Genomic DNA, 576,716 nt, shown 5'->3' on the forward strand with positions numbered 1-576,716 from the left:
AATTAAAATGTAGCCCTTTTATCATAGGGTGACTACACATAAGAAGTCTTTAACCGTTAAAAAGCCTTTTCATACTCAGCAAATGTTATTAGCTTATTTTATTAGTTATGTCTGGGAGGATTTTTGTTTTGTTGGAAAAATGACATATAAACCATCCATAGGAACCCACAGTTCCTAGTGTAGGAAGTTATTTCACTTCCTTCTTGGTGGTTGGTGACTGCATATGTTTGTCCTTCTTTTCTTATGGGTTAACATCTTGCTGACCAACTGAGTATCTCACATAACGCAGTTCAGAAAATTCCAAATGGTATGCATTTGGGTTGATGGTTAAGCCTGCAGCTTTAACAGTGGAAACAACATCCTTTAAATGTTACACATGTTCTTCCTACATGGTACTATAAATAACATTGCATACTTTACATTACATTACATACTTAAAAATAACACTAAATACTTCACAGTATTTCCTTTTATTTGGAAGGATTTTGTCCATAAGTCTCTGGCAGCTTGCTGGTGTCCTTTTATAAGCAAAAGGCTTTTTGTTAACCAGAACACGCCATGAGGTATAAAATGCTGTTTTCTCTTTGGAGGTATCCTAAAGAGGTATTTGGCAGTAGCCCAATTTAAATCTAAATAAGTATTTTGGGCCACTTAATTGCAATAGCAAGTCATCATTTTGGGCACAGGGTAACCTTTTAATCTTTCTTGTTTATCAGAGTTGCAGCTCCCTCCTTCCACTAGTGGCACCACAAAAACCAACTCGGATGTTGTTTTCCTTCTGATTATATTCTGCCTTCTCACCATCGTCCATCACCAATTCATCTTGCTCCTTGCAGCAGATCTACAGCCTTTTTGCCTTCCTCCTCTTTGTGATGCACCACATACTTTGGATATTTCTCATTCTGAGCTTTAGCCTTTCTGACACAATACCAACATTTTCTGGTGACTTCCCTGCATCAGTGAATTTACAGTTATCATAACACTTAAAATTCATTATTCAATTATTAAATATATAATTAAATATATTAATTAATTAATTAATTAAATATATAAAACTAGACTCAGTATATTGTGTTAAGAAATTGAAAATTGCTAGAAGTCTATAACACTGATAATTGTATCAGTGCTATTTGTCATTATCCCTAAAATAATTGCACATGATCTTGTAGGGGAAAAAAGTGAAAAAATGAATAATAAAAAAATTGGTAAAAATTCTAAATTCCTTCCCTAAATTACCTGACTGATTATTAAATCAAAGTATTTATAAACAATAGAATTGCTTCTGGTAACTATCTTTATATCAAATATTTTTAAAAATGTACTTAAAAACCATACTCTAAGTAAATAAGTGTTCCTTGTTGTGTGACATATAATAGTCATTCTTGCTTAAATTTAGTCAAACTTCTGTTCTGGGTGTATACTATTAGTTTTGCCATTGCTGCATATTCTCCCAAGTTTGGTTTCCCAGTTTGGTATTGTCAGCAAAGTATCTCTTTTCCAATGTTGAGCCAAACCTGAACTCATGGCCATCAGGATATTCTTTTCAGTATTTTAGAAAGCTCTCTGTATGTCCACACTAGCCTCTTTAGAGGACCCTCATTCTTCCTTCTGTTGAGAATTGTTTGTGATTGTGCAATTCATCAGATTGCATCATTGAGCCAGTTCCCTGAAGGAGAATCATTGATGATCAAATGAATATTCCTACACTCCCTAAAATACACATACAATAACACCGTGTGCCCCCATATCTCCCTCTCACCCCCAAGAGGCAGAACGTTCTCCTCCCAACCTAATAAGGAAGACACCCTCCAACGAATTTGCCCCACCAAAACCCAGTGGCAAAATATGGCTTGCTCCTTGGTGCTCTCCAAGCACACTCTGTTTCTGCCTGCCACCCCCTAGGCTAAGTCTAAGATGGCTAAACAGTGCTTCTTTGGGAACCATTTTAGCACTAGAAAACCTGGCGCCAGCCTCCAATCCCCCTACCATGTTTGTTCTTCTTCCGAATAGGGTCTTTGGGGCCATAACTCCTTTTACAGAAAGGAGAGAAAGACTGTTGAAAGTGAAGAAGACCAGCATTCTATTTCTAGCGCATATAAAGCCTGTCCCCAAAGCTGATTGTCTTAATTTTTTTTTTTTAATGGGAAATACAGGGATTCTTAGTGGGACCCTAGTTTTAAGATACAACATTTATTGTTACACAGAGGAATTTGGTCCATTAAAGTTCATAATATAGTATATATTTAAGCCACTACAAGACCATTTTTTTTTGCTGCAATGAAGCACTATAGCTATTTTATGTATTATTTTCTGTATATAAAATGTTCCTTTCAAAAATTGTTGAGGCAATTTCATTCTCCACAGTATCAACTGGACTATGTAAAATTTATCTATATTCCCTGCAATTATTTATATAAAATCTAATTAGGTCGAACACTTATATTACTTTACAATCATACAGATTGATATTTTATGTCTCTTTCAATTAATCTGGATGTGTACAATTTCCCATTTTTATGATTTACATACACACTGATTAAGCTAGCTTTCTAAAAAAGCATTCAAAGTTATTGTACATGAAGAAAAGAGACAGAATGTGCTGTTATAAGTCATTGCATCTGTAATAGAAAGAGATTTATTGCTCCAATCTCATATTGCTCTCAATTATTCAATCATTAATGATCCCTTAAATCCACTTCACACTTGGAAAAACATAACACGCATTATAAAACATTTCAAGCTGAAAAAGTATTTTAAACTAAATTCTAAAATGTATACTTATTAAAATATGAAATATAATGAAAGATATGGTGACATACAGGGAACATGTAAAATCATGGTATAGACACATAAGAAAATCATTACACTGTCCCACTATTGATCTACAGAGTATTGATTTCATCTGTTAGTTTGGAACCTATTATTAGGTTGCAGCTTGAGATAAGGTGGGTTGCAAGAGCAGCACTGGAAAGAGGATCTTCATTGTATACCCCCAAAGATTCAGTTAGTCTAAAGATGATGCGAAATCTAAAAAGATTAAAAGCTGGTGTTGTAGAGGTTGGTTTAAACTACTAAGGACTAGTGCATAATAACTCAGGTAAAACCAGTGTGGAACATCCTCTGTTATTCAATGGAACCTATAAAGTTGTATGGTTTTGTCATTTAACGCAGTGAAATAGGCAGTAAATGGTTAAAGTTATCTAATTTAAGCTAGTGGATATGTCTTTGCAGTGATGGATAAAACCGAATCAAGTTCTACTTTAATCTCACTGGGATCCATCAAGGAGGGGTCATAAAGCCCCACCCTTTTTATATGTGCATTGACATCACATACAAGTACAAAGCAGCATGCCTTCAATCAAACTGCTGCAACCACCATATTACCTTTTCTGATCTTCTGCCATGGATGCTGGTGCCCAAAACGATCCCTTCTAAGTGTTTTGGACCACAATTCCCACATTGTACAGCCAGCGTGACCAACAATGAAGATGGCTGGTGGTTATGAGAATTGTAATTTGAGGCATACTAAAATTGAGGAAGCTTGCTCTGGGTCAAGAGTTTAGAGAGTGCATGTATAAATCCCTCTTGCTAGGTTTCCATATATATATATGTATGTATGTATGTATGTATGTATGTATGTTTTAGTTTGCTCAACCAAGATGACTGAAGACAATATTTCTTTGTGAAATGGTCTCTTCATTCTATAAGAAAGCATGGCTGTACACAGCACCAAATTACCATGTTTTTAATGCACCATATAGATCTATTATCTACTTACCACTAATAAGCTTCCTAATATGCAAGGATGGTGGAATCAAGTAATAATAAAGAGAAAAAAAATGTTTAGAAAGCAATTAAATACTCAATCAGAATGGGACTTCTACAAGATAAGCTTTTCTACCCAACTCTGTCTTCAAAAGGATAATGTAGAAAAGCAAAGGAATTTCTCAGTATCTTTGTACTTTTCTTAGTAACCCAAATGTGGATTACCCTTCCTGTTCTGAAATCTTTCTTAGTGACAGACTTAAACATTTTATTCAAATATTCTTAAAATCTAAATTTTTTTTTAAAAAACAATTATAGCAGATTCAACTCTAATGCACTTTTTGCATTTTAATTAAAGAGGCACCAACAGCATGCTCGCATGAAGCAATTTTTTTGCACTCTGTACTGGGTGAGATGAGCTTTTTATCCTAACCTGACCATTGTGGCCAGATCACAGACAAAGCACCTTTTCTGCTTTGGTACTGAACTGCTGCACATCCCCAAGGACTATCATAGCTGGGCTGCAAAAGTCCAGGTGACTCCTGGATACCAGGAAGAGTGGAAGTTTTCTGTGCCTCTTTGAGGTCCCCTCATGGTCATCTGGATTTTTGCAGATACTATATCTGGTAGTCGTATCTTTGGGTTTGAATTATTTTCCATCCTTTAAAGGTAATAAACATTTTGTGATTGAGGCAGAGTACAAGTAGATGAATAAATAAATAACTAATTGGCAATTCCTACAATATACATTTTAAAATTGTTTTGCTTTATTTAATATAACAGAGAAAAAGAAAAGAAAAATATATAAATATGACAAAAAAGAATAAGAGAGAAAAAAAACAATGCAATAACAAAATGAATCACATGTAACGCTCAGGTTAAGAATGCCCGGTTTACAGACGACCCATAGTTAAAAACAGAGCCTATTGTAGCAAAATTTGAGTTAAATACACAATGATTGAGTTAAATACACAATGATTTGAGTTAAATACATAATGGTTTGATTAAATTACACAATACTACTTATACAGTATTATACAATAATACTGTTCCAGTTTACATACAAATTCGATTTAAGGACAGACCTTGGGAATGGAACTCGTTCTTTAACAGGGACTACCTGTATATTGATACAGGCTTCTCATACATATCCAGATTAAATATATGGATTTTTTTTTACAATAACAGTTTCAATATATGTAACCATATTTCATTATAATTATCCATGCATTATCTACATTTATGGGCAACTCGTTCATAAAATGTAAATAAGATCAAGTCCACTGGGTAATTGGGGCCATACATTTATTTTTCCAATGTTGAAAAACTAATCTTTTGGCAATAATCAGGGCACAGAAAATTCATTTCAATTGTCCAGCTGTCAATTTCCATGTACTATAGTGGGTATTCAATTCAAAAGAATGTGTGCATCTAAAATATTAAACGTTGTCTCAAAGTCACATAATATATGTAATTATTTCTTTCCAGAACATAGTAACTTCAGGACATTGCAAAAATACGTGTTGTAATAAAGCATTATTCTGGTTGCATCTCCACCAACATGATGATTAATTCTATTTCTGTACACACACTATGAGGTCCATTAAGTTTAAAATATCATTTTTTGTTGTAGAAGATATAATCTAAGATCTACTGAGATTTTCGGTATTAAGGTTAAAATGTTTTCCCAGTGTTTAAGCAAAATAGGGGCGTTAGGCTTCTTATTCTATTCAGTCTTTAACATTTGCATATCAAAACAATTTCTTGAAAACAGTATATAAAAAAACTGATCGTGGGCTTTCTTGTCTCACAGGATTTAATGATCCCATCTAATAAGTTAGATACCTCTGAGTCTGAAAATGCCACTGGTTCAAACTGAGATGTCAGTAAATGTAATTATTGCCAGTGTATGGCAACTGACAAAATATTTATCTTTTAATGTAGAAAATTAACATAAAATAATGTTATCATCCACTGGTTGATCTAATATCCCAGCACTCATCCAGAAATTCCACAAACCATTTTTTTCAAGTTGATAAAAGATCTGGATTATGTCTTAGCATCAATTTAGCATGAGAAAAAGGATCAAAACTCATTTTTCCAGAAATTATATGTTTTCAAATCAATATAATGGTAACAAGAGACACAGCAATTCTATAATATTTAGAATCCAAAAAAGTCCAATTAAGTAAACATGTTATATACAAATATTCCAAAAGAGTCCAGGAAGGAGAATTTGTACTAAGTGAGGACATCCAGAATTTTGTACTGGTCAAAAGGTAAGCATAATGGTATAACTCAAGATTCAGAAAACCAAAACCATCATCTTTAACTGACAATTGCATGTTCCTGAAATACAGTATTGTGCAAATGTTTTAGGTAGGTATGAAAAAATGCTGTAAAGTAAGAATCCTTTCAAAAATATATATTATAATTGTTTATGTTTATCAATTTACAAAATGCAAAGTGAGCAAACAGAAGAGAAATCTAAAATCAATATTTGGTGTGACTACCCTTTGGCTTCAAACCAGCATCAATTCTTACACTTGCACACTTTGTACATTTGCACAAAGTCAGGGATCTTGTAGGATTAGAGTCAGGTGTATGAGTAACCAATTATACCAAGCAGGTGCTAATGATCATCAATTTCATATGTAGGTTGAAACACAGTCTTTCACTGAAACAGAAACAGCTGTATAGGAGGCTTAAAACTGGGTGAGGAACAGCCAAACTCTGCTACTAAGGTGAGGTTGTGGAAGAGTTTCATGTCACAGATCATATACCATGGCAAGACTGAGCACAGCAACAAGACACAAGGTAGTTAGACTGCATCAGCAAGGTCTCTCCCAGGCAAAAATGTCAAAGCAGACTGGGTTTTCAAGATGTGCTGTTCAAGCTCTTTTGAAGACACACAAAGAAATGGGCAATGTTGAGGACCGTAGATGCAGTGGTCAGCCAAGGAAACTTAATGCAGCAGATGAAAGACACATCATGCTTACTTCCCTCTGACATCGGAAGGTGTCCATCAGTGCAGAACTGGCAGAAACCTGTGGGACCCAGGTACACTCATTTACTGTCTGGAAAAGTCTGGCCAGAAGTGGTCTTCATGGAAGAATTGCGGCCAAAAAGCCATACCTTCGACGTGGAAACAAGGCTAAGCGACTCAACTATGCATGAAAACATAGGAACTGGGGTGCAGAAAAATGGCAGCAGGTGCTCTGGGCTGATGAGTCAAACTTGGAAACATTTGGCTGTGGCAGGAGGCAGTTTGTTCGCTGAAGGGCGGTACAATAATAAGTGTCTGCAGGCAACAGTGAAGCATGGTGAAGGTTCCTTGCAAGTTTGGGGCTGCATTTCTGCAAATGGAGTTGGAGATTTGGTCAGGATCAATGGTATCCTCAATGCTGAGAAATACAGGCAGATACTTATCCATCATGCCATACCATCAGGGAGGCGTGTGATTGGCCCCAAATTTATTCTGCAGCAGGAAACGACCCCAAACATACAGCCAATGTCATTAAGAACTATCTTCAGGGTCAAGAAGAACAAGGAGTCCTGGAAGTGATGGTTTGGCTCCCACAGAGCCCTGATCTCAACATCATTGAGTCTGTCTGGGATTACATGAAGAGACAGAAGGATCTGAGGCAGCCTACATCCACAGGAGATCTGTGGTAAGTTCTCCAAGATGTTTGGAACAACCTACCTGCTGAGTTCCTTCAAAAACTGTGTGCAAGTGTACCTAGAAGAATTGATGCTGTTTTGAGGGCAAAGGATGGTCACACCAAATATTGATTTGATTTAGATTTCTCTTTTGTTTGTTCACTTTGCATTTTGTAAATTGATAAACATAAACAATTACAATATATATATTTTTGAAAGCATTCTTACTTTACAGCATTTTTTCACACCTGCCTAAAACCTTTGCACAGTACTGTATATCTTTGGGATTAAAGAACTCCATAGAAATTTATGAAACAGTGTATTGAGTTTTTGAAAATATTTTCTACACATACAGTGGTACCTCGGGATACAAACGCCTCTACTAATGAACTTTTCGGGTTACGACCAGCTCCGGCCGCAAAAATTTACCTCGATGTGTGAACTCCGCCTCGGGGTACGGCTATTTTTCCGCCCTGACACGTGGTCCGCGGCCATTTTCCCGCCGTGCGGCACGGCGCCCGGCCATTCTCCCGCCCCGACGCGTGGTCGGCGGACGCCAGAACGGATTAATGGTAATTACATTGAACCTTATGGGAAAATTTGCTTCGGGGTGCGACCAAATTTGGAGGGCGGAACGGATTAACCGGATTTACATTGAACTCTATGGGGAAATTTGCGTCGGGTTACGACCAACTCGGGATATGCCCAGAGTCACGGAACGGATTAAGTTCATATCCCGAGGTACCACTGTATTGTACACAGTATCCTGGGAATTACATTCATTTGAAGAGTGTTTATCCTTAGGGTAAGGTTTAATGGTCCCCATCTATCAGTATCCAGAAAAACCTTTTTATGTATATTATTTATGTTCGGTGTAATTATTTGAGAAGCATTGCTTGGAAAAAAAATACTTAAACAATGGATAGCTCCCAAAATATACCGGTTAACAGGGTGGGGCCATCCTGACCTTGGGGGTATACAGTTCCAAACTGATATATAACTGTTTGGCTGAGGCTAGGCATTTAGGACCTTGGGCTGAGGCTGGGGGACCAGGAAAGGATTGGCATCAAATACCCAATCCCATTTCTCCTATAATAACCTGCCCCCCTGCTTCCCACCATTCCTTCCTCTGCCCATCACTATTTCTCCCTCCAGGACCCCTCCAGGGCCTTCCCAGCCTTCCAGCACTGACACCTTTCTGGTGTTGCTTCAAAGTTCTGCTGAAGATGATCTGCCTTTAGCATATTGCTACCCCATGAGAATGGGCCATGAGTACCCTCTGGCCTTTCCCCACCCAGGGACTCCTTTCAGTGAATCCCACTCCTACCCACCTCCTTTCCTAGACCTCTCCTGGGAACTGGAGCCATCCCCCATACCTCAGTCCTTGGGACCCCCACTCCCTCCCCCTTACTTTTTCCCCCCAGGTAGGCGAATGCTCACTCATTCTGGAAGCCACCTTCCTTTCCTCCTCCCAGCATTGGCTCTGACCTGCTTCTGCTGTCTCCCACCAAACAGCCCTAGGGGTGACTACTCCTTTCCTTGTTTTCCCCTAAATATGGCAGCAATTGCCATAATGTTGAAAAAAACTATATAATTAATGGCAAAAATCCAGATGACCACTAGGCAGGGTCTGCTACCAGATATAAAGATATTTACAATCTGAGTAGCAACTCCATCTTGATAGAACCTTAATTAAAAATAAAATATTGAAATTTAATTAATGTTATTTAAAAGCAGCCAAAGGCCTAATATGATGTATGAACCAGATCTTTGTGTAATTGTAATTTGGCCCTATATGTAAAGCTGTAGATGTGGTGACATTTGAGGGACAGATGGGCTGTGTCTCCATGACACACTGGTCCATGGTTATCTTAACCATGGTTTACTCAGTTAATCAAGTTGCCTGGATTCAAGCAACATACAAGCAAATAGAGTGGGTTTTTTGAAAAAGAAAAAAAACCCCTTATATTTACCCCGTTTCATCAACAGCGTTCCTTACTTCGCGAGGGGCCGTGACGTACGGATGACTTCCCCTGGCGGTTTCATACAGCTGTTAAACGGAGCGGAAAAACCCTGTGGCTTAAGTGGCTCTCGAAGTTATTTGAGTTGTGCAGTATCCTCGCCCGATGACTCCTTGGGGCTCGCTCAGGCCGAGGTGTAGTGAAAGGGCGGATTAGCAATTTATTTAGATTAATTTAAAAATGACGATTACAAAGGAGGAAGGAGAAAAGAAGGTATAACAAAACAGGCCCATCTCTGCAAACACTCCGCGAGTCACTGGCCGCAAGCGCACGAGCCTGCTCAGCCATAAGTCCCGGGGCGGTGTCAGCGCTCTCCCAGCTCCCCCCACTGCACTTCAGGCCCCTCCCCTCCGCGCGCGCCGGCTTTCCCGGGCCGCCGCTGTTGCGTTCGTCGCCGATTGGTCCAAGGAAAGTTCCAATGGGAACCGCGAGGCTCGAAGGCCGGGCTGAGGGAGGCGGGAGCGCGCCGGGAAGAAGCAAAGGGATTGGCTCGCGGGAAAGAGAGGGACGGGGTCCTGGACTGGGCTGAAGCCTTGCGTGGCAGCCGATCCGGGCGACTCTTCTTTTGAGAGGCAAAACTCGGGAGGATCATGGTCGGGCTGGTGCCGGTTTTTGTGGCCGGGATGCTCTTTCTTAGCATAGATCCGCGAGGCGCCGAAAGCGTCCCGCGCAAGGCGGTGACTGCCCGGCTGGCGGCCAAGTGGCCGGCGACCCCGCTGCTTCTGGAGGCCAGGTGCGTGCCTGGGTGGGTGCGCGCGCGCGGAGGGGCGAGCGCCAGAAGCGCTGAGAATCAGTCCGGGAAAGCAGAGGCGGCACACCCGTGCCCTCTTCCCGAGGAAAGCTTCCTCCGCAGTGGGCATCGGGCGGGGTGGCCCCTGGGCTCGTAAACGCAGCCTTCCCTCTTCCCCAAATTGCTAGGAAAACGAGGAGACGAGGAAAGTTAGTCCAGCGGAGCAAGTTGCAAGAGGTGGGAAAGGCTAGTGTCTTCCACATGCGTTGATATTACAGTCCTAATCGTCCAGCGGTTCCAGGTTGGAAAGGCTGCTTTACAAAAGCTGAGAAGCAGGGTACTTATTTACTGTTGCATTATTATCCCACTTTTTGCCTGGAGAGCTCAAGAAGGCTTACGTAGGGATCTTCCCATTGGTAACCCACACACAAGCCACAGTGACATCATGCAAACTGGGTAATTTTCATCAGTTGCATCATGACACAAGGGACATGCCATACGTTATTCTTATAATTTAGACAATGACATCACAACACATGTAATGACCACCCCTGCTGTAGTCTCCTGTGGGTCTCCTCTCAGCCTCTCCCTGCAATGACCCCATAGGTCAGGCTGAGGGAGAGTTATAGACAAAAACATACAATGACTCCATAATTATGGTACAGTGGAAAGTCGAATGTGGGTCTCCCTGGCTCAAATCCAGTACTAATCATTACACAACTTGGATGGAATACCTTTTCCGACTGTCCTAATGAAACACCAGATTGAGGAATCAAGGACAGAGTTGCATTAAAGATCTGGATTTGGAGTACATTGGTGATGGAAGTTCAATGAAGGCTTGGAGCTAATCTCTTTCATTCCAACCCACTTCACCAGGCTTCTTGTAAAAACATTCTTGAGCTACTTGGAGGAAAAGGTGAAATAAGTGCATTAAATTATTTGTCGACAAATATCCTGTAGTATATGCTTGTTTCTGGGACCTATTCCAGGATATTTCCCAAAGACTGAAATTTTAGGAAGATTACTTCAAAATAAGAGGCTTGAAGTTGCAAACCACTAATTAAATAGTATAGATTATTAATTTCCAGGTTTTGTTATTTTCAGCCTTTCTTCAATATGTTTATAACATTTTAATCTCCATGTTGCTATTTCCAAAAAGAAGAGACAGTCAAACAGTGAATCAGTGTTTTTTTAACAAGTCCTGTAATGGGAAAAAAATCCATAACAATATTTATGGAATTCAAGTGATTCTGTGACATGGGTATCTGTGGGGGTGGGAAAAAGCGGGCAAGTGATGAAACATGTATCACAACATTGTGACACAAATGTGCCTATTTTGTACTTGTGTTGTGACATGCAAGTACATAAGGCACAGAGCTTGTGTCATGACATCTCAATGCATGTTTCATCTTTTTGATGAAACCCCCTGCTGCTGTGGATGTCTTGTCCTGTGAACCTGATTCCAATATCAGGACTTATTTTCCAGAAACTGATGTTCTCTGGATATGTTGAACTCCCAGAATTCTTAGCCAGTATAGTCAACGGATATGCTGACTGAAGTTATAGTGTAACACACACACGGAAGGCATTATGTTGGATGAAGTAACAGAACGTTAGAAAAAACACTTCATTTTTCAAAAGATATATGTCAAAAATTGCTGCTTTGATGTTGGTTCTTTACATCATGTTTTAATCTTTCCCTGTTGCTGCTTTACATATACATGGCTAGGTATACCCACACATATGCATTCAACTATGTTTAAAGTAATCCTACTCCTGCCATCAAGAATGAAAAAATACTTGATACTGTATAGGTAAGAAATATTCTCTGGTGCTCAGATATGATGTATTGCCTAGCAGTCAGTGGTGTTCTGTTTGGCAGCTTGTTCCTTCCATTGCCCTCAAAATAGATGCAAGCTATGTCTTAGCAATAAACAAGTCAGTAAGCTGTCCTCTGAGATTCTTTTTAAAAGTTTGATGTTGATTGAAGAGTTTGCTTCAGTTGACAATGCATAGGCTGTTGAATTTTCAATAAAATTAAAAAGAAAAATCCAGTTGATCACTTAACTTTTGATTTTGTACTATTAATGTAGGGTAGACAGGAGAAATGACAGAATCTCTTTATCAGCTCAGCTAATATAGACAGCTGTGACTGATGCTGTGAACTGTAATTCAGCCACATTTGAAGGACTACAGGTCCCCACTCACTTCTGCGTTAGATCCAGAATAAGGTAATCACTGAAATCAATAGTGCAAGATTGAATTATATTGAGTTAGCATGACCAATGGTTGGCTAGATATACAAATTACATTCAGCAATGATTTATTATTCAAGGTATAGTGAATAAATTACAATTAGCTGAGTTTATACAACATGCTGAGTCAAAGTCAAACTAATCACATTAAGGCTATGTGTGAGTCAGCTAATTGTGTGCAAAGATATTTATACTCTAATTCATTTTGAACAGTGAGGGGTAGAAATTGGATGTAGAACAAAACTATTATTCAGTGAATTAAAATGTTACCTCATGGATTCTATCTCATTAACATCCAATGAAATCTCTGTATATGCAAAATGTACAGACTTTGATTCCAAGCCTCTGTTAGCAGTCTATATTCAGTAGACTCAAATGTTATGAATGCTGTATATGTGGAAGAATGCAGAACTTGCATACTTCTCATACTGCAGTATTCATCAACTCAGTTTATAGTGCTTGCTTGCCTAGTGAGTTCTTGGCCAGCTGAATGCTATAATTCTCAATTATTTTTGTGAAGGTGAATATTATTAGACTCAGTAATTGCACCTCTATAAAGAGCCTGTTAAAGGTCTTTGCAGAGCAATCTTAAGCATGTTTTCTCATATAGCCATTAATTTCAGAAAGAATTGAAATTACTGAAAACTATCAAAATGCATTTAATAGGATCACAATCCTATTGACTGTCTAAATTCTTTTGACTTCAGTACAATACAGACTTTTTTTAGCGTGTCTCACTCTTTGACTTGGATTACTAGCTTGTAGTCTAGAAACCATTCTATACAAAACTATATAGTTGACTTTTCCTTATAAAGTTTTCATTGCTCTTTCAAGGTGAATTGTAGATTACAACCTTATAAATATTTAGATTTTTTAAAAAGTATCTGTTATGAGCTTTATTAATTTTTTAAATATACATTTAACAGTGAATTCATTGCAGAAGAAAGCAGTGAGAAATTCTGGCAGTTTTTGGAAACAGTGAAAGAACTAACAATATATAAAAAAGGAGGTAAGCAACTATATATTGTCAAATCTTTTTGTGAATAGCTATATAATCTAAAGCTCTATTTCAGTATAGAGTTTGTTACCAATGAATCAAGTTTCCTGAGATAGTTAAAAACATTTTTGACAGAAAACCAAAAAGAAGATCTCTCTCCTAACATCTGTTGTATGAGATGAGGTGCCTTGCCCTGGACACAGAGAAAGCTAGCCCTATTTTCAGATCTTTATTGAATATCTGGCAATATGTACAAATATTTCTTATGTTCTCACTGCCATTGTTTTATCCTGCATCATATGTTTAATTTTCAAAAATTTTCTTTTACAAAATTTTATTTCAACATATGTTAGAAATAGATGTTCTAACTTGAGGAGGGGAGAGAAAATATTATAGAAAGAGATAAATATATATTTAATTAATTAAATTAAAAATCTTTACAATATAAAGATTTTAATTAAAGTAATAAAAACTAATACAAACTAAACTCAGAGAATGGAAAGTAAAAAGAGAGTAAAAAGTGCAAAGAAAGTAAAAGTAAAAAAAGAAATAAAAATATATAAAGAAGTAACTTCCAGTCTTCATCACAAGTATAAACAAGTTTGGTAGCTCTTCACCCCCAATAAGGTTACAAACAGATATTTCTTCTTCCCATAAGCCATCCCTTATCTATAAGAAAATCCATAAGACATCAACTTTCAATCCTGAGATCAGCAAAAAGTCCATTAAGGGTTGCCAGAATTTCATAAAAACGTCTTATTTTAACCATGATCAAATAAACCAGCATTATATTCTTTCCTTTTACCTCTGAAAATCTTAATCTTTAGTTCTTTCAGATATTGTCATAGGATTTGAACTCTCTTCAATTCTTCTTTGTCTCATCACATAGGCTTCTTCGAGGCTTTAACAAGCCTCTTTGTAAATCCAATAAAAAGACATCCAGGTCATTCTCTTGGTTTATCATTTGCATTTCCCCTTTAATTTTTAAAACTTCAACCAGCTTCTTTTGTATATCCAGTAAGGAGCCCTTATTCAGTCATTGGCCTTCCACTTGTATTTCCACTTTAAATACTTTGTCTATCTTGTAATCCACACTTTTTTTTAATCCAACATTTCTGATTCCACTGTTTCTTCATCAAGCAAGATTTGTTTCACATTAGTCATTCCTTCCTTAACATCCTTTAAACATAGTCTATCTGTAAAAGTAGACATATTACTGATATTGTTGATATTATGGCTACTAATTTCTGGCCCCATTCTTCGAAGAACTCCTTTAATATTTCAAATGTTACAGTGTTTTGTGTCATTTTGTAAATTTCAATCCAAATCAAAACCAAAGGCAGGTTTCCCCCCCCCCCCCGAAATCTCTAGTGTCTAGTTTAAATCATAGGGTCTCTAATCTCTTTCATGACTTACAGTAGACAAAATAATTCTGGTTCCCATGAAAAGTTGTTTATTTTATATAGTTAGTTCCAAAATCTTATAATAGAAGTTTTGATATTCCAAATTTGTCTGGACCCTTAATTAGTTTATAACTTTCTTGGTTCAAAATCTTATTTAGCTTTTTGCCATTTATTTCAAATTCTTTAAGTTCTTAAACTTATAGTTAATTTTTCTTTTGTTCAGAAATAAACATAGACTCACCAGGTGGCTTTTCAAACTTGATTTCTAGTAGCCGTAAGATAGTTAAAATAGGCAATTTCCGAAAGTGATTAGAAGTGAGGTTAGTGAACTTAAGTGTTCTTTAAAAGGCTCTACTATGGTTGTGAACTTGATGATTGATCCCTTTGTTTCCTGGCACTCAAACCCATGGGGGACTGCTGTCCTGCTATTTCCTTGTGAGGAGCATACTTGTAGGCAATTTCCCGTCCTCTCCTTGTCTGGTGAGGTTCCAAAGAACTGGTCTACTCACTGGTTCTTTGGTCTTTGCCACGGTTTTCGTCTCCACTCTCCATGGAGATGTGTTTAACTTGCCATGCCTCCAATAGAAGTCCAGAAAGAATATTCTTTTTAATCTGATATTAATCCCTAGCTCAGACTTTCCAGTTGTTTGGAGTACAGGCTTCATCTGACAGGAATGAAGGATGATGTAGTTCCAATGTACCTCAAGGATACAACATTGGTAAAAGCTGCCCCAGTCATTCTACAACACCTGGCATCATCTCACTATTACTCTGCTGACTATGAGATATATGGTTAGATACATGTATAGCAACCTAAAGTAGAAATGTGTATTGGAACAGATCCATGGGGCACAGAGTCATTAAAGGACAAAGTTGAAGTGAGTTGCCCTAGATTGAACAATAATTTAAGTGGCTTATTCTATGTTAACATGGTATAATACTAGAATTTGTGAAATTATGCCCTTTATGATCTAACTCAAACCTTTTGAGTAAAATGGAGATTTTTGCAAAAAAACAAAACTAAACTAAGGATGACTAAAAATAAATGTTCCTGAGTTTCCTATAGAAAACCTCTATAGGACAGAAATAATTCAGATGCAACAGGAGAACACTGCTTCTTCTTTTTGCTAGTCTCATTTTAATTTCTGCAAATCTAAAGACTGTATCAAAAGAAAACATTTCAAATCATTGGTTGAAGATGAATTTCACATCTGTACTGATGCCTACGTTTGAAAATTTGAGGAGGGACTAGCCCAAAGTTACCCACTGGGCTTCTGCAGCTGAGAGGGGACATGAGCTTGACTCTCATCAGTGCCCGTCTAAGGCGTTAACCAGTATGCCAAACGTAGGCACGCTTGTAGTACAGATCTGCTAAATGAATGCATCCAGTCTCTTTGGCAGATCTAACGGTGGCAAATAACAGTGCTTATTTTTTCTTTGCAATTGATGAACCTCAGTGTGAATTGGGCCGTATGTGCCTGTATATTCATTTCCATGAGTAGCAACAATTGCTGTGTCTACCATTAGAGAATGGTTGCACACCATCCTGTATAAGGAAGCTACCTTGGGAAAAAATAAGTTGTGAATTGCCCTCAGCTTAGTATACAAACATTACACAAGCACAATATATACAACACTGTGCCAGACCATGCCTCTGGAGGCCTCCCTAGGTAAATCATTATACAGGTAAAACTTGAAAAATTAGAATATTGTGCAAATGTTCATTTATGTCAGTAAGGCAACTCAAAAGGTGAAACCAAGATATGAGATAGACGCATGACATGCAAAGCGAGATATGTCAAGCCTTACTTTGGCATAATTGTGATGATTATGGTGTACAGCTTATGAAAACCCCAAATTCACAATCTCAGAAAATTAGAATATTACATGACATCAATAACACAAGGATTGGAAATAGAACAATATCGGACCTCTGCAAAGTATAAGCACGCATATGTACTCAGTACTTGGTTTGGGCCCCTTTTGCAGCAATGACTGCCGCAATGCGGCGTGGCATGGATGCTATCAGCCTGTGGTACTGGTGAGGTGTTATGGAAGACCAGGATGCTTCAATAGCGGCCTTCAGCTCCTCTGCATTGTTCGGTCTCATGTCCCTCATCTTTCTCTTGGCGATGCCCCATAGATTCTCTATGGGGTTCAGGTCAGGCGAGTTTGCTGGCCAATCAAGCACAGTAATCCCATGGTCATTGAACCAGGTTTTGGTACTTTTGGCAGTGTGGGCAGGTGCCAGGTCCTGCTGGAAAATGAAGTCAGCATCCCCATAAAGCTCGTCTGCGGAAGGAAGCATGAAGTGCTCCAAAATCTCCTGGTAGACGGCTGCGTTGACCCTGGACTTAATGAAGCACAGTGGACCAACACCAGCAGATGATATGGCTCCCCAAATCAACACAGACTGTGGAAACTTCACACTGGACTTCAAGCATCATGCATTGTGTGCCTCTCCATTCTTCCTCCACACTCTGGGTCCTTGGTTCCCAAATGAGATGCAAAAGTTGCTCTCACCAGAAAAGAGGACTTTGGACCACTGGGCAACAGACCAGTTCTTTTTTCTGTAGCCCAGGTAAGACGCTTCTGATGTTGTTTGTTGTTCAGGAGCGGCTTGATGAGAGGAATACGACATTTGAAGCCCATGTCCAGGATCCGTCTGTGTGTGGTGGCTCTTGATGCACTAACTTCAGCCTCAGTCCACTCCTTGTGAAAGTCCCCAACACTTCTGAATGGCCTTTTCCTGACAATCCTCTCCAGGCTGCGGTCATCCCTGCTGCTTGTGCACCTTTTTCTACCACATTTTTCCCTTCCACATAACATTCTATTGATGTGCTTTGATACAGCACTTTGGGAACATCCAACTTCTTTTGCAATTACCTTTTGGGGCTTTCCCTCCTTATGGAGGGTGTCAATGATGGTTTTCTGCACAACTGTCAGGTCAGCAGTCTTTCCCATGCTTGTGATTCCTACTGAACCAGCCTGAGAGACCATTTAAAGGCTCAGGAACCCTTTGCAGGTGTTATAGATTCATTAGCTGATTAGAGTGGGACACTTTGAGCCTAGAATATTGAACCTTTTCACACTATTCTAATTTTCTGAGATTGTGAATGTGGGGTTTTCATAAGCTGTACGCCATAATCATCACAATTATACCAAAGTAAGGCTTGACATATCTCGCTTTGCATGTAATGCGTTTATCTCATATCTTGGTTTCACCTTTTGAGTTGCCTTACTGACATAAATGAATATTTGCACAATATTCTAATTTTTCGAGTTTCACCTGTATGCTTTCCACAAAACCGTTAAGATTATTTTGTTCAGGCAGGCTTTTGATTTATGTTTTATGTGTGTGTGTTGATTTTTACTGGTGAGGCTAAACTTCTGGTTTTACTGATTTTTACTGATCTTAATTTTATGGTGTCTGTCTTGGTTAAACTTTCACAATCTTGGAATGGAGAGTATATGAATGAATGAATGAATGAATGAATGAGTGAAAACATATTTTTTTTCTAAATCACTCATGCCAAGTTTTTATATTTATTTTAGGGGTTTTCATGCTTCTTTCCTAAATTCCAAGGGGTTGTTTCCACCCTCTCTGTGTAGCATTCAGAAGGCCTTTTATCCCTTGTAATTTTTTTTTTTTTTTAATCTGCGCTCAGCGGTTACTAACTCTGCAGTGACTGCTTGGACGAGTCCTTGCAGTTTTCAAGGCAAGGTGTTTTGGAAGTGGTTTGCCAGTGCCTTCTTCCTAGAGCAGAGCCCAGCTGGTGAGCGCAGGAGGCGGGGTTTCCGTTGCTTCGCGCCCTTTTTTGGGCGCGCACGGTTTTTTGCGCTTACCGGCAACTGCTCCCAACTCCTTTTGCAAGGCGCCGCCAGCATTTTTCCTCCCACCGGAGTGAGAGTACCCATTTATCTACTCACATGAGTTTTCGACCTGTTGGGTTGACAGGAACTGGGGAGGAAACAGGAGCTCACCCTGTTAACGCGAAGGCTGGACTCGAACCGCTGAAGCGTCGACCATTTCTGGCTGGCAACTTTCAGCATCATTAAGCCACTGCACCACCGCGTCCCCAGTAATTTTTAATTAGTTAACTGCTATTTCCTTCACCTCTCATCTCTGACTGCTGGCACTTGGCTGGCCAATTGTTTGTCTTTTGAATCCTTGCTCTCTTGAGTTATATGCTTGAACATCTTTAACCAAATCATTTTGCTGTGCCTCGAATGCCAGAACTGACTGGATTTTGTTTAATATACTTTATTATGCAAGGTTTAAGAACAAGTTGTGATTGTATTTGTGACAGATTTGCCTTGCTGTGTTTTTCATTTAGTCAGGCCCAGATAGTGGGTTGAACTGAGAGCACTGGTCAGACTCCTTGATGGCTGAAGGTTATCAATGTAAAATGATTTTTTAAAAATTAGCTGTGTCTTTAGAAGCAAAAAGTTTAATTTTGCTATGGGAATCAAAAGCGTGAAAGTGAGAATTATGGTCAAATGCTCAAAATGTTGCAGACTCTTTTAATCATGCTGATTAGAAGATTGTGCTTCTAATTATCTAATTCATGTAAATCTGGATTTGCTTGAATGTTAGGGAAAATTTATTTTTTTTAATAAAACTGTAAAGTTGTTTTTGTAAATCTCAGTTGTTATCAGATTCAAGATCATATTCAATCATGCTGACAACAAATTGTCAGCTCTCAGAGACCATATAAAGAAAATGCTCAGTACATGTTCTAGGGTTCTGTATTGCATCTATTTCTAGATCCAATGGAATCTTTCTAGTATTAATTGGATTGGAATGATACACATACCAGGTATGTATGCCATTGTCACAGCAGGTAGCAAAACCTAGCTGATCTTGACTGATACCGAAAAAGTTAAGCAAAGTCAAACACAGTTAATACTGGTATGGGAGAATATCAGGAAACACTGTAGGCTAGATTGGATAGTCAAAAAAGGAATCCTGGAAGAAAGTAATACATTCACTTCTGTATTGCCAATAAACTACATGAGCATGTCCAGGAGTCTATTGACTCAAGGGAGGTTTATGTCTTCTTCTTATCTAGAGCTAGTAGGTAAGAAACTAAATTTCTTCACAACTCCTTCCATTTCCCAGGTCTACATCTTTTCAGTACCTAAAGGCAAAAAAGGTGTAGTAAATGGACTTCAGACATAAAGTGTGTCCTGGGCTAGATATTCTCCCATCCTCATATCAAATTGTTACATGTTCAAAATGGTTTATTCAGTAAAGCAATAGTCATTAAATGTTTCAGTTGTTATGAGGGTGGTGCTTTCAGGTTAATTGTTAGTCCTTCAGGACCTGCCCAGGTGTTCAGTCAGGTTTGGAACTGTAATTGCTGTTTGTCAAAAGACAGTCGCATCCATAATCACTTTGTGGAAAAAAGAATCCTGTTTTTGTTTTTTCTGTTTATCCTGCCACCAGTTCTACCTTGTGTTTTTCACTTTTACATGTGTGCCTTCATGTTGTCATTTCATCCATGTTACAGGTCTTTTCATTTGGCAAAGTGATTATTTATTTTTCCTATTTTTAAACTGCCCAATAACCCAGGTTTTGTGGGATGATTACAGAGTTACCTGAAATGTGAACAATTTGTAGAAATAATTTAAAACAAAACAGGCAAACAGTGACATAATGAAAACAGTAAAGGCAATTGGTAGAGGTTATATAAAGGGATTTCACATCTGTCTTAGGCTCAACCACATAGAAACATAGAGTTGGAAGAGACCAATTCCCTGTTCACTGCAGATCCACTAGAACATCTCTGACCGATGACCATCCAAGCCTCACCAATTCATGTGGCAGTCTGCTACACTGAGCTGACAACCTGTACACTCAGGAAGTTCCTCCAAATAACTAACCCGAACCTAAGTTTTAACCATTGCTTCAAGTCATGCTGTCTGGAGCAACACTTGCAGGTTTATAGCATCACTTTAAGGCAGCTTTTCACGCTTTCCTGAAAGGCTTTACCAGGTAGTTATACCCATGTCTATTCTTCAGGCTTTCTTACTTGGCTACTTCCATTCTTCTTCCGAACCCACAATAAAGTTGAACACTGTGCTATCAAGCTGCTGATGTTTGAAAGTTTAGCTCCATAAATATTTTGTTTTGCCCAGGTATTTATATTTCACTTATATTTCTTTTCTTTTTTAATACAGTCTCGGAACACTCTTATTACAACTTACTCCTGAAGAAAGCTGGGCAGTTCCTGTCAAATTTGCAGATTAACCTTCTGAAATTTTCTCTCTCCTTACGAGCATTTTCCCCAACTATTCAGATGTTTCAGCAGGTGTGTAAAATTGGCTGTGTGTGCTAGGAATCTGAGTATGATTACAGTTCTCAGGTTATTTCATTTGAACCATCCCAAATAGAAACTTTAAAATAATAGCTCCTTTTAGTGGCTGTCCTCACTCAGCAAGCAATTCTCCTTGCAAATGCTTGCCATTTGGTTTAGATTACTTTGATGGCTCCCTTAGTCTCCTTTTGACGGCTACCATGTAAGCGCCAGTCCTTAGCCAAGAGGCGTCCCTAAATGGGTTTAGGCCAGGAAAGAGGCATCTGAATGACCTCTTCCTCCAGGAGTTTGCTCAGAAGTGAATTTCCAGTTGGCCTCTATAATTAGTGAGAGATCCAGGAGAACCTATGGTACTTTGGATACAAGTTCTGTTCATTTTATATATTGTGGAAGAGTAAGGGAAGTTGCAGTTTGGTGTCTTTTAGCTGAATCCTGTGGGTGTCTTAAAAAGCTAAGAACAGAGATCAGAGACTGGTATCACTCCAGAAACTGCTGATTACAACTTCTAGTATCCCTGGCCATTTTGGCTGGGACATCTTTGCTTCAAGTCTTGAGTAACTTTGATTTCAACACTTTGGCCTGATTCCATGATAGGAAACCATATCTCTTCAGGAAAAAAAAAAGCCTATTTGAGCCTCTATGTAGAAGAAAATTCCTTTAATCAATTTGCTTTTGAAGATGTGAATTTCTCGTTTGTTCTTACTCTGTGCTGCAAACTTTCAGGAAACCAATAATTGGTAGATGCTGGCATACAAGAAAGTCATATTTGTAATTAGCTGGATAGAAATATGACAACCTTAAGTATGTTTCAGCAATTCATAAGATCAGCTTTTGAAAGCTGTACTTTATAAAGTGCGCTGCTATTATGGAAGTATGTTGAACATTTGTTTAAAAGTTTGTATACAAACTTCTCTAATGTTCTTTTGCTAAGCTGGTGATATTGATGATAGTTGGAGTCTGGAGAAATTGATACACTGTTCTTTCCTGGGTTTTGAATTTTTCATTATTTTCTCCTCACATACTTGGTACTTAAACACAATGAGATAGCAGTTGATGAATTGTTTTAATCAGAGTAGGCTACATTATTTGTAATATGAAATGAGAATGTATTGGCTGGCTTAAATGTAATTGTTGAAATATTAGATTGCAGCTGATGAGCCTCCCCCAAGAGGTTGCAATGCATTTGTGGTTATCCATGGGAAGAGCACCTGCAAGATTAATGAAATTAAGAAGCTTCTGAAGACAGCTGCATCAAGGTAAATATAATGAGCTATACTGAATGATTAAAAAAAAAATTTTTTTTAAAGCTCCTTACCCCATGCAAAATGAACATTAAATGCAATGATATGTGTTAGTCATGGTACCACACTGAGATTTAACCAAAATCCTGTCATTTCTTGACTTCCCAAGAGTAGCCTGCTGCCTTTCCAGAAGTCGGTAGGAAGACTCTTCTTGACTCTGGCTGGCTCCTCACCAGTAAGCTTACAAATACTAACCCCTTGCTGCACATGCTTTTTTTCAGTCACTGATAGCTTAAACCAGATAGAAAAGGGAAAGGACAAGTAAGATCCAGGGCTTTAAAACAATATGGCTTGTATGCAAAATAATATCAAGCAAGATGAGCAATGTGGATGGGGAGCACATTTTGTTTAAGAGAAAAGGTGTCCTTCCTCTAGCATTGGACTCTCAACCAAGCATGAATCCAGCTGCAGTTGGAGCTATTCAGTAATCTATAATGACTATTTATTTGGTCCATGAATAGTTCCAAAAAAAATTCTTCATGTTGTAGGATAAATAAAGTAGCTTCATTGCTTTGTTGATGCTATTCTACAATTAGTTATAGTCCAATATCTAAGTACCATATGGTAGTCCCCGTCAACACAATACAGGTAGTCCTTGCTTAACAACCACAATTGGGCCCAGAATTTAGGTAGCTAAGCGATGCGGTCATTAAGTAAATTATCACGTGACTGCTTTGCTTAGCAACTACAATCCTGGCATTCCCAGCTGCCATTGTTAAGTGAGAATTGCAGGTTGTTAACAGATGGAGTCCCAGGTAAGGAGTGCAGAGGTGACTTAGGGCATGGGGGAGGCCCTGGGAAGCCCGGCACAGGCCACGCGTGAGTTGGGGGGGGGTGCTGCAGTGTGGTGCAAAGCTGCAGCTAACCCTGGAAGCCTCAGCCAGCCCAGCAGCACTTACAACTGCAGGGGTGTTGCAACTCCCCCCACCCGCCTATCTCCCCATTTCCATCTATGCCGTTTTGGCCGCCCTGCACAGTGGCATTTGTGGCAATGCTGGGGCTGGGGCTGAATTAGAGGCCTGAAGCCTTCAACAATCTCAGCCAGCTGCCACCACCTCCAGGCCTCAACTTCAGCCCCAGTGCCACCACTGCCACTGAGAAATGCCACCTCAAGCCCCACACTGCTGGCCTTTGCCTCCTTGCACTGTTCCCCAGACTGCACCTCTCGTTCCTTCCCTAAAGCTGTCATCCCATTGTCCCATTCCTTCCCCAAGCCACACATCCCATACCTTCTGCAAGCTGGCATCCCATTCCTTCTCCAAGCCGTGCCTCTTGTTCCTTCCCCAAGCTGCGTGTCCCATGCCTTCTGCAAGCCGTTGTCCCATTCTTGTGATCCTTTGGAAACCTTGTGGTCTTCCCTAGGTCTCGCAAAAATGGGATACTGGCTTCAGAGAAGAAACGAGAGGTGCTGCTTGGGGAACAGTACAAGGTGGTGAAGGCAGCGGTGTGAGGGTTGAGGCGATATTTCTCAGTGGCAGCAGCAGCGCTGGGCTGAAGTTGAGGCCTGGGGGTTGTGGCAGCTGACTGATTGCTGAAGGCCTCGGGCCTCTACTTCAGCCCCAGCCCCAGCCCCAGCGCTGCTACCAGTGAGTGAAGGTCAGTCAAAAGGGCGTAGATGGGGGGGAGATACGCAGGTGGGGGGAGTGCAGCACCCCTGCGGTCATAACTGTGGGTGGGCTGCCAAGTGCCCAAATTTTGATCACGTGACCGCAGGAGCTCTGCAACAGCTGTATCTTTGGGCATGGTCATAAGTCCATTTTTTCAGCACCATCATAATTTCGAATGGTCGCTTAATGAATGGTTGTTAAGCGAGGAGTACCTGTAGGACTAACTTTGATGAAGGTAAGTTTTAGATTTGCATTATCACATACTTTGCCAGTTGTCCCTTTTTGGCACACTCACTGAAGTATCATTCATGCTGAGCTGAACAGTTATTTTTTTCTTAATCCAAGGCCCAAGCCATATTTGTTCAAAGGAGATCATAAATTCCCTACACTCAAGGAACCTGCCCTAGTAGTGATCCTTTATGCTGAAGTGGGTACAAAAGATTTTGCCACATTTCACAAAGTCTTATCTGAAAAAGCACAAAAGGAAGAAATTGTTTACATTCTCCGACATTTTGTCCAGGTAGGTATTTGTGGAAATGTTATTGTTAACTAAAATTAAAATAAAGTGATTTTCTTTCAAGTTTCCAATGCGCTGCAGTGTTTAATACTTAATTCTTTCCTTAGATTTCCAAGTTGTGTTGTGCAGAGCGTATTGCAGGTTGACCATGATGCAGGTGCCAAAATAAAAATATTTTTTTGAAATGGACAGAACCTCACAAGATGGGCCAGAATCTTACAAAATCTTGTGATATTTGATGATATTGTCAGGTTTTACAGTATCACCAAATAATAATAATAAATGGATGCTGTATGTGGATGTTGCATTGTTGACCCCTGGTCCAGAGATGTTTCCTGTGACCTTTTTGTCTATATAAATGAAAGGGTTTTGTACCATTGTTTTACACAAAAGTGGGATATGGTACCTTTCTCAAGAAGCATTAACTGTACATGGGAAGGGAATGTTGGGTTGAATAATGATTCAATTTGTGCACAGAGACTACTGTAGGCATGTTCTTTTTATAAGGCCTAGTTAAGAATGAGCAATACTCATCAAGATTGTCTTCAGACACTGATTTCAAGAGCAGTGTTAGAAATGCCCAACTTTAAAAGAAACTTACTTCATGTTAGCTATGGTTATAACCTCTGTGTATGTGTGTGTGTGTGTGTGTGTGTATGTGTGTGTGTGTATGCACTGTATGTATGTATATGCATATGCATATGTATATGTATATGTATCTGTACATATAAAATGCTACACGAGGATTAGAACAAACCATAAAAAGAATGGATCATTTGTGAGGCAGAGAAAGTGTGTTAAGCCTCAATATGCTTCATGTCTCCCAACTGTGGCTAGAAATTTCTACATACTAATAGGCTGGATCATGCATCGTATTAAGCTGTGGTTTGGTTTCATGATTTTTTTGAGTAAGGCACTGCCCAGTTAATATATTTCTTGTGTATTCTCCTGTCTTTCTTCCATCAGTAGAGGGGTACAAGTATGTTTTATAAGTAATAGTAATACTTCCCAGGTTCTCCTGTTCTCTACTACTGGTGCTTTGGCGAACTCTATACTTCCTTCTTCCAGATGATGTCTCTTGAAGAAGGCCAGGGAGAATTAGTGCTGCCTTTAGAACACTCTTGATTGAAATGTAGTAATCAATGCATCCAGTCTGCTGGATTCAGTTTTATAAGTCATCCTTTATCTGTTTTGGCATGCTGATGCCTATGATACACAGTTTGGGGGATGGAATTAAAGCAGTTCTTCATCCTGTGTGCATGTACTTAATCAGAAGAAAATTCTATGTGCCCACTGGTCTTTAGTCTTTTTGGGAATAACATGGATAACAAAGTCAGTTACAGGGAATACTTTACTTCATATGATCTAAGTGAATAAACAATATTATTCATTTGAATTTATTAGCCGCCCACCTCCAATAACTCATAGGAGAACTGAATATCCTGCAGAATTATATAATTGGCTTCTCCCTTGCTTTGTTAGAATCTTTATTTTCCATTATTTCTTGAATTCACCTCTTTTCCTCTCTCTGCCTCTGAGTAGGCATTTGTGAAGTTCCTATTTTATTAACTGGCCCCTGGTATTCATTCACAAAAACAAGAAGTCCACTGTGGTACAAGATTCCTTTTTTTTTTTTGGGAAAATAAGTCTCTAAAGCTGGGTGTAAGTGTTCATAGTTACGTGATCAGATGATTATAATTTTGGCCCAGATTTCCCAACATAGTAGGACATAAGTAGAGTTTGGTTTTAGAAAGTTATCAGAGTTCATATTTATCATTAAATCAAATGCCAGCTGTGACTTCATTATCAGTTGCTTAATTAAATTAAACTAAATTAAACTCCAATCTAATGCATATTAACTCAAGATTTCTGTAGTTTCAGTAGACCTTGATGTTTAGCAATGATTTCTTTTTTATAGTAATTTTATTAAAGACTACAATTTACAGCAATAAAAACTAATACCAACTAAAAAAAGAAAAGAATAAAATGAAAAAAATGAAGGTGCAGAAAAGAAAAAAGAGAAAAAAATAGAGAAGAAAGAAAAATAAGAATATAGTCATGAAAAAGAAAAGAAATATATAAAGAAGTGACTTCTCCCTTCATCACAACAAATATAAGCAATTTTAGTAACTTATCTTCTCTTAAAATACAACAAATAATCTCTTCTTCCCATAGCCCATCTCTTATCTATAAACAAGTCCATAAAATCTTGTCATTTCAGTGGCATTTGCTGAGGTCAGCAAAAGTCCATTAAGGGTTACCAGAAATAACAACATACCTATTTTAACCTTGATAAATAAACCAACTTTATACTCCTTCCTTTTACTTCTAACAATCTTGATCTTTAGTCCCTTCAAATAATGTCCCAGAACTTGATTTCTTTTCATTTTTTCTTTATCCCCTTTTCACAAAATTCTTCAAAGCTTAGCAAGCCTCTTTTGTAAATTCAATATAGGAAAATTATCCAGGTCATTCTCTTGGTTTGTTATTTGTATATTCCTTTTAATTATTAAGACACCAGCCAGTTTCTTTTGAATGTTCAATGTAACATCTTTTTCCATGTCATTCTTGTAGCCTGTCATTTTTAAATGCACTTTCAAATCAGTCTCAGTAATGCCAGATAATACTTGTTTCTCTTCCATAGCATCTTTTAAACACAGCCTACAGGTGAAACTCGAAAAATTAGAATATTGTGCAAATATTCATTTATGTCAGTAAGGCAACTCAAAAGGTGAAACCAAGATATGAGATAGACGCATTACATGCAAAGCGAGATATGTCAAGCCTTACTTTGGTATAATTGTGATGATTATGGCGTACAGCTTATGAAAACCCCACATTCACAATCTCAGAAAATTAGAATAGTGTGAAAAGGTTCAATATTCTAGGCTCAAAGTGTCCCACTCTAATCAGCTAATGAATCTATAACACCTGCAAAGGGTTCCTGAGCCTTTAAATGGTCTCTCAGGCTGGTTCAGTAGGAATCACAAGCATGGGAAAGACTGCTGACCTGACAGTTGTGCAGAAAACCATCATTGACACCCTCCATAAGGAGGGAAAGCCCCAAAAGGTAATTGCAAAAGAAGTTGGATGTTCCCAAAGTGCTGTATCAAAGCACATCAATAGAATGTTATGTGGAAGGGAAAAGTGTGGTAGAAAAAGGTGCACAAGCAGCAGGGATGACCGCAGCCTGGAGAGGATTGTCAGGAAAAGGCCATTCAGAAGTGTTGGGGACTTTCACAAGGAGTGGACTGAGGCTGAAGTTAGTGCATCAAGAGCCACCACACACAGACGGATCCTGGACATGGGCTTCAAATGTCGTATTCCTCTCATCAAGCCGCTCCTGAACAACAAACAACATCAGAAGCGTCTTACCTGGGCTACAGAAAAAAGAACTGGTCTGTTGCCCAGTGGTCCAAAGTCCTCTTTTCTGGTGAGAGCAACTTTTGCATCTCATTTGGGAACCAAGGACCCAGAGTGTGGAGGAAGAATGGAGAGGCACACAATGCATGATGCTTGAAGTCCAGTGTGAAGTTTCCACAGTCTGTGTTGATTTGGGGAGCCATATCATCTGCTGGTGTTGGTCCACTGTGCTTCATTAAGTCCAGGGTCAACGCAGCCGTCTACCAGGAGATTTTGGAGCACTTCATGCTTCCTTCCGCAGACGAGCTTTATGGGGATGCTGACTTCATTTTCCAGCAGGACCTGGCACCTGCCCACACTGCCAAAAGTACCAAAACCTGGTTCAATGACCATGGGATTACTGTGCTTGATTGGCCAGCAAACTCGCCTGACCTGAACCCCATAGAGAATCTATGGGGCATCGCCAAGAGAAAGATGAGGGACATGAGACCGAACAATGCAGAGGAGCTGAAGGCCGCTATTGAAGCATCCTGGTCTTCCATAACACCTCACCAGTACCACAGGCTGATAGCATCCATGCCACGCCGCATTGCGGCAGTCATTGCTGCAAAAGGGGCCCAAACCAAGTACTGAGTACATATGCGTGCTTATACTTTGCAGAGGTCCGATATTGTTCTATTTCCAATCCTTGTGTTATTGATGTCATGTAATATTCTAATTTTCTGAGATTGTGAATTTGGGGTTTTCATAAGCTGTACACCATAATCATCACAATTATGCCAAAGTAAGGCTTGACATATCTCGCTTTGCATGTCATGCGTCTATCTCATATCTTGGTTTCACCTTTTGAGTTGCCTTACTGACATAAATGAACATTTGCACAATATTCTAATTTTTCGAGTTTTACCTGTATATAGAGGCAGACACTTTTAAAATTCACTTCTGAGTTCATTGTTCGAAAATATCCTTCAATATGTCCAATATTAAAATATTTTGCTTCATAAGTCAAGTCTGAATGTTCTTCTCCTTTACTTGTAATCTTTAGTTCCTTCTAGTTCCCTCTAGTATCCAATTATTAAAGTCTTACCTTGTTTTTTAAAGATCTCAAAACAAAAACATTTTCCCATGAGAAGGATTTTTTATAATTAATTCCAAAATCTTATTTCAAATTTATCTGGACCCTTAGTCCATTTGTAACTTTCTAAAATCAAAGTTTTAATCACCCTTTTGGTGTTTATCCCAGAAAAAAAAAATTAAGTCCTTAAACTTGTATTTAGAACACATGTCACTAAGGATTGAAGATAACTCACCTGGTGCTCTAAAACTTGTCAATCCAAAGGTTCCTAATACAGGCAGTCCCCAGGTTAAGAATGAGATCTGTTCCTAAGTCTATCTTTAACTCGAACTTGTATGTAAGTTGGAATTCGTACTTACAAATGGGCTGCCTATTACTAAAAATGGTGGATGGCGTTCTGTTTCCTCAAACCAATGAACTGCTGAAGCCATGCAATGTATTCATGAATTGCTGAAAACTGCTGAAAACAGGCTGTATATTAAAAATGCACAGCTTCAGGGTTTCATGAAAACATTGTGCGGCTTCAACAGTTCATTGGCTCGAGGAAGGAGAACGCCGTCTACCATTTTTAGTAATAGGCAGCGTGTTTGTAAGTACAAGTCCATAAGTCAGACGTTCTTAACCTGGGACTGCCTGTAGCTGAAAAGCAGTTAACAAGCAGTTTCTGAAAGTGATTAGAAAAGGAAGTATGCAAACCCAGTGTCAACCTCGATTTTAGCAAGATGGCTATTCCCTTGACTCCCAGAGCTCTAAACCTGCCGGAGACCACTGTCCTGTGGTCTCCTCACAAGGAACAACTGTCTGGAGCACTTGTGGGCAATCTTAAGTCCTCTCCTTGTCCAGAAAGGAATTAAGAAGAGCCAGTCTACTCACTGGCTCTTCATTCTGGCATGGTTGTTGGCTCTATAGTCTTCAGTTCGCCATTTCTTCCCTGGAAGTCTGATGTTTAGCAATGATTTCATAACATTTTTTATTTTTTAAAACATGCATGGTTAATCCAGAAACCAAGCTCTGAGAAGATGTATTTGTCTGGATATGGTGTGGAGCTTGCAATAAAGAGTACAGAATATAAAGCAGTGGATGAATCTCAGGCTGAAGGTACATTTTTCTTCTTTGTGTGGTATAACTGGAGACAATATTAGGACAAAATATGTCTCTGATTTTGGAGGCAGTAAACTTTTGCATAGCCCCATTGAAGATAATGGAAAATACATATTGGGTCAGTAATTCATCTAGTATTTGTTTTCCTGACACACACTGTTGGTTGTTATTACATTTTGGGGGAGATGGCAAAAGTAGCCACGGGCACTGAGAATCAATATAATAATGTACATCTGTAATTTTTTGTAGATGGAAGCCTGTGTGAACTGGAATATACATCAATCACAGTCTTCTGTTTCTGTTTTCTGTATGGGGTCTTGTCTATAATTTCTTTTTTCTCATTTTAGGTAGGGAAAAAATCATTTGTAACAATGTCTGCAAAGTGAATGTGTTGTCATATTTTCTTCTGATGTATATTTAGCTACAAGAAATGGAACAGAGGAAGAAGATAATAAGGAAAGTGAAGTCCAAGGATTTCTCTTTGATTCATTAATGTGAGTTGATTTCAATCATAATCCTATATTTCACATTTGAATGAATGATTTTATTATATTGCAAAGGTTAAAAGAATTGTACTGAGAAATCAATTTATGAAATTATAAATCTGTTATAAAATTTGAATTAATAATTACAAATGTTTTGAGATATATAATTAAAGGATATAACATGCAGTTGCATACGTGTTATGATCAATATATATATAATAATTGTATTGCTTTGCTTTCTTTTTTCCTTTTTTAAATTCTTTTTCCTTTTCTGTTTAATAAAGGCATTTTTAAAAAAGATCAGAGAGCCAGTTTGATGTTGTGGTTAAGACATCAGGCTACAAACTGGGAGGCCATGAGTTCTAGTCCCACTTTAAGCACAAAGCCAGTTGGGTGACCTTGGGCCAGTCACTCTCTCTTAGCCCTAGAAAGGTGGCAAGGGCAAATCACTTCTGAAATCTTGCCAAGAAAACTGCAAGGAGTTGTCCAGGCAGTTGTCAGGAGTCAAGACTTACTTGAAGACACTAAAAAGAGAAAAAGAAAAGATTAAGATTCACATAATAGTAACATAAACATTGCAGTGTTTATTTTTTTTACTAAATTTGGACATCAGCTCCCATCAGTCTTAGTCAATCTGGAACAAATTGTGAGAATTGGCCAAAACATTTGGAAGATCTAAGGTACTCATTTCTAAAGGAATGCTGCAGTCTTTATGGAAAAGTATTTCCAACAGTAATATTGCAAGGAAACTAAAACTTATTTAAAAGAGAAAGAAACTGAATGAGTAAACAAGAATTTAAACAGCACCCAAATATATTTCTAAAACCTACATTACTGACTGCTGAGGTCTTTCCATGGTGTAAAATAAAAAATTAAAATTAAGACCTTAGATACCAGAAACAATCACAGAATTATAGCGTTGAAAGATCAGCTAGTCCAACATCCTGCTCAGTGCAGGATCTTCTAGAGCGCCCTTGACAGATAAACATCCAGCCCTATTCAGAGATATCCAATAAAGGGAAACATAAAACTCAATGTGGCAAACAATTCCATTGGATGATGACAGCTCTTACCATCAGAAAATTCATCCTAATATCTAACCTGAATCTACTTCCCATTAGTTTCAGTGCATTGGTTCTAGTCCTGCCCTCCAGGGTGGCAGAGAATAAGTCCCTTATCTGTGTGATGATCCTTCAGGTACTTGAAGATTACTATCATATTTCCTCTCAGTTGTCTTTTCTGTAAGTTAAACACACTCAGATCATTTAATCACTTTTCACACACTTTGTTTCCAGGCCCTCCATCCTCTTGGTAGATCTCGGGGGAACTTGCCATAATTTGTCAAATGTCATTTTTGAACTTGAATTGAAGTAGAGCCACTGAAGAACACTCTTTGGTTGTGATCATTCAGGCAGTTGTGATTCCATATAACAATAGTATTATCTAGCCCACATTTTTCCATTTTATTAAGGATATATCATGAGAAATTTTGTTGAAATCTTTCCTAAGGTCCATGTCCACTGTACATCATTCTCCTGATTGGCTAAGCTATAACTCTACAAAGAAGGAAATAAAGCTATGGCACAATTTGTTGTGACAAAGCCATCCTGGCTTCTCTTAATTGTAGCATGACAACCCAAGTGCTCACAGACATGCCATTTAATATGTTTAAGGATCTTTCCTAGTATTGACATCTTGTTGACAGGTCTGTAATTCCCCAAGTCCTCCTCCTTCCCCTTTTTGAAGATGGGAATGACGTTTACTTTTCTCCACTCTTCTGGGACCTTGTCAGTCTTCTATAGGGAAAGCTCAATCCAGAGTTGCTGCAAGATGAATCTGATCTTGAAGAACAGGATTTTATAGGAAGAGGCATTTTGTCAAGCTTGTTTAAGACTGTAAAGCACTTTATATTTCATCCAGAACAAATTGGCTCCCAGTGCAATGCTTTCAGAGCAGGTATAATGGGTCTCTTCAAATTTTTCTAGACACCAATCTAATGGATATAAGTTACAGCTACCTAAATTTTGTCACCCATCAGAACCATCTTGATTTCTTTTCAACAAAGCTAATTCATAGGCATATCCCAATGCTCTTGTATGCTGGTAATGCAGTTTTCCTATCCAGGTTCCAATTGGCTTAAAACACACTTTAAGATCTCTTGCTATCTCCTGTAAGGGCAAAGAACTAGTATAAACAAACAACTGGTATAGGCAAAAATAATGGTCTTTGCTAAGCACTCTAAACCTGTATATGGCAATTAAATGGCTACAAAATCAAAAAGGTAAGATACTTAAATACTTCAGAATTATTTTTCAGGCCTTAGGTGGGAGAACTGTTCATTCAAATTCTATAGCTCAGGATGCCCAGAAATCAGCTTCAGCGATTGGAATCCTTTATTGATTGAAACGCACTCTATTTATTCCTGCAGCTTTAAAGCTATTTGCTGCTAAAGCATGTTCTCAACTTCAGTACAGTGCCTGGTGCCCAGCTTGGCCCCTACAACAACTATTCCAAGTAAAAACTATGCATTCTCAATTTTTGAGAAGTATACCACAGAGTATCCCCAACGTTGTTCTCTGCTGTGAGGCGGGAGCAATTAAAATTGAGACTAAAATCTGGCTACTTTTCTTTGCATTTTGAATAAAGTTAAATTTTCTACCCATAGCATTCACCCTCTGACACTAACAGATGATTATAATACTAGGTGGAAGAGACACCTGACAGAAAAATTGCATTTCTTACACTGTTTCTCAGGAAGCCCTTCTGCCTTGAGAGTATGAACAAGTCAAGAGAGTATTGACACAGCATGTTCTGGACCTGGAAAGACAACAAGATCAGAAACATTTTGTTGATCTCCTCCAGTTGGACCTGAAAGATACTTAAGTTCCATCCCAGTTTCCAAACTGAGGAGAGCCTTTACACTGTTGCAGTTTAATACTTCACCCTCAGTTGTCCTGGAAAGTGCTATACGCCCAGTAATGTGCTGGTAAATGTTTAACAACCAGCTCTCCAGAAAAAAAAAAGAAAAGAAATCCAATGCCCCCAAGCCTCACTGACACTGTTAGCCTCATTGCCGCTGCAGTGCTGTACAACATGTCGCTGAACAGCTGATCGCTGCGTCAGTCTTTGTGGCTCTGCTCTGCTCTACTCTGCTCAGAACCGGCTTGCAAAATTCCAGATTTTACAATCAGTTCTCGCTACTCAGTGTAAGCTGGCTCCAGCACATCACTGCATACCCTCTTCAGTAATGTCCATGTGATATAAAATCTACTGACCACGTGTAATTGTATTGCTGGTTTTAGAGGGTTTTTATTAGAGTCCATTTTATTTCCCCTGATTTGGTAAAAATGTCCAAACGGTACTGATTTATTTTACACCCACCTTCTCTTACCTGATCAGACAGTATCTATCTCTATGAATGTAAATTTATTTATGCCATTAGTAAAATCATATGAGAGGTGATTGTTCCTCTAGGTTCATATATGTGGAAATTTTAGATTTAAGTTTTTCTTCTCAGCTTATGTATCTGAGGTCTAACCACCAGTTTATTACCAGAAATATAGATTTAATAGGAATTAGAGAGTTACAGTATTAATACTAACAATAATAGTTATTTTAGTCTTAGAAGTTATAGTATTAATGGAAATAATTTTTTGTTTTATTCTGTTATCTTACCAAACTCATATTCAAGCTCTATGTTTTTGGGTTTGATTACTTTATTCTAATCAAAGTGTTGGGTTGATTATGCAATGCTATGCTGGTCAATGAAGAGATAAAAATTTTGATTTGATTTAATTACCTACATTTTGTATAAATATAAGGAAAAACTTCTTGACAGTAAGATCTGTTTAACAGTGGACTAGTCTCCCTATGGAGGTTGTGGGTTCTCTGCTTCTGGAGGTTTTTGAAAAGAGGCTGGACGGCCACCTCTGATGGATGATCTACTTGGTTTTCTTGCACGATGCAGTTAGATTATGGTTATTGTATGGTTATAGCCCATAACTATACCAAGACTTTTATACCAAGTTTCTGAACTAGATACTAGATAGAGCACACTGTACTGTATGGCCAAGCCTTGAGATTACTAGTGTGCACTACAAATAAACCATCCAAAGTGCTTCATGTTTGACTTATACTAAGGAAAACAATAGCAGAATAGCTTCATAGGGCATCGCTTCTATTTCTAATTGTATAAATTTAAGCTCAAAGAATTGTAAGTTGCAACTAAAACTTTGTAGCAATATTAAATAACAGTGCTTATTCTAGCTAAAGGCAAAGTTATATTGGCATCCTTCTTGGGGAGAGTTTATTTATTATTACTGTTGGTTTTTTGTAACTTTGATTGTTGCATTTTATTGATGTGACCTGTCCAGAGTCTTTTGAGTTGGGTGGGCTATAAAAACTGTAAAATGAATACATATTTAAAGAACTGTCATATAGAAGAAGGAGTAGACTTGTTCTCTCTTGACCCAGAGGGCAGGACCAGAACCAGTAAGCTTACTGGTTTAAGTGGCATGGAAATAGATTCAGGTTAGATCCAGGAGGAATTTCCCGATGGTAAGAACTGTCAACCAGTGGTATGGGCTGCCTTGTAAAATGATATATTCCCCTTAGCTGGAGCTCTTCAATCAGTCAATAGCCATCTGTCCAAAATGCTGTAGCAGATCCTACACCAAGCAGGAGAATTGGACTTGATGATTTTTGAAATCCCCTTCAGCTCTATAATTCTTTATCTGTAACCTCCTGTACATAAATGGTCTTTAATGTTAACTCTCTTTATTTTTTATAATCCAGGCAGAACTATCCTGATCTCAAAGACAATCTGAAAGAGTTGAGAAAATACCTGATTGAAAGCACTGATGATACAGAGCCTTTGAAATTGTGGGAACTACAAGGTATTACTCATTATACTGGGTGTTCACCTTTGTGAAATACAATATGTCAGTAATAATATCCATGTTACAGCTGCAACCTTGTCTATATCCTGCTTTTTATATCTCTTTCTTGGAGAGGAAATTGCAGGAGGTACAAACTAAAATATTATTATAAAGAATATAAATATTATCAATTTCTCAGAAGTAAAGAAGGAATGTCCTTTCTGTTTAGCTGGACCTTTTCTTGTTGTCAAGAGGAGGAAAGAAGAAAAGGTTTAAATCTTCTGTGCCTGAAATCTCTAGAGCAAAATTTATCTTTATTGATGCTGTTAACAGGGCATGGGAGTAGACCATGCAGTGCTATCTTTGTAAAATAAGAACTATAATACTACTTTAAAAGCTGTTTTGTCATATTCACAAAATGTTGAAAATGAAGGAAGCTTGCAGAAGATTACGCTTTTTTCATAATAACATGATAGTTACATGATATGTTGTCTTCCTCCTTTTCAACATTATTAGTCATTGTTTCTTGTAACTTTTATATTACACATGGATTGGTTAGCAAAATGGAAATATGGAAGCAGTCTTTAATGAAGAAGCTAAGATTTATTGATCTTAGTCCACTTAATCTAGTTAGGTAACTAAATTTCATATAACATAGAACAGAAAACCAACCAGTGTTTCTGATTTGTGCTTTTACTTTCTTCCTGGGTTCCAGTTCAGACTGTAGCAAAGTATGATCTGAGTGTCTTTGTGTGATACACTGCATTAAGTCATTTTTTCCTTTGGTTTAGTGCAAACCCAGAACATGACTTGAGATTGTATTTGAGACAAAGAACCTTAACCATATTCAGAAATCATAGTCTGTCTGTTCACTTTGCCTCTGGATTAGGGTGCACAAAATATGCTAAGTCTTAATATGCTTTCTTTGGGGTTGGTTTACTTTATAATCATGGTTTAAGGCTTAGTACATTTTATAAAGCTAGCCAACTATGGATTATTGAGTACTGCATGACTAGCTGCAATGTGTAAAAACACCAACACTGCGCCCGAGGTCATCCAAAACAAGATGTTATTGTTTACAAAGTTTTTGAATCTAGTATTGAGGTTCTTTGGTGATGCTTTATTCTCTTGCAGATATTAGTTTGCAAGCAGCCTCTCAAATTCTGTCTACCCCTGTTTACAGTGCATTAAAAGTAATGAAAGACATTGCACAGAACTTCCCAGTGAAGGCCAGGTACAAATTATTTATCTTATAATCTTACAGATGTTTGGATTTTGTGCTTGTTTATCATTATAATTTATTTTAATTTGCATAGAGATGATGTCTTTTGTTATCTCTTTTTTTAAAAGCCTGAATGAAAATTGATAAAATTAAACTGCTGAGAAAGTCCAGCATGTAACTCTGAACATTCATTTTTAAATGGTCTATTCATTGCAAATTGCCAGATTTAGGGAATATGACCTCGTGTTGCAATGATAGATTTTTGCAGCTTTCTGTTCCAAGAGATCCTACTCCATACATTCTCAGGCATCTGGTATCATGTTGTGATATTTCCTCTGTTATCAGGTTTTGACATTATTATACTGAACTTTTTATTGTATTTTATATGTTAAATGTGTTTTTCAGATCTTATTCCATTTACCCTCACAGTGATCACTACAGATGAACTAAAAGAATCAAATGGTTTTTTCTACTGTTCCAAAAAAAAAAAAATAGGCTATTGCTACTGCCTGCCATGCCTTGAATCCCAAATACCATTTTGTGCTTACTTGATTTTACAAGACCCAGCTGGCAATAGTTTCTGAACTATTGTGGCAACTTTATATAGGAACAAGGCAGCAGTGAGAATGTGCTGTATGTCAGGTTCGGTCAGCACGGGGCTTCGGGGAAGCTCGTAGCCAGCGAACTCCACCGGCGGTAGCTAGCGAGGAAAAGAGGAACTGAAAGCGCCGCTAATTAACGGGCCACCTGCGCCCAGCCAAACAGGAAAACCGCAGCGGAAGCTTTTAACTATAAACTGATAACGGCGCGAGCCAACAATGAACGGGGCCGCAGGCAGCGAAACAAGATCGCGCGCAGCACAGAACCCTCGGGCTTGCACGTAACGGGGAGGGACCAACCCAAGCCGGGGGGGACTGCCCATCAAGGACAATGGACCCTGACCGAACCTGCCATCATGGACAATCAAGGGGGATTATTGGGGGGGCCAATAATCCGCAGCAGCAACGTGATCGCGGGGTGGGAAAAAAGCGCGGGAAGGGGGGAATATAACAAGTGATGCAATTGTACCAAGCCAGTCCTGGCTTTGCTTGTGACTACTACGTTACGCATGAGTAAACCTTCTTTGTGAACCACACGTGTCACGAGAGTTTCTCTGTCGAACGGGGCAAATGGGGAAACCACGTGCCAGCTGGGCTACCAGGAGCCCAGATCCGAAGGCGTGATGGCGGGACCAGTCCGGGGCGAATGGCGCACGGACACAGCCAAGAGGGCGCCAGAGGATGGGTGGTCGTTCGGCGGGGGCAGGAGCCCCAACGGGTCGCCAGCATGGGGGGTCGCGACGAGTAGTGACTCGGAACCCGAGGCCCGAGAGCGTGAGGAACGATTCACCCGACTGGAGGCCAAGATCGAGCAGCGGATGGATGCTGTCCAAGTGATGTTGCAGGCCATCTTCCGGCGGGGCAAGGCCCCAGGGGCAGAGTCGCAGGCGAAGAAGGAATCGGGCGATACCGGCAGCAGTGAGGATACGACCTCAAGAAACTGCACGGAGCCTAGACCAGAGGTTGCGCAGATGACTCCAGTCCCTAGCGTGAGGAAGAGAGGACCCACAACCACGGCCAGTTCGCGGGGCGCCAAGCGGGCGCTCAGCAGCGGGACGGAGCCAGAGGGCTTGACGGGACGTGCGGTTCCCGGGAGCAGCGGCGCAGGGTCCAGGAGCCAGGAGCCGGAGGAGAGGCTGGACGGGCTGGAGGGCGACCTCCAGCAGCAGACGACAGCTGTACCGGGCATGCGGGAGGCATGGAGTGGCGGACCCAGGGCCCCGGCTGGAGCAGCCGCAGAGGGCGGCGTGGAGACCAGGCTAGCAGAAGTGGTCAGCCTGACGGGGAGCGCGAAGGGGGGTCGGCGGCCAGCAGAAGCGCCCCGATTCAGGAGCTCAAGGAGCGAGCTCTCGGGGCGCCCCAAGCCACTAACCTATCTCCCTGTGCAGGACAGGCTCCACTCAGAGATCCAGGGGGGAGCACCCAGTAGGGACGACCTGGAGGCTCTAGTGAAGTGGAGCTGGCTGGTGGAGACGGCGGGGGATGCCGGAGACCCGGGGAAGCGAGAGGCGCGAGCCCCGATACCAGCCACAGCGGACCAAAGTGAGGCGGCACCGGAGGCGAGGCGCAGGAGCCGATGGCAGAGGATCGAGGTTGGAAACGCCCGGCAGACTGCAGGGACCTGCTACCGGTGTGGAGGCAAGGGGCATCGGATGGTGCAGTGTCCCTCGAGGCAGGGGGTCTTGGCGAGCTGCACAAAGGACGGGGGCCGGCGATTCCCGGCTATAAGGGACCCCGACCGATCCTGGGAGGAGACAGCAGCTAGTGGAACGGTGTGCAGCGGAGCCGGCTGGCTCACGAGGAAGCCCGGCTCTGCGAGGAGGGGAGAGCGAGCCAGCGGGAGGCGATGGCCGGCGACGCTGAGGCGCACCCCAGAGCAGCCAACGGAGTGGCAGCGTGAGGAAGGGCGGGACAGAAGAAGCTACTCGCCCATGAGGATCAGGGTCCACCTCAAGGGGGTGAGATCAGAAGCAGAGGCGAAAGTCGATGCCTTGCTGGATTCGGGATGCACCCACTGCCTGATCCACCCGGTACTGGCATCCACGCTGGGGCTCAGCGTGAGGAGACTCAGGAAGCCCCTCGCACTCAGCCAGTTGGATGGATCGACGGCAGGGGGGGAACCGGCGCAGTATCGCACTGAGCCGGTCGGTTTGACAGTGGGGACAAGCCGGGAGGAGCTAGGCTTAGTAGTTGCCCCGGGGGCCGGCCATGCACTAGTGCTGGGGCTGGCATGGCTTACGCGCCAGAACCCGCACATCGATTGGGTGGCCAAGACGGTGCGGTTCGGCGGCACCACCGAGCAGACGGGGTCGAGCTGCGGAGGTGGCACGAGAACAGGGGGCCCCACAGAACCCGGCGAGGTGGCGGCTGGGCGACGGCGAGCCGAGGGCCAGCGAGCTGCGGCAGCGGCGGCAATAGAGCCCGGGAAACCAACTGCACACGCGGCGAGGGCGGCGCCGAGGGAGACCGGCAGAGGAGCCGAGGCGGCAAGCGCACGAGAGAGCGTGGCAGCAGAGACGGTGCGATTCGACGGCACCACCGGGGAAGCCAGGTCGAGCCGCGGAGGCGGCGCGGGAGCTGAGGACCCCACGGAGCTAGGCGAGGTGGCGACTGCGCGACGGAGAGCCGAGGGCCGGCAAGCCGCAGCAGCGACAGCAGCGGGGCCCGGGCGACCAACCGCCCGTCAGGCGAATACGAGGACGGCGCCGAGGGCGACCAACAAACGAGAGGGGTCAGAGACCGCCGAGGTGGCGGTGGCATCGACGACGAAGGGCCCCGCAGCAACGCAGGGGTCGGCTACAGCAGAGACGGTGGCAGCGGGACCCGAGGGCCCCGTGGCAAAGCAGGCGGCGATCACACTGGCATCAAGAGCGGGGGCAGGAGCGGCGCCGGGAGCCGACTGGTCCGCGCCAAGCGTGAGTGAAGCAACCGGCGATAGACCGGGACCTGGCCGCGGCCAGGGGAACCTGGAAGGTTGTAGGACACTGAGGGAGCCGCCGCTCGAATCCAGGGACCCAACAAGGACGACCCAGCTGGAGGCGAAAGGCGGAGCCCAACCCCCAAGGGAGAAGCAGGGGAAGGGAGCCGAGCCGGAGCTGAGGCGGCGCTGTGCAGAGGCGAGCGAGGGAGACCCCTGGTTAGTAAACAACAAGGACTCCCTGACGAAACAAGGGACCTGCTGGGAGCACAAGGGGAGGCTCTACGTTCCAGAAGCTTGCCGGGTGGATGTGCTCCGGAGAGGGCACACCGAGGACACTACGGGACACTGTGGGTTTGTTAGGACTTTCCACCTCCTGCGTGAACAGTTCTGGTGGCTGTCTCTCCGGAGGGATACGAGGGAGTATGTGGCCAGCTGCTCGACGTGCGCAGCGGCGAAGGAAGGGAAGGAGGGGAAGGAGAACCTTCGGGGACCCATCCTATAAGTGACTTAGCCAAGGAAAGGCACACCGTTATGGCAGATGGGTTGGCAACACCCTAGTAGCCCAATTAAGAGGGGGACTTGTCTTCAGGGGGGCGGTATGTCAGGTTCGGTCAGCACGGGGCTTCGGGGAAGCTCGTAGCCAGCGAACTCCACCGGCGGTAGCTAGCGAGGAAAAGAGGAACTGAAAGCGCCGCTAATTAACGGGCCACCTGCGCCCAGCCAAACAGGAAAACCGCAGCGGAAGCTTTTAACTATAAACTGATAACGGCGCGAGCCAACAATGAACGGGGCCGCAGGCAGCGAAACAAGATCGCGCGCAGCACAGAACCCTCGGGCTTGCACGTAACGGGGAGGGACCAACCCAAGCCGGGGGGGACTGCCCATCAAGGACAATGGACCCTGACCGAACCTGCCATCATGGACAATCAAGGGGGATTATTGGGGGGGCCAATAATCCGCAGCAGCAACGTGATCGCGGGGTGGGAAAAAAGCGCGGGAAGGGGGGAATATAACAAGTGATGCAATTGTACCAAGCCAGTCCTGGCTTTGCTTGTGACTACTACGTTACGCATGAGTAAACCTTCTTTGTGAACCACACGTGTCATGAGAGTTTCTCTGTCGAACGGGGCAAATCTCACACTGTTGATGTTAGACATGACCAGTAGTATGTGTCATAGAGAAACTTGAATTTGACATTTAGAAAAATTTAATATAAATTGAGTAAAACACCACTTTTCATCAAAAGGCTTTTTTTCCCTAAAAGTTTTTGAGGTACAGTATCATGAAAGTTTACTTGGAAGTCAGATTCACTGAGTTCAGTTTAAGAATGTTGGATTGTAGCATAAGAATAATGTTTAGAAATCCTGTGTAAAAGAGAAAAACTTATACATGCCCATCAATTAGCAATTGTAATTGTGTTTGTTAAGACCTTCTGAGGTACCCCGAAACCTTTTGATGTATGTGAGTACAGTAGTCTCTTGCTCAATTGTGCTGATAAATTTATTTGTTCCAAAACAGCTACTTTGATATCTGCAGTGTTATACCTAGTATTTTTGACAGCTGGAGCAGATAATTTTTTAATACTCCCATCCTTCATTGCTGATGGTGCAGTGGGTTAAGGTATCAGACTAGAAGCCAGGAGGCTGTGACTTCTGGTCTTGTCGTAGCCACAAATCTGGCTGGGTGACTCTCTCAGCCCTAGAAAGAAGAAACTGGCAAGCCACTTCCAAAAAAGGCAGGGAGTGGTCACCAGGAGTCAAAACTGACTTGAAGGCACAATTTTTTTCCTCCATTGCTGCTACACTGCCACTGTCTGCCAAACAGCTGTTCAGCATGCAGGTAGCAGTGACCCAATTTCACACCAGCTGCTAGCCTCCTTCCTTTGGCAGGACCCCTCCCACCTTATTGCCTGCACATGGGGCAGACTGCTCACCACTCCCACTCCCACCCCCACCTTGATAGGCCACTGGATATCTAATGGAATATCCTGGGTGGTATATTGCTCTGATATTGTGCCATCAGAAGTTTGGGAAAAAGAAATGGAACAAGATGTGCAATGCTGTGAGTTTTCATTCCAGTCCCTGATTGGGTATAGAGAGCAGATGTTAAAATCAGAGTTCAGGTATTAGATATCAGGTATCATTAATAGTCATAATGATCTGTCCCTCCCCATTAATAAGAAACACTTTATCCCCACAAGCTACCTGACAGTACCACCATTTATGAGGGGTATTTGATTGCCTTTTCTTTAGCCAAAATAAATGCATTTCCCTCTAGGTGATCGGAGAGGGAAAAAAATGCCCCAGTACCTCCATGGTGTGTCCATGGAGATAAATATATTTTAATACTTATTCTATGCATTTTGAAATTATTTAATACAATTGCTCATTGTTGCATATTCAGGTACACCAGGAACTAAATTTATAAATTACTGAAGGGTAAGTTTCCATCTATATCAAAGGAAGTTGCAAAATTTTGCTCAACTGCCATTTCTGCACAAGAATATCTGTGGGAATATTCTGGATAATCTAATATGGTATGGCCCTGACTCCAAATCTAATCTTGTATCATCCTGCAGCAATTTTATTTTCCATGCACCTATAACTGTTTTTTAAAATCATTACTTTTCTTTTCCTCTGTATAACTGTGGTTTTTGTTTAAAGTTGATCTTTGATCATAAATAAAGTTGATAATATTTAATGTTAATATTATATTGCTAATTTTCTTTCTTCTGATAATTAACATAATAAAATTTAAAAAATAAATATTCCATTTGGATGTAATAGCAAATCGCCATTAAATTCAACTAGGAAATTGATATTTCTACACATTCTACTTGGAGCATGTGAGTCCAAGGCTGATCAAAATCCATCCACTCTATAATTATAATTTAGTGTTGTGTCCACACTGGGCCATGAAGTATTTTATTGATGAGTAAATATTTAAACACAGAACAGTAACTGAACTTAGTAATTTATGCACATTTTTTTTCTCCAGATCCTTAACTAGAGTGCTAGTAAACGAGCAAATGAGAAAAGAAATAGAGGAAAATCAAAAGGTTTGTTCTTACTCTTTTTAAAATATGAAATGAAGCAATTTACTGTTTACTGCTAGGAGGTATTTGCCATCATGCATGTTAAAAGAATTTCAACATGTTCATTTTTTAAGAAAAAAATTAAGCTTGGTATTCAATTACTGCTCATTTTATCTCATCTCATCCTTCTCCCCAGACACTGTATATCTTTCGCTGGTGTGGGTCTTCCGGGCTGTGTGGCCGTGTTCTTGAAGTTTTGTTTCCTAACGTTTCGCCAGCACCTGTGACCGGCATCTTCAGAGTGCAGGAGCACAGACAGGAGCAGTTCTCTCTGTGCCCAGGGTGATGTGACCCTTCTGTGGATATTTATAGAGATCTGAGGGGGGGGAAGGGGGATTGGGGGTGTGTGGGGGGGTTGAGTTACTGAGTGGCTGCTTGTTTTGGTGTCAGCATCTGTGTGTATCTTCCTGGGGATTAGGCAGGGTTTTTTTTTTTTTCCTTCTATTGAAATGTTAACGAGGGGCTGCTGGGGGTGATTAGCAAGTTCATTGTGTGAATTGTTCACATGTCCTGGTGGTTGAGCTGAGTTCCTTGACCTTTTGCAGGCTGTATTTTTCTTCAGGATTGGTAGCCAGGTTTTGTTGATTTTTAGACTCTCCTCTTTTTTATTGAAACTGTGCTGGTGTTTGTGAATCTCAATGGCTTCCCGGTATAGCCTGGTATAGTGGCTGTTGGTGTTGTCCAGTATCTCTGTGTTTTCAAATAGGATTTTGTGTCCAGTGTGCTTGAGAGCATGTTCAGCTACTGCAGATTTTTCTGGTTGCTGTAGTCTGCAGTGCCTTTCGTGTTCTTTTAACCTGGTATGGATGCTGCGTTTTGTGGTCCCGATGTATACTTGCCCGCAACTGCATGGTATGCGGTATACTCCCGCGGCGGTGAGGGGATCCCTTTTGTCTTTTGCTGATTTTAGCACTTCTTGTACTTTTCTGGTGGGTCTGAAGATTGTTTGGAAATTGTGTTTTTCCATCAGTTTTCCCATGCGGTCTGTGACCCCTTTGATATAGGGCAGAAATACTTTGTTGGTGGGTGGCTGTTTTTCTTCTTCAGTCTTATGTTGCTTTCTTGGTTTGATGGCTCTTTTTATTTCATTTTTGGAGTAGCCATTCGCTTGTAGGACCCAATTAAGGTGGTTAAGTTCAGAGTTTAGGAATTGGGTTTCGCAGATCCGATTGGCACGATCCATGAGGGTTTTGATAATGCCTCTTTTCTGACGTGGGTGGTGGTTGGAGTTTTTGTGTAGGTACCGGTCTGTGTGGGTGGGTTTTCTATAGACTTTGTGTCCTAATTTGAGGTCTGGTTTGCGTATGACCAACGTGTCTAGGAATGGAAGTTGGCCGTCCACTTCTTTTTCCATGGTGAATTGTATATTGGGGTGGACGCTGTTTAGGTGGTTCAGGAACTTCTCTAGGTCTTCTTCATCCTGACTCCAAATTGCAAAGGTGTCATCCACAAATCGGAACCAGACTGTTGGGGTAACGGGTGCGGTGTCGCCATGGGAAGCCCCCTGAGCCCAGTCGTAGCAAATTTCTACATGGAACATTTTGAAAAACGGGCTTTAGAAACCGCACCCGTTACCCCAACAGTGTGGTTCCGATTTGTGGATGACACCTTTGCAATTTGGAGTCAGGATGAAGAAGACCTAGAGAAGTTCCTGAACCACCTAAACAGCGTCCACCCCAATATACAATTCACCATGGAAAAAGAAGTGGACGGCCAACTTCCATTCCTAGACACGTTGGTCATACGCAAACCAGACCTCAAATTAGGACACAAAGTCTATAGAAAACCCACCCACACAGACCGGTACCTACACAAAAACTCCAACCACCACCCACGTCAGAAAAGAGGCATTATCAAAACCCTCATGGATCGTGCCAATCGGATCTGCGAAACCCAATTCCTAAACTCTGAACTTAACCACCTTAATTGGGTCCTACAAGCGAATGGCTACTCCAAAAATGAAATAAAAAGAGCCATCAAACCAAGAAAGCAACATACGACTGAAGAAGAAAAACAGCCACCCACCAACAAAGTATTTCTGCCCTATATCAAAGGGGTCACAGACCGCATGGGAAAACTGATGGAAAAACACAATTTCCAAACAATCTTCAGACCCACCAGAAAAGTACAAGAAGTGCTAAAATCAGCAAAAGACAAAAGGGATCCCCTCACCGCCGCGGGAGTATACCGCATACCATGCAGTTGCGGGCAAGTATACATCGGGACCACAAAACGCAGCATCCATACCAGGTTAAAAGAACACGAAAGGCACTGCAGACTACAGCAACCAGAAAAATCTGCAGTAGCTGAACATGCTCTCAAGCACACTGGACACAAAATCCTATTTGAAAACACAGAGATACTGGACAACACCAACAGCCACTATACCAGGCTATACCGGGAAGCCATTGAGATTCACAAACACCAGCACAGTTTCAATAAAAAAGAGGAGAGTCTAATAATCAACAAAACCTGACTACCAATCCTGAAGAAAAATACAGCCTGCAAAAGGTCAAGGAACTCAGCTCAACCACCAGGACATGTGAACAATTCACACAATGAACTTGCTAATCACCCCCAGCAGCCCCTCATTAACAATTCAATAGAAGTAAAAAAAAAAAACCCTGCCTAATCCCCAGGAAGATACACACAGATGCTGACACCAAAACAAGCAGCCACTCAGTAACTCAACCCCCCACACACCCCCAATCCCCCTTCCCCCCTCAGATCTCTATAAATACCCACAAAAGGGTCACATCACCCTGGGCACAGAGAGAACTGCTCCTGTCTGTGCTCCTGCACTCTGAAGATGCCGGTCACAGGTGCTGGCGAAACGTTAGGAAACAAAACTTCAAGAACACGGCCACACAGCCCGGAAGACCCACACCAGCCATCGTATGCCGGCCGTGAAAGCCTTCGACAATACACTGTATATCTTTATTTGCCAAGCTGCTGGACAACTACAGTTCCCCCTAAAGAGAGTGTGAAAGATCAGGCCGTTAATGTTCCAGTGATGCCTTCAGGGGTTGAGCTTTGGTTCTGAACTGAGCAGCTTTAATTGACCTCTGAAGCTGAACATAAATCAGTTCAACACATACCATTTTGTTCCTACTGGGGAATTTATGCACTGGTCTTTTTTGAAGATGTAAGAAGCTTTGGCTCTAATGAATAGTTCTTCTGAGTTTTCTGTTTTTTTAATACTGTACGTTTCAGTGGTATTGGCCACTACCTCTCATCAGTGTATCTTTATGAATACATTTAAAGAATATTCTGATATTTGTGGTAGCTGTTTCCTTTTCTTATATGATCTCAATATTTTGGGTAGCCTTCTTCAACATAGCATTCTCCAAATCTCCTGCAATACTATTATTGGAAGCCAGAACATGCATTGTTTGGAGATGATGAGATTTATAATTCAATATATTTGAAGGGCACTAGGTTTAGAAAAGCTAACCTAGGAGATAAAATATTTGGTCTCCATTTTGGTTTTTCCCTGTCAATCATGTTTGTTTATTTAAATCTTTGGTACCTGTGGGTCCAGGCATATAATGTTGGTATTCAGCCATAGCTCCTTATCCATATATCTGTTCTAGAAATTCCTTACCTGTTTTGATACAGCTGTCTCCAGCCTGGAGATATTGTAGCTCACTGCTTTCTGTCCTTTGTGATGCTCAAAATCAGCTGGTTGAAGCAGCTGCTTTTTGCCTCCTGTCAAATCCAGCTAGATGATCATGTTTCTTTGACCCTTTCCCTTGAATCTCATCTATTATTGTAAAATAAGCAGGCACAAATCTCAAGCTGCACATGCCACAATCTTCTACACATGCCTTTTCACTTCCTGATACTTAGGTGGTTGATCTAAATTAAATACATGATTGATTGATTGATTGATTATGCACCATCAAGTCTTTTTCAACTCCTAGTGACCACATTTTCCAGAGAGCTGGGTCTTCACACAATGTGTTCAGAGTAGGATAAATTTCAGCCTGGTCATTTGTGCCTTGAGTAAGAACTCTGGGTTGATTTGTTCAATTATCCATCAGTTTGTTTTCTTGGATGTCCACAATATTCTCAGGAGTTTTCTCCAACACCAAAGTTCAAAAGCATCAATATTCTTCCTATCCTGCTTCTTTAAAGTCCAACTTTTGCTTCCACAGAGTGTCACAGAGAATGCCATGGCTTGCATGATTCTGATGCTTGTAGGTATAGACACATAATGGCATTCGAATATCTTTTCCAAGGCCTTCATAGCTGTTATACTGAATGCTAGTCTGTGACATATTTCTTGACTGCTTGTTCCTTTACTGTTGATTGAATCATAATAGGGTTCTTTAAAGCAAATTCATACTTTAAGGTTTGAAGTATTTTTGTAAAACTTGCTACAACTCACTCATTTTTATTAGACTATAGCAGTTGTATAAATGTATTGAAAATCTTCCAGTAACAGTAGTTAAATAGTTCCTAAAATAATTGTGAATGCATTTTGATGTGAGGCCTTTCTTGAAAAGCTGTTTTACCTAGTCTTCTCTCAACTATTAACATCTACATTGTTTCACACATTTCATCAAAACAACAAATGGATATGTAAAAATAAGTATTTTTTACATTTGAATTCCCTCTTTTGAACCTGCCACCTGATGGGATTAAAAACTTTATGTAGTTTGAACAGAAGTACTAAAATGAAATGTAAATACTGTCAATATAGATAATGACCTTTAGGATAAATCTAAGTGTAAATTTAAACCTGTGGAAAGCCAGTTTGTTGTAGTGGTTAAGGCAGTGGGCTAGAAACTGGGAGTCCATGAGTTCTAGTCCTGCCTTAGGCAAAAAGCCAGCTGGGCGACCTTGGGCCAGTCCCTCTCTCTCAGCCCTAGGAAGCAGGCAGTGGCAAACCACTTCTGAAAAATCTTGTCAAGAAAACTGCAGGGACTTGTCCAGGCAGTGGCCAGGAGTCAAAAACTGACTTGAAGGCACAATTAAATAAATAAATAAAACCTAGTTACATTCAGCAACATTGTTAGATGTGAACATAGTGGTAAAAAAGTAATTTCCTTTCCTTTTCTCTCTCTCTCTCTCTTGTCTGAATGTAAAGTAAACAGCTATTCAGATATCAGTGGTTCCTCAGAATAAATTGTCACACACATTTTTGAGCCACGCAGCAGGAGAGGCCTGATTCCAACTGTGCAGAGCTGTGCAAAAAGATTTTCCTCTAAGTTAATGAAAGTAGAATAGAAAATGCAGAATGGGAAAGAGCTTAAAAGCTATTAAGGATTTAAAGTATATAGTGATTAGATGCTGTCAGAATAAAATTCAAGAGTAAATAGCTGTGATATGAACGATTGTAAATGTTCAGACTAAAATAATATTTCAGATTATAGCCTAGCTAAAGAAGGCTTTCTTTTATTTTTATGCTGGGCTTGTTGGATAGCCTGATTTAAACAAATTACTGTGTAGCTGCAGTATTGTTTAGCTTTTACACTTGATGATATGAAGGGGTAGCCTCATTAGATTATTTCTCCAATATTTTACCATAGCTATACTTGGTGGAGTAGAGTGTACTCTAGTTTTAGCGATGGAGAATAGATGGTGGAAAAAAAGGATGTACTCTGGGCAGTCACTATATATAAATCTGAACAGGGATCTAAAACCAAAATCGCATGATCAGATTCAATACATTAGTACTATAATATAGAACATTTCAAATTTATACCCCAGCTTTCTGCACAGCATGCCGAGAATCTAACAGTTATAAAGCCAGCATCCGTTAGAACAAAATATACCATTGCTAAGGACCTAAAGTAATTTCCTCTAGTTTAGTTCTGATCTCCAACCAGCATAACTATTAGCAGAGGGTCATGAGCTTAGGGGAGGCTTGGGTGGAGAGCACTATAGCTTGATAATGGAAAAAAGCTGATAGTTGGATAATGTGGAAGGAAATATAATGTGAAAGCCCAGCTATCTTTTTCTGCCCATGTATTATAATTACTTATATCCTATCTTTCACAATACAGATCATTCGCATACAGCTTTATACAGAATTGACACTGTCATAATTACTTGTTACTGTAACAAATACATTTCTTCTGACTAAAGCATTTTTTAAGAAAAATTCAAAACTGAGAATATTTCATAATATGCCATGTAACAAATTTTATTTAATATGAGAAAGTAGAACAATATCATGGTTGTCCAGGGCTGATCTTGCCATACAGTAAGATGGAGTGACCTACAGACTGAATCCGGGTGGGATAGAATAGGGGCACAGTCAACCTTTCTTACCTGCTGCCCCCGAGTACTGTATGTGCTGGCTGCAAATGCTTGGAGTTGTAACCAAATACATCTAGAAGACTTTGGGTTGGAGAAGGTTGGGATAGATGAAATCAGGAATTGCAGCAAGACTTTTAAAAGTTTTGGATTTAAGAAAGAGGTAGGAGCTGCCCTACTTTGCTCAGATAATTAGGATGCATTTCACAACAAATACCAAACATGGATTTGTGGGCTATAATTTGTCAAACCAGTTTAAAGCCTGTCTGGTGGGAACTATGAATCTGTAAATATCATTCAACCTTTTAAAAATATTTTTAAGGAATAGTTAGCATCAGATTTATTTTCCAGAAATTAGGAGAAACTCCTTATCTTGAAAAATAAGTAGGGTGTTAAAATTTATTCAACTCAAATTAATACAGACTTGCTCTCATTTGAAATATGTTGACACGCCAAAGGTTTGCTTGTTTGTTTGTTTTTAAAAAATGGTTAGCTAAGTTATGATAAACCTTTCCTTTCCTTTCCAGCATCTGCGTGAATCTCTTGAACTTCAGCCTGGTGAAGCACGTTTATTTTTAAATGGCCTTCCAATAGACTTGGATCTTCGTGATCCATTTAGGTAAAGTATTCTGCAGCTTGCTTACCATCCCAAACACCCAGACATCTGTACTTAACTCCTTAATATTCCAAGAGGGTTAGGTTTAGGGTTAAGAGGAATGTTAATGTCTCATTCTGGGATAAGTATTCAGAAAGGGAACCAACAAATTATTGGTGAATGCTCTTAACTAATTTATTACATCACCCCCTTTAGTCTCTAAAACAGTAATTGTTCAAATCAGTAAGTGTAAGATGAGACAGTCCTGCAACCAAAGAAATGGCATCCAGTACATGAAACTCCTGACCATCTCCAATAGATCTGTACATTAGTAAATCCCACTTCCTTCTGGTGACCTCTAGATATGCTTAGGATGTCCAACTCCCCAAATTTGGTCTTGCTGAATCGGAATTATAGTCCCAACAAACTTGGAAGATACAATATTGGGAAAGCTGTACTAGTTAGAGGTCCTTTTTGTCTCTTTAAAGTTGCTATACAGGTAGTCCTTGGTTAACGACCACTCATTCAGTGACCATTCAAAGTTGCAATGACACTGAAGAGTGGTAGTTACAACTAGTCCTCAAAGTACCAGCCATCGTAGCATCCCTGCAGTCACATGGTCACCCTTTGCAACCTTCCCCCGCCCAACCATGCTTTTGTAGCGCTGCAGCACCAAACCTAAGTGAAGGAATACTTCTTCCCATATATACCTGTACCCTAAGATTTTCTGTGGAGGCTCTCCCATTCTGAATTATGGTGGATTGCTACCCAGGAGCGGCCTTTCCAGTCGTGATCTTCCTTACTTTGGAATCCCTTCCCAGGGAGGTGCACCTAGCATAGTCTTTTCAGCATCAAGCAAAAACATTTTATTCTCCCAGGCCTACTTCTATCATTACTTTTTCCTCTGTGATTGTTATTTTATTCTTTACAGTGCCTTGTTAAGATCCCACCTGGCTAGTAATCAGGCACCAGCAGATGGGGAGGGATACAGCTGAAGCAGGGCAGCAGCCAGCAGATGGAAGAGACAGAGGCAGAAGGGTTGGCGCCCAGAGAGAATCTCCTGGAGGGTCTCCAAAAAAAGTGTGGAAGCCAGAGGGAGGATGGTATCCCAGCAGTGGCCCCTTCCTAAAGAAGATGACAAGGACCATGTTTTTGGGGCAAGGAAAAAAAAAAGTTGGGAGACTGAATATCACTGACACCACCCCCCTTCCATTTGTAGTTCTGGACCAGGCTCTAGCAAGTGGGATCAGCAGCAGATCGTCAATGCTTGCCAGAAATTGATGCACAAGTGATTTTGTGGGGAAAGGAGAGTAAAAGCATTATGGATGCCATAGAAATCTAAGGAATTATAAGAATAATATATCTAGTAGATACAGGGAGAAAGTATTAGAAAAGCATAACTACAGGTAGTCCTTGAGTTATGACTGGTCATTTAACGACTGTTCAAAGTTACAATGACCTCAGAAAGGGTGCTTTATGGTCCGTAAAGCACTTCTGGCCATCGTAAAACGTCGCACCCCCCTGGTCACATGACTGCATTTCAGGCGATCGGGAACTGCCTTGCATTTACAACCAGTTGCCAAGCACCTTGCAATCATGTGAATGCCATTTGCAACCTTCTCTGCTGGCTTCCCCAGAAAGTCAACAGGGAAGCCAGCAGGGAAGGTTGCAAGTGGAGAGGACGGAGAGGAGCTGAAATCCTTCTGTGGGCTGCAGGAACAGAGCTCAAATCCTGAAGATTTCAGCTCTGTTCCTGGAGCCCCACAAAGGATTTCCCTTCCATGCATGGAGGGGAGGGGAAACCCTTTTGCAGGCTGCAGGAATGTTTGAGAGCGAAAGGGCTGCCTGCTGTGAGGATTTGAGCTCGGAACTGAAACTGTCTGGCAGGCAGCCCTTTTGTTCTCAAAGAGCTGCCTGCCGGGAGGATTTCAGCTCCATGAAGCTGAAATCCTTCAGCAGGTAGCTCTTTTGCTCTGTCTGCTTAACAACCCAGGAGATCACTTAACGACTACAATGATGGAGTGCAGTTTATAGTGTCAGGATTCAAGAAAGCTAATAGAGGATAGTGCATGAAAATACATGACAAACGTAGAGAAAAGATAAGTCAGGTAAGCTACTATATGTGCAGTCATGTTCCTTTTACATCAGTTTATTACTGTAACAAAATGTTCCCAGTGGGGGTTGGCTGCCACCCTGCCTGGGTCTATACCATCCATGAACCTGTGACAAGAATATATATTTTAAAAAATCCTTTACTGATGTGGGAAAAAGAGAAGGAGAATCCAAACCTCAGGCTTGTTTGTGTTCAATAAACCAAATTTTTCTGACCAATGTCCCTTATAGTGTTCACTGTCCAGCTTTGTTCAGAGTCTTCTGTGTTCTGGCTTGCAAAGTGTATCAGGATCAGATGAACCCAATACCTAGTGATGTCAGAGGGTGTTCAGCATGATTAACCATGATTTATTGAATTGCCTGGGTCCACATAACACTTAAAACTAAATGAACTACCTTATGGCTTAATGCCATGTGTGAACCCATTCAATAACTCATTGAGGAATAAGCAGGGTCAAGGAGAAGAGGTATTGGAAGAGAGAGCTGTTTGCCTGAGAGCTGTTTTCAGACATTATTTCAACTAACAAGCCTGAACAGGAGAGCCTGACTCAGTGTTGCTGGAGAGTCCTTCTGACAACGAGAATTATTATTCTCAAGTTGCTCTTTTCTTTCCAAGGAGACCTTTGCTTTTGACTTGTGGATGTGAACTCATTTCTGTTTGAGTTTATTCTCTAGAAGTGTCACTTAGGATCAAGTGGTGGATCAGATCCTCTCTGCATGAAATATGGGACTCTCACACCTTGAAGGTCCTTCATGTTTCAGGAGATGCAAGGATATGGTAAAACCTTCTTGGAAGGTCTTGGGTCTTCTAGGCTAGCCTCAAAATCTGGCTCAGTGAGTTCTGTTCTTTCTCAGAATAGGAATCCACTATAACACTCTCCCACTACACAAGTTGGTATCTCTTGATCTTCGGTGACGGGACTTTCCTTCTGCTCATGCAAATTTTCTTGTCTCCTTTTATTTTTCCCTCAACCCTCAGTCTGCACTTCTGTATCTTCCCATCTTCAAACAACCCATTTCTGCGTGCTTTGTTCATAGCGTCCTTACCTCTGAACACCCTTTGCCTTGGGTCTCTTTATCCAGAGGTCCTCTTTACCCTCCTGTGTTCAATCATTCTTCACAGTTCCCTGAGCAACCGCCAACATTACCACCATAGTCACAGTTAGAGGCTTCACCAGCAGAAGCACAATTGCACTATAAATACCTTATAAACAAAACGTGATGGGAATACAGTACTATATGTGCCAGGAATGTCTTTCACTGATTTTTCCTTGTTTGGCTTTTATTCTTTGGATTATTCCATACAGTATTCTACATAAAATGTCTTTGTCTAAAGCATTTTAGAAACTCTGAAGACAGAAGGGAAAGTAATGCATATTCTTCACTCCCTTGGAATTAAGGGAGATCTTCCAAGTAAATTCATGAGATTAGCTGCCCAGGCTCAGGATGCATCTTATGCATTAGACATTCGTCACTCCTCAATTGTGGTAAGTAATATTTTTGTGCATATGAATCTTTAGGGTGTCACAAGATTCTTTGGTTCAGTTGCAATGAATAAATGCAACCATCCCTCTCGCAACAGCCTTATTTGATTTTGAAAATTTGGACTTTTTGCAGAGCAATCCTAAGAAGTAAAATGGTCTTCTACCATTTCCATAGCCCTGGAGGCTTGTGCTGCTTGTCAGAAATTGAGGAGAAAGTAGCTTTTTTTTTCTTTATTTAGTTATTTTTAAAAACACTTCTTTTCCTCCCTGTTAGTTTCAGTTGGCAATACCTATACTAGCATGTAGAATATAAATTGGCATAGGGAGGGATTCCTTTCTGGGATCATTCAGGGAAACCAAAATATTTCTGGATGCAAGGCTGACTCCCCACTGTCCTCAGAGTGCCCTGTTTGGGGCTACCCTTCTGGAAGTACCATTAAGGATTGATTTATATCACCCGAGGGACATGTTTTTATTCTTTAACTATTGCCTTCTTGCTGATAGGTGTTAAAGAAACACGTTCTAACTTTAAACATCTTTATTGAATAGATTACAATAATTTTGACTGGAGTTATACAACATGCTAAACTATAAACTATGGTTTATAAACCCCCAGTGTCTAGATACATACAAGACACCAAGCCAAAATAAATAAACTACTTATGAGGCAAGTGTAAAGACAGCCTAAGTAATAGACTCAATAAAAATTACCAGAATCACGTGGAAGCTGAGGTGAACAGCTCTCACATGACAGGAAAAAAGTTAATTATCACACTGCATAGGTACTCAGCACTTAGTAGCAGGGACTCCCCCGTAAATGCTCATGGAATTGCAGCCCAATGATCCAGCTCTTTTTCCATTGTTGTTGGCATCTCTAAAACTGTGGTCAGAAAGATACTTTCAGCTTGTTTTTCCCTACATAATTGTCCCTTAAATATGCTCCCAACTATAGCCATAGAATTAGTTTCTTAAGTGGCTTCCATGTGCCTAGGTCAACAGTAAAGCCCATAATAATTTAAAACTATAACATGTTGAGTATTACTTTATTAAAATGGAACTTCTAAGAACATTGTGTTTGACAAGGTTTAATTCTGATCATAGCTTCACTAAATGTCCCATTACTGTTGTATTTTTCTAGTGGGTCAATAACATAGAAACGGATCCTATGTATAACAAGTGGCCTTCAAGTTTTCAGGAACTTCTCAAGCCAGCCTACGCAGGAATGATGCGACAGATTAGACGGAATTTATATAATATGGTAAGTGTGGAATGTGGGTATCTACGGAGTGAGTTATTGGGAAAATAATTTATGCATTCTTTTAAATACAGTAGAGTCTCGTTTAACTGATCTTCACTTATCCGACATTCTGTCTTATCCGACGCCCCTAAAAAAAACACAACACACACAAATCGGCGATGAGAAAAGTGTGCCACTTGTTTGCGAGCGTGAGTGTACTCTTTCTTGTTGCTCCCGACAGTGCGGCGCCGCAATGCAAAAATCGATTGCAACAGGCGCAGCGGATTGGTTTTTTTTTTTTTTTTATCGCACTCAATCGTTACTGTGTGTTATCCAACATTTTCGCTTATCCAATGTTCTGCTGGCCCGTTTATGTCGGATAAGCGAGACTCTACTGTACTTTAAATAGGGTTATATTAGACATTACACCTTTGTATACAAAAAACACAGAAAGCCCATTCTTAGCACACTTTATACAGCAGTTCACTTATCCATATATTACAGTTATGAGCACATCACTGAATTGATTGAAAAGTATACCCAGCAGTGTACTCATGATATGAACATGAGCACAGGCATACCTTGACATTTTCCTATTGCATTTAGCAATGGTTGTTGCACCATGATTTATGGTATAAATGACAATTTGCGAGATGCACACAGCATGCTAAACTGTTTATAAGTGGCAGTGAACAGTAAACAAACATATTGTGTGAACTTTGCCTTTACATCTGATTGGAATGTGTATTTGACTTTGCATGCCATTGACTACCAAGGTCTCTGAGCAAGCTGCTTTTTTAGAGAGTGGAACACAAGAAGTCCACTTCTGCGATACAAGCAAATCTAATGACTATATTAAAACTAAGGTATCTTAGGTGGCATATCATTTATTTAATTTAGTGTTATAAACTTATATTCAAGTACCATTTTCACTAAAAGTTATTCTACCAGTATTCATTTGAGAGAACCAGCATGTGGTAGCATGCCAAGTGGGGTCCCTGGTTTGATTTTCATGATTAACTGAGCAAATACAACTCTAAAGATTCATCTCAAGCTTTTAAAATTTAAAATTTCAGTTCAAGCCCAGTTTTTTGTATTTGTGTTGCATTGAGGACAAAAGTTGTTGTCTAAAATATTAATAACATTTGAACCAGTTCTTCCTGAAGTGGTAAATTTGTATCTGCACATGACAATACCCATAAAGGGAATTTACTTCTTTTCAAGAAGCTCTTATCTACCTTGAATACAAGTGTGTCAGTGGCCTGGATAGGTGAGGACTTCTCTCTCTGACATCAAGCTTTTCCATGGAGAAAACTCTTGGAAGATTCAATCATGGAGCCTACCATTGTAACTTGATTAGTAATTAGGCATAGGTTTGTCACTTCAGAATCATTTATCTGTTTAATTGATTGTAAGCCACCTCAGGACCAAAGTCCATCTAAGTCATGGGGCAAAGCTCAAACATAAAGAAATAGTATTAGAATAACATACTATAGAAAAGACAATAGATTAAAATGAAGGGAAACAAAATCTATAAATTAAAAACTCTCTGACACAGCGGATTTTCAAAATTTCTGTAAATACCACAGTGGGAGGGCCAATCACATATTCCCTGGAGTTGTAGCTATCATTATTGATAAGCTCCTGTCTTATGTCTAGTAGGGGGATGGATGTTAAAAGTGAGAATGTGAGCAGATTCTTCAATCCAGATCTTAAAGCATAATACGTATTAAGGTTAGGCAGTTTTTCAACTAATCTGTTCCAAACCATTTATGTTTCTAAAGGTCCAAATTGCAATTTGTATTGGCCCCAGAGACACAAGTAAGTAGGGCAGTGGGCAACATAATGGGTTCTAACTATCTGGTCCTAGTGAGCACATGAACCAGGACAGTCTGCACCAGCTGAAGTTCCCAGTTTATCCTTGATTGCTTCCTTGGGGCTTTCAATCTACAGTAGTAGAGGAAATAGAAGCTATAAAGAGAATATAAACCATGGATGTATAAAATTTTCTTCTCTTGTTAGGTCCTCTTTATTGACCCTCTCCAGGAAGAAGCAGCTGGTTTCATGAAACTTATTGAGATAATCTACACTCAGAAAGTACCTCTAAGGTAAATTAATACTGACATTCTATCTGAGATTAAAGTAGTGAAGGAATTTCCCTTCCGCTTCTTCATTTCCAGAGTTATGGCAGAAAAACTATAGAATCGGTACAACGTTATACTGAATAGTTTCCCTGTATAAGTGTTGATTACTATAAAAGGGAAAAAGAGTTTGGGGAACATGTATCTATTGATGTTCAATCCTTCATGATTTATTAATTGCAATTTCTCAACAAGTCTCAGTCTGACAAAATAGATATGAGAGATTTTAATACATTGATTGATGGATATATTGATTGGTATATATTCTGGGTAAATACTTTGTTTCCATACATTTCAGTTAATTCAGTTGAATGGATAGTATCTCTGTCTATCTAGATCTAACTGCATTTAAATGGGAACAAGAAAAACATATTCTTTATGAACTTAGTAGCATACCTTCATTATGATTTATAACACTGCTCCATGATCAGTCTCCATCCATCTTTAGGATGACAGTTATAGATCTAGTTCTACTTGCAAAACAGTTTTGCCCAAGCTTGTATGCTCCCCGGTATGTTGAGAATGTAGTTCTGAAGGATTCCCAGATCATACTGTGCAGGAATTTGGAACTTCAACATATCTATAGAATTAGTTTAAAAAAGACTACTCTAAAAGGATAGGATATTTCTTCCAACATTGGAATATGAATATGAATACAATGTACAGTGATACCTCGGTTCACGAACTTAATGCGTTCTGCGACTCTGGTTGCGACCCAAATTGGTCGCGACCCAAATCAAATTTTCCCATAAGGTTCAATGTAAATACAGTTAATCCGTTCTGACCCCTCCGAATTTGGTCGCAACCCGATTTTGGTCGCGTCCCGAATCAAATTTTCCCATAAGGTTCAATGTAATTACGGTTAATCCGTTCTGAACCATATGTTTTTTTTTTTTAAACCGCAAAAATATGACACAAAATACAGCACGAAGAGAGAGAACGCTAACCTTGCTCGACGCGACTTCTGGCGTGGAGGACAGGAAGGCGGGTGGGGAGGCGGTTATTGCTTGGAGGGAGAGTCCCCCTCCCTACAGGAAGCCACGACCACGTGTCACGGGAGGGAAAATGGCCGCGGATCCTATTCGTCACCCGATCCGGCGTTCGCGAACGGAGGCAAAATTTTGCAAACGGAGCTGTTCGTGATGCGAATTGGTCGTGAACAGAAGTGTTCGTGACCCGAGGTACCACTGTATATGTATGTGTATGTATGTAAATAATTTTTGCATACTTATATTTCCAGTTGTGTACAACCAAATCAAATTAAAACATAGGGAACTGGATAGGAGCAAATCATCCTGGGAACCTGCAACCACTTTCAGCAATATTGGGCACGTTGTTAATCTTACAGCTTAACAAAATGGCTCATCCATTTCAGAGTTACAGCTAGAGAGATAGTGCCTATAGGAATTCATTACAGTAAAACTGAGAAGTGTTGAGGAAGATGAGAGTGAATTTATACATTCATAAAGAACACACAAAAAAACCAGTCCCAAATAGTTTACCTCTTGTAATTTTGAAAATTCAAACCATGGTACGGGTCTAATCGATAATTTGAACAAACTATGGTTTGGTATGATATATATTGTCAAAGGTTAGATTACATTAATTTTTACCTTAATATAATGTAAGGTTAGATTACATTAGATTGGTATAAAATGTTAAGTTTGTGTTCATTTTAATATTTTTGAATCTTGTTGGAATATTACCACATATTTTTCTTGATGAAGGCCTGAGTGACATATTTTAATCTGCTTTCAGTGTAGTTGTATTTGATCTGCTTTCAGTGCAGTTGTATGCACTTTTGCCATTCTTACAATATTTTTCTTTTTCCCAAACAGAATTGGCTTTGTTTTCATCTTAAATACTGATAAAGTGGTTGATGGAAATGAGGATGCAGGAGTTGCCCTATGGAGAGCTTTTAACTATGTTGCAGAGGAAGTGGATATCCCTCAAGCTTTTGTCTCCGTAATTAATGTTAGTGTTTGTAAGGAGATTAAAATATTGCTTTATTTAAGTTAGCTTAAGTTAAGTTACTTTCTTAGAGATGCAAAATAGCCATAATATAGCATTGCCAAAACTTACCCAAGATAAAAATCCCTCATGTAGAATCATGGAGTATGTAAATTGAGATGCACAGGCAGGAAGTGTTACATATTTAAGGTGTGTAGGGAATACATTAAAAGTGAAAGCAAAGGAAACTTAAACTAAGCGGGCCCCAAATGGAGGCATATCTTCTTGAATTCCAAGAATTCAATGGGCAATGGGCAATGTATGAAACTAAATGAAGAGAGAAATTAATCCTGGGCAGAAGGGAATGGGGTATCTGTGCTAGGGTCTGAATTAGATAAGGGTATGAAAAACTGCTAGCATTTAAATGTCTTTTGTATAAACCTGCATAGTAGTTCTTTTTATAAGGTCCAGGCATGTGGCCCACCTAAATATTCAGGGAGGACCAAGTAAGTAAGTAAGTAAGTAGAGTGGGCTGATTTGGTCTTTTTAAGACAATATAAAATTTAAGGAGGGCTGTGGAATTACAGCAAGAAGACACTCCATAGTCCTTCCACTGAGTAAATGCACAGTTCTGATTGAATTTCTAAATGGGTAGAAAAGGTGATTTAAATCAGTAATATGAGAATCTCATGATTGTATAAAGCTTGAGATTGTCCACTGAAATTTGCTTGCAGCAGATTCAGGGCCAACAAAATAAAGTACTTTGTGCAATGTATTTTTGCTACTATATGATGTACTAATATTCACTATTTGAGATGGCTTAAAATGGGCTTTGATGGCTGTTCAGGCTATCAGTTCTTGTAACAGTGAATTCAGGTAGCTGAGCGCTGACAGGATTAGAATCAAAATGAGACCACTGGAAACCAAGTTTCAACATTCACTGGTGCACCTTGAGGGGTACAAGATCAAAAAGAAAGAGATGGCTCCTTCAAAGCAGAGCAGCCTGTTTTCAGGACATATGCAAGGTCATCTCAATGTGGAAAAATAGTAGGGAGGGTAGCCAGTGTGAGCCTTTTTCTCTGGAGGAGAATATGGTTGACTGGGTACCATCTGAATAAGATTCCTTTTCTAAGGAGAATAAAGATATTACAATAATATTTTGTTAAAGATTCCACTGGTAGTAACTGCTAGCTGTGATTGCTGAATATCTGAGTTCAGGAGTCATAGGCTACTGCATTCCCATTCCAGAACACCGATGGGTTGATGGTTTGCCTTGTACTCTGCTCATGAGCTTCCTAGAAGCATCTGGCACATCATCAAGATAAATATTTGGCCTACCTTGGAAGGAATTTTTATCTTCAAGTAATTCATTTAAATCTTTATAAATTGTAAAAGGACTATTTTGGGGCATTTGGAATTCAGAACAAAACAGTAAGCAAATGGATTTTAGAGAAACAAATGTTATCTAATTGAATAACATGGTCCTAGAACAGGATGGGAACTGATGATATTTGAAATTTAAAACAAAATTTCCAGTCTGTTTCAGGCAAAATGGAAGCAATGGAATAAAATATTAAGTATGAGCTCCTTAATTTTAGACATCTTGAAGCCAGCAAGAATCCATTCTTTTCTAAGACTGTTCCAGAATTGTATGCCAATTATAGAAATGTCTCAGTTTCTAATCTAACTTGATTAGTGGTTAATTTAGAACTGTGAGATTGTACACTCCACACTTGTCTTAACTTAAATAGATTTTTCTCACTTAGCTATGAAAGCTTTAATATGGCTACATATTTAGAAATTTACTAATATTTTTGGTCTGGTTGAATGTAAATATTTGTCTTGGTTGCTTGACTCATTTCATGGCTGGTGTGGAAAATAAATACTAGTTTCATCTGTGCATCATTTCTTTCCTTTTCCTTAGAGAATACAGAAATGAATCTGATGGATGAATTTAAGAGTGAGAGTGCACTGAAGTATAGTTGGTTGAAGATAATACTGTTGAAAACTGGCTAATAAAGATGAACCAGTGATTGGATGATAGGAGCCTTTAAAAACTATTTATAGTATGAATTATAAAAACCAAAAATAATTTAAATATTATTTCATATATTCTATTGTATTCTAACAGTAGAATAGATTATATCATTTATCTCCCTCTTGCTCTCTTCAATTAGATGTATCATGAAGTAAAAGATGGAGGTGTGCTTTCAGTGGACCATGTGAAGCGTGTTCTTCGTAGACAGTTTCCTCATGCTGATATGGAGGAAATTCTGGGTGTTGACTCTGATTATGATCATAAGAGAAAGGTAGAAAGAGTTGAAAGCTGCAAAATGAAATACAAAAATGAACTAAAAGATCAATAGCCTGATGTCTTCATAAGTGAAGACCTAAGTCAACTAATTCTGTGTGTCTGGCACTGAAATTGCTGTTTGGGGTGGTAAATGTTTGAGGAAGTTCATTATTTATTTGTCCCCTAATTCATATCCCATAGTATCCATATAGCAAGGGACAGTTTAGCTGGGAATGGCCATGATCAGAAATATCTTCAGAGAATTTTTAATAGCATCTTGATCTCAGAGATCAGAAAATTATATAATTGTAATATTTCTTGGACTAAGCCATGTTGATCTAAACAAAAGCTTGAGTCCTAGTTGATTGTTCTTATTGTCATACATTGTTTTGGGAAACCAGAGCTTTTCCTCCCCACCCCCAAAAATTGCTTTCTGGTAGGTTGTAAGGCAGCCTTCCTTCATCTGGTACCATTCTTAAACTTATCTTAAGCTACACTGGCTGGGAATTCTTGGTTATGTAGTCTAATATATCTGGAGGCATCAGATTGGGGAATATTGTTGAAAGGGAACAATAAACCATTTTGCTCTTCCAATAGGCAGTATATGGACGCTTTGAGTTTATTTTCTCTTCATATTAATCCCTTTTTTCCCACAGTCAGCTACTTTCTGTGTAACTGTGATATCCCTGATTTGTTTAGGCAGGAGCAATGTTTTATAAGAAGACTGGCCTGGGCCCATTGCCTCAAGCTCTTTTTAATGGTGTGCCTTTTAACAGAAAAGAGATGAATATTGCAGAACTAGAGACCTCTCTGCTGAAGATCATGGATGCCACAGAGGCCTTTCAGCGGGCAGTGTTCATGGTATATATTTTTTTTCCTCTAGAAGACTGGAATGTGCAATGAAATATGGGCTAATAGATTGCTTCTGGTTTGTTTATATTATACTTATTTTATAATGAGGTGGTTTGGAATTAATGTTGCAAAAATCTAATTATCTTAATTTGTAGTCGTGATTTTGAAGCTTAATCTATAATGATTACCCGTACCTTAGAATTTAATTATGTACTTGTTATATTTTAAGATGACTGGAGCCATGGTTTGAAGATAGATTTTGGGTAAATAAAGGATTAATAACAGATACCTATTTCTAGGATTTCTGCCCATATATAAGGGTTGCACCCTTTAGAAATGGATATATAAAATGTTCTATTTAAGGTGATGTAAGAGGAGAAAATATTGAATTCTCTCCTTCATATTTAAGTCAGAAATAAAACCCACTTCTCATGATCTGCTAAGCTGTAGCTTGCTCCATCATATTTTGCTGAGTAAGTCACAGCTGACTCACACATTAAACAATAAACCATGCTTTATCATTCACAATAGTTTGTAGGTGCTCGGCTGTATTTGGCATCATCAGTGGGTAAATGACTTACCTGTTGATTCAGTATCAGACAAATCAAGGAATTGCCTCAGTTTACTAGAGAATGGCCAGTTTGGCTGCTAACTAGCTACTCTGCAGTAACTGGGTAGCTGTCATTTTCCTTGCCTCGTTGATTAGAGAGGGGCTGAAGCTACTGCAGGTGGGGTTGGGAAAGACTTGGTTACTCCCTATCTCTTTCTGCTCTTCTGAAGGGAAGGTAAAAAAACAGTGGCTTGAACAACTCCAGTTTTCTGGGGTTTCTCTAACTGTTGGTCTCTGTGCTGCAAGAAAGAAGGTAACTCTCAAGGGACAAGAGGACTTGGCAAAACCAGGCTAAGCTAAGATACCCATTCCATCCAGCAGGGGTTCCATACCCTTATCTCAGGTTAACGGGAAGCTCTATTGTAAAGCTGTTGATGCTGTGGAAATTAAACTGCTGTTGTGGTTACAGGGCTTGCTAAATGATCATAAAGATGCAGTTGATTTCATCATGGAGCAACAGAATATAGTTTCTCATATAAATGACAGAATTCTTGGTGATGAAAAAAGATACTTGAATTTTGAATCCCCATCAGGTAAACTAAATTCTGTTTTTCTTCTCTCTCGTTTATTTGTGGAAAATTCATTTTGGTATCATGCTTGATGTTATGCCACATCTTGAATTTTTGCAGTTCCTGTAGATACAAATGACTATTCAACATTTTCCTTCTTGGATTCTCAAGATAAAACTTTCGTTATTTCTGAAAACATGAACTATGTTACAAGGCAAGGTAAGTTTTGTTACATTTAATCTTATTACAGATTCTGTATTCATACTAATTATAACATAATAAAACCTTATATTTACAGATACAATTATTAACCATAGTTCATGCGACCCCAGGATGGTTGCTTTAACCCAGGATGGTTGATATCTACATGAAACCACTGGGAAAGTTCCTGCATTAGCGGAGGGTTGGGTATCATCAAGATGCTGATGATGTCCAGTTGTACATCTCATCCCCAGGCTGAACAGGGGATGCCATTAAGTGCTGTTGTAGTACTGGAAGGCTACTAGAATCTGGGTGGGGAGGAACACATTTGGGCTTAATCCCAGGGAACCAAAGTGGCCATGGGTTCAGAACCCATCTGATTCCAGGAAGATTGTATTTCTGATTGTAAGTGGGATATTGCTTTCCCATACTGAACTGGTTCATAATTTGAGGCTCCTGCTGGACTCACAGCTCCTGCTTGAAGAGCAGATGGCAGCTACAGCCAGGAGTGCCTATGCACAGATTCATCTAGTGTGCCAGTTATAACCTTTTCTAGGCAAAAGGCACTTCTCACCACTACTGTTTCCTTAATCATCTTCCATTTGGATTATTCTAATGCCCTCTGCATGGGTTTACCCTTGAAGACCACTCAGAAAGTACAGCTGGTCCAGAATGCCGCAGCTTAAACAGTTATAGGCACACCTCAGTTTACCTGTGTAACACCTCTACTTTAAGAGCTTCACTGGTGACTGATTAGCTTCCAGGTACAGGTTATCCTAAAAGCCCTTCAAGGCTCAGAGTCTTGATATCTATAGGATCACCTCCCAGTAGATTCTGCCCACCCAATTTTATTAGGAAAAGTAGGCCCCCTCTACGTTCCATCTTATAAAGAATGTCACCTACAGGGATTTTAAGGGAAGATAAATTTAGACTCTGTGTATGAATATTGATGAGAGGATTAGTTGTTTTGGTTCCTCAGCATAGGAAAAGGTTGCTATCATTTTGTTAGGGTTAATGATTACTATGTATTTGGATTATATTTTTGTTGCATGAATCCTGTTTATGGATGATAGGATTGGTTGGGCTATGATTGGAGCAGCATATAAGCCTAGTAAAATAAATAAGCCAGATCTGCTTTTTTGAAAAAGAATTCCAATATTCAGTGCAGTCATGGTTTTGCTTCTGCTGCAGAGTGGCAGGGATCTATCTTAACTATAGTTACATGATTTTTAATGTGCTTCTATAAATAATGTTAGTTTTTGTAAAAGTCGTTATACTTCACTGCCAGTCAGTGGCTTTGTTTTTTATAAAGATACATGGTTTAATTAAGAGTATGGGAAACAGATTTAAATGTCAATGAATGCATTTGATGAAAAAGCACTGTGTCTATCTATCTGAATGGCATCTCTGTCTTTAAGGAATAATCAGCTTACATAAAAAGTATTTATGTGTTAAAGCTTTTATATATTATGACTATAAAACACAACACTTTATTATTATTAGTTTAGTTGCTAATGGAATACAATAAATATATTTTTCTATTTTGCTTTTGTTTTTAGAGATTGTGTGCTGGTGTGATGGTTGTGTGTACCCATTTTACTTTAAAGCTAAAAAAGGGATGTGGGAGCAAAGCCCTCAGCTACAGATTTTTTTTTTAAAGTTGCCAATCATTGTGATTTAACAAAAATAAGAATTCCATGCTTGGGATCCAGTACCACACAGCTCTAAAGCCACCCATATTAAGATCCATTTTTCAGTATTGTGTGAGTATTGTGGATCACTTGGAAGTCTACCAATAGTTTTTGGTCAACCTTCTGCCTATTCTTACAATAATCTACATTTTTGTTCTGCTGTTACATTTTCCATTTTGATCACCTATATTGAACAGTAAAAATTCTTGCCTTTTTTTTTTTTTTTCAGATGATGCGTTAATCTATCCAGTAACCATATGGATTGTGGCTGATTATGACAAGCCAGATGGAAGGCAGTTGCTTTCTACTGCACTGAAACACCTGGTCAGTTCTTTAAAAGTCCTGTGCCTACATCATATAAATAATTTTCCTCAGCCAATTTTGGAGAAGAATGAGGTTGGAAATATAAATAATGGGAGATATGTGCTACAAAATGATTGCAACTACACCTCTGTCCTTTCCTCAAATAAAAGTTTTACAGCACAAAAAAAACCTTGTGAAAAGTTTAATTACTGGATAAAATAATTTCATATGACAGTGATTACGTATTTGTAATACCCAAAGAAGGAAATTTTGCCAATAGAAGCTTTTGGTTAAGAAACCAAAGAAAATTCTCTGTAATTGAAACAAAGAGGACAGGAGAGTTTTGGTAGTTCTGCATTATCACCACACACATGCGTTTTCTTGTAAAGAAAACATTAGAACAAAAATTCTTCCTTTATGAAAGCGAAAGATATAAATTGTAGGGACAATAAGATTCCTGCCCTGACTGTACACCTTAGTGTTGACATTCAGAGTATGGACTGGAATTTCTGCTGTTTCTGTGTTTTCTGTATTTTTATTCTGCAGGGAGCAATCTTGTGCTTTAAAATAAATATCTACTTACTGTATCTGATACTTGCAAAGTAAACAATTGCTTTTTAAACTTGGATGCCAGACTATTTTCTTTTCTCAGCCTTTCTGAATCTTAAGAAAACAAATACTGCTCCCATGCTCTGGTTCTTTCAAAGGCAAAATGTTAACTACGGCAGGTAGGTATCCCAGGTGAAGTCATACGTTAGTCCCATAAAAAGGGTATCTCTGTTTTAAACTTCCAATGATTTTGGATCCGGTTTTACATCTTTTCGATGGTCAGGTGCAATGTAGGTCTTTTCTGTAGGGCAGCCCAGGCCACAAAGAAGCGCCTGCTTCACAGAGGGATGTTTTGCATCAGCTGCAGGCTGTGCTTGAAGGTGGGCCTCCCTGTGGTTGAAACAGGGCTTGTGTTCAGCTCCTGACAGTTTGAGTAATTCTCAAACAAGATTTTCATAAAGGCTTCTCCAGAAATTTCAACCGCTGAATTTTTAGGACCCAGTTTACCTTTGTTGCAGAGCTTCATTCTTTTAGTAACAAATATTGGATGAATAGGAGAGCTAGCTATCTGTTTTCCAGATATTGGAAAAATGTGTAGATGTTCTGAACTTGCAGTGTTTTCCAAACCACAGTCCTCTTTCCGAGGCACTGTAAAGGCAGTAACAACCTGGTTTAGAATATGCAATTGTGGCTAAAGCTGAACTTCCCCCCACAAAATATTGCCCTGTTGATATTAGTGGAGTCTTTTTATGTTGTATTGGAAATAGGACATGACTGATGAAGAATCATGGTGAAACACAGATTTATAGTCTCTGTAATAAAGTGATTGATCACATTCTAAGTATTTCAGTCTTTTAATATTTTAGCAGCTTATTAAGTCAGCATTTTAGTGTTAAGTAATTAAGTACACAAAGTGCTTTATTCACTTGGTAGTTTAGTATTTTAGTCCCCAAGTATTTTTTTTATAATTTACTGTAGTGATTTAGTTTTAACTTAATTGTTTTATATTGTAGTAGTTGTATTTATAGTATGTTTTAGTTTGCTCTATTTCATTATTTCCAATTTGTTTAGAAAATTTTACTTTTACCTGATCTGTAATTTTGCCACAAAACACTGTGTGTATGTGTGTATTTCACTCACTGTAATAAAGGTGTTTGTTCATCTGTTCAGAAAGAGTGAAAAGAGAAAGAGAAGGATTTAAGTCCAAACATTAGCTATATTAATAAACCACAGTTTATAACCTATATTTGTTTTACAGAAAACCAGCAGTCATATTCAGCTTGGGATTGTGAATAACCCTACTTCAAAAATAACAGAAGACAACACTATTATTGCAAGAGCAATCATGGCAGCATTTTTAACCCAGAAAAACTCTAATTTGAAAAATTTTCTTGGTCGGATTCTTAAGGACGAGACGGCAGGGGCCCTTGCTGCAGGAACCAAAATTAAGAAGTTTTTTTTCCCGGTTAGTAGTTGTCTAATTATGCACTTAGCTGAGTTTTGGCTGAGCATATAAAACAGTTTCTATTAATATCACTGGATGCTGTGCATTTTGAAAGGTATAACAGCCTATTTTTATAATAAGTTTATACTACTGTACTCATGTTGCAACTGTGTTCTTGTACATTCAGATAGGTATCCATCTATGGATGTTTTGGTGGTAATTCATCAATGATTACCCAGTAGAGCTTTATGTATACTGTATCAGCCAGTGGAATGTAATGGTTAAGGTCGGACTAAGTCTGTGGGATATTTAGGTTCAGGTTCATCTTTAGCCATAGAAACTCACATGGTGAATCTGGGCCAGTCACTCTCTCTCAATCCAATCCACCTGAGAGGAAGGGGATGTTCCTGGGAGAAAGGCAGAATATAAATCTGACAAATAAATAAATACAATATAATTTCAAGATATGGGGCTTTCTTCTGCATTGCTCCCAAGCTATACAAATGTACTGTCTTGGGAATTGTGCTTGGCCCTTACCTGGCATTTACAAAAATTGTAACAATGCATCTCTTTTCCAGACCTTTAGTAGTTACAGTGGAACCTCGGGTTACAAACGCTTCTGTTAACGAACTTTTCAGGTTATGACCAGCTCCGGCCGCAAAATTTTGCTTCGGTTTGCGAACTCCGCCTCGGGGTACGAGCAGGATATGCAGCCATTTTCCCTCCCGTGACACGGTCCGTGGCCATTTTTCCACCCCTGACACGTGGTCCGCGGCCATTTTCCACCCCTGACACGTGGTCCGCGGCCATTTTTCCGCCCCTGACATGTGGTCCGCGGCCATTTTTCCGCCCCTGACACGTGGTCCGCGGCCATTTTCTGCCCCTGACACGTGGTCCGCGGCCATTTTTCCACCCCTGACACGTGGTCCGCGGCCATTTTTCCACCCCTGACACGTGGTCCGTGGCCATTTTCCGCCCCTGACACATGGTCGTAGGGAGGGGGACTCTCCCTCCAAGCAATAGCCGCTTCCCTGTCCTCCACGCCGGAACGGATTAACGGGAATTACATTGAGCCTTATGGGGAAATTTGCTTCGGGTTGCAACCAATTCGGGTTGCAGCCAGAGTCACGGAACGAATTAAGTTCATAAACCGAGGTTCCACTGTAATTGGTTCTGGAATGTTTTAAAATTTTCTTAGTTGTGCTGATTACTTGGTGGAGTAGAAACACAAAGAATAAATAAATAGAATAAGACTTGGGAGCAGGTAGTTGCAGTAGAATAGAAACAAAAACCAATACCTTTTCAATTTCTGCTTTCTGAATACCTGAAAAAGGTGCTCTTTAAAACAAATATCTTAAGGTGCTTAGTTCTTGGTTCTTGAAGCTGTGTATGGACCTTTCTTTTAAAGGGTGCTACTGCATAACAGATTCCAGGAGAATCTTATTACTTTGAAGCATAATGTCAGTTGCAAAACTGGATTACGCATCTAAGTTTTAAACACATTCTGTGTAGTTTTTCTAAGGACTGCACTTTTATACTTTATGTTACAGGGCATGGATAATGATGCTCTTGAGAAGAAATATAATACTTTGGGTGTTGATATAATTCAGACTCATCAGGTATTTTGTCATGAAGTTCTCAAATTGCTTCCTGGGGAAATGGCTGTTGTTATCAATGGAAGGGTAAGTAAAGAATGGGTAGATGGCATTTTATTGTTGGGTTGTTTTGTTTTATTTAAATGTATCTGAAAAGAAATGCAAGTGTATTGTCATGCCCTGTTTAGTGAGGAAGAAGCGAGGAAATGCATTTCTAATTCATAGTTCCCTGTGGGCTCCAGGATGATACTTTCAGTCCTTTGGGACAGAGTTTCCTCCTTGGATTAAGAGACATGATCCAGCATTTTTTCTCCTCTAGTCTTTCAGACCAGAAGGCTCACACTTTTTATCCTTCGTACACCCACTCCTCATTTAGCGACCACAGTACATGTTCTGTTCCAGTGACAAGGTTATTAAAACAGTTGCTAAGTGAACAAATGACACTTTAAAACGAGACACTGTGAATATCACTGGTTGCCACCGCCTTGTTCAGATAAAGTTCTCTTCTACAGCTATTCCAGCGTTACTCTCATTCCGGTGTGCGTTGATGTCAGGTGTGTGAAAATTGGTTGTAAATGTGTGCATTGGTTGGAAAATGATTTTTTAATTATCATTTATTACCATCGTATTTGCAGTCATTAAATGAGGAATGGGTGTAATTCCAAACTTCAGTGGATTGCCATCATTGGTTGGAAGGGAAACTCCAGCCCAGCTAAGTCCTTTGTCTCCACTGGAAAGAGGTCTAGTGCAGAAGCAGCCAGCAGGGCAGAGGGGAGGCAGTCGTGGTACAGCTCTGCTTCTGATTACCTCATCACGTCACAGGACAGGACAGAGATGTGGTAATGGCCGCATCGTTTGACATGCAGTGATCATATAGGAGGCAAAACATCTCTCTCGAGCAGCATGGGATCCCATTCGACAGGCAGTTTGCTTGCCCAGCACCACAGTTAGGTAATGGCTGCAGATAAAGGGCCTAATTGGCATGTGCGGGCTCTGCCTTCTTGCTGTTCTTGTTCAGGGTCTTGTGCGAAAAAAGAAGCTCAGATGCCCAAGGAGGAAAGATAGAGTGGAACAAGCCACCTCTTATGGGAGATCCTTTCCATTATCCTTTTCCTCCAAAAATTAAACAGTGCCCCAGTGCAAACTGACAGGGCTAATACCTAAAAAAACCTTGAAGCACATTTGGATCTGGAAGCTATGGAAGAAAAATGAATTGGAACAGGAGGAATTCTTGGAGAAAAATGGATTTTCCTACTCTCTGCCTTGTTGGGCTTTTCTTCTACCTTTCAGTAAGACATAAGCACTTTTGCCCACATCCTGAACTCACCAGGTTCAGAATGGTATTATACATTTTACCCCTGACTACCATTGAAAACTCTTGGGAAATTTCAGTTGTTACAGAACATGTGAAAAACTGCTACCTGATGCTTATAGCAGAGAATGTTTCATGCCAGCCTCACTAGTTCTCAGTCACTTTCTGGGCAAAAGTCAGCATGCTTGTAAAGCAAAGCATGACATTCTGAATTGTGTCAATTTCTGTTGTGCAGATCTTAGGCCCCTTAAAAGAAGATGAATTAAATACCGAAGACTTTGATTTGTTGGAGAAGATAACTCTAAATACAGCAGCTGCAAAGATTAAAACACTTGTCAAGGAAATGGGTGTTGACAATAAACGGTAACATTTATTGTGGAGGGTGGAGGGAATTGTAATGAAGCACATTTTGCAGAAGTTTTGCAGTCTATAAGGGACACCGGATTTTCCTCATCTGACAAGAGCAGTGCAGAACAACTGTGGAATGATTTCCTATCTTTTTTTTAATGCTCCAGTGTCCTTTTTTAAAAATGGCATTCATAGAAAAGCATTATATATTTGTCTATATCAGAATGGTTGACATTAGAAAGGGGTATTCTTGCATGCAGGGCAGTAATTTCTGACAATCCGGAGAAATTACAACAGAGTAGAGGTGTACAGTAAAAGGTAATTTCCCTCAAATCCAGCTCCGCTCCTTTTGACTACACAAATACATCATGTTGGTTTTTTAGCTATAAAATGTAGGGTTTTGCACTCCTGGGATTTCTTGGTGGTCTCCCATCCTCGCACTAGTATTGATCAGTACTGCCCCTCCTTGATTAACTTGTACATATATGTGAACTACTGCAGCATTCCAGATGGGTTTACACATTGTTCTGAAGCATTATTTAGTTAACCATAGTTCGTTGGCTAGGTTTTCACACTGCACTAAGCCAAAATTATGATTTAAGAACTACAGTACCAGAGTTTACACCATATAGTAAAAACGAAATAACTATTTGGTGGCCCTGGACTCTGGCTGCTGCTTCTGAATGCCACGTCAGTATGTAATAAGTACAACTTAATTGTGGATGAGGCAGCCAACCTGGGGTATATAACCAAGACTCAGGTGTGTGGAAAGGGTTGCCCTTCTTGGAGATATTCTCACCTGGGTTTTGAGTCTGGCATCAGTTGTGACTCCAGAGCAGGGGGCTGGAGTGGCAGTTGTCATCTGGGAGACCTTGACAGCCTTCAAAGGCTCTGCTCCAGAAATAGTGTGATATGAGCCTCTCTGGTTGATGTTAGGTTCTAGGGAGCATCTGGGTTTGTTGTTGCTGTACTGGCCTCCCTGCTACACAGTGACTTCCCTGCCTAAGCTGCTAGACTCCATCATAGGGTTGGTGATGGAATCCCTCAAGGCTTGTGGTCTTCGGGGATTTTAATTTCCACCTGGGTGATATAATTTTGAGTCAGGGGCAGCTCATGAATTCATGTCCATCAGGGCGACCATGGACCTGACCCAAATCCAACACATATCAGAGATTGTACACTAGATCTTGTTTTTACCTCAGGGCAATTGGAGTGTGATCTGGGTGTGGAGGACATTACAGTCAGTCCACAGCCATGGTCAGATCACTCTCTGATTGCTTTTGCTTTTATTGTTCTTGTTGTCTTATTTGTATCATTAATTGTATTGTATCATTTAATTGTATCGTACCAACTCTGTAATGACTGTTTGCCACTCAGAGTCATTACTGAGTTGAGCAGCCTATAAATTTGTAAAATAAAAATATCAGCAAAGTGCAAGAGTATAAAATCTGAATGTAGTCTTTGACTGCCTCTGTCATCCAGACTTAATAGCATGAGAGAAAATCACCCTATAATACCAGGCTTTATAATTTCATAAACCTAAATGGTGAAAATTGGTCTTGATAATTTGGTAATTTTTGATGACCTCAGCAATTGAAGTTAGTTTATTGTTGGAGCACAAATGTAAGACTGAGATGGATTTAAAAAGTCCAAGGATAATACACTGTTATGAAAAGCTTTCAAAAACATCTCTTTGTTCTTTAAATTCTCACATCGTAACATGCAAGGAACGCTAACAACATTCGGCATTGCCATTCTTCTTGGGTGCAAAGCTTTGAAAGCCTACAGATTGAGGTGGTGGTGTTTTTTGATATTTTATGGCATAATTTTAGGAGATTCTTCCATTCCTGAAATAAATACAATCCTTTTCTCTTTTCTGTAGTGGCAGTAATTTAGTAATGAAAGTGAACGCCCTTCTTTCTTCTTTGCCAATAACTGATGACCGCCAAGACGTTGAATTTTTCAAAGACCAACACAGGTGAAAAACTTCGAAGTAGCTGTTCCTTATTATTTTCATGACAATTTAGTTGTATGAATAGTGGACAGGTAATTAGCAATCTATTCTGTTTGCAATATTTATTGCTGCCACCATTGGTACTACCACTGAAAAAAACAAGTGATTAACTTTATTTGGGGCATTTATACTCCACTTTTCAAAGAGAGATTCATAGAAAAAGGCTCACAAACAAATGACAAAGACTTTAAATACTAAACATATTTACACATACAAAAATAGTATAATCAAAATGAAGCCAATTAAGCTAAATTTATTTCAGGAAGACTGGAATGTGCATATGTAACTATATAGGAAAAATCAGTCTGCATTCTTAAAGGTCTGTTCCAAAAGTATAAGGCACAAATGGTATTCCATCATTAAGAAACTGTCACCGAGAAAGTTTTCCTTTTATTAGCCATTAGCTGAAAACAATTTGTCTAAGAAGTTAATCAGTGTAATAATTCAGCATTTAAAATAAATATTCTTGAAATCTCCTTGTATCACTATATTTATTTACAAAGTTTATTTGTGAGTGTCAGTTCTTAGATTGTCCAAAAATACAAAAGGGGAAACATCAGCCAGTTTGATCAGTTCTCAAGTTTGCTGAAATACAAGAATGGGTAGGAGGCAGCAGATACTTGAAACAGCTCAGGAGAACTGGGGTGATTTAGTGTCCATCAATAGGAATGAGGAGAGCTTGACTAGAATAGCAACCTTTTTCAAAGATTATCAAACTAAGCTGAAACTCTTACCTTTTAGTCTGTCCCAAACCCCAGCTTGATGCCCACCTGACATGCTAGCATATAGTTCCTATCATTGCCCAGTCATCAAGATTGAAACTGAAGACCATAAAGCAGAGAACCAAATGGTGCTGTTATTGAAGGATTTGGGAACAGGTAGAATTTGTGAGAACAGGTTCTCACAATGGATCTGAAGTACCCTTCCCTGCTTCAGATCTGAATACTTGCCCTCTTTAGGGAAAACTACTTCTAATGCATGTTTTTAATTGTTCATAATAAGTGGGCATAAACTATTACATAGCATATGTCTTTCTAGTGGAGCAGTTCACAACGTTAGTTTGTAGATGCCAGATGAAATGCATCCATTTGTTGAATCACAACATGTTCTATAAAATAGCTTATAATTGCATAAGATAATACAGGTAGTCCTTGCTTAACGACCATTTGTTTAGAGACCATTCAAAGTTATGATGGTGCTAAAGCTACTTACAACTGGTCCTCGCACGTATGACTGTTGCAGTGCCCCTGATGTCACGTGATCGTGATCTGGGTGCTTGGCAACCAGCTCACACTTACAATGGTTGCAGTATCCTGGGGTCACATGATCACCACTTCTGACCTTCTCAGCCAGCTTCTGGCAAGCAATATCAATGGGGAACTGAATGATTTGCTTAATGACCATGATGATTTGCTAAACGACCACCACAAAAATGTCGTAAAATTGGGTACGGTCACATGATATTTTGCTTAACAACTGCCCTGCTTAACAATGAGTTTTCCGATCCCTATTGTGGTCATTAAGTGAGGACTACCTGTACAGTATATTTCCTGTGAACATTACATCTTCAAGTCATACATACGTTTAAGACTTTTTGTTCAATGTTTAATGTGTCTCTCCTTTGCCTTCCCTATGTAGCATACTGAAGATAAATCCAGAGCAAAATGAACCCTACTTTGATTTAATTGGTATTGTTGATCCACTAACAAGAGAAGCCCAGAAGTTATCACATTTATTGATTGTGAGAGCATACTGATATCTTGTGCATTAAGCCAATTTGATAGTGGTTTCTATACAATGTAACTGCTTTATTTAAGATCTTCCTTGAAATGGTAATTATCTACTCTGAATTGTACGCATGATGAGATGAGAGATCCAGGTTGAAATTTATAGGGGGTTACTTTGGTATCCTCAGTAACCAGAGATGAAAAACAGAGTGAAAAAAATATAAATATAAAGAATAAACAAATGGCAACAATCAGCTTTAGCATGAAGAAGCAGGATAGAAAGAGTATTGGCACTTTTGAACTTTGATGTTGAAGAAGACTCCTGAGAATACCATGGATAACCAGGAAAACAAGCGAGTGGATCACCGATCATCAATCCAGAGTTCTCACTTAAGGTAGAAATGATCAGGCTCAAGTCATATTTTGGACACAGCACAAAGATCTAGTTCTCTGGAGAAATTTATAACGTTGGCAAAGGTGGAATAAAAGAAGAAAAGAATTACCAACAGGATAGTTGATGGATTCAGTTGCATGAAGGGCCAAGTTGGGGACATTCCTGGAGAAACTTTGTCTATGACAAAGAGTTTAATGGCACAGAAATAATCAATCTGTTGATAATCTTGGCACCAACGTGATAGCAAATTACAATTCAATGGTCCTCCAGAATAGTTTCACTTTAACTACCTTCTGAAAAGATGCCAGAATCACTTGAGTGGATCTTGATCACAGGGCCTTCAGAGGAAGACTACACGTTTAATGACGTCCAGATCCATATCAGCAGAACATAAAGGGCATAGCTCAATTTCATAGCAGACTGGCTGAGTTGGCAGTGTCTGTCAGTGGAGAATAGGTCCTTCATCCAATACATCTGGAACAGTGAACAATAAACAAGGCACTTCTTTTGATTTTTAAGATAACAGAACACAAAGCAACCAATGCCATGGTGGCACTATGAGCAAAAGACAGCTGTATGCATTTCTGCTCTTTCCAGTGCTCTTCAGGGTGGTGCACAAAGTAGCACCTAAATGCACACTTGACTCTGATTGCCCCATTTTAGCTTCAGGGGGCCATGGTTCTCATCATTAGTGGAGATGAAAAAGGAACACCTGTAGTACTTCTCCAAACTTCTAGGCATTCTGTCCCGAGTTCCAATGATACATCTAGTCCATAGCTGCTATAACGATGTGCCTGAGATTGAACAGAGCAATTTCTGAACATGAATCTTCTAGGTTCAGGTGTAAAACTATCTTGACCAAAGACATCCAACCACCAGCAGTTCTTAGAATTGATTTGATACAACTGTGAATGGTGGTACATATACAAAAACTAGTGTCACAAGCAACAGCTCTGTCTCCAGGGACCAATAATGAAGTTGGACTTACCTTGAAGTACCTTTCACCCAATAGTCTGATCCTAGGATTAAAAATAGAAACTAATTTGCCTAAGAATCAGGATGCTGATTATTTTGCTGCATTGTACTAACTTGCACATTCATTCATTCAGTTTCTAAGGTTGTCCACTTGTTAAGCAACTTTAGGCACCTTGTAAATGTGAGGTTTGCCCCGTTCGACAGAGAAACTCCCGTGACATGTGTGGTTCACAAAAGAGGTTTACTCATGCGTAACGTAGCAGTCACAAGCAAAGCCAGGACTGGCTTGGTACAATTGCATCACTCGTTATATTCCCCCCTTCCCGCGCTTTTTTTCTGCCCCGCGATCGCGTTACCGCTGCGGATTATCGGCCCCCCAATAATCCCTCTTGATTGTCCATGATGGCAGGTTCAGTCAGGGTCCATTGTCCTTGATTGGCAGTCCCCTCCGGCTTGGGTTGGTCCCTCCCCGTTACGTGCAAGCCCGAGGGTTCTGTGCTGCGCGGCGATCTTGTTTCGCTGCCTGTGGCCCCGTTCATTGTTGGCTCGCGCCGTTATCAGTGTATAGTTAAAGCTTCCGCTGCGGTTTTCCTGTTTGGCTGGGCGCAGGTGGCCCGTTAATTAGCGGCGCTTTCAGTTCCTCTTTTCCTCGCTAGCTACCGCCGGTGGAGTTCGCGTGGTCTGGCTGCGAGCTTCCCCGAAGCCCCATGCTGACCGAACCTGACAGTAAAGGGTGAAAATCATCAATAGACAAACATCACAAAATAAGAAACACTATGCTGGGGACTTCAATTACCTACAATTAGGCAGGCTCACACTGGCTCCTACCCTGGTGCCTAAAGAAACATAGTTTTTTCCATTTCCAATGTGACCAGTGCAAGTTTTGTTGTTGTAATGGAATACAGAGTAAAAGTGGTGTTCCAGCACTCTAGGTGAAGTCACTACCTGGAACAGGACAGGACAGGAAGAAGTCTTAATCCCTGCCTTCTAGGTAGAAGAGGTGGTGTTAGCCTTTCCTGTTGGGTTCATCTTCCTGTAATCAAAGTTGCTTCATGGTAAAGCTAACTCATTTCTTACACTAACTTCATTGGGGGGTAGTAAGGATTCCTTCTTTCTACTAAGGCTTAATTCCTAAATAAAGTTGCTTATTATTTAAATTGCAAATATGTATAGGATGGAAGGTGGAGGCATGTAAATTTGCAAATCATGTATTCATTTATAGTTTGGAAAACTGCTTATATAAATATTGGAAGGATAGAACTAGGCAAATGGGAAAAGTTGCAGGCAGAAAACTTTAACATGGGACTTGTTTTCATTAGGTGCTTGGTCAGATTGTCAACATGAAGCTGAGACTGTTCATGAACTGTAGATCGAATCTGTCAGAAGTACCTTTGAAAAGGCAAGTAACTTGAAAAAGTTTATTATTAAAATGGGTGCAAAAATATGACAGTAGATTTTCACAGCTGGGCTTATTGTTGAAGTGGTTTCTGGTTAATGCCCTATGTGACAATAATATGGCTCATGAAACATCAACATGTTTTCATTGACTCCAACAACTTTACCTGGGAGTCATTTAACTAATACCATTTATACTTAGAAGCTGGTGCAGACTCGGGCAGGACAGTGTCAGTTCTTTACCTACTTTCACTGGTCCTCTTCTTTTGAACATTTTACTTGGTCCTGACAGTTGATATGTAGAATTCTGAGTCTTTGTAGTTGGCTCAGCCAAGAGGGGAGATGAAGAGTGCTAGCAAAAAAAGAGACAGAAGGTTTGTCAACAGAAAGATTAAAAAGCAGCTGGTCCAGTCACTGGAGGGGAGTGCACCCACGCTACTAGAACGTATTGGGTGGGCAGAAATGATTGGATATGAGGGGTCTCTTCTCTCATATGCTTCTCTCAAATTCCTTCCCCACAAAAGAGTGGGCCTTTGAAAGAAGAAGGCGTACTCCAAGTGCATACAGGATGGATTTCCTTAGCCTCTTCCCTATTCTCTTTTTGTTGCAGTTCTCTGAAGTATCTTTGCTGCTCCCTGCTGTCTCCCCAGAATCCTTCCCATTTCCTTTTCTTCCCCTTAAATACTTGATCTTCCCATTGTTTTCCAAGACTAAGCCATCAACATCAACTTGCCTTTTACCTTCTAGTGGGGTAGCTGCACTAAACAAGCTTGAAACCAGTGTAGGGCATTGCATTCTGTATAGGAGGATACCTGCATTTTCCTGGCAAATGTTGTATCCTGAACTGGATATATTACTTCCCTGAGAGTTTTATAATGGTTATCATGTTCTTGGCCTGTATTGAAAGGGAGGAGACTGTCTTTGTCAAGGACAGTCATTGGATCCAGGTTAGAACAAAATAGCATTAGAAATTAAAAATAAGAGCACACAAAAAAGCCCATCCAAGTTCCTTGTAACTTACAGATTGAACGTTTCTAATATAACACAGTTACTTGCTCAGCAGTAATAAATGTATAAAATAGAATCAAAACATTCTGAGGCTTTTACGCATTGTTGTGCAACCCTCTACAATGCTCTTTGCCTTGTTTTGCCTTGCCTTCTTAATAATTATATTTTTGCTTTTGCCATAGTTTCTATCGTTTGGTTATGGAGCCAGAACTCTCTGTGGGGTCCAATAATTTCTTTCCTCTTTCACTCGGAGCAAACTTCCTTGAAATGCCAGAGTCTCCTCTTCTGACACTGAACATGATCACTCCAGAAAGTTGGTTGGTTGAAGCCGTGAGCAGTCCTTATGACCTTGACAACATTCATTTAAAAGATGTAAGTACTAGTTCTTAAACATATTGTACAAAGAATTGTAATGAATATGTAGTCCACAAATTTCTATTTTTTTTCACTTTTCAGATGTTTTAGGACTTGTATTTTCTTAAAAACTTTAGCTTTCATTCCAAGCATGGAGAATACATAATGTTTGAAAAGTACTTATCCTATTATTTTAGCTACACTCTTTAAAGTACTGCTCATGGCTTTGATAGCAGCTTTATTGGCAAAATAACCAGAAGATATGCATAGAATCTTAAGTTACTTTGTTATTTATTTATATTTATTGCCTGCCCAATTCCAGTGGACTCTGGGCAGCATACAAAACTAGAAAAAACATAAAATCAGACAGTCCAGACTAAAGTGATCTGATAAACAACAAATCTTCTGGTTATTTTGCCAATAAAGCTGCTATCAAACCATGAGCAGCACTTTAAATAAGTGTAGCTAAAGTAATAGGATAAGTACTTTTCAAACATTATGTATTCTCTATGCCTTAAACAAGTCATAAACATCAACCCCAGGCCTGAGACTAAAGGCAGGTTTTCAAAGCTTTCTGGAACCCCAGGAGAAAGGGCACCCTCCTTATCTCTGGGGAAATGCTGTTCCAGAGGGTGGGGGCCGCAACAGAGAAGACACGCTTCCTAGATCCCATAGGATGGCAGTGTTGAATGGAGGGGAGTGCACCCACGCTACTAGAACGTATTGGGTGGGCAGAAATGATTGGATATGAGGGGTCTCTCAGATATCTGGGTATCAGAAGATATTGCATTGTTGGATTGTTTCACTCAGTTTCAATACTAAAGAAAGCTAATACAGCATGCATTCTTTTAGTCATAATTTGGTGGTAATGAATCCTTGAGGGAAATAGCCTCTAGGACTCTTGTTCAGCAACCTCAAAAAAATTGTAAACTGGTTCATTGCTACCAACATTGGACCTACACTCCCTGATTCTTTGGCTAAGGGCTACAATCACTGCCCACACCAACCCTGGTTCTCTTCAGTAGTTCTGGCTCCCCTTTAAAGACAAAAATTCCTCATTTACTGTGGTAATTGCTACCTTTACTGAGTTTATTGTCTTTGGAACAAACATGGAATTGCAGCTTAAAAAAACATAATTATTGAGGAGGACAGGTTTTCTCCTCTCGAAGAGTCCAAAGTGAGATAAAAGAACTCTAGTTCTTAATTTCAGATAAACCGAAGAAACATCCAGCCATAGGATCCTTCATTAGACAGATTGCATAAGCACTGAGCATAATAATAATACATCTGTGGCTTTAGCAAGAGTAAGCACTCTGTGTATGGCTGTGCCCAATACTTTTGAATGTTCCTATGTGTCTCTTCTAAAGAATATGCATTTTCACAGGTAGATGGGATGGTTTCAGCTGAGTATGAATTGGAATATTTGTTGCTGGAAGGACATTGCTATGATGTGACCACTAGGAAGCCACCTCGTGGATTGCAGTTCACTCTTGGAACAAGGAATAATCCTGTCAAAGTTGATACCATTGTGATGGCCAACCTGGTAGGTCCTGGCTGAGGCAGGAGAGTATGTATGTAATTTAAGCACTTGCTCATTGTTCTTATCTAATATGTCTGCTAATATTATTAATGGTATGGTCTATTATTGTTTGAATCTTGTAGTTTTTCTTGCCAAGAAGGGGTTGTTTATGGAGTAATATCAGAGTCGCTGAAAACTTAAACTGAGGCATTAAATGCTTAAAACTTGTTCTTGTGGATCTCACTTATAAATTAGGAAGCTAGTAATCTGAGTTAATAAGTTACATGACATCAGAATATAGTATCATAATAGAAGTATGATGTCATTTAGCCATGCCACTGAATATCTCCTGAGCAGCATACTCAAGAATGGCGTTACAATATAATCAGATGCAAAACTTTTGTCCCCAGGATCACATGGTGGCCCTGTCCCCAAAGTCTTGAGTAGGGTCTCCAGAGCCTTTTGAAAAGTTGTTGCAAAATGGTGATATTCAGGGCTGTTTAAAGCACCCTGTGCACTTGAATGAATGAAGCATGCATGGCTCACATATTTTGGTCCATGCCCAGAATGATACTGTTGGCCTGTACAGAGACTGAAGTGGGCTAATGTGTAAATGGTTTAAGAAATGGAGATGGAAAGTTCAGGTCTTCTTGTGACTGGAAGAGGTGAACACACAAACCCAAAGTGTATGCAAACTTCTTCAAATTGAGCTGCTCCTGGAAACTTCATAGATGCAGTCATGTTGCTTTCTTGGTAGCAGAATAGAAGTGGTTTGCCATTGTCTTTTTCTGGGATTCTTTTCAGTATCATAGGCTAGATTATTGTTCTGATTACTCTGGAGGTCTCCCTTCCAATTCTAACCAAGCCCAACTTTGCTTAGTTCTAAGCCCAAGTCAGGTTGGCCAGGAGTTGCCATGGCTGAGACAGCTCCCAACAGTCCAGCCTGCAGGGCTGATAGTCAGGAATGCTCCAAGTTGTAGTTCAGCAGCCTCTGGAGTGCCACATGTCCAAGCTTCCTAACAAAGTTGAGAATCAAAATGTAAATATAAATGAATTTTGCAACAGTAGCAGCATTAATTTATTTCTCTTCTAGATCTATAAATCTATAGTAACCTTGGCTTGCAACGGAAAGAAAAGCAGCCTGTTAATTCCAGTATCTGGGAAATCTATTTTCTCATCTGAAGTGAAGGAGATTTGATCCTTTGATTCAAAAGCCAGCATCAGAATCTATTTTAGATTATTTTTACTTAATAATTAGGTGTTGGATTTGGGCCAGGAGACCAGGTTCAAGTTCCCACTCAACCATGGAGCCCACTTGGACCAGTCACTTTTTGTCAGTGAAACCTCCCTCTCAACATCAAACCTTTGTTGTTGCTGAATAAAATGAGGGGTCCTCATATACACCATGTTGAACTCTTAGAGAAAAGACTGTGTATAAATGCAGTAACTAAAATATATATAAAAAAATACATTGCCAGTGTTTGTGCATATATTTCCTTTTATTAAGATGCAAGGTGCAAACAGAAAGGGTAGATTTCACTGATTCTTGATTGATTGGCATCCATGTTTGATGAGACAGTTTCTGGTGCTTAAATCCAGTGGTATTTTTGGTTTGTTTGTTTGCTTGCTTTGCAGGGGTATTTTCAATTAAAAGCCAACCCAGGGGCTTGGATTTTGAGACTACGTGAAGGAAGATCTGAAGAAATTTACCAAGTGTTTAAGTAAGACATAAGTACAGTCTAACAGTTATAAATATAAAACACATTTTATATTGACTTGAACATAAACTAGGGTTGGTGAAGAGAAATAGTTTGAAGACACCAGCAGAGGATGCTGTTCATTTTGCACATTCAGAATTGGCCTTTTGGACTAATTTGATTTGCTCTCTGCATCTTCAGCCTTTGCTGATGTTTGCCAAACATTCTTAACTTAGACATGATCCTTTCACTCCATTCTCCATTTTATCACTTCACTTTGATGAAGGAATTTCATTATTTACCACAGGTGAACTACAGCTGTTAATAACCTTAGCCAACCTGGCCGAGGTGGGGAATGCTGGAAGATAAAGTTAAGCAACATCCTGAGGTCTACAGGTTTCCCACCTAGTTTGAAGACAAGACTAGGAATGCACTGTAAATATACAATGACCCATAAATTACATAAAACCTTTTAGCCTTCTGGAAAGCCATGAAGATCTGGCTCTTTCCCCAAGCATTGGGCTAGGATGGGGCTTGAGTCAACAGTTTGGTTGGTCTGGCACCCGGTGGGAAGGGTTGTTCTATTCTTATTCTTGTTTTTATTGGTTGCTGTGAGTCATCTAGCATCAGTATGGGAGATAGGCAGCCATATAAGTCCAATAAATAAATAATAAATTAAAACCTTTTTTAAAGTAAGGAGGGCGATAAGTTGAAATGGCAGTTGTGCAAATTTGCTTAATTTGTCATGGCTTAGGTTTGTAGAATTTGACTTTTCTTAAGTCAAAATTTAGATTGTTCTCTCTTTAAAATTTGTAAGGTGGGAGTATTATTTGGTTTGTTTTGGGGGTAATTTTATAGTTGTCTGTCTGTAGTACAGTATATATGTGCCTCGGTCTAGGACTGAAATGAAGATGATGATAGACAGAGAGACAGACAGATAGACATAAGCTTTGTGTGTATGCACACCCTCACATTCTCTCTTCCCTTCTTTCTCTCTCCTCACACAAATATACACACTCAGATACATGCATGTAGACTTAAAAAATACAGTTTACAGCCAAGTGCTTCACGAGAATCAAGCATGTAAGCACTGGCTTGTGGCTTACCTGGGTCAGTCTGACTCTTTTTAAAAATTCATTCGCTTTCAGCCTTCTATTTTGAAAGTTTTCTTTTTAAAAAAATCCTGTGCCCTTTAGACATTTATGGTGATGCTATTCATGACAGGATCATAAGTTAGAAGAAGCTGCACCTGTTAACTAGAATCTTTATGCTGTGTTGCTAAGAATGACGGCAGATCTAAATTTGGAATCTCAAGTGACAGGATTTCAGTCTAATCATTGTGATTCACTTGCAGCTAAATCTAGAGCTCATCTATCTATTTATAATTTTATCGGGCACCCTCAGAGCTTGAACTAGGAATTCTGCAGATTGGACATAGTTTACCTCCTCCCTGCACTTTCTTGGGAATCAGTTACTTTCCCCAAATTAACTTCCTTCTGTATTGCTGCATGAGTTCCTGCATTCTCTCAGTTGATGCCATTTCCTTACTAAGGTGTTAGCTATAGACAAACTTCCCAGTGAAGAAATTCCATAACTGAGATGAAATAGTAGGGGAAAAAAGCCCTCCTCATCCTTATTACCATCCATTTAATTTCTCATTTTGGTGGCACTTAATTCCATTGTAAATTGATGTAGGAAGATGCAGCTTTTAACTTATTTGGGTTCTAAAAGGGAAACCAGCAGTTAAAAACAAAGTCAGCAATCGCCATAGAAAGAGAGGTTCACAGCAAGCTATCCCAGTTAAAATCTTCTGTGCTGTATTTTGAATTAATTGCTGCTTTTGAACGGTCTTCATAGCCCTTACAGTAATCTGAAAATTGATTTTTTTTGGTATGAACGAGGAGATAGAGTTCTAGGTCTGTTCATGAAAATCAGTGGTTTAATCAAATTATTATTAAAACTAAAATAACATGATAAAATACTTCGGATCATTTTTTCTCTACGTCTAAAAGTGTAGCAACAATTGCTTGGTGTTTTTGTTTTTTGGTATTATATACTATAATCTTTATGTTTGTGAGGGACTGCTTCAATTAGGGATAATTATGAACTATGTAAACTAAAAAAACCCCTTATTCTTAACATATTTAATGAGTGCAGCAGAAAATTTTAAAAAGATTACAATCACTCTCTTCTGGTTAGATAGGTGGTCATCAAAAATCAAAGTTTTGAGGGGAAGTGATAGAAGTTAAATACTATATTATTTTGATATTAATCTTTTTTGTTAAATGTTGTGTACAGAACCATCCTACTTGTTTGCATATAGATCTTAAAGATTAGGTTATAATTATGTTCTCATACTACAGAGAAGACTGATTCTCTGTGATCCTTTTCATGTCTGCTCAGAAATAAGTCCTATTAAGTTTGAGTGGAGTAGCTTCCAGGTAAGGGTTTCTTAGAATCCTAGAATGTAAAGATTCCAAGAGACTTTGGGGATCCAAGTCCAAGCCCTGGTCAGTGCAGGAACCTTCCCTGACAGCCCTTCAGCCTCTGTTTCAGTCCCTCTGTTGAAGAACAGACCATCACTTCCCAAGGCGGTTTGTTCCACTGTTGGATGGGGTAAGGTTTCAGTCTAAATGAGGTAAAGTGAAGAGCTGGAATTTCTTTGTATTGTTTGACGTGAGATGTGTATCTCTTAGTCCATTAAGAATTAAGACTTTCTGAAATAAACACGAATATTCCACTAATCAGAAGAGGTGGGTAGCAGCCTCTTTCATCTCTCACTTCAGCACCTGCCTTTTTCAATGCTGTTTTAAAAATAAGTGAACCTGAAATAGTTTAAAATGGGTTGAAAACAAGCACACCTTGGGGGGCATAATTTGTGATGTTCTGTAGTGAAGCAACTTTACTTTCCCAAAACCTCAGTTTCTTAAGTACTTTAACGAATAGAATTAATTAATGTACCTTCACTCTATTTGTTGTACAAGAGATTGCACAGAACACTTGCAACGGTTTTGGTCTTCCTGAATTGGAGCTGTGCATCATCATCATCCTTGTCATCATCCAAAGTTCTTGATTTTTTTCATGTACTTCTCTGAGACCTTACTTGCAACATATATACTGATATCTTAGGAGCAAAAACAAAATGGCAGCTAAATCAGAGCCCAAGAGCCTCATTCTCAATTCTTCTTCATGGTCTTTTTAAATCTAGGCCTCTTGATGATTCTTTTCTTCAGTGTGTGCTTTCCTTCCATTTAGGGTTTTTTGTTTTTTGTTTTTTGGCTGTCAGTGTTGTAGCTGCCTGAATGCCCAGAATTTTGGCCATTATATAATAATATACAATGTTGTACCATGAAACTATTTCATTTTTTAATATCTGGGATTCTTTCAGTTATACATATTGACATGTATCACATTGACTTCTGCTTATCTTGATTTTATTATTCTCAGTATTAAGAAGGAAAATTGGTTTTTATTGTTGGAGGGGAAGGAATCTCACAAATCAAGCCTACATACACTATGCTATTTCCTCCTAGTAAGGAAGAATATATGTTTCTTTCCTCTACTGAATTATAAGGCTTGATTGAGCATATGTTATCTGCCCAAAATGGATTACCTACCAGGCAGAAAAATAGCTCAATCTATTTATTAATATTTGTCTGCAGATTACCATTCTGCGTAAAACAGAAAGATCAAATCATTAACAATTACAAGAGAACATGGAATTACTTTTTTTGTAAGAAGTATCTGGCTGGCTTCAACACAATGAATATAATCTTGGATTCTTCCTTTTGAGATGTGTTCAAGAATAATACTCTAGGTCTTAAGAAGAATTGTTCTGAAGGCAAAGACTTACTGAGAAGGCCACAGTTGTAGCTTGTAGATACTGATATCTCAGATTTTGTAGCAAACTGTCTTCAATTGCAAAACGTCATCTTTGAAATGTAGATTTTTGTGAATAACAGTAGTAGGTGGTCTTAGGCTTTGTTTCCTAAATTGATTTGAACTTTTCTTCCTTCCTTCACTGATCCCCAAAATGCAACTTCCTGCTACAACCTCTCTGAAAGGATATAAATGTGGAAAGCTTCCTAAATCAGTATGCTGGAAAGCTGGGATTTTCATTCTTAGCTGAGCAAACTGTTCCATAATTCAAGAAACAGTAATTATTATATTTAATTTTTATTTGCAGATAACTTACTTTTTTTCCTCTCTAGGCATGAAGGGGCCGATTCTTCTGAGGGTCTAGAAGAGGTTATTGTAGTATTAAATAGTTTTAGAAGCAAAATCATCAGAATCCAAGTACGTATACTGACAATTTTAGATTGAAATGCTTAGATGATTGATAGACTGATTTTAAGTTAATGTTTAATGCAATTAATAATGGAATTTGCTGAGCATTTTGTGTATGCTGAAAACATTATTTGTGTGATGTGTAGGTAGAAAAAAAAACTGACAATGATAATGAAGATCTCCTGAACGAAGTAACAACAGAAGAGAAGGAAGTTTCCATGACCAGGTAAACTGGTTGGGCTTTACTTGGGCCTAGCTAAGAAATGTGATGGGTGGGGGGCATTTCTGGTTTATTATCTTTGTAATATTTATTAGTTGAGCTCTCATCCCTCAGGGAGACAATGATCTTGTCCTATGGAAGAAGTTCTTTCAGTTCTTCTCGTTTTGTTTAGCCAAAAAGGAAAACTGAGAAAGCCAAAATGAGCAGGCATCCTGGCTTCTCTAGGGTGTAGTGGAGGCAAGATGGTGGCGGTGGGGAACAGGGAGCCAGTTGACATGCAGCTTCTGTTGGGAAGAATATCCCACCCTTTGGTAAGGGTTGGTTTCAGGTATTGCTTTAAATTACATTTGATTTTGGTATTTATATTGCTTTAATCTTAATTACTGTATGTAAGGATTGTAAGCCATTTAAAGTCTTGCTTGATTGGATCAGCATAGAAGCTTAGATACAGCAAATGCGTACATGCATGGTTTGGAGAAGACTCTGTTTTGGTCCAAAGATCATATAGTTTGTGCACCTTATGGTCTTCGCTCTTTTTTCTTCTGGTATGATCCTTTCCTTCTTTTTCCTCTCTCTTGTTTCAGTAATGCAAGATGAACCCTTTTACAGATCTTAAATACAAACTGAATAAAAATCTTTTTGAAGTTCTACAGGAGGAACTTGGAAAGCAGAAATGGAGAAGAAAACTGATGTATTGAACATATTTTCAGTGGCTTCTGGCCATTTATATGAGCGCTTTTTAAGGTATCTGAAGGATTTGGGTGGCTAAGGTGGTTGAGTGATGCCTGCGTGCCTGGCTGGGTATATTAGGGTAGACTGCATTTTCCTATGTACTTTTATCTTGAAACTGGGGAATAATACCTAATGTGGAAGTTTTGAATATCAGAAACTGAGTTACTTGAGTTTTAAAAGCAAGACTTGGATAGTTAAACAGTCTCATATTGATGTTATTCTTCATTGAAAAGATGTGATTGTAAAGTTACTTTCTGGCATCTCTGTGACATATTGTGCATATGTTACAGTACTCATGATTGGATTATTCTTATTTTCCAGAATAATGATGCTCTCAGTTCTGCGCCACACAAAGACACCAGTGAAATTTTGGTTTCTGAAAAATTACCTTTCACCTACATTTAAAGTAAGCACAGTATTTCACTCTTAAAATCCATTGCAATTTTAATCAAAACAGATCTTGGCTCTTCTAATTGCAAAGCATCAGTGTCAATTTTCAGCTTGTTTAAGCATGTTTTGGGAAACCCAGTTCTGGGTTTTATTTTACAATAGATTGAGTAACTTAACAATTTAGCATTGCAATAATAATCATTCTAGTTTTGAACTTTATGCTGGGAAACATGTGGGGGGAGGGTTGTCTTGTTGTCTTGTTTTGTTTGAAAGAATAAAGATTCCTATTAATTAGAACATCCAGTTAACTTTTACATTTGTGGTGCTAAGTCTATTTTGTCATTATCTGGCTATTCTAAATCTCTTAAACTTGGTTACATCTGAACTAGCCCTGTCTCAACCAGAGGTGTGCAATATTTTGCTGCTTTAGGCAAAGGGTAAACATTTGGCTTTCCCATTTCACGTACAGAGCCTGACTGGAATGATACTGACCCATCATGCCTGCAGACTCTACGTAGCTTTTCAGATTTTGGGCATTGTTCTGTCTTCACTGATGTTCTCCTCCCCAGGATCTGTCATGTCTGACGACTCTCCTGATCCCTCAGGGGAGGGTTGGCCCTGGCTCAGGGCCCCAGGTCACTCTCATGTGCCTTTACTTGTCCCTGTCAAATTTTAATCAAGATTTAGTTTTTTAAAAAAATGTTCGCCATTTAATGTATTACTGAATAGTTGTAAAAGACATGGCGTGTCAGATTCAGCCGGCATGGCATGACACGGCGAAGCGCCGCTCAGCTGCGCCTAGTCAATTTCACCGCCCAGGCGCTAGATGAGAAAAAAGGGGAAGTGAAACTGCGAACTGATTACGGCCAGGTGGCAACGCTCAACTCGAAACTGCAAGCGGATACTTTGTATCAGCGCAGTTTCCCCTCGGGCGCTGCAAACAAAGGAAAGCACAGAGGCTCAGAAGCGAAGCAATCAACGAATGATCGAGAATGATCGAGAACTCCCGGCTTGGACAACAGCACAACCCATAGACGGCAATCAGAAAGACAAAAGCACCAGACTGAATCTGCCATTTGGGTGAGGGGGGATTACTGCGGGTAATCTGTAACTAAGCAACGGGTAAAGTGCGGGAATGGGGAAGCTATAAAATACCATGTAAGCTACGCCAAACCAACCCTGGCTTTGTCTGTACTTACTTACGTTACGCTTGAGTAAATGTCTTTGCTGAACACGTGTCACGAGAGTTTCTCTGAGACGAACGGGGTAAACCTTACATGGCGTACATTTTGTATATATTTAAGTTTATAGTCTTCTTGCCTTATTGTTTATTGTCTTCGCTGGAAGGTGAAATGCAGCTGCCGATCTGCTCCTTGAACACCTGCTGTTGCTCTCGTACACTTGTACGCGGATAACATGAAAGACCACCTGCATCGTATAAAGGAAAGGTTTCTTTCATGATTGCCAATTTTATTATAGATTGTGATCATATGGATGATCTGAGGGACAGAGAAGTTGCAAAAAGTAAAATTAAAACCTGGGAAAACAGGAGCTGTGTTCCAAGAAAAAATAAAACATTTCCAGCAACGCCAGCCTGAGAGGCAAAAAATCTTGATCATGCAGTCCTGTTTTTTTATGCAGAAAGGAGAGTTCACTTATTTCTATATGCCTCTTCAGATTAAACTAATATCTAGGTATGGAAAACAATAAGCAGGAATCTGTATATACTTTTTTCTTGTGACCCTGACCAGTTTGCTTGCTCCAGGAACAATGTGGAAATAAATTGCCTTGTCTTGCTTCTGTTTTGTAGGAGGTTATACCTTATATGGCTGAAGAATATGGCTTTGAGTATGAGCTGGTACAGTACAAATGGCCCCGCTGGCTTCATCAGGAGACAGAAAAACAAAGACTCATCTGGGGTTATAAAATTCTCTTCTTGGATGTTCTCTTTCCACTGGCTGTGGACAAAATAATATTTGTTGATGCTGATCAGGTAAAAAGACTGATTAAAATATACGTGTTTACTGACAGTTTTCATTTGCCTTGGTTTCCTTTGTCCGTGCTTTGTTCTAGATACACTGTGCAATAGAGTCAACTTGTTCCTATCTTGTGCCATTTGATTTCATAACTTGGGCAAGTTTGAATGCTCTCTCTTTCTATGCATTCAAACTTACCTGAAGGGAAGTTCAGCCAATTCTGCTCCCTCTTTTTTTTTTTTTACTTCCCAGTCTAACCTATAGCCTTGGGATTTCCCAGTGATCCCTCATACTAAACAGTTCCAGCCCTGTTTAACTTTTTCAAGGTCAACTAGGAACTTCTACCTGCTGTGCCCTTCTTCAGCACTGAAGTTATAAAGTGCAGGGAAACCTTTCCCATGTAATTTTGCTGGAAGTTTAGGTAGAAATGGAGATGCTGATTTTACATCCCAAAGGGATGAAGTATTCCTGGTGGTACAGTGTGTGTGCTCATTTATGGGAGTAGATCCCTAATCCTACTTCCAAAATAGCCTTTATTCACCATCTCCTATCTAGCTCTGCATGTATGTTAGGTGTGTGGATGATGGTAACTAGATTCTCATGTTCTGGTGAGTATGGGTGAAGATTGCTTTGAAATAAGTTTTGTGTTCCAATTGTTCTCAGAGAACAATGCATTTCCAACCATCTATTAATAATTCAAACTCTACTACATTAAAATTCCATAGTGATTTCAGCTACTTATTCCTAGTCTGCATGCATCTTCTAGTAATATCCTCATCTGTTTGCTTTGAGTTCCTGGTCCCAATTTTTTTGCACAGCAATTTTCAAAACACTTTTCCTGTCTGTTTCAAGGTGGGCTAGGAGCCGAATGTCCCTCTTTTCTGTAACCACGAGCTTTTATGTTGAGTATTGGGCTGGCAGTGAGCTCTGTTATTCTGCTTTAGTTTTATATCGTGTGCTTACTTGGCTGCATGAACACTGTGTGACTAAGCTTTCTGAAGCTGGGGGGAGGCTCATTTCCTGGCCTTGTGCCCCCTTTTAGCTGCGGGGGGAGTTGTCAACCTGAGGTTTTCTTTGCAGCTTTCTGAGTCTCAAGCTTGGGATATGTTTTTGTATGTTGATGAGCACCTGGGGCTCTGCTTAAGTGCTGAACATCAACACAATGCAGTCTAAGAACAAGTGTCCCAAAATATGTGAAGTAGTTGTCTCAGCTTCTGAAGTATATTTGTTTTGAAAGAATGTGCTATTTTTCTTTAGATGGCACCAACAATCCTGAGAGGATTGTGGGGCAATCATTCCCTCACCTTTATGTTTTTCCTGACATATACAATGCTCACTTCCATCTAACAAATTGGGCAGAGCACCCTCTTATAAAACAACCAGTTTTGCTTCTCTTAGCAAGCATTAATTCCTTGCAACAGACCACATGGTGCCCATTATCTTTCTAACAACATTTACACTTCTTAAAATTTCTTGATCCATTTCCCTTATTTAGCAAACATTCTACCAAAGTACAAACTCTAATAGCTCTAGTAGCTTTTTCCCCATCAATGTATAATTGCAGTTTGTACATTGCAGTTGTTCATTCCATTTTCCCCTGGTCTTTGATAGATTCATATTCAGATCCATATAGCTTGTTGCAAAACATTCACTGTAAATTATTCATATTCTTGGCCAAAAACATGGCATCATCTGCATGCAAAAATAAATGTACATTAATGCCCGAGCCAACACACCTCTAGCATTATCCTAAGCTTTCCATGTATGTATGTATGTATGTATGTATAAATATATATTAAATAACCATGGAGACATTATATATCAATGCAATGCATTCACTAAGCATGTAATTAATTCTCATGCATGCTTTACATCTATCATACTGCTCTTATTGCATTTGGGAACCAACTTTCAACTCCATATTTGCAAAAAACATTCCATAATTCAAAAATTCAAATCTATTCACATTATGATATGCATTCTCTAAACAAACTAACGTATGATCAACTTGCTTTCTCACATTCATGCATTTATGAATGACTTTCTGAAGAACAAAATTCTGGTATTCCTGCCTGGTATAAAGCCTCACTGCTCATTGTTGCATCTTGTATACTTTCAGTCAGAATTCTGTCAAACACTTTCTCAGGCACATTTAGCAAACACTAGTTTTTTGCAGTTGGTTATTTCCATCAAAATTGCTCTGCCTTTCCTCTTCCTCTTTTAATCTTAATACTTCCATGTTCCCTTTGCTTTCTTTGGAGCTATTTTCTTCATTTTATATACATTATGCAATATCTTTGTTCTCATCCACAATATTTTTATTTTAACCTTTGCATCAAACATTCTTTTTCATACAGTATTTCCTATGCAGGAAATCATACAGGACTCATCTTTCTTTTACTTCGTTTCTTTCACTTATTTCCTTTTCTCCAATGCTCATTTTTCCTAAGATCCCATCTTGGCACTATAAAAAATTGGTCTGTCCCACATACAAAACCTCTCTTGATCTTGGTATCCTTCACTAATTCTCTTTCATCATTAGCAATCAAATTATTCCTATATTTGTATTCATTCTTTTGCATGAATAGATTAGTAGATATAAACCACATATGCAGAACAGATCTCTTCCTAAGCAGGTGTTCGCCCAACTATCAGCATTCTCATTCATTCATTCATTCATTCATTCATTCATTCATTCATTCATTCATTCATTCCTAATTCTCATTCATTGTTGGGGTTCCAAAAGGCCCAGTCACTTCTTCCGTACTCTCTTCAGTTCCTCTTAACAGATTTTTTTTTCATCCTAAATCACATTGATTCAGAATGTTACACGTTTTTTCTAAAACTTATCTCTGCTTCTTCCATTATCGCCTGGGTGTAATTTGCAACTGTTACTTACTTTCATACACACTAACAGTATCTAGATCACACCAGTTCATACTTTGTGACATATATTTTATTCATCTCATTCATTATTAAACCTACATCTTCACTTTCCTGCATGTATTCATTAACTCCTTTCCACAAAATCAGGCCACCTTCACTCAGGTATTATACGTACCTTTCCCCTTTCTCTTAGTTTCATGGATGCACATCTCCATTTTTCTTCTTTCATTTCAGTAATTAATTCATGCTCTTTACCATGTTTTCTTTTTATCCAAGTTTCAGTTTTTCATACTGGCATGACTGCCCCCAAATGCCCTAGCAGTAGTCTTCCACTATATATCAGGACTTTGGTGGGTCAAAACTTTCTCATACACTTTTTAGTAAGACAGATAATATGAGGACTGCCTTAGTCATACCATTTCCTGCTAATGGTAAGGACATTACCAGTCAGTTTTGGCACATTTTGGCCAGTATACCACAAGCACAACCAACCCTGTTTTACCACAAGCATGCTCACACTATTCTGTGCAAGCTAGGATTCCTAATCTGAAGATCACCCAACATACTGTTGTTCTCCTCCCATTAACTGGGAAGTATATATGCAGCAAACTGACACACACTCAGATGCTAATTGAATATTTCTTTTATTTTAAAATAGCTTATTAGTTAATTCATTAATTAGTAAGTATGTAGGTAAATAACATAACACAATGACCAAGCTCCACCTACTTTCAGTTATTCAGTGCATCATATAACATCTAGCTTAATGAATAACAGTTATAATTCTAATAGCATCAGGAAGTATAGCTCCCTCTTGCTTTCTTCCAATATTTAGATTGTAAGAAGTGATCTGAAAGAACTCCGCGATATAAATTTAAAAGGAGCGCCTTATGGTTATACCCCTTTCTGTGATAGCCGTAGAGAAATGGATGGCTACCGTTTCTGGAAGTCAGGATATTGGGCTTCACACCTTGGGAAAAGGAAGTATCATATCAGGTAGGAAAAGTATGCAAGTCTTCTCCCTCATCTTACAGTGTGTAAAAATTAATAGCTTTTATTTTTGTGCCTAAAGTTCTGCGCTGAAAACCTCCTTGAATGGGATTCACTAAAGGACATGGCAAAACAGAGAAACACTCTGTTCTTTTTATACATTTCAACTAGTGATAATAGCAACATTTTGATTATGCTTACCCATTTTTCAAGGGCATGAAAAAAGCCCTAATGCACTGCCATAATCTTTATTGCTTTTGTAGTGCTTTATACGTTGTGGATCTGAAGATATTCCGGAAGATTGCTGCAGGAGACAGACTTAGAGGTCAATATCAAGCACTTAGTCAGGATCCAAACAGTTTATCCAACCTAGATCAGGTATGCTGTTGTCTGTAATATCTGTTACCAAGAAAAACCTCTGTTATCCAGGATTTAGTCATGGGTGAAAGTGCTGACCTGGCATATTTCTAGAGACCTGCTTGAGAAAGGAGTGATGAGTGGACTCTCACGCTGCTGGGTTTGGGTCACTAGGACAGTGTAGGGATGCTATTAATGTATACTCTGCCCTGCCTGAGCTGAGGTAATCCTTAGCATGCTACTTAACTACTCCAGGCCTCTTGCTGGGGAGATTGCTGTCCATGCTAAGGTTGCCAGTGAAGAGTGGTGCAGGATTCATGTCAACCATGATAACCTTGATCCTGTCCCAATTAACCTTTAGCCCCACATGTGCACCACACTAGATTTGGTTCAGCTGCTGCCAATGAAGGAGCTTTCTGTAACTCAATTGTCATGATTACTCTTTGGTTAATTCTAGACCGGCAGCTGTTATAAGCCTCTGAACAGTGAAGGTCTGATTAAAGAGGTCTGACTCAGACACTTGGTGGATATGGATGATTTTCTAAATACATTTGAGGAATTTCCTCTTTCATTTTTTGGCAATACTGTTGAATCCCTATCTGAGCTGTGAACTATGGAAATGGCTCAGGCAATTGGCAAAATTTGGTTCTAAGAACCATCTTTCCGTTAGAAGAACTCAATTGGCATCTTAGTTTACCAAGATGGTGATAAAGTAGGCAGAAGATTGGAGGAACATTCATGATGGGTCTGACTAAACATTTAATGAGACTCTCCTTCAGACCCATTTGAAATCCTACTCCACAGCAACGGGGTAGCGAAGAGTTCCATTGTTGTTTGCATGGAACAGACAACAATTGAGATAACAATTGAGTTATCAGTGTTTTTCTGTACTAAGGAAAGAGAGACAGAACAGTCAGAAGCTTGGTATGATTATGAGCAGTGTTCATCATTCTTTGCAGACAAGGTTGATCAGATTTCACAGGAAATGACCTTGGGAACTGCTTATCAGGTCATAGGATTCTTTTCATCATGTAGATCTCAAACATATAGACTGAATTAGTGTAAAGATGAGGACCACCCCTTACTTGTTCAACCTTTGCCCTTCCTGGCTAATTAAATTGACAGGTCGGGACTGCCCCCTTGGTTAAGGAGGTAACCAACGTCTCCTTGAATATATGCTCCTTGAGCATATATCTCTGTACGCTTCAAAAAGGCAGTTTGTAATGCAATATTTATTGAAAAAACTCTCCTGGAAGATCTTTCTTATTACAGACCAGTCTCTCATATTTTTCATTCATGGGAAAGTGTTTGAGAAAGTAGTGGTCTCACAGCTACGGATGGATCTGGATAAAACTGATTTTATGAATCCATTTCAATAGGGCTTTGGTATTGAGACCACTTTTGTTGCCTTGTTAGATAACTCTGCTAAAAACTAGATGTGGGGGAGGGCAACCCTGCTAGTTGGACTTCTTGATGGTTTTTGATATCATCAACCATAGTATACTTTTGGGCCTTGGAAACACTATTTTGTCAGGATATGCCCAGAGCTTGGTGCTGTGATATTGCTGTATCCACATATAAGCCACTGACATGTGATGTTCCACAGGGCTGTGTCTTGTCTTGTGTCTTGTTTAACATGTACAGGAAAGCACTGGGGAAGGTTAGTGAGGAGCTTTAGAATATGATACTCTCTCTCTGCTGCTTCCCCCCTTCCAACCCCAAAGAACAATCAGTACCCTTGAAGATTGTCTAAAATTAAATCCAGACAATATGGTGGTACTGCTGATAAGGAAAAATGGATTGAGGTGAAGCTTGTTCTGGATGGGGTTGTACCCCCTCACCCTTCATGAAAGCAGGTTTACCATTTGGAACTTTTTCCTGACCCTCAGATGTCACTGGATTTGCGGGCTGCAGCTGTGGCAAGGAGTGTGCTTGTCACAGTTATAGCTAGTAAATCAACTGCAACCCTTCCTGACAGCGACAGTTACCCACATTTTATATACAACCTGTCTCAGCTACTATAGTGCACTTTATATGGAGCTACCCTTGAAAGTGATCCAGAAATTGAAATTGGTGCAACACATGGTGGTGAAGCACAGGAATCCTATGACAGCTGTACTGAAAGGCTGATGCTGGGCATTTAGAGCCTGATCATCTTCTGGGACTGCCTCGCCCACTGTGATGATTCTGCCTGGTTACTTCAATAAGCAGGAGAAGTCCTGAAGAGGCCACCACTGCCCGACGTTTGACTACATGAGAAAGACCCTTCTCCTCCATGACTCCCAGGCTATGGAGTATGCTCCCTAAGGAGGTGTGCTTGCTCCTGCTCTTCCACTATTTAGGAAGGTGGTAAAAAGACATAGCTTTCACTAAGCTTTTGATTGTTTATTATTTATTAGTTTTTATTTTATTATTGTTGGGCTTTTTTTTCAATGCTCAAAGCTGTCCTGAGTAGGGTATACATTCAAAAGTAGAGTAGAGTAGAGCAGAGTAAAGTAAAAGTGAAGCAGAGTCAAGTCAAGTCATAAAGGTGAGGTAAGGTAAGGTAAGCCAAACCAATCAAGTTGGACCTTTAGTACATAACGTTTTAATGTCTTTTAGCCATATACCAGCATAAGAAAGAGAGAAGTTGGGAATATAGCAGTGGGAAGTCAGAATAATGTAGATTGGACACATGCCAGTTCTCAAAGCTTACCCTTGTCCCTAAATTAACATGGAAGCTCACTTTTTCTTCTCTGTTCTTGTGAAATCAACAGCAGCAAGTCAAGATAAGAAAGAAGTTACTTTCCTAGGAGAGTGCTTGTTTCAATACTATATGTGACATTTACATCACTCTTCCCAAGCAGCAGCAAGGGTCCTCCAGAAGTGTTAGACTACAAGTCTTGTTCTCCAATATACCTGCATTGCCTGAGCTTGATGACAGTTGTAATCCAACCTGCACAGGAAATACAAAATTGGGGAAGACCAATGTACAGTATACTGTTTTCTAAGTAACAATTCTAAATCTTAACTTTTTAGGATCTTCCAAATAACATGATTCATCAGGTGACTATTAAGTCTCTTCCTCAAGAATGGTTGTGGTGTGAAACCTGGTGCAGTGATGAATCCAAAGAAAAGGCTAAAACCATTGATCTGGTAAGTGAGTGTAATAATATTGAGTGAAGTTAAGAAGGAATATCTACTATAAGCAGTTTCATAACAGCGTTTTTCTTCACTGGCTCCTGGAATCTAACCTGTGGTAAGGCTAGATGTTTGTGAGTCAGAGTGCTGTCTCCATTCTTGTTGCATGTAAAAGTTAACAGCTGAACTATGGAAATCATGACATTGTGGTACACTATGAGCTGTGCCTGAATTTGCAGGATTAATAGGATTTATCTCTCCGTGTATTTTGAACTACTTGACATATTTCCGTATTTCAGTTGTACTTTTCTCCTCCGTAGCGTGGGGGGAAGAGAAGGGAAGTCTGATCACACATGGATTAGCTCACAGTGAATGGGTCCCCTTCATGGAGTCTGGCAGCAAAGGCCACAAGCAGACGCTAACTGAGCAGTAGCTTTGTGGATACTTTCTGTATAACCACAAGGTGTTGTTGTAATACCAAGGGACAGAATATATAGTGTGTTGTCTTGGCTCCTCCCCTTTTTCTGCAGGATGATATTGATACATACATGCATTGTTAAAGAATAATGAAATAAAGCAGTCCATAGTGCTCATATCTAGATTTTTATTTTATGAATTTGATTGTCAAAGATTTCTCCCAGATTCATCTCCTTGCCCTCTGTAAATTGTAGTGCTGACAGAAGAGTTACTTGGGAATGAGCCACTCAAAAAGATGAATGGAGGAATTGAGAATTCCTGAGAGCTGGTGACAGATGGTTCTGTTTATAAAAAGAATGCTATCCAGATGTTTCCGCAGCTTAATAGAGTAGCAATTGGAAAGCACGACATGTTGTCCTCTGTAAAATATTAATGTCTGATTTTTCCCCAGAGTCATTTGCATAATGGTTGCTGGTATGTCAGCACAGTTCCATTTTATAAGACTGCTCTGGGCAACAAAAATGGTGCATATTTTAGGAGTTTAGTTTGAGAGGCACAGAAGCCCTTACAGTCTAACTCCTGTATTGGAGAACAGCAGAGCCGTGGAAAACCAGTTTGGTTTGTTTCCCTTTCTCAGCTGTCCTTTGGATTCTCTAGAAGTGGAAACATTATTGACTTACCTCAGGATTTTTCGCATTCTGGACTAATTATCTCACAAGGGCTGTAGCACATGGCATTTCTGACAATGTAGCCCGTTTACAACTCATTCATTTTCATTTTAATACATGTATTTTTTTCTTTCCATGGTGATTTTCCTTTTGTAGTGATAGGGTTTTGTTTGGGACTTTAAATCATGGTAATCCCTTTTCTTAAAAAAAAAATGTATTTCAGTGCAACAATCCAAAAACTAAGGAACCTAAACTAGAAGCAGCTGTCAGAATTGTTCCTGAATGGACAGATTATGACTCTGAAATACAGAAGCTAATAAATCGTATCAGAAAAGAGAAGAGAAGCAGGACCCTGTTCCATCCAAAAGGTGAGGCAAAGGAAAAGCTTCTGTAGCTCATGAAATAGCCCTGGGAGGAGAGAGGACATGGCTGGTTTTATTTATCTGCCTTGAGGATGTAACATTACATGGAGGTCTCCTCTAATGTTGCCTCCATAATCCTATGCAATTGCTTGGACTCAGAGGGTGGGCTACTCCACGAGTACAGTTCAGTGAAGCTAATCTTAATTCTTAAAGTCAGTTTCACATTCCATAAAAATGATTTCAAAATTCTTCCCTGGCTTGGTGAGGTGCCCCAAACATTTGCCTTGGGACTCCCACCTCCTCTTACCCCACTCATAAACATACTTTGAGGCTATACACTGCAGCCTACAGCACTGATTGCAGCTGTTAGGGAGAGCACCCAGCTGCAATCTACTGGGTCATGCACCACCTTTCGTTTGGAATTTTCAGTCAGGAAGAAGTACCTTTTCTTTTGTATCAGCAACTCAGATTTTTTGCAAAGCGGCCACACAAACATGCCCAGCCAGCAGCATATACGTGATGGGTTAAACTCTGCAGATAGTGGACATGACATTGCAGTGCAAGCCCCACCCTGTTGTACAAACAGGGCAGGGTTGCATTGCAATGTCTGTACACCATCCTGCACACTCTACATGATGCTGCACATACCTTATATTGGAAATTAACTAGCAATGTGCTATATTTTTTCTCTTCTGTGATGGGATTGAGGAGCTATTTGTTCACTCAGAAGCTACTGAAGCTCAGAGGATGAGGCACTGATTGACATTTTTTGCATTCAGCAGTTGGTTTAATAAGGGTAACTAAAATGAGGCTTTTAAAAAGTTTGTCAGAAGTCAAGTTTAAGGCATCTTGCCAGCATTTACAATTTGCTGATCTGTGTCAGATATAACCTGAAGATGTCTAAGTTTGTAAGCCATTAAAGTAATGAAATTTTAAGTTAGTAATAGTTAAAATGAATTAGCTTTTTTTTCCTAAAAAAAAAAAACCACTTGGGTCCTTGTATTTCCCAGCATAGGTCTTGAACCTATATAATATAATGTAGGGACATAAACAATTAGAAATAATGTTTTTCGGGTTAGTTATAGTTATAGTTCCCAGATATTAGATTTTAGAATATTTAGAATAAACTTTACCCTGTAATATAGTGCAGAGAATGTTCAGTCTTTGTATAATTGTATCTTTTGTGTACCTATGGATAATAAGCCTAGAATCTGTGAGATTGAATTTATTCTCCTATGGATTGATTCATGCATAAAATATTTGAATTCATCACTTGTTCTATTCAGAAATGTAGATATGTAAGGAAATAATCATAGCTCTTTTTGAACTGCTCTATATCATTACAAGCAAGGAATTTTGTAGTAGTGCACAAAATATTCCAAATTTGAAATGCCCTTTTTTAAGTTCAAAGCAGCTGTTCCAGCCTTACAGAAAAAGTTCCAACCACACTAAAAGCAATCCATGCCTCAAACTACTTCCAAGAGTTTGGGATTCAAGATGTTTTACACACTGCTAGTATGTTGACTCTGTACTTGGCTTGTGACAATGCTGCTGGAAACCAAGTTGGGTAGGAATAATGTAAACTGTGCTGCAGTGCTTCTGGAAGACTTCAGGAAGGCAGGCAGGCTGGGCTGGTTGCCATCCACTCTAGCCAGGTTGTCATAAGCATAGACCAAAAGTTGTGGCTGAATAAAAAAAAGAGGATCGTAAGAGTGCTGAGAGGACGACATCAAGAGAACATTGGTCAGTTTTAACATTGTCCTATTTTGTAATTTTGTGCATTCAGAATTAATAATATTAAATTCTTTTACAGAGTCCAAACATGATGAACTTTAGGAATATTTGACAAAGCTGACCACAGGCAGAAAAGAAAAGCTGGTTTTAATTAATGTAATTAAGATACACTGTCTGTATATTTTAAGAAGACTCTGCAATTTTTTAAAAAACGGCTTTTACACTCATTGCATGTGGCATAGAACGAACAGACTGTAAAAGATGCCCAATAAAGCATATTTGGAAATGACGGTATCTGTGTCTTTCTGCAGAAAATAAATGGAACACTTAATGCCATATTTAAGTTTTAAAATGCTTCATGTAAGAACTTCTATAACAGTATTTAATACTTAAGACAGTATTTGAAATTACTTTTTATTAATCCTTTTATTCAGCATGTTTGCACATCACTTTTAGCAAATTCTATTTCAGTGAACCCCCTCCCTTTCTCCCCAGAGACTTCTGCATCATGTTCCAGTTTTCCCCAAAAACTGCAGTGAAAAATATATTCACACAATATCACTGCAGTCAAAATTTTCCATCTGCAAAATGTGACCAATGGCGGGGGGGGGGGGGCAGCAAACTTAACAAACTCATGCCATAGATCCTATATTACCTCACATTATCTATGGTAGAAACGAAGAGACTGGGACAATTCCTATGGATAATGGTGGTGGCATCAGGAGCAACCCATTAGCTCCACATAGTGGAACATGGCAAACTAGCAATCTCTGTGATTTTTTTTTTAACAACTTGCAAACAGCATTTTTAAAAAATGATCAACTCTTCAGAAGAAATACTGTAAAGATGAGCTTCTTGAGATCAGAAGTACGTAACTTTGTCATAGACTCTTAATTGAGGAGGGCTTGGACCCCAAGATTAGTTCTGAACTCTTTACTTCTGAAATGTTTAGATCATTTGGAAGCTGTTGTTGGTTGTGCAAGGCTTCTGTTAATGCAGGTTACCATGGCTTTACAGCTGGGCTGGAAACATCAAGCAGCCACTTCCTTTACTAGGATAAGGCATTCTACAATCTGCAGGGATTTCACATTGACCATGGCATCACCACATAACTTGTTCTGCCTCAAGCTTATTTATAAGTATGATTAAAAATCACTGATTCTTCTGGGATGCTCATTAATTTGCTCCATTATGAAAAATGTCCATTAATGAGAAAGCCTGTCCTATTGTCTGATGCTTTCAGTGACCTTAATAAAGGATCTTTCCCAGTATGATATATATTCCTCTGTATTTAATTATCTCAGCCTTGTTAGCTCACTGATGATCTCTGGAGTAGAGGCTTGCAACTTTTTCAAATTAGTTAAAAAAAAATCCTGGAACTCCTGATCAAGAGGTTCTGGTGATTGAAAACTGTTTGAATTAACTTTTTTTTTTTTTGGCCTTTAATCTCTCCTTGGGTTTTGTAGGACACCGTTTGAAAAACCCTGATGTTCAGCTTTCAAGTTGCTTGCTGGCCAACTCTTACAATAAAGTAGGACTGCAGAACTTAAGGAACCATTCAGAAAAGCTGCTTTGGTGTGCACACAGCTAAAACGTGTATCTGTCTCTTTTAAAGCAGCCACTTCTTTTTCCAATGTCAGACAGAGCACCCATTTGGAATCAAATATTGCAACCTCCCACTGCAAAATACAGTGAAAGAGACAAAGTAGGTAATGATGGGAAGAAAAAAGTTTATTACTTTAACCACTGTTTATAGCCCATAGCTTCTAGCAGAGGGGGAAGACTCAGCAATGGTTCCCATGTATTGTCACATCATATATTAATGGGTGAAAGCCTCAGAAGTTCTAGTATACCCCCTAGTAAATATTTAGTATTACTCTGGTTTCATTCTGTTTATTTTAAAGAAGAGTACGTTCCAAGCATTTTCCCACTAAGAGAGGCAATAGTTGATAGTTAACTAGAATTTCAAATTTCAGACTCAGCGAGTAGGTGAAATGCACACCAATGTCACCAGTTTAATATCAAAATTCACTGCCACAAAGTACCTTCCAGATTTGAAATTAGGAGAATTTAAAAAGTACATAATGTTAAAATCCATGGGTTGTTTTATAAAACACTTCAATTTGAAAATAATTTACTTAATTTACTGTAATTATGAACAAAACTGGAATTCTACATTTCAGCAACCAAAGCAATTTTTCTCGTTAGTCCTAATTTCACAGAGGAATATATTAATTTTGCAAGTATATGGTTATTCCATTGCTAAAATGTCATTAGTTGCACAATTGTCCCCCCCAAACTGCATGAAAGAACCAACTGATTCTAATTCGTGTCAGTTTGTTAAAGCAGAGAGAACCTGGGTGGCTGGATCAAGTCAGGCCTGGTTTCTAATGCAGCTTTTTTCCTTCATTTGAGAATAATTGGTGGGGGGGGGGGATTTGTTACTTAAAACCCTTGAACTTTCCCTATGACCTTTTTCTCATAAAGTTTCTGCTCCTTCCTTTAATGTGCATGACAAATCAGTCCTAGGTGCAAATTGTCCATTGGGCTATTTCCAGCAGTTTCTCATGTTTTCCTTTATGTAGACCACCACATCTCCTGAAAGTCTTTGTAGACCACTATGCCAGTTAGGGGATGATAATATGGCACCTGAGAGCACTGAACCTTGGTTTTTTTAAAAAAAACATGGCTGTAGTCTTGAGGGATTACCAAATATTTTGAAAGTTTAATAAAGATGACAGAAACTCAAACAGGATAGTGACTACATGAGATTTCAGCCAATTTCTACCTACCTCTAGATTGAGAAATAGATATTTGTCAATAATAGGGAGAAACAGATATTTTCATAATGTGAACTATTTGCAATATCCCCATAGCCCACCAGCTGGAAACTAGTAAGCTATACGACGAGTTTATAAAAGTATAGTCATGACTATAGGCTATTCCAGATTATAGGTGGCCGTTAACTTGGTAGAATGTTCTTCTGGGTATTAACATAAATAAAATCAGCACTTGTAAGATCAGTGCCAAGGAAAAACATTGAGAATGAATCAACTCATTGAATGTAAGGGTTGGAAGGGTCTTTGGAGATCATCTAATCCAACCCCCATCCCCTGCAAGACCTGCCAACATCCACAAATGGATCTCCAGCCTGTTTCAACATCTGCAGAAGAGAGTCCACCACCTTCCAAGGGAGCCTGCTCCACTGTTGAAGAGCTTGCTCTTTTAGGATTTTTTTTTTCCTGATCCCTAACCAAAATCTACTTCCTTGTAATTTAAACCTGTTTTTGTCCTTTTTTTGTTCCTATAGAAGAGAAAAATGAGAATACTTTTTTTTACCCTCAGCTGTTGAAGACCATCATAATCTTTGTGCTCTTGAAATATACCGCTTAAGAGAAGCTATTTTGCAAAGCCAAAGTTCTCATTTTTTCACATTTGAGGCATTTAATATTATGGATACTTTTTGGTAGCAATTGATAACTGAACTGCCTTTTAAATTGCTTCTTTAATTTCCAAAGGAATGAAATAAGTTCCTTTTTTCCAATTTCCCCCCAAATCTACTCAGAATCACATGGGAACAACAGCATAATAAAACAATTTCTATTCATTAATTGGCATAGAAACAATTTAAGGTTTGGCACAATTGTTAATTTCCGAATTCATTTTGCCCCCCCCTAAAAAAACCCTTTCTGATTGAGAGTTTAAAGCAATTAAAACAACTATGTGCTACTGCTGAACACTAAAGTATTTCTTTACCTTCAAAAGATCATAGTTTTCATAGAATCTACCTCCTCCCCGGCCTCCCACCCCCGAGAGCTTTATTCTGGCAACACTTCCAAGGCAGTGTTTTATTTCAGTTGACCCAGAAGCATGGCTGAACCTTTTGATCAATTCATGTGCAGGCCTGATGGGGCCTCTAGGATAAGCAGTTCTGGCAAAACCAATGCAGCGCAAGCCACATCCTATACAAGGACTCGGTGACTGAAACCAAAGGGCTGTCTTTCCCCCAACCCCTCTTTTTATAATGGCACTTTATGCAGTCTTTCAAGATGTCCAAAATACAAGCATGATTGTATGATAGATGTAGGTGACATCTATCTTTCCTGGCATTTATGAAGTCATTCCTAAGGAGAGAAACAAGAAAAGCACTCCGTGGGTCCTCATTCAACAAGGTGAGGTTCAACCACTATTATTTTTAGTTGTTTGAGACTTGCATTTGAAATGGACAGGGCCAGATACCTGTTACTTATGAGAGCAAGAAAGGTGAAAGATGCACGTCATTTTGTTAAGTGTCCAAAACAGCGTTCTTGAAAAGGACTGGATGTGAAAGACAGTGCAAGTCCAAAATTATATCCCACGATGACTCCAGGCTCCATTTTGAACACAGTTCACAATACCAGAATTCAGTTACAGGAAAAAGACTTTAAGTCGTGTCTATGAGTTATTGCTCTATGGAACAATAGAGATGTGTATAACAGTTGTGAAGATGTTCAACATTCTCACCTATCACCCCTCAAAAATAAATCTTCAAGAGCAGAACAAAGTTCTGTTTATTATGAGCAACATCTCAGTCTTGCTCAAATGTCAAGCAAACTTTGAGTCGAAAATGATTCTCTGCCACCTGATAAAAATTTAATTCTATTTAATTTTTAGAAGCAACCAGAAGGAGAGGTTTCAATCAGAGAAAATTGCCCTTGTAACATTATGTTAGAAAACTGTCTACAAACTGCCTGCAGTGGCCAATATTCTATATTATGTAAAGGGTCATACAGATGTGTAATACTTCCAATAGTCAGTTGAGACCTTAGCATTTCCTCTTGTGGAAACTAAAGGTAGAGTAAATTATGTTTTGTTATTTCAAGTGACTAATTCCCACAAAAGGGCACTAATGGTTTAAGTAAACTTTAAAGTGCTTTCTTGAATCAGTTTCTTCTCAAGGATGGGTTTGTCTTGAGCTGGAGCTTTAAACTCATCAGGACTTGATGCCCAGAACTATCAAACAAATCGGTGTTATTAACATTGCTGGGTTTGCTTCCCTTTTGGGCTATCACCAAAAAATTGGTTCTCATTAAAGTTCTTGTTCAAGGACTAAACCATAATTTTAAGTTACCTAGAAAAAAATACAGATTGCCAGATGCAAAAAAAAATAAAAATAAAAATAAAAAAAGACTGTAGCAGTTCTAATTGAAATGGAATTTAAATTTGAAAGGTCCTCCAGAACTGAATGGGTCGAAACCTTGCCAGGAATTCCAGGCTCGGTGAAAAGGGTTTCCTCCACCTTGCTGACTCTCAGCATCTAGTGGGTCTTCTCCTGCATCAAACTTCCTCCGCATTTCTAAAAAGATACAAATATGGTGACAAACTGAATCTGACATAATAGACAAAGAGACTCTAACCATTCATCCAAAGGTTGTAATTCTAAAGTCACTATGGCATCAACAAAAGAAAAAATCAAAAACAATGGTGGAAGTATGGGCACAGCCACACCCCTAAAAAAAATGGTATGCCAGGAGTGTTTTGGAACTTGCTTATTCCTCCCAGACCACAATTTTTTTCCAGAGGCAAAGTGTTATTCAGAACCTGGGGGCAGACTTAGGAGCACTTAAGTGGCTGCTGATGCAAAAAGTGAAGTCCACCAGAGCAAACAAAATTATGACATGACTAGAAAAAACTGAAAAATACTCCTTTTCCAAAAGATTATCAACAATATGATGGAGAAAAAACTACTAGTCCTCTCTGCTTCTTGTGTCTGAAAATGAACAACCTACTTATTTTCACTGAACAGAGAGAGCAGTATTAATATTTTGATTAGCGTTAAACTAATTCTCAGCAACCAAGTTTCAGAACAAGGACCTTCTGTCATAAAGCTTTAGGAGATGATTTTCGACATTTCTCTGCATAAGATCTTTTGCCCAAAATGTGACTCCTTGCTACCTCCAAAAACATGAGAAACTTTGGAGCTTGCTGTATTTAATAGCTTGTGAAGATAAATGTTTCCTGACCAAACTGGCAAAATTATTGTGGTAGACAAATATTATTCTAATATTGCTATATGGATTTTTCACTAAAAAAATCTGTTAGAAATTATTTTTCCAATTTTTTTCCCAACTGGCCTTCAAGATTGCTTAAATTACATGATAATTTCCAATAGATTATTACTAAGTCAAGGGCTTTCTCCCTCAGAAACTGTTCAGAGGATGGACGCCCCAATATTACAAACGCACTTACCATTCATTAGCAGGGTCTAAACACAGCTTAGTTATTAGGACTTATCTGCCATAAATGGTGTCATTTTGTACAAGTATTTGCCTGAATGAGGGCACAATTTCCATCATTCATCATGTCTCTTATGTATTGGGCCCTATGGTGGTATTTTATAAAATGTGAGAAATCAATTATTACCTTGCTTCAGTATGTATCCTCATCTCTTTTTAAGTTTGGGAAATTTATGAAAAGGAGTTATTTTCATAAAAGAAAGGCTAAAGACACCCACGGGTCAAATTAGTGCAGCCATCTGCTGCTGGTTTCTCACATGACATTTTGCAACTTCCCAGTCTAGTCTACAGCCCAGGTGACCATCTCAATGCTAAGTACAGGTAGTCCTCGCTTACCGACTGTCTCGTTTAGCAACTGAAGCTACAATGGTATAAAATCCCCCAGCTTTCTGACCAATCCTCACATTTACGCCATGACAGCGTAAATGGTCCCATGGTCACATATTCACCATTTGTCTGCTTCATAACCAGCTTCTGACAAGCAGAGTTAAAGGAGAACACAGAAATCTCAAGTTGTGGTCACGTGATGTCTCGCTTAACACCCGCAGATGATTCACTTAACGACTGAATGGAAAATGAGGCTGTAAGCCTGTCGTGGTCATGTGATCTTCTACTTAGCAACTGCAACACTAGGCGAAGGAGTTGTCAGTTCCGATTGTGGTTGCTAAGCGAGGACTATCTGTAGGCCTCATCCTGCTTAGTTGCCAAATCTAGATAAGGCCGGCCACTGGCTGAAACCTGGGGCCAAATCTTAGTAAAGGGAAGAGGGGAAAAAAGCAGGAAACCCTGCATGTCCAAGGCTTTGATAGTCTTTAATCAGAGGTGCACACCTGTAATCCTGGCACTATGTAGCCCCCAAATTCCCTCCTCACAAATCATTGTGGCTGATTTTCAATGAGTGCTTATTCTGTTACTGAACTATTGTGGTGGATTTACACAACACATGGAATCATAAACTAACAGAATGGGCTGGTTCACCAAGGTTAAAACACTCACCAAGCTTTAGTCCTTGTGCCAATGCAGCCACTAGGTTAAGTGTATTGTGCGAACATGGCCTAAAACTTAAATTTAATGGTTTTAAACCAAACCACAAGAAATGAGGTAGAATCACTGGGAGTTTTAAGCAAAAACTCTTAGACTTATCTACTGCCTGCTTTGAAAAATCCTAAGGGTGGCTCTAAAGCACAGAAGGTTAGATGTGCATCTAGTAGCAAAAATGCCTCATTTTTTTTACCTCATTATATAAGCCATTTATCAAGTTGTCTGGCCCATACATCAGCTAAACTGAGTCCGTTCAAAAGTGAAATAAGCTTAATAAACACATCACTGTACACCAAAGGAAAATAAATGGTGATTTGTCTGCAGAAGGGTGAAGTGAAAAACAATCCAGCTGGCCCAACTCTTACTCTGAGAGCAAAAACAGCAGACAAGCTACACATCCATCTACCTGGATCCGTGAGGACTTCTTTAGCAGCTGCAATATCAATAAACTTTTTCTCTGCTTTCTTCTTCTCTTCTTCATCCTGAAAATTATCTGGGTGCCACTGCATTGCCAGCTTCCTGTAGGCCTTTATGATTTCTTGTTTTCTGGCATTCCTGTCAGAAGCATACAAAATAACTTGAAATAATCCCTTCATGCCAAGGTAAGATTTTTAAATATGAATGCAGAGACTTGCATAAATCCAGGCAAGATAACATTTCCCAGCTAAATCTTTTTCCGCTTTGCTTTTGCAAGGAAAATGTTCCTCATTAAATAAATGGAACAACAGACGTTTTACACCTCAGAAGGCAGCAAGTGAGGCAGCAAATCCTTCAGATAATTCCAACACGCCACACAGAACAAGTCCATCAGTCAACGGAGGACAGGCAGGCATTAACAAGCAAAGGCAGGCCCACGAATCAGAGCATGGCCTCAGGATATGCCACAATGCAGAGCTGCAAAACTGTCCACAGCATTTTGCTAGCTCAGTCTTGGAATAAATGTTAATGCCCCAACAACTTGCTGGCCCAAGCGACAATATTCTTGCTACTAAAGAATACTGAAAGACATTTCTAGAAAGTAATCCCTGATGCCAAAGGAAAGATGGGAGCAAAGGGGAGGGAGAAAACATCTTCTTCGACAAACCCTGTAATACAGCAGAGCTTTTTCATTTGCATCTTAGGACTCTACATCTATGCTCTCAAGACATTAGGTACTAGATTTCAAGGGGACTCTTCCAAGCAATCATCATCATCGTAACTTTTCAAGTTATTCCAGCTTGAATATGTTTTCCACAGCACTGGCTTCACTTTTAATATTTCACTCAAACTTTGCTTATGCTACTCAATCAAAATGAATTTCCTCCTTAATCAACATTAAGTCTTCCAGATGCAGCATTCAATTTTCGAGGCCAAAGTTGTTAGCCAGCAGCATCTGATAGAAGCTGTCCCCGGTAGATGGGAATTCAGGTATTTCGGCTGTCTCTTTTGCAGATATCATATTCTATTATATATATGGCTCAATTTCTCTTTAACATTGAAATATGCAGAATGTTGACTCTCTGAACCCAGGATGGGTTCCTTCAAGGGACCCAGGATGGTCCCTTCAAGAGCTAAATTTCTTTAAATTTCTCTAAATGCAGCATTATATGTTGCATCTATAAGTTTCCTTCCTTAGTACAGAACTTCTTAAAGATAGTTTTGAGAAACTTCCTCTTACAGGCTTCTTAGGAGGATAATACAGGAAGTCCATGTTTAATGACCACTCATTCAACGACTGTTCAAACTTACGATGATGCTGAATGAGCAGTAGTTACAACCAGTCCTCGGAGTTCCAGCCATTGTCGTGTCCCCATGGTCACGTGATCACGATTTATGACATTCCCTGCTGGCTTCCCACAAGCAAAGTCAGTGGGGAAGCTGGCAGGAAGTTGGAAGTCGCAGTCATGTGAGGTCCTCACTTAACAATCTATGTGATCCTTGCTTAACGACCACAACTGGGACTGCCACAACTGCCTTCGCTAAGTGGCATGGTCACATGATGTTGCACTTTATGAACATGTCGCTTAGCGACAGCAATTCCAGTCCCAATTGCCATCGTAAATCAAGGACTACCTGTATAGCATCTTGAAGAAAAAGCAACATCTAAGCAAATAGGTGCTTGTCAATTGCTAAATGCTTACCTTTTAACTCCTAAAATTTTATAGTAGTCCTTCTTTTGAGATTGCTTGAGCATCCGCTGGGCTTTCTCAAGGCTTTCCAGAATCTGTTGGTCATTATCACTGTATTTTTTAGCAGTTTCATAGTCCTGGATAGCTATCATAAAGACAACACACAGAGTTTATTTGGAGACTTGTAATACAGTAATTCATTTCCAGCATGGTCAGATTTCAAATGGTATTTGATTTGAAATTTGATAAAGGAAAACAAAGAATGTTTCTGTAACTGTATGACTGTCACACACTAGTAAATGAAATATTTCCATTTCCATTTTAGCATCCTTCACTACAGTCTGCTTTGCATTTCCTATGTAATGAGTCTTTTTTTGGGGTTTCAGTTTCTAATTTTGGAACATCTCATTATGGATCTAAAGATATCTAACTTTGCTAAGATAAAGAATCTGCATCAGATCATCTTCTAGCAGCTGTTCTCTCTCAGTAGGCATTACATTTATCTTTTGTTGTTTCTAGGCATGCTGGCAGGAGATAGGGTCCAATTTATACCATTTACTCAGTGGTTGTATCCAATCCCTTTTTACAGAACATTGTGAAAGTATTTCTGATGCCCCAGTGATTTAAAACATCCATCTGCAAACAAAGCAGAAATCTTCCTTCCCTTTCATTTTCACTAGCCAGCCTACTGTGTTGTGCCACTAAAGTATTTTGACTGACAGCAGCCAGAACATTAAAAGTGAATGTCATTCACTTAGAAAGCCAGCAAGAGATGGCTCTTAATGCCCATCTTACAAACTTTATATATGGTTGCTGAAATATTTGCAAAAAGTCTCAATCTAAGATGATTCAACCATCCTTCTCACATTCAAAAACAAAGCCCCAATTCTTTTATAAACTAAAAAAGGGTAACCTTGCCCAAATACAATAAATGAAAATATGAGGGTATCTCAAATCAAGAGCTTTGGAACTAAAGATAATTCCAAAGGTTGGTGATTTGCTTCAAGCATGCCAGCTTCCTTTGTTCAATTTTGTTTAAAATTAACCATCTTTTAAAAACCCTAAAAATAAAGTAAAACAGGGGCCCCAGTAGGCACCAAGGAGCCATGCTGAGCATTCTATATCTAGACTCATTACTCTGTCTTTCCATGATATACAGTATGTATCTTCCACCTGAGAACTTCAAGTCCATATTCACTTTAAGGCAGGATGGAAAACTTTCTTCTCTGACAGAGAGAGAGAGAGACAAATTCCATCCTGGAAAACATTTTTGGCAGTAAGAAGCAAAGCCAATTAAAGCAATTAATTGGACACAAGCTTAAGTTTCATGTAACACACTGCTGAATTTGCTTGCATATAGCTGAAAGTCCCACTGAATTTCATAGGATACTCCCAGATAAGTCCACACAGTTTGCATAAAGATGATTCCCAAATCCAGGGAATCCAGGGAACAGTTGCACTTTCAGATATCATCCCAATATTTCATTCATGCCTACTCATTAATTGGCTCCTTTTGAATCACATCCAGAGTACCCCAAACCACTTCCTGTACCATAAGATTTGCCTCCAGAAAACTATAATGCCATCCCCTGAACAGCTGGAACAACATGATCTTGAAGAAAAATGGGACACTAGAACTTTCCCCAGAATGGAAGATTTTGCACTTCCCTAGTTCCCAGTCTAATTCACTCTGTATAATGTCAACAAATAATGCAGGTTACACCATACTGGTAAGTTCCCAGGAAAGCTGGACACCCCAATGAATGTACTTTTTATCCTTCAAACTGTACCTTCTTCATACATTTCTTCTAGCAAATATACTTCAGCCCGATCTTTGAGGGCATTCACATTTTCTGGCTCTAGCTGCAGAACTTCAGTGCAAAGTTTAATGGCTTCTGTTGACTGTTGATTCTGAGAAAAGTGAGATGGACCAATAAGGTCAGTAAGATGGACCAGCAAGGTCATTATGTTCCCAGTTGTTTTCTGCCAACTGAATTGAAGTGTTTACCTTTGAAAGGCAATGGCAGATTCTCTCTTTGGCTCGTGTGGTGTAAACAGGAACATTTGTCTCCATCTTTATAACCGCCTCATACTTCTCAGTGGCTTCCTGGTACCTATTTACATCAAGAAAGAAAATCAGCCAACAGTAGACTTTTATTTATTAAATTAAGAAAAACAATTTATATTGTTCTGTATTTTAAAGAATGCAAGATAAATACTCCAGTGCTCTATTTTAGACTGAAATAAAGACATGGACCCCACCATGGAAACTGAGTATAGTATATTGGTATATTTTACCAACTCACTGAAAACTCTTGGTGCTGCATCTCCAGTTTTGGAATGCCAGCCAGGGAACTCAAAGAAAAGAAGGGATATAAAAAAAGTTAAGAACAATTGATCTCTGGTATCAATATGAACCACACTATGTTTCCCCCATGTTTGTCTCCTGAGTGTGATAGCAGAGCTGTCCCGAAGGGTAGAATCTTATATTTGGATGGTTCTTGGTCCTTGTTAAGAACTATTTCCTGCAGCATTCTCCTGCTGAAGGTTGCTTTGGCTGAGGCATAAAAGTTTATAGTGTTTAATAATTGAGGACACTGAGAGCCCATTGGCCCTGTCAGAAGCAGCTGAAATGACCACACTTCAGTGGGTCAGGCTTGTACTGGTCTCCCAGGCTAATGCAGGCTTTTAAATACTGAGATACCATGATTGGTGGTGCTCCGTGGTACAGGTGAGGCTACTGAAAAAACTGTTCTCGGTAGATCTTGGTCATCTGAGGTCTTGTTTGTGCAAATCCTCTTCTAACAGGGTCTTGGATTTGGGCAGAAGAAAGGGAGGATTACTTCCCTGATGGAAGACCACATTAACTTAAGGCTTAAAAGTCAGATCTGGGCACAGAGTGATGGCATCTGGCTAGATGTTACAGGACTCCTTCTTGGCAAAACTACATCTATTTCTGACACTTTCCCAGTTATTAGGAATGGCACTTTCCATGTTAAATGTTCTATGACTGAGCTAGGGCTCAGAATACTACTGGAGGTCCCATGATGGATTCCACCAGTGAATCATGGATGGTGTTAACAGGAAGACCTCCTTAAGGAATCCCTTGCCATGAGGATGGACTAACAGTAGCTATTTAGGATTAGGAGTTCTGATATCCGCCTCTCTAGAGCAGTGTTTGTAATGGTATGTGGGAATGACCTTGGGAGACAGGACAAAAACCCTGGCCTAGGCAACTGTCCGATAAGAGGCAGCTCAGTCTGCAGGTGGGGGAAAAGCATGGGAAGCATTTCAGAAGGGATCCACCCTAGATTTCCAGAGACTAAAAGGAGAGGAGGGGAGAAATACTTTCAGTCTTGCAAGATTCTGTTAATGTAACTTTACAATGAAGCAGAATTAGTTCATCTGGGTGTGCTTCTTGTCTGGACTACCTCGCAAGGCTGACAGTATTTCTCAACAAAGGCAGGTTTAGGATATGTGGACTACAACATACTTCATTCAAGTAAGAAAAATCAAAGGCATGAGTTTAGGATGGAGAAGACCATATTGGGTGGCAGCACATGTGAAAAGGTTCTAGGAGGATCATAAGCAGAACAGTGTGATGCAGCTACAGAAAACCTCAATGAAGCCCTAGCCTGCATCAGCAGGAGTATAGTGTTAAGATGAAGATAAATCATCATTCTTTTCTATTCTGCATTGGTCAGATTACACCAGTTCTGGCCATCAGATTTTAGGAAGGGCACTGACAAATATGTCCCAACGAGAGCAAAACAAAGAGACCTAGAAGGAAAAATATGTAGGGAACAGTTGAGACATTGGCTAGGTATAGCCTGGGGAAGAGAAGACTTTGCAGGAACATGAGTGCATTCTTCAAGTATTTGAAGGGCTGTCACATAAAAGTCAGGGCAGAATTGTTCAGTGTTGTTCCAAGACAGGACAAGGACCAAGGGGCTTTAATTATAAGCAAGTAAATTATGGTCGGACATCAGAAAAAAAACATCAGGAACTGTTCAACAGGGGAACCAAGTGCTTTGGCTGGTGATGGACTCTCTTTCATCCTACTCTGTTTAACCAGGGGCTGGATGGCCATCTGTTGGGGATGTGGCAGTAGTAGATTCCCGCACTGGCAAGGTTGGAGTAGATGATCTCCAGGATGCCTTTCCAATCATTACATTTCTTCTATGATAGGCTATGGGTCTGAGTTTTACTCCCCTCACAAAGAGCTATGAGGAGGAAACGTAACCAAGAAAACAAAAGCACACAACGGCCACCTTACCTTCCTTCCTGGATGAGCTCTTCTGCTGAAACAATCTGCTTATTGAGCTTCTTTACCCACTTGTAGTGAGAAAAGCACGCCTTATGGTCTTGGTCCAGTTTCAGACATTCCCGCACTTCACTTTGCACACAGGTAAGAACAAGGAAGAGAAACAGTTTGGTTGTGGGATCAAGATGCTAGTGTTAAAACACTGTGAGCTCAGTTCTTGTTCCTAGTCTGTTTGCAAAAGGCACACTCCTTTAGATTCACTTCCTCTGCTGAGAAATAGGGATACTAATCATCTCTCAAAGGTTGGAAATATGGAGAAACGTAACAGTAACAAAACATAAAGCCCTTCACATGGTATTGCTGCGTACATTTCTTACACTAGATTACTAGTTATCGGGACTGGAATCTGTGTTTTCCTGCTTGAATACGCCTGAGAAAAACTTCACCCACTCAAGAAATATGTCCATCAACACTAGAAGGTTTAGCAAGGGAATCTCAGAATATACAGACTGGAAAAGCTGCAGGGTGAGGCCATTTATGCAGAAGAATCAGTCATTTTTCTGATTCTTTAATATAAATAAGAAAATGCCAATTGTATATACAGTAGATTGCCTGGAATCAATGATAAATCTGAAATTATTGGCCCCTTTCATAGAGATCAGTTATTATTATGTCCAGTTTCCATGGCTGTCACCTCTTGCACCCAGTTTAGTTTTTTACACACACACACACATATACATACATACAACACCCTTCCTCTAGTATAAACAGAAAAGAATCACCAAATCAAGTGATATTGTTAAAAAAAAAAAAGTTGATGCAATAATCTCAAATTATTCAGCTTTTCAGAGCTGAGCATTAATTTTTACTTGCACTAACAAAATCAAAAGAATGTAATTACATTATGTTTCCATATAATTATATTAATTTTATATCTAGGTCTATATGCCTTTATGATTTGTTATGATTTGAAGTATAGCCATTAACTTTTACGGGTGGCTACTGAAAAAAAGAGGACCTATTATTTTGTTTATATCTAGCTTTCCTTGAGGCAAGAATCACACTGTTACCAATTTGGGCAGATTATGTTCATTATATTAATAGCAACAGGTTATTTAATAAATAAATAGGTGCTATTAATATGAATAGGTGCTGTTAACTGTTATGATACATGGAAATTATGAATAACTTTTAGATTGCACTGTTAATGAAGCCTTTTATTATTTATTTATTTATATTATTTTTGTATTACTCCTCACAACATTGTACACCCTTTACTTAGTTCTTTTTCTCTTGTAAGCTACTATTTAATAAAAAGAAAAAAATCTAGCTTTCCTTGAGAAAGGAATACTCTAAAATGCAGAGGAAAGAAAAAAATAAATTCAGATATGATCAGAACATAGCAACTTTGTTTTCTTGCAGTGCCTCTTAGCTCAAGGATTAGCTCATTTGGATTTCTAGTATAGAAATGATACTCTTAAACCAGGCATAAGGCATTGGTACGTACACTGAACATTTCCCCTTCCTCCTCCAGGTCATTCTGGAACTTTTCTCTCCCACGAGGAAAAAGAACTTGCAACAGAGGAAACTGGAGCCTTGGGAGAACTCCATAACCATGTTTCTCCCCCTTCATTTTGGCAAGCCATCTTTCCAGCCAGCACAGATTTTCTAAAATTCTAAACATTTTTTCCCCCTACCCTTACAGATAACACTAGACTTACCTTAGAGACATTTCGTGGTCTCCTAGTTCATAGTATATAGTGCTGATTTTATAGAATGCTTCAGTATTATCACTCTTCAGTTTGGCAGCAGCCTTTAAGTCACTGATAGCCTTCCCAGGCTCCCCTTCCTTGATATAGCTTTCAGCTCTGAGTTCCCGCAGCTCTGCATCCCAAACACAAACCTTGAGAAACCGAAATGAAAGGAGACTTTAGTCCAATACCACTGTTTGTACTTACTCAATGAGATCTTCCCTCCTAGAACAAGGCAATAAGGCACACAATGTCACACACGCTTTAAGAATCTGGTAAATATCTATATACAATGGGAGCAACATGTTCAACACAATTCTTGGAAACTGCTTGATAAGGTAAAGTCTTGGTCAATTGAAACTACCTCCTGAGGATTTCATGAATACGTTTGTATAATACTTGTGGCAATGATAAAGAAATTGCTTGCCATTGTCTTCTTACAATGTGTTTTTTCAACTTCCCAATTCAGCCTACCGCCCCAGGATATCCTAGGAGACTCCCATCTAATCAGGTACGAATCAGGTCCTATCATACTTAGCTTTTAAAATCAGGCAAGGTGAGCTAGGTGCTGCCATTCAGCTGGGTAGTAAAACTGAAACCTTTCCTATTGATGAAAATCTTCTAATTTGCAAGCATCTAGTGAAAGAAATATATCTAACTGGATCTTGTGACTCCAAAGTAGACTGGTCTAGAACTTTTAATTCAAGATTTAAAGTAGAATTCAAGAGTAGTAACCATGTTTACATCTTGGCATCAGTTTCCAAAATTCTAGGACTTACATCTAGAATTTTATCCAAGAGATTGATAGCAGTGTAGTAATCTTTCTTGAGAAAGGCAGATTGTGCTTGGGAACGCAGGCGCCGAGCCTCATTTGACTTCATCAACTGAGAGTGGGCTTCTCCTTCTTCTTTATCATTTGGGTTAGACAGGAGCTGCAAGCAATGAGCCCCCCCCCCATAAAAACACCATTACATGCTGAAATTCAAAGGTTTGACAAACCATCACCCTATCCCTAAACCCAGAACAAAGCAAAACTATGCCTTTCGATTCTTTTGCATGGAAAAAACCTAGCCTAGATAATAATTCTAGATTACTGGCTAGTAATCCAGAACAGGAATATAAGCAATTCCCTAGTCACTTCAAAAGAAAACAGCTGCTTCTGCCCAAACAGAGAAGAGACTGTGACTCTAAACCGAGTTCTCCCTCTGAAAGTGTTGCATCTTGTTACTGCCAGCTTCTCCCCATGCCCTCTTCTATTCCTTCTTCCCCAAACTCCAGACAATTCACAACAAAGGCAGATTTTGACACACATCCCCCATACTAATCCTACACAGAGGTAGATACTGCAAGGGTTGAATACTCATCTCTCCACATACTTATCCTCTCATATATTATTTTGAATCTATATCGTACATTCTCTTCCTAAGACAAATAATGGCGAGTAATTTCAGTCAAACAGGTGCATTCTTCCAAATGTGTGTGTTCAAAACAACAGCCTGGGGGCCTTCCTGAATGCTTTCATTTTCCCCTGGCGTTGTCTGCACAAGTTATATTCCACACTCAACCCATTCTTACCTAAGGCAAGGGAAAGTCTTCAGTGTGAAGCTTCATGCACAGGTTGCACGGTTACATGTACAAAATGCACTGCACTACAAAGGCAGGGCCCTGACCAAGAGCCTCATCAGGTTTTCCAGGCACTGAGGCAGGACATTAGCAACATAGTGCTGTAGAGCTGGAGGCACTGGTAAATTCTATATAGCCTGCATGTGCTTTTATTTGTTGAATTCAAACTGTAATAGCTCCATTTCCATCACTGTAGTTAAAGGATGTATGGGGTAGCAAACAACCTGTTCTGTGCTGCCAGTTACACACACATAGCCAGTTTCTGATAATGAACTCAAAATATTTATTGTTGTAGTAAATCTTTCCTCAAAGTAGTACAAAGCATGCTGCAAACTCAAAGCTTTCTGTGTAGAAAACAGGCACAATAATGTATTTTTGCAGGAGCCTGGAGAGGCAAATCTTGTGTTCACAAAGATCCAAAAACAGTCTGTTTCCAGTTCAAGGTTCCAGGTAATCTAACAATAAGAGTCACAGGTAGGAAACTAGAATGTTGTTTGCCAGGAAGAGTCCATCTCAAAAGCCATCAGCTTGAACAGTTGGTTGAGTCACATTTCTTTCTTTTAGACAGCTTGACTTCCTTTGCTCTTCTCTACTTAATTTGCAATGTGTTGCTGGGCCTGGGACCTTGCCTAGCTCAGGGTCTGGGTCAGCTCACCCACACTGCAGCTGCGTCTCCTCTTTAGCTGATTCCTGTGATGCAGGCTGAGGCTTAGACCGGCCTGAATCTGAAGACTCAGGTTGATCCCTATCACACAGTCAGGAAAAAAATAAACACTCTGTGGGCATCCATGCCAATAAATAAAACTGCAGATCCAGCTGCACTAGCCATCTAAGGAACAACGTGCGCTAGATTACATTATGAACTGTTTTCCATTTAAGCATCACTATGCTCTCACCTAGTCTGCATCATTCTTTTTTTTTACAAGTTCACAGAAGCAGCTGCAAATGAAATCTGGACTGGGCTTTGGATAGAGGTGTAACACAGAGGTGGAAAACTGTCCGGCAGATCAGAGGTGGCCTATGCAGTATCCCCATCTGAGCCTCAGAGGCAGAAGCTCCCAAGCAGAAGCCCCCTTCTCTTTGCTCCAAATGCTCCATGCAGGAGGACCAGGACACTCATTTCTCATCCCAGTGCAGAACAATGGAATTACTCCATTACCATTAGGATAAAGGAAGGGCTTCTGCAAGAGAGTATTGGCCTATAACACCCCCAGACATCATCAGACCTTTTAACCTGATTCATTTCTCCACTCTTGGTATATCCATATGTGGGTTAAAAATAGTAATGTGGACTGTCTCCTCAGGAACCTGGGACAGAATTCAGAATATATATAAATACTAAGCACTTTTATTACTACTTGCAAATGTAAGAATGTCTGTGTGATGTTTAACAACTGTTTTGCAAATAATCATTGCCCAGAAGATAATTATCTCTATCTGTACCATTTCAGTTTAATTCCCATCTGATCTCACTATTCATTCTGTTCCATCTACCCAGCATATACATGTATGTATGTATGTTTTCCGCTGTCATTAGGGGACTCCATTTATCTGATGAAACAGCCTGTAGTTAGTCTGTAATTTAATAGAGGTTTTATTTAGATTTCATAAATACATTTGTTGTTAAAGTTTTGAGAAAATTTTGTATTATTATGAATTAAATGTTCAAATGCCAGAGGCCTTCTGTTATAACAGTATGGGCCATGGTTTGCCCATAGAGATTTGCAATGGAGAACAAGGAGACCATCACACATTCCGTATGCCTGGACCACTCTGGAAATACAGAGCTGAAGTTACTACAGCCTACACTGAAGCACACTTAGCACACAACAAGAAAATGGAGAAGCATCAGATTTCCAGGGAAATCACATTAAAATTCCTGAGGTTTGACTGAACTCAATACTACTTTTGAGCAGATATGCGCACAATGCACCAAGAGAGATTCTAGTTGTCATCCAAACAGATCAGTCATCTAGTGAACACTGTTCACTACTTTTCTGTGCAATTATTATGCAATGTGTATGCTCATTGTGACTGCTTATTCTTCACCATTTAGAGATTTTAGTGGCATCCTTTCTTTCAAGAAATGCATCCTTTCATGAAAAATGCCATACTTAGAAATCACTCCCATGATCATCAATAGTTTGTTCACTTAAGTTTTCTTGCAATAAAAAATGATACCAAGAGATCTTATGCCATAAAAAGGGACCCCCCCCATAACAACATAATTTAGGTAAGGAAAAAATTATTATTACTTAATTAGTAGCTTAATAAAGAATAAAACAAATGAGATGCAAGTAGTCAAACTGCTTTTAAAAATGATTTGTGTGAGCAATTTATTTCTCTTTATAAATTTAGTTTGCTTTAAGTCAAAAACCCAGCCTCATACAGTGGGGCAAAGAAGTATTTAGTCAGCCACCAATTGTGCAAGCTCTCCCACTTAAAAAGATGAAAGAGGCCTGTAATTTTCATCATAGGTATACCTCAACTATGAGAGACAAAATGGGGAAAAAAATCCAGAAAATCACATTGTCTGATTTTTAAAGAATTTATTTGCAAATCATGGTGGAAAATAAGTATTTGGTCAATATCAAAAGTTCATCTCAATACTTTGTTATATATCCTTTGTTGGCAATGACAGAGGTCAAACGTTTTCTGTAAGTCTTCACAAGGTTTTCACACACTGTTGCTGGTATTTTGGCCCATTCCTCCATGCAGATCTCCTCTAGAGCAGTGATGTTTTGGGGCTGTCGCTGGGCAACACGGACTTTCAACTCCCTCCAAAGCTTTTCCATGGGGTTGAGATCTGGAGACTGGCTAGGCCACTCCAGGACCTTGAAATGCTTCTTACAAAGCCACTCCTTCGTTGCCCGGGCGGTGTGTTTGGGATCATTGTCATGCTGAAAGACCCAGCCACGTTTCATCATCAATGCCCTTGCTGATGGAAGGAGGTGTTCACTCAAAATCTCACGATACATGGCCCCATTCATTCTTTCCTTTACACGGATCAGTCGTCCTGGTCCCTTTGCAGAAAAACAGCCCCAAAGCATGATGTTTCCACCCCCATGCTTCACAGTAGGTATGGTGTTCTTTGGATGCAACTCAGCATTCTCTCTCCTCCAAACACGACGAGTTGAGTTTAGACCAAAACGTTCTACTTTGGTTTCATCTGACCATATGACATTCTCCCAATCCTCTTCTGGATCATCCAAATGCTCTCTAGCAAACTTCAGACAGGCCCGGACATGTACTGGCTTAAGCAGGGGGACACGTCTGGCACTGCAGGATTTGAGTCCCTGGTGGCGTAGTGTGTTACTGATGGTAGCCTTTGTTACTTTGGTCCCAGCTCTCTGCAGGTCATTCACTAGGTCCCCCCATGTGGTTCTGGGATTTTTGCTCACCGTTCTTGTGATCATTTTGACCCCACGGGGTGAGATCTTGCGTGGAGCCCCAGATCGAGGGAGATTATCAGTGGTCTTGTATGTCTTCCATTTTCTAATTATTGCTCCCACAGTTGGTTTCTTCACACCAAGCTGCTTGCCTATTGCAGATTCAGTCTTCCCAGCCTGGTGCAGGTCTACAATTTTGTTTCTGGTGTTCTTCGACAGCTCTTTGGTCTTAGCCATAGTGGAGTTTGGAGTGTGACTGTTTGAGGTTGTGGACAGGTGTCTTTTATACTGATAACAAGGTCAAACAGGTGCCATTACTACAGGTAATGGGTGGAGGACAGAGGAGCCTCTTAAAGAAGTAGTTACAGGTCTGTGAGAGCCAGACATCTTGCTTGTTTGTAGGTGACCAAATACTTATTTTCCACCATGATTTGCAAATAAATTCTTTAAAAATCAGACAATGTGATTTTCTGGATTTTTTTTCTCATTTTGTCTCTCATAGTTGAGGTATACCTATGATGAAAATTACAGGCCTCTCTCATCTTTTTAAGTGGGAGAACTTGCACAATTGGTGGCTGACTAAATACTTTTTTGCCCCACTGTATGTTGAGTTTAACCACTTGTCATCCTGAGTTTTACCAGTTTTTGTCACTAGACTGCATATTTGTAAAGAGCCTGCCTGCCTGCCTGCCTTCCCTCAGAGCTGCTGCGACTTTAGCTCTCTCTGCTCTTCCATGCTAGTTCTTACAATGCATTTCTTATTCAACTTCTTTTATCCATCTAGCTATTTGCTATTCTCAGTGAACAGTTTTATTCCATTTTATTTTATTTCATCTCATTTTTTAGAGAAAATCTAATTAAAATGTGTTTTTGTGACTTGAACATCAATCCTCTGCTGTAGCAGAGGTACTCTGCCAAATCAGTTTGTGAAAAAACCAAAGTACCTCCAGACAACATCAACTCAGGAGATAGGCTAATCCTGAGCACAAATAATGATGGCTTGACCAGGGTTCATTTAACTCTCTCAGCTCCAGGTGTCCTCCCTGAAAAAACATTGGTTAAAAAACTGCTTTCATTTCTACCAAAGATGGAAGAAGTAATTATTTTTCATAGACTAGAAGACTTAAAACTATTGCTTAAAATAACTTTATTTGTCAACACCAGCCCTTGTGTCTCTATGAAAGAGTGCTTAGAACCTCACATTATCAGCCATAGAGTTCTTACAGCCCCTTGCCAATTAATGGAATTAACTCTACCTATTTCTTCTCCTAATTTGCCTGATCTTACAGCCTGCTGCTCTCACTATGCTGAACGACAGAAACCACTGTCACACAAATAGCTCCTGCAGAAGCCAAAACATGTCATAAGCTGACCCTGCTCTTACAGCTACTCTGGATCAATGCTCATGGGAAATTCAGCCAAGGCATAATTTCTTTGTAACTCAAGGACCCAGTTACAAGTTTAGAACTCAAGTATATCAGCACCAGAGACCAACTCAAACACAATTTCCTCACGCCTGAATGATCCACCCTTTGACAGATCCAAACTTGCACTTTATCCTGAGCTACTCTAGAAGCCCCTCTCAACCAAATGTTTTAGAGTTTCTGGTCACACTGTACAACTGATCTTCTGGAATGACCCCATTTTCAGTACTTTATTACCACAGCATGATATTGTACTACTTCAGGAAACATGGAAGCAATAGATGATACTTTGGCTGCTTTTACCTCTTCTCAAAACCTACACCACCTAGTTTTTTGCACTAGAGGCAAAACCATTCTGATCTCAATCAAACTTCAATTATATCCCCCATCTGCCCTGCCTGCAATAGATTGGTTTCTCAAACCAATGCTTCCTGGGATTTTTTTGAGGATTTTGCATCAGGTTTGACCTTTCAATTTCCTAATTCAGTTTTGATTTTAGCTAGTGATTTTAATGCCAGATGGGGACCTGATGACAAACTCCTACTCTTACATTTTAATGCACCAAATTTTCTGTCTGCCAAGCTCCTTTCATCTTGGCTCCCACCACTCTAAAGATAAAACCATAACAACAGGAGGTTAGAGACTTACCCTTTTAGCTATCAGCTATGATATAAGGACCTTAAATGGCTCAACTCCTGGTAACCCAGAAAGAGAATCCACTTTCTAGGGCCCAAAAGGATCTGGTACCATCAACATCAATACTGTATTCAATATACTACTCATTGGCAGAACTGACTTTGAAGTAATTTTTCACCCTAGCAGAGATCACTTCCTTTTACTTGAGTTACTTGCTCTTAACACCATGTTAAGTGTTCCAAAGTGAGTGCTGTGGCAATTTCCCAGCTGCTAACTCCTCATATCATCACTTAACCAGTCCATTAAGCCAGCAAAAGATGTCTATGAATTTCCAAATGCTTACTATTACTAAAGCTTTCACAATATCAACATAAAGGCACCTCTCCTCCTGTGCAAAGGAACCTTACAAACAAGCCTCAAGACCCTGGCTTGACAAAGAATATACCCTGCTAAGGCTAATTTAGCGGCTGCCTTTAGAACTACCAAATACAAAAATGAAAACTGCTGTTATGCCACCTCTCATCCCCTAAAAGCAGAACAGAGTCTCTTTTAGTGGTGAAGAAAATGCAGAGGCAAAGAGCTGATTGGGAGATTGGTGCCTGCAGACCAAACAAGCAAACCTTTTGGCGTTTAGTTGCCATTTAAACTGCTGGGGAAGCCTTTGGCCCTGGGAACTCAAACACTTTGGAGACCTGGGTTAGCCACTTTTGTGAGATATTTACCAAACCACCAACAACTCAACCCCTTTTAGGGCCACCTGGCTCCAGAACTACTCTGGGAGGCTTTCAGATTTAAAAAGCTAAGAAACACTGCAATATTAGAAAAGAATGACAGTTGCCCAGAGGGAACAATAAAAACCCTCTTCCCCATACAATGTCCAACCTAAGGAGGCCCAAGGACCACCCTAGCCTAAGTCTTGGGGAAGAGCCAGGTTCTCCAGGCTTCTTTAAAGGAAGGCAGGGCAAGGGCAGTTTAAATTTGTTCCTGGACAGGGAAGGCCCTTCCACAGAACAAGGACAAAAATACATTAAAATCCAGTGGTCTGACAGCCGGGGGAGGCATGGTGAACTGAAGAAGTCTCTGCAAAAGCAGAGCTGATGACTGTGGCAAAGACCAAAGAACCGGTGACTAGACTGCTTCTTCAGAACCTCTCTGGATAAGGAGAGGATGAGAGGCTGCCCACATGCGCTCCAACAGCTGCTCCTCATGAAGAGACCGCAGGACAGTGGTCTTCCATGGGTTTGAGCACCAGGAGACAAAGAGATCAGCCATCTTGCCTGCAACCACAGTGGAGCCTTTTAAAAGACGCTAAGTTCACAAGCCTCACTTTCTAATCACTTTCAGAAATTGCCTATTAACCATCTTAAAGCTATTAGAACAAGTTTGCTTCAGAACAAGTTTGAAAAGTCACTGGATGAGTTTAGCTTCAAATCTGTACAAAAGAAAAATTAATTACAAGCTTAAGAACTTAAAGAATTTGAAATAAACAGCAAAAAGCTAAATAAGATTTTGATCTGTTATAAACGGATTAAGGGTCCAGTTAATTTGGAATACTCACTTTTATCATAAGATTTCGGAATTAACTATAAAAAATAGCTTCTTGTGGGAAACACTTATTTTGGCTATTTTGGTTATAGTAAGTCATAACAAAGATAAGCAACTTTATGATTCTAGAAACTGGACACTAAAGGGGACTAAAGACTCTAAGTAGAAGGGGGAAAAAATACAAGCCTGCTTTTGGTGTCAGTTAGTACTGGGACTTACAAAATGACACAAAATGTCATAACATTGGAAATATTAAGGGAGATCTTTGAAGAATGGGGCCAGAAATTAGTAACTCCAGTATCAACAGGAATGATGTCTGACTCAATGGACAGATTATGTCCAAAAGATGTTAATGAGGGAATGACAGATGTGGGGCAAATTTTGTCTGACAAGACAGAGAAAGTACCAAAAGTGGAACTACAAATGACAGGCCAAGAGAATGATTTGAAAAAGGATTCTTTGTTGGATATACAAAAGAAACTGGCTGAAGTTTTAAAAAGTAAAGTGGAAATACAAATGACAAACCAAGAGAACCTGGGAAATGTTTTCTTATTGGATCTACAAAAGAGGCTTGTTAAACCTTTGAAGAAGTCTGTGCAATGAGATAAAGAAGAATTGAAGAGAAATCAAATCCTACGACAATATTTGAATGAACTAAAGATTAAAGCTGTTAGAAGTAAAAGGAAAGAATACAAAGCTGCCTTATCTGATCAAGGTTAGAATAAAACATTTTCTTGCAAAGTTCTAGCAACCCTTTACAGACTTTTTGCTGACACCAGGATTGAAAAGTTGATGTTTTACGGATTTGCTTATAGATAAGGGATGGGATATGGGATGAAAAGATATCTAATGGGGGTGGGCAGCATGGTTCTGTGCTGGTTCACCTCCTTTCTCCAGGGCCGATCCCAATCGGTGGTCATAGGGGGCAAGAAGTCCGATCCCCAGCCCCTCCTTTATGGGGTGCTGCAGGGTTCGGTTCTCTCTCCGCTCCTTTTCAACATCTACATGAAACCGCTGGGTGAGATCATCCGCCATCATGGGATGAGGTATCATCAATATGCCGATGATCTCCATCCCAGGTGAGGTAAGTGATGCTGTGACTGCCTTTCACGGTGCCTGGAGGCTGTAAGGGTCTGGATGGGGAACAACAGGCTCCAGCTGAACCCTGGTAAGATGGAGTGGCTGTGGGATAATGGCTCCTTTGTATCTGGGACTCTGTCATCTTTGGTGCTGGATGGGGTAGCACTGCCCCAAACAGACCCAGTGCGTAATCTGGGGATCCTCCTGGACTCATGGCTCCTGTTTGAAGAGCAGGTGGCAACAGTGGCCAGGAGGGCCTTTGCACAACTTCGGGTTGTGCATCAGTTACGCCCTTTCCTGGATTGGGATGCCCTTCGGTCACTCATGCCCTTTTATCTCCCACACAGACTACTGCAATGTGCTCTACATGGGGATACCCTTTAAGAGTATCTGGAAGCTACAGCTGGTCCAGAATGCAGCTGCGCGGGCTATTTTTGGAGCCCCAAGAAGGGCCCACGTAACACCATTGCTCCACAAGCTGCATTGGCTACCAGTTTGCTTCCAGGTCCAGTTCAAGGTGTTGGTCATCACCTTTAAAGCCCTACATGGCATGGGACCAGGTTTCCTAAGGGACCGCCTCTTCCCCATGACTTCAACCTGTCCCACCCGATCACACAGAGACGGCATGCTTCAGATCCCCTCAGTAAAAGAGCTCCAATTAGCGGAGTCCAGAAGGCGGGCCTTCTCTGCTGTAGTCCCTGCCCTTTGGAATATCTTGCACCCGGAGATGAGATTGGCCCCCCACTCCTGGCCTTCCAGAGAGATTTGAAGACTTGGCACTGCCGCTTGGCCTGGGATGGGGAGGGAAGACATCAAGCGTGGGGATGGCTAGTCCCTTAGAGGCCTGTCATCTGCAGCTCTGGAAACCATCAGCCTCTTGGATTTTTTCTTTTTCTTTAGTAATATTTTGTACAGTTTTCATGTTTTATGTGATTGTATATATATTTATTGTTTTAATGGGTTATGTGAGCCGCCCAGAGTCCCCCATCAGGGGAGATGGGCAGAGATAAATTAAATAAACAAATAAATAAAATAGAAGAGAGATATGTAGCTCAGGGTTGAACAGCCAAAACAAGCTATGAAAAGGATAACACTGCCATACATCAAAAACATCTCAAAAACAACCAATAGACTATTACAACCACACGGCATCACTATAGCACACAAACCAACTAGAGCCCTCCAAAACATCTTAAGTAAACTGAAAGACCCAGTAGCCCAAGGAGAGAAACAGGAGTCATCTACAACATACAGTGTAAGGGCTGTAACAGCCACTATGTAGGGCAGATAGGCAGAAGTCTAGCAGGGTGCATCCATGAACACCAACTAGCAGTCAGAAGACAGGATGAAAACTCCTTAATCTCATAACAGATGGACAGACTCAACCATAGTTTCAACTGGGAAACTGTGAGCATCCTAGACCAAGCTAAATCCAAAAACACTAGGGAATTCCTGAAAGCTTGGCATTCAGACAAATCAGCCATCAATAAACACATAGAGATAAACCATAGTTACACACCATTCAAAAGAGACAATAAAAGAGCTAGTAAGGAAACAAAAAGACCAGAATACTTCCTCTCCAGCAACCAATACCTAGATAAGCAGAGATTAACACCAGATAAATAATCAAGCAGAAAACAATACCCTAATAAAGGAGCTACCAAGGAGAAAGCCACACCCCCACCAATACCAGCAGGGCAAACTACTGGATATAAACAGGGAGCAAACCCCACACTCACTAGCACTGATGATGTTGCCTAGACGGGTAATGAAATGTCTGCAAGCAAACAACCAAGCTCAAAGAGCACCAAGGACTCCACAGAAGAAATATCTGTTTGAATCCCTATGGGGGTAAAGAGCTACTAAATTTGTCTATACTGCTGTAATGAACATTGAAAGTCACTTCTTTATATCTTTTTTCTTTTTTTCTTGCACTATTCTTTGTTAGTATTCTCTTTTAAGTTTAGTTTGTATTAGTTTTTACTACTGTAATCAAAATCCTTAATAAAAATTATATTCCAAAATAACATTAAGACCCAGTTTCTAAATAAGATTTCACTAACATGTTTGCCTTGTTTTTAAATATTAGAAATTTGAGAGCTCAGGCATAATATCAAAACATGTACCAAAATAAACCCGTAATACCACACCTTTATAAATAGTGCACCACTATATATATTTATTCACCAACTAATCTCACTTTGCTTAACAGAGATTACTCCCAAATAAGTATACACAAATTGAAGCCCAAGCTATAAACTAGGACTACCCAATCAGGGCTGCAAAAATCTAGATGACCACTAGAAGGGAGCAAAAAGAGGCAGAAAACCCTAATTCTCTACAGCTGTCTAGTGCCAGACCAAATAATTGGAGCCATGCAGAATAAATACCTTGCATTCTTCCTATCAGTCTTCATCCAGTTCAGCAGATATTTATTCTGCAGGGCTCCAATTATTTTATACTGTCGGTGGTATCAGACACAGTATGCCTCTCAGTGGGGATCACGCGTGGAAGGCTTATGTCCTATTTGTAGCCTTCTTAGCTGATTATTATGGGAAAAGTATTCCAGACTAGACAGGGTTCTTCTCATCCTCTTAAATTCAGGTTCACGTATGTACATCACTTATTTGGTATACCCTTGGCAAATGGACGCTATTGTGTTAGATTATGTAATGGCCAGTTCAAATGACCACTTGATGTTACGATCATCAAACAATAAGCATGTATTAGTCAATTATCCCTAATACCAATTAAACTGAAGAAAATATTAATTAGTTCACCAGAACCTAAATCAAGACCAGTCCAATATTTGCTATGCTAGCTGTAGATAATATGTAAACTCAAACACTTCCAAAGAGTGTTTATTCACTTCATCTATACAGTTCAGCACAGTTTTGATAAATACATTGAGCTCCTTTTTATTTATTTAAAGGATTTCACATACTATTAGCCAAATTTTGGCTTATGACTGATTTGTTAGGAGAGGAACAAGTCAACGACTACAGCTCATATCTACACTAAGCTATAAACTTGAGCTTCTCCCATTACCAGGGACAGTCAACAGGAGCACCTGAGAAGCAGCATCAATATGAATATGACCTCCGCTCCCCCCCCCCAAATTTTTGGATTATTGCTACAAGCAAATGGAATCATGTTCTAGAACAATGGGAAAAAATGAAAAAGTGCAGATCTATTTCTACTGGAGGAGTAAAAGAGAACATTTTATCAAAACCTTGGATTTTAAAAAATACAAAAGCAGGTAATCACATCAGGTGATCCACAAGCAGAAAGCCCTAAACATTTCTGGATTTAAAACATTTTAACTAGGCTGTTAATGCTAACGCTGGCTACTTGAAATATTTGGGATGGCAAAGAAAGAATAGATCATGTCACCCCACTCAACTAAGCTTACTGCCCTCCTCTCCTGATGGCAGGGGCATCCGTAGGACAAGGGGGCAAGTGGCCAAAAGGGCCATGCAGTGCAAACCCACTGACAAACATGAAAGGGTGAAGGATGCACTTAGCTATTACTGCAAATCATGTGTCCCAAAGTGTCCTTTGGTCATTGTCCCTAACTCTAGATCCTATGCCTGACAGCTGCAGAAGGCATTTGCCCTTCTTTCTCTCCTGAAAGCAAAACGGGTTAGGCTGGTGAAAGATTAATGGGACAATCTCCCATCGCCCCCAGCCTGCTCACTTGGCTTGACAGAATTCCTGATCGTTTCAGAAACAAACAGAATTGTTAAATATGGTACATGCCTGTAAAAGAGATATTACAGAAAAACTCAGTACCGAAAGTGAGGCTGCACTATCATTTTTAAAAATACAACTCAAGGGAAAGTATCACATTGTTTCACAGAACCTATTTCACTTCCTTTAGCTGCAAATTAAAACTTTTAAATTTTTTGATTACAAAATAAAAAAAATATACAACAAAAAAAGTGTTATATCATTATAACAGTAAACAGTTATAATTCTGTATATGCTTATCTAATACAAATATTATTCAAGTACATACATATATATTTCTAATAAAGTTATATGGCCATCATGAGCAAATTGTCTATAGATGTTTGTATGGACAATATATAATATAATAATAAGTATAATAATATACTTTGTATGGACAAGTATAATGAAATATGGGACTCATTTATATAAAATACACTGGGTTAAAAAAAAAAAGCTGCAGATTAAAACTTCACTGCTTATTTTTGTGAATGTCATAAAACAAGAAAAGAAGATCCAAGGTTTAGATGATGATGATGATTTACACTAGGGGAGATGGAGTTTAACAAAAGTAGCCGTCAAGTACAGACTTTGCTGGCCTCTAGTGGAACAGCACAAAATGGATTAAAGTTGTTTTCCCAACTGTAGCTGTATGAATAGTTCTCAAGGGGAACAGTTGTTCTCCAAGTTGTGGGGATTTGAGGGGAAAAAGCAACTAGAAACTCTCCTGCCAGCCAGCTGTTGGCTGGCTGTGAGGCTGAGCCCACTTTTTAAAACTGACCCTGCAAGGGACAGATCAGATGGCAATGCCCACATCCAGCTGAATGATTACTTCGATGGGCCCGACTGCAGGCCCCTATTTTCCTATAAGGAATGGGCTGCTGCAAATAGAAAAATCCCCTCACAAATATATTCAAAAGAACTCTGTCCTAATGATTTATTTTTTAAAATATTGCCCACTGGGAAGCTTAATCAAATGGCTGGCTGCCTGTTTTTAACTCCTATAATTCCTTATTTCTGGAGGGTAATTTTATTTTTCTAAAGAATAGTCTAATTCTATTTGAAATATACTGGGCTGCAATTTAGACAAGGTATTCTAGTTTCCTCAATTAAAGATTTTAAATCTTTTTGTCATATTCTTCCCTCTATACTAAGATACGCTTTGTTAAAAAAGAGACAAAAAGTTGCATAATATTTAACAGATATTAAACAGGCCATCAAAATAATCTGTTCTTTTTATTTCAAGGCAGAATGAGTGGTCTTTAGCTTCCTAATATTTACTTTGAATTCTGAGCTCCAATAAGAGTAGTATCAGGAGAAGAACCATCATCTTGGCTGTTTTACATTTAGGAATTTTGAATATATGTGAAATAATCACATCAAAATTAGGCAAGGAGTGAAAAAACTGGGAGTGCAAAACATGTAAGAGAGACACAAACAAAATTGAAAAAACACATCCTGCTGAAACTGACCAGAAGAAGATTCACAACAAAGCAAAAGTTCTTTTTGCCAAATGTATGGCTAATAAATGCTTCTTTTTAAAATGCAACACTTTAAAGTTATGATGTATAAAAGAAGGCACCCTAAATCTCCTAAATTCAAACATTAAGTACATACTTAATAAAGAGCAAGCCCCCCCCAGGAGACAATCAGATGTACTGATAGTCTTGTGCAGTCTTCTACTTCAACTGAGCAACTTGATCCTTTTTACTGATTTTAACATACAGTGGGGCAAAAAAGTATTTAGTCAGCCACCAATTGTGCAAGTTCTCCCACTTAAAAAGATGAGAGAGGCCTGTAATTTTCATCATAGGTATACCTCAACTATGAGAGACAAAATGAGAAAAAAAAATCCAGAAAATCACATTGCTCCCACAGTTGATTTCTTCACACCAAGCTGCTTGCCTATTGCAGATTCAGTCTTCCCAGCCTGGTGCAGGTCTACAATTTTGTTTCTGGTGTCCTTCAACAGCTCTTTGGTCTTGGCCATAGTGGAGTTTGGAGTGTGACTGTTTGAGGTTGTGGACAGGTGTCTTTTATACTGATAACAAGGTCAAACAGGTGCCATTACTACAGGTAACGGGTGGAGGACAGAGGAGCCTCTTAAAGAAGTAGTTACAGGTCTGTGAGAGCCAGACATCTTGCTTGTTTGTAGGTGACCAAATACTTATTTTCCACCATGATTTGCAAATAAATTCTTTAAAAATCAGACAATGTGAATCAGAAAATGACACAGTTGCAGGTCAGCACCTCATACTGAAGTATTTTATTCTTTCCTCAAGAAAAGAAAGAAAGTGGGCTTCCGGTGGGGGATCAGTGGTGGCTTAGGCATCTTTGAAATAGCAGAGATGGCATCACAGCAGGATTGGCGGCTGGCGGCAAGTGCTGGCCACTCAACTTGCTCCGAATCAAGGAGGAAGCAAGAAATCAACCCATTCAGTCTCCAGACAGCTGTTTCTCAAAAGCTAATCATGGGGACGGAAGCTTCTGCGAATGGCTTTCGAGCTGAGCAGCCAGGAGGTGGGGGATCCATCTTCGTTTGCAGCTATGGTGCTGTCTTTATATGGATACTAGAGCCAATTGAACCTCATTTCTAAAATACTTTGGACTTTAATTATTTTTCAGTTTAAGAGAGACCTTCCTTCACAACAGATAAGTAATTCTCTTGGGCTTATCCTTAATTTTGGGTCTATATTTTTAAAAGAAGAATTAGAGCTTAATTTGAATCTGATTAATTCACCAAAAGCTGTATGAAAATTGGAATTTAAAAGGGAATTATATTAAATATTAAAAGTTATTTATATTAAAAAGGGAAGCTTTCTTGTTAGAATTTTATTTTTCTATGACACTCCATATGCAGTGACGAGGCTTGATTTTTCCATGGGAAAGTGTTTTGTTTTGCTGGACTGTGCTTGTTGATTGGTTCGGTTTCTAAAATAGAAGAAGGCTGTAACTTGATCCCTGTGTACTTCCTTTGACGCGTGCCTGCAATTCCATCTTGAAAGACACCAGAAGGCATGAACTGTCTCTTTACTTTCTCTTGTATTTAATATATTTGGCTATGGGGGGGATAAAAAGAACATGGCTACAAGGAAGGCAGTGAAAGAAATGAGAAGAGGCTCCGTAAAGCAACCGTTGGAGAAGACGGTCACTTTAAGTTTACTTAAACCAATATTTGATGAATTAGGGGCTAAATTTGAGACTTTGGGGGGAAAAAAGAAAGAATAGATAAGCTGGACAGTTATGTGAAACAAATTGCTGGAGAGATGAAACAAATCTCTGAAGAAACGAAGCAGGTTATGTGAGGATGGAAACATTGAAGAATAAAACAGAAACTAGAGATCTTGAGTTGGAGAAAGGATTGGACAATGTGGCTTTGCTGGAGTTGAGGGAGAAGGAATTTTGCCTGAGTTTAGAGCTATTCCAGAAATTCCAGGGGAAGGTATTAGAAGAATGGTGGTTCAAGTATTAGCAGAATGTTTAAATTGGGAGGAGGAAAGAGCTGAAGATGAGAATGATAAGGTGTACTGGGTAAATTCATGCTATGCAGCAATAAGACATGTGCCAAGGGATGAGCTAGTACATTTTGCAAAGAAAAGGACCAGGGATCAAGTTTTGCAATGGCATTTTAAGACCAGACTGAACATTGGCAATGTGGATATAATTATATTAAAAGAATTCCCATCAGAATTTTATGTAAGAGAAAGGATTGCTTTTTTTTGACAGAGATATTGAAACAGAAGATTTTGTTTCATTGGGATAAACTGGAGGGAGTGATTTTTACTTTCCAACAGAAAAGATGTCGACAAAATTCTGTTCATAAAGCTACAGAATTTCTGGAAAAATCAGAAGGGGACCTGGAGGAGGATGAGAAGACAAGCTCAAAAGCCAAACTTGTCCAGGAGGAAGATCAAAAAGAGGACTCTAAGTTGGGTGCCACAGGTATATACTTTTCTAAATTACTGGCTTAATTATAGATTACAAATGGCTAACGTGGAATATTAATGGAGCAAATGTTCCACAAAAGAGAAGAAAAGTGTTTCATAATTTAAAAAAACTTAAACAAGATGTAATTTGTTTACAAGAGACTCATACTAGAAAAAAGGAAATAAAATATTTGATTTGCAAGAATTTGGGACAAAGAATTTATTTTGGCAGGCCCAAAAAAAGTTAATGGAGTTGTGTTATATGTTAACCCACAATTAAAAACAAAATTAGAATATGATGAACGAATATGGTAGATTTGTTGGAATAGAAGTTGAATTACAGATTCAACTTTTTTTTCTTCTTTTCTTTTTTTCTGCACTCTTGATCTTTACTATCCTTTTTTTCTAATTTTTTTTCTTCTTATTCTTTTTCTTAATATTAGCTCTTGCTAGTTTTTACTGTTTTTAATTTTTTTAAAAAAAATTAATTAAAAATTAATTTAAAAAAGTTAAAAAAAGAAAAGAAAGTAAAGCAGAAGTCATGAGCTGAGGGAGCATCTTGCAGGAGTAGAAAAAGGGAATGAGAGCATCCAGTACAGCTTGGGATTTGGTTAAGAGCATCCTGCAAGGCTGAAGAAAGCAGGGAAAAAGTGTGTGTTTTCTCTTCTGTTCCAGGCATAGGTTTCAACTGAAGGTTTGGGGCATGTTTGTCTCCTAGGATGCATATTTTTCTGAGAATCATCAGCTTGCTTTCAGTGAAATGACACGCGATAGTGCATTGTGAAGAAGAACATGCAATCAGGCATTTAGGTCACATTTCTTACCTTTACTTTGTACTCATTTTCTTGTCTCTGACTCATTAGTTTACCTTCTCTGAAAACGAACTGTTGTGTATTTTGGAGTTCAAATGTCACCCCCCTCATTCTTATTTTGCTTTGGGGGGGTAAGGTGTTTTTCTTTTTTTAGCCTTCCCTCCCTCTCAGTTAGATACGAAATGTCCCAATGCACCCACCCATTGGCAACCATTGGGCAATTATATATTTAATGGTCTCTCCTTGGTGCAGAAATGTGCAGGACTCTAGGTTTAGGCCATATCAATGTTAAAAGATAGTTGAAGATGCAGGGCAGCAACACCATTTACATGGTCCTAATTTCTTGCTGACTCTAGCACTACTCAAATTCTAAACTATTCCACCAGTATGTAGTATAGGAATAAGGGGACATACACTGCTTAATACCCTTTCATCATATGCTGCTACTTCAATTATGCCTCGAGGAGGTACTTCACTTACCACGCCATCAAAATCCTCTTCAGCTTCGTCCAACTTTCCCTGTTTAAGCAGTAGATGCCCTCTTTGTAGTCTTGCCTAAAGAAAAATAATTTTGTAATACAAAAACAGCCACTGTGATCAGATTGCCAGATTAAGACTGGGGTATTCCAAGGCATAACTCTAATGAGGCTTTCAGATGGTCCTGGTCTCCCCGCTTCACTACTTCATGGAGGAGGAGGGACAAATAGACAGTCAACTTAGCTCCTTAGAAATTAAATAAATACTGTAAATGGAACTGTTTAATAGAAGCAAAAAAATACATTTCACTTAAATTACTTTAGAAGAACCATGGGGACATTATCTTACCTTGTCTGATTCATAACATGCATGGCTTCTTCATTTTCTAATTACAAGTTTTTAGCAAAGATTTTTTAAAATTATTACATCAGTCAAAAGTGTATCATTGCAAATGATGGCACAATTCAATCATTTTCCTTTAAATTGAAAGGATTTCTAAGTAAATGCTTCATATGACTTTGAATTTCCCCCAAATTATAGTCTTACTGAAACATCAAAACAAATATCAAAATCATTACTGCTGAGAGAAAAAAGTATTTCTGATTAGAGACATGGGGGTCAAAAAAGTCAATATGGCAGCTGCATGATCAAAGACTTACTCCTTTTTTACTTGTATTACAGCCACCATCTTGACTTTTTAAAACCTACACACAGAGAGATGCCTCTGCTTCTGATAACAGCATCTGCTTTTGGTTTCAACACAAGACAAGGTAAAATTACTATACATTACTCCAAAAAAAAAAAAAAAAAATCCAGATCCCAGTTTGAATCTTATAAAGATCTACAAATATAACTCTAATCTATCACCAATAAAATTACTAAGTATTGATATATAGCACAATATTTCCAAAGTTTTCCAATTTTAAAAAGTGTTACTTCGTTATTCAAAGATTTTATAGCATCAGCATTACTTTCTAAAAATATACACCTCCCAAGCAGTAGAAATATTACGATTATCGCTGATATAGTGGCATCAAAATACATAGTGCTATATACCACTGTATTAGCAAGATTATGGATGCTCCAAATAAAACAATCATGATTTTGATAATGAAGAAAGACTACTTAAGAATCTAAAAAGGATTTAAGGATCCATCTGCGTATACTTCAGCAATTTGTAGTTATGCCAAAATCTTCAGCCCCAAATCACAGTAACATATTAATACCTCTTGCAGTAATCAGAGAAAATTCACATGCTGAATTAATACTATGAAAATCCTGTCTTCCCACCTAGAATTGTAGCCTACATTTAATCCCCCCAAGTTGTATGATAATTGAGGTTCCCTGTTAGATTAGACCACTTACTAAAAAAGAAAGGGAGACAGACTCCCATTTAAAAGGCAACAGAAAAATAAAGACCAAAAGCCATTTCCAGCCACCCTGAAGGAATTTTTAGAAAGCATTGCTTACCGATGTGAAATCCTGCTTTAATTCAACTACCCTGCTTAAGTCACGAATGGCAGCTTTTGATTTGCCCATGGCTAGATAGACTGTGGCTCTTCTGTAATAAGCAAGGTAGTTATCAGCGTCTCCTTCTGCAAGAGAAAAAGTAGCAATCAGAACATTGCCTCAAGCCAGCCAAAGCTTTGGATAGAAGGGAGCAAGCAACAAGGAGGAATAATAACACAATTACTGGGGGGGGGGGGAGGAGTGAGGAGGGGGTCTACCAGTGCATATAACTTGATGAAGGAATATTTCCAGCAAAGTAGGCACTCTAATGAAAATTTTAAAAATGGTATGCATAGGACAGGCTTTCCAGAAGTGGGCAATAAAAGAATAAAGCTGAGCGCCAACATGCTACAGCTTCTAATCTCTAACTGCAGACTCACATGTGTGTAATATACAGTGGGGCAAAAAAGTGTTTAGTCAGCCACCAATTGTGCAAGTTCTCCCACTTAAAAAGATGAAAGAGGCCTGTAATTTTCATCATACTGTAGGTATACCTCAACTATGAGAGACAAAATGGGGAAAAAAATCCAGAAAATCACATTGTCTGATTTTTAAAGAATTTATTTGCAAATCATGGTGGAAAATAAGTATTTGGTCAATATCAAAAGTTCATCTCAATACTTTGTTATATATCCTTTGTTGGCAATGACAGAGGTCAAACGTTTTCTGTAAGTCTTCACAAGGTTTTCACACACTGTTGCTGGTATTTTGGCCCATTCCTCCATGCAGATCTCCTCTAGAGCAGTGATGTTTTGGGGCTGTCGCTGGGCAACACGGACTTTCAACTCCCTCCAAAGCTTTTCCATGGGGTTGAGATCTGGAGACTGGCTAGGCCACTCCAGGACCTTGAAATGCTTCTTACAAAGCCACTCCTTCGTTGCCCGGGCGGTGTGTTTGGGATCATTGTCATGCTGAAAGACCCAGCCACGTTTCATCATCAATGCCCTTGCTGATGGAAGGAGGTGTTCACTCAAAATCTCACGATACATGGCCCCATTCATTCTTTCCTTTACACGGATCAGTCGTCCTGGTCCCTTTGCAGAAAAACAGCCCCAAAGCATGATGTTTCCACCCCCATGCTTCACAGTAGGTATGGTGTTCTTTGGATGCAACTCAGCATTCTCTCTCCTCCAAACACGACGAGTTGAGTTTAGACCAAAACGTTCTACTTTGGTTTCATCTGACCATATGACATTCTCCCAATCCTCTTCTGGATCATCCAAATGCTCTCTAGCAAACTTCAGACAGGCCCGGACATGTACTGGCTTAAGCAGGGGGACACGTCTGGCACTGCAGGATTTGAGTCCCTGGTGGCGTAGTGTGTTACTGATGGTAGCCTTTGTTACTTTGGTCCCAGCTCTCTGCAGGTCATTCACTAGGTCCCCCCATGTGGTTCTGGGATTTTTGCTCACCGTTCTTGTGATCATTTTGACCCCACGGGGTGAGATCTTGCGTGGAGCCCCAGATCGAGGGAGATTATCAGTGGTCTTGTATGTCTTCCATTTTCTAATTATTGCTCCCACAGTTGGTTTCTTCACACCAAGCTGCTTGCCTATTGCAGATTCAGTCTTCCCAGCCTGGTGCAGGTCTACAATTTTGTTTCTGGTGTCCTTCAACAGCTCTTTGATCTTGGCCATAGTGGAGTTTGGAGTGTGACTGTTTGAGGTTGTGGACAGGTGTCTTTTATACTGATAACAAGGTCAAACAGGTGCCATTACTACAGGTAACGGGTGGAGGACAGAGGAGCCTCTTAAAGAAGTAGTTACAGGTCTGTGAGAGCCAGACATCTTGCTTGTTTGTAGGTGACCAAATACTTATTTTCCACCATGATTTGCAAATAAATTCTTTAAAAATCAGACAATGTGATTTTCTGGATTTTTTTTCTCATTTTGTCTCTCATAGTTGAGGTATACCTATGATGAAAATTACAGGCCTCTCTCATCTTTTTAAGTGGGAGAACTTGCACAATTGGTGGCTGACTAAATACTTTTTTGCTCCACTGTATTTTGGTCCTGGATTCTACATCCTTCCCTTATGGAAGGCCAAATAATTGACTTGCTGGAGACCAGTGATGGAATGTTCTTCTCACCCTCCCTGTTAATAAGCCTTTAGCATGTACCCAATAGAAACATACCAGCCTTTTTGCTTAATTCCTGCAAATAGCTAGAATATTTTGGAACTGTGAACCAAGTATAAAAACATTCAATCAGCAACCAGAATGCTCACCAAGAATGAGTTTCTCATCACCCCTAATTTTAACCTTATACTTGGGGGGAATGGGTTAATAAAATGCATAAGTCCACCCATGATCCTAGCCCTTCCTTAACCCTAACTCAATCACTATTTTGGAAATGGTTTACAGTTCAGTGTGCTGTGCTAACTCAGCTAATAAACCACTGTTCAAAAAAACCACAATCAATGATGGAAAACATTTATTTTCTTGTGTCTACCTCATCACACATAAATATTTTCAGATATTACAAGAGGCACAGAGAGGCAGAGAGTGAGAACTCTCATTCCCATACCTTACTCCCCTCGCAGTTTCCTGACACAGACCCTTTTTTCCATTTCTCATCTCTGTTCTGCCAAAGACTGGAGTTGCAAACAGAGAAAATAGCTGAAGCCTCCAACTGCAGAGGAGAATGGTAGAATGACAGTGACATCCCTTTCTCATGCAACTTTCCAAATGATGGCCTATTATATCTATCTTCTCCTATAACAGCGTATGAGTGAGGATCTAACATATCACCAAGGCCTGTTCTCTATCTTCTCAAAATCCAAAAAACGGAGTATTGGATTTTAGGCAATTCCAATGAAATGTTAGAAGAAACTTCCTAACAGTAAGGATCGTTTGACAGTGGAGTGTTACTGAACTCCTTCTCTGGAAATCTTCAGCTGGAAGCTAGAAACTAAAGAACAAAGCTTTAACTTGGATTCTTACTCTGAGCAGGGAGTTGGACTCAGTGATCTAAATAGGCTTTAGGACTCTGTGATTCTAGAAATCCCTGCACAAGCCTGACTCACCCACTGAAATGTAAAAACCCATAGCGATCAGGAAAATTTGAACAAGTCCTACACAATTCACAATCCAAATGCAGTATTGATGATCTTATTTGCAATAGCCACACCTGAACCTGAGTCTGCCATTATTTGTTATACTGATAGTTTCCCTTCTCCTCAGCAAGTTCAAAACAGCTTACCTGGGAAGTCTCCCCTTAATTTATCTCCACTAAATGAGTTTCAAATATGACCCAAAGTTACTCAGCAAGTTCCATGGTCAAGCAGGGGACTAGGATCTGTGTCTGTCCAGCTTGGAGTCCCCTGGCGCCAACACTGAAACCACTATACCACAATTGATCTCTGCCATGAAGAACTTATACTAACACCATGACTAACTTAAGTTCCACTGATCTGTGTTCTAATCGTAAATTAAACTGTAATAAATATAAATGAAAGAAACCACAGAATAGCTAGAAGTTATCTGGAAGTGAACACTATAGTTGCTTACTTAGATTTAAGTGACAGGGACAGAATGCAGAAACTAACACCAGAATAATTTATCTTGATGGACTAGAGGTAGCAAAAACCACATATTCAGAAGGAAAACTCAGCAGTCTTCAGGTACGTACCTATGGCGGCATGGAAGTGTGACAAAGCATCTGCCAGCTGCCCAGCTGCCAACAGTTTCTTTCCCAATTCAAGTTGCTTTTCTACTTCTGCATTTATGCCACATTGTACTCCTGAGGGAAGAGGAAAAATTAAGGTGAGTTTTTCTATTACCTGCATTTTTAAAAAAAATGGAAATCACAAAAATAACCAATATCTCTGATACCACTGATAGATGAAATCAGACCTGAATGGCTAAAAAAGTGGCAAGTCCAATGTCCCCATATGCGCCCTGCCCCTGGGTCACCGCCACACCTATCTCTGCCTGTGACTGTCCTGATGTTCCTGCCTGCTCCCTCAGCTCTCTTCACACCTTGGTCCCTCCTCTCAGGCCAAGGCACACAATCACACCCATACAACCAACACAAACCAAGCCACAATAACTCACCCTGTCCCACAAGGGACCCAACCAGGGCCACCTGCCATCCACCATCAGGGTGGAAGATAACAACTCCAAAGGGCCAGAGAGACAGAAAGACACCTCCTTCTTAGGCCCAGGGAAGAACCCTGTTTGGGCAACTCCAGAGCCCACCACTGGCCTCCAAGCTGGCAGCAAAGGCCCCAAAAAGCACAGTATCTGCAAGCCCAGCACAACCTGGTTATGCCCCACAACTTTCATCTTTCCTCCAGAGCAGCCCCAGGACCTTCCACACAGGTCCAGAGATAGACTGAGAGGACCAAACCAGCCCACACCCTAGCAGTCCAATGTCCAAGGGAGGTGCAGATGTTAAAAAGCCACTCATGGTCACTCAGACATCTGACACATCACAACCAGCCCTAAATGCCAAGCAGTCCACTGTGCCATCATCCTACCACTGGCTCCAATGACACTACCAGGTACCTGAATTCTGAGGCCCCTGCTGGCCCCAGCCACTCCACCAGCCCTGCAGGCTCCCATTGCACTGTCAGTACCAGCTCTACCAGGCCCAGCACACTTTGCATCCATGGTGGCTTTGGTCTCTGGAGTCAGGGCTGCCAACCACGAGGCCTCCGAGACCACTGCAGCTTCAGCAGCATCTCCATCTCCCACATAGCCTCCATATCCCCAGCATTCTCAACAGACTTCCTAGCCTCCATGTCCTCCACACGCTCCTGCACAGCCTCCATGTTCCCAGCAGCCTCCTTGTGGCTTCTGTGGCCTTCAGGCTTACATTTGGGCTTCCTGGGCATTCCCAGAGCTTTGTGGCAATCCAGTGGGCCTGTCAGTACTATATCAGCCTCCCAACTTATTCATTCCATCAATGAATGTTTTAATATGCATAGAAATGAACCCAATAAATAAAGGTAATTTTATCAGTTGCACTACTACAATTATTATAACAATAACAATAGGTCATTATCTATTATATTGTTGCTGCTTAAGTGTAATTATAATGTAACCAATCAAATGGAAGGGATGATTTGTATATATCAATAAAGAAGGCTTGTGACCTTACTCCTCTTTAGCACTACCCATTGGGTCTCTAGCATTACCCATTGGATCTACCGTATTGGTCAATAAATCAATTTATGCTTCAACCCATACATGTCCTGGTCTCCGGTATTCAAATACACATACAAACCCCTCTGGATTCCAGATATGGGCATCACATACTTGCTCAACTGATAAATGGCATAAGTGAATTAATCTTCACGAAATTATACCACAATCAACACTTCAACTTCAGTCCCTTCAGAACGCTTAACCATGGAATTTCTTAAATTCAGCCACAAGTTAACTAAAGGGTCCACAAATTTGTCTAAAGGTTTTTTCTCAGCTTCTATTAGCATTTGATGCACACTTGGTGGAACACAATGGATGGCCTTTTCACTGACTGCATTAAATCAAGGCGCTACCCTTCTAAGGAAGATATTTCTAGTCATCTCATGGACTTCTTTCCTTGATCAACAGTAAAAAAATTAATTCTAACAGACCTAATAATTATTTTCTTTTCTGCTGATTTGCATGCAAGTTTTAACTGGGTTGCTGGTGTTTGTTATACTGTTATATTTAAATTCATATATTTTGCTGTTTTTCATTTTTATTCATCTTGGCTGTTATATGTGGAAAAGCAGAAAGCATAAATTTGAAAACTAAATCAATATAAGTAGTATAAATATTCAGCACCAAATATCAAATTAATTATAAGCATACATTAGTACCTAAAAGGAAACACCCCATATCCCTGAACTAAAAAAGGTAGCATGATGTGAAAGCTATATTATTAAGTTATGACTGCAGGATAAAATATATTTTTACAACCAAGTCAAAACATCTGCAACCCATGCAACTCCTACAGCTATGGGGAGCCACTGCATAAAAGGGAGGCAGCAAATCAGAGACCAAACTTTAAAACAATATTTGGAATGTGCAACTGTGCACATGCATTTGCAATTATCCAACTAACAATTTATTTGCAAAATACAGCCAATGAACTCAGGGTTTTTAAAGTTTATTTAAATTTGACATTTTAGAACTGTATAAGGCTGCCCAACTCTATGACAGCTCTGGGTAGTATATAGTAAAAACAACCATACAATACAATTAAAAACAAAAATCACCCAGATGCTAGAGGAAAAGCAACCATTAAAAGGCACTCAAATACGACCTGCCACCCACTCTAACCCAAGCTTGGGAAAAAAGTCACGTCTTTAGAGCCCTTCTGAATATGGTCAGGGTGGGGGCTGGATGCATCTGTGGGAGGGGGAAGGGATGGTGTTCCAGAGGCAGGAGCTGCAATGGAGAAGGCACATTTTCTAGGTCTCAGTAGATGACAGTCCTTAATGGAAGGGGCCTGGAGCATGCCAACTCTATCCAATCATACAGGTTTAGCATGCTGATGTCACTGAGAGGAAATCCTTTGCTAATTTATATTCATCATATGTTCCTTGAGCATACTGCTACATTTATTCATTTTATTTATTTACGCAATTTATCTACTGCCTCAAAAGACTTGTGACAAAGGTCAGTGATATTCTTTCTCTCTGAAAGATGGAAGAGCCAATCCTGAAGGACCTGTAGATTTAATGTTAGGAAACTTGAGCAGATTGGAGCAAAACAAACACTGGGCACTTACCAGTTCATGAGCTGAATACCTAAACACAATTCACATGAAGTAAAACCCATTGAGTAAATTTGTACAGCCTTGCATATAAGCTACAACGTTTTAGAACAAATGTCCCAGGACTATGCCGATTTTCTAAGAACCACCTACCATGAGAACAGTTAGGATATTTTGAGCTTTTCCTGTAGGGGCAGTACCTCACTTAGGGATGGATCATTTCCCCCCTCTTCCTGAGCCTTTTCAGCATCATTAATCTGACACCACCCACAAGCAGAACTTTTGAAGTTTAATTCCATTCCACATAATTAAAACACAATGCAATGGAGACGATTATTCAGCGATAAGACCTGTTTTATCCTCCATGGGGCTTACTTACAAATAAGTTTGTGAAGGGTTGCAGCATTAGTTGTATAATTCAATCTTTTGCAATTAATAAAATAGATAAGATGTGACTGACTTATTTGACCTAATAATAATCCACTTGATTTGAGTAAGCAGAATGATTACATTCTAGCAGTGTTTCTCAACCTTGGCAGCTTGAAGATGTGTGGGCTTCAACTCCCAGAGTTCCCCAGCCAGAAAATACTTAACATTTAGATATTTATCTAATAATATCTGGCTGGGGAATTCTGGAAGTTGAAGTCCATGCATCTTCAAGTTGCCAAGATTGAGAAACACTGCATTATAGACTGGGGACACCTCCGCTTCTTTCCAAGGGGGCTTCATTGCAGCCCCTCTCCACAAGAAAGGCTGTACATTTGCAATTATCCAAAGTCACATTATGTTTTTAGTTCTATAAGAAGAATCATCATTATAAATGCACGCACTTATAGCCCAGTCAGAGGAGAGGCCTTCTATCAACGCCCCCCCCCCCCCGCCACACACACACGCTACTGCCTCCGCCCCGCCGCAAGTCCTTCCTCCCGTCCAAGTAACTAAACTTTCCAGATAACGATTGCTACAAGCAGCAGAGCTTTCTCTCACCCTCATAGTGGAGGTCCCAGAGCACCAACAGCAAAGGAAGCACCGAGCCAAGCTTGTTAATACAAGTCTGAGGAGACAACATGACTTCCCGCCGACTCACGCGCGCGAGCTCCAGACTCACTGGTAAGTTTACCTCGGAACTCTGAAACTTTCAACTTTCTAAACTAGGTTCCCCGGGGTGGGTCGTGGGATCCGCTGATTGGCTGACATCTCCGCCGTCCTGCCTCTTGCTAGGGGAACGTGGAAGGCAGGAGAGACTACTGTCAACAGTCCCCGCCCTCTTTTGCTTCAGAATGCGTATTAAGGGCAAATGAAGCTAAGCTGACGTAACAGCGCCCTCACTTTGTTAGGAGTTTATTCCTGCTCATTTACGACTCTATGAGACGCGATAGATGAACGACATTTCCGACTGGAAAAATCTCCACGGGATTATATTTTAAAAAGTTCCCCAAAACAAGAAACCCTTTGAATTTCACAGGATTCTTCTCGTGACTGTGCGCAAGGAAAACACTGAAAACCATATTGAAGCCCACAGCAGGCTGTTAACCTGGGAAACAACTGTTTGCTTACTCAAATTAGGTGGATTATTATTAGGTCAAATAAGTCAGTCACATCTTATCTATTTTATTAATTGCAAAAGATTGAATTATACAACTAATGCTGCAACCCTTCACAAACTTATTTGTAAGTAAGCCCCATGGAGGATAAAACAGGTCTTATCGCTGAATAATCGTCTCCATTGCATTGTGTTTTAATTATGTGGAATGGAATTAAACTTCAAACAAAAATCAAATGTATGTCATCCTGTTCTTTACTATTTTATTAAAATCTGAAGAGTATCTTTTGATACTTGTCTGTTAGCAAAAGTTACTGAAAGACCGGTTCTGCTAACCTTAAAAGCATAGGCTTAACATTTGTTGGCCAACAAAAATAGCTCTGCAATAGGGCAGGTTTCTATCACAGGGGGAAGGCAAGGGGAAGGTATTGCCTTGAGATTCTTTCTGAAATGAAATGAAATCAAATAATATAGGCTGTATTCTGACTGAATTATAGGTTTGAAAGACAGCAATAATTTTGTCCATGTAATGTCATTTAAGGGAAAAAATCAGTCAAAAGTATGACAACAACTAATGCTGCTTCAATTTTTAAAAAAAGGCAAGATTCCCTCAGGTCATGCTTGACTCCTGGTGACTTCATGGCCATGACCAGGTAGTTTGTTGGCAGAAGGACAGAAACAGCTTGTGATCGCTTCCTTTCCAGACTTTTTTTAAAGCCTCCCAGTCCACAACTTTTTAGAGTTTCAGGTGGGTTTCCATCCAAGGACTAACTGGATCTGTGTAACCCTGCTTAGCTTTTGGAAGATCAGCCAAGGTCAGGTGGCTGTTCTAGGAATAATACTAACAGAAAGATGTCGTGTTTGACATGTGATGGTTTTGTTGGCTTATCTTCATGCATGGATTAATTGAGGCATGTAATTTGACCAGGGGTGCCTGGACCTTTAAATACAATTGTATTTTCTGTGACCACATGCTTAGGATATCATTTTGCACAAAACAGGTAAGTCACTGCATTTAACAACTTGGCTTATGCCAGTCTCAATTGCTGTCATAACCTGAGGACTACCTGTAGTCCTTAATAGTTCAATGTCAACATGTCAACACAAAGGGAAGCATCCAGCGGGATACCTCAGGGTTCTGCCCCAGGCCCAATGCTGCAGCTGCTGCTGCTGCTGCTGCTGCTGCTGCTGCTGCTGCTGATGATTATTATTATTATTATTATTATTATTTTATCCCACAACTAACTCAAGGGAGTGAAGATACCTAATACTCCTGCCTATTTTCCCCACAACCACCACCCTGTCAGATGGGTTGGGCTGAGAGAGAAAGAGAGTGGCTCAAAGTCACCTAGCCAGCTTCTGTGCCTAAGGGAGGCCTAAAACTCAGAGTCTCCTAGTTTCTAGCCCAGCACCTTCAATACTACACCGAACTGGCGCTCTATTTTCATATTTAAGGGCATTATTTTGATACACAATTTTATATTTTATATATACAAAATTTTATATATATATATATATATATATATATATATATATATATATATATATGCTTCACATCATGTATACCTGTAACAGTGCACTCTATTTTATTTCTAAAGGGTTAACTTGCTTTTGTTTTGTAAAGAGCACTGGTTTCTCCCCCCCCCATCTCTTTGCTGAATGCCCGATTGTCTTTGAATAAGCAATTAGCCGAGTACAAGCTCAATGTTGTACCAAGCTTTTTGCAACAGTTGTGAGGCCCTACATTCCAGAAAAAGATAAGAAGAATCTGGTATGCCATTCCCTTGGTAACCAGAAGAAAAAGTTACATTTAAGTTTACCTTCCTAAGAACCACCTTTCACTTGCTCAGACCGTCCCAAAAATCCCTTGTATGGGTATGAGGGGATGTACTATCTGATTACAGATTTAAATGTCTATAAAGCCTCTGATGTTTGTTTTGTGAGGTGTGGTTCCATCAACATCTCTTGTTAATGGGTTGATTGGGGTCACCTAGCTGTGTCTTGATCAAAATACATCTGCTATTCATCAGAAGTCTCATCTCAAGTCTTCTTATTGGCTTTTTATTGAAACTTGGGAAATAAAAGTGCCATACAATATTTTCATGAATACCTTAGGTGAGGGGATATAAGACATTAAGTCTGCAGATAACACAAAGCTGGGAGCATTGCCTACACCACAGAAGACGGCTCAAGGTTCAAAAGGAGCTTGATAGACTTGAACATTGGGCCCTATGCAACAATATGTAGTTCAATGGCAAGAAATGTAAGGTTCTGCACTTAGGTAGGAAAAACCAGATGTCCAGGTACAAGATGTATGGTACCTAGCTTAGCAGAGAGATCTGTGAGAAGGATCTAGGCATCCTGGTGGACCACATGAGCCAGTAATGTACTGCAGCTGCCAAAATATCTAATGCAAACTTGGTTGTATCAATAGAGCCATATGTGTTGTGATACAGGAAATGATAATTCTACTTTACACTGCACTGGTCAGACCAAACTGGAACAGTGTGTCCAGTTCTGGTTGCTGAGGAAATAGAGTGCAAAGAAGAGCATCAAAGATGGTGAGGGGCATGGAGGCTAAATCTTAAAGGAATGGTTAAAGGAATTGGGTCTATTTAGCATAAAGAACAGACGACTAAGACACAATATCAGCCTTGCAATATTTGAAGGGCTATCACAGCGAAGACAATGTAGATTTATTCTCCATCCTGCCCAAGAGTAGGACAAGAACCAATGGGTAGAAGTTTTGCAAAGGGAGACTAAACTCAAAATCAGAGGGATTTCCTGGCTTGAGATCTATTAAACAGTAGAACAACCTGCCTTCTGGAGCTGGGGTGTTCTGTCACTGGAGGTTTTCAAGCAAAGGTTGGATGGCCATTTGTCTGGAATGGGCTGAGGATTCCTGCATTGAGCAGGGGATGGAACCAGAAGACCCAAAGTCCTGGTGCTGTAAACAATTTAAATAAACATGATGCTGTTTGTTTTGATCCTGGCACCTCCCGTAATGTCCTCCTGCGTTGATATCCATCCTGCAAATTCTAAATTAGTCAGCAACAAAAGAATTTCAGAAAACATAGGGTCTCTCAGAATCATATGTAGAGTCCATCTTCCCTTAATCTCTTACAGCAGAGAGACATAGATGTTAGATTATGTCATGTCCCTGTGTATGAGGTTTTATATGACTTCCACCCTGCACCACTTGGAGGGGCAAAATTTTACTATTTTTATACAGTGGTATATGTGGTATTGTTACTTACATTGACCACCAGGAGGCAGTATGTGACCAGTTTTATCCTATATTGGGACTCCTCACTCCTCCAACTGGGGTGTGTGTGTGGAAGTAATGTAAAATTTCATACATAAGGACATAAAATAATGTAACATCTATATCTCTGTGCGCTGAGATGTTAAGGGAAGGTGGATTGTTGTATTCCATTCTGATAGATTCTATACTGGATATCCCTTCCTGCAATGCGACTGAGAACCTGGATAGCTCCTAAAGCAAATGTACTATTTATAGTTGTCTAAAGTACAATGCCCTGTGAGTTCAATTCCTAACAGAAGGTTTGAACTCCTTAGAGAGATCTGGCTACATACATCTGATGAGTCCTAATATATGATGAAATTGTTTCTGCCTCCTGATGCTCAATATAAGCTATGATTAGTGGTACACTTAATTTTCTTGCCAGGTTGACTTTAGGACAGAATGTTTCTACTGGCAGTAGGGGGAAGGTAGGGGTACACTTCCCTGGAGTCTGGAGTCTGTGGTTCAATTTAGAGTGAGAGTTAGTTTTATGATTTGTGGTACTCTTGAGGACATGTCACAGGGGGTATTGTTTCTTGGGATAACATTTAGGGTATGAAGTTTATTTTGCTGTTAGGATAAATTTTATTTATGTGTTTGTTGCTATCCATCCATCCATCCATCCATCCACCCACCCACCCACCCACCCACTCTTCTTAAATATACAGCTCTGGGCACTGAACAGTGGATACAAAAACAAAATTGACTCTTAAGATAGAAAATGTACCAGTAGCTGAGGGAGATAAGGTTAGGGTTAGGCTTCCTTGAGGTCTATGGTTAAATTTAGCAATAGGATTTGTTTGGGGCTAACTGCACACTTACATTCATGTTATGGTAGGGATTTCCAGGCAGGGTGACTGGTAAGGTAGAATATGGTGAAGATCAGCTGAGAGGTGGGTTTCCTTGGCTCTAGGGATGAGAGTTAGCTTTTATTGGTTAGTAGTAGTGCTAATATCATTAATTGTTGTCTGGGATAACATTTCAGGGCAAAATTTATTTTGCCAACATGATAAAGTTAGTGTTAGTGTTAACATAGATCTTCCATAAGATCTATGTTAAAAGTTAATAGTAGTTAGCATGGGGGGAAGGAGTGACATCACTGATAGAAATAATGTCTAAGTCCTACTGTTCTTGCTCTCTTTTGAATTTGAGCTATACAGTGAAAAGAAACACTTACATCTGTCTCCTGATACAATTTATTGTTGTGGTATGTTCCAGAAAACAAAAGCTGATTTTAAAAAAAAGAATTTGCCATCTTACTTTTCTAAGAAGAAAGAGACCTCAGAAGAGGAGGAAGAATGAATCACGGCCCCCAAAATTTTACAACACAAAGAGGGTAATGTCTCTTTCTCACTACCAGAAGTGTCTGCTGAGTTGAAAAAAGGCTTAGCAATTGATCAAAAGTAATTAAACCACTGCAAGAAGAAATCCCCAAGTTGTCCTCCACTGTAGTAAACATTGGTAACACCACAAATAAAACATTAGAAGTCACCAAAAGGAATTCATCCACAATTTAGCTAATGAAAAGAGAGTCTCAAGTTTTATGTGCAATATGATTGTATCTAGAGAATGTCAACTGCTGTTGCAGCATTAGGTTAAAAAGAATTACGTGGACAGGCTATATTTTCTCAACTAAATTGACTAAATGAGTTATTACCAGAGATTAACATTAGTCCTGAAGACATGGAAAGTGTGCACCAAATACGACAGTATAATCTTCTGAGTAATAATAATAAAAAAAAAAACTAGCGACACTATTATTAAGTTTTCACACTACTGTATTGTGTTAAAAATGCTATGCAAAAAGCTAGAACAATGGAAAACATATATTGTGGTGAAGACAGAGCCCAAATATTTCAAGATATATCAACTGAAACTCTTCAGAAAAAGGCATTAATTTAAAAACTAAAAAAAAAATCTTAGAAAGCCTAGGAAAATGTATAGCTGGACATTTCCCTTCGGATTAGTAATAACTCTGTATGGGAAGAAAAAAATCTGTATCCACATAGAAAGAAAAAATATATGTCTATATATCCCACCCAGAGACCTTCAGGAGAGGAGGAGGAGGAGAGTGTGGAGGAAAGGGGATGACCTTGACAGAGAGAGGAGAGATCTGTTAGTAAGGCAATGAGTAGCTAAACATGGCTTGAATCTAAAACAAGAAGAAGGAATGTGTAAACATCTCAGACACCCTCCTAATTCACAGGAGTATAAGAAAGGGAGGAGGCAAAGCATAATCAGATTTGCAAGATTCTGTTACAATAGTCCATCTTAATAAAAGTAGTTTTAGACTTCCCTGGTATCTGTTTCTTAGTCTGTTCTACATCGTAGGGCTGACAGAAAGAAAGAGAATGAAGAAGATCTATTACCAACTCAGGAGCAGCAGAAGAGAAGAAATCCAAATAAGAGGAGTAAGAACTTAGGAGATGATAATGTTGAAGTGGGATATCAATGCTACACTTTATAAAGTAAATCTTTTTGCCCTGATCCTATCAAATTCTCGTGAGTCATTCTCTAGAATTATGAACACTTTTGCAAATGTTGGTAAATTAGCAGAGTTAAGTATTAAATTTGCTAAGCCAGAATTTCTGTGTGTAAATACACCCATGACAGTACAAAGCAGATAATCAGGAATTAAAATACGTAAGCACTTTTTCAAGTATCTAGGGGTTCACATACCTAAAAATTTAGTCAAATTATTTCAACTGAACTTCAAACCATTAATCTATCACTCAGGAAACTGAAGGAAAGATCAAAATTTAAATTATCTGTATCATAATTTCTAAAACAGCACTATAGTAAAAATGTGGGTACTTCTTCACTGCTCACAACTTTTCCAAACATGTATACACCCATATATACAGGGTATACCAAAAGTCAGGCCCCAAAGGCCAATCACAATGTTTTATTAATAGATATCTTTTCAGCGAAAATGTACTGAACTTCGGAATGTTCAAATGTCATGTGTCAAACAAGTAAGGAAGTGCTTAGAAGAAAATGGCAACCAATTCAAACAATGTGTAATTTATACATTTTCTGTAAGGCCTGACTTTTGGTACACCCTGTACATGCACACACACAAACACACACAGGTATATATATACACATATTAAAAAAAAACCCTTTTATTAAATGACAGAAAATGGTTAGAAAATGTATACATACTGGTAAAAAAGCAAGAATAAATTCAAAGGTTCTTCATCAAAATAACAGTGGAGGAGACCTCAGAATTTTAGATATTAACTCCTATTATGATGCTAATTGTATCAATAACATTTTAGCTTGATAAATTCAGAAGAATCAACACCTTGGCTAAAAATGGAGTGTATAAAATTAGTGCACTTCTCTTTGCCAAAGATATTTCCCAAGAACTAGAAAGTTTTCGGAAACCATTTCTTCTGAACATGAACATTTAGAAAAGATAGATTATATGTACAGTATTTTGCTTCTATATATGCTCCACTGTATTGCTGATTGTTAAATAAATTTAAATCTAAAAATCTGGGGAAAAACAGTGTGGTTAGCGTTTGAGTTTTTATTATTAGTGTCATACTTATCTTCATGTTAAAGTAGGGATTTCCTGTCATGGTAGTTTTGAGGACAGAAACTTAGCAGAAGAGGGAAGACAGAGCTAGAGTTATGCTTCCTTGTTGTTGTGGGGACTCCTTCCTGGGATAACATTGCAGGTGTAAAATTTCTTTTGCCGTTGTGGTAAAGTTAGGGCTAGGGTTAGGTTTAGGATTTCTTGATGTCTATACTTAAAAGTAGAATTAGCTTTTGTCTTTTATAATTAATGGTATAATGTTCATTTTAAGGTAGAAATTTCTGCCAGGTTTTTATGGTTGGTAGTAATCTAAACCACATGTTTTATAGTGATGATTGCTCTCTGGGATAACATTTCAGATGTAAAAAATATTTTGCTATAAAGATAGGATTAAGGTGATTCAATCTGGAGTGAAAGTTGACTCTAGGGGAATTTTTATAATTAGCGGTAGTCTTAAATCATGCTATGATAGGAATTGCAGTGCTAGGAAGACTTCAGTGTAAAATCTTTCTGTTGGTGGTATATTGAAGTTAAGGTTAGGATTCCATGAGGTCTATGGTTAGATTTAATGGTTAGTTTTTGCATATGCTTTTACGATTAATGGTAGTCATACAATCATATTACAATAGGAATTGACTGACAGAGTAACTTACAGGATCAAACATTTCTACTGGCAGTATGGTAAAGATAGGGTTAGGGTGAAATTGTCAGCCCTACCAGGTAGACCAGACCAGGAATCAACTCCAAAGGAAGACTAAAGCTACTTTTACTGAGAGTGGCTATAACAGCAGAAGCTTGCAAATCTAAGAGTGCTATACCTCCTCCCCATCTTATACTCAGGTGAATTAGGGAGGTATCTGCCTGAGCCTCTTCTGCATATTTTCTGCTTATTGTGTACTTAAGATATGTTTTTCCTCTCTTGGTTTCTCACTTTGGTAATGGGTCTTATATATCTCCATCAAAATAATCTTCCTTATTGTCTACAGAAGTTGAGGTTGAGGTCTGTCCTTCAATTTGGTGTGAACCTTTAGTTAGTTTCTTTAGTTCTTTAGTTTAGTTTCTTTAGTTACTAAGAAACTCATGAAGGCTTTTTTGTGAATATAACTGCTCCTGCAACTTTCCTTTTTTTCATTGGTCCTTATATTGGTTGGGTTTTGGGGAGTGTTATCAGTTTAAATTTCTGGTGCTGACTTTCTGGGTCATGCATTCGAGATCATCTCATGATTTGAATAGCTTGATTACAAAAGATGCTCCTGTATGTTCAGCTTGATAGCGCAGATGTTAAAATTACCACCTCACATAAGACTTTTTCCCTTTTAGGAAAAAGAGAAACTCCTTCTTTAGAATCAACTCTCTCTGGAGGCACATCTGGAGTTTGACCTCTAGATGTTTAAAAAGGTCTTTAAAATACTTCCTTTTGTGGTACCTTTATGAAGTCAGAAAAATCTTCCCTCTCACTTTTCACTGTAGATTTATATAACAAAGTTGTGCTAGCATTAGGAATTGTTTGTTTTGTTTCTAATTATTATTCTATTGTAATAGAAAATATCTTACCTTGTTTTATTATGATATTGGTTTATATTGTATATAATTTTGGCTTATCTGTAGTACACTTGGTTATAAGGACTCACTAAATAAAACTGCTAGTAGTATTACTATTACTTGAGGCTGCTAAGATGCTAATAAATGAACAGCATATTATACCTATTGGCATTTTAATATATAAATAATTGCTATTGGCTGAACATGGCCACAGTACCTATGAAAGCAGCCTTCCCATGACACACTAGGCTAATATCCAGTTAGATAATTGTGACCTAACGTGATGTAAGGCCAAGCAGTGTAATTTGATAGTTATTTGTTTCTTTCTTCTCCCAATAAGCTTTGAAAATCTTTAGAATTGTCTAACATCAGTTTCATACCTTATGGAAGCCAGGTTGCTTGTGTGCAAACAGTTCCAACATCTTAAGACCGTGGCATCAGTTACATCTCTCCTTTGTATCCTCTTGATGTATGTATCAGCCAAGTCTTGCTTGAAGAAACTCAAATACTAAAGGCATGGTCTTAACATGAGGTTTTGGATTTTTAAAAAGCTGCTCAAACGTCACATTTAGGGATGCTTCCAGATAGAGGACTGCTGTTAGCTATGCTAATTATTAAAAGAAAGTATTCAACTTTTCCTCTTTAGCAGATTTTTCTATGGAATGAAAAAGGAAAAAGAAAAAAAAACCCGTTTTTTCAATGATTCAATGCAAAAACTATTCAGTGTCTGTGAAAAAATCCAGAAAAGAAATAAAGCTCTTTTTATATTATTAAGGTATTATTAAAATAGGATGAGGCCGGCTCTATCCTATCTCATGCTACAGATCTAAGTTTTGAAAAATAATCAAGATAGCAGCTACGCCAATGAACAAAACTGGCTGTCAAAGGCTTGTCTTCTATAGAGTTTTGAAACTGGTAAAAAACTTCACTGCTCACCGAATGCCATTTTACTGCGATGCTACATAAAACTTGTTGCAATGGAGCCAGTTGAAAGACTGAACAGAGATCAACATTTGCTCAGCAGACATTTCAGATCATATTGTTGCCAGAAATAAAGGACATTTCCATCACTGTCTCGGACTGGTAGCTGAGTATTATTTCAATAAAGGCAACGGGTCAGCACTCTCCAAGACAGCACATACAGGCAGCAAGCTTGCAGAGAGGTACAGGCAGAGGGGCCATGGTGATGGGAGGCTCTGGGAAAAGCCATCACTATCCTGCTCCAGCGTCAGAAAATTTGGCATAACCCGAGGCCCTGGGCTACGTGAATTGAGGACTGACTATGTGCTATCAAGTCCAAATGGCATTACTGGGTCACTGACTACGTTGTACACAAGTACTGTTTTTGCAATATACTTTCTGGTTGTGAAGGTAATGCCAGTCCTTTGTGTTCTGGGTCCTGGTGATAAATAGTTTGGTCTTCTTTCTGACAGTATCCAATTCCAGCCCATCTCAATTTGCTGATGCCTAAGAAGTCAAGGTGTGGTCAATTCAACTTTCACTGTGGTGAGTTTTCCCATATTCATGCCTCCTAGGTTCCATGTTCCCACTGTAATTTTATCTTTGCAGCTTCGGATTTTCTTTTCCTGCATGGTAACATCAGCAACTAGATGTGCCAAAAGCTTTAATCTAGCTACATGATACGCATCATTAGTTCTCCAGAAGTTCCTCAGCTCTTCCTCAGTAGCACGTTGAGTGCCATCTGACCTGAGAGGGCCATCATCCGGCACTATATCATCAATCATTTTATATTTTCTGTCCATGTGGTTTCCTTGGTAAAAATACAGGAGTGGTTTACCATTGCCTTCTCCCACACAGTATAAAGTGATGTCTTTGCTGTTGTCACTAAAGTGATCTTCTGCTTCAGCACCTTCCTATATTACCGCTGCCCAACACAGATGCCTGCTGGCTTTAGTTGGGCAGCTGGGATGACCTTCAGGCTTTGGGTGACCCTGGTGGGAATATATACTTGGGGCATACACTCCAGACGTTCTTCACTCATGCCGCCCAGGAACATTCACACACACACACACGTACCCACCAGAAAAAGCGGCTGGCTTAATGTTAGGGAGGTTCCCCCCACACCTGCCTGCTGAGCCCTCCTCTCCAATTTAGCTGCAGTCAGACCAAAGCTGCTGTCAACAGAACTCCCACCATTCCTTACACACAACTGTGTTACAGTGTTTTATAATCCAGGGGTGTGTGTGTGAGGGGTCAACATTGTCAAGATAGTGGCTGCAACCCTGCAATCAGAGCCCTCCCCTGAGCCCAGAAGCTGAGCAGCCTCTGACTTAGGCAATATTTGGCTGAGGCCCCCACAAAACTCCAGCCTGTGGGCCAGACGACGACGTAGAAAAAAGGGAAAGGTAGCTCCCTTCTGCAGGGCTGCCAAGAAGGGCGAGTCCACGGTATCTTCACCAACAGCGGGGTCTTGGCTCTACAATCTAGGCACCGATTCATTTCGGACGTATTTGCACAGGAGTGGCGCCTGCATAAAGCCACTTCTGCAAACCCGTAAGTGTGCATCTAGCCGCCCTCGCTTCCTCCCAACCGGTCCCCTCCTTCTGGAATTTCGCTCCAGGAGGAACCGAAGGGGCCGCCCTGTTCTTCTGCAGACGGGCCTTCCTCCCGGCCCGAGCGCAGCTTCTTCCCCACAAGGCCAAGGCCGCTTCGTGCCTCTGCTTGCTCCTCCCCGCTTGGGGATAATAGGATTGGACGGACGGGAGGAAGGGGGAAGACAGAAAGGAATCGCGAGGCGCCCGCGCATCTCACGGCGGGGGCTACGCGGTCGCCTGCGGGAAGCGCGCGAGGGGAGAGGAGGCGGCGGGGCCGGGTAGTCGAGCCAGCCGCTTCTCTGGAGCGTCGACTGATCCAGGTGAGGTGAGCAAATTCGAGATCCCAGGGAAAGGGGAGCAGCGGCGGGGTGGAAAGGGAGAGACGATTCACCCCGGCCCCTGTCGCCGGGCGACCCTTCTGCAAAGCCCCTCTTTGTGACGGGATCTTGCCGCATCGCATCCGGCAAAGGGAGCTCGTTCCGCTCCTGCAGCTCCCGCCGGGCAAACGCCCCGGGAGAGCGAGCCCAGGGAGGGAGGCGGGGGTAGCGGGAAGTCCGCTTGCCTGTTCTCGCCTCCCTGCGCTGGTCCTTCTTTTGCAGTCGGACTGGGCTGCTGGAATAAGGCTTGAATGCGAACGTGCTTCCTAACTCCGCGGGGAAGGTGCCTTTTTTAATACCGAGGTTAGAGCAACACGCCGTGTAACCGGGCTGCATAATGTGTCAATATTACTATTGGCATTTTTAATGGGAGCTTTTGTTGGCTAAAAAACAGTATTTTGGCCCCCTACAAACCCCCGTCTTTCTCACGGCATACGGTACACTGGTACGGATTGCAACCCACTTTATCTGCTGTCAGAGATAGAAGTGTGTGAATACATTACATACATACATACATACATGTCACCTATATATGTTCATATATATGTGTATGTATATGACTGTTCTGTAACCACAGAGAATACAATATTGAAGTCGGAGGTGCTGATAGATTTAATTTATACTCTATAATAGAGAGCATGAAATCCTCTCACAAAAATCAGTAGATTGTAATCAAAGATAAACAAGATTCCTTTCTGATTAACTTGAAAGGGAAAGAATCATTATAACACAGGCCCATAATGGCTGGATTCAGAAGCCAGAATTTAAAAACTTTAACAAGCCACAATTGGCTGCTATCACTATTATGTTAAGCCATAAATCATGGTTTATGAATAATACTGATGCATGCAACATACCAAGCCAAAATCAAGCCACATAATGGCTTAATGTGAATTCGGGCAACTATGGCTTATCAGCAAACCATGACTAAGCAACTGGATCACTGAGGACAACCCCAAGTAAAATTCAGATTAACCAACAATTTTCCTTGTGTTGATCTGGACAAAAGTGTTGGAAGTACAAAGCAAGGGAGGGAAGCAGGGAATTGTGGAAAGCTTGTTTCTGCACCAATGCAACATTTTTCCAGGTTACAATATATATGACATCTTAAAACATTTTTGATTCATACCACTACACTATTGGATTGAAGGATTATTAGATGCTATATTATTAGATGCTTCAGAAATAAATTAGGAGTGATAACAACAGGATTGTAAATGCAGAATGGGTGCTTACAGTAAAACAGGGATGCTTTTATGTGCTCTAAAGACAGTCAAATCCAGTGCTAATTTCTGGAACCAGGATGAAGAGCTTGTGATGCTTGAATTCAGCTTCTCTGCACCTCCAAAAATGACCTGTTTTTATCTTCTTTTCCCCCCTTACTTTTGGATGTGCCAAAGCTGAAATCAGCCGTTTTTCTTGCAGATGATTAAAAACGTTAAATAAAGACCAGTGCACGCCTAAAACCTATCACTTTTCTAATTCCTCAACTTGTTGGGACACTTTGCTCTTTGGATGGCCAGGGTTCTGATCCGTTTGTGGGAATAAGCTTCACCTTGCTCTAATGCAGCGGAATTTATTTTATGAGAGGGAGTCGGTAAAACTGCTAAATCAGTGCGTGATTTTTTCTCCCAGAGAACAGGCCGACCAAAGCCTATCCGGAGCCCCTCGCAATCAGACTGCCCCAGCCCCGGCTGGCAGTGGGGGGCGAAGGCGGGGCCTGTTCCTCAACTTCAGTCGCTTTAAAGTGGGCGGATTCAACGCTCAGAACCCCCCAGCCAGCTCAGGGCCCTACTTTCCTTACGAAGGGAGGCCGTTGCAGGGAAAATCCGCTGCTGCCGCAGGGTCGCGGAGACGTTCGCGGGCGGGAAGTCGCGTCCCCCCCGCGTGACACTCCAGCAGCGCCGCCTCGGTTGCCGCGGCAACGGGGGGGGACACGCGGCGGCCGGCCGGCCAAGTCACCCCGGCGGACGGCGGCGCGGGACCTCCGTCTCTCTGTCCCCGCAGGCAGCCCCGCTCGCTTGGATGGCGGCAGCGGCCTCTCCGCCGCCGGGGGCGGCCCTGCCCCCTTTCCAGTTTCGCCCGCGGCACGACGGCCCGGACTGGCGTCGGTTGAGCGCCGTGGAGGTGGACCGCGTGGCGGCCGAGGTGGACGTGGCGGCGCTGCAGGAGCACCTGGAGCACGTCACCTTCTGCAACGCCGGCCGCGAGCGATGCCCGCACTGCCAGGGCCCCGCTGACCCGCTGCTGCTCAAGCTCCTGCGCCTGGCGCAGCTCAGCCTCGAGTACCTGCTCCACTCGCAGGACTACCTCAGCGCCCAGCTCCGCGCCGGCCAGGAGCTGCTCCGCGCCGCCGACGCCCACCGCGATCTGCTCGCCAAGGACGTGGCTCGCGGGGCCCAGCAGATCCGGCTGCTCAAGGAGGAGTGCAAGCGCCGCAAGAAGATGATCGGCACCCAGCAGATGATGATCCAGGCCGGGACCACCTACCACCAGGTGGGCGGGCGGGGAGGGCGCAGCTCCCGCGCGCGGGGCCCGGGGCAACGGGGCCCTCGCCACGGGTTTAGCGCAGCGGGGCGGCGGGATGTGGGCGCCTCGGGCGGAGCTCGGAAGCTAAGCAGGATCGGCCTTGGCTACTTCTTGGATGGGGCCGGCTTGGGAGGTCGGAAAAACGCCCCATGGCAGCCAGCTTGCCCAGACAACTGCACGGAGAAGGTGAGCTTGATTCAAGGGTGATTTGACTTTTATGTGTCCATATGAATACAGGATTACAAGCATCTTCTCCCCCCCCCCCTTGTTTGGGTAGGTTTGGTTGTGAGCCTCGTGATTTGAACTCAGTGTCAATGGTATCAGGTAAGATACCATTCTGAATATTGGCGTGTGTGGAAGCCCCCTGCAAGTCAGTCTTTTGCTTCCATTAATACATAGAAATAACAAAAGCTGTAAGTAAAGCAAAACAATAAAATATTGGGCATTTTTTAGAAGATAGGGAAATGTTCAATAATGCGATTCTTCTAAATTTATAAAATTAAGTTGAAGTGAGGTAATCTTTTCTGTCACTTCTTTCTGCTGTAAATGTTAAAGAGTAGCACAGAATTGTTGACTTTTGCTTACCTTTTTATTGGCATAGCTTCAGACATTTCTGAATTGTCCTATGATGCTGCTATACAGGTGAAACTCGAAAAATTAGAATATCGTGCAAATATTCATTTATGTCAGTAAGGCAACTCAAAAGGTGAAACCAAGATATGAGATAGACGCATTACATGCAAAGCGAGATATGTCAAGCCTTACTTCGGTATAATTGTGATGAGTATGTAGCTGTAGCTTATGAAAACCCCAAATTCACAATCTCAGAAAATTAGAATAGTGTGAAAAGGTTCAATATTCTAGGCTCAAAGTGTCCCACTCTAATCAGCTAATGAATCCATAACACCTGCAAAGGGTTCCTGAGCCTTTAAATGGTCTCTCAGGCTGGTTCAGTAGGAATCACAAGCATGGGAAAGACTGCTGACCTGACAGTTGTGCAGAAAACCATCATTGACACCCTCCATAAGGAGGGAAAGCCCCAAAAGGTAATTGCAAAAGAAGTTGGATGTTCCCAAAGTACTGTATCCAAGCACATCAATAGAAGGTTATGTGGAAGGGAAAAGTGTGGTAGAAAAAGGTGCACAAGCAGCAGGGATGACCGCAGCCTGGAGAGGATTGTCAGGAAAAGGCCATTCAAAAGTGTTGGGGACTTTCACAAGGAGTGGACTGAGGCTGGAGTTAGTGCATCAAGAGCCACCACACACAGACGGATCCTGGACATGGGCTTCAAATGTCGTATTCCTCTTGTCAAGCCGCTCCCGAACAACAAACAGCGTCAGAAGCGTCTTACCTGGGCTACAGAAAGAAAGAACTGGTCTGTTGCCCAGTGGTCCAAAGTCCTCTTTTCTGGTGAGAGCAACTTTTGCATCTCATTTGGGAACCAAGGACCCAGAGTCTGGAGGAAGAATGGAGAGGCACACAATGCACGATGCTTGAAGTCCAGTGTGAAGTTTCCACAGTCTGTGTTGATTTGGGGAGCCATGTCATCTGCTGGTGTTGGTCCACTGTGCTTCATTAAGTCCAGAGTCAACGCAGCCGTCTACCAGGAGATTTTGGAGCACTTCATGCTTCCTTCCGCAGACGAGCTTTATGGGGATGCTGACTTCATTTTCCAGCAGGACTTGGCACCTGCCCACACTGCCAAAAGTACCAAAACCTGGTTCAGTGACCATGGGATTACTGTGCTTTATTGGCCAGCAAACTCGCCTGACCTGAACCCCATAGAGAATCTATGGGGCATTGCCAAGAGAAAGATGAGGGACATGAGACCGAACAATGCAGCGGAGCTGAAGGCCGCTATTGAAGCATCCTGATCTTCCATAACACCTCAGCAGTACCACAGGCTGATAGCATCCATGCCACGCCGTATTGCGGCAGTCATTGCTGCAAAAGGGGCCCAAACCAAGTACTGAGTACATATGCATGCTTATACTTTGCAGAGGTCCGATATTGTTCTATTTCCAATCCTTGTGTTATTGATGTCATGTAATATTCTAATTTTCTGAGATTGTGAATTTGGGGTTTTTATATGTTGTACGCCATAATCATCACAATTATACCAAAGTAAGGCTTGACATATCTCGCTTTGCATGTAATGCGTCTATCTCATATATTGGTTTCATCTTTTGAGTTGCCATACTGACATAAATGAACATTTGCACAATATTCTAATTTTTTGAGTTTCACCTGTAGTGTGAGTTATTATGCTAGCATGCATCTAGTTGATAACGATAATATATTAAACTTGTATGCCACCTGACTCCTAGCAACCTGGGTGGATCACAACAATCAAACAAAGAAATTAAGAATGAAATCAATAAAAGATAAAGATAAAAGATGGCAAGCACGATGAAGGGAGGGGTCTCACTCTTCCTCACCAAAGGCCTGGGTGAAGAGCCAGGTCTTCACGTCTAAACAACAGAGTGGGGCCATCTGGATCTCAGGAGGAACCTCATTCCAGCGGGCAGGCACTGCTACAGAAAAGGCGCACTTCTGGGGTCCTGCGTGCACCAACACCAGTCAGAACCCTGAATTGCACATGGGAGTAAACTGGCAACCAGTGCAGCTTGCAAAGCAGAGGCATTACTTGGGTGTACCAAGGCATGCCCATCACTGCTTGTGCCTCTGCATTCTGGACCAGTTGAAGTTTCTGGGTAGCCCCATGTACAGCTTGTTGTGGTAGTCAAGCCGCGAAGCGATGAGGGCACGAGTGACTGTCTGACAGGTCCCCCATGCTCAAATGTTGAGTTTCTATGTTATTTGTAGACGCATCTTCTAGAAAGCACTTGACCACATAATCCTGCTGTCAGTGAATGAATCAAAAAGATACGAGTGCATGCATACAATTTGTTTTTGTATATTCAGATAACTGAGTTAAATGTATTTAAATTTCAAAAATGAAACTCTACAGTGCAGATCATAAATGTACCATTGTACCCATTGAGAATAGGGCAATCAGCAAGTGCTGTTTTTTTATGGATTTTTTTTTATTGGATACAAATAGCATTCCTGCTTCATTTTTAATCAAGTCTTATGTTACATATTTATGGTTTTTATGAATAAAGAAGTTTGTGGCTTGCCCTCACCAAGCATAAAACACTAAATTAATCCCATGAACCATGCAATCACAACCGGCTAGCGAGACAGTTATAACTTGAGTATCTGGTTGGATAATGATATTCTGAGACAAGTTAATGTATTAACTTGTGGTATGTAGAAGATTCTTGTTGCATTTTGGCACCTCCCAGGCATCCATTGCTATCCAGGGATGATGTGAGCTTACATTTCAAAACAAAAATGTTGCTTAATTATTTATTGCCTTAGCAGCTTCAAGTCATTTAAATTTATTCTCATGGTAATTATCAATAATAGGATTTTAAACAGTAGATAAAAGTTGATAATTCAGCAATGGAGTTTGATTCAACTAAGGAAATCCTTCAATTGGCATTTATTGCTATATACCATTGTTTTATATTGTGACAGCTAATATCTTTCAATGTAGAAGATAGCTCTTTCAGGTAGGTGTGGAGTTTGAAGAGTAGGAGGTAGAAGAACAACTTGTTCTGGGAATTATACATCATACGTGTAATTTTGTAAATTATAAAAAGAATATACCTAATAATGCTATTGTAGTTATTAGTGCTGGTAAAAAGGAATCTTTTTGCTTGAATGTTTTTTGCCCCCATCCTTGAATGCAAGAAGTCTGAGCTGATGTTCCAACTTTGGGATAGCAGTAACTATTTTGTGTCACATTGAAATGATACTAGGGGTAATTTCCCTTTCTCATTTACTCTCACCATTTTTGTAGCAGCTTATATTTATAAGTTTCAATGGAACAGAGTTCCTTGGCTCCTTCTTGCTTAGTTCCAGGGGGGGAACACATCCAATCTGCAAGAATGACCCAGAGTAACCAGTTGGTAGTTGATACCCTGACATCCTGATACTATTATTCTTACAGATGCCTTTTTCTGTAACATTAATTTGAAGTAGAAACATGCAGGTAGTAAGCATTTATTTGACTACACTAGTGAATAATTTGAGGACTGATTTGCTCTTTAACTGGGAAGGTGTTGCATTTGTCACCAAGACTGGAGACTTTTTGGCCATATCATTGAAAACTTCATGAAAGTTGATGTGTCATCATCCATAACTGATGGCTAGATCACACCCCCTTGAGCTCAGATCCATTTTAGTTGTGTGTATGATAGTGGGACGCTGAAAGTCAACCTGTGTCTTTTCCCCAGTCATCAGACAGGAGACATGTTCATCCCTCATCAGATTATTCTCAGAAAAATTGATTTTCTTAAGAGGTATGGACTGGTTCCAGCCTTCTTTCTCTTCTAAGACTACCTCAGAAGGAGATTGTAGCTGTAATCTGTCTGGTTTATACATGCCCAGCCCTGACTCTTCAATGAAGCTGTACATGCTCTGGATATGTCGGTGTGGGCAGATCCTCATGCATTTAGGAATAGGGGCATGAAAGTTGTACCCAGGTAGCCTCAGTAGCAAATACAAAATTATGGTCAGGGTAACAAGTTTTTTGAGTAAACTAAAGGCCAAAGTGCAGTAATAGGACTGCAGATCAAATAAGGCCTGTGCTGTCTTATGAACCTGAAGCCATTCAGTACCCCTTAGGTAAAATCTTTGAGTCATGTTTGACCAACGGGGCTTACATGGATATGTGAATGTTATTTTCTTAGCACAAAGAAGTAGTTTACCTCTGCTGCCTTCTGGGACATTTTTTCGATTTCCCAGTCTTGTCTATCATCATACAATTTCTGGGTGGCCTTCCATCCAAGGACTACCTGACTCTGCTTAACTTTTTCAAGATTAGCCAACGTCAGCTGGGTACTGCCACCTCCTGTGACCAGTAGTGATTCAGAAGAATTAAGTTTCTTTATATGTATTGTATCTTTAAAAGTATCTTTATAATTTAATATTTACACATTTTAATCAGTGGTCTTTTCCAGCCCATTTTTGAGGGGATTGATTTGCCTGCATCGATCTGTTACCATTAAATTGTTTAAATGGCAGTTATTTTCATAACAACAAAGCTATGTCATTGAAAATAATGATAAACATTGAATCATACAGAGGTAAAGATAAAGAAACATACAGATATAAATATCTTTAGTTGAACAGATGTAGTTGTTGTTGTTTAACAATACTTTTATTTTACAGTGTCAGTTTTGTGACAAAGCCTTTATGAACTATTCCTTCCTGCACAGTCATTTGCAGCGTCGCCATTCGGAAGAACCGCTCACTGGTGAGTTTTTGATAAATAAATAAATAGGTTTCAGAACTGACATCCAAACCATAATTTTTCTTGTCTGAAAAAGGCAAACAAATGCAGTGGGTGCTACTCAGAGAATGAGGAGGGGGCCTGGTTTAGAGAGCCATTTAATTACTAGGAAGTCTAGCATGCTTATTACTTCTGCCAAAATGCAAGGACTTACTAGTGATTAAATTAAAAAAAATTAAAGTGAATTGTACAAATGCAGTTTGTACAATTTGTGTGTGTGTGTGTGTGTGTGTGCACGCATGTATGGCTTATATCTAGATACAGTATTTTTAAATTTAGGCTTTATTTTTTAATGAATTTTAAATTTTCATTTATGATCAGAGGAAAGGATCTGTTATGAAAAAGATACTTTATAATATATGAGTAAATTGATCTTGGACTGTAAATAAATAAATGATGTGACTATCAATATGAAATCAGTGTCTGTATTTGCTTTAAAAGGTGTATCAAATGTGCTTATCCATCAGTGCATCACAAAACATGCCTTCTTATATGAGTATGACTTTATATCTATGAAATTATAACTTTAAAAAACAGTTCTAGGTTGATTCCATTAATAAAAGGAAATAAAGATAATTTCAACTTATTGTGTGGTTCTACTACCAAAAGCATTTAATGCTTCACCCTAGCATTATGTAGCTATTACTCATTTTCTTTTCTGTGAGATAATTGGACATAATTTTCTTTTCTGCAATGTAACAGGTCACAATTTTCTTTTCTGTGACATAAATGGATGTAATTTTCTGTGACATAATTGGACTCTGTGTTTTAATAGTTTGGAAATATTTGCATAAAGCAGAGGTAAATCAAAGACAGTCTATCTGTATTCTACTTTTTAAACAAATTGTTTACTTCCAATTATTGCAGCTTCTGACTGATTAAATTGTAGCGGATTGGTTTTAAGGTGCTAGCTCAAAAATAGATCATCATATGTAATTTTTAGGAGCTTAATTGTCTTCTCAGATACAGTTGTTTTTCTTTCACATGCAAGGGCTTAAATTTAATGATCACAGACAGTATGGATAAAGAGAAACCTAGGCTATCAGTTCTCAGCTGCAAAACCTCTAGTATGATCTAATGGTCATACGGATTTTTGCAGCTTAGATCTGCAATTTAACATTTCTGGAAGAGTGAAAGTTGATGTGAAGAGCATCTCCTCACAATATTCATTACAAATATTTGTTTTTCTCTATAGGGTTGATCTTTTGACAGGGGTAGGCGGTGTGAATGGTTCAAAATGTTTGAAGGGTTCAAAACTGATTGAGGATAGCACAGATTGTTTACAGCCTATGATGTTATCAGGGCACCCAGAACTTAGCCATCATTCATTTATTTTGTGTATGTATATGTATAAGAAAGAGAAAAAGGCTTAATGAAGCAAAACAGAAAACTGTGTTGGTCTTGGGTTCAGTTTGACAGGATGTCTGTCATACAAATTCTTCAGCATTGTGGCTGAGGAGAAATCAGTCAAAGTGGTTGAAGGGGAATATGCCAAATATAGTTTCTTTGATTTGTTCACTCACTGTGATCATGCTTTAAGATTGGATAATACTTATATTTATTGTTATTTGAGATGGAGTTCAACTATGCTGGGGAAGGAGTTATTCCTGTTCCTTTCCTCCCACTGCTCATTCCAAAAAGAAGAGTGGGAAACCTGTGACCCTCTAGATGTTCTATTGGCAGTCCCAGTGAGTATGTTCAATGTGAAAAAAGCTGTGAGCTGTAATACAGGGACATTTAGAGGGGTGTAAGTTCCCCACTCTGACTTAGGACGTGATTGGGGGATGTTGCATTTGAAGGGAAGAGTGATCTGAACTCTGATAATGGAGAATTTTCTCGTAGGCTAGTATTTGTAAAGTATGTTAAACTAATGATTGCAAAAGTAACTCATGGTTTTTCTAGAGTGTTTATTGTTAAAGCAGCTTGGAGGGGTCCCTGTTGCATCTTTCAGATGACAGTGTACTGAGGAAAGTACCTAGCATTATAATCCACAGGAAGAAATCATACTTCAAATGTCTATGTAGGTAGAACTGCATTTCTCTGAAGTATATTAACAGGCACTATCACCAGTATGCATTCTTTGAAGCAGATCAGAAGAAAAAATCACAGACTGATAAACTGCAGGAGGAGATCAACCAACTGAAGGAACAGTTAGAACTTACCAGGTCTCAGTTAGAAGCTGAGCAGCATGCCCATATAGCCAAACTGTCTAAGGTAGGGCATATTCTGTACCACTCAGTTTTTAGGTATCATTCAGTTATATGTTACTAATTAAGATTATAATTCTAAACCAGTATCAACAATCAAAGAAGAAAGTGGCTAGCCTTGTCTAGTACCTTTACACTTTACAGAATGAAAAAGTGGATGGAAAAAGACCATTGACTTTCATCTTAGATTTGGTGGTCACATACAAAATCTGGACCCCTCTTATACATTCTTTGAGAAATTCCAAAGAATTGTCTATACTACCCATGGATTTTATCAAAAACATTTTTCTCAACAAGCGATAGAATTTCAACTTTGCCTTTTCTGTTTTTATTTAAATCAATCAGTACCACTACAACCTGAATATTATCTGATTCATGTCTGGTTTTGATGAATCCAGCTTTATTATTCTTGACCACTGAAAAAATCACTTGCTGAAATCTGTTGTCCAAAACAGCATTTAAAATTTTAATGTCTGCATTAATCAGTGAATGGATGTTACATAAACGTAGCGTATAATATTTAGCAGATTTGGTATAACTGTGATAGGTGTTTCATTAACTGAAGATGATGATACTCCAGCGTGATGTTGTCCTAGCAACTAGCCAGGTTAAAGGGAGTCAGTATACATTTTCACACAGCACCATTTCCACTACAAATCTTTTTCACTGCTCAGCAGTCCTCTAGTTAGATTGAAATATTTTACAATCCATACATCACACTAAATTATGATAAGGTTTGATTGGTTTGGGATTAGCATCATTATCAGTAGGCAGGAATTGTAGAAAAGGACCTTCTGGGGCAAGATTTCTCAGAATAACTTCATTCAATTTCAGGAATATGAAGAACGCAGGTCCAAAGAGGAGGAGATTCGACAGTTATTTCACAAGTGGAAAGAAGAAGAAAAGGAAAAATTGGCCAGTGAACTTGAGAAGGTGAAAGAGATGTTTATCAAGGAATTTAAAGAATTAACTGCAAAAAATTCAGAATTAGAAAATGTAAGTAACTGAAAAATTGGATGGTGTTCTTTATAACATTGGAGAAGACGTGAGAATTTCTAAGTGTAGAACTTTGTAAAAATCTTAATATACTGATCTATCTTGCCACAACAAATTCCTTCCTTTCCATTCCACTCCCATTCCTGCTGAGGGCTGTTGGAATAATCCTCAAGCTGAGGACTGTTTTCATCAGCAGCAGCTAAGGCTGTGCCTCAGAAGTCCTCCAAACAGAACGAAGGGCCCTGCTCATCAGTTCTGGAGAGCTCTCTCTTCTCTTCCCCCTCACCCTACTTATTGGTTACTTTCCTGGAAAGGATCTGAGGGGTTTAGTTGAGCACACATCCCTCTGAACTTAAAAAGAAATAATTGTACTTTAGTTTATATTTCTGTGGTGGTTTATTATTTAAATAATTAGAATTCAAGAAAATGGCTAGATTTCCAATATAGGGATTGGTGGTAATTGCAAAAAATACTCTGCTGTTTAGAAGTATTTTCTAGCAGAATATACCAGCTTATTCATCTTTCAAAAGAGAACTTTGAATTTATTATTGCTGCTGTTGTGCCCCTCTTAGCATTTGCTAGAAGTACAGAAGTCCAACCAACATCTGAAATCCAATTTAGGCACATTAAAAGATACCTATGAATTAACAGAAGAGAAGCATCAAACTGCTATGGATCATCATAACATAATGCAGCTTCTTGAAAAACAGGTAATTTAACACAAATGTCAGGCATTGTGATTTCAGACTCCAGGTCCCATGTATCTAGTTTAAACAGGGAGACAGAATTAACATGCACGTGGCCTTCCCTCATCTCCTTGTACGTTGCACACTGTTCCCACCAATTCCAAGAATGAACATGCTGGCTGGGGATGATTGAAATTACAGTTCAATTCATCTGGGGACCTGGGCTAGTGAAAGCAGAATTAGATATCTCAGGTATGTTGATCTGCTACTTCTACTTACTTAAGGGAAAGATTAGTTTTCAGTCTCACCAGGTTATATATTTCCTTCCAGAGTCAGGATCAGTTGTGCTTTAAATTGTTAAAAGGTGGTTTCAGTTTTTTGTCTTGTTCTAAAATATGACATAACGTATACCTGGGTTGAGTGGACTATTTGCCTTCTTTCATCTGAATGGCAGATTCCCCGCCCTTAATGCCATAACCTCTGAGATACCCCCATCCCCCCCACCCCAGAGTTTCCCACAAACCCTTGGAATCTGATTTTTGATAAGTAGGTACTCTAGAACTTCCAGAGCACAGCTGCATTATTGGTAAGATCCCAGACATCAAAATTGCAAGCTAAATTAGTTCATAACATCTACTGTGGATTCAAATGAAGCAGTCAGCTGGCTCAGTAGCCCAGACATGAGCATGAAATGATCTAGGCAGCTAACTTGGGCACAGAAAGCAAAAATAAATTAATTTCACAGTGTGGTTCTAGTCTCAGATAACCCATTTGAATTTACTTTCTTAGTATAAGCAATATGGACTTATTTAATAACTGCCACGTGTTCACCCTTTAATGTTAAGGTAGTATAACGAATTGTGATGTTATGCCAGTATCACAGCTTTTACGCTCCATGGCTGCTTTTCTGGTGCGGTAGTTCATACTGGGACTTCATCTGTATTGCGAATTTGAAACAGGTTGATACTTGGATTTCAATAAAACAAAATTAAGAAATATAAAATTAAGACATTGTTCAAATTATTCCACTTGTTTTATGTAGGAAGCTAAGTGGTCTTCTAAGGTACAAGCTCTTCAGGAAGAACATGAAAATGAAAAGCACCAGGTAAAGCTGAATGGAAGCTTCCTACATAGCATTAAATTATGTAAAAATGGATATTTATTACATGAGAACTTGGTAAACCATTCAGAATGGCTGTTTAAAATCCACTTTAGATATGTAAATTTTCATTCACCCATCCTCCTCCCACACTTTCTCAGTGAAGCTGCATGAAGCTATTTCACATTCACTTCTTTTATTGAAAAATAAGCTGCAGAATGCAGGAGTATGTGCCTTTTGATACAACAAGACTTACTTTGAACTTGCTCAGTTAAATTCAGATTTTTCTCTGTGAATGTTTGAGCTGGTAAAGCCAAGAATTCCAATGGGGACACCTCATCTTCCCCCACAGAAGTGTTCTATATATGACAGAGGTTATGCAGGAAGTACAGGCTAAAGGCTATCTTATAAACCATGAACAAGGTAAATATGTGGGGTTTTATCTGTATAAAAGGAAGACTCAGGAAAGGAGTTTCGCAAAATGGAGAAATGTGTAATGATGCAGTTAAAAGTGTCACACAATATCAGGATATCTGCCTTTCATTTTTTTTCAAAGGAAAAAAGCTGCAAACTATACAGTCTGTTATGCCCATAATGCAGTTGTCTGGTTTTGACTGATTGTGATATCTACACAAATCTTTTGTGTGTCATCAGAACCCTGTTGAGTAAGATAGGCACCCTGATGCTCTCTTGTTGTTGTTGAGAGGGCCCCAAATTGCCTAACCATACCAAAGAGGACAAAAGAACAATAAATGGATTATCTAATTCCTTTAGAGAATAAGCCTGTTTTGTAGATCTAAATTATTTCTCATAAAAGGGAAATGTGCCAGTTAACTTCCCATAGCAGATATATTTCCATTTCCTATAACTGAGGGGGAGCAGGGTCCAACCTTTAACCTTTATGAACAAAAAAGGTTAACCTGGAAGGAGGAAAGTTAGACCAGTAATTTTATTTTAGGTAAGACACATTTAGCATAAGATAAACATAAGGTTTCTAGTTACATTTAAACCAATTGACTTTTTCATATTTGACCTATTCAGCTCACATCTCAAATAGAGAAGCTCAAAGCATCAGTGGCTGAGGATCTGAATACGAGCAACATTTTCTATAAGAAGAGGCTAGAAGAATTAGGACAAAAGCTGCAAGAACAGAATGATCTTATTATTACCCAGAAGCACCAGGTCTGTTCCATGTAATGGTGCCCTTTTAAAATACCAGAGCATGGGCAAAAGGCCCATCTTTATAAAAAGTAGAAAAATATGGATGGAATTTTAGTAACTACACAAGTAAATATTTTCTAACCTTATACACTTCTCATTTTGCTTTCTTACAATCAGTGATTCTGGTTCCTTTAGTACTTAGGGTGGTTGCAAGTTAGCAGTACGGCATGGCTGCTAAAAGGTGAATACAAGTTTAGGCTGCATCTGGGCATTGCTTTTTAAAGAATTAGTCAGAAAAATGGGAAAATGTGCAGAATATGAACGATCAGGGGTCTGGAGACTCAGCTTTACAAGAAGAGGCTTAGGGAGCTGGGCTCAACAGCCAGAATTTGGATGGATGACTGTCAGGAAATTCCAGGACCATGAAGTCACTAGAACCAGTTCTTGAAGGTCCTTTTTGTCACTGGGCCAGCCTTGACGGTACTATAATGAGCCAACTAATTATAGCCAGGAATAGTCTCCTCTTTCTCTCCAAGAGAAAGCTACTATACGTGCTTGTCCTTATTACTGGGACCAATTAAGAGCTGTTCATCTGGAGGGGAGACCTTGTGCAGGGAGCAGGTATTGCAACAGCATCATTTGGGTTCCCATCTGATAGGCTGGGGATGAAGTCCTGTAACCTATCTGGAAGCATTTACTTCTCACCTTATTTTGTCCAAATGGGAGATGCTTAGCTAGCACTGTACAAGCAAATTCTCATTTCTGTGTCTGTCTCCACTGTTTTCTATCTCTGTAATTTCAGATAGAGAAACTGGCTTCAAAAAAACCAGTAGAAAATTTAAAGTCATCTGAGGGTAAGTGGGAATTTTAAGGAAGAAAGTTTAAAATGTGCCATAAATATTTTTTTTCTTTATTGTAAAACTGCTTCTGAGAAGAAGAAAAAAAAACCCTTGTTTGGAAATATATGTAGCTTATATCCTTTCACTTTTGTGTCCTAGTGAAAGCTTCAGTGCAAAATGTTCAGCCTAAATCAAGCCCATCATCTGTGCGTGGTAGGTTTCTGTGATGGATATGTAAATCCTTAGGTATTGTCCTCTGGGATAATAATAAGTAAGCTAAATTTAATTAATGGAACAATCTTTTTTTTTTTTATTAAGCTGTTCTGAAATATATTGGAAGGATCAGTCACCGTATTCATTGATGTAAATGTAACTTGCTGGCATTTTCTTTCTGTGTAATAATTACTTCTACTTAAACTCAAAATTGAAGGTTTTTTACTTTAGAGCATAAAACTTCATTGTAATCAAATTAATTTGTGGCTGGCTCAATAGATTTTGGAATTGAAGCAGAAAATCAATCCTTTCTCCCAGCTGTAAGAATATTATATTATCAAAAGAGCATCCAGAATCAGCCGTCTAAGGTTAGTTTAATCTGGAGCAAGCACCTTGAATAAAGTTGCAATAATAGGACATTTTAAAAAAAACTTAATTAAAATGTGTTTTATCTCAAGTGGTTTCTAAATATGCAAAAGATGTGAGAAAATGGATACGCTGGGAGGCTTGTTGAGAGGCAGCGTAGTGCTCACAGGTGCCACTGTGCCTGCAGAACCATCACCCATGCTTTGCAAAAGGCTCTGGTAGATCTTGGGATTTATTTCATTTGTAACATTTAATTGCTTTTCTACTTGGCCAGGAGCACTTCAAGGAGAGGAAAGTATGTTTGGAAAGGGATGGTTCTAAAGGAGAAAGTGGAGAGGGTGGAGAGTGAATGAAATGAGGGTTTAGTGGTAAGAGAGAGAATGAGTTCAGAAGAGAAGACTGAACGAACAGATTTGTATTTTTAAGGCTCGGTCCCACCTCTGAGGCATATTCAGGAACAGAGCAAGTTATATATATTTTTGCCTCATTTATTTGCTTGTTATAAAACGGGGTTATGCTAGAGTAGAAAATGTGTTGGTCCAGTGGACTGGTTTTGTATTCCATGGTGCAAAATGCATTTCTACTTTGTATTTTGTAAGTGAGTTGCTTGTCTTTCAGCCTTGCCAGTTTGCCTTTCTGTGCTAATTGGTCAGAGCCATTTTTATGTGGAACCTGAGGCAATTCCTTAAGATGTCAGATGTGCTCATTGGAAACCACAGCTTTGGAAGACTGAATCTCTCTAGCATTTCACATATAACGTTAATGATTATAGAGGTGCAATCTCCTTCAGTGCCAGGAATTGTATCACATGATAGCTGCCAACTCAAATAATTGGATTGTTTAGATCTGAAAGTTTAAGATGTGGGGAATCTTTATCTGTCATTGCTAATAGCTGCTCAATTTCCTCCACTTTGTACAGGTATCAGTGTTATTCTCTCAAATAAGTATAGATCATTACTTGTAATAGCAGATACCGTTTCTTGAAGCTACCTTTGAGTAGCAATTGAATTTTGAATCTTTGCTATTTCTGAACGTACAAAAAAACAGTCTAACATTTGATCAATATTCAAAGTTCTCAGTATTCAGCATTCCATATTCAATCTGGACATATTTAGGTATTTCATTTGGGTTATTTTATTAGTGATTGCCTGTTTAATTTCCACAGGTTTTTCTATCTCTGTGTGTCTCTCTTCCTCCACCTCCACATTCTTCTTGCCTTTTTATAATTATTGCTTTAAAGTAAAATTTGTAAGAACATAGGTATCCACAACAAACTTAAGTGACAAATGAGGAAACATAATTTGCAAATTTCCTACTTGTGTCTTGATACTAGGTGCAAATAGTAAGCTGCCAGGTTTGCATTGCACCACATGTATTATTACAGCCATATTCTGTGTTGCAATCCTCACAGTGCAGTCCATTGAAGCTTTTCTAAATTGGATGGTTGAACACCTTTTTTCAGCTTGGGCCTTGGGATTTTCTCATTACAAATTTTTGAGGATAAAATTTCTCAGATTTGCTTTGAACTGTTACTAGTAAAATGATACTTCCTTTGATGGATTAATGTTTTGACATGAGCACATGGACAGTGTGTTGGCTAGAAACAGCCAAAACACTTTTTACTCAGCCTTTGCTTTTTATGGCTTAGTATATCTATCAGAAGAGGATCAGCTGTTTAGGAATTGATTAATACAGCCTTAAGGCAAGAGTAGAGATTGAATTGACTGTTTCTGCAACCTGACTCAAATAATCTTTCTCCCCAGTCCCCGCAATATCTGTATATGGCGAGCAAAATGGTGTAAGGAAAAAGATTCTAAACCCAAATCCTAATTTCTGTTGCACTGTATGACGGCAGGAGGAAAAAAAGCAAATCTCCTCATGACCTTATTGGTTTAAACCCCAAAACATACTATCTATCCATTCAACCTGCAGTTGTGATTAGTGGTTGAAAAACAAATTGTGCATGATAATAAATATTTCACATGTGCATATCTCTGTAGCTATAGGCAGGTTACAATTTGTATAAAGTTGATCATGAGTTACTGCATTTGATTGGGCTCTAATCAGAAGATGAATATGCACGTGGTACTATTCCATACATTTTTTAATGGTTTTCATTCTCTGGGCCTTATCTTGACCTCTTTCTATCCTGTCTGTCTCTTTGTTTCTGCCGTTATTGATGTGTTTCCTCATTATTAGAACAAGCCCTCTTGGTACCCATGCTGGAGCCCATAGAGGAGCTTCCAGAGAATGAAAAAGGTAATCAACAGGACCAGTTGAAGCTTTTGTGGCCTAAATTCTTCTTGCATTACGTATGTGTGTGTGTGTGTGTGTGTGTGAGAGAGAGAGAGAGAGAGAGAGAGAGACCGCGCAATGTCATGTTGACAGCAATCTTGTTTTCTAGCAGAAGAAACAAAATTTAAAGTCTTACATCAACACTTTCAGTTGAGCTTCAGTGTTTCTACGATCCCTTTGACAAAAGTAGCTTTTCCTATCGCTTGGCCTTCCTTTTGGCCAATTAGCGCCCACCGTTAGTCTCTCTAGATCTAGTTGTAACCATCCCTTATGTCCAGCCAGAGTGTGTCTCCTCCAAATAAACTTTCTCACACATATGGACAATTGAGTTAGCTGGCATCCTCCTTTTTCTTGGCTTTCTTGGAGAAGAGGGCAAACCAGTTGCCTTGGTTCTGAAATGAAACTCTCTTTATTTTGGGGTGCTGTTGGAATTTCTCACAGTTCATTTGATTACAATTCTTGGCTTGTGTGGCTGTCAGTCCACTGTTTGAATACTCCTCCGTTATTCACACAGACCTAGGATTTACAATTGCCTTCAGGGAGTCAGTGATTGAAGGTATTTATGCATGCAGGCTTCTCTATTACTTGTGATAGCAGTAGTTTTTTAAGTAATTGGATACAGATAAACCCTGCAGAAAAATCATATGTGAAAATGCTAACAATAACAAACATGATAAGTAACAATTTAATGTGGATGATAAATTGTATTCAATGAACTAGTATAGCTTGGATTCTAATATCACATTTCAAGCTTACCTACATTGGTTTGGATTGAAAATCATTCTTAGAGTAGGTGTACTAAAATCAATAATAAACTTAATTTTTTTGGTTTTAATGGATTTACTGTATGTATAATTAAATTGATATCTAATGTATAACATGATTTGTCAGATGCAGCTGTGGCCAAGGAAAGAGTTGGATTTTGATCTTGCACAGCTAGCCCGATTATATTCAGTTATGTTTTTGTTTTGCTTTTTGATGTAGAAATATTAGAATCTGTTCAGACAGAAAATTCAGGTGAGTGCATGATATGTTGCAAATATTTTGATGAAGTGTATATTGATTTTGTGATGTGATTTTAAAGAAAAATACCTGGTTTGTTTCAGAAATAGAAAAGCAAGTGCCCAAAACAGGAAAGAATAAGTCTCATATAATAAATACTTTGAAGAGCGATCCTTCTTTAACGAAAGAGCTGAGAACTGTTTTGGAGCAGACCTTAGCAGAAAAGTTGGAATCCTTGGGAATTAAATCCGTAAGATCACTTTAAATTGTTCAAATGAGTGAAGGAATTTTAACAAAGTCTTTTTCAGTCTAATGCGTTTTGGGTGTGCCTGCCTAGCATTCTGACCCTTATGTCACACAAAAAATAGCCTAATATAACCAACTCTGAACAGGAAAAAGATTAGTGTCTTTGGTGAAAGACCAAATCTTAGCACAGAAGGCAGTGCATCTAAAGTAGTGATGTAACTATTCCATCAGTTCCCTTCCCAAGGCTAATTTATATATCTCCTGAAAAAAGTAAAATTATTTTTAATTTTTTAAAAAACCCTCCCACCCAGGGAGTACATGGCATCCCGAGTGATCATTTGAACAGAGTCTTAATATCTGTTGAGTCTGCTAGAGAAGAGAGAAAGAAACAGTTGCCTGACATTCAACATATTCGAGAGCAACTTGAACGACAAGTCAGCTTTAGAGTTGCAGAAAGATCATCTTGCAGCAGACTTCTTTCCATCCCTCATCTTTCTCCAGAAGGTATGATCCTTTTCTAGGCCATGGGGTCAGATTTTAAAAGTTAAGCTCTGCTATCTGTAAATTTATTGTATTGATCTATTCATCATATTTATATGGCTGCCCATCTCACAAATAAGTGACTGTGGGCAGAGTACAACAAAGCTGATCCCTTAAGATAATAAATGATTCCTTAAGATAAAAGTGTGCCAGTTTGTATGTACAATATGACTGTAATTGCTAGATTTATTGATTACAGGTAGGTCTCAGTTAGTGCTGATAACGAATCCCATGAAATGGTTGCATTATTCATATTTGCACTATTCAAAGTGATATATCTATGGAAAATAAGGTAATTGGTTCCAGCTTGACAGAAATAGGCAATAAAAAATTCTTAACATAAATTTTTATATCTCTATTAATGAAATATAACAGTAAAGGATTAAAAGAATATATTTACAACTTAAATTTATTTTCAAGAAAGTCACAGAGCAGTTATAGAAAGCAAAATAAAAACAAAAACATTCTAAATATCATTCCTATCTATTTTCTAGATAGATAGATAGATCTCATAAATATTTAAAATAAATAAGCCAAGCGGACAAAGGAGGAGGATAAACCCATATCCAGAGTGTATGTGCTGTTGCCTATATTCTGTTGTAGTTCTTCAAAATGAGCCTCTTCTTTTTTTAGCTTTCCTTGAACAGAACCTTCTTTTCCTCCATGATGCACCTGCGATGATTAGCGTATAAAACCCTCAACTGCGCAAGTGCTATCCTCGCACTAACTGAATTTGGGCTCGCATTAAATGTGACCTAGTATGAATTTATAATTCGTGTTGAGTCATATATCGCACTATTTGAACTTTGAATTTTTAAAAGGTGATTAATCAGTTAGCAGTTGAACAGTTAAATTTTAGCAGTAGTGCTTTTCAGCAACAATCAACAAGGACAACAGTGTTTGGTAACAGCATACAGGAAAATGGCATATATGGAACATTGCTTAGCAAGAATTAAACATGAGCTTGCATTTTCTGTAGAATTTGCCCAGAATTTCTCAGGCAGATTTTCATTGCAGTTCTACAGCTTTGAATGTACTGCATATAGTCAAAGATCGAGCTTAATCCTCAACTACTTAAAAGGCACATCTGCCCTCCTCAGGGGTTTGTATCTGATTGCTGATTTCTCTTCTACTGACTGTAGCAGGTCTACTTGCAAATATCTTAGTTTGCAGAGGGGTTGTCCTGCTAGATTAATCCATTAGTAATCTAAACATTTATGCCCTAAAATGCTTTATAAAGTATAATAACTCTTTCTTGTATATACCAAGTGGACTATTGGTGGTTTGTATTAAGAAAGCACCGGACTGGTGATATGCTTGGGAAAACTTCATAGAAATGTTTTTGTTGTCCTCCTGGGCTTTGGGAAGTGGACAGAGTACTTTTCTTACTCAAAGGTGTATAAGAATTACCTATTTATTTATTTATATTTCAAATTTAGACACCACCCATCTCACAAGGAAGTGACTCTGGGCGGTCTCTTCATTTTATTAAACATGCTACTCATGGAAGCAATATTACTGGCTATTATTATGGGTACATCGTTTCTATGCATAGCATTGCATGTTAAAGCATATCTTACCTATCTTCTTTTTAAGTGAGGCAATATAAAAATAGTGATGTTAAAACTAGCCATTTAAAAAGAGATGGTGATAGCAAATGGCCCTACAAAGTTTCAGGGAATGTCGGAGCCTAAAGAGAGCCTGTGATTTGGTGGTCCAGTGACTTGCTAGAATAAGGTAATGAAAGACTATCTAGCTAAGAGTTAGATGAACTAACATGCTAAAATGAAACTGAAGATACTGCTTTTTCTTCTTTTCTCTGACATGATTTCACTGTGCATCCTTTCATAGCTATGGCATTTGGTTTAAATAAGACTGGATTCTCCTTAGTTATAATTTCATTACAGCTAAACAGAGGGCAGCTCACTTAGGAACTTCATTATCCACTGTTTTGTCCAAGCCCGTAAAACGTTCTTCCATTGCCAAACGTTCACCCATGCAAAGAACATTGCCTGCTGAAAACACATCTACCCCAAAGTAAGTTGAAAATTTCAGGTGAGATGTAATTGTTGCATGTTTTTAGGGTAGCTGTTAGTGTTGTCTTCTTGATGATCAGGAAGTAATGGTGGGAATTACTAAATAGTTATATTATTTTCTCTGATCTCATCAAAATGAACATTTAAATTTGTAAGAAGAACAAGGAGAGTAGTCAGTTTAATTTACATATAAACCACATCCATAAGTTTGCTCCAGTGAGGAAATGGAGGAGAAAATTTGCAATATATAAAATAACCATCTTATTAGCCAATAGAAGCTGCAAATATTTGTTTTTCCCTTCTTCCAGAATCAAGAAAAGTATGTTGAAGGATGAAATTTCAAGAAAGCCACCAAGTACTGTGTAAGCTGCCTTCATTTTGGTTTGGATGCTTGGAAATATGAACCCTATTAGAAAACCAAAATTAATTTTGGAGCAAATTGGATATAACACTTGCCTAAAGAAGTACTGTAGGCTGATTGGAAATAAGGACAGAACAAAAGGAGAGAGGGGAGCAGAAGGGTGGGCAGGACATTCTGCCTCTGATTAGAAATCTGCTAACCCTCTTCTGGTTTCTTAGCCTCCTCAAATGCTATTTGTACACTTCTGATACCATTAATTACACTAAATAGTGTACACAACAGGAACCACCAATGGTTATGATTGGACTACTGTATGTCATCCATCTTTTAACTTGGATGAAATCAACTGATTGGCTAAAAATCTATTTAGGTCAGCATTTCGCAACCTTGTGCTTTTGAAAGATGCTGGAATACAGGTTCCTTCACTAAAAGTCATGAAGGGAGTTAGTTCAGCACTTCTTTGGAGAAGGCTGAACAGAATTCTGCCTAAAATATATAAGAATTAATTTATCCAACTTTAGAGCGGTGTTACCCTGGATTAAAAGTCAGTGCTTCATTCTCCTCTGACATAAAAAGCTATATATCTGCCTGTTGATGCCAAAATAATCTCCAGGAATGGGTGACAGCTCCCAATTATCCTTGCTTGCATAAGAGAGTTTCTAAGGAAACTGTCTAAGGTACAATGTTTGACAGGAGTATTACTGATTCTACTTTTATTATAGAAAGTTAGTTCATATTTTTAAAATTACTGTAACTGAAACAGGCTAAATTCATAGATCAGTTTTTGTTTTCCCAGAACTCCTCCATTTAGCTCAGAAGAGGAAGTGGAGGAAGATGATATCATGCAGTCCTACATCTCACCTGAATTATCTCTGCATAAGGCATCAAAGTGCAACAGCAAAGACAACTTGCCAAGATTTGCAAATCAGAGTGATGTAAACTTCCCTGAAGACGAAGTAGAACTTAAGCCATCCAGAAGTACAAAAGTTAATTATGTGGGCAGTCTTTGGGGAAAAGCTAAAAATATGTGGCACTTGTAGGGGAGGAGAAACTGGCAAGCTGAACCAAAGGAACCATGCTAGGAAAACAGTACCTAATCTAAGTGATCTTTGCAAAACCTCCAAATTATTACTTTTAAAAAATGGCTGAAATCTTGTGAGATTGAGTTATTTTAAGATTTCATCATTCTTGCATGTGATCTTGGGTGGGAGATCATCAAAATTTCATATGATTAATCTCAGGATTTGAAGTTACTACTTAATTTTTCAGGTCAGTGTTTGGATGATAATGTCCCTGCAAAAATGGCTCATCTCTGATGAAACTATTCTTTTCCTCTGCTTTGAGTGCTGTAATTTCCTATCCAGTGTCCAGGATTGTGCAGAATTATTGATAATCATACTGTCCTGGTTCCACTGTGTGACTTGTTTCAGTAGCATCTTAGTGTCTAGAATCTACATCCATTCCTGACCAGCTGATAGGCACAGAAATCATACCCACTGAGCCTTCTGCCTTCCATCTAATTGTCAACCAATTAATGCAAGGTTAATTTTGATTGGGCCACATCCTGTACACCAAAAATAAATAAATTTTCATCTGTGTTATGAAATAAAAATATAAAATAAGTGAACAGTATATTCACTTTTGAAAATTTTCTTAATTTAAAATCTGAGGTGGTATAGCAGTGTGACAAGCCTGCTGAGGGATGGCAGAGAGGGGCCCTCTCGTTCTCTCCACCTCTTGCAGCAGCTGGTTGCATTTAAGGTGGGCAGGAATGAAAGGGGCAGAACCTGGGCTGAGTGCAAAAGTAGAAACCCTCCTTGCCACTCGCCTGGCATGCAGTTTCACAACCCAAACTAGGGCGGCCAAAGGCTGCTGTTTGCTGAGACAGAAAAGGGAGGCCCAGCTTCCAATCTGTCTTCAGCCTTGGAAACTTACTGTATGATTTGGGGTCAGTTTTTATTAGACCAATCTAGCTCACAAGGTTATTGTGGTAGGGAAAAATTGAAGGAGAGTATGCTATGTACACCTCCTTGAGATCCTGGAGGAAAGATTGGTGGGGAGGGGGCAGTAACCACTGTACGACGTAGTCTCAGAACTAAGTCTTGTTAAGGAAAAGTAGTGACAGTGCAGCATGGATTGCCACTGTGTCTTCAAAATATTTGGTTTGTAAGCTGTCTCTCTTCTGTCTTGATGGTTTTAGGCTCTTTAATTCAAAATGAAATGGATGAAATGGAAAAGTTTCTTTTGAGCCAACGAAAGGAAAGTAAACAAATTGGAGGAACTAATTGTGTTTCAGCATCTATTCAAATGTGTGTCCAAGGAGTAAAGGTATTTCCTAAATGAGGTTCTAAACAGTCCCATTAAATATTTTCTGATCCTATTCTTGCTCCTGTGCACGCTTTCATTTGACTCTCTGATGTGATCTGGAATAATAATAGAACTGTATGGTTGGAAAGGGCAACTCAAGCCATCAGGTCCAGAATGGTACTCCATGCAGAAATTCCCCAAATTTATGGCCTCTGCTTGTATACATCTAGTGAACAGGAATCCACCACCTCCCACAGTTGTTGGTTCCACTGTCAAACTGTTCTTATTGCTACAAAGCTTTTCCTAACAAACAGCTGCCAGTATTAAGTTCACAGCAGTAGAATTCTGTACAGACTTATGTTCCTTTGTATCCAGTGGAGTGAGTTCTAAATGCAGTTTTAATAAAGCATTAATTTTAATGGAGAATGAAACACATATTTAACTCTTTCCAGTGTAAATGAATGAGATACAAGTAGAAACATTTTAACATGGCTGTATGTTTTTTTTTAAAAAGCATTGTAACTATAAAATCTGATAGACAATACTTTTTGCTTTCACATTGCTCATTCTACATCCTTTCAATAGAGGTCACTGTTTTCTTTTTTAGAATAACATGTTACTTTTTTTTCTACCTACATTGATATATTGTTTAATAATGAATCAGGAAAATACTCTGTGCATTTCTATACTTTCTCTCCAATTTTATTTTTTAAGTAAGAGCAGAAAAATAAAACCATTGTTTTTCTGTATTAGTCCTGTGAATTCCAAAGTTCCTCTAATTGTCTCATGTGTCCCTTTCATCTTAAATATACAGGCATTAGTGCAGTTACTGTGCTCAAAAAGACTGACAACCACTGCTCAATGAACTATTGCTAAATATTTCCAAAGTTAAAGAAATTGCTGTTATTTTTTTTTTCTTTATAGTTTACAGGTGTTGAAGATGAGGATGACTGGGATTTATCATCTCTGGAAGATGAAAAACTTTTGAAAGATGAGAAAAATAAGAATGTACCTGGTGTTGAAAAGAATGATCCATATGCTATATCCATGATCCATGGATGGGAAAATCCTGTGGGAAAGCCAATAAAGGATGAAGGTATTTTCATGCTGGAACTGCTGTGTTATATTTTTCCTGAACAATTTGAAAGGGGAGGTTTAATCCAGAGTTACATCTACTATGACTGTGGATACTGTTTACATAGACCCACCAGTTGTATTATTTATTTACTTATTTATTAATAGATTTATATATGATATAAATTATGGTATCCTAGTAGTGAAGAAGAAAGAGTTCCTGTGGCAACAAGATTGCACTGCAGTCATTTAGGGGCTGGTGAGGGTGGTTACAGTTTTATGCATTTCATAGCTATGCCCAGTGGCACTGATTCCAAAGCTGGATAGTTCCCACATTGGCCAGCTTTGATTATGGGAGACAATATTTTTCTGAAAAGATTTAGACTGGATAATAATGAGAACCTTTCTGAGTGTAAGAATGTGAAACAGTAGGTCCCAGGGAATGGTAGCGTCTTTGTCAATGAACATCTTTCAAAATAATTGTGCAGTTTTCTTTTTAAACAGGACTTCAAGAGGCAGATACTTCAAGCACACAGAAAAGCAGCTTGGTCACTGTTACAGATTGGAGTGACTCTTCAGATATTTGATTGTCCCAGAAGGAGGTTTAATCTGATTTCTGTCCTTTTTTTCTTATTGTGCACTAACAAGGAACTTTTCTTTACAAATCTGTGTCCAGAGTTTTACCTTTTATTAAATTCAGGCTTTTAATTATTTCCAGCTAGTTCTCCTGGGTGGGGGACGCGGTGGCGCAGCGGCTTAATGACGCTGAAAGTTGCCGGCCAGAAATGGTTGACGCTTCAGCGGTTCGAGTCCAGCCTTCGCGTTAACAGGGTGAGCTCCTGTTTCCTCCCCAGTTCCTGTCAACCCAACAGGTCGAAAACTCACGCGAGTAGATAAATGGGTACTCTCACTTCGGTGGGAGGAAAAATGCTGGCGGCGCCTTGCAAAAAGGAGTTGGGAGCAGTTGCCGGTAAGCGCGAAAAACCGTGCGCGCCCAAAAAGGGCGCGAAGCAACAGAAACCCCGCCTCCTGCGCTCGCCAGCTGGGCTCCGCCTCCTGCGCTCGCCAGCTGGGCTCCGCCTCCTGCGCTCGCCAGCTGGGCTCTGCTCTAGGAAGGAGGCTCTGGCAAACCACTTCCGAAAAACAATTGCCTTGAAAACTGCAAGGATTCGTCCAAGCAGTCACTGCAGAGTCAGCAATGATTGAGCGCAGACCAAAAAAAAAAAGGTTCTCCTGGAAGAAGTAGTTAAGTGTTTTATCAATAAATAGTATTAAATACTGCCCTAATAAAGTTTTTAAAACAATTAAAACATATTTAAACTTCATGAAAAACACAAATAACTTATATAAACTTATTTTTACTGTAATGCTACTTTCTTCCTTCTCCAACATCCAAGACAACAAAAAAGTTGGAAGAAAGTATTGTCCTTTTGATTCCCAGCACTTCCATGCAGCCACTGGCATGGACCCTCTTGATCCCTGCAGCACTTTCATGCTGCAACCCAACTTCATCCCTGCTGCTTTCTGAGATGGGAGATGATGAGGAAAAGGAGTAACTCAGGAAGAGAAAATCCCAGGAGGCAGGATAAACCGGGCATTCCACTAGTGAGAAACTATCTGTATCAGAGTGCCAGCGGAAGCACCGCAAAACTATTCAGTGTTTCCTCTGGAGCAACAGCTAAGCTGAAAGTTAACTGCACAGCTGCTGAAGACCCCTACTCAAAGACCAACAACATCTGTTGGTGCAGCCCTTGTGTGTGAAAGGAGCCCCTCAGTGTGTGGAAAGATTAGCAGACTTCCTTAATGGTAAAGATGTTGACTGTGTGAGAATCCTGCTTTCTCACAAGCACTGTATTTTTGTACAAATGGTGAGCACAGGAATATTAGGGATAATATCAAGTCACATGAACACTATTTGGGGATCGGTTGAAGCAACGTAGGACAGATGCATTAAAATGCTTTGCAGCACCTTAAGTTGAACACATTCATTATGGCTTGTTTTGTAGCCTACCAAGCTTGACCTCTTGCCTGGCCTTTGTGCTCATATTGCTCTCAAGCCTGCAAGAGAAGGGGATGTTGTGTCCCTGCTTTTGTCCCCTTCTGCTTCTTATGAAGCGTCTATTGCCTTGAGCATGCAGAAATAACTGCTCAAGGGGACTGGTGGTCCAATGACCACATCAGATGATGTGTTAGTTGCTATCTCACTTAGTGTTTCAGGGTATTTAATAATGTCAGCATACTTCATAGGTGGAACCATAGTAACCCTAAGAGGTGCTACAAATTTCAGCAAGCCAAATTTGAACTGAATTTGGTACAGGATGCATTAAAAAAAATCAGATTTTAAAAAATTAAAATCATTTATTGTAAACCAACTAAATAGTAAGGTTCTTTTTAACATATTTACAGCTAAATCGAATCCAAAATAATTACTAAAGCCACATTTCTGGACTCATCAATGACCAAAAGGCTTTGTTGCGTTCTTATCCTTTTCCAACCATTCTGTATTTTTAGTTCTAGGCACAAGGAAGGGTACATGGGGAGTAGTATGTGTGTGCTCCATTCTTCCATCTTCCCCATACTAGCCTCCAGAAGTACAATGTGGTTGTCTGTGATTAAAAAACAAACAAACACCATCTATCCATGGAGGATCCTAACTTTCAATGGGTTTCATATCTCATAAAAACTCAGGATATGGTTGATCTTTAATTGTATAATATGTATCAAGGCAGTGAAGCTTAGTTAACAGAGAAAAAGAAGGAAGTGGCTTTTCCTACTATGTACTATAACTATACTACTATGACAGCCAGTGTAGTGATTAAGGCACCAGACTAGAAACTGGGAGACCATGAGTTTAAGTCCTGCCTTAGGGACAAAGCCATTTGGGTGACCTCAAACCAGTCATTCTCTCTCAGCCCTGGGAAAGAGGCAATGCCAAACCATTTCTGAAAAACTTGCCAAGAAAACTGCAGGGACTAGTCCAGGCAGTTGTCACTAGAAGTCAGTCCAGGCACTGACTAGAAGACCAAAAAAAAAAAAAAAATACTCCCTAGTTTCTAGATCACATTATCTAAAAAATTACACAGGATAAAGTGATGTAACAAAATCTGTATTACTTTGTACTTAAGTATTGTTTTAGTGGTCTGATTAGACTTTCAATTTTCAGTATGACACCCCTTCAGGGGCAAAGTTGATTGTTTCAAGCAATAATTGAGGCTGCCTTGATTTAAATCAACCTATTTGCAGGCAAGGGATTAAGTTAAGTGAAACAACACAGAAAACTCCTCAGGAACAGAGACATTTTTCTGTTCATGATATTCAGTGGAACACGAGCTGCCTTATACAAACGCAAAATTCTGATTTCAACCTTGTGTAGAGTTGAAGAGGAAAATACTTTGTTTTGTGTCAGATAATTTTTTATGGATTTTAATCCATATAGCTGTGAAACTGGAATTGGAACACAGTGTTGATGTTACATAACTAATTGCTGAGATTTTGCTTAAGCTTATCTCAGTCTATTTTAATATGTTTTTAAAACTACTCCCAACTTCTTAAAGGCACATCTTCAAAACTGGTGGTACCCATTTAAGAGCTGCAACTTTTAAACTCTTATGTTAGATTCTGCAGATCCCTGACAATATTGGCTATAATCAGTATGACTTCGTTCATAATTTTTTTGACAGAAAGCAAAAAATATCAAGTTATTTTTCAGATATAATTTATGTCTAATATAAGTATAAATCTTAAAACAAGGCATGAAGAAAATTTACATCAAGTAGACAAAAGTTCATTTATAAAATAGTCTTAATTGCTGATGCTCAAGACACCAAGCCACTCCTAAGAATCATTTTGTGGGTGGACAGCACATATGTGTGATTTTTTAAAATAAAAAGGTTCCTCCAACCATCCAGCTACACATAGGCATTTTTGTCGAAGTGCTTTGGAGGGGTCTTGGATGTTTTAAAATCTGCTGAATAGGCCTTGGTTCGAGTAGACATCACAGAAGCAGGTCTGTTGTATGTATATACCGTCCTGAAACATGAGAAAATTTAGTGCTCATTCTCTAAATATCAAGAAATATTGAAAGGAAGATGTTATGGAGCTGTGCAGTGCTTCAGGTCTTATAAACAGATGTTTTGGAATACATGGAAGGGTGAGTACAGCCGCTCTTTGCAACTCATTTAAACCAGCTGCATCGATTTCCAGGATCATGTGGAAACCTCCCAGAGCTGCCTTACAATTCTGGAAAAAGACATGGCTATTCTGATAAATTGCAGATGTTGGCATGTACTCACACCTTAATCACAACAAGGATATTGTACCCATCCATTACGTTCAAGGTGGGCAAAAACTTTTCAGACATGAGATTTTAATAGTAATGGCAGGGATAACATCTCCACTGGTGCTGATGTGGACACCACTGCAGTTGAAGAGGCTGCTTATGGTCAACTTTCAGTATTCTTTTAAGTGACAGTTTAACAAGAACAGTGTTAATACTTTGCTAGTCCTTGGGAAAGGCTTTCTGTGGAGTGGAAGTATGGAATGAAAATTTTCAAAACTGCTGAAGGAATATTTACTAGCACGGCAGAAACAATTTTTTCAAACTAAGCTAAAGATTCTTTTCCCAGCAGTCCTGAGCTTATGATCAAATACCTAAAAAAATATAGGCGTGTCCTGAAGTATATTCCCATGCTGAGAATCACTTAGTGGGAAGCTCAAATTGCCTTAATGACCATAACACGGAGGTCAAACAGTCAAAAGCCCTGCAGGTTCAAATGCTAAGAATGTGAGTCAACAGCCAAGCCAGGAAAGGCAGTTGCCACCTTATTATTGATGACACAATGGAGTTTGGTGTGTGAAACACTCCCAAATGTCACATAAGCTTCCCTGGTCAGATACCTCTAATTGCTTCACATTAAAAAACCAAGAAGGGGACCTTGTTACCTGCTCTTCAGAATCTACCCACTTGATTTTCAGAAGGGAATAAAAGGGTTTCTTCAGCAACCATTTATTTATTGCTTTAGTCATGCTATCAGCCTCTGATTTTTTATTTTAAATCATACATATTTGACCAAGCACAGAATCATGAGATCAAAAATCATGGAGACTTTTTCTCCATGCCATATACTGTAGCAAGCTGCTCTTAAAACAGTTTCAGATACAGGCATAAGCATGACATTCAGTTTAAATTTTTGAAATTCTCAACAAAAGAGGTAAAAATCACAGCAAATGCACTATTGCACTGCACCTTCTGTCTTCCTCCCTAGATCCTGATTTTGACCCAATTCCTTCATATGTTGTGTATTGGGGGAAGGGACACAAAATTAATATCCCACTTACTAGATAGATGAAAAGGAAAGAAAGCTTGGAAAGGTAAGTAAGGGCAGTACTAGTGAATACTGCTGTCTCAGTACTATTCAGGATAAAGTACTATTCAGTACTACTATTCAAGATAAATGGAGGTAGTTGGTTTGACAATTATAAATCCATATTTCTGTGCAAACATAAGCCCTGATTCATGAATCATGACATTCATGCTTCTTAAGAGCACTGAAAATACAGCATGCATCCTTTTAAATAGGAAGCACTAAGCATCTCCATGGCATAAATGATCCATCAGCTTCTCTGATATCTAATGCTATGCTTAAATCTTGCAGAGATGAGCAAAGTCTCACAAGCTTTTTCCCTAAAAGCAAAAGGTCTTTAAATCCCCCTTTTTCTTAACCAATCATTCTTGACTACTAACTGTACGGTTATTGCTGAAAGATATGCAGATTGAATTGGTGCTGCTTATCTTCTTACAAGTTTAATTATTAGAAATATGCTAATGCATTAATTTCAGCGTTCTGTACCGTGGAGTTTGTTTGTTTTCAGCAATGGAGAAGCAGAATATGCTGCCACCAATTATGCAAAGCGATGCTCCAGCCCAACCAATGAATAAAGCTGCTCCTAGTTCATACCTGCAGATAAGTGATACGTTCATGTTTAATAAATAGTTCAATCAGCAAATCAGTTTCATTTATTTCATGGGGAGGGTTGACAAGGATACATGAAGACATTCATTGTATTAACAAACATTTAATTAAATAATTTTTACCCATAATATTGCTGTTTCCACTAGAAGCCTCGCCCCCCAAAATCAGCAAGCATGGCAAACATTGCTCATCCCATCTAAAATAAGCCATTTGTATTATGGTTGGTAGTAACGGGATAAACACTGAAGGTTTAATTCCCTTTTCACTTCCCTGATTCTCAGATTTGGAGAAGTTACTAAATGCTGTCTTGCTTTCCAAGGTCTATCATAACAAATGTATTTACAGGTAGTCCTTGACTTACGACCAAAATTGGGACTGGAACTTCCGTAGCTAAGTGATGTAGTTAAATGAGTTGTGCCCAATTTTACAACCTTTTTTGCTGCAGTCGTTAAGTGAATCACCACAGTTAAGTGGATCTGGCTTCCCACATTGATTTTGTTGGAAGCCCCCTGGGAAGGTCGCAAATGGCAGTCACATGACCCTGGGGCACTGCAACTGTCATAAATCTTTTTTTTTTAATCTGCACTCAGTTGTTACTGACTCTGCAGTGACTGCTTTTTGGACAAGTCCTTTGCAGTTTTCAAGGCAAGGTGTTTTGGAAGTGGTTTGCCAGTGCCTCCTTCCTAGAGCAGAGCCCAGCTGGCGAGCGCAGGAGGTGGGGTTTCTGTTGCTTCGCGCCTTTTTCGGGCGAGTGCGGTTTCCGCACTACTGGCAACTGCTCCCGACTCCTTTTTGCAAGGCGCTGCCAGCATTTTTCCTCCCACCGGAGTGTTAGTACCCATTCACCTACTCACGTGAGTTTTCGAACTGTTGGGTTGACAGGAACTGGGGGAGGAAGCAGAAGCTCACTCTGCTACGCAAACGCTGGGCTCGAACCGCTGAAGTGTCAACCATTTCTGGCTGGCAACTTTCAGCGTCATTAAGCCGCTGCGCCACCGCATCCTAAATAAATCTATACCGGTTGCCGAACTCCTAAACTTTGATCGTGTGACTGCAGAGACGCTGTGATGGTTGTGAGTGTGAGGACCAGTCATAAGTCACTTTTTTCAGCACAGTAGTAACTTCAAACGGTCATTAAATAAATGGTTGTAAGTCAAGGACTACCTGTACAGTATAAGGAAGAAGCCCATAAATCCCCAGCAATAGAAAATATTGGTGCTTTGCTGCATATAATTTAGCAATAACAATCACCTATTTGTAATTGTAATGGAACAATCCTTTATCCCTTGCTTGGTCAAAAAGAGAGCAGTTCTAGTAAAGATATTATGCACAACTTGGCTTTGTGCAAAATTAGATTTGTTGTAAATGTTGCAGTGTTGGTTGCAATAACTAGAAAGATGAAAATGGTCCTAGAATATGAGTACTAATCAACTGTTAGTTGGTTTAAATTCAGAAGCAGAACAGAAGTTATTTTAATTTTTGTTATTTTATTTTGCTGAAGATACATTGTACCAAAATATATTTTTCAAGGCTTCTGTCTAACACAGAGTGGAGGACCCACAGATCAAGGCTATGGATCTTGTAATCTACCATCCTAACATCACTGAAATACTAATGGAATTAAAAGGCAGCAGTTATCCTTTTACTTCATACAGACAGATTAAATTGTATTTAGGGCAGGTAAGTTAGCTTTGGTTCCTCTAAACCAGGCAGATAGGAAAAAACAGCAAGCAAAGCATCTCCTACCTCCTATCTCAGTGTTTTTTTCAACTGGACTTACTTTTGTGCAATAAATGTGGGGTCAAAGAACTCAGATGTGATTCGGTGGGCATAGAGGGAGCAACCAGTCAATGCGCTCAGTCCTAAAAAATGCATGGTGTGAAGAACATCAATATCTGGAAATGCTTCAATACACATCAATCAGATTCTAGAAAATAATGAAATCAACAGCAATTTTCCCATTCAATTTGATGTGCCTGGAAAAATCACACTCCATTAGGTTTGATCATTTCATATTTACCTGAAAGAATAAAAATCAGGCCAGCAAAACAAGCAATTTTAGCTTTAGTTTGGTCTGAGCCTCCAACTTTTGTACACTTCATCCCAATCAGTGCAAATACAGAGCCAAAAAACCCAAGGCAGACAGCAGCAATCATGAGTCCTCTGCAAGCTTGAATGTAACCTGAAAATGCAAAAAGAAATTGAGCAATGTTCATGTTCAAAGGGCTTTCAGTATAGGTAACCTGGGGTGCCTAGGAAACATTTCCTATCTCTTCTAATTAGATGAACTCCTCTTATGCAAATCTCTGCCTTCACAGTCTTTGCAATAAGAGGTGGGAGAGGATACAGGGAGTAATATAAATCTGAATACACCCAGGTCATATTAGAAATAAATATGCTCCCAACTTTATTGATAACAGTATATAAAGATATGCTATTGTCTCAGTGTTCTTAGCAACATCCAGAGTATCGGAGCTTAGGATACTGTGACCAATTTGCAAGGCCCTGACCCCTTAATGGGTCCCCAATTTGAGCTTCTAGGGAGTCTCATACTGTCAGCCTTCCAGGTAGACCAGACTGGAAACACGACTAGATGAGCTAATTCTACTTTTACTGTAAGGCTACATTAACAGAATCTTGCAAGTCTGAAAGTATAAATTTCCCCCTGTCTCCTTTACAGCCTGAGAAGTTAGGGAGGGTCCCTTCTGAGCCTCTTTCTACACCCATTATGGAGCTGCAGACTATGCCCGCTCTTATCTGACTGTTCCTAGGCAGCATCTCTTTGGCTCATTTCTCATGGTCTTTCTTACATACCATTACACATACCTACCTACATTACAGATGGAGCCAGAATGCCATATAATCTTGTGAAAAGGAAGCTATATACAATAGCCAGGAATGAAAGCTATGAAACCATCACAAAGCCGAGGTCCATAAGCACTTGAATAAACTTCTTTCTACCCTTATTAATCCAAGATATGTTTTCTGTCACGACAATTCTAAAGAATGAAGGTTGGATCACACTCGGAGCGATCTGGGACCCCTACTTACAATCTACCTGGGAATCCAGAGAGAGACCTTACTTCCTATAATTCACTCAGATAAGACACATGGACTCAATAGCTTCCTCATTAGTTTATTCCTATATCATAGTGTTCATACAAAGCTGAAAAAAATCAGCTGTTTCTTCTCCTTCCTCTTGGTATTGCCATGCTAACGTAAATGCTCCCCCAAACAGTAGGGGATTTGGGATTGAGTCCAATGTGGATGTAAATCTACATCTTTCTTAGAGTGGAGCAGAAAAGAAAACAGAAATTCATTCAGAAAGAAGAGAAAGGACCATCTGAGCCCTTTATCTGCTTTTAATCTCTGAGCATAGTTAGGAAACAGAAGCATTAAGTCAGCACTGAAATAGGCTACCTACTGCTATCAAAACCTGTGTTTGCTTAGTACCTTGCCACATAGACATTTGTGCTGACCATTTTCTCTCCAATGCTATTACCATAAAATTTCAATGAAGCTATAAAATAAACTGATGTAAATATTCTTACACGGCCTTCACTAGTCACCTATTTCCTTGTCTGTCTACTCACCCTGCCTATCATTTACAGATGTCATAAGAGTTGACATCTGCAGAAATGACGCAAAGAAACCCAAAGAGATCACCCACAATTATTGTTCTGATCAGCTGTTTGCACAAAACTTTCCAGCAATAAATTTTATCCCTGCCTGCTTCAAAATTCAACACTCTCAGGGACTAGCTCTATGAACTTAGGGAAACATTTGATTCTCTATTACAAGGTCTGGGAAACATTTTTGCTCAATTGAAAATCAAGTGATTTATTATTTTTATATGAACAGCTTTCAAATAACATCTTGCTGGCACGAATTGGGTAAATGATCTTGAAGCCTGTGGCTGCAAAGTGCCTGTAGCTGCTTATAAAATAGTCTTTATAAAGAAGGGAAAGGGGATTTGGAGTAGATAGGCCATAATATGGGACTGAATTGTGATCACCTTCAAACAGAGGGAAAAAAATAAGGTAGCTCCCACTGTATTATTTCTTTTCTCATGCATTCTGTCTGCTCTATACTCTGCAGGATTGAACGAATACTGATGAGTTGTTTTCAGCTGAAGCGATAAAGACCAGAAATAGATCTACATTATGTTAAGAAGCTGAAATGCCCCAATCCTTTTTTAAAGAAAGGTGTTAATAGTGGATCCAAACATCTAGTGAGCTCAGAAGCTCAAGTTAACTGACTTTAATTTCAGCAGTATAAATATTCAATTGCTAATGGGTCCTTTCCAGTAACACAGGTGAAGTCAGAATAAATCCATGTTCTTCATGTAAGTCAGGCATTTTCTCTGTATTTTGCAAGGGATTCTCAATATAAAAACAATACTGAAAGAAAAGGATATGGATTTTTCCAGCCCTGCCCACATTTGTTTGCTTTCATTTTGCAACTTCTGTGATTTTATGTTGTCAAATCAAAAAGTCACACGTGCTTTGGGCCAGCAGGGAAGCACAGCAGCTAAAGAACCTGGGAAATGGTAGGTGACTTCCACACAGCAGGAAACTAAGCAGATTGTTCCTTCTCCAGCCCTACCTGCATCTGCGTCCCACGCCAGAGTGGTTTTGTTGCACAACGCACTTGCCCACAATTCCTTTAACCCTAGTTTAATGGTTAGGTATATTCTGGGTCTACATGACATTTTGCAATGTATCATAAAGAGCAGCCGCATCAAGAAGTTTAAAGTTTCTTGTCCTGATACTAGCCGTGTTTGCTCATCAGTCTGAATCACAAGCTGGTCACCACATTTTAGTCCAAAATGTTGGGCAAATCCAGCAGGTATGGATAGTTAGTTTATGACTCTATGAGCGGTGCAAATCCAGAAAATGGCTTAGCTGAGTAAACATGGTTAACCATGGCTGAACATGTCATGTGAACTCAGCCACTGCCTTGGATTCACACAAGCGTTAGGTTAAAATATGGTTGGCTGGTTCACAACTTGATGTGATAAGCTCGCTCAGCCAGTATGATTGATTTAATGTTTGGTGTTTTGTATGAATGCAGCCAATATAAATTAATCCGAATACAAATACAAACAATCCTACTCTTCCTCTGTTGTTTCTTCCTCAAAGTTCAATTTATCTTTCTGCATTCTATATATTGCACTGATGACACAGAGCAAACCCAAGAGAAAAAAAAGATATTCTCCCTGTTCCTCATGCAAGAAATGGATCTGCTCAAAGCAGACTTGGCCAAAGAGAACGGTGGCATTTCGTTTAGAGGGTGGGATAACTTTCATGTCCTCTTCCAGCTAACACTCTGTACTAATTCCAGTGCTAATTCGGGAAGTAGGAGAGGGACTTTGTGAATGTTAGCAATGATCAAACTGCCCAATTTTTCCTCATGACTTCATTTTCCTTATAATTTTAAATGAGCTTTCAATAGTTTATTCATTTACTTCACCGTATAGATTATCAATAGGTCAAATAGCACAAGCAGCCCTTGTCAGCAACTGTCGGTAAATATACCTATAATCAGTTTTGGGTGGCATCCATTCCGATGATACATGTGATTAAGATTAAATTTCATTCAGAGTTCAACAGATGCATACAAATGACTGAATTCAAATTTCGGAGGTTCATCTAACTAATAAAGCATAGCACGCACGCACACACATCTATTCTAAAGGACTTTTAATAAAAAGACAATAGCAGTAACATTTTGGAGGCAGGTAAACAGAGCAGGAACAGTTAAGAAGTTAGCAATTGGATAACTGAATGCTGTCAGTAATCATCTGATCATCATTTGCAGCATTCCTGCCCCTGAGGGAGTCTCTGTGAACTCCTCTCCCGATCAGGCATGGAGGGAGTGAATCGGAATCAATGGGACATGTTTTCTGTGTTGTATATGGTATTCCAACATGATATAAAGACCACTACAAATGCTTTTAAAAAGTTACCTGGCTAAACCAAAACATAGGTTATATAGGTTACTTTTATGGTGAACAGAGATCTCAAAATTACCTATCCAGCAGCGCAATTCTGCTATCTAACTGCAAAGTTACACCATCAGATCACCATTATGGGATAGGACAACTAATTTGGATATATTGCTATTTTGGGTATACTGCGTACATCAAGAGGATAAAACATTTCTCTCTGTAATTTTGAGTATTTATTACTGTACTAAAGTTTCGTTGTTGTTATTGTTGTGACATTATCCCTTGTAATGATGGGGAAAGCTTCACTTTATTATTTTGACTTGTGTGCAGCTTTTAAAAACCCGGGGCAGTAGGGTCTCTGATTAAGTTCCCAGTTATTTTCTTCCAAAAAGTCATTAATATAAGAGACATTCAGAAACCCCTCCACAAATTCAAGGAATATGAAAAGGAGGCTACAGGGCCATGTTAACTGTGGGCCTGTGATTGTTGTACTTGATTCACAGGAGAAGTGGCTCATATGCACAAAGAAGGATCCTAAAAAGGAGGGCAGAACCATCCTTCGCAGAAAGATCTCTACGTGTAAATACTGGTATGCAAACAGAACCACTTCATATAACAAGCTTCACTTGAATAAACGTAATATTAGTGGCAGAACTTTCAATGTGGGGGCAGCCTAGATTATAGATGCACAACCTGAGACTCCAACGGTTGCCCCATGGCCTTGAAGATCAAAATATTACAGATATGGAGAATTATTAAACTCATGACTGGAGAGTAATCATTAATTGTATTTAATTTTAATGAAAAATAAATGAAATTAAATCAAGTTTAGTTTTTGTCCAGGTTCACATCATGCAGCTCTGGTGCACCACTTAAAGCAGTGTTGTCCGAACTTGGCCACTTTAAGATGAGTGGACTTCAACTCCCAGAATTCCCCAGCCAGCCATGCTGGCTGGGGAATTCTGGGAGTTGAAGTCCACTCATCTTAAAGTGGCCAAGTTTGGACAACACTGACTTAAAGTCATGCACTGTCTGGCAGAAAAGGTTGCCTAGCCCCATTTCCCCACAATGCATGAGGGCTGTTTATATAAAGATCTGTATTCTGACACCCCCAAAAAAACTAAAACTGTCCAGTTAATGACATGCCAATATTAGAAAATTTGATACCGACACTTTTTCTAGCACCAATCTTCACTCATTTGTCTTATTTATATCAGACTGTTGCAGAAGGAAGAAAAGTAAATTTTAAAAAGTCTGGATTTTTTTTTCCTATGACAGTGCCATCACAGGGGAAAAAAGCATATTTCAGAACAAATTCTCCATTATTTGAATGTGTACAATTTTATATATTTTTAAGGGTTTTAACTGAGTGAGACCTGGTCTTTTAAGCAGACCTTTAGTTAACCATAAACGCACATGCATAATTTGAAGCACAAATGTAGGCCTGGCGCACATTCTCACTTTTTTGTGCATCTCTAGATAAGGAACAATACAGGAAATATTATCACACCTGATGGAGCACCAGACATGGCTATTGAGCTAGACTCTGCATGAAGTGAAAAGTTACTTGCACATAGCTTTTATTACTAAAAAATGGGTATTTGTAAATTTTCTCCTCAGCCCCAGTTTTCTTTAGGGGGTCTTTCTTTTTTTTCTTTTAATGTTACTCATGTAGATCATAATTGGCCACGGAAGTCATTATTTTCTGACACATTCAATTTACTGGCATTGTTAGTAGCTAATTAAGACATTAAATGTGCTGAAGCATGAAGCTATTTACCCAGAGGTCCTTTCAAGGTAATTTATAGCTATATCTCCTAGGCAAAATGGTAAACATTTACCCCAACCACAACAACATGGCTGCCATCCATCATTTACATGCCAGCATGTGATTTTTCACAAAGAAGAAGGAGTAAAGAAGGAAGGACATAATTAGTCGACACAAGCAAAGCATTACCAGATTCACATGGCCAGTGTGACGAGAATGTGCACAATGATCATCTAATCCAACTCACGGGGCACACTGAACCATTAACTAACAATACAGGCTGGATTTGCACAATATTAAACTAAAATGTGACTATTTTGTGGTTCAGTGTATTGTATAAACACACCCCCTATGTCAAGGCAGGACTGATCAAATGTCTAGTACCAACTCTCTTCAAGTGGACCAAAAAGGTATGAAGAAAGGAGGATGCACATATGACCAATATGGCAGAGATGCCCAGCCAAATCAAGAGATTCAAGTCAAGAAGACAATCCTTATAAGCGCAAGTAACTGGATAGAAATCACAGCTTTTTAGCCTGGCTATTTGGTGATCTGTGTTACATACTGGGGATATAACAACCAACCATGGTGTTTCTAATTGCCATCTCACTGCCAAACCAGCGGAAGAACCAAGTATGTACCTAGGTGGAATGGGTTTTGTATTGGGGATTTTTATTCCTGTAAGCTGCCCGGAGTCACCATGAGTGAGTTGGGCGGCCATATAAATTGTTTAAATAAATAAATAAATAAATAAATAAATAAATAAATAGGTACGTTATATGCATTTGTATGTATTATGTATAATTTTAGGGCTATCTTATCTGGGCTGCAAAAATCTGAGCTGCAGAAAACTTCCTTTGCTGCCATCTGGTGGTCATCTGGACTTTTACAGCACAGAGAGCGTAGCCCCTATGTATTATTTACCGTGCTTAGGGAACCTACAGGGTCTCCAAATGTTTCTGAACCCCAGTTCCCAACAACCCCAACCAGCATGGGCAGTGATGAAGGAACTAGGAGCTGTGGTTTAATATTTACCTACTTAAATATTAATTGTTATTTATTAATATTAATTCATATTAATTAAATGAATTTGGCACAGGATTTTACACACATTTTTAAAAACTAGTCTTGTAATGAGGCTAACAGCCAGAATCCATTTTTACTGACAATGAAAAAACAAAAACAAAGGCACAGTAAACACTATTAAAAAGTATCACTCAGACACTTTTCAATTCTACAAAATGATTATCTGAAAAAAGCTATCCAACTAATTTACTCTCTATGGTAGCAGTAGTTTGTCATATGCAGTGCATACTCAAGATTCGCCTCCCACCAGCCAGCAGCACCGTCAACGCCAAGATGATGGGACTAACCGACCCCACTCTTGTTACAGGCAGAAAAGGAGTTATGGCAATGAAAGAAAGTTTTATTCCTCTTTCCTTTAATGAAACGATCACTGACACTGGCTCTCTAAAAGACCCTAAAGCAAAAATGAGGTTAGTTTTGCCAGCCTGGGAGTGGAGGCAATAAGACTTTCTTTAACAATGAGAAGAAAAAAGAGGAAAGGAAGCCTGGGCACCCCGAGGTATGTGTGTGTCAAAACATAGGCACCCAGCCCCCCAACACAAAATATCCTTGCAGTTCAGACAGGCAATCAGATCCAGAAGAGGACTGGGCACCATCTATTATCCCACCATGTATTAGGAAACTCAAGATGAGCTATGTGGTTATTACATGTTATACTTACAACTCTGCCAGTAGCAATTCTTGTATTACTGGTTTTTTTTTAAAACACACTCAGAAAGATGGAGTTGCAGGTGTTTACAAAGAGAACAATCAAAATCATAATAATTTATTTACTACTAATGCTTTAATCATTTTGACACTATTATGAGTAAGCAAAATCTAATTATGATCATTGACAAAGTTCATCAATAGTGAGCACAACAAAACATGAATAAAACTATAATATCAGAATTTAAAATATGTAGCTAATAGTCTTCTAGCATGAAAGTGATCTATCATACCCTATTTTAAGTTAGCTGTCATGACTGAATACATTTTCTCAACTTTTTGAGAGATTTCTGAGGAATTATCTGCTAACAAAGAGAGCTCATTCTCATCTATAGGGCAGCATGACTGATTAATAGGAGTGGAGGATTTCAGTCCAGAATACCATATAATAGACAGCTCAACAAAGCTGCATTCTATTATACCCTCAAAGGGCAGATAGGATCTTGGAAGGAAATGCTGCTATACCTCCTCTCCAGAGCCATTTATTTATTTATCACATTTATATCTCACACAAAGTGACTCTGGGTGGCATACAACAATTGAATTAATGGTAAGACAATAGCTCTAACAGGTGTAAATTGACTTGTAGGACATATTTCTTTATGGATCAATTACTCTAAACTGATCAAAACTATTCAGTTACCCAGGACTCTGATGACGTCTGTTGTTTATTCATTTTATTTATTTTAAGTATTTTCTACTGCCCTTCAGCCAACAGAAAATTGTTTACATGGAAATGTAACAGAATAAAAATATACAAAATGAAAATATAAAAACAGTACTAGATTCATAAAACATCATTTAGAGCAACTGGAAAGTTAAATACCTGAGAGAATTAAAATGTTTACAAATAAATGGGGTGATACGAGTAAGGAGGCCTTCCTTCTAGCCATCACCCATTTTATCTTAGATGTTTGGGATGCCTAGAGGAAATACATCCTCCATCACACATAAATTGTGATTTCATAAAGTTAGAAATGAATTCCATGTGCTGGCTCCTACTCCTACATTCTCACATCACATTTAATCAAACTTAGTTAAGTGGTGAATGAACTGCACTACTGCCTCCCATTCACTCACTGGCTTCCCTCACAACTGGCTGCATTGGTACAACTTCTTAAACACTATAGCTTTGTAAGGGTTAAGCATGTCATCCAAAAGCAGAACTATACTACCTCTGGATACTTTACTAACTTCAAATTAATCCAATATAAAACATGGTTGCACTGTGTAGTTTGGAACTGTCAGAGATAGGATGTACCTAATACAGTATCTTTCAGGTGTGCAGGACTACAACTTCTGTCAACCATTCATAAACATCCTGGTAGGAACCTAATAAGGCTTTGATAATCCACACATCTAGAAAGCACCAGATTATAAATCCTTCTGAGAAGGATAATGTACTGCACCTGCACTTTCACACTTGTATTTATAAAGTCCAAGTTTTCAGGTAGGGGAGAATAAAACTGCACCTGCAGAAATTCTCTGTTTTGTAAAATCCTTAGAAAATTGCAATTGTCTATCCTTCTTTATACCAGATCGTCAGATGAAAGAGATTGAGTTTCTTTCCAGGTGTTCTGTCCTCCCCTCAAGGCTCCAAGTTTTAGGTAAGACTTTGATTCACAAGCATAGCTTCTCTTGGAATTCACAAATTTACCCTAAGGATGAGGTGAAGACCTCTATATTTTACCTCTCAAACAGAGGAAAGAGTTCATAGCATCACAAGATGGCAAGGGACCTCTGGGTCAAGCTGCCTAAAACCAACACAATAGTATGTTCCTTTTGTCTGAAAGCATCTGCAGGCAGTGGCAGAAGCCATAAGTAAACAACAAATAAACATGATTGTATTTGGAGGAAGACAATACAGTACACATCTTATTATTCAGTCAAAGGAATATACAATGATTTCTACCCAATTCCAACATTAGGTTTTGACTCTGACAAGCCCAGTATGTACAATTATTGAAATATACACCCCAGAGTACAATTATTGAAATATACACCCCAGAGTTTGGACTAACATTCAGCAGAAAACAGAACAAAATTCAAAATGGGCTTGCCAGTTTTGAGAAATGGGCTGAGAAAGATTTTTTTTTTTAAAGAAAAGTTATAGGGAAAATGCTTAATAATTCTTTATGTGACAATAGTACACATAAAGACAATCGTGGAATTATAACTATGTCAGCAAGGTGTGTAAAAAAGGCAAAGGTGATTTTAAGTTGTATCAAGAATATATGATTTCCAGATTACAACACATAACAGTTCTATTCTGTCCTATGCTGGTGAGGGAAGTAATATGTATTCTGGGTGCCACATTTTAAGAAATATTTAGGAAAAAGTGAAGAGATGCAAAGGAGGACAGACAAGAACGATCAGGGAACTAAAAACTAAATCTTACAAGGGTAGACTGAGGAAACTTAGTATATTTAGCCTTAAGAAAAGACAACCATGGGAAGTTATAGCATTTTTCAAGGAAATCACATAAAAGAAAGACAAATCTTTCTTTGTTTGCCTGGAGACCAGGACCAGAATTATATTCTTAAATTATGGGAAGTTCTATTCTTTCTGAGAATTATAATTTTTTCTTAAAAATTAGGAAAAAGTCAACAAATCAGTCACCAAGAGCGATAAGCAATTTGCTTAAGGTAGATGGATTCAAGAAGAGATGGACACCTTGTGCGTCAGCTGTGAAGTTAATTCCCTGTTTAAAACATTACTATAAGCAAACATTTTACAAAACAATGTTGGTTAGTGTTTTATAAACTAATTGTAATTTGTCTTAGTCTGCTCCTATGTTTGGTACTACAAATTTGGGACATATTTCAATATGATTTCATAGTGTCATGAGAACATTTGCATGCAAAAGAATGATTCATATATCACCCCAGAGACTCATAGTTTTAATTATTTCAGTTAAATACCTTCCAGGAAAGACCTAAGTTACCTTCCAAGACAAGGAGTACCTGAGCTAAACCCTTATTAGCCGATATAAACCAAAGTAAGCAATGAGTAAAATTATGAGCCTTTGATTTATTTCCTGGTTTTCAATCTACAGTCTAATTGTCATCAAGTTTGACAGGTCTTTCAAGATGTTAACATGTCAATAGTTGCATCAACCCTATAACATGCTTTATTAAGATCTGGTGGTGATTGTGATTAAAGGTGAAACCAGCATTCTTAATATATCAAGAGAAATGTGGCGTCTATCTAAACATGATAACTAGAGACAGAAGCAGCAGCAGCAGAGACTGAAAATCATAATGGAGAATATATTGCTCAGCACATTTTTTGTTATCCATGAGCACATATCATGCTTTAATTTTTAGCCGCAGTAATGACAGCAATCTAAATTCCATATTACCACAAAAAGAAAATTAATAGTAGCTGTTGCTTTATTCAGATGCTTTGTTAAATGGAAACGTTAGAGGTTTCTTGTACTATATTATGTAATCTTATAAATGAGGATGGCAGCTTCAGGAACAGGAAAATCTCAGCCTCCAAATTGTCACGCAGCAGCATAAACAGCTTGTCTTTCTATAGCCTGAAGATATATTTAATAATGGACAGTTAAACTATATAGAAATCTTAAAACAAAAAGCCTCTGCCTTTTATGTATTTATGAATCGAACTTTTACCCTGCTGCAATCAAACAACTCTTGGCAACTTACATAGTGTACATAAAACAAAATTAAAACATGCCTGGTCAGATTAAAAAACAATCACAATAACATGAATGGATAAAACCATAAAAAACAAACTTACTAAAAGATAACAATAAAAATAAGGATAAAAAATACTGTAACAGGTAAGGGAAAAAAGAAAAAAAAATAAGATGGTGTCAAATATAAACTTAAAGAAAAAACCCTCCACAAAAATTCAGTTTTTAACATTTTCCTAAAAGCTAGCAAGGAGGGGGCCAGCCTGATCTCTACCAGGAAGCTGCTCCAAAGCACTGCCACAGAGAAGCAGTGCTTCAAGCTTCAGTCCCCTGAACCTCTCAGAAATGTGGGACTGTAAGTAGTACTTCCCTGGATGCTCTAATATGTTGGGCTGACACTGGTTGCAGTGGGTGGACCTGTAGGTACTCAGATGCCAAGCCATAAAGGGCCTGTAGATTTGGTGTTCTGTGCTCCCAATGAAGAAAACCACCAGGTACGTGCTGCGTTCTGGGCCAGTTGCCATTTCTGAGTTGTCTTTAAAGGCAGTTCCACGAAAAACATACAGTATTGCAGTAGTCCAACCGGGTGGTAATGAGGGCATGTATTACTTAAGCCAGGTCCCTCTGCCCCAGATATAGCTGCAATGGGCACACCAGTGGAAGCTGGGCATAGGCCCCTCTGGTCATGGCTTCTACCTGGTTTCCAGAAGGGCTCCCAAATTGCAGACCTGCCCCTTCATGGGTCGTGTCTGCTTGTCAAGAGACATCACTGGTTGCAACAGGAAATCTTGATGTACAAGCAACGATTTTGAGCTCAGCTTTAGACTGTTCTCTCCCATCCTTACAGCCTCCAGGCACCGGGAAAGGATGTTAACAGCATCCCTCTCACAGCCAGGGTAGTGATGTATAATTGGTATCATTGACATACTGATGAGATTGTACCCCAAACTGTCAGGTGACCCTACCCAGTAGGTTTACATAAATGTTGAAAAACAGGGGACAGAAGGTTAATCCATGCAACACCCCACATATCAGGGGCTGACAGGCTGATCTCTCCTCCCACATTACTGCACACTGAAACCACCCACTGAGGAAGGAATAGAACCTTTGTAAAATAACATTTTCCTTATCCAAGCCCTGCAGGTGGTCCAGCAAGATACCATGGTTGATGGTATCAAAGGTGGCAGAGAGGTCCAAGAGGGGCACATTCTCCAGTCCAGGTCCTGGCAGAGGACACCCAAGAGAGTGACCAATGCTATCACATTCACATATAGAGTCCATATAAGCCTCTTCTTCTAGGGTGCTATGAAGCTAGTCTGCTAGTACCATTTTAATGACCTTACCCCAAAAGGGGAGGTTAGAAACGGGACGATAGTTGTCCAGAACCACTGGATTCAGGGAAGGCCTCTTCTTAAGGAGGCTCAAAACAGCCTCACCCTCCTGTAAAGAGGTGTTGACCATCTCCTGGATCTATTATGTCAAACAAAGCACTAGCTCCTGATTGACTGATTTTATTGTTATTATGCAAAAGCACAAGTATCAACAAAGCATCCATGAATTTGTTATATTTTAACATGGCTCAAAACATGCCTTCTGCTACTATGGTAATGGGAGAAAACAGAAAACACTAGCTCCTTCCATATGCCACAGGACTTTTAGCTGTCCCGGAAAACTGAGCCAATTAACTCACCAAGTTAATGGTTTGCTCCACTGGCAAGAACTCGTGCCTCCACTCTCCCATCTCTGGGATTCTCCCGTCTACCCAAGAAGCCAAGGCTCCTCCTCCTTCTCCTCCTCCTCCTCCTCCTCCTCCTCCCTCTTCTTCCTCTTCTTCTTCTTCTTCCCCTCATGTCCTTTCCCACTGCATAGAGGAGCAACTTTACTCTCCCCCAACAGCAACTGGTGTGGGCTTTCTTTTTCTTCCCTTTCCGGCAGAAGCAAGGAAGAAGGGAAGTGAAGCTGTTTGCCTGTTACGCCACTTCCCATTGGCTGAATGGAGGGAATGTCAGGAGAATGCAGAAAGTAGGGAGAATGGCTGGGGCTACACATTAGCATGGAATTATGGCTATTGTTAGGAGGCAAAGCCAGTAGACATTTGAAAGATCCAATGAAAACTCTTAGCTTTTGGAGGTAGAACGTGGTAAACATGGAGTGAATGATGTAACGGTATATAGCACAGTCCTTTGTGCTGAAAGAAAAAGAAGCAACCCAGAGAACACTAGCGAACAATATTTGGTTGAATCCAAGCCATTCAAAGTAGAATGGAAATGAAAGGAATCAGTGGATTTACTTTAAGTGTAACTAAATCTGGACCTAACCCATTAAAATTAAAAGCTCAGAATTAAGGCTTTCAGTGTGTCTTATGGGCACTTATAAGTGGTCCCTCACAGTCTACAGTCCCCAGCTTATCTCATATTAAAAAGTATGAAGCCTAAAGCTTCAAATGTTACATGATGGCAAATATATGGTTGCCAACCAGTATACTTTAGGCAGCTATGGTCATTCTTCAAGTTATGCATATACCTCGAGTTACGAATTTAATCCGTTCCGTGACTCTGGTTGCAACTCGAATTGGTCGCAACACGAGGCAAATTTTCCCATAAGGTTCAATGTAATTACCGTTAATCCGTTCTGGTGTGGAGGACAGGGAGGCGGCTATTGCTTGGAGGGAGAGTCAGGGGCGGAAAAATGGACGCGGACCACGTGTCAGGGGCGGAAAAATGGCCGCGGACCACGTGTCGGGGGCGGAAAAATGGCCGCGGACCACGTGTCGGGGCGGAAAAATGGCCGCAGACCACGTGTCAGGGGCAGAAAATGGCCACGGACCACGTGTCACAGGAGGGAAAATGGCCGCGGATCCGGTTCGTAACTCAAGGTGGTTCACAACACGAGGTAAATTTTTGGGGCTGGAGCTGGTCGTAACACGAAAAATTCGTAAGCAGAGGCGTTCATAACTCGAGGTACCACTGTACCTGGTGTTATGCAGTGAAGAGAACAGATGACTGATCTTTTTCAACCCACTTGCTGTGTTCCTGTCTATGCCTTTTACAGTACTTAGCCTTTCTAAAAGAGAATTGCAAAGGCTCAACCCACCACAGAAGTAATACATAAATCTGAGAACACTTGTTTTTAAATGTCACACATGTGGTTACATAGGCCCACCTATATCTTCTGAAAGAGCAGTCCTCTTTCAACTATAGTATAATTTTAGATAATGGAATGAGTGATTACCACAGTTAATTTTCCAAGCATCTGCTTTTTTCCATATATGGGGATAGGTACTTAGGGCACATTCACACATATAATACTCCACCCACTAAAGACAAAATCTTCCTGGACCATACCTTCCTGGACCAAGAGGTTGATATACTTCAGTATTCTGTTTCTAGCAATGGACTGACAAACAATCTAGGGAACTCAGTAAGGCAACATTCAGTTCTTCATCCCACCTGTTTAATTATATCGAGCAACAACTTTCTGATGTATGACCTTCATTAATATTTTGAATCCTTTTTGGAAGCCATTTTTAAAATGTTTCATTTACTATAGCCTTGTGACATTGAATCTAAATTCTATTTTTGAAGTGGCATAGTTATGCCCAGAGTTTCACCAGACATTAGAACTAGTTCTCAAATTATGGGTTGTAAAACACATGCTCAGATTTACAACCTTTAAGTTACCCATACTTAAAGACCATTGCCTAGGCAGTAATGGTTCTTGCTTTCCATGCCACAAGGTTTAATCCCTGACATATACAAATTGGTTGCAGGCCTAAGTCAATAAGAATACCATTACTGGGTTAGAGTCACTATGGTCTGACAAATATATGAGGAAGATTGATAAGTATATTCTTCAGATTCAATAATAAAGCCTTTACACTGATAAGCTTTGAAGTTGTAAATGGAGGGATTATATTGAAAAAACATCATTTTCAGGGGCTGTAGGTCAGTCACTTTAATTCCTTTCTTTTTTTACAGATTGGGGCAAAAAAGTGTTTTCACTGCTACAAATGATCAGAGCAGGAATTCAGCTAAACCTGAATAAAAGGGGATGGAATTTTAACTTTAGGATGGATGGATATGGATGGATGGATGGATAGATATAAATATACATATACATGAATGATTATTATAAGCCTTAACTGAAATATATATATATAAATTATATATATATATATAATAAGCCTTAACTGAAAGAATTAACTATTTACTAAAAGTGATATGAAAGAAAAAATCCAAAACTAAAAATTAACCACTGTTATATTCTGTGCTCTTGGTGCAGTTGCCCTTGCTGAAATAAATAAACATGTGGGCTAAATCTAGATGAATTTTTAAAAACATTAGTAGCAGTAGCAATGGTTTCCTGGCAGCATAGTAGTAAATTAACATTTACTTAAATTCAATATTTTCATATTTAGTCCTACTACAAGAGGGGAAAAAGATCATTTGAATTTATGTAACTCTTTTAATATTTCAAAGATTGTCATAAACTTTTGTTTTTACTTCTGGCAGTATAAAAGCTGAGTAACTATCTAACAGCTAACATTTAGATAATCAACATACCAGTCACCTTACCACTCTTAAAGTATATATAACTGAAAGAGGATTGCACTTGTAAAACAAAATTAAAATATTTTGCACCAAGAAGAATAGTAAGATGGGAATTTCCTTTTCATATCACAACTTAAAAGTTAAATCCTCATTTTTCAACCAACCCTAGTTCTTGGCTTTAAGGGGGCTTCAGGCTGCATACTTTCAGTGGACTCTCTTAAATTATGCAGGGAGATGGTGAGATAAGAATTATAATTTTCAGCCTTTTCCATAATTTGGGGGCACATGGCTTAAAATTAAAATATATGTACTAAGCCTTGCCCCCAAGACAGAAAACCACATACAATAATTATTAACCACATTTAGCAATGCAATTGGGGGGGGGGGGGTTATGAGGCAGTAATAATGGGGCCTTGGGGCTAATTTCTCCCAGGAGTTTCAAGTTCCCCATCTCCACACCATGAGTAAGTACTTGGCCACTACCACTCAAAGGGATGCAGTATAGGGGTCTTCCTAAACTGGAGATTGCAGAAGGGATCTAAATGGGAGATTGCAGAAGGGATCTAAATGGGAGATTTCAGACAGTCTCTGGATGAAATGATCAACAAGAAGCTCTTGAGTGACTCCACATGGGTAAGTCGTTCTTGACAAACTGGTCCTTGACAGATTTGTGGGACAGCTCTAGTGGAAAAAGTAACTGATCAGGGCACCCTTGATTTGTCTGTGCTGTTGCTCCACCATCTTCCTGATTCCTCCCAGCCTATCTGCATATACCTAAGAGGAAAAGGGTGATAGAAAGATCCTGGTCAAGGCTGAAACACCAGACACTGTCTTCTAAATACTGGCATGATTTTTTTGAGACGTGGACACCTTGAGGAACTTTTTAAATGAACTGAAAGAGCTGTAATTAAAAGAACTAATTTTCAGATAGGGTGGTTTTCTATTGATTTATCTACAGCACTGAGATAGGAGCTTGTGAGGGGCAAGTTCTGGGGGTGTTCTGGAGCAGGAGTACAGCTTTAGAGCCAAGAATAATGTTCATGAAGCAGCTCAAGTCCAAAACACAGCAAACAAATATTACAGTTCATCTTACGAAAGAAAATGATCAGGAAAGCAGACAATAATTGGAAAGAAACATGCACTTAATTTTCTAAGTTCTCTCCCAAAAGAATCTTAACTAGAATGAGAAAAAAGAAAATTTATCCATTGCAGTTCAGACATTTCTTTCAATGCTTTCACATCTCTAAATATGCCAATGATTTTTGTATGTGGAACTATTCCTCAACCAATTCTTCCACTATCATCTAAAATCTATAAAAAATAAGAAGACAAAGCAATCAAGTAACAGGGGAGCAAATAATCTCAGATCCATCGTTATTCCAGTTACCATCTAAATTAAAGGGGTCCCATTCAGCCCGGTCTGATTTTAGATTTATGGGCTAGAGCCAGTCGCTCAGTGGGTGAAGTGATTTGGATTCCCCCCCCCCCCACAAGAGCTCAGCGCCCACGACTCGGAAGCGAGTCCCTTTGGGCAACCCCGCCGGGCCTCCCTCTCCAGCCCAGGAGCGGGGGACAACCCAGGGCGCTGGGCACGGCGGGCACCGCCAGCTTAAACCGAGGAGAAGGCAAGGAGAGAAGGGGGGACTTGCAGACCGTCAAGCGCCAGCATGGAAGGGAAATCCTTGCAGTTGGACACCCCGGTGGAGTCGGTCACGCAGGTCTTCCAAAGGTTAGCCCAGAACGTAGCCGTGGTGATGACCGTGCCGTCGAGGGAGGACACCTTCCAGTAGTCGGTGGGCAGCGTGGAGGACACCAGCACCCAGCCCGAGATGACCAGCAGGAAGGCGAGGATTTCGACGTGCGCGCTGGCCATGGTCGACGGAGCGGAGAGGGCGCGCGATCCTCCTGCCTCGGCTCCGCTTCCCGGCCGACTCAGCACAGCCGGCTGCCGCGGCCCCGGGAGCTCCCACCCGGGCAGCATCCTCCGGGACGCGGGGGGGAGGAGTCACGCCTCCCGCCCAATCCGGGTCGTGAGGTGGCGCTGCCGGCGGGGCAGGACCGGCTTCGACCGCTGGAGAGGGACCCGGGTCTCTGGATGGGCTGCTAGCCTGGGGGCGCTCGCCCAGGGGTGGCCCTCTGACGCCGTCTGAGCGGAAGGTGGGGCCCTTCTTGCCAGCACAGCGAGGAGCGATCCGGGGGCGGTGGCGGCGCCGCCCTTCTCTTCCTCAGTTGCACCCGCGCAGAAAAAGTACAGGGGTCATTTCTGGTTCATTCCAAATATTGGCAGAATATTGGGGTGAACTTCCTGACATGTGCAAGATCCCATGATGTGTGTATGAGAGAGCCTGTGTAGAAATATGTAAAACGGGTCTGTCCAGGACCTAGGTCGGTGCTGTTCCCCCCACTCCACAATACTCCCTGGGGCAGGGTTGCCATCTGCCCTGGCCTTCGGGGATGCTACCTGAGGCAGGTGGGAGAGGACCAAGGGCATCTTCCCAGGGCCATGACCAGCCAGCTTTCTGCCAGATTCAGACAATGACCATAGCCGGACTGGGCTGAAAACCAGGTCCTCCTCTGTATTGGCCCAAGCCTCTCCTTGGCCACCAAGATCCATGACGAAACTCTGGAGCAAACTGGGCTACCTGGAGCAAGTTGGGTTGAGGAAGGCAAGACCAGGAAAAGTCAGCTTTACTAGCCTTGGTGGCTAAGTAATCAAACTGAGGCAGTTTTCTGCGTTCTTCCCAGTCTTGGTTTATCTTTGGGAGCATCTCAGGTGGGAATCAATCGAGACCTGCAACTCTAAGTCAGATTCACAGCACCAAGCCATCAGAAATGAAGTATAAATCTTGTGAAAACATTCAGCCAGAAAATGTGCTATTATATTCTCACAGAACATGTGACGCTTTATAAACATAGCTGTAAAGACTGTTTTCACCATGACAGATGTTTATGCTACCCAAAATCATGTAAGGTAGCTCTCCAGCATAGATGAACCAAGGGTCTGGCAGAACAACGTGGTTTGCAAAAGATATAGGTCAATCTATCCACCCATCAAAACAGAGGTTTTTTTCAGGAATAAAATCACAAGCAGCCATTTCTAGTTTCATCAATTATATGGAGGTGACAACATTACTTGTTCTTTTGCCAGAGTAAACACATTAGGGTCGTCACGCCTGTTGTCCTCCAGATTGGTTGTTCTTTTTCATTTGCCCTCTTTATGTTGGGCCACTTGAAGTGGCGCTGTTTTAGGGTACGTTTGGTACACTTGGCTAAGAATAGATGGATGATTATTAGTTGGGTTGAAAAGTTAACCCCTATATATTTTATCGGATTTGTTTAATTCTGTAAAGGAGAACTTAACAGAAGAGGATATTAGACAAAGCTCTTTTCTGAATGAAAGAAACAAAACACATAGGTGATTTGGGAGCTAAATATAGCAAACCTGGATTATAGACTAGATTGTCTTCTCATTCACCTAGCCACTCCATTCCACCAACACATACATATACAGTGCTGATAAATATGGGTACAAAACAATGTTTAGTTTCAGATGCAAGTCCTGTGATTGAACTTGCTTAGAAGTTGTATTTCCTAACTTAGTGGCTGTTTACAGTACTTCTCGCTGCAGTTGCGATTAGTCATTAAACAGAAAAGATACTTTGCTTCTGCTTAGTGCCACTCTTTTTATTTATTTAAACTCAAATCCCAAAGTTGTGTGCTAGCATCAAAAATTGGCTTGTTTCTACAAAGCATGGTTAAGATTCAAATCTTCTTGCAGTTACACTAGATAAGAGAGGAAGAAAAGGGAGTGCAGGAAAGTAAGCCTTATTATAACATGTCCTTAAAAAGTAAAGCTGTTTTATGTGACATGCAAGTTCAACCAGGATGATTTTTTGTTTCATTCTTTCTAATTCTGCAAAGCAATATCAGCAAAAAATAAGAGAGACCACAAAATGTTTGATCCAATGTATGAATTCAGATCAGCATATATATTTCCATTCATGAAAAATAATCTTACATAAGTGTCACCTGTATCACTAATTTATTTATTTATGTATATGTGGAAGTGGATAGTATAGTAATAATAATAATACCTAAATCAGAGGCAGGTGAATTTCAGTGGCTGAGAGAAACCACTCTTCTTTAAAGTTGCAATGATGTACTTTTATGACTAGAGCTGAACCAGTTTGGTTTGGATTTTTAGTAGCAGTTGTTGTTGTTAGCTTGGGGTTGGAAGTTTACACATTATTTAGAACAACTTATGTCTCAGTTTTCTGCTGTCATGAATTTGGGAGTTCCATAGGTCCACAGAATGAAATTCAGAGGCCAAAAATAGCCTTCCACTTACCCACCCCGATCTAAGTTGAACTAATGCTTATATCTGTTTAAAATATTTTGAAATATGGTTTGGATGGGAATTAAAAGCCATTTATATCTAGAAGGCCATAATTTCTTCAGCGCATTTATATCTAGAAGGCCATAATTTCTTCAGCCATGCATTGTAAGGACTCTTATCTCTGCCAAAATATCCTGCTAGCCTGGTGGAGAATTTGTTCTTGAAATCTGGGTTCATTATTGCAAATAATCAGGAAAAGATTATTCTCAAGGGAGGAAAAGAGGATGATGTGTATCTAAAAGCCTTGCTGTGTCAGGCCAGTTGTCCCTCTGGACTAATATACTGTGGCCCACAATGGCCAGCTAGATACATTTGGGAATCTTACAAAAATGGGCAGGAAGATTATAGTATTTTACCAATATCACACCCCAAGATTTCATATTCAAGGTAGCAAACTGATGTTGATAGTCTCATCCTCCATGGATTTGTCCAGATCCCTTTTAAAGCTGATGACGACACCACATCTGAGTGCTGAGTAGAATCATGTGTTGGGTAAATATTACTACAAAGATATGAAAACTAACATTCCTAACATTTGAGAAGTAGGAGCAGGAGAGGCTTGGATCCTGAGAATAGTAAGCCCATGAACCCTAGATGTCATGCCTTTGACTGATTCCCCACTACTCCAGGGCAACTCCTGTTCTTCCATGTCCTAATATATCACAGCTAGCAGGCACTGGTTATCTGGAGTAGCTGTTAAAACGACCAGAGACCACAGGGGAAAGGCTAGAGGGCATCACAATGGGTGAATAGTTGCAGGATTTACTGGACGTCCAATGCTAAAAATTACTATATTTTTTCAGATCAGAAACATGTTGCCTAAAAACTAAAGGTTCAGGATTCAGTGGAGTTTACAGATATCTGTGAAGGTAAAATTCCCTAACTCTGGGATTTGGTTAGTTTTCCTGAGCTTTTGACGAGAAAACTATATGTTTAATATATAACTTTTAAAAGGAAGATTGATAAACCTGGAATTCACAGCCCAGTGCAAGGGATTGCACACAGCAATCTCGCAGACAGCATTACAAATAGAGCTCCTCTTTCACAGTCAGCAGATACCTTTATTTTCCTAGTCTGATTTCCATTTGAACTGCTAATGCTTTTTTAATTCCATGATACATAGATACATGCATAGAGACTGTGTAACTGTAAACTGGCAATGTCTGTAAACAAACCAACATGTCAAATACTGATAAGTTAGCTTGCTACAGTCTTTCTTGGTTGCTATTGTTTTGACAATGGAGAATGAAATTTTACAAACTTGGTGAGGCCAGATTTTTCCTATAGTAATCATATTTTTCTCCATCATAAATGTTATTCATTGAAGGATAGTACAGATAGTTTCACAGTAAACAAATTAATTAGCTTTCACCAATGAAATGTCTTTCAAATGTGACAATTCAGTCACTCAGTCACTGTAGATGTGACTATAGATACAATCACTATGGCGACCAACAATCCAATTGCAGATAGTCTATTAAAATAAGTTTTTATACTGTTTTGTGTATATTTAAAAATGTGACGTACCATTTCAATAGATACCAGACATTGTCAGAACAGCTATTTTACTTTTAGATACCCTTGGACTTATGGCAACCAATTAATTATGTTTCCATGAAACTGCTGAAGCAAGAGAGAACATCAGTCTTTTGTCCTGCTGGTTATAGCAGCAAATGAAGTGCAGAGGCACTCTAGAACATTTGAAGTAGTAGCCAGATTAAACATAATTTTACTTTCTGTCAAAGAGGAAATTAGTTAAGTTTCACCTGTTGGGCAACTGTTGAACTCATCTTTCCCACCTCACCAAACTGAGCCTCATTAGCATTCTGTGCTGAATTTTCCAGAGTTGCAGTTTTGCGCAGTTCATAACAAGCACGAGAATCTTAACAATATTTGTTCTTTAACAGAAGATTCCTAGGTGAGTGTGTTTGACATAGCGTTGCTTTGATGTCTGAATGGTGTTGCTATTTCCAAATCAGTTGCAAGCTCCAGTTCTAAGAAATATTCAGGTGGTAACCTGAATGCACATATTGAATGCACATATTGGTGAGTAAGGTTGGTTGTATTGCTATATCATAGTAAATCATGATTTGTTTAGCTATTGTAGTTTGTAAACCATGTGTTCTCCAGGGACTTCATTTAAGATTTTAGGGGAGGACCAAGACTATAACAATTATGTCAATTCAGGAGGATCATACCCTTCCTATACATGGATAGGACCAGGTGGGAACAATTAGATGGGATTAGAATTTTACTTTTTTCCTAGATTATTGGATGAGAGCCTAGGGAGTATTACTTTAAAAAACAAACAAACAAACTATGTTACACCTATTTTAAACCATGTTATATTTCTATTTTAGATTTTACATTAACTTTTTTTATCTTTTCCTGACTCAGAATGGCAGAAATCTTGTCCATAAACTAAAATACAGTATCATCAATTGTGTATTCAGGACCCAAATGATTAATAAAATCACAAAGAACATTAATCATATGTAACTAAAACTAGCCACTTATCTGGGTCATTGTTTGTTTTCACTGGATCACTGATGGAATATTTCCTTCTACCTAACCACTCTCTTATCAGAGTGATTTATCTTCTAACTTATCACTCTCTTTTTTTGAACTGTGTCTCTTGTGACAAGAAAACTTTGGAAAAAGGTCCAACATGTATAAACCTGTAGTTCAAATAACCAACACACCAATGAAAAATTATAAAAGAGTTAGCCTAATAATTAATTTGAATATATATTTAAAGCATTGCAAATGTAATTAGTTACCTTCTGCCTTGGCCCTCCCCTCAGCAAGCTGGAATAGTGCAAAGACATTAGTCCTCTTGCAATAAGACCAGATATAGCTCTGGGCCTTCACTTGCTAAGACTAAAATGTACACTTCTGGCTGATCCTATAGTAAGGCAAGGATGTTATATTCACTACTAATCCTTACTGATCATTGATTTAAGAGTGTAAGACTTTCAGGGATAATATTCATCTGTATCTTGAGAAAGTTGTCAAGAGTAGTAGAAATAGGACACACTTATCTTTTTGATTGCCAGTAAATCACCTTTTATATTTTCCTGGCACTTAACAGTGTCTTTAATTTTTATATTGGTCATAGTTTTGGAAAACATTTTTGGAACTGTTTATTGATCACTGCTGCTTTATTGATATATTTTAAACTGAATACTTAAGTTGAGGGCTTTACATACAAAAATAAATACATTTTAAGCATATAGGAATTGGCTGTTGTTTCTCAGTTGTGAGGGAAGTGCATTCTGCACATACTCAAAAATTTATTTTTTACTTAGAGTTGTTGCTTTTTAAAATACAGTTAGCCACAAATGAGGGACTATTGCTATGGTCTTTCTGAAGGGTAGGGGAGCCTGGGAATAAGATGGTGAGGCCAGCAACAGTTTCTGCAAGAGATCTAAGTTGCATGGTTTCATAGCTGAGAGTAGCATTACTTCAACATAGCAGATGTGCAGCATTGCACTTCATAGGATTAAAGTTGATGAATAGTGATGGTAGGTAAGCAGGGTTTTGTTATGTTTTAGTGTAAAGATTAGAAGTAAAAAGGTGAAACGCTGACCGAGCTGAATGCAGTCATGAAAGCAGTAATTGTGATGTGACTTGATGATGAATTAATTTGCAATATATGGTGAGAAACTGCCAGAGTCAATTGGCAAAGGAGCAGTTGGAATGAGGAAAAACCAAATGGGTGTTATCATACATTACAACAGTAAGTAACCCAGATCAAAGAAAAGGCCTCTGGTCTATTCAGCTGAGCACTTCAACTTTAGGGCGGATAGTTACGCAGCAGTAGGAATCATTTGGAAGCATCCTTGCTACATTCAAAGCATCTGAGTCAAGTTTTCAAATTATTGTTCTGAAAATCTGCACTAGGAAATAGTAGGGCACAGTACACATTGATCTTTGAAACCTGCCCAGGATTGTGCCGCAAATCTATCATTCTGGCCACCATTTGAAAAAAGGTGTTTATGAAAGCAGTGATTCTTCAGTCATTTACAGTAAAAATGTTTTTTGTTGCAACAACAAAAGAATTCTGTTCCTTGTTAGCGTTACGGACATATTGCATGATTGTCACTGTCATCGTTATTGACGTCATGCATATTCTGCTGCAATCAAAGGTGATTCTCTTGCATGACGCTGAGGAATTCTACCAGGTACTTTAATAAAGCAACCCTGAATTTTAACTCTAATTTAGTCTTTATGGTCAATGGCACAGTGTTGCCACCATTGTATCTCTGCTGATTTATTTTTCAGATCACTTTCAGTGGGATACAACATCATTCACACCAATTCCAGCTAACCTGGATTATGACTATGTACTTACTATATGTAAGGTCTTTAGTTTGATGATAACAACAGAGACAGAAATGAGATCAGGTGGCCTTTCCTTCCTTCCTTCCTTCCTTCCTTCCTTCCTTCCTTCCTTCCTTCCTTCCTTCCTTCCTTCCTTCCTTCCTTCCTTCCTTCCTCTTTCTTTCTTTCTTTCTTTCTTTCTTTCTTTCTTTCTTTCTTTCTTTCTTTCTTTCTTTCTTTCTTTCTTTCTTTCTTTCTTTCTTTCTTTCCCCATATTTATTTATTTAAAAGGTTTGTACAGCTGTCCATCTTATGTAACATAACCCATGGCAGTTCACAACAGTAATAAAAACCAACAAAACAGAACATTCCTGACACCCCAAACACAGCACACACCCACATATGTTTAACACTGTAGAGCTTCCTTGGGCTCCAGCCTCGCATCACCCCAAGGCTTGCAAGAAAAGCCAGGCCTTCACAGCTTTTTGGAAGGCCATGAAGGCAGGAGCCTGCCAGATCTCATGGGGAAGCCAAAAAGCAGATATGAATAGGTGCAGGATGGTACCTTCATTCATGTTTTCTAGCTTCTGTGTTGGGATGTGCAGACATCAGTAGACTTATTTCCATGAATTTGTCTAAAGACCATTTAACACTCTCCTGGCGATTCCTACAATTTGTAGAATACAGTTAAATTGTTTAACTATGTGCTGTGTGAAGCATGTGAATTATTTAACTCTGTACTATTTTTTGCTTTTAGCATCCCTGAACAATCCTGGAGTTTAATATTATAAGAGAGGAATGTTGAGTCTTATATTCCCCCTTTACTTACTTTGTTTCTAAAAAACCCCCCAAGCATTTTGTAAGTTTTTCTCACTGGGAGAAAACTGGTTGGTTGGGTGATTGTGCTTGCATTTTTCTATCTCTACAACATCCCTTTTGAAGCTTAGTGACCAGAACTATTCCAAGTCCCCAATATTCTTTTCCTGATCAGTTATAGCCAGCTAAGATGCTTATTTACAATGAATTACATGTAATATTTTAATATCTTTTCCACTTGGGAGCCCACCACTTTCCCTTTAAGTGTTAACCATATAAACTGATGTTGTCATCAACTTTAGCCACTTCACTGCCCACCTCAAACTCTAGGAAATAAATTTCTTTTAATGATCACTGCCTGAAGCCTTATTGTGTGTTTCTTGGCGTATACCATCAAGCCACCTATCATGTGAAGCCAAGCATATTAAAGGAAAACATGGAGCAGATCAATTTCTCAAGACTAATTTGACTGAAGTGAAACTGGGATGGCAAAGATCAAACAAAGGTCATAGTGACAAAGAAAAGTTTATTCTCATTTTGCTTATGCAGCCAAGAAATAAAAGGGAATGTGGACCAGTGTGAAAATGATTTCAGATATGAGGTGCAGCTAATGCTTTTCCAAACAACATATAATGGGCACTACACTCCTATGGCAAAAAATGTTTGTGACAAAGTGTACCATTGTACAAAAACTGAATGAAAAGATTATTTTGCTTCTTCACACCTAGAACCATGAAACCACAGCTAACTATATCCCCAGAGCTTTAAGAATTATGCAAGAAGAAGAGCTGAACCAGTATGTACTATATTTACTTGATGCTCCTGTTTCTACTTGTTATAAGGATTGACAGGGAAACTAACCAAGGTATGAACCCCTTGAAAATCAAAGTGGGAAGGTAAACTATTCTGCTCAACCCTCAAGCTGTTCTACTATAAGAATTAGGAATTCCTTTTGAGCTTAATTGCGATTTTTCCACCTATGATGGAACACCCACAAGCTTGAATTTTAAATATAGCAGCACCAACACTTCTACAACCATCAACACATGACTGGTCTCCCTATCATGGCAATTATTATTGCTTTTAGTTAGTTTCATAAAGTAGTCATGTGCAAATTGAAGAGTCTTTGATTACAAATACCTAATTCTGCAAAAAATCTAGATATTATTCATGGTTCTGGTATATAAGCCATTTTTGAGGTGACCTTTAACAATGGTGAAATTCTCACCATTGAGAATTTCACCAATAGTGAAATGATCGATTTCCTGTGATAGAGTTCTTCAGTAGTTTCTGAACTGTCTGAAATTGCTGAAGGTGAAAGGTATCAAAAATAGTCTATTGTTAGGATATTTATGGTTCAGTTTCATTACAAAGCTGCAGCAGTAAATCAGTTCATGCACCAAATCTCCCTAGACTAAGAGTACTGTACAAAAAGTGTGCCTCATAGGCCATATGTGACTTGCCCACATATTTTCTGCATGTCCTGACTGTCTAAGAGTGGGTGGGCCCAACTTGTAAGCACTGCAGGCACTTGAGGTACCCCTTAAAATTCTTGACCCCACCCCAATAAGGGTTTTTAGCTACCCACATTTGGAGTTTGACTCTTGTATTAAGCTTGCTGTGACTTTCAGACCAGTGGAGATTGAACCTTTTTGCCCAAGATGTTGATCTACCACAGAACAGGACAACTAAAAGAATAAATGCAGTTCTTTAATCACGTTTCCATCTTAGTTCTTCTGGTGAAGGCTAAGCAACACTAGTAAGATTTACAGTAGATGTTAGTGTAAATAAAATCTTGGTGGTTGTAATCTGAGGATAAAATAAGGAAAGGGCAGATAAGATCTGCAAAAACTTGCTTTGAAAAGATTTAGGGACCTATCGTGTCAATACAAGAAACAGGAAACAGTTTTTCAGCAGGGAAATCCGATAACCATAGGCAAAATGGGACAAAACCAAACAGAAAATATTTGGACTTTTGTTCATACCAAAAGACTGGGCTCCATTTTAAGCTCTTCTCTTTTGTTCTTTTGAACATATCACTAGTTGTTCAAAAGTAGATGAATGAATTTGATTTCAGTAGAAGCACAAAAGAAATATACTTACTATTTGCCAATTGAAAAAAGTGCACATTACATCTCTTATAAGAGATTTTGCAAAGATCTTGTTAAGTGTCATGCAAAGGCTTAAGTATGTCAGCTGTAAGCCCCTCATTCAAATTTTATCTCTCAGCATGATGTCAATTTCTCCAGAGTGCAACTACAACCTCTAGAATTCCCAGCCAGTATGATGAAAAAATGAGAGAATAATAAATCTGGGTATAATACATATCAGTTGAAATTACATAAATATTGGCATTTGATATGCAGAACCTACTGTTTCCTAGAATACATCTTCTCACATCTGTTCTCTCACATCTGTTCTCTCAAAGACGCTTCTCTCAGCTGAGGAACTTCAATTGTTTTAGCGAAGCCAAAAAACTGTCGCAGAAGTTACTTGGAAAGGGACAGTTTTATGGGTTGATGTTCAGAGCAAACCCTACCTACTCTTTTTCCTGGTTTAGGAACTCCATGTTTGTACACTTGATCATTTCATAAATGGCTAAACAATATGAGGTTCTTTGTCTTTGCTTGATGAGGGAAATATTATTTATACCAATTTATATCACCTTCATCTGAGGCCACCCTTAACTATTGGAAGTTGAAAATATCAATACCCGTCTTTTCTTTTTCTATAGTTTATATGAGCCCAGCTAATATCAGCCTAGCTAATCTTGGCTGATCTCAAAAAAAGCCAAGCAGGTTTGATCTGGTTAGCACTTGGATGAGACACCATCAGGGAATCCCACAGCTACAGGCTAGATTGCAAAGTAAAAGAGAGAGAGAGAGAGAGAGCGTGTGCACACGCGTGAAAGCGCACAAGATGGAATAAGGTAATCCCTTTCCTGCATTCTTGGAGGGAAAAAGATTTCAATTTTAGTTTATTTCTCTTGTGAAGAATGATCCCCAGGAGGACTATCAAGCAACCTAAACACTGTGGAGCTGGTAACAATTGGGTAGAATAGATTTTTTTCATTCCCCAATCTTCAAAAAGCAGTGTACAGCCAATTCACTATCATCTTCAAGGTTGCTGACCTCAAGCTGAGGTTAAATGCCAGAGGAAGAGAAAGGAGAGTCCCCATGCATGGGTGATCAGAGGAGGAGTGAGGCAAATTCCCAGCATGGGAGAATAAGCTGCCCTGAAGCTCTGTAGAGCTTCAAGAAAAAAGACTAGCTTCGATGCAGTTTTGTATGCACCACAACAGCTCTATTAATAAACCAACTGGAATTCTTGGTCTTTTCCAATGTGGTTAGAGCAAGGTGGTCCAGAACTAATTCCAAACTGCTGCAAAGTCCCCATATGGAAGTGCCCTGAATATGAGAAATTGAATCAAATCTCCTGATGAGCAAAACTATGCTTAGGTGCCTTTGGCAGAGCTGAATTGTGGGTATATATTTTTTGCAGCAGTGCAAGATACATCTTTGTAAGATTAGGAAAAAGCTGAAGAAGATGTCTGTGGCAGTACGTTGCCATGAATCAGAAAAATGGCAAGCGAGGAGGAGTGAGAAGTGGGTGGGAAGGAAGGATTCTCTATCTCCTTTACCCATTTCCTTCAACCTCACCCCCCCTTTCTATGCACTCAGATACTGTAGTTGTTTTTTAATTTCCACTGGTCTTTAAAAACTCATCCGTTCAATTACCTAATGTATTGATGAAGTTGAATTTGAACTTGTGAACTTCAAGCATGCTTGGATCAGGCAAACTGGATGGATCACTTTTTAAGGGTTTTTTAAAGCCTCACTATTTTGTGTTTCTTTGGATGGTGATTCTTGCTAAATTTCAAATATTCAAGTATGTATCCCTTCCTGTGATATTTATGTAACCAAAAGTTTTGAGTGATACTTGGCTATACCAAAAGACAATTTCATATACCTTTGCCACATAGATTACATTTTAGACCTATGAAGCCTAACAAGCAGGGTGAGAAAAAAAATCACAATCCCTTTGCTTTGGAAAATAATATTGCTACATATATATATTAATTAAATTGGCTCTGCTTCTGGTCTATTAACAACAATCTCACACATAACAAAATCCAAAAACCAACAATTATATCTTTTTCCCTTTGTGGTGTCATGGAAATCATCTTCATATGTCCTTGCCAGACACAAGAGCAGGGCAAGAAAAAAAGCTCAAAAAAGAAAATGGATGAACTCACATATTTTTTTCTTGCCATTCCCTTCTACTGAATGTAGGCACGGATTTGTAGTCACGCCGGAGAGAACAATACGTGCCCACTTTTGATGGCTGGATTAGGACCAGCACATGAATAATGGAAATGCTTGCAAAGTTGTCTCTTGAAGTAGGTCAGTAAAAAATCCATTATCTGAGGATAGGTGGTCAGTTGAGAGCTGGAGAGAAAGGACCAGGAACTGCCTGCATTGGGGATGTAACATCTGAAACCAGCCTAGGGTGTCTTGGCAACTGAAGTATTTAAACACATATTGCAACCAAGCAGCCATTCATGGAAGAAACCTCAACTATTTATTGACTGTGCTATAAAGGCAAAGACGAACCCAACTAACTTAAAGCGTTCGTTTTTGTTTTTCAGTCCTGAAAAAGTTAGCTGTAGCAAAGTTTAGCCTATTTTACAACTTCTCAGAATGCATATATCGAACATGGTGCATTCTGTCTCTGGCATCTTCTGTATTGACAGCTCATTCCAATATTTCTCAGCTAGGCACAAGCCAGGTGTGTTGCCTGTTAAGCTGGGTTCATTTTGCACTCTGGTCTTTTAGCTTGTCTAGATTTGTAGGAGACTTTTATTTAGTATGCCTGATTTAGTGTTGTCAGATCAAGCTACTGTGAGAAATACAGAAGCTAGAGCAAGGGGAAAAATAATTAGCAATCCTATGTTTGTATATTGCAAGAGCAGAATTGGTGCAAATGCGATAGCAATTAAGACGCCAAGCCCCACCCTGAGAGGAACCATAAATCAAGGACGCATCTGCCAGACACAGTCACAATTAAGGCCATAAGTTACTCTTCTACAGCCAGTTCTAACTAGGGTAGTTCAGACCCTGAGAGTTAAAAACTAGGGCCTGGACAGTGGTACCTTGTCTCAGGGTTGTAAGTTTTCACCAGGCGCCAGCAGATTTTATTTCTTCCACGGTAAGGCTCTACTTTATGAATCTTTCCTACAATTGCCCCATCCGAAGGTTGCTTATGGCCCTAATTCTCTTGATGTTCTGTGAAATGACAACTTTTGTATGCAGATTTAATTCAAGTAAGAGATATATCATTTGATATTATCCATTTAGGCAGCAGTTAAACCCCCTGATTTCACATACAGTTTAATGTTTTTTTGAAGGTAAAGGTAAGTAATAAAATAAGTTGCAGTATATTACCTGGCTAATTACGAACACACAAATCCCCCCCCCCCAATAATCACAGCATGTATTAAACTGCAAAATGTTTGACTCTGCCTCCAGTTGAGGGCAAAAGCCCTTTTCTGCCCCTAAATAACCCTGGACTGGGCGGCACAACATTTTCAGGATTTGTTTGTTTGTTTTGAGAGAATTTAAGATGCAAAACTGCAGAGGCTTCAGGCACCCATTTCTCTCTTAATGGTCTCCAAATCCCGGCTCATCAGGCCACTTTTTCTGTGTTTGAGGAGGAATTAAGGAGTTGAAGGTTAACCTTAACTCCCATGTCCATCTGTGTTCCTTGCTGCAACAAATGTCCCCCCTCCGACCTAAACTGTGTTCCTAAGTCATTTATCAGCATAACCTTTACAAACACATCTTCATGTTTTAGATATGTAGGGCAAATATTGGTATTCTGTAGTAGTAGCAAAGCTGTCACAAAACAATGTGCAAAAGGAAAAAGAAAATTCAAACAAATTCAAAACAAAGAAATTAACAGCTATCTCCTAGCGGACAAAGTCTGGATCACCTGTATTAGGCTAAGCCTGTGTGAATTTTTTGGGTTTGGCTTAGCGTTTCTATGAATTCTGGTTGGTAAGGAATGGATTATTGGAGGGTGGACATTTTTGCAGGTGTTGAGCATCATCATGTGATGATGTGGGAACAAATGCTCCAAATACACTTCACTCCCAAGCTCTTGCAAGATTTTAATACTGTATACATTTGATTTTGAGGTCCTGCAGACATCACTCTCATTTATGACTTTGGTTCTGTCTGAACCTAGCCTTTTAAGCTTATTCAGCAAAGTGTAATTAAATAAATTCCCAATCACTGGAAGCTTCAAAAAAATCAAGGAAGCTTCTGCCTTAGATCTGAGTCAAAGCCAGTCATTCCCAAAGCTGAACAGTTTCTCTACCCAAAACAGTGGCTTTTTCTTCCTGAGGTGAAGAACTACAAAGGGTTGACTGGGCAGAGAAGGAGAGAGAGAGAGCGAGCTGAGTTCTTACAGAAAATGAAGCAAAAACTTCCTTTATACTTTCCAACTTCAGTGTAAGACTTTTAGAATCTTTTATTGTTATTGCTGAACTGAACTTTGCAAGCTGTATTGGGATAGCATCTGATTTTTTACAATTTAATGGTTTTACAGTTTTATTGTTTTTCTGAAATGGAACTTCTCTTGAGGATATGGAGAGCTAGATATATAAGTTAATGAAATAAAAAACTAAGGCTGTTATCATGAAAAGTCATGAGATGGGTGGGGTGGATGATAGACATTGTGAAGTCAGAAGACAGCGGGGGACCAAATAGGGGAATGCAAGTGAAAACAGAGGAGGTTCCTCCAGTGAAATTACAGAATGTACAAATGGTACATAGGAGAAACACCTGCTAAAGACAGTCATTGAGGCGTGAAGATGATCCACTGTAATAAAAATAACTAGAGATGTCAAAATAAGAAGAACCATCAAAGATACAAGATATGTCATGAAAAAGATTGCTAGGGATTTTAACAAGGGATGTTTCTATGAAATGGTGGGAGGAGAAGTGTTGGAATATTAAAAGTTGAGAGTGTCCAGAGACCCTATATCCTATTTTATTTTGAGTGAATGGAGAAAATATTGGTGCCGCTGAATACAGCATGGACAGCAGGAAAAATGAAAGATTCCAGGGAGGGTGCAACAATAGCATGTTAGCATTGAAAGAGTTTATCACGGGGCACATCAAGACAGATGTAAAATTAATTAATAGAAGAACAAGAATGAGACAAACTGGCCATCGAACATGCTGAAGTGCCATCTTCTCTTCTGAGTCTTTGAGAATTCTTGGTGTATCAATGGAAAGAATCAGCTCTTGGTCACTGTTACCTTCATGCTGACCTGTGAATTCCTTTCTCATGTAGTGAAGTCCTCTTTTATAAGCCAATAGAAAAATAATAGCAAAATAATGAAAAGAAGGGGAGGGGAATTTGGCATGCTCAAATGAATATTGTCATCATCATCATCATCATCATCACCCCAGTTTTTAAAAAAGGGAGATCATCTCCCAAAGAAGCATTCCAATTAAGACAGAGCCTCCTCAGAAGCCAAGGAATGTCAGAAAAGAAAAAAGGAAATTTGGAGGAAAGGGTGGAGGCTGGGATGATTCACTGCAAGAAGGCATGGTGGAAGGAAGTTTTTTAGGAACTGAGAACATGCTGAAACACATCATTGCAGGCAGCATAAATTTGCATATGACAGTTAATATGGATAGATGCAAACTATAATTACTGTAATTTAGAAAGAACTGTAATAATTCCTGGAAAGTGCCCTCCAAAAATAGAAGAATGTCCTCCCAGAAGTAGCTACAACAGTCGATAGTGATTGAACTCAGCAACTTGTTCTATATGTGTTTTTATAAATAAAGTTAGCTCGCTTTTCTTATTGCGTGTTTTGGTTTTTAACAGATCTGCACTTCATTTTATGTTAACTTCTGTGAAATCTTAAATTGTAAAGTTTGAGGATACATTTCTAATATAACCACTAGAGGGCAACAAATCCAAAGAATATGTTCGTCACTAGATGCTTGCATATTAATAAAAGATTCTGCATTTTGGCCATTCGCTGCTTTCTCCTGATCTATTTTTCATTATTTTATACTGAAAACCCCCTTCAAATGAAAGGATACTATTAACACTCATATCTGTAGTATTCAGTACTTAATAATCATGTAAGAAAAGTTTGTTTCTTGCTCATTTATTCTCTCAGGTCTATTAATTTAACTTGTTGAAAAGTTCGGGCCTGATTCTTCTAAAGCGGCTTAACAAACATTAATTTAAATATAAATAATTTTTAAAATGTACCAATAAAACATTAAACCACTAAATTATTTGTTTATAAGCCTACATATTAAAATGGTCAAAAATACATAATGAAACACTATATTAAATTAAATGAACCCACAAAAATAATTTAAATAAAATTAAACTTAAAGAAATAGGACAGGCTTTGTCTGGACTCTAATGGACAGTAATGAGAGAGGCAGTCAGATCTTCTTGGAAGAAAGTTCCATGATTTGGGCTAAATACAGAAGAAATACATGGGGCTGTCCTTGAAGACCACCTGAAAGCTACAGGTGGTCCAGAATGTAGTATCATGGGTAGTGATGGGCAATACACAGTATGCCCAGGTGTCTCTGCTGCTTCATAGGCTGCACTGGCTGCCAGTTTGCTTCTGGGAGCAATTCAAGGTGCTGGTTATCACCTATAAAGCCCTTCATGGAATAGACTTGGCTATTTGAGGGACTGTCTCCAGTCGTTTCTGCCCGTCTGGTGAAATTGAGTAGAATGGGTGCACTCTGGGTCCCTTCAATTATGCAGTGCCATCTATTGGGACCTAGGAAGCACACCTTCGCCGTCATGGCACTTGCCCTCTGGACAGCATCCCCCCAGAGATCCATGTAGCTCCCACCCTGATGATATTCCAAAAGTCCTGAAGACTGGCTGTGCTCCTAGGCCTGGGGCTATGGTGGGTGCTGAGCCCCTGCCGTTGTTTGGGTTATGTCATATGATTCCCAGATGGGCATGGCTCTTTTTTCCCATAGTTATAGTTCTACTTTAATGGAGGCTGCCCAAAGTCATTTGGTGTCAGGCAGCCTCTAAATTAAATAAGGAAGGAAGGAAGTAGGTAGGTAAGTTCTTTTTTTCTTTGAGAATAATGCACTCCTGCAGGCAAGAGCACCATAGGGGAAGATTTACATGGCCATCTCAGGTATACAGCAGGTATGTGTAGATGATGATAGATGATAGATGATAGATGATAGATGATAGAGGATGGATGGATGGATGGATGGATGGATGGATGGATGGATAGATAGATAGATAGATAGATAGATAGATAGATAGATAGACAGACAGACAGACAGACAGACAGACAGATAGATAGATAGATAGATAGATAGATAGATAGATAGATAGAGATAATGCTTTTTGCTGTTCTGGAGATTATTTAGAGTAGCCTTGTTCACTGTGTGCCTTTCATTTGTGTTGAAATCCAGGCCCAGAATTTCCACCCAATGTCCTCCTTGCTGGAAAACTGCAGGAGTTGAAGTTTAACTCATCTCAGGGCATGATCCAAAGGCTGTTCTTTTGGTCCAAAAGAGGGAAAAACCTATTTTTCCATATGGTGAAAATGCAATAATACATTAAGACTGGGTTCATTATGCTAAATCCATTTTGAGGTGTATAATTAGCCATTATACATCCATTGCAATTTGTAAACTATGATTTATGGCTTTTAATATAAAATGTGATCCCACCCAATTGCAATCTATTTGTCAAACCATGGCATAGTGCAATGTGAGAACCAAGATGAAATGCCATGTTTATCTGACAGGAATGATAGCCCTGAATTGAAGATGACATTGGCCAGTTTCTTTACGGTATTCTCAGCTCTTCTAAGACAGCTGACCCATTTTAAAGGTTGATTATTTGGGGAAGAAAACTAGCCTCACTTTCATATAAATCCTGTGCATAAGAACACAGGACTTCTGAAGTATCCTGCTGGTCCACATAGTCCTGTTTTCTGAGTCCCATGGTGGCCGACTGGATGCATTTGGAAAGCACCCAGGCCCAGACTGGAAGCCATACCAGCTCTGCCGCCTCTGAAACAGCCATCAGGATTAGGAGCTGCCGAGGAGCGGATCTTCTGTGAACATGTGGGGTCTCCGTTTAAAAGCCATCCCAGTTGGCTGCCACTTCTACGGCTGCCATCGGTGAATTCCGCAGCTCAGCTGTGTCCTTTATAAAAAAGTATTTATTTCTGTTGGGCCTGATTATTTAAATTAATTATTCAATATTAATTAAAAGTGGGTTCCCTTTAAGGTCACTTCTGCTACAGGCATTGGACTGGGCTAGTACCACTCTTCCTATTCAGGAGTTTCTATCTGTAAAATCCCAGGCAGTCCCAGATCTTTGGAAATCAAGGATTTAGCTGGAATAACTTTTGGGGGCCCAAAAAGTCAGATGGCAGCCACAGCCATGCAACTAAACCTTGCTGCTCTTTTAAAAGCATCACATGAAAAAAGGAGCAGGACTTAGATTATATTATCGTGGCCACCATATTCGGCAACACCTGGTCAGCCTTGAGATGCGGAGGCTGAAGAATAATTCACGTATGCTATAAAGTAAAGATTAACAGTAATCTTTATTTAAAACAGGTAGTGGTTGACTTGGAATTAAGCAAATTGCAGATCTGAATCTCTTGATCAAGTAGCAATAGGGGTCACCATGAAAACTATCATGGAATATATGGATGGACCTGATAAAGAAAGGAAAAAAGGTGTGGAAAAATCCTTGCACTTCATATGATTTAAACAGGGAATTTTCCCCTTTACACCATAGCTAAGAGAGGATAAGCAACTCTTGGCACACAAACCTGCATGAAGAACATTGTCTGGAATAGTTTACATTAGCTTGTTCCTGTCAAAATACTGGAATGCTCACTTCAACTACGGAAGAGGAGGGGGGGGGGAAGTGGAAACAGTTCCAGAAGCAGAGAGAGATCACGCAGAAATAACATTCAGGTAAATCATTCCTTAATCTAAATATTCTGACAGGAATGACGTGTGTGTGTGTGTGTGTGTGTGTGTGCGCAGATGCCCTGCAAACTCACTAACTGGACACTACAGATGTATGTGAGATACTGGCCTACAAACTTTTGGCCTATTAATAGGTTGGCCCTTTTAAAATTTTATCCACCTTCAGAAGACAATAATGCTTATTTCCAGATAGTAGAAAGCCTTTCCAGCTACTTAATTTTTCTAGTTAGTTGGCATCTCTCTTTATTAAGAAGAGAAGTATTCTGTTTCTCTAAAGCTGGAATGTAACTGGGAAGCCAGAAACATTGTTCATTGAAATCACAGTATGTACTGTCAAGTTTACTAATTAAACAATAAGATACCTGTATTAATTAAATCTCTTAGTGTTTGACATAAAAGGTTTTTCAGTCTCCAAATCATGTGATTCTTTTTCATTTACCTCCCAGCTTGCAATAATCAAAGTAACCTGAAAGTGTAAATATTTTGTACAATATACTTTAAAATATACAGTTGTCTATGAACTGGCAATTTAAGACTATCTCAAGATTAGAAGGCCAACAAATCCTGGAAAGATTGGTTAAAGGGCTGTTTTTAAAAAAAATGTATTTGACTCTATAAAGTCACATATGGAACTTTCCTTTCTAAGGCCAGGGCGCAGTCATCAGCTATTGGAGTCTTCTGGAATATCAAAGAAATCTCTCATGGATTTTACTGAGAGTCAATTGGCAGGATCCATCAAATTGGATCCACAGCAATGAATGGAGGCTGTCAGCACGTGCTGGTCTCTACTGTGAACTTCATACTTCCCAAATAAGTCCCCTCTATTGGGAAAGAGGTATATGCCAAAAGGTACATTAAGAACTGCATTTTTTAAAAAAGTGTATATTGCAAGTTTCTTCTATACAGTATTACAGAATACTTTAGGTAGTTCTACCATATCTGGTCACAGAAGGCCAGCAGAAGACAAGGGAGCTAAATACTAACACTGATGCAATGAGCAGGAGATTACAAGAATTCAAAGAAGCAATGAATGGCAGGCAAGCCTGGAGAAATGATAATTTGTTAAAAACAGCCAAATGACAATATACTCAATTAAAACATTTGTTATGTTTCTTAACATAACATGTTAGCACTTTTGGAAACTCCAGAAGTTTTATCTGCGCTAGAGAAGGCTTTTACTGCGGTTAAACCAACAAATCAATATTATCATCAGTTTGAGACTGATTACTGTTTGTAGAAAGTACAATTCAGAATTATTAAGAATGAAATTGGATAATATTAAAAATGGTTTTAAGTTCTAAGAAATGTGAAATATGTAACTTATGATTTTAAAATGTCATTAGTCCAACGAAAACAGAGATTCCAGTGTAGTGGTTAAGATGCTGGCCCTAAAACCAGGAGGCGGTGAGTTCTAGTCCCACCTTAGGCATGAAAGCCGGCTGGATGACTTTGGACTAGTCTCTCTCTCTCAGCCCAATTCACCTCACAGGGTTGTTGAGGTAGGGAAAATAGGAGGAGGAAGAATGAGTATTAGGCATATTTGCTGCCTTGAGATAGATAGATAGATAGATAGATAGATAGATAGATAGATAGATAGATAGATAGATATAAAATAATAATAAAGGCAGGATTAAAATAATATCTTTTGCATATATTGGATTCTTCAGTAGACGGTTAAAAAATTTTTGGCTGTCAACATTTCTAAGCTGGAGATACAATCAATTTGAAGGGACACTAATACTCTGCTGCTTTGGGCAGGTCATTTGTTGTTTCTAACTGAATGGAGAGTCATACTGTAGCAGGCCAGATTCTTGGAAGGAAGTAAAAGTTCCAAGATGTAAATGTGACATTAAATGATATTCCAGAAGTTTTGAACTTATTTATGACATCTGGGTGGTAGTGAAAAAAGTGATGTTGTGTTCTTGAAAAGATGAGTGTGTACCAGATTTTAAAGTCTGGTTAATCATAAATGCTAGCTCTCAGCCTTTGTATCAGTAGGGAGGCAAGTAAGCCAATATAGTTCCATATGGTCAAAGTGTAATTTACTATTTAAAAATTGAACAGTATGCTAAACTGCTATTATTTTGAGATTGTAGAAAAGTAGTTTTTCTTCTTTTTTTCTTCTTTCCTTCCTGTTTTCTTTTTCTTTTTTAATTTTTGTTATATAGTTTTTGTGATAACACTTTAAATTAAACAAAACTTAGGAGTTTTGTTTGCAAATGTTACCATCTGTATTACCTTCATTAATACTTCTATCAGTTTAAGCATTTAATTTAAAAAATAGGGAAAGTATCTGTGTTGCAAAAATCTAGATGTTTACTAGACAGGAGAAAAGAATGAGTGTTTACTATATCTCTTTGCTGCCTTCTAGCTGGTCTAGATTTTTGCAGCCTAGATAGGATAGCACTACTTTAGGGAGCCTCTCCCAACCTGAATGCAATTTAAATCTGTGGACTTCAACTCCCAGAATTTGAAACAATGGCCTTACTTACTGAGGAATTCTGGGATTTGAAGTCCACATATCTGGAGGGAGCCAAGGCTAAAGAAAGCTGCTTTAGAGAGTAGAGAAAGTTGTACACAAAAGCTCCAGATAATAACATTGCAAACAACAACAAATGCAGATTTTCTAGGGCTTAGAAAAAACTGGAATGACATAATATATAAATATCCAACTGAATGTGAAAAAACATGAATACCTGTAAACCTAACAAAATCCAAATTTAAACAAATCCACACATTCCAATATAGAGTACTTATGATCCTGGAAGCGATCCTTTATAAATCTGAAGCTTAGGAGAAAGTTTGTTTTTCCATGTGTAAATATCTCATATTAAAGGGCTCTTTATATTTAATGGCTTTTTTGATCAGCTATTCCAAGGGAAACAACTCTTCATAATGATCTCATTAATAACCCATTTTCTAAATTACTACTCCCAATCATTGCTCAGTATTAGAAAAGGAATCTTGCAACAGAGTCCTGACCAGCTGATGAGGTGAACCTGAAACTAAGACAGAAGCATACCGGGGCAGAAAACGTGAAGGCATGGAAGGACATGGGTACAGGAAACCTGATCGTAGGAGAAGTGTAATTTTCAGCAAGAGAATCCAGCCAGCTACAGCTGACTCAGTACTAAGTGGGTTTTATTTTATTTTATGTACAAGGAAGGAACTTTAATGACCCATTAGGAATCACCGTGACTAATACCAAATACACATTTTTGGGAAAGCAAGTGTCACCGTATGTTACAAAATTTAACCTCTGTAGCTCTCAGGATATAAAATCTTTGAGATGGTTTAACCTAATGCCTCATAACCCTTCTAATCACGCTTTCAAGTTCTAATTCTAAAGCAGGTAATGAGATAAGGAGCGTTTTAGACAGAAAAAAAACATAATCTCAGTGGGATTAAAATAATTTTACGGATGGTAGTTCTCAGCACCCGGTGACAAAAACCTAAGAACTCAGGCTCAGATTAATTTCAGTTTTGTGCCAGTGCCTCTGGTTTCAGCAAGACTACATAATGTCTATCCCATCTGAAACGAAGTTTTCAGTTGTTTTTAAAAGTCAGGTTTGGAATGTATTTGCTGGAATTAATTCCTTAATGAGACATCTAATCCTAGTGCTTAGTTTGGGACAATTCGTGCAGAACAAGTCCGAGCTTGATTGCGCGAGGAATTAGAAAGGAAAGGAAAAAGGAACAAGGAACATTATGAGATTCAGAGATGTAGCGCAGGCCAGCCTCAACCTATACAGGGGGTTGCTTGGAAACAGAGCATGTGGGGAGAATTTCTCCTACACTGTAAGGGTAATCATCGCCCCTTGCCCAAAGTTTAGGAATAGAGAGGGTGCATCCTCACCATTTTAGGCGCAGCAGTTTTGAAGAGAATCAGACAAAAATAAGCAGGTTTAGGCACTGTAACTATATGGCCGCAATCAAATCTGAGTTAACATCCCCTAAATCAGGCTTTGTCTTAAGCAAGTGAGTTTAATAGGGTGAAAAGAATTGAGATTTGGGGATTAGATTAACCTTTTCCTCTGATGCCAGTGGTCCAACAAACCCTCTGCCTGAGTCTGTGGCAAGGGAGGGGAGCTGGGTGGGGTGAGGGCATTCTGCCAATATCAAATGCTTCATTGAGTCCGTATAGTTGGTAATACCATATGTTGCTTAAAAGGATTTACTTTACAATGTACCATTAATACTAGGACTTGCAGCAAGAAGTTCTGAACTGGGCAAAGCTCTTTCCAACCCAGAGCACTATAGCAACAGTACAAAAAGAGAGGCAGGAGTGAAATTTTTAAACTTTTTTTCTTTTCACATTTTTGAGCTTGGAAGGGCTTAAGGAACAAAATTGGAAAGGCTTATGACACCCATGATATCCTTTAAAACCCCCAATCGCTCTAAATTGGGAGATTTTAATTTTTTAAATATGAATATTTTAAGGAACAAAATAGATATCTAAAGCCTCTGGAAACCATGTTCATCTATAAAACTCTGCAATGACTGCCTGCCATCCATCCATCCATCCATCCATCCATCCATCCATCCATCCATCCATCCATCTTTCTTCCTTCAGCTCCTCTTCTTCCACTTACTCTTCTGTTGGTTAAAAGGAAAAGAAAAAGATTAATGGGGAAAGGAGCTATAACACTAAAAAAGAATCCAGTGTTATTGAGTCTTCTGTAGCTGAAGAAAAAATGGCAGCTTATTTTTTTGTTGAGAAAGATTTTATGAATCCAAACCCTACTCACAAAAATGCTAAAAAAAAAGATACACCCACACACACATACACACATACATACAGTGTGTGTCTGTGTGTGTATAAACACAAATAAGATAAATGTTCAAAATGAAACATACAGAAAAAAAAATAGATCTACCTGCTTTTAAAAATGGCTTCAAAATGTACTGCAAAGCTGGATGTAGCTTTCCAGCTGAGAAAAGGTGTGTAACTCTGCAGGGAAATCTGCAGCAGGAATCGAGACAGTGGGCATGGAGGTCTTTTAACATTTTGCTAGAGAAAGTTGCTCAATCTGCATTCTTCATCTTCAGGTCCAACCCCCAGTTTTTTAGAACATTTCTTTTATTGGGAAACAAAGATTTTCAGCGTGAATAAAGTACTAGACTATTAAACAATCTGAGCTTGTTTGAATATCAATAAATGGAACATACTAAGTGACATGGAAATGTATGCAACATATTAAAGGATTTAAAGCTGCTTTATTGGCTTGGTTTTCTGAAAATTAACTGTTTTCAGAAATACTTTGTTTTGTGCATACAACTTGAAGCAGTTTTCCTGTTTCATTCTAATTACGTATAAATACTTACATAAGCCCTGGAAGGCAACTTTTTTGGATAGCCTTCATTTACAAAAGGAAATATTAAACTCCTGAGTCCTCATTTCCTTTGGAAACCTACACCAGGGTTCATCATTCTGAACAAATGGGCCATTTCAAAATGGCATATAATTCCAGGAACAGCTCGCTCATCACTGCCACTTGAAAAGCAGTAGACAAAGTCCACCCTCCCTGTCTCTGGAGTCTATAAAGCCGCCCTGTGCGTTAATATAGTTAATCAGATGTTACATCTTAAGACAAAAGCTGCACAAAATAACTGTCCATAGAGTGCTACAACGTTCTCGCCAGTTTGAGCAACAGGAGGTCATGGGGGAGTTTTGCCATGTGCTTCATGCTCCTATACCACTGCTTGTAGTAGTGAGAACTTATCACACCAGAGGTGATACATCCTCATTCCTATGCAACATATATTTCATGGAGGTACGCCCTGAATATGCAATCCAGTCTAAGCCATCTCATACCCATGAAAATAAAACAATATTATTTTATTCCACTCTGGCTTAAACTTAGGCCATTTAAAAATATATTTTCCAATGTTGACTTATTTCCTTTTTATTTCTATAAAGCTATTGAATGTAAAGTAAAAACCATTAACATGGACATATATTAACTGAGTTTAGTTTCAAATATTTACTTTTCTAACCTTGGCTGTCTCATTTCTCCACAGTATCCTAGAAAGTTTTTAAGCTCACGTTTAAAAAAAGTATACATTTTGTCTGCAATTCCCTGAATATACATATTTTGGTATGCATTTTTCCTAATACAAATATTTTTTAAAAGCAATTCCCAAGTTTAAAGGATTGTGTATACCATTTACACCAATACACTTTTAATGCAGTCTTAATGTACCAATTTTTTGCAGTTTGTCAAACTATTGCAAAATCAGAAATGTGTGGATTTCAGCAGATAACTGCATTCTGATTCCTTTAGGAAATGTAAATAAGGGAAGTTTGCCTCTAGTATGAATGAAACAAATTTCTCTCTGTTCCATATATTACAGCTATAACTATCTAGAATATCTAGAATGTCTCACTATCGCATTGGGAAAAGTCGTTTGGAGATATTTGGTAGTGTTTCAAAAATCAACAAAACCTCTAAAAAGGTATACTCTGAGACAGCATGTGAATTGTGCCATTTCTAAACTCTGTTAAAATTCTCTCTAGCCTTCTGTAACACCTAAAAGTACTATGTATTTTATTGTACATATGCAATTATTATTATTATTAGATTTTTATTCCACCTTTTTTGTATATAACTCAAGGCAGCGAACATACCTAATTCTCCTTCCTCCTCCTATTTTCCCCACAACAACAACCCTGTGAGGTGGGTTGGGCTGAGAGGGAGGGACTGGCCCAAAGTCCCCAACCGGCTTTCATGCCAAAGGGAGGCCTAGAACTCACCATCTCCTGCTTTCTAGCCCAGCACCTTCACCATCACACCAAACTGGCTTTCAATGCTTAGACAGTCAGTTAGGAATTGCACAAAAATTTTGGTTATCATTATGGTCAAGAACTGAGTCCTTGTCCCTGCCAAATTGAGAAGTGCAATGTGTTTCTCATTAAGTTGTATAGTAAAAAGAAAATGAGCAACAAAGCACAAATAGTGGAGAAATTTAGACACAGTTCATGATGTTAACAAAATTTGATGGGTGGATTTGCTGGATGGATGGTTTTGAGGAATTTAATCACTAATCTTAGTGAGAATTTAGAAAGTAAACACATGGGTGAACTAAGGTTGACTTAATCTGGATGTGGGCAATGGAACCTAAACAGTTAACTATCATTGGGTTAAGCAATTTTATACACAGTGCATAAAAGTGTAATAAATTGTAAGCCATATTAATTAAAGGCAGGAGATAAGAAAAGGAAAGGAAACATTTCTAAACTTAGTTCATACTAATGCCAGCACTGTAATCTCTATACCCTTCTAATATGTTATCCTTGCTTCTGCCATTTCTATATACTACTTCACACATTGCCTTTTCTTTAAACTTCTCAACTCTCAGTACTTGATTACCTTATCAACTCTATCTGACCACAACTTTCTTGGCCAACCCCGTTTTCTCAACACATTCACTCTTCCTTCACATAACGGTAGAGAATGAGGGCATTGAGATCCAAAGATGTCAGATGATCTTTGCCAAGGGTGCTTTATGGGAAGGCCCTCCAGGAGAGAAGTGATGGGAAAGCCATCCTTCTACTATATCCAACATTCATTGGATTGAACATTCTATAAAATTGGGCCAGCTATAAAATTGCTTGGTTCAACTTTTGATATGTGTACTTGCTCCCTCGTACTAACTTATAATGACACCCTTGAGCTTAGATATCTCATAGAAATTTAACTATCACATTATTCCCTTTTGATATAAGAACATTGACAAAGCATAGAAAAAGAATAAAAAATAGTAAGTATAATAAATTAAATACAGGATGAAAGGAAATCTAACCAAATTTGTTTACAGCTACATAAGTCTCTATATCTATATCACAACCCTAACTCTATGGTCTACCTCTCCATACCTTTCCAGTCCTTAGATAAAATCCTCACATCTACCACATTCATTACTTTCATTGTGAGAATCACATAAACTCCATCCAATGACTTTCCAATGAGTCAACGGGCTAGCTGGTTTGTCAGCTGAAGAGAAATTAATCTCTATTTATTCAGGAAACTTGTATTGTCTCCTTCGTGCAAAGATTGCTGAGCAAAGTTTCTTTCCTTTATTGTGAAAATTGCTACTGTATTGGAAAATCAGAAACAATGGCAGTGATTATCAGCCTTCTGGATCGCACCAATCCATTTTTGCTGCTATTTTCCCGTACTATTTCAGAATCAGAAATAGTACGGGAAAATAGCAGCAAAAATGGATTGGTGCAATCCAGAAGGCTGATAATCACTGCCATTGTTTCTGATTTTCCAATACAGTAGCAATGATACAAATATAATACATACAAATACTGTACATCTCTCAACTTGCCCACAACCGGTTTTACAGAAAATGGGGTTCAGCAGAATGTTGTAACAAAATACAACCAAGTGCTTCATCCCAGAAATGATTGGAGTACAAGGAAGTTCTTTGTAATAGCTTGAGTGGTGTGGAGGAGGTGAAGAAGAAAGCATTATTTTTATCCAAAATAATAGAAATAAAGACAGTATGACTGAGTCAAGGAAGTTGGACCTGTACCAGCTTAACATGGAACTGATAAGGTAAGTTTGAACCGCCGACCAATCTCAAAGAACTGTTATAATGTGGATAAGATATGAAGCCTGTTGTTCCCCATCCAGACCCTTTCGCGGTGCCTGGAGGCTGTGAGGGTCTGGATGGGGAACCATAGGCTTCGGCTGAACCCTGGTAAGACGGAGTGGCTGTGGGTTAATGGTTCCTCTGTATTCGGGATTTTGTCATCTTTGGTGCTGGATGGGGTGGCACTGCCCCAGACAGACCCAGTGTGTAATCTGGGGGTCCTCCTAGACTCATGGGTCCTGCTTGAAAAGCAGGTGGCAGCTGTGGCAAGGAGGGCCTTTGCACAACTTTGGATTGTGCATCAGTTATGCCCTTTCCTGGATTAGGATGCCCTTCGAACAGTCACTCACACCCTTGTTATCTCCCAGATAGACTACTGCAATGCGCTGTACATGGGGCTACCCTTGAAGAGTATCTGGAAGCTACAGCTGGTCCAGAATGCAGCCGCGCAGGCTATTGCTGGAGTCCCAAGGAGAGCCCATGTAATGCCTCTGCTCTGCGAGCTGCATTGGGTGCCAGTTTGCTTCCGGGTCCAATTCAAGGTGTTGGTTATCACCTTTAAAGCCCTACATGGCATGGGACCAGGTTATCTAAGGGACCGCCTCTCCCCTATGACCTCAACCCATCCCACCTGATCACACAGAGAGGGCATGCTTCGGACCCCCTCGGTGAAAGAACTTCGACTGGTGGGGTCCAGAAGGCAGGCCTTCTTTGCAGTAGCCCCCGCTCTTTGGAACATTCTGCCCCTGGAGGTGCGATCGGCCCCCACGCTCCTGGCCTTCTGTAAGACTTTGAAGACCTGGTTCTGCCACCTGGCCTGGGGTAGGGTGGGAATACCTCACGCATGGGGATGGCTAGCCCCATAGAGGCCTTCTGCCTTCAGCTTCAGATTTTTCATCCTCTTGGACTCTCCTTCTCCTTTTTAGTAATGTTTTAATTAAGGTTTTATGGATTTATATATTGTATGTTTTAATGTTTGTTGTGAATCGCCCAGAGTTCCCCCATTGGGGGGAGATGGGTGGTTGAAAAATTAATTAATTAATTAATTAATCAATCAATTAAATAAATAAATAAATGAATGAATCTGTGTTCCCTTGGCCTTCTATCTGAACAGCGGAATATATATAACTTTAAAAGAAAGAAAAGGATATATTTCTTCGTGATGTAGATTTATATATAAAACTCATTCCCGCAGGTTGGTACTTAGAGTATATATAAATGTTTGATTTCAACCAGCATGGACATTCTTATCTAACTGGTAAAAAGTCCATTGTGATAAGGCAGAACATGATAGAGAAACAGACAGAGAAACCTCTGGAAATAGCGTAAGGTTCATTTCATAGGGAGTGCTATGCATGGAAGGCCATTGCCTTGATATGGGGTTCCTTTCACTGATGCTTGGGTTCCTTGAGTCAGAGAAAGGCAACAAATATTGCCATTGTAAGGTTGTCCCCAAATATAGCTCTTTTCTTTTGCTCATGGGCTGAAATGGGAAGAAAGCATTTCCTTGGGGAAAGCCCCAGCATATGGTCTCTCTATGTTGCTGGCTATCCCATTCCTTGCAAGTGAGTTCAGTATCTTCACGCAACAGACTTGTCTACTGTAATCTGCTTACACTGAGCAAAGGAAACCTTAATGGGAACAAAACCAGTTAAAATCTAGTCTCATTTTATCTTTATAGATCTCCCATTACATCTGTTTGGATGTCATAGAATGAATTTTTAACTTTTTAATTGAAGCTTTTAACTGTTTTTTTTTATTGGTTTTAATGGTGGAAGATTGTGATTGTTAGTTGTGTTTTAACTGCGTATGCCACACAGAGTCACATGCAAATGAGATGGGCAGCCATATAAATTCAACCAACCAACCAACCTAGGAATTAACATATGCAGTCACTCATAATAAGTACTTTGCAAATTAATCATTAGATTTATATCTAATCTTTTCTCCAAGAGTGGAAGGATATGCATATACTGTAGCTCTCCTTTCTCCAATTTTCCCCACTACAACGACCCTGTGAAATGCATTGGTTTGAGAGAGGAAAGTTGGCTCAAGGTTCCTAAGTAGGTTTCTGTGGCTGAGGATGGATTTGAACTTGGGTCTCCCCGATTCTACTCCTTCCACGCCCACCATATATCTGCCTGCACATGATAGATATGAAAACCTAGGAATTAACTTGCACATACACACACTATGATGGCTGTTCTGAAAGATCTATCTGTTGCTATCTGCTTACTGAACTCAATGTAAGATGTTGGCGTTACCCTTTACAACCCTGAATGGATTGATGCCACCTCTCTACTTATAAGCTTGCATGGGCATTAATGTATTTAGGAGAGACTCTTTGGAAGGTGCCCCAGTGGTCAGAGGCCCGTTTGTCAAATAGAAGAGTGATTTTTCCTGCAACACTCCCAGGCTTCAGGACACATTCCCTCCATTACATTTGGGCTGGGCACTAGAAGGGCAGCCAAGATGTTCTTCTTGCATTTTTGTGCATTTTTTATTTTATTTTATTAGCTCCCCTGAGTGCTCAGAAATATGAGCTATATGTCAGTGTTTTGCAAGTTAAAGTAGATACAGTATGTGGAATACCTAGGCCTGAGCAGATTAGGCAGGAATATTTGGCAGTTGTAAAGTTATGATCACCAATAGTAAAAATGTGTCTTCTACTTCCCTTAGTATCTCTGAGTGTAATAATATGCTTCAGAAGTACAGCATGGTTAAAATTAATATTCCTAAATATCACTTCAGTATACTCAGTTCAGTTGCCACCACCTTTGAACAAAATTGCTAGAGTCTGTCTTGGTAAAGGTTTACCTTCCTGATAAACCCAAGCGTTCAACTGTTGTGTGGCTGGTTATCCTGAAGATTCATAAACACTGGAAGCACAATTTCTTAGCATCAAGGCATCCTGCTAGCCAGTTTGAGATTAAACGGGGAAAAGTAGGGAATTGGGTGTACTTCATAGTTCAGATATATGCAAGGTGTGTGGATCAACCCTTGAAATCTCTAGGAAGGGTTGGGAATGACTCCAGACTGAATTCCTGGAGGAACCATGGCTTTATTGCAGGGCTGTCTGCAGGATGTGGTTAAAAAAACAGGACGATGTGATCAAAGTTCTACCTGTCTTTTATGTGTGTTTTGCCCCCTGAATCCCCAGCTGCCTGAGTTTATTTTCACAATAATCCAATTCTGATAAAGGAAAAAGTAAACCATACTCTTGCAAATTTATACAGCTAATATTTATCAAAAATATTAATTATATTACAATCCTTGATCCAGGATTATTGGTTGTTTTTTATCTTACCCTATAAGGTCTTGCAGTGCCGGGCTGTCTAACCACATAATTTTGCAAAGTGGCTTTTAAGTCTGAATATGTATAATTATCACTTGACTGGACCCGTAAAAACATAAAGTGGGCCTGACGTCCAAGCCCTGCTCAGTACAAGAATCCCAGTGAAATCATCCGGGAGAGACGCTGCCCGGCCCTCGGTTGGAATGTCCTGTGAAAGAAGAGCGCTCGCTGCCTTCCTTGATCACCAGTTTGACTGCCAAACTGCGTGTGCCATAAAAAGGTTTTGCTAACATTCATCTGGAATCTCCCTTCCTGTAATTTAAGGCTGTTGTCAACCCAGAACCCTGAAATTAGGGCCTCCTATCTAGCATCCCTTTAGATACTTGTGATAATGTTTTTACTCTAATAATAACTTTTGATCTTTTTATAACGCCTGTTTTTATTCACTTGTTATTTTATTTTAATTGTTGTACGCTGCCCAGAGTTGCTTTGTGAGATGGGCGGCTATGTGAATGTGATCTGTAAATAAATAAATAAAAATAAATAAATAAATAAATAAATACCTGAAATATGCTACCATAGCAGTCTTTTCTTGGGCTAAATATACCAGTTGTCCCAGGGGCTTTAGTTTCTAGCTTTCTGATCACTCTTATTGCCTTTTTTTCCTGCACCTGTTCCAGTTTCTTTGAATTCTCTGAAAGTGCAGCACAGAATGAGAACTGAGCACAGTGCTTGAGATGGAGAGTCGCCAATGCAGCATACTGTATAGCAGAACTATTCTTTTCTGTGATTTGAAAATTAATTTTCTATTAATGGAGCCTAAAACTACCTTTCCCTACAGCTGATGAAGTAAGCAACAGCTCACCAAAACGTATGCCTTTTAATAAAATTTGTTATGATAGTTTTGCTATCCTCCACTTGCGCATTTGATTTTTAAGTGAAAAACTTTCCATTTGTCTCTATTAGATCTTATATCCAGCTTTACCTCAGATCTATCAAAATATTTTAAATTTTCCAGAATATTGGCTGTCCCACAAAAGTGGCATATCATCTGAAAATTTTCAGATTCCTCCACCTCTTTTTCTAAATCTTTACAAAGTATTTTGAATAGATTTGGGGGCCAAATTCTATGGCACTTCACTTGAATCTTAGGGACTAGGTATGATTACAAAGGATCTACATCTTGTATTTCATTCCCTTCTGAACCCAAAGATCACCTGCTTTATTTTCTTTTTCTCATATCGCTGCTGACTCAGTACATGCAGTTGACAAAGTCAGTTCTTATCTACAAAACCATATTCTATAATTAAGTCCAGTTTTAAGCTGCCACAGGATTGGTTTTGTTCATAAAACGATCACTCTGATTATTTTAGTTCAAAGTCTGGAAACGTGATGATGACAAAAAAGAAATGGGGTGTCCTTCAAGGCACTTTCTTAAGCGGAAGATGCAATGAAAGGGTCCAAGCGCTTAAAGCAAAGAGCTTCCATTCTCCTCTTTTTTCCTTGATCTCATTCATTTGAAAGCTTATGAAAGTACCTGTCCTAATGTAACCTGGGTGCTAATCTAGCCTATTGCTAGTGTTTTGTGACTTCTCAAAGAGAACTGTGCTTGCAGTGATTGGAAAGACCATTCTAGAGCGCTGAATGGAGCTATGTGAGATTATGCACATGCGTTCTGAAACCTTTTCTCCAGAATGAGCGCTTCGGAGGAACCTGCTTCGCTCTTAAACTGCAGGGTGCTACTGCTACAGCTCCCTGTATTTCTATTTGGACTTTTTAGCTGCTATTACCAACTGCATTAACATTAATCCATCTTAATATGCATTTGTGAACATATGCAAATATAAATAGTGTGCATTATGAACCATGGCACTGAGCATGTTTACATTTGAATCCCTGAGCGTTAAGACTGAAAACGGGCAGTTGTAGGTAGCAGGTCAAGAGACTGAATGTGTTTCTCCTTCTTTAGGGAGGGAATTATAAATATTACTATTAGTAGTAACAGTAATAAATACACTGGAAATTAGCTTCTCTTCCCCTGCAGAATTCTATCATGCTCCAAGCCTACAGATCTCAGGGCATGGATAAAACCACATTGGTTCCTAGAAATCATGCTCCATTTATTCATGAGATCCTCAGCTGTTGCAGGACTATCCGCCACTGCTTGGTAGCTTACCCTCTATGCTGAAGATAGTCAGATGAGGCCTACAGTGGAAAGCCCCCAGAGCGTTTCCTGCGCAGTTCATCCAGAGGCCCTGGAAGACCCAAGTTGCTGTTATCACCGATGACGCCCGGCTGGTGACTTTCCATTCGTTTGAGGCCGTGGCTGCGATAATTGCTCCTATCCCACAGAAACAGAAGAGGAATGCAACAATTTGTATCCCTGACATGTTCCAAGGATGCCAGTCAACTTCCAGTGGTTTATTCTGTTGCAATGGAAAGCAGCAAGCTCTTGTGCCTGTCTAGTATAACATTACCACATTACATGAGAACAAGTGTTCAATGAGTGGCAATGCCAGTGTAAATGCAGTCATTCTTCAAGTCTGACTGACATGAGCCAAGTACCTCTGTGAGACAATGAGTACAAAATGCTGGAAACTTTCAGTTGTAGCCCCAGATTTAAAATATAGCATCATTAATTTGTAATTCTGGAATGTTATTCTTTAATATTTTTCTGTTTTTGGCATTCTAGCATTCAGTTAATGCTTAATTTTAGTTAATCTGAAACACAACAAATTTCTAACTAAAAAAAAAAAAAAGAAATAGGTGCAGAGTCCAAGCTGCACTTTGGCATTTGGCATTCATCTGAGCAAAATATGTTTAAATAGATTTTAATAGGAGTCTAGGTAAGCTTATCTAAGAGGAGCCCTGCCAGATTGGATTTAAGGGCTGTCAAACCCAGGATACCATTGCCTATGGAAATCCCACAGTGAAGATGCATGAAATAGTCCTCAATGGCACAACCAAACAAGCCTGCTTGAAGGGGTAGGAGGTCAGAGTTGACTGTCCCTAAGCTACCTCCCCAGTCATGGATTCCTATTTGACATTCCTTATTAGAGCACCGCCTTGGGCTCAAGTCTCTAGTCCTGGGGAAAGAACACTTCCAGTATGAAAAGGGGTGGGGGGAGCGATAGGGTCACAAGGACAGCACTTGGAGGCAATATGTGTGTAGCAGAGCAAGCTTGGCCATTTTTGACACTACTTTGACCACCTCAAGCAGAGGTGGAGGACCTCTGACTCACAGTCCTAATCCTATCTAGCGAGCACCAGGTACAGCCTAAGAGGCCATTGCCTCCCTGCCCAAAACCCTGCCTCTTCTTCTCCACCATTGCTGACTATCTCCACTTTGCCCTTAAGCACTGCTCCTGATGTCACATGGCCATTGGAGCGTCAGGGTTCAAGGCCGCCCAGGCTAGATCCAGTTCTTTGCTCCAGTTCAAAACACCTGTGTATATTTGTGGTATAAGGCCATTAACACCAGAGATTATAATTACCTAAATTAACACTGGATATGTACCTGATCCTGAAAGTCAATGAAAACCAAAACATGTAATTTTAAACGTAAGAATAGGTCCATAACAGCAATTATTATGATGGTTATAAATATTGTAGCAGCTTTGTCCTTTGGGCAAGGCTTTGCATAGGATCCACCATAAATCAGACTGGCCAGTTTCTTTAAAGATGGTTCTATCCTTCAGACAGTTCAGGCCAATTAGGGGGAGGATGTTAAACAAACTGACAATTCTTTTCGGGTAACCTGTTTGCTAGGTGCTTCAGAGATTTCTGAGGAAAAGAAAATGATACAGTCCAATTAAATGAAAAGGACATTTGTTTTTGTCCGTTTCCTCTTTGCATTTTTTTTGAGAGAGATTCATCTTTGCAACCATCCATTTCACGTCCTTACAGATTTTTCAAACTAGCTGGGAAATGGAGTATCTTAAGGACTTCTGCAGGATGTCTACTGCAGTCTCGGTGTTTTAAAAGAAAGATAAGTGCAGATGTATTCAGGACCCACCTGAACAAGACAGGAGTTAACGTAAATAAAACTCCTGTGTGAGCATTCCTGCACTGATGTATGCATGTGCTTGTGTAGTTAAGAATAAATGCAGCTATGGTAATAGGAATGCATGGAGCAGGGCTGTGTGTGAACGTGAAATGTGAACAGAGTTGGAAGCACATGGACGACAGGGCTCTGACCTGGAGATTTTGAGTCAAATTACATTAAGGCAGAGGATTCCTCTGGATATTGGGGTTAAAAACATGCAGCCCCTGAGAGTGCAATCTGACAATTCCAATCTGACAATATAAAGAGTTTCCTAGTCCTCTTCTTTTCTGTAATTCTTTCTGTAGAAAAATGTCCCCAGCTATTTTTTTTTCCTCCTGCAGTGGAAATCTATTATTATAAGAAAAGGTCTTCTGAAGGGAAGGGGATGTGGAAGAAACAAACACAACAAAGGAAAGCTCCAAGGAGATGAAAGTTGGACAGAAGTTTCCTATGCCTGATGCAGATACAATTGGAGCAACACACAAAGGCCACATAAGTTTAGCTCTTCGTGATCACACATTATTCAGCCAAAACATTTAAAAGTCCTGAAGTGGGAGGAGAGAGTTAATCAGTCATTTATTTTAGGGTTAAAAGCTCATATATTAACCTATTTGTATTTTTCTTCTTTAATCAGGGCGCACTGTGAAGTGAAAAAAAGAACTTTATCCTAGTAGATAAAAGGCCTTTGGATTGTGAGGCGGCTGGTGGATCACAGAGGTTAGGTAATGATCCACCATATTACTAACTTGAAGGTGCAATCAAGCCCAGATTAGTACTGCACACACAAAACCCTTTAAATCAATAAACAGAAGCATCACCCAGTGAGCTTCCCTGCCAGAGGATGGACTAGAAACTGGGCCTCCCTCTTCCTGGGACGTTTTGCATTCACTGTTTAAGTTGCCTGGCCTCGTGCTCACAGCAACTGAAGTTGAAAGCAGCTGAGAAAAAACATGTCTAGGTTGAGACACTTTGGCAACAGCTTGCGAGGCATTCAGTCCAGACTGCAGGATACCCCATCTTCCCTTTGGACAGTTCCCCTACTGGGCCCTCCCACCTGGCTATTCCAGGAAAGCAATGGCCGCTTTCCTTCCTATGCAAGAGTCTTCCCGGACACACCTACTATACATACACACTCACACAGACACACACATATACACATATACATATATGTACTGTATATACTGTATATATATACTATATACATGCACACACACACTCATACATACAGGTACTCCTTGGTTATTGATGGTAATTGGAATCTGAATTTCTGTCACTAAGTGATGCAGTTGTAAAGCACAAGAGCGGAAATACCATTAGTCATACAAGTTCAAGATAGAACTACCATCAGCCACCTCCTCTACATGGATGACATCAAGCTATATGCTAAGAGTGAATGAGACACTGACTCGCTGATCCACCTGACATGGATTTACAGTGAGGACATTAGGATGTCATTTGGACTGGAGAAGTGTGGTCAGATGGTCGTAAAGAGAGGGACGGTAGTTAAGACTGATGGGGTGGAACAACCAGTAGGCCACATAGCAGACATAGAGACCAGCTTTAAATACCTTTGTGTCCCACAGTCACATGGGAACCACAATGTGGAGGCAAGGAAGACAGCAACATCTAAGTACCACCAAAGGATAAGACAGGTCCTGAAGAGCCAGCTCAATTGGAAGAATAAGATCCATGCCATCAACAGGTACGCCCTGCCAGTCATCAGATACCTGCCAGTATAATGAGCTGGCCAAAGGAGGAGATGGAGGCTGCTGATGCAAAGGCCTGGAAGCTCCTCACAATGTACGGAGGTTTCCACCCCAAGTCCAACACTCAGAGACTGTACACCAGTCAGAAAGAGGGAGGGTGGGGTCTGGTGAGTGTCAAAGCCACTGTCCTGGACGAAACCCAGAGCATCTAGGAGTACATCAGTAAGATGCACCCAAAGATGAGCTGCTGAGAGAATGCCTGAGGCAGCAGCAGACATGGGAGGAAGTTCAAGTGGAGGAAATACCATGGCAAGACAAGCCCCTGCATGGAATGTACCATCGATAGATAGCTAAGGTGGCTGACATTGGGAAATCCTACTGGGGGCTGGAAAGGGCTGGACTGAAAGGCAGCACTGAGGCACTCATCATAACAGCACAAGAACAGGCACTAAGCACCAGATCTATAGAAGCAGGGGTCTACCACTCTAGACAGGACCCAAGGTGCAGACTGTGCAGAGAGGCCTCAGAGATAGTTCAATACATAGTGGCAGGGCGTAAGATGCAGGCAGGAATAGCATACACTGAACGGCATAACCAAGTAGCTGGCATTGTGTACAGGAATATCTGCACAGTGTATGGGCTAGACTCTCCGAAGTCCAGATGGGAGATTCCACAGAAGGTTGTGGAGAAGAACAGGGCTAAGATCCTGTGGGACTTCCAGATCCAGACAAACAGGCAGGTACTGGCCAATCAACCAGATATTGTATAGTAGACAAAGATCAGAAGACAACGGTGGTGACAGATGTAGTGGTGCCAAGTGATAGCAACATCAGGAAGAAGGAGTATGAGAAGCTGGAGAAGTACCAGGGCCTGAAGGAGGAACTAGAGAGGATGTGGAAAGTAAAGGCCAAAGTGGTCCCAGTAGGACCACTCGGGGCTGTGACTCCAAAGCTGGGAGAGTGGCTCCAACAGTTCCCAGGAACATCAGAGCTCTCTGTCCAGAAGAGTGCAGTGCTAGGAACAGCTGAGATACTACACAGAACACTCAAAGTCGCAGGCCTCTGGTAGAGGACCTGAGATTGAGGAAGACACGTATCACCTATAGAAGTGGGACAGGATCTTTTTTTCACACACACAGACACACACACACACACAGACACACACGCATACAAGTACTCCTTGGTTAATGACAGTAATTGGGACTGGAATTTCTATTGCTAAGTGATGCAGTTATAAAGTGGAACATTGCATGACTGCATCACTTAGTGATGGAAATCCTAGCATTCCCCATTGCCATTGTTAAGTGAGAATTGCAGGTTGTTAAGTGAATCCCAGGCAGCTTGCAAGCAGGCAGGAAGGTAAGGCATGGCACAAGTGTGGTGCAGCTGGGGGGGGCTGCTGCCAAGTGGAGGAGGCTGCAAGCGACTTACTGGAGTGCCTTGTGACCTTCCCTGCTGTCTTCCCCATTGACTTTGCTTGCGGGAACCTGGCAGGGAAGGTCACAAATGACGATCATGTGACCGCAGGACACTGCAACTGTCATAAGTGAAGCCAGTTGTCAAGTGCCTGAATCTCAATCACATGACCGCAGGGGTGCTGGGACGACGGCCAGAACTTTGAGGACCAATCATAAGTACCACTCATTCGGCACTGTTGTAACTTCAGTTGCTGAATGAGTAGTTGTTAAACAAGGACTACCTGGGTACGTATACACACACACACACACGAATATGTATTCTCTCTCTCTCACTGCAGACATACACACAAAGTTAAATTTCAATTTATACATGCAAAGTGAAAGCATCAAAACGCACATGCCTGTAAGACACAACAAAACAATTCTTTTTATTACTGTCAGAAAACGACAGACACGGGTTCGGTTGTCCAGTAGACAGAAGTTTTTTATTGGGCACGTTTGCAAAGGTGGGTCCCTCCCGCAGCAATGGAGGAACCCCGAAACAAGGTCTGACAGGTTTTTTTATACTGTCCTCCCCCTCCTAAGAGGGCTTGGCTCACAATCTCACCTTTTTTACCGCCCCGGAGCGCCGCTAATTAACCGCAAAACCGCAGACATTCCACTTTCCGAATCCAATCAGCACAATACACATTGCAATACCTACTTGACCCAACAGCCGCCCCCTGCCGTCCCTCTTCACTCTGGTGCGAACGTGCCTCCTGCCTACAGTATTTCCTCCCTCCTGCCATCCCCCCCAAGGCTGCCCCATGGTGCACAGCGCTCTCCCCTAGCAAAGATGGTTCGTTTGAGGCCCTCACTTCTCCCTGCCTTCTCACATTACTATATTGATTTCTGAGTGCTTTTTGACTCATCTTCTCCCTGATTGTTACAACAATGTCATTGTCAGAACCTGCATCAATCAAATGTTGTTTTAAAAAGTTATAGCAGTCAATGGGTATTTGTTTGATCTGATTCTGCCATTTGTATCTGGGGGCGGGGGGGGGGGAATGGTAGTTTATAGTTGTGTTTGGGTTATTGCTATTACCAGTGGTAGTCTGAAGGCTGAGAAGAACTGTTATCAGTGGGAGGAATGTACAAGGCCACCATTCTGTGAGAAAGGATTTTGGCGCCAATGTAGTAAAGGGGGGGAATAAGTAGAGGGAACTTTACACAGGCTTTAGTTTTGGCAATGCTTTGCTTCAAGCTGCATGTACCAACCAATAAAGGAGCATTTATCTGAACCAGGCCTGGTTTCATGAGAATTCTTCTAAATTGGGGTTTGGATTTTGTGGACTTGACAGTCGTTAGTAAAACTGTTGCCTCACATCCTAGCTATTGCTGGTTTGAATCCCAGGAGAAACTTTTTAAAAAAAAAATCTTTCCTTTTTCTTCTCACTGCTTTATTATTTCTTTTCAGTGATTTTCTGAACCACATGAGGTAGAAGGTTTCACACAGTCCTCCAAACAGCCCATACATTTCTTGGGCTTTTTGGAAGCTGATAGTGAAAACTTTCTTCCTCAAGTATCTGGAAAATTGATTAAATGGTAGAACTGCATGAATTAGGGGGGGAAAATAAAGCAAAGGAAGGCGGAGAAAGGTCATCAAGACAAACTTTTTTTTTTAAAGTTCCTGTTGGATTTCAAACCAACATTTGGGTTACAAGACCAGAGTTTTACTAAGTATAATGTTGTAAGAAAAAGTGTGCTTTTGAAGCAGAGCAAAGAAATGTGCATGGAAGTTGCTTTCAGGGTGAAGGGCAGTCATCAGAGGGTGACATTGTCCATTTTAGAAATGGTTGTCAGTCATCTCTGATGATGATCAAGAGGTAAATTCAGGTCTGGTTGTAGTCCAGGACCTTAACAGATTCTGAAGTACATTACAGTAGAACTTTTCTTTAGAAAAACAAAGATCTAACTTGGAAAACAAAAAGTAACTAACAGGATGATTCAGTTTTGCTGAAGATAAGCACGATCATATCTCTTATTTCAGATGGGCTTAAAACTGCTGAATTGTGCCAAAAGGAGATAAATAAGCATGTCATCCCTTTAAATGCTTCCCTCTTGAGCTGAATAAACAGAGAACTTAAATCTTTATTCATCACTGTGAAGACAGAACTTTGATGACAATTTAAGTTTTCATGAAGAATTATTCTGGAATAAGGGATATGATACTGTGTAGGTAGTATGAGGACTAAGACAATACTTTATTTATTGTTTTACAATAATAAAAATAAAAATTATTTTACAAATAAAAATATTTATTTTAGACTAAAAGTATGGCTTGAATAATTGGCAAATCCCTGTGGCTCAATTTAGAATGTTTTCCAAATAATGAAAATGAGCAGGAAAATGTCCCATTGTGATGACTGATTAATAATTGTCAGTCCCAGATTCTTTTTCCTGGTCGTGGCTGTTGACCCTTCATTTCCACCTTGCTTCCTGAAAGCTGCTGTAGCAGTAAAGCGGAAAGATCTTCTCAGTATCCCTAGAAACTGTGATACTGTTGGGCTTTGATATTTGCCTAGGGTGTTTTGGTGGTTATTAGGAGACCTAGAAATTTACCTGCTCCTGGTCCTGTAAGGTGAATCAGCAACATTACAAGAATCAAGAAGGGATCTTTCTTCTCTACTTCAGTTATTGCAGAGGAGGAGGAGGATGAACAATAAAGAAAGATAGGACTGACTCAGCAGCAAGGTGACTGGGAGCAGGGCATCTGCGGGGAGGGGGGGCTCAAAAAGTCAAGATGGCGGCCATCACCATGTGGTCAAAGCCCTCCCCCCTTTCAGTGTACATTGCAACCACATGGTGGTGGCCGCCATCCTGACTTTTTTTTTAATCCCCCCACCTCCTGCAAACACCCATGCTGGGAGAAAGTGGAGGAGAAGTTTGTTCTCCATCTTGAATATTAATCCAGGTCCACAATAATCACTTTCACATTAAAGGCCAGGCATTATGAAGTTTGTACCAGAAGTCAAGGAATTCTTTGGCAGGACAAATGATTTTATGATTTCTCTCAGTGCTTGGATTTGCCCTGGAAAAGCGGTGTAAATGCTTTCTTCTCTAGCTTTTAAAATTGGTAATTATCCTTGCAGCTGAAAAAACAAACAATTGGCCTATGTCATCCTAATTAAAATTTGGAATAGTTGTTGCTACTGATGTATGTATGTGTGCGTGCGTATTCTTTTCCTAACAACTATTTCATTGTTTGTTTAATATGATGCTAGGGCAAATGACATTGTTCCGTGATCTAGCAAATATTTTGGCAGTTACCTTATTAACATAGTTTACTTGGCATGAAGTTTAGAGAGAGTAAGCAAATAATTCTGTCACATATCATATTTATTGTATCATATTGTTATGATTTTTGTGCCAATAAATTAAAGGACAATGTAGTCCCTGGGTTTTTTTTGGACTTACATCCGAACTAGACTGCAGTCACTTGTTTAAAAGAGCCTTGGCTGTACACACAAAAGACCAAGCAAATAAATCAGACCATAAATCAGATGATGCCTTAAACAAGAGCATCATGGCTGCAAATGTTAATGCTGCCTAATAGCAGTTGGAAGTTTCACCTTCTCCAGTGGTTTAGGATTTTAATTTCTTTGTTTTCTTCTGAGAATGAAGAAAAAAATCTTCGGATCACAGATGTTCCCTGATGGTAATACTTTGACTGAAGGAAAAACTGTATCTTTTACATTTAATCTATCTGATCCTTCCGCTAATAAAATTACAGTATGTTTCTTTTTGCTTTTCAATGTGGAAACCATTCGGGTGCACAATCTTGGGACTTTCCAATCTCCATATTGATCTGCTCCTGGCTAAAACTTCAAGGAAGATAAGCGTAACACGCATACACAGGAAGCTATTTTATACCATTTTATACCATTATTAAGCTTACCTATTACACTAAATCATGGTTTCTTTCACTACTTTTTTACAGGAAACTTGAAACTTAAACTTGACATGGCCAAAGACCTGCACAGAACAATACAATATAAAAGTTTTTTTTTTAAATCACAAGATGAAGAGGGTGAAACATACTAAACCAGTTAAACCTGCCCCAATAGGTATTAATAACCAAAATAATAAAAAGTCAAAGCTATAAGAATATATAATAGGCAAAGTAGTCCTGAATGATTCTATCTAAATGGATAGAATCGAGATAAAGCTAGAATCATTATAAAATTGCCTTATATAAAATATACTAGACACTGTGTAGAACATGGAGAAATAGTTCATAAAAAGGTGAATCTAAAAGCCCTGGCTGAAAACAAAAGCATTCATGTAAGAAGCAATGAACTATTCCAAAAAATGTATTACAAAGAAGCTTAGGAGGAAACAGGAAAAAAACCCAGTCTAAGGAAAAAACAGTTATTGGTAACATTTTAGAAGAACAAATATCTTCCTGATCTTTCTGGGACAACCTGGGAAGTCCACTAGCTGTGGGGTGACAGAAGTCCCTCATACATGGCTGTCACATTGACCAGCAAGTAGCCCCTGGCCCATTGCTTCTACCTTCCCGTCTCTACAGGGACACCATCGTTCTGGAGAAGAGATTATTTTGCACCTCCCCTCTAGCACAGCTGAAGGAAGGGCGCCCCACCTTCCAAGGCAAAGGCTCTTCTGTGCCCTGAGTCAACCAATTCTGTGAGGTCAGAGGCAGGTTTTGGAAGGTGCCTTACGTGCTGGTCCACCGACAGTTTAGGAGCTCTGCCTAGATTAGTTTGGTGCTCCACATCCATAAGATGAGTGACACAGCCTGCATTAATATTGGTTACTTTTTGTTCTGATTATATAAAGTTCCGGGTTTCTCAGAATTACTGCAACCACAGTGTAATGATTAAATGATTTGAGGAAAAAACTTATCCATAACCTTATAACAGTGTTATAAATATTCTAAATATAATATTCTATAAATATTGTATTATAAATATGATTTATACATATTCTAAAATAAATAAGTAACATATTTATGATGCCCATAGGAAATGCCTCAATTGTCCTGGTTCCCAGCTTCCTTGGCTACAGCCTGTATTACATAAGGAAACCTTTTCCTCATTCTCCCCCACTTCCCAAGACACAAGTAGCCCATGTCTCTTCTGGAGGGTCTCTCAGCCTCCTGGAGCAGATTAATGAGGGGCTTCTGGAGGTTTAAGGGGAAGAAAGTAATCTGCTCCTCTGGATGATTCCACACTTCTAGAACACATTCTGATACATCTTTATGCAGAGATAAGTTTCACTTTTTTCTATTGATAAATTCTCTAGTGGTGGTTATTCATTTTTCAATCTCTCCCGCACAGCATGGACACTTTTAACTCCTCCAGTGTTCCAGAATTATATTTTCTTTCCAAATATTGGCAAGAACTTGGTGGCTCTGTTTGCAGAATCCATCCAATCTCCTGGCTGACTCACTCATCTATGTACTGTAGCAGCATATGATCCAGGATGACTAGGTCAGTTTTTTGCTGGTGATTTTTTCAGTTCTCCCAGCCACTGTAGAAGAGGTGGAAAGACTGCTTTTTCTCCTTGAAGTGTGTTTGAACATCTGTGGTGGGCCAACCGGTGTCACTTACCATGGCCAGAATCAAGGGGAGCAGGTGTACACTTTGTTCACCCGTTTTTAATGTCCCATGTGACTGTGTGGAAAGGACAGGTGAAATGTAGTGGCAACCGAGAGTTCCTAGAGAGAACCTCTGTTTTGCATTCCCTCCCATGACTTAGTTGAACATATTAGGCTAGCAGGGAAGAGATTGAAATAGCAGGGGACTGTTGAAATTAAACAAATGTAATAGATCTTGGCATACACAGACTGTTATGTAAACATACTGGCTTTGGACCATAAATTAAGTTAATCTACCAGCTATCATGCTCTGTACGGGGATAAATATTAAGAATTCTTAGTATTCTGTCTTGTAAACATGCAGAGGGATGCACCACTGAGGAAATTCCTACCTTACCCTTCTCCAGAATAATCTTTCTGGAGGGTCAGAAGCTCTACTGAATAATGTGATATGGGGTCCTGCTGGGGAAAGAGAAGAATTTCCCAAAATAAAACTTAATTTAACAAGACAGTTCACAGAAAGAAATGTTCCCCAGTCTCCCTCTTTTTCATCACTCTCATTAGCTCTGAAAGGATTAGCCCTTACCCCCATTGTAGATGGTCACTGTTGTGAGATGGGTCAAAAGAGAAGGGCAGGAAACATTCCTTTCATAGTATCCATCTGCTGAAGGTATATAAAAATAAAAGTTTGGAAAACTATTGCAATAATTAAAATAGGAAAAACATAAGGCACTTCCTGACTGTACAAGCTGTTAGTCAGCAGAACGTGTGGCCACACAAAGTGGTGAGTTCTCCTTTGCCAGAAATCATCTGTCTAGTGCAGGTTTTTTCAAACGTGTCCTGCATATCCCTAAGCTTCTGTGAGAAGTTGATGGGATTCCATGAGAGATTATAGAGAAGAACAAGTTCATTTGAATGCAGCCAGTTTTCTATCCCTAGAACTTTGCCCTTTGAGCAGGGTTTCTGGCATGATGATGATGATGACGACGATGATGATTATGGTTGGTTGCAGTCAGCCAGATGTTTAGACTGGATTTGGCATTTTTATCCACCTATCAAGTCCTGCCCAAGGACCTGGGATAGGCAGATGTTGTTTGATAGTGTTAAAGTGTTGTTGCAGGATGTAAGCTGTTCCAGGTAAAGCTGCCTTTTGCAATTGATGATGGGTGATTTTGTCAATGCTGATGGTGTTCAAGTGCTGCTCCAGATGGTTTGGGATTGCATCTAGGGCGCCTATAACTATTGGTACTCTCTATGCCTTCTTTCGCCATAGTCGTTCTACTTCTATTTGCAGGTCTTTATTTTTTGTGATTTTTTCCAGTTCTTTCTCTTCCATTCTGCTCCAGATATTGCAATGTCCACTATCCAGAGTTTTTTGTCTTTCTTATCAACAGTTATCAAGGCTGGGGTGTTGTGTGGCAGATGCTTGTCTGTTTGAATTCTAAAGTCCCAGAGGACTTTAGCTTCTTCATTTTCCATTACTTTGTCTGTTTTGTGGTCCCACCAGTTCTTGCTTGCAGGCAAATGGTATTTCTTGCAGATATTCCAATGCACCATTGTTGCTACTTTGTTATGCCGTTGTTTGTAGTCAGTCTGTATGAGCAGCTAACTAGGTGGTCCACTGTTTCTTCAACTTCTTTGCAAAGGCAGTATTTGCTGTCTGTTGCTGTCTTCTCAATTTTGGCTTCGTATGCATTTGTTCTAAAGATTTGATCTTGTGCAGCCAGAATTAGCCCCTCTGACTCTCTTCAACCTTCCTGCTCCTAACCATTGCCAGGTCTTGTTCTTATCTGCTTTACCTGCTAATTTTTTTGTGTACTGGCCGTATAATACTTTGCCTTGCCATGTCTCTTTTCTATTCTTCATTTGGGGGGGGGGGGTGGTATTATTATTATTATTATTATTATTATTATTATTATTATTATTAAGTTCCATGGTCTGAGAAAGTCTGAGAACCCCTGGTCCAGTGGATCGTGCCCTGAACAAGTACTTGGGCCCTAATATCCCTCCCCTGTCTATGATTCTAGGATAAGGCAACACGCAGAGGGAGGGTCAGCAGTATCTGCAAGGTAGGTGTGAAAATGTCAGGATCGTGGCCACAACCATGTGATTGAAGCCCCACCCTTTTTTATGTGTATCACACACACACTCACTTACACACACACACACACACACACACACACACACACAGGGGAAGGGTTCAATCAACCTTTTTGACCATCCTGTGGCCTTCCCTGATGAGAGTGAATATAAAAAAACTTTTGCATTGTATATCCTGTACTTCAATAAATAGACACATCAGAAACAGAGGTTATCAAAACATTAACACCAAACTTTCCTCACAGCTGACCATACTGGGTTGGGCTGCTGGAATTTGGAAGACCATTGCCCACTCCTAATACAGACAAATTACATTTACAGGGACCATCCTGTAGAATGCTATTTAAAGTTCATTACAGTAGTTTTTGTTTTTCTTAACTCTATGAAGTCCAGTTGACTGCACTAAATAAAGGATAACCACTGCAATGAAACAAAGCAATTGTTTTTCAAAAGTATGAAGTATAAATCAAATCCTGCAAGAGGGTGAGACTGAAGAAAGAAGTACATTTTTTGAGAAGTGATACTAAATGCAAAATAGGTGGTAAGAAACCAAATCACGGGAATGTTTGTGACTGTATCACTTTTATTATGAAAAGTTTAATTGGCACATATGGCTTTGCAACTTTCTTCCTTTCAGCCTGTAATTGGCTGTGAAAGACTGTCAATGCTTCTCTGATCAGTGTTAAATCTGAGCATGGGAGACGTCTTTCCCAGGCTGATTTTTGGCAATACACTGAGCACCCCTTGAGTTAAAAAATGATAGATACCAGGCAGAACTTAATCCCTTAAGGCACATAGGAAGGAGGCTAAAATATTTGGTCCTGATCCTATTTACTGAAGAGTAAGTCACATTTCACCAGGCTATACACTGACAATACAATGCAGGGCTTCTCTATTGCACTCCAGCTCTGGAATTGCTCTCTGTTGCATTAACTCCCCTTTGGAAGAGTTCACACAATATTGTTTCATGCTAGGAAAAGACCTCGTAGCGATGTTTATAAAATGTACTGTCCTTGGTTTGATTTAATCTTGGTTAGTTTTTGTATCTTGATGCCTTATGTGAACCCAGCTTCCTAGTTTATGGATCAATATGTTATGCAAACCCAGAAAATGGCTTAATTTAGTAAAGTAAGTTATGTTGAACAAACCCAGACTTTCCTCTTTGGTCAGACATTCTCAGTTTGATATGCTACTATTTTTTAAAAAATTATAAATCAAATTTTAATCATTTGTGCTTTATTTTTTTATTGTTGCTCTTCTTGATGCCCTTTGGGTAAAGAAAGTAGGATATAAATTGAAGTTATAATTATTAATATATGCAATTATATTGGTTATAAGGAATATATATCTTTGCAATCATATGAACACACAGATTTATTGAACTCCACTAATAAATTGTTTGGCTTATTGGCTTCTGTCCTACTTACCAGGGACCTGTAAAATAAATCTGCTGCTTTGGTTTAGCTCCCACAAATAGCAGCTGAAACGATAGTTATTTCATATTAAACTATAAGAAACAACTGCAGTTGGATCACATGCTAAATATACTTCATATTAAAATAAAACAAAACAAAACAAACCTTTACATAGAAAGCCAGATATTAGGGGAAAGGATTTTAGCTGGCCTTATCCTTTGTCTGCAGAAATGAGGTGCTTTGCGGGGGCAGAGGAACGTGAATGAAGCAGTTCTGGGCAGGGGGTTGGACTAAAAACCTTCTGAGTTCCCTTCCAACTGTATGATTCTGTGACCTTTCTTTAAATCTTTAAAGCAATTGTGCTTCACAGAATGATTTCCCAGAAGTGGGGCAATCATTGTAACTCTAAACAGATCTAACTCCTTCTCTAATTTGCAAACTTAGCTTTCATAGAGCTATTCAGAGATGCATTAAGAAATTGATGATCTAGCAAATGAATTTTACAAAACTACCTTTTATGTGCTGCTCTTACTCACTTCAAATATGTATTTGTAAAGCAAACAGAAATAGCTCCTAAAAATTAGATCTTGGTTTGTCCTTAGTGCTCTAAAATCCTTCTGATGGGATAACACTGAAAGGAGTTATATTGAGATGACTCAGAAGCTTTAAATGAAGTAGAATATAACTACCAAGACAGCATGTTTGTTAGACATGCACCTAAAACACCTCTACAGCAGCATTTCTCAAACTTGGCCATTTTAAGATGTGTGGACTTCAACTCCCAGAATTCCCCACACCTTAAAGTGGCTGAGAAACACTGCTCTACAGCAACGCTTCACACCATTTTCAGTGGCAGCAGTACTGCTGTCACCAATAAGAGGGAACCTGATCCTTGATAAATTACTGGAGAATTTCTTCTCCTGGAGTAGGTCAGAAAATTCATCATCCAATTACTCTATGCACAAATGGAGTGGAGTTTGAACAGGCTGTTTATAACCACCTTAAACTATAATGTAATGACTTGATAATATGCATAATTATTTTATGGTATAAATAACATATTATTTGTATTTTCATCCCATTATCCTATGGTCTGTTGGGTGAAAGATGCACATATTGAAAATAACTAAATTTTCCAAAATGCTCAGAGATTCTGTTCACCTGCAGCTTCAGTCTGATATGATGTAATGCTCTGGGCTTGAGGGTACCAATGAACCTTAGAACTGCCAGTACAAGACCAGTCCTATAGTTTTCTCCCTGCAAATTTCCCAGGAAAAATCTATCAAACTTACTTGTCCTCTGCCACCGTAGGGAATCCACCCCCAGAACAACTCCAACATGACTGCAACTTAGCAGTAGCAGAACTATACTATCAATAAAACAAAAACCATTATCTACTTTTCTTAATTTTAAGACAGGCTGATATTGGCCCAAACTGTCTAGGTACAACTACTGATTTTGCTATGTAATGTGCCTTTAAACAACTATTATTATAACTAAGGATTCAGTTTCAACTCAGTTTAGTCTCATTTAGCCAAGGGCACGAAGACAAAAGCTATTGAGAGTATTGTTTGCATATTTGAGGCAGTTCCTCCAGGGGGAGTGGCCTTTCTATGAGGAAATATTAAACTCTTAAATTTCCTAACAGCCACAAAAGAAGGGTTTTTTTTTAAATTCAACAATAATACCTAAGACTTTTTAAGGCTTTAGATTAAATTCCAAACAGATGATCTGGATCCTGCAGGGGTATGAACATAGCCACAAGATGAAACTCTTCAGAGTAGGTCCTTTTTTTCCCAGTCAGCACTTAGTATTGTTTGAAGTTTAACTGCATTTTCTATTTAAATTTCAGACATTGTACTTACAATGGCTAGCATTAAAGCATATTTGCCAGTTACTGTAAATGCCTCAGCTGGCAATAGATTTTTATAATTTTGCTCTGAACCCACAAGTTCAGAGGGGTGTTGTATTTCTTTGGAATCTAGTGTCTGTCACACACACAGATCTTGGTAGCCCAGCTGGGTGGCAGCATGTAGTCAACCTTGCTTGATTGGGTCTAAGCTAAGCTGGGTCAAAGCTGATTAGTACTTGGATGGGAAACTACAACATTATTTATTTTCAGACTTGTATGCCGCCCATCTCCCCCAACGGGTGACTCTGGGCGGCTCATAATAATAAAAAAGAAGAAAAAACACAGGTCTCTCCAGACATGGATACAATCTATAAATAATTAAAAAACATATATTAAAAATGCCCTAAAACTTCCTATGATTTTAGCCCTAAAAAACCTGTCTAGAGACTAAGACTAGAGGCCATATTAAACCATTTCAGTGTTCTTCCCAAGAAAAGTATATAGTCCACGAAGTCACAGGGGTTTATCTTGATTTGAAATGAGACTTTATCTAATTATCAAGTAGATTTATGAGCCTCAGAGAAACATAGATTTCCATATTGTAGTCCTGTTTCTGGCTGACAGTTGTTTTTTTCACAAGTTTCCAGTACAGCTCGCTGATTTGGGTGCTTTCTTTGACTTGCCCTCTCCAACAGGATTATCATATCGTATAAGAATTATTTGCCATGACTCATAGGCCACCATCTATTACCACTGCACTGCAGGAACAGCAGCATGTAAAAAGTAAGTAAACCCAGCATTTTTAATCATTGCAGGATTACACAGGATTAGGTAATTTAAAATGCCGAAGTATTTTTAGCATTTCTACACAATGGCTGAAAACAGATCTCTCACCTGCAGTAAGCATAAACCCTGTTTTGTTTTCCAAACAAATGGAATTGAGGATAAGCCCTTCTTTTGGGATCCTTCTTGACCATTCATATTTGGAAGCTAGGAAACATTTGTCAAACTTGGATCCAACCCACAGGACACTTACTTTTTAAAATGCTCATCTATTGATTCTATTAACTGCTAGCAGCAGATGGGAGAGGAAATATTATATTCACTTTTCATGGAGGTGTTAGTGTTCCTTGATGTTCATTAACTTTTATGTTTCCCAGTTTGGCAATCAGTGTGTTGCATCTGGAGAAACATGAGAGGCACGACGATGCCCCTGGACGCCTTAGCTACAGCCAGGTCAGCAATTAACACTCAGCCACCTCTGAAATCGATGCAGCAGGAATTCATTTTTTATACTATTATCAAAATCAAGTTTATATATTCATGGAGAACCTGGTGATTTGATTCTCAGTCTGCTTGTTGCAAGTGAATCATAAAGCCTTATTGCAAGTGCATTTTTTTCAGCTGTTCTCCTTTATATCTTTATATTTTTGTCTGCTTTTCTTTTAACAATCCTATGAACAATCCTATGTTTTTTGCTGCCTCAAACGTACTGTTAACATAGACCAGTATTTCCTCTCATGAGCCTTTTGTATTATTCACTTCTTCCTCTATTCAAAAAACTGCACATTTGAATTCTAGTATTTCTAGGAACTAGGCGTATGGAAATTAGCTCTGACACAATTCAAATGGGAGATTTGATATTTGAAAAAGACAGGATCTGATTCAGGTTTGATTTCAGCATTAGTGCACATTCCTATTTACAGTGATGCCCAAAATGGCAAAATATTGTGCCATCATGACACAAGCTTCACCCTTTCATACTTGCATTGTGATTCATGTCCAGGTATGTAGGGGACAGAGTTTGGGTTGTGACATCATTACACAGATTTCACCAGTGTTCACACCCTCACCTCCTTGTGGATACCTATGGATTTCAGCTACTTCAAGATTTAAGTTTTATTTTTAACAATTTGTTCATGAGCTATAATGTGGAAACTAATGTAGACCCGTTAGAAGACAATATCCATATGACGTTCCAGCTATATGCCAGGGCTTACTGCCATCACAGCTGAAGTATCTTCCCTCTGCCTCTTTCAGCAGAGACAGCAAGAAAAGGATTTTCCTCTAATTTGTCTAGCAAAGGATCTTTAGAGAAGTGTTCTATTCCACTTTAACAGTGCAAACTTTCCAAAATGTTTTTATGTTTGCTGCTTTTTTGGGATGTCTGGCTTGGCATGACACACAAGAGTTACCACTGAGGTTCCCTTCAGGAATGAGATGCTTCATTGCCCCAACGTCTGGATTTCCTGGGATGCTGGAGGTTGGTGGGGAGGGTGGGCAGGTTTGGTACTCCTTCATCACTAACTCTGATGGAATACCAACCTGAGTAGGACATGCTAGCAATGCCTAATTCGTTTCTGGTAGGACTCAGAAGAGTGACTCTTGCCTTGTCCTTATGGAGCAACAGCTTCGTTTTCTCTGAGATGCCAGGAGGTTTGCCCCAGATAGTTGGCAAACTTTTCCTCCTGGAAAGGTCTCCTTCATCACCGGCAGTACTTGATTCTATCAGAGTTGTGGCTTGATACCAATATTTGTACGTTAGTTCATTATCAGAGGTAGCAGAAGCAACCTGGCGCAACGTGATTTGATGCCATAGAAAAAGAGGATGGCACATAGAGACTGGCATTTGTAGTTAAAAGAGTAAGATGCTTAGATAGGCACCTCAATCAATGTTAGCTTGGTTCCCATTCTCTCAGGCCTCAAATGACTTCAATATGTCCCAGCCATGCAACATTGCGAAAGCAAGACTTGACCTGTGCAGTCAGCCTTGAGCCCCTATTCACAGCACTGAGAGCTAAATTGTGCAGGCAGCATGACATTCCATTCAGTGCAAGAGAAAGCAGCATGCAGGCTGCTTGGGGCTGGCAAGGCTACTTCAAAGAAGTTGAGAGCCAGGAAAGCAAATGAAGCCCCAAGAAATGGGAGCTTGGCACCACCCCATTTACCACCTTGCTTAGTGCCACGTATCCAGGGGGACAAAACTCTGCCTGCTGATCAATAGAACAGTAAGCATTAGCAAGCAGGAATTCTCTCGTTTGGGAGGTCATGCCTGTTCACAGCCCTAACCTCAGGAACGCTTGGGAGCAGCCCTCTGGTCAGGTCTGTGCCTCCATTCCGTTACTGCTGATTTGTCACTCAATCCTGCCCTAGGCCATGCGACAAGTCCTGGTCAAGTTGGTGCCCTGGCTGGTGAGCAGCCTTGCCTATGTCCCTGGGAATATGTAATCCCAGAATCAGCAGATACAAAGGGAATTGCGAGCCTCCCCTTCCCTTCTTGGACCACCTGCTTTCTTGAAGAATAGCAGACTGGGCAGGCCTTCTTCAAGCTTGGCAAGTGTAGCTCCATAATGGGAACCCCTCAGAAGGCTGTCCCGTGGCAAATCTCAGCGTAGTTTCAACTCGGCAAGCAGGGCTGGAACTTGCCGGCAATATTCTCTGCTGCTGCTGCTGCATCAGCAGGGTGTCAGCATCTATCTTGTTTAGGGTCACCGGCTCCTACTGGGGAGGGAGTTAATTTAGCGCTGCACTCTGCCAGCAGCTTTGCCCTTCGGGTCCCTGAGGTCAACGACTGGAGAGAGGAGGCTCCTTGTGTGCCTCCCGCCACTGGTACAAAGTAGGGTGTGGCGGTCCACTGGATGGGGAGGCAGTCAGTGCCTGATGGAGGGAGGGGTTTCCAGAGACAGTAGCGCTCTCCCCTTCTTCCCTCCCTGGACCCAGCTGTGTAAATCAACCTTCACCTTGTCACCCACCTTCCCTTTTTTAGGGAGATTGTTGAGGTGGTGGGAAGACAAGTGCAGAAGACTTGCAAGGAAACGGAGGATCTGGTTTATCATTTTTAGCCAGGGCTCAAGCCGGAGCGTTTCCCGGGATCTGCCAAGTCACCTCTGGAGGAGAGGCGGGGCAGGTGCTTTGCAGGCAGGAGCGCGCAGGCCACAATGGGGGAGCGGTTAAGGTGCCGGATTAGGAGCAGGGAGACCCGGCCGGCCCGCCTGCCTGGCGAACGGGGCAGCACTTCAGCTGCTCGTACCGGCTAATTTTGCTAGGATCGCGGGCGCGCTGCAGCCTTGGGGCTGATATCGACCCCGCAGCTGATGCGGTGCCGCCGCAGCGCCGGTCTGGCGGTGTCTTCCCCGCCTCAGAGCGGCCTCCCTGCTGAGTCGGTTGCGCGGGAGGGAGGCGGGAGGGAGGGAGGGAGGGAGGCGGCCTCCCTCCCAGCGAGGCTTGACTTCCGCGGAACGAGACCCGGCCTGGGCGCGCGGCGCGGCGCTTCTGCCCGCGGTTCTCGGAAGGCAGGAAGGAGGGCGCTCGGCCCCGCGGCGGGCTGCCAGCTCTCCGGCCCGGGGGCGCGGCTCCCTCTAGAGGCAGCCGCCGCGGGCGAGCCGGGTGTCAGGTTGCCGGAAGCGCCTCCAGCCCTGCCCGCTGCCCGGCCGCCTGCGGGAAGTCCGGGGCGCACGAGGCTGCGCCGGCTCTTCCTCCTTTCTCCGGCGGGGTCCGAGCGCGGCGGGTGGCGGCCGATGGAGGCGCTTCCCTCCCGGGACGAGAAGCCGAACCCTTTGCGGGACGCCAACTTCTGCTCGCGGCTCTTCTTCTGGTGAGTCGCCGGCGCCGGCCGGGCTCCCTCCCTTTCCTCCCGAGTCAGCCGCCTTCGGCCAGGCTTCCCGCGAATGAATGGGGCGGCTGGCTGCTCTCCCGGCAGCCGAGCCGGCTTCGATCGCCCCAGCCCGGGAGCTCCGGAGCCGACTCCGTGCGTTAGTTGGGGCAAGGAAGGTGCGTTCGCCCGCCCGGGAAAAGGATGTGGATCCCGCAGGGCAGGTGTGGGAAGCGGCGCTTGGCTCCGGGAAGAGGAGCGCCGCGCAGGTCGAGTCAACATAAGCGTGCCTGAACGTGCGCAGAAAGCGAAAGCGGTAGGAGTAAGGGGCTGGGAGACCCGACCCCCTTTTGCCGCTTTGGGCTGTTTCTTAATAATACAGTATTGCTCCAGCTTTGGAATAGTGCAATGATAAATGTGACACCGCCCCCCCCCCGGTGAATAGAACATTTTAGTTCGGGGTAACCAAATATACTATTTACTTTTACTGCTTAATTTTTAAATTAGTGAAACACAGCGGTTCTCGAGCGCTACTGTTCCGCAACGTGGGTACAGGAGCATCTGTGGAGGGGGTGGTAAAAAAAGTGAAGATGGCAGCTGTGACCATGTGATCAAAGCCCCACCCCTTTTGATACGTATTGGGTGTAAAAGGGGGGCGGGGCTTTGATCTCATGGTTGTGACCTCAGGTTGACTGTCCCCTCACCTGGTGGATGCTTGGAAGAAGTTTGGCCAGGCTCCTTGGCCAGATCACCCCTGCTTTGCCTGAGCAAGCGCCCAGGGTAAAGCATTTGTGTCACAGGCCCCCTTGCTGGGTGTAAACCTCTGAAGGTCATAACTCCCAACTTGAGAAATCTTGTTCTAGAATAAATCATTCTGGTGACCCCTGACAGAAATAATAGAATTTTTACAGAAATTGCATACATTTATAAGATGAAAAGGGTGGAAGTGATTGAAGATGCATAACCCAATGCAATTACTTTCCCCACCCCACAATAGGAAATCAGTAACTTGGTTTGAGATTGATTTGAAATCAATGAATCCACCCAGAGTAATGTATTTGAGATGGGCAGCCTACTACATTTATCTAGTATATAAATAAAATAAATTTTAAAATTGTGACTGAATGAAAAGGACTGTCTGAAGAAATCTGTGGTGATGATCCCATTTTTTAAAATTAAAGCCGATTTGAATTATTATTATTATTATTATTATTATTATTATTATTATTATTATTTGCCTTAGAGGGTTGCAGCTCGTGGCTGGACTTGGAAGCTAAGCAGGGTCAGGCCTCATTAATACTTTGTTAATCCTTTGAACCAGGATGAGTCCAGACGAGAAGCACAACCAGGAGTACTAGCTCTGTTTTTATTGTAAGTTTTTATTGCAGGGTTAGGCCTCATTAATACTTTGTCAGTCCTTTGAACCAGGACTCTAGTCCAGATGAGAAGCACAACCAGGAGTACTAGCTCTGTTTTTATTGTAAAAACAATACATTTAATCTTACATTAACAGCATCTTGCAACTTTGAAAGTACCTCTCTCCCTTGTCCCCTTTACAGTCCAAGAAACTAGGGAAGGTCCTTCTGAGATGTTTGCCAGGCCCACATTGCTTCTGCGGCTCAGCTGCCTCTTATCTGACCCTTACATAATCTGCAGCTCTTCCTCCTGTCTCCCAAGGTCATTCCCGCATACCATTACATTCTTGGATGGAAAGGCTAGTTTGATAAGTCAGAAAAAAAGGCATGCAAGCACTTCTGTATTGTTGCCAGGAAAATTATGGGAATGTCCATGAAGTTCAACAGATGCTAAACTCATCTCAAAGGAGATTGTTTGAACCTATCTCTCAAGGATGCCCTATGGGACAGCTGCCCATTTCTTCTTATTAAGTCACTCTAGCTCTGTGTATTTCTGCTTGGAAGAAAATTATACTGACTTCAATAGGAATTTCTAAAGTCAGTATAAGAACATAAGATTTCAGTGCTGGACATAGGGAGATCTCCTAGTATATACTACCATTACTTCCTGGCTGGAGTAAAATTGGTAAGTTTACATTGTAAGACTTTCTCTGTGAATTTATTTAGAATCAAAACGATCTTCAATGGGACTGGGGAGGGAGGAAAAGAATAATTAATTGAATTTAAACCAATTTTTTGCAGATTATAATTGATGCATTGCTTGGACAAGAATTTGTGGTAGCTATTTGGCTATACTAGTTTACAATAAATAAAGCTACATTTTCTCAGTGCATAAATCAAATTGTGGTTACATAGTCCACTTTGCCTTTTTATTATATAGGCATAATAATTAAGAGAACTTTAATGTATTTCTGCTTGTCTCTTCATATAGTAAGCAAGATCAAGAAACAAAAGAAAGCACCACAGTCTTGCTGGAATGTAGTTTATAGATTAAGTACTTAGAAATTTCCTGAAGCCAGGCTGTTAGTTAATGGATGAAGGTGGTATTGTCCCATGACATGGAAAATAAATGCTTATAATATTTGTTTGAGAATCATACATATTCATTACTTGGTTTTGTTATGCAACACTGAGGTATTCTAGTTTACTTTAGAAGTAGTAAGTCATTTTTGAAAGTCAGAATGGTACTTGCAGAGTGATAATTATTCACCTGTGTTTAGTTTCTTATACTTAAGCAAGATTTTGCTTTTTCAGCTCCAAGGAATCTTGGAGGACACTGAAACTTCAAACCACTTCAGTCTGAGTTTAGATCTGGTGTTGGCACCAAGGCACCCTTAATTCCAATACACGGTGAATTACTTACACCTAGGAATGGATTGGAAGATTGCCGATCTTGGTGAAGCTGAATAACTTATTCGTGGTTTTGGAATGGATGGGAGCAAATGAATTTAATTCAGATAAAACAGAAGGATTATGGATGGGGAAATCTGATAAACGGGAAGGGGACCCAAAAACCAAGTTCATACTTCTTGATTCAGTACTGTCTGTGGAAACTTAGCTGGCTATGACTGTTCTAAACCAATTTTGTATGCTGTCAAGGAAAAAAAGAACCTAGAATTGAATTACAGTACACATGCACCACATCCATATAATGTACTGTTTGTGGAATTGCCTTTGCTGAAAAGTTTGCAGAATCAATCAGTTTTATTTATTATGCCCTTTGGCTGGTAAATAAAACAGTTAAAAGGAAAAAGGAGAGTCAAAATAGATAAACACAAATAAGCATATACGGCAATCCATTTTAAATTGTACTGTGGATCCACTGCCTAAGATGTGATGCTAGATAACAAAACTTTGCAACATAGGTTATATTAAAAAAAACCCTCATCCACAAGCAGAAAGTCTAGATAGAAACTTTCTTTGGGTAATTGTGGAATTTAGTCACTACGTGGCAAAAGCAATTGACACCAAAATGTTTTTTACTGCATCCAATTTTTGTATTATTTCTGTTTGCTCAACCCGAAGGAGGATGTTCAATAGATGGATTAATTCATTCTCTTCATCTACATTTTCTGATAGATTAATTTTCTGCTTGGTTGAGGTTTCTCGTGCCTCCCTTCTGTGTTTTCTAAGGCAATGTTTATTGTTTAACCTTGAGGGAGATTGAATTTAGGCCTTCTCCTGGCTGCAGAGGGGGGAGGCACAGACCAGAGGAGTCCTGCCTTTGAGCCTCCCCAAATGATTGGCTTGGTTCCCAGCTTGGAGGCGGGGGTCAATGCGATCACCCTTGAAAACCCCTATGGGAACAAGGCAAAATCTCCTCAGGTAATTTTTCAGTCTAAAAATCATCAGAGGCAAAGTAGAGTCCCTAAAAGTTAATACACTTCTCTTAAAGCCATGCAACCTTATGCAGCCCAGTTATATCAGTAAGCTTGTGGGTAGTCCTTGCTTATCAATAAGCTATACAGGTAGTCCTTGCTTATCAACAGGAATTGGAACCGGGAACTCCATTGCTAAGTGATGTGGTTGTAAAGCACAACATCATGTGATCTCACTGACTTAATGACAGCAGTTTTGGCAGTCCCAGTTGCCATTGTTAGGTGAATCCTGCACGGTTGCAGCGTCCCGTGGTCATGTGATCACCATTTGCAACCTTTTGCCAGCTTCCTCCTGCCAGCAGTTAAGTTCACAAATGGTGACTATGTGACTATGGGATGCTGCAATGTTGTAATTGTGAGCCAGATGCTGAGTTCCTGAATAATTATCGTATGACCCCAGGGATGCAGGGACAGTCACATAGTCGCTGAACAAGTGGTCTGACTTTGGTTGCTGAATGAGTGGTCGTTAAATGAGGACTACCTGTATACTTCACATGTCTGAAGCTGGGCAGGTAAGTGCAGGTTTGTTGTACTATCTTCCCTCTTTTATTTGGACACTTGCAATCTGCAACATCACTCTGTTCAGTTGAAGTATGCCGACATTGCCTTTACTTTCAGCAGAGCAGAACTTCTGCCTGTTGTAAGGGCATGGTAGATTCTCTTCAGAAAAGTAAGAGTTAATTCTCTGCTTGGGAACTGTCAACTGCTCTTCCCGATACTGAATATGAGATTATCAGTGATTTGTTTCTTCAAAAGGTTTTTTGAAAAGTTTTTTTTTAATTGCTTCAGCTACTTTTGAAGTATATTCCATATCACCAGGCCCTGATCGGCATCCATCCAAGGGTTATTAAGGATCTTAAAGCTGAGATTATGGACCTCCTAACTAAAATATGCAACCGTCTCTACACTCAATTTCTGTAGTTGAGGACTGGAAGGTGGCCAATGTAACTCCAATTTTTAAGAAGGGCTCACAGGGAGATCTAGGAAATTATAGGCCTGTCAGCTTAACATCTGTTCCAGGGAAGATACTGGAAGCTGTTATTAAAGATAAAATTACCAAATATTTAGAGACACGGGCCTTGCTCAAGGATACCCAACCTGGCTTCACTAAGGGAAGGTCATATCTAGCTAATCTACTAGAGTATTTGAGGGTGTTAATAAACATGTGGATAAGGATGAGCATGTAGACATCATCTACTTAGATTTTCAAGAAGCCTTTGATAAAGTCCCTCATCAAAGACTTCTCAGTAAGCTTAACATCCATAGAATAAAAGAGTAGGCCTCTTGTGGATAAGCAACTGGCTAAAGAATAAAAAACAAATAAATGGAGATTTCTCCCAATGGAAGGATATAGCTAGTGGGGTCCCCCAGGTTCTATCCTAGGATTGGTGTATTTTAAATCATTTATAAATGATCTGGAATCAGACATGGCTAGTGGAATAGGCAAGTTTGCTGATGACATTAAGTTGTTCAGAGTGGTTAAAACAATAAGGGATTGCGAAAAGATCCAAAGGGATCACTGCAGATTAGGGAATGGGTGTCAAAATGGCAAATGCCATTCAATGTGAGCAAGTGTAAAGTGATGCACACTGGTGCCAAAAATTCTAACTACTCATACAAGTTAATGGGATCAGAGCTAGCAATGACTGATGAGGGAAGAGACCTTGGAGTAATGGTAAACAGTTCAATGAAGGTATCAACACAGTATGCGTCTGCTGTAAAAAAGTCCAACAGCATATTGGGCATAATAAGAAACGGTACTGCAGATAGAGATACAATATTGTAATGCTTATATAAATAATGGGTGCAACCACATCTGGAATATTGTATGCAGTTCTAGTCACCACATCTCAAAAAGGATATAGTGGAGCTAGAGAAGGTTCAGAGGAGGGCAACTAAGATGATCAAGAGGCTGAAGCAGCTTCCCTATGAAGAAAGGTTGCTTTTTAATCTAGAGAGGTGGGGAATAAGGAGGCATAATTGAAATATACAAAATTATGCATGATGTAGATAAAAGAGAACAAGGAAAAGCCTTTTTTTCCCTTTTCCTTTTTGGCTTCAAAAAAGGATTGGACCAGTTCATGGAAGTCATGGGGATCAATGCCTATTAATTTTGATGGCAGTGTGACTGTCTCTGAAGGCCTTCTGCTGGGAGACTAGCAGGCTTCCTTGTGCAATTGGTTGGCCACTGTGAGAACTGATTGCTGGACTAGATGGCCCAAGGGCACTACTTACGTTTTTATGTTCTCCAGCCAGAATTCTGAGTTCATCTATTTTACTGTTGTTAGCTGATCGTAAATTGAAATAAATTTAATGAGCTGTCAGTAGACAATTTTTAGTAACATGGGCTCAAGACTATATCTAGACTGGGGCAAGCCTCTGCTTTATGTCCATCTTCAATAGGGAGCTTTTCCTCTAAGGAAAGAAGCTCTTCTGACTCCAAGTCCAACTGAGCATAATAATTGCTAGTAGGAATTACTGGAACAGACTCACTTGGTCATCCTTTGGCTACTGAAGATCCTTTATTTGGGGCTGCATGGAGTCTAGTAAGTTCATTTGTTGTTCCAAATCCTCTCTGTGGTTCTTATTTGTTTTGTTCTTTCTTTTGTTCTTAAGTTTAATCTTTACCTTGCAGATGTTATTATCTCCCGCTCTGTAAACCTTGGAATTATCCATCTTTATTTTGTTTCGTTGAGAAAACAAAAATAAACAATAAAATAAAACTTAGGGTGAGGGTTAAAGACCAAAAGTAAGTAAGTTAATTTATGTATTTAGTTTTGGAAGGCTGCCTGACTTCCAAATGATTCTGGGTGGCTTACATAGTTAAAAGGAAAAAAGAAAAAGGAAAAAAAAATTAAAAGGGAAAAACACATGTATGCCTGTACAAAATCACCCATTGCTCTTCCAAAAAATTCAGGGGCTCAACACATAACCTAGCCCCAGGCCTGGGAGCAAAGCCAAATTTTCAAAGACTCGCGGAACTCTTGTAGAGTGGGAAATGTGGACATCTCTGGGAGGATGCTGTTCCAGAAGGCAGGTGCTACAACAGAGAAGGATGCTTCCGGGGTCCCACTAGATGACATTGTTTAATTGAGTAGACCTGGAGTGCCCCCACTCTGCCCAACCATTGGAGATAGGCAGTCCCTCAAGCAATCAGATCCAATGTCGTGAAGGCTTTACAGGTGACAACCAGCAACTTGAATTGCACTGGAAGCCAAGCAGTAACCAGCACACTTGCAGAGCAGTGATGACACATGCGCATATCAAGGTATGCCCATTACTGCTTATACCACGGCATTTTGCACCAGCTTCTAGGTGGTCTTCAAGGGCAGCCCCAAATAGAGTGTGTTGCAATAGTCCAGTGACTAGGCATGAGTGACCATTTGAAGGGTCTCCTGTTCTAGAAATGGGCACAACTGGTCACAAGATGGACCTGTACAAAAGCCCTCCTGGCCACAGCTGCTACCCACTCTTGGAGCAGTACTTGTGAGTCTGAGTTGTGCACTAGTCTTGAATAGGGAAGTACCACCCCATCCAAAACCAAAGAAAAATCTGGGGACCTGAACAGCCACAGCTACTTGGTTTTGGGCAGGATTCAGCCTGAGTTTCTTCCTCCCCATCCAGACCTGAAAAGCCTCCAGACACTGGGTCATTGACAGCATCCTCTGGGTGGCCCAGGGTCAAGATATATAATTGGATATCATTTGCTTATTGATGATACTGAACCCCAAACTGATGGATGACCTAACCCAGAGGTTTCATGTAGATGTTAAATAGGAAGAGCAGGAGCGTCGAGCCCTAAAACACCCCACAAGTGAGGGATCATGGATACAACTTCTCCACTTCATCAACACAGGCTGGATCTGACCAGAGAGAAAGGCGAAGAACCACTGCAGTATGGTGCTTCCCACTCCCATCCCTTGCAGCTAGTCAGAAGGGTACTATGGTCAACAGTATTGAATGCCATTGAGAGATCAAGAAGCACAAGGATGAATGCACTGCCGCCCCCCCCCCCACGTTCTCAAGCAAGGAAAAGTCAGAGACTGTCCAGAAGAGCTGGGTCCAGCAACACCCTCTTGAGGAGGGAGTGCCCCACCATCTCCAGCCAGAGGGACCACTCCCTCCCTCAAAAAGGACAATCTTATCACATGACTGAATTACAGGTCATCTGATGGGCCATCTGTTTGTTAGATCCCGGAGACCTGGATCTAAAAAACAGATGGCTGAAATCACAGTTTGGAGGATCTTGTCCATTTCATCAGAAGTCATAGATTCAAATTCTGCAAGTCTGTGCCTTAGGCATCTCACTTGGATCTGCCCAGTCAGGGTCCAACTCTGAAAGGCTCTGAATAACTTTATCTACCAAATAGCATTAGTATCACAGAGGCCCTACATATGTTCCTGTGGCCCATCCCTCCCCAGCAGAGAATAGGTTATACTAAACAGGGCTGCTGGATGGCTATGTGGATGCAATAAGGATAGAGAAATAATGACATTTTGTTACCCTTATCATCAAAGTATAAACTCAAATCTGGGCTCCCACTTGTCTTCAGTCAGATTTGCTCTTCAATCAGATTTGTTCTAATTGCCTCTGGGTATCTTTCCTGGCACTTCAACTTCTGGAGCTCCTTAGAAAACCAAGATGTGCCCCAGAATCAGCACACAGGGTAAGGCCATATAGGAGCAGTGCAGTCCAAGGCTTCCATTGTGTGATGGAATGGACTTATGAAGGCCAGGCTCAGGGAGATAAGCGTGTTCTTAGTCCCCAGCATGAGTGTGAGAAGTTCAAGAAGATGAGGCTGGCACCTCCCTAAGGAATTCACGGTGTTGTGGCTGGCTGGCTTGGGAACTTGGGTTCAGTTTGGGGAGATTTTCTGTCTGGAGGTTGTAGCTAATAAACGCAACAGAACTGTATTTGCATTGTCTCTTGGAGTTCTTTGGGCTGAACCTGACACATTGCATGCTTCCATCACGTTGAACTGCCCACCAGATCCTTAGGAAAACTCCAAGCTCCCTCTGAACCCAGTAGGGTCCATACGTTCCCTAGGGTGGACGGATCTAACATGCCCTATCTCTCCATGGGTGGGTGACACCAGCAAGCCCAAAGGCAGAGAGTGACCTGCCCATAGCAGCAGAATGATGGTAATATTCCTCCAATACCAGATATTGTAACTGCCCCACAACTACCCCGAGGCAAAAAACAGATCTAATATGTAACCACCAGTATGTGTCAAGTCCTCAGTAACTTTGGCCAGGTCTGTGGTTGCCATGAAGGCCATGAACTCCTGAGCTACCCCAGCCTCAACATTATAAGGCTGCAAATTGAAGTTCCTGAGAACTAAGATTCTTGGTGTCTGCAAAGCCAGCCCAGCAAACAAATCCAGCAGCTCTACTTCATGGCTCTACTTGCAGTCATGGATGCTCTAGTCACCTCCTGGCTGGACTATTGTAATGTGCTCTACATGGGGCTCTACCCTTGAAGAGTATCCAGAAGCTTCAACTGGTGCAAAATGCAGTGGCACAGGCAGTTATGTCTGTTTCTAGCAGAACGCACGTTACACCTCTGTTCCGCAAGCTGCATTGGTTACCAATTTGTTTCCAGGTTTAAGGTGCTGGTTTTGACCTCTAAAGCTCTACATGGCATGGGACCAGGTTATCTGAGGGACCCCCACTCCCCAATTACATCTGCCTGTCCCACCAGATTCAGCAGAGAGGGCATGCTGCAGGTCCTGTTGTCTGGGAAGCTACATTTGGTGGGTCCCAGGTGGTGGGCATTTTCTCCCATGGCGCCCGCTTGATGGAATATCTTCTCCCCTGAAGTGAAGCGGCTTCATCACTTTTGACTTTCTGAAGGTCCCTCAAAACCTGGTTGTGCCAATCACAGCCTCCATGGTATTGCAAGCCCACTCTCCTCCACCCTGATTCTCTTCCACCCCCAATTCCCCCCTCTCGGGTAGGATACTCATACCCCCCTCACACATTCGTATATCCATGACACAGATACCAACCCCTCCCAATAGCTGTAGACCCCCTCCCAAGATCCCAGTCCCCCCACCAGCTGCTCTGCCCACAGCACCCAGTAGCTCCCACTTCAGAGTGAGACTCTACAGACCTGCCTGGAACCCCAGTCCCTCTCTTCCTTTCTAGGTGGCAGCCAGTGACAAACCAGGCACCTGGGTGGATGACAAGGCTCTGATCCTCCAGTCTGGAAGAGAGGCCCCACAGGAAGATACCCAGAGTCCAGCCCACAGAATGATAAACCGGAAGTGTCGCAGACCTCTGGAACAAAATAAGGTGGCCTCTGACAGAAGCAGGTGCTCCTCAGCTTAGTGTTTCTAGTAACACTCCAGGTTTCTCCACCAGTCTTGCTATACTGGCCCTTGGCCCATTTTCCACTGTCAGTCCCACCATGTCCAGACAGCCAGAAAGCTACTTCAGACCATTCTCATATCATTCTTGATCCTCAGCTAGTCTCTGTGATGACACTGTGGCCCAGCTGTTTCCTGCCAGCTTCCAGGCATTCTAGGCTTGGATGTCCACATCTGGTCCACTGAGCTGGCCTGCCTCCTGCAACACTGACTCCAGGCCCTATTACAGTTTTGCAGAACACCATGTGGATTAAGTTCACATTGAAGGAAAGGCTACGTATAAGTGCAAAGAGATAAATAAATATACAGTGGGGCAAAAAAGTATTTAGTCAGCCACCAATTGTGCAAGTTCTCCCACTTAAAAAGATGAGGCCTGTAATTTTCATCATAGGTATACCTCAACTATGAGAGTCAAAATAGGGAAAAAAATCCAGAAAATCACATTGTCTGATTTTTAAAGAATTTATTTGCAAATCATGGTGGAAAATAAGTATTTGGTCAATATCAAAAGTTCATCTCAATACTTTGTTATATATCCTTTGTTGGCAATGACAGAGGTCAAACGTTTTCTGTAAGTCTTCACAAGGTTTTCACACACTGTTGCTGGTATTTTGGCCCATTCCTCCATGCAGATCTCCTCTAGAGCAGTGATGTTTTGGGGCTGTCGCTGGGCAACACGGACTTTCAACTCCCTCCAAAGGTTTTCCATGGGGTTGAGATCTGGAGACTGGCTAGGCCACTCCAGGACCTTGAAATGCTTCTTACGAAGCCACTCCTTCGTTGCCCGGGCAGTGTGTTTGGGATCATTGTCATGCTGAAAGACCCAGCCACGTTTCATCTTCAATGCCCTTGGTGATGGAAGGAGGTGTTCACTCAAAATCTCACAATACATGGCCCCATTCATTCTTTCCTTTACACAGATCAGTCATCCTGGTCCCTTTGCAGAAAAACAGCCCCAAAGCATGATGTTTCCACCCCCATGCTTCACAGTAGGTATGGTGTTCTTTGGATGCAGCTCAGCATTCTCTCTCCTCCAAACACAACAAGTTGAGTTTAGACCAAAACATTCTACTTTGGTTTCATCTGACCATATGACATTCTCCCAATCCTCTTCTGGATCATCCAAATGCTCTCTAGCAAACTTCAGACGGGCCCAGACATGTACTGGCTTAAGCAGGGGTACACGTCTGGCACTGCAGGATTTGAGTCCCTGGCGGCATAGTGTGTTACTGATGGTAGCCTTTGTTACTTTGGTCCCAGCTCTCTGCAGGTCATTCACTAGGTCCCCCCGTGTGGTTCTGGGATTTTTGCTCACCATTCTTGTGATCATTTTGACCCCATGGGGTGAGATCCTGCATGGAGCCCCAGATGGAGGGAGATTATCAGTGGTCTTGTATGTCTTCCATTTTCTAATTATTGCTCCCACAGTTGGTTTCTTCACACCAAGCTGCTTGCCTATTGCAGATTCAGTCTTCCCAGCCTGGTGCAGGTCTACAATTTTGTTTCTGGTGTCCTTCAACAGCTCTTTGGTCTTGGCCATAGTGGAGTTTGGAGTGTGACTGTTTGAGGTTGTGGACAGGTGTCTTTTATACTGATAACAAGGTCAAACAGGTGCCATTACTACAGGTAACGAGTGGAGGACAGAGGAGCCTCTTAAAGAAGTAGTTACAGGTCTGTGAGAGCCAGACATCTTGCTTGTTTGTAGGTGACCAAATACTTATTTTCCACCATGATTTGCAAATAAATTCTTTAAAAATCAGACAATGTGATTTTCTGGATTTTTTTTCTCATTTTGTCTCTCATAGTTGAGGTATACCTATGATGAAAATTACAGGCCTCGCTCATCTTTTTAAGTGGGAGAACTTGCACAATTGGTGGCTGACTAAATACTTTTTTGCCCCACTGTACACTGGCCTGTCATTCAGATCTGTGAGTCTGGCATATCATAGTGTAGGGAACTGTCTCAGAACTATCTCCTCTGCTATGAAATTCTCACCCAAAAGTTATACAACTGGCTCTCTTCATAGCTTACTAGAGGGCTTTAAAAATACTATCTGTTTTATTTGACTGCTAAGTGAATAGAATTTTAATAACTGAAAATTTATAATTTATATTATAATTATAATAACTGAAACTTTATAATTTATTTAATAACTAAAATTTATAAATTTTCAGTTTCAGAAAGAAAATTGTAGAACTAAACAACTTCTTGAAGTGCAGATAAAAATTACTTGACAACCAAATCTTTTTTTTTTTGGTCACAAGTTGTCCTATGATATCTATAGGTTTGTCACTGAATTTACTGCAGACAGTACCAACTAGTGTTGTGGTATTTACTAGTACTAGTAAAAAAGTCTGCCTGACCTGAAATACAGGAACTGTGTTTAGTAAGGCCAACTACTCCATAATCTAGAATCATTAATATTTTATGTAACTTTCATGGGAATGAGTATATAAGATATTTAGTTCTTATTTATAGTTAAATTTTAGCAGTAGTCTCCAAAGAGCAGCTTTGGTGGATACAAAGATTTTAAGGAGGAACCACCAAGAGTTTCCTGCCATGAAAACCTTGTACGGCGTGTAACAGGCTGAGCTTTATCTTGGGTTACTTGAACTGCTTGACTCTTGTATCTGCTTGGGTCACTAAACTGTTGGTTTTTTTTTTTTAACTGTTGTGGATTTACTATTAGTAGTATTTGTTTGTATGGTATGGCAATTTCTGTAGGCTTGTGTCTGTCATAAATGGGTTTTGTGGACAATTTTATTTTTTGCATTGCTTTAGCTTATTTTAACTGATTTACTCTTAAAACTAACTCTTTATTCTGAAACTTGGTTGAACTGATTTATGATGTTATGAGTGTTTTATCTTGATATTGAGTTGTAGGTATTATGTCATAAGCTGAGCTGAAGTCTTTAGAGGCAAAGTAAAGAGGCAAATATTCTTCCTCATGTTCTTCCATGTATAAATCTGGGCTTTGCAGGAGACTTTTATATTTGTTGGATCCTGAGGAATGAGTAAAGCTATGTTTCCATTTCTGTTCTCTCTATTTTAAAGAAGCACACTTTACGTATATTTTTGCTAGTCTAAAAATATTTTACTTGGCTCAAATATTAAGGATTCTTCAGTGTAGGTTTCCAACACTGGTTTCTCATACCGGTAGGTATGGAGGGGAAAATGTAACATCATACAGTGGTACCTCTAGTTACGAACGCCCCTCCTTACGAATTTTTCAAGATAACGACCAGCTCCGGCCCCAAAACTTTACCTCGACATGCAAACTCCACCTCGAGCTACGAACCGGATCCGCGGCCATTTGCCCTGCTGCCACGCGGTCGCGGCTTCCTGTGGGCGAGATCGCGGTAGCAAGGAGACGTTCAGTGAGGCTTGTGGTGTGTTTTGTGGCATTTGGAAGATTTTTGGTGTGCTTGTCAGCATGGCTCCAAAGAAAATGCAGAGCAGGCTGGCAACTGGCTTTAGACAGGTTTTTCCCCAGAACTCAGCCTGCAGCTAAGAGGCAAAGAAGAGAGGAAACCCCTGAAGGAGATCTCCCCGATGTCCCTTTGGAGGGGGACTCTCCCTCCAAACAATAACTGCCTCCCCACCCCATTCTCCCTCTTCATACTGTGCTGTACTGTACTTTTTTTTCATGTTTTTGACGTTTAAAAATAAAATGCATATGTTTCAGAACTGTTTAGCCGTATTTACATTGAACCTTATGGGGGAAATTTACCTCGGGGTGCGACCAAATTCGGAGGGCGGATTAGCCGTATTTACATTGAACCTTATGGGGAAATTTGCCTCGTGGTGCAACCAAATTCGGAGGGCGGAACGGATTAACTGTATTTACATTGAACCTTATGGGAAACTTTACCTTGACTTGCAACCAACTCGAGTTGCAACCAGAGTCACGGAACGGATTAAGTTCGTAACTAGAGGTACCACTGTATATGGATATGTCAGGATTGCTGGTGCCCCTGTGGTCCTTCCTGGGTCTTCTGTTCAACTAGGGCATGTGATGCAAAAAGATGGCAGTGGTTCTTTGTTGTTTTATTTTTGCGTCTGTGGGTTTTTGTGAGGTGTGAGTGATCTAGAATGGGACAGAGTGTAGGCAGAATATACAGAATCGGCAGTGGCCCTTGTGTGGTGCATGGAGCCATGCGTTCTCTCCTTGCCAGTATGCCTGGCTCCTCAGGCATGGTGTGTACAGATGCTCCAAAAGGTTGTTGTAGCTTTGATGCGTCCCTGAAAGGATCCCCCAGAAAGAGGCGCTGAGACTGGCGTAAGTTCCAGTATGTTCTGCATGGCTGCATTCCTGCTGCAGCTGCTGCAAAAAGAGAGGTCTGTTCCCAACGTTTCACTCCGGGCAGAATTTCTTCGCCTGTGGAGCCTCTCCGGGCAAGGCCGTGGCTGGGAAGGGAGGGTGGGAAGAAGGGTGTGGTAGCCAGCTATAGGGGCCGGAGCTGAGCTGGAGCTGGGGCGGCAGTATGTGATGCAGGTAGCAGACCCCATCACTTAGAGCAAAACAATGCATATGTCTTGAGGCTAAGGGAAGACCACAGGGTGGACTGACTCATAAATCAGGGTGCTGAAAGTGGCCCCTGCAGGCCATATGCATTTTCTTGTGGCTTCCAAAGCTCTTAAGAATGGGCAAGCCCTAAAATATTCAGCCCAGTCTTAAAGAGTTTTTTGGGAAGTTAGGATTTTGGCTGGCAAATGCCTTAAATCATCCCACTTTTGAGTATGGTCTTTTGAATAGCCCTTGAGCCAATGGAAAACATGTATCGTCTCAGAAGCCATTGCAGATATTCCCCATTAAGCTTCAACTAAGGGCTGATGATGCAGCTTGCAAGATTGCTTTTATCTGCATTGACTTTCATTTCTGTTCTTCCTCATGGATCTTATAAACATGCTGAGAACATAGGACTTCTGCTTGGGTGATGGAGGTGCTTTTTTTTTTTCTTGTGGTTGTGCACACATTTCTGGAAATGGCTGCTGGAATAACTCTCAATGGGGAAAGCTGTCTGGGCAATAAATTTGCTAGTTTGTGTAATTTATCAAAGAAAAGATTAAAGGAAAAAAACTGAAATGTTAAAAGTAGATTGTAGAAAAAACAATGTAGTTGTGACCTATCAGCCAACTGACACTGGTTCAGAAATGATGCAGACTGATTGAAATTTTCATACTTCCTCAGTTTAAAACGTCACTGTTGAAAATAATAAGTAGCTTAATCCCCCCCCCCCCGCTATGTTTTGAAGCTTTTTAATTAAAGACACAGGAATAGCGCAGTCTCTGGCTCTGTGCCTCCAAGAACTAAGCACCATACACTGTATTTTCAGAATAGTCATGAGCCAAGAGAGAAACCCCTTCATGGATCACTGCCTTGTCGTGGCGAAGGGGCTTGCGTAACTCAGTGAAGCCATGAGCTATACCGTGCAGGGCCACCCAAGACGGACAGGTCATGACAGAGAGTTCTGACAAAATGTGGTCCACTGGAGAAGGAAATGGCAACCCACTCCAGTATCCTTGCCAAGAAAACCCCATGGACAATGTTAAAAGGCTAAAAGATATGATGCCGGAAGATGAGCCCCTCAGGTCGGAAGGTGTCCAATATGCTACTGGGGAAGAGCGGAGGGCATTTCCAAGTAGCTCCAGAAAGAGTGAAGCGGCTGGGCCAAAGCCGAAAGGACGTTCAGCTGTGGATGTATCTGGAAGCGAAAAGAAGGTCCGATGCTGTAAAGAACAATATTGTATAGGTACCTGGAATGTAAGATCTATGAACCAAGGCAAGCTGGATGTGGTCAAACATGAGATGACAAGATTGAACGTCGACATCTTGGGAATCAGCGAACTGAAATGGACGGGAATGGGTGAATTTAATTCGGGTGACCATTATATCTACTACTGTGGGCAAGAAACCCTTAGAAGAAATGGAGTTGCACTCATAGTGAATAAGAGAGTGGGAAAGGCAGTAATGGGGTACAACCTCAAAAACGACAGAATGATCTCAGTGCGTATCCAAGGCAAACCATTCAATATCACAGTCATCCAAGTCTATGCCCCAACCACTGATGCTGAAGAAGCTGAAGTTGACCGCTTCTATGAAGACCTACAACACCTTCTAGAACTAGCACCAAAAAAAGATGTCCTTTTCATCATAGGGGATTGGAATGCTAAAGTAGGAAGTCAAGGAGTAATCGAAATAACAGGCAAATTTGGCCTTGGAGTACAAAATGAAGCAGGGCAAAGGCTAATAGAGTTCTGTCAAGAGAACAAGCTAGTCATAGCAAACACTCTTTTCCAACAACACAAGAGACGACTCTACACATGGACATCACCAGATGGTCAATACCGAAACCAGATTGATTATATACTTTGCAGCCAAAGATGGAGAAGCTCTATACAGACAGCAAAAACAAGACCAGGAGCTGACTGTGGCTCAGATCATGAGCTTCTTACTGCAAAATTTAGGCTTAAATTGAAGAATGTAGGGAAAACCACTAGACCACTCAGGTATGACTTAGATCATATTCCTTGTGAGTACACAGTGAAGGTGATGAATAGATTTAGAGGATTAGATTTGGTAGACAGAGTGCCTGAAGAACTATGGACGGAGGTCCGTAACATTGTACAGGAGGCAGCAACTAAAACCATCCCAAAGAAAAAGAAATGCAAGAAAGCAAAATGGCTGTCTGATGAGGCTTTACAAATAGCTGTGGAAAGAAGGAATGCGAAAAGCAAGGGTGAAAGGGAAAGATATAAGCAACTGAATGCAGATTTCCAGAGAATAGCCAGGAGAGATAAGAAGGCCTTCTTAAATGAACAATGCAAAGAAATTGAGGAAAACAATAGAATGGGGAAGACTAGAGATCTCTTCAAGAAAATTGGAGATATGAAAGGAACGTTTAGTGCAAAGATGGGCATGATAAAGGACAAAAAAGGCAGGGACCTAACAGAAGCAGAAGAGATTAAGAAGAGGTGGCAAGAATACACAGAAGAACTATACAAGAAAGATCTTAATGTCCCTGATGTCCACGCTGGTGTGATCACTGACCTTGAGCCAGACATCCTAGAGAGTGAAGTCAAGTGGGCCTTAGGAAGCATTGCTAACAACAAAGCTAGTGGAGATGACAGGATTCCAGCTGAGTTATTTAAAATACTAAAAGATGATGGTGTTAAAGTGCTGCACTCAATATGCCAGCAAGTTTGGAAAACGCAACAGTGGCCACGGGATTGGAAAAGGTCAGTTTACGTTCCAATTCCAAAGAAGGGCAATGCCAAAGAATGCTCAAACTATCGCACAATTGCACTCATTTCACATGCTAGCAAGGTTATGCTCAAAATCCTACAAGCTAGGCTTCAGCAATATATGAACCGAGAACTACCGGATGTACAAGCTGGGTTTCGAAGAGGCAGAGGAACTAGAGATCAAATCGCCAACATTCGCTGGATCATGGAGAAAGCACGAGAGTTCCAGAAAAATATCTACTTCTGCTTCATTGACTATGCAAAAGCCTTTGATTGTGTGGATCACAACAAACTGTGGCAAATTCTTAAAGAGATGGGAATACCAGACCACCTTACCTGTCTCCTGAGAAATCTGTATGCGGGCCAAGAAGCAACAGTTAGAACCGGTCATGGAACAACCGATTGGTTCAAAATAGGGAAAGGTGTACGACAAGGCTGTATACTGTCACCCTGCTTATTTAACCTATATGCAGAGTACATCATGAGAAATGCCAGGCTGGAAGAATCACAAGCTGGAATTAAGATTGCAGGGAGAATCATCAACAACCTCAGATATGCGGACGATACCACCCTAATGGCAGAAAGTGAAGAAGAACTAAAGAGCCTCTTGATGAGGGTGAAAGAGGAGAGTGCAAAAGCTGGCTTGAAACTCAACATTAAAAAAACTAAGATCATGGCATCTGGACCCATCAATTCCTGGCAAATAGAAGGGGTAGAAATGGAAGCAGTAACAGACTTCATTTATTTGGGCTCCAAGATCACCGCAGACGGAGACTGCAGCCATGAAATTAAAAGACGCTTGCTCCTTGGGAGGAAAGCTATGGCAAGCCTAGATAGCATATTAAAAAGCAGAGACGTCACCTTGCCGACAAAGATCCGCATAGTCAAAGCTATGGTTTTTCCAGTAGTAATGTATGGCTGTGAGAGCTGGACCATAAAAAAGGCCGAGCGCCGAAGAATTGATGCCTTTGAACTGTGGTGCTGGAGAAGACTCTTAAGAGTTCCCTGGACTGCTAGGAGGTCAAACCAGTCAATCTTAAAGGAAATCAACCCTGATTGCTCATTGGAAGGATCGATAATGAAGCTCAAGCTCAGATATTTTGGCCACCTAATGCGAAGAGAGATCTCTTTGGAGAAGACCCTGATGCTGGGAAAGATTGAAGGCAAAAGGAGAAGAGGACGGCAGAGGATGAGATGGTTAGATAGCATCACTGAAGCAATGAGCATGAAACTGACCAAACTCAGGGAGGCAGTGAAGGACAGGAAGGCCTGGCGAAATATGGTTCATGGGGTCACGAAGAGTCGGACACGACTTAACGACTAAACAACAACAACAAGAGAGAAAACTGTTGTTGTATATACTTCATATCATTTAAAATATTGATTTCTGACCCACACATACACTTTTGTACATTTTTCTTTGCAGAATTTTTTCTTTTTTTAAGATCTGCATTTGCAGAGTTTGAAAATGTCACATGGCCTGGATTGGAATAATACTGGAGATTGTAGGACAAAAGCTGTTGTTTGGAGTGCATTCAGAGTTTTTATAACATTTTAAGATGTTTAAAGTGTTGCATAATATCTTGATGTTGCATAATATCTTATCAACTGTGGCTAAGTAGTACCCTAAATACCTTCAGTCCAAGGATAGTTCATTCAGGTTTTTTCTTTATTTGGTCATTGCAAATTCAAATTATGGCTTGTATGCCTGTATGAAGTAGGGAAGAGGACCCATATGGTACTGTAGAACATTATAAAATAATGTACAGTAGTCAGTAGGGTAGTTGAGATCTTGTGACTGAAGTAGGGGGTTCCCTAGTCCATAGGCCCTAATGCATCATTAGAGGATAATGGAAGCAATGACAAGCTCAGTATGTGCATCTGAGCTGGCTTCAGTCTGTCTGGGGCCACCAGAACAACATCCTTCTGTTCCTCAGATTGTTCCTCCTTAGCTCCTGAGCTTGGCAGGAACAGTTTCAGCTATCAATAATATTTATTATTATTTATTAAATTTATAGTTGGGCCAAAAGAAAACATGGATGCAACTTAAAACAATAAACTGAGTGAGGAATTAACTCCCTAGGGAGACAGAGATGGTCCCAAACATTTGAAATGATCAACTTTCTAGCCCCACAGGTAACCAAGTCATTAATTAATTAATTAATTACAAGCCCTATGGGCTGCTCAAATTGCAACCGACTATGAGTAGTCTAGACCATCCAAGCTTAAACCTAATTCAAACCTAGCTCTTTTTGACAACAGTTGCATTTGAGCAGAATTTAGCAACTTTAGTAGAAATTTTGATAAATTGATCTGCCCAACTTCCATTTTGGGCAACATGTAGTAATGAAGGGGAATATTAACTCAGAGTGCCGAGTGTGATATAAGGAGCAGCACAGCAAAACTTGTAAAAATGTCTCAGTGGCTTTGTCTGAGCATGGACAGAGGCATCCCAAATACAGAGATCTCTGAATTTCCCATCCAATACCTATGAGAATAAGGACTTAAACCTTGCTAGTCTCAATACTCTTATATGGGAGACAAGAGAGGATGTTGGAAAAATGAATAAAAGTATAGGACAGAGGCCAGTCCCAACACTCTCCCCCTCAGATATGTGTGTGCATGTTACGCATGTGTATACTGTATATGTATTCATATAAGCATTATACCTACCAGACACTGTACTATAAAATAAACAAGGTGGGGCCAGGACAAAATGAAACAAACCTTTATTAAACAGGAAAGAACAAAGAAGGAAACAAAAAAAGAAGCAGCTCTTTTTAGGCGATGCAAAAAATGTTAAATGGTCCAGGCAAAGAATGGCTACTCTTGAAGACATCCAGGCTTTAGAAAGGTAGTGATGGGTGCAGCCATTGGCATTACATGCTAATTCCTTTATTTTAACCACTTTTTCTTTTTACCAGGTAATGTATACAGTACCCCAAAGTAATGGAGAAGGAGCAGAAGCAGTATTGTTTATTATTTCTTTTGTTTTTCTATAGGTAGCTCCAATTTTGTCCCCTAGAGAAAATAAAAAATTCTTCAAGGGGGGCAGAAAATTCCATGTTCAGATAGTCTCATATCATTGGATTTAGACGTTTTAGGGTCTTTGGAGGGAGTTGTGGGGATGGAAATATCCCACCCTGGCATTGACAGAGTTTGGACAACACCCAGGTAAATAGACCATAATATCATCTCCCCTATGCCATGTCTTTCTTGAAGGATTATGAAAAAAGTTAGACAAACACTACTGGGAAAGATAATTCTGCATGGACTTACTAAGATCCACTCTGGATGCTTTATAGTTCCATTTCCCCACAGTTTAGCATTCTTGTTTGTTAAGTCCACTGTATTGCCATCTTCTGGCAGGTATGATGAGCAGTCAGTTTTCTTCCAAAGTTGAGGTTGAAGAGTTGGGTGGCAATCATGGAAACAAATGGTGAGATATATTTAGTCACCCAGAACATCTTGGTCTTACTGAGGCAAATCATCAGCCCAATGGCCATTCTTTACTGCTCTGCAGCAAGAAACACTGACTGTGGGCTCCCTTGGCTACTTCTGGCCTCAAGAAGCATGGGTATCTATGCTCAGTAATTGCCAAGTGACACTTTTTTGTAATTGGAAAGGTGTAGAGGAATATAGTTGCGGCCTTGAGAAGGAGGAGAGCCAGTTCGGGGTAGTGGTTAAGGCATCAGGCTAGAAATCAGGAGACTAAGAGTTCTAGTCCAGCCTTGGGCACAAAGCCAGCTGGGTGACTTTGGACTCTTGGACACTTTCTCTCAGCCCTAGGAGGGAGGCAATGGCAAACCACTTCTGAAAAACCTTGCCAAGAAAACTGCAGGGTCCAGGCAGTTACCAGGAGTCAAGGCTGACTTGAAGGCACACACATGCACTTGAGAAGGAAGTGGGGAGGCAAAATGATTGCTCAGTCCTGGGAAAGTAGAAAGAATGAGAAAAAGACTCAGAACAGCCCCACCGTGATGTTGTCCTTAAAAACGGGGCAGTGAAGGTTTTGGACAAGCTTTCAAGATTCTATTAATGTACCCTACAACAATAAAGTAATATTCCTGTAATCCCTGTGGTGTCTGTTTCTTGACTTGATCACCCTGAATGGTTGACGAAAGGGTGTCTATATGATAAGCCGGACATCTGTTTAATAGTCTGGATATAACCAGAAGTTCTGACAGTGTAAATTGTTTAAACAGGCTTTGTCAGTACTAATTTTAGGCAGCGAAAGCATCTAAATTGAAAGGTTAAATAACTTTCTAATTATCCAGGAAACTTTAACATCACTCTGGGATATATAGTTCATTCTCATCCTTCCTAATGTTTAATTTCAGATATCAGCAAATTTAGATATTTAAACATACAATTCTTCACATTTCTTTTTGTAAGCCAGAGTTCATCATGCTGTTGCTCATAGGTAAAATAAATGCCCAATAATTTGAAGACTTTGTTGAGGTTTAAGGGATGTTGTGGTAGTGGGCATAACATTGCTTTGAATGGTTCAACATGATAGCATTTTTTTAGTTCTAAAATCTTGTCCAAAAATTCCTCTTGCTATATTTATACACTTTATACATAACATTTCATATGTTATGTGGTTTTCTCTAGCCGAGGCTGGCAAAATTTGTGACCTACGAAGATGCAAATGTCATCTTGGTGCCATGCAGGAAGAAAATATAAGAGGTGTCTGCTTTATATGACTCATGGACTGTAGAGTCATGCAGGCTAGGTCTGGAAACTCATATCCAGCTGACCCTAAACATGCTTTATTAGAAGTAAAATTGAATCTCCTATGGGTTTACTTTTGGTATAATTACAGTTATATATTTGCTCTTACAAATTTATGTAGTTTACTTTATTACTTATTACTTATGAAGATTTAGGAGTGGAGCTGCTCCTTCTGGAAAATTATCCTGATCCATGTCAGACACTCTGTCTTATAGTACAGTAATTGCTTTGGATAACTTTGCAAAATTTAGTTTAGTTGAAAGCCAGAGGCAGCCTAGTTTCAGTTTGCATGATAGAGATAAATATTATCCCAATTTGTGGTTGAGCTCATTCGGGTAATTGGATGACACAAATAGCCCGTTGATTCCTCCCTCCCCCAAAACGTTTCTGATACAGGATGGCGGTGGCAGCTGGGTTGTGGCTATTTTTACATCTCCAATTAATGAAAAGGAGACTGGAGGCTAACATTTCTCTCCCTACTTTCTGTCTTTTGTTCTGTTCCTCCCCGCTTCCTCATAAGGGGAAAATCCACAGTGACACAATCAGAGTAGGAGTCACCATGGACAGACTCAGGAAAAGAACTTACTAAATATGACCCCTTTTGGTCCCTGTTTGACCCTCTGGCCCATGCGGATTTCTTTATGGGGCCCCTCTGGATAGTCTGATGTCTGTCTTGAAAGTAAGAAGAGTTAATTAACAATTCTGTAAGTTTTCACCACACAGAAAAAGTTATTTATTTATTTATTTATCCAATTTATAAGTCTGCCCATCTAATAGGAAACTCTGGGCGGCAAATAAGATAAAAGCATAATATTCTATTAAAACCAAAAAAATCCAAATCAAAGGCCCAGTGAAATCTCACTTCCCACTTATCACATATCCCCATTCTGGCCCCATTGCCTGGGGGAAGAGGCAGGTCTTCACACTCTTCTGAAAGACCAACAGAGTTGGGGCCATCCATATCTTGTGGGGGGAGGGAGGCACCATGGCAGAGAAAGCATGCTTCCTTGGACCCATCAGGTGACACTGCCTCACAGAGGGTATCTGGAACATGCCCAGTTTGTTAGATCTGGTGGGATGGATGGAAATGATTAGGGATAGGAAGTCCCACATGTCATCTGGCCCCATGTCATGTAGGGCTTTAAAAATGACAACCAGCACCTTGAATTGCACCCAGTTCCCAGTTCTTTGATTGGAAGGAAAGTAGCCCCTAACAAGATTCTTCCCTAGGATACAATTAAGTCAGTTGTGCAGAGAGGGTCCAAGTAGCTTTCTTACGTTTTTCTGTAAATAACGACCGACACTATAGGCAATTCATTCTGAAAGCAGAGGGGCTTGAAGTTAGCTCCTTGAGCTGTCCAGGTTTCCAGCATGTAAAATCCCCTAATCTCTTGCTCGCATCTTGCATGTTCCTTGAAAAAAAAAGTTAGATTCTGTGAGTGATCTGTAGATACTGTTGCTAAAAAAAACAAGTTATGGCTGATAATCCAGTTGGAATTGATAATTCCAATATTGTATGGAAAACATGCAGACTTTTAATTTTCTTTGCAGCTCCCACACTGCATTGCAAAACATATTTTTTTTGTAGAAGATGTACAGCAGGAAGAAGGTGCTAGTATAGAAAAAGCCACGTGGGATGACCTTTTTTCCCGACTTTAGACAGTCAGCTCCATATCTACTTTGGTAAGGGAGCACCTTCACTCTTCCCATTTTCCAAACTCTTTGGGTCAGTGGGGTTCCCTTTCTTTTTTGTAATTAATGCACTCAGCTGCATACAAAGATATGCATAGTCAGCAGGGTTTGGTGTAGGGCTGGGGGGAGGCAGAGAACTTGTGTCCATGCTGCCCAGGGATTGCTGGGAGTTGTAGTTCAACCACGTCTGGAGACTCTTTTTTTACAAGCAGAAGAATCAGACTCAAAAAGTGAGGTATTTTGTGTGTTGATATCTTTCCCCTACTCCTGTTTCTTGGAAACAAGAAGAGCACATGTGCCAGGCCAGGGAAGTGCAGTCCAAGGCAGTGGCCTAGTAGAAAAAAAAAAGTCATTCTTTTCAGGGTTGATCAGGAGAAAGCACTAAAGCATTGCTAATTAATAAGCTAACAAAAAGAGTTCACTGACTGTAATGTTTGAAAGAGTGATTGAAAGTCGCAAGGGTACGACATCAGAAAGGATTTAGAATCAAAGCATCTGAGACAACTGAAGAACTATTTATGCAGCCTGAGTAATGATTCTCAATTCTTCTTGCCCTTGGGATTAATACAGATTGGCTCAACAAAGAGAACAAATAAAAGGTGGTGAGAAGACATGTCAGTTTAAAGCAATGTGTACTTACTGTGACACTAAAGCTCATTTTGCTCAACATGCTCATTTTTTAATGATTTCTAGGTTGTTGGGAGATGCTCGACTGAAAATTAAAAAATATCTTGGTTTGGGTTTCAGCAGTTCAGGTAGAGGGTTGAACACCTAATGTTGTTTACCAGTCTGTACATGGAATCTTGTATCAGCTAATAGTTCATATCATTCAATTTATGGTTATACTTTTACTATAATGAAAGCAAGGAGAGCAGAATTCTTTGCATTGCTGGTCCCAATGGCATATAGTACACAAACGGTTCATGTAGTGGGCAGTAATTTACTACTTACAGGGAGGCAGTAGTGTCAAAAGTGGAAAATAATACTGTTTGTTTGCTTGTTTATTTGTTTAAACAATTAGGCTACAAAGCAAAGGAGTAGCCTTCAGCACTTTTATTTCCAAGAATATCTACAGCTAACACGTACCCCTTAATTTCTTAGAAAATAAAAAGGGAGGGCAGTTTGCACTTCAGCATTTGAGAATATCCAGAAAATGATGTAGAGCTCCTTCATTAAAGCTGTTTTGGCAATAAGCAAGCCCATCACTGATTTTCATGACATAGTCTCAAAATTGCATGCAAACAAAAATTAATGAGGCTTGTCTTACATAACAATACAAAAAGAGTAAGCAGATCCCAGGTACTATAACTTGCTGTAACTATGCTATAAAGTGTCCCTGGCAAATACTAAAAAAAATTACATGTTTATAAAATAATTCTGGCATTATTAATGATCTGTGGCTATTCTATCTAGACCAGCCCTCCTAACCTTATTGGTAATTGTGGGCACTGAAATCCAACATATTTTTATGTTTATAATGTGCTGTTATTTATGTACTGCTAATGTTCATGTTTTGATGAACATTTCTGGTAAGTGTAGAGAGGTTTCACATAAACTTTCTCCTACCAATGTATTTGTAACTTATAAAGTCCCTCCCCCCATATTAGAATTTTATTGTAGGTAAGGGGTATCCTCTCCGAAAGTGTGTTTTTACTTTTCTGACTGTGTGAACTAAGCTTAATCCTTTTAAAGAGGTGTAGCTGTGTGTAATGAGAGGGGGAGAGAGAGAGAGAGAGAAAGAAAAAAGAGCATGTTTATGACTGCCTTGTAGAATAATCACATGGAGAATTCTCTTCTTTCTTTCGACAGCTGGCTAAACCCTTTATTTGTTATTGGTCATAAACGGAAACTAGAAGAAGATGATATGTACAAAGTACTCACTGAAGATTCCTCTAAGGTGCTTGGGGAAAGACTGCAATGGTATGTAAATCCCAGTATCTCAGAACAGAGAATTCAATCTTTTTATTCTTTTCAATCCAATGTGAATAAAGGCAATCAAGACCAAATTCGGTATGGAGGAAGAAGCTGGCAAAATGAAGACTGAGGTTGAAAGTTAGTCCCTGGGGGAGAAATGTGTATGCATTACCACATGCACACACATACACAGACAAGACACATTACTTAGGTACACAAAAAAAATACAGTCACCTCCTATGGCCACTGCTGGTAAAGAGGTTAGAAAGAAGTCTAGAAACCATGCTCTGCAAGCTCTTGTTATTCTTCCCAACCCAATGGAATGTTGGAAAGTAATAATCTAAAGGGAATTAGGACTCTGCCTGCCCATCCTCAAGGAACCCTGCAAAAACCAAACAAAATGTAACTGGATTGGTATGGGAAAAAGAAAGACTGGGTTAAAAAAATTGGCAAGGGATTCAACTCAGATTTCTCCAGTTTGAACCATGGAGATGATCTTGGTGAAACTATCCAGAAACCATTAAGATAACAGGTGCCTAAGCATCCTTTGAGCCCAAGGTAAAGGGAAAGTATTAGAGGCTCAGACTAGCTCCCCCCCACCAGCTGTCTGGGGTATAAGAGGGAGAAAAGGGAAAATACAATCAGACTTGTACACTTCTGTTGTTATAGCCTTTCTCAATAAAGTATAGTTTTAGTCTTGTGGAATCTGTTTTCTGATCTGGGCAACTTTGAAGAGCTGATACCAATGCCTGCCTATCCCTGCAAGTCAGTTAGGTAACTGTGTGGAACATTATTGACTCCTCTGTTGTAAATCATCCTTCCTCCTTCCTGATCACATGACCCAGCGTGGTGCCCTTACTAGGGAGTTGGAAAGAATTTCAGAAGCTGTGCTCCTCATGTTTCTTTCCTTAACTTGTTATCACTGTACAGTTTGAATTTTGTCCCTTCGTGGAGAGAACCCTTTCCAGATCCAAGCATGGATGACAGGAGAAATCTTGTAGTGCAGATATCCTGTCTCATTTGTTTCTGGGTAAGGTAAAATCTCCTTGAGTTGAACTTGACTCTTGGTGAATTCTGTTGGGCTGGAAAATACAACGAGGGGAAGCCTGCAAAGTGTGGCTTCTGGAATCTTTACAGTGGCAAAAGTAGGGAAGTGCTTTGCCACCACCTGTTATTGATTTTTTTCAGATTTTCTAGTATAGTCTATAGCCCTTGGCCTCCCTTCTAAATATTCAGCAAATCTGAATCTATCTCAGCCCTTCGAGTAGGCAAAGTCAAGAAACAGGCATGGCAGGGATTCTAGGAATGCTCTTCATTGTGGTAGGGTAGAATCATGAAAGCTTGTCCAGATTTCTTTCTGCCCCATTTTATAGTGACAAAGTCAAGATGGGGGTTATTTTGAACTTTTTTTCTCATACTCTCCTGTAATCTTTTCACAAAGTCCCCCCTTAGCAGCTTGTTCATTCCTTCCATATCCCAAAGTCAGCTCTACGTTCCTTTGCAATCTGCTAAGCTTTATCAAGGTGAGCCAAGATTGGTTAGGAGCTGTCACTTCCTATGACTACTATCAATATGAATAAGCACCATGGACTTGCCTTGAAATCTTTGTACAAGTTTGTGTGCCTCTGTAATTCCTGACAGCAACTTCCCTTTGCTTGCTTCAAATAGGTTGTTAGGAATTATGGGACATGTAGCCAGCATATCTAAGAATACAAGGCTGGAAAGGGAAGTTTTAGAGAGATTTATGTTGGGCTGTATGTCACTGTAAAGTTACTTACCTATTTTGTGTCTTGATAATTAGCTACAAGAAACACCACTGATAAGATATATTGAATTCTTTATGACCCCTGCCATTTTTATTCTTGTGTTTTGAATTTATAGGTACTGGGATAAGGAAGTGCAAAAGGCCGAAAAAGAAGCAAGAACACCACATTTAACAAAAGCAATTATACTTTGTTACTGGAAATCTTATTTAGTTCTGGGTTGCTTTACATTGGTTGAGGTAACAGACTATAAGAGAAGTACTGTTAAAAAACTGCAAGCAAGAATTCTAAGCTGGATATATTAATTTGCTTATCCCTTGCCTAATGACGTAACATTTCTAGAAAATTTTAAGCAACAGGAAAAAAATGAAAAAAATGGGGAAATGAAAATGTATACAATGCTTCCTTTCTAGCACCCTTTACAGATATAAAATGATGCATAACCTATTTATACATACATTAAATTGGTTTTATCATAGAAATATGTTTGGCATATACAGTTGAAAAATATGTGTTTTCAGACAATATTTATAAATTCATTGAATTTACTTTTTAATTTTTGTTACAAATGGACTTACAAACCATTTTAATACTAAGGGTTGTAATATCTCTATATTATGCCAATTTAGAAGAAGTAGACAAGCAAAAAATTGATCCTGAAAACAAACAAAAACCCCCACATCAACAACTCAGTGATTCTGGATTTTGTACTCCATTTTATCAAACTGATAACAGTGCTAGTTTTAAAAAAAGTGATAAAGGGAAGGACCATGCTCCATGAAAGATTATTTAAATACAGGTGTTTTTATCGTCTAAACCAGGGGTGTCCAACTTCAAAGGGCTTTAGGGCCACAATTGTATCCATGAGTTATTGGCACCGTCTAACTCAACCAGTTTTTGTTGAATTACATAAAAATGAGAAAAGGTTACAATTCTGAAGTAAAGATGAATTGATAATTCATGGAACTTTACTGTTGACTGCACAGTAGCATCAGCTGGAGCTATGATAATTTCTTTCTTTCACATCGTAAAACTAAAACTCATCATTTCTTGCTAACAATATTAATTTTAATAAAATAAACTACATTTTCATAATAACCTCACGGGCCGCAAAAGAAGGTCCCATGGGCCGCACACAGCCCACGGGGCTCTAGCTGGACTCCTCTGATCTAAACCATTATATTTATCTTTAAAAGAGAAAATACTAAGAAATAATATGGGAAGGGTATCTATCTGTCAGCCTGCCTGCCTGCCTGCCGGTCTGTCTGTCTGTCTGACATCTACCTGTCCGTCTGCCCACCCATCCATCCAGAAATGTTCTCCCCCCCCCCCCTGCCATGATTGATACAGTGTGCCATATCTAGAGGGCACAAAGTTTTTAGGAACTGATTTAATTTAGCAGTGAGAAAGAGTCACTATAACACTAACAATGACAAAGAGCAAACTGCAAATGAACAGTGCCAGGTTCAGATTTTACTTTCATTGCACTCTTCTTATGCAAACCAGACTCTCTCAGCTTTAACTCCAGATCTGCATTAGAATCATTAATAGTGATCCAACTTAAAAGCTTTTGTAAGAACTACCAACACTGTGCTGTGAAATCATGGCTCTTGCTAGATTTGATCCAGGTGCTTCCCCGATTTTATTCTGGGCCATATCAATACTCTATGCTCTAAGACTAGTATGTGCATAACTGGTAGACAAAGAAATTGAAGGCCCATCATACACGTCCATCAGAAGCCCCAGTTATATAATGGGGTCATGACATCATTGTGCAGATGGCATGAATTGTGTTACTTTTTGCTTTTAACTGTTAGTAGGCTTCAGTGTAGTGGTACACACAGTGTTTCAAATTTGAAACCACTCTTTACCTCTTTCTAAAACTCTTCCAACCATACCAAATGTATAAATACAAAATGGTATAAATACAAAACATGCATGCATACCAGAAGGGTTCCAAGCTCAAAACATTTTGAGCTCAGGATGCTTTCACTATGGCTGAAGCAGCTCTGGAATATTTCCTGTAACATTAGAACAACCTGTTTTGAATTTGAAACACTTTGCACAGCCCTACTTGAGTACCCTATAGGAGAATGATAATAAAAAGAGGAACAGTTTGTTTCAATTGTTCCCCTTTAATTGAAATTTTCCCTTCCCCTCTCTTCTTCTGTTTTCCAAGGAAACTCTGATACTAATTCAGCCAATATTTCTTGGGATGATCATTGGGTATTTTGAAAAGATTGGTTCTACGGGTGCTGACAAAGATGATTTGGCCTATGCCTATGCCTCTGCTGCAGCCTTATCTGTGTGCACTTTGATTCTGGCCATCACTCATCACCTGTATTTCTATCATGTACAACGTGCTGGCATGAAGCTGAGGGTAGCCATGTGCCATATGATTTATCACAAGGTAGGTAATAGATTTTCTTTATCTCAGTAAACAGGACACTTAACATAGGTGAGTGCTTGTCTTGCATTGTGAGTGAAGCAAACAGATGTTTTTAGAATCATTAGCTTAGCAAGGCGATGAAGTATGTGGCTGTGAAAAGAACGTTAGGATTACATCAAAATGGGTCTTCTGTGCCTTATCGCAATTCAAATCTGGGTGAGCCAGCTAGGGGCTGAAATCTCAAGAAAAAGCAGCAGGCTAGAAAGATATTGGCTGCTGCTATGAACTGTTAGTTCTTCCAAGACTGTTAATGCAAAGATTTACCATACTGGTGAAAAATTTGAGGGAATGAAGGAGGGTAGGTGGACTTCTTTCTAACACTGTTGTCCAATTTTAGGCTTCTTTGTACTTTAATTTTTATCCTATTCAATGATTTTCTTGAAATTCTTCAAGTTATGCTAAACTAATTATCTTGCATTTGCAGTAAGGAAGGGTGTGGTACAATTCAGTCATCATGCAATTAACTTCAGTATACGTACCTCTCTCTCTGTTCTGTGTTACCAATCCTGGGGCAATTTTAAAGCTTTCAGTATTTGCACATGGGGGTGAGGGGGCTTGCCTATAGAATTCTCTTCTGTGGAAATTGGTTCCCTCAGTTCTGCATAAAAAAACATCAACATTATGTGTCTGGAAGGGAATATTTTACCTAGATCTACTTTTATTTATTTATTCACTTTAAAAGTATCTCATATCTTAAGATAGCTGTTCTGTACTATTGGAATGTTAAATTTTGTAGTGGAACTGCTAGATTTCATGGTGCCTTATAAACTGCTTTGTAGCTTGTAATTTAAGTGGATATATATTTACCTGGTGCAGGAGGGCTTGATTTACAGTAACTCACACCTTCATTACCACCCAGTTATACTACTGTAATACATGCTAAATGGGGTTGCCTTTGAAAGCTACATGGAAAGTACAGTTGGTCCAGAACACAGTGACTGGTGTGCTCACTGGCACATAATACTCATTGGATCACATCAGTGCTCTGGAATACTCTCCTGGTGGGGATCAGGCTAACTCCCTCCTTGTTGGTTTTCAGGAAGATGTTAAAAATGGAACTACTGTATTTACTATTTACTGTAACTGAGTTCAGGCATTTCTTCATCTTTTACTCTTTTTTTATTCTCTTTTATTTTGGGGTATTTTGCTACGGTTGTATCTTCTGGCTTGAGGTTTTATGATTGCAATTTTATTACTATTTTTAATTATACTGTGAAAGTGTTAATATTTTTCTATATTGTATAATTGTAAGCCACTAAGAGTTGTTGGAATCTGGCAGGATATAAATGCAAAATGCAAAGGAATATTTAAAATACAGGTGTAAGTATTGTGTGATTAAAATAAAAAAGAACATTGGCTGGTGTGGGTTTTCCGGGCTGTGTGGCCGTGTTCTGGAAGTTTTGTTTCCTAACGTTTCGCCAGCACCTGTGACCAGCATCTTCAGAGAGCAGGAGCACAGACAGGAGCAGTTCTCTCTGTGCCCAGGCTATGGTATATTCGAAGGAAAGCTAAGTTTGTTTTTCAGCCTGCACTCTTCCTTCTGCTACTTGGTCATAACCTCCCAGGAACTCTGTTGTCATTAGGTATGATGCTTTCTTGGGTATAAACTCATCTCTGAGGATTTAATTTGCTGTTCTGGATAATATACTATGGTGTGTTATGGGAGTCATGGAGCAACCTTTACAATAAATACTGCATCTTTGCAGGGTTAAAAACAAAAAACTCAGGAAGGTTACTGAGTTACACGCTTACTGATTCGTGTTGGGCTCCTGTCTCTTTATTTTTAGGGTTCTGATTACTTTCCTATTTTATCTCTCAATATTCCAGAAGTCGTTGAAATCACTAAGTATAACTCTTTCTCAATTTTAAAAAATTACATTGGACCCATGATTTAGTAGATCTTAGTGCAATGGACTTGGCATGAAATAGATGGTATTCTCATTCTCTTTATGATATAATGATGCAGATGATATAATTTGCATCATTTGCATAATGTTGCTGCAGAGGACATAATTAAATCTGATTTAATAGGTAGTCAGGAATAATGGATACCCTTCCCCCAACTGGTTTGTTGAAATTGAAGTTTCACTGTATTTGCAAAACCTCAACTGATCAGCATATTTTCCCTATGCTGATCACCCATAATTTTAGGGTGACAAAGTATTAGGCATTGGACTACCCTAGTTTATATTAAAACAGTAATAGAACTAGTTGAAATTCCATTCTCTTGGTGATATATGCATTGCTGATATCTTGTTACATTTCCCTTACTTCTCTTATCAGTGAGAAGTTGAAGAAAACAATGCTTATTTCCATGTTTTCTCTGGAAGGTGGCCATTGGAACCTATGGAGTTTTGTAATATTTTTGTTTATTTAAAATATATATAACTTATATATATATAATACATGCTTATCTTTGTACTGGAGGCAGTAAACTCTCTAGCAGTTGCATCTTAACAGATCTCCAGAGAGGAGATACCAAATCATGACCTAGCCTCTGGCCTTCTGTCACCTTACCTCCAGATTTATTGGACTGCAAGTCCAATAATTCCTGATTTGCACAACCCATGACTTTGGAAGATGGGAACTGGGGGCGGTGATGGTGGTGTTGACTTAAAGAAGCAAGCAGTGATAATTTGATTCACAAAAATATAACTACAAACCTATATAGTATGAGGTACTTGGGGGATTGTATGCCCTTAACACCTAGACATTTAGGATGTTGAGTATAACTGAATAACCTGAACACAGGGATTTGTAAGTAATATCCAGTTATCAGCAACATGATCTATTGACATAGTGTGTTGGCCTTAAAGTCTGAGTTCAGAAATAGCCAGGCTGTTCCTGAATTGTTTTTCCTGATAGTAGAGAACTGCAGGGAGGGTTGGAGGGGGTGATGGGTAGGATTTCCAGAGTTTTTCAGCCCATAGGGAGGGTTTAGAGGCATTTCTCTGTATGTAGAGACCTCCATCAGAAATTTAGAGGATATTTAGGAGGGTTCACCTTTAGGTTTAAGGTTTTTCTTCTTTGCTTAAGCCAAAGATTTGTATGTTATTGATAGAATGATGAAATGTTTATCTGTTCACTGTTACTCCTGTGGGGTAATCTTCCTGCTAACTGTTGTACGCAACAACTTTTCTGTGAAACAGTGACCAGGTATTATGCCACTCTTTATGTTAAGTTTAATTTTTGGTTTAAACAAAATTAATTTACTGCACAGACATGGGTCTATCCTTAGGGACTCACCATTAAATGTGTGTGGGAATGAAATGCATTACTTTACGTCCTTTTAAGCATGCTTGTAGAGCCATGGAAATCACATTGTGGGACAAAGAAGGAACCTTGGGGGTGGACTATTTATATTTTGAATTAATCATTTTCTACTCATTTATTGTACTGTGATTGGCCTTCACATGTTTGTTCACACACTATTGACAAGGGTGTGGGATTGCACTGTGGGAAAACAGCACCGATTACCACCTTATTTGATAGGAACTTAATCCTCTGATATACTTAAATGCTTTGCACATATTAAGACAGGATAAGGCTTCTGATAGCAGGTGTAATGCATCTGAGCTTGGTGGATATTTATGATATCTCTGTGTTAAAGTTCTGTCAAGACTAGAAAAATGGTTTTCTACAGTATATCACTATTGGGTGATATTTCTGTTAAATCTTCAAAACAGCAAGATCCTGAAGAGTGAATTGTGTCCGTGAATTGGTTCTCATGGTTAGTGTGAAAAGCAAGGACTGTGAGTACAAGTTGTTCCACAGTTTGAAGATCTTGCTGTGCTTGTAATTCTCAGACAATGCACCATAGCGTGGGGAAGCACAAACAGGAGTTCTGTCCTTAAAACGTTGCCAGCATTGTTGTATGAGAAGCGCAGAGAGAGAAATGGACTCCTTTCTTTATCTGAAACAGATTTCCCCAAAACACTTTCATGATAGCTTCAATATTTGATGTAGCCTTTTTTCTTAGAACAGAAAATGATGCTTCTGAACAAATGCTTAGAATAGGAAAAGTTGTGGCAGTGAGGTTTTACAGAGTATGGCATTGCAAAAGGATAGGAGGGACTTACCCTAGCATCTTGTATACGTGAGCAAAATAGGAAGGGCTGAGTCTGAAGGATACTTTGATAGAACAGAAGAGAAACGTTGCTTCTCCTTGCAGATGGAGCAGCAGTAGAGGGTCGAAGAATAGCTGCCGTTGGCATTAAAAGAGTCAATAATTCAGGGCCTGAGAAAATGTTGTAGGCTTTGTTGTAGCAGCTTCCATAGGGTAGAAGAGTGGAGAACTCCTATTTCCTTTCCCAGAAATCCTCTTGACCATTGCACCCTAACCCTGCCTCTTAGAATAGCGGTTTGATAGTTTTCATTGCTGCTGTCTTCTGTGGAGTGCCTTCCTCTTAATCCTGTCATGTGAATGAGAGTAAAACCCTGGGTTATTTTCTGGCAGTTACTAGGGAAAAGTGAAAAACAACGCAAAAGAAATATATTGACATAGGATCACCTCTTGACCAAAAAGCATTGAGGTGTGGAACTAGGCTTATTAATCCTTTCTTCCTTGAGGTAAATCAATCTTGCAAGATACAGGCAAAATTAAATGCCACTAAAAAGAAAATTAAAATTGTAGAAAAATTCCCTTTAGCATTAAGTATTAAGATAAACTACATTGGAAAAGAGAAATTACAGTGCTGTTCTGATCCGAAGAGCTAGCAAATGCAAATGAATGGAACAAGGAAATGATCCAGTAGAACAAATTACCCCTAAGTGACCTCTCTCTTCCTACTAATTTGAGACTGTTCCTTGCTTTTCTATGGAGCTGTGAGAAATAAAGTGTGTGAAGAGACATCAGGAGCAATGCTAGTAAAAAAAAAAAAAAGACAAGTTGGACTGGACACGAGTATGAACTCAGATTTGAGCTTACTTGTGGTGATAAAGCAGTGTAATGAGTTCTCTTTTTTATTCTTACTGAGTCTCCCAAATGTTCATCTGCTGGACTGTTTAGAGTGTCCTTGACCCTGTTAGGTGATAACACAACATGTCACGAATATCTGGTTAGTGTAGATTGTGACCATCCAGCTGAGTATTTAGTGGATAAAATAATTCATATTTGCAATTAGTGTGATGACTACATAATTACATAAAGTTCTGAAGGATATGAATTATCTGAAGCCATGGCAGTCTAGTTTCAGGCCTAGGCATAGGATGGAGACAGCATTGGTAGCTGTGATGGGTGATCTGTGCTGAGACTTGGATGGTGGGAGAACAACTATACTTGATCTGCTGGATCTCTCAGTGGCCTCTGACACTGTCAATCACAGTATCCTTCAGGAATTTGGTTGGGAATTGGAAACTTCAGGCTCAGATTCAACCCAAGCAAGTTCTTGGGTTCTGCCTGAAGCGTCCCAAAAGAACAAAGACTTTTCCTTTTCCTAAAAAGGGAAGGGTTGGGGTAAATATGTTTTCGGCTTATGTGTAGAAGCCTATGTCTGACAGAAAATGTGCACTGGGTATGAATCCATTGGGCAAGAAAGGCTGGCAAGGAGGCCCCAAGCATTGTGAAAGCAAACTGGTTATTTACAACAGTTGCTGTGACAACTTTCTCAGCAGCACAATAAGTTATGCATTACTAGTAAACTCAAAGCAAGGTGAAACCCCAAAAAGAATATTATCGAATAAATACTAAGAGAGTTAAAGAAATCCACGTCTCTTCGGCCTGCCAGGAACCCCAAGAATGGCAACCAGTGGAGCCCTTGGAGCCAGTAGCTGCAAGCACCCTCCTAAGACTTTGGGTTCATGCTGAGATTCAAAAGATCTTGGGGCTTTTGACAACTTTTTATACTAGGAAGTGATAGAAAGTATGAACAATAACACCTGGGGATGGACTGGTAGCAGATCTTATCATGGACCATAACTTTAGTAGGTTTTAGGAAATACAGGGTCCCTACCAGATAGCACCTGGCAATAGTCTGATGACATACCTGGTCTTCATATAACTCGGGAGCCCAAATATTAAAGTGAGAGTGATTAATAAAACAATGATACAACCCACAAAACTTCCCTCCTAACTACAGAGTGCATGTATGGAGGGATTTGCAATATAGTACAAAGCTTTCTAAATTATACACAGCTGCCTGAGCTGCTAAATATACCTTTTTTACACAGATATTTCTTATATGTGTAAAGGGGAAGAGGGGTCCACATCATTCTTTCCTTGCCAAACTTTTGTGGTGCCAATACAGTGAGTGTGTGCATCTGTATCAATATCTATCTATCTATAGATGTACTGTAGTAATATTTCAGAAGTTCTTGGAAGCCTGGTATTCAGACGAGGCAGCAATTAACAGACACATAGAGATTAACAGCATCTACATACTATTCAAAGGAGACAAAAGATCAGAAGATCGCCTCACCAGCAATCATCACCCAGATAAGCAAAGGTCACCACCAGGCACACAATCAAGCAGTAAACACGTGCCAATCAAAGAACTACCAGAAGAGCAAAACAGAACCCCCCCCCCCCCACCAGTACTGGCAAAGCAGGCCACAGCACATAAATAGAGAGCAAACTGCATCCCATTTTAGCACTGAAGATGTTACCTAGCTGGGTAATTAAATGTTTGCAAGAAAAGAACCAAGCTCAGAGAACCCCATGGACTCCACAGTTCAACCCTGAGCTACACATATTCACCTCTATTGGTCTCCAATAATATAGTTTTAGGTTTATAGGTTTAATAACCTCAAGGTAAGACCTTTCAACCCATCTGCAAATATTTCAGAATATGTGAAGAGAGAGTAGATTGCATAGAATTAGGAATCTTGATTATTTGATTACTTCTACATGAGGTATCTTCACAACCATTGTACATTAATCAACGTCTCATGCAGGAGGCAGAGGACATTTCAGGCCAGTGCTTAAAAATAGCAATTTGTTATATGAGCTTTCCTGGTTTCTGTATGTTTCTAAAGAGGAAAAAGTAATACAGTCACTGCTAGCTGTGGAGAGGCTGGGATCATATGCGATACAAACCAAATTGAGTAAGCCATAGTTGGCTGGATTCACACAACAGTCTAAGCCATAAACCATGATTTATGGATCAAAATGGCAAGTTCACGTATGGTAACTCAGTGTGACATGTCATGGTCTTCTTTCTCAGCTATCTTGTACTTAGACTTGAACCTTGGTTTTTGATCCTCAAACAACTGATTTTTGGAGTCTGTTTCATCATACACTGTTCACACAAAGTGATTATTACATCTTGGAAGATTTTACAAGTAGTATATGTATGTTTAAGAAAGGAAGAATTTAGAAAGGTGAAACTTGCCTAAGTTGGGAAAATGCTGTGACTAAATACTGTTCAATGTATGAATGTGATGTTTAAATAAGTTTGTTTCTGATTTTAGGCACTTCGTCTGAGCAATGCAGCCATGTCAAAAACTACAACAGGTCAAATTGTAAATCTTTTATCAAATGATGTAAATAAATTTGATCAGGTAAGCCCTGTTTGGGAGACATAGTTTATGGAATGGTTTAGCTTGAGTGGTCTTAGATAAAGGCCTTTACTTTTTATTCATTGCAAGACAGAATGAATGGAAAGTTCCTGGATTTCCTTGTGTGTCTATGCAATGGATAAAAATGTTTTTTAAAGGCTTTATAATGATTTCTAAGTAGGTGTCTTTTTAGAATTGAGAATTGTGATAAGAAGAATAACTTACAGGCTGTGGTCTTAAAGAGGACTTTGTTCTCTTTCTCTCTTTCTTTGGGGGGCACACGGAAGGTTAAAATATGTTGGCTTTTTAAAACTATCATGCGTACCTATGATTCATTCAGGAATACTACAGTGGCAGAACAATAAATCTCCTTCAAATTGAGCTTGACTCCTCATAATTTAACAGATATATCCATGTAAGATTTCTTAGCAATGTTACAAAACTGATTTGCCATTCCCTTCTTTTGGAGTAGTTTTTAAACATCCCAGTCTGCACTGTAGTTTTGGTAACCAAGGAAGTAGTAACCAGTGTGACTGTGCTTAGTTTTTTGAGATCAGTCAAGATCAGCTTGGTGCAAAGTTCATTATTTTGCCTTGGGCCAACTCGTTTGGCTTAGTCCAACCTGTGTATGATTTCATACAAATTAGAAGTGAGTATCTTGATCTCATGGGATATGGGTTACAACTTTCTTTAGGTTATCTAAGGGACCGCCTCTCCCCTATGACTTCAACCCGTCCCACCCGATCACACAGAGAGGGCATGCTTCAGACCCCCTCGGTGAAAGAACTTCGACTGGCGGGGTCCAGAAGGTGGGCCTTCTCTGTGGTAGCTCCTGCTCTTTGGAACATTCTGCCCCCGGAGGTGCGATCAGTCCCCACCCTCCTGGCCTTCTGTAAGGCTTTGAAGACCTGGTTCTGCCACCTGGAGTGGGGAGGGAATACTTCAAGCGTGGGGATGGGTAGCCCCATAGAGGCCTTCTGCCTTCAGCCTCAGATTTTTTCATCCTCTTGGACTCTCTTTCTCCTTTTTAGTAATGTTTTTAATTAAGGTTTTATGTATTTATATATTTTATGTTTTTAATGTTTGTTGTGAATCGCCCAGAGTTCCCCCATTGGGGGGAGATGGGCGGTTGAAAAACTTAACAAACAAACAAACAAACAAACAAACTTTCACAAACCAGACAGCATTAAACTTGTGCCATACCAAGGTTTCCTTAAATGTCCACGGTAAGTTTTACATTGTTACATAGAAAACATATAGGAGGTGTTTGACTCACATGTGGTGTGAATTCAGATGCAGAACTTCTCTGTGCAGCTGCTGGTGGCTTCAGATGAGGAGATGGTCAGATGAGGAGATGGTCAGAGATGGTAAATGTAAGTTCTATCTCAGCTGGGGGAGGCAGTTGCTGAGGCCTGAAGATCCATCTTAGCAGTGATTCCAGGACAGCTAGAGTGACATGCAGAATAACACAAGGCACTTAGGGCAGAACAGTGACTTGTTTTATATAACCCAACATATCTAGATATACATTATTTCTGGGTCCCACAGGACTGTCCCCACACACCTGAAATATGTTGACTGGATTGGTAGCTGTTGTGATTGTTCTGCTTTCAGTTTATTTTGTGAATCATGTATGTTTCTCTTTTGCCTAGGTGACTATTTTCTTGCATTTCTTATGGGCTGGACCCCTTCAGGCGATAGCTGTAACTGTCCTTCTGTGGCTTGAGATTGGCCCGTCCTGCCTTGCAGGAATGGCGGTCCTCATTATTCTTCTTCCCTTGCAAACCTGCATTGGCAGGCTCTTCTCATCTCTGAGGTAAGAGCGATTGGGGTCTTGTTCCTTCAGAATGATTAAAAAAACTCAGCATGGATAGTTATTCTAATTTGTGTTTTTTAAGGTATATGCTTTGAAAATAAAGGTTCAGAAATAGGTGGGTGCTAAATCTGGCACCAAATGAATTGACATTTTCTTTTCCTTCCATTTTTGTTATATTTTCAAAAACACACAAAAGACCCAATATATGCTTTTCTTCCAACAAAGCAAATTACTAAGCAGAATAAAAAAAGTTATTATAAAAGTTGAAAAAGAGAGAATAGAAAGGAGCAGAATTCATGGCTTGTACAGTATGATTATATTTTATTAATGTTTTCTTTTTAAACATCTGGGTTTGGACAGCCTGGCATAAAGAACACAAGGCACATGCAGGTGGGAAAACCTGTCCTTTAGGTGAGGGATCCTCTTCCTGTTTCTGGAGTGGCTTTGTGGTTCCCTCCTGTGCCCAGAAGCTTTGGGCAGGACAACTTCTGGCAGTCCCATGCAGGCAGACCTGCACCAGCAGCTTCAGAGCAGCACGAAAGCCAAGCTGAGTGCCTGTCGAACCTTGGGTGTAGAGCCCTCCATGGTGCAGGCAGTTCTGTTCAGGCCTCAGTTCTGCCTCTTCCTCCTAGCTGGCAGGTAGGGATTGTTTAAGAGGGGCAGGCATACCAGTGACTGCTACAGGGACCCCCAGGTCCTTTCAGTTGGTTGGATTTGCTGAGAGAGACAGCTGCTTCTTCTTTAATCTGCTCCATTTCCCCAGGCAGCCATTCTCTCCAACAGCTGTGGAGACCAAGAAGACCCTGAGCGATACTGGCCTGGCCTTGTCCCCCTGCATTTCCCGCTTCTTCAGGTCTGATGGGTCTGGGAAGCTGGAAGCAGAGCAGAGTGGATGAACTAGGTGATGCAGGAATATTAGTAGGTGTGGTGGGCTAATAGATAGATGAGAAAGAGGCAAAGGTATTCTGGCACAAGGGGGTGATGAATTTGATCTATGGTTTGAGAACCCTTGCTTTAAGTGAAGAGGAATTAATAGGAAGTCTTAAAAGTGCATGTTTCATTGAGTAGAACTACCAGATCTGGGCTGCAAAAATCTGGATGACTACTAGTCCCTAATTTAAGAGATCCCTTTCCACTGAGGACCAGTCAGTGCTATTTTGTCTTTCAGTGCTGTTCCTGAACATGATTGTATGTTCAAGCCTGGGTGAGGATGTGTGTTTTCTCTAGACCCGAGATTGTTTTCTAGAGATATTAAAGGTTTAATAGATGGCTTCAGCCAGACTCTAGTAAAAGGCCTTGTGGCATAAAAATGGTAGATATGATGAGATGTAGAACCTTGAACATGAAGAATAACATGTAGAAATGAGAGGATCTTAGAACTTGGAGAAGAGAGTGATGATAAGTGGAAATGGATTTGATCTGAAGATAAAAATTATCCCCTTAATTTTCTTCTACAAAATGTGATCTCAGCTTTTTCTGTGCCACTTTGTATTTTTTTCCCCCTTACTTGCTTGTTCCATAATTGCAAATCTTCAGATTACGAATGTAGTCCTTGGACCAACCGCTACTTCTTGAAGTATTTCAGGATTGAGTTTCTGTCAGACTCTCTGATCAGCTGAGCTGTGGAATGTTTCAGTACTGTTGCAAAACAAGGATGTTTTCAGAAAGTGGAGATTTTCTCCATGTTTTTAAAGTACAAACAATTACAGATTATACAGTGCAACAGATGAATACCCATCATTTTAGTGAATTTCCTTTATAATAGCTAATGTGCTATTTCATTTAATTATATGATTTTAAAATGTATAACATGTTTTCATTTTAATAGTTTCAAATTGTTATGATTGTTATTGCATTAGATAATTTTATTACTATTTCCAGCGTTTTGTAAAATTGTTTAGGACAGTATGTTTGCTGTCTTATTGATGTTATCCTCCAAATAATCCTAGTATCTTATAATGGAAGATAAGTCTTTTTCAAATTTGTACTCTCTACTATCTTACAGTAATCTCCCTCATCAATAATCACAGTAAGTAGTAAAAAAACAAATACAAAAAAAAGCAAAACAAGACAAATCAATATATCTTCACTCACATGTTCAGCTAGGTGCCTGCATAAAAATATTTTGGATTAAGGCTGACCTGTGGCAAATATCCATGAGGAGAAAATTCCAGCACTGTGAAATATTAAACCTGGCCTTCTGTTTATCTGTTAAAGGACATTTCTCAATATTCCATGACCTTCTAGACTGCAGTTAGTTGATTGCTTTGCTGTTGTTAGTCACCAAGAGGTAAAACATAAGTATGGACTCTGTTCTAAAGGCATTCTTGAGGGTATACTCTACTTTTAACTCCATATAGGGACTTTTAATCCCATATATTCCAAATTCTATCTCCTCTAATACTTTCTGCTTGTTACTGCAGTCCTTCTTGGCTGTGGTTCCTTGTTGCTATTATTACTCTCTCATTAACTCGAAGGAGGATAGATGGGAGCAAGTGGCCATCATTGTTACTTACTTGCTCACCTTCTTATGGCTGCAGTGTGAGAGGAGAGCTGATGAGCAGGCAATAGATTCTCTTTATTTCTACTTATTTTACATCTATATGCCTTCTAGTAGGATATACAGGTGAAACTTGAAAAATTAGAATATCGTGCAAATGTTCATTTATGACAGTAAGGCAACTCAGAAGGTGAAACCAATATATGAGATAGACACCTTACATGCAAAGCGAGATATGTCAAGCCTTACTTTGGTATAATTGTGATGATTATGGCGCACAGCTTATGAAAACCCCAAATTCACAATCTCAGAAAATTAGAATATTACATGACATCAATAACACAAGGATTGGAAATAGAACAATATCGGACCTCTGCAAAGTATAAGCATGCATATGTACTCAGTACTTGGTTTGGGCCCCTTTTGCAGCAATGACTGCCGCAATGCGGCGTGGCATGGATGCTATCAGCCTGTGGCACTGCTGAGGTGTTATAGAAGACCAGGATGCTTCAATAGCGGCCTTCAGCTCCGCTGCATTGTTCGGTCTCATGTCCCTCATCTTTCTCTTGGCAATGCCCCATAGATTCTCTATGGGGTTCAGGTCAGGCGAGTTTGCTGGCCAATAAAGCACAGTAATCCCATGGTCATTGAATCAGGTTTTGGTACTTTTGGCAGTGTGGGCAGGTGCCAAGTCCTGCTGGAAAATGAAGTCAGCATCCCCATAAAGCTCGTCTGCGGAAGGAAGCATGAAGTGCTCCAAAATCTCCTGGTAGACGGCTGCGTTGACCCTGGACTTAATGAAGCACAGTGGACCAACACCAGCAGATGACATGGCTCCCCAAATCAACACAGACTGTGGAAACTTCACACTGGACTTCAAGCATTGTGCATTGTGTGCCTCTCCATTCTTCCTCCAGACTCTGGGTCCTTGGTTCCCAAATGAGATGCAAAAGTTGCTCTCACCAGAAAAGAAGACTTTGGACCACTGGGCAACAGACCAGTTCTTTTTTTCTGTAGCCCAGGTAAGACGCTTCTGACGTTGTTTGTTGTTCAGGAGCGGCTTGACAAGAGGAATACGACATTTGAAGCCCATGTCCAGGATCCATCTATGTGTGGTGGCTCTTGATGCACTAACGCCAGCCTCAGTCCACTCCTTGTGAAAGTCCCCAACACTTTTGAATGGCCTTTTCCTGACAATCCTCTCCAGGCTGCGGTCATCCCTCCTCTTGTGCACCTTTTTCTACCACACTTTTCCCTTCCACATAACCTTCTATTGATGTGCTTGGATACAGCACTTTGGGAACATCCAACTTCTTTTGCAATTACCTTTTGGGGCTTTCCCTCCTTATGGAGGGTGTCAATGATGGTTTTCTGCACAACTGTCAGGTCAGCAGTCTTTCCCATGCTTGTGATTCCTACTGAACCAGCCTGAGAGACCATTTAAAGGCTCAGGAACCCTTTGCAGGTGTTATGGATTCATTAGCTGATTAGAGTGGGACACTTTGAGCCTAGAATATTGAACCTTTTCACACTATTCTAATTTTCTGAGATTGTGAATTTGGGGTTTTCATAAGCTGTACGCCATAATCATCACAATTATACCAAAGTAAGGCTTGACATATCTCGCTTTGCATGTAATGCGTCTATCTCATATATTGGTTTCACCTTTTGAGCTGCCTTACTGACATAAATGAACATTTGCTCGATATTCTAATTTTTCGAGTTTCACCTGTATACTGTATTCCTGTAGATGTCTGACCATGCCAGTCCCAATGCTTGCTTGCCTATATCTTCATTTCTTTAAAGTAGTATGGCCATTAATGCTAGGTGAAAGAATCCACTAAACCTAGATAAGCTTTTTCATAAGTATCTTAAGTTCATTCACATATATGTTTTCAGTTTGTTCACTAGATCATTATATCTGATTGTGTATTCCTTAACTTTTATTTTTGGGGGGAGAATATTTTTTATTATTGAATGCAGCACCGAATTTCTTACGTTAGGTAAATAGAAACCATCTGAATAATAACCATTAGTGGGCCAATATATCTTAGAATTAGAGTTTTTCAAAGTTTATAGCTTCCCATTAATATTTCAGGAGCAGGACTGCAGCTTTCACAGATGCAAGGATCAGGACCATGAATGAGGTCATAACTGGAATGCGGATAATAAAGATGTATGCTTGGGAAAAGTCGTTTGCTGATCTTGTGAACAACATGAGAAGGTGATTTTGTATCCCACTGAAATTCTATACCTATGTTATTCTTTACTTGTTATTAAACTAGACGGTGGTATTTAGAAATGGAGGATTTTTTTTTGAGTCACAGCAAAAGAATCTGAGAATGTTTTGGGGGTAAGGAAAACCTGTTTTCTCCTTGGTCATACAATATAATATCTCTTCCTGTAAGAAGTAAAGTTTATGATTTGTCATAGCAATGAACTGAAATATATCACCATTTTTCAAAATCTAAAATATATAAAATAAAATACTGTGTTCCTTCCATGTCTAATTCCTTGGTCATACAATATAATATCTCTTCCTGTAAGAAGTAAAGTTTATGATTTGTCATAGCAATGAACTGAAATTTATCACCATTTTTCAAAATCTAAAATATATAAAATAAAATACTGTGTTCCTTCCATGTCTAATTCCCTGAAAACCTGAAAATACATTCCAAAAAAATTAACATTTAATCCCACCTTTCCCCTAAGACAGGGATCCCTAGGCTTTTGGCATGCCCCCTTTCTGATATTTTAGAAACCCCCGTGTCTCCTCATCCAAATGTGCATGAAATTCATCTGCAGTTTTCTGCATCAGTAAAAGTATACATTGGACCTTCATCTTCCCAGCTATTTGCTTCTAATCTTCCCATCAGCCCATCTGGCCCTGATCTTCCTGCACACACCTGTGAATTTTTCCACCACGTATCTGCAGATGTTTGCAGGGCTTCTCTCCCTTCCATCAGCCTGTCTACCCCCACCAATCTTCCCAGTCTCATCTGAAAATTACTGATTTTAATGCTGATGATTGTTTTAAAAATATATTTCCTTGCATCCTGTTTGGAATTCGTTCATGCCCCTGAGGGAGTCACACCCTCTGGTTTGGGATTCCCTGTTCTTGGAGCTCACAGGTAAATATAGCATTCCCTTCTCTAATTTTCTGTGAGGTAGGTTGGGCTAAAAGAGGGTGACCTGCCCTAAGTCATTTATTTATTTATTTAAAAGATTTGTTTGGCCGCCCATCTTGAAACAGCTGTGGGCAGCTCACAACAATAAAACCATAAAAATCATATCCAAAAAAACTAAAAACCTGGTGCCTCAATCAACCTCCCAGGGTGCCCCAACAACCACCCACAGGCTCCACCACTCTATCCCAGTGCCTGGATAAAGAGCAAGGGTTTTAATGGCCTTCCTGAAGGCTAAGGGGGTGGGGGCCTGCTGGATTGCTAAGGGGAGTGTATTCAATAAGGAGGGGCAGCTGTGGAAAAGACATGCTTCTTAGGTCCAACTAGATAGCATATCTCAGGGAAGGGACCTGGAGTGTGCCCATCCTGTCCAATCTAGTGGGACAGGCAGATAGTCTCAGGAAGAGGCAGTCCTGAGTAACCTGGGCTATGCTGTGTAGGGCTTTAAAGATGATAACCAGCACCTTGAATTGTACCCAGAAAGAAACTGGAAGCCAGTGCAGCTAGCACAACAGGGGTGTAATGTGGATAAACTTAGAGGTGCCCAACACTGTGCATGCTGCTGCATTCTGGACCAGTTGTAACATGTGAGTGGTCTTCAAGGGCAGCCCCATGTAGAACGTGTTGGATTAATCCAAATGGGAAGTCATAGTGCTTCCATACTGAGATTGAGTTGAACCTGATCTTGTCAGTTCTAGCGCTATGTTGTCACTTTGAACATTCATAAAGCTTGAAATGACCTGGCTGAATAAGGGCATTGTGGAGTCAGTGATGGGGTGAACGTGGGTGCTATTATTGTTTTGATGTTATTGCTGATGTTGAATTGGGTTTTTTATATATTGTGGATATTATTGTTATTTAGCTTTTCTAAGCCCTTTAGATGTGCTTGATTGAAGTGGCATAAAAATACTTGTAATATGTAAGATACTTCATTTATGTATTTATTTATCAAAATTATTAAAATTTAATTTCAGAAAGGAGATTTCAGTGGTTCTTAAGAGTTCTTACCTTCGAGGATTGAACTTGGCATCCTTCTTTGTTGCCAGCAAAATTACAGTGTTTATGACATTCATGACCTATGTGTTGCTGGGCAATCTAATTTCAGCAAGTCGGGTGTTTGTCGCTGTCTCTCTGTATGGTGCAGTGAGGCTGACGGTCACCCTGTTCTTCCCGGCGGCTGTTGAAAAAGTATCTGAAGCACTGGTCAGCGTCAGACGAATCAAGGTATTATCAAAAGGGGACATTCAGTGCTCTGAATTTAGTTGCAGCATTAGAAATAATTAACAGTTTGGTAGCTCATACTCTTTCTTCCAGGCAACCCTGCTTCTTTTATAGCTAGAGAAACAATATGCATAAATATTTGCCTTATGTAGTTCCCTAAGGGTAATTCTTAATTGTTACAATTGATTAACTGCTTAGAAGTTGAATTTATGGTGCTTTTTATTGATTAAGGATGTTTAATTGAATAAACAAATGATTTTCAACATAATGGGAATGATTATGAATTAGAGATGGGCATAGAGATATAGCTTTACCAGGTAATTTGAAATAATGGAAAATATTTTTACAGAAAAAAGCTTTGGAAATACAGAATTCAGTGCAAGACTTGTTTTTTTTTTTTTTTTGTCACCCTTGATCAATAAAAAGCAAATAGATCCTATTGCCAGTGTCTCCTTCAGTCCCAGTGCTTGGAGCTGTAATGGAATCTAGGAACAAATGTCTTGGCCCAGCCATTTTAAGAAAGCTTTGGAGATTTGCTAAGATGTTGACATGATTAGTATGTGTGTGTGTGTGTATACACACATACTTACATACGTACATAAAATTAAAATGGAAAAGAATCAGACATTTAGAAACTAATAAAATATCTTTAAAGCAAAAAAGTATGAATTTGTTAGCAGAGACTAAAAAAGCAAGAGAAAGATATTACATCAACACATAATTTTAAAGGCCAAATTATTACTGATAGAGGCAATATTAATGCTGAAGTTATAAAAATATATACATTGAAGAAAATACATTAATAAAAATTGTGTACATTGAACATCCCATATTACTGAGGCTTATAATCATTTAGCTAAACTGAAATAGCCAAAACTATCAACAAATTATACCCAATTTTTAGATACTAGTTTTAGCCATTCAGAAATAAAGTTTTTGAAAGTTTAAAAAATGAAAGATGGATTTTCTGGAGAATTCTGTAAAAGATATAAAGATATTTTAATTCTAGACTTTTGATCAATGCATAATCGCTTGTAGCAAGGAGAACAACTTCTTGCTGCAGTTATATCCAAGTAAAGTTCTAAGATTACACTAATTCTCAAGCCAGACAAAACTCACAAGAGGTTGCTTCTTATATATCTATTTCATTACTTAATGGAGACTATAAATTATAAACCATTAGCTAACTGTCTTAATTATAAATTATAAATCTAGATCAGTCCAGATTTATTTCAAAAAGAAACATTGAGCTTGGTCAGAAAATTATTAAACACTAGACAACCCTGTGAGTTGTTGGGTCATCCTTTGAGAGAAAGGTAATGCAGTCTGATGTGACCAGAATAAACATTAAATTTGAGGCTGACCATATTTTTTTTACCCCAATGCTGGACAGTCCCATGATGTTCTAAGAAGAGTATATATCATAAATAGAAAAATAATTGTAGAGGCAAATGAACTTCAATAATAAGTCAATATTTATTTACCTAAACAGATAAACAGAATGACCACAGGTGGGCAAAAAAGCAGTGGGAGTGGGAGCGACTTCCAACTCCTGCCGGGTACCCCATTGACTTTGCTTGTGGGAAGCTGGCGGGGGGCGTCAGAAATCACAATCATGTGACTACAGGGACACTGCAATGGCCACAACTTTGCGAATAAATTTGGGCCTGGCACCCCCGGGGATGATGGGGGGGCACGTTATTGAGGTGGTGATGGGCAGGGGACGTTATGGCGGGAGCAGGGGGGCGGGCCATCTTCGGGGAAGACGCCCCTGGTGTGTGTTGCCGATGGCGTGTTCCGGCCCTCCTTGCTCACTCCCAGGTCCTGGCCAGCAGGTTCATAGGGGCCCTGGCCTCCGGCTGCTGCTGCTTAATGCCAGGTCAGTTAAAAACAAGGCCCCCATCATAGGTGACTTGATCACTGAGGAGGGGGAGACCTGGCATGTATCACCGAGACCTGGCTGGGGCCTGAGGGGGGGTGCCCTTCTCGGAAATGTGCCCAGCTGGGTTTACGGTGTGGCACCAGCCAAGATACCAGGGCAGGGGAGGAGGGGTAGCTGTTGTCATCCGAGAGTCTCTAGTGGCCTTCAGGGGCATTGCTCCACAAGTTTCTGGCTGTGAGACACTGTTTCTTAGGTTGGGCGCCCGTGAACAGTTGGGAGTGCTACTACTGTAGCAGCCTCCCTGCCGCGTGGCAGCCTCCCTGCCTGAGCTGCTGGAGGCCGTCTTGGGGCTGGCGGTGGAGTTCCCCAGGCTTATGGTTCTGGGGGACTTCAACCTGCCATCCCTGGGACGGTCCTCTGAGGCAGCTCGGGAGTTCATGGCTACCATGGCAGCCATGGGCCTGTCTCAAATTGTGCGGGACCCAACCCGAGATAGTGGCCACATGCCGGATTTAGTTTTCTTGTCTGAGCAATGGCAAAATGATCTGAGGGGAGATGTACAGCTTTCCCCGCTGTCATGGTCAGATCACGCCCTGGTGACCCTGAGTTTCTCCTATTCCATCCCCCTCCGCAGGGAGGCAGGACCCATGCGATTGGTCCACCCCCGGCGCCTGATGGATCCGTCAGGGTTTCAGAGGGAGCTGGGGGATATTCCTGTGGACCTCCTGCACGGTCCAGTGGAGGCCCTGGCTGCTGCCTGGAATAGAGAAGCAGCTGGGGCCTTGGACAGGATCGCGCCTTTGCGACCTCTCTTGCCACGCCGGCCCCGACACTCCCCGTGGTTTACGGAGGAGTTGAGGGTGCTGAAGAGGGTTAAGAGACGTCTAGAGTACCGCTGGAGGAAGACACGGACTGAATCCGACCGAACACATGTTAGAGCTGCTATTAAGGCCTACATTGTGGCGATAAGGCGGTGAAGCGCCAATACTTCTCCGCCCTTATTGCATCTGCAGAGTGCCGCCCGGCGGTCCTGTTTGGGATCACCAGGTCCCTCCTTGGTAAGGGGGATGTGGTGGTTCATTTGCAGGGCTGCATGGAGGAATTTGCAGAGCACCTGCAGGATAAAATCACTTGGATTCATTCCAAGTTGGACTCTGAGCGTGGTGCAGGGTCTGGGGAGATACCAGGGGATCGTTCTTGCCTAGTTAGCTGGGAACGGTTTGATCCTGTTGTTCTTGAGGAAGTGGACAGGATCCTCCGGACTGTGAGGGCCACAACGTGTCATCTGGACCCATGCCCCTCCTGGCTGGTGAAAGCAGCTTGGGAGGTGACGTGGTTGGATCCAGGCGATGGTTAAGGCATTCTTGCAGGAGGGAGAGTTTCCAGCGCCCTTTAAAGAGGCATTGGTGCACCCCCTCCTCAAGAAGCCCTCCCTGGATCCTACTGTACTGGACAACTTTCATCCAGTCTCCCACCTCCCCTTCTTGGGGAAGGTGGTTGAGAAAGTGGTGGCTTTGCAGCTCCAAAGGGTCCTGGAGGAAACGGATTATTTGGACCCTTATCAGTCAGGTTTCAGGCCCGGCTATGGAACGGAAACGGCATTGGTCGCACTTATGGATGATCTCTGGCGGGAGCAGGATGGTGGTAGTGCGACCATCCTTGCTTTCCTTGATCTCTCAGCGGCGTTTGATACCATCGACCACGGTATCCTATTGGGACGGCTCAGGGATATGGGGGTGGGCGGCACAGTTTTGTGCTGGTTCACCTCCTTTCTCCGGGGCCGATCCCAATCAGTGGTGATAGGGAGCGAGAGGTCCCATCCTCGGCCCCTCCTTTGTGGGGTGCCACAGGGTTCGGTTCTCTCTCCGCTCCTTTTCAACATCTATATGAAGCCACTGGGTGAGATCATCTGTCACCATGGGATGAGGTATCATAATTATGCTGACAATACTCAACTATACATCTCCATCCCTGGTGTGGTAAGTGATGCCGTGTCCGCCCTCTCGCGGTGCCTGGAGGCTGTGAGGGTCTGGATGGGGAACAACAGGCTCCAGCTGAACCCTGGCAAAACAGAGTGGCTGTGGGTTAATGGCTTCCCTGTATCCGGGACATTATCATTGGTTCTGGATGGGGTAGCACTGCCCCAGACAGACCCAGTGCATAATTTGGGGGTCCTCCTGGACTCACGACTCCTGCTCGAAGAGCAGGTGGCAGCCGTGACCAGGAGGGCTTTTGCACAGCTTCGGGTTGTCCACCAGTTACGCCCTTTCCTGGATTGGGATGCCCTACGAACAGTCACTCATGCCCTTGTTATCTCCCAGATAGACTACTGCAATGTGCTCTACATGGGGCTACCCTTGAAGAATATCTGGAAGCTCCAGCTGGTCCAGAATGTGGCCGCACGAGCAATTTTTGGGGCCCGAAGAAGGACCCATATAACACCTTTGCTCCGTGAGCTGCATTGGGTACCGGTTTGCTTCCGGGTCCAATTCAAGGTGTTGGTTATCACCTTTAAAGCCCAACATGGCACGGGGCCAGGCTACCTGAAGGACCGCCTCGCCCCCATGATCTCAACCCGTCCCACCCGATCTCACAGAGAGGGCATGCTTCGGATCCCCGCAGTAAAAGAACTTCGTTTAGCGGGATCCAGAAGGTGGGCCTTCTCTGCTGTGGCTCCTGCCTTCTGGAACATCTTGCCCCCAGAGGTGAGACAGGCCCCCTCACTCCGGGCCTTTCAGAGGGATTTGAAGACCTGGCTCTGCCATCTGGCCTGGCGCGGGGAGGGAGGATATCAGAAATGGGGTTGGCTGGCCCCTTAGCGGCCTGGTGTGGCCCCCATCGGCCTCTTGGATTTTTTAGCTTTTTTATTTTTTAATGCTTGGTTTTTATAACTTTTAATTGTATTTATGTTTTTAGTGTGTTGTAAGCTGCCCAGAGTCCCCCATTGTGGGGAGATGGGCGGGGACAAGTTAAATAAATAAATAAATATAAATAAATATAAATAAATAAATAAATAAAACTGGTCTCAACATCATGGAAATTTCAATTCCACAGGAGTAATGGGTCTCGGATTTTTTACAAATTTTTTAAGTTAGCGCATTTTAAGTACTTTGATTCAAAAATTGTTGCAGTATAATGCACAGTTTGGGCTAACTTGAGGGTACAAACAGACAAACAGATAACCACAATGAGAGTTTTAGTAGTATATAGATAATATTTTTTGTAAAATTAATTTACTTTCCCTATCTGTATACTCTTTGAATATATTGAAAGCCTTTGATTGTGTGGAAGTATTTCTGAAAAAATATCAGCAAAAAATAAATTAGTCTTTTCTGTTTTGTATTTATACAATCTTAATTCTTTTTCCTCCCCCTGATGCAGAACTTTCTAATCCTTGATGAAATTTCTCAGCTCAGTCCACAGCTCAAAAATAACAGTGAAAATCCTTTCCTTAATGTGCAAGATTTGACTTGCTCCTGGGACAAGGTAATAACCTTTATTCTAAATGGCAATATAGAATCCAAGCGTATCCATTAACTTTTGCCACCCCAACTAAAGGATCCAAAATTTGGGGGTGGTGATGGATACTCCTGGACAAGCAGCAGTTGTTTCCCCTGTCACGTTGTTTTTAAAATAAAAGTACTTTTCTCCCTTTCTCAAACACTTCCCCATTTTCAGATAAAACACATTACTCAGTAATGCAATGAAATATGTGGCTTTCAGAAATCAATATGAGCTGTAGGAACAACAGTGACATCTGGCAGGACCTCAGTTTGAAATCTTAGCCACAAACTTACTAGTTGGCTTTTCATAAACCACTTATTTTAGCTCCTTCCCACCCACTCTTGTGCTACCCCCCAGAATGAAACTCATAATATTATCCTGCTCTGTATAAGTGCAGTGAAGGACAGTGGAACAATAGAAAATGCTATATAAATGTTTTGGTTAAGCATGATGATATCCGTTCTCTTTACTGGAAAATTTATAGCCCTTCTGGGCTGTGACTTCACTATGTCTGCAGCCTAATGAAGTAGGAGCAGTATGTTCACTTGGCATAGTTCCTATCATTTGCCAAGGAAACATAATCCAGTTACTACTGGGATATAAATTCATCAGATGGAATGACTTCTGTGAAGTTGTTTTGAAAGACCTAAAAAGAGGTGGTGCATTTTTTTGATGTCATGGGACAATGAACAGACTTTCTTTTGTGGAGTCAAGATAAACTGAAACAAGTCCGCCCTCACTAGCACCAAACATTTATTGCTCAGCATCAAGTCATGGAATTGGCAGGTGTCTTGCATATTGAGATTCATTCAGATGATCCTTTTAAGACTCCTGGGGCTCCCAATTACCTTTTTCAATGGGTATCTCTTTCCAAAGCATGTACTATATTGCTAGTGTTTTCTTTTTCTGTTTAGCAACCATGTTCTGGATTGCATAATTATATGTAAGTTACATTGTAGTTGGCTGAACCTGGAATGCTTCTAGTGAAGTCAATACATGGTCAGAGTGAAGGGAAAGGTTGATTATATAACCAGAAAGTTCAAGTCATGAGAAGTCACAAGAAGGAATAAAATGAGCTATTTGTGCCACCTTGTGGAGATTAAAGCATAATGTTTAAGAAGGCAAATACCCTGCTATTTCTGTTTGCAGTCATGGTGGAGCAGTACTGCAGGACTGGAAACATTGCGTTATGTTTAATCCTACCTTTACTGGAAACTTGATTATCATTTTAAATCCAATCATGTTTAATGTTTAGTAGCATTAAAGGTACCTGGATCAAATAAAAGAGGATGAGAAAGTTGAAAGAGAATATTGGCAATTTTTTATTTCTGAACATGAATAATGATTTCTCATGCTGATTTCTTGCTCCTTACTTTGTTTTCTGGTCTGATTAAAATGGATACTATTTCTAACTTTTGTTTGGGGTTGTTTTATTTGTGCAATGGTGGTCTAAAATTTAAGAGGTATTTCTAATTATGATTTTACTTTATGAATTAGGTATGAATTAGCTATACTGTAAATAAGTAAAATCCATTAATTTTATAAGCAATTATCAGTTTCATATTTATCCTGAATGTATATACTATCTTGCATTTTTTATTCCATGTGATATTTCACAGATAATCACTTTAAATGTGAATGAAATATGAGATCTTGGGATCTCGATAGAAGCCTTACACTTGGGGATGTATTTTTTAGAATGTTACAAATTTTGCGTGGAATTCCTATACATGTATCTGCAAAACATTTTCAAAAATGTAATAATGTTATAAATTTTTGTGGCAATCTTTAGTTTAAAATATATATTTTAAAAATATGCAGTTGCCTATTCAAAAAGGGAAATTCAGTTTTCCAAATTTTGAATTGTACCATTTTGCGCATCTATTGGCTAGTACCAAATTGTGGATGATTTCCCATCCACAGAAATTCTCTTTCTTGGGCCCTTCTAGGATATTTATACATTAGACATTTAATTATTGTCATATTAAATGTCTTGGGATCAAAATATAATAGATTTAAAATAATTACTGTAACTATTACAATGATTTTAAGAAATGGCATTTTGAATCTTTTTCTCATATTGACACTGTGAGAGCCTTACTGAGGCAAATCATCAGCCCAAAGGCCATTCTTTTCTGCTCTGCAGCAAGAAACACTGGCCGTGGGTTTCTTCTGGCCTCAAGAAGCATGGGTATCTATGCTCAGTAATCGCCAAGTGACACTTTTTTGTAATCGGAAAGGTATAGAGAAATATAGTTGTGGCCTTGAGAAGGAGGAGAGCCAGTTTGGTGTAATAGTTAGGGTTATTACTCCCAGGCTAAAAACTGGGAGACCGTGAGTTCTAGTTCTGCCTTGGGCACAAAGCCAGCTAGGTGACTTTGGGCCAGTCACTTTCTCTCAGCCCTAGGAAGGAAGCAATGGCAAACCACTTCTAAAAAACTTTGCCAAGAAAACTTCAGGGACTTGTCCAGGCACTTACCAGGAGTCAAGACTGAGTTGAAGACACAGAACAATGAATAAAGTCGATGAACATATTTTTGTTTAATTTTCTTCAGTTTTATTTTTTCTTCATAAATTTGTGTATTGTTTTGTTTGTTTGTATTCAGTTAATGAAAGCAAATAAATAAATGCATAAATAATAAAACCATATGCATTTCTTCCCAAATGAATAGACAATGGAAATGGCAACACTTCAAAACATTTCATTTACTGTCAGATCAGGAGAATTGCTAACTGTGATTGGCCCTGTGGCAGCAGGAAAGGTAAGTCTTGATCTTTTTATTGTTATGTTGTCCCTCAAAGGTTAATTCTGAAGCATGTGAAAACAGACATTTTGCCCCAGATCACACTCTGGGTTTCTATCTGTTGAAATCCACGCTTGTACAGAATAGTTTGAGTGTGATGAGGTAACACTGAGCTTTGTTTGCGCTCGTGGCATAGTGGTCAGTACTGACCAATACTGACTTTCCCATTAACAGGTAATGTGGGTGGGGTTAAGGCTAGTTTATGTCGTATCTGTCTTGCTAAAAAGCATTATGTGAAAGCCTCAGATGAGCAAAGCCAGGATGGGATGTGGAAGTCAAAGTCTATGGGCCCATCTGGTGAGGGAAGATTGCAACTTGGAATGAAGGGAAATAAATGGTAAAGAACATGAATTAATACAAGAAATAAGAGAAGGAAAAAACAGGCATGTGTATGTGTATGCAACAAATAGAAAGGGAAAGAATGTAATAGATCTGACTGAAGCTAGCCTTATCTTGTGGAACTGAGTTAAGGAATGCATGCAGGAGACTGAATATGATTTAACCATCAGTCTTTTCATAAATATACAACGAATAGGTATGAATCTTTGCCCAGGCCTTTGGTGAGTGTGATCGAAGCCGCCTTTTCTTCTTTTTCTTTGTTCCCATCTGGGTTTGCTATCTCTGCTACCTTTGTTTCTTTTTATGTGTTGTTTTCTTGTTTTTAAATGTTTTTACAATCCCTAAACCTCTCAGAGTCACTGGGAGTTGGGCAGCATATACATTTAATAAATTACTATTATTATTAATTATGAACCAAAAAGCATTATGGATCTTATTGTTCATAATGAAAGCATGAGATAATTGGTGAAGAATATGTGGTGATTGGAGATTCTGAATGTGGGACATACCCTTTTTTGCAGTGTCTGGGGTAGATCTTGGGAAAATATGAGTCTAGAATAAAAGAAAAGAAGAGAAAGATACTAGAATACAAAACTCACAAAATAGTAATGTGTGTTCTGTTGCAAGCAATGAATGTTTGTTAAAAGAAGTGAAAATCACTGTGTATAATAGTGTGCTTCTGCCCTCTTAGTTATAAGAAAGTGAGAACTGAGTGGCAGAAGAAACATAAAGGTAAATTCAGCAGAGTGAAAATGTGTGTGTGTATGTGTGTGGTAATATAAGAAAAGAGAGGATCAAGAATAGGATCAAGAGATAGGATCAAGAATCATGTGGCTCCACCATTATTTCATTCTGGAAATCATTGAACATCTGGTTGTCCTCCTAGGCCTTGGGGATAGGATGACTTTGGAGCCCCTTTTAGTTTTTTGTTTTGTTTTGTTATGCTTTTATTTTATTTTTTGGTTTTACTTATTTTGGTTTTTGTATTTTGCTTTTCTGGACTGTCGTATCCTTTGTTGAAAAAAAGTTTAGTTGTAAGCTGCCCAGAGTCAACTGGGAGTTGGGTGCCTATACATTAAATAATAAACAAATAAACAAATAAATAAGATAAAAAATGAATGGGTGATGAATGCATGTCCTGACTGAATACAAAAGTGAAGGACTGGTACATGTATGTTGAAATAGTTTGGTCATATCAAATAGAAATAATGAATTGAACTGAATATATGAAGGAAGAGTACATGGGTCGGGAAGAAGGGGAAGACCAACAAAGTTGTGGTTGGATGAAGTTAATGAGCTCCTCAAAAAGACAGAATTGAAAAATTTAATGAACAAAATATTCTTGAAGCAGTGTAAGGACATAGGAGAATCAAGGATGGTTTACAAGGATAGAAAGGTATGGAGAGATGTAATGAATTGTTTGATACATTCTAGATTCAGCTCCATTTCCTTAAGCTTTTTAAAATTCCCACTATATACTAGTTAATTTTACTTGTGGCATCCAATAAATGAGCCATATCAGTGTAGCTAAAAAGCAGCTATAAGGCAGTTTTTTAAAGTTTCTTGCTTTTGTAACTTTTACTGTAACAAATATCTGCCTGTGTTAGGGCTGCTTTGTTATCAAATGGTTTTCACTATTCATGAATCAATATCCCTCTTTATTTCATCCCAAAGCCCATTCTGGCATAAAATACCAGATTGAGTTAGCTGACTGATTAGTTCGCTGACTTATCTCTTGGCTGCAAGTAAAACAATTAGCCAACTCCAATTAGGAAGACATAGTAATTAGTATTAACTATGATTAATCCTAATTGTAGCTATTACAGACATGGACAGAGAAAGCACAAAGGTCCATAATATGACAGAAAGAGAAAACCAAGGGAACCTTTAGTGATGGTTATACAAATAAGTTGTACTTATGTGTAAAAAGAATTGAAAGACTTAAGTGTGTTGTGCATGTCATTATTTACAATTTTGACTTTTTTTTCTTCCCCACCAATGCTTCCAGTCTTCACTCTTGAGTGCTGTCCTGGGTGAACTGTCTACAACCAAAGGTTTTATAGATATTCAAGGAAAGATAGCTTATGTTTCTCAGCAACCCTGGGTATTTTCTGGCACAGTAAGAAATAACATACTCTTTGGAAAGGAATATCGGAAAGAAAAATATGAGAAGGTTCTAAGAGCCTGTGCTCTTAAAAAAGTAAGTTCATATTTAAATACATTTTGAGTTGAACATCTTGTTTTTCATTCTGTGACAATAAAAACTGGCAAAGCATTATTGCATGGAAAACTACAGGGTTCCCATGGAAGCCTCGTTGCCCTTGGATTCCCAAAAGCAAGCCCAACATCCAAAATAAAATAATATTTAAGAATTGATAAAATGCCATTGAAATATAGGACATTATGCAAAATAACTCCATGTTTAACTGTAATTTAAATTGGCTAGATCCATAAATAATTATGCACACAGGGCCTTTGTGGGATGAGATCCCACTTAATTTTAAATGAGAGATCAGGGCAACACTCCTAAAGGGGCTGAACAGAGGACATCATGAAAGTTGACTTGATTTAATTTAATTTTAATTAAATTTAATGAAATGTAGTAATGATTCATACCCTATATATGTATGTACTAGTTTTTTCCCTATTGCCATATTAAACATTTGAATTCAGTAATAATTTTGTGGGTTGGAGTTGTATATCCTGCTGTAATATTTCAAGATTTATCCATTTCCCATTTAAAAGGCATAGAAGTAATCCTAGGAGAAAATAATGCAGGTTAGAAGATCTTTCACATTCCTTACTTGCAAAAGTTAAGATAGAAATTGCAGTGGATATATTGTTTCTAAATAATGCAATAATGGCATTGGTTTCTTAAGCTGGCATTGTATTTGAGAGAAAGTCCTTCAGAACATTTCAACTTTGTCTTTGATTTGGCAGGTGTGATCTAGGACATTAAAACAAATTTGCCAAAAGACAGATAATTTTGTTTGGCAGCTTGAAAAATATTATACACCATATCCAGTACATGGCATTTGATGCTGCTGCTGTCAGCCTCAAGATGGATGAAAAACAATTTAAAAGCTTTTGCAAAACACATTTTTTAAAAATGCAGTTGGTCTCTTTTTCTAATCTTGTATGGCAGTATAAAAACACTCCTCATTTCCTAAAATTCAGATTTAATTTGTAGTGGTTTATACTCTGTATAAGCGCATTTCTTGGAAGAGTGAAAGTCTTATAAAACAATTCTGATTAATAACGTCTCCTTTTTAACATATGTGTGATTGTTTTGGTTCTAGCTGTAATATTTAGGATTGTTTTCAAGTCCAGTAAAATGACAAATGCAAACATTTTTATTTGAATAATGCTCTGTTTTTATTAGGATATTGAGCATCTGGAAGATGGAGACCTAACAATGATTGGGGACAGAGGAGCTACCTTGAGTGGTGGACAGAAAGCCAGGATTAATCTTGCTAGGTAAATAGGACTTGAATTTTATGAGGCCATCTTTAACCTACAGATATCAGTTAAAAGCCAAATGAATTACTACTCTATTTTGTGAAACAAAAATCTAAATTATGTACATTTCAAGATCATGTATAAAGGTTTAAAAGTATATCAATACTGCAATACAAACTAATACATGACAGAAATCAAACTGTTGAGATTGAAGTCCTAACAGCAAACAATAGTGTGTATCACTGATTTAATGACTTTCACAAAAAGAGACATTTTAACATGTCTTTCAAAAAGCCAGCAAGGTAAATACTATGCAGTCCCATTCCCCCATGCTCTCCACACATGATAGCAAATGCTGTGGTGGGCTTTGTGAAAAAGATGATCTTCAAGGTGAAAGAGATGATGTTCCAGGTGATTAGATGTTGGGTGTTTATAGGACTTTGAAATGGAAACTGATAGCCAATACAGATGTTTCACAGTGGGTGATGGGTGGCAGTTATTCCACCCTTTTAACTAGAAGGCACTTTTTTTCTGGGTTCAGCTTCTAACCCAAGTGCATTACTAGTCCTTGTTTAACAGTGGTAATTGGGACCACCGGAATTTCCATTGCTAAATGATGCAGTCATAAAGCGCAGTGTCACATGACTGTGACACTCTTCTCCAGAATGATCAATCTCCCTGTGACATCTACCACTGTCTCTGACTGAGGAGGCTTTCTGGTGTTTAGATAGAAAGGGAAATATATGTATCTAGATTTCCTACCATCATTCCCAAATTTGCAGTATGGCCCTCATGTCTTTAATTACAAAAACTAATAAGGCTTACTTTATTAATAATAACACAATAACAATGATTTACAGAAGAAAGATGTATAAAGCAAATTCTCAGATCAAAGGATGCCTACTTGCTACCATTCTGCCTGTTCAGGGATTCTCCATGCTTGCATGCTCTATACATGAGCCATAGCTACATATGGAAAGCATTTTTCTGCAGAAGAGATATCTCCTTACTTATGGAGGCTCTCTCCATATTTTTTTAAGTGTGAGTCTCTGACTTCTGACAGTTATCATCTCCTGGTAGAGGGTCTTGAGAACAGGGAGGCTGAAGGACGAAAGTTAATATACTCATTTCTGCTCCCGCAGAGTTTACCTGGGAGTTTACATCTACATCCAGAGTTTACTGTAGATGTAGCTCACCAAAATCATTTAAAGCAGATACAGCTGTAATTATATGGATTAAGTTTCAGACTGATCAGATCTTCTATCTGATCTTCTTTTTCAAAAACTTGTCTTCCTTTTAACTGGCCAGACCAAATTGTGAGAGAAACAATGTTCTCTCTCTTTCCCTTTCCTTTCTCAACTCTTCTAAGGCAAAGAGAATTCTTTTTGGTGAGCAGATCTTCAAGTCCCACTATCACTTCATGATTTATCAGAACAGTATGTGGACTGCTCCCTAATAAATACTGTGGTATGAAATAGAAATACAAAGGAATACACATTGTAGAGGCTGACATCCTGATTTGCAAATTATGATTTGGAGATGGCCATATAGTACTGCTCTGTGCCACTCTGTTAGAAAGCCTTCAAGAAAGAAGGTGAGAAGCGTCTCATAAAGCCTCTTTTGATGCCACCTGGCAACCACATGATTGACAGCTGTGTCCCAGGCAGAGAATCCACAGTCATTCACCTGGGTTTGAATCCACATCATACAAAGGGACAGAGGATGCATGCTTTGATGCATTATACAGAAAGATATCTCTTTTCTGATAAATCAAGGCCTTAAGAGAGAAAGAGGGAGCTCTGGGGAAATGAAAGGAAGAGCTCCTGGAAACCTTAGAGATCATCTGACAAAGAACTCAGGAAGAGTTGAGATAGACAAATCTCTTTCAGTCAATAATTACCTCAGGGAAAAGGAGAAAAGAAACTAAGGACAAAATTGCTCCTAAGGTTCTAATGTAAGGATGTGCTTTATAGGAGTCAGAGAATACCTGGTCAGAGCAAGCCCAGAATTGTTTGCTGGAGAGAGGTACCATTTTGAACCAAGAACATGTGATGAGACCTTTGATTTGCTTTACTTACTTATTACAACAGTTGTCTCTGATCAACTAAATCCCACCCACCTTGGATCTGTCCCAGGGGAATGCTCTTGATAGCTCTTTATGGGAGGTTATTTTAGAATGCTGCTCAGGATGTTATTGGTGCTGTATTTCTTATTTTATCTATCCTTACTTGTTTTTTCATGCAACCATCTAAAGTTAAAATGGAAGATTGACATTTTCTTTCTTATTTTTAATAAGGTTGATTTTAAATGTTAACAAGCTACTCATCTAACATCTCAAAGTTACAAGGGCCAGGAAATGGCATTATCGAATTTATTTCTGTTTTATAATCTTTCTCTTGCTCACACATAAGGCCCTTGGTTGTGGGATTCCTCCTTCTCACACACATCACAGTTAAAGGGGAGGACGCCAGGTAAGGCATCTCCCTCAAAGATAGGTGGGGGCAGCAGTAACTACCCAATAGCTGCACCAGGGCAAGAAAGTGGAGCAGAGGTGGTATAAGAGTCAGATGACTTCTGGAAGAAGAGATTTGAGATCACCCTCCTTTCTCTGTATCGGCGAGGCCTTGCTGCTAGAAATGTACACTTGTTTTAGAAGCAACCTCATTGTTCCTTCCTTGTCTGTTTTTAGAGCTGTGTATCAGGATGCAGACATTTATCTTCTGGATGATCCATTAAGTGCAGTGGATGCAGAAGTTAGCAGGCATTTGTTTGAAAAGTATGTAACTTTCCCAGTGCCTTTTTACACATTTACATTTCTCTTCCTTTCTTAATTTGGACATGCAAACAAGTTAACTTGAAACATTTGAAGACCTCAATCGGTTTTGTGGCCTGTTGAATAAGTGATTGCTCCTACCTCATTTTAATGATAGAAAATCAGAATTGTTTATGTGAATGTTTCAAAAATATTGGAGGGGAGGGGATTCAGTTTTTCTGTCATAAGAACAACAGTTGACCTGATTGTAAAGTGATGTTTTTGTTGAGAAGTAATATTTTTGAGTTAAGAATTGTATTTCTCAGTTAAAGAGTGCAATCTTATGTTTACTTGGAACTGCCACTGAACTCACTAAAACCTTACCCTGTAGTAATTGATTAACCATAAATGGTAGCTAAAGCAATTAGCTAATCAAGAATATATATTTACATACATTTGCCCGTTGTAGGCATTCATTCTTTTTGTTTGTGTGTGAGAGAAAGGAAACATTCCTAAGATAGCAGTGGATAACTTCCACTCTTGTCTGATCTCTTGATTGATGGTAGATTATTGTTGTTTTCCATGTGCCCTGAAAAAACATGGGGATTTTATGGCGATGTTTTGTGATATTGATTAATGGTGATTTTTTTCTTGAAATTGTAGTTTTTCTTAATGCTTCTTTACAGTACTTCATCCTCTCCTTATATACTGTTTTTTCTCCTTAAGTGTAAGATAATGAGTATTCTTGCCTATGATAAAGCTGGTTTAGAAATATTCAATCTCATCTATCCGGATGGCGAAGTGTTACTTTCCCAGACTCTGATTCGCCTTAGAAGGGCACTGCGAGCTTTGGCCAATTATTGGCCAATTAAGCTCTGGAAATCAGCTACAAGAAGACCATAGTGATGGTCTTTAGGTAATACCCTAAAAGGCATGTTTGGATTTTAAATAATTCAAATTCAATTGAACAGGTTAAATTGTTTAAATAATGAGGCATAGTTGTTCAAGCCATGACCTCATGCAGAATCTGATAAATATAATTCCTTTTATGTTTTATTTAAAAGAATCAGGAATTAATTAATTAATTATTAAGACTCTTTTCTTAATACTGATCCAGCTTTTCAGATAGCAGAACCTACATGTGGCAAACAGTATGTGTGATGGCATAAGCAAACTATTTACAAGTTAATTCCTATCTTGCTTTTCTTCTGGGAATGTGGGCTATATCATCCTGAAGACCAGGATGCTTAATAAATAAAGTAAAACAGAGGCAAACAGTGGGTTTTCTATTTAGCATAGACTTAAATTAATTTTAACTTTTCAGTCTAATGATGTCAAACTGCTGCTGCTTAAGCTTAGAAATGAATTTATTTTTGTGCTGCACTGGCAGCTGGGGATGCTGCTAGGCAGGCCATAACGGGTTCAGCATGAGGAAGGATGGATTTTACTACTGGTTGCCTCTTCAGTTCTACCCTTGCAGTTAAATACTGTAGGTCTCTGCTTGTTTCCAGAATTCATTTCTCAGTGTTGTGGGCAATGTACCTTTCACACAACCTATGCCGGAAAAAAAAACGATGACAGATATTCTTTGTCATGTTACTTAGTTTGAAAAGGCTGTTGAAAGGCGTTAAGGCCACTCTTGCATATTGTGGACATTTGCAGCTTGTCATTATAGGTGGTTCAACTTTCTTTGCTTTTACTATATTTGCAAGCTAAACAATACAATGAAAGGCCACTTATTTGCTTAGTTCAAGTTTAGCCACAAGCTCTAGTTATTTTTCTTCTTTTGATGTCATTATAGTTCATTATAGAGGAAAGTGGGAGCTAGTTTTTCTTTGTTTTGTTTTGGGGTTTTTTTGGTAAAAAACAGTTGTGGAGTGGTAGAGGCTGCTTAACCCTTTCTTTGCCCACTGATTGGCTTATGCTCCAGGTTTTTTTTCCCTTTGCATTTTTTAAAAAATAATTTTTATTAAAAGATGTTATATGAATAATAAGAAATACATTCAAAGAAAGAAAAAAAGAAAAAAAAGCAAAGTAAGTGTAAAAAAGAAAAAAAAGAAGAAAGGAGAAAAAACAGAGAGAAAAGATAGAAAAAAGAAGAAAATAAGACAGAAAGCATGAAGAAAATAAATATAAATATGGCTTCCAATATCCCTTTCGGCAGTTATACATACTATTCTAAACAAACCAATCTTTCCAATTTCATCATATTTCCCTTCTTTCTATAATCTATTATTTCTAACTGTCAAAACTATAAATCACAAAATCAATTTCTTTCTCACTCAAAAAGTCCATAAGGGCTTTTCAGTCATTGATGAATGCTAGTAATGACCTTTCTCTAATCAAAGAAGTCAATTTGTCTATCTCAACAAGTTCTGTCAATTTCACCAAGCATTTCTCCATAGTGGGTAATGCCGAATCTTCCCATTTCTTTCCCATGATTACTTCCCACAGTAATCATATATTGAAATAATCCTCCAGGGCTCTTTTCTAACTGTTTATCCATCAATCCTAAAAAGAAAAGTTCTGACTTCAATTGAATATTAATCTTTAAAATCCTCTGTATCAATGTGCCTTTTTACATATCCACCAAGCATGATAAAATGTCCCTTCATGTTCACATTTCCAACATACATTTGAAATGCTTTTATACATTCTAAACAATTTCTCTGGTGTCATGTACCAATGATACATCATTTTTCCTTTGCCATTTTTATATCAGTTTTCCTTTGCTGTGGTTTGACCAGAGAAGTAACTGTGGGAGTACAGTTGTTTTATGCAGCAGAATATGCATGCTGAGAGAAATAAAAGTGATAGAGAAATTGCTGGAGAGGGCATGTAAGGGAGCTCAAGGAAGGGAATCCCTACAGTATTGTTGACTATACAGGTATCTGTTGGCTGTAGTGGCCAATAGAATGAGAAGGTATGCCAGGCAGTGCACCCAGAAGGGGATCACCCAGCATTATCTTGTCATATAATTGCTGTTCTGCTTTCTCCTCTCTCTACCCAAACAAGATTTGAGTATGTGTATTTTGTAGGAATGATATATAGTTCTGTTGCTATTCCATGTTTGAGACATAGAGTTTGTAATATGAGTGTGTATCTTTGTTACATAGGACTGAAAATTATCATTCCCTGGGGTGGAGAGATGATGTGTATGCCATGGAACAGCAATAGTTGTTCCAGATTCAGAGTATTTTGTGAGAAGTAATTACTTTTTAATAAGATTTGCACTGTTGAAATCATCCATTTCTGGAACTTGAGTGAATATTAATTGTTAGATAAGTTAGGTAAAATTATATTATCTTGAGAATAATCCCAAACTTCTGGTTTTATTGCCCCTTGGTCTCTTGCATTATACACTTTGTTTATTATTAAATTTTATATTGCCAACTATTGTAGCTTCAAGACCATTTACAATAAAAATGTATTGTACCAGAGCCAGGGAAGGGGAGCAATTATGAAATTAATTATTTTTATTTGGCTGTTTGTAAATTGAGTAATATCATTCGCAGAACATGTTATGGTTGCTGTGTTTAGGACCACTTTTTTGTTTTTTTAAGAAGCAAAGTAAGTTGGTAATGATTGAATAGAATTATTATGTTCATGCATAAATGTCCCTATCTTTAGAATTTGCTATAGCAATAGATATGATAATTACCTACTGCACCATACTCATAACTTTCCCATTTTTTAAATACCTAAATCAGGTTTTAATTCAGTACGTGTGTTCATTTTCAGGGATTATTGTAAATGTGACATGCTTTTATTTTTATTATGTTTTAGAGCAAGTTTTTATAGCAACCCTTAATTTAATGCCTGTAAATATCCAGCTGTTAATTTTTATTCAGGGTCTAAATGCTGCTCTGTGCTGAGAGGCACAAAAGTTAGATTTGCATAATAGAAACTCTCAGAGTGACACTGTCAATCATGTGTTTGAATTTGAGTCAGATGTTCATATAGCCATAAGAAGTTTCCACTATGGTCTAGTATGCAGATGTAACTTTCCAGGCAAGTGGGTACATTTAAACATCTGTCATGGAAATCACACTTATATCATATAGTTTTGCATTGCAAATGTACATTGGAGTATATGAAAATATGACGTGTATTGCTGAAATCTAAAAAAATTAAGATGGAAGATTAGGGCTATGAGACCACTAGAAATGCAACAGTGTGAATGAAGCACTTTTCTTCAAAGGAGTCAAGCAGTTGTGTCCTTCGGGAGGCTTGCATGGTTGCTTCAGAAGCTGTCCCTGACTGTCTCTAAATGTGTGTCCCTGCACAACCACTTCGGTTTGCTGGGTCTCAGTGGAAGTGCTACTTGGGCAGGCACCTGCAGAGGAGCGTGGAGAGATTGTATCGCAGTCATGTGAGCTTTACAAAGGACGTGGCTTTTTTAACACCTTAGAAAGAGGTGCTTTGCTCATGTGAATGTGCTTTGTGAAGCACTTCTTTTGAACACTTCGTACACCCCACCAAAAATCAGTGTGATTGTCCTGAAACACAGCTTCAGACTCATGCATGGCCTCAAGAGTGATTTCTAGACAGATCAGGTGCCTGGGGCTAGTAAACATCCTCTCTTCTCCTCTCTTGTTTCAGTAATGGGATATTGCAGGAACACCCCATAGATTGACCTGTAAAATGCTTTGCTAAAATCATATCAGTAATTTAGAACATAGGACTCCCCTCCTCCTTCTTTCAGTTTCTTCCCCCATTCAACAATATAATGATTGTCCTACATCTGAGTTGCTCTTGAGTATAGATAATATTTGAGGTTACCTTTAAATTCCAGCTCTTCTTCTACACTGATATCAGTAAGTAGAACAAGAGCCAGAATTTAGTGTCAAATTAGATACTGAGGCATAGTGGTATTCAGTTCTTTCCTAATTATCCAATAAAGAGGAGTCTTTTAAGTTTATTTTTAAAGTAAGTTGCTCTACTGTTTGTGAGAAGTCAGAGTTTCATTAAGTTTCATTTCTTTTGCAGGTGTATTTGTCAGACTTTGCATAAAAAAGTGTGCATTTTAGTGACTCACCAGTTGCAATATTTACAAGCTGCAAGCCAGATCTTAATTTTAAAAGAGGTTGGTGAAAATAAAAATACTCTTCAGAAAGTTGGCAGTGTTTTAGTTTGTTATCCATATTTCTAATATTTAAAGCTGAAGAATTATAAATATGCAGAATAGTGTGGTCAACCCTATAGTATTACAACTAATTTGCTTCCAAGGAAAGCATGAACCTTCTTTCATGGCGTACAAAACTATACAATTATATTACAGAAATAAAGAAATTAAAATGCCATTTTTGAGTGACAGGTCAGGGTTTTTAAAACCCTTAGGCAGAAATTAAAAGAAAGTAATGTAAATTATACCTGTTGAAGGTGCTCAGCTACAATTTTCAAATTAATTAATTCAGTATTCTTGGTGCTTCAATTTCCTATTGATATAATACCAAATTATTTTGCAAGTATTGCCATACATATACTATACTGTGCCCTTGTTTAGATTAGAATAAGCATGGGAAACCTATTTCAAGTAGACTTTGCTTTTTGAGTTCCAAGGGCTTATATTTCAGAAGGAGGCAGTTTCAAAGAATAGCCCAACTGAACCTAGACTGAATCAGAAGTGGCATGATTCAACTTGAGATGTGCATCTGAAGTGAGATTTGAGCTTCCTGCTAGCTAGCATGGGAAAAGTACATACTTTATTTTGACTTTACTGGTAGAGATTCTTCATTTTTAAAGGATAAGCTGAAATTTGCAGGTATATAAAACATTGAATGCTGAAGTCTCTTCAGTTTCAGGGAAATAGATGTAGGCACTTTGAATTTAGACTGTTTACATTCTGTGTCTGTAGTTTGCTTTTTTATTCAAAAATAATTGAATTACAGATAAAAATGCCAATAAAGTCAATAAAGATCTAACAGACACAATCCAATATCTTCTCTCAGTTCCTCTGTTCTATTGTCACACCTAAATAAATATTGTTATATTGCTTTGCAGTGTACCATTTATATTTGTATTGACAGAAGCAGTATAAAAACCTGTGAAATAAATAAAGTAAATAAATTAACTAGGAAAAGTACCCTGTTCACTATAACTATCTAAGAATAATTGCTAATCAAGAAATTATAATTATTCCAAATATCCTTATACAAACCAGATATAAGAAAGGACATTATGTATTAGTTAACTTAAGAAATATAAGTTTGTAAAGAAATTATTTTTGCCAATTAAAACTTTGCCATTAATGCAGTATGTTTCCAATAAGTAACAAACTATCCATCTGTTACCAATATCTAACAGCTGTCAACTTCGCTGCTATTAACACATGCCCTATTGATACTTTATTTTTCAATGAGGCATTCTGATCTATAAAGAAATTTGTAGTTAATGAAGATGATTTTATAACTGTTTGTGATAATTTCCTGAAAAATGTCATCCTAAAATAGGGCTACTGTATTTGCATTGCATTGTTGATCCATGTCTATTACCACCTTTCCAACATAAGGGATTTAATTCTATTATCAAATAAGCAATTGTCTATGGTGTGGTAGTTATTTATTTCCTTAATGTATTGCACACTCCCACCTATGAAAGGGAGGTCCATTAAAAATATGCATTATAGATTTATGTGGTTAGGATGGTATGAAGCTTTCAGATGGATCCGTTTTCAAAACCATATGATTTCTAGTTACCCATAAAATTTGCTATCAAATGTTGATACATTTGGAAACCTAGCTTTTAATAAAATAGAGCTTGCTGTCTTTGAATATAGTTAGATTACTAATTATATTACTAAGCAAATATTTCAGCTTGAGGTGGTCCCTAAAATCTTTCACGTTAGGCTTCATTGTCACCTGCCTTTATTCTTCTCCCCACATTACTACATTGTACAGATGAACAAAAGTTGAATGTACTAAAAATACACCAGGTCTATCTTTATGGAGAGTGTGGGAAAGAAGAATGGATAGCAAAGCCTCCTGATGAGCCCATTGCAAGTCACGTACGTTTTAGGCCACAGACTCAGTCTGAAGCGGCCCAGTTTAACTTTAGATTCACCCAAATTTGAATCCTAGCTTTAGTCCTGGCTTACTATACATAAAGACTCTCTCCTTTTTTAAACGTTTTATAAATAGATTGCTATATTTCTCTCTGTGTTATTCAGAAAACATTGTAGAGGAGAAATGCTCTTTGTCAACTGGGAGGATTGGCAAGTAGGATAGTGATTTCTATCATATTATTAAAATTTGCCCACTGGCTTGTACTGTATGTCATTTGGGATTAGAGGAAAAAAGCCAGGAAATTAATAGTAACTGATATGACATCTGTTTTTACTGCTGCCTTAATGATAATAATTTAGTGGGTTGATTCAAGCATCAAGGTAAACCATGGTTTATTGCAAAGAGAATACTTCTACTCTTCCTCTTCCTACTTACAGCATAGCCAGAGAAGAACATGGAAAGTTTTACTTCTTGTTTTAGTTCTGCAATGAATTGCCAGTTATGGTTGCATCCAGACTCTAAAATTTGACAAATTTTAACTATGGTTTGTTGAAACAAGTTAGCTTCAGAGCCATGATTATGACATATATAGCTAAGATGTATTGTAATTAAGATGAAACATAATTAAGAACAACTCATGGTTATGAAGTGAACCAGATTTACAATGCTTAGCCAGTCATGGCTGATCCTGAAAGAGCTAAGTAAGGCTGTAGCCTAGACTGGGAAGTTGAAAAAATGTCCTGGAAGAAAGCAACAGCGAGCCACTTCTGTACTGTTTCTAAGGAAACAACATGGAGGTATGGCTCTGCAGTCACCAACAGCTTTATCTTTACCTTGTTAGTTCAACTCAAAAGTTTGTTGGCTTTTTTGTTTTTTGTTTTGTTAATATGAACCATAGTTAAAAATGATCATGTTGGGATTAGAGAAGTACCTGTAGATAAGTTGCAGTTAATTAAAACTAGAAGGATATGTTTCCATCTCCTCATCAGTGTCCTGGAGGAGGAGAAAAGTATGAAGGGAATGTATCAGTATTGCTGTATTTCTCATTCCTAGCATGAGAAATCATGGTTGGGACTTTCAGACTGGTCTATTACTTAGACAACTGCTTATTTAACTTAGAGAGCCAATACTGTATATCAATTAAGGTGTTGGTCTAGCACCAGAGAGATCCAGGTTCAGGTTCCCTCTTAACTACAGAAGCTCATTGGGTGAGTCACTCTCTCTTAGCCACACCTGGTTGACAGAAATGATGCTGTGAAGGAAAAAAAAGAGAGAACACTGTATACTTCGCCTTAAGCTTTTGCATGAAAGACAGGATATAAGTTTAACAAATAAATAAATGAATAATAACTCACTGCATCAAGAAAACTCAAGGAAATAAAACACATTGATGTCCTAATTAATTTTTAACAAATATTATATTTTTCGGTATGAAATGTCTATGGTACTTTACTATTAATCATTGGTAGCCAAAATGTTTTGGATCCACGTTTTAGTCTCCACCCACTGAAGGATGCCTTCTGTCCATGAAAGGCTTGTGGTTAGTATAGAGGTACAACTGATGAAAACCTCTTATGTGAATGGAAGAGAGAGTTTGGTTTATTCATCCACCTCTCTGTAGATCCCGCACTTCCTTGAAATGTTTCTTAATTATCAAAAGCAGGTTACTGGGAAGCATAAGTAGCTGCAGAGAAGGGGGGGGGGGACATTTGCTAAAAGATTCTTCCTCCTTTTGGTGGAAGTGGAGCCTGGATTGAAGCTGACAATTATCCAAAAAATTACTACTGTGATTTGCTATTTTACAGCCATTCTGCACATTATAGTCTCTATGTATTTTATTTCTAGGGTAAGGAGGTAGGGAAAGGTACTTTCTCAGACTTCCTTAAATCTGGAATAGATTTTGCTTCCCTTTTGAAAAAAGCTGAGGATGATGATCAATCATCAGCTCCAGGAACACCCAGCCACCAGTTGTCTAGGATTCGTACATTTTCTCAGTCCTCCATGTGGTCAATGGAGTCTTCAGTTCAGTCACAGAAAGATGGAACTGCTGGATCTCCATCTGTGAGTAAATGATACAACTATGAAACAATCTTTGAAATAGAATAGTGTGTTCATGGTACAATTTGTGGGTGTAATAAACTATTGCTTATTTATGTCAAAATGTGCAAGTTTAAGTATCATATTCCATAGTCCTGTGAAACATTTTCCATTGGTGTAAACATCATTGCTGTTTACACCATGGCAAAGAGCATTTGCCATGGTGTAAATAGCCATTCATAGCAAAGAACGTTTATAAGTATAAATTTTAATTTACAGTAGTTTAATTAGCTAACACTAAATTTCATGTTAAAGAATAAAGAATGAGAAGAATGAATGGAAACTATGAATGAATTGCCTTTTCGTAATAAGTTGAACATCTTCTGAACTATACCAGACTTAACATTTTGGGACAGCATTTGTAATATGCATAAATATGTGGTATTTTTTTTTACATAGTCAAAAATGATGTAAAAGAATCAAGTAAAATTATGTAATTGACAGCCCACATCAAAGGTTGATTTTTTAAATTAATCTACACTGTGTGCACAATTATTAGGCAAGTGAGTATTTTGACCATATCATCATTTTTATGCGTATTTTCCACCTCCAAGCTGTATAAACCTGAATGCTTATTGGATATAAGCATATCAGGTAATGTGTATTTGTGTAATGAGGGAGGGTATGGCCTAAGGAGATCAACACCCTATATCAAGGTGTGCATAATTATTAGGCAGCTTCTTTTCCTCAGGCAAAATGGGCCAAAAAAGAGATTTAACTGACTCTGAAAAGTCAAAAATTGTAAAAAGTCTTTCAGAGGGATGCAGCACTCTTGATATTGCTAAGATATTGGGGTATGACCACAGAACCATCAAACGTTTTGTTGCAAATAGTCAACAGGGTTACAAGAAACGTGTTGAGAAAAAAAGACGCAAATTAACTGCCAAAGATTTGAGAAGAATCAAACGTGAAGCTACCAGGAACCTATTATCTTCCAGTGCTGTCATATTCCAGAACTGCAACCTACCTGGAGTGCCCAGAAGTACAAGGTGTTCAGTGCTCAGAGACAGCCAAGGTAAGGAAGGCTGAAACTCAACCACCACTGAACAAGACACATAAGTTGAAGTGGCAAGACTGGGCCAAGAAATATCTGAAGACAGATTTTTCAAAGGTTTTATGGACTGATGAGATGAGAGTGACTCTTGATGGACCAGATGGATGGGCCCGTGGCTGGATCAGTAATGGGTACAGAGCTCCACTTCAACACAGATGCCAGCAAGGTGGAGGTGGGGTACTGGTATGGACTGGTATTATTACAGATTAGCTAGTTGGACCTTTTCGGGTTGAAGATGGACTCAAAATCAACTCCCAAACCTACTGCCAGTTTTTAGAAGACACTTTCTTCAAGCAGTGGTACAGGAAAAAGTCTGCATCTTTCAAGAAGACCATGATGTTTATGCAGGACAATGCTCCATCGCATGCATCGAAGTACTCCATTGCGTGGCTAGCCAGTAAAGGCCTCAAAGATGAAAGAATAATGACATGGCCCCCTTCCTCACCTGACCTAAACCCTATTGAGAACTTGTGGGCCCTTCTCAAATGGGAGATTTACGGTGAAGGAAAACAGTACACCTCTCTGAACAGTGTCTGGGAGGCTGTGGTTGCTGCTGCACAAAAAGTTGATCGTCAACAGATCAAGAAACTAACAGACTCTATGAATGGAAGGCTTATGACTGTTATTGCAAAGGAGGGTGGCTATGTTGGTCACTGATTTTTTGTTTGAAATGTCAGAAATGTTTATTTGTAAATTTTGAGTTGTTTGATTATTATTTTCACTTTAACAGATGAAAATAAATGAGTGAGATGGGGGAATTTTCGTTTTTCATTAGTTGAATAATAATTCTGCACACTAATAGTTGCCCAATAATTGTGCACACATAGACATGCTCCTAAGAAAGCCAAAACCTCACTTTTACTTTCTTAAATATTCAGGTTTGAGGTGTATTAACATTTTGGATTGACTGAGAGCACTGTAGTTGTTCAATAATGAAATTCATCCTCAAAAATACAACTTGCCTAATAATTGTGCACGCAGTGTAGATGCATTATTTCCTCAGCTTGAGGAAGGTGACTAAAGAATTAGAAAATCTGTTTTGGAAAGTTATTTTTCATAGAAATTGGTCTTAACAAAATCCTTTTCCTTAATTTTCACATCCAATGTGCTGCAGATGGGACCAGTCCTAACAGCATTGCCAGAAGAAAGTCGTTCAGAGGGGAAAATTGGCTTTACCATTTATAAGAAGTACTTTTCTGCTGGGGCAAATTATTTTGTAATTCTTATTCTTTTAGTTCTCAATGTTTTGGCACAGGTAAGTTTTTTGGTATCACAAAGGAAAAAGTTACTGATTTTTGCTTTTAACAGCTTAGCATGTATAATTTCCTACTCTCTGTGTATCAGGTGAAATAGCAAGACTTAATGCGAATTAGAGATATTTTCCTCTTTGAAATAAAGTGCTCAGATTGTAAATGAGCTTGAGATTCGTTTACTGTAAGGATGGAGCAGTGATCTATCTGTTCCTTTTCTCATGGAATTTCAAAAGAAAACTGAGATTAGTCTTGCAAAAGTTGCAGTAGAATTTTCTGTTTACAAGGAAATACCTTTTAAAACATTATAGTAGTTAGCGTAAATTAAAATTTAAAATATTATGAATTGCGTGCTTCTGGAAACTAGCAGGATGTTAGGGGTACAGAATTTGGCTTAGTGACATTCCATTACTTTGTGAGATATTGAGGGGATTGAAGTTATTGATTCAGTTCTTTCTAAGTGGCTTCTTCCACAACTCAAGCTTAGTTAATACAGAGCTGGAAATAATACAACTGGTTGGATTAAGAATAATCATCATAAGAAAGTCAATGAGTCAACTTAATCATAAGTAACTAAACTCAAGGAATTGTAGTATTATGCTTGCAACTACAATAGTGAAGAAACAATATTTTCTCAGCAGCATTACCTCCTCAGGGTGCCATCCTGGAAATTTAAGACTCAATTAAAGTTTTAGTGACTTATTCTGATTCCCACCTACAATATATATAACACCATTGAGAGCCACTGCTTTAGAACTTGTTCCATTTCAGTTTTCAAATAGTACTGAGAACTGCTTGATGGCAAACTCAGAATTGTTTGCTAGGCATTCTTGAGTTTTCTTCATTTGGATATCACAGCTCCTACAATAGATATCTGATGTGTCCAGTCCACCATGTAGTCATAGTTGATGAGGTAACTTTCAGTTATTGTGGTGTAAGATTGTGGATAAGGCACTTAGCTTGGCTTACTATTACTTAGCTTATATTTGCTCTTTGTACTACTCTTACCACTAACTGAAAGAGGAAGCTTGGAAAAGCTTAATACCGTTTTGAGAAAGGAAGAGTCCCAACCACCTTGAGTGAGGCAATGGTGCTAAGAAAATACTCTGCCTGGATTCTGAGAATTGTGAGGATTATCAACTAATCTTCTATTCTTGAGCAAGGTACATGGCAAGGAGCAATCTCTTTAATGCCTTACATTATTGTATGAGATTAAAATAGAAGTAGATAATCATTTTCTTTTCAGGCCTGTTACTGGTAGAGAGGTTCCTTGGCCGCCTTGGTTGCTGACCTATATTGAGAAAAGGATAGTGGGATCCTGGTAATTCTCAATCCATAAAAGAGAAGATGGCTTGTCTGCTTAGTAAAAAGGATGTTCAGGACATTCTGGGTGGAGCTGGAGTGAAAATAAAATGAAGATGATTGTCTGGGATATCTGAGAATCCAGAATGCTTTTTGGTACACTTCTAGTATACACAGTTATAGTATATACAAAAGTTTAGGCAATCCAGGTCAAATTGTATCTTTAAATTAATCCCTAAGTGAATGGAAGCTGATACATCATTGCACAAAGTCAAATGTAACATATTTCTGCAAATTTGAATGCATAGTTACTATTTTATGTGAAGTTGTGCACAGTTTCAGAATATGAAAACAGTGAACATGTCAAGGGCAAAAGTTTGGCACCCTTCAGGGTGTTCTGCTGTTTCACTGCATGTTTGAGATCTCTCTAAATATCTTCAATAATATTCAAGTGCGAGGACTGTGAAAGCCATTCCAAAACCTTTATATTTCTTCAGGATTGATTTGGAGGTATCAATCCATCAAATCTTTATTTGGGTCATAGACCAGCATAAGGTATTCTAATAATAACGCTGAAACTTATGAGAGATAAAAATAACTAAAAACTAGCATTGCTATCACAATACTATAATATTGAAACATTAAAATCTGTCTACAAAATTCTTAACATTAATATTAAGACTATTAATTTAAAGCAGGGCACTGAAGGCCACAACAAAGATGTAAAGATAGATAAAAATAAAAAATAAATAAAAGATTCTTAGCGAGTTTACCCATGCCCAGGACTCTTAATTATCTGTTTACAAATCTTAATTGCTACCAGGCAGAATCTGACAACCTTGTATGTAATGAACAGTTTTTTATCTGAGGAGAAAATCAAGAAGAAAACTTTCATTATGATCTATGAAACATGTCAATAAAAGAAGAATTAAAGTTTCTCTCAACTATACTGGTAATACTGTAGGTGCAATGTAAAATCACATGTGTGGTGGTCTCAACAGCATTTGTCCTACATGGACAGGGTCTCCTACACATGGGACTTTGGTAAAGCTCCCGTTAAGAACTGAGAAGAGTGAACATCAGGCCTGGCTCTGAGGAAGGCTCTTTGCTATGCGGGGGAAAGTAAAGTAATCAAATATCTGCCTGCTTCCCATCTTGGAATAAGTCATTTGCACTCTAACTTGGACTGGAATATGGCTGATGTCATTCCAGAGATTCTGTATCTAGGACCCTTCTTCTCTAATGATTCTTTTGGCCTGAGTGTATTCCAAAAGAAGCAGCTGCTCAGGTGGCAAGCCATGAGTTTCCCAGAATTGCTTGTTGCTGTGAAGATTGAAATTGTTGAACTTGTGATAGGAAAAAGTGGCATTTGAGAAAGAGGCAATAGGTGAATATTAACAGCCATGCTCTTACTTCCTCTTTTTGTTGACCTGCTTCTCTTCTGAGCGTCACATTGATATACATCTAAGGCTGACTTAATTAACACAGCTGCCTATCTATACGTGATAATCCTAGACAGCTAATGATAATCCAAGGTGACTTGAGAAAGGATTCACAAAAACTTTGTATGGTCTCAGGTGATTTGGGACCAGGGCTGGGATCAGGGAATGGGCCCAAATGAGCATCAAACAATATTTGGGTCAAGGACTAGGAAAAGTTCCAGAGCTACTTGTATGAAGTCCTTACCCATTGTCTGGAAAAAAATTCATAAAAGCTGCTGTACTCCTTTGTGCTTATAAAGAATCATCATCACTGTGCACCTTCCAAGCACCTGTAGACTGGAACACTACCTCCAAATACTTGAAACTTTGAACCTGCTCAGTTTAGTTTTTGCCAGGGCAAAACTAAACGTTACGAAACATAACATGGCCAAAGCAGGTGGTATCCTTGGGAGGATAGAAGCTCAAGTTGGTTAATCTGCCTGTGGGGAGTTTAAAAAGAGGTTGAATAACGTAGGGGCTAAGATGCAGCCTTGTCTAGCTGCTTTTTGAACAGGGATTGGGTTAGTCAAAATGCCTTGAGGGTTGCATCTAATTCTAACAGTCTTATTATAAAGGTGTTGAATTAGGAACAGGAGATGCCTGTTCATATTCATGTTACTCAGTTTCTCCCAAACAATTGATAAGGAGTTGAAGGCAGATTTAAAATCTATGAAGGCTACAAATAGTACAGACCTGTTCTTGCAGCTAAATTTTTCAATAAGATGTCATAAGACCAAGACATGATCTAATGTGGAGTGGTTGAACTTAAAACCAGCCTGCTCACTGCCCAAAATTGATCCTGCCTCTATCCATTCCCGTATTTTGTTGTTTAGGTGGTGGGAGTAAAGTTTGGTAATGGTATTCAGCAATACCCAATGTGTAGGGTAGTAGTTGGCTGGATCATCCCCTTTTAAATATTGGCATGATAGTGACAGTACCCTATTTCTGGGGATCATGCTCACCAATTGGCATTAACCTTCAGCAGTGGGATAGAATTGCCACCAGGGACCGTGCTTGGGTTCAGGGGATCTATAAGATTTTTTATTTTGGTAACCAAAACTCGGAATCGTTCAGGAAGAGTTCCTCAATTTATTTCAATTTTTAAAATCTGTATGTGATTTGGAGGTATGTTTTCGGATTGTTGCCTTGCTGAAATATCCAAACTCTTTAGTTGCAATGCATACAAGGAGATCTAAGGATATTTCTGAACTAGAAGAATATCTGCTAGACGTTCTAGAAGAGTGGAAAAAAATCCAAAGGAAGAATATAAAGACTCTTAGCTGGCTATCTGGGTACCATATTTCTTTGCCATAAGAGATATAACAAATTATTGGCTGGAAGAATGTCCAAACCTTTGCAGTTTCCATAGTCATTGTTTTCTTACTTTGAATCTGTTAACAACTACCCAATAATAATAAGTATGCATTCAAATTTGCAGAAAGGTGTTGTGATTAACTTTGCACTATGTAGAAGTTGTGTCAGCTTCTGTTCACTTATTGAAAAATATAATTTGTCTAGAAGAACCTAAACTTTTTGCATACAAATGTATGTATGTATGTATGCATTTATTTTTTGGAAAGTAAAGCTAAAAAGAAAAGTCCCAAGGATAGTTTATGATGCTTGAAACATCTTTGGAATTTAAACCACAAGGCATTAAATAATCCAAAATAAACTTTAAAACCACTATTTTTAACGGTTTTAGGTTACTTATGTGCTTCAGGACTGGTGGCTTTCTTACTGGTGAGTCATTGTTTCTATACAAATCTTGCAAGAGATCACTTTAAGAATGTGGCAAGTGAAGAAATCAGAACTTTTGACAGATATTCTTTTCAGAAAACAGGATAAAAATACTTTTATTCTTTAGAAATCTGTAAAACAGTTCTTCATATTAATTCATAGCACTTTTGGTAAGGACAATTTGAATGTATGGAAAAACGGAGTCTCCCTTTCTCTTTACTACACCCTAAGACCATTATTTCATTTTTATTTTATACATTGTATTTTTTACCATCTTCCATTAAAAATGTTCCAAATTTCTCCCTCTCTGTCTCTCTCTCAAAAATCTAAAAACGTGCAGCTCATTAGTATAATAAAATCCAAAAAGAAGATTGTTCAAAATAACAATTAGGAGAACGAGAAATCCACTTCTCGGATGAATGCTGGGAGATCATCCAGATATACCATGATTTTTCACAGCACTTAATGATCATATGGGACTTCTAGCAGAGCAGTTAGTATTAAACTGAATCAACAAGTGGGTCTGGTAATGAAAAGCCACTTTATAGGTTTGTATTTACTCCAGTCATTTGCTATTAAACAAAGCACAGACTGCCTCTTTTTCTAGCTATGATTTTCCTAGTGTGTAATTACACTCTGTTGAAAATCCTTAGTGCTTTTATTTAAGATACATATATTTTTAATTTATTCTAAAATTTATATATGCCACCCATCTCACTGTACAAGTGACTCTAGGCGGACTTACAAGTAAAAAACTATAAAATCTTAGAAAAGAATATACAAGTTAAAAACTCCAAGGTTAAAATTAAAACAAAAAGTTAAAACTACAGTACAAACAAAAATATTATTCTTAATAAAAACAGAGTGAGTGTAATGGAAGTGAATTTTCTAACCCAGGCTGAAAAAATGTATAATATATAATAGACACATTTATTGAAATTATATATGATTAATGAAATAAAGTACACTTTCAAAGTTTAAAAAATACCTTTGAAACAACAAAACAAAGCATACAGAGTATATAAGAGAACATTCAAGAACATTCAGTAAATGTCATGATGACAAATAGAATACCAGTATAAATTCTTAAAAGATTTTTGCATCCTTTTAACATGCAAATCAATATTGGATTACATTTATCTTAATTTCTTCTTGGCTATTCGTCATTAATTTATATATCCAGGCATTTTGTAATCTCTGTTCCATAATATACATTACATAATTTCAATACATTTTGTTGTTTGTGTGTAGTACTTTTTTGCGCTGCCTTTCTCAAACCACCTCAAAAAATGAATTTTCAGTGAATGAATTTTTCAGTTTATAAAAGAAATCTTGCATTCACAAAATTTTGTTCCCAGAGGCTGTGTCCCCCAGTCCATTGGGGGTATCCCAGCTTTGAAATGATCTACATCAAGAAGTGCCCTGGCATCTGTTTAAAAAACCTCTAGATCCCAGATGTCAGGTCTACGATGTTCAAATCCCAATGAAGAAAAATCTCTTGAAACTCGTAATAAGAAAAAAAAGTTCATTTATTGAGATGTACATGCAGCTTCATAGCATTGCTGAAACTAAAAGCCTGCGCTTTCCCGCTCTACTTTCGTGCACAGCATTATTGTAGGCTACCTTGGCAAACAGCAACAGATCAACCCAATTATCTTGTTGATGATTTACAAAGCATCTCAAATACTGCTCTAAGCCGGCATTCCGCCGTTCAGTCGCCCCGTCCGTCTGGGGGTGGTAACTCAAACTCAGTCCCTGTTTGGCTCTGATGAGTTTCATGAAAGTTCACCAGAATTTTGAAGTGAACTGAATTCCGCGGTCGCTTATTATTCGATTGGGAACGCCGTGCAAACAATATATATGTTGAATAAACATTTTCGCTAATTGGGTTGTTGACGGAATTGCCAAGCACGCTATAAAATGGGTTTGCTTAGAAAACAGGTCCGTGACCATCCAAATTACAGTCCGCTTTTTACTTTCAGGAAGCTCTACAATAAAGTCCATAGTGATTTTTTTCCAGGGCTTGGTGGGAGTTGCTATGGGTTGCAACAAGCCCATTGGTTTTCCTCTGCAGTTTTTTGCCATAGCGCAGGTAGGGCAGCTGGCAACGTACTCGGCCACGTCTTTTCTGATCGCTAGCCACCAAAATTGTCTCTGGAGGAGATGCAGGGTTTTCACAAACCCAAAATGCCCAGCTGTTTTATTGTCATGCCCCCTTTCCAGTACTAATTTTCTAGCCTCCACTGGCACGTATAATCTGTTTCCCATCCACCAAACTCCATTTCTCTCTGCCAGGGAGTCTTTGTTTGTAGGAACCATTCCTCTTTCTGCATATGCGTGTTTAGCTCCTTTAACAGTCCCTGCTCTGGCTTTTCTTCTTTACTGTGCCCACTAGTGACCACTGCTGTAGCCTCCTGACAGATAGGGATCACTGGTGCCACGATCTTCTCTCTCTGTCTTTTATGTTGCGGCAGTCAAGAGAGGGCATCGGCTAGGAAGTTCTTCCCCCCCAAATGTATTTTAGGGTGAATTTAAATTGGCTAAAGAATTGTGCCCACCGGACCTGTTTTGGAGACTGTTTCCGTGGGGACTTCAGAGCCTCCAGGTTTTTATGATCAGTCCAAACTTCAAAAGGCATTTCAGCTCCCTCTAGGAAATGCCTCCAGTTCATTAATGCCCATTTTACAGCAAATGCTTCCTTCTCCCACACTAACCATCTTCTCTCTGTTTCAGTAAATTTCTGGGAGATATAGGCACAAAGATGTAACATCCTGCTGTCAGTTTTCTGTAATAGCACTGCCCCAATTGCCAAATTGGAGGCGTCCGCTTGGATTACAAACGGTTTATATGGGTCCGGATGTTTTAATGTGGGTTCCACTGTGAACAGCTTTTTTAGGTGCTCAAATGCCTCCTGGCATTCCTCTGTCCAAACTAGGGGCGCCCCAGGCTTTTGGGCTTTGATCTTATCTTTCCCCTTGGTTTTTGGCAAGTCAGTGAGAGGCAGAGCAACTTGAGCAAAATTGGGGATAAATTGGCGGTAAAAGTTAGCAAATCCCAAGAAAATTTGTAATTGGCGCCTTGTTTTTGGTGCTTCCCAGCCTCTTATGTCATGCACTTTGCTCAGGCCCATTTCCACCCCTCAGCTGGAAATCTGATACCCTAGGTAATCAATTTGCTCTTGGTGGAACTCACACTTTGAAAGTTTAGCATACAATTGCACATCCAACAATTTCTTAAGCACTTCCCTCACCAGTTTTACATGCTCATCCCAATTTTCAGTATATATCAAAATATCATCCAAATACATCAACACCCCTTTGTACAGGAATTCATGTAACACCTCGTTTATCAGTTGCATGAAGACCCCCGGGGCCCCTGAGAGCCTGAACAGCATCACCCGAAATTGAAAACAGCCCAAGGGGCAACGAAATTGTATCTTCCATTCATCTCCCTCTTTGATCCTTACTCTAAAGTAGGCATCTCGCAAGTCCAATTTTGTAAAAATTTTCCCCTTTGCCAAATGGGCTAGCAAGTCCTTCATTAGTGGGAAGGGGTACTTGTTCTCCTTGCAAATGGCATTCAACCCCCATTATCAGTGCAGAGCTTTAACAACCCATCCTTCTTCTCCCGGAATAGCACTGGCACCGCCAGAGGGGATTTAGCAGGTTCTATAAAACCCCTTTGTAAATTTTTGTCGATGAACTCCCTGAGGGTTTCACTAAAAACCCTGGCCAAGTCTCTATATTCCTCCTGGATTGATTTAGCACCCCTGGGTCACCTTGGGTTAGCACTGGAACACCGATTGCTGCTACCTCTGTCCCAGATGCCTTGCTGGCAACCTTCCCTTCTCCGCTCCCTGTCCCATCCAGGAAAGTCACGCTTTTGGTGCCCCAGTCTACGTATGGTGTCCATAGCTCTAGCCACAACATACCCAAGATCAACAGGTGGCCCCCAATGGGCATGACTAAGCACTTTAAAGTCTCTTGATGAGAACCAATCCTCAATTCAAAAGCCTCCATGTAATATTCCACAGGACCCCCTCCCACAGTCGATCCATCCAACTGTCTGAATGCAATAGGGGTTTTTAGTCTCCACACCTGCAGTCCCAAGCCATTCACCAGGACAGGATTAATCAAATACTGGGTGCACCCAGAGTCTATTAGAGCTGTCAACTCTGCCTTACGAGTAGTCCTCAGAGCCCTTATTTTCACCCCAACCATCATGGGACTCACCTGAATGTCAAATGTGGCTTTGACTCTTCATGCCTCAGGTCCTCTGCCTGCTTTCAGGTGTGCTTTAAAACAGGTGGCCGGAGTTTTCCGCCAGCTGATCCTCATCTTCCTGTTTGCTATTGACCATCAGCTGAATTGGGAACTGTTCTTCCTCTCCCGCTGCGGCGGTTCCTTTCTTCTCCAGCTTCACTAGCTTTGCCGATTTCCCGGTCTGCTTAGGCTTCACCGGCGGCTTCTGGGTTGACTTTTTTGGGCAAGTGGATGTAAAGTGCCCCTCCTCTCCACAGTTGAAACAGGATTTTCCTGCTGGTCGGGCACCTGCTCCGGCCCCCATGGCTCTCCCTCCTCCCTTCTGGGTCGGTGGGCGGGCAGCCGTTGGCGTCTTCTGGTGGGCAGTGCCCCCCAATCCTCGAACTGCCATCCATTGGGACTCCATCACCGAGATGTGGGCTATCCAGCCTTGCAGCATTGTTGGGCATCCTCTCACCAATGCCATCTCCCATAGCTGGGGGTTTAGTTCCTTCTGGAACTGCCACACTTTAAAAAACTCTGGCCAATCACGGAGTTTAGCTGCGAGTCGCCTGAACTCTAAGGCATATTTGGTCACAGACCAGGTACCTTGCTTGAGCTCCATGATAGCCTCTTGTGCCTGGGTGCGAGCACAGGGGTCCTTGAACCACTCCTGCAATGCTATCATGAATCCATTGAAATCTTCCAGCTCTGGTGCATCGGCTTCTTGCAGGTCAATTACCCATTCAGCCACCTGCCCTCCAAATAGCAGGATACATAAATGAGCCTCCAGGCATCGCTCGGAAACAGATGTCTGCAACTTCCCATGCAAATCCTGACTTGATTCAGGAAACTGGCCAGCTCGTTCGGGTCTCCCCCATATGGCTTGTCTAAGCCCCATTGTTTTAGCAGATCGCCTTCCCCTTCTGCTGGGCAACCCTGAGCCATTGGTCAATCGCCTGTCCCCTAAGCTAGAGCTCCTGGGGTTCTAAGTCTCTCCAGGCGCTGCGTTGACTTCCAGCCATTGGTTGCTGCCCCAAGTCTGGTCCAGCGGGTGGCCGACCTTGCCCCCCTGTTGTTAGGAGCCTCCCTAGCATGGTTGTCGGGGGTTTCAGTTCTTCCCTCACTGCCCACATCTTGCCATGGAGTGCATATACTTCTCCCTCCAGCACCTGGAAATGTTGCTCATGGCCCCACGGCTTGATGGTAGCTCTTGCTGCCCCGGTCACCTCCCCGATTGCCACAGACCATCTCAGTCGTTCTGGCTTCAGTGGTGGCGGTTCCTTGGTTGCCTCCCAAAATTCCAGCGGGCTTTGAGGTTCCCACAATCAGCCACGTCGGCGTTCTGTCCTTTTCATCACCACCTGGGCTTCCATTGCTTGGGACGGGATTAGGATCTCTTCAATCTCCAAAAGGGGTGACAGCTCTTTCGCGATCCTGCCCGTGGCTCCTAGTTCGGTTTCCGTGGACTCGCCCTACATTTCTAGGATTTCCTCCAGAATTCCCTTCTCCTCCTTTGGCATGATGACTTTGGGGATATTCCTCGGTGAGTTGTCATCTCAGGAAAAATCAGATTGAAGGAGTTTCAGCAAAATGTCAGGTCTACAATGTTCAAATACCAATGAAGAAAAATCTCTTGAAACTTCTAGTAAGTTTAAAAAGGAGTTCATTTATTGAGATGTACATGCAGCTTCACAGCATTGGTGAAACTAAAAGCCTGCACTTTCCAACTCTACTTTTACCCCCTCGTTGCCCCTCCTTCCCTCAATTAGCACTGAGTTCTTATGTTGGTACGACCTTGTGCATTCCTGGTCCTTGATAACAGTGCATCTGGGTCAACGGTCTCATCTTCCTTACTCCCCCCCCCCCCCGCCCTACTAAACAAATGACAGAAATGAAGCAAGCAACTACTGAGCTGATAGATTGATTGCTGGAGGTTCTGACACCAGACTGGGATAGTGTTAAATGTTTTAGCATTTTAAACTCTACCTAATACTCTACTGTTTAAAAAAAATTACAGTATTGTTATTTGTATTATATTTCTATGCCTTATTCTACCATACATTGTTATTTGGTAATACAAATGTTTTCATTAAGTTATACCATAATTTGGAACAAACTCCTGTTTTTTACTATTTAGTTTCAGGGTATAACATGGCCAAAGCAGGTGGTATCCCCACATTGACTTTCCTCTTTCTTATTTAACATATAATAGCAGAACTCCACATCTGGTTTATTATTTCAGAAATTAAGGACTTAAATTGAAGAAGGTCTGTTGCTTTCATGGCTGCAAAGTGAGCTGCTTGGGAGAATTTTACTAACCTTTGCTGGATGCTATCTTAGACAAGAGATTTATTCCAGCCACGCTATTCTCATGTGCTTGCAAACATATTTGAAGTATGTTCTTTCCATGTGTCCACAGGGCAAACCAGCAAGTAAAGCTAAATGTCACTGAAATGGAACATAGTGGGCAAAATAACACAAAAACTTTGGATCTTCACTGGTATTTAGGAATGTATGCAGGTAAAAACCTTTAAAATGTGACTATAATTTGCAGAATTCTGGCTAATTAGCCATGGTCCTAAAAGATGTTGTTTTCCCACAACTTTTAACTGTCATCATTATAGATTAGGAAGATGCTGTTTTGTTTCCTGACTGTATTAGCTAGATTATCCTTTTAAAAATAGTCATAAGACGGGCAAGATTTGATTTATGTTCTGGATTTTAGGAGGGATTGATTGATTGATTGATTGATTGATTTGATTTATATAACAATCCATCTCACATACATGACTCTGGGTAGCTTACAGGATTAAAACAAAAACAATACTAGGAAACCAAAAGATAAAGTAATAATACAAGGATTAGAAACATTCAAACAATTAAAAACCATGCCATACAATCAACAGGAAAGCACAGTCAATTCAGGAACAATACAACCACTTTATAGGCTCCATACTACCTGATCTGGAAGGTAAATAAAAATTGGACATTTGAAAACTCATTCATCGTAAGGATGTAGCTTTTATCTCTCCAAATGGGTTATTCCAGCTACATTTTCATTATTATGAACAGACATACTGGAAATTTGAAATTGGTCCTCAGTTTGCTATGCTTGATTACTTTTTGCTTTTAGAATATATAAGAAGCCCCAACCCTTAAAAAACTAGATATATTTTCTTCCAGTATTATAACAAATTAACAAATCACAAGCCATGAAACTGAGAATGATCCCTTCAGCCATGCTAAGAGATTGGTTTCTCATATTCAAATGTTCTCTTTCCCCTGCTAATTCTTAACTGCCCTAAACGTTCTGTGTCCTACTCCTGATCAGCAGGATCTGTATGTCTGTTGCCAGCCTATTGTTTATATACTATATAAAATAGCATGCAGCAATTTTAAATGGATATGAAATTATCCAGAACACTGGCTTTCAAAATCCTTGCCTTCAGGCACCCTTTTTATTTAAATATAGATAGATAGCTGGTAAAAGCTGCCAAGGGTTAAGTTATTGTTAAAATATGTGTTCTTTATTTATCAAATTTATATGGCCGCCCATCTCACAAAAAGTGACTTTAGCGTCATACAACAATTAAATAAAACAATAAATATATAAAAACGATCATTATTAAAAATGTAAAACAGTCATTATTAAAAATACAAACCACTAGGCACAGGAGAGTAGATATTAACAACCATGGAGCCATCTTAGAATGTCACTGCTGACATAGCCAGGACTTGAGGGACTAACTGAACATTAAGTAATCTTATTGCTATCTTATTGTTTATTGGTTATCTTATTGTTCTCTATGTTTTGCTATTTATACTATGTTGATTGGTCAGTGACTGTAATAAAGAATATCTGTCTACCCTTTCCATTTGACTGTTAAGGAACCACTGTGTATTACAGGGATGAGCATCCCACAGCATAAAGATGGCCCCCATAGACATTTTGTGCCTCCAGAGCCTCCCTACATCTTATGTTGAAATCTGGGGCGAGTTGTCTGTTTTTAGCTGCACATTTTTTCCCTGAAATAAGACATGTGTTGTATGAAATGATATTTTTAGTACAATTTAGCTCCTTTAACTCCATCCCCAAAACGTGTCCCACAGCAGACTGAAAAAGACCTGCTCCAGTGGATCACCAGTCATGTTCTCTCTGACACACACAAAAAAAGAGAAAAACAGAATGAAAGGATAGCCCCGTGGAAAGGTTATTCACCCTGGTTTACTACAGTGCTGTGGTCAGTTCTCATAAAACAACAACAACAATGATAATGACAAAAAAGTCTAGATAATGGACACTGCAATACCTGGAGACAGCAAATAGAAGAGAAAGAACTGGAGAAAATCACAAAATATAAAGACCTGCAAGTAGAAATAGAATGACTGTGGCAAAAGAAAGCAAAGATAGTATCAATAGTAATAGGCACCTTAAGTGCAATCCCAACACATCTGGAGCACTACTTGAGTACCATTGGCATTGACAAAATCATCAGTCAATTGCAAAAGGCAGCTTTACTTGGAACAGCTAATATCCTGCAACGATACTTTTAACACCATCAAACAATAATATCTACCTATCCCAAGTCCTTGGGAAGGACTCAGTAGGTGGATAAAAATACCAAATCCAGTTTAAACAGTCCAGGCTGACTGTGTGACTAACCATAATAGTTTACCCCCAGTGAGGACTTCTTTGACGTAGTTGTGGGGTCTGTGTTCTCTGAGGAGTATGAGAACTATTCCAAGGGTTCAACCATATTGGACAGGTCTCATCAGAGGAGCCAGATGAAGAGTGTCTCTCCCATAAACAATATGGTGAGACGAATTTATAGAAACGTATACTGGATTAGGTGTCGCTTGTATCAATAGGACCATGCTTGGTGTTCTAATTCCTGGACATCTGGTGACAAGTGGGCTACAGGACTCAGGACTGTTGGCTGAGCAACCAGCACCAGCAGCTGTAGGACTACTAGAAGGAAGGTTGTTTACCCATCGCAAATATATGAAGACTGAAAAGAAAGAAAGAATGATCTGCTATTACAAATCAAGTCCAATGAGAAGAGGATATCTAAAAAGAATGCACCAGTTCTGGAAAGAACAATATTCAGAATCAGAAATGACAGAACAGAGGTTAGCAGATCAATGTCAATTTATAATATGAAATAACGTATTCACAGAAGTGGAATTTGAAGGTCTACTGAGGTCAAAGAAGTCAAAGCCTTGCCAGAAGCAGCTCAGACTGTAGAGGCTGTAGAAGCAAACTAGGGGGAGTTGGCAGTATAGGAAGCCAGCATAGCTATTGAATCATTTTCATTCCCAAACTAGGTACCATCTCCTCTAACTAAAAAACAAGAGTAATTGAAACAAAGAATAACTGAGCATGTAGAACAGCACAAAAAGAGCAGAATAAGGTTGCCTGCATTGAAGCTTGTTACAGAGAAACAGCTAGCACAAGTATTAAATGATACCAATACTGTAATATTAAATATAAACCCCAGGTCACTGCAAGAAACAAACCAACTGATGTACAGCATGGCTGTAGTTATAACTGAATACCTTGGATGCAAAATCAACAAACAAGGAAAAAAGCCAAACAGTGCACCACCAAAATGGAAGATCATGTTGGAAAATAAGATCTGTGTGGTAAGATCAGATGCAAGCAAGCTAGAATAGATGAAAGAAAAGAAGCTGAAGAACAAGAAGACCAAAGAATACCTGATCAAGAAGTATCCCTTAGAAACAAGGAAGTTCAAAGAAGTACTGGAAATAATAAAGTAGCAAATATCAGCCATAGCCAAAAAGATCAGCAGATACGAAGCTCAAATTGCACACTGTACGTAGAATCTTCAATTTCAGTTGAATCAGAAACATTTCTCTCAATCTATCAATGGAGAGCCTGCAATGAACCAGTTAACACCTGATAAAGAAGAAACAGCAATTCTGGGTGTAGCTGTTCTTTGGACAACCCAAAGAAATACAACAAGAATGCTGCTTGGATAAAGGAGGTTTTTTTTTTTATCCGCACTCAGTCGTTACCGATTCTGTGACGACTGCCTGGATGAGTCCCTGCAGTTTTCAAGGCAAGGTGTTTGGGAAGTGGTTTGCCATTGCCTCCCTCCTAGAGCAGAGCCCAGCTGGCGAGCACAGTAGGCGGGGTTTTCATTGCTTTTGCGCCTTTTTCAGGTGTGCGCGGCTTCCGCGTTACCAGCAACTTGGTCCCGTCTCCCATGGAAGCGCCGCCAGCATTTTTCCTCCCACTGGGGTGAGAGTCCCCATTTATCTACTCACGTACGTTTTCAAGCTGCTGGGTTGGCAGGAGCTGGGGAGGAAGCAGGAGCTCATCAAGGAGCTGGCCTTGAACCGCTGAAGTGTCGACCATTTCTGGCCAGCAACTTTCAGCGTCATTAAACCGCTGCGCCACCATGTCCCCTACATAAAGGAGGTGGATAAGACTAAAAAAGAAGCTGAAATTAAAGAACTTCTAATGAAATGGTGGAGAAAAGGGCAAGGAAAATCAAGAATTGGTCAGCACCAGGTGAAGACAAACTGCATAGTTTTTGGGTGAAACATCTGACTGGTCTGCACCCACTCATTGCCAAGCAGTTTAACAACATGCTGCAAGGAGGTGAAATTGAAGATTGGGTAACATCTGGCAAAACTACCTAATAATGAAAGCTCCAACAAAAGGGGCAGCACCAGGCACTCTGGCCAATTACTTGCTTACCAACAACTTTCAGATTGCTTGTCAGGTTCGGTCAGCACGAGGTTTCAGGGAAGCACGGGGCTGCAGGGAAGCTCGCAACCAGACCACGCGGAATCCACCGGCGGTAGCTAGCGGGGAAAAGAGGAACCGAAAGCGCCGCTAATTAACGAGCCACCTGCGGCCAGCTAAACAGGAAAACCGCAGCGGAAGCTTTTAATTACGAACTGATAACGGCGCGAGCAAGCAAGGAACGGGGCCGCAGGGCAGCGAAACAAGATCGCAACGCAGCACAGAACCCGCGGGTCTGCACGTAGCAGGGAGGGGCCAACCCAGCCGGAGGGGGACTGGCAATCAAGGACAATGGACTCTGACCGACCCTGCCATCATGAACGATCAGGGGGGACATTGTGGGGCCTAATTGCCCACAGCCGCAACGCGATCACGAGGCGGGAAAAAGCGCGGGAAGGGGGGAATATAACAAGTGATGCAATTGTACCAAGCCAGTCCTGGCTTTGCTTGTGACTACTACGTTACGCATGAGTAAACCTTCTTGGTGAACCACACGTGTCACGAGAGTTTCTCTGTCGAACGGGGCAAATCTCACATAAAGCCAGGACTCACCGTCAGCGCTACCCGGTACCACCGAGGAGCGTTTTCTTTCTCAATACAGGCATGACCAGCGACGAGGAATCCGTGGGTCAGCTGGAGCGCGAGGGATCCAGGCTCGCGGAAGGGCGGTCGGAGCCGCCCGGGAGCGACGGGGCAGCGGCCAGGGCCGGGCGCACTCCATCCGAGCGGTGGTCGATGGGCGTGAATCAAGGACCAGACGATTCGGGCGTTACGATGACCCGGGGTTCGGGGTTCCGGGACCGTGAGTGGAGCGAGAAATTCGCCCGACTAGAGGAGAGAGTCGAGCGACGCCTAGACGCCGTGGAGGCGATGCTCCAGACCCTACTGCAGAGAGTGGGGCCACCGGCGGTAAACGAGGAGGCGAGCGACAGGGGGGCGGTCCGACACCCCCGCCGGCACCACCCACGGCGCCCCGGTCGGAGGACCAACGGGCGGCAGACGCCCTGAGACTTCGAGGTATCACTGGGAAGTTCTCAGGGGACCCCGAACAGCTGCCGCACTTTCTGACGCACGTCAGGGGGTTCATGCAGAGGGGTGGTCACCTATTCGCTAGAGACGAGGACAGGGTATCCTACGTGGCCGAGCTGCTAGATGGCCAAGCCGCCAGCTGGGTGATCGGGCTGTACGATGCCAACGCGGCGGAACTACGGAGTTTCCCGGACTTCATGCAGGCGCTCCGGGACAGATTCGAGGACACATTGAGCGCCAAGCGGGCGGAGGACGACATCCTACAATTCAGGCAGCGGGGCAAATCGGTATCGGAATATGCCCTGGAGTTCCGGAGGTTGGCCGAGAAGCTCGCGGACTGGCCGGAGTCCCTGAAGGTGAAGTATTTTAAGAGGGGACTCAACCCAGAGATCCTGGAACGGGCACTGGGGCGGGACGACCCGGCCACAGTGAAGGATTGGATCTGGCTGGCCGGAACGGCGGAATCGGCGTGGCGGCAGATCCAACAGAGCACAAGACGACGGGACCAGACGAGGGACCGGCCGAGGGAGAGGACCCCGAGGAGAGACGGAGCGGTCGACGGCAGTCCACCGGGAGGCGAGAGGCGACCAGAGCCCCGAATCTGTGTTTCCGATGCGGAGGCAGAGGCCACCGAGCGGCGCAGTGCCCGACGGAGCGGGAAGGCGCCCCACCACGGCCCGAAGTCAAAACCCCGCGTGCGAACGGGAAAAGGACCGGTGACCGACCGCGGAAGGGGGCAGTGGCGGCGGTGACCGAGAAAGGACGCGGGGGTGGTCGACCCCGGAGACAGCATCCTCCGGAGAGGACTCGGAGCCGGCGGGAAACGAGGCGCGCTCGCACTGAACGGCGTCCCAGTGCGAGCAGGGGAGTCGAGGCGCGCGGACCCAATAGGAGACGAGGACTGCCCACCGTTCCGGGTGAGGATACACGTCCGGGGGTGAGATCCGGAGGGGAGGCGCAGCTACGGGCGCTACTGGACTCGGGCTGCACCCACTGCTTGATGCACCCAGCGGTGGTCTCGGGGCTCGGGCTACAGCTGAGGCGCCTCCGGGAGCCCATTTCATTCAGCCAGTTAGATGGCACGCTGGCAGGGGGACCAGCTCAGTATTACACCGAGCCGGTCCAGATGACGATCGGGAGTCACCGGGAAGAACTGAGGTTCGTGGTGGTCCCGGTGGCCGACTACGCGGTGGTACTCGGCTTGGCGTGGCTGCGGCGGCGGAACCCACGAGTCGACTGGACGGCGGAGGCAGTGCGGTTCGGGGTCGACAGACCGGCGAGGGGCGAGAGCAGAGGGGACCGAGCCGTGGAGACGGAGGCAGCCGCAACCACCGGCGGACAAGCGGAGGGTCCGGGACACCGGGAGACGGGGCGAGAGCAGATGGGGCCCGAGACCCGGGCGGCGACAGCAACAGCAGCAGCAGCAGCAGCAGCGCCGGGACCCCGGAGACCCGCCACGATCCCGAGGCGAGGGGAGGCAGCGGCGACTGGCGAGGCAACCGCAAAGCGAGGGGCCGGACCCGGGGAACCCCCGACGGGCGGCGGAATCCCGAGGCAGTATCGAGACCTGGCGGCAGCGTTCGGGGAGAAGGAGTCTGACCAGCTCCCACCACACCGGCCCAGTGATTGCGCCATCGAGCTAGAGCCAGGAGCGACCCTGCCTAAGCCAAAATTGTACTCCCTGTCGAGGAGGGAGATGGGAGCCCTGCGCGAGTTCATAGACAAGAACCTAGCACGGGGATTCATCCAACCCGCGAAGTCACCATTAGCGGCCCCGGTGTTATTCCGGGAGAAGAAGGACGGCTCGCTCCGTATGTGCGTAGACTACCGGGGGCTGAACGCAATCAGCACGGAGTACAAATACCCCCTCCCCTGATGAAGGACTTGATGTCGCATCTGTCGAAGGGGAGGGTGTTCACAAAACTGGACTTGCGCGAAGCCTACTTCAGAGTTAGGATCCGCGCAAAAGATGAGTGGAAGACGGCGTTCAACACCCCGCTCGGAAGCTACCAGTTTTCCGTGATGCCGTTCGGATTAAAAGGGGCCCCGGGGGTATTTATGCAGCTAATTAATGAGGTGCTGCACGACCTACTCTACCGGGGCGTCCTGGTCTACCTGGACGACATCCTCATCTACACCGAGACCCTGGCGGAGCACGTGAGCCTGGTGCGCACGGTGCTCCAGAGACTGCTGAAGGCACAGCTGTACGCAAAGCTCTCGAAATGCGAGTTCCATCGAGAGCAACTAGACTACCTCGGCTACCGAATATCCAGCCGGGGAATTGAGATGGACCCGGCGAAAGTAAGGGATGTCCTGGGCTGGGAAGCGCCGCGAACCCGGAGGCAACTCCAAAGCTTCCTAGGGTTTGCGAACTTCTATCGTCAGTTCATCCCGAACTTCGCCCAAATCGCCCTTCCCCTAACCGACCTGCTAAAAACCAAGGGCACTGGGAAACCCCCAAGCCCAGCATGGCACTCGCGTGGACTGCAGAATGCCAGGGGGCGTTTGAGGAACTAAAACAGCGGTTCACCGCGGAGCCGATCCTGCGCCATCCCGACCCAGACCGGCGGTTTATAATCCAAGTGGATGCATCAGACGTGGCAACGGGAGCAGTCCTGCTCCAACCCAGCCCGGAGGGGCCATCCACCCGTGCGCCTACGCCTCCCGCAAATTCACCGAGACGGAGAGGAGGTGGATGGTGTGGGAGAAAGAGGCGTACGCGGTCAAGTGGGCGCTGGCCACGTGGAGGCATCTACTGGAGGGGGCAACTGAACCGTTCGAGGTGTGGACGGACCATAAGAACCTCGAGGCCCTGAAGACCCCGCGTAAGCTATCCCCCAAACAGGCACGGTGGTCCCAATACTTCGGGAGGTTCAGGTTCACACTGAAACACATCCCCGGGAAGCGCAACTTCTTAGCGGATGGACTGTCTCGCATGCCCCAACACGCCAGCCTACGGGAGGAGATCGTGGACTCCGTCATCCCCGCCAGCAGGCTGGCTGCAAAGGCGGTGACCCGAAGCCAGACCAAGGGGGAGCGACGGGACGCGGCGTCTGAAGTAAGGCAAGGGTTCGCGGAGGCAGCGGAGCGGGACGGTTGGCTCAAGCAGAACCGAGAGGCGCTAACCGGCCAAGAGGGGTTGTGGTGGCACGAAGGAAAGCTGTACGTGCCCGAGGGTTGCCGACGGGAGGTCATGGAGAGAGCCCACGACAGCCGGAGCGCGGGGCATTACGGCTTCGTAAAGACACTCCACTTAATCCGGCGGCAGTTTTGGTGGCCCACGCTCCGGAAGGACGTGGAGGCGTACTCGGGGGTTGCCCGGTGTGCGCAACGGCGAAAGGAGCCAAAGGCAAACCTAGAGGCCTACTCCAGCCGGTAGCGGAACCCGACGGCCCTTGGCAAGAGGTCGCCATGGACTTCATAGTGGAGCTCCCGGAGAGTAAGGGGAAGACCGCCATTTGGGTGGTCACGGACTTATTCTCCAAACAAGCGCACTTTGTAGCGTGCCGGCGAGTCCCCACGGCCGAGGGGCTGGCGAAACTGTTCGTGCAACATGTCTACCGACTCCACGGCGCACCTCGACGTATCGTCAGCGATCGGGGCGGCAACTTCATCGCGCGGTTCTGGCGGGAGTTCCTGAAGCGGGTGGGGACGAAACAAGCCCTATCCTCCGCGGCGCACCCGCAGACGGACGGAGCCACGGAACGCCTGAACGGGGGCTCGAACAGTACCTGCGCTGCTACGTGGGGCACCAACAGGACGATTGGGCGGAGCTACTACCATTCGCGGAGGTGGCATACAACAACGCCGTCCACAAGAGCACCGGGTTCTCTCCGTTCAAAGTAGCCACCGGGAGAGAATTCGTCCCCATGCCGGAGCTGCCTCAGCCGGAATCCCAGATCAACTCCCTGGACGCCTGGTTCGCCCAAATCGACGAGACCCGGCGAGCGGCGCACGCGGCATTGCAAAGAGCCAAAGCCGACTACAAGAAGCACGCGGACCGCAAGAGGCTCCCCGAGGAAAAGTGGAAAGTGGGGGACCAGGTGTATCTGTCAACCAAAAACCTAAAGACGCACCAGGCATCGAAAAAACTCAGCCCGAGGTTTGTGGGGCCGTTCCCCATTTCGGAGATCATCAATCCGGTGACCGTCAGGCTGACGCTCCCGAAAAGCCTCGGGAAGATCCACCCGGTGTTCCATTGCAGCCTGCTAAAGTTGCACCAGCCGGGGAACGCCTGGCACAAGGCGGAGGGAGTACCACCACCCATCATGGTCGGGGGGGAGCAGCATTTCGAAATCAACCGGATACTGGACGCCCGGAGGCACAAGGGGCAGACCCAGCTCCTAGTGCAATGGAAACATTTCCCCAAGTCCCACAGCGAATGGGTGAGTAAAGCCCACATAAGGGCGCCGGACCTAGTGCGGGACTTTTACAGTAAATACCCCGGGAAGCCGAAATAGGACCGAGGGGGGGAGTTGTCGTCAGGGGGGCGGCATGTCAGGTTCGGTCAGCACGAGGTTTCAGGGAAGCACGGGGCTGCAGGGAAGCTCTCAACCAGACCACGCGGAATCCACCGGCGGTAGCTAGCGGGGAAAAGAGGAACCGAAAGCGCCGCTAATTAACGAGCCACCTGCGGCCAGCTAAACAGGAAAACCGCAGCGGAAGCTTTTAATTACGAACTGATAACGGCGCGAGCAAGCAAGGAACGGGGCCGCAGGGCAGCGAAACAAGATCGCAACGCAGCACAGAACCCGCGGGTCTGCAAGTAGCAGGGAGGGGCCAACCCAGCCGGAGGGGGACTGGCAATCAAGGACAATGGACTCTGACCGACCCTGCCATCATGAACGATCAGGGGGGACATTGGGGGGCCTAATTGCCCACAGCCGCAACGCGATCACGAGGCGGGAAAAAGCGCGGGAAGGGGGGAATATAACAAGTGATGCAATTGTACCAAGCCAGTCCTGGCTTTGCTTGTGACTACTACGTTACGCATGAGTAAACCTTCTTGGTGAACCACACGTGTCACGAGAGTTTCTCTGTCGAACGGGGCAAATCTCACATTGCTAACTGGTGTGGTAGTTGATGCAGTCCAACAGCATCTAGTTGAAAACAAGCTCTTTCCATCTGAGCAGAAAAGAAACTGTCCAAACAGCAGAGGAAAAAAAATCAGCTCCTAATTGACAAGTATAAGGAAAAGATTTAGGAAGTGTCTTTCCTTCCTTTTGTTATGAACTTAAGTCAGATCATGGGCTTCTACAAAAAACTGCACAATTCCTTTTGTCAGCAGGTACCTCAGTTACCTAGTGGGAGGCAAATAACTTTGTAGGGAATTTGGGCAGAATTACTAATGTTCTTGTTGCAGAAGGTTTGCTAAATGAACAGTATGAAAATCAGTATCGACATTAAGCAAATTACTTTAGAACTACTATAACTGGGATGCATGATTTTTCAAAAAATGTTTATCAATAGATTCTTGATTGAAGTTGATAGATTGCATTTCGTAATACTGTACTTCATTTATTTACAGGTTTAACTGTGGCTACGATGCTTTTCAGCGTACTGAGAAGTCTACTTACGTTTCACATTTTGGTTAATGCAGCTCGGACTTTACACAGCAGAATGTTCCAGTCAGTCTTGAGAACTCCAGTGCTGTTTTTTGACAGAAACCCTATTGGTGAGTCTCCACCACTTCTACGGTACTGAAATGCTCCTAAGTGTTCCAGAGATGGGCAAGAAGAGGCAGATGATATGTGATGCAAGAATATCATTTGAATTATGACATGGCTGCTTGTATGTTATCCTTTTGGTGTCATTGTTGGTTATAGATGTCGCTTTTGCTGTATGTATATGTGTATGATCAAAAGGTATTTTTTTCCTTCATGCCACTTTTTAGCTGAGTGAAAGTTGTGGTATCTGCAGAATGTTCACACTTTTAATGTATACTTAGTGCAGCTGGAAATTTTTGCAGTGTTTAATTTACCTTTCATACTACTCTTATACATGCAGGTGAAATCCGACACTGCATTTTTATTTTTGACTTAAATGGATGCCAAACTGTCAAGATAGCATTAAGTTCAATTAACTTTGGATAATATCTCACTAACAACTATATTTACATGAAGAAATGCAATCACTCTTTTAAAATTTTAGCCAGTCCTTCAACTGCAAGAGAATTATATACATATCTTCTTCAATTTACATCATGGCATTGGTAGAGAAGAATTAAGGCTAATAGAAAATATGCTTAAATGTTCATTGTTTGAGAAAGTACAGAGTAATATTTTGACCCTCTACTGTAACTTTGGTCCAAACTGCAAGACAAAATTGGCTTATTGTAAAAACTCTCCTTGTTTTCTTACTGCCAAAAAGGGTAACAAGTTCAGTTTACTTTGATGCTAATACAGTAGATTATAAATTCCTTTTTGCATAAGCCTCTGGGTATTATTCAGAACCTTTTTTTCTAACCTAGTACTCACCAGAGGTTTTGGATTTCAGTTCCCATCATCCAAAACCAGCATGATCCAAGGCTACCTGAGGATTATGGGTATTGAAATCTAACACATGTTCTCAGGAATAGTCAGTCACCATCAACTTTATAACACACACATGCACATGTGTATATACATATATATATATATATATATATATATATATATATATATATATGTATTTATGTATGTATGTATGTACATACAGTATTAGCTTTTTTTGTGGATTAATATTTGATATTTTTTTTAGGTCCATCAACCAAACAAGCAAATCTGAACTGAATTGGTTTTGACTTACTGGCATCAGTAATGTAAAAGAGGTCTGAAGAAATAGATATTTGCAAAGAGCCATAAAATGACAGAAAAAAATTATGCAATTTACCTCTCCACCAGATTCATCTTTGTGCTATAGGGATGCTATGGGAATTTTCTAAAAACATGTAAAATTAATAACCAAGTGCCTTTAAACTGCTAGCCAGAAAACAGCATAATATAACAAGAGTCCTGTGATTTCAGGCCATGCATAATTTTATAATCCTCAGTCATGTCTTTCTTTACCCATCTTTGTTCCAAAATAAAAAGGCCCTGATGCAGTTGTACTTTGTTTCTCAAAGGGAAGCTGTTGCATTCCACTGAGAATGTTTGTTGCCTTATTCTTTTACTTTTCGTGTGTGTGTGGGTGGGGTGTGTGCGCGTGCGCCTTCCAGTCAGTAATGACTGCCTGGACAAGTCCCTGCAGTTTTCTTGGCAAGATTTCAGAAGTGGTTTGCCATTGCCTCCTTCCTAGGGCTGAGAGAGAGGGACTGGCCCAAGGTCACCCAGCTGGCTTTGTGGCTAAGGTGAGACTAGAACTCATGGTCTCTTAGTTTTTTGCCTGGTGCCTTAACCACTGCACCATGGCTCTACTTACCCTAGCTCTAAAATATCCATTTTTAGGTGTGATTACCAGAACTGTACATAATACTCCCAAAGCAATCCCATCATAGTTTTATATCAAAGCTGTATAATCTGCATTGGCTATTTTGTTTCCAGTTCCCTTTCTAAAGATTCCAAGTTGCCTTTGTTTTAAGAGCAATGACAGGCATGATTGACATTTTCTCTGAGCTGTCCAACCCATGCCTTCAAGAACCTTTACTTGATCAGTTGAGATCCCATTAATGTATATGTACTTGGATTGTTTGCAGATAGTCCCCAGGTTAAGAACGCCCGGTTTAAGGATGATCCATAGTTAAGAATGGAGCCTGTTGTAGCAAAATTCGAGTTAATACACAATGATTTGAGTTAAATACACAATGCTTCGAGTTCATTACACAATACTACTTATACAATATTATACAATAATACTGTTCTGGCTTACATACAAATTCAACTTAAGGACAGACCTTGGGAACGGAACTTGTTCTTAAACTGGGGACTACCTGTATATCAATATGCATAATTTTACACTTACGTTGAACTGTTGATGCCTATTCATTTAGCTTGGACTTTTGAGCTCTTTGCAATCCATTTTTTTGCTATTTCTGCCTTTGAGCTGTTTGTTGCAATTTGCAAGTTGTTATTATTTATTAAATGTTTATGCTACTTGACTCCCAGCAACTCTGAGAGGTTTACAGATGATTTAAAAAATGACAATAAAAGCAACAAGAAACAAAACCTGGGTAGAGATGGCAGAATGACAGATTGGGTGGAAGCAAAGGAAAACAACCTAAGCTAAAAGGAGGCTTCAATCGTTCCTACAAAGGCCTGGGTGAAGAACCAGATCTTCAGGCCCCTTTGAAACACCAGCAGGGTAGGTAGGGGTCATTCAGATCTTGGGGGAAACCTCATTCCAGAGGGCCGGTGCTGCAACAGAGAAGGTGTGCTTCCAGGATCCCAATAGATAGCATTGCTTAATTGAAGGAATCTGGAGCATGCCAACCCTGCCAGATCGAACCTCAAGTAACCAGGCCCTGTGCCATGTAGAGCTTTATGGGTAACAACCAGCACCTTGAATCACACCTGGAAACAAACTGGCAACTAGGGCTGCTCGCGAAGCAAAGGTGTTACATGGGCATACCAAGGCATGCCCATCACTGCTCATGCTGCTGCATTCTGGACCAGTTTTGTGTGAACTCCCCAGAGTCCCCCATTGGGGGGAGATGGGTGAGGAGAAATTTAATAAATAAATAAATACATTTAAGTTTCCGGGTGGTCTTCAAGGGCAGCCCCATGCATTGCAGTAGTCAAGCCGTGAGGTGACCAGGGCATGAGTTACTCTCTGAAGGGCCCCCCCAATCTAGGAAAGGGCACCACTGGTGCACCAGATGAAGCTGTGCAAAGGCCTTCCTGGATACAGCTGCCACCTGCTCATTGAGCAGGAGCTGTGAGTCCAGGAAGACCCTCAAGTTGCTCACTACCCTTGAATGAGTAAGTGCCACTCCACTCAAGGTCAGAGATGAAATATTCCCAGATCTGGGCAGCCCAAACACCCACAGCCACTTGCTCTTGGTAGGATTGATTTGGTGATAGTTCCTCTCCATTCAGTACCCACATAGCCTCCAGGCATTGGGACAGAACCTCAGCAGTCTCACTTGGCAGGCCCAGGGTTGAAAAATACTGTATAACTGGGTATCCTCAGCATACTGATGATACCAACCCCAAATAGGTGGATGACCTCACCCAGTGGTTTTACAGTATGTAGCTGTTGAAAAGGAGGGGAGGGAGAATAGAACCCTGTGATACCCACGCAGGAGGAACCCAAGGAGCGATCTCTTCCCTCCCAACCAACACTGACTGGAACCTGCCCTAGAGAAAGGAAGAGCACCACTGTAAAATGATGCCCCCAATCCCTAACCTATGAAGGATACTGTGGTTTAGGTATCGAAAGCTGCCAAGAGATCAAGAAGCACAAGGATGGATGCACCACCTCCATCCTGGCTCCGCCACAGGTCACCTCCAGGCGAAAGTTTGGCCATTATACTGCCCATCCCTTATTCTAGAACCCTTATAAGATTATTTATTAAATTAATGTATTAAGAAGTACCATGTATTGATCCCTTAAGTATCCCATTTTGAACACCCCTCCAATTTTGAAATTTTCTGACAGCACCTGTCTTCTTCAGTTGTTGCAAAGTTTGCTCAAGAGCTCATGGCGGGAGGCTTTTGGAAAGTCTAAATATTCAATATCTCTATGCTTGCTCTTCCAAAAATAATTGGTATTTTTTCTTTTGTATATACAAAAGAGATTTAAGAGATTATTCATATCCCTTCTGCATTCCTCATGGTGAAGCCTGCTTCTTTTTTATATAAGAAAGGTAGAAAGGGTGTCTTATTTGTTGTTCTTGAACTATCTTGTAAGGTTAGATAGGAAATCCAGGTGGTTCTCCTTGGAGATTTTGTCTCTGTAACTGACTCATTGCAGTCTTTTTCTTTTCTGAAGCATAATCTGCTGATGCATGCCTAAATTTCTCCTGGAGCCCTGGATATTTATGATGGATCTATGGCTGTCAAGGTGGCTCAGATTGGAAAACCATAAAAGGCATGGGTTTGGAGAGATGCAGAATTTAAAGTTGATGCCTTTGGGGATAGAATCCATGAGCTAGTGAATATATTGCCAGAGAGGGAACATACTTCTAGTTTAACATATATCTGTTTTTCTTAAATTATGACATCATATTGAGTAAGGGTGGCCAAAATCCATTTTCCTATTGTCTGAAAATATTACCACCTAACATTTTTAGAGGAAACAGACTCAAGGAGGTAGCAGTGGAAAATCAAAACTTAAATGCAGCTTTGGTAATATAAGTATAAAACAACATGTATTACAGCTCTTGTATGCACTGAATGTACATACGTACGTCTTAACTCAGATATGTTTCCCTTAGACTATAATTCAGTATAATCTGGTTAAAGACTGATTGCAAATTAACCTATGAAACCATGGCATGAAGGAGACTTGCAAATCTTAGATTGCATGAACCCAGAATTTACTTACCAGGGATAAGACATCTGACCTTCTGTTGATGCCTTAACAGCAGGAAGCTGTTCATGATTTGAGATCTTTTCTCACCCTCTCTGTGGATACAAGTGCTTGGGCAGGCAGGAGTAATATGTTCAAGTAATTTCTGCTGCCTTCGAAACCTAGTACGGTGTCAAGGGTTGTACCTTCCGTCCCTTGAGTTCTGTGACTCACAAAGAACTTGGAGGAGAAGAAAGGTATTAGAGAAAAGGGAAGAGCATAAAACCAAGCCAAAATGTATTCCTGACATTAACCAAGACTGTTGGTGAATGTTTCATTCAGTGCAGATTGAATGTAGTTTTTCTGGTCTCTTTGTTTTTACAAAGATAGCATGGTAAAGATAGTATGTGTCTTCTTCTGTAGGCCAAACTTGGATGGACAAGCTTAAGTATGTTTTTGGCATATGCTGGGACTCCTATTATTCTATTAAACTCTTTTAGAGCATCCATCATATTCAGTATTTTAGTGGTATACAGCATAAAGCAAATATAAACAAATATAAAAATCAGAAAGTGGTGGGGGGAGAGATCAGAAGGAGCCTGGTAGCACCTTCTCTAATACATTTTATTAAAAGGCATAAGCTGTTGTGAACTTCAGCCTTTTAATAAAATGTGTTAGTCAGAAAAGATGCTACCAGACTCCTGATTTTTTGCCACTGTAGACTAACATGGCTCTCTACCCATAATGCCTGAAAGAGAGACATCGAGAGATTTAATGGGTGAATAAATAACATTTTTTCCCATTGGTCACAGTAATGGTAGCAATAGCATTAAAATGACCTTCTTGATGAGCATTTTGCAACTGGGGTGTTACTGCCAAGTGGGGGTGCAGCAAAGCATGCTTAGGCATTATGTGTGCACCAATCCATCCTTAATTATAGCATCTTGGCAAACTGCTAGTAGAATTTCCCAAGTAAAAGGGTACAGTAAGAAAAGGCTATCATAACAGCTGTATTACTTGTAACTTGAATAATTATGCCTTCTGTTCTTCTAGCACAAGAGGGCAGTATGATCTGTTTTATCCTATTCTAGCTTTACTATGAACGCACTTTTAAAAGAGGCAAAGATATTTCTTGACTATTCTTAGTGTCATGTTTTGAGGAGTCAAATGTGTGGATATAGATAAAATTTCTAAAGCTTGACCTCCATTATTTTGAATGTAACAGGGCCCTGAAGGACTATAGACACAGTAGCAATTAGTGTAAGCAGTGCTGAGTTAAAAAGACCAAAGATAAAGCAACTTCATATTTATGTGCAATATCTTATAGGACAGGCAACTATATGTCTGAATTATTAATGCTTTAGAATGAAATGTTGACTATTCTAATTTGACTTAAGACAATTGCAAGGCACATTATTTGTTTCTTTTCAGTGTTCACCAAACATAAAGGCCTAAAGTTTTGTTATGCAAGTCATGTGGAATGAATTCCCTTTAGGGGCTGTGCTGGAGAACCTTCAACGGGATTATGCCAGTATCTAAAAGTGAGTGCATGTCAAGAAGCAAGGCCCAGGGGCTTATTCTCTCAAAGCAGGAGCAGACCAACTGAGCTCGCCAAAAAAGGAATACAGTTTTAGAAGGAAGTGTTGAGTTGCAATTTAGCCAGACTGAATGGTGAGACTACACATGGTGGTTTTTAAGCAATCGCTGCTTGTTCACCCAAGCAATTCTTCTCAGATGATAGCATGTTTTAACAAGAAATACTGGTTGGAAGGCATGTAATTTTAAAAGCAGGTAGTATTTTTGATGTATCATATGAACAGGTTACAAGGGATAACTTCATATTAAAATGTTCCATTGGCAATGTCATTCATCAATCATATAAGCTCTTGGGCATACTGCCAAAAGATTACTGTGTTATGTCTGTCCAGGATGAATTACCGATCTGGCCTTTTTTTGGAAAGTAGATGTATTTTAATATATATCTATATCTGTATCTTAATGAAAAATACACATCTGGAGGTTTGATGATTTGCATCTTTCTAACTTAGATCATTTTAGATTAGTTCAAAGTACTGATAGCTTTTGTTTTATTTCCACTTCATTTGACTAAGTATCTTAATTGTAGAAAAATCTCCTTATTGTATGTTAGTGTTCATTGCCTATGAAAAGTTTACTCCTCCCGTTAATAGACAAAAGGAGTCCAATAGAAGTGATAGCTTGCAAAGATAGACTCAAGCTGCATCGATCATAAAAATCCTAACTACTGCTTAATATTCTAAATATTATTTCTGGGTGTTTGCATGGAACAGTTAGTAGGCTGAAGTATAAGGTGTGGTAATTAAACCTGTTTGGCTGCCACATATTTAAAGTGAAAAGAATACCTTAAATGTTTTTTCATATAACAATGGTTCTGTGTACTTTAACTTTATCAGGGTGTGATATTGAATGATTTTTGTGGGAGTTGCTCTGTTACAGCTATTTGTATCATAATAGCTTTTGTTACAAGTTTAAATAGTCTTACTTACACATGCATCTATTTGATTATAACTCTTGAGATTCTGTTAGGAACCCTTTATAAAGCTGATTGCTCTAGGAGTCGGCTAAGATAAGACAAATATTACATTCAGGGTTTGTGTGCATTAACTATCTATTCGTGGGGTCAAACTCTTTTGATGCCAAAACACTTGCTTACCAAGATGTGAACTACTGTATTGGATGTAGAGCTGTCACTAAAATTATTTTGCAGAGCTGTGCATTTCCCTGCCTTCTGCACCAATGCAACCTGGGATGAGTCAAACACACGCAAGAGAGAGAGACTCTTCACTCTGGGTGCCCATTGCTTTGTACTTGGAACCTTCCCAAGAGAGGCAAACATTAAAATCTGGGTTCTTTCTGAAAAGTTTGTCAACAGCCATATCAGATGTTCAGGAAGGAGACTGAACTACAGCTAAGCGTGTCTGATCTGCCCCCAGATCCAATCTCTCTGTGCCTGAGAAAGACTAGCAGGGCAGACAGAGGGCTAGGTTGAGTGCCTCCTTTTCCTGCTGTCCTAATGAAGGAAGAAAGCATTTGGACATGCAGATTCAGGTGACACAGAGCAGATTCTCCTTCCGCATGTTAAGGAAGAAAAGTCTGAAGGAGAACAGTTGCCTCTTTCAGATGATTCATACTGGCCAGGGTAGAAGTTTGAAGCGGGGAGCTAGAAGAAAAATAAGGATATCAGCTATGTAGCTGGCTTTGTTTTTCCTGGCTTTTCAGGGCGGTATCAAGATTAGAGGGGCTCTGGGTCCTATGGATCTAAAACCTCAAAAAATGGAGAAGAATACAGTATGTTCCTACACGTCCCTTGCCTTCCTCTTTGAATTTTGGAGCACTGGCAGTTTTCTACTGTTGCAGTAAGGACCTTTTGGAGATTTACAGTCAAGGTAGCTTAAAGTGTCTGAAAGAAATCTGGTGAACAAAAGCAACACATCAACTGACCTTTCCTTCTTTAAGATTAGCTTCCTCTTTCCATGAATTGAGACCCAAGCTTTTGTCACCTTCCACCTCACAGGATTTGATACTCCCCTGGGCCAACTGAAAACAAGGTATATAATCTAGTAAGAAAGACACAGAAGACTTAGACATGCTATCAGTAGAGATGCTTGGGACACAGAGTATCTCTTTCTAATGACAAATGATTAAATGAACTGTAAGGAGTTTTTCTAAATGGCAGGTCTTGGCACTGGACTTTGCCAGTGCAGTAAGAGGTAATATTGTGATGGCATATCCTTTGTTGAATGACTTCTGTAGAGCTTGCCCATGGCTTGGTTGACAGTGGTTATTATGAAGACGCTCTCAGCATCTTCTCAATGGAAGGAAGTAAGAAGTGGAGCCTCTTCAGGATCTGAGTGGCAACTATGCTTTTTAACTTGTTTATAAACAGTCTTCATTTAGGGTAAGCACTGAGTTGGCCAACTGTTATATTTAAATAAATGTAAAGTGATGCATGTTGGGGCAGAAAACCCCAATTTCTCATAAGCATTGATGAGGTCTGAGTTGTGAGGAAGTGGGAACTAACCAAGAAAAAGATTGTGGGGGTATGGTGGATAGTATAGTGAAGACACTGACTCTGTGTGCAACAGCTGTGAAAAAACAAATTCAGTGCTAGGGATCATTAGGAAAGGGATTGAAAATAAAATACTAACATTATAATTGTTGTTCAGTCGTTAAGTCATGTCCGACTGTTCGTGACCACATGAACCATATCGCGCCAGGCAGTCCTGTCCTTCGTTGCCTCCCTGAGTTTGCTCAGTTTCATGCTCAACATTATAATGCCTCTGTACAAATCTGTGGTTCATCTGCATCTGGAACACTGCATAATTCTGGTGGCCATGCTTGAAAAAGAATGTAATAGAGTTGGAGGAAGTGCAGAAGAAGGTAACCAAAATTATCCACAGGCTCAAATTATCTCTGTGAGAAAAGGCTAGCCTTTGTTTGGGACTCTTTATCTTAGAAAAAGGTTGACTGAGGTGTAGAAAATAATGGCTAGCATGGAAAAAGTGGATAGGATATGTTTTTTTCCATCTTTCAAAATACCAGGTCTTTCAGTGAAAATGAAACCCTTTTAAAACAGACAAAAAAGCCATTCTCAACATAGTGCATAATTAACTTATGGAATTCATTAACACAAGACATGGTGGTAGCCATTAACTTAGATGGATTTAAAAGGGATTGGATAGATTGATGGAAGACAAGTCTATCAAGAATTATTTGTCTTGAAAACTCAACATTACCTCTGGAGGGAGAGGGGGTTGTCCCCATTTTCTTCTTGTGAGTACCCCAGGGACATCTGGCTGCCCCCATGAGAAATAAAAGGCAGGACTAAGTGGACCTTGACCTGGTGGAGCCAGGCTCTCCTTGTCTTCTTGCATACTGTATTCGTCCAGGTGGTTTGGTGTATCCATTTCCCAGGGTCAGAGGGGACCTCTGTGGTGACAAATGGCCTCTGGATTGTGTCTGTCAGGAGTTCGCAGTCAAAGATTTGAAGTTTAGAACTGGATACGGTTTACACTAAAGATGGGGTGTATGTGAGATTTAATTTGACCCTTTTTTTCTAATTTGCAAATTATTGAAATACTAGTGTAAGCAAAATGCTGATGAAGCATACTGGGTCTGTGTTAGGTTTTTTAATATCTCCATTAGCCAGAAACAGAGAGAAGTACAATATGGAAACGGTGTCTTTCGTTCTGTAACTTAGGCAGCTGTGAATTGGAAGGCACTGAAGCCTCTTACAATTAAAACTTACTTCATTAATAGCTGCCGGTTGTTTTTGTGATGCAGAGAAGACTTTCTCCCAGATGATTCTGGGTAATCTATGCTGCAGCATCTGGATGAATTAATTAGGCTTCTGCCAGATTGCATGCACCTGGCAGATTATGTAACAGTTGTGGAGTGCTTTTGTGCTCGGGAGAATCTTCAAATGACTTTTGATTTTTTTTTCCAAGGCATCTCTTAGATTAAGAGAACCCAAACTATGCAATAAATGAGGAGAGTGAAGAACTGTGACTGTGTGGGGTGGAAAGATATAAATTGTAAAATCGGAGGGATAGAAATGAAGAGTTTCACTTGTCGTAAGATTCTGACAAAGTGCAGGAAGCAGCTAGAATGGCCGTTAGAAAATTGCAGAGACTGGGTAAAATGATGGTGTTTTCAGTTCACAAAGTTTATGCCATTTTCTCAAATTGGGGCATATTCTGGATCCATATACAGTATGAAATGCAGGGATTTGTTGTATAGCACTCTTGGCTTATTACTAATTGCATGGGGTTTTATAATCACTTGAATTGTTAAATAGCCACAGCTCTCTGCTCCTGCAAGTGCTGCATCGGCTGCCAGTTTCATGTTCTGACCTAAGTTTACAGAGCCCAACGATTTAAAATGGTCGCTTCTCAAATATATACATTCAGAGGTGTCCTATTGGATATACGATGACATGATGCATATTACGACATCACTGTGCAGGGCATGGTCAAAAAGATCGAGTTGGCGGCCATGATGGTGCTATCAGAGCCTGTTTTTTTATGTGTGTGGTGAACACCCTGATCTCACAAATGATGCAAATGATGTAGTGTGGATCAGTTGCGCAATGACATCTTGACAGTCACAGTATCCTGTGCTGTGGCCAGGTGGAGAGACTTCTCAGTGGCTGCCTTCCTATTACAGAACTCTCCCCCAAAGGAAGTGAGGCCATCCTGCCTTCTACAGTAGTAAATAAAAATCAAAGGCACACCTGTTCATCTAAGGATTTCTTCCAAGACCAAAGAGAAGTTTATTTTTTTTTATGTTACCATTTTGTTTAAATGTTATATCAAATATTTTAATGGTTATTTCTTACACTATTCTGGGTTCATGTAGGAAGAACAGGAGCATAAAAATAAGACAATAATTTTAATAGCAAATAAGGAGGTATATACGCATGACAGAATAAGCAATATTCTGCCTAGAAAATGACGTGGAGTGCAGCAATAGCTTTAATGTGGGGCTGCTTATATAGCAATGTTTCCATTGTTCTGGTTTCTTTTTCACATCCACGGGCTGAGAGGTTCTCCCCTGCATTTCATAGAAATGGATACCTAGAGAAGGAGTGGGCTGTTCAGCAACTGAGTCAAATCCCCCTCTCAATTCACAAATCCAAATTCAAGCATTCAGAACAGAATCAGAATCATTTGGTAGTGGGGCTGGTTGGCACCTGTACACTTGAACAAATCTCCAAGTAAGTCTAGTAAGTTACACTTAAGTACAATCACAGAGGACATTCATACTGTAGGTAAAGCTGTCACCAGCTAGTCTAGCTATACGTGAGGTTTCATTATTTATAGGCTGATGAGCTGCATGCAAAAGCATTTATGGCATCAAACTGTGGTAAAACAGAAACTTTCCTATCTTTAAAAAAGATAAACATGTAAATAGAGGTCTCCCCCCAGAGTCCCCCATTGGGGGGAGATGGGCGGAGAGAAATTTAATAAATAAATAAATAAATATATTTGTACTTCAGGAGACTACAAACACATGACTGAATACATTATGTCAGCTTTATGTGCAAGACATATCAGGTATGTGTTGCACATAAAGGCTTATATTCACATAATTTGTCTATTTTGTTGTGTTCTGGTAGAAGATCTGTCCTAATAGTGAACAGAAAAGAAATAGTGGTTCAGAAAAGCTTAACAGCTGGACTGTAGTCTTTCTCTGTCAAAAGCAGTCAATATAGCAATTTGATTCAATAATATAGAGTAGTGTCTGTTCCTTTCCATTTGCTGAGTGTGGTTGACCAAGAATTTTTGATGAAGGAGTTCGTCAATAAATAAATCTTGTTTCTTGAATGCCTGTGATTCTTATTTAAGATATGATTATTTTATTCCTAGGATATGTTTCACATGGCACATTGAAACAGTACTGGAGTTATCAGAGACGTAGCTGCAAGTTGGCATGGGAGGGAATTGAGACAAAGAATGGAGGCTTTAGATGTACCACCCTCTGTTTTTAACTTTCCTGAAGTCTGGCTTTTTTTTTTTTTGCTCCTTGCAGCAGATAATAAATATGCATCTTTGATACAAGCTGTAATCCTTCAGTGGGGTTTGAATCCAGTTCTAAACTCTCTGGTGTCAGCTGTTTTTCTGAATGAGTCCTGTCCCAATTTCTTAAAAATTTATTTATTTATTTAATAGTTTTATTAAAAGTTTTAAAAACAAAGGTAAAAACTAATACAAAGTAATATAAAGTAAGGGGAAAAAAGAAAAATCATAGAGAAAGCTAAAAGTGCCTGAAAGAAAAAGTAAAAGAATAGAAAAGAAAGAAAAAAGATACAAAGAAGTGGCTTCCAATCTTCTTTGCAGCAGTTATACGTACAATTATAAATGTACCTCTGTTTCTAAAGTTACATCATGACTCTCTTCTTTCTATAATCTATCCTATCTAATCATTAAAACCATAAATCATAAGTTCATTTTTTTTCTGTTTTACACAAAACGTCCATAAGGGTGTTTTATGCAAAAAGTCCATAAAGGGCATCCTGTCCTGATTTTAAATGTAGAAGGAGGCTAAATCTTATGAAGAATATTTAAAGGAACTGGATATGTTTAGCCTAAAGAAGAGAAGGTTGAAGGGAGACATAATAGCAGTCTTCCAATACTTGAAGGGCTGTCTCAAGGAAAAGGGTATGTGTTTACTTTCCATAGTGCCTAAACATAAGATAAGAACCAGTGGGTGGAATCTTAAATCCTGACTGGAGGTTAAATCCTATGAAGAACAGTTAAAGGAAATCGATATGTTTAGCCTAAAGATGGGCTTAAAGAAGAGAAGGTTGAAGGAAGACATGATAGTAGTCCTTCAATACTTGAAGGGCTGTCACAAGGAAGAAAGTGTGGATTTATGCTCCTTAGTGCCCAAAGGATAGGACAAGAACCAGTAGGTGGAAGCTTTTCAGATGTAAACTCAAAATAAGGATTGTGAGGCCTGTTAAGCAGAGAAATAGTCTGCCTCCTGGAGATGTGGGTGCTCCATCATTGAAGGCTGGACAACCATTTGTCTGGGATAGTCTTAGGATTCCTGCTGTGGACAAGGGTTTGACCTAGAATTCACCCAAGGTCCCTTCCAACTCCATAATACTGAAATAGGTTTCGGCTTGCTTTAATTGATCCTGAGCAGAATGATGAACTGTGAATAACTGCCACATGTTTTAAAGGAACAAAAACATTTTGATTTTATGCTAGGTGCCTATTGGATTTATAGTATTAGGATCTTCCCTTTTTTCTCTTTGCTTTCTTTTTCATTTCTTTAACAGCATTCATCTGGATTAGGACAATGAAGTTTCTGATGACATATTGATAATTTTAACAGCATTGTAGAAAAATTCTCACCCTGCTTCCATACCAACAGTTAGGGAACTTAAGCACACAGAATTTACCAGGAATTTGATGTTCTAGGTTGGAGGTCTCACTGGTTTCATAACAGTCATTCCATTAAACCTATATTCCAGGCTCATTAAAGACAATGCATGCATCTGGAAAGCCAATAGGAGGTAACTGCAGTCCTTTTCTTTGAATGGATCAACAGCTGCTATCTGTATATGCTGCAAAGGTAACTTGCCTTCAATAAATTTGCTTTCAAAGCCCTCCTGCTGCTTGACAATGCCCCTGGCCACCCTTCAGCCTGCCCACCTGTACCTGGAGATCAGTTTCTCACTACCCAACACCACCTCCAGACAATGGAGCATGGTCTGATAGTGACTTTCAAGTCATATTACTCTCGCCACACCTTCAGAATGCTATTGGATCTCATGGAAGATGATTCTTCTCTGTCAGTCGGTAATTGCTGGAGGAGCTGCATTGAGTTGCATTGAGAATATTGCAGCATCCTTTGCAGAGGTCAGTGCGGAATACAGCATGGAAAAACATGTGGCACAGGATAGCCACCTATTCATCTGCTGCATCTGTTTTCATGGATGGTGGATGAAGTGGAGTGATCACCTATCTTGTGTGCAGCATTTGTAGACAAGGCCCTCAAGATAAGCTACTTGAGGTGGAAGACTTCTTACATTACCATCAGGAAAAGCTCACAGAAGAAGAATTGCTGACAAAGGGTGACAAAAAAAGAAAGGAGAACATCATTTAGGGGGACAAAGAAGAAGAGAAGAAAGAGGAAAGGATTTTTCTTTCCAAGTCTTTCACCAGTAAGAAGCTGTCTGAGATCCTGCAGCTTGTCAGACAAGGTGTTTGAATTTGACCTTTGGTGGAGGTCAGCCTCCAGTTCAAACAGAAGCTGGCAGCTGTTTTGCAACTGTAGAAGGACGCTTATTTGGGTCAGCAAAGCAAGACCAGGCAAGCATCATCACCAGCTACTTTGCAAAAACAAATGGGTCATCTTCAGAAAGTGAAGTGGTTGGAAGAGGAGGAGGAAATCTTTCCTGCTTCCTTGCTTTGATTTGCTGCAGGCCAGAGACTGGAGAGAGATGATGTGCTGCTAGTTCCAATAGTGGAGTGAAGGAACTCTACTACTTCTTTGTGCTTGCTTGCTGCAGGCCAGAAACTAGAGAACATCATTCTATATAGTATTCTTTATTCTTCACTTTGAATAAAGACACAATGGGTGGCTAAGGTGCAGTATAATTCATGTTTATAGCACATATTTTTCCTTGATTTTTTGATATTTGGCGGGTGAGTTTTTAGTCATTTTCTAGTGCTCCGATACCTAACCCCCCAGTTCCCATAGGCTTGGTGTCTTGTTATTTGCAGTTTCATCATCCATGAATAACAGCGTCCATCTGTATTAGGTATTTGTTGGAAAAGCTTCTTGTGTATAAAGACTCTGAATAAAGCAGGTGGTTAAAGAAACACCATGATTAAACATGTAGGAGAAAGTAAACAACCACAAAGGTAACCCTCCATTTGAAAGCACAGCAGAACAAAAGCACAAATGTGATAAAAGGACCAGAGGCCACTTCTAAATATCCATATAGTTAAAGGGGTAAGTTGGACTTTCAGTTTTCTGTGGAAACATTAACTTCAGTGCTCATATGGTTTGCATAAAAAACACTATATTGTTCTCTAGTAGGATTCCCACTGACAAATACTTCTGCCTACAAAAGAAGTAAAACTGATAATGTTATATCATTGTTTGGTGTTAAGTGCAATAAAGAAGAAAGTATAAAGGAAAGAGTATAAAATATAATAATCTGATGCCTCAGTCACTACCTATGCTTTGGTTCATGAAGGATGCCACAATGTGCCTGTTGCCAAAATTGTGAGAACATTTACTTTACCCATGGCCACATGAATAGACCTGGAGATATCATGATCTGTGTTTCCAATGAGGAAGATGCACCAGTGTTTTTGTTAGAACCTATGAACTTTATGAGTCTGGGTCTCATTCTTGTTTGTTAATCCTCAGAGAGTCAGTGCGAAGAAAGAGTTTCTGGTGTTTTAATCATCCATACCCAGAGTCTCTCCTTCCACCATTATTATTATTTGTTCTCATAATAAGCCCACAAAGAGGGTTCATAGTAAAGCTCCCTTTTAAGAGTATACATTATTCTAATTGTTTGGAGGAAAACAAAAATGACTTAGGAAACAGCTGGAATACAATCAAAAGGCCCTATAAAAAACTCATATGCTTCCTTGAGTTTTCCAGGTAGAACAAGCAAAGAATATTAAATCTCATAATGACATAACTGCAGTGGATTGAAGATGAAGCAAAACAGTGTTTCGATGCCTGAGGCTGATAGTTTTGTAAGAGAGATGTGAAGTTATACCAGACAGACAGTCTCTCTTTCTCCCTCTCTCACTTGAAATGTGTTTGTGAGTGTGCATCTATCCATTCTCAGTGTGTTTCTTTCTGCTTCAAAATGTGGCTGCTTATCCATCCTCATATTCTCTCAAATATCTTTTTGTTTTTAAATCATAACTTGTTTAGCAATAACTTGGGGCTAAACATTTAGTTGTGGTGCTTAGCAGGTTGATTTTGTTTCTGGTGGAGGAAAACAGCAGAGTGGAGAAATGGAGAAGAGGAAGGACATCGTCCTTTCTCCAGCCATTGTGTCATGTGAGTGAGTGTTTCTGCCTGCGCATCTCAGCGGTCATCTCCCTCAGCTCAGTGTTGGTTTGGGAACATATTTGAAGCCCCAGAGAGAGAAAAATGCCCTTCCCTCCATTTTGCTGCTGTGCCATGCCCCCTTGCAAGCCAGCTTTTTAAGCAAACTGAATATGATCAGTTGAGCTCGAGATACAATCAGTGCAGTTCTGTGTGCATTCCCATGTGATCTTATGCACTTCTTAACTGATATTCTGCTGTCCTCTTGTGAAATAAAGGATGGCCAAGCCTAAACCTGCTTAACTTCAACAGGATTGCTGCATTGTAAGCTTTCAGAGATTTCCCTGGGAACTGTATGCCCGTTGCAATATGTAATTACAAGTTGCGTATCAACCAATAATAAGAATGTAATTTGGCCTTTTGACACTCAGACCTTACCTTTTCTATGTGCATTGGCAATCTGATAACTGCTTTTGGGGTACATTGGGAGAACTGGCTGGGCTGAAAAAGCTGAGAAATTTTTCATGAGACGCAACGGGTCTCAGGTATGTGCTACCTTCAGCCCATTTTCTTCCCAGGCAACCGATATTTTCAAGGCAAATGAGTACCTGTCTCTGCCTGAACTGCTTGGTCTTTTCCTGCTTTCCTTCCAGGAATAGGACTGCTTGTTCAGCAGGATCTCTTCCTCAGTTGCTTCCCATTGTAATAACCTTCTTGTCAGGTGTTCATTACATCTTGGTTTTTTTAAGCATGCATGTCTGTTTGATGCCAGGTATGGCAATTCTGACTTGTCTTATTTGTTATACTATTAATTACTTTGTAAAATGCAATTCTGTAAGTGACCTGCCAAATAAAGCAAACTAAAAACAAGTACTTCAGTTAATAGTATCTAAATCTTGTATAATTACTAGTATTAGTAAAGGGGGAAGGTCCCTCAATAAATCACATAAAAGAATTAAAGCCATTATTCCAACCCATGAACATCTAATCATTTTGCTTAAGTTTCATTCCTTTTCTGTGTCTCTGGTTTAGATGTAATCTGCAGATCTCATTGGTAACCTGCTTTCTTCTGGAGATTGTTAATCCAATAAGAATACAATGGAATAGTAGATAGTTCCCTGAGGAATTTCCTCAATTGTTAATTATTTTAGCAAAATCTTTTCTATTCCTTTTTAACCAGTGTTCCATTGCTTTTGACAAGGTTGATCTTGAATAACAACTTCTTACTTGATGATAGCACCAACTGGCTAAAATCCAGAAGGACTTCAAGTCAAATTAGCTGTATTGGTTGTTCTTCATTTTTAGTGTGAATCTCCCATAATAAGGGAGGGATGGTTTGTGTTTAAGAGCAAAAGATCTATGGAGACGAGAAACAGCCCCTTTGCCTTCTCCCTCCAACTTGTTTCCCTATTTCCTCCTTAGAACTGAGTACCAAAGGAGAAACTGATTAAGAGAAAAGTATTGTATTAGGAGGAGGACAGTGCTAGGAAGCCAATACATTGCAAAGCACAGTGAGAACAAAGGGGATTGGGAGAAAAACTATAATTTTACTCTCTGGGCTGAAGGGAGGTATTTTAGTGGCTGGCTAATTTGCGGTTGGGTAGCAGTAGAGGCAACAGACTACAGCATACCTGATATCATAGATTCCAAGACCTTTCCAGCAATAGTAGGCAGGTTCTGCCATTATAGTGGACACATCTGAGAAATCAGGCAAACTGGAAGGCATGGGAGAAGAGCTGCCCAAAGGTGGTAAGAAGGTGAACATGTGGGAACTGTGCATGGAAAAACAAATTGAGAAGCCACAGAGATCCATGCGGTTGGACTGGATGTGAATGGCCAATTAGAGATGCTGCTCTCCAGAAGTCCTTAACAACTGTACCTTAAGTTTAAAAGGGCTGCCAGGGATAATGGAAGTCACTCTACCAGTAGTGAGAGCCTGGGAGCTGAGGAAGACTGCCGTTCCTGGGATGAGAGCTGGAGAAGAGGCCTTCATCTATATCCTTAGGGCTTTATTCATAGCTTAGTAGGTGTGGATTATGCCATCTCAGGAGACTTTAAATGAGCAGGAGTATATTCCCACAGTGTCAAACAATGGAAGGTCTGCAGGGGGTTATAGACCAATTAAGATGGTGTGCTGTAGTGCCTAATAGGTTGACAGCTTCGTGAGGGTGAATGGAGATTTTCCCAATAATCAGGTAAGCAGTCTTGCCATGAACCTGATTGCCCTCTGATATTCAGACTTGGATGAGATTTCCCCTCCTACAGCTTCTCCTTTTCTAGATTCTGGGGGACTTCTTGATTCTTTGAGGAGCTCCAGGAAATGAAATGATTAAAGACACACTTTTGTTTTCTTGTGATGGAAAACAAAGAATGGTTATGACTGATCACAGTCGTATGCTTATGTTTGGGAATATAGCGTGGTGTGGAATGACAGAGCATTATTACTTCTCTAATTTAATGCATCTGCAAATTCATGTTCAGCAGCCTTCTTTTAAGTTACCTATACTATGTTGAGTAGATGGTAGGGAAGATCTTCCTTCTGGCCACTGTGACAAGTTTGCAGAGTTCTTTGAAGATAAAATCACTCATGTTCATTCTGAGTTACATGTCACTTGGGCAGAGTTTTGTGAGATTACTTGAATAATGTCTTGTGAGACTATCTGGATTCTTTTGAGCTTGTGGACTCTATGAAAATGAATAGGTTTCTCAGGGGTATGCTTCACTTGTGAACCGGATCCATGCCCTGCCTGCCTCCTTCAGGTGGTAAGGTAAGATGTGCAGCTGGATTTGGGAGATGGTTAATTTTAGCAAGATAGAGTTGCTATTCATAGATAATCAATCTGGCTCAATCCTGGTCCCTAATTTAGCTCTGGATGAGACCGCCCTTTCCCCAAAGGAACAAATCCAAGATGTGGGAGTCTTCCAGGATTCATGGCTTTTGTTTGAGCAGATGGCCTTTGTCCAGATCACCCACAAGTGCTCCAGACAGTTGCTCCTTGTGAGGAGACTGTAAGACAGTGGTTTAGAGCTCTGGGAGATGAGGGAATAGCCAACTTTTTTAGAATATATATTTTTTATCCTTTTATTATTTTTTATAAATAACTCAAGGCAGTAAACATACTTAATACTCCTTCCTCCTATTTTCCCCACAACAACAACCCTGTGAGGTGAGTTGAGCTGAGACAGAGCGACTGGCCCAAAGTCACCCATCCAGCTTTCATGCATAAGGTGGGACTAGAACTTACGGTCTCCTGCTTTCTAGCCTGGTGCCTTAACCACTAGACCAAAATGGCTCTCTTGCTCAAACCACAGTTGGCACCTTTAAAAGGACACTGGGTTCGCATACTTCATTTTCTAATCACTTTCAGAAATTGCTTGTTAACTGCTTTTTAGCTATTAGGAACCTTTGGATTGACAAGTCTGAAAACACTGGGTGAGTTTCCTTCAATCCTTAGTGAAAGAAATTTTACATTCAAGTTTAAGGACTTTAAAAATATATATCTTTTTGAAATAAACAGCAAAAGAGTGGTTGATTTTGATTTTGAAATGTTACAAATGGACTAAGGGTCCAGATAGATTCGAAATAAGTGTTGGAATTAATTATAGGAATCCTTTCCATGGGAAAATGCTTTTGTTTTGAATTCTTTTAAAAAACATGAAAGGGTGGGACTTTGAAGGTTGGACACTAGCGGGAACTAGAGGGAACTAAAGATTACAATTAAAGGAGAAGAACACTTAAATTTGACTTACTAATACAGAATGGAACAAAATATTTTAATATTGGACATATTGAAGGACATTTTTGAACAAGGGACCAGAAGTTAATTTTAAGAGTGTCTGCCTCTATAGATAGACTGTGTTTAAAAGATGTCCTGGAAGAGGAACAAGTTTTATCGGACAAGACTGGGTCTGAACTGAAAGTGGATTTAAAAATGACAGACTACAAGAATGATATGGAAATGCTTCAGTGGACATACAAAATAAACTGGCTGATGTCTTAATTATTAAAAGGGATATACAAATAACAAACCAAGAGAGTGACCTGGATAATTTTCCTATACTGGATTTACAAAAGGGGCTTTTAAAGCTTTGAAATTTGTGAAAGGGACAAAGAAAAAAAGAAAAGAAATCAAGTTCTAGGACATTATTTGAAGGGACTAAAGATCAAGATTGTTAAAAGTAAAAGGAAGGAATATAAAATTGGTTTATTTGATCAAGGTTAAAATAGATGTTTATCTCTGGTAACCTTTAATGAACTTTTGCTGATCAGGACTGAAATGATGAGGTTTTAAGGATTTGTTTATAGACAAGAGATGGGATATGAGAAGAAGAGATCATTTGTTGTATTTTAACAGAAGGTGGTAAGTTACTAAAATTGTTTATACTTGTTATGATGAAGGGAAAAGTCATTTCTTTATATATTTCTTTTCTCTCTCTTTTTTTTACTATATTATTTTTTCTTTTTTTTCTATTTTCTTTTTTTCTGCATCTTCTATTTTTTATTTCTATTCTTTTTTTTTTAGCTTGTATTTGTTTTTTATTGCTGTAAGTGTAATTTTTAATAAAATTACTTTAAAAAAAAAGCAAGACTACTAGTGTTACATCAACTACGGGACACAATTTGAGGTAGATTTTCTTGGACAACCATCCCCCCTCACATTCATACCTTTCCTTTTCCAAGCCCTTCACTGGCTTATTGCACGTCTGAGAGTCTTGTTCAAACAGTAAATTAATTGAGGATATAAAAACACTACACATGGGTTTGTTTTGTCCTGAAACTGTAGAAAAATATGTATTATCTGAGCATACTTCTGCTCAGTACCATGGTGCCCATTTATAGTAGTCAGGAGAGTGATTGTGTTCTTGTCACTTTCTGTCCTCTGGCAGATATTGAGGAGGGCAGAGAAAATCTGCATGTATTTTCCTTATTTGTATCTTGAGGATCCCTGTAGCGAAGCCAGTAATAGCTGCATAGTAGTGTATATGGACAGGCAATGTTAATAACATATTTTTTAAAAAGATAAGATGCCTCTATGAACATTTATTTATAAGAACATGGAATGGAAACTAGAATAGATCAGTAATTGTCAACCATTCAAGATACATACATACACATTTTCAGTTTTCTCTTATTTTTTTTCAGAAATGAAACTTGGTTGCTTTCATTGCTTGAAACCCAATTTTAATGGTTTTGATGATTTAATGATTGTACTGTGTTGAACTTCACTAGCATTGCTGTGGGGGGTGTTTTCTGTCAGCAATTGATATGGACAAATTCAATTATTTGTCATTGCCTTGAAAACTAGAAAATGCTTATAGTTGCAATAAAAACATGTTAGTGATGTGCCCCTCCCTACAACAGTTTCATAGTAGAATGGACACACAGTATAAAAAATTGTGTTTCAATTGTCCTCTGCAACCAGTCTTCCCTAACCTAGAATCATCTAGATGTGGCTGACTTGGCTGGAGGAATTCTGGGAATTTTAATTCCAGTTTGGCAGGAGCACTAGAATGAGGAAAGCTATTGTAATGGTATGTGGGAATGACCTTGGGAGGCAGGGCAACAAGGCTCAACCAAGGGAACAGTCAGATAAAAGGCAGCTTAGCCTATAGCAGGAATGTGGGCGGGACAAGAAGCTCAGAAGAAACCCTCCCTAGGTTTTGGGCTGTAAAGGAGATGGGGGGAGAGAAGTACTTTCAGACCTGCACAATTCTGTTAATGTCATCTTACAGTAAAGTAGAATTAGCTCATCTGGTTGGGTTTCATGTCTCTCTACCTCATAAGGCTGACAGCTGTCTTAAAGTTATGTGGAGAGCATCTTCCCCCCCCCTACACCTACTTCCATATTTATCGTCAGAAATTAAAAAAAAAAGTTCAGTAATATGTTGTGCTACCAAAAAATCAGATGTAATATAATATTGTGTTGGTGGAAGTAAATCCCTGTGTGGTTCCATGTCTTTCATCATCCTTGGTTGCATTGTTTTCTGGAATAAGAAAACTGAATTGATGTTGCTAATGTTATTAAATTGGGTAGGGAAAGCCCACTTTTCAGTACTAATTTGGAGAAAGTATTCCAACCATACTGTCTGGTTCTGATGTTACAGTAAATGGTGATGTGACAAACTAGAGGTAGGGAAGAAGAAGGTGGTAGAAATACTGTACTTGTAGTTTGTTGGATCAGATATAAACCTGCCAAACTGATAATTTGAACCTGGTCTTTTGTTCAAGTTCTACTTAACTTTCTTTACTACTCAAGAGTTGAATAGTGGTTTTTATTGGATCCTTTCATGAGAAGGTATGAATGAACTTTTTGAAGTAGGTGATTCAGTTGTGATGTATGCTTCCTATTTGGAAGGAAAGATTTGAACATCCACTTTTGAGTGTCAACAGATGGCTGCAAAAGCCAGCCATGGATGTAGAACCACCTGAGCACATTCTGATTCAAGCAATTAAAGCAATTTACAGAGCTTGTAAGAAAAGAATATCACATACTGTCTCCTTTATGAAGAACAAAAGAGTTTCGATTCTTTCACTTCAAGTTTGGCCTAACTATTATATAGAAAGGGAGGTTTAATGAATCATTGTTTAACTTAGATATGGCCAAGTATTTGACTGTAGCATAGTCCCAAATATGTACATAGAACTTTGCTGACAGACCCTTATTTAACTATGATTAATGGACACTGGATAGGTATTTAATTACTTAGGTAGAAATATCAAATACGGGGTGTGTGTGTGTGTGTGTGTGTGTGTGTTCCAGCTGTATTATTTACTGTGATAGTATTAAGAGTTGTGGAATTAATACATTCCTTGTGAAAGCTAACATTCTTTGTACAAGGGAAATGAGAGTTCGAAAATAACCTGAAAGTATTAGGAAAGTATATATTTTGGGATTAAGCACACTGAAATGTAACTGGTTACCTGTACAAACTTTTGTTTTTTGGCTAGCAACTGTAGTGTTTTTTTAAAAGATCTGTGGCATACTGAAGCATAAAAAACTTTTCACATTGCGTTTAATATCATTAACAAAATTGCATATTATGTTTAATATTAAAAAATATGTCCATAGTTCTCCTGGCTACAGAGTTCTTTTTGTAATAATTTTATAAACTTTGTGTCAAATGTTCTATAGTTTTAAAGAGCAATATGTATCTTCTGTGTTGTCAGGGCAAACATGTATTTAAATTGTAATTTCCCCATTATAAAAATGGAGAGTTTCTCTCAGCCTAACCTCCTTGAAATACATGTTTTCCTTACATTTCCATCGTTGTTGTTACCTGTACTAATTTGAAATGTGAAAACTTCTGATTCTGATAGAGCTTCTTCTGATAATTAAACTACGTGTTTTTTGTGCTTTTGTCTCACCATCCTTTCAGTAAAGTCATAGTAATGTATGTGATCTCCCTTCTTAATTTTCCATGTACCAGTAGAGTAGATTGGGTTGAACAAAAGGAATTTTACTCTCTTTAGTATGCCATCATTATATTAATAAGGCAGTGTGGCACAGATGAAATGCATCCTCGGATGAAATGCAGATACAACAATATGGAGAGGTTGATGGCCATTTTATTAATTTCATATATTCTATTTTAATCCACCAAATTGTAAACATTCTTTTGGTGAATTACACTTTCTCAAAATCATGAATATATTTAAACATCAGAGGTCTCTCTGTGGTGCCTTAACCACAACTTTGGCAACTTTAAGACGTGTGGACTTTAACTTCTAGAATTCCCCAGCAATCATACATCACTTGCTTCAAAATGCAGCAGCCCACGTACTGTTAAGCTCCTGTCATTGATGGCACAGAACGTTAATTTTGCAAACCCTACATTGATTGCCATGACTTGGCACCTAGATACCTTCAGGACCACTTTCTCAAGCTGATTTGGCCCGTCCAATTAGAACTAGCAAGGAGAAATTGCTGCAAGTCTCATGCTTGGGGTGGGGTGGGGTTGTAGCTGAGTCAAGAAGGTGCTACTTTTCTGTTGCAATGCAAAAGTTATGGAATAGGCTCCTGTGGACATCAGGCTGGCTCCCACTTTGTTGGTTTTCTGCAAAAATTGAACCTTTTTGAAGAGCCTTCCTCTGATTTGAGATGCTGTTGCCATATTTTATTATCTTTCTATTGTTGTAGCGTTGTGGTATTTTAAATTTTTTATACAGGGTTTGTTTTATATTGTATTTTTTATGTGAGCCACCAATACTTGTTTTTTAATTGCAGTGACATGCAAATGTGTTTAATAAATAAATAAATGCACCCCCTTGGAAGTCACTCCAAAATAGGCCACAGACTCTCTCTAAAGGTGCAATTGCAGAAAAGGTTGTTGGCCTGAACATGGTCTTCTTTGGAACTTGGTGATAGTTTTCATGATATGTTGCAAGTTTACAAAAGATGGGCTTGTTTTGTTGAGCAAAACAATTTCAAAAGTGTTATCTTGCTCGAGAGTGAAGCTTTCCAAATGATATCTCATTGAATCCCTGCTACATTTGTGTTTATAATTGTGTTCATGTACCAGTTCTTTCCAAATCATATGCTTCTACTCATTGTTCCAAAAATTAACACGTGAATTAGTCAGATTAAAAGGTCTGTTCACTTTTTTTTACACATCATTTTATTTTTAGGCTGAATAATTCCCGTTTCCTTGATTTTTAAAGCAAAAATATTTTTCCCTACTAGAATTTCTGGCAAACCATTCTTTTTAGAATGCTGCATTACTTAACAAAACATTGCAAGCCCGACATCAAAGCTACAGTTTGTTGGAGTTGATTAGCAACTTGATTACCCAGGAGAACTAAGTAGTCATTTTAAAATGGGAATATTGCATATAAATAATCTTCCTTGTGGAATGATTAGTACAGCTATTGGCTAGGTTTGATACTCACTTGGCTCTAAAGCAAAATTATATTATTCTGGCACTCATTAGCCGTTCTCATAACTTTAGATGTTACTTTACACCACACTAGTTTGGGTTAGAGAGCCAAGACAGAGCTTTTACAGTGCTTATCTCATAAACTGCATTTATTGCAGCTTTGAAATGTTTATGGAGGGGCTAGTTAAATGCCAGTAAAGGAAAAAAAAACATCTTCTTCAAAAATTCCTTAAGTAAGCTTTTGGAAAATGAAATAGGACCTTGTGAGAAAACTGGAAACAAAGCCTAAGATGCTCTGAGGATTGAGACTTCAAAGGGCAAAACTCTTTATGACATAGTTTTTATGAACATTTCATTACTAATTTGTGCATGCCCTCCAGTCCCTAGGCCCTATATCCAAATTACAAAGTGAAACTCAATTTCCAAGTACTTGAGAGTAACACCTTAGCTTCTACAATTTGGGTAAGCTGCTTTGATTAATTGATGCAGTGCCAAAGGTTTCCCAGAGTTCATGACATTTTAGCAATTCATATAATGTGTATACTGTGCATATGTTTACACATTAGATTGGATCCCGAAAGTGTGTGATTCTGTGTTCTAGATAGTTTTCAACACTGGTAAGGTCTGAATTGTGAAACTGAATTCATGGACAACACTGCTCCTATTAAAACTATTCAACTGTTCAATCTCAAATGCTGAGATTGATGTAACACCACAATATGCTAAGTTTTCATAATCGTTTATAGCCGTCAACCAGTCATCTCCATTGTATGTGAGAAAGGAATACAGACAATGGAGATTTTAGAAAATTTTCCTTAACATCATCACCAACTATCTGTAGTAAATAGCGAACCACAATTTGCAAAATTGCAAATCTAGATTCTTTAAACATTTTTTCAGTTTAGATTTTTTCCCCATTATCATTGTCATGTTGTCCAAAATATGAGGTTTGGGGTCACAAAAACCTCATTTTCTGTCAGTCCCACTAGGTAGACTACACCAGGAAATCAACTGCATAGGAAGGGTAAAATTATTTTGAGATTGGCGGTAATAAGCCAATTTGGACAGCCAGTTTGGTTTAGTGGTTAAGGCACCAGGCTAGAAACCAGGAGCCTGAGTTCTAGTCCTGCCTGAGGCATGAAAGCTGTCTGGGTGACTTTGGGCGAGTCCCTCTCTTTCATCCCAAGTCACCTCACAGGGTGGTTGTTGTGGGGAAAAGAGGAAGGAGTATTAGGAATGTTTGCCGCCTTGAGTTTTTTATAAAAATAATAATGGCGGGATTAAAAAAATCTTAAAAAGAACAACAACCTTGCAAGTCTGATGCTGTGCCTCTCCCCTTTCTTATACTCCAGTGAATTGGGGAGGCATCTGCCTGAGCCACTTCCGAATATTGCCTGATGTTCTGGACTTCAAAATGTTTCAGCCCTGTTTGCCTAGGTAATGACTCTTGGCAAGGTCATCATCCTTATGCAGCCTTATTTTAGCTTAATAGCAATTCTCAAACCAGAATGTTTTCAACTGCCACTTTGTTCTGTTTGTGAAAAGATTATGAAATGTGTTCTCAAGTGGTATGTCGGCCTTTGCTTTGCATCATGGACAGACATTTACCCCATATTCATAGGCTGGCTTGTGTCTCACATGTAGTTTTTGCATACATTTCAGGAAGCAACTTGAAATATAAATGTATTGAATAGAAAGATAAGTCAGCTGTGTGTTATTCACCTGCATGAATAACAGAGACAGAAAGAAAGAAAACAGAGAAACAATCATAAAGTTATAAATGTTTATTATTTTCTTTTGTTTAGTCCATATATTTGTTGTTTCATACATATTTCTGTCCTGTAGTAGTTAATGTGCTGGACTAGAAGTGGGGAGACCCAGGTTCTAGTCCTCCCTTAGGCATGGAAGCTGGCTGGGTGAATTTGGGCCAGTCATACACTCTCATTGCTAGACTGGCAAGTCAAAAAAAAATCTGTCTACCAACCTGCACTGGACTAGGTTGTAGAATACAGTCCATAACTTTCAATAAAGAGGCTTTCTTCTGCAGTGGATTAATTTGAGATGATGAGGATGATGATGATGATGATGACCATCATCACTATCATCTTTCTGTGATGCTTACACCCAAAGTGACTCAGATAGATTAAGTCTTATGCATGTCAGCAAACACAAGCAAAAGTTAACAAGTTCATATATTTGAAAATGTAGTTTTGTGAAACCATGAGAAGTAAGAACCTCAGGCTAATATGAAGACTAATCAGCTTGTAACTTGCTGTACCATACTATTAGTTATTAGGTGATAATGTCCTTCTAAATAGTAGAAATTTTGGAATATATCTACCACACAAACAGAAATTACAGTAGTGGAATTTCCAAATATGATGACTGGGAATTCTTAGTTTTGTAATTCCTACATCCATACAGTACAACATTTGAGTAACAAGGAAAAATCTTCCCAGCATCTGACTGGTTTATCATCTATGTGGCCCCTAGAATCTTTGCAAAAGAAAGTGAAGTTGTCATTTTTAATGGAACAGAAGAAAATGAAAACAGAAGAATTATACATGGATTCTAATTATATTAACTGTATCAGAAAAGGAAGAATATACGTGTAAAATACAAATAATACATTCATTTAGTTATATATCTTTAATTTGATTAAGTTTAATATAAATCAAATTAAATTTAAATGGTACTTCTTACTTCCTTGTCCTAGCCCTGCCTTTTTGGAGTGCAGTCTTCATCGTGCAACTTAGAGGGATTAAGCCATGGCTAGTTGTCTCAATACAGTGTTTTCAATTGATTGATTGATGGTATAAATTTGAATTCCTTGTCAAGGAATTCAAAGCACGAAATTCCTATTCACTGTTTCATTAATTTTGCAATTTAAATAATTCATCAGACCTGGAATTAATTAGCATAGCTGTTCTAGATCTGAAGGAATGTCCTAAGATTTTTTAGCATCTTTTCTATATTTCTGTGATGTTTCTGTGGCAAATGTACACATTCTGTTGACATTGCTGGTCTATGCTGTAGGCACTTTCTCTGAAAAATGTCCTGAACATAACTTCTTCTCCCAACCCTTCCACAATACTGTGAAAACATATTTGTCCCCTTTCAGGTTGTTTGAATTTTTGAATGTTCTAGTGATACGTAAAGGAAGTCTGAGTGAACAAGCAACCAACATTTCATTTATTTCATAAACAAAGTCATCCAGTATGCTACGTGTCAGTATGACATCCCCCTTTCATTCAATTCAATTAAAGTAATAACAAGGGCCAGTTTTGTGAATACTAAATTAAACATTCAGAGCTGTTTTGGGCCAGTCCTGTCCTTGTATAAATTTCACAAATGTTGTTAGCCCCATCAGAGTGAGGTATGTCATCCCCCATTGGGGGAAAAAAATCTGAAGGTCTTCCTGTAGCTTTGAGGCACCACCAGTTCAGTCAGATGCTTGAAATGGAGGAAATGTGGGACAATAACAAACCTTTCCAAGAGTAGCCACCCTGACAAAAATCATTTCAAAAGTGCAGTATGAAATGTCACTGGAGGGGGGGACTGTCAACATGGGCACAGCTAACTGCTCCTTTGGTGTCTTCTTATTAAGTCATAATTTTGATGCAGTATGTTCTCTAAGCATTTCCCTGATATAATTATGATTGGAAAGGGCCATATAGGTCATGGAGTTCAACCCCCTGCTCAGTGTGGAAATTCCTGCTCAGTGCAGGAATCCAAATTAAAGCATCCCAGACCAGATGGTTGTCTAGCCTCTGCTTGATCACATCCAACGTGGGGGAGCTCACCACCCATGCAGATGAGGCTTGGTAATAACTAGCAAATGCTTTGAGAGACGTGCATGGCTTTGCAAAATATTGACTGCTAGAACTAAATTGTCATGCTTCCCCAAAGTTCCAAATTGTCATATGAAATGTTTTTAAAGGAATATTTCTAACCAATTAAAAATAGGATTGTGGCTTTAATGAACAAGGGCTTCTAATTTCGTCAGAAATGTCATTCATGTCAGAAAGAAGACATCTATATGTTTCACTGATAGGAAGGATCTAGTTGAGCTAGACTTGCATCGTTAGATAACTATTCATTCTTAGAACTTATTTCATCAAACTATTAAAAAATGATTTCAAAAAAGACCCATAGCTTTCAGTGAGGTATTCTTTACAGTTTAGCTGCCTATACTATGTTGAAACATAAATATCTTCAGAATTACCAAAAGCTCTGTCATAATGTACCAAAAAAGAAGGCAGGTGTATAATTTATTTTCTCACTTTACGATCATCCTAAAATTTAGATTACTGTAAAAATTAGTTATTGCAACTTGCAAAGAAGTATTTAGACCATTGAACAAAACGTATTAATCTGAACAGATCCAAATTAGTTTAAGCTGGAAATATATTTATTTATTTATTGCATATGTATCCTACCCATTTTGGAACAACTGAAGGTGGCTCATATAATATAACAGCTGCTTGTTATTTGACTGGATTGTCAAGTTGACTTGAATTTCTGTAAATCTGTAGTCCTATGCACATCTCCCTCGGAAGAACAGGAAACAACTAAATACAGTGAGATGTATTTCCAAGCAAGTATATTCCAGACTGAGGTTCACATTTCTTTTCTCCATCCCCATTTTTTAAAATGATGAAAAACAATTTTTTCCCCATTTTTTGGTCAAATAACCCTCATTTTTCATTTTGTTTTCTTGTAGGAAGAATCCTAAACCGTTTCTCCAAAGATATTGGCCATTTGGATGATTTACTGCCACTAACATTCTTGGACTTTGTACAGGTAATCTAAGAAGGGACTTTTGCAGAATTGGGCTTGGGGTATCCTAGTCTTGATGACACTTGTGTTTATATTTTTTTCAGTATTTTAGATGAGCTTAGTGAAAGGACGTGTTTGAGAAGGGTGTAGGCCAAAACTCTAGAACAAGTGGTAGTGATTGGAGAGAAGAAATGAGTAATAAGTGGCTGGTAGGAGTGGCTCTTAACAGTTTACCATTATGTCAGGGTTTCAGTATGTAGTAGCTTAATGCTTGGTAAGTTGTGCCTAGTTTGCCTTTGAGACATTTGGCAAGCTTTCTGCAGTGTTATGAAACATATCCACAGTAAAGGAACAATCAGCTCACATGAAAAGATAGCACTGATTAACCTAATTATGCATGTACTTCCTCAAAGAAGCCAATGTTTACTATAGCTGTTTGGGATTAAAATAGGTGTGGTTATTTACAAAGAAGAGATTAGTAATAATAGGGCTGAAAATAATAGCTTCAATGGGAACAAAAGAAAGAAGTAGTTATAAATACAAAAAGGTTGTCTAAGTGTAAAAGATGTTTGTATCAGGAAAGTGGTAATGGATTAATTTATGGTAACACATCTGGGTTTCAGGAGATTCTCAAATGTCTTTTCTGGAAACTATGTAGAAAGCACACCACTGGAATTTACTTTCCTATTCATGATATGGTCTTATTTGGGAGACCCTCTTAGATCTTAAGCCCCCAGCCAGTGATAGCAGCCTAGTGCCTGAGCTCAAGAAAGCTAAGCAGGATTGAATTTGATTAGCACTTGGATGGGAAATCAATCCCAGAAGATGGCAATGGCTGCTGAGAAAACAACACACATGGATGTATTCTTATCAGGAGTTGAGTGGCACTTTACTAGTGACATCAGGATATTACCATGTATCCAGGCTATGTTTTACCTATATGTTTATATTTGTGTGAAGGTTGGGCCATATTGACAATGACCATTGACCTCCTCAGTGGTAGGGATGCATTGGCAAGGTTAATACCACCATCTTACTCCATTACCACTATTTATATCCAATATTAACTAGTACTTAATATTACAATATTAATCTAGTAATAGATTCAGAAGACAGATTAAATTGTCCGTGCATTGAATAGTCATATATTCTTGGCCATTACCAGCAATCTGTTGAGACTTAACTTCTGTTCCTTTCCTTGTTTTTAAAGAAAATTAATCTTGTCACTACAGTAATAGAAGAGAGGAAAAAGCCCAACGTTTTCTTATAGTTTTTGCCCTGCTTTTTAAAGCTCCAGTCCAACAGGTTTTAGAAAAATATTCCTTTGTAGAAATCTGCCTTATAAGCTCTTTTTCTTTTTGAATGGTCCCAACACAGTATGTTGAACTCTAAAACTCACATATTGAAACATACAAAAAAATCAGCCCTTTGCAGCAAACCACTAGGTGGGATCTTGACCATTTTATTTCATTTTGGATATGACATGAAAGCATTGTACCATATGGTAAGATGCCCTTGGTCAGTAGGGCAAAATGATCTCTTTAGACATGTGAATGCTTGCTGGGCATAGTTTACTTTACTTCATATTGGTATCTAACATCTCCTTCAGAATTTACAATCTAGGAAATTGTTGCAATAATTCTGAAAAACACATATGCCTATCAAAGGAGCAGAGTACAAAGCCCTTAATTTTTATGCCAACAGCTCCTACCATTAGCAATTCTGCATTTTATACTCTTAAGATACAAGGCAAAGATCTATTTTGTCTTCAGATGAATTGACTTTTCCTAACTTGTACTTGATTTAATGATCCAATGCATGCTTCAATAGTGATATCCAGACTAATTTTAATGAGACAATTTAAGTTTACTCTACCAACCTAAGGACTGATTGACTCTCTCAGATTGAGAGATTGAAAATGAATTCTGTGTTCCTTTTTCTAGCACAAATTCTTTATTTTTTAGTTACCTGAACTAAGGTAACAAAAAATCCCCCAGACTTAATGCTAGCTAGGAGTCCTTTCATGTGGTATTTAAACAAGCATGGATTGATCCAGAGGTTTCACATAAACTCCCAGTAACTGTTATATGCCTAGCCCACTCATCTAAAGAATAGAATATGGACAAGGTGGTTGTTAATTTTCTCACAGATTTGTCCCTGACTTTTTTGTCAGTGAGGAACATATTGACTCTTGAATCTTCTCCTTTGTAACTATACTTCTGAAATGTTTTCAGATGTGTGAGAAAGTAAATGGATGTTACCAGCTTTCAGTTTGTATATTCTCTCCTTAAATTTCTCTCTGTTGATTGTGGGCAGCGCTGATTTAGTTGAAGTATTTTAGTTGAATTGTGAAGGCCTTCTGGTTTATTTGTGTCTGGAGAAGCCCAGCTTTGTACAAAGGATCCCTATTATTGAATATGATAAAGATCTTTTGTTATTTGTTTTGTTTGCAGGTGTCTTTCATAAGAGAATCTCTAATCCCTTCAGGAAGAAATATTTTCTCTTTCTTTAAAAAAAGGGAAAAAATCAGTATTAACTAAGAATAAAAGCACTGAGCCTTTGCTATTGTTGTTGACAATTTGAGAGACACTTCCCAATAGTCATTGTTCAAATGGTTGTCAGGAGGAATCAAGTGAAACTCAATAAACAATGCAGTAACGGGTTCCTCACACTGTGTGCAGAAGCTTTTCTTGAGACGATTTGCATTGAAGAAGTGGTCCATTTTCCAAGTTGTTGTAGGGTCATTTAGAAGCATTCCAGCTTTTTTTTAAAAAAATTGCTTTACTAGCAGTTGAATATTTTAGTTTTGCAGAAATAAACCTATCTATATGTAGAATTGGGGAAGATTCTCTCCCCGCCCCCCCACTCCACTGTGCAGTAAATTCTAGTGTTGCTGTGAAACCTTCTAGTAATATCTTCTTCAAATTGCTAATTTATTTTCAGTGAGATTTATTTACATGATAATGTGTATTACTGAAAATTATTACTAAAGAGTAAGTCTTCTTGTAGTTGATGGTTCTTACTTTTTAGTTATTTTGTTTTGCTTTACAAAATACTACTAAAACTTCTACATGTGCAGTTCTATGTATCCTTAGTCAGAGATAAATCCTACAGTGTTCAGTCTTCTCTAGGATTACAAGCTTAAATATGTTAAAAGGAACTGGGTATGTAGGAATTTAAGAGTACTGTAAACCTTTTGACTCTATACAATCAGTTTGAAAATTATTCAGTCATAATTTATGCCAAATGTGCTGATCAAAATCTTTTTTTCCCTCTTATATATATATACACACACACATGCACACGCACACACATATACACATACATACATATAGACACATACTTTTCCCTTCCTCTTTCTTTTTTTACTTCCTGTCTTAAACACTGTATGTGCACCTGTCTTATGGGTTAACATTATCTTGCCAAGCATTTGCAGATTCTCTTTAATGCAGCAGACTGACCAGAGGGTTTTGTAGAATGTTTGGAAATACACATCTGTTAATTTTAATTTATGTTCCTGCCCCCTCTAAATGTTGCATTAAAAAGCACCTTAAGATTTTGTTTTGTTTCTGGGGGAACATTGTGTGCTATCTGCAGCTGCCCTCGGATGGGAAAGAAAAGACCAGTGATTTATTGAAGCTGGCTGAATTGAAAAGCCCTTTTTCCCTCCCCAAAATCAACAGCTTGACTGAGTTTAAATAACTGACTTTTCATATCCTTTCACGGCACACAAAGACCTAATCCTGAGACTACTTGAGCCACCAATGTAGACTGTGGACAAGACCACCACTGGAAATGTCATCCCTTCTCACCACACACAAAAACACATTGACTGCAGCTTTTATGAAGTGAAAATGCCAAAGAAAAGGAAAATGCAAGTGAGGTGGCTGCAGTAATTTTTTCAAAATAAAATAAAAAAGGCTGCTGCGTTTGGATATTAAGAACAAAAAGTGCCTAAAATGACAACAATGGCTCAGGTCACTTCCTTTCATAAGTGCAAATGAGTGAAACTACTTGTTTGTTTCAATACCATTGACCCTTACATTTCATTGTGTGGAAATGTCAGGGAAAGTGTGTTCGAAGACATTTCAGCATCTTTTAGTTTTACAATGAGGTTGTCATTTTGAGATTCCCAAGGGTTTCTCCCATCTGTCTCCTTCCTTCACCACAATTCATTAACAAAGTAGACTTCCATAAATTTTTTACCTTCAGAAATAATTAACTGCCACGTCTCTGTTTTGTTTCTAATTTAAAAACTAAATCAGAATTCAGTATGCTCTTAGTATCTTTTTTCCAGAGCAGAAAGAGCTGCCCTGTTTCAACTCACTTTGGGTCATTCATATCCGTGTTTTATGGACTACTCTAGTGATTATGTGGGATGGTCCAGCAGATGGAAGAAATACCTATTTAGGTGAATGTCCCTGTAACAACTCAAGGGCATTTCAGGGCAGACCCTGTGGACCGAAAGGAGAACAGAGACCTTGGTTGCACTGGTGTTCAAAGAGCAGCATTCCCCTGTAGGTTTGGCCTAGGAATGCACAATCTTTTCTGGACTAAAGGCTGCACTGAAGCTTGGGTAATATGCTGGGGACTGTACTCCAAAAAGGAATGAGTGGGGCCAAGAGAAAAACTAAAATTGATTTGCTTTGCTTTTACATATAAAGTACATTAAATATGGCTAATATGATTATTCTTTATCCATTTATTTAATACTTTTCTCCTTTCTCATTACAAAAATTAGTTTGATAACAGTTTACAGGGGCTGCCTCTAAGGACCTCAGGTTGTGCATCCCTGATTTAGCTTCTCAGCATTTAGAAGGGGAAAGTTTGGACAAGCTGGATAAGAAAGAAGAAGTTGGTGGTAGAGAAGAACCCCTTTGGGCTTCTTTACCCCACAGGTCTGGCAGGGTATGACTGACTGAAAACATTTTGCTGCCTAAAGCGGAAATGCAGATGATGCTCCCTGTTCAAGCTAACCTCATCGAATTATTTTGGCATCTGAAAATCGTGCAAGTGCCTCTTCCTGCCTGCCATTGTATTCTCCCCACCCAGGCCTCCTTGAACACTGTTATCCACTTTCAGTTTTATATATGGTATCTTTCTTCTTTGTTGAAGAATGTGCTTTGTTGTCATTTCACTGATATCCTTTGAAAAATCATTTGGACTAATTTTGTACAGAAAATATAAAAATGTTCGTGCATTCCTTTATAACCATTCTGAGTTCACAATGTGGACCATAAAATTTCTTTACATCCACTTTATGCACTCTAATGCAAATATGCAGAAGAATGAGTTTCCGAATTGCAGAAAAACAGTATTCCATGGTGTTTAAAAAACTTCAAAATTCTATCCCAAGTTTGATGTTCACTAGAGCTAGTGAATGCTGAATTTTTGTAAGAGTTGGTTTTTTTACTCTGTTTGGACCTGGAAGAAAGATCTGCAGTCATTCTCTCTTCCACTCGCAATCCTGCATTTTGCATTTTTGCATTGTTTACAGCCATTGTTTCCCTGGTTTTTGTCTGATGGCAAAACACCAAGCTGGATAAAGGGTTTCAGATCCCTCTCAGTTTTCTCTTTACTTTAAATTGCACCGCTGCATTTTAAAGCTTATGTGGTTCTGCTATCCTGGTAGCATTTACCACATGCAACACCAAAACAAACAAACACTGGTTTACATAATACTAATTTGTGTGGTTATCTGCTAAATTAAATGCTTAGTGAGTGAACACCTTTGAATATCAGTAAGATTTAGATTACTCCTTTAAGTGTAGGATACTTGGGAGGGGGTGACATAATCACCCCTGCATTTCAGAAATGTATATTACTCCACTCCTGTCATAATGAATGATATTAATTGCTGATAGACAACCTCAAGGCCTAGGACCAGCTGTCAGTAGGCAAAATGAAGCAGCCCTTTTGAATGGGAAGCCAGGACAGGGAGCAAATTGGGCCATGTCTCCACCTACTGCCCCACAACCAGCTGTTTTATTGCACACTGCCCACTATGACCACACATCACAAGCGTTAATTAATTAATTAATTAATTAATTAATTGGTTATAATCAAAGAACAGCCCCTGGAGCTGGGAGTTGGCTGGTGTAATGGCCACCTCCCAAGGCACAGCTCTGAGAACTGCCTCAGAGGACATTGTAGACAAACCAGGGAATGAGGAGTAGCACCACTGTTGACCTAGAAGGGACCTGTTTTCCTGTTTTCTCTTGATGTGATGGTCTTCCACATGAGGAAAGTCTTTCAGTCTGCCACTTTTGCTCTCTTAAGATCTTTAAATGGAGCACAGGCCAGGCAGCCTTTAATTGCAGAGTAGAGATTTGGTCGCATATCCATATTCTGGAACATGGCTGGCATCACTGATGCTTAAGAACCTGTGTGCCATTTGCTTTTCAGCATTTATTTGCCTTGAGAGGTTTCTTAGCTTTTCATGCAAATCAATGAATGTAGAGTTGCCTTTAACTCAGGTTTCCAACAGGCCAATGAAGCATTCTCCCGCTTTTCTAAATTGCTCCATCTTTCCTTGTCTACATTTCTAATTTCTTTTTACAAAGGACTGTGGATTTTATCCCTTCAAAACATTTCTGTGAATACTGTAACACAATTTCCTGGCAGGAAGAGTTGCTGTAGCAGAAGGAAGAAAAGATCAAGTGATTCCATTAACATTTCTAACAACTTCTTAGCTACTACAAATCTTTTAATTCCCCTGTCACTCATAGAGTGTAACAATCGTGTTTTAAATGGTGATAAGTACAAATCTTCTACATTGCCTTAAACTACCGATATAAACAAAATAGGGATTTTTTTCTGTTTGGCAAAAATAGATCTCAGATTTTACTTTCTGATTCAAAGGGAGATTTTTTTTTTAATGTAAAATTACCAGTGCAAATTATCAATGTTGGCTCTCAGGGGATAAATATAAGTAAACTAAATCAATCTGAGGGTTTTTCTACATTTAAACACATGCTTTCTATGAGATTTAAAGAATTTCTTTTTTATCTATTTGCTTTTCTGGTAGAAGGAATAATATGGAGTAGAGCTCTCTATAGGATCCTGACAAATGTCCAGGAATTGATACAAAATGTGACAGCTAGATCAGTAATCTGTAAAGCCTAGGGATCATATGATCCTTGTGTTGAGAGAGGTGTACTTGTTACATGTTGCTTACTGAGCACAATGTCAGGTTTCAGTGTGGTCCAGCTAGGTGGCAGCACTAATCAACCTTGGTTGATCTAGAAAGCTAAGCAAAGTCTAGGGCTGTGGGCTAGACTGGAACATTAATAAAAGTTCTGGAAGTTGGCAGTAATAGCAAGCCACTTCCATGTTGTGCCCGGATCCCCCATGGATGTGTCTATGTAAACTCAACTCAGAGGAGATGTTGCTATATCTGAACACTCTGGGGCCTGATTATCCAAGGGATCTCCTTACCTTTACAGTACAGTACTAACCTGCTTAGTAGTTAAGATCTGCAGGAAAAACTTTGAACAGTGCCTCTTCTGTTACATGTTTTTTTTCTTTTAATATTTTATATTATACTTTTACATTTTACATGTTCTTAGTTCTTTTAAATATTTACTAGTGTAGAAAGGCAAGGTATAAATCAAGCAAATTAATATATGAAAATATGTTTTTCTTGCTGGCTGCAAAGACAGTGAGCCCTGATTCTTGGTAGAACAAAAGCTACATAAGAGAGGTGGGCTAACTGGTCCTCTGGAGTCACTTGTTTGATCGTTTGTGGAGGACAGATCTTTCTTTCACCTGATCAGTCCCTGTCAGCTAAAGGAGAGTCCTTTTAAAATCTTGGCAATAGTTTTAGCTCCTCTTTTCAGAATACCAAGCCAAATATTTTTGATTAGCTTGACTCACCTCCTTCCCCACATGTGTAGAAACTGCAGTCCTCATGATGATAGTTTAAAGAAAGGTGGCTCTAAAAGAAAAGGGAGAGGTACAGTTTATCTCGTTGTGAAATGGTCATGTGTTTTCCAAGGATATTTGCATAAGTTGGGAAATCAGATGCCTTCTCTTTCTTTAGAGGGCTTGGTTGTTGCCTGTGCAATAAGTGTCTGCCTTTTGAGACTATTTCATTAACAGTTTATTTGCATGCAAGTTGGGTTTTTCATATGCATTATATTAGAATGATCCACCCTTTCATAAGTTTAATGTTAATGAGGCTTCTGTGAAATTCCTTCCAAGGATAGTACTGTATGTGTGTCAGACAATGGTGTGTCAGAACTTCGTCATCTTAACAATATCCCCTCTTTTATTTTCCTCCCATGGGAAGGTTTTGTTCTGTGCACTTCAGCATGAATATTGCTTCCCATCTGGGAGATTTTGTTTCTTAAGTAAGTAAACCTCATCCTGAAAAAAAGAGAGAATTTGTTCTCTAATGCATTTACTTTGAGCATCTTTTAATTTTTTTTTTCCAGGTCCATAATGACTAATTTGGCCTGTGTATAAATTAAGCCTTAATTAAGTCATTTTACAGTTGTGCTAAAAGAAGATGAATTAAGTGCCCTAAAAGGCTAGAACCCCAAAAAGACAAAAGTGGAAGAGATAATTTTAAAGCAAGGAGCTAGGAGAAAATAGCACTATGCCTAAAGCTGAGATATAGCCTAGGATCACAAAGGGCTTTGCTGAAAGGAAACCAAAAGGCTAAGAAGCTGTATGGAGCTAAGACCAGAGGGCACAGGCTTACAAAATTTGGAATTTGTTTTAGGAGAAAGGAATTTTGCTGGTTCTGACTCTGCTTGAACTCTATGATCTTATTTGAAGACAAGGAAGACAGATAAAAAATGGTGGCAGTTTTATATACTGAGTTCAGCTGCAGGCATCTGGAACTTAGTTGCTGCTTTTTTAAGCTCCCAAAGTACCTTTCAGCCATCTTTATTGCTACCCTTTAGTTAGATCATTAACATCATCTCACTGCAGACTGGGGTAGGCAGAAATGATGTGGCAACTTTGACTTGATGATTTGCCCAAGCATCTTGTCCCTTTGATTTTGTGGCGAGATTAGAACAAAGGACAAGTTGTGGGAGGACCAAAAATGAGTTTCATTACCTGCATGGATGTTATTAGAAATAATTAGAAAATGTTACCCAAATATTGCATTCCTTTATATGGATTGTATGGAGTTTGGGATTGTCTTCTCTGGATGTTGCTAATCTTGGTACAGTATTGTGTACAAAACTCTCAGAAGAACCTTTAAAGACTAAGATGTGACTCCTCCTCCCCTTTTCTTCTGGCAGACTTTTCTCCAGGTGTGCGGGGTGGTTGGTGTGGCGATTGCAGTGATACCCTGGATTCTCATCCCATTGGTTCCTCTTCTTATTCTTTTCATATTTCTTCGACGGTACTTTTTGGACACATCAAGAGATATCAAACGTTTGGAATCCACAAGTATGTGTTTTTAATTTTAACAATTTGGGGATCGTTGCATTCCATGCTGCTAATTGCATAAATGCAGGCTTGATTTTCCTCCTTTATGTAAATGTGTATTTTGGTAGTGATTTTGAACACTCTTTTGACTCATTCCTTCTTGCAGCACTTAGTGGTTCATATAAAATCCCATTTTTAGATAAAAGTACCCAAAAACCTCTTAATTTCTTACTCTCAGCAAGAAACACTACATGTGCTCCCCCCTTCTTTCACCTGCTGAGCACCCTCTCCCATATGCTTTGGTGGTATTTGACGATATGATTGCTTGAGAAATTTGTTGAAATAAGAAGTGAAGGAGGTGCTTTAACCCTCCACAGGACTCAACATACTAATTTTATTTTAAACAAGCAAGCCCAAAAGGAGGTGGATGAGTCCTATGGCCAGTGGAGGCTGGGGAAAAAAAGAGTATGGTTCTTGGACCTCAAAAAGTTGCCGATTTCTGATTTATAAAAATGAATTGTCTGGCTTTCTTTTTTCTGTTTTCTCTTGATTTCAACATTCCAGCTGCGGATTATAATTGACCCACCCCCAACTCCTGTGAATGAAAATATATGTAAATGTGCAGATGCAACAGAAGCAGAGGACAAGTTAGGAAGTTGCCTTAGACTTAAATATATTATAGATTGCTAAATGACCTCAATTGTGCAGAATAACTGGAGAATAAAGACTAAATCTTCTTCATTATTAACTTTTCCTGTACATGTCCACCTTTCAGCTGCTAGTCAGTATTTCTGTCTACCTGTCTCAGAATATTGCTTGCTCAGCCATTGTGCCAGACCTTCTGGTGCTGAGTAAGGTATGATCAACTTTATGAAGCTTGTTTCAACTTCTGCTTTGTATTCTTCAATGAAAGGTGTCTATGGAATTAGTTCTGAGCCACACAGATGTTTTTGATTTAATTCTGTTATTGTCTACCAAACAACATATCAATTCAGGAAAGAGATAACTTAATCATTGAGTATCACTTTCTGTAACTTCTGCATAATTTTTTTTTAATGAGCAGCATTAAGGTAATCTTGGAGGGAAACTTACTGTTTTTTGTAATTTCAGTGATAAATGTTACACATTAATTCAGTTAAGAATATCTGTTCGTAGGATTAAAGGTCAGCATAGTGAAAGAGTCCTCTTGAAGTCTGACATCATTTAACCTTCATGTTGCAGCTCGAAGCCCGGTTTTTTCTCATTTGTCATCATCTCTTCAGGGACTTTGGACTATTCGTGCTTTTCAAGCAGAGCAGAGATTCCAAGAATTATTTGATGCACACCAAGATCTACACACAGGTTTGTAAAAAAGCTCATGGGAATTAACTTCCAGTTCAGCAGAACCAAGAAGGAATATTCTTCCTGCAGTATATCATTTCATCAACCATTCCTAACTGTGATGGAATGGAATTATGAAGGCCACACTCAGGAGACGAAAGAGGATGTTTCCCTCCCTGAGTGTGGCCTTCATAATTCCATTCCATCACACTAACTGAGAAATGGAATGGGACAGGAGAATTAAGCACGGTTTCTTCTGGGGCATTTGTTGGATGTCTCCTCAAAAATCCTCCTCATTCCAATTAGCCAAAAAAGGTTAGGTTCATTTCTGACCTAAGACTAGGTAAAGCCTAGGTAAAGCCTAGTCTTAGTGTTGGCTGCGGGTGGGTGGGTGTCAAATTATATTAAATTACACTAGGGCAAATTTCCTCAAAAACATTTGAAAATTTACTCTCTACTTGTGAAAATCTTCTGGAAAGTTGTAGACATGTATCATGTTTGGACCTTTTGGTGTCCAGAACCTTCCATCGTTGGTCTTGGATGGGATGGCACTGCCTCAAACAGACACAGTGTGTAATATGGGGGTCCTCCTGGACTCATGGCTCCTGCTTGAAGGACAGGTGGCAGCCCTTTGGGTTGTGTGCCAGCTGTACCTGTCCCCGGACTGGGAGGCTCTACTCCCTGTCACTCATGCCCACTCTGCAGTACGCTCTACACGGGGCTGCTCTTGAACAGGATTCAGAAGTTTCAACTGGTGCAGAATGTGACAGCATGAGTAGCAAATGGTGCTGGTTATTTGGTGCATGTAACACCTCTACTCCATGAACTGCATCAGTTTCCAGTGTGCTTCTGGGTGCAATTCATGGTGCTGGTTGTCATCTTTAAAGCCCTTCATGTCTAAGGACTGAGTTACTTGAGAGACCGTCTCTCCCTAATTGTTTCTACCTGTCCGATCTGGTCAGGCAGGATGGGCATGCTTTGGGTCCTGTCAGCCAAAGAATGCCAGTTGGCGGGGCCAAGAAGACATGCCTTTTCTGCCGTAGTGCCCACCTTGTGGAACATTCTCTCTTCGGAGAGTAGGATGGCCCCAACCCTGCTGGCCTTTCATATGGCCCTAAAGATCTGGTTCCATGCCCAAGTATGTTCAGGAACCCGCTTCTTGGTTGTGTTAGTGATTTGGGTTTGTTGTTTCTCGGCTGCTTTGTATTTTTTTTTAATAATGAGAACTTCATTATATTATATTTCAAAGTACAGTTAAAGTGCAAAACAAGGAGTACAGCAAAGACAGAAAATAGAACTAAAAGAAAAAAGACAAAAACTATAATAGTGAAAGTAGATAGAAAATTGAAACAGAAAGTGACTTCCGACTGTCTCCAATACAGATATAAATACAAATTGAAAAAAAATAATCTCTTACCACTAATTAATCCAAGTTCACATTATTTCTATCAACACCCGGCTGCTTTGTATTTTAACTTTTGTAATGTTTGTAACTGTTTTTATTTTAATTCTTTTAGCTGCCCAGAGTCACTTACTGAGTTGGGAGGCCATGTAAATTGGATGGATAAATAAATAAATAAATAAATAAAATCAGAAGCCATGATATACATATCTGTTTAGATTTGGTTCCCATGTTTACTTCTTTTTTTTTATTTTAAACTTTATTAATTGAAAATAGCAAACGAATACATATAAGACATTGCATGATACATACAAAACACCAGTGACATATAACAATATATACACAAAAGTATGACATAGAACAATATATACATGGAAAAGAAGAAACATAGTGAAGAAGGAAAAATACAGAGAAAGAAAAAAAAAGCAGAACATTTTAAAAGTGGGATTTCTAACTGTCTGAACAGTGAATGTATCTACAAATATGTTATTTTCGCATCCTTACTAGTGCCAATAAATATCTCCTCTACTTCTGTTTAATTAAGTATTTGACAACTACATTTTATATACACAATGTTACTTTTTGTGTTAATTCCATGTATCTAAGAAAAGGTTGCCAATCATTCTTATAATCATCCATATTCTTGTCATTTAACTGATCTGTACGTTTAGCCATCTGAGCTAGGTCCATTATCTTAATAGTCCATTCTTCAATTGTTGGGATGTTTTCTTCCTTCCATCTTGAAGCATAAATAATCCGAGCCGCAGTTGTCAGATACAGCAAGAGCTTTCCGTGTTTCTTTTCGAGTTCTTTGTCCATTAAACTCAGGAGATATAGTTCCGGTTTTTTAACTATATCAATTGCCAACTTTTGAATAGTATTGTGTATTAATGTCCAACATTTTTTGCTTTTGTGCAAGTCCACCACATATGATAGAATGTACCTATTTCCCTTCCGCATTTCCAACAAATATTTGATGTATTGTTGAACATTTTTGAAAATTTGTCTGGGGTTATGTACCATCTGTACATCATTTTATAAAAGTTCTCTTTCAGGTTGTAACTCAATGTAAATTTAAGTCCCCTAATCCACATCCTTTCCCATTGGTCATATTCAATATTGTATCCAAAATTGTTTACCCACTTGATCATACAGTCTTTAGTTTGTACATCTTTCAATTTTAATTGTAGTAATATTTTATATATCTTGGCAATCATGTGATCAGTCTTGAAACATATTTGGCTGTGGGTTCCCATGTTTACTTCTTGAAATGTGTGTAGGCTCACAGTCCAGCCATATTCCGGTTCATGCTTATATGCTGTCCAAGGCAACATGTGGGTGTGGTCAAGAGTTCACCGTGCTGCTTAGTGGTAACTCACCAGAACAAGTTACTGAGACCTCCTGAACTGTGAAGGAGTTCAGTTATAACTGGGGCAGATTATTGTACATATGCTTTGTTTTTAGCATCTTTTATTAATTAACATGTATTCACATCTTTTATTAACTAACAGTTCATGTGCTTAGATGGGCAAGTGCCTATCAGTATGGAAGACAATTTAGGTTGTCTCCAAAATAACAGAATTTTATGCTTATTAGGGGGAATTCTCTTGTATGTTGAAGTATAGATATTTGTCCTTTAAAAGAAAAGTACATATTTTTAAAAAAAGCACTGATGGCCTGAGCATAAGTATTGGGAGCAGGTGAGTAGAGAGGGAGGGGAAAATTTGTAAGCAGGGTCTAAAGCGGAGTCTGAGATTTCTTGTTACAGATTTGGATTGGAGTGCGGCCCTCCATCCAAGCAAAATAGGTTATGGGATGGTTGTACTCCTGGGCCTCTCTTGGGATGCTGTTGAGTTGAGTGCAGGGCCTGTCAGCTTGCTGGTGATTGTGGTAGCATTTCTCAGTTGTTTGATGGCGTGCCCTGATGCTCTTTATTTTTTTCATTAAAGTCTCATTGGTGCTTTGGGGGGCTCAATGTTGCGGCCCTTGGGCTAGTGGCTCCTGGCAATCTGCATCTGAGAACCTGGTCTGAAGGAAGCAGAAACCTCCTTTTATAGGCACATTAATTCAGCCAGTGGTGGAGAGTGACCAAGACACAAACTTATGTATGTAAAATTGAAGTGGAATAGAAAACATTGAAGAGAGGAAATTGGCCTGCTTAAATCTGAATTACTGTATATAGCTACCTTTGCTAGTCAGGCCAACTTCATACCTGACATTCATTGATATTTATCACTATATGTCTTTAGAGATAAAATGGAACTGGCTCTGAAAAATCCCTGCTTCCTTCCTGAATTTTCAAAAGCAGTTTCAAAAATAAGACTGAATTTATATAACCATATTGTTTGTTTGAGTCCTGCCAATGTTGTATCTGTTACATTTGAACAGTCTCCCTTCTTTTTGCTTTCAGAAGCTTGGTTCTTGTTTCTGACGACGTCTCGCTGGTTTGCGGTACGCTTGGATGCCATATGCGCCATCTTTGTGATAGTGGTGGCCTTTGGCTCTTTGCTTCTTGCCCAGAGTAAGTTAACTTGCTGGAAATCATTATACCATTGTCTACTCTGATTTGCCTTACCAGCCTTTTCTAGTTATGTTAAGGACAGCAAGTGAATGAATTGTATCCTTCTCACAAGCCAGTTTCCTGTAATGAGACAGTACTTCCTCTAGATAATTTCTGGGCAATGTGAGTTTGTTTTGGTTGTCCGATTTGTGCCATCTTTTGTTCTTTGTTTTTATCATTGTATTATTTTATTTAACTATGTTTTTATTGGTGAACTGCCCAGTCATTGGGAGTTGGGCAGTGTAAAACTTTAACAAATTAAATCAATCAATAAGTAAATCAAATTTTGGTTAATATTGTGCTGCTACAAATGAATATACTTAAAATTCCTCTTAATTCTATTTATTTTTTATATGTAATAGGTTCCTCTTTGTCACAATTAAGAATGTATTTTTTTCCTAGAGAAACATGTTCCCTATGTACATACACAGCCTGTTTATATGTGTATTTTGTTTGCATAATTTAATTTGAGTTTTATATTTTCAATTTTCATAAGATAGATTATTAAACTTATAAAGAATTTTGAATGAACAATTTTCTCTATTTGTTTTCTTTCTCATCCCATAGCTCTTGATGCTGGACAGGTTGGCCTAGCTTTATCCTATGCAATCACTCTCACGGGAATGTTTCAGTGGGGAGTTCGGCAAAGTGCGGAAATTGAAAATCTGGTAATAGGCATTTATTCCTTTAAGTATGTAAAAAACCTGTTGCATTGGTAACCTGAAGGCATTTAGCCCTGTTGGTTCTCATATTTCCTCTAATACATCTGACTTTGCCTCCATCCTTTTGTGTTGTGGGGAGGTGAGCTATCCTGTATACAAAAAAGAAAGTTGAGAATTGTGAAGAACTTTCTGTGAAGGAGAACAAAGATGGCAACTCCTTCTTCCAGGGAGTAGGAAGAATTTCAGTCATGCTAGTCTTTTATGTTTCATACAGAGAGCATAATGTAAGCCCAGCATGGTGAGATGAATATATAAGGGGGGAAAGAGATGAGTGTATAGGTATATTTCATGTTTTTAAACTATACATTGTGAAAAGCTCTACAAAGCAAGCATCCAGTTGTCCATTGGTAACACAAGGATTATTTAAGATATGCAGGGTAGCACATTGATAAAGCAAAAAGTGTACTGTATATGCTTAATTGTTGTAGACTAATCGCATGCATATTGAACAGGCTCATGAAAAGACATAATTAAGGCTTATAAGCCCCACAGTTGTGGAGTGTTGTTTTCAGACATAGAAAACCCAGATTAACACCCAGATGTAGGTTTGTTCCAGATCTTTGAAAACAACATTGTTTCAACATTTTTATTTATTTATTTATTTATTTGATTTGTCCCCTATTCCTTCTCTGGCAAGCATATCAATTCAGGTAGAAATAAATGTTGCAAACATGTGAATTCAGTGATTCTCCTGAATTGAAAATTAATCCTCAAGTGATTACTGTATTGAAAATCAGTAAATGCCTAGGAATCAACACTTGTTTCTCTTTTTCAGATGATATCAGTGGAACGAGTAATGGAGTACGCAGAGCTGGAACAGGAAGCACCATGGCATACACACAAACGCCCACCAGTGGAGTGGCCAACTGAGGGAGCAATAGCATTTGATGATGTGAACTTTGCTTACAGTGTAGATGGTCCTCTGGTGTTGAAACATTTATCTGCTTTTATTAAATCAAAAGAAAAAGTATGTATCTGTTAATTTTACTTTTGGGTCAGAATGGTAAAATGTGTCTTATCAGTGGTTGGATTCCATAGACTTAACTTCACAAGTTACATATTTTGTTTTCAGGAAGTTCTCATGGAAGTTCTTTTCTGCCATTCCCTACCTCTTCTGTGCATACACAATTCTTTGTCATTTTGGCAGAGATCAAATTTCTCATTCTGGTCTCTTGTTTTAGCTGCTTTAGGGTCTAGGGAGAGGATGAAAAATAATGGTTATTTGTGGTGCAATTACTCAAATCAACTTTTGTTGACTCGGCAGATTGGAACAATACATATATTTGTTTTGAATAATCTGATTTCTCATTGAAGTCTAATCAAATCGATGCTGGAATAATATGTTGTTAAGTGATTTATATTACTATGTTAATTATTAACTAGTAATATATTAATATATAATCTGGTATGATAGTTAGGGTGTTAGACTAGAACTGGGGATGCCCACGTTCAAGTTCATCCTCACTGGGTGATTTTGGGCCAGTCACTCTTTCTCAATAGACACAGACCTTAACAATTTGGAGTGTTAAATACTAAGAGCAATACCTTGTCTCTCTGAATCTTAGCACATTGAAACAATTGAATGTGGCTGTAACAATCTGCCACTCACGATTCCCAAGGAAAAAAGATCTCATCGAAACCAATATGGGTTCAAAGAAAAGCTCATTTATTGAGAAGTAGACTACTTAGACTGCTAAGCTTAAGCCCGCCCGGGCCAAAAAGTTACTTTTGCCCATTTCTCAGCTCACCCCCCCTTGTCTTTTAGCCCCTAGCTCTCACAGTCCTCTCTCCGTTGCACGTTGGTATGGCCTTGAGCATTCCTGAGAATCCGATAACAGCCCATCTGCTTCTAACGGCTATGGCCACTCACCTTCCCAGCATGTCCCCCCCTTTTCTATCTGTAATGGCAGAAATGAAGCAAGTAAGCTATCAGGTTGGCTAATTGATTGTGAGGATTCTGATAGTGGCCTCCTTTAGTGCTCATTTTACAGAGACATTTGACAACCTCTCATCTCCCTAATATTTACAGGCTATTTATAACGATCAATTTATGTCTTTCAAAATTTTTTTTTTTTGCTTATAATTCTATTCTAACATACTGTGTTGCTAAGGTTCGTGCAGCAGGTTGTAAAATTTGCTAGGAATTGACTATTAGTAGATTCTGTAAAATTCTTGCTTATATAATTGCATTAGTGTGTTTCTGTCTTTATGTTTAGTCTTCTAGTTGCTTTGGTTAACGGTCTTATTGTTATAGTCTGTTAGTATGAATATTTTACTACTTTCATTTTTTTCTTTTTATAGATAGTATAGAATAATATTATACTTTACTAATTTTATAATAGCATACAATAGCTTATATATTAAGTTCAATATGTTACCATATGTATTTTTAATATGAATCATGTTACTTAGTAGTTCTTTGCAGATTTAAGACTTATAAAATGGATTTTCCAGTTCTAGGCTATAAATTTAATTTTTTAATTACCTTGTTCATAGTTTGTATTATAGACATTAGGTTTGGAACGATTCATGATCCTGTAGTTTTAAATATTATCCTATGCTGCTCCTGGACAGAAATACAATAAATCTGAAACCTTGGATTGATTCAGCCCAGGATTGTTTGCACTACCTGCAGCTTTGGCGCATCCTGCAAGGATGACTTTAAAAATATTCCAAAACAGCTTGTACAAGCCATTAGAGAGGGAGGTTAGGTTTCTGGTTAGGTTTGTGGGCTAAATTAAATGCCCTCTTAGCTCTCTTCTGGGATGGTACCTCCCATTTTATAAACTGCTTCTTCATCCCCCTAATTCCTAGTTAATCTCAGAAAGAATAATTCTATTTTTTTTTAAATGCAGCATGGCTTTTATTTTGCAGAGATGGCTTCATGGGGAAGCAAAAACCTCTGAGAGTTTATGCAGTGTATCTCTTTATCGCTTGTGTACTTCTACTTGCCTTTGGGCCAACTCTTGCAGTGGTCCTAAGCTCTTCTAACAGTGGATAAGGATTTAGACTTCATGCAAAGTGACAAACAAAACGAAGCATAACTAGGAAGAGAGGGAATATGTTGCTTAGACAGCAGCTGAATGTTGCCTGCATTTTTAAGGCACTTGGTTTTCTTTACTTTGACTCTTCTTTTCTTGGTTTCTTTTTAGTTGGAGGGATAAAGCTGTTGGCTTGGTAGGCTTGCATGTTTAAGCCTTTCTTTATCTCAACAGAGGCATCTGTTTTAGAAAAGTGTGTTGTTGTTGTGTAAAAGCTAGATTGTGTGCTTTGCTGGCCTGCATTTATTCTATTTGTTCTCTGTGATTGATGTTCAAATGATGGGATGGGAAAAGCTCTTGCTTTCCAACCTTTCCAGTAACAGAGAACACATGGTTTGCATTCAAAAGCTATTGGGTTCAACCCCAACATCTCAGGTAATCCTCACAAGAGTCCTGGAGAGATTCTGCCAGTCAGTATGAAAAATGCAGAGCTAAATCAACCTAGCTTCCTATTTTCTTATATCCTGTTTGGTCTAGATATGATGAATTTCAAGGAAAAAAATCCCTTGCTTACCCATATCTACCTTAATCCTTAGTCAGATCAGGCTTCCTGGATTTATTATTGTGCAACTGTTTCTTTAACGCAGGAATGTTAGGCACATCAGGTAACATGCATTGTATAGAAGAGTGATTCTGATTAGAGTCTCTTGTCTAGAAGGTGGCAGCCCCTTTCCAGCCTGGGCTGGGCTAGGAAGCTAAGAGGGATGGGGCTGTTTAGGATTTGAATGGATGACCACCAGGGAATACAAGGCTATAAGTAATATATCTCTAAAATCCTGGAAGAAGAAAATCACAAATCACTTCCTTATGGTTGCTAACAAAACCTAGATAGGCATCCAGAAGTACATTTTAATTTTCTCTCCCATTACATCTTAAGACCGTAACTAAATTCAAACTCAGTAGTTTCTTTTTTAGCTATCTCCCCCAACCCCTAATTGGCTTAACATTTAAACTTATTAAGAATTCTAGGATTTGCTTGCTGTTCGTGATGTTTTGGCTGTCTCAGTAAAGATATTGGCATGTTACCCTTTTGTGTAAATTTAACTAACCCAGGTATGTGACAAAATGAGGCTAATAGTTTAATTTCTTGGCCTTCATTCTTAAGGAAGACTTTCTTTGCCTTTCTTAAAGTCAGACCTACAGACAATTCTCCCTACAAGAGGGGCAGGAGAAGTGTGTTGAATAGGGCAGCATTAACAAATAGAGCAATTTGTTAATGGCGTTTTAAAATATATAATTTATAGTAAGAATTATTTGAACTGCCCTAGTTTTTCCTTTGCTCTTAGAGCAAACACTTTCCACAATGATAAACAGCTTTTTTAAAAATATGTTTGCTGTGTTGATGCCAGTCTGAAAGAAAAATATGTAACAATGAACAGAACAGCTGCATTCTTATTTTAAGTATCAGTTTTGATAAAGTGCTTTTATCCTGCTAATGCAGTACTGTACATCAGTGGCACCAGAGGAGACACTCTTTTGTTTTTATACAAACCCTGCATAGCTGGCTTTGCTCTTTTTCTTTCCTTTCCCCACTCCTTCTCCATACTTTTTAAAATCTTCCTCTTTCAAATCAAATCTCTATTACAGTCATAGATCAGCATATCTTCTTTTCTTCTGAAGCAAATTTCTTTCAGTGGATCTTCTTTTGGAGGACTTAGTATCTCTCTCCCCTCTACTCCCTGTAAAACCTAAACTAGAAGAATTTTCTTACATCATTCATGCATTCTTTTCCATGCATATTTAAATAAATATTTTAAATATTGTGTTGCTCTCCAACAAGATATTTGAAAAGTAAAGTCTCCCTCAAATGGAGTCCATCATGAACATATCTGTGCTGTTTTCTTAGCAGGAATGAAGAAGTGGTTTGCTGCTGCTGCTGCTTTGGGGAATATATTTAGTGACTTTACAGTCTGGCCTACATCTCTGGGATCTTCTGGTGGTTTCCCTTCTAAGGCAAAGCAGATCTGACTTTGCTTAGTGTTTTTGTGATCAGCCAAGGTCCCTCAGGAGCTTCCATCTGCAGTTTTGCAGGGAGAGGGAGACTTCCTGTTGTTGCAAAGAGAAGGGTAAAACAATTTACCCAAGTGAAGAAAGGCAGCTGGTAGGCTTTGGTGGTGGCAAGGGAAATTTGAAGAATTTGTGAATGTTGCTGTGATCTTACGCCAGGCAACACCTCCCAGTAAACTGTGAATGGGAATTCAGAATCGCACTGCTCCAGATTTCGTAGAATACTTCTTGATTAAAAAGATATACTGATGGAGATAAAAAGCAACACTTTCCAATTAAAGATGCAAGGAATACGTACATTAAGAGAAAATGCATTTAAAAGGTATAATGTTGTTGACAAACTTTCATGCAGAATTTTTTTTTTAAATTGAGGGTTAATTCAGAAATGGATTAAATGGTGTTAACATCGATCATGTGAAATTCACATTGTTGAAATCTGACTTCTCAGCTCATCTGAAAATAATTCTTAAGTTTACAGATCTTGTTTCTGATTTTTCTGTTCTTTCTCCAACATGGCACAAAGTTCAGGGACAACATTCTCTTTTCTAAAACAGAAAATCTAAAATGTTGTATCTATTTTAGCATTGTTGGTTTTTAGGAAATCAGAGTAATTTTAAGCATTTGGTTTAGATATTTTAATTATGAAGTTGGGGTCTAATTCAGTTTCAGTATAGCTATTTGAATTTTCATAGAATAGTATTAAAATATTTATTTTTAATGAAGAAATAAAAAGTGGAAAGTGAATTATTAAATGAGCTGGAGGAAGCTGGGCTGGACGAAGAGTGTGGTTTTAAAAGTGTAGAAGAAGAAACATCAGTAGCCCGTGCTGTACTGATGTCACTAATCTGATAGCAGAAAATGCAAATGATCTGCAAGCTCTAGTAATGAAAGTCAGGGAACACAGTGGAAAATGGTACTACAATTAAATATAACGAAGAGTTAACTAATGACAACAGCTACAACAATCAGCCTCAGAACTGATAGTGGAGATATTGTGGTGGATAGTTTCTACTTTTTAGGATCAGTCATTAGCAATAAAAGATCCAGTGATCAATATACTATAGATTTACACTTGGTTGGGTAGCAGTTAAGGCCTTAGAAAAAATATTCAGATGCCAAGATCTGTCTATGCCTAGAAAGATTAGAATTGTTCAGATGAAGGTTTTCCTCATGACCCCATAGGAATATGAAAGTTGGAGTTTGAAAAAGTAGTATAGAAAGAGTATTGATGCTTTTAAACTTTGGTGTTGGAGAAGACTCTTGAGGATATGATGGATAACCAGGAAGACCACAAATCAATCCAGAATTTTCACTCAAGACAACAATGACTGGGCAAACTGTCATATTTTGGACATGTTATGTGAAGACCCAGAGAAGTTCATAATTCTGGGGAAAGTTGAAGGAAAAAGAAGTGGATGACTGGCAGCAAGATGGATAGACTTGGTTTCAACAGCAATGAATGCACACCACCTAAAAGGCCAATTTTAAGACAGATCATCCTAGAGAGAATCCATCTATGTGGTCTCTAAAAGTTGACACCAACTTGATGGCACTTAATCAGTCAATTACTTGTTCTTCTCTCTTTGCTGATTAATAAACACAATACAACTAATTCTTGTCTCTCAGATGGGTGAACTGGAAATTGATAAGTAGACCTTGGACCTAGCAAAACTGTTTCAAGTTTCTTAGTGTAAAAGAAATACATGTTTATTCTTGGGTTCCTGATTTTATGACAGAAGGAAGAAAGAAAGACTAGCCATGAGATTTACTCTGAGGATTGTGAGACAAAAGCACTGTTATTCCTATCCCAAAGAAAATGTTAATAATGTTTTATAAGTCACCCAGGCCCTGAAGGTAGACAATGATAGTTTCAGAAACATATATAAAATTGCATTAAAATTTAAGTTCAATTTAAACAGCTGGAATAAGATAGTCATGCCTTAAGGGAGAGAGTAAAAGTCCTAATAAATAAATGCCAGCTCTTTCACATTTGCTGAGGGAAAGCATTTGTTTGATTCCTATTTCACATGAAAAAAATAAACTAAAATCCTATGCTTGTCAAACCATATGTTTAGATCATTCAAATGCTGTGAAAATCTTCCTTTAAAAAAATGTCTATGTATCTTTTGTAGACTAATATCTACCTTGTACATCTTGCCTTACAAGAACTAAAATACATGAGATAATTATAAGCAGTCCTTTAGAAATGCCTTCTTCATCTTAGTGTGTGGGTTTTTGTTTTTTTGTTTTTTGTTTGTCTTTCAGGTTGGAATTGTGGGAAGAACAGGAGCTGGAAAAAGCTCCCTAATAGCGGCTCTTTTCCGGTTGGCTGAGCCCCAAGGAAGAATTTGGATTGATAAATATTTGACATCAGAACTAGGACTTCATGACTTGAGGAAGAAAATTTCAATCATACCTCAGGTATTGGTCTGCTATGCGTATCAGCCTATTTTAGAAGTCCATCCAGCACTCTCTAGAAACCTTAGGGTTGTAAATTTTTCTTTATCTTTCTTCTGCACTCTGCTGGTTATATGCCAGGAATCTTATAGAGTAGCGTGATGTCTCTGTGTATGTTAATCCTCTCTTCTTGAATGATGACTGAAAATGAAGTGAAATTATTATGACTATTTTAAGAGGTTCATTATCTATGTTTCTGTCATGCCCAAACAGCTTTCTTTCAGTCATTAGTTATGACTACAGATTGAATTTAGTTTAAAGACTGAAATGATGCATTCTGTATCATGGACATAAAATGTTTTAGAGCAGAAATTATTCTGACAAATAGAGGAGAGTGTGTGTGTGTGTGTGTGTACACACACACTCACAGTGTCTCTGTCCTCTCAAATATGCACACATAAAATGAAACAAGACTTTGTGGGCCAATGTACTGTGAATCAGAGCCTATTCCTGGCATTTTGGACTTCACTGAGAATATAATTTCAGTTAGTAGAAAATTGATAATCCTTATTTGGCTTTAGGTGACATTCCAGAATATGAATGTTTTGCTCTGAGCTGCCTTGGAAGACTCAAAATGGCTATTTGGAGCAAGGAAATTATTGCTCATAATACCCTCAAATATAATAAATTAACTCCGTTGCTGCTCTGAAAAGCTATCAGTTCCAATTGCCCAGGTTCATTTGCTCCACCCTAAATAAGTAACAGTATAACCACGTTGACCAGTACCGTTGCCCCAAGAAGGTCTAGTCAGATCTCCATCCCTTCAAAGGCATATGTCTGGCCATCTTTCCTGTGAACTATGTTTGTTCAAACTGAAAAGCAATCCTCTCAGTCGCCCAGGGGTGAGGGGGGTTGGTGCCCCAGGAATGGGAGCAGAGTGGGTATGTGTCCATATCCTGGTTGCTTTTTAAAATAAAAAACAGATTGCCTAGTGGTGACAGTGGGGGTCAATGAAATTTAACCCCAGGTAGTGGCTTGAAAAGGAGCCATGGGACTTTTAGATTTTTATCTTTGCTCTTGGACATCATAATGCTCAACTTTTTGATACCCGCCCAAGTCCTCTGAGCAGGCATGGGGGTAGATGTCAGACATAAATTTTCCCCATCCAAATGTGGAGCTTTCTCTCCTACAGAAGGGGAAAGTCAAAAACCCTGTGATCCCTGCGCATCCTGGTTGTCATGTGGCTTCAGCTTAAAATATATATTGCACTCAATAAAATAATGAAACAGCGGTGTTCATTTCACTAGATCAATTTGATATGTGACAACTGATTACAACTGTTGATATGTGACAACAATAGGATTGTTACAATCATAAAACAATGAACACCGTTCGTCCTCTGTTAAGATTTTCTGGCCATCAGCAAGGATTATGGAAATGGCTACATTTGTTGTAGGACTTCCCAGTCCTTCCTCCCTGTAATCTGTCTTCCTTGTCAAGGCTAAAAACTACAAATACACAAAGCACAAATCCGGCGACCTAACTTTGTGGCAGATTAGCAGCCACGTTCTCCCTTAAAACCTGGGGCAGGGACCTTCTGCCAGTTCCCTGTACTTCATCACTTGAGTTGAGTTCTGTTCTGCCTGACCCAGACTGAGCCTGGGGAACCTGGACTAAATGACAAGGTGCCTGGAATCTGCTGCATCGTGATGCATATAAAGGTTGTAGGGGTTTCCTTGAGACTTTTTTTTCCTTTCTCATTGCTTTTTGTTTTTTGTTTTGAACTACCATGATAAAAAGTTAAGCAAGCAGTTTGGTTCTCTAAAAGCGTTCTTTGCCTTATCCTCCCTTTGCCCCTGCCTCAAAGAACAGAAAGCACAGAAAGAGGTAGGTATGCTATTACTAGCAAATAAATACAATTGGATTGTAGCCTAATGCAAGCTCTCTCTTTGTTTCTGAATGCTGAAGGCTTCGTTAATGCACAGTAGTGCTGCTGAGTGAAGTTGATGACCTTTTTGTTCCTAAGAGGACTTTACATGGACTTAAATTCTTCTGGCTTTGTGTTTGCACAATATTCTTTTCTCTTGAGAACAGATGACGATCTGTTCATTCAATAGCTGCAAGGTTTTGAAAGCTTTTTTCTAGCTATTTCAGGTGGGAACCGTATTGTATAATACTGGATTTTTTCCCCAGAAAAAAAAAATTGCATCTTTACAAGGGAGGATATTTTCCTACACTAATTCTACTTTCCATCCTATTTATTGTTACATATATTATTGCTATATGTTTCTTGTTCAGGAATTACAGTTAAAAACAAAACAAAAAGTGCCTTGTCTATTATCTTGTCAGTATAAACAAGATTTAATTAAATTCACAGGGGACAGTTTCATTTGTCTAAAGGTGTTTAGTTACTTTTTAGATTAAAGGAGGCTTCTTTTCTTATTGTCAGTGGAGCATAAAAGCCAGCAACAGTTGTATGTTTGGGCTTGGAAGATGCTGATCATACTAACAGCAAACTATATTGCGACAGAGTTCAATAATTATTGTGTTTGTGCTGAAAAAAGCTGCATAGTATGACCATATACAGTATATTTTCCATCTCTGTCTTGCACAAATTCTTCCTCTATTTTTGCAGCATTAACCATGGTGTGATGAGGTATGTGTTGCATGAAAAAAGTTTGACTAGTTTGACAGGTTAGAATTGTTTGACAAGTGAGATTTAAGGTTTTCTTTAACTTTGTCATGTCAGAATGTTTTGGGATAAGATTCCTCCCCATTCACTACTTCATTTAAATTAAGTGTTTATGTTGCAGACCCCGATAGCGAGAGAATGTTGGCTGGTGGGGCCCAGAAGGAGAGCCTTCTCTGCCATTGCCCCCGCCTTTGGAATATTTTCCCCCCAGAGGTGTGGCAGGCCCCTACCCTCCCGGCTTTCTGGAAAGGATTATAGACCTGGCTCTGCCAGCTTGTGTGGGGTGACAAGAATCTTACCCAATCCTGGGGGTGGCTGGCACCTTGATGACACTCCCCGAGTTACTGCCAATTTTAACATCTATCCTTGGATTATATTTATTTCCTATTTATTTAGGATTATTTTATACTGTGATTTTAATTGATTTTAACTGCATTGTAAACCGCCCAGAGTAATTTTTTAATGAGATGGGCAGTGACAAATTGATATATAAAAATATACAGTATATAAAAAATATTTTGAAGTTGATTCTATAGATGGGCTTTGATTAGTTGGTTGATTTTATTCATGTAAGGCACTTTACAGGCCACTTAAAATCAAAAGATAGGATAAAGCTTTGAAATAATATTGTTTGCTAAACTGAGTTATCCTGCTCTCCCCCATCCAAAAGCAAACCTATGGAATTTTTTTCTATCTCCCATCCACCAGCCATTTCTTATGCTGATTTCAAGCAACCTTAATAATGCAAATCATATTCATATAGTGTTCAATAAAAATTCCATACATTCTACTTCACTGTTATGGATGCGATGGGAAGGCTAATATATTTTCGCTACCTATCACATTCCTTCATGCATCTCTAAGTATCATGAATACGCTGGTGGAATTATGCAGAAAATCTGCTTCTGACCACCCAGTTCAATTCAGAGTGAGATAAAAAATGCCTTTTGTTGCTTTTTAATATAAATCAATCTAATTTGGCCTTCTGAGTGGTTATATGAACCAGAACAGATGCATCCTTTAGTTTTTGCATTTCTCCAAATGTTGCAGTGCAATTGTATAATATAAAATGAGTATCCAAAACATGTACAATATGGAAATCAATCAATTAATTAATTAGATATGCAGGCTGCCCAACTCCAAGTGACTCTGGGTGGTCATAGCATATAAACACTAAATTAAAATGTATATGGACTTTTCTCTGTGTGAAAACTCACATGTATGTATGCCTATGAATGTGTGTGATTTTTTGTGAAGATTTTATAGAAAATAATTTGCAAATGAGAAAAAATTGGGACAGATTTGTCCATTTTATTTTTTCTAGTAGCTGATCTACTTTTTATTGATATTTTCAAGGAGCCAGGTTAGTTTTCCTGGAATATCTTTTGAAAACCATTTCTCATTTGAACAAATTGAATCACAAGTTGATGTAGAAATGCATTCACTGTCAGCTCATGAATCCTTGTCTCTCAAGTGTTGCTTCCCATCTCAGGTCTTGGCTTATGCTAATCATAGTTTGTCCTAAAATCTAAGTTTTGAATAATACTTTTAGGCAATTTTTATTATGCTACTTTGGTTTTGACAGCAAACCGGGAGGTGGGGAGGGGGACCTATCAAGAAGAAGAGAGAAATTATGAGAGTCTGTGAAGTGTTTCTAATTGCCAAATGGTGCCTCCTGAAAACAGTACTACAAGCAGTTTTTCTCAGGATAAGCCTATTGGATGGGTTGACTCTGGTTAGAGAAAGCTATTGTGAAGGCATTGTAGGTGCCAAGCCATAAAGGGCTTTATAGGTTAAAATCATCACTATCAATTGCACCTGAAAGCCTACTGGAAGCCAGTGCAGGGCCCACAACTTCGCTGTAATATGATCCTGATGACATGTGCCAGGTAGCACATGAAGTGCTGCATTCTGAATCAATTGCATATCTGAGTGGCATTTAAAGGTAGCCCCATATATCACAAAGTGTACTAGTTTCTTAGATCTGTATTTATAATGATTACTGAGATAATAATCTTCCAGGACTTAGTGCTGGTTAACTTCTAATTCAATGTTTTTCAACCTTGGCAACTTTAAGATGTGTGGACTTCAACTCCCAGAATTCCCCAACCAGCATACCACTTCATGAAACTTTTACTAGCTTCCACCAGTGTTTTGAGGCAATGGTATCTATTTTTCTGGTTGTAATTTATTATTTTTTACAGGTTTAACTTATAAACTTCCTCTCGTGAAACAGGAAATTTTTATATAATATTATCTGCCAGGAATGGAAATTAAAACTACCCTTATCTTCTTCTGCAATACATGTATGCTGCTACAATTTTATTTTATGATTTCAAAGATTTTATGAATTCAAATTTTCCATTTTGCCAAAACTGTAAAAAAATGTTGAAATGGAAATTCATCTCCACAATATCTTGAATTTACATTTAATACCATAATTTAAGAAGATTTTTTAAAGATTTTGGATATTTTTTAAAAAAAACAGCCTTTTTAATGCTTTATTGGGCCCATTTGATAACAGCTTTTGTAATTAAAATTACCCTGCAGGAATTGCTGTTCTTGAAATGAAAAATCTATTTCATAGTCTTGTATTTGAAAGGAGAATACAAAACTATATTATACTGCACATTTCTTTTGCCTGTGTTGATTTTTACGGACCTTATAACTTGGCAGAAATGCTTTGAAAGTATTTTATCCGAAGAGCATTGCAACTTGGCATACTATGCTACCCCATTAAAATAAAAATAGCTTCATGGGTTGTAATCTGTTGGCAGTTAATCATTGCACTACACTCTTTCTTTACCTGTGTATATGCTTCTTATAAAAACGATTAAAGACACTTGGGACAGTTGAATATCTCTAGGCTATATTGAGCTATTATGCTAAGCTGCAATGTGTATCCTGAAGTGAGCCTGTCAGAAGAAACTGGAGTCATTTCATAACTATAGTACTCACCTATGGGGCAAATTGCACAGATTTGCAGTACCTAGTTTAACCTTATGGGCTTAATTTTACAAATGTTTTATAATGACTACTGCTGATTATTATAATGACTGGGATTGGTTTTTAAGCATTTATTCCTGGCTGTTCCCCCCCCCACCCCCACCCCCCCACCCCATTCTATTTATTTTGGGAGGAAAGCTGGCATTGGCAGCTGTTAAGGATATTAATGTGTGAGAAACATCAAAAAGTCTATCTTTATGTTAAACAAGTCATAATATGCCTTCACTGAAACTAGTGTGCCCACGTGGCATTTTGAACTGGGGTGTGACAAGCCTGCAGATGCCATGTCTTAGGTGCAGATCTCACATCTGTGTGAACTCTGAGATTTATGGAAGTAGGACTTAGTTTAGCTTCTCATAGGAGGAGGAGGGGTGGACACAGAGTTGGCAAAAAAGTGACTGAAATGGATTAGACAGTTCTGGTAGCATAACAGGTGGATTGTTGGTCTGCTGGTGTCTATCCAGAGTAAGATTTGATGGCATTCAGTGAGCAATGTCCACTACTTAGAATTGATGGGGTGCTGGGAAAGACCATGACAAGTTTCACCAAACTTTTTGAGGACACACCCTGAAAAGAAAACTGCTAATGGGGAACAGAATTGTGGGGATGGATAGAAGAAAGAAGAAGCTTACCTGTCAGAGAATTACCAACTGGCCCCCTGTCAGGTCATCCTTCTAAGAGAGAATGGCAAAATGCCAGTTAATTTCATAAGGCATTTCCTTGAACCTAGACTGGTAAATAGGAATTGGACTAGTAATTAGGGGCATGGGGTGCACATGTTAGGCTTATCTCAGAGGGTGGTATGATAGGCTTACTTAGATTGCTTTTGAGAACTAACACAAATTTAGAGAAAAAATGGGTTGGTGAAAAAAGCTTTGCTTTGCTATGCTATGCTTGGCTAGAGAGGGAGGGAACACTTCTGTAAAGAATGGAAAACACTTAGCCAGAAAAATAAAACTGCTTGACAATATTGGGATGAACTTGATTCCTTCTGACTTTGTTTATGAATAAAAGGAGGGAAAAAAACCAAACAAACCCTGGAACTTCCATGGTCCTGTCTGTTCAGTCACATCTTGTAACCATTACTGGAGCAGTTGCATAAGGAGAAGGGCTGTAGGATTATCTATAGATGATTATATAAAATAATTCTCTCCCAAGCACCGTGGTCTCAGTCCAGTCCTTCCTCTCCTGAGCTTTTATTTGAAAAGTATTAAAGAGTGTAATATCCAACTCTTTGAAGGAAAAAAAGCTGCTTTAGAGTGAATGGAGACATAGATCTTTTCCCAGAAAAAGATGCATCTGCTTTAAGAATCTGTAAAAGGAATGTGTGTGAGAGTGTGCAAATGCTGACAGATGCAGTTTACTTCTAAAGCTTAATTTTATTATTGTGTTCTAAGATTAGAATTAGGTGGCACTAAACTTGCATTTCCATTAGGAGGGAACTTGCGTATTACATGCTTTGCTTTGTTTTGCTTTTAAAATAGTTTCTTCCAGGCAACTTTGTGAAATGACATTGCTGAATACATTGCTCTGTATCTCCCACCTATTCTGTTTTTCTCCAAAAGGATGTCAGATACAGATATGGAGGACAAACACATTTTTAGTAATCCTCTGGAATGGAGATGGTTTGGGAAGAGAAAGTTGCTTATGGAAAGGTTGTCAGGAGGAAAAACAGGACCTCTTTCTGCTTCCTCTCAGCATGCCTACCATATCTGTCTGTCTGTCTGTCTAGTAATTTGGCCTTGAAAAAAATAGCTATTGGAATTTTATGACATTTATGTTTGAACATGCAGTTCTTGTTATTTTTAGTTCTAAAGCTAAGAGAGTTTAATTTTTGTTACAGAAACATCAAGGTTAATCAAACGAAATAATTTGCCTGAAAATTTCTTGGGTTTTAGGAGCCAGCTTTATTTACTGGGACTATGAGGAAAAATTTGGATCCTTTCAATGAGTATACTGATGAAGACCTGTGGAATTCTTTGGAAGAGGTAATTTTTCTGAAACATAATGCTTTTTGATCTGTTATTTCTTCAATCTGTTACTACTTTAATCTGTTGTTGAAGAGTTCTCTTTCTGGTATTTGTACTTGTGGCCTTGTTCCCATAAGCCAGAATGACCAAGAAGTCTGATGTACACTGAATGAGCAAGAGTGTTGCTAACTTGGGTAGGAAACCTGATGTCCTTCATATATTTGGGGTTACAACTTCCATGGCCCCTCATTAGTGAGCATGTTGGCTGCTGCTAATGGGAGAGTTCAGCATGTAAGGTGGGCATCTGGTAATGTTAAACTAATCACACACGCTCTATCCATAGTTTGTTAACTCATTTCAACCAATGAGTTCTGGCTTGCTGTTTCTCTTAATGCCATAAGCCAATGATAAACTATGGCTTGCTTATTTTGAAGCACTTTTTAAATATAAAATTGTATGAATATTTTGAAATTAGATGTGAGGTACCTTAATGTTCTCTTACAAACAATTTACTTAGAATTAGTGTAATGAATTGTTTATAGGTCCAGCTGAAAGAGGCAATAGAAGAGCTACCTGACAAACTGGAAACACAATTGGCGGAATCTGGATCTAATTTTAGTGTTGGCCAAAGACAACTGGTGTGCCTGGCCAGGGCTATTCTGAAGAAGAATAAAATATTGATCATCGATGAAGCAACTGCAAATGTTGACCCAAGGTGAACTGGAAGTATTATCTATCTACCTGCAATATTATTATAATATTTATGCATTGTAGTTATATGTCATTATAATCTACACAGACTGTCAGTGGCTGACATCAAAAAGTCATACAAAAATACCTACTAAACAAAAATAAATTATAAAAGCAACAATGTTAATAATTATAAAAGTAATACAGTAGATAATTGCAGATGAACACAAATGAAAAAGGTGATCACTCTTAGGGTTCATTTTGGCAAAATATCACCATTCAGTTATCAATGGACCTTCTCTAGAACTTGCTTGAATGCTCTTCCCTCAGCGGTTCTGGAGGGCAGATTTACCAGAGCTCCATTATTGCAGAGATTATGTTCCATGTGGATCAGGTGAAGTGAATCTAATGAATATGTTTTTGTGCACTCTGTATTCTACTCCTATCTGAGACAAAGGCAACTACAGCAGCCTTTAGAAGCTTTGCCCCATCACAGAGGAATTCTTTGTAAATTACTTCAGAGAGAGCTCCCAGTTTGGTTGCTAAATGTTGTTCCTTAGTGACAAGTATATAACCACAAGAAAATCACCATTATGGTATGATGCCTTATCATCTGTTTTATATTAAATCTAATATAAAATGCAGAAGAGTTCTATTTCTAATGCTAGATATATTGAGGTCTGAATACATTGATAACTGTTTGGGGAACAAGAGGGCAAAATGTCCATCTTTGTAATTTCATTTGATTTTTTAAAATAAGTTAATAGGATGCTTTTCCTATGTATGATATTTTGTTTTTGTGACATCCACATTAAATTGTAGTTAATCTGACCTAGTGGTTTAAAGAAACATAAATTGGCCATTATTCAATGAACTGTAGTTAAAAGAAATCACAATTTCTCCAATAAATTGCAGTGAAAATAGCATAGAAAAATTCTGATTTCTCCTTACAGTTGGATTAAAGAAGGTAAGAAATAAAACTTATTCTCCTTTGGAGGAAATTTGATTGAGAATTCGGTGCAACTAAAACCACTGGAAGTCTTTTTATTGGGATTGGTACTTCCAGGTTAATTTTTAACATTATCTCAATTAACATTCAAAAACTTGCTTCAAAGTATTACTGTTCTTATTTTACATAAAATACTAACTTTACACTATTTAAGGTTGAGCTGTGAAAAGGAAGTTTAACTGAAACATTCATAACTGGTAGTGGTTATGTTGGGAAGGAAAAGAAACTATATTCTAGAGCTGGCTCAATTCCTAGATGTACACTTAATAGAGAATATAAAACAGTGTTGATTCTTAATGACAATTGTAGCAATCTGATACTACAGTGACTCTTTATGAAATAGTCCTGATCTCTGATATAATTGGAGACACATTAAAGCACTCTAACCCATTTAAGTGAGAATGTGGACACCAAGTTTCATTTAAAGGAGGTCAAACCTACCACAGAGAAAGAAGGGAGAAGCAGAAATTATTTCCATGAGAGACTGCAGAGATTGTAGTAGCATGCCTTGTGGTAAGCCATGGTGCTTTTCAGATGTTTGGGGCAAGAATTCTTACAATTCCTTGCCACTGGTTGGGTTCATGAGATTTGAAGTCAAAAGATTAGCTATTTCTGGTATAAACTCTCTTTTCACCAAAGTGGACTTTAACTTTTCATGCAAGCAATATTACTCATTAAAAGAATGGAGGTTTTCAAGACAAAAATCCTACACAAATGGTAATTTTCTAACAAATATTACCATATGTGTATATGTGTTAGAACGTGGCATTTGGTCCATATGCTACAGAATTTGGTCACACGAATTGGAGAACCCAATATCAGTGACATGCAAAGAAATCATTTTAGGTTCAGTCAAGGAAACTCAGGGCTCTGTCAAGTGCAATCCTCATCTTCCTCCTCTTCACATAGGAAATGTGAAAGGGCTGCCTGCAAAGGGCTACAGCATGCTATGTTGTAGTGTAACATAACACTTTGACATGTCTAAAAGGCAAACATGTGCCTTACTGCTATAATTTATTCAAACATGTTGACATAATGCTATGCCAAAGAATGTAGAAAAACGAAGTGCCCAGAAGCAGAAACTGTTTTCCTTGTTACATAATCTCTTCACATTTCTTATGTTGTTTATTTCAGAACAGATGAGCTGATTCAGAAGACAATCCGTGAAAAGTTTGCCCAGTGTACTGTTTTGACAATTGCACACAGACTGAACACTATCATTGACAGTGACAGGATTATGGTGAGCATTTTGGGAAAAGTCTGATTCCAGGGTAGCTGAAATGACAGAGTTTTTATGCAGCCACTCCTACTGATTTCCTTTCACTGAGAACTTGGTCAAAGACCCTCATTTCAGGATGCAGGTGTGAGCAATATGTGTTGTCTGACCCAAACAATGTATTTCCAGTTATGCCCATGAGTATTAATACATGTGACATAAATCACCTTCATTAAGACTGCGCACTGATTAACAATGAAAACATAGGCTATGCTCCTACAGCAAGACTAGAATTATTTTTCCTTGTCACAGATAATCAGAGATTGAAGAAAAAGCTATTAAGCCAGATGGACAACTAAATCTAATACCTTGTCCAACTTCATCTCCTCCAGATGCTTTGGACTTCAACCTAGCATGCGGGCTGGGAATCCTGCATGTGGAAATCCAGGGCATCTGGATGATATTAGGTTGAAGAAGGGTATTTTGCTACCTCTCTTTTGCAATTCAAGAAAAGAGTATCAGAAGTCTTGCTGAATGCAGATACTGTATCCAGAACCCATAATCATAAACCAAACATGGAGGTTTGAGGCCACGATCACTAGTGGTCCTGGGACCCCTACTTTCCCCATTTACCTAATTACCAAAAATCAGCAGCCCAGCTTCCCACCATTTTGAGGTGGAAAAACATTAAACATTGTAGTATATAATATAAAGTAAGTTTGACATAGCTTGCAAAAAGGAAAATCCCAAGTTTACCCATGCCAGTGTATGACATGGTTTGGACCTCCATGGCCCTTGCCTTCCCTCCAAAACGGAGCCAGGAAAAAGATTCCCACACCTGCTCTAAATATGCCATTGAAACAAGAGAATTAGGCAATGTTACGATTTTTAAGTGCTGCTTAAATTAAGAAATATCCTAATTTAAATTGTAATTTGTCACTTCTCCCACCTAAATTACACAAATTGTAATTTGTCACTTCTCCCACCCATCAGCTATGTATTTGTCTCCCCAGATACATAGCTGATGGGATGCAGGCAACAGGAAATAGGCTTGCTAGATGTCTGTTCATTAGAAATCAGACCTAGCATAAAATATCATAAGCATGCACAGGGTAAATCTAGTCTTTGGTTGCATTTGTGACATGCTGGCCAAATTGTACCCAAATATACTATTTACTACCCTTACCATAATAGAGAACTCTACTCTACATGTTCTCTATTATAACTATTTGGCATAGTTATGACCAAATTTGGTAATCTAGTCTGCTTTCTTTAGCTTATTAAAAAGTACTATGTGATATAAAGCATTCCCAAAACCATAGACAGTGGAGGTCTTTTTACGTGATCTCATCTTTTGAATCTTTTTCTCTGTTTTGCATAAAATTGCTTGCTGTTTTATTGTTTTTTTATCATTCCTTGGTGCTCTCTGAGTTTGGTGGTTTGCTTGCAGGTGTTTCATTACCTGACTAGGTAACATCAATAGTGCTAGTGAGTGTGGGTTTGCTCCCTGTTTATATACAGTAGCTTGCCCTGCCAGTGTTAGCGGGGGTGTGGTTTTCTCCTTGGTAGCTCCTTTATTAGGGTATTGTTTTCTGCTTGATTGTTTGTCTCCTTGGTAGTACATTGGTTGTTTTCTGCTTGATTGTTTGCCTAGTGTTAATCCCTGCTTATCTGGGTGTTGGCTGCCGGAGAGGACATGTTCTGGTCTTTTTGTTTCCTTCTTAGCTTTTTTCGATCTTAGCATATTTGGCTAGGTGAGGTGTGTTGTGTAGTACCGTTGCCATGGATTCTTTCACTGGTTCTGGATCTATGGATGTAAAGAGCCCTGTGACATCGAATGAAACCATGATTCCATCTACTTCTATTTTTAGGGTTGAAGGTGAATAGAAGAAGATAAATCATGGTTTCATTCAACGTCACAGCACTCTTTACATCTATATATCCAGAATTAGCGAAAGAATCCATGGCAATAGCACTACACAACACACCCGACCTAGCCAAATACACTAAGATCAAAATACCCAGAATCTTGGATCTCATAAACCTCTGCCTCACTGCCTATTTCCAGTTTGATAGACAAATATACCAACAAATCAGAGGAACACCCATGGGATCACCACTCTCAGGACTCATAGCAGAGACTGTAATGCAGCATCTAAAAACTATGCAACCACACATACAGTCATGTGAAAAAGAAAGTATCCCCTCTTTGAGTTCTATGGTTTTATGTAACAGAACATAATAAAAATCATCTGGTCCTTAGAAGTTCTCAAAAGTAGGTAAATACAACCTCAGATGAACAACCATGACATATTACACCATGTCATCATTTATTTTACAAAAAGAAAGCCAAAATGGAGAAGCCATGTGTGAAAAACTAAGTACACCTTATGATACAATAGCTTGCAGAACAACCTTTAGCAGCAATAACTTGAAATAATTGTTTTCTGTATGACTTTATCAGTCTCTCACATCGTTGTGGAGGAATTTTGGCCCACTCTTCTTTTCAACATTGCTTCAGTTCATTGAGGTTTGCGGGCATTTGTTTATGCACAATTCTCTTGAGGCTCCACCACACCATTTCAATTGGGTTGAGGTCTGGACTTTGACTGGGCCATTGCAACACCTTGATTCTTTTCTTTTTCAGCCATTCTGTTGTAGATTTGCTGGTGTGCTTGGGATCATTGTCCTGTTGCATGACCCAATGTCAGCCAAGCTTTAGCTGTCTGACAGATGGCTTCAGATTTGACTCTAGAATACTTTGGTATACAGAGGAGTTCATGGTCGACTCAATGACTGCAAGGTGTCCAGGTCCTGTGGCTGCAGAACAAGCCCTAATCATCACCCCTCCACCACCGTGCTTGACAGTTGGTATGAGATGTTTGTGCTAATATGCTGTGTTTGGTTTTTGCCAAACGTGGCACTGTGGATTATGGCCAGACATCTCCACTTTGGTCTTGTCTGTCCAAAGGACAGTGTTCCAGAAGTCTTGTGATTTGTTCAGGTGCAACTTTGCAAACCTAAGCCATGCTGCCATGTTCTTTTTAGAGAGAAGAGGCTTTCTCCTGGCAAACCATACTTGTTCAGTCTTTTTCTAATTGTACTGTCATGAACTTTAACATTTAACATGCTAACTGAGGCCTATAGAGTCTGAGATATCACTCTTGGATTTTTTGTGATTTCTCTGAGCATTGCAGTCTGACCTTTGCTGGGACGTCCACTCCTGGAAAGATTGGCAACTGTCTCGAATGTTTTCCACTTGTGAATCATCTTCCTCACTGTAGAATGATGAACTTTAAATTGTATGGAAATGGCCTTATAACCCTTCCCAGATTGATGAGCAGCAACAATTGCTTCTCTAAGATCATTGCTGATGTCGGTAGTCTTTGGCATTGTGTTAACACACATCTCAATGCTCAGGACCAGCAAACTCCTAAAACTTTGGCTTTTATAGACGAAGTCACACTTGCTGATGATCAGTTGATCAAGGGCATTTGATTAGCAGGACCTGGCTGCTACTTAGCCTCTTCATACCTATGGAAGCAGTAAGGGTATCCTTAGTTTTTCACACATGGCTTCTCCATTTTGGCTTTCTTTTTGTAAAATAAATGACATGGTGTAATATGTCATGTGTTGTTGTTCATCTGAGGTTGTATTTACCTACTTCTGAGAACTGCTAAGGACCAGATGATTTTTAATATGTCCTGATACGTAAAACCATAGAACTCAAAGAGGGTGTACTTTCTTTTTCACACAACTGTACAACCAAAAGCATGGATCTAGTACATAGATGACACCTTTGTCATAATAAAAAAGGAACAACTAGAGAAGAAACATGAAACTATCAACATCTTCAAAGGAATAAAATTCACAAGGGAAGAAAACAACAACAAAATACAACCTTTCCTGGATATTCTCATCAGCAGAGGAAACAGCAGCACATTAGAAACACAGGTCTATCGAAAAACAACCCACACTAACCAAGTGCTCCATTACCAAAGTAACAGATCAACCTCCCACAAGAGGAGCTGTGTAAAAACATTATTCAGATGAGTACAAACACACTGCAACAACCCAGAACATGAGAAAGAGGAAACAGACAACATACCTATACAACATCTTCCAACAAAATGTGGATACCCATGCAACTTTATCAAAAAGTGCCTGACCACTCAACCTACTACAGCAAAATCAACACAAGTTATGAGAAGGATAAAGAGTCACTTTGTGTGAGATGGGTGGCTATATAAATGTGATAAATAAATAAATGAATAAACATAAATGAATAACACCACCATACATCAAAAACATCTCAGAAACAACCAACAGACTATTATAACCACACGGCATCACTGTAGTGCACGAGCCAACTAAAATCCTCCAAAACATCTTTAGTAAACCAAAAGACCAGTAGCCCAAGAAGAAAAAATAGGAGTCATCTACAACATACAGCGTAAGGACTATAACAGCCATTATGTAGGACAGACAGGCAGAAGATTAGCAGAGCACATCCATGAACACAAACAAGCAGTCAGAAGACACTATGAAAACTCCTTAATCTCATAACACATGGACAGACTCAACCATAGTTTCAACTGGGAAACTGTGAGCTTCCTAGACCAAGCTAAATCCAAAAACACTAAGAAATTCCTGGAAGCTTGGCATTCCGACAAATCAGCCATCATATTGTCGAAGGCTTTCACGGCTGGAATACGATGGCTGATGTGGGTCTTCCGGGCTGTGTGGCCGTGTTCTGGAAGTTTTGGTTCCTAATGTTTCGCCAGCATCTGTGACCTGTGAAATCAGCCATCAATAGACACCTAGAGATAAACTACAGTTGCGCACAATTTAACAGAGACCAAAAAAAGCTAAGAAGGAAACAAAAAGACCAGAACACATCCTCTTGAGCAGCCAACACCCAAATTAGGGATTTACACCAGACAAATAATCAAGCAGGACACAATACCCTAATCAAGGTACTACCAAGGAGAAAACCATACCTCCACTGGCAGGGCAAGCTACTGTATATAAATAGGGAGCAAACCCCACACTGATGATGTTACCTAGTTGGGTAATGAAATGTCTGCAAGCAAACAACCAAGTTCAGAAAGCACCAAGGACTCCAACTCTGAGCTACATATATTCTCTTCTACTGGAATTGCTTGCTGTGTAAGGGGTGATGGGTATTTATGGGCAGTTGAGGTCGATATCCATAGGCCCAGATGAGCATGACTGTGGCATATGAAAAACTGTGACTTACAATGTAAGAGGGTAAATGAGCATGAATCTATAAAAGAATTTATAAATGAAACAAATGGGAAAAAAAATAACCTAGGCATGTCTGTGAAGCTGAGAGAAAGAAGAAAGACAAAATAAACCTGAATGAATTGACTGATTTTATGAAGTGGAGTTGATCAGTACACGCAGGGAAGAGAAGGTATAGGTTTAATTATGAATGAAAGAGTTAAAATGTATGTCAGAAAGTATGAATGAGTGTCATCTAGATTCTTGTAGGTGTGTATGAAAATTGGAATCCCTAATGCAGTAGCATGTTATGTTCCTGTGAATTAGATTGTGTAAATGGAAAAAATAGGGATAAGTGTGGAAATTGTGCAGCATTCAGTCCAGAAGAAAAATATATCTTCTATTAGGTGACATGAATGGATGGGTAGGAAAAATTTGAGGGAGGGCAGAAAAAGTTAATAGGCCATTTTGGAGACTCAAGAGTAAATTAGAATGATGACCGGTGTGTATCTGCTTAGAAAGCGTCTGTTTTGAACACATCTGTACACATGGAGAAAGTATTAATAAAAAAATGTTGATTTCATGATTGAAAGATGAAAGAATTAATGAAGAATGCAAAGGATGAGAGGTTATGAACATAAGACAGACCATTTTTTGTAATGTCCAGAGTGAATCTTTAGAAAAAATGGACACAGAAAATAAGAAAAGAAGTAAATAAAGTTGAGTAAACATAGAATGTCTGCAAAAAGAGAAAGTATTAGAAGGTTGACTAATTTCACAACAGAATGAAAGGAAAGCAGATGTAAGGAAAGAGGATAAGGAAAAGAATGACGGATGCCATAGAAGGGTGTTGAGCTGATGGGAGATATGGAAAAGGGTGGTTAGTGGAATGATGAAGAGAAAGAGCTGAAAGGGGCTTGCAAACCTTACATGGAAGCAAGAAAAAGAAGGTTGGCTTTTAGGCAAGAGATAAAAAGACACGAAGTACAATTGTGAAGGGCATTTGTGCTCATGCCTTAATTTCTTTGGCTTACTATTTCTTGCTCCATTGAAATATACTACTACATCTCAGCAACTCCAGGAGGCTTATAGCAATTAACACCCAAAAGCAAAGGACAAGCCCAGCTAAAACACCCATGGTGCAAATACAAGATGAATAAAATAACAAAACAAAAACCATACTAAAAACACCACCTTCAGAAGTCCTCTGAACAGTTCTGTTTCAACTAGCTTCCAAAAGGCTGTGACTGATGGGGCCTGTCTCACTTCCAATTGGCAGCCTGGTCTGCTGTAGTTGCTTATCCGCAAATCATAACCCAAATATTCTTTTTTTACCTCCCAAATTTGACCCTGAAGCTCCCAGGGTATCCTTTCTAGTCAAATGAGAATCCATAATCCATATACAAACTGTCTGGCCGGGCTTCATTATTAATAGAGGTATTCTAACAAGCTTTGAGATAGCTATGACACTATCCTGTTATGTTCTGTTTTGGTACCTTTAGTTTAAAAAGATACAAAAGATGGGGCAATGCTGTGCCTTAGGCCCTGTGGAGCCACAACTAGTCAGAGTGAATGATATTGTGCTATAATGGAGCATAATCCCATGCAGTATATAGTAATTTGGTGCTAAATTGATATGAAGGATGCCTTTTTGACTTGACTGCAGAATTTCCAATTTGAAGGCCACAATTATACCTGAGCAATCTCCTTCATCTAGGTGACCACTTAACTCTTAATTGTTTTGCTTTTTTCCCCTCTAATTACTTCATTTGCCTCCATCACCTAGTATGGCAGTGCAGAGTTTCCAACTCTTTTGGGCCTTTGGGAGCATTTGAACTTTGAAATGCATGATGTGAGTACTCAGGGAAATCGTTTATGATGGGTGGACACCTTGACCATTTACAAAATGGCTGCTGCAGTCTCAGAATACCTGTTATCTAGCCCCTGAAGGTAGTCACTATCAGCCCCATCTTTTTTTTCTGGGCAGGAGTGCACATGTACAAGGAAAGCACTGGGGTGGCAGCTGTGCTCCATCTTTATCTTCTAGGAAGAACCATGAAGCTTGTGTGGCATCCAAGTGCATTGTTGGAAATAAAGATGATTTTCGAGACTGATGCTTTCAATTTGCTAATGTTAAAACAGTTATTTAAAAAAAAAAAGTGAGATGGGGCAAGGTGCCATGTTTGGCATCCTGCTAACTTTCAGCCACTCCTGTAGGTCCTTTAACTTAGTGTCTTTAAGTTGGGGGATGGGGGAAACATTTGTTCAGCTTATGTTCTAAATCAAATGTACCCAAGGTATATGTCCCAAATTATTCATGAATTATGAAGCTATACAGTGATATCCACATTTTCCAATTTTGCAGTGCACTTTGTAATTTTTTAAAAAGTGTGCAGAAATTGAGGATATTTGGGGGAGGCTAGAAGAAAAAGTGCCCAAAGGTGCTATTATTAGGAAACAAATATATGATTTGGCCATCCATATTTCTGAGATTATTTATGAGACATAATCTTATCATACCTCTGAAAGGTTTTTCTAATCAGAACAAGATTTATTTTTTCTGAATGTTTGTCAGGAAATATTAATGATCTTTTGGTTCATATCCAATGGAATTCTCTTAAGTTTTGACTCATTAAGTGCAATAAATAAGTAAGATAGGAATGCTTTCCTAATAAGGGTGTTTTCTTATTTTCATTAAAAAACATTCAGAAAAAATAAATCTTGTGATTAGAAAAAACGTGTCTCATAAATAATCTTATCATGTTTTTCATTCTAATTCATGAATGATTTGGGACATATACCTTGGGTAAATTTGATTTAAAACACAAGCTGAACAAATGTTGATACATAATTATTTGGGTTTGTTTGACTCAGTTACTGCAGAATAAAGAAGACGAATTAGGCCTCTCTTCCTATTTGTTCTCTGATTACTGAAAATGTTTTCTTTATTAAACCCTTTACAGCCTAAACTTTAAAAACATTCTTCTGTCATCAGCCTTATTAATTATATGGTAGCTCTGTTGGTGAAATATTTGGGATCATAGTATACTTCTTGTATAAGGTCATTTATGCTCTTGTTTTCCCATCAAATATATTTTAAAAATTGATCTCACCATTTCTGGGAACAATTTTTATTACTCCCATGATTGTTGTTCATCTTGTGATCCTTATTTCTTTATACCAGCTGCTTGGACCTTCTAACACTATATTTGATTGACTGCAAAAATGAGTCAAAAAGCATTAGGAGGAGACCACATCATTATTTATAATAAGTAAACTTATTATATGCTGAGCTTTTCTTTCATTTCTTCATGACGAATCATGGAACTTAAGGGTTGCAAGGGAGCCTGGGAATCATCTACTCCAGCCTCCTGCACAGAGTAAGAATCCATTACAACGGTGTCCCCAACAGATGGTCATCCAGCTTCTGTTTAAACACCTCCAATGAAGGAGCATCTGCCACCTCCCAAGGGCGTCTGTTCCATTATTAAACAGTGTTTACCATTTGGAAAATCTTTCTGATGTCCACCTGAAATCCATTTCCTTGTTAATTTGTTTCTTGACCTGTCTTCTGGACAGTTCTGACCAATTCTCTGCTGTTTTCACAGACACTTGAAGACAGCTATCATATCTCCCCAAGCCTTCTCTTCTCCAAACTAAACATACTCAATGCCTCCAATAATTCCTTATAAGTTTTACCTTATAACCTTATTATCTTGGTTGCTCTTCTCTGGCCACAATCCACTTTGGAGTCATTGGTGCTCTCTGAGCTTGGTTGTTTGCAGACATTTCATTACCCGACTAGATAACAGTATCAGTGCTAGTGAGTGTGGGGTTTGCTCCCTGTTCATATACAGTAGCTTGCCCTGCCAGTGTTGCTGGGGGTGTGGTTTTTTCCTTGGTAATTCCTTGATTAGGGCATTGTTTTCTGCTAGTTTGTTTGTTTGGTGTTAATCCCTGCTTATCTGGGTGTTGGTTGCTGGAGAGGATGTGTTCTGGTCTTTTTGTTACCTTCTTAGCTTTTTTATTGCCACATTATATTTTTATTGTCACATTATATTATATTATTATTAATGTATCTGCCACATTAAAATTACAAATTAGTAGCAACCTAGAGAAGCTCTGACGGCCACAAACTAAAGCCCTTCTGGACAGCTTTTTTAGTTCTCTCTTTTCTCCCCACTTATCCCAACTCTGCTTCTTTAGCTTGTGAGTCTCCCATTGAAGAATTACTTTCAATACCAAACTCAATAAAAGAAAAATGTGTTTTTATTATGACTTATTGTTAGAGAAGCTCCAGACATCATGAATGTCATGAAATTAGAATAACAAATAACTAAAAAGATATGACAGCATAGTATCAGAGAAAGAAATGGTGTACAGCCAATTCAGAGTGAAGTCAATGTGTCTTATATTGTACTGCCCTCATTCTATATATGTGGAAAGGAATTTCATGGGGAAGGGGGTATACAAAACCCCTTCAGTTACTAATTTCATTGTAAATTGGATAAGTCCTCCCTGTTTACCTCCCACAGTCACAATGTAAGTTCAGATTTCTGTTGCTTGTGAACTGAACTGTGAAAACCTGATTTGTTTTAGCTCAGCATTTAGGAATATAAATCACTGTAATAATACTGTGCAACATTTTCTTTGTAGATACCTCTTGATAGGGAGAGGTTTTCAGCAGCATAATGCAAATTCCTGGAATAAAGTTTAATGGCAATTCCATCCTGAAAGTGTTGCAAGAAGCCTTTTAAGATCCCTAATTTTAGCCTGAAGCACTTCTATCGTACTAACCAATCAATCTTGTAACTCTAAAGAAGAATCAGTATCTTTTCATTGTTAAAAGACACACACACACATTACTGTTTTTTGGGAATATATTAGGAGGATCTGATCTTGTAATCAACTGAATTTGACACTCCTCCAGTCAGCCTACTATACCCTAAATCAACCAGGAATATGGAGTCTGAAAACCCAGAATACCAGAATCTTGATTTTCAAAAGTCAGTCAGCAAATTTTGAGCAATGGCTAGCAAAGGGCGGGCCAACTTTTCTTCAGCCTTGTATTACAATTATATGTATTTCCTAATGATCAGAGCAGAAAAGTAGGTTGCACAGAAGCCAGTGTGTCTGCCATTGTCTTGGGATTTAATAAATACTCTGTGTGAGGAGATCTAATCTTAGATTCTTCTGTGAAAATGAGTGAGTGATGTTTGTAGAACTCTCTCTGAGGTGTTGGCACTGTGCCTTAACGTTCTTGGGACAGCCATCGAGAGATTACAACATAGAGTTTAATTCTGTGGCTTGCATCTTTGTCAGATGGAGGGGGGGGGTGTTTTGTTTTTTCAATTTAATCCCAGATGCTGTGGGAGGTTCCTTTGGGATTTCAATACACAGGAATGGAAGGAAGTCTTTAAGTGTTTCCTTTCCAGCCACAGTCTGATTAAAATGGCTGCCCGTGCACTTCAAATAGAGGTTGGGGAGGGAAAAGACATGCCAATTGGTCCTAATGATTGTCTCTCTTCTCTATCACTCTGTTTGATAAAATATATTTCTTGTATTAACTGAGAAAAGCCAGAGACTTGCATTTCTATGCTGATTGCTCCTCTCCCTTGGCTAGCCTGAAGAAGCAAGTGCCTTAGTTTTAAGGGCTTATTTGCAAGACTGATACAAGTCTCAAGTCATTTATCAGTTCAGATTAATGCAAGGCTGTTTCTAGGTAGAAATATTTTTAATAACTGGAGATAAACTTGATTAGTGATATTTTCCATCACTGCAATGAAGGGGAAGTATTACATTCTCTGAGCTCTCTCAAATAGCAGTCCTTATGATCATAGTGTATATTATGTGGTTGGGTTTTCAGTTCACTATCCATACCATACTGTATCCATATTTTGACCTGCATCCTGCTAACCTTCAGAGTGGTGGGTGGAGCATGCCAAGATGATGGCTGATTAAACCAGACTAAACCATTGCAGATCCTCCCCTCCCTCCACAGGTTATTCTCCTGGTATACGTAAACATGCACACATCATCTCAGTAAGAAGCTACTATTGGAAATGCATTTATGTACATGGAGAATAGTGTTAGTCAACAGCGTGAACTTCCCTGCTCAACACATTTGCAGAAAATCAGAATGGTATATTGGCAGTTTGCCATACCCAACTCCTGAGGCCCACTCAGTGATAGAAACCACCTTTCCATTCATGGACACTGTGCAAGTAATAATTGGTTGCTCATAAATCATAAAATATGCCAACCAAAGATAACAAAATCATTTTAGGGACGTTGGGCTGAGAAGCGACATCAAGTGGTCCAGTGCTAAGAAGTTGTTACAGGACAGCCTTTTGTCTCCATCCACATGGATGAATTTTGAGCAGAACAAAAGCTTTTTGAAGGCTCTGCCCGTCACATGGAAATCCAGTTGCCTTCCTTACAGGGAGAAATGAAATAGCAGAGATATGCGCCACTGTGGAGAAAACTCTGCAGGGAATATGGCAAAATGCCCATCCCCTGAAAATGTAGTTGGAAAACCAACCCTCAAGCTAGTGGGTCTTGTAGAAATTCTGTACCATGGAACAGTTTATCTCCTCTTGTGTACTACTTGGAGCCTGTCAGAAAAGCTCATGATATAGCAACTTCTCCCTCCCACATGCTAGTTTAGAAGCAATCTCTTCTTAGAGGAAGAAAAAAAAAACCTCTACAAAGTACATTTGAATAGCAATGAGAAAATTATGATAGAAACCTTTTTCCTGGAATTTCACTATTAGTAGGTACTTTTTATGTAGAAGGGTGGAAATGGTATGATTTAAGGAGGTCTTTATGAGATGTCCCTTATATCAGCCCTTCAAAGTTCAGATACAGAAAAAATTACCACTCCTCAAATTCATTCAGTGAAATGAGAACAGTAATCCTCTGTCTTCCTAGGGCCCAGCAAAATTGCAGCATCTACCACTTAGCCTTAGTTGATCTTGAATGGGGGACCACTTAGGAATTCCACAGCTGGTATTTAAACTGGAATTTACAACTGGGGGGCTGTAAAACATCCTGGAAGAAAGCAGTGGCAAACTATTTCTGTATTTTTGTAAAGGAATATATGAATGTGTCCATGACATCACCCAGAGCTGAGCTCAGTTTGGAGCCTTTTTTAAAATCCTAGGTCATAAAGGGGATGAATACAGCAGTATAAAGCAATTTACATGCAATGAATACAGGTAGTACTCGACTTAGGACCACTCATTCAACAACTATTCAAAATTATGATGGTGCTGAACGAGGGGGACTTATGACTGGTCCATGAAGTTGTAGCCATCGCAATGTCCCTGCGGTCACATGATTGCCATTTGCGACCTTCCCTGCTGGCTTCCCGCAAGCAAAGTCAATGGGGAAGCTGGCAGGGAAGATTGTAAGTCGTACCCATAGGTTGCTCTCACCACTTTTTCTCCCAATCTCTTACACTGTGGCTCCCCCGTCCACCCATGCTCTGTACCGCATGCCTGCCCACAGCACCCCTTACGGCCCCCACTGGGCCTCCCACACTCCCCAGCGCCTCCTCACAGCACCCCCCTCACACTCCTTACCTTGGACTCCTGTCTCTTCCCGCTTAATGACCCGCCTGGTCGTGGGGTTACGATGGCAACCAGGATGGCCAGGATTGCCATCACTAAGGGATGCGGTCATGTGGCATCGCACTTTACAACCGCATCGCTAAGCGATGGCAGTCCTGGTCCCAACTGCCATCTTAACCTGAAGGCTTTCTGTAATTGAAGCAAGACTTATCTCAGAAGAGCCAAATTTCTACTTGGTCACTCAGCTTTGGGTTGGTCATTTTCTCTCAGTCTAACCAATCTGACATAGTTACTGTGAGGATAAGCCACCTTGTGTTTAAGGTGGGAAATTTAAATAAATATCTTAGCAATTACAGAAAGGTGTCTTTATGGTCAAAGTGTGATTCATGAGGTACAGAGAATCTTAATTACAAAAATACTTCAGAGGGAGAGAAAAAGAAGTGTGACCTCCTAAAGTTCAAAACATTAAGAAAAGAAATTACAGAAAGGAAAAGCAAATTTTCATTAAGCTAAAATGACCGAAACTGATAAATAAAATCCGTCAATGTGCACCTCTAGCTAAATAGATGAAATTACTTTAATTTTTTTTCTCTAGGCTGAAAGGGGTGTAAGAAAAACTTAATTCACCTTTTTTTTCCTCTGAGAAACCCATGAGCAAATGTATAAAATGGGATTAGCGCTGGTGTGTATGCGTATGCATATGTGTGGTGAGTGAACATGAATCAGAGTGACAGTTCACCTTCATTTTTTTCATCAGGTTTTATTTTACCTAAATGAGAGGAGTCTCCTAAGAGAACAAAAGAAAGAAAAGAATGCACTTTACACAACTGCAGACAGAATTGGCCTAAGGAACTGTTTAATTCTAGTTTATTCTCTCCTCCTTCAGCTTTCACAATCCCAGTCCCGCCTTCGAGTATCTCCACAGTATCTTTTAATTATAAATACATATATCAGACTTCAAACAACTTGAAATCATTGAGAGGATCTGTATTGTGTAAGGTGATACTGTCTTAAGACAATCACACCAATGAGTAATAACACTTTACTCTCATGCTGTGCCTTTCATCTGGGAATCTTAAATCTTGTTACAAACATTAATTAATTAAAGTCCATGACATCCCTGCCAGGTAGGGAAAGAATTATAGACCTATCAAAATCAGGATTAGAAAAGATAGTTAAATAGAGTTGTAATGATGCTTGGGTGCTGCTAGTGCTTTTCTAGAACTGTTGATAACATCATTGAATTTATGTAATAACTAAAAGTAAAATATTCTGAATTGTTATTTTCTGAAGACAAAGCTGTCAAATAATTTTTTTAAATAAAGAACTCCATATTTGGTGCTTTGTCATGCAGTCTTGTAAGTGTTAATGTAGTATTGTAAATTAGTCCCGAAAGTTATCAGCCCCCAAAAGCCTTTCTAGGCCCTCTGCTTTCTCCATCCTGATTAAATAGACCCAAAGAGTTGCTATAGGTATTCATTCCTACAGGGATGATATGTGCATTATGACATCACGACACAAGCTTTGCTGTTTCATAACAGCATCACAGCATCACATGCAAATACACAAGGGACAGAGTTTGCGTTCTCTTGCCTCCCTCCTGCGCCTTTCCTACAGGCATCCATAGCTGGAAGAGTCCCTGGACAGGTGGCATTTATAGCTGCTTTATTATAAGCAGGTTGATCAAAAACCCTTCCCTTCGACTGAGCGGTGTGGAGCCTGTTTAAGGGGCATGCCCACGTCCTACTGGAGTTCATGAACTGAGAACTTGCCTTCCCAACTCTCCTGGCCACTATTGTGGTTGAGAAAGAGGAAAAATGGGGAGCAACATTGGGTGGATTGTGGGGTGGGTTCATCACTGTTTCCCTGTTGCTGTGATGCAGCACTCTGGCTTCAAAGGCAAAAGGTTCCTTGGAGTGTGCACAGTGCTCTTGCAAGACCTTTCTGCAGCTCCGTAAAGCAACTTCGTCTTTTCCCACAATCGTAGGAACCTGCAGCTGCCCTCCCCAGCTACAACACAGTGGCATGAAAAGGCCCAGTTGAGGCTTCAGAGAGAGGCAGAGATGGGGCAAGTGAGCTACAGAAAACTGCTTCATGGTCATCAGACCCTCTCATTTCAGCCCTGATTGAGAAATACAGCGTCCATTCCCTAAGGAGGCACAGTAAGATTCCAGCTCAGCTGGGAAATGGATTAGGATTGATTATTTGTGTTGCCAAGTATAAGCCACACCTTGTTCTGTAGACAAATTGGCACCACTAAAAGATTTCCCCAAAGAAAGCGTCAGGCTCAGAGTTTCAGTGGGACGCCTGAAATGAATCTGACTTCACCAGAAAAAGCGCCTAATTGGCAGGGCCCACACCCTTGTCCTTGTAATGTTGAAAGGCTATGCATGAAATGGCTAATCGGTCTTTGAAATAGCACTTACTCAAAGAGGCAAAATAAGATTTGCAATTAAAGGGATAGTCATGCTCAAAGATCATGCTCATGCACAGTTGGCATTGCCATTCCTACGGTGGGTTACGTTGATGCCTCTTATTTTTAATATGAGTGCTAAAGGGAAAGACAAAAACGGAGGGAAGATGGTGGGGGGAACAAGTAGAGAAAAGAGGAAAAAGGTCTGTGGCAGTTTAAATTTAGAAGATCTAAAAAAATAAAGACTGAATCAAACTTGGAGTTATGTAACATAAAGGGATTAATTAATTTAAGAAAAATGGTTATGGGATCAGCATGGGATCAGTTTAGGATACAATATAGAAGTTATTTGAGGCATGACCTGAGTTGGAGAACAATTCCAAGTTAGCGATAATTATTTTAAACCTTCTTGTTTTATCCTATATTTTTATCTACTATAATAGCAGTTCACTGTAAAATAAAGCAGAGGTATACAATGGTTATGTCAGCTGATTTTTTTTTAAAGGTTATTAGAGCAAATTAAAAGAAAAAGTCTCAGAGATTCCTGGGGGGAAAAATCCGGCCAAACTGGCTGCCCCCAAAAGGGAATCCTCTTGCAAGAATATTACAACAGAGAAAGGTAATTATCTGGGACATATATTATTTGTTTATTTAAAATACATATATTATTTATGTATTTCTAAGCTGCTCCAATCCATATGGATTCTGAGCAGCATGCAAAATACAATACAAACAAAACAATTAAAACAATAATGACATTCAACTAACCATAGAGGACACCCAAAGAGAAGTATGGGCCAAAAGCTTGTTGGAATAGTACTGATTTAACTTGCTTCCTAAAAGCAAGGAGGGTTGGGGCTAACTGCACTTCTCAGGTTAAGGTGTTAGAGGTGGTTGGGTGTCTCTGGTAAATATTGAGGCCTGCAGGGGAATCCACCTAAGGAGTTGCAGTTCTAATTGTTTTGGGCCACAACTTTTAAGGGGTTTGCTGTTTTAATGTTTCATGACAGTTTGTCCTTGTTTGCATTTTGGTGCTATAATCTGGATCTGCTGTAATTCCTGAACACTGTTTTATTCCAGCCTCCATTAACAAAGGGCCCTCCAAACTTCAGCCTTTATGAACCCCAAATAATATGGTCAATAGCCTAACCTTTGAGGTGGATGGTGCACAACACATCAAATGGAAGATTAGATTTTCACAGTCTATAGAAGCCATCAGTATTTGTAAACTTGGGGGAAAAAAGATTTTTGAGACTTTTAGTAGACCCAAAGAATTTGGCATTAACAAATTATCTGTCTTGATTATAGTGGTTAACATGGTACGTAAGTAGTGCAAGCCTAACGGTTTTTTTGGCTTTCGTCTGCTTTGAAAGCAAATATCACTGAAAGAGTTCTAACAATACTGAATATGTTTGCAACAAAAACATTTCAGTTGAGATTGTTTATGTTGAAATTGGAAATGCATATGGTTGTCTGGCAGAAAATTTAATAAACACTGTACAATAAGTGTGACGTTAATTTCAACAAAATAAATTGTGTATAGCTGTGTTTTGCCTTCTCTAATCCAAGGTCCTCCAGATGTGTTGACTAAAATTTCTAGTATTACTCCATACATCTTTCCACTGGAAAAAGCCACCCAGAGTTGATTGGAGTTGGGCGGCATCAAAGAAAGGATGGATGGATGGATGGATGGATGGATGGATGGATGGATGGATGGATGGTGAGATGAGATCTGAATAATAATATACCCAGAATATAAGCTACTCTCTGGAATAGCTTGCCCCTCAAGGCCAGCTGTGCCACTACTCCGATGTCTTTCTGTAAAATGGTGTAGACAGACCTATTCAGGAGGGCATTTGGAGAGGAAGACCAGCCCATTGGTGGTAGTATTTTTATTCCAGTTTTTATTAATAGTGCTTAATCATTTTAACTGCTTATTATTTTTATAAGCATTCTGTGGATACTACATTGTTGTAAGACATGACAGACTAAGAGACGAGGTGGCATACAAATAATTATAAAGAATAAATTTTATAGCATTATGGAATTAAGCAATATTCATATTTTGAAAGATGGAAGTCATACAGATTGAGTAGACTTACAAGATGGCTAATGCTTTCCAGTATTTGAACATAAATAGGCCTGCTATTAGTACTTCCAAATGAGTGTGGATAGGCTTAAAGCCTAAAAATCTTCTAAAGAAAGGACAGGGTTTTTTTTCCTATCAGTGGTTGTATTCCCTCACTAGTGAGAGAGAGTTCATAAATGCAATATTTTAATCATCCTTGATAGTGATAGTCAACTATTAGGGATTAAACGATTCTTCAAGACTATGCTGTTGCATTAATTTTTCAGTCAAAGGTATTTCCTACACTTTTAACATCTTTAATCCTAAGAAATATGTACTTTATTTTTCCAGTGTTTTGCTAGAATATTAGTGGATAACAGGGAAAATTGAATACATTTCCTGTGTGGCATATTTCTTATGTTCTGAAGAAAATGGACAATATAGTACTTTTAATTACTAAAAACTGTGGGGGTAATCTTTCCAATCTCTTGAAAAGGTTTCAAACAGAGTAATTAAATAGGCTATGCCAGTAAAGATGGCAGTATAGAAAACATAAACATTTTTTTCTGTAGAACTTGACAAGCGTGTAATTTTCTTGGCAGCAATTCTGAAGTGGTTCACCACAGCCTTCTTCCCAGTCTAGTTTATAGCCTGGGATATTCAGATCCGACCTTGCACACCTTTTTCAAAATCTGCCAGAGTAGGCTACTGACACCTACCTGACTCCAATTTGATGTCATACTTCTAGAAAGACTTAGATTAATACAATTTTAAGAGGTGTAGTATCTTTCATGAATGTTTTTATAGTTAATTCTTAATAACCTGCCTGGATGGATGGATGGATGGATGGATGGATGGATGGATGGATGGATGGATGGATGGATAGATGACTTTTTAACCAAGTTGCCTTGTTTTTGTCTTAAGGGTTCTTGTTTGTTTGTTTTGTTTTTTTAGTATCCCCTTTTGGGTATTAGCATGCTTATGGCAGGGAATGGACTTCCTAAAAGCAGAAATGCATTTATGATCCAAATTCACCTCAGCAAAATTCCAAGAGAGGTTGGGCTGTTTTGGTTATCTTCAAGAACATTGCTTTTATTACATACTAAATGTTTACTGTTGTATGCTGCAAAACAATTACATAAATGCAACACTATTTTTTTAAACTCCCATTTTCTAAAAATTCATGATTGCATTGTTTTAGTTGCATGTCTGAAAGAATTTGTGATATAAAATAGTTATTAATAATACAATATTTGCCAAATACAGAAATATTAAAATCACAGTCTTTCAAAAGTGAGAAAGTATAGGAGAACACTCTATAATAGTCCAGCCAGAAGAAAAATACTGAATATAACAATAAAATGCAGTATACAATGAATGGAACATATTATGAAGGAAAAACAGCAGCATCAAAATAATGAGAGTTTATTGTTGTATCTTACTCCAGTTACTAAAATTGACTGTTTTCTAAAAATTGTCGGGACTAAAAATTGTTGGAATCATTAGATCAGGTGGCAATGTTCTAAAGCTCAACAATTCAGGAAAATTATTTATATTAGAATGAACAAAACGTAAGGGATGGATTTTCTTTTCAACGTGCAATATTTTTTATTAAACTTTACTAAACCATATTCCCACAAAGTTTTCTGCATTAGATCTGCACATGTTAATTGCTATGAGGATTTTCTGTTTCTCACTGGAAAAGACATTTGATCCACTCTGTAGAAGTAAGTTGTAAGTAAGAAGCTAAGTAAGTTGTGGGTGTCTGCTTTGATATCCAGAATAACTTCATATCTTAAAAGTAAATCTTGGAACAACATGGAAACTATTTCAAGATCACAATTTCAAATATGCACTTCTACTACATTCAAAATTTGGGTTTCTTTGTACATAAAGTCTTCATATTTCAGTTGTATAGGATTCCCTAAATTTTACTGTTTCTGGTATTTATATTCTGTGTCTCGCTTAATACTAATTATTAGTTTTTAAAAGCAATCTATTTTTAAATTTTTAAAATTTTTAAAAGCATTTAGAACTAATCAAATACTGAAAAGCTTTAATTTGTACGACAGCTGTAAATTCCCTGTTTATTCACCAATAACCTACCTTTTTCCTTTTCCATTCCTTTTTTCCTTCTTTTTTGTTCAATTATCCTTCTTTAAAAATGTTAAATTATTTTTTTTAAGTAACAAAATGATAGTCTGAGACAAAATAAATCTGCACCACAATATATAATTATTGACAAAGGACTTTTGAAATGAGGACATCTTGATTTGCATTCCATCTAGGAGGTACTCCCAGTTCTCAGATATCTCACTTCAAGAAAATATGGAATGTGGAGCAGGAAATTAATTTACTAATACACATCAGAACCAGGTCACTGAAGAGAGCAATGACATTTGTTCTCTTTGATTTAAGGGTGCATAAGGCACCAGTACAGTTTAGGTGAACTGTATTTTGAGTTTCTGGTATAGCAGAGGATGCAAAATTCTTCATTTTTTAAGTCTGAAGAATTATCAGGGGTGGACCTGCAAAATCCATACTATAGTAATCTAATCAAAAAATGACCAGGCAAAGTTGTTAGAAGCTAGATTCTGTTGGAGAGGAGGGCTGTAGCTGCTTCACTATCTGAAGATATCAACTTTTTTTTAATGACTTTTTTAATGACTCCTTGAACTTTAATACCAAGGTGAGGAGCATTTCTAGCATCTCTACAGTTAGTGTCCTTTGATAAAGAAACATCACTACTATGTCACCTGGAGGTTGATCTGCTTTCAACAGTTGCTTTGTCTGAATGAGCTTCAGTTTATTAGTCTTTTTACATACATATTCGTGAGCAGGCACTGATTTAACCCACCTCTTCAGCTGAATTTGATGCAAAAGAAGTTATCAGGTTAGTGAGAAATTGTCAGTGTATGGATCAGTTATCTGATTTAAAGATATAGGATCTCAAGGATCATGGAGCCAAAGCCATTACATTTTGCTACTAACATTTAGGCTGGCATCACTGCAAAATGTTGCCCCACCACCCAGCCACTGTTTCATGAAATGATTCCAATGAACTTGGTAGACAATTGTTTCAACATTTGATAAGAGGCCTAGAGCTGTTGTTGTTTTTAAAAAAACCTTCAGACACAGATATTTAATCCAAGCACTTGCTGATGTGGGTTTACATAATCAGTATCTTCCAAAAGTTCTTAGAACAAATTATGTATCTTTCTGATATTCTGCATTACCTCATTAAGATTGTATGTTGTTCACTTTTAAAAGTAGTGTTTACAAACTGCTAGAATGTGCAAGTGGTCAGATTAAGATGTTAAAATGTTCTGTTTTGCTAGCAAGACAATTGTTTTGAAAAGCCCATTATTATGGGTCATTCCTTGATCCAAATATTTATGATCAAACTTTTGGAGTTGTTCTTGCCTACTATGTGTTTAACAGCTTAGGCTGGTATTATATAAAGTCAAACCTTGACTTTAGGTATGGATTTAGACCCCTGGAGCTCAGTAGTATACCTTCTTTCAAAGGTTTCCAGCACAATTCTTTTCCAGCCCTTCCTAGAAATGCCTGGAATGTTGTGCAAAATGTATGCTCTGTTATTGACTTACAGCCCTCTTTGACATTTTTTTTAATTTGAAACAACAAATAAATTCACATTTTTGATATTACTGGAATATTTTTCTTTCATTTAATTGGTTCTACATGTTTTTCTTTCCTGCTGTTTTGAGTATATCATCTTACACTATTCTTAAAATGTTTTGGGAGAAAAGGTGATCTCTCTAACTCAATTTTCTGTGTCCTTTGTCAGGAACACTCATGGAGGAAATTTAAAAAAAAAGTGCTGGAGAATTCCATTATACATCTGGGGGGGGGGGGGGGTTCCCTGCCTGAATATGCCAGCATGATTTTAGTATGCTATTTGCAATTAAAATAACTAAATAGGGGATGCAGCCCCAGGCATCTTCCAAAACCCTGACTAGTCTTTATATTTCAACTATATCAAGCACTATTGGAATTATCCACTCACGCGTTCCCAATCTAATCATTGCTCTTCTGATTGCATGGAGAACATTATGCCCTGTCACACAACAACCCTTAGGGTGGGCAAGTTGTGGCCTGCTAATCTTCTCTAGTGTGGTGGTAAAAGGTACCCCCCCCCCCCATACAAATGTGAACTGCATTCATTACCAAACCTTTGAGATCTCCATCTTACCCCAATATTTGTGATCTGCTTAAATGCCCTTGTAATAAAAACAGTTACAGCAAGCTAAAATGACTCTGAACGGTGATAGGGGAAGAATCAGACAGAGCCCAGTGGCCCAGTAGACCGAATTACTTATATTCACTGACCATATCTCAGAGACAGTAAGGCTAGCATGCCAACCTAGTAGGAAGGGATAAATAAGAAGGTCACCCAGATGGGTTTATCAACAACAGAGCTGGTTTTTAACAAGATGGGCGGTGACAAATTTGATATATAAATAAATAAAAATAAATAAACATTGCAACATCATGACTTTGCCATGTAGTAGGTCAAAGGTATATAAACTGTGGTTCTGCTTTTGCTCAGGGCTACTAAGCAGACTGCCAATGCTTTGCTGGGGGTTTGGGGTACACTGTAGTTGTTTGCATGCTAATAAATTTATATTGTTAGCAATGCTCCTTCCCTTGCCCGTGTATTGCAATCTGCAAAGCCCAGAACTGGAGGCACGTATACATAAGGCTTTCCTTCTAATGCCGTGTTGTGCAAGAGGAAAAGGAATTGATTTCAGAGGTGCAGAGCGACTAGAGTATCTGACTGCCCGCAATGGCTTATAGGGAACTGGGTAAAAGAATGGGAATACCTTCCAGATGAGACATATTGTTTATTTGGGTTTTGGTCACAGGGCTGATCTGAGTGATAGTGAATAATAGGGCATTAAAGACATCAGTGTACCTGGGATCATTCAGATCCTTATCTTTTCACAATCTGGGGTAGGTGGAAATCAGTTTGAAAAGGGCTGTCCAGTTATACAGTCATAGGGGCTGTTTGTTCCAGTTCTGGTCCAGTTGTATTGGCTATCTGATTTCCAGTCTCAGTTCAGGGTTTCAGATTCTTGTAAAATACTTGGGGAGTGTCTCTTCTGATTTGAATTTTCTCCATTTGCCCCAGAGGTTTAGACTCATCTGCACACAAGGCAAATTTGACTTCCTGCTTCTGAGCAAGGTGTCTTCTGGGGAAGTGCCTACATTTGGGAATGTATTTCGCTGAGGCTAACTAGGCACCATTTTGTTATAGTTTTAGATGTCAGGTCGAACCATGTCTTTTGTTACCAAGTTTTTGGAATGCCTTGGTGGATTCGGTGATCTTTGATTTCCCCACAGTTTGAGTTTGATGGCCGTATTAAGGATCATTGTTTTTTATTTGCAAGGCTTATAGGTTGCTCCTATGACTTTGATATAGGCTTCCTTCTGCTGTATTTATGCTATGACAAAAATATTCTGTTCTATCATGTTGCATTATTTATTTAAGGAAGAAAAATCTGGAGTTTAACCACATTATAATATTTGAAGGAAATCTATAAATAAGTAGACAATGTGAATTAGAAGTCTTAGAAGTGGTTTACAAATACCTTGAAGGGTGTACTCAGAAGTTACCCTGACTTTGATAACATCTCCTGGCTAGAAGAAAAGAAAGTGCGTGGTGAATCTGTGTTGGGTTTTGCCGATTATCTCAGAGAATGTTTCTTCTTCAACATTTTACCTGACATAAAGAAACTTCTAGGATTGCAGCAGTTTTAGCAGTCACTGTGTAAATTGCAATCCTGCTTCAGTCTCCTCAGTAGTTCTTAATACTAAGTAGATTTTGGTCAGTTTCAAAATAGGAAAGGCAATTCTTTTTTTTAAATTCAAGGCATGGCATATGCATTTTTTTCTTTTTTTTTTGTCTGCGCTCAGTCATTGCTGACCCTGCAGTGACTGCTTGGATGAGTCCTTGAAGTTTTCAAGGCAATTGTTTTTCGGAAGTGGCTTGCCAGAGCCTCCTTCCTAGAGCAGAGCCCAGCTGGCGAGCGCAGGAGGCGGGGTTTCCGTTGCTTCGCGCCCTTTTCAGGCACGCACGGTTTTTTTTTTCGCGCTTACCGGCAACTGCTCCCAACTCCTTTTTGCAAGGCGCCGCCAGCATTTTTCCTCCCACCGGAGTGAGAGTACCCATTTATCTACTCACGTGAGTTTTCGACCTGTTGGGTTGACAGGAACTGGGGAGGAAACAGGAGCTCACCCTGTTTAACGCGAAGGCTGGACTCGAACCGCTGAAGCGTCGACCATTTCTGGCCGGCAACTTTCAGCGTCATTAAGCCGCTGCGCCACTGCGTCCCCCTTGGCATATGCATATTTGTTTTAAAAAATCGTTTTAAAAAATCCAACTCCAAGGCCTTAGCATCTTTTGTGTGATAGCAACTAAACCTGTTCTTTTAATTCCAAATACATCTGCTAACCAAACAGATATTCTGATATCTTAGAGATATTAGAAACTGGGGAGAAAATCCACAGGCTGATAATCTAGATCAGTTTGTTCCTCTAAAATGTGTATATTAAGCTTTGCTGGGATTAAAAAAAAAAAGTGGGATTAAAAATATTCATCTGAGAAGAATAATCTATTTACTTGTTTTCTGCCAATGTAGCAAGAAGTTGCCCATGATTGATAGAAAAGCCCCCCTTCCAGTGTATAGCTTAGCTTGTAACTACTCAAGTTGTACCAACCACATCTGTGATAGGAATTGATTTTAAGGCTCCACACTACTGCATAACCATTCATGCTGTGGAAGGAGTTTAGAATTTCTTGAATATTGGCCTATTCTGATCTGGGAAGAAGAAACACTGCTCTGAACCCTTATCCTCTGTAAACTTTATCTATAAAATTATAGATATTTTTGGTCGGCTGGACCATTTGTGTGTCCAAAGTGGTGGTTTTTTTCTCTTTCATTGAGTTCATAATTCTTGACAAATGTACAATAACCCTAAGAGAAATTTCATTTCATACATAAGGGGCATGGAGGGAATCACTGTCTGCATACTTCATCCTTGCTCCCCAAATCTCCCCTTCTGATGCTACTGTTTTAATTTGTCTTCACTTATGACTAAGCATTGTCAGTATAAGCAACAAGAAGCCCAAAGTAAGGGCCGAAGTAGCAGCTGAAAACATTGTATTGAATCAACAGTATGAGAGGTGCTTTCATGTTTGAGACTTATTTGTTCAGATTTGGTGAATAGCCCAATCGATATCTCAGGAAAGGTCACACCAATTAATTTATATGAAATCTGGTACTCAAATCATGTTCTCTTTGGTTTAGCGTCTGTGCTAGAATACTATTGCCTTCCTATCATTTCAGGTTATTTTTGCCTTATCTTGTAGTATCTCAGGAACTGTCTGATTTGTATGATGAATGTAGCAGATCTTGCATTCTGTGGTAGTAACTAGAACAAAAAATTAAGTTGTTGTGCAGAAGGTAGGATGAGCCCCTCCATCTAGGTGTAATTTAATGACAAAATTAAATACAAGTAGTTAATGGTTGGATGTTACCCCATCTTTTCACTAAACAGCAGTTCTTATAGGTAGGTTTCCTTCATTCTCATGGGTTCAGTTCCTGAAACTGAAGTTTTTTCTCAGCCTAAGCAAGAATGTCAGAAACTTGGCTGAAGTATAAGCTTTTGATTATAATGTATATATGCATTTGTTGGAATAGAAGTACCTATCCCTTGCCGAAGGCTCTTCTTCAACATCTGTGACGTGACCTCACATAGGTTGCTCATACTGCCTGCCTGCTCCCACCTTCTTCCCTTTAACTATTTCATTCCAACAAGTTGTTTTCAAATGATCTGCAAACTTCAGACATTCTCAGCTGATGGAAATTTCTGCTGAACTTTATGAAGATCCCTTGAGGAAAGTCCCATGAGATCTTTGGCCCTTGTCTCATCTCAGTGTATGTTCATCTTGGCAGATTTTATTTTGCTCATACTTTATGTGGGGTGACTATAAAAAAATAGAACCTGATCCATAATTACAAATGTTATAAAACTGAAAAAACCAGGGATTGTACATGTATTATGTGAGAAATCCTGTTTTTATACTTGTTGGGAAGTAGAGGTCTCATGAGCATTGGAAAAGTCATGAGTTGTGGTTCTGGGCTGAATTAGGCTTGGTGGACTTCAAGTTGCTTGAGTAAGGCTGTATAGTTCTTCAGAATTTAACTCCAAAAGTGCTTTGGATGGTGTCTGTCAATAACACCTTAAAGGAGCAGTGCAATTTTCTTTAGGATCTGTATTCTTCACTATGATTAGCATGAGCGCTGCTATCTGTTTCAAGTCTTTCCTTCCTTTGCCCTTTAGCAAACTCTCTTATATATTCTTGAATCCAAAATTTTGAAGCAAAATAAAATATGCATCATAGACAAATCTATTGGGAATTGAAATACATAGTTAAAAACAGATTTCCTTATTCTGCAGCATAATTATTTCATTGTTCATTTTAAGATTTGCATATTGATCTTCAAAACCAGGCAAAGTATATTACTGTATATTTCTCTCCCTACATAATATTCGTCAACTTAGTTCACATAAGTTGGGGTCCCTTTCTCCCAATGTGGCAACCTAGGCACTTATGTTCAGATGTCCTCTAAATTCAGCAAGGAGGGTGCTTTCCATGGTTCTGTCTGTAATCTGTATGTATCTGGAATATGCGTGCACACTGAGGACCTATTCAGCTGATGAGAAGAAAAAATATCTATAGTTGGACCAACAAAACATGTGATTCACCAAGTCAAATATAGCTCACCATTCATGAATTATGATATTAAATGTTAATGATGCTAGTTGTTTTGCAGACATCATACCTAAAGTAAGATTTTGAAGATTAGAGTTGGCAATGAGTGGGTATGAATTTGGCTATTAGAGAGGGGGAAGCTTTTATGCCAATTGCTAGAAAAGGGGGGGAAAGTCTCCCATCCACCATGCCTGTTTTGCCACCTGCCCCATAACCCACAGAGCCCTGGCTTCATAAAGTAGAAACAATTTTAATTTCAAGAGTTGACAGCCTTAATTCACTGTCAAGATGTCACACAGAGCAGATATGCAACATATGTCATATGCTATCCAGCTTGCTTTTTGATTTTTCTATCAGAGGTTACCTATTTCTGTGAACATTTCAATCCTTAAAAATAGTGTTAGCCTACAATTATCTTTCTGAAAATATGGTTTTTTTTTAAATCTCTGTATGAAACAAATAGCCCATTTTGTCTTCTGCTTATTGTGCCTTTGTGCTCTTTAAATATTTTTTATGCCAATTGCTTTAAATATTCTAATTCATTTCATTTTAATGACACATTTCATATATCATTGTGCAAATATATTCAGGTCCTGAGCAGCCTTCTCCCTGTATTCCTACTTGGTGAAGGCTGGGATTTTACTTCTGAAAAATGTGTGAATAGACAAGGATAGACTTGTGCTGACCTTTAAAGCCGTTCATGGCATGGGCCTGGGTTATTTGAGAGACCGCCTCTCCCAGATTTCATCTGCCTGTCCTGCCAAATTCGGCAGAGAGGACATGTTATAGGTTCTGATGCCTAGGAAGCTACATTTAGCGGGCTCTAGGCAGGGGGCTTTTCTACTGTGCTGCCTGCGCTGTGGAATCTTCTTCCCCCTGAGATGAGGTTGACCTCATCACTGTGGGCTTCTGGAGGTCCCTCAAGACCTGGTTGTTCCAGCAAGCCTGGGGACCCGAAGGGACGGGTGATCTAGTGAGCTGGCTCCATTACTTTTAACATCTGTTTGCTTATTATTTTTTGTTTTAGTTTGATTTTTTATATTTTTATACTTTTTAATGTATTTATTGTTTTTTTAACCGTGTACGCCACCCAAAGTTGCTTGAAAAAAATGAGATGGGCAGTTAATAAATTGTTTAAATAAACAAACAAACAAACAAACAAACTCACTGATGCTATGCAGAACTGATAAATATGCTGCAGTTAGTAACTTTGTCCCTTAACAAGATCACATGAACAGAAACTTCCCAGAACCTTTAGTGTGTCCCAGTGGCCAGAGTCATTAATACCTTGAGTGCCCCACCCTTCAGGAAGACTCTTGACCCACCCCCTTCTTCTGGGCAAGGAGCAGCTTCCAGGTGGTCAGTTTTCATTATTGTCTTGGGGAAGGGCCCTGTACAAGAAAGGTAAGGCATGTAGCAAAGCTGACTTTCAGGCCTGTGAATGTTTTGCCAGAATAGCCCTCCCAAAAGTGGGTGGGTCTTGGGCAAAGAGGAGGGTGGGATCAGAAAAAGTATTAAATTTGGTTTTAAGTCTTTTAAATTTCAACGTGACTAAACTTAAACTGAATTATTAATTGATTGATTAGATGCTATCAAATCAGTGTTGACTCTTAGCAATCACAAAGATAGACTTACTCTAGGATGGCTTTTTAGGTTTCTCAGCAGTGTATTCATTGCTGATGTAATCAGTCCATCTACCTTGCCATCGGTCCATCTATTTCTTTCAACTTTTCCTAGTATTATGTACTTCTCAAGGGAGCTGGGTATTTGCTTAAGGTGTCCAGAATAAGATCATTTGAGTCTGGTCAGTTTGAGCCTCAAGTGAGAATTATGATTGATTTGTATTATGATTCATTTGTTTGTTTTTCCAGCTATTCATGGTACCCTGTACTTTTACAACACCAAAAGTGTCAATAATACTTCTATCCAGCTTTTTTAAAGTCCAACTTTTGCATTCATAGAGTGTCATGGGTTAAAACATTCTCTGTGTGATTTTAATTTTTGTAGGAATCAGAATATCTTTTTCAAGGCCTTCACTGCTACCCTGTCAAGTTTGCAGTGTGTTTCTTGAGTGCTGATTCCTTTACCATTAATAGTCAATCTTGAAAGTCACAAACTATTCATGACTTCAGTGTCTTCATTGTCAATTCTAAGGCTGGTTGCTGTACCTGTTTCATTAGTTTGATCTTCTTTATATTTAACCTTAGTCCCTTTTTTTCAATATGCTTCTTGACTTTCATTACTAGAGTTTGCAAATCATTTGCATTTTTAGCTAACTAGTAGAGTCATCAGCATAGTTCAAGTTACTGATGTTTCTGCCTCCAATTTTAAAACTACACTCATCTTCTCATCAAGCCTCCCTCAGTTCAGCATATAGGGGAAAGTGTACAGCCTTGTCTCTCTCCCTTCCTGATCTTGAGCCAGAGTGTTGCACCAGGCTCCATCCAGACTGTGGTAGCCTATCCTGTGTATAGATTTCTTATGAGAATAGTGAGATGTTCTGAGATTCCCATTTTCCTAAAGACATTCCATAACTTGATATGATCAACACAATCTAAGGCCTTTCTATAATCAGTGAAAAACATCTAGACTTCTTTTTGGTATTCTTTGACTTATCTAGCACATATTAGCAAAAGCAGCCCTTGTTCCTTGGCCTTCTGTGGTATTTTCATTTCCATGTAGGGCTCTAATCTACATTGGATGATCCTGGGCATTCTGGTAACATGTGAAATTAAGGATATTGATCAATAGTTCGCATAATATGTTAAATTTCCTTTTATGGCATTGGTACATAATACCAATCTGTTGAGCAGCGCATCATTCTCCAGATTTGCTGGCATAGTTTGGTTGGAACCTTTATTGATTCTTCCTCTATTGCTTGCCATATTTTTATAGATAGTCCCTCAGTTCCTGAAGTCTTCTGACTTGATAATGACCGGAGTACTGATCTAACTTCATTTTCTAGTACTAGAGGTTCTTCTAAGTAGGGAATATCTTCTAAGGTATCTTGGAAGTTGATATCCCTACTGTATAGAATGTTACTATACTTCTTCCATGTCTGTCCAATCTTTGAATCAGTTACTTTCTGTCCATTGATGTATTTTAGCACACCAATTCACAGTGGAATCTCTGAAGATCTCTGAATTTAGGGATCTTTTGGAAAACGTTACTTTCTTTCTGTTTCAATATTTGGTGTCTTTACAGATGTTTTGTACTATTACTCATTGTATCTTCCAAAGCTGTTGGAAATTCCTTGTTAAGTTCCTTCCTGAGATCTTGTCTTTTTCTCCTCTCCTCTTCTTGACAGTTTCCATCATCTGTTCGGACATCCAGTTTGCTTTCTTCTGTTTTTTGGTCTCTGGAAGTCTCTTTTCACATTAATCCTTAATAGTAACTTTGATTTCATTCCACAGTTCCTCTGGTTCTTTACCAATGAGGTTCAAGGACTTCCAAGAGTTTCCTGATATTCTCCTTAAAAATGGTGGTTGTATACCCAGGATCATATTGTGGAAACTGTTTGGCTTTGTTCTTCCACTTTAACGTGACTTGGAACTTGTACATGAGCAGTTCATGATCTTTTCCAGTCAGCATCTGGCCATGATTCTGATGCTATAACTGAATTCCTCTGTCTCGTTTTAGCAATAATATTGTCAATTTGATTTCCATGTATTCCATTTGGTAATATCCATTTATACAGACATCATTTGGGCTGTTTAAAGACAGTGTTAGTTATGAAGAAATCATTGGATTGGCAAAAATTGATAAATCATTCTCCTGTTTCATTTCTGTTTCCTAGGCTGTGCAGCCCAGCCATGTTTTCCTTCATATCATTTCCAACGTTGGCATTCCAGTCTCCAATCACAAACAGCACAAATTTCTCTTCTATATCAATGATTGAGGCATTTAATAACCATTATGTTAAAGAGTTGTCTGTGAAACCTAATTGATATTACTCAGTCATTGACTGCATTGTACTCAAGCAATGTCTTTGTCAGATCCTTCCTGACTACAGTATGAAAGCAATGTTCCTTCTTTGTTTTTTGTGTCCTGAATAGTAAGCAGTAAAAGCTTGTGACTGATAATGTCCAATTCCAATCCATTTCAGTTCACTGATGCCAAAAGTATATACTCAATTAATTTCATCTTTCACTGTGTTGAACTTTCTCATGTGCATGCTTCCTACGTTACATGTTCCCACTATAATTCTGTCTTTGCAGCTTTGGATTTTCTTTTCTTGCATAGTAGTATCAGGCACTAGATGTCCTAAACTCTTTAATGAAGAGTTTACATGAAAAGCACCATCACAGAAAAATCCTCAGTTCATTCTTAGTACAGGTAGTCTTCAGGTTACGATGGCAATTGGGACTGGAATTTCTAATGCTAAGTGATGTGGTCATAAAGTGTGACGTCACATGACTGCATTGCTTAGTGATGGCAGTCCCGGTTGCAGTCGTAACCCCAGGGCTACACAGGTCATTAAGTGGGAGGAGGCGGAAGTCCCAGGCAAACAGGCCAGTGAGTGTGCTGGTACCACAGGGGGTGCTGCAGGCAGGTGTTCTAAAGTGGGTTTAGGGAGTGCCATGGGCAGGCACTCTGGAGTGCAGGCGGATGCCACAGAGGCAGGATGTGATGTGGGCAGGCACTACGGAGCATGGGCAGGGGCTGCAAGGGGAAGGGGATGCAGTGGACAGGCACTATGGAGTGCAGGCGGGTGCCGCTGGTAGGCACTGCTGAGCGCGGGAAGGCAAAAAAGTGGCAGGAGCAGGAGGGATGTCCAACTTCCTGCCAGCTTCCCCACTGACTTTGCTTGTGTGAAGCCATGAGGGAACATCAGAAATCGTGATCATGTGATCACAACTCGCTGCAATGATGTCAGGTAGTCCTCAGTTAATGATGGTAATTGTGACCAGAATTCCCAGGGCTAAATGATACGGTCGTAAAGCGACATCACGTGACTGCATCGCTTAGCAATGGCAATCCTGACACTCCCTGTTGCTGTCGTTAAGTGAGGATCACAGGTCATTAAGCAAGTCCCAGGCAGCTCACAAGCAAACTGGCAGGCAGGTAAGTGGCTGCTGCCTGGCAGGGGAGGGTGCACGGGTAACTGGCGAGGTGTGGCACAAGCGCAGTGGGGCCAGGGATTGCTGCTGCCGGACAAGGGAGGGTGTGCAGGTGGCCTGCAAGGCAGAGCACGAATGCAATGAGGCTGGGGGTGGCTGTTGCTGGGTGGAGGAGAGTGCAAGTGACTTACCAGAGCAACTTGCAACCTTCCCTACCAGCTCCCCTGTTGACTTTGTTTGTGGGAAGCCAACAGGGAAGGTCGCAAATGGCGATCACGATCAAATGCAAGTGGGACACTGCAACTGTTGTAAGTGCAAGCCGGTTGCCAAGCACCCAGATTGCGAACATGTGACTGTGGGGATGCTGGGATGGCTGGAACTTCAAGGACTGGTTGTAAGTACCACTCGTTCAGTTCCATCCTAGCTTTGAACAGTTGCTGAATGAGTGGTCATTAAACGAGGACTACCTATACTTTTGCCATGTCACTAAAGTGATCATCTGCCTCCAGCATTTTGCTCTATTGCTGCTGTTCAGTGCAGGTGCCTGTTTGCTTTAGCTGGGCAGCCAGGATGACCTTCAGGATTTGGGTGACGCTGTGATGACTATGTAAACAGAATTTTCCTTTCTGTTTATTTGCAACTTTGGAGGCTTGCGTATGGCCATGTACTAAGTAATTAACAGCATTGCTCTTTTGTTACTGAAAGCATAAGACAAAGAAATAATTGGACAGAATTTCTTTAAAGTGCAGTTTAGGAAGGCATGTTCAGAAACTGATAGCCACTACAACCACACAGAGGTGGTATTTTCATACAAAGCGTGTTACGCTCTATTTAATGCAAAGCAAAAACGTTCCACTTTATGTAGCTCTTTGGAAAAGATGAAGCCTATGTTTACAGCCTGGATTTTCCCCCTTTCATTTCTAAGGGAGTGGTTATACAATAAAGGGCTTTACTTTTAAAATTACACATTCAAGGCATCTAAATTGGCTTGCCAAATTATAGGACATCTTGATTATTGTGCTGATGCTCTGTAGATGAAAGATTCAGTTATCTTTAAACCCTTCAGAAAGGTGATCTTAATTATCATTAACTAGAGTTAATAAGGGTGCAATGAATTTAAGATTTGTAATGTATTCTTGTATATGTAAATAAAACAGAATAAAGAGAGGGAATTTAAATCTATGTTGAGAATAGTAGCTCTGGGATTACAGGAATATCTGCAATGTCATATAATATTAAAGTGGTGAGCTAAATAGGCAGCGTTAATTAGGGTTTGATTCTAAGCACGTTTACCAGGTGAAACAATGGGACATACTTCAGATCAGCATACATAGGATTGTTTGGATTTTACAGGATTGGTGTGTGTGGGGGGGGGGTGTGGGGGTGTTATTTCCAGGGGCTGTTTTCAGTCGTTCACTGTTTTTTTAAACAGCTTATTTGGAAAAGAAGTGTCAAGTGCTGCTAAATTTTTGCAGCCATAACTCCATCCATATGTCTTCAGAAAGTCATCCTTCTTTTGAACTTTTTGCAAGCAATTTATTTTCATTGGGGAAAAGCAAATCACCTGGGCAAAACTACACATCCCAGCAAGTTCATCTTTCTCAGTGTATCTCTGTTCGGTGTGGGAGGGTTTTCCATGAAGGAACTGCAGGGAAGACAGGGCTTAAGCAATTACAGATAACCTTCGCTTAGCAACCACAATTGGGGTCAGCAACTCTGTCATTAAAAAATGTGGTCGCTAAGCAAGACATCATGAGACCGTGATTTGTGATTTTACTGCTGGCTTCTCCATTGACTCTGCTTGTTGGAAGCCAGCTGTGAAGTGTGCAAATGGTGATCATGTGACTGCAGGCCACTGCAACGGTCGTAAATGCTCGCCAGTTGCAAGCACCCAAATCTCGATCACGTGACCGTGGGGACGCTGCAACGGTCGTGTGAGCAAGGATCAGTCATTAAGTTACTTTTTCAGTGCCATTGTAACTTTGAACAGTTGCTAAACAGGGCAGTCATTAAGCAAGGTTTACCTGTAACATGTTGGCTACTCTCCCCTGCAGAAATCCTAAATAGCATTTCTTCTGCAACTGAACTTTTCTGGTTGCAAAGCCTGGCTAAAGAAAAATAACTTTTATTGTTTAAGAAAAAGCAGCCAGAGTGATTTTTGTGAAGAACGGTTTGTGGAAGGTGGAAATTTAAGTGTTGCTCTGTTTTAGGCTGTCTACCCCTAAACAGGACAAAAGCCAATGTTGCAAGAACTTTTACACTGGGATTGTTTGTTGTTTGACTTGAAGAGTCACTTTTGATCAAGTGCCCTTTTGTCATTCATGTTGACTGCCCACCCTCACTATTTTTTCATGTCTATGCCTTAAAGAATTTCTGCTGCACATACATATATTAAGACAATTTCTGTTCTGTATTTATATACATAAAGCATTTCAAGGCTTTTACACATAATTTTTTGAATATCTGTTTATGTTACTTCTCTGGAATGCACCTGAGTCTCTAATAGCACTTTTGCCTATTTTATTGCTCTTGTCTGGTACAGACTTGGCCAAGCAATACTACATTTTCCTGGTATTTCTACCTGCTCTTCTGTTTCCGAATAATGCCTTTACCCTTTGAGCATAGTTATCAGCCTAGAGGTGAAGTTATGGCCTAGAAATGCAGCCGCATCCAAGATACTGCTTCCCCTGCTCCCTGAAAACATATCAAGTCAAGATCATAGATTCCTTCTTCATGCAACATTTGCAGTGTCCTTTTCTATAAAGGAATGTAGAGAAGACTTAGGGAAGGAATGGATGAACTGTTAAGAAAGGAGAAACAGCAGCTCAGTCCTAGGAAAGTGAAAAGCATGAGGAACAACTTAAAATAACTGCCTTGATTCTGTTGGGTATAAGATGGGGCAGACAGAAACTCTGACAGGCTTTCAAGATTCTGTTATTATATCCTACAGCAATAATGTCGCATTTGTAGAATCCTTGCAGTGTTTGTTTCCTGACCTTGAAGTGTTTGTTTCCTGACCTTGAATTTTCTGACATTTCTACTCCTTCACAGTGGTCTCTGGAAACATCACCAGGTTGATGAATAAAGTCGATGTTTTCCGTAGGGGCTTCATAGGGCAAGCCCACCATGAAGACAGCCCCCAAAAAGGAGTGAATACCAGGCATATCTAAACAAATAGACTGATTTTTAATTGTGTGTAATTTAAGATTGACTCATTACTTCTCACAGGCAAAGTGTGCAAGCAAATCAGCATTATATTGATTCAGTGACAGAGCTGAGGATTTTAGAGAACGAAGTTATGCTCTGCAGGCCACAGCAAAAAAGCGAGTTCTAGATGGTATCCTAAGGCCTGAAAAGTTATCTGAGAAGATGCCCAGAATCTGTGCAGCCCCACAGCTCCAGTTGTGGATAATGTCAAAAACCCCTTGCATTTGAGCACTTGAGCTGTGGCTGATGGGGATAGTCCTGCACATCTGGAGGATGCAGTGCTTCCTTGTTTGTTTGTTGTATGCATCAACTGTTTGGAAAGATTGAACATTTGGTTGTAAGTTACTGTGCGATTGCCACTGAGTCCCCTCAACAACTGGCTGGGTGTCCAATCTCTGTGTTGTATGAGTCTTTGTGTATTGTCAAAAAGACCTTGATAACTGGCATTTCCTTGGCAGTTTTAATATGTATTTCTAGGCTCTGCTTTCTAGTCAAAACTTTGTCAGCGAAGGCTTTGCCTCATGGCCTTCATTCCCATTTCCAGCTGCCTAATTCTTGCACAGGAGAGTTTAAAGCACTCTGGCCACTGTACAAATATGATTTAAAAACAGAGTCTGTATTGCTTTACTTCTCCTATTAATCGTAGCCTAAGTATCCACAGAGTATCCATGTAAATCTGAGCTAGAGCAGTAGCATATCAAGTGGGATGTAGACTCCTGTTGCTGTTGCCAAAATTCACCTGTTATTAAGCAACTTGTTTCTGCCGACTCATCAGGTTTTAGATTTGGGACGCCTGAAAGAATATGATGAGCCATACATTTTGCTGCAAGAAAAGGAGAGCCTGTTTTACAAGATGGTTCAACAAGTGGGTAAGGCTGAAGCTCTCTCCATCATAGAAACAGCCAAACAGGTAAGGCACGTCTTTTTCTCCGCCTGCCCTCCCCCCCCCCGCTTTTCCTCTACAAAATGTTGTAATTAAGTTTGTCTCAATGATTGACTTTCCACAAGGTAGCATATTCAGTATTTCAGAAAATCCCATCCTCTCCACTATAGTTAAAGCTCTTGTAGCTTTTCAATTATAAAGCCTTTTTTTTCATTCTTTATTACTGGGATTTGAAATAATATATACCCAGAGTGGAAAATGACATGCTCCCATTGCAGAAAACAGCTACGTTTGGGATTGTTTTTGTACTTGTGTAGAAGATGATATACAGTGTGGTGCTAGATTCATTTACTTTTCTCTCTCAGTAAAGCCAGGTTTATAGTGAAACTTCACCAAGTTCCCTTGCTTTTGATGAATAAAATTTGCAGTTTTGTGCATGAGCAGAGAAAGCTAGAGAAAAAATTCTTACTGGCTATAAATGTTCAATAATATATATGTATTACTGTGTAATTTTAGTTTTAGTAATTTCTCATCACCTCTGATGCTATTTGTACCATTAACAAGGCCACATGTAACCTTTATGACCCTCCAATCATTGGGGGCATATTGGGGATTTTGAAAGAATGGTGGCGATCATGACAAAATATCAGACACAGGGGATAGACAATCATCAGATTTACTCCTGCAAAAAAGGAAAGCACGGGGGGGGGGGTGTGATTGCTTAGAAAGACAAATCTATGAAGCTAGAAGACAAACACGCATTGTTTTGAAGCCACACTATTTCATTCCAACAAAATATTCCTTACACAGAAAGCCAGATCAGGTTCTCCAAATTAGATATTACATTGACCACAAAATATTGAATGTACAACCTGCCCACTAAGATCATACCTCAGAACATACATAACTCTCTCTGTTTCCCTGAATTATTCCTAAATATTCTCTAACTCTATCTAATATCGCCTCCCACTCACTTTCATGATCTCCTTTCCTAGGCATCCCTTTTCTCCTTTGATGGCCTTTTAATCCATCTGAAGGAAACTAGCACAAAATATAAAACAAAAATAAGACTACCTGATTCTTGAGCTGAAATGAAGCTGAAAACATGTTTCGGAAGGGAGTTTAATCTGATTCATAACAGACTTGAACTTCTAATCCCAAATAAACCAGTCTGTGACTTACAATACCTCTGTCTTGTCTTAACTAAGCCTTAACATCCAATCTACCACTTCAACCTAGAAAACAGTTTAAGATATCCATAAACTCATTGGCTCTAATTGATGAAGAAATTAAAAACAACAACTTCAGCATCTTTATCATTCTGATGAAACCTAATCCAAAATTACTTAGACCATTCCTTGGGTCTGCATACATTGGAAAATGGAGACAATAAGGGCCACAAAACTAAGTAATATTCCTCTAATCTGTATCTCTGGAATCAGAAAGTGAAAACCAGGACAGTATCCTCAAGTCCCTGATGGAATGACATGTCCTGAAAGAACACAGTGTTCAGCAGCCCTGGATGTTGCTAAAATGTTCAGTAGAATATTTGCAGCTCCCCTTGATGTCATCTCCTAACCATGATGACTCAAAAAATAGCAAAATAAGCATTGTGATGTCACAGTACAAGCTTTGCCCTTTTGTACTTGTGCCAGACATCACATGCAATTATATAACAGATGGAATTTGCATTGTAATATTAGAATGTGCCTCCTTTGCCTTTGTCCTGAAGATGCCCATGGCAACATCAGTAGAGATGTACTGCTGGTACATGGTGAAGATAAAATGATCAAAGCTGTTTGGGCATCCAAAAACCCATCATAAACTCAAATTATAAAAGATTCATACATTACTTTCATCCAATGGAGCCTGGGGTTAAATCGCCATCAGTTGTAGAACATTCCTTACACAAGAAGTGTCAGAGAAGATCTGATTTTTTTTTCCTCCAAAAACTGATATTACCACATTAAGGAACTGCAATTTAGCCCTTTCCCAAGGATCACTTGGCCAATCTCTTTCTAGTGGTATTCGTCAATCTAGATCAGTAAAGAGTTGTATAATTGGTTATTTGTTTATTTTCTTCAAGCAATTTGTTGACTAGACTAGAAGTTTGATCACCATTCCAGATGAAGTTCCAATGAACAGAGAGCAATTTGAGTATAACTTAAAAATGGAATAACTGGGCTCTTCCAAGAGGAAGATGGAATAGAAATAAAATAAGCTGTAATAACTCTTCTAGAGACTCTGTGAAATTACTAGTAATATTTGAAATAGAAAACCATCTGGGTAGAATAAGAGATTTTAGGTTCAAAGTGCTGGAAATTTGAAATAGATTTCCCACTCCCACCAAACTTAGATTCCAAATAGTTCTGTAAAGCAAAGGTTTAAAATGCAAGTACAGTAACTATCTCTTCAAGAAGCATTGATGTAATTACTGTCATCATTAGTTTACACTGTTCTTGTTTCCATTTAAAGAGTTAGGCACCTCTTGTTCATAAATCAAATATAGGAGAAATATAGAAACCTAGTTTTAATTGTTCTGAGGGACATATGAATTCTCAAGATCTCAGAACACTAAAATAGATTCTGGATTCAAACACCTCACCAGAGGATTTTGCAGTTGAACTTACCAGTTGTTTTGGAATAGGGCCTGTGCCTAAAAGAACTGTATTGGAGATGGCAATTCAGCAATAAATGTTACTACACTATAGAGATCTAGTTATAAGAAAAGAGTTTCTGGCTCCCCCATAATTCTATTAAGCATAAGATCCTGGCCCCCCAAAAAACCCAGTTGGCAAGCTAGTTTGACTTTAAATGCAGCCTTTATCTTAAAGATGTGGGCAGGCGGTTTCTAAGAAAAGTGAAGCTGCATATCATACATGTCTCTATCAAATATATGTAAATGTTTTATTAGGCTGTGGCCCATCTCTTTATAGGGGAAGAACAATTTATTTATAACTTTGCCAGGAGCATCACCCAGTGATATAAATTACCAGAGAATGGGCTTCCTGCACTGTTTTCCAGAAAGCATAAATATTAGGCCTTACTCATGACATATGTCGGCCACGCAGAAGATACTGCATTTTGTGTGTTTTAAAGGCTCAAATAAAACTTTTGACATTCTCCTTTCTGGGAAAAATACATTTTGAAGTCCTTTTTCACCCAAACACATTTTCCGATAAGAGCACACAAGTCTTGACATTATTTCATTTTGTTACACGCATCTGTCAGGGAGCAGAGATATGATACAACTACTAAAAACTGATGATTGTGGAACAGTGAAACTTGACAGGATTTCATTTCCTTTATGTTCTGATTATACATTTATCGGGAAACCTGTATCTCTGGCAGTTCAGCTCGAAATTGGTAGAATTCAAGAACTCAAAAGCTGAGCAAAGAACTATTCTATTATTTGGTATCATCTTACATTTTAGAGAAGTTGCTTGGGAGAGGCATTGTTCCTGCTTTGCCTTTGCCTTTCATTACTGTGGCACCCTATCCCCAGATCACATTTCTATAAAGCTCTGTGACTCTGCCACATTGCAAATTAAATGCTGGGATATTTCATACATCTATCCTGAACTTTCAATGGTTGTCAATCATAGTTTGTAAAATGCAGGGATTACAACCTTGATATTCACATCCAAATCCATTGTGCTTATTTTTATGTGTGAAAATGAAAAGCCCTTGCGCAGACACTAGATTTCGAAGCAGCTTTGTCACCCGTTTTTAACTTATCTCCATTTCTGAGCCAGTAAAAGGATTTTATTTATCAGTTTAATGTCAAACGATAGTTATCTGTTGATCAGAATTATTAGCACTTTCAGTGGGATATATGGCGGTTATATGTTGAAATATGTCTGCTTTGCTGAAAATTATTAGGAGAGCTAAAGGCAGTTTTACTAATTTTTTTAAAAAAGAAATAAAAGGATTTAACATGTGTATTTTTACCTTTGATATATATCCTTAAGTGGCAGCCTTTCAAATAAGCTACCATAAAGCTAACATACAATATTTTCCTCCTTAGGTTTATTTTAAGAAGAATTATCCTGAAATTACTCCAAGTGATCAAGCAGGCACCAGCTCATCAATATCTGACTCTCAAGGACTAATTATTTTTGAGACTGCACTATGATCTTAAGCCATGTGGGGAGGGGAAGTGGGGAGGCGTTAACAAAATGTAACACTTGTGAAGCGCAAACCAACGTTCCAATTAATTAAAACTGTTTTTGCACTGGAATGTTAATTGTTACACAGAACAAAAATAGATTTTTTAAAATAATTCTTGTTCCTTGTATTTAAGTATAATATTGTTCAGAATTTTTTTAAGAAATGCATTTCTTAAAGTGCCTAATTTTGTGGGTTTAGCAAAAAGAAGCTTGCCCCACAAAATCTGAAGCCAAGTTCTGCAATGGACAGATTTGCTCAGGGATAATGCCTTAGCAGAAAGACATTGCACTGTAAGGTTCCTGAACAAGGTGTTGTTAAATCATTCACAGGCTGATTTGTACTATATCCTTTATATAGTGTACTTTGTTATGCAGAGGCAGAGAAATGTATTCATGTAGCTGTGCAATTAACTTCTGTTTTTGCATCAGCACAAGCTTTCACCAGAATCAAAATGGTTAGCTGATCTTCCTCACCTGCTGAAGCTTCCTGACTGGGAATCCTTAAACCCAAACCTCCTTTTCCAGAAGCTCAGCCTTTAATGGGGAGGGGAAATAAGTTGTGATGTTTTAAAACAGAACACAGTCTCCCAGACTCATACAGTGCCTGTTTTCAGTTTTTGATCCCCTCGCCGTACATGGATAGCTGGTGAGCTGTATTTCATTTAGAGGTCAAACATTGCATAGTCCTGCTATAAGAAATGACGCAGGTGGGCGCATGTTTTTATCCACTCTTGGCACATTTAAACCACTGGTGCTGGACACCTCTCACTTTTATAGTTGTAGTACATCTTTCTCAGGAGGGGGAAAATGTATTTTTCTAGTTTTGCATATAGAAACAAGTAGGGAAAGAGCAAGGGCGTTGTACCTTAAGACATGTGCAGATGTAAATCCTTAGCTGCATGTGCAGTTAGGGTTAAATTAATGCTTTCCAATTTGACTAGTTCAAGAAAAGGGTTACTTCCTTCACTGTAATTTTTTACAAATAATATTTTGCCTTTAATTGGGAAATAATCGCTATACCACAGATTATCTTATATCAGGCAATTTTAATTTTCTAAATAGTTTTAATATATGCAGTAAAATGCTACTAGAGGCAAAGCACTGTTATCAAAAGTAGTTCACGTTCATTAGTTGCATACATACTTCCAGAGAATAAATCCTAGCAGTAGAAAAATGTAAAAAACAAAGAAACCCTAGTGGTATCTATCTGTAAATCAGGGCAAAAGAAGGTGATATTGCTATGTATAATGCTTCACAAGTATTTCCTTTCAGTAGCATTTGTGTGTATATTTTGCCAAGCTAAATATGTAAAAAGTTCATTTCTGAACATATGGTCATCAGTGCACTGTATACATTTATTGTGCCTTACTGAATCTCAAGCCAAATGTATCTGAAAATACATTAATTTAAAGCCACATTGTGCTTTTGCTTTATTAAGAATGCATTATATACAGTTGCAGTTCCGGCCTTTCCAAACTACTGGTGATGAACCATTTAGACCAGCATTCCCCGTCCTGGTGCCCTCTAGATGGGTTGGGGTGCAGATTCCAGCATTCCTTCCCAATGCTGGTTGGGAATCCTGGAAGGGTGACAGATTGCAGAAGGCTAATGCAAACAAGGAGAATGTGTACAGCAAAAATGAGTTGTTATGCTATTTTTAAGTCTGTGAGTGAATTCTATATTCTGTACACGAATGAAATATAAATTGCACAAATGGACACTAACAATCTAGTATACTAAAAGAGTTCTGTAGTAATGTAGGAGTGTTGCTATACTGCACTGTTCTTTGGGTCACATCTATTAGCATTACAAGCCACTTTGCAACCACAGCCCTAGTGCATTTATCTGTTCACCGATAGTAGAGTGTTCACATTTGTAAGATTAGGCTAATAAGAATGTGGAAGGGAGTACAAGATCCGTGGCTGTTAGTCTGCTGGCAAGAAAGATGGGTACTCAGGAGGTTGCTTAATTAATCACTTCCACCAGTTGAACAGATAGGCTGGAGTCACCGAGTTTATAGGAATCTCCTTGGACCTCCTATTTTGTGATTCCTCCTGAACTCAAAGCAACAGCTGTAGATTTTATTTGTAATAATTTAATTCAATGTAGCACAAAACAGTTTATGCTGCCACTGTAGTCAAATTACAAGCCGCTAGAGTGTACTTTTTAACTCTAATACTTTTTATTGCTATGATTTGCTTTTTTGTACTGAAGTTCATATAGAAGAGAATACATGTAGCTCAGAGTTAAACTGTGGAGTCCTTGGTGTATCTCACCCTATATCAAAGTGCACCAAGGACTCCACAGTTGTATTCAAGTTACATGTTGTTTGTGAGAGCCAGAAAACCGGCTTTGCTAGGATGGACCATCTTGCTTTAAAGTAAAATTAATCACCAAGGACACTAACATGTTGTATATGTGGGCAGACTGGGTTTGGTGAATTGGAGAGAACTGGTCTATAGAAACCCAATGCCAAAATAAATGTATTAGTTCTTAAGGTACCATAAGATTTTGTAGCATGCATTTGCAAAGCCATAAAATACTGTCTTTAACAACAAAATAGAATATGACATTGGCAGGATATATATTGTGTTGCTGTATTCAGATTAACACGTTTATTTAGTTGCTTGGAGGATGTATGGCTTAATCTGTGGTTGATACACTGATGTAAGAAATCAGGTCTGCACAGTTTATGACCTACCAGGAAATATATAATCTATTCATTTACATTCCAGTAAATGAAGAACTATTTATTTTGGTTTGGGTTCTTTAACAAACCTGTTTCTCCATGCTTCTATACACTTTTTTATTTTTGCTCTTTTTTTTTTTCACTTGCTCAGATAAAAATCTCAAGTGATCTAGTGAGTCTTCCAAAAGGTCATCTTAAATTGTTAGTGGACCACAGGTTGTGGAGATGTGAGTTAAACATAGCAGGGAACGCTAAGTTATGTAGCTTATTTTGTTGTAATTGGAAATAATAATTGCTATAGTCTAGAGAAGATGACAGTTATATCTAATAATAATGGTTACCTGACTCTCTTCCTTTTATAAATTTAAGCATCAATTTAATGTAATTGAACAGTCAATAGAACTCTTAATTTTAGACAATAAAAGTAATATTTAATTTTACTGAAATATCCATGTGAATATTTATGGTGATTAATTTTCAGCATGAAGCTGGAAGAAAATATGGGAGGCAAATTGTGGATATTTTGGTATTTTTTTGTCTTTATCTTACTTCATTTGGATTTCACTTCAGTTTTGTTTTGCAAGAATTCACTGAAGATCAGATTTATTAAAGAATTTATAAAATAATCCCATCTGCATATTTTAATGAAAAGTGTATCCATTAATAAATAATAATGCACCATCTTTGAAGCTTCCCAAATATTTTTCAGCAATAAGGAAATTTGCATGTGGTGGTTCAGTGATATTTAATATAAACAGTGGTACTTCAGATTGATTCTAAGGTGAACTTGCTCCTCAAGAGAGGAAAGAATAAGAGTGATTGCCTTCCTCTGTCAGGACTGTCGGGCAGTCTTGCTATATCTGGTTATAAAAACTAGAGTGTTTTGCTTACCTGAATCAATCTGATATTGTAGCCTATAGAATGCTAACAACTATGTAAAGTATCTGTGAAGATGCTGAATGTGCTGTTTCAACATGTTTCGACAGGATAATTGTGGCTTTATGCCACTGATACCAATGTAATATATACCAAAATGAAAAACATTGAGAGATAAATGGAGACTACCAACAAATGATGTTTGTGCTAGCAATATTTCTCAGTGCCTTAAATTTTACATTTTTATTACTTTTCCTTCTTTCTTTTTAAAGAATGTGACAGCTATGGCTTGGATCCAAACTTCTGCCTACAGCTGAAGTTGCTGATATTCCCCGTAACTTCACAACACTGAAACTTCACAAGAGGGTTGTGAATCTAGCGCAGGCAAGTAATTGGCAACACAAACATCCACAGACAAACAGGGTGGATTCTGTTTGTGCCAAAGAGGGGTTTGAATCCAATCCAGCCTGTTTTAACAAAAACATACTTCAGAATCAGTTACTTTTCCATTATTAGACAATAATTAGATAAGCAATGGTTGCCTTCAAAGGATAGTTTACAACATTGAGAAGTTATTAGTTTATCTCCAATACGGTAAAATTATATATCTAAATTTGGTATGGATTTCTACCTTTCAAATGTATAGTGATGGTATCTAGTTGTTTTCTTCCAAAACTTCTTTCACACATACACATATTTAGGCTTGTTTCTTTGCATTCAACCATTGTTGGCTCGATATAATATTGGCCAAACTAATAACTATTATTTTCTCTATGTGCACTTAAGCCGCATTTTCTGAATGGATTCTGAAGCCTTCGTTGTCACAGTCTTATTTAAACAAATTGCTCAGAAATTAAAAATCAGAGAACTGGTCATTACACAGTTGAAATGTCGCGTCTTTACTACTTTATCAGCAGTTGTCTTAGTAATCCTCTGAACTTCTTTTAAAAAATCCAGATGGGGCCTTGCTTTTCGCATACTTAGATAAAAACCGTTATTTACAGTTGAGATGAGCAACCTTTTGGTCGTATGAGCCATACATCACATTATGAAATACCATTAAAGATGAAGTTTAGATACTTCCTAGTAAAAACTAAGAATTGTTAAGAATGTTTAATTATTGGTCAATGGAGGGTAATTAATGGATTATTTTCTGTCTAATTTTCCATTTCTGAAAGATTTACTGTATATGCCCCAACTACTAAAATCTAAATTCAGAGTCCCTTCCTTTCTGCTGAATACAATATTATTCTAATAAATCTTAAAGCAATCTTAAGTCAGCTTCCTATATTGGAGGTTGAGCTACCAAGATGAACACCACAATCCTCCTCACATCTCATTTTTAGGACCAAGCCCCATTCATCTCAATAGTCCTTATTTATCAATACGCAACATACAATTGCATTGTAAAAGAGAATGATTTACTTAAACCTGCCTAAATAAGCTGGTGACTGAGATATAAAGTTACTTCATGATTGTTTTTTTTTAAATTTGTTTTCATCAGTGCACTGCCAAGTTCTCATAATGCTGCTCTTCGCATAAAAATTGTGCAGCCCTCTACTGGACCTTTTCAGTTATGAATTCCATTTGTGATCTAATCCTAAAATAGTATTTTCAATTTAACATCTTGGAAATGTAATAGAATTTCAACTTCAAAAATTAGCAGCATGGCCAGTTGCTGCCCAAACCAATCTGGAGGTAACTAGGTTGGAGAATGATGGCCTACAATATTTTGAACTCTGTAAACTATAACATGGCTGACTACTTTTGCTGGTGTTTTGTTATTATTCTTATATTAAGTTCACTTATAGATGTGTGTGAACAGTGAATGTACTGTGTCTCTGGATCAAGTAGTTAAATCTTGCCACTGCATAGTTAGGAGTTTCCTACGATCCATCTTTTAAGCAACTTGCCTAGGGATCATCTTGCCACTTATTATAAGAGGGGAGACTGTCTGTAATTCCCCTACAGCTATGGCTGAGAAAACATTTATGAAACCGAGAGAGACAGAGAGAGAGAGAGAGGTTGGATATTAAACTCTTGAGTCAGAGTTGTTTGTTATTAACTCTGTTTTGCATGACTGTAGGCAGCTTGTTTGGTTTTTACATGTTTTGTTAAATGATTTATTTCTTCTCATTTCATGAAAGGACATCTAGAATAGCAGGAGATTCCAGAATGACTTCACTCCTGTGGGCCTTCTATCTTGGAAGAGGGCAAGTTAGGGAGTATTTGGGAAAAACCCTCTTCTCTTGATCATGTGCATTTACTTCAGCTCTTGGAAATGAGACTGTTCACTACTTTATCAAGCCTCAAACTATGGGATTTACCTCTGTTTAAAAAACTAGTTCAACCATAATATGCTCTAATTTGGGAAGACAAAATTGATATGTATCTGTTTTGATTTGGAGGGGCCTTAGGCTATATGGTTTTTCACTTCTACCTAAAATCAGAGGTGTCTGAACTCAAGTTAGCTGCATAATATCATGGATTTTTAAATTTTTTTTTTTACTAGAGAGTCTTCATTCTGATATTTGGGGTCCATATATGTTTGCTTAGAGTAGTTTATAAAAAAGAATATATATGTCTCTGTATGTGTGTCATATATGATTCTTTATATTCTTTAAACACTGCTTTTTCCCCCAGAGTCCACAATAATGCACAAAAAGGATTAAATTAAAATATCTGCAGTTAAAAAAGTTAAAAGATATATATTTCTTTAAAACCAGTTTGAAATCCTAATGGCTTAGTCCTGGAATTACTTTACCCAGCAAATGTCTGGAAATAAATAGGATTTGAACTGTCACCTGGAACTAAATGGTATGGGAGATATTCATACTTGCTTCAGGGTTACAATTTTGCACCTTGGAGGGAAGGACCACTGAGTGAGTCATATTCCTATTAACCACAGTCCAGGCCAAGCTGAGAGGTTGTTTCTGATATCCTGCATGTACAAAAGTTAGAGCAGCATTCCTAAATGTGACTTCGGGCCTGTGTAATATCTAACACTCTGTTATCAAGATTAAGTGAATGCTTATGTTCTTCTGTATTGTTAAAACTTTAATACAACACAAACCAAGTTCACAGTTCCCTGGTAATTTTACACTATAAGCAACATATAAAGATATAGTTATCTAAATATGAAGACTGGTCTCAGAAATGCTTCTGAAATAAGCCTAGTTATTCCAAGTCATTTTTCAACTGACCCTTGGTTATCCAAGCTTCAGTTCTTTTGATGTGACCTTCAGGGTCAGAGAAGCTGTTGAGTGTTTGTTGAACTTTGATAATAATTAATAAATCCTCTTGAAATAGCTTAAATGGAATTCCCCTAAGTAGAAAAATGAATGTTGAACTAATATTCATTTCTACAAGATTCATCTCTTCCCAAAGACTCACTAAGATTTTAAACAATTTATTTATACTATTATTGATCTGAAATAAATTGTCGAAACATTTAAATCTACAAATATAATGTTTTATTGGGATAATTTTCCAATATATAAGGGAAAATTATCCCAAAAATAATACTTGCCCAAAAAATGTTTGACACATGTTTTGGGCAATTATAGATTTCCCCAATATACAGTGGTACCTCGGTTCACGAACTTAATTCGTTCCGTGACTCTGGTCGCGAACCGAATTGGTCATGAACCGAATCAAATTTTCCCATAAGGTTCAATGTAAATACGGCTAATCCGTTCTGACCCCTCCGAATTTGGTCGCCAACCGATTTTTGATCGCGTCCCGAATCAAATTTCCCCATAAGGGTCAATGTAATTACGGTTAATCCGTTCTGAACCGTATGGTTTTTTTTTTAAAACTGCAAAAATATGACACAAAGTACAGCACAAAGAGAGAGAACGCTAACCTTGCTCGACGCGACTTCTGGCGTGGAGGACAGGAAGGTGGGTGGGGAGGCGGATATTGCTTGGAGGGAGAGTCCCCCTCCCTACAGGAAGCCGCGACCACGTGTCACGGGAGGGAAAATGGCCGCGGATCCTGTTCGTAACCTGATCAGGCGTTCGCAAACGGAGGCAAAATTTTGTGAACGGAGCTGTTCGTGAACTGAATTGTTCGTGAACAGAAGTGTTCGTGAACCGAGGTACCACTGTCTAAGGGAAATCTATAATTGTCCAAAACATGTGTCAAACATTTCAATTCCACCATATCAAAGGCCTTTTCTGAATCAATGAAACCACTGTTGCCACTTTTCTGAATATATACCAATAGGGAATTTAATATTATCCAAGGCTTCTTGCCTTTTTATGAAACCAGAATTTATAGTCGGTGGTAATGCTGCCAATAAGCTACAAGGCAGCATCAAAATGTTAGTAACAATATTTAATGAGAAAATTGCACAATTGCTTGAATCTATCATCCTTCAAGATCAGTTATATAAGCCTCATTAAAAGAAGTTGTAAAACTCAGTGTCATTATAATTCTCCAATAATATAGGAACAAATGCCTCCTCCCCCTCCTTCAATAAGAGAGCTATCCGGACCAGGAAATAGTAGTGATGGTTTCCTGAAGAGGTAAAGATGCAGCTATATAAAAAGCTTAGGTATGTGCAATTGCTGGAAGAACTATATTGTTTTAAAATTAGAATTTCTTCCTCGGTAACCTTTTACCCAGTATTCTAAAGTTGAATATTAAAAATTAAAGAAAGCTGATTTATTAAATCCAAATTATTATATACTTGATTGCTTTATGGCTGCTGTTTCTATTGGAAAGCCAATAATTTACCAGCTTTTTTTCCTTGCTACTAATTTGTTCGTTTTATAGCAATATAATGAATATTTTGTAGCAAGGGCGTAAAAGGAATTGCATTCCAATTTAGCAGAATTAAAAGGTTTACGTGTGGCTGGCTAGGACAAGGCCAGAAAGCAAAGAATCTGAGGCCAGACTGTCCATGACAATAATAAGACTCAGGTGACAACTGCACCTCCCATCCCAAAGTGGGATGCTTCTAGCTTGCTACACTCCACAGGGGCCAAAAGAAGACGAGATCCGACAGCTAGCTGCTTTCTGGCTAGTTGCTGAGTTTCTTCATTAATCAGTTTTCTAATTCTTGCAATAAGCCTAGGTTCTCAAGAGCTGTGTCTTTGAAACACTGCCTACAAGGTTTTAGTTCCTATATAGTTGGAGAGAAGCCTGGTACCTTATATGTATGAAGTGCAGGGCATTTTGCATCTGTACTCAAAAGTTTCTTAACATTATGTTCCAAATTTTCTTCCTTAGATTTGTTCTTCTTCTTCTTCCATAAGTCATATACAATAATACGACCAATGCATAGCTTAAAAACTTCCAAATAGCCAGTAAGTTCATGGAATGTCTATTTTTTATTTTTTATTTTAAAAAACCTTCAAATTCTTGTTTCAACCTGTATAATAAAAAAAGAAATTCTTTAAAAATGATGCACTTAAGTACCAACTTGGAGGAAAAAAGGATGAATAATTCTTATAATAATTTGTTATGTTAGTGAAGCATAATTGGATACCACAATAGGGCCTATACAGTATTATATTTATCTATCCAATCAACTAAAGACATTTTCTCCTGAATGCTAGTTAGTCACTTCCAACCTTCTAATCTATCTGTCAGAACCTCCAGCAATCAATCTATCAGCTCATTAGTTGCTTGCTTCGTTTCTGCCATTTGTTTAGTAGGGGGGAGAGGGGAGCAAAGAAGGTGAGACCGTTAACCCAGATGAACTGTTATCTGAAGCTAGGAATGTACAAGGTCGCACCAACATGAGAACCCAGTACTGGCTGAGGGAAAGGAGGGGTAAACAGGAGGGTAAAAGTAGAGTGGGAAAGTGTAGGCTTTTAGTTTCAGCAATGCTTTGAAGCTGCATGTACATCTCAATAAATGAATTTCTTTTTGAATCTAACTTGGGTTTCAAGAGATTTTTCTTCGTTGAGGTTTGAAGATCATAGTCCTGACATTTTGCTGAAACTCTTACATTTGGATTTTTCCTGAAGAGACAACTCACTGAGGAAAATCCCATGAATCACCATGCCCAAGGAGGAGAAGGGGATCCTAGAGGAGATCCTGGAGACGGAGGGTGAATCCACGGAAACTGAAGTGGAACTGCAGGCGGGATTGCGAAAGAGCCGTCACCTCCACTGGAGGTTGAGGAGATCTTCATCCCTTCCCAGCTGGTGTTAGCCCAAGTGGTAGTGAAAAGGAAGGAGCATCAGCATGGACAATTATGGGACACTCAAAGCCCACTGGAATTTTGGGAGGCAACCGAGGAACCACCACCGATGAAGCCGGACTGACCCCGATGGTCAGCGACAATTGGAAACGTGGCCGGAGCTGTCAAAGCAGCCACCGAGTCGTGGGACCAAGAGCAGCAAGTCCAGGCACTGGAGGGAGAAGTGTACACACTCCGGGGTGAGATGCGAGCGATGAGGGAAGACCTCAAGCCCCTGACAGCTATGCTAGGAAGGCTCCTAACAACGGAAGGGCAGGGTCATCCACCTGTCGGGCCAGACTTGGGACAGCGACTGACAGCTGGGGCCCAGCGTGGTGACAGGAGAGAGAGACTCAGAACCCCAGGCTGGCTGGCTTAGGGGGCAAGTGATCAACCATTAGCCTGTTGGTGCCTGGTTGAAGGAGAAGGCAACCTGCTGAAACAATGAGGTCTCGACAAGCCATATGGGGGAGACCTGAACGAGCTGGCCAGTTTCCTGAACCAAGTCAGGATTTGCATGGGGAGCTGCGGACATCTGTCCCGAGTGATACCTGGAGGGTCACCTATGTGTCTCGCTATTTGGTGGTTCGAGTGGCCGAATGGGTAATTAACCTGCAAGAAGCCGACGCACTGGAGTTGGATGATTTCTACGAGTTCATGATGGCATTGCGGGAGTGGTTTGAGGACCCCTGTGCCTGGACCCAGGCACAAGAGGCTATCACAGAGCTCAAGCAAGGTACCCGGTCGGTGACCTAATACGCCTTGGAGTTTAGGTGTCTTGCGGCCAAACTCCACGATTGGCCAGAATCCTTCAAAGTGAGACAATTTCAGAAGGGGCTGAATCCCAAGCTGTGGAAGATGGCATTGGTGAGAGGGTGCCCAACAACGCTGCAAGGGTGGATAGCCCACGTCTCAGTGATGGAGTTCCAATGGTTAGTCGTTTGCGGACCGTCACGGCTACCCACATGAAGACAACGACTACTTCCCACCAGCCAACCCCAAAGGGAAGTGGAAAAGCCATGGGGGCTGGATCAAGTGCCCAGCTGGTGGGAAAGTCATGTTTCAATTGCAGTAAGGAGGGGCACTTCGTGTCCACCTACCCAAAAAGGTCCGCCCAAAAGCCGGCCGGAAAACCTACATAGACCGGCAAATGGACAAAGCTGGTGAAACCAGAGAAGAAAAGAACCGCCGCAGCCAGAGAGGAGGAACAGTTTCCAATCCAGCTGATGGTCAAAAGTGAACAGGAAGATGAGGAACAGCCAGCAGAAAACTCCAGCCGCCTGCTTTAAAGCATGCCTGAAAGCAGGCAGAGGACCCAAGGCGTGAGGAACCAAAGTCAGACTCAGATGATGAGGACATTTGGGTGAGTCCCATGATGGTTGGAGTGAAAATAAGGGCACTAAGGACTACTTGTAAAGCGGAGTTGACAGCTTTAATAGACTCTGGGTGCACCCAGTGCTTAATTAATCCCGTCCTGGTGAATGTGGGTACAGAGACTAAAGACCCCTATTGGATTCAGACAGTTGGATGGATTGACTGCGGGGGGCGGGGCGTGGAATATTACACAGAGGCTTTTGAATTGAGGATTGGCTCTCATCGAGAGACTTTGAAGTGTTCAGTCGCACTAAGTACAGGTCACCCACTGATCTTGGGAATGTCCTGGTTAGAACTGTGGAGACCTCAAGTAGACTGGGTCACCAAGAGCATGACTTTTCCAGATGGGACAGGGACTGGAAAAGGGGAGGACGCCATTAAAGCATCTGGGCCAGAGGTAGCAGCAATCAGTGCACTAGTCCTAATCCAAAGTGACTCAGGTGGTGCCAAATCAATCCCAGAGGAATATAGAGACTTGGCTAAAGTTTTTAGTGAAACTGAGTTGGATCAGCTGCCGCCTCATCATGCAACTGACTGTGCAATTGAGCTGGAGGTGGGGGCGAAATATCCCACAAAAAAGATGTACTCTATGACTTCAAAAGAAATGGTGGCCCTTAGGGAGTTCATTGACAAAAACTTACAAAGAGGTTTTATAGAACCTGCCAAATCCCCTCTGGCGGCGCCAGTGCTGTTCCAGGAAAAAAAAGATGGGACATTAAGATTATGCACTGATTATAGGGGGTTGAATGCCATTTGTAAAGAAAACAAATACCCTCTCCCACTAATGAAGGATTTATTAGCTCATTTGGCAAAGGGGAAGATTTTTACAAAGTTGGATTTGCGAGATGCTTACTTTAGAGTAAGAATCAAGGAGGGGGACAAATGGAAGACAGCATTCCACTGCCCTCTAGGTTGCTTTCAGTATCACATGATGCCATTCGGACTCTTGGGGGCACCAGGGGTCTTTATGCAATTGATAAATGAGGTGTTACATGAATATTTGTACAAGGGTGTTTTGGTGTACTTGGATGATATTCTGATATATACCAAAAATTGGGATGAGCATGTAAAATTGGTAAGGGAAGTGCTTAAGAAATTGTTGGATGTGCAATTGTATGCCAAACTTTCAAAATGTGAGTTTCACCAGGAACAAATTGATTACCTAGGGTATCAGATTTCCAGTCGAGGGGTGGAGATGGACCCAAGCAAAGTCCGTGACATAGTGGGCTGGGAAGTGCCAAAGACAAGGCGCCAATTGCAAAGTTTCTTGGGATTTGCTAACTTTTACCACCAATTTATTCCTTGAGGCCTTGAAGCTCAAAACCTTGAGACTCTGAAATCCCCACGGAAGTTGTCTCCAAAGCAGGTCCGGTGGGCACAATTTTTCAGCCGATTTAAATTCACCCTGAAATACATTCGTGGGGGAAGGATTTCTTGGCTGAAGCCCTCTCTCAACTGCCACAATGCAACAGCCAGAGGAAGAAGGTCGTGGCACCAGTGATTCTAATGTGTCAGGATGCAATGGCAGTGGTCACCAGAGGGCACAGCAAGGGAAAAGAGCCAGAGCAGGGACTGTTAAAAGAATTAAATTTGCATTTGCAAAAGGATGAGTGGTTTTTACAGAACAAAGACTCCTTGGCAGAGAGGAATGGAGCTTGGTGGATGGGAACCCGACTATATGTGCCAGCTGAAGCTAGAAAATTAGTACTGGAAAGGGGTCTTGACAACAAAACGGCTGGACATTTTGGGTTTGTGAAAACACTACATCTCCTCCGGAGACAATTTTGGTGGCCAGCGATCAGAAAAGACGTGGCCAAACATGTAGCCAGCTGCCCTATTTGTGCTATGGCAAAGAAACATGGGGGGAAACCAATGGGCTTGTTGCAACCCGTAGCAATTCCCACCAAGCCCTGGAAAGAGATTGCTATGGACTTTATTGTAGATCTTCCTGAAAGCAAAAAACGGACCGTAGTTTGGACGGTCATGGACCTGTTTTCAAAACAAACCCATTTCATAGCATGCACGGTAGTTCCGTTAATGACCCAATTAACAAAGATGTTTATTCAACATATATATTATTTGCATGGTGTCCCTGACTGAATAATCAGCAACTGTGGAATTCAGTTCACCTCAAAATTCTGGTGAACTTTCATGAAACTCATCGGAGCCAAACAGGGTCTGAGTTCGAGTTATCATCCCCAGACGGATGGGGTGTCTGAACGGCAGAATGCTGGTTTAGAACAATATTTAAATATTTTGTGAATCATCAACCAGATAATTGGGTGGATCTGTTGCCGTTTGCCGAAGTAGCTTACAATAATGCTGTGCACGATAGTACTGGATGTTACCCCTTTTAAAATAGCCACGGGTCAAGACTTTGTACCAATTCCCGAACTTCTGTGTGAAAAGACTGGCATCCTGTCAGCTGACGAATGGGTTAAGCAGATGAAAGACTTATGGCCAATTATAGAAAAAGCATTAGAAAAGGCAAGAGAAAGTTACAAGAAATATGCAGACCGAAAGAGGGTGCCTGAAAAGAATTGGAAAGTTGGTGACAAAGTATTTCTTTCTAGCCAGAACTTGAAATCGTCGCAACCATCAAAGAAACTAGGACCGAAATACCTCAGTCCTTTTGAAATTGAAACAGTGATTAACCCAGTGACTGTTTGCCTCAAACTGCCTAAATCATTAAGGAAGATCAATCCCATCTTTCATTGTAACTTGCTGAAGCCTGATATCGAATCAACAAGGTGGCACCTGATTCCATCAGTTCCGGAACCCATAATGGTTGAAGGCGAGCAACATTTTGAAATAAAGGAAATACTAGATGTCAAGAAATATAAAGGAGAAATACAATTTCTAATCCAATGGAAACATTTCCTGAAGTCTTTTTCTGAATGGGCAGCTAGAAAATATATGAATGCTCCAAAACTAATTAAGGAATTTTATAAAAGATATCCTGATAAGCCAAAGTAAACCTAGGGCACAATTACGCTGTGGTATTGTGATGGAATGGAATTATGAAGGCCAGGCTCAGGGAGATAAACATTTTCTTAGATCGCCAGAAGAGCATGGGAGGAACAAGAGGATGAGACTGGCACCTCCCTGAATGCCATGATGAAATTCTGGTAGTTGTTGAGCATTGGATCCCCTGTCTCTATGAGGGGGGCAGCCCACTTGGCTGCAGCGCCCTTCAATAAACTCATCACAAAGGCCACTCTTGTTCGATCTGTCGGAATCTCTCCCGGTCTGCCGTCCATGAACAACTCATTGTGCCAGGAAGTTTTTCATCTGCTCCACCTCACCTCCATACTTCTCTGGCATGCTACCAGGTGAACGTAGCAACACCGGTGGTGGGGAAGGTGGTGGCTGGGCTACTGGTCCGAGCTCCTGTATTAATTGCCCCATAGCTGCTTGTAGGTTATTAATGTGTGGATCCACTTGCTGTTGATGCTGTAGCAGGGCTGCTGCCAATAACTGTGGTGTCAAATTAGCTCCCTGGGGATCCGTTGCCATGATTCAAACTCCGTCTTGAAGGTAGTAAGGGTCTGGGAAGATTGATGTCAGGCCTAGCCCAAGGAAGTCCAAGAGACAATGCAAATTCAGTGCAGCTATATTTATTAGCTACAACCTCCAGCAAGAATCTTCCCAGTCTGAAACCCCAACTCCCAAAGTCAGCCAGCCACAACAGTGTGAATTCCTCAGGGAGGTGCCAGTCTCATCCTCTTGTTCCTCCCACACTCTTTTGGCGATCTAAGAAAATGTTTATCTCCCTGAGCCTGGCCTTCATAATTCCATTCCGTCACAGGTATGCAAGTATAAATTCCTGTTTTGTTGTTCTTATCTGTTTTGCTACAGGTCTTCAGGAACCAGCTTTGAAGTGTGTCTTTCTTTTGGAGGGGTGGCATGTCAGAATCTCCAGCAATCAGTGTCAGCAGTCCTGACACTATCCTGCCTGGCATAATTTTCCCATGTATGATAATGGCTGTAATAAACCACACAGCAGCTACTAAAATCCTAAAATCTTCTGGTGCTTAGCCAAGCCTGGATGCAGCCTACAGAGATTCCAGAATGTTCTACTGGTACAAGATGTCCTGGGAACTTTACATTATCAAGATGTAAGCACCAAGGATCAGCAGCTGTCTGCCCCAGCTAAAGGCAAAATCTGTTTATCTTGTCCTTTACATTTCTTGCAATCTACCCATCATGTCATTTCTCCCTGCAACCACCATCTACTTTGAACTGACAAGATCTTCACATGCATTTCCACTGCACCTGTAAGTTCATTGCCTTTAACTTGTGTTTGCTATAAAACAATACTGCAAACATATTTTAGACTATATGAAAAGACAGGAATGATATGATTCTCTGTCTGAATCATGAGACTCCAGATTTATTTAGTGCAGTGTTTCTCAACCTCAGCAACTTTAAGATGTGTGGACTTCAACTCCCAGAATTCCCCAGCCAGCGTGCATTGATTTACTGTATATTCTCACAAGGTTAGAATGAAGGATCAAAATACAGTACTCAAAAATAAGGAAGGAAGGATCTAGTCTGATATAGAGCTGGGTTGGGGGGGAAATAGTATATTCTTGCTGTGGATTGAAAAGTCACCATATATTTTAAACTCCAGTATATGAGCTTGTAATACTTTCAATTTCCATACATGAGAATTAAAATTAATCAGAATAGTGTTGCAATCTATCAAAGAATCTAAAACGTGATTAAAATCTATGTAAAATATCTGGATTTATTAGTAGGGCTAATAAATACAGTAGTGTTCGGAGTGCTTACAAAGTTCATGGAGTTGATAAAAAACAATAAAACTATAAACAAAATCAAGCCTTGAAAAAAATACAAAAATTTAAACAAGACACATTTAAAGAAAGAAATGCAATCTAATAAACAGTTTAAAAGTTGAATAGTTCCTGGGCTTGAGATTATCCTATAAATGCCTGGATGACCAGGAATCTATAGTTGTTTTCCAAAAGAAGACAGCATTGAGCCAGAAAGAATTCCAAAATTGGGACTCTATCATGGAGAAGGTACAAGTCCTGCATCCTGTCCTGTCAATCTCCAGGACCCTGAGCAGAGCCTTCCCAGCTGAACTCAATGGGCAAATTGGGATATTGGAGGAGGTGATGTTTTAAGAATTTGAATCCTAGGCCATTTCAGAATTTTTAGACTACCTCTGCTAGATTTTAGCAGCCAAAATGGGCAAGAATCCAGAATATAGCATCTTGCTCACTTTTTATGGCTGCTGTAACTGACACTGATTCTGCAACCAGATGGCACTCCCATAAACTTGTCAGTTTCTGCAGTAATTATGGCATCAAATTGATTACTGATGCAAGAGACTTTATTTCCAAAGAACAGTGCTATAGGCTACTAAACGATGGTGCTAAGTCTACGGCACAAGTAGTTCTAAGGCATACCGTCTGCCAAGTGAGGAATTCCTATGGAGTGGATCAGCTTTAGCTCAAAGTTGTTGTGAGTAGGGTAGAGAACAACAACAAAAAATTATTGCAATAAAAGAAGTAGAAGACCCAATTCATGTGCCTCCCAAATTCTTCACCATGTTTTAAACAGAGAGATTCTTTTTAAAGGGAAGAATATATTAATAGAATTAAAATGCATGGTTCTTAATCTTCAGCATACCCAAGAGTAAATACACAATGGCCTAGTTCCTGAATAATTCAGTTTGTTTAGTTTGGGAATTCCATGTAGGCTTCTTCAGAGTAAGAAGTTATTTCTGCATTTCACTGGAAACCTGAATGCAACTTTGAAACTAGGCAAGCCTGTGTAATCAGGATGCAGATACTCAGTTATATTTGACAAGATTCAGGCATCTGTTATATATTGGATTGAATTAAATTTATTTACTGATTAGTTGCTCCTCCCCCAAAAAACTATGTATATAAGATGTTGGGAAATATAGAAATCTTCACAGACTTGGATCCTATATAAAGTTAGAGACACTTGTCCCAGGAGGAGATCAGTCCAACTCTTTGACTGCTGCACAGCCTGGTCCTGATTCCTGCCCCAGAGTTGCTGTTTGTTGCAATGGCTAACATAGCAGAATGAAGCATTACAGCTGGTAGCAAAAGGAACTGGATTAGGCCCATGACTGCTTCCTTCCTCTGTGCAGGAAGGAGCATATTCCCACATCAACAACAAAATCATTGGGAGCACTGCACTCAGACCAGCGTTAACACGGTGGATTGGGCCTATGTGCACTTAGCTGGGTAAACCTCTTCTGCTCTTTTGCCCAAATGCCTCGCAAAGTTCCTTCCTTTGCAGATCAAATTCCCCATCTTGCAGTTTACAATCATTTAAATCCTATTTGTATGCACCTTACTTCATCTTTGAGCAGGTAGGGAGCAACCTGGTTGATCTGACAAGGTAGCCTATTGTTTCTTGAAGGCTCAAGCCAAAATTATTCTCTAAGGTTGTTGTTGTTGTTCAGTCGTTGTGTTCGACTCTTCGTGACCCTATGAACCATATCACGCCAGGCCTTCCTGTCCTTCACTGCCTCCCTGAGTTTGCTCAGTTTCATGCTCATTGCTTCAGTGATGCTATCTAACCATCTCATCCTCTGCCGTCCTCTTCTCCTTTTGCCTTCAATCTTTCCCAGCATCAGGGTCTTTTCCAAAGAGTCCTCTCTTCGCATTAGGTGACCAAAGTATCTGAGCTTGAGCTTCATTATCAATCCTTCCAATTCTCTAAGGTGCTCTACTGCTTATTATTAACTGCCATCTTATTAAATGCTGTCTGCTGCAAACTAACAATTAAAAGCTGTGCCAATGAACAGCTGCTTTTTTATGGTTAAACATATCACATTCCAGCCATTTTTTGGCTATAGTTATATATAGTTATATAGAGAATATATTTAATTTTGGGGGCTACAAGACCAAGCCTGCAAAAATTAGCCAGATGCCATTGGATGACCTCTAGATGGCAGAGTTTTCTGTATCTCTTTGCTGCCCTGTAGTGGACATCTGGAATTTTACAGCCCAGATCTGGTAGCCCTATATTTTTTGGTGCTCCAGAATGGAGGCACTGACATCCAATACTATTGTTTTTCCATACAGGGAAACCTTAGTTTTCCAGATCATGATGCAACAGACTTTGCATGCAGTGGACCAAATTCCATTGTGATTTTCATCATTTGTATAACAATGTAATTACACAATCACACCTATTTTTTAAATGATGTAAATGATGCCATTAACATTGCCATGATGAGGTACTTTTAGATTTTTAGAAATCACAGACAGACCCTACCCCAGTTAATGCATTAAAAGGAGGTTTTGCTATGTCCAGATGATTCAAACAATAGTTAGCAATTTACATTGAGAACTTTAATAGGGAGAGAGACCTTTCTGGTCTTGCTTTTGAGATTCTCCAGATTTCTGCATTTATTTTTATGTGTCATTTAAGTTTTCAAGAGTGGCTTCAGCGTTTTCAAGCATACAGAAATCATTATTCCTGCCATTTTCTGCCCATGAAATCCTCTGTGTAAATTTTGTGTTTAGGAACATTTAAATCTATTGAATTTATGTTGTGTGTACTGTATAAGTTGCTAGTTTTGAAAAAAGATCTTAAGTGGAGGAGATGGTGGGATGGAGAATTCCATTTGAACACAACTTGTTAGATGTTACACATCTAAGGCATGTTGAGGAAGCCAGTGGTCTCTAATGACTTCTGGGGTCAGTATTTGTAGTTGTTGTGCAGGAATAGAAAGCTGTTGTGAATCCAGCCCAATTTGCTTTTCTTGGAGGTTCTCAGCTGCTGCAGAGCTTTGGAGAGTCAAAGGGTGAATAGGCAAATACGTACAGAAAGCACAAATCAAACATTATTTGGGGGCTGTTCAAAACTGAAGTAGCAGGAGGATAGGTAAGCAGGAAGGTTGATGAAAGAAGCATGAAATCAAAGTGACAAAGAAGCAAATATTGCTGGCAGGAAAATCCCATTTTTCCTAAGCAGCATTTGCTACGCACTCTGAATTCAGAAGACAATTAGTTTGCAGAAATTGGTCAGCAACCTGTTCCTTCCACCAGCAAAGCAGGTTCTTGGCGGGCTGGGAGACCTGATTAAAAAGCTCACCTTCCTCCGAACAGAATAGGCTGCTTTCAGGATTATTAGATAGCGCTAAATGCACAAAAGGGAAGAGTTTCATTTACCATTCAGATAATTTATTATTTCTGATAGCACAACTCATAATGCATGTAGCTTATATAGGTAAACACATATTTTGTGAATGGATATATGCATTCATAAAAGTACTACAAAGGAAGCTATTCAGGCAGCACAATGTTGATAGACATTTGTGTTTATTTATATATAATGTCTCTGTGTGGTATATCCCTTCCCATATATAGTTTTAAGGATAACTATGCATGTGTTTCTTGTAATTATTTTATAACCCCCATTTGCATTTATGTAGTTATGTAGTAAAGAGGAATTTATTTTAACTATTGTGCATCCTTTCTATTCAGATTGTATTTATTTATATTTAAAATGATTCCAAAAATTGAATTGCCCAAATAACACCTAGCCACATGAGCATTATTTCTCTAACTAGTTTAGATAAAAATACCCAATTTACTTATATCCCAAATGAAGCAACTTTGTTCTTCATATTATAAATCAAGCACTGTATAAGTCCATATTATACAGCACTTGATCTGAAATACGAAGTAATTTTATAATTGCTAAGTGTACTGTAGTTGAAGTTTTAATAATTATTAAAATACAGAGGAGTTAACATTAATTCTTTAAGGCTCCGATCATGTACTCACTTATCTGCATGTAAGTACTACTGTACTTAATTAAGGAGATTATTTCTGAGATCTTGTATATAAAGGAACAATTGTATTTAGATAGTGTGCATTACTGTGTATTTTCCACATAGTTTGAGTGTCAATTAATTGTTCTATACTCTACATTAATGTACTTTTTCAAATAAGGAAATGAAATTCAAAACTGATTACTGCAACCATAAATGGCTTCCTATACGGCTGATGTTTTCAAAGTGAGTAAATGTAACTACACTTCAGTAACTTTTATTTTATACATAGTCTTGTTGACTTCAATAATACAGTATCTGCCAGGGAAAAAAAGATGATCAATATGAAACCTCAGTAGAATTGTTGGAATTACAATTTCAAAATAGTATAAATGTTATTTTTAGTATAAGCACACACACACACACACATACATGCAAGCCTATCTCTTTTAGCTTTTTAAAAAATAGACATATATTATGTGGGGTTACTCTTTCAAGGCAATACCGACCCATTCTCAGGCAATTCCAACTTTTATAGGGAATAGGTATTTATTTCCTTCTTCCCCCAGAAAGAATTTGTCTCATGAAAATATTCAACTGCATTCTCCCTGAAACAAAAATTTCCCTATATATAAAAAAGTGAAAGATGCAGTATCCTGTGAGAAGACATTTGTGCAACAACAGTGGCATCTTTTGTACAGTATATAGGTAAACAAAATGTGGGAAAAGCTTTATGAATTGGGACTATCATTCAGTACTCTAGGGTCAGATCTGATCTGCTGATCTATAAACTCCACTGCACACTCAGAAGAATGAATGTGGTGGATGGAAAGGGGTCTATGGCTGTAGGACTTGCCAGATAGGAAAGGAAAGTAAGATTCAATCTCTATTCTACAAAGTAGAAATAGTTCATATCTTCAATCCTGGTAAGTTTTGCTTTGATTTTGGACTCCTAAGGATTTCATAATATAAATCTGAATTTGCAGATGACTTGGAAAAATTTGATACTGCTGATAAGATGTCTGTGGTACTTCCAGGTTTTACACAGAGTATTACAAAGATTTGATGAGCTGTTATCTGATCAAACAAGGAGCATTACCAAGAAAGGCATAGCAGACACATCACACCTACAATATTGTTTTGAATCTCTCTGTATGGCAGGTGTGTATATAAAATGTTTCACATGTGGCTTGGAGCAATTTTTCCAAACCACCCCACCTGGACAAAAAGTACATGGAGAAGAGTTGCAGTGGTGTGTTTCTATATGTGTGTTGGGGGGAGGGGAAGAATCTAGGACATCCTGTGCATGTGGAATGGTTGGAATTTAGCTTGATTTCTTAATTTGTTTGTAGATGATGTCATGTGTGTACAAGTACAAGCCTACTGAATCATGTAATAGCTGGAAAAGAAGTGTGTGCACCATCTTTAAATTAGGGTCTTCTTGTGTTGTGTTGCATTGTACAGTCAGAGCCCAGGAAGAAGACTGAGTGGCAATGTGCACTGCAATGCCCAGATGCCTGTCGCTGTTAGTCTTCAACAGAGAAGAGGAGAGGGACGCTGCATCAGTTGGCTTAACTAGGGGGGACGGTCTCACATGAATCTGGCTTATGATATTAGTGATACATAACTATTTTATAGTAGTATTAAACTCGGTACTATCTCATTTTACTATTATATATTTTAATCTATTATGGATTTGTATATTAGATATTTGTTTTGCTTTTGCTGATGTTTCTCCTCCTGGTTGATATGGTTGCAAGATTAATCAATAAAACTGATTGTAATTGCAGTTGGCTTAACCCCACCCCCCACCCCCAGCAAATAAGTATGGTGGAGATGGGTAGGATCTGGTCAGAATAACTTCTCTGCTGTCCCTCCATTCATTGTTTGGCAACTATTATGTGCAAAGGACCCTTAGGTCTCAGGATAGTTAATAATGACAGCTTGATATTACACAGAATGTGTTTTATTTGCAGAGTATGCAGCTGTCCATATGCTTGCCTTTGTGCTTTAAAAAATTTTTTTTTAATGTATCCTTGAAATTTAAAGAACCACCTGCCAAGCCCTACCCAACTGGATGAATTTAAAGAAGCAAGAGCCATAAGACTTTAGTGAGGCATCTATACTATTAGTATTAGAGGTAAATACAGATTTTTGGAAACTGCAAAAGGAATTATCCACCCTTATCTACTAGCGAGTGCATTAAGGTGGAGTTCTTCTGAAAGTTGGGAATAGTTTCTTCCCAGGTTTCTTACTACCTGGACTAAATTGCTGTACATGATTATTTATTTATTTATTTATTTATTTATTTATTCAGATTTACTCACTGCCCATCTCACTCAATGAGTGACTTGTTTCTGTCTAATATTCTTTCCATTATTTTCCCAGCCCCTCGCCCTTCCAATTTCCCACACTTCCTCCCAAAGCACCTGCTTACCATTAGCTTGTAGTGTTGAGAATAAAGAGAGTGAAAGAAAAACCGAGAAAGTCCATGAGCAAAAGTTCACAGGTTTTGAATGCAGAAGGTCACAAGCTTATTTTGTGACAATGGCAGATGATTACATAGGGCCAGCCTCTTAGCTTCTGGTTTTGAATGCCACAAGACTACATGATTGGTTAAAGTAGAAGTGGACACGATGGTGCACCCCAAATGTTTTGAACCTCAAATCCTATCAGTCCATAGTCAGTGGTAATGTAAGTAATATAAAAGGGAACTCAACTCTCTACCCCTAGAAAGCAAGTCAGGGTTTGGGATTTTAATTAAAATGCCCCTCTCATTTTAGCTCTAATTTGAGAACTGAATTTGTGGTTTATTTGCTAAATTTACATGAGGATCGCTCTTTGTAAAGCATAAACCCCTTCAGATAGGTTGGGCTGTGAGAGAATCTCTGGCTGAAAGTTCCCCATGGCTGAGGCTGACCCTGAGTCTCTCCAGTCCTGGTCCAAGCCCAGCATCCTGCAGCTTACTGGCTCCCCCGGCTGAAAGTTTGGGGAGGTGCTGCAACTCAGAGAATCTGGTGTCCCAAAAGGCAAATCCTTGTATCTTCCATCCTCATCCCTAACTTCATAAAGTACTACTGGAAAGTACATGAGAGGAGAAATGCAAGTTCTTGTAAGCAGGCATTCCGTGTAAGTGAAAAGGAAAAACCAACAGCCTGTTTTTTCCACCCTTTCCCTCCCGCCACCACTAATAAGCGCTTCATCGGCTGCTCAGCCTTCCCTCTGCTGAATAAGCACCACGGAGAGCTTCAGCAAGTCTCAGATGGCAGCGAGGACCTGGCAGCAGGGCCACCTTGGCTGTTGCTATGCTCTGCCCAGGTACCCATTACAGGATAATTAGAGAGGTCTCCAGCTGCCGTAATAGCAGCCTTCTCCTCTGCTCAGGTTCAGCCATAATCAATGTTAATGTCTTCATCAGCCTCAAGTGAAAATGTCTGCGCTGGAGAGCAAACTAAATAACCTGTGTTTGGGGGAAAAAAGAAAGAGAAGAAGGAGGCAAAAAATGTGTCTTCATGTGAGAGTATGTTAACAAGCCTCTAGGCCTTGCTGCTTGGCTGGCATACATAATGCGCGCTCATGACGGGAATCTTCATATAAAATCTTAATTGTAAATAACCACTCGAGCATTCCTTTGGCCTGATTCACATTCTAGATTTTCTGTAGGCACTGGAGATTCTCTTAAATTTTAAGCCCTTCCCAAATCCCATGTTAGAAAAACAGATTTTTAAAACATTATAAACCAAACGCTGCTTAGATTAATTGTTAGAACTGTGGGCAGGAAAATGGGAAAGGTAATTCAAGTTCAATTGTGAAGCTACAAATCTTATAAAATCATATATAAATTGATATTGATATTGATATATATAGAGAGAGATGGCAAGGTTTGGCAAGTCAAGCTGAGGCTGAAATGTGCCAGCTTCTTTTCCCTCTTTTTAATTTTTAAGACAGATTTCGATGCAAAGGGATTCCAGCTGAATGAGGAGAGACACTTTACTGTTGTTCGCAAATCCACATTCATTTATTCTGCTTAAAATATGATATAGGGCATTTTTTGTATTCCCATTTATCCCTTGCCAAGAAATAATTAAGAATAGGAGCTAGAAGATTAATTTTAAATAAAAAAAATCTCCTCAAATGAAAATGTCAGGTCATAAAAATTCCTTTTAAATCATAACAGCATATAAATCTTTGAAATTAACCATGTAATTACAATGTCTATCAACTTCTACCTTGAGCTTTGAGCCTCTCTTTTTAATCTTCCATTCTTTTTTTAATGAATAGCTATTTTGAAATTAAAAAGTACTGTTCATTACACATGCCCCACTATAATAGGGTTTTTATCATATTTGCTCTATTTAAAAATACTTGCTACTTTGTAATTATTCACACGCGGATCCCTTCCTATATCGAGCAGAAAATAAAAAATGAAATAGAAGTCAAAGGTGCTTCAGAGCTGAATGATTTACACAATTCATTAAGGACGGTGATTTTTCAGTTAGCATCAGATTAAATGGTTACTTACTCTCAAATAGCCCTTGGGGAGTTGAATTGCTGGGTAGCAAACAGATTAAAGTTTGCATTGAAAGAAAAATTGAATTCAGAGGTAATCAATAGCATAATAGGGGCAGTGAGTGGTGCCTGCTGCCTGAAATGAAATTACCATATTTTTAATCTTAATTTTCCACTCTGTTTATCTGACAGTGTGGATGTGCAATCCAAACAGATAATGAGAGAGTAGGATATTGACACTGCTGTCCTCTGGAGTGCTTGTTTTCAGTGATTAAATGCTGTGATCTGTGATTACTTTGTGCAGGGATGTCAGAACTGTTGGCCAGAGCGGCAGGAGGGACACTAACTCAGCAGCTGCAGTTCCCTGTCTCCCAGCCCGGATGTTTGAAATTCATTTTCTGCCTGGGAGTGAGGCAGCAGACGGGCAGAGGCAGGGAGAGGTGGAGAGATGGGATTGGGGAAAAGGAGCAAACGGAGGCTGGTATGCATGTGTTTCAGCCATGGCACAAAATGGCCATTCTACCTCCTGATTCTTAAAAAGAATCGAGCAAAAAAAAAACAAAAAAACAAAACAAAACAAAGCAAAACAAAACAATAAAACTAGATCAATACATAGAATGCCTGTTCTTCAAAAATATATTCCTGTCCTAAACTTGCAAGTAATGAAAAGGGATGAGCTTCTGATGAAGAAAGAGAAAGGCAATGAGGCTGAGGAGGAGGAGAAGAAAAGATGGTCACACCCAGCAACCGTTTTAAATGAAGTGAATTATCCTTGTTAATACCTGTAAAAGAGTATCAGTAAATCAAGATGCAATGCAGCAAAATGATAAATGTAAAAACACACAAGCATAAATATAACCAACTGCCAGGCATGAGTCTTGAAAAAGACAGACAAAGCAAAGAAAACATTGATAGCCTTAGGGAATCGAAGGTTTTAGAAGGGAGATGGCCTGGATATTTCACACGGACAAACAAAGGAACTTAGCAGGATTTGTTCAAACACTGGTTTCTAGCCTATTTTTATCTTATGTGATCGAAATTAATTATATGGTGAGGTTGTCATGATGAAAGAGAGAACGTGAGTGATGGCACAGTAGACGGACGAAGAAGAAAAGGGAGTCAAAGGAGCCATTACAGCTGTGGGCCCACATGACCGTCTGTGTGTATCACAAATGTTAGGAAAGTGCCTTGTTAGTTCCCATTTGGATAATCCCCAAGTACAAGAGGGAAGAATGTGTGCAGCGCACTACTACGTTAATGGTGCTATTACCCAAAGTGGACTTTTTATTAGTATATAATAAACATAATATCCATATAACGTAATGTATGGGATTCCTACTTTGGTGCGAAAGGGAGTATTTTTGTGGCTCATTTAGCACAAATTCCATTGCTCAAGTTTCTGAAGCAATTTTGGATCCACATCCAGGATAGTTGTATTGGAAATCTCTCGCCAGTGGTCATCCTAGAAGCAAATGAGAAACATATTTTTTTTCATCACTTTTAAAAAATGAGGAAGGCAAACAAGATGTTTCAGTCACACCCACCTTGAGTATTATGCCCAGTTCTGGATACAGCACTTTGTGAAGGAGTCAGATAAACTAGAAGAGGTTTACAGAAAGAAATGGCATGATAGGAACCATGGATAAAGGTTGAAAACCTGGAAATATTTAACCTTGTGAAAAGAAGAATGAAGAGTGATACAACTGGAAGATGTCATGCAGAAGAAAATCAAGACATGGTCTCTGTCATTCTAGACAGAGGAATAATGGATTTAAGTTACAGGAAGGCAGACTGCAGCTGAACGTTAAGAAGAGAATTCTGACTATAAGAGCAGTTTGACAGGAGAAATAATTACCAAGAGAGGTGGTGGACTTCCATTTGCTGCATCTATTTCAGCAGAGGCTACTACAGGTAGTCCTTGGCTTATGTCCATTTGCTCAGTGATTGTTCAAAGTTATGGGGACAATGAAAAAATGCACTTACAACTGGTCCTCGAAGTTCTGGCCGTCACAGCACCCACCCCCCAGTCACACAATCGCAATACGGGCTCTTGGGTGTCTGACTTGCAATTACGAGGCAGCAGCGAGCCATGGTCATGTGATCGCCACTGATAACCTTCTCTGCTGGCTTCTCACAAATAAAGTCAATGGGGAATCCATCAGGGAAGGTCACAAGTCACTCCAGTAAGTTGCTCCCACCACTTTTTTTCCCTAGGACCCTGCTATGGAGTACACTCCATAGTACCTCCACCTTCCCGCCCTCTGTACCACACACCCAACTGTAGCAGCCCCTCTGCCTGCCCAGAGCCTCCCCGGTCTCCCTGACCTGCGTGCAGCCTCTGTCAGCCCACCCGTGCTCCAGAGTGCCTGCCCGTGGCACCCCCAACCCCCCATGGCCCCCTACATTCCTTGACTGGGACTCCTGCCTCTTCCCGCTTAATGACCCACGTGGTTCTGGGGTTATGACAGCAACCAGGACTGCCGAGATTGCCATCACTAAGTGATGCGGCCATGTGATGTTGCGCTTTATGACCGCATCACTTAGCAATGGCAATCCCGGTCCCAATTGCCATCTTAACCTGAGGACTATCTGTACATCCACCTGTTGGCAAATGCTTTAGCATGGATTCCTGCACTGAGCAGGGAGTTGGAATGTTCTAATTGATCCCTTCCATCGCTATGAGTCTGACTGTACAAGATAAAAAGTGAATGCAATCTACTTTCTTAATGAGAGCCTTAGGAAAGATCAAAATAAGGCCAGTATTGCAGGCAGGAGACTTAGGCCTCAACTTCAGAAGACAGAAAATTGTAAACTAAGTTCAAAATGGGGTTCACAAAGTTGCCATTTTTTAAAGTAAGCCTTAGTACCTAAAATGGCCCAATGTCATAGAGATGACCTTGACAACTAGTTGCAAACATTACAGTTATTATTCTACTGCAGTCATTGTCCTAAAGGATAAGAGAGAATTTTGTGGTGATGTTTCTCCAGGTTGAAACCTCCAGTCCAGTTCAAGAGCTGAGCTGACCTTCATAAATTTTTAAACTGCTTTTGATTCATTTATTTATTCCTGGATAAAATCCATCTATATGGGTCGCTAAGAGTTGACACCAACATGATGACTATATGTATATGCACTTGATAAGTTACTTGTTGTTTGATCTTTTCTTCTTGTCTTGATTATGGAAAAACTAGGCAAGGTTAACTACGTGGTATTGCAACTTTTCCTCCAGCTCTGTTTGCTTGTTTAATGTTTGTTTTGGGGCTAGTTTAGCATGCTCTACACAGGGTGACCTTTTAGTCTCTGTAAATATGTTTGTGGCAGAAATTACATTAGAATAAAAAGCAGCCCAAAATGATAAAGGCATGATAAATGGTGTTACTTAGCTAGACTTGTCAGGCAGGATAGGATAAGGAATTAACCTTAAAATAACCAGTATTTATCAGTATCCTTACGCTTTTTTTCATGCATCCCATAGGCAGGCAACTGTATTTAGGACGTTATGGATGCAACTGTCTATGGTTGTCTGTCTGTTACTTCAGTTTCATCTACAGCTATAATAAACTCTGCGGTTCTGTTATAGGTATACCATATCCAAAATGTAAAATTCTGCTCTTTAAAACCATATAATATTGCTAATAATAAATAGCCACTGAAAAGTGAACAGTTTTCAAGGAGTGGCTGGTTGAGCCTGTTCTCAGATCCATTTAAGTTACAACTTAAAGGTTATAAGATATTTTTGCCTGATCTTGTAGTTCTAGCCATTATTTAAAAGTGTCTTAAGCTTTTAGAATGCAGTTCTCCTCCCCACCCTCCCAAAAGATTGGAGGAAAACCCACACTCAGTTTCTTTCCTTTCACTTTGCAAATCTGATAATATCCCAGCCTTCCCAAAGTGGCAAAATAGAAAAAGAAATCAATAGAAGAACAACGGAAGAAAGAATTATCTGATTGTTCAAATCAAGGATGTTGATTGGAAGAAACTAAGTGCAAACTTTCAAGCTTAATCATTCACTGCTAATTTGTTGTGTTTCAAGAGACCTATCAGATCTGGGCTGCAGTAATCTGGAAAACAACTATATGGTAGCAAAGAGATACGAAAGCTTACTTTCTGCCATCTCTATCAGGTCACAAAAAATCAGAACCCACCGGATGACTGAACAACAAATGATTTTTTCAGCCTAAGTTTGGTAGTCTTGAATTCTCCAATAGGTTCTGTGGATCTGAACTCAGAGTCTGCCTAGAAAGCCTTTCTTACTTACCTTAACAATCAATCAATCATATTAAGCAAAATAATGTTAAAGTTTTATGGTAGCCTTATCTGCCTGCTGGTGCTGCTGTGAAATGGTAGATTGGTTAAGAAGTTCATACAAAACTGCTCCTCTGATATGGATAGTTAAGATCTGGTTGAGACCTTGGAGGAAGTTAGTTTATATGCCACCTCTTTCCCCCAGGACATGCCAGATGGTCAGAGAAGAGGAGCTGCAGTCATCCTGATGCCCATAGACACGAATGCCTCTATGGACCTCTTCTTTGCCACCGACTAGATCCTTGCCTCAAGTGATTTTTCATTTTAGATATTCTTTTAAGTAAAAAAAAACCCCTGCTTTTGTTTTTTGTTTGTTTTTGGTAGAGGATGTGCATTGGTAGAAATGCCTCTGCATGTGTTCACATACATTATTGAGGAAACTTCTTTCTCTCCAGCCTTTCTGTGTCATCAGTCTGTTGTTTCTGTCTTATACTGTGTACCTGGGATCGTTTAGGGATACTGTTGGCTATATCCCCAGTTCACTAATCTACAGTCTGCCTGCCTGAGCTGGTGGATGTGGTCTTGGGTCAGATGCTAGAATGGTAGCTTTGGAGGGTTTCAAGAATTGCTCAGAACTTCATAGGGGTCGTCTCAACATGTAATTGTCTAGTGCAGCTAGGGGATCAGAATTTATTCTCTTATGGCAAGGCCTGATGAAATTAGATTTGCAGTTACTATTCCTCTCTGTTGATGGAAAAACTATTAGAAAGGCCTGTCCATAAAGACTAATAGATTTCAGAAAATTCTGAAGGATTTTCCAGCTAGTGTAATAAGTGCTTCTTTGTACCATACTGTGACATATTTGTGAGGTATTTTGAGGATGACATCTATAATACATATAATGACTTAAATATCTATATAACATGGGTCATTCTGTGATACCTAGGGCATTATCTGCTAAAAATACTGGATTACTTTCAGGTTTTAAGGTCCAAGGATCTGGACAAATGCCTGTTTAATTGATTATTTATTACATCTAGTTGTACATGGCGATCAACTGGTTCCAAGGAGGACTGGTTATAGCCAGAAGCTTCCACAGGATCTGATGCTTTTGCTAAAATGATGAGAAAAACAACATTGCACTGTCCTTTTTGTACATGCATGCAATGTCACATATGATAGTGTGATACCACTTTCATCATTTGTCCCCTCCCTCTTGACACTCCATGGGTACTTCTGGTTCCAGCCTCTTTAGAAGCAGTAGCAGTAAAACCATTCTTGGGAACTAAAAGATTGCTGGATTCAAAAGGTCAAGGTTACTCTCTTCTCAGGCAAGCTGCTCAAGTGGGTGGTGACTGTGTTGATCCTGATGTTCTTGGATGAAATAGATAGACAAGTTTCATTTCCATTGGTGCTTAGTCCTGATGGAGGCACTGAAATAGCTTTGATCATTTGGTGCAGGATAGACACAGGAAGAATGTGACTCTCTGGGTTCTCTTGGACTTTTAAGCAACTTTTGTTCCACTGACCACAGTGTCCTTCTGGGCAGATTTTCCAAGTTATATATGAATAGTCCAGCTTTGTGGTCATACCACTAATCCTTGGATGGCTATTTCCAAATGTGGTATTGGGGAATTTCTTTGGACATTTAGAGTTTAATGCCATAAATATACACATAACACTGCCTAGAGTCACTTGCTGAGATGGTGGCCATACAAATTGAATGAATGAATGAATGAATGAATGAATGAATGAATGAATGAATGAATAGAAGTTTTTAATCATGGTCTGTCAATAGACTGGACAAGAGTCAATCAACTGAACTCAGTCCATGGAAATTAGTATTTTATCTTTCTCAGTGGCCAGCAGTCAGCCTTTTCTGAAAGAGTTGTACTTCCTCCACCCCAAGAATCAAATTAATAGATCCTTCATTGTCACTAGAGGGGGAAATTACCTCTGTTACATGAGACATCTTTTGCCACGTTAGACTGAGATGCCTCTTACATTACAGTCATCATACCCAATAATCTCTCCTTCATATCACTGCACACTTTATATACATGCCTGCCCTGGAAATCAATCATTCATTCATTCATTCATTCATTCATTCATTCATTCATTCATTCATTCATTCATTTGATTGATTGATATAGTCACCTATCTCACTTTTATGTGATTCTAGGCAGCTTACAATAAAATAAATAAAATACATAAAATGCACAATATAAAATAAAAGTAAAACATAGCAGCCAGGCACTAGTTGGTCAGAAAGCTTCAATCAGTACAAACTATTGTACCCAGAATGCTGATATTAGGTATGATAAACATATAAGGTAAGTATGACATCATCTTCACTGGTTCCTAATTCATTTGCAGGCCCAGTTCCAAGTGCAAATACTGATCTACAAATTCCTTCATATATTGTGGCCAAAGAATTTTAAGAGCCCCTTTTGCCTGTGTATTCCCAATTGTGCACAGAGGCTCTGCTGTGAGTACTCTGGCAGGCTGAAGTGCAGGTGGGGGACAATCCTCTTTAGTGGTGCCCCAACCCACAGTTGGAATATTCTTCCTGTAGAGCAAGCATTCTTAACCTGGGGTCCATGGATTCCTTGTGGGGGGGGGGGTATGTGTCTGTGGAAGGGACCCATTATATTCATTATTTTATTTTCTGCATTAAAATACATTTTTTTCTGAGAAGGGGCCTGTAGATTTCAGTAGACTCTCAGAGGGGTCCATGACACATAAAGGTCAACAACCCCTGCCTTAGAGGTGAGTTTGAAGATGACTTTTTGCTGCAAGGTGAGGAACTTCTTATGTCCCCAGATTTTAATCTTCTGTACTTTTGCTGTGATTCTAGTGATTTTAGCATGCATTTTATTGTTTTATTGCATCCATGTATTTTTAGTTGTGTTTTTATTGCACAGTTCCCTCAGACCTGCTACTATAGGATGATTTTTTAAAAACAAGAAAATGAGAAAGGAAAAAAAGTAAATTATTTGTACTATTGAACATTAATATTATTTTACTTATATGGAACAATCTTTATTTCAAGGAAAACAATGCTTGAAATATTTTAAAATATAATACGAATACATTTAAATGCCACCTGACTCTGGGCAGTTTACAAATTGTTTGAAACCTTAAAAGCAAAAGAAACAACACAAGACAAAAATGAAGAATAAAGATGGCGAGGATGACAATAATAATATATTAAGTTTATATGAATAAAACAGATAAATGCAGAGCTTTGGCTGGATTATTCCCCTGCACTCATTCCTCAGTAATCTCCATCATAATGCCAGTTCCTCTTTCTCTGATTTTCTTGCATGATTTTTTCCTTCCCTATCCTGTCTCTAAACACACATTTGTTGGTGCACATAAATATTTTGTGAATATCATGTCTGCCAGTTTTCCTGAAGAGAAACTATTCTATTCAGTCCTCCAGATAGTTTATGGGAGGAATCTTTTGACAGGGATGAACAAAAATGCTTGGATCAGAGTACAAAGCATGACACATTAACTAACTTTCTTAAAAGTTGGTTATCATTTATCATTGCAGAGTATTGTTCATATCAATTAGTGAAGAATATCAATTAGGTGATTTTAGAAACCTTGCCAATAAAGCTAGTGGCAGGTTTACTGTCTGAAAGTACAAGTTAAGGCAGGAAATTTAGTTCCTTTGAGGAATCTTCTTGACAGGCATGATACCAAATATCCCGAGGAAATGGACTTCTAGCCAACACATTTAATATGAAGAGGGAGGGGACTGAAAAAAACCTTTGTATGATTGCACCTTTTAATATAGCTAGAAACTAGTTATATTTTAGTAATTTTTTCTATTCAGTTCATTTCTGCCTATGATAATAGCTGCTAGACCTAGAGTGATATGGCCTGAAGTTATATATCTTTTTGATTAGGCACATATACTTTTTTTTTTTTTTACAAAAGTTCACTGAAAAACTGGGGAACATGTTTGATTGATTGATTTTGTGCAATCAAGTTGCTTTCAACTCCTAGCAACCACATAGATAGATTCCCTCCATGATGATCTGTCCCTAGACTGGTTTTTCAAGTCTTCCAACGGTGCACTCATTGCCACTGTAACTGAGTCCATCCACTTGCTGCTGGTTGTCCTCTTCTTGTCTTTCCTTCCACCTTCCCCAGCATTGGAGCCTTCTCCAGAGGGCTGGGTCTTCACTTCGTGTGTCCAAAGTAGGGGGACATGGAGGGATGCTATTATCTGTCAGGGCTTCCATGGGAGCACAGCAATGGCATTGATAGCCCAGACCAATGATGGAGGACGAGGTCAGAGTTGCAAGTTTGCTCTGCCATTCACCTGACCTCTTCCACATAAAAAGTTTAAAAAAGAAAACAGGAAAGAAATAAAACATGTTGTTGTATCTTCATGAGGATTATGGGGAGGTGGGGGTGAGTTGTGAAGGAGAGTAAGAGGCAGTGGAAAAGGACTTCCTTCCTTCCAAAAGAAAGGAAAAAGTACCAATTATTTTTTCTTCTTTTGCCAAATTGCGAGGAACCAGAAGGTCAAGAGGGTGGGAAAAGAAAGTAGGTTGGTGGATCAACCAGAATGGTCCTGGAGAGGTAAACGAAAAGGATCATGAGATGAAAGCTAAGCGTCAGGATCCTCACAATCAATTAGCCAACTCGCCGGCTTGCTTGCTTCGGTTCTGCCATTAGAGAAGAGATAGAGGGGGAGCTGAGATGACCGTTAGAGGCAGATGGGCTGTTATCAGAGTCTTAGGAATGTTCAAGGTTGTACCAATGGGTGAATGTGAGAAGTCTGGAAAGAAGGGGGGGTGCATTGGGAAAAAAGGGTAAAAGTAACTTTTTGGTCCACGCAGGCTCAGTCTTAGCAATGCTTTGGACCTGTACACTGTTTCTCAGTAAACAAACTTTTCTTTGAACCCTTGTCGGTTTCACAGAGAGTTTCTTGCATTGGGAGTTGAGAGTGGCAGATCGTTACACTAAGGTACAGTGGGTGGGAGGGGTTGGAGTGGAGGTCAGGTAGGAACCTCCATGCAATGCTGCAAAATAACCAGCCTAAATGTTGCCTGTTGATCCCTACTCAGTCTTGTACTTGTAACTTCACTTCATGAGGTGAACAACATGTGGCTTCTGAATTTAAAGTTTTCAATTACAGAAAAATGTTTCATATCTGGGATTTTTCAGAACAATTAGAGCTACTTTTAGGTATTCTCTCATTGGAACCCTGCAGTTTCTTAGTTAGCATTCTATAAACACAGTGAGTTGTGAGTTGTAAGTTCCTGGCTCAATACAACTGGCACAATAATGTTTGTCAGCCAAAGCACTGCCTAGAAGGATATTGTGCGTATGTGGTATGTGAAATAGTGTACGCTTTTGAATGTGTTGATTTAAAAACCCTTAGGTTTTACCTATTGTTTGACTGTCCTTTTGTGATTTTATTTCATCAATAGGTACGTGAAGGGGTAATCACAAATTCAAAAAGCTGATCATTAAATTGTAAAGATCTTCAACCACAACTTACCACTTTATTTTATTTAATCAAGATCTCTATCTGTGGAAAGAGGGGTGGGGAGGGAAATGGAACAATAAGAGTTTGTCTGCTAGAAGCAGACAGTATGGATGGATAGCACAGAAAAACTATGGAAGATGTATTCCAAAACGAAATTACAATTTTATGCTGTAATATATAGTTTGGAGAGCATGTACGTTGCCTTACTGAGCACCTTTCAAAGAATAGCATTAATTGTTCATCAGTTCTGGCACTCCCATACAGTGAAAAGCAAAATTGTAAGACCAAACATATTTTAAAAATTGGATTAACCTGCTTTGCACCAAGTAATCACCATTTGGTTGTTGTTGTTATTATTTTAATTTACTTTGTGAACTATTCTTGACCTCAGTGATTAAAATGCAAGTCCTTTATTTTGTTTTTCGGGGTGGGAAATAAAGTCTTGATAAAGACTTTTGTAGCTGTTATTATTTCAAATGAGCTTCCACCAGGTATTGTATTGGCGGGGGGAGGGAGCATTTGACCACGGTACTGGATTGGTACAGTCAATTTTCATATTTACAGAGGGTTACATGGGATTTTCTCCTGCATTTTTCTTCCAAAGGCTTTATCATAAATTTCTTAATTATTTAATTAATTATTTATATGCCCCTTACTTGAATAACACTAGATAGCTTACAATAACATATTAAAAACATCTAGAAAACCTGAATAAACGGCCGGGTGCCATGTGGCGGGGTGGGAAAATGGCCGGGCACCGTGCGGCGGGGCGGGAAAACGGCCAGGCACTGCACGGCGGGGCAGGAAAACGGCCGGGCGCTGCGCGGCGGGGTGGGAAAATGGCCGCGGACCACGTGTCAGGGGCGGAAAAATGGCCGCGGACCATGTGTCAGGGCAGAAAAATGACCGTACCCCAAGGTGGAGTTCGCACATTGAGATAAATTTTTGTGGCCGGAGCTGGTCGTAACCTGAAAAGTTTGTTAGTAGAGGCGTTCGTATCCCGAGGTACCACTGTAGCTCATAGGAGCATAAGATTGTATGAAAAAAATGCAGTGGAACTGATACTCAGAGACCATTCTATGTGCTTGGCTATAGCTTAGTACATGACAGAGGATGCTGTCTATCAGACTGAATGGCTATGCAGTGGACATCAGTGTTATACAACTGTATGTAATATTATAGATGCAGACATGGAAGACACTGAGGAATCATGGCAAAACACAAGAGGCACTAAATGAAACATCAAGAGAAAGTATGTAGTACTACTAATGACGATTGGAATGCAAAAGTTAGAAAAACAGGAAACTAGAATTACAGGAAGATTTGCATTGGAAAACACAATAATGCAGAAGATAATGGAGATTTGCAAAGAGAACTTTTATTGTAAATGCTTGCTTTAAACAATAAAAACACAAGCTGGACATCACTGGCTGTGGCACATCAGAATCAGACTGGCTACATAATAGGAAATATGAAGAAGTACAATTCAGGCTTAGAGCTGAGAGGTAGTTGGGGGGCTGCCCTCCTAAATTTCTTTTCCTCAGCCTAATTTTTTCTAACTAATTGATGTGGCTCAGATTGACTCTGACAACAAGCCTATCTGGAACCTTCTGTATGTGATTGTGATTGAAAAGCCTGTCTAGAGACCTTTTCCTCTTAGAGTTTATGCATGCTCAATCTGCTTTAGAGTAGCTAAACTCAGTCCAGGAGTAGGATCTTACTTGTACCCACTACAATAGTGAGTTCAATAGGTATCTTGACTGATTGTATGGTGGGTCAGGGAGAGGATGGACAACCAGGACTAAGCTCTAGAGCAGGTTTCTCAGCCTTAGCAACTTTAAAATGTATGGATTTCAGCTCCCAGAATTCCCCAGCCTGCACTGCCTGGGGAATTCTGGGAGTTGAAGTCCACACATCTTAAAGTTGTAAAGGTTGAGAAACACTGCTCTAGAGGACACAGTTGAATGTACTGTAAATAATAAACAGGAAAAGGTTGCTGGAGAGAAGAACAGGACATTTTGCAGTGGAGACAAGAGAACCAGGAGCCAAGAATGTGGCACAAGTATTTTAACATAACATGAATCACTCTTAAGGTTGTTGTTGTTGTTGTTGTTGTTGTTGTTGTATTGAGGGGCAATTTAAATGTCCACTGTGTTTTTCAGGTGAGGTATGGCTGCCATATCTGGGCTGCAATAATCTGGATAACCTCTAGATGGCAGTAAAGTAATTGGAAAAAAATAGCACTTTGGTACTATTAAGTGATGGTTTGGATTTCTGCAACCCAGAAATGGTAGCCTGGGGGGGTGGGGGGGGGGAGCCAACAGGTAAAGGAACAGAAGAAACTTTTTTTTTTTAATGTAAATAAATCAGGTTTTAGAGGAGAAAATGAGATTTTTGTTTATTTTGGAGGGCAGGAGAGGTAAAAAAGCCAGAAGACAAGGAGCTACACAAAGCAAGCAATTTAATATATATAAATCAGTTGTATGCTTTGGTGGCAAGGATGTATGTGAATTGGTTATCTAATTTAATTGATTGATTGATTGATTGATTGGTTGGTTGGTTGATTGATTGACTGATTGACTGGGAAGAGGAACCAGACAGCAGTGGGAGAGTTGTACCCTTCACTTTTTAATGTTGCATTGTTGTTCTCTTTGCTGTGTTTGTACAGATAATCCAAGCAACTGCAGGATCATTTAATGCAATTCCAATGAACCCAAGATTTACCCAACTTTGTTTTAGTAGAATGTAGATGCAAAAGAGAACATGTGTCCACCATTTTATGCATGCAAAAAGTCCTATTCAGATTTAATGGACATTTGGGTCTGACTGACACCCATGAGTTTCTCAAATCAAGGATTTACTGTACAACTATTAATGAGTATAAATTGCAATATACCTGTAAAATATGGCTTTAATAAAAGTTTACAACATCAGTTTAAAGCATGACCACTGGTTAATATGGCTGAGTAGACCCTCCAATTCTTCAAGCACCTTCTGACTTTGGGGCTAGCTATAGCCCTGTTGTGGAACAGGCCATACATTATTGGTATTAGGCGTGTGTGTGTGTGTTTCAAAAAATTTAAGAGAATAGTTGCACCATGAAGATTTGACCTGAAGGACATAAAATCAGAAAATAAAATCAATGTAGGGAACAGATTCAGAACATTTATATGCAAAGAAGATATTGGAAACAGACACTGTGAAAATAAAAGCACAAAAATATTCCCTAAAAGTTCAAGTAGTTTTCAGAGCAAGTTATCATGATAGCTAAAAAAAGAAAAAGAAAATGGAGGATTAAAGTTTTGGTCAAAAGAAAGGCACATGGTAATTGAATGCAGACATCCAACTTAAACAAAAAAGGATAAGGAAATAGTGAATGCTAAAGAATAGAGGAAAATACATATTGTTCATATATCTGTTTAACTTTTATAATGAATATAGTATTATAAAAATGGTAGATTGGAAAATCAAAACAAGGAGCCAAAACACTAACTACTGAAATATGCAGACAACATATCCATAATCCTTTTGGTTAGCTGAAAATAAGGAAGAATTAGAAATGCTCATTGTGAAAGTCGAAATGAAAAATCTAGGTTAATGTTAAATATTAAGAAGACAAAAGTAATGTCAACAAGCATGCTTAGTGAATTTACATTAGACAGCAAAGAATGGACTATTGTTTCTTGGACTCAAGAATAGATAAAGATAGTATGCTGGAAAAGTAGAGGGTTAGTTCTAGAGAGGAAAGTAATTACAAACTTAGGCCAGATTATGAAGGATAAGCATCTTCTATGACAACAAAAATCAGAATAGCCAAAGTGATTGTATTTACCATAGTAATGTATGGCTAGAAAAGCTAGACATTGAGAAAGAGAAAGAAGATAGATGCCTTCAAATTATGGATTAGGGGACAGTTACTAAGAGTACCATGGTATAAGGGTCAGGCTGAGAAGCACTCAGGAGATGGTTTTGTAAACAGACACCTGCAAGCTGATCCATTATTAGCAACAAGGCCTGCCTCCTCACCAGCGCACGGAAAAGCCATTTAAAAAGTTCAAAAAGCCCCTCTTTAACGTCGTAGGAGATAAATTAGTTTTAATGGGAAATAATTCAGTTGCTGAAATTCTTGTAACCCTACCTCTTTCATTCCAATAAATCTTGCTGAGCTCGGGGATGATTTGTGCCTGGGAAAACAATTACTTGTGCTCTGAGTCAACTGCCCAAGAGCTGACTTACACACTTGCCAGTTGCAAGAAGACTCATTCAGTACTGTAAGAAAGGGAGGTTGACTGCTCCTTTGATCAGCAATTCAGGTACTCTGGGTACGTGGTGCAAATACTTGATAGACTATTAAAAATAACTATGCTTGGCAAGTTTGAGGGAAGGAGACAATAGATAAGATTGATGGGATTAAAAAAAATACAGGAGTGCCCTTGGAAGAGCTACAAGTTATTACTGGAGAGAGATTAAGATTTGCCCATATCATTGCCAAGAGTCTAATACAGCTCGATAACATGTACTGGTGATCCACAGCCTTATAAGCTCAAGGTTACATAAAGACAAGTTTACATAAGACTCCTTTCAATGACAGCTCAGAAGCTTTGGGGTTTGAAAATGCATGATGTGTGTTTGCAGAATTCTACTCCTGACCAAAGTCTGTCTCTATTAGGAAGAACCTTCTCTGGAATGAGCACATCTAGAAATCTACATCTACACTGTACTGGGAATAGCTTGCTTGGAAAGTACCCTGGAGGACCATTAGTCATTTCGTTCTTCCTATGGGTGATTAAAAATAACTTTTTCCCTAAGTCTTCCTTGAAGTTCATCTTTTTCCTTTTATGAATTTTACTTTATTTTACATTTTTTCACTGTGATACTTTTGATCATTAGTTCAGTCTGAAAACAGGCTGGCTTTAATATGATGGATGTTGAATAAATTATACAACACCTTAATATTTTTGAGAAAATAAAATAAGTAAATGTCTTGTTCCAGTTTTAATTATTTTTTATTTGTGGTTAAAATGACCCCCTCTTGTCTCCATTCTCCCCCTCCCCCTGCTTAGCATGCCCTGAGTTTTGGGCTTCATGCTGAAAAAAAGGCCGAAAAGCATATGAATGAGTGCAACACCAGATTTTTCAAAAGGATTTTAATTAATAACTCTGTCTTGCCAAGCTTCTTTACAATGAAGCTTAGTTAGCTTATGGACTATAATTCTAAAAAGGAACTATTGATATGTTAATTGCATATGATTATGAATGGCTATTTGTGGCATTGGATCTCACTGCTATACCAATTAGGCTCTTTATATTTGATCTCCATTGTCATGCATCCATGGCGCTTTTCAGAATTCTTCGCTTTCTTTCCCCTGCCCCCTGCAGGCTGTACACCATCTATATGACTGCATTAGTCCATTTTGCCATTGTGGCTTTTATCTTAGGAGCTACTAAGCACCTTCCCCTGATTGGTAAATGGTAGAGCTACAGCAATTATTATCTAATTGGCTCAGGTCATTCATTGTTGTATCCGTACCAACAAGGAGCAGTGTTGGCATCCAACCTCAGAAAGAGCAACCATAGCTTATCAATTGGGTGCCATCACAGCACCACTGAACGGTGACGCTTAACTGTGTCCTCCTGCACTAGCGCCACCGTGGGGTGTCCTCTGCTTGGAAGCTTTTCTGTTAAACCTGTTAACCACTGCTGAAGCCACAATCTGATGCAGTTATCTGCAAGTAATCCCCATGGAAATCAGTAAAACTTACTAAGTAAATTGATAGGCAAAACTGCACACTTAGCAGACATTTACTTACTTACTTGTATGTCCACTTTTTCTCCAGGAGCTCAAATGGCTTCCATATTTTATTTTGTAACAACCTTTTCAGATAGGTTAAGTTGAGTAACCTCTTGATTGGGGGGGGGGGGGAGGGATTTGCACCTGGCTCTTCCCAGTCCTAGTTCAATACTCTCATCACTGGTACTTTAGGTGCATTTGCCTATATTCCAGCACTTCTTATCAGCTTCTCCTTTCCCTCTTCTATTTTCTTAGTTTTCACCTCAAAAATCAAACTTTTAGTTTTGATTTGTCTGCTGTAGAGTTGTTCCTCCAGTTTGGCCTTTCCCAAATGGAGAACATCTGCAAATGTTGACAAACATCCTTCAGAATCACCACTATGTTTCCTCCTCCTGCTTCTTAGTACTTGCATTTATATCCCACTTATAGACAGGGAGCTTAAAGTAGCTTACTTTTTCAGTTGTGAGCTGGGTTGGGCAAAGAGAAAGAAAGTGATTGGTCCAAAGTTATCCGATGACCTTCATGATCAAGAAGGGATGTGAATCTGAGTCCCCCTTGTCCAAATCCAATACTTTAATAATTGAATGTATATCTTAAAGAGCATTGTCAACAGATCCCTCTCTCTCTTCTATGTTCTTTCAAGGGGATGTTCTATGCACTTTCACCACCATGATTGTATTTCATAATATTTAGAAAGCACTATTATTTTCAGTTATATTAATTAAAATGATCTCAGCAGAATTGTGTACAGAACTTAAGGGAAAATCTGAAAAGAGTTAGTGGTTTTGGGTGGATTGAGGGAGCAGCTAACACCATGAACTGCAGTGCTATGAATTTGCCACAAATTCACAACAAGCGACAAAAATCAGCCAACCAACCAAAAAAACCCCTACAAAAAATAGGAAATAGATTACAAGATTCAATTTTCCTTTCAAAAAAGCAAAGTTTATTAATTATAAATGTTAATTGATTATAAAAGTGAATTAATAATAAAGTGAATAGACAATACTGTTGGATTTTCTAAGATTAGACAGAGTGATCTGCCCTTAGATTTAGGCAAGCAAGCATGCCTGTTCGACACAGGAACCCTAACTAAAGCGCCCCCAAGAGATGGCTGACTGAATTCCCTCTGGACATATTCAGTGAGGAGATGTACACTTCCTCTCTAGATGATTCCACAGTTCCACATTCCATAGTTGAACTGTTGTTTTTTTTAACATTGTCAGAATTTGCCTTCCTGTAACTTTATTGGCCCATTACTCCATGTTCTGCACTGTGGAATGATAAAGAGCAAGCCTTGGTTTTCTTCTGTGTGAAATCTTTACTGTATTTGACTAACACATGACTATGATATATTCTGTATTCAAGGTTAAACATTCCAAATTCATTCACTCTTTTGTCATACCACTTAGTTACTAACACCCTGATTATCCTCATCATTTTTCTCTGAATCCATTTTAGTTTGACTCCTTTAATCGAGGCGCCCAACATTTGGCGCAGTATCTGAGGTGAGGTTGGTCCAGTTCAAAGTAAAAGGCAACAATTACTTGCCATTATTTGGAAACCATGCTTTTGTCAATGCAACCTAAAGGCAGCACTTTTTTGTACCACATCACTTTGCTTTGGTTCAGTTTCGTATCCAACTAATAATTCAATATCTTTTTCACCGATACTGTAACTAAGCCAGATAGTTTGCATCGAGCAACTGCATTTGATTTCGGTTTCCTAAGTAAAATACATTGCATTTGTTTCTGTTGAATCTCATTATGTTATTTTCAAGCATTTTTTAACCTCTCAAAATCATTTTGAATTTTATTTCTTTCTACTAAGGTATTCCCACTTTTGTGAGAACTGCAGATTTGGTTCAACTCTATTTTTTTCATCTATGTCATTACAGTAATAAAAACATAAATGACTAGAGGGGTTCTAGGACCCAGGAGAAAACAGAGAGGAATGCATGGATCTCTCCAGTTGATGAGGAGCTACTGATGAGCATTATTTAAGAACAATTTTTGAGTCTGCTATGTATTCACTTAATCGCCATGCCACCTACACATCCTGAATTAGCTTGTTAATTAGAATGTCATGGATATTATTTAGTAAAATGTTTTATTGAAATCAAGATATATTATAACATTCCCCAAATCTACTAAATTAGACAAAAAATATTAGCCTGACAAGATACGTTCTTGAGACATATTATTACTGCATCTTGTTTTTAATGTGCTTACAAATCAGTGTCATTATGATTGACTTTAGAATTGTCCTAGATATCAACGTCAGGCAGAGTAATCTGTAGATCCCCGGATCTTCCAATTTGCCTTCCCATTGCCTGGGACTTCACCTGTCTACTAGGATTTTGCAAAGATGACACAGAACATTTTGACCGGACCATCAACATCAGTACCCCAGGATGCAATTTTGCTAGCCTTGGAAATGCAAACACATTCAAAATAAATAGGTATTCCCTGATCCAGTTTCTGTCCATCTCAATCCTGCCCCTTCAACCTGTTCTTCACAGTTGTCTGATGAAATGTGTGTCTTCTTTTTGGAGAAGACTGAGCCAAAATAAAAGTTGAATAGTTCTGTTATTTCTTTGTTATATGTCAACTTTTTGCCATTTTAATGTAGCAGCTGATATACCAATTGTTTTCTTCTTTTTTTTAACTTTGAATATATCTGATGGGGGGGGATATCCTTCACTATTCACTATTTATCCTGAACATTAGTTTTTCTGTCACCACATTTACAACACTTAGTTGTTTTTAATGTACCCTTCCTTGGTGACCTATCCTTTCTACTTCCTATTCATGTCCTATTTTTTCCCAGAACTTTCTCTAAAGCCACATTGGCTTCTTCTGCTTTCCTCTTTTTTTCCCCAGTTGAATTGTTTGCAATATCTCCTGTACTAGGAACTCCCATCTATTGTGAGTCCCTTTTCTCATTACCTTCTTCTGCCATGAAATCCTGCTTACTGTTGCTCTGAATTCTAAATCTGTTTTTAGAAGATACAAGATTTATATTAGATAACCCACAGCATGCTTTAATTTTCCTTAAAGTCAAACAACTCCAACATTATGTAGTTGCTTACACCTGATCCTCCTTCTATTTCACTTCCTTGACTAACTCTTCTTTTAGTTACTAACCAGTCAAAGATAGTCTGCCTTTTGTCCGGTTCTCTTTGTTGCTTAAATTCAAAAAGCTGTGTTCAAATGTTTTGTTTTATGGTTAGTTAAAACAAATTGGGATTAAACAATTATTTGATGTCCTGATTTATCATTTGAACAAGCCACAGTGCAACCAATTTTGACATCACAGTGAACTGTGGTCAGTTCTAACATGTAGTATTTCAATTCCATTGTGTATGCAGAAGGGGAACTACGTTTCCAGCCTCAACTGATCAAAAGTTTTCTGCTTCCTTCGCAGGCTCCATCTATTCCCCCTTATTGATTCCTAGATACAGAAAATCTCAGTCTGACTAGGCATGTGGTGCTTTCTTCTCTAAAATCCTTTTCCAAAAGCCGCTTTTCCTGGGGACCTTTGCCATATTCTCTTAAATCTTACTACTGGGTAAAATCATGAGGTTTTATCAATGTGCAATTAGATTTACTTATTTCCTCACTCCCTGCCTTGTTGTGCCATCAGTTTACCATTTTCCTGCCTATTTTACACAATAAGCTTCTCGGAACTTTCTCTGTTGCCTCCTTCATTACTTGTTCTGTTTATTTCTTGCCTGATGAACAGTTCTGGAGAACTTCAGTGCTGGAACATTAATTCTTGTTTCTTTCGTATATCTTGTCTTTCATTCAAAGCCATCCCCACAGCATGCCCTTTCTCCCATTTTGTCTCATGATCTTGCTTTAACTATTCTAATCAAGGATTATATGAGAATATGCATGTTGGAATTTACAGCCACTTTGTTTTTAAAATTAGTTTGTATATATTCTGTAAGGAGCAGAGGAGTTCTAGGTAATGTACAATGCGGTTTTGATGCCCATTGAATTCCCAATCCAATTCCCCCCCCCCCTTTTTTAATGTGGCTTTAATCATTATTTTAAAAGCTAATAAAAATTTTCTGATTTAAAGAGTAAAAATAATTATGAAACTGCAGGGAGACCCAAGTGTTGATTACCAATACAGATGCAGCTTATAAAATTCTGTTTTCAGTTCCTGCACAACCTAATCTCTCCTTTGTAATTGCAAATGGAAGGGCCCATTACAGGGTCCTTCTTTGGCAGAAAAGGCAGGAAGGGGTGGTGGGGAATAACTGAAGGCCCAGGCCACAAAGATTCTTGCAAAGCAGACTGTCCATCATAAATGAAACTTTCCATGTAAGAGAAGAAGAAATGTGATTGTAAATAAATCAACATGAAAGTTGCCTTGCACATCTCAGTCCATCTTCTTGTTACTATAATGCTAAGCTCTCAAAAGATACAACATGCGGAAAGAGACTAAATGTTAAAACAGCAGCTTGGAACAACTGAAAGAAGTCTAGGTAATTTTTTTTTCTAAGTGCAGAACCTGGGACTGGGGAAAAGTAGATACATAATTGTGGTGGGAGATCACATTCAGACCCTTCTATGCCTTTTTGTGCTTCAGCTGGAAATTCTGTGAAATGCTTTTGCTTTCACACAACTTCACCACAGCAGCTTCAGCAGAGCCAAGCTGAATGGCAAGGGTTTCAGTTCAACCTCATTTGAGCTACCTAGAAAGCGGGCTTAAAAAAAACAAAAACAAAAATAAAAGCAGAGATTTGCCAAGATCAGGATCCAGCATTGTCCATAAAATGGCTATTATGTGGAACACAACCTATTGCCAGTGTTCCTTCTCTCCTCCTTCACTCTTACCCCCTCCTCAAATGTTCCCTTTTCATAATTAATCTAAAGCATGGACGAATCTTGAAAAGACAATTGTAAACTTCCTTGTGCTGCTTCATGGGCTTTAAGTGCCCACAAAAAAGGATTCCTTATGCTTTAATTTCTCTTTATTTTTCTGACTGTAAAGGCCCATGGGGTAAATGCCAGTCCCACAATCCTGCAGTTATACGGTTACTGTCAGCCTGTTCAAATGATGCTTCCTGTTCATTAAGCGTCCTTTCATCTAACAACAATGTACGAGCTTTGCTGCGCTTCTTAGTCAACGCCCATCTCTTCAATAGCCCATGAATAGTATTAAATAGTGTTTATGCTAGCTATTGTTGCCTTTTGTGTGGTTTGTCTAATTCACAGAGAAAAGTCTGCTTTTGTGGTCTAAGACAGGCTACGTCATGGCACACCATGTGCCTTCTGATGGGATCCATTCCTGCTGAGTGATAACATTAGAAGCCTGGGCTCCTTTGGAACACAATCCGCCATTCTTAAGACAGTCAATGCACTCACGGGCAGACTAGTTTACTCTTTATATTAAGAGGTTTAGGGAGATAAAAGCGGGTGTAAATACCTGCTCATGCAACAAATAAGGGAGGGGGGATTGGACTGATTTGCAAAGTGTTTTGAAAAGCTCCCACGCTCTGCATATGCAGAGGGGGGAACTCAAAAAACAAAACAGGAAAGGAAAAATATATCCCCACATCTCATTGAAAATATATTAGCTACCCATTCAAGTAAAAGAGAACAAGCCCCATTTTCCTCCTCCCTTTTGTACAAATAAGGTTGCATTATTGCGGTCAGGTATTGTTCAAGATGACACTTAATACCAAAGTCACTGTTGCTTCCTTTCCGCATTGAAAATACGCACAAAAGGGAGAGGAGATTGTATGGACGCTTATATTATCCTCTAGGTCAGGAGCCTTTGAGGTACAGGAACGATGCCAAGGCCTTTTGATGCGGGAAGATCATTAGGGGCTCAGTGTGTAACTGATCCTGAACCGCCCTGGGCTCTTGTGGCATATGGTTGGCTCTTTTTAAGCACGACCTTTCCGTTCTGATTTAGCTTTGCTTTTCTCACCTTGCAAAAGATGGTCACTTGATTGTATCGTGACAAAGTGTGTCATTCACAAATGCAAAAGCTGTACCAGCAAGTTACCCACACAAGCCCTTATAGCACAAATGTAAAAAGTCCACTTTGAAAGAAAGCACAATGAAATCATCCAGTTTCCCTTGTGGCAATCAAATACACAGCATCCAGAATACCATGCAAGCAAATAATAGGGAAAGCACATGCACAATTATTATTCCTGGTAAACAGTAGCTTGTAGGTTTGAGAGGGCTGCAGATGGGCAGGGTGGGGGAGGCAGATATCTGGATTTCAACTTCTTCTAAATGTCTACATTTTTTAAAAATATAACAAACAATGGTGAATGTCATCATCTTGCTTAGTGTCAAAATGTATTTAATTTATAACATATTTCCATATCAACAAGCATCCTCTCCGTTAAACCACTCAAAACAACGAGGAAGCTTTGCTCTGCAAACTGCACAAGAACACATAAATTACATTTTGTTGCACAGATGTCAGTTGATGGTCGTTCTGATGGAAATAAATACAACTGACTGAACTGTAATTAAACCTTCCGTACAGTATTTACCTGGAGGTAATTCCCATTAAGACCTGTAGGATTTACCTCTAAATAACTGTATACAGAGGACTGCAACTGTACTGATTTGGATAGGATTAGCCATCCTATACTAACTTGAAATAGGTCACAGGAACTATAAAAAACACCTAAATAAGTATCTTATTGTTTGTACTTCACACCAAGTGACACACTGTCCAGCAAAGTCTCCTCTTTAATTTAAAAAGAAACTACACACATGAGCAAAAATTGGATCCTAACTTTGCATGATACAGTAATTGATCAATAGAAAGTAACAAAGTTTTAATATAACCTCAGTTATTCTCTTCATGGTTTTGTATTAAAAATGAGAGCACTCAGCCCCTTCTGTACCTTCGATGTTCTACATTGTACCACTATGCTACTGTACTGAAAAGGCTTTTCAGGATGGTAATGTTCAAATACAAGCTTTCAAAAGAAGGACATGCTTTCTGACACCTTTGAAAAAAAGCTACAAGCCCACTCAGATCTTTTCATTTAGTCCTTGCTAGCATCCCTTAGTGGCTTTTAATCTCCTTTGGTTCCATATGAGGCAACGCAGCCATATTTTGCTATATACTTGAGGAATTAAAAATAGCAGGTAGCAATCTTTAAAGTTAAGCGGCTGGACTGGAACAGTCAACAAGGAAGTCTGAATCAGGCTCTTGACTTGATATTCTGGTCTCTCAGCCTCAACACCCCTTCCCCAAGAGAGACTAGATACTGATAACAGTGCTGAGTTGTTTCATAGAATCCTTGCACAGTTATAGATATCCACCTGTTTCTCCAGTAAAATTATAGTAGTAGATGGAAGAGTAGAATGTTAATCAAGGAAAATATATTGGGAGGAGAATTAAAAATTGCCTTGCTCATTTTTCCAGTGAAAATTAGAGGAGGCACACCCCACCCTCAAGAGCCTCCCAACAGCTCCTCTGGAAAATACTTTATTTGTTATATTTCTGGCCAATTTTATGTCAAAAAAAGTGATTAAAGGATATTTTAGTAAGAAGAAAGCAAAGGGAGTCATCCTAACCCTGACCTTAGAAGATAACGTCATTACTACAACAACTATTAAGGTACCAATGGGAAATACTGATTAAAGTCTGTAAAGCCTTTCAGAATTATTAATGGTTGTTTTGCATGTACATGCTAAAATAAATTAAGAGATAGAGTTACAAGTTACTATATATAATAGTTCTCACTCATAGTCTATGCACAACTTGGTTTGCAATCTCTAACACAGGAAGTTAGGATAAGTAACTTACAACTGAGACAATTAAAAATTACTGATTATTTTATTTCTCAAGAGACTGCAAAGAGCCAAAGTTTGACCAAGGATACTAAAGTCACAGTAACATCTCATGCCTAGTCCTTAGGTCCTCGTTTCTTACTCCAGCAAAAAATTAGTGAAACTGGTGTGAATCTTGCTGAAGAGCTTGCTATTGCTGACAATTGAGACCCTGTGAACTCAGTCACAGACTCACCCCAAGAAATGATAATATCTATAGTTTGGACAAAGGATGATACAATGAGAACAAATAAAATAACTTATCTTTTGACAATGCATGGTTGCCAACTAGACTTAAAATGATGGCTTTACAGCAGACAATCTCCTACCCAATGCTGGATATTTTGAAGCAATTGCAGGAAGCAACTGATAGATTATAAGTGGGATTCCTTTAATTAAAAACTTTTTAACTGAGTGTAAGGACCTTCTGTTTACTCTTACTAAATTGGTCTAATAAATGGTGAAAGTGGAGAAATGTGACACAGTTAAAGGGGCAGAGCAAAGCAATAACTGTTTACAATGCCCAGAGCTAACAAGTAAACCACTGAGTTCCAGGAAAGAAAATTCAAATAATTCTGATACAAAGAAATTACCTAAAAAGTTTAAATTGAAACAAGGACAGCTGAAGTAAAAAAATAAAAAAATATATAAAGAGCTATAAAGCAAGTAAACTGGCTGGGAAGTTAAATTTAACAGATTGTTTAATTTTATGGATGCACCTAAACAACAAAAAGGAAAAAAAAGAAAGATACTATAAGAAGTTAAGTAAGAAATCAAAGAGGGCTTCAAACATAGATCATAAAAATAATAACAGTATAAGCTCTAACTTAATGACAATTGAACCTGGTGAGAAGAAGAAAAAAATCAACTGCTTGTCAAACTCAAATACTGTAATTGTTGATGCAAAACAATCTTTATGCCCTTTATTGCCAGAAGATCCAACTATGGTTAGCCCCAAATGTGGTAAATGTAAGAACATCATTACTAAGTTGTTTAATATACCCTGGAATCCTAAACCTGTGCCTAATAAACTGGTCTTCATAAATTATCCAAAATCTAAAGGAATGTTATCTCAGTTGGAATGGAAAATGCATTTTGTTCAATTGATCCAACATTTAATTCCATCAATCACTATAAATATGATTAGTAAGGCTGAGTACCTATTTTTTAACTATTTTAAAGCAAGAGCAATTGTTACATTCAAAACAACAGAAAGAGCAGATAGTATATTCAATCTCAAGGATTCTATTTATAAAAAATCTATCACAGTATTTCATTTTTACAAAATACAGCCAATTGTACATCAACTCTGCAAACCTAAAGACCAGCCAATCAAAACATCAGGGAAAATAATTAACCAAGCAAATCAAGCAACCAAACATAATAATGTAATGTTTGCCCCTGACATGGGAGCAAATGGCACAACAAGAGAAACAAAGAGATTACAGAATAAACCTAATACTGAGTCTACTTCAACTTGTCAACAAATGAGATACTTGGAGACCAATGAATTAGGTGGTAACCCAGACAATCCAGTGGTCTTTACAAGGGACCCCAAGCCCACCCAAAACTCACTGGCGAGTAATTCTAGAAGCAGGAATCGCTGTGCTATTTTTGACAAGGAAGGATGACTAAATTGCACTGATGTGGAAGATTGACTACTTTCAGAATATAACTCTAAGCTCTCCTTTCTGAAAATAATTTCCTGGAATATTGCTGGGTAGTTTAATAAGTGTAATGATATTTCTTTTACTCAATATTTAAGTAATTTTGATATTATCCTATTGCAGGAAACTTGGGTGCACAATCATTTTTATCTTCACAGCTTTACTCCATTTATTGTAAAGGCTTCTAGAACTTCCAAGAAAGGACGTAACAATCCTTGTTTCAAGTACTTTAAAGGTGGAGACAACCTTAATAGAGCGCTATGAACAATACACTATTACAATCCAATTAAAATTAAACCATTTTGATTTAATAATTATAAATATTTATCTTCCACCAGTTAAAACATGATTACAAATTAAACATATTTGGACAGAATTGGGGATAGATAGATAGATAGATAGATAGATAGATAGATAGATAGATAGATAGATAGATATTCTACTTTTAAAATTCCCGCATACATATTTTGTGATTCTGGGTGATTTAAATGCCAAAATTGGCCCTAATAATGAAGCATTGGTAGCCAAATTCCCTTATTTATCTGCCAAACCTTGGGCAAGTATATTGTATGACAGACAGTCTAAAGATCAGAACATCAACTATGCAGGTTCTTGTTTAGCCAGTCTTTGCAATAAGTTAAATTTAATAATTTTAAAAGATAGAATGGCACATGATCATCTTGGTGAATTCACATTTATTTGTGGGTGGGGAGCAAGTGTGATAGATTATTGTTTAACATTGACCAATTTATTTCCTTTGATCAGATTATTTAATGTCAGCTTCAGATCAGATAGTGATCATCAATCTATAGTTTTAAGTTTGTTAACCAATGATAAAGATGTTCGTTTGACCCAATATTATTCCCTGGAAGGTAATTTATATTGCAGGATTTCTTGGGCAGAACATTGAAAGAATTATTTAGCTACAGTTTTAAATCTACTCAAGCTTTAGATTTTAGATCATGTATAATAAAAGATGCGAGTTCTACAGAAAAAATAATTTCTTTTAATATTCTAACAAATCTAATCAGTAAAACTTTAGTATCTGGAGCAGCCACTGCATCAGATCAAAGAAATACTGGACAGTATTACTTCCAGTTGGTTTGATGCGGGTTGTGTCACAGCTAAGAAAAAATTAAGAGTCCCTATATTTAGCATACAGATAGTTTAATTTACAACAGTCTCCTTTAAGATATTATGAGTTGAAGAGAAATTATAAGACGCTAATACATTAGAAGAAACAGAAAGCAGAGAGAGATTCCTGGTCATTATTAATAAATGCTTCCCTGTATAAAGACTCTAAAACCTTTTGGAAATTAATTTTCAGGGCTTTCACTGTTCCCTCAGTCCTAGATTGCTATATACTATCCAAGACCTGGGAAAAATATTTTAAATCAATGTTGATGTAGCAGGGGCAGTCTGTTGCAAATATAGCAAACGACATTAAAGTTGCTTACCCTTCCACAGTGGGAACCAGTGCTAGAGGAAGAGGTTGTGGACTTTGTATCCACAGGAAAATCTGGCAAGGCTTCTGGCCAGGATAATATACTCATTGAACTCCTTAAACAAAATCTAGATTGGTGGGGTCCTTTATTAGTGGCCCTATTCACTGCAATAGATAGCTCTGGCTTAATCCCCTCAGGTTGGAATAGGGCTATAATAGTCCCCCTATATAAGAAGGGAGATACAGAAAACCCTGCCAATGATAGGCCAGTCAGTTTGCTATCAGTCCTGGGAAAACGTTATGCAAGACATTTAAATGGAAAATTAACTTCTTACCTTGAGGAACATTTTGTTTTAACAAATGCTTAGGCGGCTTTTAGAAAAGGCAGGTCAACAATTGTTCAATGTTTTGTATTAGCCAACCTAGTGAGAAAATATTCTGTTTTCCTGAAAGGTAAACTTTTTGCTGCTTTTATAGATTTTAAAGCCGTTTTTGACTCTGTTAACAGAATCAAACTTTGGGCTAAATTAGAGAATTTGGTTCCTGACAGGCATCTTACACACCTATTACAGGCACTTTATCAAGATAGTATAATGCAAGTTAGATGCAACAGAAAAAGTTCATTTTTGAATGATATTACTTACAATGAATAAGTCAGTAAGACAAGGTTGTATTCTAGCCCCTACACTATTTAACATCTATCTCAATGACCTGGTTGAGGGCCATTGTCCATCATTAGCCAAAAGAAAAATTTGTGCTCTGTTATATGCAAATGATGCTGTTCTTCGTTCAGATATTCAGAAACACCTACTTGATGCATTAGTTAAGTATTTTCAAGAAAATCAATTACAAATTAACTATGATAAAACTAAAATTTTGGTTTTTGAAAAAAAAAGTTCAAAAGTACATCTGGAAAATTCACGTTCATATAATAACACAAGTAGAGAATTTTAATTATCCGGGCATTTTATTTAACCATGCTCTAACCTGGCAATATCATTGTAAGGCAATACTTCTGAAAGCAAAATCTACGATGATGACCTTGCTTCAATATTTTTACTCAAAAGGAGGAAGATTTGTTCCTGCAGTAACAAACGTTTTTAATGCCAAAATTGCATCTCAAATGTTATATGGAGCTCCAATTTGGATCACATTTGCTAATAATAACATAGCACAATTGCAGGTGAAAATTTTGAGATCTCTTTTAAGTGTCCCAAGCTGTGTTCCAGATTCTGTTGTACTATTGGAAACTGAACAATGCCCTTTGAAAACAAAGGCCTGGTTAAAGCACTATTAAGTTTTCGGTTGCAAATATATGTTTTTTAAAAAATAAGGAAGGATTGTTTCGGGAAATTCCAAATGAATCTTTTGTAGATATGTGGTTTAAACAGGTGACTCAAAAGATAAGTCAGATTGGCATTGATCCTGATTATTTATTTTCCAGGGGTATGTCATCAGCATTTCATTGTATCAAACAAAGACTACGGGATAATTCAGTACAGGAATTAATGGCTAAAGCCAAAGTATTGTGTTCACCTCTAACTTTTGGAATATACTACAGATATATTTTTCAACTCCCTAAATATTTGAATAGCTTATATTTAAGTAAATGCAGAATAGCCTTTTCAAAAGCCAGATTAAATGTGTTGCCATCAAATATGCTATATGACAGATTTCAAAAAATTCTGATCTCTCAAAGATTTTGTCCCTGTAATAGTATTGATCTTGAAACGGTGGATCATATTTTACTGTATTGTGAATTTTATAAGAGTCTTCGGCAGGACGTTCACTGGCCTATTTTAAAATCCAAACCAGGAAGAGATACTTTTGAGTATGTAAACATTTTACTTGCATATGAAAATCCTGAAATTACAGTGGTGACAGATTTTTAACTATAGCTATAAAAACAAGGTTTTTAGCAACAAAATGAGTTGGGGTTTTAAGTGTATTATGTAATATTTATTAAATATTTTATTTGTTAAACGCTTTTATCTAATGCCAAGTTTAGCTTATATTTGTGAACTTGCTTTGGGGCCTTTTGGCCATAAATGAAACTGAAAACCCCACTCTCAAACTGGTTTTAAGACGTTTTCCTAGAAATTGGAAGATTCAGTTACGGAGCTTCCATGTTATTATGACATGCTATTAAGTCCAGCAAGATTTTGTCTTAGAAGCTTTTGATAGATGATAATGATTTTTTTCATGGAAATTGTTAGGTTAAATGAATAACATTCATCAATAGGGATCCAGAACACAACAGTTCTTTCATTATTATAATGACCATAAAATATTGAATATTTTCATGAAAATTGTTAAGTCACGTGGACCACTGGTACAGGATAATGTGAACATCATTAAGTTTAAATGTATTTTGGTGGACAAGCTTTAGAGGCTTGAAAAATTCTCGTGGCCAAACGTTTGTGAAGACTTACAGCAGAATCAATAAACTCTATTGAGTGCAATGGGGTTTATTTTCAATCAGTGTGTATTCTAAATATCCCCATATTTTATCCACTGAAATTGTTTCTCACAGAAGGAAAATCCTTGTCTACCTTGTATCTCTTAATTACCAAAATCGTTCTATAATTTCAAGGAGTATCAGAATCAGATATACAGTAAGCAAGCTGGAAGGGATATTTTTGCCTGCATTTAAAAGTATATTTTGAAAAGAAAAATAAACAGAATCCAAACATAGAATCATGGAGTTAAAAGTTACTATGTGGGTCATCCAATTTTCTGCTCAGTGCAGGATCCACTAGATCCAGGGTTGGCAATCTTTTTCTGTAAGGGCCAGATCCTATCCCTCTGCCTCTGCACACACACCTGGCAGGTCTGCAGGCCAAGGATTGCGGCACCCATTGAATAGTGCCACTGGCCAACAAGCAGGCAATTAGGATGCTGCCCAAGACACTCCATTCTCAGCCCCACCCCTCGCCTTGGGAGCTTGGATGAATCTCGGTCCTGGTTGTCACCTAACAGCCCTCCATGACATAGGATGAGGCTATCCAAGAGACCACCTTTCTCCCATTGTTTCTCCCTCTCCCATAAGATCTGACAAGGTCTGCACCAAGTCCCACCTATTAAGCAATACCATCTGATAGGACCTAAAAGGCATGCTTTCTCTGTCATGGTATCTGCCCTCTGGAATAGGGATGCTCAAATAGACCTGACCTTGGTATTCTAAAATTAGTCTTGAAGATGCAGTTTTTTTCTCTGCTCTGGGTTAGGCTGAGGTGCACGCTTGAGTGGGATTGTGTTTAATATGTTTGTGATATGTCTGTCCCCGTCCACTGCACTCCCCAAACTATGGCTGACTCTTTTTTGAAAAATCAATTTAATGTATTAGATTTTGTTTTTAGATTGAATGCCTTTCAGAGCCTCTGTAAGTTGGGTGACCCCTTATAAAATTAAAGTAGAAATTAGAGAACTGTTGTCATATCTGCCCCCAGTTGCTTTTCTGTAAATTAAACCTACCCAGACCCTTTAACTGTTCCTCATAGGCTTGGTTTCAGGCCCTTCGCCAACTTGGCAGTCTTTGGAACTCACACCTTTTTGAACTGTAGTGGTTGGAATTGGGCACAGTATTCTAAGCAGTGTCTGAGCAGTGGAACAATTCATGATCTGAGCTCTGTGCCCTGTTAATGCTCCCCAGGTCAGCATTTGTCTTCTTAGTAAATGCATCATACTGATTTAATTTAATTTGAGACCAACAAAGACACTCAGGTTCTTTTACATGGACGACTGCCAAGCCAGGTCTATCAGGTGTCATACTTTTGCCTACTCAGATGCAAACATTTAATTGTTTTCTTTGTTAAATTCCAACCTATTTATTTCAGGCTACTGCTCAAGCCTGTCTAGATCATTTTGATTCTTCTCTTCCCCTTCTAAAGTATTAGATAGTACTCCCACCTTCTTGTCATCTGCAGACTTGATAAACATCTCCTTAACTCCATCATCCAGTCATTGATAAAAAATATTCAGCACCACAAGGGGCATGACAGAGCCCTGTGACACTGTACTCAAAATTTTAATTTATTTCATTTAGGCAGCACCTAACTCTAAACAATTCCAATAGTTCCTGTCAAGATGAAATAAAGCCATTTACGGATGCTATCGTTTAACCACATGTGAATTCACCTGATGGTACTATCCTCTAGCCCAGCAGTCCTCAAAGTATGGTCTGGGGACCTCTGGGGGTCCCAGAGACCCTTTCAGGGGGTCTGCAAAGACAAATAATTATTTTAAAATTTATCAGTTTTCAATATAGTAAATATCAATAGATATAACCCACATAATCCAAAGTTCTTTGGGGTCCTCAATCATTTTTAAGAATGTAAAGGGATCTTGAGGCTAAAATGTTTGAGAACCGTTGCCTATCCCATACTTTATCATTTGATGAAGGAGAATATCATAAGAGACATTTTTAAGCACTTTTCTGAGGTCCAGGTACACTATGTCTACTCCATTCCCTTGATCTATTAAACTATTCTATTATATGAGATTGTTATGGAACTAGGCTCGTTCTATCAGATACTATTCTGGTATCATCACAAAACTGATGACATGAAAATTGGTTTGAGTCTTGAAAACTATAACTGCAGCACCTGTAGGCAGTTAACAGTAACTGGAGTCAAACAGAGTCCCATTCTTCTTCCAGGTGAAGTAAATGGAATTTTTTTTTTTTAATGTCCTTGTGATCTGTACATCCACTCCTTGACAACAGTTGTGAAAGAGGTGGGGCAGGGATGTAGAAACTGAGAACACTCTGATGTCAGGACACAACTAAGCTCTACTGAGTTGTTTTTTTTTTTGGAGGCAATGCATGTTTATCATAATGTCTTATTTGCCCCAAAGGAGGACAGAGAATGAACTAGACTTGTCGAAAGAGTTTGCTGATTTATACCAGCAACCTAGCTAGTTTGAAGAAATAGCACTTCCTTGTAAAAAGCTAATTTTTCAAAGTATTGTTCATGTTCAAGCTTTCTGTGCAGGTAACGATTGTTTCAGGAACATTTCCTATGCTCAGCATTTAGCCCAAAGTGTGATCACTTGATAAGATTGTGCAGATTCTTACACTTTTGCCTCTTACCATTAATACATTTTCCTCTTCTGTTTATATTCCTGAATTGATTTCCAATCTCTAACAGTTAAACAATAAAGAAGCTTCAGTTTCCAGCACTGCAAATAAGGGAGACAGTATATGCAGCCTCCTCATTGATTGTCTTTTCTGTTTTTATAGATTCATCCTCCCTCCCCCCCAAATCATTAAATATGAGACAAACCGATTTGTAGCCATTGATTACATGACATACTGCTCTGACATACTCAGTTTTTAATATCTGAGTTATTAATTATGTCGTTAATGTAATTTGCAGCCTGAAAGATAAATCACTTGGTAGCTGACTAGGGAGTATTAGGCATATCGCATATATAAACACTTCTTTAAGTAGGAAATGAGCTGCTACCAAGAGTAATACATGGAAAGATTACTGAATCAGCGTATTAATCATTGTAAACACAAGTTGTTCTTTTCCTCTTCTTGTTTATCCTGTAATCTTCAAAGAACTGGGCATTTGGATACTTTATAATGTGTGACACCAAGGCATAAGCTTATCATGCTGGTTTATTCTGAGTTAAGCCATTGGCCCCTGACCTAAAGTCTAACTGTCAGCAATAGTGTGTCACCCCTAAATTGTAGAATGCTTTTAGGGGTGTCCATGGACACCTTTGACATCTCCCCCATGGGCACCCTTGAATGTCTATTCTTCAAACTTCATACTGACTCTCACTCATGCTCCCAGAAGGACTTTTTCTTTAGATTTTTTTTATCCCACCTTCATTATTTTTATAAATAACTCAAGGCAGCAAACATACCTAATGCTCCTCTCTCCTCCTATTTTCCCCATAACAACAACCCTGTGAGGTGGGTTGGGCTGAGAGAGAGGGACTGGCCCAAAGTCACCCAGCTGGCTTTCATGCCTAAGGCAGGACTAAAACTCACCATCTCCTGTTTTCTAGCCTGGCACCTTAACCACTAGACCAGATTGGCTCCCTTAATGTTTAAGAGTAATTAATTAATTAACAGTTAATATTTATTAATCTTAAATGTTAATTAATTAATTAATACTTAAGGACTTAAACATTCTTAAATGTGTGTTGCTATTGTTGTTTAAATTTAGCCCCTTTTCAGTGGTAAGTAGTATATTTAATGCTTGTCAGCTTTCAAGATAAGTCTGGTCAGAAAAAAGATTCCACAAAGGCTTCTGGAGCTCTAGTTTATTGCTGCAGGATATAATAACAGAATCTGGGAAGTCTGGCAGAGTTTCTCTCTCCCCTTCTTATACCAAAGACAATCAAAGTACAGCTATCTTGAGTCTCCTTCTAAGCTACTCCTTTCTTTCAGGGCTAAACTGATGTTTGCACAAGTGCTCTTGCATTGCTGTTTCAAGGTTAACTCTGAAATCATTTCATACAATCTCATATAATGTTCTGTATTGCTCCATAATGAAGTTCTATGTCAGTTTTAAATTTGATTATTGTATACTTGCTGATATTTTGTGGAAAAATGGTAAGTATTATGAATAAATAAAAAACGGTCCAGATTGTTCACTGGAAAGTACGAGGATTTCATCTGATGTCTTAGACATGTATAGTTTGTGTTCTATCCCTGAGCTGCAATCTTTGCTGACACAACTCTCTGTTGATAGTGGCTGGATAAACGGAGGTTTAGTCCATCAGTTGCAATTCTCTCTTCAATAAAGGTAAAGATAGAGGCCCCCTCAAGTCATGCTTGATTCTTAGTGGCTACAGTGACAGATCTAAGTTGTTTCCTTGGCAGTGATAGTGACAGAGAAGTGGGTCGCCATTATCTCCTTATGATTTTTTTCTCTAACATTTCTCAGTCTCACATATAGCCCTGGGATTTTCTGGTTGGCTCCAAGGGGTCCAACCCAGTTTAGTTTTTTCAAGATCAGACAAAGTTAGCTAGGTGGTGTTACCTGGTCAAGTTTCTATTGAAACTTTCCCATGGCAGCTGAATCATCGAAAGAAGAAACGATTGAGGATACACAATTTATCCTGTGAAGTTTTCTGATAGTTATTTTTAAATGTTTCATTATAATGTTTCATTCATTGCAATCAAGTTGAGGCCCTTTGACAAAGAGAGTGCAAATATTCTAAAAAAATGATTCTTCACTTTAAAGACCTTGAGTGTTTTCCATATTTTAAAAATATGAGACATGAACTTTTTGTTCCCAGTAGATTTTTCTGCTGTACAATTACTTACTTTTCTCTAATGGTATTTTCTATAGCATATAAGCCAAGAAACTATGAGTAGTCATAATTGTGTAGTTATGGATATCAGTGCTATTTTGCTAATTCCATAATCCCAAATTGTCAGGAATTGAAACATCCCTACAAAACTGAGGAAAAAGAGTTTTTTAAACTGAATTTTTGTTAACAAAAAAAGTCTTTCTATTTCTATTTTAGAATCATAGAATTAATAACCTGGAATTTGAGCAAACTTAAAGGGCAGGAATCCAAATCAATCTCTGCTTGAACACATTCCATGAAGGGGAGCTCAACATATTTCAGAATAATTGTTCCCACTATTGAACTGCTCTTACTGTTAGGAAGTACTTCCTAACTTTCAATTGGAATCAATCTTCCTGAAACTCAGATCTATTATTCTGTGTTCTGTACTCTGGAGTGAGAAAGATAGGCCTTCATCTTCTTCTGTGAGACATCCTCTCATGTCCACACATACCCCAGCCATTTTTTTCTCAAGGGTAAATGTACTCAACTACTTCAATGTCTTGATTTCCAGTCCCCTGATCATCCCCATTGCCCTTCTCTGAACCTGTTTCAATTTCTCTGAATCCTTTTTAAAGTGTGGCAACCCAAACTGGACTCAACATAAAGTCTGACATTTTTTCCCATGATTTGGAAATCATACATTTCTTGATGCAGCCTAAAATTTCATTTGCCTTTTTTGTGCTACATCTCACCTGCTGGCTCATATTCAACTAATACTTTACTTCTTTTTCACAAATACTATTATCAGGTCAAGAATGACCCAACACTGTACCCACACATGTTAATGGGAAAGGATAATTATTCATGGGCTTGCTAAGCCCTGGAAGTTCCATGCTTCTGGTAGACAACCTGAATTGGTTGGTACACAGTTGTTAAATGTAGTAGTTAATCTCCATCTACTATGACTCTTCTTTTTCTCTTCTTACAGGGCAGTGTTGCATCTTTTCTGTCCTTTATTCTGTCTCCCATTCTACGGTGTCTCTTTTGATTCCCTTGAATGCTCAGAGCCTGTTTCAGAATATCTTCTATTTCTCTTGCTCCTGCCTCTCCTCTCATCCAGTGGGCCTGCTCTTCTCTTTGACTGTCTTCCTTATGAAGAGTTGTTTCCATTGTCAATTTCTATTATAAAGGCTGTAATTTTCTATGTACTGAGAAATCCTTCTCCTTTCTTATCAGTTGAATGTGGCCATTCATTGCTCCAGTAGTTTGACTTTTTCTTCTGTGAGTTTGAATTTGTTGCAAATATATGCCAGGGTGTTTTTAGGTTGGAAGAGAGGCCACAAGCATCACAATTCAAAGTTGTAGATTCCTGTCCATTCATCCATGTTTGCTTTTTAAGGTACCACCAGAATTGTATTTCTTCTTGTTTCTATCTCAGGTTCTCACGATAGCCAAGTGCAAACTCTTGACTTAGAGGGACAATTTGTTAAGGACTCTCCCTTAAACACCCTCATAAAACTTCCCTGGCAAACTCCTGTTAGTTCTCCCTCTTTACTTGCTCAATTTAGTTCCAAAGAGAACTAGAATTTTATCAAATATTTCACATTTCTCCAGACATTTGGAACAAAGCCTAGCTTACTGTTGTTAGTCTTCTGTGTCATTGTTTAATCCAGTTGCTGCTTTCTTCAATAGATCTTTCTTCTTCCTAGATGAGTCACATGGGAGACAAGCTAGCAGGAGTCACATATTGAATGGAGTATCTCTACCAATTCAATCAAATGTGATGACACTGAGGACAACTTAAGTCTGATGAAAAAAAGATTAGGGCTTCTTGGATGAGTGTGTCTACAATGAAGCAATAAATTTTATGCCACCATATACATATATACAATTCAGACTGCCTGGTAATATAAACAGTGTGTGGTAAAAACATAGAATTAATTAAATAATATAAATGTTAAAATAGCAGTAATTCAAATCAACACTGAAACATTCTTCTCAGAATAGTAAAAGTTTGAGAACATTAAAGATCAACCAGCACAAGATTTCAAAAGTGATATCAGATAAAGCTCTCTGGAAAAGATATTTTAAAAAATAGAACATAATAAAAGTTCCTCCGTTTTATTACCACCCACCCAACTCAACTCTACTGGGCAAGAATGTGTCCTATTTTACAGGGGACAATCTAATATCTGGAAATCTATTTATCTGAAAGCCAACCAGCCTAATTCTAGCCTATAAGTAAAGACTAAGAGAGTAAAGTGTATCAGAAGAAAACTGCATATCAATTAGTACAATTAGCAGATGTGCCTTTTGGATCCTATGGTGAGATGTTTTGTGTTTTTATTTAGTTGGCAGCAATTATATTTTGCAAACATTTCCAAAATTTATGGGAACATATCTCCTGATTTCTCAGTTACATGTAAGAGATTATCCAGCCTAATTGTGGAAAGACATTATGATGGGGTGAAGACTCACTATGAAGGTGACCATGGGCTGACTGATACGGAAACAGCACCTTTGTAAGATCTGGGGATGCTCTACAGATTATCATTTAAGATTTTAAAGGCAAGTGCCAGCATAAAGCCAGATGAAACAACTTCACTACATCTCTTTAATTTAGTTGTACACTTTTATAGAGGATGTAGTCAACTGGATGTGTCTGTGTACATGCAGGAAATAGTTAAAATAAATGAACAGAAGGACATTTTCAGCATTTGTAGCAAAAATAATTGAATTTTGAAAAACAGGGTTTATGTTTTAAACTACTGAGGAAAAAAGATATTCTTATAAATCTGTGAGTTGTGCTATCAATTGAAATTTTGCATTTTTGTTTGATGTCTGACAAGTGATCTTAGAAGGTAAAGTATTTCCTTTTCAAAAAATCTGGGTAGTACGGAGGCTGGAGCATTAGACGGCATTTGAGAATTGTCAAGGTCGTTCTGCTTGATAAACGGGCAGGGTAGAGGTGTGAGAGACAAGATAGAAAATGCTCCTCTTAGCTGTTACTCAGAGTTCCTTTAAAATGGACCTAAGGTTGTATTATGGAGGTGGAATATAGAAAATTAATTAAATAGCAAAGCTCCTTGGGAAATCTTTCCCTACAGGAACACCAGATAATCCTTTTCAAGGCTTGCATCAAGCATTTCCTCACCTGAAACTGCCTATTATGAATCTTTGTTCCTTTACTTTAGTTAGGATAATGTATTGATGCAGCTGGCATATGTGTTGCACAAGATGTGAGCTGAGAGCCAGTTAAATGAACAGCACAGCTTCGTCTGATAAGTCTCTTAATGGACTGTAGCACTTGAGACAGCAAGGACAGAATCAAATTCTACAAAAACAATTCCTTGCCTATGCAAAATTAGCTGGCAAGGAAAATAATTCTAGCTTTACTTTCCCCATGACTTGTTAGGTGTCATATGTGGCAGAAATAAGCAACTTGAGGATTGAGGGCTTCATACTGCTCTTGTGTTGTCCAGATTTTGCAAACATGTGTTCAGATGAAGTCCATGTACAGTAGAATTTAGAAAATTCTGGATTTGTAATAGAATAAAACACTGTGGGGATGTAGTGCCTGGAAAAGTAGTCAAAGCCTTGCTTAACCAGGGCATTTGGAGGTGGGGTCAAAAAGGAAGATAGCAAATGCAACAGCAAGATGAAGCCCCACCCCCTTTTTACATGCCTTTTTACACTCCTTGCACATATGGGCCTTTGATCATGTGGTGGCAGCCTCCATATTGACTATTTTGACTATCCCCATGCAGACATCCACTTCTCACCTAATAGCCACTTCACCTTGCATAGAGTGAAGTTTGGATTTACAGTTTTCTTGGATCAACAGATCATTTTCTTCTCAGAAAACAAAACTAACACAGATGAATGAGATTTCTTTCCTGCCTCCTGACTGTTATATCCAAGGTTCTTCTTCAGTGCCTCCTTTCCTGCTTTTCACAGGCTTCCTGATACAGAAAATGATTGCACCTTGTTTTCCCTCAGGATTTGCTCTTTTTCCTCACTGCTGCTTCTACCTTCCAAGACTTCAGTTGATCTATTCCCAGTGGCCTATTATTCTTGCCCTTTTTTTCATCCAGTTTTCCCTCATGACCAGTTTTCAGTAGATTAACTGGCAGAAATTTGGGACTTGGCTATTTAACTGGCCTTTGACATGGATATTCATGTGCCTACTAAGAAGCTGTGCTCAACCAGTCTTAGTTTTTCGCAATATTTCTCCATTAGCTGGAAACAATAGATGTTCAAACCTCAGAATTTCTATATAAGGATGAATGTAAAATCCTTCGGCAAATACAGCTCACTGATATTTTAATCGCATATTGTTTCATTATTGCCAGCTGATCTTGATTGTACAAATTAACTGTATGAATGTTAAACCAATTAAATTAGAGGAAAGTAGTGGGGAGAAGCCCACCTACAGTTCTAGTGGTCATTGGTCTTCCAAAGCACAGTCAAACAATATATTTGGATGGTTCTAAGTTCTGGCATCTATTTAAATACTGTCTGGACTAAATGTCGCTTCCATGTCAACTCTTAGTATGTGTTCATGTTGACTTATGTGAAGTTATCCCATTAGTAGGTTTTTAATTGTGAAACACAAAACTAGTGGGTTTTTTTTTTCCTCTTGATGATTTTCAAATCATTGTCTAATTCAAGTCATCAAGCCTTGGGCTTAGAAGGAAGTATGGCAAATCATGATAAATAGCAGTGGTGCAAGTCATGATCTACACAAAGAGACTCAGAAGCAAGGAAAGCTACGCTGGTTCTTTCTGCTTAGAAGCCATTTCCCTGCCCCCATTATGAGATGTAAACCAAATGTCAACAATTCACAGTTGGCAGTTATGTCAACCCTCAACAACTACTCAGCTTCAAGACCACCTAGTGGTCCTAAGAGGCCATTAGTTTCTGGGAAGGGTGGGAAGAAAAAGCTACAGGTATGAATCTCCATAGGTAGAAGAGGTGCTTACACCAATTTACTGGCAGGGGCAATCAACTGTTTTGTATGGCTTCATTCCTGTCTGCAGGAAAGATTCTTATCTAGTCAAACTCTGAGATTTCTGCCAAGTCCTAGCCTAGGAAACAAACTTAGCTCTTAAAAGGATCTGAAAGAGATCTGTGATTAAGACTAATGAGTCTTGGTTGGAGGATCCTGAAACTTACAGCTTTTTTATATGGATTTGATTCCAAGTGTTAAATTAAGTCTCAAAGCTAGGTTCTATTTACAGGGCTTAAATAAGTGATTCTAGAAAAAGCACCCTTCTCTAGAATAGGGCTACCAGATTTGGGTTGCAGGGATCTGGATAACCCCACCAGATGGCAGCAAAGGTTAGAGTGTTCTGTACCTCTGCTGCCATCTAGAGGTAACTTGGATTTTGCACTCCAAATCTAAGCTACAGTCTAAGAAGACCCCTTATACCGCACAATAATTATTATCATAGGCATCCCTGTGGGAGTGAGAAAAAATAAGTGACAAAACACGCATAATGATGTCACAATCCAAACCTTGTAACTTATATAGTTTTGTCTGACATTGGAATGCAAATATGAAAGGGCAGGATTTGTGCTGTGATGTCATTTTTGTCAAGGCGATTTCCATAGTCCTATAATACCACCTTCCCCATTAGATTTAGTTTCTTTTCCTGCATGTGGAGGAAACACTGGGATAGCGTTATGAGAACTACAGACCCACTTCCACCCCCCCCCCATTCGGCTACTCCCCAAGGTCATTAGTAAGTCTTGCAATGAAGAGGTAGCTGTAAAGTCCCCCCACCCCCTTTCTGCTGCATGATGGCCTACTCTGGAGAGTCTATCATGGTAAGAACTTAGTTTTGGGATCGATTGTCTATAGATAGTGGTGACAGTTCATGGGGGATAAAATTTCTGCAGGAATTTCAGATGAAACTGGTGTACCATGTGTGGAGTGTGGACATCTGTCACACTTTCCCACGACTTCTCAGATTCACAGTAGTCCTTCCAGTGAATCAGATACTGTATGCTAATAGTTTCTCTCTGTGTCGAGTCTAGAATACATTCTGCTTCATAATCTTCTTCCCCATCCACTAAAATGGGGGTGGGGGGAGGAAGAATAGCTTTGAAACACAAGGGGCAGGAGGGTTCCTCTAGCACAAGCAGCAACTGATAGAAGACAGGATGAACCTTCTTTAAAGCAGGCATCTGTAGAAAAAAAGGCCACTGGGTTAATTTATTGGATAACTGGAAGGGGCCAATAAACATTGAGTCCAGTTTTTCAGACAGTCAGGAGGAAGGCTAAACATTAGTTGAAAGCCACTTCAAATCCTCCACTGCAACCTTGGCACCTGCTTGTCTGTGTGTGTCTGTGGCCCACATGTATGCAGGCTTTGCCAAATGTAGCTGTTCCTTTAAGGGGAGCTGAGCAGCTGCCTCTCCAGCAGAAAGTCTGAGATGTGAGGAACAGCAGATGCAGGAGTTTTGGAGGGTAAAATGATAGCCATAGGTTGCCTGAAAGGGAGACATGGCTATGGAGGAATGCCCGATCTAGCAGATCTATGGTCTGTCTCCCTGCCCCCAACTTTTCTGGAGACTCTAATCCGCTGGTAAGGGGCAAAGTTGCTTGGCTGCAGTATTGTGGTAGGAAGAGATGAACATTGACGTTCATATTCAGTGATGGTGCATCTGGTAACTTGTTCTATGAGTCAGGAATATTGGTGATATAAAAATTTTAACAGGAAAAAAATTGTGCCCACCTGATCTGCTGAGGTGTGAGGAGTTGTGCATTTTGCAGGATTTCCAATTTCTTGTGATCTATGCATACTTGTATTGGAGGGATTCTGCCTTCTAGGAAATGCCTCCCTAGCTGGAATGCTGTTTTTACCTCAAGCAACTCTTTAATGAAAATGTCATAGTTCTGGCAGCTGGAGAAGCAACCTGGATAAAACGCATGTGGTAGGAGAATCTCCCTCTTATACCAAGAGAGTTTCTTTCTCACACCTATTTTCCTGGGCTGAATTGATGTTTTCCTAATGGTTACTACATATGTTCTTCATGGCCATCTACATATTCCTCTATAAAAATAGTACTAAAGAACTAATGGGTACTTAAGTCCTGTTGAAATCAAAGAAAATTAGTTGAACTACAGTGTGACTAATGTTCTCTGGATGATGTCCATTCTCAGTATAGCATTGAGCCTCCTTATGGCTTCCAAAGATTCAAAAGGATGCTAAACTTGTTTCCTCTTATTCTCTTATTTGCACCTTCATATTGTTTCCTGACTGATGACTATATTATCTTCCCTTTGCCCACCGTGAAGATCAAGGAGTTACTATATACTTCAGAAAGAGAAAGTAGCACATCTTTTGAACTATCCATCTTGAGCTTCTAATACAAAATTCACAATTTTCTGGTGGGCTACTTATTCTTGAAGCTGATACAGTATCTATCCAATGAGACGATGGCTCCCAAAATGATATGAGGACTATCCTGACAAAAGGAAGACCATTCAGAACAGGTTTTTCAACTGCAGCCAAAATGTTACCTTCAGAAGACCTAAGATAAAAATATTTCCCACTAGACTTCCTGTTCTGGAGGAGATCCTTGTTTCGGTGGTATCTGCTTAGTTAGCATAAATTTAATGGAGGTGTTTTTTTCCTCTCTGCTTTTGAGTAGACATGCACAGGGTTATTGTTTTCAGGCCATTTTCGAAAATATATTTTATCAGTCAGCAACATAATTCAGAAACTGACATAAGAATAAACAGAAACAAATGACTCTCTAGCTTTCTACCTCCGGTAGAAATCCCATTTTGATTAGAAAAAGTTTATTTAGGGCAGTGTTTCTCAACCTTGGCAATTTTCAGATGTGTAGACTTCAACTCCCAGAATTCAGAATTCTTCAGTTCTGGGAGTTGAAGTCCATACATCTTAAAGTTGCCAAGGTTGAGAACACTGATCTAGGATAATCCATTTACTCTATACTTTTTGAAATCTGGACTTGAGAAGTATACAGTGGGCTGCTTGCATCTGACATATTTTTTGGACCGAATCAAGATTATGTTCCAAGGTATATGAAAAACTCAGTAATCCTGAATGAACTTTATCCAAACATAATGATCCTAAAAACAAGGAGATAATTTTAGCTGAAATAATTATTTCAACACTATCTTTAGCTTATTTCAGAGAGCTACCTGTTGATCTATTTTTTAATCTAGGGTTTACTTAATAAGAGCCCTCCCCTCTCCTTTTTGAATAGACCTTGTTAGATGTCATAGAGTAACAATAAAGAACTGTTGACATTGCTAATGTTTATTATGGATAAGAAAATATGTCAGTTTCATTTATATTACATTTAATTACTGTTGTAGGGTAATAATTATTTTTCAATAATAGAGTCCCTAAATCTTTAAAAGGCCTAAATGCTGTATATCTCATTACATTACAGCATACAAAAAGAGAGAAAAAAGCGCCTTTCATTAATTCATTAATGATTAGTTGGAGAAGCAATATGACACTTTATTATACATGCTAGAGAGTTCTATTAGCCTACTGATATACACAGTTTAATTTAGAACTTTAATATTAGAGTTTTAGTTCTTCAAGCATGGAAATTGAATAGAAAACAAGTATGGAGATAATGCTCACTTGATTTTTTTTTTCTTTACCTACTGCTTTTCCATTCAGCATAGCTTCCGATGCTTTCAAGTGCAGTTCCATCTAAAACATTTTCCCACAATAAATGATGGCCACAGTCCAACCTAAATTTGAAATCCCTTCCGTTTTAGTTTGAGAAACAAGGTGATTCATTCCCCCTGAAATCAATATGGCTTAAGGTGTTTTTAATTCATGGGTGCGTATGCGTATATGCATGCCCCATGAAGCACCGGGCAGGCTGCATATGTGCCATTCTAAGTCATGTGACCAGGAGGGAAAGGCGCTTAACGTGCAGCCATGGGAGTGCAATAGATCCAGCCCATTTTCAGACTCAATCTGTCCTTTGCTGACTTCTTTCACCCCATCAAATTTGGCCTTGTTCTGTTCAGTTAGTGGAAAATACTGTCTCCCTTTACATAATTTCTTTCCAACATTGAAGAATAAAAATGGGAAAAGGAATGTGAAGAAATGCTATAAATGGAGCAAGATTATGTCTGTAATCCCAGCAAAATTGGTTGTACAAGGCAGGGAGATTACAACATATTAAAAATTCTACATGGAAATAATCTTAGGCCAAAACACTCTAAGAAGATTTTATTTCTCTGAGAAAATCTGTAAAACACCTGTCAAGTCCACAAAGTCCAAACCCCAATTTAGAAGAATTCTCGTGAAACCAGGCCTGGTTTAGATAAATGCTCCTTTATTGGTTGGCACATGCAGCTTGAAGCAAAGCATTGCTAAAACTAAAGCCTGTGTAAAGTTCCCTCTACTTATTCCCCCCCCTTGCTACATTGGCGCCAAATTTCTTTCTCACAGAATGGTGGCCTTGTGCATTCCTCCCATTGATAACACAGTTCTTCCCAGCCTTCAGACTACCACCGGTTTTGTCTGCATTCAGGTCTTGCTGTAAATTCCCATATCAGTGTGAGTGCCTCTCATCTCATAGCAATATCCTAAGCACAACTATAAACTACCATCCCCCACCCACCACTAGGCACAAATGGCAGAATGAAATCAAGCAAACACCCATTGACTGCTATAGCTTTTTAAATTGACATTTGATTGATGCAGGTTCTGACATACTAATGCCTATGTGTTTTTTGGCACCATAAACAGAACTGTGATATGATTCCTTTACGTTTTCCAGCACACACAAAATATTATATCTGACTTTGCTCTAAAGTCAATTGTAATGTTAATACTAATACCAGTAATACTATTAATAGTAATATAAAAATAAAATATAACAGTAGTATTAGTGATGGTCCACCATGATGTGGGCTTAGCAGTTATTATTAGGGATAATAATTACCAAAGTGATAATGTGATAATATGCAATCTCCAGACTCTACCAACAATAAGGAAATTCCATTGATGGTGAAAATGACTATTATCTGGTCAGTCTAATAATCACTGGTGACATGCAAGGAGTGATAATGAAAGGATATTTATTACCAATTCTGAAAATATTTGCATAACCAGCTTTAAAAAAAATATACCAAAGCTCTTTTCTGAATTTATAGTATTTATTTCTTTTGGCTATAGTTTATTCTAATTTTTAGGTCTAGGTTTGAAGCAAAAATACTGTATGGATTTCTGGGAGAAAGGGAAGGAAAAATGGGGGTGGGTGTTGGGCAGGGGGGAGAAATCCCATTTACATATACATTTCTAAGATGCAAGCTCAGATTCAAACATAATCAACTGTCTCGTAAAAACATTGTTGTTAGTTTTCCAGATTCAGGAATATTTGTGTTGGTTTTATATTGGCATTCTATTGATCCAAAAGGTAACATTACTGAGTTCCCAAATATGACCAGAATAAATGTCACCGAACTCAGGAAAAAGTGCGTGATGTACAAACCTTTGGAAACACTTTGAATACCATCTTTAATATTAAACAAATAGTTGCAAAAGCCATATTACAATCAAACCAATTTATGTGATCTCTGCTGATTTTTCATTTAGTAGATTAAACTCCTTTTATGGTGTTTTTTTTTTTAAACCCTCCTTTCCTACTCTGCTTCATCATGTAAAGTGAGATTCATTGAAGCTTGGCCAATAGATGGTATCATAAGTACCCAGAGTTTATGCTATGGGAGGCCTATGGAAGCATATCTGCTCAAAGCATTCATGCAAATTATTACTTACTGCCCTATATGCTCATAAATTAATAGCTTCTCTGTGGATGAAAAACAGAAATTAGGCAACCATTAAGGTTGAACAATGTATAAAGAATATTAAATATTAATATGAACTGAAAACGAGATTGTGGGTGATAGGAATAGATATGCAAGCAGAATAACAAGCTAGACCTAAATACAAAATAAATAATAATCAAATGCATTTTCAGCTAGATATTGAAAGCTTTTTTCCATCCCATCTAACCCAGCAACGAAAAAAAAAGTAGAAGTATTTACCATGTCCCCATCTATGCATGAAAGTCCATTTATATCCAAAAAAAGAAGTTGGGAAATCCTGGTTTTTCTATCTGTCTCCAGCAGCATGTCATTATACAACCTAGAAACTGCATAAAGAAGAGTATCCACCAAATCAGTGCCAGAGAGATTGCATATCTGCTATATTTCCAGTCAAGCCTGATGGTTAGATGGCTAGTCGTAGGTCTTTGACAGAACTGCCCAGTGTGGTCAACTAATTCCTATGATTAATGATTCAATTAAAAATGCATTTAAACAGAGCACTGCTGGCAAGGACTATTATGGCATAAGGCAACATTCCTGAAAATTAAGAATTGATGTAGAGTACTGTTATATGTTAAAGCCCGAAAACATGCAGCAGTCATCAATAAGGATGAGCTTTCATTTCATTTCACAAGTACAACTAACAGCAAATTGTTTTGGTTGCAGACATGTTCTAATTCCTCTACCCCAGCAAGCTGGCATTGGCACGGATGTGCAGCTGAGAAACAGTCCCTTGACAGAGTGTATCCTGAGCCACTAACTCATCCATAATGTCCTTTGCACATTAGGCAGAACGCAGAAGCAGTCGGTAGGTGGCTGGAACCTCAAAACACTGTTTCTTGTTTTGATGGCAGAAATGCCTTTGAGATAAAAGAACATTCAGAAGGCCAGGCATCCCTCTGTATGCTGAGCCTGAGAAGAAGACAGGAGAAAGGAAGCGTACTGTGCCATATAGCTGGTTGGCTATCTGTCTGCCTCCTTGCTTTGCTTCGCTACCTATGGAGAAGAGCTTTTTAACAGGATCAGGGCTTTGACTGGGTGCCACCTGCCCAGGACTACTTTAGATTCCTGGCTCAGGAGTGAAGAAATGAATGCAACATGGGCATCCAAAAGGGCAGCAACTGGAAGCAAATGAAGAAAGGTTCGTCCAGGTTATGCACATTGCACACAAGCTCCACACCTTTTGTACTTGCATTGCCACATCACACACAAATATGCAAGGGATGGAACTGGTGTTGTGATGTCACAATGGACATTTAGTCATTTTCATAAAATCTCATCTTGCTGCAGATGCCCCCGGATTAGAGGCTAAGAAGGTGAACCACCACTTTGCTCAAGTTGATAGTGTGAGGAATGGAATGGGCAGCTGTTCCATCTGGATGCCTGCTTCCTGTTTGGCTACCAATCAAAAACAGCTTCCTTGCAGGTTCAGGCCTTGCAAGAAAGTCCAGGATTCGCAGCTTCCAAGCCTGGGACTACAAGGAATACTTTCTTGGTATGGTAATATTGCTGTTGGTGGGGCAGTGGCAAAGAGGCACTGATTCCAAGGGGGAACACCTTTCAGTGGTCTCAGGGCCAGGAACACTCCCCTTTTTGTTCGTGTGCATTCTAGGAGTGTGCAAGATGAGGGGGATGTGGTAAATGGAAAACATTTATGTAGAAACTAGCAGGAGAAGAGGGCATCCTGGCCATTTCAGGAAAAGGAGAGGAAACCAATGGTTGACTTTCCCTCTTTTCAGGTTGCATCTTAACTAAGGAAGTCAAGATAATAGTGATGGAGATCACTCCAGCCTATGAGTCCTGGAGCAATGTGCATAACCTGAAACATGAACTTTAATCAAATTGATTTAATTAAAGTTCATGTTTCAGGTTATGCACATTGCTCCAGGACTCATAGGTTGGAGTGATCTCCATCACTATTATCTTGACTTCCTTAGTTAAGACGCAACCTGAAAAGAGGGAAAGAAAATATATATAGGATGTGGGGGCCAATACTGTCCAGCAATATACAAAAAGAAGATTATAAAGTGAACCTGATCCAACAATGTGATGCAGATGCAAACTAACCAACGGACCTATCCTGGATTTCATCAAAATAAACAGAGAGGAGGAGGAGGAGGAGGGGGAAGGGGAGCGGGAGCGGGAATGGGAGTGGGAGGAGGAGGAGGAGGAGGAAGAGGAGGAGGAGGACATATTGCTGGATCTGGTCTGCAGTCTTACCTTCTTTTTTTTATATAAATTTTATTAAAAGTTGTAAAGAGAAGATAAAAACTAATACAAACTAATACAGAATACAGAATATAGAGGAAGAAAAAAAAGACAAAAATGCAGAAAGAAAGAATAAAAAAAAAATAGAAGCAAATTAAGTATGATTACAAAGTTATCTCTTAATCTATGATTACCAAAAAAGAAAGCTCACTTTTTTCTATTATCCCATTTATCCAGTCTTCCCTTCTAAATGGAAGATGGTAGTGTGATGGAATTGAATTATGAAGGCCAGGCTCAGGGAGAAAAACGTTTGCTTTCATCTCCTGAGGCGCGAGGGAAAGATACGAGGATGAGACTGGCACCTCCCTGAGGAATTCACAATGTTGTGGCTGGCATTACTTGGAAGCTGGGGTTTCAGTCTGGGAAGATTCTTGCTAGAGGTTGTAGCTAATAAACATTGCTGGACTGAATTTACATGGTCTCTTGGAGTTCCTTGGGCTAGGCCTGACATCAATCTTCCCAGACTCATACTACCTTCCAGATGACGGAGTTTGAATCATGGCAACAGATCCTCAGGGAGATGCCAGTCTCATCCTCTTATCTTTCCCTCGCGCCTCAGGAGATGAAAGAAAACGTTTTTCTCCCTGAGTCTGGCCTTCATAATTCCATTCCATCACAGGTAGGCTTACAGGTCCAAAGCTTTGGCCCCTGGAGGAAGCGGATTATATAGGCCTTTTTCTGTTAGGTTTCAGGCTGGGTTGTAGTACTGCGACAGCCTTTCCTGGGCTTCTGGATGACCTCTGGTAAGCAGGGGAGTGGGGTAGTGCATCTGTCCTGGTCTCCTTTATCTCTCAGTGGTGTTCAGATTGTTCCAGAAGACAGGACAAGAAACAATTAGCTTAAATTACAAGGCAATCAATTTTGGTTGGACATCAGGAAATGTTTCCTAAAAGCAACAACTCTTCAAAAATGGAACAGTCTTGGGATGAGATGGACTCCCCTTCACTGGTGATGTTTAAACAGAGACTGACCAGCCATCTTTAGGGGAAGCTGTAGTAATGGATTCTTAGACTGTGAAGGGGTGGGCGGACGGGTCTTCTAGATTCTATTCAACTCTTACCTTCTATGATTCTCTGTAACTTCAGTAGTTAGTTATCCTGTTTTGGATTCTTTTCAGTTTGCTTCTCCTGAGAATGTGGACGAGGCATGTGAATAGATGAAGGCTGCCATCTTCTTATCTGATCCCAACTGCTCCTGGCTAATTAAATCAGCCAGGAACAGGTCTGATTTCATGGTTACGGATGGTTATGGTACTTGTGATTAGTGACTGGATTTCAGTAGTGGTCCCAAGTGTTGCCCAGCCTGTTGTAGATTCTAAAGTCCTTTATATACCATTGTATACTGTCCATGAAATTGACAGGTTAGTCATGACTAATGCTACATAGTCATTAGGTTTACAAATCACACTATGCCATAAAGCTTAGGTTTAGTTTTGGTTTTTGACTTAACATAATCATCTGTGATGGCTTACAGTTATGTGCAAAAAAAAAAAAAGCATTGTGGTTTGGTTAACAAGCCATGACTCAAAATACTGACTTAGTGTAAGGTGTGAACACAGTCACCTTGCAGCCATCTGCTGAAGCAAAGAAACCTGCTTGGTCTGATTAGAGTCTTCATGGGAACACCCATGCAAGGTGCTTTGAGGCACATGTGGATAGCCTGAAAGGTTCCAAATACTTGCCAATAAAATAAATGCAATTAGCCTGGGCTGTATCCAAGCCATTATGGCTATTAGTCGTATGCCTAGAAGTTATTTTTAATGCACATCCCAAAACTGGTGGGCACACCAAATCAGGGCCTGAAAAGTTGTACATTATGCAAACATAGAAATCAGAAAGCGAGGATTGGATGCAGCTCTCAAACTTTAGTTTTCATCACAGTCATAGAACTGTTGTTGCTGGGTAAAACAATCCTTAGACGCTCTAATAAAACATTAGGTTTTCAGCTGAAAGAAGCAACATGGAAGCATTCTATCAGGACAGCTCATTCTATAGAAAGCAGCATCTGCCACGTTACTCCTGTATGAGTAAATAGTTTTTTTTTTTTAATATGACAAGTGAAAGCACAATTACAAATTAATGGAAGAAAAGCCCAATTGTCCATTTGTGTCGCGTTGCAAACTACTGCGTAAAAGCTGCCCAGCACGGCTTAATCATCCTGTTTCCCTTTCCTTTTTCACTCATTACATTCATTATTGGTCACAAAAGACTGCTCACAAAACAGTGAGTGGTTTTAATTTAATGCATCCCTTCCGAAACCTGCAGGGAAATTAAAGGCGGGAGCAACCTGGAGAGGGCTGGGAGAGCGGGAGTGTTGGAGTAAACAGGCCTTGGCACATCTGAGACTTCACATGCTAATCAACAGATATTTTCCAAATAGATCAGTGCTGACCCCTAAACACATTGGGAGGGCTTAACTGATTAGTTTGCAAATTGACTCAAATTGATGCGAGGAGCTTCCTTGCTATTGCCTTGAAACCTCTGATCGAGGCTGGTGAATGACCTCTCATGCTGACAGGACAACAACTGCCAAGTCATCTAATGACTACAGAAGCCAATAAAACCAGAACATCCAGTATGATCCCATGAGTCAAAGAAAGAGAGAGAGAAATAGCTTGGCTGGCTTGCCTATATAAAGTAAAATAATTCCCAATCTCCCCTTAAACCTAGGCCGTCATGGTTTATGCAGGGTAATTAAGAAAGGGAAAAGTAATCAAAAATCTAATCAGGACATGCTGTAATATCAGGGAGGGAGAGGGGTTGCAAAAATTAGATCTGCTGAGGAACCATCAAGGCTTGGAAGTATTTGAGATGCTGCAGATTGGATCAGAAGTCACACTCTAACCCTCCCACAAAGTTTGTACTGCAGTCAGGATTAGGGACGTAAGAAGCTGCCTTGTATCGAATGAAGCCACTGGCACAGCGACCTCAGTACTTTATTGCTTGAGTTGCCAGAGTTTGGGACGGAAGAACACAGCCCAGAGTTGGGAATTATATGAATCCCACAGAAGCCCTTCTATATGTCTTTCCAAACTGGATTAAGTTGGCATCTCTCTCTGTGATGTTTACCATCTCTGCCCCAAGAACTCAACATTAATTTCAATGGAAAAATATAACTGGAAAGTAATTATATTTATTATAGTTAAATTTAACTAAACATAAATAGAATAAAATTATATTTACAATTGCAAGCAAGTTTAGCACTTCTGCTTCAGTGAATCCCTGAATGAACAGAACCTGACACAATCTCTACGTGATGCAAAGTTAACTAAATCTCATTCTGCAAATTTGAATGCATTATTACTATTTATGTGCAGTTGTTTAGATTAAAAATAATGAATATGGCAGGGGTGGAAGTTTACATTTTCAGTTAATTTAGTGCTATTTATTTCCCCTTCAAAGTAGTTAATAAGGTAAAAACGTGATTGATTTGTTAGGCCTACAATTAGCCAGGTAAAGACAATCCCTAGATGAACAAATACTGTGACACTTCCAACTGGAATGTTGAAGTCAAGGCAACATCTGAAAGACCAAGAAAAATCTCTGCTAGAACTGGACAGATCTGCTTTGCAGATCTGAAAACTGGACAGAACTGCAAAGCAGAAACCACAGATCCTTGCAAATGGCCTGTTGAAAAGTTTAGATGACTCTCGTGTACAGGTCCATGGTACAGCATTGCTTATTGGTCAGCATGGGAAAGTTGTCAGAAGGAAACCTTTTCTCTGACTTCATCATAAAAGTCACCAGCTAAAGTATGCAAAAAACCTTGATAACTCCCAAATGTTTTGGAACAAAGTGCTTTGAACTGCTGAACAAAAATTGAACCATTTGGCCACAACTGAAGAAGGTGCATTTGGAGAAAAAAAAAAGTGAAACATTTGAAGAAAAGAATACCTTCTCAACCATTAAGTATAGGATGCCCTATTATCCTTTGGGGCAATGTGACAGCCAGAGGCACAGGAAATATTGTGTGGGTGGAAGAAGGAATGGATTCAAGTAGATACCAAAATAGCTGAGAAGCTAGTGTCCCACATTCTGTAAAGAAACAGAAGCTGCAAAAGGCTGGATATTTCTGCAAGGTAATGATCCAAAAATACCTGTCAGGTTTACGATGTTCAAATCCCAATGAAGAAAAATCTTGTGCAACCCAGGTTAGGTTCAAAAAAGATTTCATTTATTGGAACATACATGTAACTCTAAGCAAAGCATTGCTGAAACTAAAGCCCGTGCTTTTCCCTCTGTTCTTTTTCCCCTACTTCTTACCCCTCTCTTTCCAGTCGCCAATTGTGGTTCTCACAGAGGTGCAACCTTGCACGTTCCTAACCTCCGATAACAGTTCATCTTCCTGGCCTTTGATAGCATACCAATTCCTTCTACTTTCAGTTCCCCCCTCCCCCCCCAAAGAATGGCAGAAACAAAGCAAGCAACTACTACATTAATATTTTGATTGCTGAAGGTTTTGACAATACCCTCAAATCAGTCAGGAAAGAAAGATAAAGATTTTGGAATGGCCTTCATAATCCCTAGTGGGAAAATTATTGAAAGTCTGTGGGAAGATCTCACATATACAGTGCATCCTAGAAGGCCTAAGAATATTTCTGAGCTAGAATGGTTCTGCAAGGAAGAGTGGGAAAACATTCCAAAAGCAAGAATAGAAAGCCTTTTAGTTGGCTACCAGAATTTTTTTGAATCTGTTACAAAGGAGGTGTAACAAAGTACTGACTTCTGCACATGCTACATTCACTGTTTCTTATTTTGGATCAGTTAGCAACTGCAATAAAAAATAAAAATGCATTCAAATTTGTAGAAAACAGTTGTGTTTAACTCTGTAGCATGGAGAGGTTGTGTCAGCTTCTGTTAGGGATTCATTGAAACACACAACTTAACCAGGTGTGCCTAAACTTTTTGATCTTGCTCTGCCATCTATTTTTTTGGAACACAGTCTTTTGCTCTAAAAAAGTTGGATGCCATGTTTATCTAGTTCATGTGACTTATATGTTAAAGGACTCCTACACGCATAACATCCTGCTGTTGGGAGGAATATTTGACACATCAGTTCCCAAACTCCAACCACTAATATTCTTTCTCTCCTTCTTTTCATCATTACAGAAGCCTGGTGAAAATCCATCTTATTCCTGGCCCACAACTGAAGAATTCCAGTTTTGTCTTCAATCTCTTTCAAGGTAAGATAAATTCAAGAAGCTACAATCCAGAGGTGTTTTGCAGGGGTGTGTATACTAAAATCTGCATGATGGCAGACATGGTGTCACAATAGGAGCCCCACGCCACCAACAAGGGGTGGAGTTTTCATCATGACACTGCACCGGCCACCTTGCATATTTTTACCCCCCACCCCCATGGATGTCTATGCAGCAGTCCAAATTGTTGTTACAATAAATGGGCAAATCCAAGAAAGGACCATGAATCCAGGCATAGACCCTTAACAGTGGTGTAATTTAATTCAGGCTTCAGAGTGAGTGTTTGTGCAATTAAGGTTGAACACATAGCATGCTCCTTCCTCATACACAATTCCTTCTTGAATTAAGGATCTGTTGTGTGAAAACCACTTGTCTGACCCTTGGAAGCTAAGCAGTTGTAGTAGTTAAGGTGTGTTTTAAAATAATTTTTAAACTGCTTATCTTTTTTGAGTTGTCTCTGACCTCTGGTAAAGCCTATTTTCATATATACTGAAACTTTTTATCTATAAAAATCAAACTGGCTCCTGCTTGAAAATATTTGAGTGAACAAATTTAAGCCCCCTAAAGTACTGAGCAAAAACAACAGCAAACTAAAAGGCAGGAGAGAAGAAAGCAAAGCACTGTACTAATAGTTCCATGCTCAGACAAAGCAGAATTGGCAATATTGCTAAAAACGTTTAAATACGAGTTAGAAAAGGAAACTAAGAGTGGCAGGAGCTTGTATGTGGAGGTGGATAAAAAAATAATTACAGGAAAAGGCTCCTGAATTGAATGAAATTGGATTATATCTTTACTACTGGAACTAATGTCTAGGATCCCTTTTGTTTCAGCAGAAACCGCTTCCTATGTTCAGTTTTGAATATTTTTCTGCATTGCAATCCTGAAAGGTTTTCCATTGTACAGTTTTTGCTCCATAATGCCTACTGGCTCTATTTCTTTACCCACTACCTTAAAAGAAAATATTTTAATCCTGCCTTCTCTGCCATAAAAAGATCAGAATTGTGCAAGCCATGGTGTTCCCTGTGACCCTCTATGGAAACAAAAGTTGGACTTGTAAAAGAAGCAAGACAAGGAAGAGTATTGATGCTTTTGAACTTTGGTGTTGGAGAAGACTCCTGGGAATACCATGGTTACAGCGGTGATGAGTGCACTGTTGGAAGACCTGCAGGACCAGGTCATGAAGAAAATCTGTCTATGTGGTCACTAGGAGTTGAAAATGACTCGATAGCATGTAATCAATCAATCAATCAATCAATCAATCAATCAATCAAATCTCTGTCATAAACCAAAGAAACCCATTTGAAATCAGCTCTAAACTCGCCTAGTTGCATGATACTGGCTAATTTAAAGAAGCTAGTTTGTTTTTCTTCTGGCTTCATGCTGGCTTATATGAAAGTGGATGGAAGCTGGTGTTCTTTTGCCACACTGTGGTTCTGCACAGTTTGTAGACAGTCCCTTTCCCAGGTGGTGGGAGGCCTTGCTTTGCCTTCCCATCCAACTTCTGGACCCTAGTGGTTCATTCTACTCCCATTCTGATAACTTAATATTTAAAATTTATTTAATCAAATTTATATGGCTGCCCATCTCACACAAGGTGGCTCTGGGCAATGTACAATAAAATCAACAATTAAAACATATTATAAAGACACTTAAATAATGAAACATAAAATTGCGAGACGGTTATAATCAGAATGTTATATATGGTACAGCCAACACACGAGCTCCGTGCTGCCAGGGGATCCCCAGGCCTGGTGAAAAAAACACAGTTTGAAGTCCTTCCAGAAGGCCATAAGGTTTGGGGCCAGCCTCACCTCAAGGGGGATGATGTTTCAAAGGGCGGGTGCCATGACAGAAAAGGCTCGTCTCCTAGGTCCCATCAGATGGCACTCTTTAGCAGACAGGACCTGCAACATGCCTCTCCTGCCAGATCTGATGGGATGGGTAGATGTGATTGGGGAGAAGCAGTCCCTCAAATAACCTTGCCCCATGCCATGTAGGTCAAATCAAGCACCTTAAATTGCACCCAGAAGCAAACTGGTAACCAATGCAGCTCACACGGCAGAGGTGTAACATGTATCCTCTTAGGGGCACACATAACTGCCCATGCCATTTTGCACCAGCTGAAGCTTCTGGATACTCTTCAAGGGTAGCCCCATGTAGACCACATTACAGTAATCCATTCAGGAGGTAACCAGGGCATGAGTAACTGTGAGCAGAGCAGAACGAAGTTACACAAAGGCCCTCCTAGCCACGACTGCTACCTGCTTCTTAAGTAGCAGTCGTGACTCCAGAAGGACTCCCAGATTGCACACCCATCCAGCAACAAAGATGGTAAAGTCCCGGATTTGGAAGCCCCTAAGACCCAAAGTTACTCAGTCTTGCCAGGGTTCAGCTGAAGCTTGTGGTTCTCCATCCAGACCCCCACAGCACCAGGACAAGACATTAACAGCATTGCTTAGTTTGCCAGGAGTAGAGATGTATCATCAGCATACTGACAGTGCCTCACCCCATGGTGATGGATGAGCAGTTTTATGTAAATGTTAAACAGGAGTGGAGAGAGTACTGAACCCTGTGGAACCCCACATAGTAGGGGCCATGGGCAGAACCTCTTACTCCCAATCAACACTGACTGGTGCTGGCCCTATAAGAAGGAAGAGAACCAGCCCAGTACTGTGCCACCCACTCCCAACCCATGGAGCTGATCCAGAAGGATACTGTGGTCAACGGTACTGAAAGCCATCAAGAGGTAAAGAAGAGGATGGATGCACTACCCCCATCCCACTCCTGCCAGAGATCATCCAAAAGTGTGACCAATGCCATTTTTGACCCACATCCAGGTCTGAATCCTGACTGAAAGAGATCCAGATAATCCACTTTATCCAGAGTCTGCTGAAGCTGCTGTGTGACCACCTTCTCCACAACCTTCCCTAAGAAAGGGAGGTTGGACAGTGGACGGAAATTGTCCAGTATGGTGGGATCCAGTGATGGCTTCTTGAGGAGTTCCCAATTCCTTGTGCAAACTGTGTAGAAATTACAATCCCATTTCCAACTGCTCAAGCCCTGGTTGCAGCTACTCTGGAAACTGCCCAGGTGCAAAAAGGCACGGCCATGTTGTTGTTTGCTAGCGATGAATTTTATGTTTCCTGGACTGACAGGAGCTTTATAGCCAGACAATTTCTTATCATATCAATTGCTCAGATTTTTCACAAACAGCCAGGCAAATATATACAAAGTGCCATGAAAGGGGGGGGGGTGCTCTAGAAATTCAGTTCATTCCATTTCTGTGTGATATGACAGTTTTGGTTACTCGAGGACTGACAGCAGCTGGGCAATGATTGGATAACATTTCTGGCATTCTTTCATTGATTAGCAGAGATAGCACTAATTGGGTCATGATGTTCTCTGCCTGTTTGTAGCATTCAGAAATTAGCAGAAACTAAGATGGTCACATGACTTCAAACTATTTTGTGAGGGACTGAAGAGGTGAAACTGCACTATCTGGAAGTGACTTGATTTTAATGACATAATCATTGTGCACAGTTTTTACTTTCTTTTTTTTAATAAGAAGGTGGTTTATCAAGCAATCCCTGTAATGGAATTCTCTGGGCCTGGGAATAAGAAAGGATGTTTGCAAAATACTGTAGAATGAGAACAGATGGACATTTGATTCTTATCTCATAAATAGGTAGCCAGCTCTGCCTTAAACCAAAAGAGGGATAGAAGGAGGATCAGAGGCCCTGCCTTAAAGTACCTGCTGGCAAAAGAGTGGCTAAAACACACATATCCAGAATCCCAGATTGTGCAACCTAACCTCTTTTTTGCTTGCAATAAACCTAAATAATAAGGCTTTGTGAGAATCTTGCTTTCTTGGTTACTGTTTAGGACCCTGACAATCCCCTTCCTTCGGCTGAAAATAGAATTTTGCAGGAGAAACTTTTCTCTGTGAATCTGCTGCAGGTATACACTTTCCCAGAAAGGCAACTGTATTTGTTGCATGGGAAGGAGAAAGAGGGAGGACCAGCTTTTGGTTATTCACTTACTTTGTTGAGCTCCATCAGTGTGCAAAACTTCCTTTGGTTACAGCTAAAAACATCTGTGCATCAGTGAAAGATTATGCGGTTGGGCCATACAGATATGGCTTATCAATTTTAAAATCTGATAAAAACACAAAAGGAGGAAAAGTCACTGATATACAGCATGCAGTGAGATTTGTTTCAATATTTTAATATGCACCAACTACTTAAAATTCCACAAGTTTTAAAAAGTATGTACCCTTTAACATTCCTCATCTTCTTTCTAATCCTTTAAAACCCTTAATTAAATCAAAACTTGGCTAAAAAAATTGTTATCAACTTCTTTGCAGGCCATATATTTTATTCACAATTTGATAACAAAAATTAGATACCATTTGCATTCAGCATACAGTCAAGAATAATAATAACAATAATAAAAAGATTATCCAAACAGAAGTTTTTTGATTTTTGAGGCATGAAGATTAAAAAAATAGATCCAAAAGAAGCCATAGGGCAAAAAAACAGACTTCAAACATTTCCATTCAATAATCAAAGACAAAAACTCTAGTTTTTACAAATAAGGTTCAAGAAAATAAATTTGTTGACAGTTTCTGCTCCAGAGAAATTCCATCATTTCATCAGGCTCACTGATTTGCTTAAAATGTCTTTGAAGTTTTAACATAGAAGAAATAACAATTTGGCACTGTATATATTATTTGCAGGGACAAAGTAAATAAATGCCCATAAAAAATGGGAACTTTTCATCCAATCAAATTAAACAACTGGCTTTTCCATCTGATGTTCTTACATCTGTGTTAAAATGAGCTGTTAGAAATACGTTAAAATGAATCTTCTTCTGTAAAAGAATTGACCAGGGAAGTGGAACATTTCACGATTGCATGGAACACTCTTAGTGGCTTCAGACCCTTTTGTCGCTAAATGTCCAGCTTCACACCTGAGTGTCTAATGGTGCATCTGTCACTGGATTGCACTTCCTCAGGCTCCGAATGGGCAGCAGGCTGGAGGCTGGTAACATATACAAATCTTTCTGTACAGGCCACACAGAAGACCAGAACATCCATCCTTTGTTCTGGCATGTTTTTATTAATACGGGGCATACTGCTGCTTTAAAAACTTTTATGAATCCTATACATAAAGGAAGAATACACAGAGTTACAGCACGGTCCTGGCCATAGCCAGCAGCCCGTGTTTACCTTGTTGAATTCAGCTGAACTTGCTCCCCGCTGCATCTGCACTGACCACAATCCGACGTGTGTAATCTTGGGAGCGGATCCCATTGACCTAGAGGGATGCTTTTCTGCCCAAACACGCATAAGCTTGTTGAATGAATTATATTTTAAAATGCCAGCATTGTTTTTTAAGGCTTTGGTGAACACGTGCTATTTTGGCCAGCTCTAGGGAGTAGGCATTTCCACCCCCCAGTTTAAAGAAGAACCTGCCCCTTCTCTGATTTTAAATGTAATGCCACCTGTTCAAACATTTCTAGCCGAGATGTTCATCAAAGGGGAAATGAATCTAGCGGCATTCAATTCTCAAACATTGAGGGGGAAAACATATCAGACCGGCATTTATGATACGGTGTCAATAGGTTCCCCCTGCCCCCTACCTCTAGCAGCAGCGGGAGAAGGAGAGGATGCAAATCACATTAAAATGTAATGTTTATCAATGCCGTGATAAAAAGAGCAAACTTTCTCTTTCCATTCCAGGCCCCACACATTGACAGTCTGAATACGCTGGTAATGTGAGGGCCTGATTAGTCCTGCAAGGCTGCCTACAGGTTAGCAGGCCTCATTTCAAATCTCTGCCAGCAATATGCACTGCCTCCTGCTTCGCCCAGATTCTCTGTGTTCAACACCAACCGGGGTCATTCTATATATGGAAATGACTGTCTTCAGGGCAAAAAAATTAAAAAAGGTGAGATTGTCGCTTTAACCTCACTGGCCTTGGAAAATATGTTTTAGTCCGATACATTATACTAGTAGGAATTATTTATCAAGAAGATACAAGCTTGATATTTCAGAAATAATGAGATGCTCCAGCTTTGCAGCTGAAATTTTATGGTCGAAGGAGCATCAGCTCTGAATCCGGAGGAATGAAGTAAACTTGCCAGGAAAATGATACATATACTGGACTACTAAAGTAAAATGCCTGCGCAAAAGAGTAATGGGAAAGTTACAGTAGAATAAAAAGCTTCTCCATGGTTGAAATGCCTTTGATGCTCAATGGACCCAGTGATCTGAAGCAGCAGCCATGCCAGGCCCCCCAAGAGAGGTTCTAGTTGGGCAATAATGAGGGACGGTAACTTGTAACAACCAGTAACAACAGCAACAGCAACAAGTCTGGATCGGCCCTTTTGGCCCAAGAACTATGAAAGAAAGAGAGGTGTTTTGTCCTAAATGCAAAAAGAAAAAGAAAAAAATGATGATGAGGGAGGTGGTCTGTATCTTTTGCCTTATATTTTGGCATGTTTTGATCCAGATAAAGAAGAGTGTTTATGCAACAAGAGGCCTGGACTGGTTGGGAAGGGGCAGCAGGACAGGGGTAGGCCTTTGGAAAAAGGACTTGCTCAAAACGACTTGGACGCCCATTTGGATTGCCTCTGCATTCTCGGCTGATTTACACTGTGGGGGCACTGGTGTGATTCTTCACAGTGCCATTTATTTATTTACAGTAGAAGAAGATAGGATGCTCACTTACATTTTCCACCATCCTCTAAGCAGTGTTTCTCATCCTCAGCAACTTTAAGATGTGTCGGGGAATTCTGGGGAGGTGAAGTCCACATGTCTTAAAATTGCTGAGGTTGAGAAACGCTGCGCTAAGGTATGAACTGGCCAAGCGTAGCTCACCACCCATTCTGAAACTCCTGAGCCTCCTGAGCCTCCTGAGCCTTCAGCAGAGCTCCACTCATCCATTTCCACTGTGCAAAATAGCGGCCAAAATTAAGAAGAAGGTACAGGTAGTCCTCATTTAGCGACTATCTTGTTTAGTGACTGTTTCCTGTTACGATAGTGATGAAAAAGTAACTTTGTGACCAGTCCTCACATTTATGACCTTCACAGGTCTGTAAAGCAAAGGAAAGCTGAAGTAAGATTACAAAATTGTGATGTTTCACTTAGCAACCACTTCACTTAACGACCGAGTTTCCAGTCCCAATTGTGGTCGCTAAATGAAGACTTACCTGGAATACAATGGCTGGAAAGCTATTAAGATTTCAGGCAGGAAAAATCATTATATAGAAATATTAAATGGGATCAGTCATTTTAAAGACTTGGAGTGAGGGGAGAGATCTTGCCATAGGGCATTCTTTCAATGGCAATCTCTTCTAATATGCGATTTATAATTCTGTTTCAAAGAAATAATTCAAACAAGAAATCCAGAGTCAAACAATTCCGCCTTTCTAGTTCTCCCATACTTCTCTTTTACTCAGGTAGCAAATCCTGTTTATTAATTGCTTATGATTTACCTGCACTCTCTCATTCCTCATTGGAAAAGAGCCCAAGAAGTACTCACCCAAGAGAACAGCAAGGAACCTGGACTAGATGCAAGGTCATACCAGGGCAGAATCAGGCATCTGATTTTGGGTTCATGGAAAGCAGCCAACGGTTATTTATTTAATCAGTTCAGTTATTCTTTCTGCATTCCCAAAGAAATACATTCAAGATTTTTTTTCCCCACTTAACTCAGCTTTGCTGTGTAGAAATGGGCAACTTCAGCTGTTCTGCTTACAAGCAGACTTGATTTTCAGGAGTGTCCATGCATGGGGGTGGGGTGGGGGTCAAAAAAGTCAAGAGGGCAACTGTGACTGTGGGATCAAAGCTCCGCCCCTTTTAAGGTGCTTTGATTGCACAGTTGTAGCCAGCATCTTGATTTTTATGACCTGCCCGCCGGATGCCCCTGCTACGTATCTCGCCAACACTTTGTTCTGTTTAGTGCAAGAATGCCTGTTTCAGGTGAGATACGGTGGGGCAGGACACAGCACAAAGGAGAAAATTGGATTCTAAAGGAGCCACTACAGGAGTTACTGACATCTTCACTAAAGCAGTGAATCATGTCAGCTCTCCCTCTAAGCGGAGGGAGAAAATTCCTTTGGCTGCGGATATCAGGTGTCATGAAAAAGGAGCACGTTATGAGCTATTTAATCACTTATTACTATTCGTTGGGACAGGGAGAGGCATCGGTGGAGTTCTTTCCCCCCATTGTCAGACTAATTTAGGCTTCTGCACCTTGTTGGAGTGGGGGCCGATTGGCCATTCTGGCCTTCCGACTGCATGCCACCTCCCCAACCCAGCCTCACACCTCTTCCTTTCGAGGGCAAAAGTTTGTTATGTTTCTCTTGGCCAGGGGAGCTCATTTGTGTGGTGCCCAATTGTGCGCCACCACATTTTTCAGTTTTGAAATCCGTTTTTCACTTCGCAGGCTTTTGAGTCTTCCTCAAGCACTCGTTTTGAGCGACTATGTGGAGAGAGCAGAGGCAAAGGATAGGGGGAGGGAAGGGAAGCAGGAATGAATGGTCATCATAATAAAAAGAGAGAGAGAGAGAAAGTCCTCACCAAACAAAAACAGTATTTTCAGAATTCCACTCTGCTGCTTTCAGACTGTTTCTATCAACCCTCTTATTCATTTTGATTTATTTCCATCCATAAGCAGACTAGCGCTTTTCTATGCTTTTATTGTTCTTGGAGAATAGGCCTTCTATTGGTGAAACATAATGTCTGTGCGACCACTACTACGCTCAATGCAGATCTTCATTAATCTGCAACCACAGCGCAGGGCTTTTAGCAACAAGCACTTTTGATGGGAATTGAATTTGATACTGCATTATGGCTGTAGGGCCTCCCCACAATAGGCTGTGTTCTTTGCTGTGTCTGTGCACAATCAGAGAGACCCAATTAAATAATTTGGTGCAATAATGGAGAACAAAAGCGGACGAGGGCTTAAAGTGAGGGCTAGAGCATTTGTAGTCTCCTCGTTCTGTATCATGTTAATTAATTTGCTTCAGAAAAAAAAACACACACACCAAAAGAAAAGGACATAATGTGAAACTGCATAGCTCATCTACAACATGGAGGCTCTTTAAATGCAGATTCCATACCAAATAAAACACTGAACAAAAGAACATTCTCAGCGTTTCTATTGAAGGGAAGTGGAGGGAATGCAGAAAAAGAGGAAGAAAAGAGATGAAGTTGGTGATGCTAATGTGGATCATTGAGAGTCATAGTTTTATTCAAGGAATATGACATTTGTGGAGTCTCATAAAATGGAGAAAATGATTTTTGCCGTAATTGTTGGCTACGTTTCAAACTACTAACATGCATTTATATTTATTTTACTGCAGTTCTGGAGTAAGTGACTTACTGGTTTCATTCCTGCCATCCCCTTCTATGTGTGACCTAACATGGATCATGTCTATTGCAGGGGTGAACAAATTCCACTGGCTCCAGGGCTGTGCTAGGCTTTGAGCAATGTGCCAAGGGCCCATCCCAAAAGTGAACTTAGTAAAAATCTCTTCTCGCGCATTCAGGTTTTTAAAGAGTTGGGTGCCTTAAGCATCTGCAAGGCTTTAAAAATATTAATTTCACCCTTTATCCCCCCAAAGTCCAAAAAATGAGGGGGAGAGGAAAGATCAACAATTTTGGGTTTGGGTGGATTATGTTGATCATCCATATGTAGCCACCAAGCCATAAGCTCTCCTCTGTGGCTTTACATTTGCTTCCCAGTGAACCCTTCCTCCAATCTGTTTCTGAAGGATTTGCTCTGCCTCTTTGAAAATCAGTTACCAACAAATAGCATTTCTTCCATAGTCTTTAATGAGAACCCTCTGGACTATATGTACCATGTTTTATTTGTAAGAATAATTCTTGATGAAAGCTCTCAAATCTTATGTTAGGATGTTCACTGAATCTCAGTGCCACAAGTCTGTTCCCTGGGCTATGTGGAAGGAGGGAGGGAAGGCCCTGATGCTACCACACCCTCTTCCCCACTCACTCCCAAGTCAGCCATCGCCTCAGCAGCAAGCAACATGGTGGCTTCCCATTTGTGAAAGAAGATGGAGACAAAAAAACAGAAAAAAACTAACTCTTGTTGCCATCTAGTCATATGAACTTTGAGAACCCTACCCGCCCCCATCCACGGGTGGGTGGGAAGCTCAGCATCTGAGCATTTTCACCATGGGGGTGAAGGATGTCCTATGAGACCGTTGCCTTTGGACCCAGACAGCTCTATTTACGCTCTTGATGTGAACCATGGCTCAACCATATTGAAATAAAAATCACAACCATTATGTGAACCATGGCTTCAACCATATTGAAATAAAAATTAAATTCCAAAGGAATCTCAATTCATAGTATGCTTTTATTCAGAAGAATTAGGATTGGATCTCAGTCCTTCCACACAGAAACAATCTCAAATTACTCACTTTCTTTCTTCAGAGTAAAGCTCCATGCCCAAGCAATTCTTCCTTTTTTCAGCTTGTATACCACTGAATCCCATAGGATCCCCAGCAGTTACCAATATTGGTTTATCAATAATTCTTGGCTCAAACCGTTTTCATGGTATTGCCAAGAAAACAGCATGATTGGCTCAACGGAGTCACCCAGGAGTTCAGTGGATTAAGGGTGCCTTTACCTTCCTGTAACAAAAAATGTGCCTGAGCACATGGGTGGGCAATCTTAAGGGGGCTCTTGTGCTCTCTGAATTCTTTATTGAAAAGTCCCAGAATAGAAATTCCAAACAAATGTATCTTTCCTTTAAAATGCATGATCCTAGTCTTCATAACTTGGAATAAAGGTACACTTAAAAGGCTGTTGGTAACACCTGCTGAAATATCTTGAGCCAGAGTCTTACTGGGCTTCCATTGGCTTATAGACAGGACAACTTCATTATCCTTCATAGCAACATTAGATAATTAATTTAACAGAGAGCAAGAAGTTGAATTTATGTACCTTGGTAGAGTGTATCTAAAGGTGAAAAAATAGGTGGAGAAATTTCAAGATGTGCAAATGCTGAATATAAAAATAGTGGATAGTATGTGGTCTATTGTGAGAAATGAATATTTGTCAACATTTTGAAAATTGCTGTGCACAAAGCTATGCTTCTACCACTTTGGTATAAGGAAGGGAGAGTTGGATGTGTCAGGAGAAGCATAAAGTTCAATCTGCTGTGGAAATGGGGTTTGAAATGAATGTGGATAAATACTGTGGATTTTTGGTAAGAAAGATGTTGTTTCAAAATGCTTTGGTCATATAGAGAGAAGGAACAGGGACTGAATTATACAATAAAATATGAAGGAAGAGTGAATGGGTTGAGAAGAAGGGAAATGTTTAAGGCAAAAAGAAGGCCATTTATGGTGTAGAAAAGTGATGAAAAAGTAAGAATGGCTTGCAAAGATTGAACGGTGTGGAGAGTAGAGTGAATGGTGTTAGTATAGACTAAAGTTAGGAAGCTTTGCTTTGCTTTTCTCTTATCTCCTGCCTCCAATTCCTTTTGCTTACTACAGGACTTCTTTTTTCCCTTGCACTTTCCATTATGTTGCTCACCTCAGAAGGGAGCAGAGTTATGGGTATGTCTCTCTATATGTATGTAAACAGAACTATAATGCACCTCAACCAGCTGGGAAGAGAGCTGATTAATCTGTGATGGTCTGCTGTTCAGATCCTGCTATTCTCTCTTCTATATTTTTAAATCAGACAAGACCTCAAACTCCTTGCAAATATAGCATTGTCCTTGAACCTTGAATGTAGGCCTGTCCATTGTAAAGTTTGCTTCATGGTCACCTTACTGGAAATGAGAGGATAAACAGTACACTGTGTATGTTTTGAACATGAAAAACTTTAATGGGTAGGCTTCAAATAACAATCACAACGTCTTCCCAGGCTTGCACAGAAACCAAGAGAAAAAAAGAGGTCAGCGTAGTAGTAGCGTAGTAGTAGTAGTAGTAGGTCAGCTCTCCATGGAGCATATGTTATAAAAGAACGCATTTCCAATATTGTTTGCTAGATTCAAGCTGTCTGTTATGCTGTGGGCCTGGACTCTCATTCAGATGCCTTTTTCTAAAGAGCTTATAAAATAAGCATGAAACGTTGGCTAGTTTTTTTATGTTGCCTCCCCAAGTATACTTCTCCAGGTGAGACGAAAAGGCACCCCAGGCCAGCCGCACCATGAAGCTAATTACATTAGCCTGCTGCCATCATTGCTGTACACACATTCAACTACAGTCCTCTCAGCTTCTGAATATGGAGGGTGAGGTTAACCTTAGGCACCATTTTAACTGATGTTGTTGCAAGAGAAATTCTTCAAGAATTTGCCAGTCTAAGCCCTCTTCCCATTTCAAGGAGCTGAAGCCTGTATGTTATTATGTGTCCATTATTCCTTCCTACCACCCTTTGCAGGAGCCTGGGATCCACTTCACTTCTCTTGCAAGGTTTCAACAATGCATGCCTGCTCTATTTGGGCAGTTTGTTAACTTCAGTGTGCTCTTTGGCAGACACTGTTCTGACACGTTCTGACACAGAGGGTTGCCAATAGCAGCTTGGATCACCTGCAAAATGGATGTGATGAAATGGCCCAAACGATTGAGCCCAGTTGGCATTGGGCGTGAATAGAGCTGTCAGGTGGTTGTTATTTTTAATAGGGTTCTCCCCACACTCTGAAAATAACCAAGGTGCTGAGTGTTGCGTACAGTATTTACATTTCCCACTAAGATGGCACAAAAGCAAACAGCACGTCCCAACCTCCCGACCCGGCCCAGCCTTCCCTCGTCTTTCACAGCTTCGGTGCTTGTGCAGACGTAAGAATAAGGGCGGTGCGTACACGCGTAGGGGAAAACTGGGCATGACTTCACAGTCAGTTAATTCGGCTGCAGTTAAACTCGACTGTGATGAGAGCATGGCAATTTCCAGCTAAACTAGAGGATAATTAGAAATGCCCTGTAGCAGGCAAGTCAGTGCTTCAATTTATTTGCTGTTTATTACTGAGTCCCTGCCCCCCGGGTGTAATGATGATAAAGCAGCACCTGCAGCTTTCGCAGGTTTTGATTTAGTGCAGTAAATGGTGCTCAGAGAGTAGATTAAGCTGGAATGTGATCAAACCTTATTTGCAATCCGATTATACAAACTGCTCCTTGCACTGACCAGATTGAAGTAATTTCCCTACAGAAACGTTACACTCACTTTGGTGTAAAAATGATTAACATTTGCTGACTAAGGGTCAGCATTTCACTTCCAGTGTATTTTTTTTTTTTTAAATCAGGCAGCGGACTTCCCTTCCCTTTCATTCCATCATCTTTCCTACAAAAGGTTGTCTACCTTTCCCAACTGTTCTGGCCATATTTGTGTAGAAGGTGACAATTAAACAATGGCTTTCATTCCCAAATTCACTTTTTTCCTCCCTGGCTTTGCTCATGATGAACGATTAGACAAAATAAGTGCTCCAGCATAAGTAGATTAAACTTTATGCCCCCCACGTCCCAACCCACTTGATTGTTCAGTGGTATCGACAGCCTTAATGATCGAAAGGAGACAGACTGGAGAATGATGCCATTTCCATATTTTGCTGAAAAGGGCTATTGACGTCTTTATAAACAAGCAGTCTGTATGCACATGGCACATTAACTGCAATTCTTGCTATGATTTATGGGGAAGTACATCAATCATGGAGCTAACTATGCACTGCCTTTTTTTAGAAGGCCAAAATGGCCATTTGCTTTTCAATATTCAGCAGTGCATCATTGCTGACGGCCTCAGCCATAATCTTATGTTTTGCAACAGGTCACAGAATTTAAGAGTCTATTCTGTCAGACAATGAGCCTTTACTGTGATGGTGTGCTGTTAAAAGAGAGAAACAAAATGCTTTTCATATTTGTATGCCAGTCAAAGAAAAGAGTTTTGCCCGAAGATCTAATTTAACTCAAATTGCAGCAAAGATATGCTTTTCCTTGTAAGATTTCAGTGCTGGATTTTATTCCTGTGGCAGAATTGGAGGCAACTTTCTGAGAGCAAAGTATGCATAGATGAATAGCAGAAGGGTGGATATGCAAACACTATATACAGAATAATCTATATTATCCATTTAATATGTACCCATATTAAAGAAAAAGTATGTCATTTGTTACAGTGAAAAATATCCTGAAAGGGCAGATGTGAAGGCTGACTTTGTGAGATTGGAATTTGAGGCTGCGTTTTTCAAAGCATAGGACTGAACAGGAAGACTAGATTGGATAGATGTGACATATGGGAAGTTGTGTGATGTAGAACACATGAAAAGGGACACGTAGCTGTTGGCCACGGGGTGACCAACTGTTTGGGACACGTTTTTACCTGGTGCGGGAGAGGGCCAAATTACACACAGCGTAGAGGGAAGATTCTCACACTTTATTTCTGTACAGAAGCAAAGAGGCGCACTTGGGACCAAAATCCAAATCAAGCGTGCAAAGGGGTGCCGTCCAAAGGTTTTTATACATTTCAGTAAGCAGGTAACATTCATCACAATTCTTGTCAGCTAAAACAAATCCATGGGTGAATTACATCATGCCCATGCATACTACAACTATGTACCCCATGATAAGCCGTGAGGGGGGCTCATTAGCATCTCATGTTTACTCCTAGGGGTGTGTTTTTTACTATTATAATGAGGCAAAGTGTACTATAGTTCAACTTTTAAGTAGCCACGGATCTCTAGTCATGTATCTAATCAAACCAGAACAAGCAGGAGCAACACAGAAAATTCCTAATCCGACGGGGCCCCACAAACACAAACAGCTTCCAATATACAGACAGCCCGTCAGGCCCACAGAGGGAAGACGTGTAATGCAATCTCTTCCCAAATGCTATTTTTCTTGATTTAAATAACAACTGGCTGTACTGACATTTCAACTCCAAAATCACTATTTGCATCTTCACATAGATAACGACCTCTTGTCAATACTATAGATATTTGTCAAAGCATATATTATAGAAGTTGGCAGAGCATAGATATGAACCATATAAGTCAATAATGTTGAGACCATTAACAACTGAAAAGTGAAAGCTGGCAGGTAAGAGACCAAATTTCTGCTGTAATTTATGCCATTTGTGTAATGAAATGTTTATGCAAATGATGCAAATGATGCAATTTGGATGATTTGCATGATGAAAATGATGCCATTTGCATAGCAACATCATCACGTAAATGATGTAAATCGCCATGATGACATACTTTCCATTTCAAAAACATTTGTTGTTAAATGAGATTCCACTGTATGGAGAAAGGCAATGGCCTAGCTCACACATAAAATGCTATCATCCCACCTATTATTTGTTTATATGCAGAATAGGCCGGACCTCAGTGGGAAGGGTGTTCCATAGGGCAGGGGCTGCTATGGAAAAGGTATACTTCCTAGGTTCCACTAGACATCCCTTCCTTTAAATGTTACCACTCTATCTAATCTGGTGGAAGAGGCAGATACCTTCAGGGACAGGCGGTCCTGCAAATAACCTGGCCCTATGCCATGTAGGGCTTTAAAGGTGATAACCAGCACCTGGAATTGCACCTGGAAAGAAACTGGGAGCCAGTGCAGCTCATGCAGCAATGGTGTAACGTGGGCAAACCAAGGGGTATCCAGTACTGCACAAACTGCCACATTCTGGACCAGTTGTAACTTCCTGGGTGGTTTACATGTGCAGAGTGCATTGCAATAGTCCAACCAGGAAGTAACCAAGGCAAGGTCTCCCAGTCCAGGAATGGCAATTAGTTTATAAGATGTAACTGTGCAAAAGCCTCCCTAGCCACAGCTGCCACCCCCTACTTGATCAGGAGCCATGAGTCCAGGAGGACTCCCAAATTGCTCACCAACTCTGTCTGGGGAAGTGCTACCCCATCAAGAGTCACATCACTGGACCTGGGGTGGGGGGCAAACCCCAAAGCTGGTCCATCTTGCTAGGGTTCAGTCAGAGCCAGTTCCTCCCCATCCAGACCCTCACAGCCTCCAAGCACTGGGTCAGCACTAAAACAGCGTCATTTGCCACCAGCGTACTGATGATACCATACCCCATGCTGTTGGGGTGCAGTTTCATGTAGATGTTAAAAAGGAGTAACAAAAGACCTGAACCCTGAGGTGCCCCACATTATAGGGACCTAGGGCTGGATCTCTTCTGCCCTCAGCTCTGACTAGCACTGGTCACAGAGGAAGGAGGAGAACCAGTGCAAGACAGTGCCTCCCACTCCCAATCTCTGCAAGTAGTCCAGAAGGATATCATGGTCAGTGGTACTGAAAGCTGCCAAGAAATCCAGGAGGGTCAGGACAGTTGCACCACCTCTGTCCTGAGCCCTCCATAGGTCATCCACAAGTGCAACCAATGCTGTCTCTGTACTACACCCCAGCCTGAACCCAGCCTGAAAAGAGTCCAGATACAGTGGTACCTCGGGCCACAAACTTAATTCGTTCCGCGACTCTGGACTCCGAATCAAATTTTCCCATAAGGTTCAATGTAAATACGGTTAATCCGTTCTGACCCCTCGGAATTTGGTCGCCAACCGATTTTGGTCGTGTCCCGAATCAAATTTTTCCATAAGGTTCAATGTAATTACGGTTAATCCGTTCTGAACCATATGTTTTTTTTTTTTAAACCACAAAAATATGAAACAAAATACAGTACGAAGAGAGAGAACGCTAACATTGCTCGAGGCAACTTCTGGCCTGGAGGACAGGAAGGCGGGTGGGGAGGCGGTTATTGCTTGGAGGGAGAGTCCCCCTCCGTACAGGAAGCCACGACCATGTGTCACAGGAGGGAAAATGGCCATGGATCCTGTTCGTCACCCGATGTGGAGTTCGCAGACGGAAGCAAAATTTTGCGAACGGTGCTGTTCGTGACCCGAATTGATCGTGAACAGAAGCGTTCGTGACCCGAGGTACCACTGTAATCTACTTCATCCAGGGCCCTCTGTAGCTGAAAGGGAAGGTTGGAGACTGGGTGAAAGTTATCCAACATGGTCCGGTCCCAGGATGGCCTCTGGAGAAATGCTCTTGGATTACCTCTCCTTTTACCTCTGATCATTCACTATGCAGACTGAGGCAGACGGGTGCTATTCAGCAGAGGGAGAGCAGGGTGCCCGGGAAGGTTGCAATCGATCTCCTATTTGGGAGTGATAGGATATAAGGCATGGTTTACATTTAAGACAGATAGAGATGGCAGCCAACCTTATGCACGTCTGGCTTCCTTCTGGAGATTCTGCATCCCCAAACCTTCCCTAGAAAGTATCCCAATTCTTCAGAGCAGTTCATAGGAATTGGAGAGGAAAAGGGAATCTGTTCCACCAATGCTGTCTGGGAAGTTGAATCCAGCCCGGTTGGCCCACAATATAGTAGGCCAAAGAAAAAAAAAAGGAAAAAAACAAAACAAAACAAAACACCCAAATCCTTTATTTTGAATGTGCTTTGCACTGTCTGAATATTCTTGTGTTTTCATACATACACACCTGGCCTCTCTGGTCCTCCCCCATGCACAATGATACATTTCCAAACACACGTTAGTTGCTGAAAGAAGAGAAGAGTAGATTTTTTTCCTGCCCATACAATGCTCAGAGATCATGACTGAGCCTGTATTGCTCTGTCATCTTTATTTTTTCCTCTTGCCAAAGAAAATTCATTGCATAACAAGGATAACATTTATCACATTTTAAATTATAAAGTAATTAATTTTTTTAAAAAATGTTTTCTTTGAGAATGAAGGGTGATGGGCTTCATTTATACATTTCTGTTTAGAAATGTTTTATTTTAAAATTTAGGCATTTCTGTTTTGATTGGTCACAAGATGGGAGTGTGAAATAAAATTTACTTCTTGATGCCCAGATTGTAGGGCAGAACAAAGTAAACTCGATTTTTCCTCATCTTTTATATAATGATCTACTATAAATGATCAGTTTTTTTCATGGAGGAAAGGGAAGTAACAGAGTGGTGAGGGGGTAGAAGGGGATATTCCAAATCAGACAGTAATTACCACATTTTTTAAAAGATTCCCTAGATCAGGTTTTCTCAACCTTATCAACTTTAAGGTTGGCTGGGGGATTCTGGGAATTGAAGTCCACACATCTTAAAGTTGCTGAGGTTGAGTAACCCTGACCTAGATTAAAAAAATCTCAGAGAAAGAAAGCCAGCAAAATATAACCTAGACTCTTAGACATGTTAGCTTTATATTTTCAGTGAATGTTCTTAAATGGAGGAGTTTCCAAAGATACTATATTTTACTCCAAACTGAAATTCACCTCCAGAAGTGCTGATTCTTGGCAGCCCTTATCCTATTGCCCACTAGAGTGTTAGAAGTGGAGATAGCAAGCAAGATTATTCTGCCTCGTCACAGATGTGTGTTCTGCAACAATATTCTGGCAAAGAATGCGAGTCACAATATCATAGGATATAAAAGCTGGAAGATCTCTGGAAATTACCTAGTCCAGGCCCCTTCCCAATTCAGGAACCTGCTACTCCAGAATCCCCACTTTATGATCAGCTTGCCTCTGTTAAAATATTCCAGCTGTAGAGAGTCCACCATTTCCTGAGCCTTTGCAGAATTGCACTGAAGGAAATGAAAGCTTGGAATGTTGTAGAAACAACAATTCTCCATCTCCAAGATGAGGGAGAATTATTTGATCAGTCTCCTGTTCTTTTGCTGCCAGATTACTATATGGAGTAACTGTAACAATACAGTGGTATCTCTAGTTACGAACTTAATCCGTTCCGTGACTCTGATCACAAGTCGAGTTGGTTGCAAGTCGAGGTAAATTTTCCCATAAGGTTCAATGTAAATACGGTTAATCCGTTCCGTCCTCCGAATTTGGTCGCACCCCGAGGTAAATTTCCTCCATAAGGTTCAATGTAAATACATACGGTTAAACAGTTCTGAAACATATGCATTTTATTTTTAAACCACAAAAACATGAGAAAAAGTACAGTATAGCACAGTATAAAGAGGGAGAATGGGGTGGGGAGGCAGTTATTGTTTGGAGAGAGAGTCCCCCTCCAAAAGGACATTGGGGAGATCTCCTTCAGGGGTTTCCTCTCTTCTTTGCCTCTTAGCTGCAGGCTCAGTTCTGGGGAAAAACCTGTCTAAAGTCAGTTGTTTTTTCCTGCGCTGCATAACCCTCCGGAAATTAGAGAACACGTTGTCGTTCATCAAGTTCAACGCTCTGGTTGTCACAGTTCTGTTGGGGTGGTGCTTCTCAAGGAAATCCTGGCACTCATTCCATTTCTCCATGATGGATTTTATCGCATCACTGCTCAACTCCTCCCCCTCCTCCTCTTCCTCAGTGGAATGCTCCTCACCAAGCGCTTTCTGTTGCTCACTCTGGAGCTCAGCAAGTTCTTCCGTGGTCAGCTCCTCCTTATGGTCCTCAACAAGCTCCTCTATGTCTGCATCATCCACAACCAGACCCATGCTCTTGCCCATGGACACAATCTCCTCCACTACCTCTGCATCAGACCCTTCACAGTCACGTTCAGCGACACATTCTGGCCACAGTTTCCTCCAGGCTGAGTTTAAGGCCCGGCAGGTGACATCTTCCCAGGCTTTGTCAATGAGGCTGATGCAGTGGAGGACATTGAAATGTTTCTTCCAAAACTCTTTGAGAGTCAAGGATGTTTCCTCAGTGACATTGAAACACCTGATGAAGAGCGCCTTTGTGTAGAGCTTCTTAAAGTTGCAGATCACTTGCTGGTCCATGGGCTGCAGAAGAGATGTCGTGTTCGGGGGGAGGAACTTGACCTTTATGAAGTCGTATTCGGCGTCCATATCATCCACCAAGGCTGGAGGGTGTGCCGGGGCATTGTCCATCAGGAGAAGGCACCTTTCAGGCAGCTGGTTGTCAGACAGGTATTTTTTAACGCTGGGTGCAAACACCTCGTGCAGCCATTCCATGAACAACTGCCTGGTGACCCACGCTCTCGCATTGGCCCTCCACATGACAGGCAGTCTGGCCTTGTTCACATTGTGTTCCCTGAATGCATGAGGGGTCTGGGAATGGTACACGAGCAGTGGCTTAATCTTCAGGTCACCACTTGCGTTTGCACACAGCAAAAGGGTCAATCTGTCCTTCATGGGCTTGTGCCCTGGCAGTGCCTTTTCCTCCTGTGTGATGTAGGTTCTGTTTGGCATCTTCTTCCAGAAGAGCCCTGTCTCGTCGCAGTTGAATACTTGCTGAGCGACGTATCCTTCCGCCTTCATGAAGTCCTCAAATTCTGTCTTGTAGGCTTCTGCAGCAGCCTTGTCAGAACTGGAAGCCTCACCATGTCTTGCCACACTGTGGATGCCACTTCTCTTGCGGAATTTCTCAAACCAGCCTCTGCTGGCTTTAAATTCCTCACTTTCTGTGCTGGCAGAGGGGTTTGTCCGCAGTAAATCACTGTGCAGTTTCCTGGCTTTTTCACAGATGATAGCTTCACTCACGCTATCACCTGCCAGCTGTTTGTCATTCAGCCACACTAACAACAGCTTTTCCACCTCTTCCAGCACTTGTGTCCTCTTCCTCGTTAAGATCGTTACTCCTTTTGCCACATCAGCTCCTCTGATGGCATCTTTATGCTTCAAAATAGTCAAGATGGTCAACTTCGCCATCTTGTACTCTGTGTCAGGTTCGGTCAGCACGAGGTTTCAGGGAAGCACGGGGCTGCAGGGAAGCTCGCAACCAGACCACGCGGAATCCACCGGCGGTAGCTAGCGGGGAAAAGAGGAACCGAAAGCGCCGCTAATTAACGAGCCACCTGCGGCCAGCTAAACAGGAAAACCGCAGCGGAAGCTTTTAATTACGAACTGATAACGGCGCGAGCAAGCAAGGAACGGGGCCGCAGGGCAGCGAAACAAGATCGCAACGCAGCACAGAACCCGCGGGTCTGCACGTAGCAGGGAGGGGCCAACCCAGCCGGAGGGAGACTGGCAATCAAGGACAATGGACTCTGACCGACCCTGCCATCATGAACGATCAGGGGGGACATTGGGGGGCCTAATTGCCCACAGCCGCAACGCGATCACGAGGCGGGAAAAAGCGCGGGAAGGGGGGAATATAACAAGTGATGCAATTGTACCAAGCCAGTCCTGGCTTTGCTTGTGACTACTACGTTACGCATGAGTAAACCTTCTTTGTGAACCACACGTGTCACGAGAGTTTCTCTGTCGAACGGGGCAAATCTCACATAAAGCCAGGACTCACCGTCAGCGCTACCCGGCACCACCGAGGAGCGTTTTCTTTCTCAATACAGGCATGACCAGCGACGAGGAATCCGTGGGTCAGCTGGAGCGCGAGGGATCCAGGCTCGCGGAAGGGCGGTTGGAGCCGCCCGGGAGCGACGGGGCAGCGGCCAGGGCCGGGCGCACTCCATCCGAGCGGTGGTCGATGGGCGTGAATCAAGGACCAGACGATTCGGGCGTTACGATGACCCGGGGTTCGGGGTTCCGGGACCGTGAGTGGAGCGAGAAATTCGCCCGACTAGAGGAGAGAGTCGAGCGACGCCTAGACGCCGTGGAGGCGATGCTCCAGACCCTACTGCAGAGAGTGGGGCCACCGGCGGTAAACGAGGAGGCGAGCGACAGGGGGGGCGGTCCGACACCCCCGCCGGCACCACCCACGGCGCCCCGGTTGGAGGACCAACGGGCGGCAGACGCCCTGAGACTTCGAGGTATCACTGGGAAGTTCTCAGGGGACCCCGAACAGCTGCCGCACTTTCTGACGCACGTCAGGGGGTTCATGCAGAGGGGTGGTCACCTATTCGCTAGAGACGAGGACAGGGTATCCTACGTGGCCGAGCTGCTAGATGGCCAAGCCGCCAGCTGGGTGATCGGGCTGTACGATGCCAACGCGGCGGAACTACGGAGTTTCCCGGACTTCATGCAGGCGCTCCGGGACAGATTCGAGGACACATTGAGCGCCAAGCGGGCGGAGGACGACATCCTACAATTCAGGCAGCGGGGCAAATCGGTATCGGAATATGCCCTGGAGTTCCGGAGGTTGGCCGAGAAGCTCGCGGACTGGCCGGAGTCCCTGAAGGTGAAGTATTTTAAGAGGGGACTCAACCCAGAGATCCTGGAACGGGCACTGGGGCGGGACGACCCGGCCACAGTGAAGGATTGGATCTGGCTGGCCGGAACGGCGGAATCGGCGTGGCGGCAGATCCAACAGAGCACAAGACGACGGGACCAGACGAGGGACCGGCCGAGGGAGAGGACCCCCGAGGAGAGACGGAGCGGTCGACGGCAGTCCACCGGGGGGCGAGAGGCGACCAGAGCCCCGAATCTGTGTTTCCGATGCGGAGGCAGAGGCCACCGAGCGGCGCAGTGCCCGACGGAGCGGGAAGGCGCCCCACCACGGCCCGAAGTCAAAACCCCGCGTGCGAACGGGAAAAGGACCGGTGACCGACCGCGGAAGGGGGCAGTGGCGGCGGTGACCGAGAAAGGACGCGGGGGTGGTCGACCCCGGAGACAGCATCCTCCGGAGAGGACTCGGAGCCGGCGGGAAACGAGGCGCGCTCGCACTGAACGGCGTCCCAGTGCGAGCAGCGGAGTCGAGGCGCGCGGACCCAATAGGAGACGAGGACTGCCCACCGTTCCGGGTGAGGATACACGTCCGGGGGGTGAGATCCGGAGGGGAGGCGCAGCTACGGGCGCTACTGGACTCGGGCTGCACCCACTGCTTGATGCACCCAGCGGTGGTCTCGGGGCTCGGGCTACAGCTGAGGCGCCTCCGGGAGCCCATTTCATTCAGCCAGTTAGATGGCACGCTGGCAGGGGGGGGACCAGCTCAGTATTACACCGAGCCGGTCCAGATGACGATCGGGAGTCACCGGGAAGAACTGAGGTTCGTGGTGGTCCCGGTGGCCGACTACGCGGTGGTACTCGGCTTGGCGTGGCTGCGGCGGCGGAACCCACGAGTCGACTGGACGGCGGAGGCAGTGCGGTTCGGGGTCGACAGACCGGCGAGGGGCGAGAGCAGAGGGGACCGAGCCGTGGAGACGGAGGCAGCCGCAACCACCGGCGGACAAGCGGAGGGTCCGGGACACCGGGAGACGGGACGAGAGCAGATGGGGCCCGAGACCCGGGCGGCGACAGCAACAGCAGCAGCAGCAGCAGCAGCGCCGGGACCCCGGAGACCCGCCACGATCCCGAGGCGAGGGGAGGCAGCGGCGACTGGCGAGGCAACCGCAAAGCGAGGGGCCGGACCCGGGGAACCCCCGACGGGCGGCGGAATCCCGAGGCAGTATCGAGACCTGGCGGCAGCGTTCGGGGAGAAGGAGTCTGACCAGCTCCCACCACACCGGCCCAGTGATTGCGCCATCGAGCTAGAGCCAGGAGCGACCCTGCCTAAGCCAAAAATGTACTCCCTGTCGAGGAGGGAGATGGGAGCCCTGCGCGAGTTCATAGACAAGAACCTAGCACGGGGATTCATCCAACCCGCGAAGTCACCATTAGCGGCCCCGGTGTTATTCCGGGAGAAGAAGGACGGCTCGCTCCGTATGTGCGTAGACTACCGGGGGCTGAACGCAATCAGCACGGAGTACAAATACCCCCTCCCCCTGATGAAGGACTTGATGTCGCATCTGTCGAAGGGGAGGGTGTTCACAAAACTGGACTTGCGCGAAGCCTACTTCAGAGTTAGGATCCGCGCAAAAGATGAGTGGAAGACGGCGTTCAACACCCCGCTCGGAAGCTACCAGTTTTCCGTGATGCCGTTCGGATTAAAAGGGGCCCCGGGGGTATTTATGCAGCTAATTAATGAGGTGCTGCACGACCTACTCTACCGGGGCGTCCTGGTCTACCTGGACGACATCCTCATCTACACCGAGACCCTGGCGGAGCACGTGAGCCTGGTGCGCACGGTGCTCCAGAGACTGCTGAAGGCACAGCTGTACGCAAAGCTCTCGAAATGCGAGTTCCATCGAGAGCAACTAGACTACCTCGGCTACCGAATATCCAGCCGGGGAATTGAGATGGACCCGGCGAAAGTAAGGGATGTCCTGGGCTGGGAAGCGCCGCGAACCCGGAGGCAACTCCAAAGCTTCCTAGGGTTTGCGAACTTCTATCGTCAGTTCATCCCGAACTTCGCCCAAATCGCCCTTCCCCTAACCGACCTGCTAAAAACCAAGGGCACTGGGAAACCCCCCAAGCCCAGCATGGCACTCGCGTGGACTGCAGAATGCCAGGGGGCGTTTGAGGAACTAAAACAGCGGTTCACCGCAGAGCCGATCCTGCGCCATCCCGACCCAGACCGGCGGTTTATAATCCAAGTGGATGCATCAGACGTGGCAACGGGAGCACTCCTGCTCCAACCCAGCCCGAGGTTTGTGGGGCCGTTCCCCATTTCGGAGATCATCAATCCGGTGACCGTCAGGCTGACGCTCCCGAAAAGCCTCGGGAAGATCCACCCGGTGTTCCATTGCAGCCTGCTAAAGTTGCACCAGCCAGGGAACGCCTGGCACAAGGCGGAGGGAGTACCACCACCCATCATGGTCGGGGGGGAGCAGCATTTCGAAATCAACCGGATACTGGACGCCCGGAGGCACAAGGGGCAGACCCAGCTCCTAGTGCAATGGAAACATTTCCCCAAGTCCCACAGCGAATGGGTGAGTAAAGCCCACATAAGGGCGCCGGACCTAGTGCGGGACTTTTACAGTAAATACCCCGGGAAGCCGAAATAGGACCGAGGGGGGGAGTTGTCGTCAGGGGGGCGGCATGTCAGGTTCGGTCAGCACGAGGTTTCAGGGAAGCACGGGGCTGCAGGGAAGCTCGCAACCAGACCACGCGGAATCCACCGGCGGTAGCTAGCGGGGAAAAGAGGAACCGAAAGCGCCGCTAATTAACGAGCCACCTGCGGCCAGCTAAACAGGAAAACCGCAGCGGAAGCTTTTAATTACGAACTGATAACGGCGCGAGCAAGCAAGGAACGGGGCCGCAGGGCAGCGAAACAAGATCGCAACGCAGCACAGAACCCGCGGGTCTGCACGTAGCAGGGAGGGGCCAACCCAGCCGGAGGGAGACTGGCAATCAAGGACAATGGACTCTGACCGACCCTGCCATCATGAACGATCAGGGGGGACATTGGGGGGCCTAATTGCCCACAGCCGCAACGCGATCACGAGGCGGGAAAAAGCGCGGGAAGGGGGGAATATAACAAGTGATGCAATTGTACCAAGCCAGTCCTGGCTTTGCTTGTGACTACTACGTTACGCATGAGTAAACCTTCTTTGTGAACCACACGTGTCACGAGAGTTTCTCTGTCGAACGGGGCAAATCTCACACTCTGAGGCCAGATCAGTCACACGAATACCACGATCGTGCTTTTCTATAATGTCCTTCTTCAGTTCGATCGTCACTTTTTTCTTCAAAGCCTTATTCTTGCCAAGCCTGCTCTGCATTTTCTTTGGAGCCATGCTGACAAGCACACCAAACACCTTCCAAAACCTTCCAAAACGCCACAAAACACACCACAAGCCTCACCGAACGTCTCCTTGCTACCGCAATCTCGCCCACAGGAAGCCGCGACCGCGTGGCAGGGCAAATGGCCGCGGATCCGGTTCGTAGCTCAAGGCAGAGTTCGCATGTCGAGGTAAATTTTTGGGGCCGGAGCTGGTCGTATCTCGAAAAATTCGTAAGGAGGGGCGTTCGTAACTAGAGGTACCACTGTACAAGGTGCTTTCCCATCTATGGGGCAAATGTCAAGAAAGGGCAAAGGACCAACAAGTGGGCAAGGGGAGGGGGAGGGGGGGAGGGACCAGACTAGGCTACTTCAGTTGGAAGAGTATCTCCAGCCTTTCTGCTTTGGGACAACCGATAAATACTTCAGAACAGAGGTAGTGAAATTTCTCACACAGGACTAGCTTAAGCCAATGAGCAGTACAAATGTCTTCTTGGGACAAGAGGGGCAACTCTAATCTCACAGGCCCTTGGGGGAACTCTTAAGAAGGCTCCTACCTGAAATATTCCAAGCAGAGGAAACCCTTTGAACATCACACAGCACATAGAATGTCACAGTTGGAAGGGACTTGGGAGATCACCAAATGCAATCCTGCATTTCTAAGAACTTGGCAAATTCCAATCTGGTACAGGTAGTCCTTGCTTAATGACCACAGTTGGGACCAGCAACTCTGTTGCTAAGTGATGTCATCATTAAGCAAGACATCATGTGACCGTGACTTGCAATTTTACTGCTGACTTCTTCATTGATTCTGCTTGTTGGAAGCCAGCTGTGAAGTGTGCAAATGGCAATCATGTAACCATGGGACACTGCAACCATTGTAAATGCCTGCCAGTTATAAAGTGCCCAAATCTCGATCACGTGACTGCAGGGATGCTGCAATGGTTGTAAGTGTGAGGCCTGGTCATAAAGTTACTGTTTTAGTGTCATCATAACTTCAAATAGTCACTAAACAGTTGCTTAAAGCTGTCTCAGGTGTGGGCTGTGGATGGGACAAAGGCAATGACCCGAGGATGTGGTACAGCAGAGAGGTTTGCTAGGGCACATTTGTTCTGGAAGCATCCTTAGGCTCTCCCCTCCAGGAAGAAGTGCCCTTTTCCTCACCAGGAGAATAGAAAGCTCACAAAGACAGGCTTTTTATTGGAGCACGTAGCTTTATTTGTCCTTGCGAGCCTAAAGCTTCTGTCTACAGCTACTCTTAGCAAGCTCAGTTCTGCTCACACATCTTCCTCACCATAGACCTATTCTACTTCATTTAGCGCCATTGGACTTCCTTTGTTTATAAATATCCACATCAATCTCTTTCTTTCTTTGGCAATGTAGTTTTCTGGAATGCACAAAAATATTAGCAGCCTATAGAAGAGTGAAGGAGTTTGCACTTATTTTTAAAAAATGCATGAGAGGGTCAAGGGATCTTTTCCAGCTATATTTCATATTTTAGAAGCCCAGCATACTTGCTTTTCTCAGGTGCTTTCTGAAATGGCCATGTGACAATGCTGGCTGGGAATTCTGGGAGTTGTAGTCCCAGGGGCTGCCTTCGATTGAAGCTGCCTGATGATTGCAGAGATGAAGCAAGATTTGGACTCAACTCGTGCCCTGAAATGCTACACCTGGCAAGCACGGAGGTGTTTTTCTTTCTTGCAATAGTTAATAAAATATTATTCTATCTGTTTTGAACAGTCCTATATTACAAAGCCAAATTCCTGTCACCAGTTTTTTAAAGGGAAATGACAATTTAGGTTGTACATTTGCCACTGAATCCCAGTCAGATTGTATTTCTGTGCATTCATTCTGTAGTCTTCACTTCTTTTAGAAAAGCCCACAAACCATTCATGGCATGTGACATTCTACAGTCTTTAATTCCTTTGTAGTAAAACCAGCAAATGTACAAAATAACAACAACATGGTATACAAGTTGAAGGCAAGACACTACTTATGTCCCACTGGAATCAGTTAAGAATCAAGTCTCACCTCTAAAATTAAACCTTATTTTCTTTCCAGAGTTCCTTGCCTGGAAATACTATTATTTGGAGTAAGGACTCTCTGTGTGCAAGGCTGCAGAATTTTTATATTTTCATCTTTGGTTGTCCTGTAAAAAAGCATGAATGCTATGAAATAAGTTGGGTATAGGAGCGCACCACTATGGTCCCATCCCACAGGCACCCTCCAGCCTCCCGGCTTCTCTGCTTACAAAGCGACCTGCAGATCTTGCTCCTGGTTCTCTGTCGGTGCAGACTGGGGGCTGGGCTCCCTTTGGCCAATTAAATGTTTGTGCCTGTTGGAATCTTCACCTCTGTTAAGGCAACAAACGTGGTTTGTGCTCAGTCACGATAAAACCTAATGTTGAGATGCTGCCATGCAACTGTGCCTCTGTGGGGAAGTGTGCACAGACAGATTATAAGGCCTTTTTTTCCTTCCTTGGGAAACCTTCATTTACTGAGACACAATATCCTCAGTAACCTTCATGCACACTGTGCTTACTGAACTAAAGCCTCCTTTAGTTCTCCCTTCTGAATAGGGCCCATTCCTGCCCATGCCTTGTGCGGCTAGGGATTTGAGTGCAGTAGCCAATTTCAAAGCCCGTCCTTTCTATTTAACAATCGGTGCATTAGGCTAAAATATTCACACAAATGTGCTGGCGATTGAAAAGGGTTTGTGGTGTAGTGACAAGGCCCTTCTTTCCACCTGGGTCTGCAGAATGATGAATGAGCATTAGCAGAATATTCTCCTGGCCTTTAGGTTTACCTTGATCTTCTCACAGAATGCAAATTGACATTATAGCCACATTTCTATGGGATTTTATTACCACGGTCATGATGTGAGGGCTTTCTCTCTCTTTCTCTTCCTCCCCTTCCTCCACCCCAATATGAATAGTGTAAAAGGGGAAACATATGATTGCAAAGAAGCATTATTGTGCTGGGAATGTATAAACAGCTGAGAAGAATAGAACGACATGCTCATAATGGAAAGTGAAAGCTCTTCATTTTGTCCTGATTGTCTACCCTTCCTTTTTAAACAACCTTCCTTTTTTTCCTAGCTATCAGTACAAAAAGGGTAGGGTTTTGTTTTTTTTGGTAAAAAGAAGGGCATTCACACTGTTTGAAAGAAGCTTTTAAGTTGATCTGTGCCCGCACAAAAGCCGTGCCGCACAGGAGCACACATCAAGTTGAAGAAGCAAAGTTGGTCAATGTTCATCCCTCATTGGCTCAATGCTGTGAACCCTGCTGCTCTGTAATTTTTGTGGTGAAAAAAAAATCAGATAAACTTTTCCCCCCGCCATGATAAACAACTGAAATAATTTTTCTTAGCTGTCAGGTCCTTTCCTAGTTCATTCTCACACTCGTTCCCAGCTCGTAAAAGGCAACCAAGCGCAGCTCTTTGGTTTGATAAATGGTTCTTTTTCAATTGGTAGCGGGCTGCAGGAAAAAGAGATAATCCTGGATAATGTGGACACAGTTTTCATTTAATGTCACCCAATTAAACTGCAATTATCTGTAGTGCAACAGCAGAAATAGTAGAAAGAATGGCTGGAGAATGAAAGCTCTTGCTCTTTCTTCTCCACCCTCCGCCCCCCGGTATTTTTAGACAACATAAATTAATTTAGATATGTTCTGCTACATGCCCACACTCATATATGCATACATTTGTATACATACACACATGCATATACGTCTGTGAGACAAAGCGGCACTCTAAGTAACAAGTTTTGAGCTTGCTTCAGTAGCAAATTAGAGCTCAGCACAGAACACTTAGGACTGTGCACAACTCCCACACTTTCTGGATTTTCCTTCTCCAACAAAGTTGTGAGCAAAATCAGCATTTTTCGCTGGGCAGGATGCTTCACAGTTGCTGAGCTATGTGCCCAAAAGCAAGTCACGGCCTTGGAAAGCTGTGGTCACCTTTATTTCCTAGCAGTTGGGTTGACAACTGCTCTTCCCTTCAAACTCCGGAAGTAGGTGCCTCAGAGAGAAGGAGGAGGCTCTGCCGCTACATCACAGAATGATGTAAGTAGAGCTGCATTCCCACCTGGGCTGCTCTTAACATCCCAGTTACTCTAATTTTGAATGGATCCCTTTTTTTTCAGTCAGGTCAGAGATTGCTCAAGCCAGCCAGATGAATGATATAAGTTACTGAATGCCAGCCACTCATTTGATATTGATAGTTCTGTGTGGTATGCAGGCAACACCCTCTCCTTCATAATGCTCTTTCCAGTATGTTGTCCAACCAGTTACCTGATAAGTTATTGGCCAAATAGAAGAAAAAATAATGCTTTTGTCTAAGACTCAAGAGGTAGTTATGAATGGTTTCCAGGTGCTTTTCTTTTTAAGGAAATCTTCTTTAGTGAACCTGCTACGGAGTTTATGTCACTGGGGCGATATTTAAAAGCTTGACTTTTGTGCTTGTGTCATCTATTCTGCAAATCCCACATTTTCTCATGCAAGGAAGTTGGTTGCCTAGCAGTCGTCTAATACAACAGTCTGTTTTACCTGTAATTTGGATTTTATATAAATAGACATTCTCTGCTGATAACATTATTGTTAAGTTAAATATTGTTAGAGATGGATCCCTTCTGAGACTTTATTCCATTTTGAAACTTCATTTCCAGCCTACATGGGAGGTGTTTGCAAGCTAGAAACCAACTAGACAGTTTTGTAAGTCTGTATTTTTGTCATGCAAGGCATCAGTTATAATTTGAAGCTATTTATCTTCTGTTATGAAAATTGAGTACCCTTTGAAAGCCTTGTCTCTACTTCCTTTCAGAAAGTGGTTTTAAATCTCTTTGATTTTAGAGATATTTTATTGTTATAATTCTAAGTAGTTATTAACCTGCCCATAAAGATAGTAGCATTTTAAAATCCAGATAAATAAATCAAGGTGAAAGACACATAGGAATAGGTTTTCAATATGAATCTTACCTTCTCCATAGAACCATCTAAGAGGTTTTCTCTCATCAGTAGCTTTTATATTCTCCATTTCCCTTTTTAATTTTCCCATTTCTCTTTAACAGATTAGCTCAGCATTTTAAAATGTGCATTAATTACATTATTTGTGTACCTACCAAGTAATGGAGGAAAAATGTATGGCATCTTAAGGGGCTTCCACTCACAAATTGGGCTTCAGATGGTTATCACACACTGAGCCAATTTAACTTCAGAAGTTAATCAGATCACCTTCTGCCCCAAAGAAGATGCTGTGAACATACATTGGCTGCATTTTCAGGCTAGCTACGAGAACAAGCATTTCTTCCTTGGTGGAAATTCCCACCTTGTCCCACTCAGGCAGCAACTACACTTCAATGCCATTCCACCTCCAAAATCTATCCCCAAAGGGCCTTAGCATTCACCCTGACACACCTGACAGGAACACTTCTTTCGTTCCCTCCTCACAACATCATTCTATACACGAATTAAGTTATGTTGCATGTTATCACATAGTACCATGTTAGATCTGGCTTGAAGCCACCATTATCTAAGTGAGAGTGGCACTGCTTCCTTACACCCAAGTGTGTCTCTGTCATTTTCTTGGTACAATATTCTTAAATATTAGAGAAGATTTGCCATAGCTTCATCTGTATATATCTCATTGTATGTGAGTTGGGTTTTCCAGGTGGAGGTTCTCTAAGAGACTAATTGTTTGTAGAACAATGTGTTGTTGTTGATATCCTGCTGAACTCTGAGATATGATACCAAATTCCCTTAAAACTTCTTGTGAAGCAAGCCAATTCATTCTTCAAGCACTGAATTTTCTGAACTATTTTTAAGCTAAGTAAGTGTACAATAATCCTGAGAAGAAGTGGAAACTACTTTCATTGCTATTCCTTAAGCAGGCAGATAAATAGCGACCAAAAAATGGGAAATTATTCTTGGCTTACTATAGGTAGCCAAGATGAGAGGGAAATAATTACTTTTTACTAGATGAACTTTTTAATAAAATATTGTGGTTCAAATGCTAGGGCAGGATAAAGGTAAAGAGGTAAAGACTCCCTTACACCAAACTTGACACCTGGCAATTTCAGGTAGGTTTCATGGCATCAGAGCCAAAATGTTTGCCATTGCCTTCTTCCGAGATGCTTGTTTGTTTGTTTCCCAGTCTAGCCTATAGCCTCAGGAGAGTTGTTTGGCAGGGGAGTTCAAGTGAAAAGAGGGAAGAGGCGGGACAGGAGAAAGAAGCAGAGGTAGAGAGAATGCTGACCAATTGCTGTTTCTGACTGTTTTCGTGAGTTCTGCTGATTGCCCATTGTATGTGATTGGCACATTGATTCCTGGTGACCTAGTTGAGGCAGCTTCAGGTGACATATAAAGAAGCCAGCTCTCAAGAAAGTGATCTTATTAAGCAAGCAAACAGGGAAAGCAAATAGGAATTTGACAAGGGGATTATGGGAAAAATGGAGATGGGAGGAACTGTTCCCATGATCTGCAAGGGATATGCTATGTTCATTTTCATACCTGAAGATGCAAGAACTATACATGCTACAAGTGCAGAGTGGCTGCACTCCTCGAAGAGAATGCAAAGAGGCTGGAGGCAAGCCTGTCCACCTACTACTTTATTAGGGAAGATAGGAAATCCTTAAAGCCTGGGAAGTGCTTGAAGAGGAACAATGGCACCAAGGAGCCACACTGAAGATAGAAAAAGCCAAGTGGAAAGTACAGAGAGAAGTGACACAAAGAACGAAGTCTGACAAGAAGGGCTGTTTTATTCTAGAGCTTCAGAATAGACTATAGCATCTTACCATTGATGAAGTTGCTGGACTGCTCCATGAAGAGCAACTACGACATCTATAACAGAGTTGAAGATGAAGAAGCAACAGGTGGTGGTGATCGGAGACTCCCTACTGAAAGGAACTGAAGCAGCAATCTGTCAACCAGACAGCCTATCTGGAGAAGTGCACTGCCTTCTGGGACACATATTTGGGGCATGATGCTGTGACAGAGAAACTTCCAAGCCTCTTGTAAGGGACTATGATAGTGAAGGAACTGAGGACACAGGTTGTATTTTATTCACCGGATCATATCGTTGAACAGGAAGTAGTGAATAAAATGCCACCTGTATCCCCAACTCCCTCACTATTATACTGGAAATGAACAATTGGCTACACAAATGCTCCCAATGGATTCTTCAATAATGGCATTCATGTTCGAGATGAGGGACTCATGGCGAGAGATGGGCTGTGCTTTACAAGACCTGAGAAGAATGCATCTGAAAGGTGCTGTGTAAACCTGATCTGGAGAGCATCAAAGTGAATCCTATGCAGGAGGGAGAAAAAAGTTCAGAAAATACTTGTAGAGGAATACAGAGGCAACCTTGAAGGAGTAATGCAAGAACTGTTAATTAAATGACATCTCAGTCCCAGGGAGGAAAAAGGTGTGAGAAAGAAACTCAGAATAACCCCACCTTGATTCTGTTTGATATAAGAGGGGTAGAAGGATACTCTGGCAGGCTTTGAAGATTCAGTTATTATACCCTATAACAATAAAGTAGCATTCCTTACTCTGTCTGTTTCCTGACCTGGCCTACCTCAAAAGGGCTGACAATGCCAAGTACTTGGAATGGGACTAGGAGTGATATGCAGGACACAGAAGCCTCATATAAAGTGCATAAATACAGGAAAGAATGGGTCAAGACGTGACCCAAGGATTCCAGGGTCCCTATAAAATGTATAGAGTATAGGGAAAAAAAACTGGAAGAACAAGAAGTTTTAATACAGAAAGCAAATATGAATAGGCATTGCTGAAACCTGGTGGGATGAAACTCAGGAATGAAATGCAAGGATTGAAAACTATAACTTAGTTTTCAAAGGAATAGGCTAGACAAAAAGGGAGAATGTGTGGCATTATGTATGCAGGAAGTGCACACCTATTTTTTTATTTCTGGAACAAAGGGCAACCCCCCAAAGATTAATTTTAATTGGATCAAAATCAAAGTTCTACATGTGGGTAGAAAAATCAAAGGCATGAATATACAGTAGGATGGTGAGGATAATCCTGTGTGGCCTAAAGGATCTGAGTGTTTTCTGTCACGAGCTGAACTTGACCCAACAGTATGATGCTGCTGAAAAAAAGAAAAAGGCAAAAAAAGAAAAAAGAAAAATGCATCCTATCTTGGACTGCATCAACAGAAACATAGTGTCAAGAACAAGAGAAGTCCATTCTATCCGACATTTCTCAGACTGCACCTAGAATTTCAAAGGAGATTTTGGTTAGACCCCAGGAAAAAAGCTTCCAACAGAAACAGCTGTTCCAACAATGGAACATAGAGTCTCTTGAGATGGTGAACTGTACTTTACTGGAAGTGTTGAAATGCAAGCTGAAGGGCCATATGCTGTAAGAGTGGATTTCTGAATTGAGCTGGGGTTTGGATTAAGTGGTCTTTAAAGTTTCTTCGAACCCTCACATTCTGTTATATTATGTTCAAAGTTTTTCTGCTACTGGGTAAGTCTCTTGGAGTATCGGGGGTAATAAAGAATATTAAAGGTATGGGTCATAGGAGTTGTGCCTCTTGTCCCAAGAAGACAAGACTTGTGCTGCTCATTGGGTTAGGCTGCCTCTGTTCTGAAGCATTTATTGGTTCTCCCAAGGCAGAAAGGCTGGAGATACTCTTCCAACTGAAGTAGCCTGGTCTCTTTCCTTCCTTCCTTCCTCCCCTTGCCCACTTGTCGGTCCTTTGCTCTTTCTTGATATTTGCCCCATAGATGGGAAGACACCTTGTATTGTTACAGCTATTCCATATAGTAATCTGGCAGCAAAGAGATGGAGAATTGTTGTTTCTATGACATTCCAAGCTTCATTTGCATGAGTGCAATTGTGCAATGTATAATTTTCAGAATGTTTGCTGTTCTTCCTGCAGCAAATGGTTCTTTGGATATAATGTCCCCATTATATCACCCAGCCAAAGAGAAGAGACATAAATGAATTTTGCCGAGCTTGAACTGAGTTGCCAACATGGATTATGCTGACTAAAGTATTCTTACCTCCAGGGACAAGTTGCCTTTCAACGTCCAATAGGACACTGCAGAATGAATGTTATCAGATAGTTTTTTGGGAGTATGCTTTTAACATGTCTGGAGAAGGAGGTGCATGAGATACCTTGGCCACAAATATGCCTTTTTGTATCTCCAAACTCCTGGCTTATTTAATAAAAATGCCATGAAGCCTGGTCAGGTGGGAGCAGGATAGTTCCCTTGTTTACAGTAGACTGAGCTTGACTTTATCAAATGGAAAAATCATGGTTCCACTAGCATCTTTCAGGCTGAATATGAAGAGGAGGGCAAGGATGATATCATTTCACCTCTGCCATTTCTGGTTTGGTGACACTAGGTTGTTATTACATGTGAGCCAACAGTTATTGCAAATAACTGGTTATTACACATGGGTCAATCCCAGCTGCATGTTTTCCATGGCCATCGATGGCTTCTTCCAGGTGCCACAGGTTAGAACTGAACTCCATGATCACGTACTGCCAATACTGCTTTTCTCTTGCAGAAGTAATTGAGGACAACAGAGTTTACTCCTTGTCAGTCAGTTTCTCCCTCTCACTTCCTTCACTGAACTACTGTACCTATCTGGGTTTGCTTGTAGATGAGCAAATTTAATTTAGTTTCCTTCTGGATAAGAACTTGCCACATTTACAGAATTTCCATAAACAGGATAGTGATAAAGGATAGTGATGGAAAGTCAGAGGGACATATTCATCCATCCTAGGAAGAAAGCCTTCTTTCTTAAAGGTCTTTGAGCCCATATTCATCTAGCCATTTTGGGAAGAAAGCCTTCTCTCCCTCCTTTTTCCCTTTCTTTACAGGTCCCTATACAGTGGTACCTCGGGATATGAACTTAATGCGTTCCGTGACTCTGGGCGTATCCCGAGTTGGTCGTAACCCGACGCAAATTTCCCCATAGGGTTCAATGTAAATCCGGTTAATCCGTTCCGCCCTCCAAATTTGGTCGCACCCCGAAGCAAATTTTCCCATAAGGTTCAATGTAATTACCGTTAATCCGTTCTGGCATCCGCAGACCACGCGTCAGGGGCGGGAAAAAGGCCGGGCGCCGCACGACGCGGCGGGAGAACAGCCGGGCGTGGTGCGCCGGGAGAACGGCCGGGCGCCGCGCGGCGTGGCGGGAGAACGGCCGCAGACCACGTGTCAGGGGCGGAAAAATGGCCGCGGACCACGTGTCAGGGTGGAAAAATGACCTTACCCCGAGGCGGAGTTCGCACATGGGTAAATTTTTGTGGCCGGAGCTGGTCATAACCCGAAAAGTTCATTAGTAGAGGCATTCGTATCCCGAGGTACCACTGTACTTAGCACACAGTAGAAAGTGATACTTGTCACAAGTGGCCAAGACAGAGAAGTGAGACTTTTATTTGGCTAATTTTATTTTCCACAAAGATTTACGTGCATTTCTTGATCGATAGGGCAAAAAGAACTTGTGATTAGAAATAAATTCAAACGAAAGAGAAAATGAAAGAGATGTGTTTTATACTGAATGTTTTTGAAGCATTATACAAGCCTGTGCCCTGCAATTAACATAAAATTCCTAACCATTTAGTCAGACATTCAACTGCTATTCAATAGGACTATTTCCTACTAAGCATATATGCAATTTCAACTGTAAATGTTTTGCGATTTGGCTTAGTTGCGTGAATGTATACTTGTGCACTCTCTCTCTTTCTCCCACAGACAAAGAATTATTTATCTTTATCTGGTAGAGCTTCTGTGTGACTTGAAAGTTACATGGCCCAATGAGCATTGGCAAAACTGCTCCCCCTGAGAAGGTAGAAAGGGGAAAGACTTAAGAGCCTGGGTTGAAAAATAGGGAGAAACAAAGAAGAAAGGAACCAACTTAGATAACCCAGGATGACTACAAATTGATTGCTCAAGCTTGTAGGAATGGAGTTAGGAAGGATCAAGCTCAAAATGAGAAGAAGCTGGCAAGACTGCAGAATACAATAAGAAAATGGGGAAGTAATAACTGGGGATAGGGAAAAGGAGGAACTATTTAATAAATGTTTATGTCTGCCATATTCCAGAAAAGGGACTGATCCCATCCCAGCATGACTGAAGAAAGAGAGGGAACATAGTTCAGGATTGATACAGGATTGTAATAAACCTCCTGTGCCCCCTCCAGGACCAACAATTCACATCCCAGGATGATGAAGAAGTGGGCAGAAATGACCCTGAAATGGCCGACTTTGAAAGCTAGTGAAGAATTAGTGAGGTGTTGGAGAAGAGCAAGCCTAATCTCAATATTCCAAAATGGAAGGAAGAAGGACATAGAAAATGACAGACAGCTTAATGGAAACTAAAAACAGTTGAACATCTATTCTCGGCAGGCTTTAGAACAGATGTTTAAGCAGCTTACCTGCAAACAATAAAAGCTACAGTCACCAGAAGCTGGTATGTTTTTTTCAAGAAGTCATGTCTAGTCATTTTGATGGTGTGACTAGTTTGGTAGATACAGGGAATGCTGTATACTTTGTATACTTTGACCTCGGTAATGCATAAGGCCTCTCTTAATATCCTGGATGAATAAATGTGGGCTAGGTGGTGTTGTGGTTTAATGGATTTGCTACTGGTTGAAAAACCATACCCAAAGCACACTTTGTTTACCTTGTCCTAGAGGGCTCTGCCCATAGCCAAGAGCTATTTAGCATCAAGAATCACTGAGAGAATAGAAAGAAGAGACACTTATCAAATTTTCAGATGACGCTAAGCTGGGGGGGTTGGCTTGAAAACTGGACTAGACCTACTGTAGTAAGATAATGTTCAACAGTAATAAGTATAAGATCCTGCTGCATTTGGGTTGAAAAAAAATTAAATGCATAGGTACAGGATTGAAGAGATGCAGGGCACCTGTCCTGTGCTCATGCCAGCCTGATTCTCAAGCAGCTTTAAAAATTCTTCCTGGACTTTGACAGTTTGGAACAACTTGCAAGGTATTCAGTCAGACTGTAGGCTATCAGGGTCCTCACTGGACAGTTCCCATTCAGCAGCGCCCTCTCCCACCTTTCCCTTCCAGGAAAGTGATTGCCAATTGCTTTCCTTCCTGTGGATGCATCTTACTAGACATGTGCAGACACACATATTTGTGTACATATATGTGTGTATGTGTATGTGCTTGAGTGTATGTGTGTATACACATACACACACACTCATTCAAAAAAAAAAAATATATATATATATATGGGTATGTATACACATACAGTACACACACACTCATTCAAATAAATAAATAAATAAATAAATAAATAAATACACACACACACACACACACACAGTGGTACCTCGGTTCACGAACTTAATACATTCCGCGACTCTGGTCTCGAACCGAATTGGTCGTGAACCGAATCAAATTTTCCCATAAGGTTCAATGTAAATACGGTTAATCCATTCTGACCCCTTCGAATTTGGTCACCAACCGATTTTTGATCGCGTCCCGAATCAAATTTCCCCATAAGGTTCAATGTAATTACGGTTAATCCGTTCTGAACCATATGTTTTTAAAAAAAAAAAACTGCAAAAATATGACACAAAGTACAGTACGAAGAGAGAGAAAGCTAACCTTGCTTGATGCAACTTCTGGCGTGGAGGACAGGAAGGCGGGTGGGGAGGCGAATATTGCTTGGAGGGAGAGTCCCCCTCCCTACAGGAAGCCGCGACCACATGTCACCGGAGGGAAAATGGCCGCAGATCCTGTTCGTAACCTGATCCGGCGTTCGCGAACGGAGGCAAAATTTTGCGAACGGAGCTGTTCGTGAACCGAATTGTTCGTGAACAGAAGCGTTTGTGAACTGAGGTACCACTGTATATATATATATATATACACATATGCACGTGTACACACATTAAAGCATCAAAATGCAGATACATGCAGGCACAACAAGCAGTTTTAAAAACATCCCTTATTTCTAACATGCACTTGAATGTTTTATAGTTCTTCTTATTAGCACTGCAGAAATAGCATAGTGGTTAAGATTCTTGCTTAAAGAAGGTTGCCTGCTTGAGTCCTAGCCCAGTTTTTTTTAATTACAATTTTTCTTTTCTGGAGTAGCTAGTTCCCTCCCCACCTTCTTTTAAATAAATATTTCTGGGGGTTTACCATTTTTCCAGTTACTAGACGTAGAAAGATTCACAACTCAAATAGTCCGGGGAAATGAGAGCAAAGAACTTTTATTTATTAAATATAATTACGGACAATGACCAGTAACATAAAACACAGAAACCATGAGAAAATAAAATAGAAACAATTAAAACCTAAGAAATTATGATTTAAAGGGGGAAAAAAGTCCCCATTCTAACATTAAGACATCTTATACCTTCTTATAGAAATCACTGCAGATAAAAACTCAGCAGCCCTATTAATGAGGGTAGGGTTCTAAACTGCTAATTGGAAACAAATCACTTCTCCCACATAACAGATTTGATTTTTGTTGGGAGGGAGTGAAAGTATATATGTTATCATGGAAGGGAGCATTTGAAGTGCATTGGTGATATAAGCAAAAAGGGAGGCCAAGATAGGGGCCCACCAATCGGTATTGCACTTCAGCAGCTCAGGGGCTTCCCCCTTTTCATTTGGTTAATTAGTTCAAGAATCTCGGATGGACAGTTGAAGGCCAGGGGGAATGTTGTGTGCATCTCCTATGAAGATTGGCAGATAGAAAGGGAGGAATATGCCACAGGAGTCTTCCCACCTAACTGCTGGAATCCTAGCTTCCAAGGACTGTTTCTCCTCATTCGACGAGCAACAATTTGCTTCCAGATAAGGTGGTATTTTTTTTCACAGCCTGAAAAAGGTGCTCCCAATTTACTTGGGCAAAAGCTTTTTTTGTCCTTTTAATTAAACTTTTATAATGCTTTTTCTGAGCAATTAATTGGTTTCTGATACATGGACAATTGTTTGATCAATAAATGTAAAACCGTCTTTAATCCTGCCCTAGTGGATACACAAGCCTGATCAGACCAGGGTTTCCAAAGATGCAGGCTAGTCTTCTCCTAGGGTGTTGAGGAAGTATTAAGAGCGGCTGAGTGTCACTCATAAGCCCTCTGTACTTAGCCAGGGCTTCTGCAGGGCTTGGTTGATGGAGGCATTCCCAAGATGAACAGAGAATAAGACAAAGACCAATGGGTTGATATTAAAAGAAAGGAGGCTCAGGCTAAATATCAAGAAGAATTACCCGATTGTACGAGCTGCTAAGTTCTCAGGACAACTTGCTGGAGGTTTCAGATGGGAGTTAGATGGCTAGTGATCAGAGATTCCTGCATTAAACTGGAAGTTGGGGGTGATGACCTATTTAGCATTTCAACTCATATGTTCTATGATTCTGAGTCAAAAAGAATAGCTATTTTGGATGGTAGTGTTTGACCTGGGGTTCCCAGGAAATTATTGCTGAAGAAATGATTCTGCTTCCTTTGAAGAGAAGGCAGAATTTTCTTTTCTCCTTTCTCTGTTTTCCTTGTGTCTCCCACAAGTCTCAATCTAGCAAGTGCTGATCTGCACTGATGAGTTCTTATTACCACAGAAGAAGTAGAGGCTGAATCCAGGAAACCAGCTGCTTTATATTTTGCATATTCAGTGTATGTCAGTGCATGTCAAAACAGTAGCTAACTCCACCCATGAAAGCATTGCAGAAATGTCTTTGGAAGTGAGCAGACCCAGTTATGGCCATCCAGCAAATGTATTCATTGCAGTAGTGTACCATTCCTAGTTAACTCTTGTTGATTTCATCATTATTAAAAGAAGAGCATGCCCATTAATCCAACAAGGCTTTTCAGATGCTCCCCACTCTGTATTCTGTGAATGCAAAGAAGGAAGGACCATGCAGCAAAGGGTTGGCCAGCCCTCCAGTATCCAAGTGCAAAAATTTATTTGAGCATACTATTTTCCTTGCCTCTGCAAACCTTTTTTAACCAGCAGCCAAAATGCCAAAGAAAGACAAGAGGTGACCTCCAAAGATGGCAGTTGTATCAGGGATACTGGCAAGGACCTCTTTCCCATGAGATTACCATATATGGAGGAATACAGTATTAATGACTCAGTAATAAGGAGCATACACAGATAGCAAACAGGCAAAAGACAGAGAATTCCAGAAAAAGAAAAACAGATCATTCACGCCATCGCTAGCTAGGAGAGATTTTCCCCAACCACTGGTAATGGAGAATTTCCTAAATTCTCTCTGTGAAGACACCCTGGAGCAGTATTTCAGGAATTCTGGGAGTTGAAGTCCACATGTCTTAAAGTTACCGAGGTTGAGAAACACTGCCCCGGAGGGTGCCTTTGCCACCTTTTCTGCAGGACTGATGGTTCAGGTACTGCCATGGAAATACAAGAAATTTTGGTCCATCTAGTTTCTTATTATCTACTCAGACTGGTGGTAGATCGCTAGGGTTTCACATGTGAACTTTTTCTAGCCTTCTCTGGAGACACTGCTGACTGAACCTGGGACCTTTGTCATGCAAAGCCTATTCTCTCGCTGACCTACAGCAACTGCCTGCTGAGCAGAAGGAGGCAAATCAATGGCAGAGATTCATGCAGAAATGGAGATTTCTCTGAAGGAGATCCATGGTTTTGTATTTCTCCATTAGGGCAGGGTGAATGATACAATTTCATCCAAGCAGAACTAACTATCATCTCGTGAAAGTTGATTGTTGAGAAGTGGTTCTAAGCGATAAATCATGCATTGTAAAACCTCCCAGTAGATGGGTAGTTGAGACTTTTAGTTACTGAATGAACTGATTTCTTGCTGATTACTGATTACTAGTGAGAATTTCTGAAATTTTATTTGCTAGTGGATTTCTAATAGCTCTGTGCCAACCTTCCTCAAGTTGATGTCCTCCAAATATGTTGAATTATAATTTTGATCTTCATCATCCAATGTGGATTGCCAGCAATGGGGAATATAGTCTGACTCATCTGGAGAGCATCAGGTTGGGGGACTATTTTGTTCCAATATTAACTGAGGACAGATGAATGTTCCCATGTAAAAATACATCTCTTCTAGAGAAAAAGAATGAATTTTTCTCTAAATTACACTTCTATTCTCTTTTGCTAGTTTTAATGTTGTGCTGTAAAGAGCTAATCACTGCGCCTGCCTGAGTATTAATACAAGGAAACTGGAGTTATTACTGTAAGCTGTCCTGGATAAGTGGCTTTTTGCTGTAGGCCCTTTTACACACAGAGAACTCCCCCCGCATATATCTGTGTGCACAACTGTGTGGTAGTTTTTCTCTGGAGGAATGATTCCACGCTGTACCTCTTTGCTATCCAGGTGTCATTTCTGGCAGGGAGATGATTAGGTGAGGAAACCTGCATCAACTGCACTCAATCACATGGTTGCACCATCTGTAGACATGCTGTAGCCATGGTGTGATCACACCTGAGGAAAGGAGCTCCCACACAAAAGTTCAGTGTTGATTAAAGCGGGTGGTGGTTCACACTCTTAATTACTTTGAGGAGACTGTCTAATGGTTCTACTAATACCTGATTTTGTCTGATGTATAGCATTATAATAGACAGTCTATTAAAGGAACACTTCAGAGAAGCTTGGTGTGGCACCACTGATGGCTAATTAAATTAACCCTAACCATCACCTCTTCCAAATCTTTGGAATGCAAGCCACACCTGGAATGCCAGGTAGAGAATCTTCCAACCTTTCTATTATATATTTGCCAGAATGAGAGTGCAAGAGAACATTAAATAATGTTAAGGCTCTGGATTTATCTTGATGAGCTGCCAGGAGGGTTGTTTTCTTTGGGGGTTGAGTTGTTCTAACATTATTCCTTGCTTATTTGTTTGCTCACTTCTAACTTTACTCCATCCCTATTGCTATATTAGTAAGAAACCTTACAAACTCCATTTTGTTTTGCAGTCCAAAGTTATATAATTGGTCTATAATTCCAGAACAAGAATTTCTGAAGTTCTCTAGAATACAGTAACAGGATCACACATCCTGACCTCATTTTCTTCTACTATTTCTATGTAATCCCACCATAGGCCACAATTTTAGGACTCCTCACCTTGAGCAGTAGGTCTCACATTCATTTAAGCACAAAAAGGCTGATCACTTTCCAGGTGCTGTTTTTCAGGAATCAGGATTGTAAGGACTATTCTGCGCATGATTTCAGGTGAAGACAACTTTAAACGTCTGCTCAGAATTTGCTCTTCAAGGTGGCAAGATCTCAGTAGAAAGGATTACAGCAGGCACACTTGGAGGATGTAGAGAAGAAGGGATAGGATGTGCAAATGTGTTGTCCAGTACAGTTTGAGTCCTCACAGGTTCAGGTGAATAATTGAGGAAAACTTCTGTTAAGTAGATAGGCTGTTCCTATTAACTTTCTTCATGCACCAATGTGGCAATACCAGCTTTGGACTACAAAACTCTGGATGACCAGTAGACAATTCTAGTGGTCATTCCAGATTGTTATAGCTCAGATCTGATAGCCCTACTCTAATGGGAAGATTAGGGTCAAGCCCTTGATCTTTGCTGTCTCTAGATGAGATCTTGATCAGACTAGATTTCCACATTGTGTAGAGGTGCATAACGTGATAGTTTGCAGACCCATGCAAGAGTGTGTGTTGGTGCTGTCAGGTGCAACCTGTATTGCCACATCAACACATAAGGAAAGTTAAATGATCTCCCTTTATATGAATTACTCATCCCACGAATAGACAATGTTCTAAACTCTAAACTCTTAACTCTTAACTGGAGTTGATGTCTTGTTCTAGAAAATCCTGGAGTTTATGCTATGGGAAATGGTTTTACCATGGGAGATGACTAGAGACAGTGGGGCTTTTCAATAGAATCACAGAATGAGTGTCATCTCTTTTCCTCTGAGTTTCATATAGCAGAGAAACTCAGGGCAGAAGACATGACCCTCATTCTGTGATTCTAATGAATAATAAAGGGAGAAAGATGGTAAGGAAGACTTTGATCTCTGTTTTCCGAAAAAAGGTCTAGATAGAAGCTCATTCTTCTGTTAGTCAGAAGATACTGTAATTTCTAAAACTACCTGAGAACCTTCCTTAAACCTGTTGCATTTCATTTATGTTGGAAATACA

The 576,716-nt window shown here is 39.8% G+C and overlaps 5 protein-coding genes across 19 annotated transcripts; 3 read left to right on the plus strand and 2 right to left on the minus strand.

Moving 5' to 3' along the window:
• Positions 1–9,964: 9,964 nt before the first annotated feature.
• UGGT2 (UDP-glucose glycoprotein glucosyltransferase 2) lies at positions 9,965–100,313 on the plus strand. 3 transcript variants are annotated; one of them, XM_088136440.1, is made up of 39 exons: positions 9,965–10,179; positions 13,358–13,440; positions 21,015–21,145; positions 22,295–22,407; positions 24,405–24,579; positions 30,016–30,112; positions 30,537–30,609; positions 35,395–35,495; positions 36,612–36,711; positions 43,216–43,276; positions 50,104–50,195; positions 53,620–53,770; positions 54,906–55,025; positions 57,027–57,112; positions 58,984–59,119; positions 61,273–61,404; positions 62,088–62,249; positions 63,260–63,383; positions 63,480–63,578; positions 65,481–65,575; positions 67,362–67,568; positions 69,098–69,229; positions 70,690–70,817; positions 72,685–72,780; positions 74,455–74,557; positions 77,232–77,311; positions 78,498–78,687; positions 80,054–80,212; positions 81,824–81,909; positions 86,097–86,181; positions 86,319–86,398; positions 87,038–87,136; positions 87,446–87,530; positions 89,325–89,507; positions 93,212–93,372; positions 93,630–93,744; positions 96,742–96,858; positions 98,152–98,296; positions 100,104–100,313. In XM_088136440.1, the coding sequence occupies exons 1-39, from the start codon at positions 10,037–10,039 to the stop codon at positions 100,124–100,126; spliced, it is 4,548 nt and encodes a 1,515-aa protein (XP_087992566.1). In that variant the 5' UTR covers positions 9,965–10,036; the 3' UTR covers positions 100,127–100,313. The 3 variants fall into 3 exon arrangements, 2 of the variants coding, with proteins under 2 accessions (XP_087992566.1, XP_087992567.1); XM_088136441.1 differs by lacking the exon at positions 13,358–13,440 and having other exon boundaries at positions 10,125–10,179; XR_015795355.1 differs by lacking the exons at positions 89,325–89,507; positions 93,212–93,372; positions 93,630–93,744; ... (1 more) ...; positions 98,152–98,296; positions 100,104–100,313 and having other exon boundaries at positions 87,046–87,136.
• A 1,697-nt stretch (positions 100,314–102,010) lies between these two features.
• Positions 102,011–143,472, minus strand: DNAJC3 (DnaJ heat shock protein family (Hsp40) member C3). The gene is made up of 12 exons (XM_088136442.1): positions 143,308–143,472; positions 139,243–139,353; positions 135,575–135,699; positions 134,108–134,182; positions 116,243–116,395; positions 115,434–115,615; positions 113,725–113,844; positions 111,457–111,562; positions 111,239–111,359; positions 109,461–109,593; positions 107,747–107,895; positions 102,011–105,359 (listed from the first exon to the last, which is right to left on the minus strand). The coding sequence occupies exons 1-12, from the start codon at positions 143,387–143,389 to the stop codon at positions 105,205–105,207; spliced, it is 1,512 nt and encodes a 503-aa protein (XP_087992568.1). The 5' UTR covers positions 143,390–143,472; the 3' UTR covers positions 102,011–105,204.
• Positions 143,473–154,999: 11,527 nt separating this feature from the next.
• DZIP1 (DAZ interacting zinc finger protein 1) lies at positions 155,000–181,950 on the plus strand. Of its 8 annotated transcripts, none has more exons than XM_088136444.1 (20): positions 155,000–155,128; positions 157,193–157,681; positions 162,956–163,040; positions 165,166–165,290; positions 166,118–166,279; positions 166,852–166,989; positions 168,008–168,070; positions 169,106–169,246; positions 170,028–170,079; positions 170,224–170,277; positions 172,843–172,902; positions 173,453–173,494; positions 174,045–174,190; positions 174,498–174,690; positions 176,634–176,763; positions 177,071–177,124; positions 177,920–178,101; positions 179,324–179,451; positions 180,355–180,526; positions 181,009–181,947. In XM_088136444.1, the coding sequence occupies exons 2-20, from the start codon at positions 157,211–157,213 to the stop codon at positions 181,089–181,091; spliced, it is 2,481 nt and encodes an 826-aa protein (XP_087992570.1). In that variant the 5' UTR covers positions 155,000–155,128; positions 157,193–157,210; the 3' UTR covers positions 181,092–181,947. The 8 variants fall into 8 exon arrangements, with proteins under 8 accessions (XP_087992570.1, XP_087992573.1, XP_087992569.1 ...); XM_088136447.1 differs by having other exon boundaries at positions 155,004–155,133; positions 166,118–166,216; positions 181,009–181,950; XM_088136443.1 differs by having other exon boundaries at positions 155,004–155,133.
• A 140-nt stretch (positions 181,951–182,090) lies between these two features.
• Positions 182,091–239,229, minus strand: CLDN10 (claudin 10). 2 transcript variants are annotated; one of them, XM_025171847.2, is made up of 5 exons: positions 238,837–239,229; positions 188,497–188,658; positions 188,257–188,338; positions 186,354–186,461; positions 182,091–184,533 (listed from the first exon to the last, which is right to left on the minus strand). In XM_025171847.2, exons 1-5 carry the CDS (start codon positions 239,048–239,050, stop codon positions 184,413–184,415), a joined length of 687 nt encoding a protein of 228 aa, XP_025027615.1. In that variant the 5' UTR covers positions 239,051–239,229; the 3' UTR covers positions 182,091–184,412. The 2 variants fall into 2 exon arrangements, with proteins under 2 accessions (XP_025027615.1, XP_007436260.1); XM_007436198.3 differs by lacking the exon at positions 238,837–239,229 and adding an exon at positions 205,850–206,069.
• Positions 239,230–259,045: 19,816 nt separating this feature from the next.
• Positions 259,046–458,162, plus strand: ABCC4 (ATP binding cassette subfamily C member 4 (PEL blood group)). 5 transcript variants are annotated; one of them, XM_088136451.1, is made up of 31 exons: positions 259,046–259,388; positions 285,028–285,138; positions 287,014–287,134; positions 289,075–289,305; positions 296,752–296,841; positions 298,491–298,654; positions 303,253–303,378; positions 305,314–305,563; positions 310,824–310,928; positions 313,619–313,708; positions 316,098–316,289; positions 317,472–317,566; positions 320,238–320,324; positions 325,290–325,386; positions 329,150–329,365; positions 331,570–331,710; positions 336,191–336,228; positions 342,889–342,989; positions 353,798–353,944; positions 383,861–383,940; positions 393,171–393,321; positions 394,522–394,641; positions 398,433–398,543; positions 399,150–399,250; positions 400,080–400,271; positions 406,618–406,773; positions 414,346–414,435; positions 414,960–415,132; positions 417,251–417,356; positions 452,471–452,605; positions 456,606–458,162. In XM_088136451.1, exons 1-31 carry the CDS (start codon positions 259,312–259,314, stop codon positions 456,711–456,713), a joined length of 4,002 nt encoding a protein of 1,333 aa, XP_087992577.1. In that variant the 5' UTR covers positions 259,046–259,311; the 3' UTR covers positions 456,714–458,162. The 5 variants fall into 5 exon arrangements, with proteins under 5 accessions (XP_087992577.1, XP_087992578.1, XP_087992579.1 ...); XM_088136452.1 differs by lacking the exon at positions 259,046–259,388 and adding an exon at positions 268,813–269,492; XM_088136453.1 differs by lacking the exons at positions 259,046–259,388; positions 287,014–287,134 and having other exon boundaries at positions 285,050–285,138.
• The last annotated feature ends 118,554 nt before the right edge of the window (positions 458,163–576,716 follow it).

This window comes from Python bivittatus, unplaced genomic scaffold (assembly GCF_059951505.1).
Source record: "Python bivittatus isolate LINGU-HERP-01145 unplaced genomic scaffold, Pbiv_v1 ctg000060_np1212, whole genome shotgun sequence".
Classification (NCBI taxonomy): Eukaryota; Metazoa; Chordata; class Lepidosauria; order Squamata; family Pythonidae; genus Python; species Python bivittatus.

Excerpts from the sequence above, each read along its gene's own strand:
- DZIP1 (XM_088136444.1), top strand. The coding sequence starts at position 157,211 with ATGGCGGCAGCGGCCTCTCCGCCGCCGGGGGCGGCCCTGCCCCCTTTC. Across the intron at positions 174,691-176,633 it reads CCCTCATCTTTCTCCAGAAG|CTAAACAGAGGGCAGCTCAC; the intron begins GTATGATCCTTT and ends ATTTCATTACAG. Across the intron at positions 177,125-177,919 it reads AGAAAGCCACCAAGTACTGT|AACTCCTCCATTTAGCTCAG; the intron begins GTAAGCTGCCTT and ends TTGTTTTCCCAG.
- CLDN10 (XM_007436198.3), bottom strand. The coding sequence starts at position 206,069 with ATGGCCAGCGCGCACGTCGAAATCCTCGCCTTCCTGCTGGTCATCTCG. Across the intron at positions 188,659-205,849 it reads TTCCATGCTGGCGCTTGACG|GTTACATTCAAGCTTGCAGA; the intron begins GTCTGCAAGTCC and ends TTGCATTTTCAG. Across the intron at positions 188,339-188,496 it reads CCTGATTTTTATTCTTTCAG|GACTGAGCGCATTGACTGGT; the intron begins GTAAATATGAAA and ends TGCATTTTTTAG.
- UGGT2 (XM_088136440.1), top strand. The coding sequence starts at position 10,037 with ATGGTCGGGCTGGTGCCGGTTTTTGTGGCCGGGATGCTCTTTCTTAGC. Across the intron at positions 53,771-54,905 it reads TTCGTCACTCCTCAATTGTG|TGGGTCAATAACATAGAAAC; the intron begins GTAAGTAATATT and ends GTATTTTTCTAG. Across the intron at positions 55,026-57,026 it reads GACGGAATTTATATAATATG|GTCCTCTTTATTGACCCTCT; the intron begins GTAAGTGTGGAA and ends TTCTCTTGTTAG.
- DNAJC3 (XM_088136442.1), bottom strand. The coding sequence starts at position 143,389 with ATGTTGTCTCCTCAGACTTGTATTAACAAGCTTGGCTCGGTGCTTCCT. Across the intron at positions 116,396-134,107 it reads AAGAGGATTTTGATGGCGTG|CTCCTGTCTAACCCAAATGA; the intron begins GTAAGTGAAGTA and ends CATTGCTTGCAG. Across the intron at positions 111,360-111,456 it reads TCTGCCATTGCCTTTCAAAG|AATCAACAGTCAACAGAAGC; the intron begins GTAAACACTTCA and ends CACTTTTCTCAG.
- ABCC4 (XM_088136451.1), top strand. The coding sequence starts at position 259,312 with ATGGAGGCGCTTCCCTCCCGGGACGAGAAGCCGAACCCTTTGCGGGAC. Across the intron at positions 298,655-303,252 it reads AGGCTCTTCTCATCTCTGAG|GAGCAGGACTGCAGCTTTCA; the intron begins GTAAGAGCGATT and ends TTAATATTTCAG. Across the intron at positions 331,711-336,190 it reads TTCTCAATGTTTTGGCACAG|GTTACTTATGTGCTTCAGGA; the intron begins GTAAGTTTTTTG and ends TAACGGTTTTAG.